At 40.3% G+C, this 576,716-nt stretch overlaps 5 protein-coding genes and 2 non-coding genes across 14 annotated transcripts; 3 read left to right on the top strand and 4 right to left on the bottom strand.

The window, feature by feature from the left end:
* The first annotated feature begins 158,345 nt into the window (after nucleotides 1-158,345).
* PEX5L (peroxisomal biogenesis factor 5 like) lies at nucleotides 158,346-383,914 on the top strand. Of its 6 annotated transcripts, none has more exons than XM_036444664.2 (15): nucleotides 158,347-158,790; nucleotides 224,423-224,494; nucleotides 297,841-297,945; nucleotides 309,003-309,114; nucleotides 318,680-318,877; nucleotides 323,205-323,328; nucleotides 324,826-324,928; nucleotides 335,442-335,537; nucleotides 366,848-366,964; nucleotides 370,003-370,146; nucleotides 373,570-373,640; nucleotides 375,046-375,243; nucleotides 376,049-376,214; nucleotides 376,876-377,033; nucleotides 382,647-383,914. In XM_036444664.2, exons 1-15 carry the CDS (start codon nucleotides 158,770-158,772, stop codon nucleotides 382,849-382,851), a joined length of 1,890 nt encoding a protein of 629 aa, XP_036300557.1. In that variant the 5' UTR covers nucleotides 158,347-158,769; the 3' UTR covers nucleotides 382,852-383,914. The 6 variants fall into 6 exon arrangements, with proteins under 6 accessions (XP_036300561.1, XP_036300557.1, XP_036300560.1 ...); XM_036444662.2 differs by lacking the exon at nucleotides 158,347-158,790 and adding an exon at nucleotides 221,791-222,864; XM_036444668.2 differs by lacking the exon at nucleotides 297,841-297,945 and having other exon boundaries at nucleotides 158,346-158,790.
* LOC118725130 lies at nucleotides 203,476-203,608 on the bottom strand. The gene has a single exon (XR_004989871.1). It is a non-coding gene; the product is annotated as a small nucleolar RNA SNORA42/SNORA80 family (small nucleolar RNA).
* A 9,698-nt stretch (nucleotides 383,915-393,612) lies between the features above and the next one.
* USP13 (ubiquitin specific peptidase 13) lies at nucleotides 393,613-506,920 on the bottom strand. Of its 2 annotated transcripts, XM_036444660.2 has the most exons (21): nucleotides 506,644-506,920; nucleotides 479,777-479,902; nucleotides 472,933-472,993; nucleotides 464,395-464,516; nucleotides 458,662-458,804; nucleotides 456,208-456,392; nucleotides 446,343-446,437; nucleotides 445,123-445,310; nucleotides 443,270-443,341; nucleotides 442,596-442,689; nucleotides 431,787-431,912; nucleotides 429,952-430,105; nucleotides 426,798-426,972; nucleotides 419,870-419,958; nucleotides 417,395-417,517; nucleotides 415,448-415,474; nucleotides 414,139-414,282; nucleotides 412,015-412,181; nucleotides 410,213-410,366; nucleotides 399,134-399,218; nucleotides 393,613-396,361 (listed from the first exon to the last, which is right to left on the bottom strand). In XM_036444660.2, the coding sequence occupies exons 1-21, from the start codon at nucleotides 506,809-506,811 to the stop codon at nucleotides 396,268-396,270; spliced, it is 2,592 nt and encodes an 863-aa protein (XP_036300553.1). In that variant the 5' UTR covers nucleotides 506,812-506,920; the 3' UTR covers nucleotides 393,613-396,267. The 2 variants fall into 2 exon arrangements, with proteins under 2 accessions (XP_036300553.1, XP_045439671.1); XM_045583715.1 differs by lacking the exon at nucleotides 479,777-479,902.
* LOC118725193 lies at nucleotides 483,399-483,580 on the top strand. Its single transcript, XR_004989919.1, has one exon. It is a non-coding gene; the product is annotated as a small nucleolar RNA SNORA81 (small nucleolar RNA).
* Nucleotides 506,921-524,460: 17,540 nt separating the features above from the next.
* On the bottom strand, nucleotides 524,461-541,312 carry NDUFB5 (NADH:ubiquinone oxidoreductase subunit B5). Its single transcript, XM_036445070.2, has 6 exons — nucleotides 541,112-541,312; nucleotides 534,994-535,082; nucleotides 533,760-533,826; nucleotides 532,741-532,802; nucleotides 531,810-531,916; nucleotides 524,461-524,694 (listed from the first exon to the last, which is right to left on the bottom strand). The coding sequence occupies exons 1-6, from the start codon at nucleotides 541,233-541,235 to the stop codon at nucleotides 524,574-524,576; spliced, it is 570 nt and encodes a 189-aa protein (XP_036300963.1). The 5' UTR covers nucleotides 541,236-541,312; the 3' UTR covers nucleotides 524,461-524,573.
* Nucleotides 541,313-541,379: 67 nt separating this feature from the next.
* On the top strand, nucleotides 541,380-550,639 carry MRPL47 (mitochondrial ribosomal protein L47). Its single transcript, XM_036445069.2, has 7 exons — nucleotides 541,380-541,526; nucleotides 544,751-544,896; nucleotides 545,669-545,729; nucleotides 546,566-546,662; nucleotides 547,068-547,198; nucleotides 548,299-548,394; nucleotides 550,407-550,639. The coding sequence occupies exons 1-7, from the start codon at nucleotides 541,429-541,431 to the stop codon at nucleotides 550,528-550,530; spliced, it is 753 nt and encodes a 250-aa protein (XP_036300962.1). The 5' UTR covers nucleotides 541,380-541,428; the 3' UTR covers nucleotides 550,531-550,639.
* Nucleotides 550,640-551,394: 755 nt separating this feature from the next.
* On the bottom strand, nucleotides 551,395-575,993 carry ACTL6A (actin like 6A). 2 transcript variants are annotated; one of them, XM_036445067.2, is made up of 14 exons: nucleotides 575,784-575,991; nucleotides 568,251-568,327; nucleotides 567,912-568,086; nucleotides 565,410-565,510; nucleotides 563,882-563,979; nucleotides 562,151-562,245; nucleotides 561,521-561,627; nucleotides 561,332-561,421; nucleotides 559,579-559,640; nucleotides 559,122-559,236; nucleotides 558,896-558,976; nucleotides 557,575-557,670; nucleotides 553,128-553,214; nucleotides 551,395-551,854 (listed from the first exon to the last, which is right to left on the bottom strand). In XM_036445067.2, exons 1-14 carry the CDS (start codon nucleotides 575,806-575,808, stop codon nucleotides 551,774-551,776), a joined length of 1,290 nt encoding a protein of 429 aa, XP_036300960.1. In that variant the 5' UTR covers nucleotides 575,809-575,991; the 3' UTR covers nucleotides 551,395-551,773. The 2 variants fall into 2 exon arrangements, with proteins under 2 accessions (XP_036300960.1, XP_036300961.1); XM_036445068.2 differs by lacking the exon at nucleotides 558,896-558,976 and having other exon boundaries at nucleotides 575,784-575,993.
* Nucleotides 575,994-576,716: the final 723 nt, after the last annotated feature.

Below are 576,716 nucleotides of genomic sequence, written 5' to 3'. Positions count from 1 at the left end.
TATAGTTTCTACACAATAAACATTTCAGTCTTCTGCTAGTGCAGGTACTAGATTAAAGCCATATAATGTCATGCACTTTGCTGTTCACTTTTCATCTCAGATGCCCTCTGAGGCTAACCTTTCAACAGAGTGACTTCTGTCATCATTAAAGGGTCCACAGAGCTCTGTTGCAGAGTAATAACCTTGGCAGCACTGTGCCTGATGCCAGCCCTTTCTCTGCAGCTGGTCATAGAATTTGGTCTTTGCTGGCATTCAGTCACTTGTGACACAGAAACTGGCCTTCTATGACCTTTCTATTTTTAATTGCAGGCTTATTTTTCTTATCCCATAATTTCTCTTCTCCTTAGCCTCTGTAATGCCTTGTTTTGGGGTCAGGCTCAGCTCAACTTTCATTTGCTTCACTTAACCTGTCTATTCTTCTGACAGCTCATTCTTTTTTTTTGTCAAAGTTACACTTTGCAGAATTTTCTCAGTCTGTAATTGGGGTTTTGGTTCATGCTTAGGGGAAGTATGTATTTTATTTCTAATTATAAAATCCTACTTTATAGCTGGAAAGAAAATATTTATTGAGCAGGAATGGCTGTAAGCATCAGGGGTAGGAGTACTGAATTAAGTCATCCCTGTCCTCCATGGAGGTAACGTCCTAGAGGGCTGGGCAGATAAATGTACGTACATTCAATAGAAGAGAGGTAGTGATAGTGCTATCAAGAAAAATAAAGCAGGGCGAGGAAAAAGAGAAGAACACAGAGGTGAAGGAGAAATATTTTAGGTAGAGTCAGGAAAACCTCTCTAAGGATTTGACATTGAACAGAAATAGGAATGAACTGAGGAAGCAGACTCTGCAAAGACCTGGGTAAGTGTGTACCAGACAGAAGAGCTAAGAAATGAAAAGGCCTTGAGGTGGGAATAAGCATGATCATTTCAAAGATGAACAAGAAGGCCACTGTGGCCTTAGGAATGGTCCCAGAGGGTAATGGTAGAAAGGTGGAGAGGGGGCCAGGGCCAGATCTCTTATAGTCTGAGAAAGCCATTGGAGAAGAAGAGAAGGACAGAGTGGTCTGAATGATGCCCTACTGAGATTGTCCTGGCTGCTGTGTGGAGAACTGACTGGGCAGGAAGTGGGGAGATGGGATAGGCGAGGGTGGAAACAGGGGAGCCAGTTATATATTTTGTTCTTGTGTGTACTCAACTAAAGAGTGCATTCAAATATGACTCCTAGGTTTTTGGTCTGAGTGAAATGAATAACATTTAATCTTTCTGGCTGTGAGAATCTGAGTTTGCAATTATACTCTGGAATCAAACAAACAAGATGGGTTCTCTTGAAACAGGAGAATAACATCCAGGATGACAGTGAGTGCCAGAAATAAAGACAATGATTCATTAAATTTATTTATGTATTAATTCTGTCACATTTTAAAATACCTAACATTGGTATAAAGATTCCAAACAATTTTTCTCATATTGCAATTCATCACATCTGTTCTAAGTGTTATCAACTGATAAACTATAGTGGTACATACAGCTGGGGAATTAAACTTTTCAAGGCCAAGACACTGTTTCTTTTACCTTACCATACATTTTTTTAATTGGGAAAAATAAAAACATAAAAAGGAAAGAATTAGTTCAGAAAATAACTTTGGGCTGTCAGCTAAGTAAAGGACCCATCCAGTAGTTAGAAGATAAAGAAAATGCTACACTTTCAAATATCAATGTTATATCAATAAGTTTATAACATTATTTTTCTGATTATATAAGAATTACTATATATGTATATGTTCATTGTGTAAGTCATGTACAACAGTGTGATGATTCTCAGAAGTATGTGGAGGTGGAAGAGGGCATAGACAGGATAAATGGTGATGGATTCAATAAAATGAAAAATACTTCAACAAGCAATTATTTTTTTAAAGTGTAAATAAATAAAAATGGCCCATAACTATACCTTCTAGGAAAAAAAAAAAAAAAAACCGCAACTGTTATTTTGGTGAATTTTCCTCTAGCACTTTTGCTATGTATTTAAATATGATAAACATAAAACATTGACTTTACTGTTTTACAAACCATGCTAAATACTTTACATTCAATTTTTCACTTAACCTCATGAGTACGTATATGTTATTATTTAGTATTTAGCATATATATGTGCATATATAAGTAATATTCACAGAAATATATACTGAACTTTATAATATTCCATATATACCATTTTAAATCCTTGAAGGTTGAGGCCATTTTCAGCCATAGGCACATTAAATAAGCAGAGAAAGCTTGTCTGAATAATAAAACAAGAGAATGGAGTAAATGACAGAGAGGTGTGGAAGGGAGAATTGGACACCCTGTGTCCAGGGAGAGAGGGGAACAGGAAATAGTTGCCAGAGGCATCCCCAGTTTCAGGGAGCTCTTGCTATCTTTCCTCCAAAGGGGGTCCAGAACCCTTCTCTGTATCTTTCTTCTCTGTATCTTCTTACAACTTAAGCTAATTTGAGTAAGCTTCTGTTCTGAAGATACTGTGTATTAATAGTGACTAACTTGATATGTGAAAGACATAGTTTCAAACGTTTTATGTTCATTTCTTATTTGATGTTTTTAAATTTCATATCAACCCTAAGAGGCGAGTATTGTTTTGTTAATTTTGCACGTGTGCATCCTGAAGCTTAAGACAGTTAAGCAAAAGGAATGGTAGGTTTACTGCCCCTGCCCCCCCTCCACCTTTGTCACCTCTTCAAACAGAAAGGGGAGTTTTTAAAACTCACCAGAACCAAGAGCATAAGATTAGTATAAAACAGATGGACAAGTGTACTTGAATAAACCTAAGAAAGCTGAATTCTAAACTGGCAGTGAGAAAACTTGAAAACCAATTCATTCTGCCTTTTGTAACTGACCTCAAAACTCAGCAGAGACCAAAAAGTGGAGAAGATGGGGCTAAAACCTGGAGAAATGGTTGATAGTGCTAAAGAAGCAATCTAAGCCCCAGTTCTGAAATCTTGCTCACATATGAAAGTACCTTCTCCTCTAACCCTCCTCCCACCCCTCTCCAGCAAGATCCTGGAGCTTTAGTCCCTGGAGAGGGTAAAATAGTGTCGCTCAAATGGGAGACTCCAGTGCATTTGAGGTGTGGGGTGCTGTGTAAAAAGCAGAGAAATTGGAAAACATGTGTATGTATACTGAGGCTCCCTTCACCAACTTGCCTTCCAAAATGCTGGCAGCCAGAATCTTCTCATTCAAGCAGGAGACCCAGGCACTTGCCTCTCAGGAATCAGCCTCGCCTAAGAGAAAAACTAAAAGACAGTGAGTGACATCAAGAATTCCCTGATGAAAGAGTGCAGCCATTTCGCTGCACAGATGCTCCACCCAAAAGCTGCCAGTCAGACTTCTAATATAAATAGCCTATGATCATCAGATAGTACACAGATAAATTACAAAATAAATAGAAAATAAAAATAGCAACTTGGATTAAACTTTTTAAAAAACTCAAAATATTCCCATTGATGTGAATATGAATAGTATATGAGGTATACTCATGAGTTAATAAACCTATGGAGGGTGAGGACCAAAATACTTTAAAGAAGAACTTTCAGAGAACACAGAGAAGAGCTTTGGGCTATTAAAATATAATAGCAGAAATAAAAATTCAATAGAAATTTTGGAAGATTAAGTTGAAGATAGCTTATAGAGAATAGAGCAAAAGGCAAAGCTTTAGAAAGTAGAACAGGCAAAGAATAGGAAAACGGGGCACCAGTACGTGAAATTTAGAAACGGAATAGAGAAAAGTTAAAGGGAAGAAACTAATATAGGAATAATGCAAGAACCTTCTCCAGAATCTAAGGACATTTCCAGGTTGAAACAATAATGAATGAGGAGAAGATCCACCACAAGACACAATATTGTGAAATTTCAGGATATTGAATACAAAATAATGAAAAAAATAATAAAATAGTTCTCAAATTATAAGTTTATGCTTGACTGAAAAGGACATTAATCCATTTTTCAGTAAAGTATGCAGGTTAAGAGCACTAGCTCTTCACTCAGCTCACAGGATTCTAATCTCAGACTCTATTCTTACCAGCCCTGTAATTCTGAGAAAGTTCCTGCAACACTGTCTCAGCTTCTTTATAAACTCAATAAAATAACCTCTCACACTAGTTCTAGAGGAGAGCATCTTTCTCAACAAACTCTCACCAGCTTAAATATTGACTTTCTATCAGTGTTGTAATTTAGTATAAAGAAGACATAATTTTATTGCTTTATCAAAGGAAAAATTAGTTTTTGTTTATGTGAATAGCAGCCTAAAAATCAGCGAATTTCAGCAACTTCCTAATGGCATAGCATAAGAGTTTGTCAACAATATCCACCTTTGGGGCTCTTTCCTTTGAAAGAAAACATACTGTCACACAAGTTATGTGACACAGACTTTATTATATTTCGTGTCATAAAAGTAAGTTTTATATTGAGCTGAGGGAAATTAAAGATCTTGGACTTTAAACACAACCTTTCATTTTAGATTTAGTTGTGTATTTTATAACTATCTTAAACTTACACAATGTTTTTTTCTTAAAAACATATATTCAATGTTAATTTAAAAACAGTGGATAGCCTAGCTGGTGTGGCTCATTGGTTGAGCATTGACTTTTGAACCAGGAGGTCATGGTTTGATTCCCGGTCAGGGCACATGCCTGGGTTGAAAGCTCGATGCCCAGTATGAGGTATGCAGGAGACAGCCAATCAATAATTCTCAGCATTGATGTTTCTCTCTCCCTCTCCCTTCCTCTCTGAAATCAATACAAATCAATACAAATAAAAAGAAAACATTAAGTGTATACAGCGTACTTGAATGTCCTGGATGCTGGGACACAATGGTAAACAAAGCAATCCCTGTCCTTGTGTAGGATTTATATGACAGCCTCAGAAACTCCAGATGCTCTCAGTAATTGAAGGAGAAAATTATTTCTGCACATAAAAATGTCTCTGTAGCATGATAACTGGGGTGACTAATTCAACTTTCTGATTGCCAGCCAAAAGCTCAGTCTACTTAGAAATCATTGCACATCAGAATATTGAAACTGATCATGTTCAAGGGTGTCATATGATTACATGTAAATATAAGAAATGCACATGTGATTCAGACACCAAGTACTGCCTATTCTGTTTTTGAAAATAGATAGAGAAGACTTTTATCCACATGAAACATATATCATTTCCCCAAACTCTTTTTTTCTTTATTACATTCTCTGTAACCTGGTTTTTTGTCAGAAGAAAGATTTGATTGTACTTCAACCAATAGTGTTACCTGGTTGTTTGTGTCTTTGAATTGCATTGTCAATGACACTTCAAAAACAACTAGATGTGGGAATTGACACATACTTCAAAATGTCAGCCTTGAATTTCATCTTCATGGTAAGAAGGAAATCCTGACAGGATTTTTACCCACCAGACATAGACCATCAACTCTTCTGCTCGTCAACCTCAATGACAGTTTCTCATTTGCCCAGAAGCTGTTTCTATGACAGAAACATGCTTTCTCTTTCTTAAACAGATCTGGAATTATAATTAAAAAACAACAACAAAATCAACTTAGAACCTGGCTCCTAGCCCCAAGGAAAGCAGATCAAATCATTCTCATTGTCTCTTCTCCCCTCATAGTGCTCCAGGGTTTTGGATTGTTTTTTGAAAACTGGTTTAGTGATTAGAATGGAGCCAACGTGGGATGGTAGAAAGACAGATTAATACTTAGGCCATGTCAGAACGATAATTGGATAGTATTATAAGCATCAAAGAGGTGAGTAGCAAGTTTGAGGAATCATCAAGAGGCCATGTCTTTTAACATGATTCAGTGAAACAATTAAGATATATCCTTTCATTTTTCTATCCATTTTCCTATTCTTTTCTTTTTATGTAGCACTGAATACAGAATCCTATATAATAAAAGCCTAATATGCTAAGTGTTCAGTTGTCCGGTCATCCGTTTAACCAATCAAAATGTAATATGCTAATGATATACTAAGGCTGCTTAACTGCTCCCTATGACATGCACTGACCACCAGAGAGCAGACACTCTGACCAGTAGGTTAGCTTGCTTCTGGGGTCTGGCTGATGGGACTTTGGAGACAGGCTATACATGTCCTGGAGCCCTCCCACAATTCCTCCCTGGCTGGTCAATCTCCCACATCCCTCCCAAACCCCAATTGTGCACTGGTGGGGTTCCTTGGCCTGGCCTGTGCCCTCTTGCAATCTGGGACTCCTTGGGAGATGTTGGAAAGCCAATTTTGGCCTGATCCTGCAGGCATAAAAGGCTAATATGCAAATCCACTGAACAGCAGAATGATTGGTCACAATATCATGCACTGACCAAAAGCGAGCAGACGCTCAGTGCAGGAGCTGCCCCCTGATGGTCAGTGCACTCCCATGGGGGAAGTGCCACTCAGCCAGAGGCCAGGCTAACAGCTGGCAAGCACAGCGCTGGTGGTGGGAGACTCTCTCCTCTGTGGACATACCCCAAGGGCTCCTGGACTGTGAGAGGGCTCAGGCTGGGCTGAGGTGAACCACCCCCAAGTGCATGAATTTTGTGCTCTGGGCCTCTAGTAGTTTTATAAATCATATGATACGATTATTAATCTTGATGCCATTTAATAACTATTCAATTTGGGCTTAAACTCTCTAAACTGTAAAAAGAGAAAACATAAGTCCCCACTCCTAAGTGTGGGCTGTGCACAGTGAGCTCTTCCAATGACTACAGTACATGAAGGAGGGAAACACGTAGTTTCACCATGGTGAAATCTAAGCCCTCCCCAAGTTTAACATCAGCACTGATGAATCGTGTTGATAGCATATTCCCTTGATATCATGTAATGGCAATGGTACTTAACCCTAACTCTAATCTAATTATCAGAAAAACATCAGAAAAACCTAAACTGCAGAATTCTGTAGAAAATATTTCAACCAGTACTCTCAAGAAAGGGTAAATGGCAGTAAATGGCATCTATGTTTTCGTATAAAGATCACATTTTTAGTTATTACTTACTAGAGGCCTGATGCACAAAGATCTGTGCAAGAACGGGCCTTCCTTCCCCAGGCTGCCAGCACTGCCTTTGCTCCAGCCCAGAGCTTCCTTTCCACCTTCCCACGCTGCCCAGAGGCCCAGAGTGGCTGGGGTGGTGAGGAACACCTGCATCCATCATCACCATAGCAATGACACAATTGTTCCACCTCAGGTGGCTTAGTGCCTGCATATGCAAATTAACCTGTCATCTTTGTTGGGTTAATTTGCATACTCCTGATTGGCTGGTGGGTGTCATGAAGAAATGGTCGATTTGTATGTTTCTCTTTTATTGGTGTAGATAGTGTCATTCAATTTACCAACCTTCACAGAATCAAACCATAATCAACCACCTTTGCAGGAAGCAAATGTGCACAGCCCAAGCCAGAAGAATCTCTGGAGGGGTGGTCCTGTTGGACAATAGCTGGAGTAGCTGGTTTTCTGAAGTCAGACACAATGTACATAAATTTCAAGACTGATTTTATTGGCACAAAAAGCAAGTACTGCTCATGATTATCAGGCAAACACACACGCTTGTTTCTAGTCTGGTAAAATGATTGAGAGATTTGATTTTCCTTCTGAATTTCAATTTTAGATTTTATATTGTCCATTTTGGCATCCATTTATCTTTCTCATCTGAAGATATAGGATATGTCTGCCTGGGTGGGTTTTCTGGGAATCTAGAAGCAAAATTTTAGGAGAAATTTAGTTTTCAAGATAGTTGGTTGTTCAGGAATAGCTCATGTAGTTCCTCTAGGGAAAGTCCTGTCAGCACAATTGAAATGGGATTTTAAAGGAGTCTGCTGCATGGGGGTGAGGATGGGCAGGTGGGTAGAGGGAAGAGGGGTTACAGTGGAAGGAGTAACATTATAGGGTTTTAGAAAAATGCAAAGGCTCTAGAAAAGAACTGCTCTAGGTTACACTTTTTTGGTTCAAAACTGTTTTATGGTAGTTGTCCTCAGGTAACTGAATCTAGGAAAATCAGTCATCCTAGTCACACCACTAATGAAAACTATCAAAACTAAATGTAAATTTCAAAAAGGAAAATTCAAAAAGGATTGCATGAGAACATGTATTTATTATGACATTTAATCAACTTTGATGTTCATCTGGACTTGTCTTACTTCTTCCTCTTCCATGAACTCTGAGGATAAGATTTTGGGAGCTTGTTCTACTTCTCCAATACTTAATTTAAGGAAACAGTAGGTCAGAGATTAACATTTTCTCACATAGTTTTTGGATTCTCATTTCTTTGAGTGTCCATGGCATTTTATATATATAAATTTTATATATATATAAAATGCCATGGACACCTAGCCATACCATATATATATATATATATATATATATATATATATATATATATATATATACACATACACACACACATACATATATATGGTATGGCTAGGTGACTGTCAGATAGTCAGACTGGCCGGTACATATGCACATTGACCAACAGGGGGCAGATGCTCAACTCAGGAGCTGCAGAGCTGCGGTGACTTGGCAGAGGTGGTTCTCTGGTGACTCAACCTGGAACCAGCCGGATTCCTCATGGGCCCACATAATTCTACCTTTGGCGGTGGGTTATGTTGTTGCTGGGGCACTATCGGCCCCAGATCTGGTTTATTACTGAGCTGCAGTAATTAATTTTCTTTCAATGTGCACAAATCTGTGCACTGGGCCACTAGTAAAATATAAAAGTCTAACTTTTCCACCAACTTCTAAACTGCCTGCTGCAAGCAGAATCAAAATTAACAAAAGAAACATCTCAGAAACAATACAAAGAGCTCTGTGGTGCATTAACACTGGGAGGAATTTAAATGCTGCATGCAAATATCAAATGACATTTACAAACCATGTGCCCTGTCTAATTCTTCTCTGAGCTAATGTGGTAATTACAGATTTTATACTTTCCAACAAAAATCACCTTTGAGAATAAAGCAGCCAGGAAAATTTCAATTAGAAGGGGAATGTCACAAAGAATTACTGAAACTATCACCTACTCAGATAAAGTTCAGAGGGTTGATTCTGCTAATTACAGATCGTTTTCCTCCTTAAGAATGAATGTGAGGAGTGGGTACCTGTGTAGAATAGATATCCTTATCTTCATCTGTATCTGTATCTGTATTCATATCACTATATGTAACTATATATCCATATATCTATCTTAGTTGAGCTTCAGTCTGACTTATCAAATACTCTGTTGCTATGGAAAATTCGGAGTACCAACTCTGGGGCATAGCCAGTTTATAACCAAAGACTATTCCTTAACAAGCAAAGCCATACTCTAAACAGGTGGAAGATGGAAATGTTCTAAGTTTGCACTGTCTACCACAGTAGTCACTAGCCACATGTGACTCCTGGGCATTCAAAATGTGGTTAATGTGACTGAGAAGTGATTTAATGGACCTTATGTAATTTTAGTTAACATAAATAGCCAGATTTGTCTCTTCACTACCATATTGGGCAGTGTGGCTCTAAAGTAAAGGTCACAAAATGACAGTGATCAAATTCAATCCAAGTAAGGAAGCCTCCATTTGCTCACCAGCTGCTTGCATATGAACAAGCTGAGCTTTTCTTTCTTTCTATAGAAGTAAGCCATCTACATGTATTGGTGACAGGGAAGAAAATGGGTGGAAGATACACAAACTATTTGGGATATTTAGGATTGTTTCTTGAAGGTGAGGACTGAATGTTTACCTGTACCTCAGTAAGTAGCTCAGTGTCTAGAACAGAATAGGTTGATAATATGTTTGTTTTGTTTTTTAAATCTTGTGTAAGGTGCTTCTGGTTATTAAAATGGGAGGCAAATCCAGACATCTGACTTCTCTAAATATAAAACAAACAGTAAAACAAACCCAATTAATGATGTTCTTTTTTCATGATTTGCATTTGACTAAATTTTGACTATTTGTGCATAGCCTGTAAATATTAACATGTTAGCCACTTAAAACTTTCTTACTGTTAAACTGCATAGAATGTCTTCATAACAACATCTCCACAGATATTTGCTTTAAATTTTCCTTAATTTTTCCCATACCTTATAAGAAATGATTATATTAAAACAAACAAACAAAAAAAAAAAAACCTAGCCTAAACCGGTTTGGCTCAGTGAATAGAGGTCCAGCCTTCAGACTGAAAGGTCCCAGGTTTGATTCTGGTCAAGGGCATGTACCTTGGTTGCGGGCACATCCCCAGTAGAGGGTGTGCAAGAGGTAACTGATTGATGATTCTATCTCTTCGATGTTTCTAACTCTCTATCCCTCTCTCTTCCTCTCTCTCTATATAAAAAAAAAAATCAATGAAATATATTTTTTAAAAAAGAATCACTAGTTATTAAAAAAACACAAAAAACCCAACTCTGAATGCATTACTTATTATGTTGTGTACTTTATGTGCACCAAGCCTCTAGTATTAAATAAACACATTTTGTGTGTGTGTGTGTACATGCATTTATATATATGCATTTATATAAAAATTTATTATATGCATTTATATAAAGAATTTATTATAAGGAATTGGCTCATGTGATTTTCTCCAAGATCTGCAGGTGCTCCATAAGCTAGAGAGGCAGGAGAGCCGAAGGTGTAGTCCAGTCCAAAGGCCAGCAGGCTTGAGACGTGGAAGAGCCTATGTTTCAGTTTGAATACAAAGTAAAAAAAAAAAAAAAATGAATATCCCAGTTAAAGAAAGTTAGGCAGGAAGAATTCTCTCATTTGAGGGAGTATCAGCTGTTTTGTTCTATTGAGGCCTTCAACTGATTGGATTGGGCCCATCCACACTGAGAAGGGCAATCTGCTCAACTCAGCCTACTAGTTCATCTCATCCCAAAACTCCCTCCAGAAATACCTATAATAGAATGTTTGGCCAAATATCAGGGCACTCCATGGCCCAGTTCAGTTTACATATACAGTTACCCATCACATGTGGGAGAAGTTGAGGAAGAACAGGTGTTCCATTTGGAATTGTTTGTCTCTTCTGTCTCTTTCTTTATGAATGACCTCAAGCCAAACAGGTTTCTTTGAAGTTGGCTTTAGTGTTGTGAAAGTTCTCCGCACTTCAAGTTCCTCTTGCTAGCCTTGACCAGAAATGGAGACTCTGACAATTTAAGTAACTTACTAAGATTATAAAGAGTAGAGCCAGCTTTGAACCCATTTCTGCCTATCTCTAAACTTTTCACCCTTTTCATTCTTCCCAGGAGGCACCTGCTTTCACTTCTCACCAGTTTTCTATGTCCTTTGTATTCACCCAGTCCATATCTGCCTTTGATATCTGCCCACTACATTCACAACTTCCGAAGAAGTAGACTTCCTTTACATTGTGAACCTACCTGTAACTGAACTAGGATTACCTTTCTCTTATTGGGACTTGATTACCTTCTTCCTAGCCATAACTTCTCTTCCTGCTTGCTCCCCTTCTCTCTCACCTCTTTCCTCTGCAACCCAGAGTGCTGTGCAGCTGGAGTTGTGCTGTGGATTATCCCAAGCCCTCCTGAGAACTGAAACTAAGCAGTGGGAAAGCCAGGAATCAAACCTACATTCTCATTATCTTAAGTCCATGTACTCACCTCATGGCTAAAGGTCTACAAAGTGATTGTATGCACAAGATGATCCTTTGAGACAGCAGCAAGAAATTATAAGAATGTCTATTTTTAACATATCATTTTATTTTTATGCATTTTTATAAGTGTGTGTTACAGTAGTAGTTATATAATTTAGAATACTATACACTTGTACTGAAGATACTTCTCTTTTTAATGGACAAGGATGCATGACTTTGAGTTGTACACTTGAAACCTGTATGGTTTTGTGAGTCAATGTCACCCCCAATAAACTCAATTTAAAAATAAAGTTTGGAGACTACCGCTTTACACTGATGCTTCAAGAATGTTTATGTGCATATAAATCACCTGGGAATTTCGTTTAATTCAAGTTCAGATTCAGTGTATCTGATGCAGGTAAGAGGCTGCATTTCTAATAAGCACCCTACTTATGTCCATATTTTGGTCCAGAGCCAACCTTTGAATAGGAAGGGTCTCTACACCACACTGTTCTTGGCCTAGTGCTATGGAAATGCCATAAGTGTTCAGTACATGAACATTGGATAAATGAAAACAAACAAATCAAAGTATATGTATTCAAACAACATTTTCCAGTTTTTCAAAATGTTCCTTACTTAAGAAAACCAATACCTACATTAAAAAAAAGTAAGATTGATATGAAATCAGGTTAGGTATTACATTATTTCAAATCTATTCCCAAAACAAATTATGTTTGTTTTTAACTTGCATTTGTGATATTTTTTATAAAAGAAAATTAACAACAGCAAAGTAATCAAGTAATGGGTTTAATTTTGAGCTCTGAAATAAATCAGAGACTCTTTCCTTTCTCCTTCCTTCATTCCCAGAGCTCTCTGGGGAGTGTGTCCAGCCTACAAAAGGCACTTCCTTCCCATAGTATTGCCCAAAATACACCCTAATATTTCTAAATTCAGCCTTTCTCTTCCTGGGCCTGAGCACCAAAGGAGGTAGAGTATCCATCTGTACATTGATACTTCTATCTAGTTCTAGGGAGTGAATGGGTTTGGATGCATTAAAATTCATTAACATGTAGGCTGTGTTTGAAAGAATTAGAAGGCAGTCAGAGGGCATGCCAATCACTTTCCAGCTGCTGCAGTGCCAGGTGGAGTGTCGGCTGGATGGAGACAGACCTGCATTGAGGGGGAGCTAGTTGGGGTTACAGTATTTATGCCCAAGCTCTGGGGTTCCAGTGTCAATGCAGAATGTAGTAGAGAAGGAGCAGGTAGCCTGTTGAGCAGCATATAGTCTCTTACAAAGGACTTTACCTCAACATCTTGTATTTTACTTATTAATCATCTTGGTACTTTATTTTAAAAAGAAGCAATGTGTTGTTTTTAAGTAACTATTTAATTCTTCAGCAAAAAGGAATCATCTCAATGAACCAAAATGACATATCTGTGAATGGTCCTCCTTAGGAGTGCATGGTATTTCAAGAATCTGCAAATGGACACTTTAGAGAACAACAATGGCAATGATTTTTAAGGATGTTGTTACTAAAAGCCGAGATTACATGTGTTTTCTATAGATCACATAGGAAAAATAAAAAAATATGAAAATATCTCTGGAAGTGTTATAAACACATGGTAGATAGATGGAAATAAATATTTTCAATTTATTTTTCCATATACTTTGTTTTTTGTCTATTTTAGTTATTTTAGTGAGTTAATCTGTTAATTGATGGAAAATATGATAATAATATGCATAGACTCATCCTTACAGTTTACTTTTTAGAACCAGCTCATAAACTCTTCATCATGAAAGCAGCTATGGTATTAGATCCATATATTGAACCTCTCCTCTGAGCTAATGAGTCACTGTAGGCCAGGGACTCAGACTATACCTCTGTGAAATTGATCCCCTTGTAGGCCAGTAATATTCATATGGCTTATGAAGACTTCACACCTGGTACTTCGTGAATATCTTCCACTGGTTGCATAGGAAGCTAGTGAAAGAGTGAGAGTATCAGTACAAATTCACCTCTACTGGTAGAGAAGCAAACCATAGCTCAGGTCTCAGAGTCAGAGGAATCCTTTGTATTTAACCACGAGGTACTCTGCACAGCTCTCATGGCACAGAGTCAGTGCTTTCTGGATGAATAAATGAACCAGAGTCTGTGTCATGGTTGAGCCTAAGGAATACAGGAGGCCTGGCTGCGTTAGAGGGAGAGAGTCCATTGTGAGTGGAAATTACACTGGTGGTTGCCTCCGGTGCGGGAGTTAGGAAGCCAAGTGGGTTACTAGCATCAGAGAGTGTGGGCACCTGCCACCCCCCCTACCCTAGGACGCAGTATAGGAAGCTATAATAAACCCTGCAAGGCCTTTCATTGTCAGCCTTTGGGATCTGTGGTGACTTGCTCTTGCATCCATAAGCCTTGGGCACAGTACTCTGTCTAGAGTTGCAAAGTTGGAATACTGAAGGGGCAGGTCTACGAAGGACCCCTGCCTGGTCTCTGCTGTATGCTTCTTGCTTTCTTTAACATGCCTTGCACTGTATTATTATAGTTGCCTTCTCTGTCCACATTCCCTTCTAATTTCTGAGCTCCTTGAAGGCAACGACCCTGTGACTCTAGTGTCTGACCTGGTACTTCATAGGCCTTCAGTAAAGGTTTGTGGACTACCTGGATGCTGAACAGGGAGTCTGGAAAGTAAGGTGTTAGCCGGCCAGAGGCAAACAAAGCTAGAAGGTCTCCATAGAGGTGGTGACAATAGCAGGTGGGGTACTTAAGGAAGCACCCAGGAAAAATGAAGTCTGCAGTGAGATGCACATTGGTCGAGGGCTGGGAGGGAGTCAGCCACAGTAGCAATACTGAGGAGAGCTCTGGCCAGAACATGGGAAAGTGCACGGCTCCTGTAGTGGCTCCTGGGGTTGAAGGCAGCACTGAGAGGACTGAAGATCTCAGGAACCCACAGTGCTGAGAGCCTAGGGACCAGCATCTAGATAGCAATGCAGGTTGGAGGCAGCCAAGACCCATTGGAATTAACTGTGCAGGAATGAGTGGAACTCACGTTACTCAAATACTGATAACATTCAGAAGAGAAAAAAATGTCAACTGAATGATAATTTTAAGTTAACAGAAATAGTGCAATGTAAACTGATTTAAAAAATAGGATGCAATAAAATTATTGTCTTCTCTATATGAAAGTAATTCTTCTCTTAAATCCCACTGGCCAGTTCTTTGGCAGAGACCATAGTCTTTGACATATGAGCCTTCCCCCACCCCCATGGAGTCCTGAGACCACTACTCGCTGGTCACTGAGAGTAGGTGGTCTCTGTCATTCAGGTTCTCCACAGTAAAATGCAAGCCCTGTTCCTATGGACAGAGATAATCCACTCTGCTCCAAGTGATGGAGCTCAGGTGGGTGGGTCCAGTCATGTGCATTGTAGTAAAAGCAGCAGTGAACAGGGTTAAAAGCTCCATCAAGTTCCTGAGCTTCAGTTTCATCTGTTTAATGAGTATCATAGTCATATTTAATGCTTAAAGTATTTAGTCTTCTATGCTAATAACATTACAGACCTTTTCATTCCTGTTATATTTGCTCCTTCAGCAGAGAACAAAAAAAGAAAACACTGTTGCTTAAAAACTGAAATAGACAGCTCTCTTGTTTACTTCAAAGTTTTTGAGCAGCTACTCAAAGATTGGTTGTTTAGAAATAACAAGACATTACTCTCTGTCTTCAAAGAGCTTACATGTAAACAGCTAAATCAGTATTAAGTGCTTGCTAAGTAGAACTACAAATAATATGGCCATGGCAGCTCAGGAAAACAATTTATCCTAAAGGCACCTCTAAAGTCAAGGTGCAATAATAACTCTCATTTTAATGGAACCTTGAACACTGAAATATGAGAAAGATTTTAAGGGTTAAAGATTTGAAAATAAATAGCTATACCATGGCCTCAGTGTCAGGCCTTTTGCTACTAGTTATGCTTTATTCTCAGTGGTTAAAATATCAGACTCAAGCCAATATACCTGCATCCCCATCCTGGCTTCTGCCATTTACCTTGAATAAGTCACTGATTTTTCTGTGCTTCAGTTTTTTTTCATCTGAAAAATGGTGATAATCATGATTCCTACCTTTTTAAGATTGTTATGAGGAACTAAGTCTATCAATATATGCAAAACAAAAGCATTTGAAACATTGCCTGAGACATACTGTTATGTAAGCCTTAGCTACTGTTATTCTCAGTGTCTCTCAGTTTCCTTATATTTAAATAAATTTTGCCTCCCCCAGTTTGGCTCAGTGGATAGAGTGCCAGCCTACGTACCAAAGGGTCCCAGAGCAGGCTCCTCCCCGGCCCGGGCCCTGGTCACAGCATGTGCAGGAGGCAACCAATCAACGTGTTTCTCTCACGTCAATATTTCTCTCTGTCTTTCCCTCTCTCTTCCACAGGATCAACGGAGGAATATCCTCAGGTGAGGATTAACAAAAATATAAAAATAAAAATAAATAAATGATTTTTGAAATTGATTTCAGAGAGGAAGAGAGAGGGAAGAAAGAAACATTAATGATGAGAGAATCATTCATCAGGTGCTTCCTGTATAGTGCCTACTGCAGCCTGGGCATGTGCCCTGAACAGGAATTGGACTGTGATCTCCTGGTTCATGGGTCTATGCTCAAACAGTAAGCCACACTGGCTAGCCATTTCCTTATATTTAAAACAGAAATAATAAAAATACCTCACTGATTTGTTGTCAGAATTAAATGAGATAATTTTAAGTTCCTGGCACATAATAAACATTAAATATTATTCCCTTCCTAAAATTTATTTCCTCAGTTTAAAATGTATATACACACAAAAACTATTTGCTTATCTCCCAAGCTATTAGTTTTTAAGATTTGGAAACAGAGCCCATCAGCAGATGAGTGGATTAGAGAACTGTGGTTCATCTACACAGTAGAATATTATGCTGCTATAAAAAAAAAAGAAGGAATTCTTACCATTTGCAACCACATGGATGGAACTGGAGAGCATTATGCTAAGCGAAATAAGCCAGTCAGAAAAAGATAAATACCACATGATATCACTCATTTGTGGAATATAATGAACAACATAAATTGATGAACAAAAACAGAACCAGATTCACAGAAGCATCAGATAGACTGTCCAACCTATGAGGGAAGGCAGAGATAAGAGATCAACCAAAGGACTTGTATGCGTGCTTCTGAGCATAATCAGTGGACACAGATGGGGGTGGGGTATGGGGTGAGGGTATGTGCTGGGGATTGGAGGCAGCCGGGGAGAGGTCAATGGGGGAAAAAGGAGACTTATGTAATACATTCAACAATAAAGAACTTAAATTTAAAAAAAGAACAAAAAACAAAATAATGTTAGCTTAACGATTGCCATTTAACAAAGTACCATCATGAAGCTTTAGAAATTTGTGAATATACCAATAAAAATATTGGTTCACTTTTACTGGGCAATGTGTTTGCTACTTATGCCCAACTTCTAAAGTTTATCAAGTTCTCAAAATTAACATGACAATTTCCATGATAGATTTAGTGAAACCTTTAAAGAGGCTTATTTATGTCATCATTTCAGAATAAAGCAATCGGGGTGATATCTGTAAAGCTTTGCAACACTCCATGCTTCCACCCACTCTAACAGCTTTGAAGTCTATAAGCCTGTCAAGAAACTTGTTTTTCATTTCACTTTGGAACTCTCCAAGCTAATGAATGAGAAGGCCTGCATTAAAAGGCATTTATAATAACAGTGATGAAACACTCATACATTTGGAGATAAGCCAGCTTTAAAAACTGAGTTTTGGCTAAAAACTAATTCTTTCACATTTAGCATATATTTTGTACAGGGTCCCCACCAAGGCATGCAAATGTTTGAGTGTGAGCAGTAGTATTTTTTTTAGTAGACTTTATATTTTAGAACAATTTTAGTTTCACAGCAAAATTAAGCAAAAGATACAGAGCTTTCTAGTATAACCCTTGCCCCCACAGATGTTAACATCCTTCCCCATTATTAACATCTGCCCCCAGAGTGGTACATTTGTTAAGGGTGATGAACCTCCATGTGTTAGCATAGGCAACTTGGAGTTCACAAAAGAGAGGGCAGCTAGACTGGCTGGGCCTGATTGAGTCCTGAAGTTACACTTCATCAGGCTTAAGTCTAGAAATTACAACTCAGACCTCTCAGGGGAAAGCTGAATCCTCCACCCAAGGGACTTAATCTCTGAAGCCGTCTAGGGGTGGGCTGGGGGGTGAAGGCGGCCAATACCTGGGTTTTCCCAGGGAGAAATAAACATCCATGTGCAGGTTTTTGTGTGGATGTGTTTTCACCTCCTTTGGATAAATATCAAAGAGCATAATTGCTGAATCACAAGGTAAGAGTATATGTAGTTTTGTAAGAAGCTGCCAGAATGCCTTCCCAAGTGGCTGTACCATTTTGTATTCCTGCCACCAATGAATGGGAGATTTTGTTGCCAGCATTTGTTGTCATGTGTGTTCTGGATTTTGGCCATTCTCATATGTGTGTAGTGATATCTCACTGCTGTTTTTGATTTGCATTTCTCTGAAAATGTATGATGTAGAGCATTGTTTTATGTTCTTATTTGCCATCTGTATTTCTTCTTGGTAAGCTATCTGTTCAGGTCTTTGGCTATTTTTAAAATCAGGTTGTTTGTTTTCTTTTCTTTTCTTTTTTTCTCCCCCCCCCCTTTTTTTTTAATTGATTATGGTATCACATAATTGTCCTCATCCCCCCAATCCTATCCCAAACCCCTCCCTACATATGCCCACACCCTCTACCCCCCAAACCCCTCCCCCCCCCATTGTCCATGGCCACTATGCATGCACACAAGTCCTTTGGTTGATCTCTTCCCCTTTACCCCCACCCTCCCCTACTTTCCCTCTGAGGTTTGAAAGTCTATTTGGTGCTTCTTTTTCTCAGAGTCTGTTTTTGTTCATCAGTCTATGTTGTTCTTCATTTCCTCTAGATGTGTGACATCTTGTGATCTAAGAAATACCCTTGTAAGAACCTAAATTGAGAAAAGCCATAATGGTTATGCTGAGAGGCAAATGAATCAGTCTGTAGTGAGTTCCTTTCTGGACCAACAGTTCTTTTGAGTCCCAATTTCAATGTCAAATAGTTCCTTATGTGTACATGCCAGCCATGATATTTCAGATCTGGTTGGTGGCCAAACGGTGGTGATGCAGGTCTGACCGTCTCTGGTTTGGTCCTGGGCATCCTTCAGCGACACACAGCTGCTGTCTGCTGGTATGGCGGCAGGTTGTCTGTTTTCTTATTGTTGAGTTTTAAGAGTTCTTTGTATATGCTACATAACAGTTCTTTGTCAGCTGTTTCTTTAGATATTTTCTCCCTGTCTGTGGCTTGTATTTTCATTCTCTTGACAGTGTCTTTTGCAGAGCTGACATTTCTTAATTTTAATGAAGCCTAGTTTATCAATTTTTTTTATAACTCATGCTTTGATGTTATGTTTAAAAAGTCATCAACAAATCCCAGGTCATATGTTATCTTCTAGGAAAATTTATTTTTTATATTTTAAATTTAGTTTTATGATCCATTTTGAGTAAATTTTTTTGTGAAGGGTGTAAGGTCTGTGTCTGGATTAATTTTTATGTATGTGGATGTTCAGTTGTTCCAGAACCATTTCTTGAAAAGACTGTTTTTGCTTCATTGTATAGTATTTGCTTCTTTGTCAAAGGTCAATTGGCTATGTTTATTTGGTCTATTTGTGAGTTCTCTAGTCTGTTCCATTGTTGATTCTTTTGTCAATTCCACCCTGTCTTGAGTATTGTACCTTTATAGTAAGTCAGGTTGTTGACTATTATTCTCCTTCAATAGTATGTTGACTATTTTGGGTCTTTTGCCTCTCCATATAAACTAATTTGTCAACATCCATAAAATAACTAGCTAGGATTTTTATTAAAATTGTGTTAATTTATAGATCAAGTTTGGATAAACTGACATGAACAATATTGAGTCTTCTGTACATGAACAAAATATCTGTTATATGTAGTTCTCCTATGATTTCTTTCATCAGAGTTTTGAGGTTTATTCATATACTAGAGGCCTGATGCACGAAATTCATGTAAGAGTAGGCCTTCCTTCCCCTGGATGCTGGCACTGGATTCCTTCTGGCACCCGGGACCTGGGCTTCCCTCCAGCACCTGGGACCCGGGCTTCCCTCACAGTCCCAGCTTCCTCCAGAAGTACGTCCGGTCTAATTAGCATATTACTCTTTTTATTATTATAGATATCTTGTACACATTCTATTATATTTATACCTGAATGTTTCCCCTGGGGATACTAATATAAATGATATTGCGTTTAATTTAAAATTCTACTTGTTTTTGCTGGTATATAGGAAAAATTATTAAATTTTATATAATACTTGTGAATTTGTGTCTTGCAACCTTGCTGTAATCACTAATTAGTTCCAGCAGTTTTTAAAAAAACCAATTCTTTCAGATGTTTTATATAATAATATCATCTGTAAACAAATGTAGTTTTTGTTTTTCCCCAAACTACATATCTTTTGTTTCTTCCCAAACTACGTATCTTTTGTTTCCTTTTCCTGTCTTATTGCATTAGCTAGGACATCAAGACAATGTTGAAAAGAAGTGGTGAGAGGGAATAGCATCACCTTGTTCTGGATCTTAGTGGAATAGCTTTGTTTCTCACCATTAAAAATGTTGTTAGCTATGGGGCTATTGTAAATACTTTTTTATCCAATTGAGGAATTTCTTCTCTATACCTAATGTACTGAGAGCTTTTATCATAAATGGGTGTTGGATTTTGTCAAATGTTTTTTCTACATCTATTGGTATGATTATGTGACTTTCATTTTTAGCCTGTTGATGTTATAGATAAACTGATTTTAGAATGTTGAACCAACCTTGGATAAATCCCACTTGGTTGTGGTGTATAATCATTTTTATATATTATTGGATTTGGTTTGTTAATATTTTGTTGAGAATTTTTTCATCTGAGTTCATAAGACATATTGGTCTATAGTTTCTTTTTTTCTAGTGTCTTTCTCTAGTATTGGTATGAGGATAATGCTGCTTCATAGAATGAGTTGGTAAGTATTGCCTCTGCTTTTGTCTTCTAAAATAGACTGTGGAGAATTTGTATAATTTCTTTCTTAAATGCTTGGTAGAATTTAACAGTGAACTCATCAAGTACTTTACATTTTGGAAGGTTATTGATTATTGATTCCTTTTCTTTAATAGATATCATCAGCCTACTCATATTCTCTATTTCTTCTTATGTGAATTTTGGCAGATTGTGTCAAGGAATGTTTCCCTTTTAATTTAGATTATCAAATTTGTGGGCATTGATTTGTTCATATAATTTCTTGATTATCCTTTTAGTGTCCTTTGAATCTTTCATTTTTGATTTTAGTAATGTATAGCCTTTCTCATTTTCTTAGTCATCCTGAGTGACATCAATTTTATTGACCTTTTCAAGTAACCAGTTTTTGGTTTTATTGATTTTTTTCTATTACTTTCTGTTTTCAATTTCACTGATTTCTATTCTAATTTCATTATTTCTTTTCTCCTGTTGGTTCAGAATTTAATTTATTCTACTTTTTCTAGTTTCCTAAGGCAGAAAGTTAGATGATTAATTTTATTTTTTATTATTTAATATTCATTAATGCTATTATTTCCCTCACAACACTGCTTTCAGTCCATTCCACAAATTTTAATGAGTTGTATTTTCCTTTTCATTTTGTTCAAAATATTTTAAAACATTTGTTGAGATTTCTTCTTTGCTCATATGTTATTCACAAGTGTGTTGTTTAGGGGGGAGAAACCAAGATGGCGGCATAGGGTAGACACCGAATGCAGCCTACCATAACAAATTTGAATTTAGAACTGGAAAACAGGGGAAACATCGCCCTGAAGTGCTGGACGGCTGGCTGAGAGAAGGCTCTACCATCTAGAAAGGAGAGAGAAGGCACGCTGAATCTCAGGAACTGTGAAGGTGTGGAGAACTGTGCACGTGAAAAGGCTGCCACCAGACTTCGCTGCTGGCTTGCTTGTGTAGCGTAGAGAGGGTGGGCCAAGTTCGCTGCTGGCTTACTCCCGGGCGCGCGGAGAGGGCGGACAGCTAATGCTCGGTGGCTAGCTTTCCTGTTCAGGAGGAAAACAGAACCACCCTATTGCTCTGATAGACGACGGTGCCAGACAGGGAGAAGCCAGAGTGTCAGGCAGTGGGCAGAGATCTCTCGGAGGTGTGTGAAGCCAGTGGCCATTACTGCAGGACTCAGAAACCAGACCCTCATAGGGAGGGGCTGAATAAAGCTTGTCTGCACCACCCGAGACTCTTCCCCATCCAAGCGGAGCACAAAAGCCCTTCCAGTGGCTATATTTCTCGTTCACCGCGAATAGGACTCTCCTAGGGAGGGACAGACAAGAATCCAAAGTTTGTCTGCCCCTATACCAAAGAGGTGAGTGTGCCTGCAACCAATCTTGCGGGATTCACCAAAGCTTGGCTGTGCCTCCCCAAGACTCCACCCCATCCAAGCGGAATACATAAACCCTCCTAGCTGAGACACTTCTGATCCTCATAGTCAATTGACTTGGAGATCAACACTTCCCAGTGATACCAACAACAAGCAAGGCTTAACAATAAGATTGCACACACAGCCCACAAAGGGCTACACCAAGACTGTCCACCAAGATTGTAACTGGGAGGCTGACCCACTCAACCTTATAGGACACCTTAGCACACAAAGCCACCCTACCAAATCAGGGAAGCCGTGAAAATGCTGAGACAAGGAAACAGATCACAAACAAAAGAAATGGAGGACAAGAAGCGATTGGATATAGAGTTCAAAACCACGATTATAAGGTTTTTAAAGAATTTCCTAGAAAAAGCTGATAAAATACCAGAGACCTATGAGAATATGAAAAGGGATCAACTAGAAATAAAGAATACATTGTCTGAAATAAAAAAAAATATTATACAGAGTCCTAAAAACAGAATGGAAGTCGCAAGAATCGAGTCAAAGATTTGGAACACAAAGAGCCAGAGGACTCTCCTCCACAGAAGCAAGAAGATAAGAGAATCCAGAAAGTTGAAGATAATTTAAGAAGCCTTTGGGACAACTTTAAGCAAACCAGCATCAGAATTATGAGGGACCCAGAAGATTAGAGACAGCAAGATACTGAAAACATATTGAAAGAAATAGTGACAGAAAACTTCCCCCACCTGGTGAAAGAAATAGACTTACAAGTCCAGGAAGTGCACAGAACCCCAAACAAAAGGAATCCAAAGAGGACCACACCAAGACACATCATAATTAAAATTCCAAGAGCAAAAGACAAAGAGAGAATATTAAAAGCAGCAAGAGAAAAGCAGGTAGTTACCTATAAAGGAGCACCCATATGATTGTCAGCTAATTTCTCAGCAGAAACCATACAGGCCAGACTGGAATGGCAAGAAATATTCAAGATGATGAATAACAAGAACCTACAGCCAAAAATACTCTACCCAGCAAAGCTATCACTCAGAATCGAAGGCCAGATAAAGAGCTTCACAAATAAAAAAAAGCTAAAGGAGTTCATCACCACCAAACCAGAATTGTATGAATTGCTGAAAGGGATTCTTTAGGAAGAGGAAGAAGATATAGATAAAAATTATGATCCTCAAATACATAACTATCAACAAGTGGAACTAAATGCCAAGGGAATAAAAAAACCTGATAAACAATATTAACTGGTGAATATAATAGAATCAGAGGTATGGAAGGGGAGTGGACTGATGATTCTTGGGGAAAAAGGGAGTGGGGGGTGCGGGAAGAGCCTGAACAAAAACTGTGCACTTATGGATGAGGACCATGGGGGGTGGGGAAAGGGCAGAGGGTGGGGTGGGAACCTGGTGGAGGGGAGCAATGGAGGAGGAAAAAATGAGGATCATTTATAACAATATGAACAATGAAGATTTATTTTTTTAAAAATGTGTTGTTTAACCTCCAGTTATTTTTAGAGGTTTAAAATAAACCTCTCTACTTTTAGAATGGCCTCAGCTATCTTTTTGTTATTAATTTCTACTTTAATTCCATTGTGGTCTGACAGCACACCTTGTATGATTACTAGTTTTTAAAATTTGTTAAGGTGTTTTTTTGTGGACAAAATGTGCAATATATTTTTTGTTTGTTTATTTGTTTTGGGGTTTTTTTTTTTGGTTTTTGGTTTTTGTTTTTTTAATCCTCACCTGAGAATATCTTTCCATTGACTTTTAGGGAGAGTGGAAGAGAGAGAAACATCTATGTGAGAAACACATGAATTTGTTGCCTCCTACAAGAGCTCCAACCAGGGCCCTGGCCGGGAAGGAGCATGCAACCAAGGTACATGCCATTGACCAGAATTGGGACCTTTTGGTCCATAGGCTGACACTCTATCCACTGAACCATATTGGCTAGGGCGCAAAGTATGGTAGGTATATCTTGGTGAAAGTTCCATGTAAGCTTAAGAAGAATATGTATTCTGCTATTGTTAACTAAAGTAATCTATAGATATCACATAAAACTAGCTGATAGTGCTCTTGAGTTCAACTATATCCTTACTGATTTTTCTACCTGCTATTTCTGTCCATTTCTTATAGTGGATGGAAAAGTCTCCAACTATAATGGTGATTCATCTATTTTATCTTGCATTTTTATCAATTTTTGTCACATGTGTTTTGATGCTCTGTTGTTAGGCATGTACACCTGAAATATTATGTTTTTTGGAAGAATTGACCCCTTTATCATTATGAAATGATCCTCTTTATTACAGGTAAAATGAGGGTCACAAATTCTGCCTTGAGCTGGCTCCATAGTCCATGGTTCCAACAAATGATTAAAACTGATGGTGCCTGAGCAGATGGAATTGGTTGATCCTTCAGAAACACTCTTGCTGTGCTTCTCTGAGATGACTCCCAGAGTGCCAGAAGTCCCACCTTTTGGCTGGTTGCTCTGCCTTCCTCCTAAGTGTTTGATTTTCCAGTGGTCCTTCTTATCTATATCCTATAGTAGTCTCCCCTTCACCCTTCAGCAGAACCTACCTGCAAGTTCCATATATGTCCTCTGGGCTTCAGGCATCTTTGGCTCTTCATTGGAAAAAGGGCAGTTTCATCCAACACAGAACATCTTTCTGCACTGCCTATTAAGACTGATGGCCAAAGCCCCTGACTGATCATATATCAGTCCAAAGCTCCTCTCTACTTTTTGAATGGTCTCTTTGAAGCCCGCTCCTTCTATGCTGGAGGTAAAGAAGAGAGCACCCTTACCACATTCCCTTGAGGAAGAGAGAGGATAGAAGCTCCTTTTAAAGAAACCTCCTATTAAATCTTCCCCATCTTTGATCTCTTAACCCTTTATTATTAGGTCTAGTAATAATTAATGTCGTTTTCTAATATTTTTTTTTTAATCGAATTTATTTAAACAATACAACAAAATTTAATCAACAATATAGTTGCCGTTGTTTTCTACTACTTGTGCCCAATGCTCAGGAAGCATTTTAATCCCTCTGTTGTAAAATTCTTGTGATTTTGATGCAAAAAATTAGGTCAATGCATTTTTGAGGCATTCTTCATTATTAAATTTTTTTCCAAGAAGAAAGTTTTGCAAAGAACAAAACAAATGGTAATCGGAAGGGGCAATATCAGGAGAATATGCAGGTTGAGGGAGAACTTCCCATTCCAACTGGCGCAGTTTTTCAGCAGTGATTCTTGCAGTATGCGGTCGTGCGTTATCGTGGTGAAGAATTACGCCCTTCCAATTAATCAGCGCGGGTTCTTTTTCTCTTAAAGCTTGGGCTAACCTTTCCAATTGGGCACTATACACTGCACTGGTAATGGTTTGGTTAGATGGTAAAAGTTCATAATGAAGAATTCCTTTAAAATTCCACCAAACACACAACATCACTTTTTTCGCATGCAAGTCAGGTTTTGGCGTGGGCTGCGGAGCCTCATTTTTGTCCAACCATTGAGGCCGCCTTTTCAAATTAACATACAGCACCCATTCTTCATCTCCGAAAACAATTTGCTCTAAAAACGGCAAACGGTTTTGACGAGAGAGGAGCGAACTGCAAATTGTGACTCTTTGATTACGGTTGTTGTCGGTCAACTCATGAGGAACCCATTTTCCAAACTTTTGGACTTTGCCAAGTGCACGCAATTGATTGGAAATTGTTTTTTGTGAACAATTTAAAGTTGTGGCAAGCTCTTGTTGGGTAATTTGAGGATTTTGCACCAAAAGAGCTTGAAGAGCTTCTTGATCAAAATTGGACACACGGCCTCGACCACTCTTGTCATCTAACGAAAAATTTCCCTCGCGAAATTTCTCAAACCAACGCTGGCATTTTCTGGCGCTAACTGCATCTTGACCAAGAGCACTACAGATGTTTTTTGCAGCCTCACTTGCTTTTCTTCCTAATTGGAACTCGTAAAGCATGCAGTGCCGAATATGCTCTTCATCCGCCATCTTCTTAGCCCTAGTTTTGCAACAAAAACCAAACCAAACACACACTTTTTCAAGCAAAACTTGTTAATTGCACTTCACACGTTCTGTAGATACCACGTGTTTGAAGGTTATGTCAATACAAGTCAACGCCAAGCAAGATTTTAAACGAATGTTTAAAAACGACATTAATTATTACTAGACCCGATGGAATGATTTTGGAATGATTGTGGAATGATTTTCTTGAAATACTGAGTACTTCTCTTTGGAATGGCCTAAGTGCTATAATGTGGTACTGTAGTTGTAACTCCATTTTAACATATTGTCACACATCCAAGGAAATTCTTTCCATCTTTGGAATGTGCTAATAACCTAAAGTACTTTCTTTCAAATTTCAAAAACTTTCCTTGATGTGACTAAGAGTTCCTAAGTCACACAAAACAGATTATTTCCATTTCTAACTTGGTAGCTCTTTGTGATAAGCTGAATAATGCCCCTTCCCAAGGAATCTACATTCTAATCCTAAGAAGTTGACAATGTTACCTGATATCGCAAAAGTGACTTTGCAGATAAGATTAAGTTAAGAACCTTGAGTTGAGGAGATTATCCTACATTATTCGTGTGGGCCCTAAATGTCATCACAAGTACTCTTATAAAAGAGGCAGAAGGAGATCTGCCCAAAGAAGAGAAAGTGATGTGATGATGAACACCAAGATTGGAATGGTAGTTTTGAAAATGGGAGAAGAGTCACCATTCCAGTAATACAGGTAGGGAATACAAACTGAAAAAAGCAGGGTAATAGATTCTTCCTCTAGAGCTTTCTAAAGGAACCTACTCTGTCAACACTTTGACTTTAGCCCACTGATTCTGATCTCTGACTCTGACCTCCAGAATTCTAAGAGAATAAATTTGTGGTGTTTTAAATCACTAAATCTGCGATAATCTTTTACAGGAACAATAGGAAACTAACTATCCTTCAGACACTTGAAAAGCTTCTTGAGACCCATGGTGAAAAAGTTACATTGCCCAGATGGATGGGTCTCTTATTTAAAGACACGTAAGCAAAAAGCAGTGACCCTTCCTGATGCTGGGGAGCATCATGCAACTTAAATAAATAAACATCACTGTTATAAAATGGTTCCTATGACTTTTTTTTTGAAAAACCTACCAGTTTGTTTTTATCAAGTCAAATTTCTACCTTGCCTCATCTTTGGGACTTCTTCAGTTCTGAGAAAAGGAAAATAAAGAAAAAAAAAATGCTGATAGTACAAGTACATGGCCCCACTGCTGCAGACAGTTCCAAAGTTCCCGTGGACTATAGCTTACTTCTTTTGTTCTAAGAAGTTCAGCAGGCTGCATTACTGCCTTCTGCTGAGGAGCTTTAAATAATCCATGCCCCACACTATTTTTGGTATTCAGGACAATAGATTATTATAGGCAAAAGAAAAATTCAGGGCAGTACTCCAAAAATAGGCCATCTCATTTTAAAGCAAATTATTTCTCACTTGGTCCCAGAGTATCTTGCAGGGACAAAAAAAAAAAATTCTCCAGGGAGCAAACTAAGGATCTTGATGGCCTTTGGGGGCAGCAAGTTTGGGTTGATTCTATTTTGTTCATTCTTTAAGTTTCATCAATTTCCTGGACTCATTTGCATAACTACATTTCACCATGATCCCTCCATAACTGGATACTCTTAACAATTTCAACACTCTTAATATAGCTCTTATTTTCTTAGCAAATTCCATAATTGTAAGAAAATTTTAAGCAACAGCATCTATGTTCTCTGCCTTGCTGCTAAAATTATATTATTTGTGTTTTAATAAATGTAAAGGTTTATAGACATATTAATATACCATTTGCAAGCAAAGATAAAGCAGCTACATAACAACTCCACAGTAACCAGTGTTAGGATAAACACCTTTTTTGGTGTCTCTAATTATTCTATTTATAGGTAAGTTATATTTTATTCTCTATTTAACTTCTCTCAAGTGAGCAAATTCAATTGAATTCACATCAGCCTGCATTTGTGGAGCACATACAACATGGCAGACAGTGGTTTAAGGCATGCCCCCTTTCTTAAGGCATTCACAGGCAGGAAAGTGATGCAAACATAGAAAAGAAACTTATTCCAAAACATGAGGATCACATAGCAGAGATGAAAAGAGGACACACATGAGAAAACTCTCTTTTCTCTTTGGAAGAAGTAAGAAGTTATAGTGAAGAAGGGATCTTTGATCTTTGCAGGGTGCTTTTTTTTTCTTGGTGGGGGGTGCTTATTTTACAGGGCCAAGGATGCAATGGGAAAGTATATTTCCAAAGTAGCTAGTTAAAAAGAACAAAGGCAGTAGACACTTAGTGTATTTTGGGAAATGCAAATGCATCAACAGAGAAATAGACACTACTTATACTTAAAAAAATACCAAAGGTAGACAAAGGGTGGAAGGGGCTTTCTAAACGACATTTATCCACTTATTTGGCTCAAGTGTACAGATAGATATACATGAGCAAGCAGACAGAAACATCAGCCTTTTCATCTTTCAATACATGGATTTTGAGATCAGTTTCCTGCTTCCATGTGCAAGGAAAAAGAGAGACACGATGACTCAGATGCCACCTACCTTCCTATTCTACCATTAGCAGAATGTTGGTGTCACTCTCTCATGGTTGCACTATGGCTGCTTCCACTCCAGCCATCACATCTGCATGGTTAGTACTCAAGCCAGAAGCAAAGGGGCACCTTCTTACCTGCCCATCTTTTTCTTTTAAGGAAGGGAAAGCTCTCACAGAAGCCCCCATAGATTTCATCTAATAACTCATTGTGCCAAAACTTAAGTCCTTGCCCCAACCAATCAATAGTAGGGGTAAAGTGGCTGCTAACCAGCTTGGACCAACCATGGTTCCTTCAAGTTGAGCAACCACAGGAAGAAGTCATTGTTCTGTATGAGCATGCAACACCATCCTGCCACAAAGGAGAAATAGACAAGGTGTCTGAGGGTTTGAACCAAGGGAACAGAAGAGCAAGAGGAGCAGAACATGTGAAGGTACAGAGTTGTTCTAAAGAAGTCCAAGTATGTACTGTGTCACTATATACTTCTCAAAGTAAGATGATTCACAGCCCCAATTCTGTGCAAAACAAAATACCCAATACATCTTTCTGAAGCATCAAGTGTATTATAATATTTAGAAGAACCAAATCTTCTTACCTAACAGTAGACAAACATGTCAATTGACTGTGCGTCTGCTATGCCCATAGCCAATCAGGAGTGAGTATGCAAATTAACTTGACAAAGATGGTGGGTTAATTTGCATATGCAGGAGTGGAGCAGCTGGGAGGGGTGGGACACCTGCTATGAGGGGGAGGGAGGAAGGCAGAGGGAGCTACAGGAGCAGTGCTCTGCCTGGGAGCGAGGACTTGCAGGCTCCCGGGTGGCCCAGGTGCGAGGATGTGCAGGCTCCTGAGCAGCTGGGAGTGAAGCCAGGAGAAGGAAGGCCTATTCTTGCACAAATATTGTGCAATGGACCTCTAGTACTTTGATAAGAATCATTCCTTTCTCACAGACATGGTGGAAAAAGGAGCAGGAGAGGGGAGATGGGCCCCAGGAGAAATAATCCAGTCTCTGAAGTTTCACCCAGATGGGAGCTGAGTGGTGGACCTGCAGTTTGAGAAGCCTCTTCTCTCGTGCCCCAGGGGATTCTAGACACTCCTCCAAGCTCACAGTTCTTTTGGCTACAATGTCTCCAAAGGCCACAGGGATATCAGTGATAAAGAGAATGTGATAAAGAGAATGCTATGGCAATTTGCATACTCTATGTTACGTACTGGATGAAGTCCTTTTGCCCTAACACACAGAGTTGTGTATCTCTTGCACTACTGTCACCTCCAGCTGTTTGCATCCAGCCTCTGGCCTACTACTTCTGGCTCCCTGGAGATCAGCATCTTTGAGTTCAGCATTTTTTTTTTCAAATTTTTTTTTTTTAAATATATTTTATTGATTTTTTTTAGAGAGAAATAGAGAGGGATAGAGAGTTAGAAACATAGATGAGAGAGAATCATCGATCAGCTGCCTCTTGCACACTCCCCACTGGGGATGTGCCCACAACCAAGGTACATGCCCTTGACCGGAATCAAACCTGGGACCTTTCAGTCCACAGGCCGATGCTCTATCCACTGAGCCAAACCGGTTTCGGCAAGTTCAGCATTTTAAATTCAGGGAGCCTAGCTTTACCTCCCTGGAATCTTTGTTTGTAACCCATCCTTGGTTGCCCACAATCTATGTTGGCTCTATCTTGTTCCATTTGCCATATTGCTTCTTGGATGGCCCAAAGCAGAGCTTTTTCCAAAATAAACGCCAAGAACTTCCTAGCCATCCCTTGCCAGCCTTGGCTGGTTCCCGCTGGGGTTCCACTGCTTGTGCTGAGGCTGGAGGGCAAGTCCCCAGGGCCACACTGTGGAGGCTGGGGTAGGGCTGGTGGTCCTGTCCTGGGGAGTGGGTAGGAGTGTGGCTATCCTTGACTCCAGGATGGCTGGGGGACTAGCATGTTGGCTGAGGGACTGGCAAGTTCTGCCATGACTCCTGGTCCTCAGGCTGTGATCTGCCTAGCAGAACCTGGAGAATTTTGCTAAACCTCTGGAGATGGGGAAGACTCTGCTGAAACTCTGGAATTGGGGTCAGGGTAATGGAAGGTCCTTACCATGATGGTGCAGTGCTTCACTTGGTGTTTCTTGCTACTCAGAGTGTGGTATGTGGCCATCATGCTGTTATACCTCTTGCCTTTTAGTGAGTCCTGGATCTGGTCCCACTCAAACCTGCTCTGTCACCCAATCACAGGGTGGCTGTGATTCCTCCTTCTAGCTCATGTTTAGCCATAGACCCCTCATATAATTAGTTTTAAAGTTCCTCTGTCCTTAGGGTCAAAGGTCAGTAATTTCCTTAAGATGTTTTACAATTCAAGAGATAAGAAAAATGGCAGATGGTATTTCCCACTCTGTATCTGTGGCTGCCAGTCCCTGAACTTTCCAGTGACCATCTTACATAGAACCACTTTGAGGCTCCACATAACTACTGCATGGCCAATATGTTTTTGGTCCAGGAAGAATTCTGGGGAGGTTTAAGAGAGGCTGCCAATGAATGTGCTCAACCTGTTGCAGTAAATTGGTACTGAGTTCAATGTCCTAAATATTGATGTTAATTAACACACCCTTCCACCAAGATGCTCCATAATGATGAAAAATGTTTCCATGGTATCAATCACCTCAAATAACTTGACTATAACGGCTGTACCAGTTTACATACCCATCAACAGTGTACCCCCCCCAAAAAAAATTACCTATTTTCCTACATCTTCACCAACACTTGTCATCTTTTGTCTTTTTTATGATAGCCATCCTAACAGTTATAAAGCATCACACTTTCTGCTTTCAAGGTATATTATAAAGCAATAGTCATTAAAACAGTATGATACATAAAAACAGGCACATAGTTCAGTGAAACAGAATAGAGAGCCCAGGCATAAATCCATGCATATACGGACAACTAATTTTTTTTTTAATGAGGATGACAAGAACACACAATGGGGCAAGCAGTTTCTATAAGTGATGCTGGGGAAACTGAATATCCATATGTGAAAGAAATAAACTGGACTCCTATTTTACATGATTCACAAAAGTAAAATGACCAAAGACTTAAATGTGATACCTGAAACTATAGAACTTTTATAATAAAATATAGGGGGGGGGGAAAGATCCTTGACATTGTTCTTGGCAATGATTTCATGAATAAGACACCCAAAGCACAGACAGCAAAAATAAAAATAAACAAATGGGAGCATATCAAACTGAAGAGCTGCTGCAAAACAAAGGAAACAATCAATCGTTTGAAAAGGTAATCTATAGAATGGGAGAAAATATATTAAAATATATACTTTAATATATTTGGACTGCATGAGAGAGAAAAAATCTTATTTTCATGCTATTTTTATTAACATGTCTCCTCCACTCAATAAAAGGAAGGTTAAACTCAGTCTCACATCTTTCCTTAGGAAACTTTAGCTAATATTTTTTTTATAAAATAGCTCTTTTATTTTCACAATTATCTTCTCTTTATGGCAGCTGACTCTAGTTTTCTACTTCTGGCAGTGCCATGTAATTTCCTTTTATAACAATTTATTTGAGTAAAATAAAAGTGAGTCAATTTAGAGAAACTATTAAGTAAATAATAGCTCACCTGGTACTCAGGTATGGCAAAAATCTAGACGGTTCGCAAATGATTGAAGTTTGTGAAATTCTTCTATTCCAACCTCCTCAGTTTGCAAATAAGAGTCTAAAGTGAAGGGCTAATTAAGGGCAAAAGATTGAGCTAGAACCTTATCTTCTGTCCTTATTGTCTCCAATGCACCAACCTCCCTTCCCAAGTTCTGAAGATCTTTTCTTCCTTCTCATTCTTTTCTGTATAATACCTTCCCTTCTACTGGCCAGTTGTTTCTTTTACTATTGTATCCAACTCACAGTCTTGTTAGGTACATCTTAACTGGGTTAACAAGAAGATCTTTCCATCACTTAAATCTCATAAAGGTCTATATTCAACTGAATCTACATATTCCTACCTGAAGATATTTTTATTTTATTAATAAATAATGTAAAAGTTTATAATACTATTTTTAATATGGACAAGTTCAGAACAGCCCTTATCTTGATTTTACGGAACTAAACTAAAATGAAAAGATTCATTAACATACATTAGAAGTGGGATTAGCTGGAGAAAATGCTGCGAAAATAAATTAAATTTAATTCAATTAATGTTCATTAAGTGCGAGCTATTTGCCTGTCACTGTGCTCGCACTGTGCTCAGATAAATTTAATATTCTAATAGCTGTAATTTACTGGGCATATTTAATTTATTATGCCATTTACTTCTTACAACAATCCTCCAATTTAGAAGACTGTTATCTCTATTTTATAGACGGAGGAAAAGGGGTTCACAGATTTTGGATAAATTGTCCAGTGGCATGAAGTGAGGATGTGCCAGAATCAGAGTTTCAATCTGTTAGAGGCTAATCCTCATGTTAGTTACATTACATTGTTTTACCTATCAGAGTCCCAAACTCCAGTAGCTTATAATTTAGCAAAATTTATTTGTGGCTTTTGTCCTCAGAAAACTAAATCTATTTGGAAAGGGAAAACCTTGAAATATGAAAATTAAGAATAACAATTTGGAATATTCCAAATGCCATAAAAATGTAATATACATGGCCCAGTGTTCAAAACTTCATTGGGGGTGAACACATTGTAAGAATTCTCTCACTGCAACTGGAAAGGAAGTCTGGGGTTCAAAGAAGTAAAGATGAGTTGGAAAAGTGTTTAAAGCAGATAAATAGGAATATGCAAAGGAATATGAGAACAGAAGGAAGAAGCCAGGGAATGATATACTGTCCATTATGTTTAGAACAGAGAACATACATTGATAAGCAGAGGTTTAGGAGTAGAAGGGTTGACAAGGGCCAGGCCATGAAGAGCCTGAATGCCAGGCTTTGGGCTTTATGGCAGGGGACACACTGAAGGTCCTTGAGCTAGGGAAATGTGTAAGAACTGTGTTTTAAGGGTACCCATTTAGTAAGAGTATGCAGGTTAAGCCAGGAGGGAAGGGGAGTGAGGAGACTTCTGCCTTGGGACCACAATAACTTGATGATGACAAAGGCTTGGACTGAGTGGCAGCCATGGAACCAAAAAAAGACAGGATACCTCTAACTGCTCAGTCATCACCCAGAGATTATCCATCTAGGATCTCTTTCTGATGTCACTCTAGGTTCTCTCTTCAGAAAAGATCATGATAAGGAAATTGGAGAGATGAGCAAAATAGAACATCACCAAGGCAGGGACAAGAGAGGAAAGAAACTCAAACTATCTTAAGATGATGTATTTCAGGGCTAAGTGAGGCACCAGCAAAGGTAACTTTTAAAGGCAATACTTCAGGGAACAAGCAGGGGAGTCAGTGAAAGTCCTTGCAACCAGACAAACCCATAGAGGTTATGTAGTACAACACACACACACACACACACACACACACACACACACACACACACATATATAATGATTATTGTATAACTTTCTGAAAGCCTTGCTGAAAGCAAGACTAAGGAAAAATATCATTTTAGGTCTCTGGAATTTTGCTTCAACGAGGTATTCTCTGGAATGTGTGTGCTGCACGTTGGTAAGAAAGTATTATGCGCTTTGAAATGGATGCCAGTTCTGAAGTGTGACTGCTGTGTGGTGATTTGCAGTCATGTATACGTTTGTGTTTTCCTTATTATTTGACTGTCCTGTAAATAAGGTAGAGTTTACTTTCTGACAAATTCTTTAATGTAACTGATTACCTCTGGCACAAAAACTACAGTTGCATGAGCTTCTTAAATAAAAACTGCATAATGATCTTTCCATCTGTCAAAGTCGCATAATTAAAAGCATCGGCAGCGCATAGAATTAGCACTTCAGGTTTTGTTCTCAGGTCTGGATAGCATCCATCATCACTCTGACAGATGGAATTGTGTTTTTTTTTCTTCTTTATTTCTCCATTTTGCTCTTGTTTCTGCAGCTACATAACGCCCTACTGAGGATCCCTTGGAAGAATAAGAATCATGGACCTGGGATCGTTGACTGTAGGCAGGATCCATTAGCTTGATTCATATTTATCACCAAACATAAGCTGAGACTCTGACTGCATCATTAGTGAGGGATCAATCTGCCCTGATACCCCCTTGACACAGGAGAAAGCTATTGGCATTCTCTAAGATGGAAAGAGGAAGCGGTGACTTCTTGCTTCTGGTGGCATTTTCTGAGTGCCTGCTTTATACTAGGCTGTTGGAGTGACTACAAGAATTACAGATGAGTCATCACTTTCACCTGCATATTTTAGCTCTAGTTTTCATTATTATTTTATTATCTATATAATAAAAGCCTAAGGGACCCTTAGAGTGGAATGACCAGAATGACCAGTCACAATAATGTGCACTGACCACCAGGGGGCAGACATTCAATGCAGGAGCTGCCCCTTGGTGGTCAGTGTACTCCACATAGGGAGCACTGCTCAGCCAGAAGCTGGGCTCATGGCTGGTGAGCACAGGGGCCGTGGTGGGAGACTCTCCTGCCTCCATGGCAGTGCTAAGGAGCAGTGAGTTGAGAGGTAAGGAGCAAGGGGTCCTGGACTGAGAGAGGGATGTCTACCTGCTGGCTTAGGCAAGAGGGCATAAGCTGGGCTGAGGGACCCCCCTGCCCCAGCTAGGGGCAATTGAGCTGGCAGGGGAGTGGTTAGGGGGTGATCAGGCTGGCAATCAGAAGCAGTTAGGGACATTCAGGCAGGTAGGCAGGCAGGCGAGCAGTTAGGAGCCAGCAGTCCTGGATTATGAGAGGAATGTCCAACTGCCCATTTAGGCCCGATCTTAAATGTGCAGTTGGATATCCCTTGAGGGGTTCCAGATTGGAGAGGGTGCAGTCTCGCCTGAACAATACACACCCCTGTGCACAATTTTCATGCATCGGGCCTCTAGTAAATTATAAACATCCAGAGGTGAAACCAACAGGAAGAACAAATTACCTAATGAAACTCCAAGTCTCTCAATTAATCCATGATCACAAGGAATTTAATAGACTTGCTGTTACTCATGTCCTCAGGCTCCAAGTTGTAATTCCTTGGTTAGAAAGCATTCACATCAGCTATATCTGAAAATTCTTTACAGTGGGGTAATTGATTTCATTACAATCACAGCTACTTCATCTCCCTCCCCAACTACCCTTCCCTACAGGCCTGGTCCACTACAACTTCCCTCCCCTGCTGGCCTGGGTCCACCTCACTGCCCTCAGTCACCCCTAACTGCCCTCCCCTGCAGGCCTGATTGCCCCCAACTACCCTCCCTTGCTGACCTGATCAACCCCAACTGCCCTCCCGTGCTTGCCATCTTATGGCAGCTATCTTGTGTCCACATGGGGGAAGCCATCTTGTGTGATGGATTGATGGTCAATTTGCATATTACTCTTTTAGATCGACACTCTATCCAAAGATTTAAATTAGTTTCGGCTTGCATATTACTCTTTTATTAGATAGAATGGCTCCACAAGTCATTTTGCAGAAGTTTAAAAGACAACAAGGAACAAACACAATTGCTAAAAATCCTGAATATTAATTTGAGTCTCATTTGTTTTGCTGTAATAGTGAATCCAAAATGTTTGAATTACTGTGATCATCATTTAAAAAATATTAAGAATTAATAAGTTAATTTACACTGAAAACTATGAAGTGTTTGTAGGAAAAGTAGTGAACAAAATCAATAGTAGATAGCATCCAACCTCTGCTAGGTATTACAAGGCCTTCCCAATGAAAGTGTGGTAGCCCCTAACTGGTTTGGCTCAGTGGATAGAGCATCTGCCTGTGGACTCAAGGGTCCCAGGTTTAATTCCGGTCAAGGGCATGTACATTGGTTCCGGGCACATATCCAGTAGGGAGTATGCAGGAGGCAGCTGATCAATGTTTCTCTTTCATTGATATTTCTATCTCTCTATCCCTCTCCCTTCCTCTATAAAAAAATAAATAAAATCTATTTTTTTTTAAAAAGTGTGGCAGCCATGCATCGCCTGGGATCTCGTGGAAAATAAAAATTCAGGCCCCACCCTGACCTTTTGAATCAGAATCTATAGTTTAATAATATTCCTAGTTTATTTGCACATACATTAAAGTTTGAGAAGCACTCTTCTACCATATTTACTTTTAATAGCCAACATACAGATGCACATGGAATTACTCTCACTGGAGTAGTTTTTGAAATATTTTGGAAGAGTTAGAGTTGAGGTGTCACATAGAATGGTGTCAACACTTTCTAGTTTTGTGACTTAGTCTATAAGTCTTTGTCTATAAAGGCAAGAAAAGGCTAAAATGGGCCAGAGGGGGAATACTAAGGCAAAAAAGGTGACAGGAAGAAAAAATAAATTTTACTATATGGCCCCCTAGAGTGAAGAGGTGGAGAGCAGATTTTTAAGAATACTTCTCCACCTGTTACTGGAAATGTATATTTGTAAAATTTGGAACTACATGAAATAAATTTTGACTATGGTTTTTCTCTTAAAGCAGTTCAAGTTTTGGATAAGTTTCTATACATAGTCTTATGTATGGAAAAGCAACGGAAATGGTAAAACAGAGATGATGTAAGGTTAGACAATCAATTTAATGAAAAACTTCTTATAAGCAGAACAAAAAAATGTCTTCCAAAAATACATCTGCATAATCTATCTCTCATAATTACTCTTATGATCAAATGAGTTGAAGTTTTTTTTCTATATCAAAGTCTATAAAATTTTTAAACCCAGTGTGCTAAATTTTAATTATTTTTTAAAAATTTACAAGGGATATCATTATTTTTTTAAGGCAGGATAATGGTTTAATCAAAATATCTCTAACTTCTTTAATCTAATGATATAATTCCAAAGATAAGAAAATAAAATATAATTTTCTCTATTTCTGCGTTGGTTAGATAGAACAAAATGTAAATCTATATATATATATATATATTGTATTGGAGATACTGTTCAAAGAGTTGCCCAGATAATTTTTCATTATTCTCTTGCCAGAATATGGATGATAACATTGTAGCAAATATGACTAAGGTAATGTTTGTTTGTTTTGTATGAGAAATCAATCCTCATATGACTAAATTGTGAAATACTCTTCCCATTCTATCTGACATTGTCATTGCCCCCATTTTTATTGGAATATTTTTGCACAAGTGCACTATCTGGACTTCCAAGCATATGTTAACAGATGACTCCAAAATAATCTGAAAAAGAAAATGCCTTACAATTATTTGATGATTGTTAGGACAAAAAAAAATAGTAATGGAGGAGTTTACTTAGGTCAGCCTGTATATTCACATGGGTATTGTTGTTTTTCAGACCAAGAGTCCAGAGTCCGATAAAATAAAACCTAATCTATTTAAGCAGACCTGTGACTTTCTTGTGTACAATAATGTAAAAATAAAATGCTATTTTATTTACATGCATAAAGAAAAACAACAAGCAGTTTTGTTTGAGTTAATGTATTTTGAGATTTAAAAAAGTTTTATTCTACTTTTAGAAAATCATCATGCTTTCTTTGCTCTCTGAAAAAAACTAGAATAGAAAAATTATTCAAATAAAAATGTTATATGAAAAACTAGAGGAATCAGAGCAAGATTTATGGTGCATATTTCAAAGAAAGTAAGGAGATTATAGAAATCTAAAACAATGTATAATTCATGACAAATCTTGGCATATTTTAAATGTCTTTGAATATAGGACAAGTTTTTATAAATTCTGTCCTATAATTGACCTATGGAGAACTTATGTATTTGTATAATAATTCAAAAGTGCCTTTGCAAATAGAAAGCTGTTCAATGGGGATTTTTCTAATATAGAATATGTGATCAGATTGAAAAGCTGAACTGAAAAGTTAGGAGTACCTTATAAGAATGACTTGTGAATCCAGGCACCTTTTTATAATTGAGAAAGGAGGAAAAGTTGTATATCAGCAATGAAGGCAAAATTGCTAAAAGTCGCCTTAACAAATGCCATCATTTATGATTCAGTGATTTCCACAACATTGAGAAGCATCACTTACATTGCCCCACAAAATCTGTGGACCAAAAGTAACCTCTCTTAGAAGGCTAACTCACTCTTCAAATCTCAATGTGCTCACAAGTGTTTTGAGATGATGGAGTTGTGCCGCAGCCCATCGACATACCAAGGTTAAACTCTATGGGCAAGCAGTAGTTAATTATGCAAGTTATGCAGTAGTTAACTATGCAAGTTATGCAAATGACACTGTAGCCAGAAAGTTGCACATGGCAAATCAGAATATTTATTTTCATAAAGACCAAATATCTGAAAAATATAACTTGAACGATAATCAACCACATATCCTTGGGGAATTATATAACATTATAGGTCTATTAACATCCAAGTAGCATATGTTCAGAAATGGTTTAGAATGAAGTGATTGTTTGGCAGAAAACAGAAGATTTAGACACTTGTGTGGGTTTAAGATTGTATTGCCTAAGACAGAAAAATTGTTAAGAATGCTTAATAGATATTGCTGTTTTCCTTTACCATAATAAATAAACCTTTGTTATAAGAGTTAATACACTTTTCATGTACACATGTCAAAGTAAATCAAATTATCCAAAATAAAATTTTCAATATGAAGACTGAGATCAAGTAGTGATCCCTATATCATCACAGATATGTGCCACATTGTTCAGGATTTTGGCTGAATCAGTTTCCTAGGCCTCTGTAACCAAGTGCCACAGACTAGGTGGCTTAACACAACAGAAATGTATTGTCTCACAGGCTAGAGGTCTGAAGTGAAGGTGCCATCAGGGTCAACATCTCTCTGAAGGCTCTAGAGAATATAATTCTTTTTGGATTCTTCTAGCTTCTGGTGATTGCTGGCAACTATTGGCTTGTTAATTCATCACTCCCATTTCTGCCTCTGTTTTCACATGGTCTCCTCTGTTTTTGAATCCACACTTCCCACCTTGTGTAAGAACACCAGTCCTTAGAAAAGGGCCCCACCTAATTGAGTATGGCATTATCTTAATTTGATTAAATTTGCAAAGACATCATTTCTAAGTAAGCTTACACTTTGAGGACCCAGGGCTAGGACTAAAAACGTATATTTTTAGTGGACACAATTCAACCCATAACACTGGCCTCGTGTTAAGTAGTTTGGGAATGGTCATTTCATTTGTTCATTTACAAAAATTTATTGAGTGTCTGTTATGTCAGGCACTGTTATGAACAAAATAGACCAAGTCCTTGCCCTTCAAGAGCTTATTGTCTGCATTCAAACCACATCCTATGGGAGTATATCTTTTATAATGCAAAGATATAGGTAGTTTATAAGTTATCAAAAATCTTTTAAGCTACATTTTTATTTATTTATTTATTTTTTTTTTTGTAATCAGGCTTCAGAGTATCCTGCCAAGTATACTAAGTATTAGTGTTACCTGACAAGGACCGACCTGGAGCAGGTGTGCTTCAGGCCAGCCTCTTGACTTCTGGTAGGAAAAATTTCATAGCATGAGACCATGTGAGTTTGAGAGTGCTTTTATTAATGCGGGGGACAGTGAAACAAAGGAAGAAACAGCTGGGAAGAGCCTAGGTGGTTCTCTGCTTTGGCTCCTGGAAATATTATAGGAAAGAAGGGAGCCAAGGGGGCACTGCTGTTAGCTCACCAGGAAGTTAAGGTTATAGCAGTGAGGCTGGGTGGGGCTGCTTTAGCTCACTGGGAAGGCAGAACAAAATGGAGCCATGGAGACAGAATCAGGGAGTGAGTGTGGGTTTGAGCTGCCACTGGCCACTGCTCCCCTGGCTGTAAGTCTCGTGAGGACCCTTAGAATTTAGGAAGAAATAAAAAGTACATGCCTAGAAAGGGGCCTGGTGATCTTGCCTTGAGTCTTTGACCTGAGGGCTTTTTACCCACCCCCTCACCCCCATTTTTTTAAATTTTTTTTTGGCAGGTAAAAATCTGAGGGGAGTGCATGCATAGAGTATTCATCAGCTTTCCAGGTGAATTTTTAATATGCTGATGTATCAAAATGAATGTATAGGGGAGTTTTTGGATTATTATTTAGTCTGTTTTACTGTTTTACTTTTATCTTAGGTCTGTCTGGTTTGTGTCCCCCAACTTCAGCTGTCCTTGGGTTTAGCTGGCACAGATGGCATTAATTGGGTCTTTGTTCTCTATTTTCCCAGGCAGGGTGATTTAACCTACGTATTTTCTCGTTAGGGAGGAGGGTATAAACCATTTGCTCAAGTGTCCTTGGTTGGTGTTTTGTGATTCACAAGCTGGCTTTAAGCTGCCGAAACTGTTTGGCCTTGTTTAATTTTCTTGTCTCAGTTTCCCTATTCCAGGAACTTTCCCAGTTTCTTACTATCTTGCTACATTAGTAACTGCTTTTTCTTTTTTTTATATGGGGAAACTGAGGGTTAGTGAGATTGTCCAAAACTACCCATCTGGTAAAAACAAAGTTGGAACCAGGCCTGAGGTAAAAACATAATCCTAATATATAAAAACCCACAATGACCGTAGGCTTGATCTAGTGCCCAGGCTGCACCAGCAGCAGGATATGGTGGGTAGGTACTTGTGGCAGCGGAGATGGGGATGGGAGAGGCAGGGCCAGCACTCACACTCATTCACACACAGCTCACAGCCTTTTCTCCCTTTCTTTCCCTCCCTCCCAGCTCACTCTCAGAGCCTCTCTCAGAATGAGGAAACAAAACAGATTGGGCCTGAAGAGGCCTGGATAGAAGGAAGGGTGGGCTGAGGATGGAGCATCCCCCATTGGCCTCACCCACTCCCAGCCAGGAAAGAGGAAAAGGGAGATAAGGAAGCCGGGAGACCTGGAGGACTGCTGAGAAAAACAAAGAGAAACAGAGACTAGAAAAGATCAGGCCAGCATGGGAGGGCATTTGGTGGCAAGATTAGGCCGGCAGGGAAGGGTGGTTAGGGGTGAACAGGCAGACAGAGGCAGTTGGGGGTGAGATCAGGTCAGCAGGGGAGAGCAGTTGGGGGCAATCAGGCAGGCAGGCAGAGGTAGTTAGGGGTGATCAGGCAGGCAGGCAGAGGGGTTAGGGGCAATTAGGCAGGCAGAAGCAGTTAGGGGTGATCAGGCAAGCAGGCAGATGAGCAGTTAGGAGCCAGAGGTCCTAGATTGTGAGAGGGATGTCCAACTGCTGGGGTCCCCAATTGGAGAGGGTGCAGGCTGGGTTGAGGGACCTCTCCTCCCCCATGCACAAATTTCGTGCACCAGGCCACTAATAACATATAAAATGCTGGCTGGCATCCACTTGCCATTTGCAATTAATGACAAGGAACAGTAATACATACTAGTATATTTAACAACTCTTTAGATAGAAACAGAATTAAAAAGTAAAGAACACTAGCTCACAAAGCAAATTGTGTTTCTTCAATTTGAGAAATTTATTTTATTTTTAGTTATCGTTATACTTCATTAAACATTGTGTTATATTTTAAAAATAAACTATACCACTTCAGGAATGGCAAGAGACTTTTGTAGATTTTCAGTGAAGAATAAAGTGAAATTAAATTTTAATATGAATTTATAGAATCATAATTACATGGGAATTTCAGTGTTAAAAATGTTGAAAAGAATCTGAGAGCTTATGTCATCCAATCCCATGACCTCTCCACAACAGGTATCTAGAAAAAAAAAATGGTAATGAAGAATAAAAATACATGAGCATGGTGTAGTCATTTCCCTATAATTAATGTAAGTAATGAATGATATTTTATGTGTTTTAAACTGTAATAAGTAATAAAAACATGTCAACTCCTGATGAGCCATAATCATATCTCCTGACGTAGTAGGTCATGGCGGGGATGGAAAAATGCGGAAGCAGTAATAAGCCAAATTCCACCTCACAGTTGTGTGTGAGTGTGTGTGTGTGTGTGTGTGTGTGTGTGTGTGCTTAATCTTTCAGACGTGTTTCTGGCACACTCACATATGAGAAATGCTTCAGCAGACACATGATTCTTAGCCCCTACAAGGCTGCTGCCAGTGCTGAAACCGACATTAAGAAACAGAGAAGAAAACATCTGAAACTGTATCCAAGGTGACAGAGACATGAGCTCAGACACTGCCAAATAAGGCAGATGACAAATGGAAGCATATATCCCTTAACAAGCCTTTGCATTACATAGCAAAAATAGTGTCACATTAGTGAATCGATAATAGGGGTGGGAGAGGAGAATGAAGAAGCAGGAGATGGAACTAGAAGGAAACAACATTATGGGAAGGTAAGCTGCTTCTCAGGGGCAAACAGAACACATTCTGATTAATTTAAAGAAAGAGGGTTTCTGGGTCCTTTGCATTCACAGTAGGAACATTTCTTCTTGTTATCCTCCCAATAGCGAAGGATCTCCTTCTGAGCAAATTAGCTACTTTGGGACTATGCATCCATAGCTTGCCATATGGATTTTTCCCATTCTCTTTAAAACAACCAGACCAGCGTTTTCTTATAAATAACTCATCATCTACTGTGGTCTCCGAGGTAATTTTTGTCATGCATGTAGGAAGCCAGTCCTTCCCCTAGACTTCAGTTGTGTGTCATTAACTGGATGCTTTCATTTCTCACGCATGCTGAGGGCTGTTAAAAAGTCTTCCTGCTCCCATTCCTCATGTCCACAAATCCCTTACCATGGCTTTCCTGTGGTGTTTTCCTTTCTATAATTCATTTCTTCTTCTTCTAATAATAGCCCTGAGCATTTCATTTAACCTTGCTGTTCCTTCCCCATTCTCAGAGGAAGACACTCTAGAGGTTGGAAAATGGGGCAGACATGGTCTATCACAGTTCTTGGATCTACTGGAACCAGTGATTCTTCAGGGGGACATGGCTGAAGTCAGACTAAAAAGAACTGGCTCTGCGGCCATTGCTAGAATTTGGGGGGATGACATGCCTTCATTCTAGTGGGGTTCCTAACTCAACAGGATATTAACTTGGGGCTGCCACTACCATTTTCATGCCTGAACATAGGCCAGCTAGAGAAAAGTAGAGGCAAGAGATGAAGAGAGAAATGGTTCCGAAGCTGGTGTTTAAGCACCTGGATTCAGCCTTCCCTGAAAAATACATCTCCCCTGGACTTTCCAATTTTTTCATATAATAAGTTGCCTCCATGCTTAAGTCAGATGGCATTTGGTTTTCTATTGTGTTCAGTCAAAAGATTTGTGAGCTTTAACTGGTTTGGCTCAGTGGATAGAGTGTCGGCCTGCAGACTGAAAGGTCCCAAGTTTGATTCCAGTCAAGGTCATGTACCCTGGTTGCGGGCACATCCCCAGTACAGGGTGTGCAGGAGGCAGCTAATAGATGTTTCTCTCTCATAGATGTTTCTAACTCTCTATCCCTCTCCCTTTAAAAAAAAGACTTGTGAGTGGTCAAACATTTGGAACTCAACACAATTAGCCTTAAGCTCTAACTTTTTGCTCCAAAATGATCTACTATCTGCCACTTCCTTTCCTGGGTCCTGTCCTCCCATGCTCTCCCCGTGGTAGTCACATTGATCTGGGGAAAAGAGAAGTATTTTTTTGTGAAAGACAGTTTATTATAAAGTTATTTCATTTCTGTCCTAAAACTATCAATCAAAATAATAGCATAAAGTACAATACAACTGTTCACTTCCTTTTCCACTTCATCCCACACCACAACTTACCTTTGTGGGTACATCTAGACATTTTAAGTTCAAACATAAATGTGTGTGTGTGAGTGTGTGTGTGTCTTTGTGTGCGTGTGTGTGTGTGTGTGTGTGTGTGTATTAAATGGTGGGCAAGAAATACAAATTTAAAAGCACACAAAAAGCTATTAAACAGAGAAGGTACACCCATATTTACCGGTGTCCTCAAAATATTATCAAGTTTTGAAAATAGGCACACAAGTTGTATATAAATAGTACGATCCTGTTTTAATCAGAAAAGCAACCTCTTCCATAAACTCCTGTCATCACTCAGTGATAAATTGGGAGTTTTCTCCTCTTTTGCAATTCTCTCCTTGTTTATTTAACCCTGCTTTACATTGAAGATTGCTGCCTACACATATTAAACTCTTCTCAGGATGGTAAGCACATTGAAGGCAGGATTTGATTCATTCTTGTATTCCCAGTATTTAATTCAGTGGTTAATTTATGTTTTTAAGTTAATTTATGAGTGAATGAATGATAAATAAGTAATCCAATGTCCTTGATAGGTATCTCTTAGGCTGAATTTAAAAATGGCTCTGTAGACATTCTCCTGTGTTTTAATTTAAGCTCATTCTCTCTGAGTTCTTCTTATATTAGCAGAAATCAGGCAAGTGATGTGCAGGCCTTTAGTTTGGGAGAGCAAACACTCATCTGAGTTCATCCTGTTCTTAATCACTACAGATCGACAGGAAAGAAAAATCCCCCAGCTAAAATGCAATCAGGATATCCCCTACTATTCCCACTGTGAGCTTCAGTTAGTTAACTAGATCTTTTTAACCTGAACTCTGAGGCTTTCTAACCTGTGTTCTGTGCCCCAGCCAATAAAGAGCTCTTGGCTTGCTCTATAACTGAATCTAGATGTTTTCCCCTTCTTTTCTCCTCGTTTCCTCTTAAGTCCTCTAAAGTTTGGAATGGAACCCAAGTTTCAGACTAATGAGTGTGGACATTTTAGGGGCCATAGATTTTATTTTATTTTTAGTGCTACCTTCCATCTGCATTTTTTTCCCTTTATGCCAATTATTTATCTTTTAGTTCATCTCCATCTCTTCCTTTACACACACTTTCTGATAGCAATAAATCTACAAACTTTCTAGACTTTTCTTACCAACCTTCTTTGGCTACCATGTGCAAAGGAAGGCTTTGCCAGCTCTGTGAAGGGCTTGGAAGTTGGGAGGAAGAGAAAAGCTATTATTTTTCAGCTTCTGGTGATGCATCCTGCAGCAGCAGCTGTCAGCTCTGGGCTTCGGGAGAACCTATGGCAGTTTCAGAAATATTCAGCAGGACTGCAAGCTCAGCAGATGTTACTGGTTCTCAATAACATATCTGTTAGCATTTTCCCAAAATTAAGAACATGCCACTCATGCAAATATAGAATGAACATTGTCAAATACTTTATTCAATTTATAAATTAACTAGATGCCCTTGCACCAGTGCACAATCGGGGTCAGAGAGGGACTAAGGCATGTCCAGCCCATCTAGCCCAGTCCTGATCGATTGCCATGCCCTAGAATATAATATGGATGAGTACAGAAGTAGCTGATGACTTTCTTTAAATAATTAGATTAGCATGAAAATAATCATTATCTCATTTATTTTTTATCATTTTACTGAGGTTTAAGAAAACGCAACTGTAAAATAAGTACCAGATGGAAGTGCTACAGCTAAGATTTTACCATGCATTTGCCCAGAGACCACTGCCTTTTCAATTGGCCAGAAAAGTGCTGCTGTGCTCCTCCATCTTCTCACCACATTTGTACGGTGCTGGAACTAGCTCCGTCATTCCTAGCAAAACCTGGGTATAGACAAGATTGCATCTAGAACACATTTTTGTTTGCTTATTGAGGAAGGATGATTAAATTTGGATTGAAAAGATTCAAAACACTTTCAAAAACTCTTAACCAGTGTTTCTATATTTAATTCAGCAGGACTGACTCAATGAGGACACAGAGCAATGTATTAAGTGATAAAAAAAAAATACTTTCAACTCTTTGAATTGAATTAGAGAATGTTAGCTATTCCTCTCTAACAAGGTATTTCAGGGCATTTAGAGTCATCAGCATTTTACTTTTAGTCTGATTCTAAAAACTTTTTAGACTCTTTGTCCGTTTTCAGTCCAACACCCATTGCTGAGTACACATCATCATCTTAGATTTTGTGTGTTATATGGGACCTTTGCTTCTGGATTTGACCAGTCCCATTCCTAATCAGGCATATAATTCAGTAAACTCAAGACTTCTAGTTGGGTAGCTCAGCACCAGATTTACCTTGTTGGTTTAACTCTTGATACATATCAGTATTTTTAGCACACACAGCAATATTAGCAACTAATACTCAACTCTGGTTGTCTGTCAATTCCTGATTTCCATAAGAATGGGAAAATTCTTCCTTGTTTCTCAGAATTAAAAATTTCTTCCTTGGCCCAGTCCTATTCTTAGTTCCTTTCTGCACAACAGACTTTTTGGAATTCGATTATTTTCCTAAATTTGGAATAGTATCTGTTGATAGACAACTGTGGTCATTCCTCACCTGCCTATTGTGAAAAATACCTTTATAGATCCTTTCTGCATCCGTTCTTATTTGAGGCTTTCTAATGACCATCCTTTTCTCACCAAGTGGATTTCTTATTATTTTGACTAATCCTGAAGCATCTTTGTGGTGATTCACCGACTGTAACCCCTCTTTGGTTCTACTGCATGAATTCCACTTAGACATTGATAATTTCCATAGGGAGATTAAGAGTAATAGTGATTGTCTGTACACAGTTTTTGGTATCTAGAGTCCTTAAACATGGGTTGACTGAGTGACATAAAGGAATGGTTCAAGCTAGATGAGGAGCTGAGGACCAAAGTGCTTTGTAACTCTTAGGACCATCACTTCCTTGGAATCCATGTGAATGCATCTCCTGGAGTCATGCAGATGATGATTCTGATGGGGCTCATATGCCACACAGGATTGTTGCCAATTCTCACTTTTGAGAAACTTGGGAATTTTTTAAAATTTCACAACTTTATAAATATTGCAAATTTATTCAAAATGTTTTTAATACTGTATTGGCTAAAGAAAATATGTAAATCATCATAATTTGGCCCATAGGCCACTAGTGTGTCAGGTCACACACTGATTCTCTAGAGCTAAAGAATGTGGGAGAGGAGGCAAGCTGTGTTCACTAAATCTTCCCCCTTTGCCATGTTTGAAAATTGGAAACATAGCAATTTTCTTGCATATTTTCTGTGGGTATGATTTTTATTTTTTAATTAAATTTATGGGGGTGACATTGGTTAAGAAGATCATGTTAGTTTCAAGTATACATTTCTATGATACATGAACTGTGTATTACATTATGTGCCTAATGCAAATAATCTTACATTACCATATATTTGGCCCCCTTTTCCTTTTACCCCCACCTCCTCTGGTAAGCACCATACTGTTGTCTGTGTATATAAGTTTCACTTTTACATCCCACATATGAGTGAAAGCATATGGTTCTTAGCTTTTTCTGACTCATTTCACTTAGCATAATATTCTCAAGGTCTATCCATGTTGTTTCAAATGGCAGTATTTCATCTTTTCTTGTGGCTGAATAGTATGATTTTTTTAAAAATCTTTGCTTGTTAATCAGTCATTCAATATACACTGAGTGGCCAGATTATAATGATCTCTGTATGCATAATAATCTGGCCACTCAATGTAGGTAGTTATCTTTAAAAATTGCTCTATTAGGAGTTTGCATTATTATATCAGTCAACACTATAGTTTGGCTACCATGTTTTAACAAATACTTTTTGTATGTGAGTGTCTTGTGATAGGACCATTACTAAATTCTGACTGGTTGAATTTGTTTCTGTTTAACTTTTTTGTAGATTTTGATATTCTTGCACATTTACAAAAGTACAGTTTACACTAACCACACTTACAGAGAAGTAATAGTGTGTACTTTTATTAATATACTAGAGGCCTGGTGCATGAAATTCTTGCGTGGGAGGGGTCCCCTCAGCCCAGCCTGCACTCTTTCCAATCCGGGACCCCTAGGGGGATGTCTGACTGCTGGTTTAGGTTTGATCCCACAGGACATCCCACTCACAATCTGGCACCACTGGTTCCTAACTGCTTGCCTACCTGCCTGCCTGGTCATCCCTAATTGCCCCCTCTGAAGGCCTGGTCACCCCCAACTGCCCCCCTCCCGCTGGCCTTGTCACCCCTCGCTGACCCCCTCTGCCAGCCTTGCCACCCCTCACTGTCCACCCTGTGGCCTGGTCACCCTTAACTTCCCCCCCATGTCGGCCTGGTCACCCATGCAGCCTGCTGTTCAGTCATTTGGTCATCCCTCACTAACTCCCCTGCTGACCTGGGTTCCCCACGCAGCCTGCTTGTTCAGTCGTTTGGTCGTCATCCCTCACTAACCCCTCTGCCAGCCTGGTCACTCCACGCAGCTTGTTCAGTCATCCATTCAGTTGTTTCAGTTGCAATGGTCGCTTAGGCTTTTATATAGATATAGGTATAGGTATAGGTATAGGTATAGGTATAGATATAGATATAGATATAGGTATAGGTATAGGTATAGGTATAGATATAGATATAGATATAGATATAGATATAGATATAGATATAGATATAGATAGATAGGTATAGGTATTATGTAACATGAAAATTTAAAACTTTACACTTAATTGTGTATCATAAAGTATAATATAAGACCTATAGTCTAGCAATGTGTTTACACTTGGCCTCCTAGAATAGTTCTCAATTTCCTCCAAAATACCTCTAAGTGTCATGAGAATGGGAGTTCACCCCATAACTGCTAACCTTAGGCTTAAAATATTTGCAATTTCATGTTTATCTATAAAAATAATATGAATTAACCAGGTAACAATGGATACAATAGATTAACTCAAAATTTAGGGAATCCTGACAGTTTAGGTGTGGAATTAAAAAAAAAAAAAAGAAGAAGAATGTTTTCACTGTCATACTTAAAAGTTTGCTAGAGCATGAAGTAGTGAGACAGAGGAAATGAGTAAAACTTTGTCCTCTCTCTGAGGCAGAGGTCAGCTGCTTTTAGAACTCAAAGCTATCCTGAGATAGAGACACCTAATGTTAATTAGCACATTTCTTTTTGGAATCACTGGTGGCAGATGCTTAATACAGTTTCCTTGTCACTATAATATCTCTCAATATGTATAGTTTGTAAGGAGATCCAAATTGAATAAAGAGTTGAGAGATTTCCTGAATAACTAATGAGTTCTTTCTGGTTTTGAAGTTCAAAATTAATTTTTAAAATTACAAAATTCTTGTTGGATTAGGGTATCTCCACCTAAGGTCTGGTTGGGAATCAAAGATCCTTATTTAGGGGGAACTCACCATAATGGTGTGAAAGAAGGTAGTTTGGGCCCAGGCATTTGTGGGGAAAGGTTGGCTTTAGCACTGCATTTGGTTGAGGCTGGGAAGCTTGTCCAGATTCATCTATCAGACATGAGTCATGTTTGGGGGAACAATAGTAGCAGTACCTCGGGGGCCAAGAAGAGGACATAACTGTACCCTTGTGCCAGCAGGTTATTGCTGTGCCGGGACAAGCAACTGTGAGTTCAGGGTCCCACAGCACATGTGGCAAGATCCAAACCAATGGTGATGGTGGATTAATTGGATTTTTCTATTTTTCTTTGCTTGGCATTTGAAGAAGGACCTAATTCCTATGGACAGGGTGGGCCCTAGAGCTCTTGAATGAGTCAGAGGAGGAATGGGGAACATGAACAATAATTTGGGGGGTAAAAAACGTGTACCTATTAATAAAGTATATCTGTACTTGTCTCATACATTGGTAAAGCAGATCATTCCAGTTACTAGTATATGAGCTGAATATTGGACATGCCCATCTGGAAATGAGATGGAAGATGTCTTGGAAGAGACCAAAGGTTTCTTTGACGTCAGGTGAAAGGTCCTGGGCTCAGACAAGAACGTGGGAATGCGTGGAAGAACAGTACAGAAGAAGAGAGTACCATCCCTCTTCCAAGCATGGGAGGGCATCCATCGGAAACAGAGCACCCACAGAATGCCGGGCTGTAACCCATGATGCAGTTAACTCGGACAGATGACAGAGAGAAAGCAGCTGCATGAAGCATCTATGCTCAGGCTAGACAGCAGCAGCTGCACAGAGGGAGCCAGATTCTTAGATATCCAACCTCCAGGGCCATGTTTGTGTTGTCCTCCATCCCCAAGAGAGAACATCTAAGATTGGCATTAACTGGTGAAAGGTAGGAGCATGCATGATTCTGTCTGAGCCCAGGTAAGCCTCGTTGGGACCCTTGATCATGTCAGAAGAAGCACTGGAAAAGCCTGCACATCCTGACAGAGTGGGCACGTGGGGATCTCAGAATCGTTGTACTCTGGGGTTCTGGTGTAGGATGACATTGTTTCTACTCCATGCTGATGCATCTAGACATTACAGCAATAAATGCGTATGTAGCATTACATGTCTGCATCTAAAGAGTCTGATAAAAATGACATTCCTTTGTGGATCCACTATTTGCTGTGAAGCCTCAGGACTTGCATGCCCTGGGTGCAAAATTAATAGCAAAGTTTCTTCTCTGTTTCCTAGTAGTTATAGGTAATCTCATCTCTTTAAACTTTACTGTTCATCTATGAATGGAAACAAGGCATGTAAAATTCTTAGCACAGTGCCTATCAATAGCATAACAAATAATTTTAGACTATCAGCAGTTACAAGTTATTTTTTATCAACAGGTACAGCACATGACTTGTGTCAGAGATTTGGATCATTTGGAGAAACCCTGTGCAATCAAAACATTCCCAGGGAACCTTCCTGCAAAATCAGTTTATGGGGAAAGATACAACTTCTTTCTGAAAGCAGTTGGTGCCAGAGACAATTTGTAAAAATCATTGGCAACTTCAAATAGTAATCTTGGATGCTGTGGGGAGTCATTCTAAGTAAATGCATTATAAATAAGTGGTGAGAAGGAACAGAGGGAGGTCTTTCCAAAAAGAAAAATAGAAGTAGTCAAATACAAAACAGACGTCTTGAAGAATATTTTAAGATAAACTAGGCGAAGGCTTGCTTTGACTGCTTAGTCCAATTTCTTGAGCCACAGAATGTATGAGGGATGCTATGGTGAGAATCTTTGGTCTCTGCTCTCTCTCTCCCTTTCAGGCCAGAAAATGCTCACACATCTTTGCTTCTCTTCCCTCTTCCATCAATACTTATGAGCTGTTAGTAAGTCCCTCCCCACCCCCATCCCCGCTGCCCCCTTCAGATGCCTCTCAGACCATCTATTGTCAATGCTTTCTTGCCTTGCTCCCTGTCCTCCCCTCCGGAGACTCCACTTTGTTCTCAGTGTAAGACCTGAAGACTTGAAATAGGCAGAAGCCAACTCGTTTAATGTTTTATTTTCAGGTGAGCCTGCACCTGTTCTAAATCCTTAGGAAACTGAAGGAACAAACAGGAATCAAAGAACAAGCAGGAACCGAAGGACAAGCAGGAACAAAAGAAACACTGCAGGGCCAGACTTGCTCCCTCGAGCCCTCCAGGCCATGGAATCCAAACCAGTGCTCGACTCCATGAGTGGTCCCTCTTACCTGACTCTCATTTTATTGAACTTAAAATATAATAATTATAAATGTCACATTACTATTTATGGAGCGGTATCTTTATGCCACATGCTGTTACAAAGCACTTCACATACATTATCTCTTTTAATTCTGACAATAACTCTCATGGGCCAATTGTATTCTCATCCCCACTTGAAGTTGGAAAATAACTAGGACTAAAATAGATATGACTTGCCCAAAGTTTCACAACTAAAAAGAGGCCAAGTCAGGATTCAAATCCAAGTTTATCCAACTCCAAAGCCCAACACCCAGTGTGGAGTCTTCCTCACTTAATTCCACTCTTGAGTGTGTTCTCTCCTCAACCTCATGTCCAGATCCCTGCAAACAGCCTATAACGAAGGAGGCCTTGCTTCAGTCCTCTCCTCATTCCAAGTTGCGCCATCTGTGTCCAGAAATGCTAGTAGCCTCCTCCTAGCCTCCTGTTGAGTACAGATCAATAAGGGAAGGATGCTTCACTGCTTTACATTCCTCAGCATCAGACTTTGTTCAGGAGCACTACACAGGGCTGCTGCGGTCCTCAGATATGTTGTATATAGGCTAAACAAGGGACAAATGACCACTTTCTAAAATAATAATTCATTTTGCCCCATAAAATGTATTCTTTATGAGATCATTCATTTGTATCATTTTGATTCTTTCAGCAATTTCTTGTGCAATTAATTTATGCAATTTTACCGGCTGAGAGCACGGGCAAGCAAAGCATGCTGATGCCAGACTTTCTGTGGAGATGAGAATCTGAGACCCAGAATCTGAGACCTACCATAGTAGAAGGTTCAGAACCAACCATCAGTATTGCTTTTTTAAGCTTATAAGAAAGCATGCAGCCTCAAACAGTGAACAGACTTATTCTATGGCCAATTGAGGGCATGTCCATTTTTAGTAAATAACCCCAAGAGGTTTTTAAGGGGTAGAAATAACCAAAGAATACTAGTCATAGAGGTAACTTTTACTTTTCTTCCTATTAAAAAACAAGCACAACAAAAGCCTCTTAATATAATACCATTAAAATATTCTAAATTATAGAAGAGGAAAAAAATCACCTACAATTTTACTCCTTTAAACAACTAATATAAATATCTTTATGTATTCCATCATTTCATTATTATTTTCTGGTTGAAGTAACATTGTCCATAAAGATGTAAACAAGAAATTCATAGAAGAAATATCAGTAAGCAATAAACATGCTTCATTGATAATCAAGAAAATTGAAATTAAAACAATGAGGCATCATTTATTGGCAAAAATTCAAAAGATTGAAAATATTCACTTTTTTGCCTTAGCCTGGGTTTGACTCTGGTCAGGGGCACATACCTCAGTTGAGAATTTGATCTCTGGCAGTGGTTGGGGCCATGTGGGAGGCAACTAATTGATGTGTCTCTCAAACATCAATGTTTCTCTCTGTGTCTCTCCCCTTTCTTTCCTTTCCACTCTCTCTAAAAATCTATGGGAAAATATCCTCGGGTGAAGATTAACAAAACACACACACACACACACACACACACACACACACACACACAAGAAAATAATTCACTTTTGGATACAGGCACTACCATTTGTCGGAGTATATAATGGAAAAAGAGTGGTAGGGGATAATTGGGCAGTATATATTAAAATTCTATTTTGAGGTATTGTCCTACAGAAATATTCACATAAGTACTCAAAGATTTATATGCAATGATGCTTATTGAATTATTGTTTGCAGAGTTAAAAAAAAAAGGGAAGCATCTAAATATGCATCCATAGAAGAATGGTTCAATAAATTACAACATGTTCATACTGGTGAATTCAATAGATGTTTAAACATGTGATGCAATGTCAATGATAGCAGATTTCCACACATATCAGTAAGTAATAAAAGCATGTTTTAGAAAAATAGTCTTAATATCACCTCATAAAAAAATGATACATGGAAATATATAGAAGGTGAGAGGGAAATGCACCATGGTATTAACAATGATTGAATCTGGAAAGAGGAGTACACTTAGAGAAAGCATTAAAGATTACTGCTTTTTGGAGTTTTTAAAATTTTCATAATGAGATTATATACATGCATTTGAATTTTTATAATGCAATAATATACCTGTATTTGTTGTGTAATTTTTAAATATTGGAACAAAGAAATTAAATATTCATATACTTTTAGATATCATCAGGTTTATTCAGTAATATGCTCAAGCATTTCCCTGATTATAACCTATCTATAATAATAAAAGCGTAATATGTTAATTAGACCAGACATTCTTCTGAATGACTTTCCATATGAAACTGGGGCTGCGAGGGAAGCCCAGGTCCTGGGTGCAGGAGGGAAGATTGTGCTGGCAGCCAGGAGAAGGAAGGTCTACTCTTACATGGATTTCATGCATCAGGCTTCTATAATGTATAATATTCCATCCAGAAAATGTTCCACTGTACATACTAATTCACCTATTGCTGGACCTTTACATTGTTATCAACTTTTCACTATAGGTGATGTGTATATATATATATATATATATATATATATATATATATATATAGAGAGAGAGAGAGAGAGAGAGAGAGAGAGAGAGAGAGAGAGAGAGAGAGAGGATTTTTTTTCTTCATTTTGAAATCAATATCTTTAAACTAGAGGCTCAGGATGAAATTACTTAATGGAAGGCAGAGGGTAATATTGAATTGAAGAATCCTATTGAAAGCCAGAGCTAAACTCCTTTGTTCCTGACCCCACTGTCAACATCCTTATTGCCAGAGTCTTCACAAATAACAAGGGCTCTGTCTTATTTGGTCATTTTCCCCTCTTTGTATCTTTATCTAAGTGACTTTGATCTTCCATTATAAGCACTTCATGTGTCTGCCAGCTCTAATTTTGTGGCTCAGCCCAACTCTAACACAATAAAGTAAAGCAAGGTGGCAGGAAGGTGGCCTGGTTTTTACCATAAGGTGCCACATGAAGACTCGGGCATCAATAATGGCTTGCTATTCCAATAAGCATTCTCCAGTTGGTAAGGACATGCTACAGAACATGTTTTCCCAGAAGGCAATGGAGTTGCTCAGTAAGAGCAGCCTTTTGTGGAAGAAAACCTGATAAAGACTGAGTAGCCCCAGGAGAGCTGTACTTTGTTTTTGGAACAAGGTCTAGCTTGAATTATATGAACTCAATCCTGGGGAAGCCCGAGACAAATTTTCACCTTTTGCTGCTGTTGTCATTGTAGTTGTTGTTATTCTCTTGGTGGTGGTGGTGGTGGTTGTCACTTTTTCCTGAATATCTGATCCTATAGTTTTCTTCACGGAGGTCCATGGAAGAATTCCTCTACAGCTGCCTCAGCCACTTTCCTGGAACAAAATCCAGTTCATCCTTGAACTTTCTGGAGAAAACCCCAAGGAAGTTCAAAGTAAACACTTTAAATCACCATCAAAATAATACTAATAGAATTGGAAAGGATATAGGCCAACAAACATATAACAATGACAGATAGGTCATTTACAAAATCTCCCTCCAAAAGACATAAGGTATTTCCCTGTCCTTGAGACTGAGAATGGCCTTTGCAGCCTCCGGATGAACGTGAGTACTGTACGTGTCGCCGCCTGACATCCAGAGCTGTGTCATAAAAAGCAATCTGGCTTTCCTCATTCCCACCCCACCTGGATGAGCACCCTCAGGACTTGGCCACCATGCTGTGAAGAAGCACATCCTTTTGGAGAGACCTTGTGTGGGGGATCGCCTACACGTTAGCCTCGCTAAGATCACAGTCAGTAGCCAACTACTAACACATGTGTGAGCGAGCAAGCCTTCACTTTGGATCTCAACTGTGGGCAATGCTGCCTCCTCATGGCCCCTGGGAAGGAATATTTGACAATTTTTGGAGATGTTTTTGATTGTTACAGCTAGAGAAGGAAAACTACTGGAAAGGCCTCTAGCAGGTACATCCTGCCATTCACAGTCCCCCACAATAAAGGATATTCAACCCAAAATGTTCATAGTGCGGAGGCTGAGACACCCTGCTTCAGACAACTCCAGCCTCCAGACTTGGAGTTATGCCAGCTGATTTCAAGTGGAGCAAAGGCAAGCTGTCCCTGCCAAGCCTGCCCAAATCACACTTGCATGGGGTAATTTGTTTTGCATATTAGATCCTTGAGACACCATGAAGTAAATGGGAGCACTGAGTTACATCTTCAGGTCTTTGTGACTCTGAAACTCAGGCTTCTTCCAGGGTTGCCTTGAAGGACTGCAACAACAAAGAACGAATAGCAAAGCAGCCTTCGCAGAAGTGTGGCTGAGACCTGAGTACAGGAGAGAGAAAGGTGACCGCTATCAAGAAGAGAGCCAAGGAGGGTGGCGCACTGGGTAACTGTCCTCCATGGTCCTCAACATCACCCCTGTCCTCTCTGGGAAACCTGAAAGGAGAACTCTCATTTTCCTCTTCACAAATGTCTTGTGAATATGCTTTTGAGGGTTTGTTCCTATCCGATGGCCCCAATATTCCTCCAGTAACTTCTAACAACTGAGAGACCCAACAGAGGCCCAAACTTCCCGTAGTAAATTGTGAAAATATTACGTCTTCACAACTACCTTCTCCCTTGAAAGAACTGATCACTCAGGATCTTTTCTCAAACTATATCCCACCTAACTTTGTTCATAAAAATTCTTTACACAATTAACTAGTTTCCTAAGTACCTCATCACTTCAAAATGGGACAGCACCCCAGTAATTCCACTTCTGGTATCTGTGCTAAGAAAAGCATCTGAAAGGCAGACAAAGATTTATGAGCAAAACCTTTCATTCTAAGAGTCATGTGTAAGAGTTAAAAACTGGAGAAAATGAACTTTAAGGTCCGACAATAAGATAGTACAAACATAAATTTAGCAGAATTATATGCAGAATAATATGCAGAATTATAGCAGAATAATATGCAACCATAAATGAACTGTTCTATTCTGGGTCCTGCTTCTAATCTTACTTAGTTTACTTTCCCTATGCATTTGATTTACTCCCTACAGTGACCATTCCTGGTTCTCAAGAATAGATCTTGCTCCCAAGTTCAGACCCACATATATCAATGCCTGTTGGACACCTCTGCATTGATGGATAAAGCCCATTATCTTTCTTCAAAATGTCCTGACCTGCATTCTTTATCAAAGTGACTGACAATACCTTTTACCCAGATTCCAAGCAAGAAACATGAGCAACATCTGTGATTAATCCATCTCTTTCCTGCATATTCTATGTCCAGTTATACCTAGATTGTTTCATTCTATTAAATCTCTCCTAAATTTCTGTTGAGTCAGTCTCAGATCTCTAACCCAATTGTCATTATTTTATTCAAAGTCACAATCACCTCTTATCTGAGTTCCTATAGTAGATTCTAACTAGACTGCCCTGCTCTTTGCTAATCTATTATTTATGCTATAGCCAGAGTGGTCTTTCTAAAGCACAAACATGATCAACATCCCTTTGCTTAAAGCCCTTTATAACTCACCGTTGTTTTAGGATAAATCTTAAACTCCTTACTAGTCTTCAGCTTTTATTTTTCCTTACTGGGAAGGGCCATTCATAACCAGGTCCCTGATTATCTCTCCAGCCTCATTCATCCCAGACCATTCTGCCTCTTTACGTCTTTTTGCACTTTATACTTCAACCAGCTACACCATTTGCAAATGTATCTCATTAACACTTTGGGACCTTACATACATACTCGTTACCTCCAGATCACTTTTCATCTCATGCCTAATCCCAGTTGTTACTTACCTCATTAATGCCTACTTACTTTCCTTGCCATTTCTCATTTGCTATTTCTTGTTAATGGGATTCTCCCTCAACACAAATAGACACACACACACACACACACACACACACACACACACACACACACCATATCAACTTCATGTGATGGCCATAAATAACGCCTCTCAGATCTCCTAGTCTAGAAAACAAAATTGATTGTTAGCCACAGCTTCTTTGCTCTGAATCAAGAACCGCCTTCACACCAAGCCACCATTCCTGCCGGCTGCTCCAAGTCAACTGCCGGCCCATTCCTGGGAGACATGAGACGCTTCTGACAGGTTACTTTGGCCCAACGATTCCCCATCAACCTTGCCAAACTGTCTTAGAATTGTGCTACAGCTAAGACCTTTCTTCCTTCCCTCTCTTTTTAAAAGAAATCAGACCTACTTCATGGTCTGATGATTCTTGTAACCTCCTCAGAATTCCTCTTTTTTAATCCCTTAGGCATTTCTTCAATAAATATTTTGTATGTCTAATCTTGTCTTGGCACCTACTTCTCAGAGGACTGATGCAAGTTGTTCTGAGAAAGGTTCAAGAAAAGAGGTGGGACTGGTTCATTCACTACCTGATAGGCACTGGTTCATTCACTACCTGATAACAACATCCTCTTAGGTAGGTGAGGCGTGCATTGTTGTGGATAATTCCTGGCAGAAGATGACAGCTCAATTAATAAATATGTCCAAGTATTAGCTTAGTAAATTGTCTTGGTGGAGAGAAAACAATTACAACGATTCACTGGTTTTGAGGAGCTTTCCTAGGACACAGGTTGTATCGCCCTGCAGGTACCACAGGAATATGGCACACGCACTGCAAGGTTGGCCCTTAGACATCTGGAAAAAGTAATGGCCAGTGTCCAGTGACACCAAAAGGCCTGAGTTGACATGGAAGGTGACAGAGAAAAGTAGTGGACATGTTGCAATAGATATTAATGATCAGAAGACCAACAACAAACTACGTTCCACAGAAAGGTGCTAAGGACAACCATTCATTCACAAAGGCCATTAGGAATCTGCTACTGAAGGGGCGCCATCTTCACTAAAGATCCAGAGATGGCTGTCTTCTGCAGGGCAGTGCTGGTGGTAAAAAAAAAAAAAAAAAAAAAAAAAAAAGGCCACAGTGTTAGACACTTTAATAGCTGTGGCAATGATGGTTCCCTAAAATAGCAGAGGCCAGGTGACTACCTTAGCCAGTTATTGTTAATGCCCGGGAAGTTGGACATTGCTGGTAATCACTGAGCCCTTTTAGTCTGGAAATTTAGATCTTCAGTACTGGGACATTATTTTATAATTTACCGCTTCCTACGGTATCTATGCTCTTTTTCTGGAACTCATTAGTGGTTTTGTTTTTGTTTTTGTTTTTCCTTCCCATATTGACCCTCAAAACCTCTTTTTAAATACCTTTATCTATTCCATCTATTTTTTTTTAATGTGTTAGTCTTTTTGTAACTTTTCTTCACTTTATTTTCCAGCCCTTTAATTGCTTTGTTGTTGTCTTCTGGTTTTGATATTTTAATTTCTAAGAGTTCTTTCTTGGTTTGGTTGTTCTTTTTATATATAACCCTGTTATTTCATTGATGCAATATTTTATCCTTCTGAGTACGTAAATTATATGGGGCTATTAAAACTTTTTGTGTGTCTTTGTTCCTTTTGAGGATTTTGTTTGTTTTCTGTTTGCTTTTAGCCTGTTTCAAGTTGAAGACTTTGTTTAATTACCTAGGAATTCTTACTGTACCTTGCACATTTAAGAGAAAAGTTCCAAAAATAGGTTGGAGCTTTTCTAGAAGAAGGGGAAGAGAAGATGAGCTTTAAAACCGGTATGTTTTATTTTAAAGCGGCCAAACAGGAATATAGTAAAGCTGAAGTGTAATTGACATTGGAGCCCCTTGTCAATTTCCCAGGAAAATAATCCTTTTTTTCTTTAGCCTGGGATAGGTAATTGGCTGGCTGTTGCTATGGGAAAGGTGTTGGAGGAGACCCATGAATGAAGTTACATACATCATTGATCATTCTGTTTTGAATCGTATCCACAATTCACTGTGCCTGGACTTCATCTTCAGTGTCCCTCGGTGGCACCTCCTTTGCAGCTTCCCTCCCTTGCTGAGTCCATTACTGTTTCTCCACTTGCTCTCTATCTTCCCCAAATCTCTCATCTCTCATCTTCATTTGTCTTCTCTCCTGGTCCATTGGTGCTTATAGTTCTCTGCTCCTTAAAACAATCCTTTTAATAATATTTTAGAAAAACTTCCATAGGGAGACAAGGTGAATGTCTATTTGATTACACTCTCATATTTTCCTCTCTGGTTTAAATGCTACTTTCATCACACATGAATATTGGCATATGATTAACAATATTTTGAAGTATTCTAATCTATTCTATTGTGTTATCTAATTATGTAACAGAGCCAGACTTTAAAATATATTTTTCTCTCTGGCATTATAATTCCTCATTGTAATTCTTCTTTTCTAAAATTAAGAAAAAAAATTTTGGCTGCTCTCACACTTTTTAGATTAATTTTAAAATCAATTTATATCGAATTTGTAAATCATTTTGAGAAAATTGACTTGCTTCTATTAGTGTCTCCATACTCAAGAACATTATATGAGTTCATTTATTCAGTAAAGTTTTATGTTTTCTTTCATATCAGTACTGATTAATTCTTAAATCTATTCTTAGGTATTTCATGTTTGCATTTAATTTTGAAAAGAAAATTTAAAATTACATTTTCTAATATGTTTTTCGCTGATACAATGAGAAGCTACAGATTTTAAAAAAATTATACTTTGAAATTTTACAGGTTGCTATTTTTTTTCTAATAAAGTTCCTCTTGTGTCACTTAGGTTTTCTGCTCATATTATTTGCAAATAATGACAATAATAATTTTTGGCACTCAATAATTTTTATTAAGTTTTCTGCATCAGAGTAGTACCATCTGAAATATAATATTAAATAATAGTAGTGATAATGGGCATTATTATCTTGTTACAGATTTCCATAGAAATATTTCTGGTGTTTCATTAAGAATTAATTGGTCAGTTTCAAATAAATAACTTTTATCACTTTAAGAATATAACATAATTAAGGAAAGCTTTTAGCAAATCCACCATATCCAACCAGCTTTTGAACTTCTCTCCCATGCCCACTCTGCACCAACACTTCATAATTCTACCTCCAAAATATTCTTAAATCTGTCATAGCTTTTCTCTTCTCCTGTCACTGCTTTGTTCTCTGTTGCCATCTTTTCTTTCCTGTTATTAAGTGAACTTTTAAATATCTGCCATCAATGTCAAGCCCCTCCAATTCATCCTCATAATGCTATTCAAATGAGCTTTCTAAAATGTGATTATGTCACACATTTCCTTCCCACCCCTGAACTTAAAGTCTTTCAATGGCTTTCTATTGCTCTTAGAATAAAATTCAAATTTCTTAAAATGACTGACAGGAACTGAATGATACCGCTTACCTCTCCAGCCGTTGTCTCTTGCCACCAGCTAAGGTTATCTCAATACTCTAGTCATATTCTCTTTTCTCTTAACTTCCAAATTTTGCCCATATTATTTCTTCTGCCCAAATATCATTTTTTTCTTATTTGTTGACTAACCCCTATTTGTCCTTTAGCAAGCCTTCCCAGATGCATCAGGCTTAGAGAAAAACTAGTAGCCTTGATATATGGCCCTCTTAGAACTTGTACCTCCTTAACATATAGCCCTTTTCACTCTTACAATTACTTGATTACTGCTCTGTCTTCCCTACTATAAGGTAAAACTACCTGAAACTAGAGACAGTACCCACCTTTTTTTTTTTATTTTATGTTCATTATCTGGTAGAACACTTGGAATTAGTGTTCAAAAAATATTTATTAAGTAAACAAGTGTTCAATGAAGGAACAAGATATTGGATATATTTAGATCATTGTATATATTTTTTAACTATTTATTGATTATATCAATCTACACTAATAAAAGAGTATGATGTAAATTGACCTTACAGTTGTGACAGCCAATCAAGAGTGAGTATGCAAATTAAACCAACAAAAATGGTTAATTTGCTTATGCAAGCACTGAGCGCCTGGGGGCAGGGCAGGACACTTGCATCACTCACTGCTGGTCCAGGCCTCTGGCCAGTGTAGGAACACAGAAAGGTGGATCTGGCTGGAGTGAAGATGATGCTGGCAGCCAGGGGAAGGAAGGCCCATTCTTGCATGAATCTTCATGCATCGGGCTTCGGATGCATATATATATAGTATGTTTTTATTCATTTCAGAGAGACAAAGGGATAGGGAGAGAGAGATAGTAATAGAAATGATGAGAGAGAACCATTGATCAGCTGCCTCTTGCACTTGGGATTAAGCCCACATCCAGGCATGTCCCCCGACACTCAACCACTAAGCACACTGGCCAGGCTGTAGATTATCTTTCATTTTCCTTGGAAGCTTTAGGAACTTCTTTTTATGCTTTATTTTCTATTAATTTACATGTCAAATTTTAATATTTTATTTATTCTTCTTGTATTACATGTGAATATTTCCTTTTAGTTCTAAGAAATTATCCTATACTAGTAGCCCTGTGCACGAATCCGTGCACCAGTAGCTCTCTGCAGGGCGTGGCCGCTCCACGCCTGCTGCCCAGAGGCCATCCAAAGCTGGGGTGGAATGCTTGCCTTGTTGCCATGGCGATGAAGAAAGTATTTTGCCATGCCACTCACACTGCCCGCTCTTAGCAGCCAACCCCTCCTGGGATTGGGGGTCTCTGGTGGGGCTGAGAGGATTGGGCACTGCCATCTTTGAGATGGAGTGATGGTTAATTTGTATATTATCCTTTTATTAGATAAGATAATAAAAGCCTAATATGCAAAACAACTGAATGGTGGAACAACCAGCAGAACAACTGGTCTCTATGACATGTACTGACCACTAGAAGGCAGATGCTCAATGCAGGAGCTGCTTCCAGCCTGTGGGTTTCAGACCAGCCAAGGTGGGTACCAGCAGGGTCCTCGATTGCCCCACAAGTTGCCCCACAAAGGGTGTCAGTGGGGTGCAGGGCCAATGAACAGGTGGCACCAGGCTGGCCAAGGCAGGAGCCCGCAGGGGCCCCTGATCGTCCCACCAGCCCCCCACAGATTGACCGTGATCACTGGTTAGCCCTAGGGTCCCTACCCATGCACAAATTTTGTACACCGGGCCTCTTGTAACTTTATAATTGTAACTTTTTATATTTATGATTTAATCACTTTTTTTCCAGTTCTTCTCTGACACCTCTTATTGGATAGTCTAGTAATTAGGCATTGGAATCCTAGGACTAACCCTCTATGTCTTTATTCTTCTCCATATATTTTTTTATGCTCATCTTTTTATCCCACATTTTGTGTTTTTTCACTTTATCTTTAAAATCTTACATTTTTTAAAATGTAGCCATTATATACTTAATTTTCAAGAGTTTTATCTTGTGTGACTTTGCCTTCCCCATAGAAGACAGTACTAGTTTTATGCATTCAATATAGTCTTGAATTTCCCTAAGATTAATAATTGGAGTTTTCTTTTTGAAGTTCTTTTCTTTCCCTAATTTATTTCTGTTTTCTCTAGAGATAGTGTTTCCAATTTATCCTCTTGGTTTTTCTCTCATGCTGCAAGCTTTCCTCAAATCTCTGAGGATTCGTGTATTTTCATTTCTATTTAAAAACCTATTAATGTAATTTGGATTTCCTCATTGATGCAAGATTATTTAAATATTTTTTAATTGAAAGAGTTATTTCTGCTGATGTTCTTTTGTTCTGTTGGGTTAAACTCTTCTTACTAAATTACTGTTTGATTCCATGGATGTCAGGGGCTGTGACCTGTGTAATTTTTGCTCTTAGATATATGTATACATTGTGAAATGATCATCACAATAAGATTAATTAGCATCCATCATCACAAATAGTTACATTATTTTCTTATTGAGAACTTTTATGATCTACTTTCTTAGCATCTTTCAAATATATAATACAGTATTGTTAAGGATAATCCTAAATGTTGACCATTACATCCTGGGATGGTAGTTTGTATCTTGACTGCCTTTATTCATTATTCTAACCTGGTACTGATTATATCTTTTCTTTTTTCTTTTTAAATAAATTTTTATTGATCTCAAAGAGAGAGAGGAAGGGAGAGGAGAGAAATATTGATTGGCTGCCTCCTGTGTGCCCCCTACTGGGGATTGAGCCCACAACCAGAACATGTGCTATGACCAGGAATTAAATTTGTGACCTATTGTTGCATGGGATGACACTCTACCAACTGAGTCACACTGGCTAGGGCATGATTATGTCCTCTCAATATTAGGAGAGAACAATTAAAAAAACAAATTATCTTCGTTTGCCAATATCTGTGAATATTGCCTCACCTCCATTTTCTTTTACAACTCTTACTATTACATGTTACATGTAAAATCATTTAGTTGTATCCACCATGACTTTCAACTGTATTTTAGTATTATCTGCTGCTTCTATTCTCTTTACAATGAGTGACTTTGCCTCATTTTATGCATGGTCTCCAGAAACAGAAATCCTTAATTTTGACATTACCAATTAATTATTCATAATTAATTGCTTTAAAAACTAATGGCTTGTTCATTTGAATTTTATTTAAGAACTGCTTCCCTGCCTCTATGTTGAAATAATATTTTTTCATATTATCTTTTATTAATATGATGGTTTTACATTTCACTTTAAGTTTTTAATTGTTCTCTCATTATTCATGTATGGTGTTAAGGACATATGTTTACTAATTTTTAAAAATTTACTGCTACTTAATTTTTCTACATATTAGACCTATTTTAATAATTTATAGTTTTCCAGAAAGTACTCATCTGCATAACTGAAACTTTATATCCATTTAACAACATTTTCCCTTTTCTCTGACCTCCGGAAACCACCATTCTATTTGACTCTTTTAGATACCTCATGTAAGTGGAATCTTATTTGTTTTTCAGAGACTGGCTTATTTCACCTAGCATAATGTCCCTAGGTTCAACTATTTTGTCATAAATAGAAACATTTCCTTCTTTTTTAAAGGATAAATAATATTCCATTGTGTGTATGTATCTATGTGTTTTTGTGTGTATTACATTTTCTTTATTCACTCAACTTATGAGTATTTGAATTGTTTCCATATCTTGGATATTGTCAGTAATGCTACACTGAACTTGAGAGTGCAGATATCTCTTTAAGATCCCGATTTCAAATATTTTTGTATATATAGTCAGAGGTGAGCTTGGTTTGTTCATATGGCAGTTTTATTTTTAATTTTCTAAGGAACCTCTCTAATGTTTTCATAGTAGTCATACCATTTTACTTTCCCACCGACAATTTGCAAGCTTCCCAATTTCTCCACTTCTTCACCAACACTTGTTATCTTTTATGGAGTTTTTTTCTTTAATAATAGCCATCTTAAAAGATATGAGGTGATATCTCATTGAGGTTTTGATTTGTATTTCCCTTTAATTAGTTATGTTGAACTCCTTTTCATTAAAAACATAATAATAATTTATAGTATTTTTCCTTTCCTCCAAACTATGTGTTTGAGATTTTTAACTTGCATAAAGTTGCATATAATTATTTTTATAATTTTAATTAGCTTCTTATGCTTTTTATATACCCTTTCCACTTTCAAATTCTGTATCTTTTATTTCTTTTAAATTAGATTTGAGAGAAATTTTCTCTCTCTCTCTCCATATATATATTCGTTTGTATGACTTCCAATAATGAAGTCATACAAACAACTTCTCTAGATGAAGTTGTTTGTATGACTTCACTTTTGGAAGCTGAAGCTTTTGGGTTTTGGTGGACCTTTAGGATAAAATGGACATCTTTTGGGAAGAGATGTTGAGAAAATAAGAAGCTAACTTCTTTGTTTATGTGCATACTAATGTAAAAAATTGTCCTCATTAGGTTCAAGTTGTTGTGAGGTTGGTGGGGATAAACATTTACTTTTGTCATTTTCCTAGCCTGGAGGTCTAGATTTAAAGTAATAGGAACAATGGTAATCATTTCAAATCATCACGTATACTTTAAACACACACAATTTTACTTGTCAACTAGAAGCCCAGTGCACAAATTCGTGCATTGGTAGGGTCCAGCTGGCTGGCCCCGCCCCCAATTGGGGTGTTGGGGTCCCATCAGGGGCCAGATCAGGCTGGTTGACTGCTGCAGTGCACGTCATAGCCACAGGTTTTTCTGGACTGGCAGAATATATATATCATCTCAATAAAACTGGGAGAAAATAAAAATAAAATAAAGCAGTAGGGACATAATTGAGAAGATTTCAATCTTTGGGAGACAAGCTGATCTATGCTATATGGACTTAATAGAGTTTAAGGGAAGAGCCACAAAGTAAAAAATAATAACTACTATTATTAGTTTTTTTTTTAATGTGCTCAACAAAATCCTGTTATCTCTTAAGTGCTGCCTTAGCCAATGAATGACAGCAATACTCAAATTTGCTAACCATTTTAAGTTTACCTTTGTCCCACTTTTAAAAAATCGTATTTAATATGCATTCATGAAGCACTTAGTAAGGGCCAGATACTGGGTCGAGCACTTTATTAAAGTCGTGTAATCTTTATGGAGGTATTATTCTTTTCCCCACTTTAAAATTGAGAAAGCAGGCCGAGGAAGATCAGGTAACTTGCCCAAGATCACAAACTAGTAAATGGTGTGTGTAGACAAAATTCTAGACCAGGCAGACTGCCTCCAGAGGCCACTCTCTTAACCTCTGCACTATGCTACATGTTAATTTTTCACACAGTAACTCTTTGGTTAAATGTTATATAGACAGGTATTATTTATGCTTTGAAGATATAAAAGGATAGCATGGGTACCCACTTTGAGAAAAAATATGAACAGAAAGATACACTGGCATGGACAAGGCAAGAAAGATGCCTAAGGACAAGATGGTAAGTCTTCTACCACCCTTACCCAAGATAGAGGACTTTCTTTTTTTTTTAATTTTTACCCCTTTTCTAGTTGCTTCCATTCCTTGAGAGGCTTAAAGCTTTTGTTTTCTAGGTACGTAGAACCCTAACCATTTGTGCCTTCCTCACAGGAGAGGCCAGCCACTCCCTCTCTCCAGGCTGCACTATTGATAGAGGCTTTCTCTGGTCTAACTCTTTCTTCTAAGTTCTCCACAGAGGCAGGTGAGAAGACCTCATGAGCAGGTACAAAATCCACTAGTATCTGTGGTCTCTATGTTTGCCTGTTTTTTCTTCTAACATAAACCCACTTTCGGTCTTAAAGAAAATGTTAAAAGTTTTACTGAATTTTTGTCTGCTTAAATGATACCTGTTGTCTCTTCCTTCCATGGTGGTTAGCCCCAGGAGAACCAGTTTCCATGCCCCATCTCCTTGGAGGAACCATCTCCTTAGATGATTTCAGGCTACTGGACTGACCTGAAATGTGATTCTTCTGACAAGTTCAAGAAAAGGTATGATTCTATGGTTTACCTGGCTTTTGTTGTTATTGTTAAAGGAGCTGGGGTCGGGGGGAGGGGGGAGGTGGGTGCAGCACTTTGGTTTCCTATATCCTAAGCAGAAGCAGCACAACATATTTCTGCCATTATTTGTAGTTTTTCTATTTTAATATTTTCTTTCTGTTTCCTTTATCATATCATCCTTGATATTTATATTATGTGGGTGTGTTTTTTTTCTTTTTTTCGTTTTTTTTGGTTTCACTTTTTAATAAACATGCACTTAATTTTATTCTTTTAGTGCACATGTGCTCAATAGAGGTGTATTATCCTTAGGGAGAACATTTTGAAAATTTGTTGGAGCAATTTTATGTGTCCCAATGACTCAAAGAAACTATTGTTCTTTAGTGGGTAGATATTGAATACTAGATGCTAGAAATCCTACAACATGAAAGAAATTTTCATATATTGAAGAATTTTCTCATGCCCACATGATTTTAAACACCATACTAAAGGGTCATGTAAACTAAATCAGTGTTGCAATTTAAAAGAGATACAATTTTTAAAAATAATTTTAGTAAAAGTGAATTTTATAGATTACAACTACTTTCTTTTGTTTAGAACTTCACCAATTCTAAAGTTATTTTGGAACTAACTTCTTAAATGGCAATGCTGCTTGTAACGTTTGAGTCACCAATGCAGCATCCCTCTACTCTGTTATAGTCTACCTTCACTTTGGCACTCAGTGGTACTAGTTACCTTGGTTCTCTGTGTAACAATTGGTTCTTTGTGTTACTCAGACTCTTCTGGGTAACAATTCATGATGAAGACAAGGCAGGTAGTAGAGACCTATAATAGTTCCCATTTCCTATAAATATAGAAAGTACAAAGAGATAGAAACAAGAGATAAAGAGAGGCACTCCTTAATAGACAAAATTGGCACTTAACCAGGCCTCACCGGTTTATTCATCACAAACCCATTTTTTAAATGTAGCTTGTTACTGAAAATAATGCCCCATTCAAAGAGGCTGAAAAAAAATCCACACACTCTAGAGAACCAGATGGTCTTTTATTCATAAAATTCTATCACTTCAGGGTATTATAAAAGTTTTAAACAAATAGAGGCCATAAAGGTTTTTGCATTTCAACCTGAAAGAAGATATTTTAAAAATGTTAGTATGTTACTATCATTCATAATAGTCAATGAATATGGATAAGTTATTTTGACTTTAAACTACCAAAAAAGGGGGAGGGGGTCATTGATTGTGTTGCTAGTTTAGAGTATTTTTTCCTCTCTTTAGTGGCAAGGCAAAGGACAGATGACTGAAATGGGTTGACTACAATTAAGAAATAAAAAAAGAAAAGTGACAGATGGGTTTACTGTCTTCAAGGATTTAACATTTTCAAGACATTTGTGTATGACATTTGACATGATAATATTCAAGAGCTCTCAGAGCTATGGGGGGGTTGTTTATTTTTTATTTTGTTTGTTTGTTAAGATATGAAAAAAGTATCCCAAAAGGAAAAGAGTAGAGTGAAAGTATGACTAAGTAGAGAATAAAGGGAGGAAGAGGAGTTGAAAGGCAAGAGGGAAAGAAGGGAGGAGAGAAAGAGGGAGAAAGGAAAAAAGAACTGGTGTTGCCTCGGAAGTGGGGGGTAGTCTTATACAGCAAATATAGGCCTAAACCTATGTTTTAACTGTAAAATTAGAGAGTAGTCCTATATGCTGGGAAATACGGTATATTTTCTCAATACAATGAGATTACTTCAAAAGTAAGCATCTGAAAAGTATTATTTTATTAAATGTTGCTGTTGTCCTTGTAAATAGAGCTAGTGTGCAATATAAGTCTGAATGTCATGATTGAAATAACTTGAATGGAAACAGTATAAATTGAAATGCATGAAAGACCATCATAACTTGCAATCATTATGTGATGAAAATTTTGGTTTTATTTTAAATTTTAATATAGAAATTTATAGTGATAGATAAATTTTTATTTCTAACTTGATTATTGATAAATTATGTTTTACTAGAGGCCTGGTGATGAAATTTGTGCACTGGTCGGGGGGAGGGTGTCCCTTAGCCTGGCCTGCACCCTCTCCAATATAGGACCCCTTGGGGGATGTCCAACTCCCCATTTAGGCCCAATCCCACAGGCCTAAACCAGCAGTTGGACATCCCCCTCATAATCCAGTACTGCTGGCTCCTAACCAGCTTCCTGCCTGGCTGCCTAATTGGCCCTAACCACTCCCCTTCTGGCCTGATTACCCCTAACTGCCCTTCCCTGCAGGCCTGGTCCCCCCTCCCAACTGACCATCCCTGCAGGCCTGGACCTCCCTCCCCCCTGCCAACTTCTCTCCCCTGTAAGCCTGGTCTCCCCAACTACCCTTCCCTGCAGGTCTGATCTCCCCCAACTGCTCTCCCCTGCAGGCCTGGTCTCCCTCAACTGCCCTCCCCTGTAGGCCTGGTTCCTCCCCCCGCCAACTTTCCTCCCCTACAGGCCATCTTGTGGCAATGTGGGACAGCCATCCTGTGGCAGCCATCTTATAATGATGTGGGGGTGGCCATCTTGTGATGACATGGGGGCACACATCTTGTGATGACATGAGGTGGCAATCTTGTGACAACATGGAGCGAACATCTTGTGATGTGAGGGCGTGAGGGTCAATTTGCATATTGCCTCTTTATTATATAGGATTCTATTGGGGTTGGGGGGAGAATCACTTCTTGCCTCAAGGAATACTGAAGTGTTTTGTATTAGATCCAGAATAATAGGAAGGATATGGAGGCTACTGGATGGAGATTCTTTAGAAGAAATGAAAAAGGAGGGGAGCAGATAAGTTCCTTCTTAGACTGTTTTTTCTGCTTAGTTTCTGGCCCTCCAGCATCAATTTCTCCTTGCCTTCTAGATTTTCCATGTCTTGGAGATCAAATTATTTATCACTGTAATATGGGGAACAGATAACTTATCTCTTTAGTGCATAACTCTTTGGCTTGAGAAGAAATGTACTCAAAGAGCTGGAGTCAAAGACTCACACTTTAGAAATCTTATCTCCACCTGGATCTGGTATAGATTATGAGATGCTAGACCTGGAACCTGAGCCTAAAGCCATAATGGAATGTGATTTTTGGAGGTCTTAGGAAGGGGTAATTGTATTTTTGCATGTGGGAGAAATAATTTATGATAAGAATGCCACCTGTGATAAAGGTGAAGGTAAATTATTTGACATTCTTCCTATTGAGAGATTAGTGGGGGATAGGGAGAGGAGTGTAGGGAATCTTTACCTATTTCCCTTGAATTGGGGACTGGGTTGTGACTGTTTTGACTATAAAGTATGGTGGAAGTGATGCTATGTCACCATCAGTTTTAGACATCTCTCTCTCTCTCTCTCTCTCTCTCTCTCTCTCTCTCTCTCTCTCTCTCTCTCTCTCTCTCTCATCCTGAGTGACCATGCAAAATATCTGGGTATCCTGATGCAACCATGGTTTGAGGAAATTCATGCTAGTAACCCTGTGGAGAGGCTGTGTTAAGAGTTAAAGAGTTAAAGAGAGATGCTTGGCCCACCCCCAGTAATTCCAATTCCCTGCCTCATACAATCATGCCATGTGACATTTTGAATGTGTTGACTATAGCCATTACTTTTGGGAGTAGTTTGTTATACAGTAATAGATCATTGAAACACTACATGAAAGAATCTTTTTTACTTCCATGTTCTGACTTCTTTTTGCCTGAGATATGGACACAAGACCTAAATATCTAAGAAATCATTTGAGATTGTGAGACAAAAAACAAACAATCAAAAGAAAAACAAACAAATGCCTACATATTAAGGATGTCAGAATGGAAAGGTAGAAAAATTTGGGTCCTTGCTGATATTATTGAGCCAACCATACTAACCAGCTGATTGGCTCTTATGGATAAATCAATAGTAAAGCCTTTTCTTTTTAAGCCAATGTTACTTGCCACTGAATACATTCAGAGCTGATACAACTATCAATAAAAATTTGTTGATTAACTGACTGAATCTGTCTGTGAAGCCCTTGTTTCCCAGCCTCATCTTTCTAAAAGCTTACCTTCAACATTATAGTTTCTCTGGGATTTATAGATATTACTTAAAGAGCACACTTGCATGGTTGGCACTTTTCCAGCCTTTATTGGGAAAATGTGTGTGTGTTTTCCCAAGCATCCCTTTGAATTTTTAGCCCTAGGTGTGTGACTCTGACGTTGGGTCATTTTACATTCAAATGTTTCCTATTTTCATTTCAGTTTTAAGTTAGGATGAGATCCCTCAGAATAAGGGGACTGTTCACATAGTCAGAAGTTCCTGATGCCTGTACTCTCTGGCTCGTAAGCATTTCTATTCAGTGCAGTTCTTCTCAGCAAAGCATGAAAGAGAGTCATCAAGAACAAAATGAAGACTCTGTATGTGATCATCTCTTAGTTTTCAGATGCTGATATCTGTGACAGAGCAATTAGGGGGGGGGGGGGAAAGTCTGCATTCCACTATCACAGAAGGAACATTTGCTTCTTATAATGAAAAATTCTGCTGATGGTTATGCCTTTTGGAAAAGGGGACTTGGGTGGGGGAGGAGAGGAAACTTCATCCCTTTACATTTTCCAGGACTAGAAAAATGAGCACTGAGTAGGACACTTTCAAGATAATTACCTTTTTTCATTAGTTTAAAGTGACTTTTTTGAGAGATTATCTTTAGAAATAGAAGTTGGCAAAAAGGCACAATAATTTGCACATATTAGACACGCACTCTGCAAAATTCTCTCTTTTGGGAGAAAGTGTTTTATGCATAAAAAGGCAAAAATGTACTTAAAGTATAAAAGTTTACTGATTGATTCCTCCTTTTATTTCATAGGGTTGAAAGGCTTTACTTAGCTACATTATTCAAGTAAGTGATTTTTTTAATGGAGTAGAAGTTTCAGTAAACAGGCTTCAAGAGTAGTCTTTCAGTGTGGCAAGAACATCTTTGTGTCAGCCCCTTTTGAAATCATTAAAGTACACTGTAGCAGTAACCCAAAAGTAACAAAAGAGCTTATAGAAATTCAAAAGAAAAAAACACCCACCAAAATTAACTACTGCTTTTCGACACCTCATTTACATAACAGACAGTCAAGGGGAAGAGAGCAAGCTTTTGTTTCTTCAAAGAAGTCTCCAGCCTTCAAACATCACTTACAAATTTAAAAAATTAAAATTAAAATTAAGAAGAAAGAAAAACAAACTGTGTATTGAGCACCTACTATGTACATTGTCTGTTGTAGGTGTTAAAGTTGGAAAAGCAAATGAAACCATCCTTGACCCAAGACATACCAGTTTAATGACAATTGCAGGTGCAGTTTGCTCTTGCTTTCTCTGGGTAAGATCAACAACAGCAAACCATTAGGTACAGCTTTACTGCTTTATGATCCTATCAATTCTCTAATGAAGAAAAAAGAACACGAATAGTTCCTAGAATGAAAAATTTTCAAACCTTCATTCTGTAGCCCTATGTCAGCCTCTCCTCATCTTCGAGGGATCTTCAAGGGTCAGGTTCTCTAGCACATGGGAGAAGAGATTTGGCCTGTCTCCCCCTGAGCCACCCCTCAGCAATTACTTTCATGGGTTGTGAAGTGCTGCTTAGAACTCCATGGAGAATGGTGGGCCAAGGTGTGTGCATGAGAGAGAAAACAGTCCAGGTGGAATCTGCAATTCTGGGCCTGGCTAAAGGACCCCAGATGGATTGGGTAATTAGGATTCTTCAGGGTATAACTTTTGCCCAGAATAATCACTCAAAAATACAGACATACACACATAACTCTCAAGGACTAATAATTTTTTAGAAATAATGCAACTTAAATTCACATTGAAGAAGAGAAACAGTTTTCCTAAATTTAACCAAGTCTGCAGAAATTGTTCTGCCCCAAAGGGAGAGACCAGTAGACATTATTATGCAGAACTGTGCAGATAACTAAAAGAAAATAAGGAATGAAATACATTGCAGAGACCTGACAAACAACAGACTATGTTGACGGCCACTCTGAGTTCAGACACAAACAGGATCTTTAAAGGGAAGCATTTTGTTTCTCTGGGGCCAGTCTCACCTCCAATCTCTACAGGTAGCAAAGGGACACCAACAGCACTTGTTTTCTCTATCCACAACCCTGAAGGTGACATGGTTGCAAGTCATATGACTACATTAGTACTCTCTAATATAGATTATGGAGTAGGTCAAGGTAAAAAAAACAACAGAAAATGGTTGAATGCAAAGACTGAAAGGGTATAGTTTCCTATTGTGTTCAGATCAGAATCTATTAGAGGCACCCCTTATTTCCATAGCCTGAAGGGAGAGAGCAGTGCTTTTAACAAAAGAATCCACAAAGTATAGTGTATTGGGGTAATTTATACCAGGCTTTTGAAGAATTTATTTTATAGGGATATGCTAAAATTAACAAAAGTCCCAGGGAGTTCAACTATGGCTTAAGTGAACCATTAAGATTCCTTGTAGAAATAACACATTGTGCAAGATTTGTGGTTATTTCAAATCTCACAATTAACTGTTTCCAAGAGATTAAAAAAAAAAAACACTTAGTAGTTAAACTGTTGAATATCACAAAAAGCTTCTTGTTCTGCCTTTGAATTTGGAAAAAATAGACACTGTGATCATCATAACAAAAAACATGATGAATAGTTTTGCCACGATTTTCTAGTCTCTACCTGTGTCTTCATTCATTGTACATTTAGGGTTCCTAAAATACTAGTATTTGTTACCCTTCTCTTCTTTATCTTGTTACAAAGAGCACTAAATAGCACATTTCTGGGATATTCAAGTTATTTTTTTGCTAACAAGGATTTCTCATCAAATGCCATTATGATCTATAATTTATTTTCCTTTTAAACCCAAGTAATGTCAGTTTTAAGGATTACAATTTTGACTCCAAAACAGAAAATTATTGAATAGGATTTGGGTGAAAGCAAAGTATAGAGTTGCTAATAGCAAACAAAAAAACATGTCTCAGGTGAAAATTAAAGTGTTTCTTGGACAAGTGTCTTTTGGAACAATTTTGGTGTTATTTTGTACCAAAATAGATAAAACAATTTAAACAGTTTATCTATTGAAGAAAATATCGAAGCTTTTCATAGGGAAATGTGTATTATGAGTCTTTGAGAGTGAAATATAGTGTACAGTCTTTCTCAAATTTAATTGATTAAAAAAACATTTTTCCCCTTAGAAATTATGGGTTATTTTGCTATTCAAATGTGGCCTATGGTCTAGCAGCATGGGCATTACCTACCTCATAAAAAAGGCTGAACCTCAGGCACCACCCAGACCTACTGAATGAGCACGTGCAAGGTTTTTAATGTTATTAGTATTATTTTTTGTAGATTCAAGTTAGAGAAGACTTGGATTAAAGGATAATTCAAAGTCCAAGTTGACAAACACTAATGTCTAAGTAAGCATATTGTACAATTAGTGACCTGGTGCACAGATTCGTGCACATTGAAAGGAAATTAATTAGAAGAAAGAGTCATGTGGTAATTATATTACTGCAAAAAATTACATGTCAAAATAGTATATGTAATATAGTATTATAAAATTAAAATACAAAATATTTTAATATTGCTATTCACTCTTTCTCTATAGTTGAAGTGTCAGAGAAGAAAAACAATTAGTAAAATATATATGAAAATAATATATCAATTGATTAATAAATAAGCAATATTGACAATATCACTTTCTTTTGGCTTCAGAGGTACATTATGCCAATAGTTGGTTTTCAGGCATATTCTGTTGACAAAATCACTTTCTTTTATCTTCAGATGTATGTTTTGCCAATAGTTGGTCTTCAGATACATTCTGGCATCACATTCGATTGGTGCCAGCAAGAGCCTTATATGTATCACACATGTGCAAGTCAACGTTTATTTTTAAATTGCCAGTGTCCATCATATGTACTAGCCTGTCAGTTGGATGGGTCAATGAGTGGCAGGTTCGTCACTTAGCCTTTATAAATATAGATTATCTTTCTGCAGTGTAAGTGAAGGGCAGCAGAATGTGCCACCTCAAAATATACCACTTTGGCACAGGGATTATTTTTAGTTGAAGGCAACTGAGAACTAACAGATTCAAGAGTTCTCTGCCTTCTCCTTTTTCTGCCTAAAAGCAGGGCATATCAGGGAGAGAAGAAATACTCTTATCACCTAAGATGGGAGTCAACACTAAGATGAGTTTGCATAAACAGACTATATATAAAATAGCCTTTTTCTTTAGTCCTCCCATATAGTTCTTAGTCACTTCCCCACAATTTGTTATTCCTTGAAGTGCATGCCCTTTTTCCTTTATTGAAAGGGTATATCAGCCCAGAGACTAACTGCTTTGAGTTTTACACCTTTTCGGCAAATGCCTATGCATGTAAATAATAATAAAAATTGTGTGCGTGAATTTCTATTAATCTGCCTTTTGTTAGTTTAATTTTCAGACTCCTACTCCTCTGCCAGGGTTCTTGTCCCAGTATTAAGAAGGGGTGCAGCAATCTGGAGAAAGGCTGTGTGTAGATTCTATAAAGAGTCCAAAGACAAAAGAGAGTTTTGAAAGTCATTGGGGTTCAGAGGAGCATCAGCTAAAGGAGCTAAAGACTTCCCTTGACTCAGGACTCTGCTTTTGTTAACACAATTTGTCCTAAAGCAAGGTGGAGATAATACATGTAAAAGGGTAAGGTTTCAAAGGGTAGGGTTTACAGAAGCACTGTCAGATTGGGGAATAGTCTATAGCTGTTCAGGTGTTTGGCCAACAGGAGGCAATAACATATAGATAAAGATGCCCTGAGCTGTCTGGCAGCAAACAATTATCCTATTCAGCTTTGAGGAGATGCTTTTTTAGCTATCCCAACAGATGATTACATATGTGGCTCAGCGCTTGTCGAGCCCCCAAGCTTCATCAACCTTTTGATGAAACTCTTGCAATTATGACATGCTGAAACTGGCTTCTGGCCCTTCTCCTAAGGGAGGAGAGGAAAAGATTTTTCCTTCCCAACATAAGCTTCCTGAGGGCAGGAATGGTTTTGCTCATAGATGTAGTCCAAGCACTCAAAACAGTGTCTGTGAAACCTCATAGGTATTCAATAAATATTTGCAGATGTAATGACTTATTATCCCATATGATGCTTTGGTTAATTACCAATTATATGATCTCGATAGATTTTAATTTTAATGAATCATTATCTAGATGTTATGCCTCATGATGTGGGTCATGGGCCTGGAGAGAAGAAATGGTTGTCTTTCCAGGAAACATCACTATAGAATAACTTTCAGCCTCCCTGATAGACTATACTCATTGCATATATTATGGTGTTTTTAATAAAACACCTATGGGGAAACAACTAATACATTTAGGTCATAAAAATGATAGTTCCTACAAGTGTTTTATTATTATGATACCTAAATTGACTATTTCAGTACCTTTCATCGGAGTCCTTCAAGACCAATTTCTCCTCACTCCACGAGGTTATCATCATGCAGTGGTTTCTTTGGTGTATGATCTGCACTCTGGGCTTCTTTTTTCCTCCCTTTTATGGTTCTCAGTCACAGTCCTGTAGATTGCAAGTCTTAAACTGCCACATGGTTTCTCACACTAATGTGATTTGCAATTAAGCTCCTGATGATCTTTAAAAATCAAGGTAAGGTATTTAACTCCTATTAAGAATAATTATGGAACAGCTTTGATGTGGAATCATAAAATACGGACACATTTCCTGATTCAGTAACATGGAGTTTTCGTATTTAAAACTACACACACACACACACACACACACAAAAAAAAAAAAAAAAAAAAAATTATTCAAAATAATTTTGTGGTTAATGGAATTCAGGGCATCTTTATGTGATAGCAAGTATGGTATTGTTTACATATGGTCTGTAGACATACTGAATAATCTCCTTTCCTTTAGCATCGCCACAAAATAATTCCTTCATAATATTACAACAGACTAGCCGAAACCGGTTTGGCTCAGTGGTAGAGCGTCGTTCTGCAGACTGAAAGGTCCCAGGTTCAATTCTGGTCAAGGGCATGTACATTGGTTGCAGGCACATCCTCTGTAGAGGGTGTGCAAGAGGCAGCTGGTTGATGTTTCTCTCTCATCGACGTTTCTAGCTCTTTATCCTTCTCTCCTCCTCTCTGTAAAAAATCAATAAAATGTATTAAAAAATATATTACAACAGACTCAAACTTGGCCACTAAGAACTTAGAAACCCAGTCCTTCACCTCTAGCCTTGCCTTCTCTTCCAGTATCTGTCTTCTCCAGTCATTCCCTGCATACTCTAATGTTCTAACATACTGTTAGACATTCCTTAGAAGCATTTAATTGCTGTGACCTTTGCCCAAGCCATTCTCTGGAATACCTTGCCCACTCTTCCCTGGTTCATGTCTGTGCATGTGTACCTATAAAGTGAATTCACATAAAGTATAAGACCTTCAGAGCACAGCTCAACTATTAGCTCTACGAAGACTAACTTCTCAGGCTGCACCAGATGGTTGTCTTTCTTCTACTGTAGATAAGTCACTTCATGCCAGTTTGGGAAAGTGTTAGATCCCTGTCACTACCTATAGGTCTTGCAAGATTATGAGTGGCTTAGGGATGGGTATCATTTTTTTCATCTACATTTTTCCAGTACCTGCCGTCACAGACTCATTCATTCAATTAGCATTTTAAGGAATTCAAGAATGAAATACCAGTGAATTAATTATTTGACATGAAAGGATATAAGGAATGCAGTTATTCTAAGCGAGGCAAATTGAGTATGTCATTCCTTTTTTTTCAAATGTGTATATAATGTTATAACAACAGCCATAACTTATCAAACATCCACCATGAAGCAAGCACTATGGTAGGTACTTTGATACAGAGTGACAGATTCCTTTCTCTGTGGTACTTTTGGCTTTTTCAAGAAGTTGGTTTATTTTATCTAAGATGTTGAATTTATGAGCTTAAGTATTCCTACTCGAGCAGATATTTGTGTACCCATGTCTATAACAGCTTTATTCACATTAGTCAATAAGTTAGACATAGAAGATTAAGTAGTTGGATGATTTCATTATATGACCATACCTTTGCTACACCCACAAGCCACGCCCATCAGCCAATCAGGGTGAGTATGCAAACTAACCCAACTAAGGTGATGGTTAATATGCATATCCATGCTAGAATGAAGACTGAAGACAGTGTAGAAAGAAGCCAAGTGCTGCATAAGGGAGTGAAGCTGCGGAGAAATAAGACCAGCAGGGTGGCAGAGAAGGCAGGGAAGCAGGTGGGGTAGCGGAGACCGCAGCAGGAAGCCCTATTGCAGAAATCTTCCTGCAAGGGGCATCTAGTATTTATATAATGCTGCTGAACTATATATGTATAAAAGGTTAAAATGGTAACTTTTATGTTATGTATATTTTACCACAAGAAAAAAAATTTATCATGGGTGAAAGTATAAAATATAACAAGCTAAGACAAAAATGCTGGAAGAGGAGAAACCAAGATGGCGGCATGGGGTAGACACCCGAATGCAGCCTACCACAACAAATTTGAATTTAGAACTGAAAAACAGGGGAGGCATTGCCCTGAAGCGCTGGACTGCTAGCTGAAAGGAGGCTCTGCCATCTGGGAAGGAGAGAGAAGGCGCGCTGAACCTCAGGACTGTGGAGGTACAGAGAACTGTGTGCACGAAAAGGCACTGGCTTACTCCTGGCATGCAGAGAGAAAGGGCCGGACCTCATTTGCTACTGGCTTACTCCCTGCACGCAGAGAGGGCGGGCCGGGCTGAGTTCGCTACTGGCTTACTCCTGCGGAGAGGGCGGACAGCTAATGCGCAGCTGGATTTCTTGTTCGAGAGGAAATCAGAATCACCCTTTTGCTCTAATAGACAGCCTTGGACAGGGAGAGGCCAGACTGTCAGGCAGTGGGCAGAGATCTCTCAGAGGTGTGTAAAGCCAGAGGCCATTACTGAGGGACTTGGGGAGGAGCCGAAGGGAAAGCAGTTTGTCTGCACCAACCCAAGACTCCGCCCCATCTGTGGCTGAGCACAGAAGCTCTCCCAGAGGCTGGCTTTCTCTTAAGGAGGGACTGGCCAGAATCCAAAGCTTGTCTGCACCTTTACCAAGAGGTATGCACGCCTGCAACCAATCTTCCGAAACTCTCCACTAACACGACTTTCCTAAGGTGAGACTGACAGTGAACCAAAGATTGCCTGCTCCACCCTGAGACCCCGCCCTATCCAAGCAGAGTACAGAAGCCCTCCTAGCTGAGACACTGCTGATCCTCACAGCCAATTGGCTTGGAGATCAACGCTTCCCAGTGATACCAACAATAAGCAAGGCTTAACAACAAGACTGCACACACAGCCCAAAAAGTGCTACACCAAGACTGTCAGATGCAGGTAACTGGGAAGGCTGTGCTACTGGTCTCTACCAGAACACCTACCACACAAAGCTAAATCAGGAAAACAACTAAAATGCAGACAAGGGGAAGGACACAAAGGAAGGAGATGGAGGAAAAGAAAAGATCGGACATTGAGTTCAAAACTACAGTTATAAGGTTATTCAACAATATCCTAAAAAAGGCCGATAAAATAAATGAGACCTATGAGGATATGAAAAGGGAGCAACTAGAAATAATAAGGGATCAACTAGAAATGAAGAAAACATTGTCTGAAATAAAAAATATTATACAAAGTCCTAAAAACAGACTGGAAGGTCGCAAGAATCAAGACAAAGATTTAGAACACAAAAAGCTAGAGGACACTCCTCTGCAGAAGAGAGAAGATAAGAGAATCCAGAAAGTTGAAGATAGTGTAAGAAGCCTCTGGGACAATTTCAAGCGAACCAACATCAGAATTATGGAGATTCCAGAAGAAGAGAGAGAGCAAGATACCAAAAGAATACTGGAAGAAAGAGTGACGGAAAACTTCCCCACCTAGGGAAGGAAATAGACTTACAAGTCCAGGAAGCCCGCAGAACCCCAAACAAAAAGAATCCAAGGAGGACCACACCAAGACACATCATAATTAAAATTCCAAGAGAAAAAGACAAAGAGAGAATATTAAAAGCAGTAAGAGAAAAGCAGGTAGTTACCTATAAAGGAGCACCCATATGATTGTTAGCTGATTTCTCAACAGAAACCATGCTGGAATGGCAAGAAATATTCAAGGTGATTAATAGCAAGAACCTACAGCCAAAAATAATCTACCCAGCAAAGCTATCACTCAGAATCAAAGGACAGATAAAGAGCTTCACCAATAAAAAAAAAAAAAAGCTAAAAGAGTTAATCACCGCCAAACCAGAATTATATGAATTGCTGAAGGGGGTTATTTAGGAAGAGGAAGAAGATAAACATAAAAATTATGATCAACAAATACATAACTATCAACAAGTGAATCTAAAAACCAAGGGAATTAAAAAATCTGATGAACAATATTAACTGGTGAATATAATAGAATCAGAGGTATGGAAGGGGAGTGGACTGACAATTCTCAGGGAAAAAGGGAGTGGGGGTGTGGGAAGAGACTGAACAAAAACTGTGCACCTATGGATGAGGACAATGGAGGGTGGGGAAAGGACAGAGGATGGGGTGGGAACCTGGTGGAGGGGAGCAATTGAGGGGGGGAAGAGGATCACATTTGTAATAATCTGAACAATAAAGATTTATTTAAAACAAAAAAAAATGCTGGAAGAAAATATGAAATATTTAAATTTTTGAACCACAAAAGACAATAAATAAAATTAAAAGATGGTTAAAAAAAAAAAAGGAACAATACATAATATATAAAGAATTCCTTCCAAACAATGAGAAAAATCAAATAAACCAAATAGAAAATGGACAAATGATTCAAACAGACAATTCAGAGCATAGATTGGAAAACAGAAGAACATATTCAAAATAATTCTACATTGATTAACTATTAAACACAACAAACAATCAAGTAGAGCACATTTTGGAAATGCTTGCTACACTTGATACCAACACAGTGCTTTACATATAGAGATGCTTCATCGTAGTAGTTAATGAATTATACTTTTATTTATATTTAATCTACAGAATAAATATAAATGATTATCATAAAGAAGATTAACTTTATGAATAATCAGAAAAATACATTGAAAGTATTAATGGAATAATATTCACTTACAAATTAACAGAAAATTTAAAAGATAAACAATATCCACAGTTGACAAGTTTCTCATTACTGTGCAGGAAATAAAAATTGGTACAGAGTTTTTGAAAGGCAATGATAAATTTTATCAATATTCAAAATTTGCATATCTTATCCAACAGTTATTTCTAGTCATTCATTTGACTTATGTAAAAAGGTACTTACTACAATATTAGTGTTTAATAAACTATGGAAAACCAAACATAATTATCAACAGAGAAATTCTTAAATTATCAGTTCATACTATGAAATACAGTACTTGTAACAGTTTAAAATAATAAATTAGATGTGTCTGCACTATCATGGAAATCTCATAGATAAGTTAGTAAGTAAAAAAATTACTGAAACAAATATTTATAGCATGATCACATTTCTATAACAAATTATAAGTAAATCATTCTTGGTTTGTTTCTGGATGATGATAAAGGGAGGCTTTCTCTGCATACATGTTTTCCCTCCCTCAAGAATGCATTCATATATTGTATGTATGTAAATTTCATTTTTTGAATAGATGGGATGTAAATACTTTTATGTTTTCAGAAGTGAAATTTTTAAGTAGGGAAACAAAGAAGATGCAGAGGCTCTGAAAGTCAGGGGTTCTGAAAGCTCATCACATGCATTTCAGAGCCAAGAAAGGCCTAAAGGAAGGTTCCAGTCAAACTCTGCAGTTGAGTGTCTGGTCCCAGCCTTTCCTGACCTCCAAATAAGAGAGGCTCTGCAGGGCTCTTGTGGAATTCTGACTTCTGTCTCCTTTTCTCTTCTCCCTCTCTTCCAGATTGGACCAAGAAGGAGATGGGCCTGAGAGGGGATTACTGCAAGGCAAATGAAAATCTCTCAGTCCTTCCTGACCCAAATTCCTGACCACTTTCCATCCAGCTCTCCTGCTTAGCCCTGGAGCCTGGTGGCTCCTGACATGTCAGCCCACCTCCCCCACCCAGCCACACCACATTGTGGGAGAACCCAGCAGCCTGACACCAACACTCCTTCTAAGGAGACTCTCAATTATTTGTATGGCTCCTGAAGTTGCCTCATTTTGGTAAGCTTTCTGTAAACAATTCTTTATAAGGATCAGTGAAGATTAGAGACCATTTAGTTAAAATGGGTAGTTGTGTTTATTAAGAGCCAGGGACTATTGTCCAGACACTGTGCAAAGAACTTTACACGAATTACTCAATTTAATTTCATGATTTAATTATGAGGTAAGAGCTATTAATATCTGCATTTTATAGGTGAGTAAATAAACAGTAGCTTAAAGGTACTGAGTAATTTCCCAAGCTCATTTGATTAGTCAGGAGTAAAGATTTAATCCCAAACTCCAACCCAATCAGTCCAATCCCAAACTCTTTAGACTTAACTGTTCTTACCCAAGAATTTGTATGGTCTCAACAAGGAAAAACTGTTACTTAATGGAATGCAACCTGTGGTTTACAACTTTTTAATTCAGCCATTGGCTTAATTCTGGGGATAGTTTCATGACAAGAGCTAATGAAATAGCAGGTTCGGTCTCATAAACAGTGCGAGTGGACTTCACTGATTTCATTTTCTAAAATTTACCAGCAGGACAAGGTCATTCATTTTACATATATCATCGAATAGAAGTTTTAAAATTGGCTTTGAGCATATCCATTCAAGATTCATTACATTGGAAAACCTCTCTCCTATATTCACTGACGAAGATAAATTCTTCTCTAAGGAGCCCTCAGCAAAGCCTATACCAGAAAATTGGCCCCCAAAACAGTTTCTAATGTTAAACACCTTAAAATCCAAGATGGACAACCTTTCCCTGTCTCCAATACTTCCATGGATTCCACACGCCTTTCTGGACTTCTGTAAAGAGAGCACACTCCTTCCCCATGCAAGGAAGGATTCGCATCTGCCACTGAGCCTTCATCTCCCTGCATCTCCAACCACGTAAAATAGGTTCTTAATGAGAAAACAAAGCTGAAATAAATGAGAGAAGCCTCCAAATTTTAATGACTTCATACTTTTCCTTCAAAACCCATAAACAACTCCTACCATCTGGCCTCATTTTATTTTTTATCACACCGGAGGGAATTTCAGCTTACTGCATGATTAAAAAAAAAAAATCAGGATCAAATTCCTTCTTTCTCCTCAACCCCCACTTTTGAGCATAGAGCTTTGCAAAGAAATCTTTGTCATTATTTTCACAGAGAAGGAATTCTGGAGTGGATGAAAAAGAATTCAGAGTAACACAAGCACAAAAGGTATTTTGTTTCTTTCAAGCCAGTGTAATTTCTACAGCTGTGTATATGAGCAAGGCTGTTTCAGGGACTTTCATGCCTTGACCTCATGTTCCTCAAAGCTGTTTTCAAACCACTTCACTCTATCCTCAGTGTCTCCATTCAAACAACCAGAAGAAAAAAAAAACTGAATAAAGAGAACCAAATTAATTAGACAATAAGGAAGATCACTCTACACTTTTCAGAACACCACTTTAAAAATACCCTTCTAGTAAATGAAGAGTATACAAGTTTTAAGTTTAATGAGAGCAAGTTATCTCGAGTTTTATAACATTCAGTCCTTTGTCCAGGGCTCTGAGACAGTCTGGAATTTGAGACAGGGCTAACTTTTACCCAGAGGTGAATTGGACACCTACTTTCATACTGTAGAGGAGAGAAAAACAAATGGAAGAGACTTGATTAAGTGAATGAGTATGTCAAAAATTTCCTTCCATCATTATTGTTTGTGTTCAAATTGAATCACCTTGGAGGGGTCAAAGGCTCCTGTTTCTATAGCTCCTTCCTCTTTTCAAGTTATCAATGTATCTTTTTATTGCCTTGAAACCCATTCAGTCATGAACAAAGAAGATAACCTTATTGATTCTCCAACTTTCTATCTAAGCCTTAACCTCCCTACAGAGCATCTACCTTGTCGGGTAATGAAAAATAGCGAACACTCACTGAGTATTGTGTATGGGTCAGAGAGAAAGTAAAGTACTCTCTATGCATTAACTCATTTAATCCCCACAGTAGTTTGACTAAATGTTTGTTATTATTATAACTTTATACATGAGGAATCTGAGCTTCAGAAATGTCCAATATGTTGAGTTTTCATAGCCAGTAAATGGTAGTACCTGAGTTTGAACGTTCAGGTAGAATTTTTTTAACTGTGCTCTTAATCATATGCTAGAAAGAACACAGACTTTAGAGACATCTCAGCCCTTGAGAAAAATACCAATTTAGTCACTTACTAGCTGTGTGACATCGGGAAAATTGCTTCATCACTCTGAGGCTCAAATTCGTCCACAATAAATAAGTATAACAATAAGACTCTCTCAAGGATTATAGGGAAACTTACAAAACAATTTAGCACAGACTTTAGTTCATAAGAGATTCTAAATACTTTGAGCTACTGTTTTAGTTGTTATTAATAATACTAAACGATCCAATCATAGTAAAGAGCCTAACTCCATTCTGATAGCTTGCTGACTATTTGGAATATATTATTCTATGGCTTTCCTTTCTGGTCTCGTCTTTAAAAGCTAGCGAATTTTTGAAGAACATTTTGATAATAAGTAGGTCAAATTATCTTTCCGCTTAAAAAAAAATCTACCAAGTACATTCCCACTTTCATCTATAAGGACTAAAATAGAAGCTGCCATATCAGCAAAGATTATGTTATTCTAGAATGTTTTCGCCCAGACCTTTGTGGAATGCACTGTTCTCTTAAATTTCATTTTCCTTCCCTTTTGAGAGCACGAAGGCATTAGCATAGTGTCAGCCACTGCAGGGCTGCAGAAATATTTTTCATTCCTATTCTGTACATGAAGATTAAATTTAATTATTTCCCCACATGTCAAAGGCACTCATCAAGTTAGCCTGGTTTATGCTGAGCAGAATCTGTGAATAAGATTTAATTTGGAAATACTTGTTTCCGCAAATCTTTAACTCTGAGGAAGAATTATTATTTGTGGCAATACATATGGGAAACCTACTGTGCTGACTAAGAAATGCCATTTGAGGTGGAAAAGCTGTGAAATGCGTGCTGCACTTATTAATTCCGCCACCTAGTAAATCTCTCACTGAAAAGTTATTGACTATAAAGCTTTGTCCATTTGGAGCCAGACCCCAAGGAAGTTATGATCGCATTCAAAGAGGCAGTAGGGATTTGAAGAATGTATCAGCCTTACCAAATTTGATAAAATCCTTTCAGAATGAAAAAAACGTTTGACAAGGAAAAAAATGGTCATCCCACATATGTGTGCTGTTTTGAAAATGTCGCATAACAAGCCAGAGGAACTCAAATACACAGTATATAATAAGTTGTTGGGATGAACAGGAAAATATGCCATGGAAGAAAGGGAAAAAAAAAAAAAAGATCTGGGAGCAGAAGCAATGCCTGGTTGTTGATCATATACACACTAAGCTGTTGGGTGGCTTCAATTCAATTCCTGGTTCCATAGTTTACTATGTATCCTTGAGTAAGCTAATTACCCTTTATAAGCCGGCTTTCTCATCTGTAAAATGAAGAAATAACATCAGCGTCATTAGATTGTCATTAAGTGAGATAAAATACATGGCAGCTTCTCATGTTCCTTAGTTTGGCTGTTGCCTTATTTGTAGAGTGAACGGAAGCCATGAGGAACTAGAGTCTAGAAGCCGTTTCAAGAGGACAGGTGTGATTTTGATAAGGCAGGCAGGACCTGTGTGTGAGATGAGGATTTTACATCAGTTTCAAAATCATAAAATTCTAGATGCATATAGGACCAAGGAAGTGGAACACACATTTCTTTGATGTTCAAACAGAAAGTAAATAAAGCAGATCCTTAAATCAGCCAAATATTTTTAACTAGGAGAAGAGCAACAGTGTATATCTTTGCTGTTCTCTAACAAATATTTGAAAATGGAGGAATTGTGTAAGGGTTCTCCAGAAAAACAAACCAATAGTAATATAGTACATATCAAGATAGGTATGTAGGTAGGTAGATAGGTAGGTAAGTAGGTAGATGGTAGGTAGGTAGGTAGGTAGGTAGATAGGTAGGTAGGTAGATAGGAGATAGACAAAATAAAAGATTGGCTCACAAAACTATGGAAGCTGAGAAGTCCCACCACCTGCCATCTGCAAGCTGGTAGTGTCATTTCCATCTGAGTCTGAAGTTCTGAGAACCAAGAGAACCAATAGTGCAAGTGCTAGTCTGAGTCTGAAGGCCTGAAAACTGGAGAACTGGTGTGTAAGTTCTCATTTGAATAAGAAGGCCATAGAACCTTGAGTGAAAATCCAACAGCAGGAGAAGACTGATATCCCAGCTCAACTAGTTGGGCAGAGAGAGAATTCTCCTCTTCCTCCATATTTTTTAAATATATATATTTTATTGATTTTTTTACAGAGAGGAAGAGAGGGGGATAGAGAGTTAGAAACATCGATGAGAGAGAATCATTGATCAGCTGCCTCTTGCACACCCCCTACTGGAGATGTGCCTGCAACCAAGATACATGCCCTTAAACGGAATTGAACCTGGGACCTTTCAGTCCGCAGGCCTACACTCTATCCACTGAGCCAAACCAGTTTAGGCTTCCTCCACATTTTGTTCTTTTCAGTCCTCCATGGACTGGCCAATGCCACCTGCTCTAGGGAGAGCAACAGCCTTACTCAGTCTATCAATTCAAGTGCTGATCTTTTCTAGGAACAGACTCACAGACATAATCAGAAACAATGTTTAACCAAATACCTGGGCATCCAGCTACCCTGTCAAGATGACATAAAATTAACCATTTCAAGTTGTATCTAGAATTCAGGAGAATTGTGATTGGTGACAGAGCTAGAGGCGTTCACATTTCAGAAACAGATAGTGGGAGAAGAGAATGTAACTTCTCTAAATGTTTCTGTGGTTGTAGTGATAGGAACTAACTATAACATATATTGCTCTTGATAATAATAAGGAAGAATCCTTCCTGTTAGTTAATAGCTTCACCACAGGCGAAAGGTATCTGATTTATTTTTGGAGCTTCTAACAGCCCCTTGGGGGTAGGCAGAGCCATCATGTTATCTTCAATTCACAGATAAGGAAACAAAGCTAGGAAAGGTAAATGGTTTACTCAGCTTCAAGTGGAAGAGCCCAAAATAGGTAAAAGTTCAGCTGACCTTTAGTCCTGCATCCTAAACAATACTCTACACTGCCTATGATTATTTCAAAAATGTTAAAGTTATAATGTAATATGTTCTTTTTCTGTGTCTCTTCATCTTATTTTTAATTTTTGAATTTTTTTATTGTCTAAAGTTTTAGATATGTCTCCCTTTCCCCTAATTGACCCTCCCCCAAGCCATTCCCACCCCAGGTAAACCCCCACCGCCCCAGAGTCTGTGTCCAGCTCTCCATCTTTAATAAGAAAATATTTTAAATAGCAATTTTAAAAAATATCCTCTTTGCCTAAACCAGTTTGGCTCAATGGATAAAGTGTCGGCTTGGGGACTGAAGGGTCCCAGGTTCGATTCCGGTCAAGGGCATGTACCTTGGTTGCGGGCATATCCCCAGTAGGGGGTGTGCAAGAGGCAGCTGATCAATGATTCTCTCTCATCGATGTTTCTAACTATCTTTCTCTCTTCCTCTCTGTACAAAATCAATAAAATATATTTTAAAAAATATATCCTCTTTAACCAAAGGTTGTCTTTGGGACATCAGTTACTTTGCAATACCACCAACACACCCCTTGATGCTTTTCTAAAGAAAGAATTTCCCATAAACAACATCTCAAAGTCTTAATACCTGAAGTAATTACATGCCGTGTCAATCAGTATCTTTTACTTCTTGCCACTGCTGCTCCCACTTCAAGTGCACAACTCTGCGGGGACTGAAAATAGAGTCAGCCATGTCACTAGACTTTGAAGATAAAATTATGAAGTGCCAAAAGGAGGTGACAGGTTATAAATGAGTGTCATTTATTCCTATCTCAGGACAATATCTGTAGACTCTAGGAATACTGACAGAAATTTCTTTTTTAAAATATTTTGTTCCATTTTAAAATTCTCTTTTTCTCTCTAGTTTTATTATTATTATTTTTTAAATCGTTACTGTTGAACATATTACAGCTGTCCTTTTCCCCCCATTGACCCCTTCTAGCCTGAACCCTCCCCTTCTCCTGGCCTTCACCACACTACTGTCTGTGTCCATGGTTATGCATATGATAAGCAATTTCTTAAGACCATATATTAACAACAGTGCCCAGATTTGCGAGATTTGTTTTCCTGACTGCTGAAATGTAACAGAGAGATTAAAAACATATAGGATGACCCCCCAAAAAGTATACATATGCTTTGGATAATTATAAAGGTAGTGTTTATTAAAATGCATTTCATTTTCAAAATTGAGCTATGAGCTGTCACAGTGTGTATACATTTTTTGGGACACCCTGTATACATACTTGTGCATATACACATGTACACAAATACACACTATCACACATGATTACAAGTACTTTTGTTGGCAGCCATATGTACTCTATAAAGAAAGAGTAGCACTTGATTACAAATATAGAGTTATATAGTAATGTGGTTATTATTGTTCAGAAAGTTCATGCTGGTAAATGACTTTTAGTTAAAAATACTTTGTATCTTATATTTAGAATACTTAAGGTTTTTCATATATATTTAATACTTACAATTTTCTACTTATTGATTTATTTATTTAAAAATTTTTATTAAATTTATTGGGGTGACATTGGTTAATAAGATCATATAGGTTTCAAGTGTACATTTCTATGATACATGATTTGTATATTGCCCACCACCCAAAGTCAGATCATATTTTGTCACTATGTACTTGGCCCCCTTTACTTCTTACTACTCCCCATCCCTTTCCCTCTGGTAAACACCATATTGTTGTCTGTGTCTATGAGTTTCAGTTTCATATCCTACATATGCATGAAATCATATGGTTCTTAGCTTTTCTGACTGATTTATTTCACTTAGCATAATATTCTCAAGGTCCATCCAAGTTGTTGCAAATGGCAATATTTCATGTTTTCTTATGGTTAAGCAGTATTCCATTGTATATAAGTATCACATCTTCTTGATCCAATCACATATCAAAGGACACTTTAGTTGTTTCCATGTCTTGGCCACCATGAATGATGGTGCAATGAACATAGGAATGCATATATCTTTGCAAGTAAGTAAATGTTTTCAAGTTTTTTGGTAGATATCCAGAAGATGGGTTGCTGGGTTATATGGTAACTCTACTCCTAATTTTTTGAGGAACTGCCATACCATTTTCCATAGTGACTATACCAGTTTTCATTCTCACTATCGGAGAATGAGGGTTCCTTTTTCTTCTCAACTTGTCTAACACTTGTTTTTATCTGTCTTGTTGATAATAGTCATTCTAACAGGTGTGAGATGGTATCTCATTGTAGTTTTGATTTGCATTTCCCTAATAGCTCCTGAAGTTGAGCATCTTTTCATATAACTGTTGGCCATTTGTATGAATTATATGAGTTATTTATATATGTTGGATATTAACCCTTTGTTAGAGCTGTTGTTTGCAAATATCATCTCCAATTCAGTTGGTTGTCTTTTTGTTGTTAGTTTATTTTCTGTGCAGAAGATTTTTAATCTAATGTAGTCCCATTCATTTATTTTTGCCTTTACTTCCCTTGCCTTTGGGGTCAAATGCATAAAATATTCTGTATGACCAAGGTGCATAATTTTAGTATAGCACCTATGTTCTCTGTAATTTATTGTTTCAGATCTTATATTTAGGTCTTTTATCCATTTTAAGTAATTTTTGTATGTGGGGACAAACTGTAATCTAGTTTCATTCTTTTGCATGTTGCTTTCCAATTTTTCCAATACCATTTATTGAAAAAGGTTTTTTTCTCCATTGTGCAATTTAACACCTTTATCAAAAATTATTTGCCCAAATACATGTGGTTTTATTTCTGGCCTTTCAATTCTGTTCAATTGGTCTGTATGTATGTTTTTTTCTGCCAATACTATGCTATTTTAAATATCATAGTTCTGTAGTATAATATGAAGTCCAGCAGTGTTATTCCTTCAGCTTTGTTCTTTTTTCTCAGGATTTCTTTGGCTCTTTTGTAGTTTCATACAAATCGGATGATTTAAAAAAAATTTTTATCTTTATTGTTGAAAAATTATAGAAGTCCCCCTTTTTTCCACTGAGCCAAACCTGTTAGGGTGAGATGTATTCTTTTTTTAATTAATTGGTGTATTCGATTTGCAGTATTTTGTTGAGGATTTTTGCACCTGTGCTCATCAGAGATATTGTTCTGTAGTTTTCTTTCTTTATGTTATTGATGCCAGATTTTGATATCAGGGTTACATTGGCCTCACAGAATGTGTTAGGAAGTATTGCCTCTTCTTCAATTTTTTGGAAGAATTAAAGAAGGATAGGTAACAAATTTCTTTGAATGTTTGGCAGAATTCACTAATGAAGCCAGCTGGTCCTAGACTTTTATTTTTGAGAGGTTTTTGATGGTTGTTTCAATTTCCTCACTGTTGATTGGCTAATTTAGATTTTCTAATTCTTCAAATTCAATCTAGAAAGGCTATATATTTCTAGAACCTTATTCATTTCTTCTAGGTTATTGAATTTGGTGCCATAGTCTTTCATAATATTCTAGTATGAATCTTCATATATCTGTGATGTCTGTGGTAACTTCTCTTTTATTGCTAATTTTATTTGAGTCTTTTCTCTTTTTCCCTTAATGATTCTAACCAGGGTGTTTTTCAATTTTATTAATCTTTTCAAAGAACCAACTCTTTGCTGTATTAATAGATTTTTTGTTCTCTATCTCATTGAATTATGCTCTAATTTTTATTATTTTTTTTCTTCTGACTTTGGGTTGCTTCTTTTACTAGTTTCTTTAAATTGTTAGGTTTTTTACTTGGGATTTTTCATGTTTCTTGAGATAGGCCTGTAATGATATAAATTTTCCTCTTATTACTGCTTTTGATGCACCCTGCAAGTTTGGATATGTTGTATTGTCATTCTCATTTGTCTCTGTATATTTTCTGATCTCACCTTTTATTCTTCTTTGACCCAGTCATTTTTTTTATTATTTTTTTTTAGCAGTCTGTTGTTTCAATTCCACATATTATTTGGTTTCTTTACTTTCTTTTTGCTGTTGATTTCTAATTTCAAGACATGTGGTCAGAGAAAATGTGTGGTATAATTTCAATCTTCTTGAATTTCTTAAGGCTAATTTTGTGACTTGAGACTATTCCATGTGCATTGGAGAAGAATGTATAATCTGACGTTCTGGGATGAAATGCCAATAAATGCCAATTATGTCCATTTAGTCTAATGTGTCACTTAAGGTCAATATTTCTTTATTGATTTTCTGTTTGGATAAGCTTTCTAGAGCTGACAATGGAGTATCAAGGTCCCCAACTATGATTGTTGTTGGTGGTTTTTTTTTTGTTTTTGTTTTTCTTCAATTTCTCCCTTTAGTTTTGTTTTATATATTTATGTAATTATATAAATTTATATATTTGGGGTTCCCTGTTTTGGTGCATATATTGAGAAGTGTTATGTCTTATTGATGTAGAGTCCCCAGTTATCATTATAAAAATGTCCATCTTTGTCTCTTATTTCCTTTGTTACCTTGAAATCTATTGTATCAAATATAACTATGGCTTTTCTGCTTTTCTGTGGATGCATTCGTTTGGAGACTCATTTTCTACCCTTTCACTTTAAGTAAGTCTGTCTTTGTCTTTGCAGCTTGTATGTGTCTTCTGATGGCAGCATATGGTTGGGTTTTGTATTTTGAACTAGTCTGCTACTCTGTGCCTTTTTATTAGTGAATTCAGTCCATTTACATTTTGGGTAATTGTTGATGTGTAAGGATTTCCTATAGCCATTTTATCTTTTGTTTTCCAGTAGCTCTATGCCTCCATTGGTTCTCTGTGTTTTGTCTTTGTTTGTTTGGTTGTGTTGGGGGGTTGGTGGTATTCCATACTTCTTTCCTCTGTTTCCTCTTCTTTTAATTATGTGTCTCAGTTTTGAATTTTTGTGTGTAGTTTTACGATTAGGTTTATAAAACAAAACAAAACAGAAAAACAACTTTCATATATAGTCATTCTTTTTCTTTTGAATGCATTTGATCTATATCATCCTTTGTAAATTCAGACCACTCCCTCTCCCCTTTTAGGTTTTGTTGTCACAGATTATTCCTGTTTATGCTGTAAGTTTGTTGGTGATCTTAATCATAGTTTTGTGACCTTTTGTTCTTTCAAATAGAATAGTCCCCCTGAGTATTTCCTACAATAGAGGTTTTCTGGTGATAAATTCCCTCAGCTTCTGTATTTCCATAGCTTTGAAATTGGATCGTTTTGTGAACATAAGTAAAAATAACATCGAAAACACTACTGAATAGTCTTTCTCTCTCTTTCCCTCATATATATCGTCTCACACAATATTAGCTATATCATCTTACACAATAATAAGTGCTTAGAATTCTCAATATTATTATTAACTTATCTCCATGTCTATATGCCTTTTTAAGTGCTTATATTACTTATGCACATACACTAGAGAGTCTAAATTCATACGACAGAGTTGAAAGAGTCTTTAAAGACCACCTGGTTGAGCCTTGGCTTAAGCTCCCTCATTTTATAGGTGAAAAAAAATCACTGAGGCTCAAGGAGCCAAGTGCCCTTCCTAAGATCACACAGCTGGCCAGTCAGAGTTGGCACTAGCACTTAGCTCTCAATCCAAGGATTTTTCCACTTCATTTCTACAAAATATCATAAACGTGGATGTCAGTATATTTCATTAATTAAAATTAGCAACAAATAAAAAAGGCCATGGTTCTTCTCTCAATATAAATTGGAAGAGGTCCTCTTAGGGAATAATGGTTTTCCTGTGTATTAGCCAGCAGTTGACCACTTATGTGATGGCTAAAATTTACCCAGATTTAGAACATTTAAGTAGTTCCACACTTCATTTTGAGATGATCTGCTAGGGTCTACCATTATTAAATCACTTGTCCTGTCTAGATAGACCATAATTTAAACCTTTCAATAGAAATGAGATAGAAAGAATTTTAGTCTATTGAGTTCGTATCACATATCATTCAAGTATTATCCAGATATTTTTATAATGATTGTAGCCTCCAAAGCTCTGTTTGATACTATAACAGTCCTGTACCCTGGAAATAATATAACTTGTATGGTGAAAGGGGTAGGAGTTTGCCAGCAATGTACAGACAAGAAAAATTGTAGGACAGTTCCAGAAAATGGAGGATAAATTTTTATCTTTTTTGGACCTTCACTGGGGCAGGAATTGTGTGTCCATGGGTTATTCAACAGGGTTCTTTTTACCTTACTCATGATATACAGGGATGACTTTCTAATGTCTTTGCACATATACATGTGTATTTATGGATATCACAACAGTAAACAAGTAGGATTTCTAACAAAGACGTTTTAAGTACAGATCCGTGGGTATTTCACCTTCCCCTCCCTCATTGCAGACATGCAGCCTTTCTCTTTGGAAAGGGTATGTGGTTGCAGTACATGGCTGTAGAGCAGTAAATCATTGTCCCAATCTGTCTATCCATTTTCTTCCTATGAGAAGAAAAATCAATCATTATGTAGGGGCTCTTGAGCCCTATGGAAAGGATTTTCCCACTGGTTTTCTGTAACAGAATAATAACAACACATGTCCATTTAGTGGTTGCACAAATTTAAGCTATCATTTCTCTTTTAATCAAGCATATTTCTGATCTTAGTTGCCATTCTTTTCCTCAAATTTTTTGCTTACTCATTATTTACTGAATTATTGCCTATCTAGGTGCCCAGCATGCACAATTGCGCCAGACCCAGACCTGGGACACTTCAGGACCCACCGTCAAGTCCCTCTGGCACCATGGGACTCACTGTCAAGGCACCTCTGGTGACCAGTCTTTGGTCATTATGGCATTATGACCACTGGGTTTTTATTATATAGATATGTTCTGTGTACCTTTCTAGGCATATTAAAATGAAGACATATAGTACCTGTCTTCAAGCAGCTAATTGTCTTATAAAAGTGGCAGGCTGGTAAACAAATATTTGTCTCTGCATTCCTAGTATAAACAACCCAAACTCAAAAAGGCCTACAGCTTCAGTGCCTCTCACATTGCTCTTTGTGCTCTGTTCCGCTTCTGGTCCATTGAAGTGTTTATCTTGTTTTAAAATAACTATGCCTTTTAAATGCTCTCTTTATAGGAACATGAAACTCAAAATTGGTATAAGAAGTCCCAATATTTTCCCTGGATTTAAAATATTTTGTGAAATATGGAACTCAACCTCTTGTTTTTAAACGTATTTTATTAAAAAAAAATTTTCCCACTGTTTATTAGAAAAATTTTATACAAAAATGGTATAATGAACTTCCATGTACTCGTTACATAGCTGTAATTTTAACAAATCTGCTAATCTAGTTTGACATATACCCACCCCAACAATATTTTACTTTCAATGGAAAGTGCTGGTAACAATTTAAAATAGGGTTTTAAAAAAATCAATTCATAATTAGTGAAGCATATAAGGGTGAATGCTAAAATAATTATAAAATAATAATATGTCATATACCCTATTATATTTGCCGTAAAAACTTTATACCTTTAATAGAAAAAAATAGATTAAAAAAATAAACACACTCAAAATAACATCATACTTAGCATAATCCTATCTAATAAAAGAGTAATATGCAAATTAACCATCATTCTGCTACACCCACAAGTCCTGCCCATCAACCAATCAGGAGCAAGTATTCAAATTAACCCAAACAAGATAGCTACAGCCACAGAGAGAGCAGGAGGGAGGCTTGGGTTTCCCCGGCGATGAAGGAAGCCAAGCTTTCCACATACCCTGACCAGCCCAGGCCTCCACTCCAGGCTACAAAGTTTCAGTTATAGAAGATAAATAAATTCCAACAGAAATGGCTGCTGCCATGGAGCGAGCAGAAGGCTTGGCTCCACTCCAGGCTACAAAGTTTCAATTGATGAAGATAAATTAATCCCAGACACCAGGGTCTCACTTGGGTAGCTGGGGGGGCATGGTCAGTCTGCAAACTGCCACAGGCCCTTTGCCCAGGCCACCCCATGCCCCAAGGGAACCTGCATCCTGATACAGGACACCCTTCAGGGCAAACCAGTTGGCCCACACTTATGCACCAGGCCTCTATCCTATTTTATAAAAGAGTAATATGCAGATTGACCATCACTTCAACAGATGGCTGCCCCCATGTGGTCAAAGATTCTGCCACCATGTAAACACAAGATGGCCAGCAGGGGAGGACAATTGGGAGGGACCAGACCTGCAAGGAAGGGCAGTTGGGGGTGATCAAGCCTGAAGGGGAGGGCAGTTGGGGTGACCAGGCTGTCAAAGGAGGGAAGTTGGGGACAAACAGGAAGGTAGGGGAGCAGTTAGACATCAATCAGGCTGGCAGGGGAGTGGTTAGACATCAATCAGGCTGGCAGGCAGAAATGTTTAGGGGCAATCAGGAAGGCAAGTAGGTGAGAAGTTGGAAGCCAGCAGTCCTGGATTGTGAGAGGGATGTCCGACATGTCCCAGATTGTAGAGACTGCACCTCCCCACCCCCCGCACCTCCCCACCCCTCGTCACCGGACCTCTAGTTAATAATAATTTCTTAATGTCATCTAAAACCTTGTCTATGCTTGATTTTCCTCAACTGTCTCAAGAGCTGTCTTTTCACACTTGATAAGGAACATATATTAAAACTACTTTATTGTTCTTTTAAGTCTCCTTTAATGGATACCAGTGTATTATGCCCTTTTTAAAACTTCATTTACTTTTAGGGGAAAACTATAGAATTTCCCACATTCTGGATTTGGCTTATTATCTTTGTAGTATGAATTAGCATATTCTTCTGTCTCCCTACTTTTCCTCCTTAAATTTAATAAGATTTAATTAGCTCAAATCCTTTTCTCAGGAATATTTTATAAGTGAAGCTGTGTAATGTCTATTGCTTTATATCCTGTGGCACATTAAATTCATTTGGTCTACTTTTGGTGACATTAAGATTAATTACAGGACTCAGGTGTCATTAACTGAGATCCATTCATTATAATTTCCCATTAGCCATTTACCTAATGGTTTTAGTAACCACTGTTGATTGTTACCTAGATCCATTATTTCATTAGGTGTTGCAAAATAGTGATTTTCTAATTCTATCATTTGTTCTGCAACTATTAGCTGTGAGTCCTTTATTAAAGAAGAATTTTCCTTCAATAAGTCTTTGGGTAATCTGAAATAAGCTTATACAGGAAAGGAAGAATAAATGCTTGATCTCTACCTTTATTTATCAGTTTTCTGAATAATGAGTTGTTGCTTTATTTTGCTTTTCTGCTGGGTCTCTATGGTGGTTTAAAATATTGCCATATTATTTTTCATCTCCATGTAGCCTTTCTTTATCTTATATCATTGCTTTTCCATGACATCCTGATGTGATTTCATAAAGAAACATTCCCTAAGTCTTCTTGAGTCTATAAATCATAAATCTCCTAAAAATTCTTTTGCTTTGTATGAGTCAGTAGGGAAAAGAAACCACACTAGATTTTTTAGTCTTTAGTTGGTGTAAATGTAATATAGGACATTGGTTACAAAAGTAATAGGAGCTCTAAAGAAGTAAAGAAGGAAAGATATTAGTATCTGCAAGAAGTTACTACCCTTCTTGAATGAAGAAAAAGGAAAAGGATGGTATGCAGTGCCCTCAAGGACTTCACCATGAAGTTACGGCAGCAACCAAAACTGACATTGAGCCAATGCTGCTACCACCAGTGCAGGAAGCCTTGAATTCACAGCCCCACTGGCGCTACAGTGGTTCAGAAGACCCGTGTTCCTTAGATTCGACACCTTAGTGAAATAATGTGGTATTTATCTTTTTATGACTGACTTACTTCACTTACCATAATACCTTCTAGGTCCATCCATGTTGTCTCAAATGGCAAGATTTTATTTATTTTTATGACTGAGGAGTATTCCATTGTATATACGTACCCCATCTTCATCTATCATTTGACCCCTAGATTGCTTTCATATATTGGCTATTGTAAACAATGCCGCAATTAACATACGGGTGTGTTGTTTTTGTTTTCTTCAGATAAATACCCAGAAGTGAAATTTCTGTGTCACGGAAGTTTTTCTGAAGAATCTTCCTACTGTTTTGCATGGTAGCAGCATCTACATATACATAAAAAGCCAGCAACCATAACTGCCATAACAACCATAATGACCAGTCGCTATGACACCCACTGTCTGATCAGGGTGTGAGGTTTGTCAGCCAACCTCTTGGCCCCTTCCCCCTGCCGGCCTGCCCTGATCAGACTTTCCCTTCCTGATCAAGAGCTGGCCTCCAACCAAATGTCCCCTCCCTCCCCCCCCCCCAGCCAGCCCTGCCCCTGATTACTCCTCCTCACCACTATAGGCCCACAGCACCTCCCCCTGGTCACCTGCCCCTGATCATACCCCCTACCCCAATAGGGGACAGGGCTGGGTGGCCAAACTCCTACAACCCCTGCCCCCCACCCAGCCCCACCACAGATAGGTCCCTTACCCCATCAGGAGCAGGGCCAGCTGGCCAACCACCTACAGTCCTTCCCCTAGGCTGCTGGCCCCTGATCAGCACCCCTTACCCCATTTTGGGATGGGGCCAACCAGCCCACGGCACACAGCCCCTCCCCAGGGCCGGCCCCACCTCCAACAGGCAGTCAGACATCCCTCTCACAATCCAGGACTGCTGCCTTCCAACAGCTCACCTGCCTGCCTGCCTGATTGCCCATCACCACTTCTGCTTGCCAGCCTGATCACCCCTTAACCAGTCCCCTGCCAGACTGATCAACATCTAACTGCTCCCCAGCTGGCCCAATTTCCTTTAACTACTCTTCCTTACAGGCCTGGTCGCCCCCAACTGCCCTCCCCTGCTGGCTCAGATAACTCCTAACTGCCCTCCTTTGTCAGCCTGAACACCCCTGCAGGCCTGCTCGCCCCCAATTGCCCTTACCCGCAGGCCTGGTCCTTCCTAACTGCCCTCCCTGCTGGTCCAGTCACCCCTAACTGCTCTCCCCTGCAGGCCTACTCCCCCTAACTGCCTTCCCCTGCAGGCCTGGTCTCCCCCAACTGCCCTCTTCTGCAGGTCTGGTCCCCCCAACTACCATCCCCAGTGATCCGACACACCAAGCCTTCCCACCCATCTTCCGCTCTGCTCTGAGGCGACCTAGGATGCCAACCCTTCCCCTACTCTCCCACTCAGCCTTACCCCCATTCTCCCAGTTGCTGGGGCAATCCAGGACACCAAGCCTTCCTTCTCATCTCCCACTCTGCTCTCCCAGCAGGCTTGGCATCCTGGGTTGCTGGGGTGACCCCAGACACCAAACCTTCCCTTCGGTCTCCGCAGGTGCCGTGACTCTGGCCAGCGCTGTTATTTTGCCCCATCAATTTGCATACTCCCTTCTTGTTGGCTGTGGGTGCAGGCATTGCTATCATGAAGTGACGGTTAATTTGCATGTTATTCTTTTATTCTTTTATTAGGTAGCATAAAAGTAGTACTTGTTTGATGGATGGGCAGAAAAGATGAAGAAGATTAGAAAATACAAACTCCAGTTATAAAATAGTCATGGGGGTGTAATGTATAGCATAGGGAATCCTATATCATAAAGAGGTAATATGCAAATTGACCATCACACCCTCACAAGATGGCTGCCTACAACAAGGCCAGCAGGAGGGTTAGTGAGAGATGACCAAAAGACTGAACAAGCAGACTGTGTGGGGTGACCAGGCCAGGAGGGGTGGGGGGTGCAGTTGGGGGTGACCAGGCTTACGGGGGGGGGGGCAGTTGGAGGTAATTAGGCTGGTGGGGAGGCAGTGAGGGGGGGTGGCAGTTAGGGGTTACTAGGCCAGCAGAGGTGGGCAGTCAGAAGCAACCAGGCTGGCAGGGGGGGGTGCAGTTAAAGGCAATCAGGCCAGCATGCAGAGCCGGTGAGGGGTGATCAGGCCAGCAGGGAGGGGCAGTTAGGGCCCACCAGGCAAGCAGGCAGGTGAGCGATTAGAGCCAACGGTCTAGAACTGTGAGAGGGATTTCTGAATGCCAGGTTAGGCCCAATTCCTAGGATTGTGCCTAAACCAGCAGTCGGACATCCCCTGAGGGGTCCCAGATTGAAGAGGGTTTAGGCTGGGCTAAAGGGACCCCCTTATGCATGAATTTTGTGCACTGGGTAACAGATGGTTACTAGTTTTATTATAGTGATCACTATGTAAGGTATGTAAATGTTGAATCACTATATTTTATACCTGAAATTCATATAATATTGTATGTCAACTATAATTAAAAATAAATTTAAAAATATATAAAGGTGAATTTATCAGACTTTTCCTTTGTGGTTTTGAATTTTATGTTAGCTAGAAAGATCTTATCCAATCTTGAACTTTTTTTTATTCTTCTATTTTTAATCATTTAAACCTTTATACTTAAATAATTGATCTATTTTTAATTCATCCTGGCATGAGGTATAGGTATGATTCCAATTTTATTGTCATATACAGCTACGGTACTCATTTCCTCTGCAGCTATTTCTTTGAATAATCCATCTTTTCCCTATGGATTGAACACCTTCATAATCCACTATACTACTTAATTTATTTGTGTCTATTTCTGGACTTTGTATTCTGTTCCACTGATTTGTCTGTTTATTCATATTTCAGTATTATTAGGTTAATCACAAGTTTAGTTTAAACTTTGCTATTTTATAAGATGTTTATTACCTGGTATGGCTACTTCTCCCTTGTTAGTCATCTGTTTAGTACTTTAAAAGCTTTAGGACCTCAAGAAGTTTTTGGAACTACACATCTAGAACATCTTTTGTATGTCTGTGCAACAGGAAAGGCATTGGGCAAGTCTAAGTTCATACAAACATGCAGTCAATACCCGTTGTCCAGGCTCTTTTGCTGGATATAGAGAATCACAGTAAACTGGTAATTCAAAATGGTGCCTTTTGTAGGCATCATAGTTTAAGAAACTCAGAAACTGTTAAATAAATGTTGCTCCGTAAATTCACTCCCAATTCTGCCTCAAACTGAGGAAGCTACCATTTTAGAGAGTGAGACAGAGTCAACAAAGATTAAGGAACAAAAATGGATCTAGCATTGGATCTAGAGCAAGGCACCTAGATCTTGAATCAACACTATATTTATGAAAATTAGGCCAGGAACTACATTTTATCCCCATTTGGGTAATCTTAAGTTATCTTCCCTAGTTTGAATGTGCACATGATTCAGTTTCAGTTCTGATTTATTAAGTTGTTGTAGTCTGCTCTGAAGGAAAGGAAACATTCTTAAAAATCCTCCCAAAATTCTGCCATAGATCGCTTCTGTGAAAAGCCTGTTTTGTCACTTACTGGCTGTGGAACTTAGGGAAGGTATATCAACTCTCTTGTAACCCCCTTCACTCACCCCATTTCTCCTTTCTGTAAAATCCTCCTATCTAATAAAAGAGATTAACCTCCTATCTAATAAAGAGATTAATCCTCCTATCTAATAAAAGAGATAAAAGATGCAAATTAACCATCATTCCAACATACAAGATACCTGGCCCCATGTGGTCAAAGATGTGGACACAAGATGGCCACCATAAGATGGTCATCAGAGGATGGCAGTTGGGAGGGACTAGGCTTATAGGAGAGGGCAGTTGAGGGGACCACGCCTATAGGGGAAGTCAGTTGAGGGTGACCAGGCCAGCAGGGGAGGGCAGTTAGGGGCAATTGGGCTGGCAGGGGAGTGGTTAGGAGGTGATCAGGCTGGCAGGCAGAAGCAGTTAGGGGCAATAAGGAAGGCAGGCAAGCAAATGGTTGGGAGCCAGCAGTCCTGGATTGTGAGAGGGATGTCTGACATTCTTCTAGGGGTCTCAGATTGGAGAGAGTGCAGGCTGGGCTGAGGGACACACCCCCATGCACAAATTTCATGTACCAGGCCTCTAGTGTAAATAATAATAGCCTGCTTTAGTGGGTTGTCTTGAGAATGAAATGAGATCATATGCCAATTCTTAGCACAGTGCTTGGCCTATATTAGGTACTAAATAAAGTTATTGTTAACTATAATGATGATCAGAATATCACTTATTTTAAAAACTAAGTAACCATATGATGAAATTTTTGTTTTCACTTTACAGAAACCAGCATTTTATGTATTTTCTAATTTCCCTAGCTATGCTGTTACTAGAAGGGTGGTATTAAAACCTTGTTTTTATTATATTACACAAAGGATTCATGGTTGTGAATCTCCTAAAATTATATGTTTTCTAAACCTGATACTGACCAATGTAGGGATCTTCTAGCTTTTTCTTGTGTTTCTTCTATTGATTATGTCTCCAGTCAAGCTTGACCCAAAATCCTTCATCACATTTAGAACCAGCCTGTATTTCTTCCCCTCAGCACTTTATTACATTTCCTCAGTCATTCTCTTAAAATGCTGAAACATAATATCACTAGTTGTAACTGTATTCTAGAATATCCAGTTAATTTTGAGGCAAAGCCTGGAGGCTTTTCACTAAGGTCTTTGGCATTTTATACTTTGTTCACATGCCTTAATAAAACAATAAAAATGAAACCACTTCTGGAATTTTTACACCAAAAAGTCTGTCTTATTCGGCCTTCTGTTCCTTGTTATACCTAAAACAAATAAATCTTCCCCATAACTAATGAGGAAGTTCAGCATCAAAAATAAGTAAATACTCAAAGTTATAATCAAGGATGGAGATGAGATAAGCCCTAAGAAGTGTCAGCCATTCATTCCCTGGCCAGTAGAATATGTAACTTGGCTTTCTTACTTAGGAAATGCTGCGCCACGTGTCATGAGTAGTTCAAGGACTGAGTTAGTATCTCCGTGTCATGTTAAGGGTAAGAAGATAAACTTATTTCTAAGAGCTCCACATGGAATGAGATAGATGGAGGAGGATGTGGGTAAGAGGTTAATTATTTTTAGGGTCCATGTTTCAGGACTTTTTTTTTTTTCTCTCAAATTTTCTATCTATCTATCTATCTATCTATCTATCTATCATCTATCTATTCATCCAGCTATCTACTTAACTACATAATCATTTATTTGTCAATGCATTTGACAGACACAAAACTTCCTGGGAAAATATGGCTAAGGCTTATCCACCCATCCCCCCCATTATTCTTAGTATCATAGTACTACACTGGAATCTAATCCGAAACATTTACAAAACCTTGGAGGAAATAAAACAGGAGTCAAAGACAAACTTAACTCACACTGGTCAAATAATTGGGAACTTCCCGGGCTCATGTAAATGAGAAGTCCGTGATAGAGCTGAAATTGGTGCCCAATTTTTGGAATAGGTGCACAGTTTCCCAGTGAGTCCTGCAAATGTTTCAAGATTCACTCCAATTGCATCAATTTTGTTTATATGCCTATCCATGGGCCAAAATAAGGGGTATACAGTTTTGATAGGCTTTAAAGTAGGAGTTAAAATTCATCTTTCCACCCCATTCCATGATCAAAACTACGTGAATTGGGAGTAAAAAAAGTGTGGTTTCCTATGGAATAACGAAAGTGATATTACCAGAAGAGGAAAAGGATGCCAGGCATGCCACCGAAGTATTTACTATATGTGGTCCAAAATGGTATGACACATGTCCCATTATTTCATTCATTTATTCAAACATTAAGAAAACAGAAAACATTAAAGCACAAGTGTAATGAGTAGTTCAAGGACTGACTTAGTATTTCCATGTCTTGTTGAGGGTAAGAAGATAACCTTATTTCTAAGAGCTCCATATGGAATGAGATAGATGCAGGAGGATGTGATTTTCTTTGCTCTGCCCTCAAGAAAATCATAGAGTTTTGCAATTATCATATCAATACATATTTATGATACATTAGGGTCCATTAAAGGTACACCCACAAAATAAGCTATGAGGGGTATCAATTACATTCACAGAAGCCTTGGCTATGATTTTCTCATTAAATTTCACATTGATGTCTATCAGTAACATGCTGGTACACATAAATATAGAGAAAACCAAAACAGAGACCTCACTCATATTTCTTGCTAAGGCGACTAGCCTTATTTTAGATGTATCCACAATCAACTTATGATGTGCCACTGCTCGATGCTTCTGAGGAAGCATAAGCTGGCAGCATTTCATACCGAAATTGGTTAACTTCGTACACTGCAATTTACTTTTTGATGTACAATGCCACAACTACTATTAAATTTCATACCATGGCAGGTAGTTATTTATTAGATAGGAAACTGCTCTCTTTAAAAGATGCCTTTCACTTTTCTACCGCTTGGAAAGCATTGCAGTTTAATTTAAAATTGGTCTAGTCAATCTGCCATGGGCTCATGAGAAATAATTTGTGTGGATAACTACCACCGAGAGCTTCTCTGAGGAAAAGCTTTCATTAGGGCTGAGAACACCTTCTGATGGTTCTAATAATTACCTTCCTTTGAGTTACTGGCTCACCTGCATGGTTGTCATAAAGGGCTTTGCAACTCAGATCCCACAACAGAAGGAGAAAACTGGTCAGGATATAAGTGTTTATTAAGTGCTACTTTTCATGAAGTGTTTATTAAAATATTTATAAAACAAACCCTGAAAAACATTTTTCTAGAATATAATAGGACATTGCCCAATTTGTGCTTCTATGTTCCTAAAGAATTTTCCCTGATACAGTTGTCATTATTGCTAAAATCATTATTGCGGTGGGATGTGGAGGGAGAGTCCTTGGATTGGAGATAGATCTGGATTTGAATCCTGGCAAGCGAGGATAATAAAAACTATGCCTTCCCATGGACTATTATGAAGATTTAATAAGATAGCATAAAGAGAAATACCAAGCACTATGCATATAACATAGAAAGTGGTTTGACCTGTTTTTCCATGGTAAATCAATTGAGCTTGACTTATAATTGTTTTCATATTTGCTATTTGAATGGCAAGAGTTCACTAGCACTAGATTTATTCATTCAGTTATTGAATTTAAACATGCCACTTGGCCCTTTCCCTTATGCTATAATAGGTGCTTGGATTGTAAAAAAAAGACGGAAAATATACATCAGTTTCTGCACTGATGGGTGGAAAGGCAAGGGCATAAGTATTTACCTTATGTTGGGTATAGTAAGAGTTATGTACAAGGGTCCCTAAAAATATAAAGAAAGAATATTAACTTTGACAGTAAAATAATAGTCAAGTTTTCAGGCTAATTTAAATTGGCTAATTGAAATAGGCGAATATTCTAGAAAAATTAATTGTACTGGACAAAAAGCTGTTCCTAAAGTGTTAACTAAAATTTTTATTGGTAGTTCATCTCACAGTAAAATTGCATAACATGTAATGAACCTAAAGCAGTCAAATTATAGTGAAAAAAATTAAAATTTAAAAGCTATCAAGACTACATTATAAAATTTTCAAAAGCCTCCTAATATTTAAATAAAAAAAAGGGGGATACTAGAAAAATATCATGTAAGGAAAAATATCCTGTAAGTAAACAACATCTAGGAAATTTTTACATGTGATGCTAATAGCAAGACACCCATGGAAAACATACATGATGTCAAAACAAGCCAGAAAAAAAATATATGGGCCAAAAAAGAAAAAGGATCCCAAATTAAATTTATAGAAAATATTCATTTATTAACTTTTGGTCTAGAATATATTTGTATATTTTCAGAAAGAAACTCCAAGACCATGTGGATTCCTGCAACAGAGAGGAGTTGACAGGACTACTCCAACCATAAAGACAGAAGAGAAGCAGTCCAGAGATGGAAGACGCTGATGTCGCCTTGCCATACTAGCAGTCAGTAGCTGTGCATTACTGCAGGTTGCCCAGAACCAAACCAGAGAGGGTTGGACCTTCATTACCACCATTGGTCCACCATCCAGAACTGAAATATCATTGCTGACATGTACACATAAGGAACAGTTTAACATTGAAATTGGGACTCAAATGAACTGTTGGCCCAGAAATAAACTCACTACAGACTGATTCATTTGCCTTTCAGCATAACCATTATTGCTTGTCTCTTCTTCGGTTCTTATAAGTGTATTTCTAGTAGCACATGATCTCACTCATCTAGGGGAAATGATGAACAACATAGACTGATTAACAAGAAGGCATTGACAGAGACAAAGAGGCATTGATCAGACTGTCAGATCTCAGAGGGAAGGTAAGAGGGGGTGGGAGGAATAAAGGGGAGAGATCAACCAAAGGACTTGTGTGCATGCATATGAGCCTAACCAGTGGTCAAGGACAACAGAGGGCGGGGGCATGCCTGGGGAGGGGTTTGGGATGGAAATGGGGGGATGAGGACAAATATGTGATACCTTAATCAATAAAAAAATTTAAACAAAACAAAACAAAAAAGAAAGATCCCTTAAATCTTCCTGAAGAAGTCATTAAAAAAATATTCATAGAGAGGACAACACTGAGCTAAAGCATAAGTAGTAAGCAAGAATTCACCAAATGGATAGAGTTGAAACAAGATGAATAGATACCTACAGACAAAGAGCAGAACATATGCTAAGTGTGAGGAAAAATCATAAGGTGAGAGAACAGAAAGCAGATCTGCATGACTAGATAGGCTGCATGAAGAAGAAAACCAGGAGAAGGAATAAAAATCAAATTATGAAGCTCTGCTGTGCCTTTCTACAAAATCGAGCTTTATCTTTTTAGGCAAGAATATCAGAATCACAAGCAGATTAGTTCAGAGTTACTTATGAAACTGAAAATCCAGATGTTAGCTAGAACTCCTGTCATCTGAAGGTTTGACTGAGGCTGGAGAGTTTACTTCCAAAATGGTCAATTCACATATTTATTAGCATAAGGAATCCATTCATTGTCACATGAGCCTCTCATACTGCTTGAGTGCCTTCAGGACGTGGAAGCTACCTTCCCTTAGATAAAGATTCTTGTATTTAGATTTGAGAGACACAGAGAAAGAGGAAGGCCACCATGCTATTTATGACCTGGTCTCAGAAGTAACACAATAACACATCTGTCATATACTAATAGTTAGAAATGAGTTACTACATACAGTTTATACTCAAAAGGAAGAGAATTAGGCTCCACATTTTGGAGGGAGGAGTATTGAAGAAATTCTGGAAAATATTTTTGAAAGCACCACAGGTAGAGATCTTGCTATGCAGTTTTACACCTGCTACATGCAATTTGGCTGCCTGCAAACCTGCTTGCTCATATTTCAATTTTGTGTAAATTTCTTGTGGCCATGTCTGTAGAGATGCCTCACAATCTTAACTGGGGTGCCAGTCCCCAGATTGAAGCTGTTTTGCAATAACCATTTCACATTTTACTCTTTAATTCCTCAGGCACCATGATCTATCTTAATGGCTGGTTAAATCTCAAGATCTGATAAAATGTCCTCCAACTCTCTTCAATGAAGCTCAGGGGAAAGAGAGAGCTATGAAGGACATTGAGTAGGTTTGCATACAGTTATTAAGCTCTTGATTCTGTGAGAGGAAGAGGCAGACTTTCCCATTATTATTCTCATTTCAGATGTTTATAGTTCTCTGCTCTGAAATACCAGTTAAAGCATTGCTTAACAGTGTTCTGAGTAAGCCTTTTCTCTCACAAGTTTGCAGTTTTATTTCACTAGACATCTTATTTTTTTAATTTCTTTATTGATTAAGGTGTTATATATGTGTTCTTATTCCCCCCATTACCCTGCCCATCCCCTGACTCATGCCCTCATCGCCATGTTTCTGTGTCCGTTGATTTGGTTTATATGCATGCATACAAGTCCTTTGGTTGATCTCTCCTCCTTACCCCCACCATCCCTTACCTTCCCTCTGAGGTTTGATGGTCTGATAGATGTTTCTCTGTATCTGGATCTGTTTTTGTTCATCAGTTTATATTGTTCATTATATTTCATAAGTGAGTGAGATCATGTGATATTTATCTTTCTCTGATTGGTTTATTTCACTTAGCATAATGCTCTCCAGTTTCATCCATGCTGTTGCAAATGGTAAGACATCTTTAAAACACATGGTCATAGTTGTTCTGTTTCATTTTGCAATTCCTTGAGACATATTAGTAAGGGGGCAAGATGCGGTGGGGGCCAGACATGGTGGGGATCTCCCTTTTCCACGTCCAGCAGGGAAAGAGAGATGAACAAACCTGTTCTAAGTGGAAGCAGCCAAGGATTGAGAAATAATAGAAAGAAAGAAGATGCAGAAATAGATTTAAAAGCTGGAGCCAGATGGAACACCATCCTCTCTGATGGAAAGGCAGGATGATGACCCTGAACCACATAGCACATTTATTTTATACCCCCAATTACCAGGAAGTAACACCAAAACTTAGGATCAAATGAGCTTATTTGCATTCTTAAGTAGGCCCTAGCTTGCCTGGATTTACATATCTAACCTACTCCTGCCGACACCTTGGCTGATAGGAAGGCCAAGCTGATTACACTTTCAGCCATCTTGGGGAAATGTGTATCCGGGACTCGGCTCAGCCAGTCGTCTCTGACTCACCTGTCAACAATTTAAAGAAATGCCCATGTGCCTTCCTAGGCAGCCCTCTACATATTATGTTGAACATCTTTTTACATACTTGGTGTCTTTTCTCTTTTTTTCTTTGTTAGATTGAGTAAGGTTTATTAATGTTGATCTTTTCAAAGAAGCAGTTTTTGGTTTCTTTGCTTTTGGATTTTCAACTTCATTGATTTCTTCTATTTTTTTTTTTTCTTGCTTTCTGCTTGTTTTCATTTAAATGTTCTCCTTACTTTAGTTTCCTAAGGTGGAAACTTTGATTATTCATTTTAGAGCTTTATTCTTTTTAAATATATTCATTCAGTGCCATAGATTTCCCTATAAGTACTGCTTTTGCTGCATCCCCACAAATTTTGATATCTAGTTTTAAATAATTGCACATTTTTTCATCCTCTTATTATGTTGTTTAATCTCCAGTTATTTGGGACTTCCCATTATGTTTCTTTTATTAATTTCTAGTTTAATTCCATTGTGGTCTGAGGACATACATTGTATGTTTTCTTTTTTTTTTAATTTTTAAAGATATGTTTTATGGTTCAGAATGCAGTTTATCTTGATGAATGTTCCATGTGAGTTGGAGAAGAATCTGTAGCCTGCTGTTGTATGAAGTCTTCTATAAATGTCAATTTAATCCAGTTGATTGATGATGTTGTTGATTTCAACTATGTTCTTACTGCTTTTCTGTCTGTAGGATCTGTCAATTACTGAGAGAGGTGTATTGAAGTCTCAAACCACCCCACCCCACCCCCTTTTCTCCTTGCAATTAATTCTATTAGTTTTTGCCTCATGTATTTTGAGGATGTGTTGTTAGCTGCATACACATTAAGGATTGCGATACCTTCTTGTAGATTTGCCCCTTCATCATTGCACAATACCCTCTGATAATATTCTGTTCTGAAGTCTGCTTTGTGTCAAGTAGTTTTCATTTGATTGGTGTTAGCACAATTTTCCATTCTTTTGCTTTTAAAAAATATATTTATTTTATTGATTTTTTTTTTTTTTTTTACAGAAAGAAAGGGTGTGGAATAGAGAGTTAGAAACATTGATGGGAGAGAACCATTGATCAGCTGCCTCGTGCACACTGCCCATTGGGGATGTACCTGCTACCAAGGTTGCCCTTGACTAGAATCAAACCTAGGACCCTTCAGTCCACAGGCCAATCCTCTACTGAGCCAACCGGTTAAGGCCATTTCTTTACTTTTAATCTATCTTTGTATTTATATCTAAAGTGGGTTTCTTGTAAACAGCATAAAGTAGATTTTTAAATCTACTTTAACAAATCTGTCTTGTAATTGGTGTGTTTATGTTGTTGATATTTTAAGTGATTATTGATATAGTTGGATTAATATCTATCATGTTTGTAATTCTTTCTATTCTTTTCACTCTTCTTTGTTTTTCTTCTCTTTTTCTGCCCTTAGTGGTTTTTGTTGAACATTGTATATTATTTTACTTTACCTCCTTTTTTACCATATCAATTATATTTCTTTAAAATTTCTTTAGAGGTTGCCCTAGATTTGCAATATGCATTTACAAATTATCTAATTCTGCTTTCAAGTTAGACATTATCACTTCATGGTAGTGTAGTACCTTATAAGAGGGTATCCTCAGTTCTTTATAATATTGCTGCCATTCATTTCACTTTTCCATATGTTATAAACACCTAAAACATTGTTGCTGTCATTGTTTTGAATAAACAGTAACTGATTAGATCAATTATTAGAAAGTCCTATCTCAATTATATTTGTTTAAAAAAAAAGAATTAGAAACATAAACTATATTACTTGCCCTTCCTTTCTTCCTTCTCTGATGTTCTTGATTTCTATATGTAGGTCTGAGTTTCTGACCTACATTATTTCACCTGTCTGAAGAACTTTAAATAAGTCCTGCACTGTAGGTGTACTGGTAAATTCCCACAGTTTTTGTTTGTCTGAGAATGAATGATGATTTCACAGATTTATTATATTAGTAGTATTGCTTTAAACACTAAATATTTCACTCACTCTCATTTTATTTGCATGATTTCTAACTAGAAATCTGATGTCATTCTTATCCTTGTTGCCATAGGCAAAATGTGATTTGCTCTAGCTTCTTTCAAGATTTTCTTTGTTTTTAAAGTTTGAACATGATATATTTAGTTGTCATTTTTAAATATTTATCTTGTTTGGTATTTTAGGAAATTTCTGATCCTACAATTTATTCTCTGTCATTCATTTTGAAAATTTTGCATCCATTATCACCTCAAACATTTCTTCTGTTCCCTTTTCTCTTTCCTTTCCTCCTCATACTCCCATCGCATATATATATATATATATATATATATATATATATATATATATATTACCTTTTTTTCTAATTGTTCCCCAATTCTTGGATACTCTGCTTCCAAGACCCATGCTTTTTTTTCTCTCTGCATTTCATGCTAGGAAATCTCTACTGACAGTCAAGGTCAATGATTTTTCCTCTGTTGGTGTCCAGTCTCCTAATGAGCCCATTAAAGTCACTCCTTTTTTCTTTCACACTGTTTGTTCTCTAGCATTTACTTTTCATTCTTGGAGCTTCCATCTTTCCACTTACATTATTCATATGCTCTTACACATTACCTACTTTTTTTATTAGAGGCTTTAATATATTAATCATAATTACTTTAAATTCTCTATCCAATAATTTCAAATTCGGTGCCATATCTGAGTTTGGATTCATTTCTTGCTTTGTCTCCAGGATGTGTTTTCCTTTGTTGATTAGCATGACTGGCAATTTCTGGTGAAAGCCAGGCCTGATGTATTGGGAAACAGGAGCAGAAATAATTGGGCTTTTGGTGTGAGGTTTTATGATAATCTATCTAGGAGACAGGCTGTGTTTAAGATTTGCTGTAGCTGTAGGTGCCAGAGGCTTCAGTTTCCTCTTTTTGTTGTTTTTCACTCCCCTTTGTCATTGTGCTTAACTAAGAATTCTTTACCCTGAGTCTATGTCCTATTGTTCTCTCAGTTGTAATCCACTGATATTACACTGGAGTTCTGTTGATGTAATGTAATCCTATATAATAAAAGCCTAATATGCTAAGTGTCTGGCCCACTGGTTGGCTGTTTAACCAATCAAAGTGTAATATGCTAATGATATGCTAAGACCGCACAACTGCTCGCTATGACTGAACTGACCATCAGGGGGCAGACATTCCAACTGGTAGGTTAGCTTGCTGCTGGAGCCTGGCCAATCTGGACTGAGCAAGATGGGCCCTCCATGGTCCCTCCCCAGTTGGCCAACCTTCTGTGTCCTTCCCCGGCCCCAGTTGTGCACTGGTGGGGTCCCTTAGCCTGGTCTGCACCCTCTTACAATCCTGACCCTCAGAGGAGGTTGGAGAGCCAGTTTAGGCCTGATCCCACAGGCCAGGCCAAGGAACCCCACTGGTGCATGATTTCGTGCACCAGGTCTCTAGTGTATTATAGAGGAGACACTTTCTATAATCCTACATAATAAAACCTAGGTGGCATCACACCCTCATGTGACATCATTACAAGATGGCCACCACAAGATGGCTGCCCTCATGTCATCACAAGATGGCTGCCATAAGATGGCCAGCAGGGGAGGGCAGCTGTGGGTGATCAGGCCAACAGGGGAGGGCAGTTGGGGGTAATCAGGATGGTAGGGGAGCATTTAGGCATCAATCAGGCAGGCAGGGGAGTGATTAGGGGGCGATCAGGCTGGCAGGCAGAAACAGTTAGGTGCAATCAGGCAGGCAGGTAGGCAAGCAGTTAGGAGCCAGCAGTCCCAGATTGTGAGAGGGATGTCTGACTGCCAGTTTAGGTCTGATCCCTGTGGGTCCCAGATTGGAGAAGATGAAGGCTGAGCTGGGGGACAACCCCCGCCCCATGCACAAATTTTGTGCACTGGGCCTTTAATCTATATATACAGTATAAAAGCCTAAGTGCTGGATGACTGAAAAACCAAACAACTGTTTGACATGCACGGACCACCAGGGGGCAGACACTCCATGGAGGAGCTGCCCCCTGATGGTCAGTGCACTCCCACAGCGGGAGTGCCGCTTAGCTGATCGGGATTACTGGGGCCAGGATCAGTGGGAGTGGCTCCTTCCTGGATCCCTGTAGGCCATGCCAAGGGACCCCACCAGTGCATGAATTTATGCACTGGGGCCCTAGTCCTATAATAAAAACCTCATTGCCCAGCTGGTGTGACTCAGTGGTTGAGCATCGAAATAAGAATTAAGAGTTCATGGTTTGATTCCTAGGAAGGACCTGGGTTGTGGGCTTGATCCCCAGTACCCCTGCAGGAAGTAGCCAATCAATAATGTGTCTCTCTTGTTTATGTTTCTATCTATCCCTCTCCCTTCCCTTTCTCTAAAAATCAATAAAGACATATATATATATATATCTCATTTTTTAGTGGGCCCAAGTCTCTGGGCTTCAGTGGTGAGTGGTGCTTCTTAGCTTTTTTATTCTCCTCCTCTTACCAGTGATAGGAAGGCTAGCAGGGTCTGGATCTGGCAAAAGTCCCCTCCTTTAGGTCAGTGAAGACTCTGGTGATATCATTTCCCTTGAAAGGTAGGTTTTTATTGTGGAGGAACTCTGGGCATATTTCAAAATAATTACTTTTTCCCTTTCCCTGCTCTAAACACAGAGGAAATTTTTCTCTCATCTTCAAGGTCAGAATCTGGTGAGATTCCTGGAGGTAAAACCCATGAAAACGTGTTCTCTAATGCCCAGCTCCTAGGAGTTTTTAGCTCAGCTAGTAGTCCACACTCAGTATCCAGAAAGGTATTAAAATTACTATGTAAGTGTGTCTACTATTTATGGCTCCAGTGGCTTCTGCTTCCAGTAGACTGATCTCAGCTGTGATTCTCTGCATTTATCTGTCCCTTCAGATTTGGGGGGCAATCAGCTCTGTAAGTTCAATTCTTCAATAGCTCTGAGAAGTTTTTGGGTTTTTTTGGCTTGTTCAGTGTTTTTCTTATTGTGAGAATGGGAGTGACAACCCCCAAATTCTTTTCATGTCACAGCTCAAAAAACATATTGTAATACATTTAGTGAGTTCTATTTTTCATATTATAAAATGTACCTAATTCAAATGCACAATTTGATGAGTTTTAGCAACTTTACTAAGTAGTGCAACCATCATCATGTCAGTGTTAGAGTACATGTGCCTTCCAAGTGGGCTATATCCAGCCCATGCACAAAAACTCTCCCCATGTCCAGGCCTAGATTTCGTTGCTGATATTTCCCCCAGGTTTTATTTTATCTGGTGAAATACTGTCTGCTGGAACTCTCCTGCTTCTTGGCCTTATCTACCTTAAAGACTGGATTTGGAGTTAGAAGACCCCACATTGCCACTTCCTGTCTTTTTCACTTTAGTAATTCACTTAAACTTTCCTCTCATGAGGAAAGAGAGCAGAAGTTATTTATCCTGCTATTCCATGGGACTAAGCAAAATAGTGGGCACACTGGTAATGATCAACAAGTATGTGTGAGTGAAAAAATCTGGAATTGATTTCAAGATTTGTGAAGTGGTGGGATTACATAAGGTCAGTGTAGAAGGGCAAAGAATGAAAAATTTTGTTGGTATAGCCTTTGTGAGATTTTCAAAGTGTTCAGGGCCTTAAGGGGTGAAGAACAGTGTACCAGATGATATCCAAGGACTTTTCCACCTCCAACATTCTGGCAGTTAATGTATTTTCTGTTCCTAAGGCAGGATTTTTATAATTTAGTTGTTCTATGACTGAGACCCATTTGGCATTTGGTTCTACTTATTAATAACTGTTATACCACACACCTAAATTTGCACAAGCACTGTTAAAAGATGGATTCCATACCACTTAAACTCAGACTGCAAGTTCACCAAATTTAAATCTTAGGTTCTTGTTAGCTATTAAAAATAAGGAGGTTGAGGGACTGAAGGGAAAAGAAATGACTAGGTCTGCAAATTAATCCAAATAGCTGCGTGTGTTGCAGATTAGAAATGGAGTTTAATTTGTCTAGCTAGCCCCAAAGAGCCAGGCCCATTTAGACACATCAGTTTCAAGCAGGAAACCAGAAGTAGAGCACAGGTGCATCCCTTAAAAGACCACCGTAAATTAGGTTGCAACTCTTCGTTTTTCAGAGGACAAGTTGGTAGGCGAGCTAAGGAGAGGGTGGACAGAAGAGGAAGGTCTGATATAAAGTAAAGGGAGGAGCCTGAAAATTTTTCTCCCTCCTACCCAGGATGTGGAATGAACTTAAATTGATGGGCTGTCATTCATTACTCCAGTATGCTTTTGCCTTGAGCGTGATGTCAGTTTGATAAATGCTCTGTTGTTCTAACAAATGCTTTGTTGTTTTTGCTGTAACCCTTTTTTAGGCTAACCGCTGTAGCATTTCCACATGTCTTCACTCAGCCGTGCCATCACTGCTAACACCAGGACTCTAGATACACTGGATTTATATTTAATCATTTTTCACTCACTCCTACCAAAAAACACACACACATAGTATAGACATATATAAAATTATTGAATATATTTTTACTTGTAGGCAATTAGTAAATATTTAGCAAATGTATAAAAAATGATTGCTGGCTCAAATTGCTTAAAGAATTTAGCTTGATGGAGTGACTAACTCTTCATTATTCATTGACTTATATGCCTACTTAAATCCTTATTTGTCCCCTCTACTACCAACCTACCTATGGTAGGTATGGAACAATCTATATATATGTATATATATAAAAGCCTAAGTGACCGTCACAACCAAAACAACTGAACAGACAACCGAACAGGCTGTGTAGGGCGACCAGGCCAGCAGGGAAGGCAGTGAAGGATGATCATACAACTGAACAGCAGGCTGCATGGGACAACCAGGCTGGCTGGGTGGGGGGCAGTGAGGGGCGACCAGGCTGGCCGGGGTGGGGAGGGCCAGGGGGGCTCTTGGGGGTGACCAGACCAGTAGGGGGGGACAGTTAGGGGTGATCAAGCATGCAGGTAGGTAAGCAGTTAGGAGCCAGTGGTCCTGAATTGTGAGAGGGATGTCCTGTCCGAGGGATCCCAGATTGGAGAGGGTGCAGGCTGGGCTGAGGGGACTCCTCCCCCCATGCACAAATTTTGCACACTGGGCCTCTAGTAGAATGGTAAGCCAAAGGGCAGATATAGTTGGGAATGTAAGGAGTCAGAATCATAAGAAATTTCTATTGCTTACCCCTCAGATATCAGTAAACATGATGAGGCATTATCTCATGGATCATCATAATAGTCCACTAAAACAGGTAGAATATGATTATATTTATTTTTAAATTTCAAATTTATTTTTTTAATCAAGTAAAACTAATTAATTAGTGCATGTCAAAGAGCCAGTAAGTGATATAGCCAAACTATGAATCCAATGCCAACTCTACTTTAGCTCAGAGCCACCTGCATTTTACCCAGGACCTGCTCAGACTGAATCTAGGGCTCAATCCACAGTGTAGGGCTCAGGTTGACCCACAGAAATAAAGTGGTGGGGAGGTGTTCTTCGGTTTTCCCTTTATACTGTAGCCCATCTCTGAGGGCTCAGCTGAGTGATGGCAGTAGCAAATAAAGACTTCTGACTCATGTGTTTTATGCTCAAGAGTCCTGAGAAACAACTGGGAATTTATTCTCATTAATAAGAAAAGCACTTAGCTGCTGAACCCACAACAGCACCTCATTTTTATTTGACATTCTTAATCAAGATTGATTAGCTAGTACTAGTTTCTAAGGACAGCAGTACAGTAGGGCATGGGTTCTTAAATGGTCTTACTCATCAATGGGTAAGTCATTAGTATTCTAGGAAGCCTTCTCCCCATCTGTGTGGCTGGGCTGGGAGGACCAGGGCACAGAGCAGAGTTGGTAAGAACCCCTCCCCCAGAATATTTGATAAGCACAGGCTGAATTTATAAAAAGGGAAATCAATGTTCATCTAAATAACAACAGATTTATAATCTCTTATTACAAGTAACATGAGGTTATAACAAAGATGATACAGATGCAGTTATATCAATATCTTATGGGGCCTATTCTTCATGGGGCCACAGTGGTAGAAAAAAGAAAGGCAGGGTCAATGCTTTGCCTAGACAATGTAGGCAAAGATCTGTAAGCTTTCCCTTTTGACAGTATTTCTACAACTTGATTTTCATAGTTCTGTATAATTCAATTAAATACGGCGTGTCCCCCCCCAAAAAAAAAATGTATACACACTTTAACAGCTAATAGCTCAATTTGAAAAGGAAATGGATTTTAATAAATACTGCATTTATAATGATCAACGTGTGCATATACATTTTTGGGACACCCTCTATTTCTCTAGCACCTACCATATGCTAATACATACATCTTTACCCTCTTGTCTTTCCAGTTTAGTTAAGAAGACAGGAACAGATCTACAAAATAGCTTAATACAGGGGAGAATATGATGACTGTAACCCAATATGATAATACACTGAAGTAAAAGATAATTGTTAGAATAAACCCTTGCAGCCTAATTTGGAGATGAGCTCCCTGAAAGAACTAACACGGGTTGCCATTGTCTCTGGTATCAAACAGAATTGGCTGTTTAATTAACTAGATAATTCATCACAAATTACCTTGGTTAATTGATTTTCAATTTTTTTATTTTCAGTGTGCTCTTTTTACACAGCATATATTTTATGGGACCATTTACCTACATGTATAACACCACCTGAAACACACTGACAAAGGTCTCTGAAAACTGCTTCTAGGGCTTCCTTGGAGGACAGTGTGAAAACTGTTATCAAGAACAGAGAGAAAGAGTGGGGAAAGGAGAATGAATACAAAACACTCATTTGCATTCATTGTTAGAAATAAATTCAAAGGTATTAGTAATTGCATTAAATATAAGTGGGACACACTTCTGCTTCCAGCCAAGATCAGAGAAAACTCAAGATTTACTTGATCTACCTTAAACAACTAGGAAAAGAGGGAAAAAAATGCATTAAACTATGGCTTGCTGATACTGGACAAGAAATACTCCAGGATTGTGATTCCAAGAGGAGAAAAACAAGCACTATTGCACCACATTACTGCCCAGAGACAGCTTCCAAGCTGAATGTTGCACAAAGAGAGGGATCCCCAAATAGAGCCCTTTGGCTTCCTGAGATGGAGAGGTAGAAGTTGAAGTTGGAGAGGCCACAGTAGCTAGAATTTGTGGGGAAGAGTAGTGGAGAGGAGAGAGCTGGACAGGAGAGAACTCTAGAGATCTGCTGATGGGCCCTTAAATTTTTGCCTGAGTATTGATATGTACATATACAAAAGGAAAAGAGAATGTGACAAGAAGACCACCAAGGTGAGGTAATTTGGCTATCTGTAGAAAGAGCCATGACATTCTCATATACTTTGACCCGGAATTCCAGTTCTGAAAAATGTTACATGCAACCACATGTATACAGCTGCATTATTTATAATAGGGAAATAATGAAACATCTACTTAAAAGGTAGGTAATAATTATGTAAATTGAGTTATGTAAACTACAGGATAGCCTGGAGTCCTTGAATCCAAAGAATTCATGAACCCTAATGCTAAATAGGAAATTTTGAGGATGTGTATTTGGGGGGCATATCAGTGATTCTCAATCCTGGACAAATTAGATTCATCTAGTTTGTTTTGTTTGCTAGCTTGCTTTTTAATGCTGATGCTTGGGTCTCCCTCCTGACTAACTAAATCTGAATTTCTGACAATAAGGCCTGGACAATGATCTCGTTAAAGCCCCCATGTTATCCTGGAGCATACAAAGGAGGAGAATTGCTTTCATTTGGTCTCGTGTAAAATATATGAATTACTTTCATTGATAAAAATAATATGCAGTCACCAAAAATGCATGTTACAAAGGTTATGAAAAACATGGGATATGTTACTTATAATCTTGAGCAAGGTACAATGCTAAACTGTGTGTATACTGTGTCTATATGTATAGGTGATTATAAAGGAAGGAAATATGACAAAATGTTGCCAAAAATTGTTCAGTGCGTGTGTGTGTGTGTGTGTGTGTGTGTGTGTGTGTGTGTGTTTGAAGGACACACAATACTGGTAGGTAAGGAGACTCTAACGAATTGCCCTTCTGTAAGCTTAGCCCCCTAACATTTCCCTTGATGACGCAGTATGTCACTGGGTCATTGGTTAGCCTGCATCAATCTCAGTGCTCGCTTGTTAAAACTAAAAAATAGGGTAGCCTAACTTAATGGTTTCTCGGTAGGATATCTGCCTCTAAGCTCTGCCCTTTGGCATGGCTTCTAGTTTTCAAGACCTCCCAAATCAGCGGTTTCAGATTCAACTCTTCTTGGGAATCACTGTTTTAAAATAGCTACTTTTCTTCTCTGCAAAGACCTAAATTAAAAGATGAACATTTGGGATCCTAAATTCTTTTTGCAGAGACAATGGAAAATCTCCTTGTGTAGAAGCTGTAAAATCACTGATACTACCATAGAAGGCACGAAACACACAACTTTTAACTACTGCAAGACTAATAGAGCGAATATGCCCTCTCTCCTGCTGGGCCCTAAGAACCTGTGGGCATTCTTCTTTTCTGCAAGTTAGATAATACCCCCCATTGTTCTTCTTTTGATGTCATAAAATAGCCAATCCCTGGGGTCCTTAGTGATTTAGCCAAGTAAGCAATTATAAGAGATTGCTGAATCCATCTGCTTTTTCCCAATAGATTTTAAGATGAGAATGAGTATCTTCAGTTTTTCCTTCTTCCAAAAAGTCTATCAAACTCCTACTGCTTTGTAAGGCCATTAAATACCTCCTGCAGACTCCTTCCAGAGTCTGGTTGGGAAGCTTCTTGAAACAGCAGTCCTGTTGTGTTAGTTCCATCCATTGAAAATGGCAGAAACTCCTTCCCCTACCTTATGCAAAAGCAAAGAAATGAGAGTAGGCACTACTTACTAGTTCACATAACAGAAGTCTAAGAGCGAGCTGGATGTAATATGAGTTTACTTTTTATTTCCAATGAAGCTTTATATATTTTAAATTTTTTTCTTAAATTCTAGGAAATGAAATTATTGGGTTTTGGTTATGAACAACTGTAATATAATTATTGCTACATATTGCCATGTTGATTTCAAAATGGTTTTAATGATTTACTTAAAATGTAAATATACCTTTTTACCACAATTACATCAACACTGAGTATTATACAACCTCACTACATCCCTGGTTCCCCTAATTAAAGTAGTATTTCCTAATACCAACTGTCACTTTAAATCCCCATCACTTGCTTATATTTTTCATAGCAGTTTTTACTACCAGAGGCCATATTAGCACTTGATTTTAGCTCTTCTTTCACATTATATAAACATAAGTTTGATGAAGTCAGATTTTTACCTCTTTTATTTATGCTGTATTACTACTGCTTATATAGTAGTACAACAATAATGTTCTCTAAGCTTACTTTTTTTAAAAAATAGTGGTAGCCCACCAATGTGGCTCAGTGGTTGAGCATCAAACTATGAACCAGTAGGTCATGGTTCAATTCCTGGTTAGCGCATGTGCCTGGGTTGTGGGTTCAATCCCCAGTGTGGGACATGCAGGAGTCAGCCAATCAATGATTCTCTCTCATCATTGATATTGCTTTATATCTCTCTGAAATAATACAAATATATTTTTAAAATAAATAAATAAAAATTGAAATAGAGACAAAATCTACACAGAGTGAAATACACAGATCATAAGTGTATTGTTCAGTGAGTTTTGATAAATGTACATACCCATGTAGCAAATACCCTATTAAAATACAGAGCATTTTTCCATAACCCTAGAAAGTTCCTAGTGTCTACTTCTAGTCATTACCCACTCCCATGTTGGCAAACACTGTTCTTATTTTTGTCCCTATAGATTAGCTTTAACTTTCTTAACCTTTATATAATTAAAATTAGACACAGTGTACTTTTCTATGTTCTTTTACTCAATCTGGAATGTATCCATTTTTTGTATACATATGAAGTTTATTCTTTATTGGTTTGATGAGAACTATTCTATTGTATGGATATCCACAAGTTCCTATTGATGGGCATTTAGATGATCTTCAATTTTTAGCAATTATGAATGAAGTTTCTATAAAAATTCTTGTATACTTTTTTGCCATATTTTTTATTATCTTTTGTATAACAACTTGGGGGTGAAATTGCTAGGTGTCTATTAGAAAACTATAAACCATTTTTCAATATGTTTGTTTCACTTTATACCAGTAATGTCAAGTGCTCCATTTGTAATGGAATATGATATCTTTGTCAAAATGCTATTAGTTCTTTTAATTTTTGCTTTTTTGGTGGTTGTAAAATGGCATCTCATTGTGGTTTTAATTTACATTTTCCTGATGACAATTATGTTGAACACTTTTTATGTGCCTATTGTCTGTTCAATATGTTATTTTGTGACGTGTCTTAAGTATTTGGATATTTTTATTGGGTTATCATCATTATTGATATTTGTATTATGGATACTTGTCCTTTGTTGTATATATTAGTTTGTATTGCAAATATTTTCTCACAATCTGTGCCTTATATTATCTTCTTACTAATATCTTTTGATGAATAGGACTTTTTAATTCTGATGAAAACTAATCCATCCATTTTTTAAAAGAGTTATTAGTGCTTCTTTTGTCCTGCCTAAGAAATCTGCCTATCCTAACGTCATGGAGGTAGTCTCTTTTGTTTTATCTCCATAAGCTTTATAGTTTAACTTTTACATTTAAGCCTATGGGTCATTTCAGATTATTTTTATACATAGTTTAAGGTGGTAATAGAGGTCTTCCCCCCCCCCCATATCTTTATTCCAGGATTTCTCTGGACAAGTGGGGTCAGAAAATACTTTGTGTAAGAGACTGTTGTAATCGTTGTAGGATGTTTAGCAGCATTCCTGGCCTCCACCCACTAGATGCCAGTAGTACCCCTACTCAGTTGCGACAATCAAAAATGTACCCAGACATTGCAGCATGTCCCCCATTGCAGTGAGGGAAGAGGGAAAAATTGCCTCTGGTAGAAAACCACTGCTCTATACAATTGTTCCAGTATCATCCTTTGACCATTGATTTAGCTTGGCACCTTTTTATAAAATTTAATTATTGTATGCATGTGGATTTTTTTCCCTGGACTACCTGTTCTACTCATATGATCTATTTGTCTTAATTACACCAGTATCACAATATACCTACCATTGCTGTACTTTTTATTTATTTTTTAAATCAGGTAGTAGAAAATGTTTCAACTCTATTCCTCTTACAAGACTTTTTTTATATTAAGTAAATTGAATTCTGAAATCTTCTAAAAAATTAATTTGTTCTGGTAGTTCTATAGATTTCTTAAGATTTTCTACAAATCCAAAGATGTCAGCTACAACTAAAGATATACTTTCTCCTTTCCAATCTGCGTGCCTTTTATTATTGTCTTATTGCACTGAACAGAACATCTTGTACAATGTTTTTTTAAAAAGTGAACACATACCTTTGTCTCCCAGTCTTTTATTTATTTTTATTTATATATTTAATTTATTTATTTTATCTTATTGTTTAAAATATTACAAATAGTAGTATATATGTCTTCTTTTTTTTTCCCCATTGACCTTCCTCTGGACTCCCTCCCCCTCCACCCCTCCTACCCCGCACATGCCCTCAACCCCCCTCACCTTCCCCCGCCCAGTGTCTTATGTTGATTGGTTATGCTTATATGCATGGATACAAATCCTTCGGTTGATCTCTTACCCATCCCCCTTGCTCCCAATCTTAAAGAGAAAACACTCAATATATCACCATCAAATATAATATTTACTATAGGTTTTTAGTAAATGCACTTTGTGAGATTAATGAAGTTTGTGTCTATGTCTACATTTTTTTTTTTTTTTGAGAGCTTAAGATTATAAATAGCTTAGTATTGGCATGGCTTATTTTTTCCCCCCTACCTTTTATTTCTATCTGAGCCTTTATATTTGGAGAACACTTTTCTTAGAGAGCACATAATTGGTCTTGTGTTTTTATATTCAGTCTGACAAGCCCGGCCTTTAAAGTGGAGTATTTAGTCCATTTTCATTTACTGAAATGAGTGACATTATTTATTTAAGTTTATTTGGTTTCTAAATGTCCACTCTGATTTCTGTCCCTTTCTTCTTCTTGTCTCCCTTCTTTTGGACTAACTGAATATTTTTTAAATTCCATTTTATTTTGCCTATTGACTTTTAGATATATATTTCAATATAATCTTCTTAAAGCTGTTCTAGTAATTACAATATTTATCCTTTACTTATTATTGCCTACTTTAAAATAGTAATGAAGTGTCCAGACACCGTGGCTCAGCGCTTGGGCATCGACCTAAGAAGCATGAGGTCACAGTTGATTCCCCGGTCAGGGCACATGCCCGGCTACTGCTCCATCCCCAGTGTGGGGCGTGCAGGAAGCAGCTGATCAACGATTCTCTCTCATCACTGATGTTTCTGTCTCTCTCTCTCTCTCCCTCTCCCTTCCTCTCTGAAATCAATAAAAATATGTTCTAAAACATAAAATAATACTTCAGATTAAATAGAAGAACCTCAGAATAGTATATCCTATAACTCCATTTACCCCTTTTTGAACCTTTGTGTTATTGTTGTCATGTATTTTCCTTCTACATATATTATAAACCCCATAGGAAATGTGATATTTTAATCTTAAACAAGCAGTTGTTGTTTTAAAGAAATTAAGAAATGGAAAAATTATTTTTTTCTTGTTGTTTTTGTTGCTTGTTTCTTACATTTACCTAAGTAGTTATCATTTCCATTGCTCTTCATTCCTTTCTGTAGATTCTGGTTCCCATGTTATGTTGTTTTGTTTTTATTCAACCTGAAAAAAAAATCTTTTAGCATTTTGTTTAGCACAAAACTTCTACCAAGATATTATTTCATTAAAAAAAGATATATATATATAGATATATAGATATATAGATATAGATATATATAGATATATATATATATAAATTGATTTTTTACAAAGGGAAAAGGAGATGGATAGAGAGTTAGAAACATAATGAGAGAGAAACATCAATCAACTGCCTCCTGTACACTCACTTCTGGGTATGTGCCCACAATCAAGATTCATGCTTCTGACCAGAATTGAACTTAGGACCCTTCAGTTCCCAGGCCAACATCCACTGAGCCAAACCAGTCAGAGCTATTTTTTCATGTTTTTTACTGTGCATAGATTTCTGGTTGAAATATTGTTGTTATTGTTGTTTTATTATTTGAAGCTATCATACTGTTATTTTTTGGTCTTTATTAGTTTCTGATAAGAAATGATATATTATTCTCATCTTTGTTTCCACACATAAATGTGTCTTGACCTCTAGTTGCAAGATTTTTCTCTTTAAATTTGATTTTTAGCAGTTGACAATTATGCACCTAGTGTGGCTTTCTTGGTATTTCTCTTACTTCTGATTCACTCATCTAACTGGATCCCTAGTTCAATTTTTTTGACAAAGTTATAAAAATTTTGGCCATTACTTCTTAAAATATATTTTTGTTCCATTCTCCATCTCCTTTCCCATTAAGGCTCCTATTATATATGTGCTAGATCAGTTGATATTGTTCTATAAGTTATTGGGTCTCTGTGCACTTGTTTTAATCTTTTTTACTCTGTTTTAGTATGGGTAATTTCAGTTGATTTATGCTGTTAGGATGAATCTATTTTGGTTATATCTCTAGTGCCAGTACATGTATGGTGTGGTCTTTTTCTTCTAAAGTGTGCCAATGGATTTCCACTGGACTTTTGCAGTAGACGATTAGTTCTTTCCACTTTGGATGGAGTGACTTCCATTTCCCAGCACTCCATTTTCTCTCTTGCATCAGTTTATTTCTCAACTCTTTGTGTAAGTTGCTCTGTGTCAGCTCTTGAGGGCTTTTGCCCAGTACAAGACCAGCCCTTGTTCAAAGACTTGAGCAAAATGCACATGCAGATTTCTAGGTACTTTCCCTTATTTTCAGTCTCTGCTACACAAATTTCAAACATTTCTGCAGACCTAAATTGACCTCTAACCCCATCAGAAGCAAACGTCATTTTCTGCTGAGTTCAACCTACCTGCACCTCAGTCAGGAAAATGCCTCAGGGCAGAAAGCAGGGTGAACCTGGAGCACATTATGTGTGTCTTCCTTCTCTCAAAAATTGCTATCCTGTACTACCTATTTACCTCACTCATTTGTCCTAGTTTTATAATTGTTTATGTCAGGATAAGTCCAAAATGAATGTCTTGGCTGGATGCAAAAGTCTATCATCTCTTAGCCATTTGGCTAAGTCAAGTGTAGTATCTATTCTTATCAATTAAATAAATTTTGGAAAAATGAATAAGTGAATAAATCTTGGCAGAATCAGGAACTATTATTTTAAAAGTATGTTTTGCTAATTATCCTCCTAGCAATCTTTTACACAGACTCATCCATCTATCATGTGTCCCATTCGCTAGAAAAATGTTTTTAGATCCAAATACTTATTAACATACTGGAGGCCTAATGCATGGAATTCATGCACAGGTGAGGTCCTTAGGCCTGACCAGCAATTAGGGCCTATTGGGGCCATCTTGCCTACTCCAGTCCTGAATGGGTCCTGCCAGCTGCCAGCCAGGGCCTCCCAGACGGGGCGGGGGCGGGGGTGGGGAACGGATGGACTGTGGGAGGTTTGCTGGCCAGGGAAAGAGACCAAGGGAGGTTGGCTGGCCTTGGGAAGTTGGATGTGGGAGCACATTGAACACCAGGGGGAAGCTCCTGCATTGAGCATCTTCCCCCTAGTGGCAAGAGTGTGTCATAGCGACTGGTGGTTCTGGTCATTTGGGTCATTCAGTCATTCCGATCATTTGGTCATAATGGTCACTTAGGTTTTTATATATAGATTAAGATATTTGCATATTCAAAACTTATACTTCAGAGCAACTTATACTAAGAAAATTAAAAGAATAAATATTTGAATTTTTATACAGCTCTACTAAGCTGATACAATTAATGGACATGGAAAGCTTTTTTTGATCCTCGATTTGCTCCCTCTCTGTTTTGTCACATATTTTACCTATAGTGAGGTCATTCCTGGTACCAAATATTTATTTACTGCCTTGGTATTATACTTAATAAAATACATACTTGTCACCTTGGCACTCTACTCACAGCACAAATGAACAAATCTACATAGTTAATATTCTTCCTAACCTCATCAGTTTTTCTTGAGATCATGGCATTTTCTGTTTACATAAATCTCCATGTTCTTTTCTCTTTACTATTGCTGATAACTAACAGATAAGATGGATAGAGTGATCAGAAATTAAGCAATACTCATAGCATTGTTACCATGAGACTATGCCTCCTCAGTTTGCACTAATATACTATATTTAAATAGGTAAATGGCATCAGGTATAGGGGAGAGAATGAAGAATAAGAATATCTTAGTGCTAGTCCTCTGCCTTTTACTAACTAGCTGTAAGACCAAATTTTACTTAACACCTTTGTTGCCTTGGTTTTATTATATGTAAAATGATGGGGTTAGAATAAAGATTTTTAATACCTAACATTTACTGAGTGCTTTCTATGTACCAGGTACTATGCCAAGAATTATATATATTTAATGTTATTTAATATTTGCAATAATAAGTCTCTGAGACTCTTTGTCAGGGTTCTCTAGAGAAATGGAACCAATAGGATACATATAGTAGATCAATTATGAGAATTTCCTCACATGCTTATGGAAGTAGAGACATCCTATGTTATGCCACCTCTAAGCTAGAGAAGCAGGAAAGCTGGTAGTACAATTTTATCCAAGGTCAAAAGCCTGAGGACACAGAGGGTTGCTGGAATAAGTCCCAGAATTCAAAGGCCTGAGAACCAGGAGATCCAGTGTCCAAGGGCAGGAGAATATGGACATCCAAATCAGGAAAAGGGAGTGTAATTAGTCCTCCTTCCTCTTTTTTGCTCCTTTAAGCCAGCCTTTAATGGATTGGATGATGCCCACATTGGAAAGCATGATCTGCCTTACTCATTTTACTAATTCAAATACTAATCTCATCCAGAGACACCCTCAGAGACATATCCAGAAATGATGATCAACTCAACTATCTGAGCATCCCTTAGCCCAGTCAAGTGGATATGAAATAAAACATTACAGAGACAGATAGTGTTATTATTAGTCCATTAATACTTGAAAACTGTGGTTCAGCTTCATTAAAGATCTCTTTTACATGGTAAATGGAAGAGCCAGTATTGGACTTAAATCTATCTGATACCTGGGCCTAGGCTGGTAACCCCCTTAATTCTAAGTGAAACAAAATCCTAAACATTCATCTCTAAGATAATAAATTTAACATCCTTTGAGAAAAAAGTTATAGGCAAACTGAACAATCTTACTGCTCCTCCTCCTGCTGAGCATGATCCAGGCTTGTACTATGTTTTCACATTGTCCGTCAAATTTGGTTCCCAAGCAGAAAGTTCATCTAACGCAACATTCTGCTTAGAGATTCACACATTGCTGACACTCAGTAAGTGTTCATACAATATAAATGGCATCTGTTTAATAAAAGGAACTCTGCCATTTTTATTTCTTAGATATTAGTTCAAATATACTTAACAATTCTGAATGTTGAAAATATTCTAATATTATTAATATGTATAAAAGATTGTTGATATTAGTATTAGCCCATGATAAATCCAGTTTGGCATAGTATGGTTCTAGATACACAACTCCTTGGTAAATATCCTTAGCCAAGATCTCTTCCAGTTCCTTCATTCACTTATACGGTCAGTCAATCAGTCAGTGAATTTTTAGCATTTAGTGGATATTTTTTCTAGCATTATGCTAAGGGCTAGACAAATAAAAGAAAGATGATTTCAGGCATCAGAAATGTATCATCTAGTGCACCGGGGTTTGGCAGATAAATAAGTAAACAGATCATTACAATTTGGTATAATAAATACTGTGAGGTTCCCTCATCACTTTGGCTCAATGGATAGAGCATTGGCCCATAGACTAAAGAGTCTTGGGTTTGACTCAAGTCAAGGGTGCGTACTTTGATTGCGGGCTCTGTCCCCAACTCCAGTGGGGAGCATGCGGGAGGCAACCAACTGATGTGTCCTTCTCACATCCATGTTTCTCTCTCTCTCTCCCCCTCCCTTCCATTCTCTAAAAATCAATGAAAAATATCCTTGGGTGAGGATTAACCTGAATGAATGAATGAATGAATGAATGAATGAATGCATACATACATACATACATACATACTGTGGGGTTAGTTCAACAGAGGTGGCATCTAATCAAAATTGAGGATCAGAAAAGTCATTCTACACAAAGTGTTATCCAAATAAGACATGAAATGTTCTCATAAATTAGCCAAGGGAAGAGCAAATGGAAGAGGATTTCAGAGGCAAGATTTGTTGAAAGAGCCAACGATTAGGGAAACAGAAAGGCATTATCCCCAAAATTGAGTATAGTTCAAAATACTCCTCAGGAAGTGGTAAGAAATGAGATTGCAAGGTAAGCAGGCATCATCCTAAAGAAACTTATAGGCCTTATAAGCTCCATGCTAAGCCATGGGGCCTTTACCTGAAGACACCTGAAAAGATTTAAGTGGTGAAGCGAAACCATCAGGTGTGCTTCTTTCGCTGCCGCACAGAAAGCAAATCACAGGGGACAAGAACGGTCTGAAGAAGAAAAATGAGGGCCTTTTAAAATGATGTATAGAAAAGGCAATAGATGAATTGGAGTCAATTGAGAATATAAAACTGACAGGACAAGTTGACTTGTTAGAAGAGAGGTAGTTGGGAAGGAACAAGAATCAAAGACATGCTTGTGTTTGAGGCTTAAAAAATCTGGTGGATGGTAGTTCTATTCACTGGAATAGGGAACAAGGAGGAAGAAACAGCTTGGGATCAGAACAACTGATTCATTCAGTTTTGCTTAAGTCCAAAGAAAGTCGCTTCTTTTGTTGTTGTTGTCGTTTGGAATATCTTCTGGGACTATTTCAATTCTGATATAGTCTTAATCTGAACCACAAATTTTCACCTGTGAACTAGAGTAGACTCAGTTTTATCTTTCTCCATCAGTTCAGTCAAAAATACTCTTCAATTACTGGAAAGGTCATGATAGGAAATGGAGACAAACATTGTACTAAACATTGTTGAATCTTGAAGAAGGTGATGGTGGAACATACCTCACCCAGATCCTGTTGGGGGAAGTAAATTTCTGGAGTAGTTAATATTTATAGATATTACATGGAGGCCAGGGCATATACATTACAGTACTAATTCTATGAGAAATAACTAAGAGAGAGGCCCTAAAAGATTGCAAATCAGTCTCATTTTATAAAGCATTTCTGACCAAGTTGATAGCATTTCTAGAAGAAAGGTAACTGTTTTCATGGAAATGGAAAGACTTGGTGTATAGAAAAATAAATTAAATATCTCAATCCAGCGACTTTCACACTCCACTGTCATAGGAGCCCCCAAAGACTAGATCCACTCATTGAGTGAAGTAATTGGAAAGACTGTCTGCCAAATTGCCTAACTGCTAAAAAACTGGAATTATCTCCAAAAAATCTCTCCAGCTGACTACATTTCCTATCAGACCATTCTACTCACTCTACCTCTGAGCATCTGCAGACATCTGCATTTGTGGCTTCACCACCAAACAGGACTCAGTGACTTTAGTCTAGGCATTTTTTTCAGGGAAGGTGTAAAAGCCATAGTCATAAAATTAAATGATATAATGAAATCCTCCAAAATAAATTAACTGCAGGTATCTTAATGAGTTGATGTAATGGAGGATGTCTGCCAAGAAGAATGGCTTTGGCTTGGAAGCAACTGTTTCTTCTGGTAATAATTAGATAATACATCTGGATGCCTTTTGTTTATTAAGGCCATTCCTAATTTATGGTAATAAAATCATGTTCTGAATTAAAAAGAAAAATATTATGTTTCTGTATCCTGTAATGCAGTGGCAAAAGTGATTTAAAGTAATTGGGATAAAAGTTAAATGGAACAATGAAGTATGCCCAAGAGCATTCCTGTTGTATACTACTCTGCCTTATCATCAAATGATTAGTTTGTCCTACTGATTTCTCAAGATGGTATTTAACAATGTGAAGAACTCCTTTGCAATTATCTCCTTAGATTAAATTTCTAAAATTGGGATTATACTCTTGGTCAAAAAACTCATTCAATTTATAATTTGATACATGCACCAGATTACTTATAAAAAGAACTACCTACTTAACTTTCATTATTAAAACATGGGAGTGATTATTTCCTTATATCTTCATTAATAATGAATTTTATCTGTAGTAATTTTTAATCTGTACTAATCCAAAAGCCAAAATATATTTTATAATTAATTATTTTTACAGATCTGATTATTAATGTAGTTAGATATGGTTTCATGTCTCTTGGCTATTTGTATTTCTTCTGTTAATCAGATTTATGTAACTATTGCCCATTTTTCAATGGAGCTATTGATTTATTTTTCATTGTGGTTCTCACTGTTTTCCTCCTTATTTATAAATTCGTAATGTCTGTAACATTAATTTTGTGTCACTTTTATTGCCTATGAATAAGCTTTGTTTGGTATTATTTATTATGATTTCTTCATATTTTCTTTTTGCCAGTGTTTTCTGGTAGACATCTGCAATATACAGGGTGGAGCAAAAGTAGGTTTACAGTTGTGAGTAGTGAAACAGTTTATTCTTGTGTTATTATTTATTAATTGTTATATTATTCTTCATGTAAACAACTATAAACCTACTTTTGCCCTACTTTTTATATTTAATCTATAAATTCCTTCAGCAAAACCTAAAGTTATTCAAGTTTTTTTTTACCCTCTCAAAGAAGATGTCTTTAGTACATTTTTACCCTCATTTTTCAATGTTTTTTTTTATCTTATTAACTAGAGTTTTTGTTCCATTTTAAAAGTACGCACATTTTTAATATATATTTTTAATAATTAGCAGTTAATTGAAGTTCCCATATATGTTACCAATTTCTGAATTCACTTTAGGTTCTTGCTCCCTTCAGTTTTAGTAGGTTTTTATGTGAGAAGCAATGAGTGCTAAACTTTCTAGAACTTCCTGTGTTGAAAAATGATTATATATTTAGTCCTTACTCTAAAAGGATATTTCAGTTGGGTATAGACTGTTGGCTTAACAGTGATTTCCCTCCATTCCTTGAAGACATTGTTCCTTGCTACTACTGAGAATTTTAGTACCAATTTACCTCTTTTTTCTGATTATCTTGCTCTTTGATTTTCTGAAGTTTCAATTTACTTTTCCTGTTTTGTAAGAGTGTTATGAGCTGACTTGTATGTGCTAAAAAAAAAAAAGTTACATTAGTCCTAACCCCAGCACCTCAGAATGTGACATTATTTGGAAACAGGATCCTTACAGAGGCAATCCAGTTAAAATTAGGTCACTGGGATAGGCTTTAATTCAATATGACATGGGAGGTGTTCTTAAAATATGAGGAAATTTGGGCATAGAGGTGGAAATACATAGGAGATACGGAGAGATAGAAAGATTTCAATGTGAAGATCAAGGCTGAAACTGGGGTGATACACTGACCAAAACTGCCAGAAAATTACCAGCAAATCTGGTCCCAAGTCCAGTGAGCTTATAGTTTACTCTTTGTAGTTTCCTCTTGTGTAAGTCATTCCTGGTTAACTACTATTAACACTGTTTCTGCAGACCAGTGTAGAGAACTCTGTTGGCCTGGAAAGGCCCATGTGAACTATTGCTAGACTGTAAGCAAATTAGGCTTAAGTAACTTTTGACAAAAATCAGGCTAAGATGGGTCCTATTTCTTTTCTCCAGGTTGATAGAATACACACATACCAGGTGCAATGTAAACAGAATGAAGATAGATGATGATTTTTCCTTAATTCTGAATGCTGAGCTGGGATTATTTTCCTTCCATAATGCTGAATCAAGGTTTTTGGACTTTACCATGTCAGCATGTTGGAAGGAAAATGCAGAAGAGAGAGACGTATATACTTGCAATTATCTTTTAACGTTTATGACACAGGACTTTCCCAGTAGCAAGCCTAGGCTACATGAAGCCTAGGGATCTGGGATCAATTTTTCTCTTTCCTCAAGTGGAAGAAATGATGAAAAGAAGCCTTAAACTCCTTTCTTGAGACTAACATTCATTTTCCTCAAAATTATTTTCTACTGCTAATGAAATAAATACATTTGAGACCATAATGATTTTTCCTTGATGGATTTTTACTTCTTCTATCAATCTAACTGAAGGACTCTGTCATTGAACTTCATTAATAAGATTTCTACCCCTTGTTTACCTGGGTATGGTTTATTATATTCCCTTTAGACTTTGAGCTGAAAACCTAGTGTACAAATCCATAACTCTTAATTAGTCATTCAGTTACTAGAGGCTGTGTGAAAAGTAATCTGGAGAAAATTGTAGCCAAAGTTCAAGTGAGTTGTACTTTCTTGCTTCTGTGAAAATTTGAATACCTTGCTCTGGTATTTTTCTATTATCTCTAGGGGTGGGGGGGAGGGGAAAGTGCCTAGTGTTGAGATGTTCTCCAACTTCAGCCTCTCTAATCGGTCTTTCACACACTTTAATAGGTAACTGCAAAATCTCCCATGATTGACACCACCACCACCAAGTATTATTTACAATCTCTCTTCACACATAATCTTGCATCAATCATTCACCCAATTCCTGTTAAAAACTAATTTAGGGAGTTAAAATGTTAGCATAATGTGATTTTCCCATTAGACCTGTGGAGAAAGGATGAGTGTCAATTAGGCCACTTCCTTTTCTGTATCCCATGGCTCTCTTTCATCACTGGAACTTCCTTGCTCACTTACTGATCCAAATCTTAATATCCTCATTCATCTTCATACACATGTTACATCTGGCAAGTTTATACTGTGGCTTCACGGTTATGCCCCTCATATTCTTAAAGATGAAATTTTATCTTTTATTTTTGTTCTTGATATTTCTGTTCATTTCTATAAATTTCAGGCAAAGGCATAAATTATGTAAACATGCCCTGTTCCCCATCTTACCCATAAGTTCATCAATGAAATGGACTTTAATTTAACTATTTATAATAAAAAATGAGAACTAGCCTTAGCTGTTTTGGCTCAATGGGTAGAGTGTCAGTCTTCAGACTGAAATGTCCCAAGTTCGATTCCCACCAAGGGCACATGCCTGGGTTGTGGGCTTGATCTCTGGTAGGGGGCATGCAAGAGGCAGCCAATCAATGATTCTCTCTCATCATTGATGTTTCTATAGCTCTCTCCCTCTCCCTTCCTCTCTAAGATCAATAAAAAATATATTTTTTAAAAAAGTGAGAACAAGTAGGTAACAAACTGAAGAACAGAAAAAGTACAAAGGATGGTCAGAGACCCTGAAGAGAGCTGCTAAAAGTTTAAATTGGGTAAAACAGATTACATCTCAGGGAGCCATACTTCTTAGATTCTTATCAGAGGTTTTCATAAATTAAAAAAAAAACTACCAATAATAACACTATAAGAAATTTAATTGTTTCTTATGTTATCATAGGACAATGCATTTGACAAGGTAGAACTTATTTTTTGGAATAATAAAGAACAAGGGAGTAGGATTTATGAAAACTTATTTCTTTTTCTTTTTTAAACTAGAAGCAACTGCTGGTAACTAGCTATGTGTTCTTGAATATGACTTCTCCCTTGGCATTCCTGGAATTGATTTTCTCCAATTATCAAGTAAAAAATTGCAATTCTCTGTTCTCTAGAGTTACTCTTTGCTACATTTATTTATGCATAAATGTAGAAAGATGACTTCTCTGAGGGTGAAGTAGTATAAACAGAAAATGTATTTTGATCCCTGGCTACCCATTTTCTTCAGTTGGGGTATCCATAAAACTATAATCAACAATCTTATCTAATAAAGAAGGAATATGCAAATTGACCATCACACCATAATGTCAAGATGGCTGTGCCCACAGCAAAGGCAGGGATTCTGTAACACAAGATGGCCGTACCCACAGCGGAGGCTGAGTTCCCTTAACAAGCTTTAATGAGCAATCAGCAAGGACCTAAGGCTGTGCCCCCCACCTGACAGGGTTTGACCGGGTACCTCAGGCTGCATCCCCTGCCTGGCAGGATTTGATAGGGGACCTCAGGCCACATCCCCCACCTGGTGGGACTTTATGGAGGTGGGGCAAGCCAGATATGGACCTAGCCCAATGGGGGTGGGGCCTGCCAGGTCTGGATCTCGTGCAATTTCATGGTGCATGTAGGTGGACAGGGACTTGACTTTGGTTCCCATGACACACCCCAAATTCTGAAAGGAGGGAGATTTTTAGATACATTTTACTAATTTCCTTTCATCTCTGACACTTATGTAATAAAGAAAGGGCAAATAGCAATATTAAAATATTTCCTCTAATTAATTCCCTTTTAATGTGCACAAATTTTGTGCACCAGGTCACTAGTCATAAAAATAATTGGAAATGTAGTTGAACACATTTAAGACTTTTCAAGCAGAACCTAGAGAAAAGATTTCAAAATTACACTCAAATGAGATGTCTATCTTTTTCAAAAATTTTGTTTGAACAAAATTTGAAGCAGAACTGTATTTTATTCAAAAGTTGAGAAAAGATAATCATGATTAATATTGTTTTGGGAATAATTCATTATGACATGGTTTAAGTTCAGAAAGTGCCTTCTGAATAATCATAAAGATCTTTTCAAATTGTTTTCACCTACCTATTAAGTGAAGGGCATTTTATACAAGTATAAAATAGAAAAATTATAAACATCTATGGTTATTAAAGGAAGACAGGTGGCATTGATTAAAAGAAAACAGTAAAGGATTAGCATTTTAAAGTAATTTCACAATTATGTACTCTGATTAATCTAGTCTGGAAACTATTATCTAAAAGTAAATGCAAATTTTGCTTTATAATTATGAACTTTTTAAGGTGAAAAATGATCAGCCCCATAACATTTTTCTGTACACAGGAGCCCATGGGTAGATATTCTTGTATCTAAATTTCTCTGCCATCTCATACCCCATTGCTAAATACTATCTTCCAAACAGTGGAATTCAAAAGACGAAAATAGCCTTGTTATTTTACATTTTGCTATACTTTTTAAAAAATATTTTTTTATTTATTTCAGAGAGAAAGAGATAGATAGAAACATCAATGATGAGAGGGAATCATTGATTAGCTGCCTCCTGCATGCCCCCTACTGGGGATTGAGCCTATCATGTGCCCTTGACCAGGATTGAACTTGGGACCCTTCAGTCCGCAGGCCGATGCTCTATCCACTGAGCCAAACTGGCTAGGGCTTGCTCTACTTTTTAATATCCAGTATATAATGTAGATTCAACAAATATTGGTTAATAATGTCTTTATTGAGGATTCACATTAAAATAAATGTTTTATTACTAATAATATTTCTCTGAGCACAATGCAGCGATGAGGATCATCTTGACATAATTTCACATAAATCACAAACTGGGCAGGTTTGGGCAATTGGCTCACATTGCCACTCATTTTTAATATTATTTTGAAGTCCCCTTAGATAAGAATAGAGCAGGCTTTTGGTACAGTGTAATGTTCTCTGACATCTCATAATTCACTATGCATTGCAGAAGTGAAGATATTTTCAAGTATTTAAATAATGACACTTCTGCCAGGAAAATGGCCAACCAGCAGGGAGAACAAACATCTCCCCATTTTTCTCCTTTTTTGAAAGACATTCCTCTTTGAAACAGTATACCCTGCCAAGTTCTCAAAATCAATTGTGAATAATAATAATCTAGGAATATTGACAAAATATTCAGTTCCTGAATCTACCCCAAAAAGATACTAATTAAGTCAGAAATAATGATGGCTACCCTTACCATTTCATAGCACTTTGGGATAGCAGATCTGAAAAATTTCTTTACAATTTGAAATTGTTTTCACGGAGTTTAAGGTATTATTGTAATAATTAACACCTCTCTCAAACAATATAAAAAAAGATTCTCTTATATATATATATATTTTTTCTAATTATATGAATATTACATGCTTATTATGTAGAACATTTGGAAAATATTAGAAGATATAAAGAAGAATCTAAAATTTGCTCATATCCCACTATGGAGAAATGATAACTATTAACTTTTCCCCCTTTTTTTGTATTAATTGTATAAAAAAACAATGAAAATTGAAAAGATTATATGTATTTGGCTAAGTAAATTTTCATAATCACTCCTGTTTAACCAGCTTCCAGCTCCTGAATCAAGACACAATATATTATCAGCACCTCAGAATCTTCCCCATTTCACATCCCCTTTTGTCATCAAATATAAATACCTTTATCCTGGCTTCTAATGCCATAAATGCATTTTGTCTGCTTTTGATTTATATATAACATCTTTCTTTCAATTGAGAGAACATAGAGATTTGTGTGATTTATTTACAATATATTGTGCTGTATAGTCATAGCACATTTGTTCTCATATCCGTGAAGATACACTTTGGGGCAATTTCAAATAGTTCCACTATGAGCAGTCTTGTACATGTTTTGTAGTGAGCATATGTATACATTTATGTTAGCTATTTAGTTAGGGGTAGACTTGCTGGTTCATAGTTTATATAGAGAGTATGCATATGCATTCAGTTTACTAGATCCTGCCAAATGGTGTTTCAAAGTGGTTGTACCAGTTTATACTCCTTCTAACAAAGGAAGAGCCTTCTAGTTGCTCCTCAACTTCACCAAAACTTGCTGTTTTTTTGTGGTTTTTTTTTTTTTTGCTTTTTTTTTTCAATTCTGCCATTTTGGTGTTGTCATATTGTGGTTTTAATTTATATTTTCTTAGTGATTTATGAACTTGTGCTCTTAACTATCACTGATAGTTTGATGTATTCCCTCTCTCCCTCTCTCTCTCTCTCTCTCTCTCTCTCTCTCTCTCTCTATATATATATATATATATATATATATATAATATGCATTTGATATTTTAAAGTTAATATTATATTACATATATAGTTATGAGAATACCTAAATTTATATCAAGATAATTTTCCATGTTCATGAATTTTCTTCAGAAAGATGAGTTTTAGAATATTGTTCTTATTGGTATTGCAAGGATTCAGGAAGCCCCAGTTCAGTATGCCATTAATGCCAGTGTTCTTGTTCCAGCATTAAGAAGGGCTCAGCAATTTGGAGAAATGCTGTGTGTAGATTAACTGAGTTCAGAGATGAAAGATAATTTTGAAAGGCATTGGGGGTCAGAGGAGCTTTAGCTAAAGGAGCTAAATTCTCCTTGTCTCAGGACCCCTTGCTTTTTATTAACACAATTTGTTTTAAGGCAAGATGAAGATAATACACCTCAAAGGGTAGGGTTTATACAGAAACATTGTCAGATTGGGGAATAGCCTATGGTTGTTCAGGTGTATGGCCAGTAGGAGGCAATAACATGTAGATTAAGATGCCCTGAGCTGTCTGGCAGTAAACAATCATCCTTTTCAGGTTTTGGGGAAATGTCTTTAGCCATTCCAACAGGTGGTAAGATATGTGACTCAGCCCTTGTTGAGTCCCCAAGTTCCATCAACCTTTTGATGAAACTCTTGCAATTATGACATGCTGGAATTGGCTTCTGGCAGTTCTGATTCATCTCATTAAAAATAATTAAATTATCCTAATATTTGAATAACATTATGCCAGAGAAAACAATACTTGAAGTTTAAATGAAACAACTAACTTCACCAGTTTGGTTTCCACTTCTCTCTTTTTCTCTGGTCTAAGACATGGGCAGTGAATTAATCAAACTGTGATTCTTTCAGCACATGATGAAAGCAATGGGGTGGACCTGCATTGGTCCAGTAAAACAGGGTGATGGCACATTCCCTGGCTGTGTTAGGAGGGTTTGAATAGATCAAGAGGATCCTTCGAATCTGAAAACAGTTTGTACTATGTTAGACAAAGCATTATAATAAATTAGGAATTATTATTTTAATTCTAGCACAGCATCTTGTAAATATGAAGCCAATGTTTGCACATTCAAAAGTACAGGTGGCCCTTCCACAGGTAAAGGCTATTCTGTGATGTTCTATTGTTGCAACATTCAAAATTCCAGACTCTGTACACATTCCATGAAGATGAATTTCACTTTTAATCATTATGAAGAAGAGAAATTTAGAACTGACCATAATATGACCCATTAGAATAGACATTTAAAAAATCCCAACATTTAAAAGAATATATGGCTATTAGCCAGATGTTAGGCTTAACTTGTAAATATCCACCCAACAAACAGTAGTCTGTTATCTATATACTCCCCCATAGGCCTGATTTAGTAAACTCATTGTTTCCAGGGCAATTCTTAGCGTCAGATTCTCAATAATATTGGGTATATATTTTGAATGTATTCATCCTAGGTCACCACAGCTGACTGAGTAACTAGGAACACAGTTATTTATGTGTTAGAACATATAACATACATGTTGTATGACATGTGTTATACTAATATGTTCCTAGTACAGTGGGGAATGGTCTTTTAAAAGAATATTTGAGTAAAACCATATTCCATTAACTCACAAAAATTTTTAAATTATAAACATTTCATTTAACTGGAAAAGAAACCAATAGTTCAATTTATGTCATGGTGTATGATGGGTTAGTCTTTAAAATGTGAGCTATACTGAGAACCTGCTTAAGGAGGACAAGTCTGAATTCAACGCATATTTCAAACCCTCATGGCTTATACTCCTTTTTCCTTTGTTTATGTTGTTTATATTGTTACACCTAACACTTTGTACTTTATTACATCCAATAATAACCTGCATTTACCATTTACTAGCAGTGCATGGCTTCCCCATTTCTTCTCTTTATTTGTAGTTTTTATTTCGTTTTGGTTTAACTCACCCACTGATACATTACATGGAACTAAGCCACTCTGTGGTGTGATGTTGGGAGCACCTGGGTGTACACAGTGACATTTCCAGAGCTAATGACAAGTGCTATATGAACCCAGAACTCACAAGAGAAAAGATAAGGTTACCAGACCAACACCCCAAATACAAACATTGCTGGATTCATAGCAAACATTGCACTTATACAGTCTTGTTTATTCCAATCCTTCCAAAAACTTCTAATGCAGTAGGATTTGAATTGTTATGGCGATAGAGAGCAAAAAAAGAGTACAGTGTTTCTCAAAATATCACTCAAGAATTTCCTACATCAGTAGCTTCTAGAATGATTACTAAAAAATGCCACACCTGGACCCTCAGAATCATAATCTCCAGGGAAGGAGGGTTGGTTTCCTGGGTGATTCTGATGCTTGATAACGCTTGAGCATCTCTGCTATAACGTTTAACAATATTCATTAGAGTTAACTCTGTGAAACTGGTCTTCAGGCAGCATCTGACCTGCTAGCGTAACAACCAGGTCAGGAAATTTTTCTAACATTCTTCAAGCCAAGCTGCTCTCTGCCACCACACTTCTATCTTGTGTTTTATCTCACAACTCTAAAATAGGGCCATCAATTAAGTTTGGTGATGATGAGTATTTTATTGAGTTCATTGATGTCTCACTTTTCTTCAAAAAAGATTTATGCCAGCTTAAAGTAAAAGATACAAGATAAGTTGGTATATTAGAAATAGAAAACTAGGAACAAGTAAGATCTATAATTAATATAATTGAGCTTAAAAGTGTGCCCTAAGCTTTCTGAAACAGTGCAACAAGCCATGATAAATTGCCTATATCTTGAGATTTAAAAGACCATTCTTTAGAGTGAAAAAAAATGATTATTATAATAAAAAGAAAATCTGATACAATAGACTGTATTTCTAGTAAAAGAGTTTGGATTCAAGTCCTTAAGCATCTGACAATAGCTCTCCGAACCTCAGAGTTATCTATAAAATGGGATTACTATGGTCTGTCCCACTTGTCTATATATTGCTGTGTAACAAATTAGCTTATAATTTTATTGACTTAAAACAACATCCATTTTATTATAGATCATGGTTCTGTGAACCAGGAAATTGAGTAGGCCTTAGCTGGCAGTGTTGACTGAGGTCACTGTGGTATTGTTTGGGCCTAAGTTGTTCTGAAAGTCCAAGATGGCCTCACTCACATATCTGTGCCTTAGCAGGATTGTACATAAGTCCAGGCTCACCTGGGATAGTGGCTTGAAGGGCCCACATGTGGTCTCTTTAGCATGACAATCTCAAAGTAGTTGGACTTTTAACATGGCAGCTCAGGGCTCTCAGAGAGAATGTTCTAAGAAACAAAAAGTAGAAACTGGCAATCTCTTAAGGCCTGGGCCAACAAATGGGTGTAGTGCTGCCTCTTCCATATTCTACTGGTTAAAATAGAAACATCAGATTCAAGAGGAGACAAAAACTCAATAGATGGAAAATTGAGAGAAAAAAGAAAAAAAAAACTGATCATCTTCCACTCAGACTCTTCACCAGGTTCATGGGAAGATGGAATGAGGTGATTATGCAGAAGGACATAGCATGTAGATGGCCTATCATGATTTAAGTTGCTGGTCCTATCTAAATCCCTCTTAACTATAGCCTCTACCTAATCCCTACTGCAACCAACCTTTAAAGCCAGGGAAAAGGTATCCGTGTTCTGTGAAAATCAGATGACTGGGATCCTCATAGATACTCCTTGGAAACATACAAGAATCTGAATGTTAAGAGCAGCCGCTGGATCAGATACTGATTTCCAGCAGTTTCTAGGGCACTGAACACTGCCTTAGACCATTGGATCTGAACAATCACTTTGGTTTTCTCAGTGAGGAACCCACATTCATAATTTATAGTAAAAGTTCCCAAGTTTGGAAAGACTTTCAGCATTTTAGGGAGAGAGAATACTGTAATTAAAAAAGAAATTAAAAGTAGCTTCTCATGAGAGAAAAGGATCATTTTCTTTAAAATATTCTAATGACTTTGTGCTTTGTTCATTAACAAAAGAAAACCTCCCTTAAAACTTCATTTCCCATAATGAGTTGCTATCCTAAGGAATATGCCATTCAGGATTAATTCCTATGGTAATTGTATTCCTGAAATGCTGGGCATATCATTCCTAATTCTATTCAATATCAGCATCAAAATTTGAGAACCAAAGTTTCTCCCATTGCTGCTCTGCCCCAAAATAGTTCTTTTATTACCATGTTGGAGTTATTAATCACTTCCTTGAGCTGAAGAGGTGATTTAGAAAAATCTTTGTTCAAATGACATTTAGTACCTGCTGGACTGTAATAACCCGCAGGACTTCAATGCTGGAGAGGACTTCAGTGTTTTCATCCTTGCCTATCGCCAAGGGAAAAATAGGCCAGGTAGTTTAAGTGACCCGCATAAGTTCATAGAGTTTTGAGCAGTAAGGGAAGAGCATGTTTATTACAACAACTCAGATGTAATAATATTTAATAGGTCACAGAGCTATTATGCTTTTTTTATACCATTTGATCTTAATAACCTCTTCCAAGGAACTCTTGAAGCTAAAGCACTTGAAGACAATTAGTCAGGGATTCTTTCTACTGCACACCTGCTCAATATGTGGGCCTCAAGAAAATAGAACATGGGACAGATAAACTTTGCTTTCCAGGATTTGTGTGGGAGAAGAATGAGGGTAAGCCAAGCAGGCTGATTTAGGCAGGCACGTTGGATTGGTCATCGGGGTTGAAGAGCAGGGGAGATTAAACTGGGGAAGAAGGCCCCAGAGAAAAACAGCTATTTCCCAAATATCTTTAGGGGTTAATCTGAATAGCTTTTTCCATGAGTATCTTTTTAAAATGTATTTTTATTGATTTCAGAGAGGAAGGGAAAAGGATAGAAACATTAATGACGAGAGAGAATCATTAATCAGCTGTCCCCTGCATGCCCCACACTGTGAGCCTGCAACCCGGACATATGCCTAGATGGAGAATCGAACCACGACTTCCTGGTTCAGAGGTCAACACTCAACCTCTGAGCCACGCTGGCCAGGCTCCATGAGTCCTTCTAATGGCCTTAATGGGCCCTGGGCCTCCCATGATCATATCTGCAGAAGAAGGTGTCGGGATACAGACTGCTTAGCCTTTTTCTCCTTTTCTTTAACTGTTTTTGTTGAGTTGTCAATAAATTCCCAAGTGTTTGAGCTAAGTAATGATGGGAATAATTTCCATTTCTGCTTCTTTCAGCACGAATGAAGGCAATCTCTTTCCAATGCAAGGAACTTTGTTAGCAGGTGTTAAGAAGCATCAAAAACTAACCAGTTTCTCTGTTCCTGTTTACTTATTTAAAAAGTAAAGGAGGCGAAACCGGTTTGGCTCAGTGGAAAGAGCGTTGGTCTGCGGACTGAAAGGTCCCAGGTTCAATTCCAGTCAAGGGCATATACCTTGGTTGCAGGCACATCCCCAGTAGGGGGTGTGCAAGAGGCAGCTGATCGATGATTCTTTCTCATTGATGTTTCTAACTCTCTATCCTTCTCTCTTCCTCTGTCTAAAAAATCAATAAAATATATTTAAAAAGTAAAAAGTAAAAAAATAAAAAGGAAAGGAAACACAAAATGTGATTTTTGTTTGCTTCTTTGCAGCACAGTTTCCCCAAGCTTCTGAAATGTATTTGTAGTCTTGCTCTGCCAATATCTGAGGAACACTATACAGCAATAAGGTAGCTTTTGGATGCATGAGGAGAAAATAAGCAGCATACAGACCTTTGAGGAAAACCGCTGCAACCATAGAGCCTGAGAATATGGCTCATATCCTTTATCAGTGTCAGAGACTCCAGATGGTGGGTCTTTTATAACAAACCCAGTAGTTGCATTTCTAAATTAAAGATCCTGGGGCTTTTGCAATATCTGAATTTAGATAGATTAGGTTGATAGATAACAAAATAGTAGAGAGGAGAGAAAATAGAGCTAGGAAAAGAAGTGATAGAGATAGAGAAAGAAATTAGAAAGGGAATAAGAGAAAGAAAGAAGAGAGATTGATTTAGATATCTATTAAAATCATTATAAAATGTTTTATGAAAACCCAATTATAAGAGAGCATAGCTGAGGAGAAATACTTGTCCAAGTGAGATGGTAAGGAAATAATGGTTTCATTAACCCCAAATGTGTCTTGGTGCTGGAGACATAAAGTGACATGAGATTGACGTGGACAGTAACAATAATCCCAAGAGATGGTATTATACTTAGAAACTTCAGATACTCTCAGAAAAATTTTTTCAAAATAAAAATATTTTATTGTTTTTATTATAAAATTATCTTATAATTTTTTTCTTCAAATATCTATACTAATAAAGGGGTAATATGCTAATTAGACCCGGTTGACTAGCCATCTTCCAGATGTCCAAATTCCTCCAGACAAAGCTAAGCTATGGTGGTGAGGGCTGAGGCAGAGGCAGTTAGGAGCGATCAGCAGGGTAGGGCCATTGGGGATGAGATCAGGCCGGCAAGGGAGAGCAGTTAGGGGTAATCAGGCAGGCAGAGGCAATTAGGGGTGATCAGGATGGCAGGGGAGAGCAGTTAGGGGTAAGATCAGGCTGGCAGGCAGGTGAGCTGTTAGGAGCCAGCAGTCACAGATTGCGAGAGGGTTGTCCGACTGCCGGTTTAGGTCCAATCCCATAGGCAGTCAAACCTCCCCCAAGGAATCCCTGATTGGAGAGGGAGCAGGCTGTGCTGAGGGAATCATGCCGCCTCCCCCTACCTCCCACCCATGCACAAATTTCATGCAACAGGCCACCAGCCAAATAATAAAAAAGTAAACTAAAAAAGTTTCCCTCCACCTGTACACACTTCCCTTCCTGTCCTACAACACACATACTTCCTATTATCCCAATCCCTAAAGTTAGTCATTGTTAACAGTTACAATGTAGCCTTCAGGACGTCTATTCATAAATAAGTATTTTAAATTAATGTATCTGTACTTTACATAATATTTTATAACATGCTTTTATAATCACCAGTGTATTGAGTCATCTTTCCACTTCAACACACCTTGTCTTTAGTAATGATTACATAAAATTTCCCAAAGTCCACTTTAAATAAAACCCTACAGAGTTTAGATGGTTTACAAATGAAGAGTGCTGCAAGGGACATCCCTGAATTTATATCATGAAACACTTTTTTTTTTTAAATATATTTTTGAAGAACTCACTACACAAGGTGACATAATTCCAAAATTAAATTCCATGAAAATATACATCACAATTTCTTTGTACAATAAGCAAGAAAATCTGAGTATAGAAGAATAGAGGCAAAGATATATGAAGAGCTAAGCTTATGAGGGTAAATAGCATTTTAATAGCAAACCCAGAAGTTAAGTAGAAAGCTAGTAGCTGTGCATGCTTTATTCATCCAACTTTAATATTAGGTAACTGGAGGGCAAAAATAAAACCAAATCAGAACTTTTTATAATTGGGATAAATTTCAATAAATTGAATTCAGAACCAGCTCTTTTTAGTTCTTGGGGAATAATGACAATTCAAGAGCTCACAACAGCCAAAAAGTGTTATTCTGTGTGCAAGTTGCCAAAGGTTAGGATGATGGAGGAGCAGCAAGGAGGAAAGTGTGCCTGGAGCTAACTGATGCACAAAATGAAGTGTAAGAGAAGGCAAGATCAGAGAGGCCACCAGGGAAGACCATGTGGTATTGCAGGCTTAACGATTCAGATCTGAGCAAACACGTGTTTTAAGAGTTCTTCCGGCTTCTGCGGAGAAGAGTCTGCAGAGGGGCAAGGGTGGAGGCAGGAATACCAGTTGGGAGGCCACTGCATGTCCAGGTGAAAGACAATGGTGACCCAAAGCAGAGTGGTAGCTGGAGAAGTGGAAAGAAGTAGTCTGCCTATTTCAAAGGTAGAGTGCACAGGATTTGCTGATGAATTGGATTTGAAGCTTGGTAGAAAGAGAAAAGGCAAGGATGATTCAATATTAATATTTTTGGCCCTAACAACTGAAAGAATGAGAAGGAAAGCTGCAGAAAGAACAGATTTAGAGGGAAGTTGGAAACAAGGATTTGATTTGGGTTACCTGTTAGCTTTGAAATGCTTTTTAGGTATTTATGTGGAAATGTCAAGTAAAATATGAGTATGGAGATCAAGGGTATTTATGTGGAAATGTCAAGTAAAATATGAGTATGGAGATCGAGGGCAGAGAACAAGCTGGAGACAAAATTGAGTCATAAACTTAAAGAAGCTGAGGAACTGGACTATATCATCCAAAGGATGATTGGGGATAAAGAGAAGACCATGGACTGAGCCCCAGAGCACAATCATGTTCAGCTGAGGAGGAACCAGCCAAGAAGATGAAGAAGGAGCCAACCGGGAGGTAAAAGAGAGTGGTGTCCCAGAAGTGAACTGAAGAAAGTGTTTAAGAAGTGGGGAGTAACAATCTATAACAAGTTGAGTAAAATGGGGGCTGAAAATTGGCCATTAGATCTGATGACATAAAGGTCATTGGTATCCTTTATAACAAAGGATGACCAAAAGCCCAGATAGATTACACTTCTGAGAAATTAGAGAAAGGGAAGCAAACACAACTAGAATAGTCAAATTTCTCAAATAGTTTAGCTATAAAGAAACAAAGAAAGGCACAGGAGAACCAAGATGGTGGCATAGGTAAATGCCTATACTTGCTGCCTCCCACAACCACGTCAAAATTATAACTAAAATACAGAACAACTATCATCCAGAACCACAGGAAAGCTGGCTGAGTGGAAGTACTACAACTAGAGAGGTAAAGAAGAAAGCTCATTGAGACTGGTAGGAGGTGTGGAGGTGCAGATTGGGCTGGTCAGGTACTTGGGTGTGTTGTTTATTTAATCAGGAAGGAGATTGCCTCTGCAGAGCTGCCTGGCGGAGTGAGGGATCCCAGCTCCATACCATAACCCCAACCCAGGGTCCCAGAACTGGGGGAAAAAGTCCCTACGGGCTGTAAGAACTACAGAATGTAAAAAACGAGTGTAGATTGGAGCTGAGTGACACATGGGCTGCTGGAGACCCAGCTGCTCCTCTTAAAAGGCCGGCACCATAAACTGAATTTATAAGCTCTCATTTCCTCTGTGCTTCAGTGCCAGGAGAGGTTCTGGGGGATCCAGACACATACGTGGAAAAACTGGACGGTCTGGTATCCAGGCAGGAATTCAGGGTGGCTTTCTTTCAGACCGAGGTGCTCCCCAGCAGTCATTGTTCTTTTGCTGGGACCTCTCTGGTGCAGGGCTGACTGCACAGAGCCATTTCTGTTTGCTCTACTCCGGTGATTCCCAGAGACCCTGCCTCATCCAATTTACAATCCCACCCAAGCTGTGTGCAACAGCTTTTGCATATGAATGGTTTGTCCTTTCTTGGGCTAAAAACTGGTCAAACAAGCTGTAGCTGGGTCAGGAGCTTCAAAGCGATCAATAAAAGGCCTAAGACCCAGCACTAGCACCAGCCTGCCTTGCTTCACAGCTGGACCTAGTCTGAGCACTGCCAAACCCCATACAAAGAGGAGGAATCTACAGATATTTCTGTAGCTCCTGCTGGATGGCCCCAGGCAGTGGCTGACTTTGCACCTCCCTGGAAACCCAAGAACCAGTGTACCCAGTGGTCAGTGTGAGACCATACCAGATTACCTACTCTTCACATTCATAAGTGACACACTCAATGGACAAACTCAGTGAGCACCAAAGCCCCACTGAAGCAAGTCCTGCTCCATAAGGCTGTATTCTGCACAGCAGCTTTCCCACTGCAGTCGCAGCTGGTCTCCACAGCCAATTGGCCTGGAGATCAATTCCTCCCAGTGACACCAATAGCAATTAAGGCTCAACTAAACAAGACTGCGCACACAGCCCACAAATGGGTGCACCAAGAGTGTCCACAAAGGTGAGTGGGGAGGCTGAACCACTGAGGAACTTAGTGAGACTTTCAAGGATTTTAGTGATAATGCCAAAAAAATGGAAAAGGACCAATCAGAAATTAAGCATACACTGACTGAAATAAAGAATAATATACAGAAATTCAACAGTAGATTATAGGATCTTGAGAATCAAATCAATTATTTGAAATATGAGGAAGCAAAAAATACCCAACCATAAGAGCAAAAAGAAAAAAATATGAAGATAGTGTAAAGAACTTCTGGGACAACTTCAAGTGTATCAACATCTGAATTATGGGGGTGTCAGAAGAAGAGAGAGCATAAGATAATGAAAACCTATTTGAAGAAATAATGACAGAAAACTTCCCCTACCTGGAGAAAGAAATATATTTACAATATATTATAGAGAACTAGAGGCCCAGTGCACGAAATTCATGCATGAGGTCCGGGGGTGTCCCTCAGCCCAGCCTGCACCTTCTCCAATCTGGGACCCCTCGAGGGATGTTAAACTGCCCATTTAGACCCCATCCCACTGGCAGTTGGACATCCCTCTCACAATCCAGGACTGCTGGCTCCCAACTGCTCGCCTGCCTGCCTTCCTGATTGCCCTTAACTGCTTTTGCCTGCCAGCCTGATCAACCCCTAACCACTCTCATGCCAGCCTAATTGATGCCTAACTGCTCCCCTGCCAGCCTATTTGCCTCCAGCTTCCCTCCTCTGCTGACCTGGTCATCCTAAACTGCCTTCCCCTACAGGGTTGATCACCTCCAACTACCCTCCCTTATAGGCCTGATGCCTCCCAACTGCCCTCCCCTGCTGGCTTTCTTGTGGTGGCCATCTTGTATCCACATTGGGGCAGGATCTTTGACCACATGGGGGCAGCCATCTTGTGTGTTGGAGTGATGGTCAGTATGCATATTACTCTTTTATTAGATAGGATAGAGGCCTAGTGCATGGGTGGGGGCCCATTGGTTTGCCCTGAAAGGTGTCCCAGATCAGGATGGGGGTTCCCTTGGGATGGGGGCCTGTGGTGGTTTGCAGGTCAGCCATGCCCCCTGACGACTCAAGTGGAGGCCCTGGTATCTGGAATTTATTTACCTTCTACAATTGAAACTTTGTAGCCTGGAGTGGAGCCAAGCCTCCTGCTTGCTCAATGGCTACAGCCATTTTTCTTGGGATTTATCTTCTATAATTGAAACTTTGTATCCTTGAGTGGAGGCCTAGGCCAGCAAGGGTGTGTGGAAAGCTTGGCTTCCATTGCCTGGGAAACCCAAGCCTCTCAACTGCTCTCTTTGGCTGCAGCCATCTTGGTTGTGGTAAATTTGCATACTCACTCTGATTGTCTGGTGGGCATGAGTGGTGGGTGTGGCTTCAGTGGAGTGAAGGTTAATTTGCATATTACTCTTTTATAAGGTAGGATTAATTAGAATAAAAATAAGTGGGAGGCTGAAAAATTAGGAAGCTCTAATAAGTTAGTACAGAATGAATATGTCTAAAAATATCTAATAATATTTAATATTTTAGTGATTTACTCTATGAAATTTAAACCAAAAAATAGTCTCTTCCATCCAGCTACAAAATACCATAGCCTTTAATAAATACCAAGATTAGGTTGTTGTTGTTGTTTTTTAAGTTATAATTTTATAGGTATTTACCCATAGGTGTTATATATCCATCAAAATCTTATTTCTTCTTTCAAAAATAGCCTTAAGGTTTCATTTTCCTCCCTAGGACTATGTTGTACAGTAGATAAATGAAATAGGATAATCTAAGCAAAGAGAATTATCTGAATTAGGCTTAGAAACACTAGACAACCTTAAGAAATAATTCCTGATTTCTTGTAGATTGTATAACCTCTGTCATTATTTTAATGTTGATTATCTCTTTCTCTAACCTAAACTCTTTAAAAATCAAATTCCCTCTTTTTGTGAGTAACAGTCAGGTCATGTTCATTAATAGAAGGTAATTCTTTGATTCTATTACATTCCTAAAATGCCTTTGCATGCTTAGTGTATTCTGAGTTAATTATACTCCCAAATTTCTTTGTTTAGTCATACATTGAATTACTTGCTTCACATCAGTAAAAGCACATTGTGAATAAGGCTCTTGACTTTATGTGGTCCTCACAGGCTTCATTTGAAAAAGGAGGAAGTCAGTCCACAAAAGCTATAAGCTTCCCTCCAGCCTTAGCACTGTGTGATTCCTCATAAAATCAACACAATTTCATTAATGTTTTACAGAATTATGTCTAATTGTGTCTTCAGAGTAAATTATTCTATTTCTAAAGCTTTTATACTGTTCTAAATACTTCAAAAATAATTTATGTTTTTCATTTATTATTGAGAATTTTCCTCATACAAGATGCCCTTAAGTTATTTAAGCAAAACAAGGAATAAAACAAGGTTCTTGTTTCCATACGCCTACATCTAATAAGGAGTAAAAAACACAGAAGTGATTAAACAGGAGGAAACTATGAATTAAGAAAATTTTGTGTCATAAAGGAGTTCCTAGCAAGGGGATGCCTTCAACTAGACCACATGTGTCAAACACAAGGCCCGCGGGCTAAATCCGTCCCGCCAGGCCTTGCAATGTGGCCCGCACCGCGCTGTCATCACTGCACTCCGCTGCGTTTCCGTCACAATGACAGTTTATGACTGTTCAGTAAACCATTCGGCCCGTGATTTAGGCTGGATTTTAGATTTTGGCCCCTTCTCTGATTGAGTTCGACACCCCTAAACTAGACAATCAATAAAAGCTTCATAAAGATGACAGAATTTGAAACTGAACCTGAAGAATAAATGACCTTTCATGACAAAAATGTAAGGAGAGGAAAGAGTATAATTTGGACTTTGTGGACTAATACTAAAGTAAAGTTATTACAAAAGTTAGGGGATTCACAGACCAAAAGAAAAGATAGAAGCAAGTTTTAGAAGATCATTGTATCTTTTAAAATATATTTTATTGATTTTTCACAGAGATAAAGGGAGTGGGATAGAGAGTTAGAAACATCAATCAGAGAGAAACATCAACCAGTTGCCTCATACATGCCCCCTATTGGGAAAGTGCCAGCAACCAAGGTACATGCCCTTGACCAGAATTGAACCTGGGACCCTTCAGTCCACAGGCCAATGTTCTATCCACTGAGCCAAACTGGTTTCAGCATAGAAGGTCATTGTAGTAATAAATATTCTTTTGGTTGCAAGTGACAGAAAAACCCAACTTGAAAAAGAGAAAGCCCTCTATGAAGTAATTAGAAGTTCATGGGTAAATTAGCTTCAATGTGGTTTATTAATGGCTCAAATTTTGTCCACAAATCTTCCTGGACTCTTTCTCTCCCAGGTTGATTTCCTTTGCAGGTTTGGATGCTGGATGCTGACAGCTTGAAGTTTACATCATTAGAACAGTCAGTCCAGGGCTAGAATTGATCTGCTCCCAAGGAGTCCTGGAGCTGAGTCCATTTGCCCTGGCAGGCTGAGTTGGGTGATATGCCCATCCCTGACCAATGGGGCTTGAATGCCTTGGTTGGCTCAGCCTGAATCTTGTGTTCCACTCTCAAAGCCTGATGGTAAACTATTTCCCATCACGCAAATGGGCCAGAGTGGATAGATGTGTTTCCTCAAAGCGAGAGACAGTTCTTCCTCCACTAGAAGATATGCCTCCAGGTGGCAAATATATCCCATGACTATGAATAGAAAGCTTTCAGATATTAGCAGGCAATAGGAAGCCAATAAGGTTTTTGAGTTGGGAAATCATATGATCAATGTGGGCCTTTATGAAATTAATCTGGCTACAATGTATCTGGTCGGTTGAAGTGGTGGATGGTGGATGGATGCAGGTATAAAACTAGCTTTGAGATTGGTAAGAGGTTTAGAACATCTGTGCTAGGATGGTGGTGGTCAGAGTAGAATGGAGAAGTAAAAAACAATAGACATGTTAGTTATCAAATGCTTTCTCACCAGGACTAAGACATTCTAGAAAGTACATTTAATATAAAAAATAATATTGGGTCCCGGTCTCAGTTGGTTAGAGTGTCATCCTATACACCAAAAGATTGCAGGTATGATTCCTGGTCAGGGAATATACCTAAATTGTGTGTTCAATCCTGGTAGGGGAGGCAACCAATAAATGTCTCTCTCTCTCTCTCTCTCTCTCTCTCTCTCTCTCTCTCTCTCTCTTTTTCTCTCTCTCCCTCTCTCCCTCCTCCCCTCCTTCCCTTGCTCCTCCTCTCCCTATGTCTCAAATCAATAATAATAATATAAAAATTATATCCTTAGGTAAGGATTAAAATTTTTTTAATATATTTTATTGATTTTTTACAGAGAGGAAGAGAGAGGGACAGAGAGTTAGAAACATAGATGAGAGAGAGTCATCAGTCAGCTGCCTCTTGCACACCCCCCACTGGAGATGTGCCTGCAACCAAGGTACATGCCCTTGACTGGAATCGAACCTAGAACCCTTCATTCCGCAGGCCGACACTCTATCCACTGAGCCAAACAGGTCTCGGCAGGATTAAAAAAATTTTTTAAACAATATTGGATTGCTATAAGAACATTGTCATAAAAAAGAAATCAAATATAAATAAATTGCAAATTTCCTAAATTGACTTAATAGGAGGCTCAATCTGCAGCATCCAGCTTGTTTGTTAATTTGAAAGAGCACTACTGCCATCTCCTAGTCCCCAGAGTTCAAGCATCATCCCCTGACAGCCCAGGGTCTGCTCTGGGGGTCTCTGAAGTTCATTTCACATCTAATGCCCTGAGTACCAGCTAATCCCTTTCATTGTGTCAAAGAGGGCAAGGAGCAAACTTCTGTCCTCTGACTGAACAATAAAAAATAATTACTTGTTTTAATGTGGGTCTACAGTTATTTTGACTTTGTTCTGTCCTACAGCATCTTGGAGCAGCAGGGTTTGAATCTATAAAAGAGTGGTTGAATCACCAAAAAGGCTATTATCCCTGATATTTTTTAAGTCCCCAGCCTATTGACATCATTATTACTCAGACTTTTAAAACACTTAGTAAGTACTGAATTTTCAATACTCATTTAATATGCAGGAAGATTCACTTACTAGTAGACAAAATTTAACATTGTCAATACAAAATATATTCTGCTACCACTCAACTATAGTATTTTTTTAAATAATAGTTTATTGATTTTTAGAGAGGGGGGAAGGGAGAAGAGAGAAACATTGATGTGAAAACACAACATCGATCTGCTGCCTCCTACACACCCCCTGCCAGGGACAGAGCCCTCAACCAGGGAATATTCCCCAACCAGGTATCGACCCAGAAACTCTTCAGTGCACAGGATGATGCCCAACGAACTGAGCCACACTGACCAGGGCTACCACTTGACCCATTAATCTATATATATATATAAAAGCCTAATATGCAGTGTCCCTTCGAGAGTTCAACCAGGAGACTGGGAGTTTAATCGCTTGCTATGATGTGAGCTGACCACCAGGGGGTGGTATGGGACAAAGGAAAGCCTTGGCCAGCAGCTGGCAGCCTGGGTAGGGAGGTCTCGGCTGGTAGCCAACAGCCACTAAGGACCCTACCCATGCACGAGTTTTGTGTACCGGGCCTCTAGTTTTATTATAATGATTAAAACTGCAAGTAGTATTAGCACATTTCTTGCTATAAGAAAGCTGGGTGTGCTATAGTTTTATGTCAAGTCTTCTGGCCACTCAGAATATAGTTAGATTATCTTGTAACTGGAGAGGGAAGTGCTTTTCTCTTGGTACTGATGTTGCTCATGTGCTATCATTGCAAGAGCTAGTTTTGCCACATATTTACATGACTATATAAATAAAATATAAATATATTTCTTACATAAATAAACCTTCTAGGCCACATCGCAGCTCAAATTTGATGGTGCATACAAAGCATTTAGGGATCATATTAAAATGCAGAATCTGATTTAGTTGGTCAGGAATGGCCCAAGAGCTTGCATTTCTAACAAGCAATCAGGAGACTTTGACACTGCTGGTCAGCAAACATACTTTGAGTAACAAGGATCTTTGAATTTAAAATGGGAAATCTTGCCCTGGCCGGTTTGGCTCAATGGATAGAGTGTCAACCCTTAGACTGAAAGGTCCTAGGTTCAATTCCAGTCATGGGCATGTACCTCATCTGCAGGCTCATTCCTCAGTCAAGAGGGAAGGAGAAACACCACATGACCTCACTCATTTATGGATAATAAAGAACATTATAGACTGATAAACCAAAAGATAGATATAGAGACAGTAAAACAACAAGCAGACTGTCAAATTACAGCGGGGAGGGTAGGGAAATCTGGGGGAGATAATAGATCAACCGAAGGACATCGGCCTTTGGACTGAAAGGTTCTGGATTTGATTCTGGTCAAGGGCATGTATCTTGGTTGTGAGCACATCCCCAGTGGGGGATGTGCAGGAGGCAGCTGATCGATGTTTCTCTCATCGATGTTTCTAACTCTCTATCCCTCTCTCTTCCTCTCTGTGAAAAATCAATAAAATCTATTTAAAAAGAAAAACAGCAATGTAAAAAGAATGAGATATGGATTACCTTTATTTTCCTCGGAAACAATGCATGACTTCATAATACAGCTAATTCTGGGTTTAGCTGGGCAATTGTGGCCCAGACACTTTTAAGTCAGACAGTTGCTGATGGCGGCACTCTGTCAGGGAGATGTATGCCTGTGTGCAAATTGGTTGGAAAAGATTTATTAGTAGCTGTTCCACGGTGTGTACAGAGACATTCTTATTTTGCTTTGTACAATAGATGCAATTGTTTGGCTTTGACTCATATACAAATTCATCCTCAAAGTTGTTTACCCATAATTCCAGCTGTTAATATGAAAACTAGAAAATCCTGAGAAAGGTCACTCTATGTAAAGCACATAGATGTTTGGCAGAGATTTCCATTTTGATGCAAATATTTCTGGTATCAGAGATGCAGGCGTATAGCTGGTGCCACCTGCCCTAGTTCCAAAAGAACCACACCTTTCCAAACTGCTGCGTCTTTGGTTTGTTTGTTTGCCTTCTGTCCATTCACCTTAATGATTTGGGGTGGGGGACCACTGGAGGCAGAGATTATTGCAAAGTGGTACTTTCTCACCATTATTGCAGTCATAAGTTAAAGTTATGCACATTTTCTCCTTTCAAGATCTCTTGAAAACAACCTAATTTGCATAAAGCTTTCCACAAATATAATTATATAATACTAGAGGCCCAGTGCATGGCATTTGTGCACTGGTGGGAGGTGTGGCCTGAGGGGATTGGCCTACTCTGGGAGTGCCACTCATCCTGGTCATCCAAGCTGCTGTGGACCCACCCTCTGAGCAGCTACTCTCTGGTCCAGCATCTTTCCTGGAACCGAAGCAGTCACCTCTCCAAGAGACCCAGTCAGGGCACAGCCCAGAGACAATAGCACTGAGAGGCAGCAGAGTAGGCCTCAGTCCCGCAGCAGCCATGAACCCACCTCCCAACCTCTATGGTCAGCTCTGCTAACCCGGCAGAGGTGCTATGTGAGCTGTGGGTATCCAGAGGAGGCAGCAGGGAGTGAGGAGGAGCCTCGGGTAAGGAAGAGTTGATCTCAGCCCAGGTTCCTGCCCATCGGCCTGGGGTTCACAGCAGGAACAGCCACTCATCCCCGTCAGCCAAGCAGCACTCCCACTGTAGTAGTGCACTGACCACCAGGGGGGCAGCTCCTGCATTGAGCGTCTGCCCCTGGTCATCAGTGTGTGTCATAGCAACTGGCTGACCGATCATCCTGGTAATTCCACCATTCGGTCTCTGGGCTTTTATTATGTAGGATTATGATTCAGCTTTTTGTCATGTGTATCATAAAGTTCATAGGGTTCACTAGAATACAGTTCATACATGCTTGACGCTATCGATTTTCTACTGGTACATATACTTGCACATGAAAAGGGGTTTTTTTGCACCCAAACATCAGATTACTTCAGCTAAATTGCTAGATGGTCTTCTGAATCAAAAGTTTCTCGAGATACTGACACTTGAATTGGTAATCAGCAAAGTGTCTTTGATCACAAAGCTCATGTTTATAGGCTTTAAAGGAAAACGTTATACCATAGAATGGATTAAAACTCACAATTGATGGGGAAATGTTTGACTAGAAGAGGTTAGATGTGAATTCTTAGAGGAAATGGGGGAAATTGTGTAATCATTGTAGAGGTTTTAGGTCTTTTGTTTGTTTTTGTTGTTGTGTCTTATTTTTTTTTAATTTTAGAAAAGTCTAGACAGATTTCTCTTTCTGGGGTGGTAAAATATACTCCTGATAGGTAGCTGGACTCTGGGTTCCATGGAGATAGAGACCAGGCAGGTCTGTCTTATTCATCAGTATATTTCAGTACTTGTCACAGCACTCCAACATACTAAGTTCTTAATAAATATCAATCAATGAATGAAGAGAGGTATGCCTTCACAGATGCACTTTGTAGTCCTGAGATTTTGTGAATGTAGGAAGTAACTAAATGAGTTACTTAGGTTTAACAAAAGGATATGAGTACTATCTTCAACTAGGTAGTTGCCATGTTGGTTCAAATAAATTTATGGTTGAGAGCTCCTTGAATCTTCCATCTTAATATATAAAAAGCCAGGGTCCAAAACAGATGACCGAACACCAGGCTGCAAGTGCAGCAGGTTTGGGTGGGCTGGAACTGGCAAGCAGGCTGAACTGCTGACTTCTTGGTCCCTCATGGGTTGTGGGCACCACAGCAACCCAGCACTGACTGCCGCCACCAAGGGGGGTGCAATGCAATTGGTCAGGGGGGCCCACCATCGCCCCACAATCACCCTAAAGAGGGAGGCCCTGGCTACCCAGCCAGCAGTGGTGGGCCGGGCCTCCTTATGTAGGGCAATCAATCATGGGGCTCCCGGATTGCAAGAGAGTGCAGGCCCGGCTGAGGGGACCCCCCCCCCCTCCAAAAGCATGAATGTTGTGCACTGGGCCTCTGGTATGCATATAAGTTCCCCAGTTAATCATTTTCCTCCCAGCCCCCCACCTCCACCTTGCCTCTGAAATTCATCAGTCTGTTCCATGCATCTATGTCTCTGAATCTATTTTATTCATCAGTTTATTTTGTTCATTAGAATCTACATTTGAGTGAGATCATGTGATACTTATCTTTCTCTGACTGGCTTATTTCACTTAGCATAATACTCACCAGATCCATCCATGCTGTTGCAAATGGTGAGTTCCTTCTTTTTTATAGCAGTGCAGTATTTCATTGTGTAGATGTACCATGGCTATTTTTATCCCCTCATTTGCTGAGGGGCACTTTGGGCTGTTTCCAGATCGTAGTCATTGTAAATTGTGCGGCTATAAACATAGGGGGTTCATACTACTGATTGGTGTTTCTAGTTTCTTTGGATATATTTCTAGAAGTGGGATCACTGGGTCAAATGGGAGTTCTGTTTTTAGTTTTTTGAGGAAACTCCATACTGTCTTCCATAGTGGCTGCACCAGTCTGCATTCCCACCAGCAGTGCATGAGGGTTCCTTTTTCTCCACATCCTTGCCAGCATTTATTGTTTGTTGATTTGTTGATGATAGCCATTCTGACAGGGGTAAGATGAAACCTCATTGTTGATATATGGTGGTTTATTTACAGCTTCCTTTGCAGACATTTATTCCTCAGCAGCTGAACAGATATTTGCCTTACTTCAAAAATTGAGGAAATAGAGAATTAGTACACTTGCCAAGATTGCAGTGAGGTAAGTAGTGCTGAGTCCTATTCCAGTGTTCTGTCCTATATAAGAACTGGATGGTCTTTACAGTTTAAAGAGCTTCTTAACATATTTCAATTTTCAGGATAAAATAATGAGTTTATTAGGGTTTATTAAGGTTTAGAAAAAAATGAAGTCTAGAGAGGGAAAAGAATATTGTCCAAATTTAACTATTGGTGGAATCAATAGGAATCCATGTCTCCTGCCTGCAGTCTTAATCACTTTGTTTGGTTAGTCAGTTGTTTTAGGACCTCAGATGCATTGAATTGGGTTAATTAATTATTTGGTGCATTTCATATTCTCCTTACTAGTCCATGCATGGCTCTGTTTTATTTAGTTACATAGTAATTTTATAGGTTAATTCATGTGGGTGAACATAATAGCTAAAGCATTGACAATTCACCTTCATATAAAGTGCCTTCCCATCCCTTTCCCTTGCCTCCCCTTATCTGGTGTCCCCAACATTTCAAATCTCATGTTCATTGTCCTGTTGCTTTCCTTTTCATATAGGGGTCGGAAACTAAGTAATTGCGGGTTTCACACATATATGGCTTCAGTTGAATTTTTAGGTTTGCAGACGTAGTACAAATGTAAAACACATTTTGTTATTTGATAGTTGGCTATTCAGCTGTTAATCAGTAAAAAAAGTTTTTTGATCTGTTTTGTAGTTTTCGTTTGGCGTTCGTTGAAAAATGGAAAATCAAAAGGAACATTTTCATCATATTTTGCTTTTTTTATTTCCGCAAAGGGAAAAACGCATCGCAAGCTCATAAAAAGTTATGTGCTGTTTATGGTGACGAAGCATTAAAAGAACGGCAGTGTCAAAATTGGTTTGCCAAATTTCGTTCTGGTGATTTTTCACTCAAAGATGAAAAACGCTCTGGTCGTCCAGTTGAAGTTGATGACGCCCTAATCAAAGCAATAATCAATTCGGACTGTCACAGTACAACACGTAAGATTGCAGAGAAGCTTCATGTATCACATACATGCATTGAAAATCACTTAAAACAACTTGGCTATGTTCAAAAACTCGATACATGGGTTCCTCACGAACTGAAAGAATCACAGTTAATGCAACGCATTAGCAGCTGCGATTTGCTAAAGAAATGTAATGAAAATGATCCATTTTTAAAACGACTGATAACTGGCGATGAAAAATGGGTTGTTTACAACAATATCAAGCAGAAAAGATCGTGGAGCAGGCCAGGTGAACCAACTCAAACAACATCAAAAGCTGATATTCATCAAAAGAAGGTTTTGTTATCAGTTTGGTGGGATTACAAAGGAATTGTCTACTTTGAACTCTTACCACCCAACCGAACGATCAATTCTGATGTCTACATTGAACAACTAACGAAATTAAACAATGCAGTTGAAGAAAAGCGGCCCGAATTGACAAATCAAAAAGGTGTTGTATTCCATCATGACAATGCAAGGCCACACACATCTTTGGTCACTTGGCAAAAATTAATGGAGCTTGGTTGGGATATTTTGCCACATCCACCATATAGTCCTGACCTTGCACCATCTGATTACTTTTTGTTTCAATCTTTACAAAACTCCTTGAATGGTAAAAATTTCAATAATGATGATGATGTCAAATCGTACCTGATTCAGTTTTTTGCTAATAAAAACCAGAAGTTTTTTGAACATGGGATTATGATGCTGCCTGAAAGATGGCAAAAAGTCATTGATCAAAATGGGCAATACATTACAGAATAAAGTTATTTAGTTCCATGAAAAAATTGTCTTTGATTTTCTTTTTAAAATCCGCAATTACTTAGTTGCCGACCTAGTTATACATAAGTATATTATTATAGTCCCAGGGAGTTCATATTTTTTTAACTTGATGAAAAGTATATCGTGCTATATGCAATATCTGAGAGATTATGTCATGCTGTATATAATTTGGGGGCCAGTTGTGTGATTGGAATTCTTTTTATCAACAAAACTAGGTAATCGCAGTATACACACACACACACCAGCCCATGCTGTGTGTATGTGTATGTATATACACTTATAACCTAACTACATCAAACTAACATAAAAACTCTTCAAACTGAGACATACTTAAATACACTCTATCTCAACATTATAAAAAAATCCACTTGTTCAACAAATATTTAGGGTGCCAACCATGTGCCAAGAGATACTATACAGTGCTGTGAGACATCTGTGTAAAATAGATACGCTCGTACCCCAATATATCCCTGATCTCATGGAAATACATTGCATATATAAACAGAGGCAGGCAATATATATATAATACAGGATATTAGATGATAAGTGCTAGGGAGAAGAATCATGGAAGGCCTTTCATGGTTTACGATTTAAATTATATTAATAGAGTGCTCAGTGATGAATTGGGGGTGGGGTGAGTGGGGTGAGTGGGGAGAGACCTATCCACCAAGCGACACGGAGGTAACTTGTGAGTGCCACATCAGAACAGAAGTAAACTCTTCAGGAACCCCCGTGTTCATCCCATCATGTCTGTAGAATGGCAGCTCAGTCAGAATTGATGGTCCTCCCTAGAACAACAATGCATTTTCCTCCCACTTTTTTAAATTAAATTTATTGGTGGGACATTGGTCAACATGAATAATAATAGGTTTCAGGTGTGGGTTTCGATGTCACAAGCTCTCCATAGTGCGCCGTGTGCCCACCACCCAAAGTCAAATCTCCTGTCATCCTACATGAGGGCCCCCTCCTCCCCGCACCCCTTCCCTGGGGCATCATCCCACCTTTCTTGCAGCCGGCCATCCGCTCAGTTAAAATCAGTCCCTTCCCCACCCTCCCACCCCCCTTGCAGCCGGTGCACCCCACCGGACTGCCTAGCGCGACCACCACCCGCGGGCACTTGGTCCCCGCGCGTGCGCTCCTCCCTGAGCCCGCGCCGGGTGGGGGCAGGCGCGCGCCGCCCTCTGGCGGCTCCGGGGATGCGCGCGCGTGCCCGGCCCGCAGCCTCTGGGCAGGGGAGCCGCCGGGAGGGCGGCGCGCGCTCCGCTCGCTCGCTCGGCAGCTGCGGCGGCGGCGGCGGCGGCTGGTGTGGGCGCTCACGTCAGGGCTGGGGAGGAGGAGGCTCGCGGCCAAGAGTGAGAGAGACATGAGGCAGCCGGGCAGGAAGCGAGAAAGAGTTCGGTGGAGGAGGAGAGAGTTGTAGAGACGCCGGGAGCGCAGGACCCGCGCCTGCCGGGTTCCTCGCCTGCTCCGCGCGCTCTCCTCTCCGTTGTCCGCTTTCAGCACCCCGGGCGGAGGACAGCTCCCGGCAGCCCGCAGGCTCTGCCCAGGGCCTCCGGGCGGGCTACCTGGAGCCTCACGCCTCCGGCTCAGGGGCACCCTGGGAGAACCCGGTGTGCACGCCTCCTTCTCCCCTCTGAGCCCGGTGTGTGCGAGGAAACGCGGGGGAAAGCATCCGGCGGCCTCGGGAAGCCCTGAAGAAGTCCAAGCAGAATGTACCAGGGACACATGCAGGTAAGACATTTCCATGGGACTGTAAGGAAATCTTGGGGGCTCACTGAAAGAGCAAGGCGAGGTTCACCAAGTTGCTGTGGCCAAGTGCTGCCTTCACACAATTCAACAAGTGAAGTGGTGGTGCAACACGACCGTGACATTGCTGTCCGGTGCTGTCTGTCGATAAAACGAGGGATGTTTCTGAAGGGTGGGAGAAGGCAAGACCACCTCGGAACTTCAATCGGGGAAGTTTGTTTTCTGTGCATTCCCTGAGCCTGTTTCTTTAAACAAGACCAAGGAACCTGACAGAGGAAACCTGGAGCTGACCGTGTTCCTGTTGTAATCCTATTGATGCAACTGGGCATGTATGTCAACTGAAGGGCAAACAATAATAGGAGAGACAAAGCTTTTCCTTTACTGTCTGCAAAGGGTTCTGGACAGTTACAATACTTCGCACTTTTCATTATTTTTAAAAGTAATATATATTTAAAAGGGTCTGTGCTGTATTTCCCTCCCCTTCAGCTGATGGGACGTTGTCACTTATCCTGTCACAGGATGACTTAGGAGGATGAATTTCAAACATAGGTCCAGGAGGCGCATGTTTTCCAGGGGAAGTGTTGCGGTTATTAATGCTCATTTGAGCTGAGCTGCTTTTTTCTCTCTGATACACACTCCACTCTCTTGGGCAAGATTACTTTAACCTTGACTCCAGTTCTCATTCGCAGGGCTGGTTCTTCCTTAGGAAGGCAGGTGTATGCTGGGGGGTTGGGGAGAATGAAATACCAACTCAGCTTCCTAAAGTATGAACTGAGCTCTTTTGCTTTTCTAAATGCTTTAGTCATCAGGTTTGATATTTGAGCTTCTTTTCCATTCCAAAGATGGTCAAATACAGTATCTATATGTGGTGCCTTTACCCTAGTGTGTAACATGTGTGGATAGTGAGGATGTTGCTTCTGTATCTTTTAGAGTGATTGGAAATAGATAAATATGTTGCTGCATTCATGACTTAGTGCTACCCAATATTTAATTTCCAAGGCTGGGGGAAATTCCTTTGGACTATGACTTACTTTCATATAAAATGACATTGTAGCATATTGCTAAGTTTTGTAAGAATTTTGAATCAGCACTATCAGAATTCCAAAAGCACTTCCCATATTATTGACATCTTCCTGTTTTTAAAAATATTAATGGGATTATATCACGATTGGTGGGCAATAACTAGTGACTGAAGTGTATTTCTAAATATATATAATACATATCATCTATATGTTTCTTATTAAAGCTACACTAATTAGAAAGATTAGTAACAGAGAAGCATTCAAACAATGACTGCTAAAAAATTAACAAAAGATGATTACTATAGTTTTATGCTTCACCTCCACCCAAGAATGATATTTGCAATTTTATATATTATTTATTGTCCCTAAACAGTTTCTCTATAAGATTAAAATAAGAAGATTTAATAAACAGAGTCATTCTTCAGAAAATTGCTCATTCACACAAAATTCACAAATGTCTTCTCAGGCAATTTACCAAAAACTTCCTATGTCATTTTGTTTGTTTGTTTGTTTGTTTGAAAATACATTTTTTGTGAATGAAGAATTGAAGCAACAACTTGGTAAATTCAAGAACCCCAAACAATTTTAACTCAGTTTCAAGGGAGGATGCTATTGAAACATCTAGAACAATGTCTGAGGGTTTCATTTCATTTTGATAGAATAGACAAATTGTAAGACTCTGCATATGCTCCAAACTTAATATGGGGTGTTGTTGCTGTTGTTGTTTTGCCTATGCACTGCTGAAACAACAAATATGATGGCTTGCAGTAAAACTCACAAATCTTTGTTGCCAAGCTTAACTTGAAAAACACTACTAAATAAAGACTGTAATCAATATGCTTGCCAAAATTTCAGGAGACAATAATTTTTCTATTTATTATCCACCATTAATTTTAAAATAAAACCTCTAAGTAGCTATTAAATGATGGGATCATCTGCATGGGAATTTCCACTCCCCCTGAAAAAGATAATGCCTGTTACAACATAATTCATAATATAATCATTTACTTACATTTTTGAACCACATTACCTTCCCCAAAGAATAGTATTTACAAAATAAAAATAAAATATAAAATGTGCAATAATGTCAACATTAAAATTTTTAATTTAAAAAAAAAAAGCGAAGAATATGTTCTTATCAGAGATAGCATCCTCTTCCTGTGTGTACCTGACTCTAATCTCAAGGAAAAAGGAACATAGCCCAAACGCTCCAAAGGATTTGTTATTAAAAATACAAATGCATGTTTGTTGAGGCAGGCCGGAATGGGCAGGTTTTAACATTTCTGTCAACTTCGGAGTTTGTTTGAAATACTGGTGTTTTTTAGCTGAAACCTTAAAACAGGAGTAAACTAGAAAATATTTACCATCATATGCTGTACCTTCTAATTCTTCTCTCTCTCTCTCTCTCTCTCTCTCTCTCTCTCTCTCTCTCTCTCTCTCTCTCTCTCTCTCTCTCTCTCTCTCTCTCTCTCTCTTTTTCCCAAGAGAGTGTAAAATAAAGTGCTTTGTAAATAGAGAGCCTGCAGTGGAGGAGGTGTTCACGAGAAGCCTTACAAAGGACTCCAGTTTAAAACTCCTGCAGTGCCTTTGTTTCTGTAACTTAATGATTTTGTAAATAAGGTCTTTTAATTTTTATACATGTGGTCAATTCATTCAGTTTACTGTAAAAAAACAAAAACAAAAACAAAAACAAAAACAAAACAGAATTTATTTTAGAAGCCACAAACTCTTAAAAACACTTTGACCATGAGAAGATAAAAGTTAAGATAAACAGAGCATAGCATAGCAGCATATATTTCTTGGTTTCATAGTAAATGCTGCAGGTTTATTTGTCAGGAGCAGGGCCCTAGAGCTGTGCTGTTTTCCAATTGCCTCACCGATTACTTCCAAGGGGAATTCGTCACCCTAGCAACTTAGGCCAAGGTTGATTCTTTAGTGCCTGTTTTAGATTTACCTTTCTTTCCCCTCTTTGACCAAGGAGCAAACAATGGCTGTATAAACTTAGCATCAGTGCTGATCAAACTCTCTATTCCTAATAGATAATCAGTGGTCTGAACCCCTTCCATATCTCTGTATTCTATGTGCTGTGATGCTTATTTTTGGATGTGTGCATGAGTGAACACTGCTAATTAAAGCAAAATAGGTATTTGGCTCAGTATATTTCTTTAATCAAACTTTTTTTTTCTGGAATTATAGATTTTTTTTATTGTTAATAAAGCATCCACAGTAATGTTTTTTTTTATTTTCAAATAGTTACTTAAGAAGACAAACAGAAAAATGTTTTTAATTATAACTGATCTTTTTTATAAGCATTCAAAACAGGCTTTTTTGACTTATTCAAGCCAGCTGAGGAATTATTCCACACCCTCTGCTTTCATAGATTAAAAAAAAAACTAAAGAAAATTTAAATAACAAAATTGTAAAATTATTACAAGTAGTCATTTTATTTGTCTATCCCCCAGAGTGGTTTTGTGATTGTCTTTATTTATGAATTTGCTTAAGCTTTTAAAAAAAATCTTCATGAAGGAGAACAGCTTAGGTTAAACAAATCATGCCAATGCACTAGATCTGGCCACTTGGAATTCATCTGAGTTCACTAGAAACAACAAACATAGAAGCCAATGCAAGGTAAGGTTATAGAATGTTGTTTTCAACATCTGTAACAGCCGTTTGTCATAATTGGGATCCTCAGCAAAACTGTGAAATAGACAGTATTTGACACGGGTCCCTCCATTTCTCTAACAGATACATTTCTCCCCTTTGGTATCACCATTTTCTATCCTGTATCATTTCTTTATTAACCCTTTGCTGGCATAGACATAATTTATACCAGTGTACCCCACATGTACACACCTCACAATGCATTTGCACTTTCAGAGGAGAAGATTGGTGTGGGGCATGGTTGGGGGGCTGAGTTGGTTGTGTTGTTTTGGGCACAGGAACTGCTACCTTCTCTTCGTCCCCCAACTCAAATGGCACCTGCCCTCCTCCCCAAAGTCTTCCTATGAGTGATAATGAGCATTAATACAACGAACTTATGGCCTGAATTATTATTAACTAGAACTCTATTGAAGGAAAGTCATGACACTGGCTTCAGCAAGATTCTGAAGTGCCTTTCTATCCTCCTATATAATAAAGAGCTGATATGCAAATGGTTGTCACATCCTCGCACCATCTTGCCATAATGGCTCAGACACTCAATACTGGGGAGAGGGGAATGGAGTCCAGCCAGGCACAAATGAGCTCTTGAGAGAGGAATCGGGAACAGCCAGGCTGTGGCCTGGGAGAAGGACAAGCCACCCACAGTTCCCTGCATCTGTGGCTGGCCCAGGTCCTGTGGCCAGCCAGAGAGAGGGAAGCTTGGGCTCTGGGTGCCTGCAACTGGCTGGAGGAGAGAATCCTGGGTCCCAGGTGTGTGGCAAGGCAGAGGCAGTTAGGGGCAATCAAGCCTGAAGGGGAGCAGTTAGGGGCAATTAAGGCAGGCAAAGGTGGTTGGGGGCGACCAAGCAGGCAGAGGTGGTTAAGGGCGATCAGGCGGGCAAACAGGTGAACGGTTAGGAGCCAGTAGTCACAGATTGAGAGAGGCAGTCAAACATCCTCCTAGTGGTCCTGGATTGGAGAGGGTGCAGACCGGGAACCCACCTATGCATGAATTTTGTGCACCGGCCTCTAGAATATAATAAAAGGGTAATATGCAAATCAACTGAATGGCACAACAACCGGTCGTTATGATATGTACTGACCACCGGGAGCAGATGCTTAACACAGGAGCTGCCTCCTGGTGGTCAGTGCACTTCCACAGGGGGAACACCGCTCAGCCACAATGCCAGGCTGACAGCTGGTGAGTGCAGCGGTGGTGGAAGGAGCCTCTCCCACCTCTGCAGCAGTGCTAACAGGCCTATGCTGTCAGTCAGACATCCCCCAAAGGCTCCTGGGCTGCTTAAGGGTGCAGGGTTGGTATTAATGTCGTGTACCCTCTAGTATATTTATAAGCAAATTGTGCCTAGTATGAGTGTAATATTGAGCTTTTAATACTTAAAAATTATAATGCTTATGGTATAATATTGCAGAATATTTTATTAGCCTGAAATTCTTATTCCTCAGCCATACCAGCCAACAGTTTGCATTAAACATTTACTGCAAGAAACACAATATGTTCTTCCTAGATTTTGTTTATGGTTTATAAACATCCTTCCTAAAAATGTGTGTTTGAATAAAATTTTTCAGCATATGAATGTTTTTACTATAAAACATTTTTTAAAGTAAAGAATGAGGAAAGGTTAAAACAGAACTTGTTGATTTAAAAATCCTGAATCTCTAGTAGTACTACTTCCAACCTCAGAAACATCACGATGTGCTGCATCATGTAGTCAAAACATCTGGCAGGCTGCTTTTTACACTTTTCATTGAGATCGCTTGTTGCCAGCTTGGGCATAGCGAGAGCTGTTTAAAGGTTTTCTATTCTGGAATTAACTTCTTGAGAACTTTTGTGGAATCACTATAGTGTGCATTTCTTGCACTAAATGTGAAGGCAAACCTTAGCCTAATGTTTCCTTATTAAAAGATCCAAGTCTGATTAAATGTTTTGAGACATCTAAACATGATGTAATCTCAGATACACTGGTAGAGAAAATGGAGTTGTCAAATTTCTAAAACATGCATTACCTTTTCACAATTCAAATTTATGTAAGGAAAAGTCATCTTGAATGGTAGCCAGTAACTCGGGGATCAGAGAACAGAGTGCTATGAGTAGAGGATTACATTTTTTTTCCCAGAGCCCTTTCTTTTATCTCCAATTCAAACAATTTCACTATTCTTCACCTAGGCTATCCCCTTTAGTAGGGGTACCAAATGGAAGATTTCTTTCCCCAGGCTGTTAAGAAAGCTTTTTATGGCTTATAAATTATTATATTATATATAATATAAGAAAGATAGTTAATAACCTGTTGATTAAATATCAAAACCATTGCTTATTGTTCAGCTCAGCATATAATACAGCACATTGCCAATATTGCCCCATAATATCATTTTTAGCGATCCTTACTAGTAAATATATACTACTAGTACTTCTGTGAAAACTCTATTATATGAGTGATCATTGCTATTCTCCCTATGAGATTTTACTAAATCGATCATTCTTGCATATTTATTTTTAGACAATCACTGTTAGAAATTTCACAGATGAAAAATAATGAGCTCATTTCAATAGGAAGAGGCTGTGTATGCACCAGTTCATTGAAAAGAAGCACATAGAACCCTGCCGGCCGCTCTGCGATGAGGCGAAACTGAGCCAAGTGGGAGAATTTGTGTTGCAGGTGCATGTACAACTCCGCAAAGCCCCTGCTCATGCGCAGAGACTTCAGAAATGCAGGACAGACCCCGTAAGTGGGACTCGGAGTAGAGAAAACTTTTTTATCCCAAACAGAATGCCATGTGGTGACCTACGAATCATGGAGACTCCAAGGGAGGATTGGTGCTCCTGTGGTGCCTAAATCTACCTGGGGAACCACCACATCCCCACGCCTACATATCCTCTTTAAAAGTTTGTGGTTTTTAAAGCAACTGGTATGGTGGAGGATGACTGAAGAAACTGGGATTGTTTGGCTTGGAAAGTAAAGACTTGAGGACACCATGATGACTCTTCATAAATATCTGAGGAGTTCTTAGGCAGGAAGGGGTTAGAATTGTTGAGTGTAGCCTTGAGGGATGAGACTGTCTATATCAGTGGGAGGTAACGTGTTTCCTCAAGACAGAGACTATAAGAAGACCCTGGGTCCAGCACCCACTTCCCACTGTGATGAGATGCTTACTTGGAGATGAAAGAGACATTGAGTGAAGAAGGGATCCCACAGCTGAGCAGAGCAGAGTGTCCCTGCGCACACACAGGCCTCTGCTCCAAGACCATCCTAGTAAGTCCAGTGGCAGGTAGTACCATGGATGGCATGTGTGTTTGTGTGTACATGGCTGTGCATCCTACCAACAGTGGCTGTAGTCAAGTGAAGTAATGACCTGAAATAATCAAAATGCAGCATGTCCATGGGGGAATATTCCCCAGTTACCTGAAGGCATATGGCTGCACATCAGACAGAGGTGTGCCAGTACCATCACACACAGTGATCAAAACAGTGAAAGGTCAGAAAATACAGAAATCCTTTGAGGAAGTGGGAAAGAAGAAAACATTTACACATGATAAGAAGATAGAGCTGCTAGAGCAGCAAAACATCTTTTTAGTTCCTTTCACATGGGTGTTCACTGTAACATGCTTCTACGTGGTGGTATCCTTTGATCATGTGGTGATGTGCATCTGATTGAGCAGGTGACATGTGCACGTGAGCCACCCAGAGGCTTGTGGGGAATGCAGAAGAATCTCAAGTCCCACCCCACCTACTGAGTCAGAAGCTGAGTAGTTCAGATATCCAGTGATCTGTATGCACATTAACATTTGAGAAGCACTGATCTGAAAAGGTCTATGTAGAAGATAGGGTCAGATCTATTGCACTGAGAACTTAGCAAAAACCTTGATTAGGAGGTAGCTTTCTGCTATCACAGAGGCATGTGAGTCCCTGTCAGAGGAGATGGCAAGAGCAGCTATCACAACATGTTGGAATAAAATGCCTTCCTTATATTGACACCGTAACCTCCATTCAATTCTTTGTAGTTTTTTCATTTGGAAAAAGCACAACAAAGCTATTATGTTCCATCTGAATAAAACAAACCTTCAAATATTTAGAGAATTTTCATGTCCTCATCCCATTAAATCTTTTCTTCTCTGTGATAAATACCCTAGTCCATGCAACCGTTTCTCATAATGACATTTCTGGACAAGACGCACTGCTCACGATGTGATCTGACCAATGTCAAGCACTTTGAGATTATTCCTCTCTTGGGAGGCATATTCCTCTCTTGGGAGGCAGACAGCCTAATATTACTTTAACATATTTAGACTAAATTGTTCTCTAAATTGTTCCGATGTTTCTATTCTCCAAATAACTTGGGAATTATCTCACAGGTGTTGGGTCTTTATACCAGAATAATCTTGGATCCAAATGTGCTCATTAGGAAAAAGGCAAATGTGCACCTTGCAATATGCTATGTTAACAGTTCCTTTTGTCTCTAACAATTGCACTAGTATTCAATCTTGAGGTCATTGAATCCTGAGTTTGAAGGACTCTTGAAAAGGTTTTATTCAAGTGTCTCATTTCACAGATGAGAAAACTGAGGTTCATAATAGTCAGAGACTTGCTCAAGAAGTCCCACATAGGTTAGTGAGCAGAGCTAGGATGGGAATGAAAGGTGCCTTATCCCAGTGTGCCATGTACATGCATTGCAATGTTATTCTTTCTTTTGATGTTTATTATAATAAAATACTAAGTGAAAGTGAACATTATAATAAACTACAAGATGTTTCTAAATGTCCAGGTGTTTGGCATTTAGTCATAAAAATTGTTATTTTTCTGCTTTTCAGTTTTAGTATGATGATTTGATATTTCATGTATTTGGTTTTTTGGTAGTCATCTGGCTAACAGTGGAAAAAATTCTCCTCTGTAAGTATTTTAAAAGCTAAGTGAAGCCCCATGGAAAGCTGAATCATTCTTTTCTTGAAGGTGTTCCACACTGTCTCTCCTTGAACTGACTAGGTTGACCATTGGAATGAACTGGTTTGCTAGGTCCTTGGAACTAGCTACCTAAAAGTACAAGAGAATCAATCAGGGGTTCTTATCTGTAAGCAACAGAAACCAACTCACTTAAATGAAAAAGATGATTTATTAAAAGTATAATTAGGCAGTTAATAAGCATAGAAGGAATGATTAAGATGGAAGAGACACCATTTTGAAATCATAGTAAAAGTTGATTCAAGTGAGAATAATCAATGAATGCTAAATCTGAGGAGAGGGGCAGTTTGAGGAGAAATGGGATAATTATATAACATCAGAATATCACACATACTGGTATAAATTACAAAATAAAAAAAATTGTAATTATTCAATGGAGACATTGGACAAGACCCCATCACCAGTAGGTGATCATCTGGGCATCCATCTCTGGGTGTGGTGTCCTGAGAAGGACACAGCATCGTGTCATACTGCTGATGAGAATGCACAGCCTGAGTCTAATCATGAGGATAGCTCAGAGAAACTCAAAAGTAGGGATACTTTAGAAAATTAGCAGATTCTGTTTCTCAAGAATATCAGTGTCATGAAAACCAAGGAAGAACTGAGATGTTTATAAATTAAAAGACTAAAGAGGCATGACAGCTAAATGCAGTACCTGATCCTAGACCGGATCTCAGAATGGGAAAGAAAATTGTTATGAAGCACACTCCTGGCACAACTGGAACTTAAATATGGACTGGAGGTTAGATTGCATTAGTGCTATATTACCTGAATGTAATAACTAGCTTTGGCTACGTAAAAGGATATTCTTGTTCATTGGAAATAAACACTATAATATGAAGGGGCAAGGGGCATAGTGTGTGTAGCCTACTCTCAAGTGATGGGAATAATGAAGATAACCATGTAGCCCTGGCTGGTGTGGTTCTGTGGTTAGAGTATCGGCCAGTGCATCAAAAGGTCCTGGGTTTAATTGCTAGTCAAGGGCATGCACCTGGGTTCCCCTGTCCCAGTCAGGGTACATGTGGTAGGCAACCAATCCATGAGCCTCTCTCACATTGGTCTCTCCCTCTCCCTCTCTCTCTCCCTCTTCCTCTCCCTCTCCCTCTCCCTCTCCCTTTCCCTCTCCCTCTCCCTTCCCCTCTCCCTCTCCCTCTCTCCCTCTCTCCTTCCCTTCCATTTTCTCTAAAAATCAATGGAAAAGATATCCTTGGGTGAGGTTTAACAACAACAAAAAAAAGAGAGAGAGAGAGAGAGAGAGAGAGAGAGAGAGAGAAAAAATAATATATACCAAAATGTTAAATGTTAAAAATGGAAAAATCTGGCCCTGACTGGTTTGGCTCAGTGGATAGAGCATCAGCCTATGGACTGAGGGTCCCAGATTCTATTCCAGTCAAGGGCATGTACCTTGGTTGCAGGCACATCTCCAGAAGGAGGTGGGCAGGAGGCAGCTGATCAATGTTTCTCTCCCATCAATGTTTCTAACTATCCCTCTCTCTTCCTCTCTGTAGAAAATCAATAAAATATATATAGTTTTTAAAAATTGAAAAATCTGAAGAAAGGGTATGATGGGATTTCATTGTGCTATTCTTGCTTGCAATTTTTCTATAGGCTTGAAATTATTTTAAAATAGAAAAATATTTGAGTGTTTACAAAAAGTACATTGGAGCACTCACAGACTACTAGAACTAGGCTTCAGATGGAGGGACCAGGCAATATGCCAGGGCACAGCCCCAGTCAAACCCTAAAGCAGACTAGTACAGAACCCACTGCTGCCCTCACAGGACAAGGAACAGCGGAACTTGCCACCCTGACACTCCCGATCGGGCACTGGGTCATCTGGTGGGCACTGGGCCTGCCCATCGAACCCCGTGCTGGAGCTTCAGCTGCTGCCCCCACTGTCAGGATGAATAATCCACCACAACTGTTTCTTTGTGCCCCCAAAACCCAATTCACAGTGGGGGCAGGCATGACCTTTGGTGGAGCCAAGGTACATATCCATGTCCTATCTGAGAGACGGTCTAGGAAAGTTCATGCTGCTTACTGCCAACACTCCAAAAGTGGGGATTTCCCAACTACGTGTTTAGATTTGGGAAAAAAGAAAACAAATCCAATGTCTACTCTAACATGTTATAGATACTGCTTGAAAGTAAAATAAACACCTCTCTATCTTGACTAAAGTCCAGTCTGCCTTGAGGGAAAAGAGTTAAAAGAAAATAATTATCTATAAGCCCTGTGCTTATTTGTTGCTGCTTGCCATTACAGCAGGCCTGCAGGAGAACAGCGTAAAGCTGGATGATATTGGTTTGTTTAATCATGAAGCAAAGAAGAGCAGGGTGATCCCTCCATCATTCATCATTGTCCATCTCCTGATCACGCCTGTTCTCTTTGAGAAACTGGAAAGAGCCCAGTGAAGAATTTAGTGATTAATCAAGGAATTAAAATACATATAATGAACTTCAGTGTTGTAAGACCTTTTGTCCTTCCAAATGCAGGAATTTAATATAGAAAACTGGACACACTGGTGTTTCATATTCATCCAAAGGATGATTATAATCAAGATGCCCTGTGCATTTGAGCCATTAATATTGATATGCATCTCTATTACAGAAGATTTATGTAAGACACAAAGATCTTGGGGCAAGATTAAATGAGAATAGAATCTTGGAGATATAAAAGTCTTTAGAGTTCGCATAGCACAACTTTGTCATTTCACATATGAGGAAACAGAGGGCTAGGTCTTAATGGAATTAATTCTGGAATTAATTGCTTCTCCACAAAATGAAAACAAAGTATGCTAAAAGGCTTTTCATGCTATGCATCATACAAGACTTAACAACCCCTCACATTTGAAGAAGCTACAAAAACATAGCGATTAACAACTTGAGTTCCAGGATCAGACAGCCCCAAGTTCAAATCCTGGCTTCACTGGGTATTATCTGTGTGATCTGCTCTCATACATTATCCTCTCTCAACCTCACTTTCCTCGTCTGTGAGGTGGGAAAATAAATGCACCAGGACCTTGTGATGATTTTGTAAGCATTAGCTCTTACGTTTTTATGGAGCTGGCAAAGTGTTTTAGGCACACTGTGTGTAGAAGGAGTTCAGCCATAGCAATCTCTGCCTACTTGGCTGTTTACAGTGGTGACAGATGCTTGATTTTCTTATTCTCTTGGTTTTCTTTTTATAATACATTTTCCCATCCCCATACTCCTGCCTCAGTTTACTGAATATTTACTGATCTTTTAATATTCAACTTAGATGTTGTCTCCTCAGTAAGTGCTGCTCTGTGCCCACCAGAGGCCTTCCACCTTCCCCCACACACAATGCAGAACTAGGGATGTCTTCCATAATGCCGCCTTAGCACCGTATATGTATCACTAATATCACCATTGAACTAATGGTTTAGTTACTTATTTTTGTCAGTCTCCCCAACTATTGTAAGCTCATCTGTGGTAGAGACTATATTCAATACATCTTTATATCTCTGGAGGCTGGTAATGCTAAGTACATACTATTAATGTAGTATTTATTGAATGAATGAATTGGCGAATGAATGGATGAAAGAAAGGACGAAGGTATGAATGGATGAAGTACTTAGAAGAGTCCCTTACTGCACTGAATAAGAACTCCAAAGTGGGATGTTCCCTCTGATTCTGACACACACACACAGCCTCAGAATCTGGTCTATTCCCATGAATTTAGGAGCAAATGCATATCCAGTGAAGTTCCCACACACTTGAAAGGGAATCAATTACAGGGAAACCTTATAAACCCTATAATTAGATTGCCACTGTAATTAACCAACACCCTGCTGTCAGAGCACTCTACGCAGTCTAATGGGTTCAACCCCTTTAAAGCCCGAGGACAGACTGGGGCTGCAGATTTAAAAATATAATAGATTTCTCCTAATGGTTTCTAACTATATCTCTAACTGGCCAAGGTCATTTGGAATCAGAGTCCCTGCCTCTCAGAGTCTAGACACCTCCTCACGGACTCAGCTAGTTGTCAACAGTGATTTTGATTATAGTGCTAACACACACACCCTGGAGACCACTGAGACACAGAACGTCATACTCAGAACTGCCCTAGGAGGCCATCAGATGCTTACACCCAGTTGTAAGGGTTGCTTACACCTCTAGCCCTGACTTCTCCAGTTACACACACACACACACACACACACACACACACACACACACACACACACTACACTTTTCCACCGATCCAAGGAAGGAGCTGCACACACAAAGGTCACCCAGGGGACATGTCCATCTTGTGAGCCCATCTAAATATAGAGATTGTATTATTATGTCTCCCACAGTTGCTCTGATACGGGAGCCTGTGATACGGAAACATATTTCTTCCCAGTCAGATACAATGTAAAAAGATTCCAAAATCATGCCACAGCTCTCTCTAACATGAGAGAGGAAGTAACTGTGCCAGTGATATGGGCCACCTGTGGGCAAGTCATAAAAAGGGACCCTCTCTAGGAGGTAAGGAGGGGTCACATACAAAGACTCTCTTTTTCCCTGGAGAACACGGTCCCACACACACAGACACAATGTGGAGTTAGAGGGCTGGATTTCAGACATGACTGTGCCCCCTGCTCCAGGCATCCTCGTACAAACATAAGTATGTCTCCAAAAGGAGCCTTCTCTATCAACAGTCCAGCACGTGTGTGTGTGTGTGTGTGTGTGTGTGTGTGTGTGTGTGTGTGTGTGCGCGCGCGAAGGTGTATGATGAAAGGTAAAGAAATGAGCTCTATTTTAACAAAAATAGTCAAACAGATGGGATGTGAGCTTGCTAATGCTTTATGGAAGAGGATTACTGGCTTTCCTTCCAGCTCTAGGATTCTATTATTATCAGGCCCTTAATTAGTGATACAAGATACATCTCTGATTGGTCAAGGCAGATTTCACCAATTTACCAGTTCCATATCATGGAAAATAAATGTTAAAACTTTGCTAATATACAGATATTTATTTCTTATGAAGCCAAAGACCAACATCTCGTAATTCTTCAAAAGATATGCTGCTTGGACCCTAGCCAGGTTGCTCAGTGGTTAGAGTGTCAGCCCAAGGACTGAAGGGTTTCAGAATTGATTACCAGCCAAGGACCTGTATCTTGGTTGCAAGTTCATCCAGGGACACATTCAGGAGGCAACAAATTGATTTGTCTCATGTTAATGTTTCTCCCCTCTCCCCTACTCCGCTCACCACCTTCCCCTTTCTCTAAAAAAAAATCAGTGGAGCCCTTGGTGGTTTTGCTCAGTGGATAGAGCATCAGCCTGTGGACTGAAGAGGCCCAGGTTTGATTCTGGTCAAGGGCACATGCCCGGGTTATGGGTTCAATCCCCAGTATGGGACAGCTGATGGATGATTCTCGCTCATCATTAGTGATTTCATTCTCTCTTTCCCTGTTTCCCTTCCTCTCTGAAATCAATAAAATAAAAATTGAAATTAAAAAAAATTAAAAAGAAATTTAAAAAATAAATGGAAAAAATATCCTCAGTTGAGAATTAAAAAATAAAAAAGATATGCTGCTTGGGAGGATCCTGCTGTCCTTCTCTCCATTCTGCAAATAACGAAAGATAATTTTCTACAAAGCTATCCCCAACATGGCAGAACCCTAACTGTGATAGAAAACTGATAACCTCTGCTAGAATAGTAACTTTTTGTGAGATTAACTCATAAATGTTAATCTTTAGAGTGCTTCAAGGGGGGTTTGGTAAAGAATAGATACTTTTTATCTTTGTCGTGCAGATCAAGAGAATGCAGCTCAGAGTTTGACTGCTTCACCCAAACTTCCACATAAAATCAGTTGGGGACTGAGGACCAGAATCTGGGTCTTCTGATTGTTATGCTATCACTTGAGTCTGCATAGAAAATTCAGTCCATATTTCCACATCACTACCTCAGCTTTTGCAAAATGACTCAACTAGGATGTTGCAAGTTTTCTTGAACATAGAAATCTCTGATGCATCCTTCCTACCAGATGCTAAATCCATACAGCTTGAGCAACTCTCTGAACTGAATATCTGTATATATTAATCTAACACCCTGAGAAAACCTTCGTGTGTGATGGTGCACTCTCCTAGCAGAGTACAGAACAGCAGTAAAGCATCCATCCTTCCATGCAAAAAGCCTCCCTATCATCAGAAATGCCCAGGAGGCCAGGAGACTAGTGAGACTGTGGGACTAACCCAAGCTCAGAAGCCCAGTGGAGTCTCTGTGTTGCATGTGTCAAAGCAGAATCTTGGGCTGATCACCCCTAACCATTCTACCTGCCTTCCTGATCCCCCTAACTGCTCTCCCCTGTTGGCCTTATTGCTCCTAACTGCTCTCCCTTGCCAGCCTGATTGCCCCTAACTGCTTCTGCCTCAGCCCCGCCACTGTGGATTTGTCTGAAAGGATGTCTAAAAGGTTGTCTGGAAGATGTCTGGTCTAATTAGTATATTACACTTTTATTAGTAAAGATTAGTATAGATATCTTGAGAGCAGTTAGGGGGATCAGGAAGGCAGGTAGAATGGTTAGGGGTGATCAGGCAGGCAGCTGAGCGATTAGGAGCCAGCAGTCCCAGATTGCAAGAGGGTTGTCTGACTGCTGGTTTAGTCAGACATCCCCCAAATGGAGGGATTGGATTGGAGACGGTGAAGATCAGGCTGAGGGACCCCCTCCCACCCACATGAATTTCATGCACCAGGCCTCTAGTTCAAAAATAATGTGGTGAACTAAATGTTTTGTGTTTTACTTTGATGCTTTCATCTCTATTAAACCCATCTGTAAAATGCCTGACAATAGTATTGAAAAATTAGTCACTTCTTATTTGGAAGACTTCTAATTTCTTCTGCTCTTAGAGATTTGTTTTTTACAGGGAAAGAGAAAATACCAGCTTTATTGAAAGAGAACTTCTAAATGGCAGGATAAAGACTATTGTGGAGGAAATACACTGAGTGGCCAGATTATTATTTATTATGACCTCTGAATGCATAATAATCTGGCCACTTAGTGTGTATGTGTATGTGTGTGTGTGTGTGTGTGTGTGTGTATATATATGTGTGTGTGTGTGTGTGTGTGTGTGTATATATATATATATATATATATATATATATATATATATATATATTAGAGGCCCGGAGCATGAATTCATGCATGGGTTGATGGGTGGGGTCCTGCCTGCCTGGCCAGGGGGCCAGAGGGAGAGGGCATGGTCGGTTGGCTGGCCTGCTTGCTGGTCAAACTCCTGGTCAAGGGGACAATTTGCATATTAGTTTTTTATTATATAGGATACACACTGAGTGGCCAGATTATTATGCATTCAGCAATCATAATAATCTGGCCACTCAGTGTATGCATGGATTTTACTAATCTCAATTGATATTAAAATATCTACTTAAAATAGAATCACTGTTCCCTAAATTCTAAAATTAATTTAAAATTTTACCATTACTTTAGGAGTGGAAGGCCTAGAAATAACATTATTAAAATCAGAATATTATAGTATTGCTCTAGTAACTCAATGTAAAACAAAAGATACCAAAATAAAAATTATGTTTCCTTTCTTAGTTAATTTTGTTAAAATTAATTTTTTCAGGGATAAATCTCTAGTGCATTACAGCCTGGTTTCAGAATCAATGATAAAAGAATTGAAATACTCTGTGTTATATCAGGAAGCAATAATCTAACTACCATTCTACTTTAAGAATTAAAGTACAAGTATGCTGAACCTAGCTTATCAAAAATTATTTTACATGTAGCTTTTACTGCACATAATTCTGCCACTTTTAATAAATGTTTAAATGGATAGTCAACATTTTGCAGGTGAAAAAATGTTAAAGTGACTAATAGCTGAAAGCATAGTTTATCTGGCATCTGGTATCCTAAATATACATCTACAAACCAGTTATTTCTTCCCAAGTAAATAGCAGTATCACCAATTGACCACTTCTACCTGATCCAACTCAAAGTCTGTTTTTTCCAAACTAGACTCATCACTACCAACAACCTTCCTAAAGCCCATCTCTTCTATTACCTGTATTGTTTAATAACACTACCACCTACTCAATTACTTAAGTCATAAACCTGGGAGCCACTCTCTCCTCTTTCTCCCTAATATAAGATTTTATTCTTTACGATGGCCCAGTAGTATCATATTGGATACTTTTTCCCCCATGTATTATTGACGGGCAGTTGGGCTGCTTCCAAATCTTGCCTAGGGGAAATAACAATGCAATGAACATAGGATTGCATATATTCTTTCAAATTAATGTTTGGGGTTTCTTTGAATATATTGCCAAAAGTGGAATCACTGGGTCATAAGCAATTTCATTTTTATTTTTATTTTTCTCTCTGTTCCTCCTGAACTCGTGGGACTTTTCCCTTCACCAGATTAGGGAAGGAGTGTGTGTGTGTGTGTGTGTATGTGTGTGTGTGTGTTCTTCATTGTTGAAAGTATTACATATGACCCCTTTTGTCCCCATTGACTCCCTCCAAACCACCCCCACCCCATCCTAGAGCTACACAACTCAGTCTGTCCAAGATTCTTCCCACACTTCAGAAGGCATGGCCATCAGGAGACAGGAGGGTTGCTCTGCCAGGATTCCAGAGAGTGGGGCTAGTGATCTCCTTTAGGGGGAGGCACAAATCAGGTTCACAGGAAAGTGGATGGAGTGTCCCCTGTCTCAAAGCCACACAACTCAGTCACTGACAACCCCTGACTCTTCCCAGACCTCTACACCCCAGCCCAAACAACTACTCCCCAGCAGGGCACAAGTTCCACAGGGTGGGATAAGAGGGAGTCCAGAGGGTGGAGTTATTGCTTTATCCCAGGTTGGTGGCATATAGAGGGGTGAGCTCCACTCAAGAAAGATGGTATTACAGGAAGGGAGAGTGCTCAGCCCAGGGTCTCAGTGGCTGGCCCTTCAGCTCTCTCCAGACCCACACACTCTAATCTCTCCTCACATGATTCTAGTTCACCCTTCTCTCCCTCCTCTGAAGTCCAGGGTGAGTGCTGCAAATGAAATTTTGTGTATTTTCTGTGTCTCTAGCAGACTCCTGTCTCTCCCTGGTGGACAGAATCCCTGCTGTTTCACAGCCAGAAGTTGTATGGACACTTCTTTCTGGACCTGTAGTTCTGAGCTGGGGAGCCCAGCTTGGGGCTGAAACCCCACTCTCCTCAGGGGGAACCTTTAGAGCCAAGATATCCCAAAAGAATCTCCACTGCCACCCATGAGAGCAGGGCCAGCTCTTTTCCCACCCCCACCCTTCCTACCACTCTCGCTGTGGCTTCATCTGTACATCCTTGGTTATAAGACTTCCCTTCAGCTAGTCTTCAGTTGATTATTCAGGTTGATTTCTCTTAATTTAGTTGTAATTCCAGTTTGGTCCTGGGAGGACGTGAATGCAATATCCACCTACTTCGCTGCCATCTTGGATGTTTTGCACTTTTTTAAATACCCTGGCACCTGGTATAGAGCCTGCTCTTGGTGAGTGAGCAATACTGGGTTAAATTATGAGTCAGTTGAACTGATTCATCTTGCAATTACCTTGAATTAATCTGTTCTGTCTGATTTGAACTTCTGGAGACTCCCAAAGACTACTATAAATTGAGAATCTTATCTGGGGTCTTTGAAGACAGAATGAAATTAAATTATTAAATGGACTATTTCTTTTTAAAATCAATTAACCCACATTCCTGCCTGATTAATTTTAAAAGGGGTTGGAGCACAGGTGTGAGGAATCAAAGAAGGCATATGAACCAGCAGGCAAAAGAATCAGAGTTTTCTTTCTACTCTAACTAGCATAGGGTTTGGGAAACACCTCTTAATCTTGTGAGTCCTAGTTTTCTCATCTACTAAATAACAATAGAATTTTAATCTTCCCCCAGTACTATTATTTTCTTATTCTAAACTAAAATTTAGTAAATTAGCATTTTAAGATATTAGTTAATGTAAGGAAAAAGCAATTTTGATAGATGATATGTAGAGTTTATCATATATATGAAACTGTACTTTTGGGGAAAATAATATTGACCTAACTTCAACATAACATGGGGCCAATATTATATTTGCTCTACTGCTATTGTTGTTGTTGTTTACTTATATTTTGCCATGTGGGTTTTAATTTTTCTTTTCTCAGTTAATTGTATGCCTCTTCCTATTATATGAAATTATAACCACCTGTTATTTCCCCCCATGAATTATAGTATTACAAGTGAAATGAGTGTTACGGCACTATTTGAGAAGATTATCTTTTTTTCACATTTTCTTTATGGTTTTCAAAGACATGGGGAAATTTTTGAATGAGGTATTAATCTGAGTTATAGAACTCACTACTTGTGTGATCTTGGATACATTTCTTATCCTCTCTCAGCATCTCAAAGTAGAAAATTGAAGTGTGTATTAAGTCATACAAAAGACTAATTTCTTGGTTTCTGACTCCTGGTAATAGGAACACAGATTTGTTGGCAAAATCTGATGCTGGATTCTCTGCTTAAGAAATACCTTTTATATTGCTGAAGGTCAAAAAGCGTTGCTCACAATATCCGATTAATACAGAGTGTCACATTAAAACAGAGACTAGCACTTCACTTTTTTAGAAAAAATTTACAATAAGATTATTATGTTGGAAATTACACACTCACACTAAATAGAATGAGTTAGTTGCAGTGAGAAGTATTTTGATTTCCTTTCATCTATTTGATTCCCTCCTTGAATCCTAAAGAAATGTAGACACTGGTGTGCTACTTATCTGATACAGCTGCAGATGCTTGGCAAACTGCCTTTGGTAGATCCATTTAGAGAGAAAGGAGGAAGATATGATGATAAATAACAATGGGAAACTGGACCCTAACACTATGCTTCTACCTTCAACCACTGAAATTGCCTTTTTGAAAATTTGAAATAAGGTGACCTTGTAAGTCTAAAGTAGACACTAGAAACTAAAGTTCTAATCAAAGCCAAGAGCTTTCACCCTAGCCAGTTTGGCTTAGTGGGTAGAGTGTTGGCATGCTGACTAAAGGGTCCCAGGTTTGATTCCAGCCAAGGGCACAGGCCCAGGTTGCGGGCTTGATTCCCCCAGGTAGAGGACATGCAGGAGGCAACCAATTCATGATTTTCTCTCATCATTAATGTTCCTACATCTCTAGCTCTCTCCTTTCCTCTTTGAAAGCAATAAAAATACATTTTTTAAAAATCCAAGAGCTGCCGAAGCCGGTTTGGCTCAATGGATAGAGCGTCGGCCTGCGGACTGAAGGGTCCTGGGTTCGATTCCGGTCAAGGGCATGTACCTTGGTTGCGGGCATATCCCCAGTAGAGGGTGTGCAAGAGGCAGCTGATCGATGACTCTCTCTCATCGATGTTTCTAACTCTCTATCTCTCTCCTTTCCTCTCTGTACAAAATCAATAAAATATATTTTTAAAAAAAATCCAAGAGCTTTTTTTTTTTATAGGAAGATAGCAAATTTAGTATCTCAGGGCAGTGAAAGTTTTTGACTCACATTGGTTTATTAGAGAACAAAGATAAAAGCTGATCAAATGGGAGGAATATTTATGCACTTGTTTATGTATTCTTTAAGAAGCATGATTATACAAGTGAATCACAATCTACATACATATAAACCTAAAAACCCAGAGACTTAGACTTCACATCTTTTATTTTATTCTTTAAGTAGCCTGTTTGATACATACCATGACTCTATCCACAGCTTGTCAAAGGCTACCCCACTTAGTATTAGAAAAGGTTTGTCTTCTCCCCTCTCACTTCCATCCCTTAGGCACACAATTAAAATAGACACCAATGCACAGAGCTAGAATAACGCTTCCTTCATATTGACCATTCAGACCTGACTATAAAGTATAGTTGGTTGACTGATATCTTGGCTCCAAAACATCTTTTACAGAGCAGCCCAGAAACCCAGCCCTGATGTGCTAGATCACAATAAAAATTCCGGATCACTTGCTTAATTGACATGGCTCAGTGGTTGAGCGTTGACCGATAAGCCAGGAGGTCACAGTTCCAAACCTGGTCAGGGCACATGCCTGGGGTGTGGGCTCGGTCCCCAGTAGGGGGCGTGCATAAAGCAGTCAATCAATGATTCCCTCTCATCATTGTTTCTATCTCTCTCCCTCTCCTTTCCTCTCTGAAATCAATAAAAATATATTTTAAACCAATTCCAGGCAACTTGAAGAAACTGCATCTGCAACAACATCCACAGCCACCCCAGAAGCAGGGGAAGCCCCTTGAGAAGCATAGCAACTGGGTGTCACCAGAGAGGAAAGGCAGGCGGGATGAAGGGATGACAGGCTCTTTGAAACTGTCCATGGGTTGTACCTCAAGCTCTCTGTGAATTGCTTTGTTTTTTTTCAGAGGAGCAGCTGGTGTCATATTACTTACAGGGAATAAGGTCACCAGGCCAACAAAAGCTCTTCTCCTCTTCCTTCCTAAAAAAACAGACCAAACAGAAGGCAGCTTTGAAAATAGATGCACAGTTACAAATATTTACATTGTCTTTAACCAAAATTATGCACTTAAAAAAATCCTTTCATTGTAGTTTATCTTCATGATTCTGTTGTCAAGTGAGAGAGACATATCATATCACTAACAAAGGCACAGAGTATTCCTTACTTGGCATTTCTGGTAATTGTCAGTTACCGTTGGTTAGTGGTACAGCCAGGACTAACTCCCTAAGGCTGCATTCAGTGTTTTCCTTTAAAATATGCTTGCATGAGCCACACACTAAAAAAATGGCTCCAGTCCACGCAAGTCCATTCAATAATAAATAAGGTTAACACAGACCCACCAAATGATGGACAAATTGCAGGTATAAAATTAATCATAACCACGTGTGCGTGTGTGTGTGTGTGTGTGTGTGTGTGTGTTAATTGTGGTTATGATTAATTTTATACTTGCGATTTGTCCATTATATATATATATATATATATATATATATATATATATATATATTGTTCTTATTCATGTGAGGAATTTGGTATGTAAGGTATGAAATCAGAATACTGCCTTTGGAGGAGAAGGACATTATCATGCCATGTATATGTTCCATATAGCGCCTGATCTGCCTGGATTGGGGCTGGGCTAGCTGGACCCCCCGCCCCCCAAGCATGAATTCGTGCACTGGGCCTCTAGTAATAAATATAAAGCTCTAAAATCCAATTTATTTTCTGGCCACACTCCCAGCAATGCTTATCTGATTTCCAAACTGTGGATGCTAAAATAAAATCTGAGAAATACAGAACAAAATAAGAAATAGATCTCTTCAGCATATCTGATATCCACCTACCTTGGTTCTCATTCTCTTTTAAAAAAAAAATTATTTATATATATATATATATATATATATATATATATATATATATATATTATTGATTTCAGAGCAGAAGGGAGAGGGAGAGAGAGATAGAAACATCAACGATGAGAGAGTATCATTAATCAACTGCCTCCAGCATGCCCCCTATCGAGTATTGAGCCTGCAATCCAGGTATGTGCCCTGACAGGATATAGAACTGTGGCGACCTGTTTCATAGGTTAATGATGCTCAACAAGTGAGCCACACCAGCCTTACTCCTTATTCTTCATCTTACTTTTTTTTTTTTTTTGAACCCTGATGCCTTTCTCTGAACCTAAACCTTTTCTGAAAGGTGTGGGTCCTTATTATCTTGATAGAGTAAATACTCATTCATTTATTATCAAATATATTTGAGCACCTTTTTATAGAAACAAAGCTTTATGATAATACCTCTCATTAAGGAATTTAAAGTTTATTTGGGAAAAACCACAGAAGAAAATTTATATATGAAGATCAGGTTTAAATAAAATAAGGAAACAAAGAATTTTCACAAGGCGATATAATTAAATGTGAAATATATGGAAAATAAGCATTTAAAATATGGCTTAGCTGCATATGACTTATAGAAGTAATACACTCAGTTTGAGAGTAAATTAATAGACTAGAGAGAGAATGTTTTGAATTAAGTATCAAAAAACAGCCCCCAATCAAATAGAATAGTTTGAAAAGAAAAGTTATTGTATCAGTTCTGGCCAGGTGGCTCAGTTGGTTGGAGCACCACCAAAAGGTTGCAGGTTTGATTCCTGGTCAGAGCACATACCTAGGCTGTGGGTTTGATCCCCACTGGGTATACATCTGGGAGTCAACTGATAGTGTTGTTTTTTTCCCCCTCTTTCTCTTTAAAATCAATAAAAACATATCTTTGAGTGAAGATCTTTTTTTTTTTTAGTTACTATATAAAAAATGACAGCTTTTTATGTAGTTCAAACTAGCCACAGCTTTAAACTACATTTTGGGAATGTATAAAGAGAGAAAAACCTAAGAAGGCATACTAGGGCTTGAATCTGTAATCCATATTTTTTCCAGTGTTATTTCATAACCTAGATATTATGTGAGGGAAATTGTTTCTTTTCTAAAACAGGATATCAAAAGGATATTTCTGTCTGAGGATAGGTAGACCTTTTAGTTTGGTAAACTGCTTTTTAAGCTATTCATAAGTTAAAAGTTTATGGGTATTCTTTCATATCAAAGATTTAATCTAAAATCTATACACAGACCTTTTTTTCCGTTTACCATGACACAGCAGTTTACCTTATAGCAATTCTCCTATTACCAAAGTTAACCACATATAAAATCCCATTGTGAAACTATAACTAATGTACAAATGATTATGTTAATAACATTCCTCACTGTTTTTCCAATAAAAATTTTAATAATAAAATTTGAAGTTAAATGTTGGCTTTGTGAATCAGTAATGCTTTATTTTTCAGGATTCCATTTGACATAGTGTATTGATTAACAAAGAAAAGAAACCAGATGATAAATGCAAAATTCTTTTTATTTATAACAAATGTTCAAACATTGACACAAAAAATAAATAATAAATAGCAACATTTAAGAATAATACTTTATAGCATAATACAGTATTTATATCCTAATAATGATTTTTAAAAATCCATCAGCCATAAATCCTCTGTCTGTCTTTGGAAGCTCAGTGTCCTTCACCTCAGAGGTGAAGGTCAAGGCCAGGTGTTGACAAAGCTTGTCACTCACAGAGCTAACCCTGGTTTGCTCTGGCTGCCCTGCTGGAATACATCTACTTTTTTAAAGACAGAAACCAGCAAGAACTTTCTGTTTTTTTCTCATTCCCAGTTATCTACTCAACCAGAAATATTTAAGGAGAAATGAAACATCAAATTAAAAGTGACTTGGGAATATGAGGTGCTAACACCTTGAAAATCCTATCTATTATAAAATGGAAATCCCTTATCAGCAACAGGATCTTAAATATTCACAGACAGAAAAGGATATAGAGATAAAAATATTTCATAGCTCTAGTTAATAACATAGGATCTAGTTAATAGGAAATTGACTTTAACATTAGAGATAGCAGCAAGGATTTATACAAAACTTTGGATGCTATGATCTAATGATTGATCAGAGTCTTTCCTCTCCATGATATGAACCAACACATTTTCCTGGGGATAAGATTGAGATCCTAGGGTAAAATGAAGGATAGAATTAAGGGTATAAAGATAAGATATTTTCTGTTGTTGGTGGTGATAATATTGTTATAGCATTTGCTTCTTGCTTTTTGTGGAAAAGAATGTTTTTTGCCTCAAATTAGTTTCTATTAGGCATTCTATTTCTGTCTCACTAAACTTAATCCAAATATCACCATTATATTTTTCTCTGATATCACATGTTGATTATTTATTTACACTTTTACTCTTTTATTTATTCCTTATAGCTTGATTGAGTGCCTACTCTGTATGAAGACAAAGTCCAAGCAATTTGTTTCAAATCTCTTCCATATTACCTTCCATTCTTCTAACTTGAGTCCTCTCTACAATTTGGCCTTCTCACCTGAGTAGTGAGGAAATTAACATACAGAATAGTCTGAGGGCCCCTCCAATTGGACATTCTAGTTCAATACAATAAGACATCAGTGATGATACTTTGTTTTGGTTTTTAATGCTATAGATGATGATCACTTAGAACACATCCCTGTATGAGTTCAACTCTCAACCCCCCAGACACCCAGGGCCAGGACAAGGCATAGGCAACCCTCAGATGTCAGCTGCCTAGCTGCCAAGGAAGGGTGCAAGGCACAGGAAAGCCTTGGATGGTGGATGCCCAGCTGCCCAGGGCCAGCTGAGGCTTGCACTGCTGGCAGTGGCAACAGCAGAGGTATGATGGAGGTGTTGCCTTCCTCTGATTGCCAGATTGCCTCCCACCCTTGAGGGCTCCCAAACTGTGAGAGGGGACAGGCCGGGCTGAAGGATTTTCATGCACTGGGCCTCTAGTCCTATATAAAAAAATCTTAATATTTAAATGTCCAATCACTGGCTGGACATCAACCAATCAAAGCATAATATGCTAGTGATATGCTAAGGTCGCTCAACCACTCACTATGATGTGCGCTGACCACCAGGGAGCAGATAGTCGACCAGTCCCCCAGGCACTATGATGTGCACTAATAACCATGGTTAGGCACTCTGACTGGTAGGTTAGCTTGCTGGTGGGGTTTGGCTGATTGGGACTGAGCAAGACAGGTTGGACACACCCTGGAGCCCTCCTGCATCCCTCCCCAGCCCTGATCATGCACTGATGGGGTCCTTCAGCCTCGCCTGCACCCTCTTGCAATCCGAGACTCCTCAGGGGATGTCTGAGAGCTGGTTTTGGCCTGAGGAGTGGAACAACCAGTCGCTATGATGCACATTGACCACCAGGGGGCAGAAGCTCAATGCAGGAGCTGCCCTTGGTAGTCAGTGTGTTCCCACAGGGGGATCACTGCTCAGCGAGAAGCTGGGCTCACAGCTGGGGAGCGCAGCAGCAGTGGTGGGAACTTCTCCTGCCTCCAGAGCAGCACTAAGGACGTCCAACTGATGCGGAACAGGCCTAAACCATCATTTGGACATCCCCCAAGGGCTCCTGGACTATGAGAGGGCGCAGGCTGGGCTGAGGGACCCCCCACTTGAGTTCACAAATTTTGTGCACCAGGCCTCTAATCAGAATATAAAAACAAATGAAAAAGAAACTTACTTTGGAGAAAACAAGTTATCTGAACATCATAATTAAATTTCAGAGGCTCATTCTCTAACTTGGCAAAGGTGGGATCTGAGCCCTGAGAATCTGGCTCCAGAGTCCACCCACTTGCGTACAATATTATTAAACAAACATGTTTTAAGCATTTATCAGAGTGTTAGCAACAAAGGATGCAAAGATGAATAAGAGATGGCCCTGTCCTCCAGGGGTTTACAGAGCCAGCTCAACAGCGCCCTCTCTGTCCAGAGTAGCCACAGCCCTTTGTCCATTCCTTTCTCATAGCACTTTTTTTTTAAATAATATATTTTATTGATTTTTTTACAGAGAGGAAGGGAGAGAGATAGAGAGTTAGAAAATCAATGAGAGAGAAACATCCATCAGCTGCCTTCTGCACACCCCCCACTGGGGATGTGCCCGCAACCAAGGTACACGCCCTTGACCGGAATCAACTCAGAACCCTTCAGTCTGTAGGCCGACGCTCTATCCACTGAGCCAAACCAGTTTCGGCTCTCACAGCACTTTTACAAATGGGTTAGTGTTCACCTCTCAGATCCTTTGCTTGAAAGGAATATACCTTATTCGTTTTCATACTCTATATGGTGCTGAATAAAAGTGTTTTAAAATAAGGCAATAATACATCTACTGTTTACATGTACCAGGCATTTGATGGTAAATATTTTATGTTTGCAAGGATGAAATAAGAGCCTTTAGTAAAATAGCTGCAACTGCAAGGTCAAAATCACCATAATTATCCTAATTCAGATTTCAGGGTGTTTTTTTTCTCTCCTACCAGAAGAAAAAAGAATTTAATTAAGAGAGACTTGGTTTATTTTTTCAATAAGTACATATAAGATAGAGCACACTTTTTATTATGTCTTTTAAAGATTAACTTTATATGACTTAAGAATCTAGCTTTTGTTAAGCCAGACTTCTTTCTGATACTTTTTATATAAGTTCCTAGTTCTAAATTTATGACATGCTTTCTGGAAACTATAACCTCTTAGATTATTTTTAAAGTTTCAGTTGAAATGAGAGCTCTACATGTCAGTAGTTTGAGAATTGTGTCTCAAACTTTTTTTTTGCCTTTTCTTGGCATTAAAATCATGGACATTGTACATAGTCCCTTAATTGAAGCACATAATTCATAAGCATGTTTCCCCCCTCAATTAATAGTTTCCTGAGACCTGCTGATATGTCACTGAAAACAAAACATATTTCATCGATTTTCATTTTGCTCTCAGACTGTTCAAGGGCATAAGCTTGAATGAATTATCACATTTCCATACGACGGTGCTAAGATTTTTCAATGTCATCGATCCAACTGGCCTTGCTGGTGGTTCACAAGGGAATATGATAAACAGTTCAACAGCCAAAACTGGTTTGGCTCAGTGAATAGAGAGTCAGCCTGTGGACTGAAAGGTCCCAGGTTCGATTCCAATCAAGGGCATGTACCTTGGTTGCAAGCACATCCCCAGTAGGAGGTGTGCAGGAAGCAGCTGATGGATGTTTCTCTCTCAGCGATTTTCTAACTCTCTATCTCTCTCCCTTCCTCTCTGTAAAAAAAATCAATAAAAGATATTTTTTAAAAGTTCAACAAAACTTAGGCAATTATGAAATTAATATTTGATTTTTTTCATGATCATAAAAGTCATACATGCTCATTGTCCAACATTTGGACAGTAGGGTAGAAATAAATATAAAATCATCCACAATACAAAAATTATTGATGTTTCAGTCATTTTTTTCTGAACTATTTTCTATAAGTGTGGGGCGGAGTTGAATATTCTCAGAAAACTACAAAATACTAATTATATTTTATTCCTGTCCTATGAATAATAATAACAGCCGTATTTTATAGGTTGCTTACTATAGAGCAGGCATTGTACTAAGCATGTTAAACTTAACTATCAAGTTTAATTCTGTCTGTAAAGGAAGCTCTAAGGAAATGCTTTGTAGTCCTTAGCCATAGTTGAAGACACCTCATAGAGTCAAGACTAACGGTCTTATCACAAGTGATTCAAAATTATGGAAAATAAGTATGAAAATCATAAATGAAAGATTAAGACATGGATTTAAAAGATTTCTTTTAAATCTTTTAGAATAAAAGAATAAAAGAATCTTAAACATAGTAAAACTTAACCTTATATGTGGTTGTTACCCCAAAAAATGTTCTTTTTCGTCATTCTGAGTTACTGAAATCTAATCTGAAGGTGAGAAAACTGAAAGTACTGAGAATTTTAAACACACACATGCACACACAGAGACACTCATGTGTAGCATTTAATGCTTTGACATCACTAAGTGTATCATGGACAATACAGTGTTGTGTGTTTTCTTTATTAATCCAATCATTTATAGTTTTGTATTTATATATAACTAAGTATGCATGTTTAATTGTATAAAAATAAATACTAACTTAAAAAGTAAATAAATACTAACTTACTCAAGGGAACAAAACTGATCATTTTTCCTAAAATGAAGACAATCTAGAAAAAGTACTTCTATTTTTAAAAACCACAGAAAGTTCAATTGCAAGCTATTTGCAACATCTGACTGAAGATTACTGAATAATTTAAAAAGAAATTCCCTTTGCAGTATAATTGTAAATAGAATTCTATTTTTCTTAACTTCATGAAATAAATACCTGATTTTTCAATGTGATTCAGTGAGGTATGTTTTAAAATTAACTCTGCATCCCAAATAATCGTTTGATCAAATAGAGTCAGAAAATATTTTCAATAAAAACAGATTACTATAGGCATTTTAAATTATTCTTCCCATGTATGCTATATATTCCATATACTAGAAGTTGTAATTCTCTTGAATAACACATATTCTATAAAATGAAAAGCTGTCATTTTCTTGCATAATATACTAGTATGTTCTATAAAATGAGGCTTGTTAACCTTTTAACTTTCTTGTTGAAATATTTTACCTATTACTTTATGCCACTGCCTTATTGCATGACATATGTTAAACATAATATTAAACACAATTTATCATTGTTTTATGTTTTTTGTTGTATGTGAACCAGCATCAATAGTTTATACATCAATTATCCCTGCTGAGTACTCTAATCATATAATTTTTTCTAAAGAACATATCAGGTTTAAAGTGCACTATTCCAAGACAAAACCTACCAGTTGGGGATTGTTGCTTTCCATTAATTAATTAATTAATTAATTAGTTAATTATTTTTAATGAAATCTCTATTATCAGTTTGTTGTAATAGAGATGGTGGAAGAGGGGATTCATTTGCCTCTTTCCAATAAAAAGATTTTTCCAATCATGAAAAGACACTTTGGTTGTTTGCATGTCTTGGCCATCATGAATAGAAGATGTTGCATAGTATATACAATGGAATACCACTCGGCCATAAGAAAACATGAAACACTGCCATTGTGACAACAATGGATGGGCCTTGAGAATATCATGCTCAGCAAAGTAACTCAGACGGAAAAAGTCAAGAACCATATGATTTCACTCATGTGTGGAATATAAAATTGAAAGTAATAAATGAACAAACAAGGAAAACAAACTCATAGACACAGACAACAATTTGATGGTTATGAGAGGGAAGTGGGGTGGTGGAGTTTTAAAGGGTAAGAGGGATCAAACATATGGTGACAGAAGATGATTTGACTTTGGTGGTGTGCACACAATGCAATATACAGATCATGCATCATAGAAATGTACACTTGAAACATATACTCTTATCAATCAATGTCACCCCCATAAATTTAATTTAAAAGAACACAAGAAAATAAAAAAATTATACAAAAATACTCTGCTTAATGGAATATTATTTTACTCTAGTGTCCAAGTAACCCTAAATAAATCATGCTTGATAGATGCTAACATTGAAATATAGATGAGGCAAAGCATCTGTGTATTAACATAACATTTAAAAATAACTTAAATTTGGATTTCTTTTCTTTCTCGCTCATATCTGAGTGTTTTTTTTAAGATCTAATTACAGACTGCATCACCTCTTTGTGAGGGGCTATTTACCTAACCAGGGGCAAATGGGGCTACCAGGAAGGCGGTGAATAGAAAGCCACTTAATGTTATTTTAGGCTCCATGATTCTCTTCCACTGGGCAAAGTGCCACGAGATGATAGAGGAGAGCATAAAATTAAAGGAACAGGATTGTTTTCGTTCTGTAAGGATTCCAGTTGCCAAGTTAGATATTGAATTTTATGGTTTCTTCTAAGGCAGGCAGTGCTGAGAAGCCAAGCTCATCATTATTCTTGCCTTCTGAAGCTCCATGCCTCGTTGCTTTCTGCCTTTTAAAAACTCTCCTTTTTTCCAGTCTTCTAACGTTAAAAAAAAAAAAAAAAAAAAAAAAAAAACATAGCCCTTTAAATATGATCTGTTGTCATTACATTGAAAAGGACAAAAAGGGGAGGGGAGAAAGGAAGAGACAGGAGAGGGAGTGAGAGATCAGCCATAATCAAACCTGATGGTCCTGCAAGGAGGAATAAAAGGCTGCATTAGCAAACTCTATGTTATTTGCATTAAAAATTAAATATTTGGGGGGAGGGTTAAGTCATTTAAGCAATGCTTTTTATCATTTTCTATAATGACAAAAGACAGGAAGAAGAAGAAGGTCACATTATCAAAATGCTTGACAACTTCTGAATTATTAAGGACCTTAGGGACCATAAGTTACTTGCATTTCCCCAGTCATCTTTTCAGAAAATGAGGCTACCATTTTCTTACAATATAGCTTTTTTGCTCATTAGTGTAATTTGATATATTTTTAAGATAATGAAACCACCTGTTCAGAGTAGCTAAATTGCCATTAATGTTTAAAAGCTTTCCCCTCAGATACCCATCAGAAAGGATATATGCACCCCTATGTTCATAGCAGCATAACTTACAATAGCTAAGATTTGGAAACAGCCTATGTGCCCATCAGCAGATGAGTGGATTAGAAAAGCAGTGATACATCTACACAATGGAATACTATGCTATTATAAAAAAGATGTAACTCTTACCATTTGCAACTGCATGGGTGGAACTGAAGAGCATTATGCTAAGTGAAATAAGCCAGTCAGAGAAAGATAAATATCACATGATCTCACTAATTTTTGGAATATAATGAACAACATAAACTGATGAACAAAATACTAGTAGAACCAGAGACATAGAAGTATCAAGCAGACTGTCCAACCTATGAGGGAAAGCAGGGAGTGAAGGGGTAAGAGATCAATCAAAGGGCTTGTATGCATGCATACCAATGGACACAGATGGAAGGGGCATGAGGGTATGTGCTGGGGGGGTGGGGGTGGCCTGGGAGAGGTCAATGGGGTAAGGGTAGGGGGAGGAAGCTCATGTAATACTTTAAACAATAAAGAATTTAAATTAAAAAAAAAAGCTTTCCCCTCAACAAAAAGATGTGAAGACACTCCTAATACAATTTTGCTATTGAGTTTTTATTTCCCAGAGGATTTTTAAAATCATCTTGATTTGTATTTTAATAATGCATTGTAAGAGACAACTAACCTTGTCCTAAGTGGAGATTGCCAAGGAAATCCTTCAAGGTGTGTTAGTTCCCTCGAGTTCTGCGAGTGTGAATGGGAAGAAGGGAAGAGGACGGGGATGGATGCCGTCTTTTGTGGCGTCAGGTTCAGTGAGAGATGTTGTCACTGTTGCGTCTCATTTAAATGGCTCGTCTTGCGAAGGTCACATAAATGAAACAGTGGAGCACCCTGCACTGAACACAGGTCTTCTATTGACTACCACCCTTCCCACTGCCCCTTGCCAATTCTCTCTTATTAATTAACCCATTTCATAAGGGAAACTAAAGAGGAATAGTAATGTTACATAATGCAAATTTTAAGTACTTCCATGAACCACACAAAATTAATAACAGTAAATACCACAGAATAAATACAAAAATCTGTTGTGGCAACAGGATATTGCAAATATGAAAGAAAGGCTAATATCGAAGTATTTACATGAAGACAAGTTGTTTACAGATGAAAGTATAAAATTGATACCAGGTCAGGAATAACTGAGCTGAAGAATGTCAGTTTTAGATGTATTTTAATTTCACTTGCCTTACAGGTAAGTGAACCAGAAGACATTCATTGTTGGGGCATTTGATAGACTACATCTGTAATGTGGTTTTGCCCCTCCAGACTAGTTGTTATATTTTCTGAGTGAACACCTCATGGTCAACAAGTTTCTCGACATCAATACTATTCACACTTTAGGCCACATACATAATCCTGTGCTGTGGGGGCTGCCCTGTGCTTGGCAGGATGGTTCGCAGCATCCCTCTCATCCACCCACTAGGTGCCAGTAGCACCTTCCCAGTTCTGACCATCAAAAATGGCTGAGCATCCCCTGGGGGGCAAAGTCGCCCCCTGCGGAGAACCACTGCAGAAAACAAGCATCTATTGGGCACTTACCGTAAGGCCAGGCATACACAAGTGGACTTAACAAAGAACCTGCTCTCATGGACACAAAGAGATGAAATGATATAATACAGAGCCAAGAACAAGAAGGCAGGATAAGGGCATAAAGAATGCTGTGGATGACATGTAGATCAGCCCTCGTCAAAGAGGTTTCTTGAGCAGAGACCTCCAAACATCTTGAGCAGGTTAATCAAAACCTTCCATTCTACAAATGAGCTGTTGAACTGAAAGCAAAAACCAGAGAAAGCCACAAAGAGTCTAGCCAATGGCAAATGTGACTCGAAGTAAAATGTGAATACCTGCAGGGCCCTGAGGCAGAACCAGTTTGGAATGCCTGAGAAGAGCCAAGGGCTGGCAAGTTGTTGCTAGAGGGCTAGCTAGTTGTTGCTAGAGCTGATTAAGGGAAAGGTGCCTGTGAAGGGTAAAGTCCGAAAGGCAAGCAAGGGCCAGGCCATGCAGAGACTTTGAGATCAGCCCTGCAAACAGAACTTGCTGCAGTGATGAAATGTTCTGTACGTTGTGCTGCCCAAACAGTAGCCACGTGTGGCTGTTGAGCACATAAAGCATGGCTACCGGAACTGAGAAACTGAATTTTTTTCCTTTTAATTCATCAAAATGTACATGTAATGAGCTATTGCGTTGAAACAGTGCAAGTCTAGACCATAAGGACTTTAAATTTTATAAAATCCTAGAAAACTACCAGAAGATTTTGAGCAAAGGAAACATGATCTCCTTGGCTTTAAAAGAATAGTAAAAATCATAAAATCTAATATATTTCTCCCCACGTTAGGAGATCAGATCTAAATCCAGTGAGAACTTCAGCAAAATAACTTAACGACCTTCTACTTCCCTGGTCCTTTTATCTGTATTGCCTCTGATTTTACTTTTTATTAATAAATTATTGTTACCTTAAATTTGAGAAACTCAAATTCTCTCAGGAGATGAATATAATTAAGTAAATAAATGGTAAAAGGTAGGCATAATATTCATTAATTAATGATTGGAAAAAATAATTAATAAGCTATTATGCTTTAGGTTGACATATAATAAGATAGAAGCAAAAAATGGGGGTGGGGGGCGATTAAAGAATGTGATCTGGAAACAACCCTCTATGTCTACACATTATAGCCATTCATTATTTGTTTCATAAATGAATGCATAAACAAATGCTATCTGCAGACTCTTAATTCTTGTGACCAAGATATGGAGAAGAGAGCATTATATATGAGTTAAATCCTGATGAATGTGAAAAATAATTTATTTGAAAACAGGAAATAGCAATGATGAGTAAAATTGTTATTTACCCATCAGCAGTATGTTTATATACAATGAAATGAGGTTAAACTTGAGCAATTATTTGATTAATCTGAAGTATGCAAACAGATTAATCAAAACATTCCATTCTACAAATGAACTGCTGAACTGAAAGCAAAAGCCAGAGAAAAGCACAAAAAGTCTAGTCTCCAGTAAATGTGATTTGAAGGGTCATTTCCACTTTCTGCACTCTTCCCAGTGGCCATCATCCATCTTCCTCTAACTTTGATATTAAAAAAATAAAAAAGTATTGCCGAAGCCGGTTTGGCTCAGTGGTAGAGCATCAGTCTGCGGACTGAAAGGTCCCGGGTTTTGTTTCCGGTCAAGGGCATGTACATTGGTTGCGGGCACATCCCCGTTGGGGGGTGTGCAGGAGGCAGCTGGTCGATGTTTCTCTCTCATCGACGTTTCTAGCTCTCTATCTCTCTCCTTCCTCTCTGTAAAAAATCAATAAAATATGTTTTAAAAAATAAAAAATAAAAAGGTATGGACTGGGAGGAGAGGGGAGACAGTGGGACGGGAAATATCTATAATACTATTAACAATAAATGTATATTTTAAAAAACGTATATTCATCTTCCACAGGTTTAGGACATACTTCTGATCTTGCATGCTATTTCAATATAGCAGGGATTGAGTTTATGTACAATAGTAATAAAAATAATTAATAAAAAAGAAAGTGGTCACCTTGGTTGAATGGAAATGAGGTTGCTGAAGTAATTAATAAAAAATGTCATAGACTGCAATTAAGGGAAGGATTAGCAATTTAAGCAGAAAATTTTTAACTACTCAAGGTTAAAGCACAGAACAACCTAAGAACAATAAAGACATTAACAAGTATCTTTTTTAAATATGTATAATTAACAAGTATCTTTTCTATGGGAAACGGGATAATTTTTTTTGTCCCTTGGTTGAGGTTATATTGAAAATGTTTGAATTAATAACAATAGCAGGAGGCTTCTCAAAAATAAGTATGATAAAATGGCTGCCCTTACACCCAGATATTTCATGTCTAATTGTGACAAATCACATTTATAAAAATTTCAATTTTGAATAGCTAAGAAAGGAAAACATACTTATAGTAGTAATATATTAATACTCATCAGTTCACTTATACTTAGTTATTTTTAATTTTTATGATCTAAGAAGTATCTATTTATTTATTTATTTATTGTCTAAAGTTTTACATATGTCTCCTTTTTCCCAATTGACTGCCCCCCCAACCATTCCCACCCCGGGCACGCCCCCACCATCCCAGTGTCTGTGTGTCTATTGGTTATGCTAATATGCATGCATACAAGTCCTTTGGTTGCTCTCTAACCCCCCCTCTCCTGCCATTTGTCTCTTGATCTATTCTTGCTCATCAAATTATGTTGATCATTATATCCCAAATATGAGTGAGATCATGTGATATTTATCTTTCTCCGACTGGCTTATTTTGCTTAGCATAATGCTCTCCAGTCCCATCCATGCTGTTGCAAATGATAAAAGTTCCTTCTTTTTATGGCAGCGTAGTATTCCATTGTGTAGATGTACCACAGTTTTTTAATCCACTCATCTGCTGGTGGGAATTTAGGCTGTTTCCAAATCTTAACTATTGTAAATTGTGCTGCTATGAACATATGGGTGCATATATCCTTTCTGATTGGTGTTTCTGGTTTCTTGGGATATATTCCTAGAAGTGGGATTACTGGGTCAAAAGGCAGTTCCATTATTTTTAACTTTTTGAGGAAACTCCATACTGTCTTCCTCAGTGGCTGCACCAGTCTGCCTTCCCACCCGCAGTGCACCAGGGTTCCTTTATTCTCCATATCCTCACCAACAGTTGGTTTCTTGATTTGTTGATGATAGCCATTCTGACAGGTGTGAGATGTTATCTCATTATTGTTTTCATTTGCATCTATTGGATGTTAAGTGATTTTGAGCATGTTTTCATATGTCTCTGGGCCTTCTGTATGTCCTCTTTCCAAAAGTGTCTATTTAGATCTTTTGTCCCTTTTTTGATTGAATCGTTTATCTTCCTTTTTTTAAAATTGTATGAGTTCCCAGTAAATTTTGAAGATTAAACGCTTATCTGAAATAGAATTGACAAATATGTTCTCCCATGCACTGGACTTTCTTATTGTTTTGTTGATGTTTCTTTTGCTGTGCAGAAGCTTTTTATTTTGATCTAGTCCCATTTGTTTATTTTCTCCTTAGTCTCCATTGCCCTAGGAGCTAGGTCTGTAAAGACATTGCTACAACATATGAGCTTGCCTCCACTTTGTTTACTTCCTTTTTCAGTGATTCCTTCTTTTCTTTTGTATGCAGGTTGTTTCTTTGTCTCTCCGTGATTGCTCCTCTCAGAGTGTCTGGTTATATAGCTCTCTCTCTCTCCTGCATTGACTTAAAGGCACAAATACAGCACTACAAGATACAATGCACAGGGCACCAAACAAAAATTATTCATTATAAATACTAATAACCCCAAATAAGTGACTACCAGAGAAAAGAGAATTAGGAGATAGAAAACAGTGCAAAAATTATGTTGAGAAGAGGGAAAAATGTAAGAGAGAAAAGAGAAGAAAAAAAGAAGGGGGAAAATATATATATATATATATATATATATATATATATATATATATATATACACACACACACACACACACACACACACACCACCGTATTTTCTGGCATATAAGACGACCCCCTAATTTTACAGTTAAAACATAGGTTTAGGTCTATATTCGCTGTATAAGACTACCCCCCACTTCAAAGAAAAGACTTACTTTGCCGTCAAGATCTGCAGGTAATTTTTGTGCAATTTTGGTCTTTTGCCCTCGATTTTCGGTTAACTTTTTTTCGTTTCAAAAGTAGTCTTATACGATATATATATATATATATATATATATATATATATATTAAGAAAACTCCAAAACAACAACAACTAATCCAAAAAATGCAAACAACAAACACCCAAACAACAAATACCCAGATGAATCTGAGGAGGCATAGTTTTCTCTAGGCCCATGGTCAGCATACTGTGGCTGGTGAGCCACATGCAGCTCTTTGGACCTTAAGTGTGGCTCTTTTACAAAATTCCACAGCCTGGGAGAGCCTATTTTGAAGAAGTGGCATTAGAAGACGTTTAAGATAGAAAAATTTGGCTCTCAAAAGAAATTTCAATCATTGTACTGTTGATATTTGGCTCTGTTGACTAATGAGTTTGCCGACCACGGTTCTAGGAGATACTGTATCTGACCTTTCTGTCCATGGATTGCCTCACCAGCTGTGTTTTATTTGCCAGTTCCAGGTGGGTGTTGTTCAATTCAGCTGTTCCTTCTATCTGCTCTGTGAGAAGGTGCAGGGCCCATGCACGTATTCAGCACTGCTTTGTCTCCCCTGGACAAACTTTTTAGGCACCCGTGTTCAGGGAGGCTGGAGTCTCAGTGTTGGTGGGTTCGCAGTAGAGGCAGCTGGTCCCTGGGTGTTGTGGTTGTAGGGTCCCGGGAGGTGTCTGAAGTCTCACCAGTTGAAAGTAAGGCTGGGCTTCTGATCACACTCAGTCTCCCCTTCAAGATGGCATGGTCTCTGTGGCAGAGCTGGCCGCTCCAGGAGAGATTTCAGCAGTAGTCGAGGCTGCCCAGCCAGGGGAACCTGATCCACCAGTCCCCAACAGTCCTATGGACGATAGCTGTCCCTCACTCACAAATATAGATACTCCCCACATGTCCACACACTCTCCTTTCCTTCTCTCACTCCCACACTGTCTTGCAGCCTGCCATCCCGTTGGCAACCATCTTGGATCCCCATAAGAAGTAGTAATTTAATTCAGAATATTTCATAATTTCACCACTCTCAATGTCTATTTTTAATAAATTACTTCTGTTTCAATAAGAAAGATTATACTCTCCTGCTACATATTATGGAAAAAAAAGTTACTGTCTTATCAGTACAATAAGAAAAAATTGTTCATAAGCTAAAATTTTATTTAAAAAATGTTTTCAAAGCCTTTGGCAGATTTTGTAAAGTTACTTTAATGTATTTTCAACCCTGAATTTATAAAAATATTGAACAAAACTCTAGTCAGGTTTATGTGAAACAGCTAAGTTTTAATTCTAGTATTCTGCATTTCTTTTTTTAATTTAAATTCTTATAGAGTGAGTCAGATCAAACATTGTATAGAAAATAAGTAAACTAGATATTTTGCTTTGTCAAAGTCAATAATGTTCAAACTTCAGTATGTCTTGGGTGGAGCCCAGGGATGTTATTTTTAACACTGATTCTGGTAGTTCTGATGCAGCAAGACTTTGAACCTCTGTAAAACACAACAGGTTAGAGAACTCAGTAACAGGTTTCCATTTAATTTTGTTTGGTATGTGTTTGGGTGCCACTGTCAAAATGATATTTTCATTCATATTAATATACCCAGTTATTTTGAACATTATTTCAACATTTTGTGAACCCATTATAGTTCCTTTTAGCTTGACCAAAAAGTTCTTTCTGCAGTTTGAGTCTCCATTCTTGCTTCCAAATTTTACCAAAGGTAACCGAACATTCTTAATCAATAATTAAAACTGAATTTGGCTGCCTATCGTGAATATAAATACAATTGTAAAAATGTTTATCTGGACATTGTGCTTACTAAACACAATTATCTGAGATGCGTTTACTAAATTTGACCATCTATACGTGTAGCAAAGGAGGTCTCGGAACATTAAGTTTGAGGATTATAGAAATCTACTGGTAAAGTATCAGGATTTAACTTTCCAATCAAGGTTTTTTAGCCAGTTCAAGAGCAATATGTAGCCTTTCTATTCAAGTAATATTGCTTCCAAATTGGAAAGGCTATTTCAAATACACTCTCTCTTCATAACTGAAATTGTCAGACTCTTGTGGAAGGAAAAATACAAGATTCTTTGTATACATGGTCAAGGGAGGTTTTAATTGGGACCAAAGCAGTGGTAGTAGTTCTTGAGGGAGCAATCTCTCTCAAATCATTGTTACCTAAACCCTCTCCACTTACTTGTGCAACAGATTTCTACTAGATTTTAAGAAATTTCATTGCTCTTTTAATATTATCACTTTAATAACCGAAGAGAAGCAAAGTAGCCTTTTAAAGGAGCATTAGGTAAGATGTAATTATTATTTCTTTGTTTTTTGTTCTTAGAAAACTTGTAGGTTAAATTCAGACATATCAATATAAAATACGTAAAAACATCTTCCAAACTGAAAGAAGTTGTAGTATAACTCAACTTGAATCAAATATCTGAGAGGCCTCTGGAGCATCTAGAGATGAAAAAGTTTTATTTTTATTAAATCTTTGAGATAATTGAGACCAATATATATATGGTTTTCCAGTTTGCATACATTTGGGAACTTTGCTTAAATAATTATATTATAAATAATATACATTTGATCAAATAATTATATTTTGGTTCTCTGCAATTTGTATGGGAGTTGGTTTTTTAATTTGTTTTATTTTGTTTTTGTTTTAGTGCACAGTCTGAGACCACAGAAATGGACAGTCTTCTTTTAAACCTAAAAACACTCCTAATTCAGTAACACATAGCATGAACCATAATACAGACTGTTCTAATAATGGATTAAGACAGGTGTTTTCTGTGTTTCACATGATAGAATAGAATGAGCTAAGCTCCCTTTGGAGACTGAGTTTTCTGAATCAACTTGTTTACCGAACTGCTAAGACTTTCGGCTTTATTTAGAAAAGTCTCAATAGGGTATTTGAGGCCAGGCTCTAAATCCCTGCCTGCATTGTGTCAGTTTACATCTCCATTATTAATACAGAATGGATTAGATTTATATCACTCTTTTCTGTTTGAGAAGAGAGACTCTTCGGTCTTATCTATTATAGTTTCCCAGCCTGTGAAATGAATAAGGATTTATATAAAGACAATATTTAAGATCTCTTCTAGGTTTAGCATGCTATGAAAATATAAGATAATTCAAATCTTTATTGGAAATTCTTTATTGCTAAATAAATAACCTTATTTAGCAAGATTATTAACTATATGTGTCAATTTTTTTTTCTGAAAGGAAGAGTTCTATTGTTGCCATTATTTCTGTATTTTCTTGTAAAATACTTTGGTAGATGGTCTCTCCACAATTTCAGCTGAATTTCTAGCAGCAGTTGAAACTAAAGTAAATATATATATATTTTATCAGTACCCAAAGTATTTTTATTGCTATACTAGCAATGGATTTTTGGATGTTTTTAAGGGCCACATAAAAATAGATTCAAGAAAGATATTAAATTGAATTCCTAGATTAAAATGTTTGGTTTAAAGAATTTTCTACAACAAATTTCATGTTTATATATGAAAAGTTATATAACCTTATATGAAAATGTCATGAAGTATTTTCTACACTATAATAAATGTATTTCCCAGGAGGAAAAAATTAAAATATTTAAAATATATTACAGCCGAAACCGGTTTGGCTCAGTGGTAGAGCGTCGGTCTGCGGACTGAAAGGTCCCAGGTTCGATTCCAGTCAAGGGCATGTACATTGGTTGCGGGCACATCCCCAGTAGGGGGTGTGCAAGAGGCAGCTGGTTGATGTTTCTCTCTCATCGATATTTCTAGCTCTCTATCTCTCTCCCTTCCTCTCTGTAAAAAATCAATAAAATATTTTAAAAAATAAAATAAAATATATTACATTAAGATTATAAAACCATCATAGATCTTTTAAACATGCATCTGTTTATAGAATTAACAGTATTATTTTATTGTACCATAAGTAAATGAGTTGGTGACAACTGTCCATTGCACAACATTATCAACTCATTTGAGCCACAAATGTGTCCTTGGTATGTGTGTATAAGAAATATGCTCATTTCCCCCTCATCATATCAGCCACAGGCTTACTTAGCAGTAAGGTTGAAGGTGAAGAAATATGTTAAAAGTATTCTTCTTTCTTTCAAACAGCATCCCAAACATGGCATAAATAGCCTGAAATTATAAAATACTTAACTGGGCTTTTAATTATCTACACCTGACTGCTAAAATGTAAAGTAAATTAGGTTGCCCAAATTAGCACATCAAATAACAGTAAATATATTTCTTAATGGAAAAATTAGGGATATGCACAAAAAAGGGTTATACTGACAAAAAATATTTACAATATAGCTGACAAGAGCTTTTAGTAAACTATGAAGAATGTTGTCACAAATTGCCAATAAGTTGATCAATATGCAAGGATACAGAGGGGACTTTCTGGAGAGAAACTTCAAGTGGTTAACAAACATGAAAAGATGTCAAATTAATTAATAGGGAAATGCAATGAAAGATACCACTTTATACTCATCATACCAAGAAAAAAATTTTTAAACCAATCAATACCTGTTGTTGTCAGGGGTGGAACTGTAATTATACAATGTTGAAGATCTGACAGCATTTTTAAAGAATTTTCAAATTAAAAATTAAAAATGTGTACCCTCTATTCATCAATTCTACTCCTAAAAATGTATCTGAAAGAACTAAAATAATCAGAATATGCACAAAGATGCCAATTGCAGGATTGCTCAGAATTGGGGGGGAAGGAAATCAAGTGAATGTTCATCTAAAAAGTGGTTAAGTAATCATGGTATATTTATACCTAGAATAACATGCAATAATTAAAAAATAGAAATAAAGCTATATGAAGATTGATTTAGGTGATCATAGATGAGCTAAAGCTGTAAGAGAAAAACAAGATATAAAGTATAACATAGTATTTGTAAAACAAGGACAATCCCGCTAATGGATATATGTACAAGATCAAATTATTTACCTACCAACATGTGTGTTTGACTGTGGCTACAGTTAAAATAGAGAAAATACATACTACATTGTTAATTATGCATGCATTGACAGAATCTGCATTTGGTGATATGAATATTGGGAAGCAGGAGTGGGCAAGGAAAACAAAACAAAACTGAGACCAGAATATAAAAAGATACATGTGACATGACCCCATTAAAGCATTTATGTCAAGTTGCATGTGTGTATATTTATTTCCTTAAATTTTTAAATTTAAAATGATTAAAACTGTTTTCAAATCGCATTCACAGATCATTGTTTGAGAGCACAATAAAAAATAAATATAATTAACATTATTTATTGACCCCCCTTTCAAAGGATGTACTCATAGGTTTAGTTACAAGAACAAGGTCTGAAGCCTTATTTTATGAGCCATGACAACAACAAAATTCAATAAAAACTTAAAATATTCTCCACTAGTGATAAACTATGTAACACTGCACAACCATTGAAAACGGTATTGTGAAAGTACACACATTTATAGGTAGGAAGCTTATAATGTGTTAAATAAAAAACAAGTTATAAAATGATGTATACATACTGATCCCTTTTTACCATTTATGCATTTATCAAAAACAATAGAAAATGGGCAAAATCAGAAGTAGTTGACAAGCCAGATATCAATAAAATTAAAAACTTCTGCTTTTCAAAAGACAATGTCAAGAGAATTAAAGAAGCAACAGACTGAGAAAAAATATTTGCAAAAGACACATCTGATATCCAGATAAAGTACTAGTATCCAAAATATACAAAGAACTCTTAAAAACTTAACAATAAGTAAGCAAGCAAACAATTTGATTTAAAAATAGGCTAAAGACCTAAACAGACACTTTACCAAAGAAGATATACATATGGCAAATAAGTATATGAAAAGATCCTCCACATCACATATAGTCAGAGAAATTCAAATTAAAACAATGAGATACTTCTACACACCTGTTAGGATAGACAAAATCTGGAATGCTGACAACACCAAAAGCTAGCAAGGACATAGAACAACAGGAATTGTCATTCACTGCTCTCATGGGAATGCAAAAACGGTACAGACACGTCGGAAGACAGTTTGGTGATTTCTTACAAACTTAAACATACTCTTATCATATAGTATTTGTGCTCCTTAGTATTTATCCAAGGAGTTGAAAAATTATATCCACACTAAACCCTTTACCTGGACATTTATAGCAGTTTTCTTAAATTATAATACTAAAACTTGGAAGCAATCAAGATGACTTTCAGTAGGTGAGTGGATAATCTGGGGTACCTCCAGACAATGGAGCATTATTCAGAACTAAACTGAAGTGAGCTATCAATCCACAAAAGGACATAGAGGAACCTTACATGCATATTACTAAGTGATGGGGGAAAACCAATCTTAAGAGGCTACATCTATGTGAATCCAAATACATGACATCTGGAAAATCGCATTCACATCTCTTTGCCTATTTGAAGAATAGGCAAAGCAGAGGATTTTTAGGGCAATAGAAATATTCTTTCTGATATTATCATTCTGGATGCATGACATTATATCTAGAATGTACAATACCAAGAATGAACCCTAAGATAAACTGTAAAGTTTGGCTAACTATGATGTGTCAGTATAGGTTTAGTCCTGGTAACCAATGTACCATTCAGGTTAAGTGATGTTGACAATGGAGGAGGCATGTGTGGGAGCAAATATATGGGAAATCTATGTATTTGCTTTTCAATTATATCATGAACCTATAACTACTATTAAAAAAATAAAGTCTTAAAAAATGAAAAATGGGTAAAAGATATGAGAAGACACTTCATCAAAAAAACTTACATGAATTGCTGACAAACTTAGGAGTTATAATATTCAAATTCACTAGTAGCCAGGTAAATAAAAATTAAAGAAGCAAATATTTACATAATCTCTGAAAGAACATACACCAAAATGTGAACACTGAGCTCTGGGTGATGGTTTTATTAATTTTCATTTCTTTCTTTGTCTTACGTATGTTTTCCACAATAAACATCTGTTGCTGTTGTAATGACAAGGTTTGCGTTTTTAAGTGCTATTCAAACCCAAAAGATATGGTCATGCAATTTTTAAACTCATTTTTCTCACCACTGGAAGAGCCAGGTCAAGAATCAGGTATTTCATGAAGACTTCTCAAACAGTTCCATCTCACATTCTTCTTTACCATTTTGGACATTTTTGTGCATTTATAGTCTATTAGTTTATTACTTGCACTTTAGTTGCTTCATTTTTAGAAATTTTAATTATTTAACAAATAGTTACTGAGGGCTTCAGTACTGCACAGTACCTCCTTATGAGTAGGGACCATTTGTGACACTTCCATCGCCTGCTTTCTCTCCTCCAGCTTTGGCCTAAAATCAGTGTTTGAAAAACACACAGTGGTAGATTTTTTCCCATCTGTATAACAAATTCCTATTGAGAGCCTACTGTGCATGATAATGAGGCTAACTACCAAAAGGAAGCCTGGTAAAGGAGAAGGAACACTACCCCAGAAGGTAGACAGGCTCTGGCCTCAACTCTGTCATCAACTAGTTCTGTGACCTTAAACCATTGCTTAATTGGGGGCACTGGCTTTGTTCTTGCCATTTTTAATCATTAGCTGTATAATGGAATCACCTAAGAAGTGTTTTTAAATGATTACTTTTTTTTAAAGTACGTAATGCTGTTGCCCAAGCCTCCTCTGGACCAATTGTATAAGAACACCTGGAGTGGGACATGGGCATCTGGATAGTTCAAACCCTAGTTCTTCTTGGGAAAGCTACCTACTATCTCTTTTCCTCTGTTTTCTCATCTACACTATGAAGGTGATAAAGTTCTTACATACCTATAGTGAGAACTAGATGAATAAATATATCTAAAACACATAGACTAGCCATTATAAATACTCAATAAATGTTAGTTATTATTGCCGAAACCGGTTTGGCTCAATGGATAGAGTGTTGGCTTGGGGACTGAAGGATCCCAGGTTCGATTCCGGTCAAGGGCATGTACCTTGGTTGCAGGCACATCCACAGTAGGGGGTGTGCAGGAGGCAGTTGATCAATGATTCTCTCTCATCAATGTTTCTAACTCTCTATCCCTCTCTCTTTCTCTCTGCAAAAAATCAATAAAAATATTTTTAAAATGTTAGTTATTATTACTTCATAGGGTTATCATGAGAACAAAATGACTGTGGGTGTTGAATAAGTCTTAAGCTGACGAATAAAAGAACTTTGCAAACACAAATGCAATATTTTATTGCAGATGTTTTATATTTGAGTAAATGTGCTACTCAAATATAAAACATCTGCAATAAAATATTTGCAATATATAGTATGTAGGTCTGAATAGCACAGGAATTTGAAGTTAAAACTTACATTGTTATGATGTCAAGCACAATATATGTGCTAAATTACAATTTTTAAACGGACTTGGTTGCATTTTTCCCCCACTGTGCAACCTGCTTCAGTGCCTGCAGCCTTTGAGCAGAGGCCGGGCAATGGTTCAAGGCTGCAGCTTGCTCTGACATGGGGCATATGAGAGACCCAGGGAGACGGGCCTGCCATAAATGCAAACCCATGCATGACTTGGTTGCATTTTAAAAGATCGTGACAACCAGAAACAATTCGATAATGACAATTGAAAATCTCTTAACAATACAGTAGAATAGGAATTTGGGGAAATAGCTTTATCTAGATAGTGAGATTCTGGAGGAAAGGGCCCTGGCCTGATGTATTTCTGTCTCCTGAGTGTTCTACAGTGACTGGGACACATTAGGAACACAATCAATAGAAGAAAGAAATTGGGAGGTGAGGAAGTCAAATTTATGAACCCAAAGGAAAATATTAATAGGATATGTTTTTAAGATCATACAATATCTGCCTTTTAAATTTTTTATTTTGAACAAGTAATTTAATCTTTCTGCATGATTCCACTATTTCATCTGTAATATTAATGTTAGCATATGAAATATTATAACTGTTCTACTTGATTTAACATATGTGAGTGCATTTTGTTAAAAGTTAGATAACCTTCAGTAGTACAATGACGAATGAGATAGCAGAGAACTGGAGGGGTGCATTGGGTGGGATTAGCCCAGTTGGTTTCATCGATACAACAGTGTTACATAAACTGGAACAGAGGGATGCAGATCCGTGTCGGACAAATAATTACTTTTAAATATTTACTGAGTGCCTGCTCTGTATCAGAAACTGCAATTTGTGCTGGTTGGGTAGACAGGCACATACAAGCCATGGTCCCTGGCTGCATATTGTAGATGGAGCCAGGCACTTAGTTCTGTTCCATGGCCCTGGATTCATCTCTATCGTCGAGTTCTGCTGGTTTCCTGGAGGCCTGTGCAGAAATATGCCAGCAAATGAGGTCATTCCAAGACTAGTGCCAGAGAAAGCATTCCAAGTCCATCCTTCATTCTTGTGACATGATATGCATACTTGTCTTTTTAAAGTTTTATCCTGATAGTGGCATTTTACTGATTTTTTTTCAGTAAAGAACCTTTCAAAATATCACAAAGAATATGCATCCAAGTTTCTATATAAACACCGAATTGCCAAACCTTAGCAATTTCTTCCTTTTTCTAATACCTTTCAGATTTGTTACCTGAGATTTGGCTGCTATCTACACTGTGTCTGCACTTTTAAGCCCTTCAATGTATCCTATACCTTGTTTCCTTATTAGTTTTCCTGAGCAGGTGATTACACATACACTTAAAGACCACCAACATATTCCTTCTTGAGAACATATTTTCACATCCAATTTTAACTACTTGTATTTGTTGCATTAGAACAAAGATTTGTTTGCTTGGTTATTAAGAAATATTCTTTGATATGGAAGAAGTATACATGGCAGCTTGGTGTCAGAATGAATGTTAAAATTCACGAGGCTTAACCCTGGCTGATGTGACTCAGTTGGTTAGAGCCCTGGTCAGCAAAACTGTGGCTCGCGAGCCACATGCAGCTCTTTGGCCCCTTGAGTGTGGCTCTTCCACAAAATGTCGATACCATGGCCTGGGCGAGTCTATTTTTGAAGAAGTGGCATTAGAAGAAGTTCAAGTTGAAAAAATTTGGCTCTCAAAAGAAATTTCAATTGTACTGTTGATATTTGGCTCTGTTGCCTAATAGGTTTGCCAACCACTGTGTTAGAGCATCATCCCATGCACCAAAGGGTCATGGCTTTGAATCCAGGCCAGGGCATTTATCCAGGTTGTGGGTTTTTCCCTATTTGGGGTACTAAGCAAAGTGGGGTAGGGGTGACTGAGCTCGCTCTCTCTCTCTCTCTCTCTCTCTCTCCCTCCCTCTTCCTTTTCCTCTCCCTCTCCTTTTCCCTCTCCCTCTCCCTCCCTCTCTCCTTTTCTCTCTTTCTGGAATCAATGAAAAACATATCCTCAGGTGAGGATTAAAAAAAATATTTATGAGGCTTAGTTTCTTTCTTTAATTAACAATGGTCTTCTTTCTTAATCACTGCACAATTACTAATTAACTGATTCCCCACTCGTTTAAAAAGAAATCATAGAATTAACAGCACTAAAAAAAAATTATCTAGTACAAACTCCTACTTTGGAAGTGGATAAACTGAGCTCAAAAGAGTTAAGAAGGAAAAAGTGAAAAAAAAAAACAGGGCTAGAACCCAGATGCTGACACAGACCAAAGTCCTACTCTACCTACTTTCCAAATCAACCATCTGTGGTCATTCTTTTCCTGTATCCTTAATCTTTTGCACCATCTCTGAAACATACTGTAAAAAATCCAGTTTGTGTTAAAAGTGGATTTAACAAAGAGGCAAACTTCAGAAGGGTCCGCAGCAAAGTGCTCACTGCTGAGCTTCTGCCCCACTTTACTTGGTAGCAGCCCCTGAGTTCGTTTCAGCTGGCCTGGACTGGCGAGGCAGGGGTGGGGGTGGGGGGAGGGGCGTTCTGGGGGCATTAAGCCAGAGCTCTCCTTGTTGCTCGATTTTAGGTTCACAGGAAAGCAAACCACCAGGGGATGTTCTGATGTACCTATGAACTGCAGCTGAGCCACTCAGGGCCTTCTCAAAGCAAAGCTCTGCTGGGTTTTCTCGGTGCAGCATTCTAAAAGTTGACACAGCAAGAATTGCTTCTCACCAGATTCTATTTTTAAATCCCAGCCCAAAACAAGACTTTAACTTTGAGACTTTTCTGAGCCATCTTTGGTGAGCCTTACCATCTTGCTAGAAAGATTGCTCTGTGGTTACACGCTGTCAACGCAAACTGTTAGAAGAGGAAAGAAGGAAAGGAGGGAGCGAAGGGGAAGAAGGGGAAAAGAAGGAAAGAAGAGAGGGAGTGAAAGATGTCAGATTATGTGAGCTAATTTTTATTGAATGTGTTAAATGTGACAAATACTTTGCACCCATTAATTATTTTCCCCATCAACAGTTCAAGGAGATATTCTGTTATAATTCTCAAATGAGAAAATGTAGGCATAGAGAAGTTAAAAGGAAAACACCTTGCTTCAATCTATTCATCTAGTATAGGGGTGTCGAACTCAATCAGAGAAGGGGCCAAAATCTAAAATCCAGCCTAAATCGCGGGCCGAATGGTTTACTGAACAGTCATAAACTGTCATTGTGATGGAAACGCAGCGGAGTGCAGTGATGACAGCGCGGTGCGGGCCACACTGCAAGGCCTGGTGGGACGGATTTGGCCCGCGGGCCTTGTGTTTGACACATGTGATCTAGTAGATGGCAGAGCTGGCTGTAAACCAAGCAATCTGACCTCAGAGACTGACCTCCTACATCTCCACTCGATATCTGAGATGGATGTCTGTTTAAAATTCACTAAAAGGCTGCTGACTTGTCCTGAATTTTTGTTTTTATGCTTGCTCAGACATGCACTTTTGCATTATAAAATCCCAACTTTCAAGCAAATGGGAATATGCTGGAGGCAGGAGGCTGAGCTGAAAAACTCAGATTTGGATTGGCAAGAAAATTTCAAGTTCCAAGTCTTCTCTGCTACTTAGAGGTTGTGTGACCTTGGACATGGCCCTGTAAAAAAAAAAAAAAAAAAAAAAAAAAAAAAAAAAAAAAAAAAAAAAAAATCCTACACCTTTAGGGCTTTCCATTTCCTCATTTGAAAACTAAGAAAAATATAAATAAACTCATGGTAATATGAGGAGAATTAATAAGATAACATACAGTCTTCATTATAGTGAATAGCAAACCATCTTCCCCAAGGCAAATTTATTATAACAAATTGAAATGTCGGTTTCATTTTGTTACTATTGCAAAAGTTCATCTATCTGTATATGAATTCTCATAAATACATGAATATATATGTGTATATATATATATATGTGTGTGTGTGTGTGTGTGTGTGTGTGTGTGTATGTGTATATATGAAAAAAACAATTTGAGATTGTTCCTATGAGAGCTAGCTAGCTATTATTATCATTATTATCTTATTAGGTATTAATATGTACATGCACTATGTTGGGATCAATATACAAAGACAGTGAAATTAATGCCATTAATATTCCTTTGCTAAAAAAAAAATAATAATAAAAATAAATAAAAGTACCTTCTCCAGAAACTCTGACCTCCCTAAACTCCCAAAACTTGGCCCCTCTCCTACTTCCACACCCAGCCGAATCTCACCAGCATTGCCCCTGCGCATCCTATGGTTGAAGGGCCCTTCGGGAGCCACCAGGAAGCTCGACTCATGCTTTCACATGTGGGACCTCTCTTTGGCCCTAGTGCTGCCTCCTCCTGCCTCTGCAAGTAGGGCTCGTGCAAACAGTGCCTTATTCTGAAGGCGCTGCCTGGAGAGAGGCTCCACGTGTGAAGCCTACAGGACCAAACTTAGGAAAACAGAGAGAAAATAGGATGCAAAGTTGGTTGGCCTTGCCTGGATTCTCAAGGCTTGTTTTTTTGTTTTGTTTTGTTTTTTTGGTTTTTTGTTGTTTTTTAGTTTTTACAGAGAGGAAGAGAGAAGAATAGAGAGTTAGAAACATCGATGAGAGAGAATCATCGATCAGCTGCCTCTTGCACACCCCCTACTGGGGATGTGCCCGCAGCCAAGGTACATGCCCTTGACCGGAATCGAACCTGGGACCTATCAGTCTGCAGGTCAACGCTCTATCCACTGAGCCAAACTGGTTTCTGCTCAAGGCTTGTTATGTGGCTCTAGCAGTCTGAGGTGGGGTCAGGGAAGAAACCGTTAAAGGTGGTGATGGCCAGCAACCACCCAAAGCTAATTTGCATCAGGCCTGCGAAGCAGAAGAGTGACATGTCCACTTTTTCTATCACCTCTACATTGGAACTTTGAGCAGTGAGTTGAGGTGGTCGTCAATATAATCATCTCTAGCTTCAGCCTGAAAAAGGCTGCATTTCTGTTGTGGCTCAAGCCAGCCATTGTTCTGAAGCTTCTTCATTGGCCGTTCATCTATTTCTGTCTTATTGATGGAGCCCTTTCATATTTGACCTAAGAGTTGGATGAAACCCAAGCTACTCTGGCCTCGTACAGGGTTACACTGATACGCTGAGTAAGGAAAATATTAATAACAGGACCTAATATATACTAAGTATTATTTCACATGCGTGGGCATATGTTATTTTCCCACAATCCTTACATGTAGACAGAAGAAATGGGCTGGGAGATCTCAGGATCCTTGACCAAATTCTAAACATATCTCAATACCCAGCCCCTGTTTCTATTGTGCAAGAGCTGAAGTATGTTGTTCATGCTGATATAATCAAAAGGCTATTTTTTTTCCATCCAAAGATGAAAAAAGAGCTCAGGAACATAAGGTCAGCAGACCTGAATTTGATTCTGGGTTTTAGCACTTTCTGAATGGACAAAGCACTTTTTTCTCTCCCAGAACCTATTTTCTCAGCTATAAATAGGAAGAATAATACCTACCTTCATGGAATTGCCTAGGGAAAGTAGAGGATATAAACCATGTATAAGTATTTGTAAACTCTAAAGCTATAACCATTAAATGCAATTCAGATATATACTAAGTAACTAATGCAAGTAATCATAAGACTAATTGGATAATTTTAACATAATCTATTATGGTATTTTCCACCAGAATCTAAAAGAGATAAATTGACTATGTTTATTATTATTAGAGAGAAAATAAAAAACTAATTTTTAAAGACAAATTGTTCTATCACCGCAGAATAAGTTTACATTCTTTCTAGTTTAACATTGATCTTTAAACTTTTGTCTCAGCACCCCTCTATACTCTTAAAAAAATATTAAAGACCCCCAAAAAGCTTTTGTATATATGGATTATATCTATTGGTACTTACCATATCAGAAAACTAAGAAAAAAATTAGCTATGTACTTATTAATTCATTGAAAAAATAGCAACAAAATACTCATCACGTTAGCACCAAAAACATATTTTAAACTGTTTTACATTTTTGCAAATCCTTTTAATAGAAAACCTGAATAGAAGAAAACTGCATTCTCATATCTGCTTTTGCATTTAATCTGTTGCAATTGTTCTTTGGTTGAAATGTAAGAAGAAAAATTCATCTTCACACAAATATACAGTTGGGAAAGAAAGGAGTATTTTAATAGTCTTTTCAAATAATTAGATATTCTTTGACACTTCACAAAAACTCGACAGATGTTATCCCTTAAATTTTTGTAGCAATGTGGAAGCTGAAGTGATATCAATGAATTTGATGTACTTTTCTCATTCAAATCTACTGGTTTTTCTTACACTTTGAATGGATCTTTAACTTGTACACAGTTTTGATAGCATGCCATGTATCGATCATTTAGAAAATATTGGTTCATGTAGTTATTCATATCTTCCAAATGTTGCCATACTTCATTATACAATATCAAATGCTTCATTAACATCCCTGATCTCATCAGAAACATCTTTAGCTTTTGGGCAATTATCAAACTCACAGTAGCAAATACAAGTTTCCCAAAATTCTGTCATTGAAAACTTGAATTTTGGCAACAAATATTATTAGTTGCTTTTCTTAAAATGAGAGGTTCTCTTCATTTGTTTTCGGGGGGATACTATATTGCCAGGTTTGCATAACCATAGGTTTGTCAGTCATTTTTTCAAGTAAATATGGTTCTTACATTTATTTTAAGGTGGCCAGTTCAGTTCCCAACTAGTGCCGTTTGACGCCATCGCTTTAATTCACGCTAAGACACAGTTTTACCCGCTGCTGCTTTTGCACTATCCATGCAAACGTCAACACAGCAAAAAAGTAAACGACACCTTCGTGCTATTATGCAAATAGTTTAGCCTTGAAGACCACCTGAAAGAATCTCAGAAGCCACCAGCTTCTCCAGAAAATGCTCATGTGCTAGCACTGCCTCTCTTTCTTTTTAATGTTTTTCTTGATTTTTAGAGAGAGGGATAGAGAGAAAGAAATTTGATGAGAGAGAAACCATCAATTGGCTGCCTCCTCCACACCCAGTACTGGGGATCAAACCTGCAACTGAGCATGTGCCCTGACTGGGTATCGAACTGCTGATTTCTTGGTTCCAGGGCCAATACCCAACCACTGTGCAACACTCGCCAGGCTAGTACTGTCTTTTAAGTGTTACCTAACAGTCTTCATTCTAATAGCTTCCAGTATTTCTTAAACTTTCTGAACGAAAATCTGTTAATGCAGGTGAACTTGGATAGGTAAGGTAGATGTTGATGTGTGTTAAGTGGCCAGATTCTTATGCATTCAGAGATCATAATAATCTGGCCACTCAGTGTATTTACAGTATATTGTTGAGTAAAAAGAGTAGTTTAGTGCTTATACAACCATCACATTTATGTCATAAAAATACATATTTATGTATATATGACTAGATATCTATACATATATGTACATGTCATGTATATAATTTTTGAATGGCTTCAATAAGAGGAAATAAGAGGGGTTAGGAATAATATAAGTAATTAAATTTTTTGCTATAACACAAAATACACACTTCTTTAGTTAAAACTATCATTTTTTATAAGAATAAGCTGCTGCTTTTATAATTTTAAAATGCTTTTTCTACGTGGGGCACTGTACTATCCATTGAAATTTAGCTGCTCCTTGCTACCATCTCATTTTAAACCCCCTCTCTTGCCTACCCAGGACAATTTTATAAGAGTAAAGGAGTTTTTAAAACATTCTTTAAAGTCTATTTCTACTTCCAAAGATGCATTTAAAGTAATTGAATATCAGCCACCCTTCCATCTCTCAGTACTCTTTTATCAATACGCTTTGGGGTATTAGTCAGTTTGCAAGGACTCTTCAAAGGAACCCTTACAGGGCTCTTAAGCTGATATGAGATTCATATTCTTTACCACTGAAATTCCTCTATGCTGTATTGTTCAATAAGTCTTTCTCATTGTCTCTTTAAAATTTATTTATTACTCCCTAGTACAAGAATCAAAGATTTGGAAGTTTATTCCTAAAGAGAAAAAATGCAAAAGATTTGAATTGGCGATAGAAGAAAATGTCATTTGTCTTCTATACTCACTGGCATGCTCCAGTCTGGAGCTCTGAAGTTTGCCTACATGAAGCTGGACATCCTTCAATATTTTGCATGAAACATGCGATGGTTTTTAAATATTAATAACAAGTTATTAAGAAGCAAGACTCTCCAAACAAGCTTTGAGCAAGAAGATAAATATTGTATTTGATTACCTTCTCACCTTATCTTACTCCAGCTTTCCCCCATTATTAAGTTTTATTTTTTGACAAGTGAAAAACAAATGGAGCAACTGTATGTCTTTTCTTAACTGAGCTCTAAATACGCCCTTTCAAGTCTCTTAAGAACACATTAGCTTTGATAATATCCCAAATACACTTGAGTAAATACATTTCCTTATCAATATTTTATGCTCCCTGGTCAGTTTAGTTCTTAGGTTTGCATAAAGAATTCCTGTTGTTGATTTTCAAAAATCACAATAAAGCCTTTTAGATGCTCTGCAGCACGGAACAATCTCACATTGTATCTTTTTAAAACAGACTCCCTTTGTTTTTGTCCAATAGCAAGAAACAACAAGAAACGTTTAGATATTGTTTTAGAACTTTGTGGAGTACAAAAATTCATATCCTTCACTAAGTGCAAAGGTTTTTTTTTGCTATGTCAGTCAAAATATCTTCTCCCTCTTCTTTCTTCTCTCTGCCTCTCCTCTCTCTAATTACCCATTTCTAGCTCTGAAAAGTTTTCTATTTCATTGAATTTTTGCTAAAACAATTTTATGTGTTACTAAGTTAGGTGAGTCCCTAGAATGTGTCTTTTAGAGGCCTGTTTGCTGCTCATTTAATTCCTGACTACAGAACACATGGATACCTTTATCACTCACAGTAGCCAGTACTGAAAATGTAATTTTAATTTTAGTGATATACAACATGATGAACTAAGCATGTCATAATAGAATTGGTGTGTGGTCAGCTCTCTCCGCATCTGGTTAAGAAGGCTCCACAGCTCTCACAAACCAAACGTTCAGGAGCCCCCTCTTCTCTGCTTGACTGCAGTCTCCTCTCCTCCCGTCCATGTCCCACACTTAGCGAGTGGACTTCAGATTTGATGATGTCACTTGTCTGCTTAAGCCTATGCAATGGCTCCACATTGCCCTGGATATGAAGACAGAATTTTCAAGACTCTACCTTCCTCTCCAACCTCACCTGGGACCATCCCCCCTAATCCCTCCTGTTCTGTAGCCACACAGTCATCCTCTCAGATGTTAGAAGGCCCTGCCATCTCTTACCTTGGGTCATCCCTCTGTGTTATTCTTTCCACACCTACTCCCCAAGCCCGCAGACCAGCCTCTCTGCTCCACCTGGATGGCTTCTACTTTTCATTAGGATTTCAGTCTGGACCTTGACACAAAGTCATCCTTCTGCCTCCTTCACAACCCCAGACTCCTCTGTCGTAGGCTCCTCACATTTTTATAATTGCTTGTTTGACTATCTCCCTTCCACAGTAAGGCATCAAGCCTTGTGAGAGCAAGGACCACACCTGCCGAGTACGCCCCAGAATTTGGCACATTCATGGTAGGTGATCAAAAACACTTTGAGGGTGAATGAAAGTAGCCCAAAAATATGGCAAAATCTGTTTCATTATCACCTTACACATGATGCCCAAGACTCTTTTATGAAAATATCCAAATATTTTGAATCTATAAAATGTTAAAAATAAAAATTTAGTAATACACTTTTATTGTAAGGTATAAAATACATAAAATGTTTAAAGTGCAAGAATAAATGAACAGCCCTAACTGGTTTGGCTCACTGGATCTTTCAGCCTTTGGACTGAAAGATCCCAGATTTGATTCAGATCAAGGACATGTACCTTGGTTGCGGACACATCCCCTGTGAGGAGTGTGCAGAAGGCAGCTGATTGATGTTTCTCTCTCATCAATGTTTCTGTCTACCCTCTCCCTTCCTCTCTTCCTCTCTGTAAAAAATCAATTAAATATATTTCTTTAAAAAGAGTAAATGAACATACTTCATTCTCATACCAAGGAAAAATGAAATTACCATATTAGAGAAGCTCCCTCCATTCCTTATCTCATCACCAAATAAGGCAAATTTTATAATTGTTTATTTTTTGAAGGCCATTTCTGATCAGCTGATTAAATCATATGGAATTTCTTACAAAAAAATCAACAAACTGCCAAAAATACCAGATGTATTTGAATGTATTTGTGATTATTTTCTCCAGTAATGGATGTCATATTTGCTGAAAATGTCAGAGCAAACTCACTACCAATTACTAATTTTGTGATAGTAACATATAATCATTGACTAACTCTAGGATCCCAAATGCTAAATGGGTGACCACATAACAACAGGAAGCAACCATTGTTCTAAATCAATACAGTTTTGCCTGAACAGAGTCATGGAATATTTCAATGTCCAATATTATCAGACACACAATTTCTAGACATCAAACCCCTTTTTACCCTGACCCAAGGATTCACAGACTATTTGAGCTCAGGTGGTTGGTGGCAATACTCGATATAAATGAAATTATTTAAACTTTGGCTTTTACTACCTTTTCCCCATCACTAGCAGCAATATGCTCTATACCAAGCAAGGTGTTAGCTGTTGTCTATCATAAAGTAGTCTATGTGCTTGGCTACGTGTCCTCTGTCCTCTGCTGTTTTAATCTTTTAATGGATTGTCACCTGTCCAGCAGATAAACGATCTGTCTGGGACCCAGATCTTCCTTGCTCCTGTAAATCCTGTGCTTAGTAAAGCTCCCTCAACGAGCAGTTGCCCAGAAGCCCTTATCCACAAAGAAGATGGAAAGGAACCCTAGGCCTGCCCACCCTCTAGGGATTGCCATGTCTTATCTGTAATGTTGTCCTCAGTGAATGTATGAGTCATTGCAGAAAAGGGATGAACCAAAGAAGCCATAGGGAGACGGATGGAAAAATGATGAGAATTAGGATTCTTGAGGTGAGCAAAGCCTTCGGGAGACCTCAGAGGTGAGAGCAATGAGCTATTCCTCCAGAAAATCCATCACTCTGAGGAACAGGGAAGATTTATTTTCAGCTGCCATGGCTGCGTGCAGATCCACATGAGAAAAAAAAAAAAAAAAAAAAAGTCCTCTAATGCTATTGGAGCCATAATAAAAAACTGGTTATAAGTTAATCAGTCACATAGATGTAGCTTAATGGTAAACAACTTTAACCTTTTGCATGGATTTATGGCTGAGATACAAGCTTTGGGTTGGCTCTTGTCAGAAACAAAATGTCATAGACAAATTTTTCTCAGGCAGATTTCATAGTGTCAAAGCAACGTGTGAATTTAGAAAAGATATGAAAATAGAGGCTTAATATCCTTGGGAAACAGGAATGCTTATTGAAGCAGCTAGATTGGTATTTTCCTTCTTTCTTTTTTATTAAAGCACAAAGGTGGCTGTTTGCTCTCACAATGGCATAAAATTATCACGTTCAGATCAATTGTTATATAGGAAGTCAGCGACAGATGTGCAATGCCATGTGTGCCCACTGCCGGGTAGAAGGAAAGAGAGCTGCTGGAGAGGCCAGCGGTAATCACACCTGAGTTTGAGATTGAAGTGACAGTTTCTGCCCCGTCTTATAGGACCCACGTGTATAAAAGTAAGAAACCATGTCAAAAGGGATCAGAAGCAGAACACCAATAAATAGTTCGTTTTAAAATATATTTTATTGATTTTTTTTACAGAGAGAAAGGGAGAGGGATAGAGGGTTAAAAACATTGACCAGCTGCCTCCTGCACACTTCCTACTGGGGATGTGCCCACAACCAAGGTACATGCCCTTGACCGGAATCAAACCTGGGACCTTTCATTCCGAAGGCCGATGCTCTATCCAATGAACCAAACCGGTTAGGGCTGTTTTAAATACTTGTAGATTAGTTATTTTTCTCCAAGCTGCAAAGATATAGAATACATACTTTACTCTTTGTTTCATTTTGGGGGAGGAATGGTGACTATTTTATGTGATAGTCGTCTTTATTTGCTATGTCGGGAGCAGAAATAATGTCAGTTCTCTCGGGCTCCTTACCTCTCCTACTCAAACAACCACCCCTGCCCTGCTGAGTGATCACAGGTAAACACCATCATGTGTGAGTCACCTTGTCTGGATATAGTACCAGAACCACATAATGCCAAGAAACCTAGTAGATTGAAATACATCACTTTTCAACCATTATTGTCTTCAGCAGGCAAGAAACAATTTTTATATAACAGTCATTGCATGCTTTGTGACTGCATTTATAGCTTCAAGAGCCAGGCCTACATGAAATGAGGAAATGATTTTTGTGGAGAACAGAACCTTCCAGATAAAAGAATTGGACTCAGTTTTTCTGTGAAGAAGGACATCATTTTTTGTTGTTTTTTGCTTTTGTTTTTCTTTGAATGTGTTTTGTTTGGTTTGGGCGGTGAGGGACGGTTAAGAAGAGTTTACGGATTGTGCTCAAAGTAATGTGGAACATTGCTGAATCTGACATAACGGAAAGTTCACATTTTGTTTTTGTTTTCTGCCTACTTAATCTAAAACACACACACACACACACACACACACACACACACACACACATCATACTGTTCCTTGAAGCACACTAACCCCTTTCCCTCCAAGAAGCTATTAGCCATCCGCGGCCTGTCCTGGGGCTTGCCATTGTGTTACATGCACCTGAGGTGAAGCGTTATTACCGAGCCCTTAGCAGAGTGAAGTCTTTGCAGGAAACACTGATGATCCAAGGGTATGAAATGAAGACATGGGGATTAATATTAGTTGTAACTGCCTACCGCACCATGGATTTGTCTCAAAAAGTTGAGTTGTTTGATCACTTGCTCTTGACTGAGAACTATGAGAATCCCAGCCCTTATATCAGAGCTCCTCTTGCCTAATCCCAGTGATAGGACCTATCCCCAGCACTCGCTTCTGGGAAAGTAATTCACTGATTTGCTTTTCACATGAAAGCTGGAGGGGAACAAATCATAAACTTGTGGTAGTGCTCTTGTTTTGGAAGACTGCTGAGCCAGTGGTTTTGCTTTTCTGAGTTTTAAAAGTAAATTAAATTAAATAAACCACAGAAGAAAGAATGTATAAAAATGTGACATCATGAACTATACCTTAAAAATGCATCCCAGCAGATGGATATGCAAAAAAGCAAGAATAATAAAATGTCAGTGATATAATCTAGGTAGTAAGTATACAGGTGCTCACTATACAATTTGTTTAGCTTTGCTGTCTGTTTGAAACTTCTCATCATAAAATATTGGAAGAAATATATAAAGTGCATACCTGATAATAAATGTGTATGCTTAAGAAAATGTCATTGCACAACAACATCAGATTGAGTCATCTCAATGGATATTTATGTTGAAGAATTCTTGTCTTTGGAAAACTTGAAAAATAAAAACTTACTTTTAAGAAACTTTATAAACTCTTTAGGTTATTCTCTTACAGATCAAGAGCCACCCTTAGGGATAGGGAAGTCAGCATTTAGGGGGGACTCTGAGGCTACAGGAGAAATGGTATTGTGCATCGCTGCCATTTTATTTCCCAACTAAGATGTAAATAGGAACATCTACTTTCTCAATTAGATTTAGCCTTAAAGTAATAAAGTGACTCCATACATGGACATATGCATATGACTTAGAATATAAATTAAAATGCATCAAGACATTTGTTGTTCTTATATTTCTTTTTACCCAGCAATATACCTTCAGAACTGACTTTGATTGTCATATGTCATGTTTGCCTATGCCTGGCCCAAAACTAGAAAATTGCACCCTATGGCTATTTTGTTTTTCTGTATGTAACACGATCACTCTTGGAGGGGGAAACACAGCTGTGAATGTCTTTTAAGTGGGAAAAAAATGTGTTTGAAAAACGCCAGACTTAACAAGCCCCTCTGTAAATGATCCCCTGTAACGATGACATTTTCCCTTCAGAAAGTTGATTTCTTCTAAATGTAAGAAAAGTAAAAGATCTGAAATGTGTCCTTTTAGTTGCTAAGGTGATTACTTTCCATTTGAAAGGTCAGCCCAGGCTTCCATCCTAAAGAGTGGGAACTCTCAAGCCCTTATTCCCTTTATTCATGTTTCTTTGGCTCCTGCAGCAGTAGTGTTTGTGCCTGTGCTGATACTGTGTGTATTAAAAAAAAGGGGCGGGGGGCAGGTGATGTGGGTCCAAAATGATGTGATGTCAAAGAACTGAGAAACTTCATATTATAAGGGAGAGTCAAGAGGAAAGGGGCATATTGAATGCAATAAACAAAACAGTCATTCCACTTTTCTAGCCACAAGGGACATAAGCAATAACTGTAACATGAATCTCTCCATTTTTTTAAAAAAGCTTTTATTCTTCCAGAAACATAATAAAAGGAAAGGTAAAACCCTAATCCAGTCATTTTTCTGCAAAGTAGACTTTAAATGAGTCTTTTTCCATGGCAATTTTATGGATCTCTCCAGCAATCACATTTTGTTTACTCTTTTATTAAATGTATTCTTATTTCAAAAAGTATACCAGGTACAAAGAGAACGCTTAGACCATGCATAATTCCATCCCCCAGAGGACAGGACTTTAATATTTGCTATATGCCTTCTAGGTTTTTGTTCTATAAATATATATATTACATAATTGATAGTTTTAAAAGCAAGACATGCAGTTTTTCTCCTACATGACTTTGTTCTTACTTTCTTGCTTCATGAATTATCTCCCCTTACCCTCTGGTATCTACATTTTTTTGTCTTTACCAATTTCTTCTTGAACAATAAACATACTCAATACCTTTACATTCTTGCACCCTCTTTTTTCTTTTTTGTTTTAACTGTGGAAAGAGCACTTACCCTGAGATCTACCCTCTTAACAAATTTTCCTTCTTTTTATTCAAGCTTTCCTAAGAAAGCTAAGTCCTCTCTCACTATCTTTCTAGTACTCCCTTACTGTCACTACACTCATTAACTTACTCTAATCTTGGTTCCACCTTTATGAATTCTTCTGTTCCTAGTCCTTGAAGACTTCCAAAATGCTAAATATAATTCTTACCCTTTCATTAGCATTTGACACTGAAAGGAATTGTAGGGATAAAATAGGCAGGTTTGGGGAGTTTTAGTTATAAAGAGGGTCCATGGGGGAGGAAGGAAGAGGTGAGGACTTAGAGCTCCCAGAAGGCATACATTCACAGAAAATAAAAATGTGCCACAGGATAAGGTGAGGGAGGAAGACATTCACAGAAGATAAGGAAACACCACAGGGCATGGGGATAGGGGGGGGAATGAAACTTTTACATAAGACAGAGAAATATCCACCCATGGCAGAAAGAGGAAAACAGATTTTCACAGGAGAAACGTTACAAGTAAGGGGGAGAGATAGAGGGTGGCACCACATTGGTTTTGGGCTTTGAAGCTGATATTCTGCAAAAAGAGTAACCGATTAGAAGAGCATAGGATCATAAAGTGAGGAACGGATCTAACTAGAAGGGAGCACGAAGGGACAGAGAACTACAGCCTTTATAAGCCTTAGAAAAAAGGAGTTTGGTGGGTTACCCCCTGGGAACTCCCTCCCTACATGGGAGTTTGTATTCGCTTCCAATAAATTTCTACTCTTTTCACCTATCACATTTTGTCCGTGGCTTCATTATTTGAATCCATCTGGACAAGGACTTTGGAAAGAAAACATTCTTGCATCCTGCTCAGGAAAACAACCCAAATCAGCACTATCCAGAATTCTTTTTCCCTTTGACTGCATTCTCCAGGATCTTTTACACCTTTTACCACTCCTATTCAGCCTCCTTCACTGGGTTTTCTTTGGCCTCTTCTTTACATTTATCATTCTCCAGGACTCTGGCCTTAGTCCTCATCTCTTTGACTCTGTTATATTCTTTATCAAGTTGGTCCATGCCTGTAATTTTGATTATCCCCAGCAATCATGTGTCCTACCTTTTTTCTCTTCTAAGCTATAGACCTGTATTTCCAAATGGTTGACTGGATCTTTCCATGTGGATGAACTTTCTTTTTTTGTTTTGTTTTTTTTAACATATTTTATTGATTTTTCACAGAGAGGAAGAGAGAGGGATAGAGAGCCAGAAACATCGATCAGCTGCCTCCTGCACACCTCCCACTGGGGATGTGCCTGCAATTTCCAAAGTACATGCCCTTGACCGGAATCGAACCTGGGACCTTTCAGTCCACAGGCCCAATGGACACTCTATCCACTGAGCCAAACTGTGGATGAACTTTTTAAAGACAGCAAATTCAGCACATCATCTCCTGTCCCAATTCCTCCTCCCTCCCACAGACACTCTATTCAGTAGAGACACCATTTAATAGCTGTAATAGTGTAAATAGCAGCAAAGACATTTTTAAAAAATACTTCATACAAACTTGACCACTAAAAGAAATAATGATTTCCTTTATTTTGACATCTGTAGTCAGTCACATGTTGCATTTGGGGCTAATTCATACAATTAGCTCTAAAAAAGGACTGCTAAAGAATTTGATAAGTAGGAGTCCATTGGCAATTGTCAAGAATGCAATTACAAGTCAATTGCCACCTGATTGTGATTGGTGTAGAATTGAAGAGAAAAGAGCTTTTGCTAGTAAGAATGGACCACTCTTTCAAGTTTGACAGTGAAGAGATAAGAGAGAGTAAACGAATGCCTTTAGGGCAGCGATTTTCCACAGTGGCAGGCACACTGGTGTGTCTCCTGAATATGTTTTTAAAATTGTTGACATTGTCACAGGTTTTCCTCATTCTTCCCCCTTTTATGCCACAAGAATTTTTAAAATGTGCAACACCTGACTATTTGTCAGAGGCACTGACCTCTTTTCTCTTAGATTGTCAAATTTAAAAAATGACAACAGCTAACACAACAATAGCCATCTGGTGTGAACGACTCAAAATTATATCTTATTTTCTTGTCAGATCATCAAAAATACATTTTTTTTTGGTGTGCCGTAGAATTTTAGTAATTGGTTTATCTGTGCCATTTTATGAAAAAGGTTGAAAATCCCTGCTTTAGGGGAAAGCAGATGTGAGGAAGTCATCTTTCAGGACAGAAAAAACTAAACAACTTTGCAGCTTGCTGGTTAGAAGGTGCTGGAAAAGGCATTAAAGATAGGGAAAATGAGAAGATAGCAACTGAGTACTGACAACCATGAAGAAGAGAATAGGAAGGTCTCTGTACTTTTGTGTACATAATATCTATGTAACATTTGCTTTAATAAATTAGGTCTATTTATCATTCATTGCAGTATTGAATAAATGATAGTAAAAAAAATTCAATGTTCACATGTGATCTTTAACCTTGACATTTATTTTGCCATCTGCAGTTAGACAAAAATTGCAGTTGAGTCAAGTGTATACAATTAACTAAATCATGTGTGTGTGTTTTCCTTTCAAATTGTCCTTCATATATTCCACTCCTAATGAGTATGAAGAATCCTTGTAATTCAACCCAGACACAACTAATATCTTTTAATTCATACTGTTACTTTTTAATAAAACATTATTCTAAAATTGAACATAGGGAGCCTCATATTTCAGGTCTCTAACTCATCAAATTATGTTGTTGTTTTGTTGTTACTTGCAAAATTTTCTTATGTAATGTATTCTTATATCTGCGACCATATATTGTTTTCCTATACAGTTTCCAAGTTTTATGGTTTATTGAATTCAAGTGGGTAAACCTAGCTTTCTGTTCTACTTTTGTGGAGGAACGAATGAAGGGGTGGGAAGCAAAGGGTAAAAAAGGTTAAGGGGAGATGGTGGAATGTCTGCAGAGAGGGGAGCTAGGGTCATCTTCCTTAAGAAAACTACAGATATTATTCAGGGCTATTAAGAAAGTTATTAGCACCAAGAAGGAACTAGATAGTCTTCTTTCCAGTTACTCAGAAAGGATTTAGAAAGGTGTGGGGAAGATGATGGGGGATAAGGATGCTTGGCATTTCAGTGATGGGACACTTATCTCCAGCTAAAAGCTCCTTACGGGGAATGAGGCATTGTCGGCAAATGATGAGTATATTTCCCTTGTGACTTTCCTCACTTTTCCCATTTCAAAGTGTTCCCTGTTTTAGCTCCACTGCACTAGCACTCCCTGCTGAACTGCCCTCAGGTGAGCAGTGCACAAAATCGCTAGTGGGCAGCATGCTGAGGCTGAGGTGGAAAGGGGCCTACCCTCACCGCCTCAGTGGCCAGGGGAGGAGGGAGGAGCACAGGAAGTGATTGTCCTGGGGCTTCTCCTCCCACAGAAGCCCTGCCTCCTCAGGCTCTCAGGCTGGGAGAGTGGAGAGAGGTCAGCTTTCTTTCTCCTTCTAGTTCAGTCCTTTGGCTGATGTGAGAGGCCACGCAGAAAGCGATGGAGTTGCTTTCTGTGCTCGACAAAAGTGCTTAGATAGAAGACAGGGGCTCCCGGCTGGGAGGAGGGAGGCGAGCTGAAGATCCCTGCCCGGGCTGGCTCATCTAAGCAGTCAAAGTGGGAGCTGAGTGCTTGAAAGAGGACTGTGCTCGCACTAGAAATAAGCAGTAAGTGAGCGAATAACCACCTTGGTGCAGAAAAGGCTTAATCCCCGCGGGGGTTATAGGGTAAACTAGGAAATAATTATTTAACTCTAGAGTAAAACTGTAAGAAATCTGCGTACAGTGTGTGCTGTTTGGAGACTAGGGTTTTAAATACAGAATCAGAGCTCTAAATTCCTCCTCCCACTTTTGGAAAATGCCAACTTCTGATTTCAGTAGTTGGAGTTATTATACTCTCCTTTCCTGACCTCGCCTCTCCCTAGGAAAATCTACTGCTGTATCAGATAAAGAGTTGGGATTAAATTGGAAAGGTGGGATGCTGGTATTGGCAGAAACTGCAGCCTTGAATTATGTTCTATGAATTCGGATATTTTTGTATCAATTAGCACTGATTTGCTAATCACAAGAAAATCTGGGGTGGGGCATTAAAAAGGAAAAGTTGAGAGCTTTTAGGACAAAGAGGCTGAATAGTCCTTATGTGTGGGATGAGATATAAAAATGTATATAATTAATAATAGTTGTTTAAAAAAAAGTATTAAACTAGAACAGCATGTCAGAATATTGTGCTTAGATAAAAATTAGTTAGAAAAGAAGATATTTTTGTTTCAATGACTTTTTGTGGTAGCCTAAATGTTCACAATGCTTACAAAGACAAGACAGTGACTCAGGGATACTTCTATGATTGTCATACATTATAAATACTATTGCTGGGCAAAATCTGTGGTTCTCTGGTCAGCAAGTTCTGGCAATGAAGCCACTGCCTCTGCTGCAAAGAATTCTGGGATGTCTGACAGTGACATGGATGGAAGGACCCACATTCCATCTCTACTTAATGTCCTTGTGTCCGGAAATCGAGTCATGCAAATGAGCTACTTGGTACGTATAGATCAATATTTGGAAAAGCATTTCTAAACGTTTTGCATTAGAGGGTCTCTGGACAATATCCTATGGCAACCAGTGGACTAAAAGGATATAAAAGCAAAGTGATAGGAAGAAACTCAGCTTGGTTGAAACCACCTTTGTTCTCTTTGTTCTCCATTAATCCTGAAATGGTTCCTCAAATGAGGACAAGAATAACAATAGAGAAAAGTACTGGGGCCAGCTGTTTTGTTTTAAGTGGCCAAATTCATTAATATATGAATGAGACTGTATTTATGCATCCTAATACTTGAAGATTCAGAAATCTCTTTATTACATACACGAAACACACACACACACACACACACACACACACACACACACACACAAAAAAAAAAAAACAGAAAAATCATAGGTATGTTTATTAAGGAGGAAATATGGAAATCTGGTTTTAATGTTATGGGGGGGGGGGGGGAAGACAAGATTCATGTCCCACACTGTAAACAAATTTATGACTTGTTTCATGAAGGATATCATTTTCTCCCCCAATGAGATAGGGATTCTAATGTGGTACAGTAGGTGCAAACATAAGAAACATTTTTAATTCCCTTAATTCTAGTCAATGTAGCTAACATCTAAAGAAGAAATTGTTTTTTAAAAATAATAACTTTGAACTATAGCTAACTGTATAGCAGTATTTTTCTTTTCCTTTTGTTTCTAGTCCCTTTGTTAAAGTACCTAAAGGAACTTTAATTTCTGAAATTAGGGAGAAATGTGTCATTTCTTGCATTCCCATCAGCAGGGCATTGCAAGAAAGAATAAAAAAGACTCAGATAAATAATCTTTCTCCTATAAGCACAATAAAATGGTTGTCATGATCTATATCCTTTTCTGATGTTAGAAATTTTTTTTCTGTGGGGTAGATAGATGGAGAATGGGCATGGGGAGGAAATGACAAAATGCTAATAAATTCATTATTAAAGATGGTCTGTACTCTTCTAACTTTTCAAACTAATTCTGAAAGTTATTTATCTTTTTAAAATTATTTCTGAGTTGTTTTTACAATGTTCGTTTATATCTGATTTATAAGCAAATGTGTAAAATCTAAAGATTTGTTATCTGAGTTGCAGGATACTGGTCTTATTCTTAAAAATATATAAGGGATTAAAATAAAACATTTAATATTTGAAGGCTTAAGCCTAGTATTACTAACTGCAGTTTTGACCTTTAAGAAAAACATGCTCAGACTCTTAAAGGAATTACTTATATTAAAGTATTAAAGAATCTTTTCTTAAACTACAGAATTTAAAAAAAAAACGCATAACAATATTCAGAGAAGACTAAAGATGTAATTTGTATGGAAGAGGCTAAGCAAAAAAATACTTAATGAATAATTATAAACCAACAGCTTAACAATAAAACATTTGCTATTGTCCATGAGCAACTGACATGAAGAATAATGTATTATGACTAGGGAACAAGGCTAAGTAAACTTTATCTTTTTAAAGTATTAAGTGGGATTTAGATTATTAATGGAAACACACTAAATGATCATTTAAAATTATTCTTTCACAAGAAAAGTAAAGAAAAAGGATATGGAAAACTAAGCAGTGATGAAGACCTCGAGATAATTGTTGATCAAAAGCAGGTAAGTGAATGCTTACATACATTTTCTACTGTTTTGCTGTAGAGTTTTGACAACTGAAGCCTCTGAGCATTCAGCCTGCCCTAACCCAGGCCTGTCTAACCGAGGTCTGCCTAACAAGATAGATTTTGAGAGCTACTAAGCTTCCGCCTACGACGCCTCTGATCCACTGACTTTTGTATGTCAGAGTGTAAGAATGGTGAAAAATAAAGCAGAACAAGACAAGAGGGCTTTTGGAAAATTGAAAGCCCCCTTTGAAAAATGAATCAAAACAGCAATGATAATTTGGTTAGCCAAATGGATTTAAGCAAGACTCAGAAAGTATACTTTTTTGGAAAATGAGAAATGTTACTCTTAGTGTAAAACAATGGATATGATTTAGGGAGATGGAGACAAAAGACTTTAAAAAAAAACTGAAAAGTTTAAAATATATCTACCTATAGACAGACAGACAGACAGATAGATAGATAGATAGATAGATAACCCAATTTAGTTTCTCAACTAGTCTTCAATAAATTTAGAGCTGATGTTTAAAAAACAAAATGAAGCTATTTAATACCTGCAATACTGCCTATAATTTGAGAAACATCTAGCTTGGGTTTTATATGGGCCCATAAGGTGAAATGAAAACTGCTTAATAGACCAAAAACAATGACACGCCAGGTAATGGAAGGTGTCCAGCTTATGCCACTGAATTGGCATCAGCGCTTAACGTCTTTGTTAATTGTCAGGGAGACACACTAACTGCACATTCACTTAATGTATAAGTGGCATTGATTCTGAGGGTGATGTAAACTCAGGTGGAGATAAATAATGCAAAGGGATCTGAGCAGATGAAGAGGTTGGAAAGACAGCAAGCTACAGAAAGGCAAGTTGGATTTGGACAGTTTCCTAATTGTGCATTTGTTTTTGCATTGTGGTGATTGCATTGAAGGAGCAATTGTGTATATTTCTGAAAAGGAAAAATGACCATCAGAAAATAGCACCCAGAAACAGTTAACTTAGAGACTTGCTTGTTAGAACTGGAATAACTGAGATAACCGAAGTGATCTTCTGGGGAAAACTGGCCAAATGACCTCCATAAACAACCTGCAAGTTTTTCTTGCCTTATCTTCACTTTCCGGGTCCAGAATAATATACGGGGGCAGAGAGTGTTTGGCCCTGTATTTCTACTTAGTGCCAAATTGTCAGTTTAGTTAATAAGGTAAGTGGAACTGGAGCCTGATTGCTCCACCGGGCTGTTAGATCTCTTTTGAACTATGCCAGGATTATTACTTGGGGCATGCAATCTCCATCTCCCACAGCCTGGCATTCTGATCAAAGGACCGGCCCTATCTGGTGAATGATGCCATTTGTCATATGATGAGAATATACAGGTCTATGCATTTTCTATTAAAACAAAAAGGTTTTACTTAATTTCTTTCTTAATCGTGTGGCAGGTAATTTTTTACTCTTTTTTGTATTTCTTTAGTTTCATCCTACCCTAAGGCTGCTTTTCTTTTCTTTTCTTTTTTTCCCCCCCTAAAGCTTCTTTTTGTTTTTAACTGAATTCGGGGGTTCTAAAAACTATCAAATTGTACATGGAGATCTTAGCAGTGGAAAGCCCTAGAGAGTCATGGTTCTTTTTATCTCATGGTACCTTTCATAAAACGTACGTTGGTGTGCCCAAGCATATTTTACTAACTGTTAAGGAAGCTTTAAAAAATGAGAGAGAGAGAGAGAGAGAGAGAGAGAGAGAGAGAGAGAGAGAGAGAGAGACCTACTTTACTGCTTTTTCAGAAAACAGCACTTTCTATACCTGAATCAAAGGAGGGAGAATTTTATTGTCCAGTCATTGTTTGCCTCTGTGGTTATCACATTTCCTCTGGTGCCATTGTGCCTGTTGGCACCAGCTGGCAGGGACCCAGCTTTGCTGAATCATTCGTGTCAAACACGTTTCAAAAGATGAGTAATTACGAATATGACTTGGCATTGGTGTTTGCTGTTGGCTCTAAGAGTAGTTCTTCCGTTTGGGGCAGTTTATTTAATGTTGATGTTGTGAGTAAATCCCAGGTCGGACCAATGACAGTGTTGCTACCTGTAAGTAAAATATTTGGGAAAACACTCTAATTAGTCTTTATAATTCTACAAAAAATTCTTCTTGAATTTAAGAGATCAACATGAAAGGTATGTGTGTAAAATGCATGTTTAATATTGCTTCATCTCATAGATTATACATATTATTTATATGCAATCTGATTTTATGTATTGATATATTATTTATATATTATTTATATATTATATATACACACACTATTGGAGAGGAATCTTAATGTTCAATTTATTCTTCCTATCTTTTTCAAAAACAGGCTAGAAATATCTTAGACAATCTTCATACAATTGCAAATAGCTTTTTCAGTAAATGGTGCCAAAAATCTAAAGATTGTAAAACATAGTTAGAGGCTGTGATGGGCGGAAGTCTACTAATCTCATTAAATCTGTCCTTCAGAAGCTGTCACATTACAAATGCTGTGCAAGCTATGTGCCATTTTATCAGCCGTGCAGTCTGGTACTTCCACAGAAAGCCCACAATTTTGCTTATATAAGGAAATTAATAACAGAAGAAGCACAAGAGTACATGTATTCTGTTCTCCCTGGCTGCCCACATTCAAGAGGGTAAAGGTTATTTCTGAGTACAGAGTGCTGGGGCCAGCCTCATTTTCCAGTTCTGTAGGTGTGGGGTGGGGCCCAAGAATTTTCATTTCTAAGTCCTCATCTTCCACTGATGGACCACACTTTGAGGCCCACTGGGTCAAAGGAGATAATTATTGCGGTTCTAAAGAGAAAACAAAAATATATGGCTTGTGATAAATTTGACCTTGTTTAACTGGGCATTACCTTGGAAACCTAAAACCCAGAATTCATAGACATCCAACAAAATAATGCTGAAAACAAGAAAACTACAACCATGTACAACCAAAGTTGCCTTTAAAGACCCAGTTTTCCAGTCTGACTGAATTCCACTTGGTAGCCTTGTGCTCTCAGATCTTTTCTTATTTGTAAAATAATACTTTGCTCTTTCTACCTCCTACTGTTTCTTTGAGATAAAATTTGTAACAGTACTCTTTGAACTGTAGATCATTGTGATTTTCATTAGCTAGTCATTATCACCTGTATTCATTTACCTTATCTGCCAAAACAAAATACCATAGATTGGGTGCTTAAAATTCCTCCCAGCTGTGGAGACTGGGTGCTTGAAGGACAGGCATTTATTTCTCCAAGATCAAGATGCTGGCCCATCCTGAGGGTTTCAGAAGAGCCTTTTCCTGGCTGCTTTCTCTCTGCATCCTCGCTTGGCAGAGAGAGACCTCTGGTGTCTCTTTCCGTTTTATGGGGGCCCAGCCCTTATGGCCTCATTTCACCTTTATCACCTCCTCACAGGTCCTGTCTCCAGATACAGAGTCACATTCAAGGTTAGGGCTTTAATGTGAATTTGAGAAAGGGGTACACATACAGTCCATGAAACTACCCCATAAACTCAGTTCTAGCAAACAGGACCATTGAGTCCTAGCAAGGTGATCAAGATACCTTGCGGCCCTGGTCAGGTACAGAGAGAGCACTGGAAGCCAGCTCTCCCATCACTGCCATTCCACACAGCCCCTCTACCCTTGCCCATTACTGGTCATCCCATGTGAGTCTTAAAAAGCTGTTTTGCTTCAGTGCTCTAATTATATAAAATAACAATCTACTGGGAATTATTATAATTGGCCAATATTTATTTATCAAACCTTCACAGGGACAACCTTCTCCTCACACTTTTTAACTATTTATTTCCCTCTTGGCCCCTGTGGCTTTGCCAAGGGAGAAAGGCCCTTCAGTGCAACTGTATACAGAATTACAGCTAAAAGGTACTGTTGACATCTACTTATTTCTTCCCTTCCCTACCCAGCCTCCTTAGGGAGAGCCTCTCACCAGGCATGAGAAGCACCGTGGAGAGAGACAACACATACTTTTCTTAGTCCATAACCTTTCTACGAGTGTCCTTTTAAATGTGTAGGAGAAGCCTACACAGAAAGCCAAGGAAACTAGACTTTCTGTGATCTTTCCCTGAAGGACAAGAAGACACAAACTAGAGCCATCCCCTTGTGTTTCCAGTAGCAAATAAGCCTTTGAGTAGGATTGCAGTGCTGTCCTAGTGGTCCTTGTGGGAATGGATCCTCAAGAGGAAAATGCAGGTCAACACGAAATGAAAATGGAATCATAAGAAAAACAGATTAATGGGAGATGATAGCCACTTCTTTCTGGTGCTAGTGGAGTGTGATCATACCCACCCAGAAGCTGCCGAGCTGAATCTAACTCCTGAGCAGTAAAAGGGATGTGGATGATCTGTTTCTCTGCCTTGTACTCAGCACCATCTAGCCATTGATATGTACTCTGCCATATCAATGCAGTGACTTAATCCAAATATAATTCAGATGACCTTCACCTCTGAGGAGACTTGTGAAGCATGAGTGTCCTATGACAACAACTGTCTCTCAGTGTTGTTCTACTGCTTTCCCTGGGTACCTTCTTGGAACTCTGCACTTGGTCACCAAGAACAGAAAACCCTCTAGAAGTGCAGGAAGTGACAACCTTGAGGTTCTGAACCAGTCTGCTCTGAATCATGGGAAGAACAAAACACCTTATGCAGTATACTCACAGCAGACAAAGGATCATTAGCATTTTCCTCAGGAAAGAGTGATCGATGAGCAATGGTTCAATGGGAAAAAAGCCTTATGTAGTTGTAGTGAGAGAGACTGAAGCTATTCAAATTTTCTATCTATCTGAGATCTGCATTGGAGTAAACAAATATTCACGACTATAGCCCAGTCAATGCTGTCTTGTCTATGAAGATATTTATCATCAATAAATATTGCACAAGCAAGGGGGAAAGTTTCCCACTAGGTTAAATTGAAATATTACTGGAATAAAGCATGATCACTCTGTATTTTATTCCTAAATAGTCTTTATTTGTGTCAGGTAATATAAAAATAACTGAGCGACATAATTTTGGAGAACAAAAAATCAGAGTATCTTACTTTACATCCCCCCCACCTTCAACTTAGTGTACTGATTCACTTAATCATCACCTGACTCTAGGAAGGACAGCAAGGGCAAGCCTAATATCTAAATTTCTCAACTTCAGACTGAGGTCTGAAGGTAGAAGGCCAGAAGATATAAAGGGTCATGCATACGAGGACAGAGGCAGGCAAGAAAGAGCTGAAGAGGAGACCATTTCTCGCCTTTGCTTCGCCACTGACTAAACAGAAAGCCTTGGAGGGAGCAATTTAGGTTCTCTGAGTTCCTTCCTTAATCTGCAAAATGAAATACTGCCCTCTGGCTCAGTTGTCTGCTGTAATGTTCAGACAGAATGGCCTTCAGGAGTGCCTGTGCCTGGCATAGCCTCCTGTGGTCAGAGCCAAGGCTAGCCTTCAGGGCCACCGTATTTTGTCTTATGCTCTGTCCACCAGCAACTCAAGCTTCCTGCACGATGAGCTGGAAACCATTGTTGTAGCATAAGGTTTTCACTGTGCTCATTCTGACTGCTTTACTGTTGAGCATTCTGCATGCCTTCTGCAGGACACTGTCACATACTTGATTCTTGTACACTTGGGGGCTGCTGGTTCCTCCATTGCTCCACATGTGTAGCACCATAAGGATAACAAGGATGTTACAGAGCAGTTAAGAGCAGGGCCTTCTCAGTCAAGAATCTGAATGAAAACTGGCCAGGACCATGTAGTAGCTGTATTACCTTAGAGTAGGGGTGTCGAACTCAATCAGAGAAGGGGCCAAAAATCTAAAATCCAGCCTAAATCGCGGGCCGAATGGTTTACTGAACAGTCATAAACTGTCATTGTGATGGAAATGCAGCGGAGTGCAATGATGACAGCGCGGTGCGGGCCACATTGCAAGGCCTGGCGGGACGGATTTGGCCCGCGGGCCTTGTGTTTGACACATGTGCCTTAGAGAAATGAACCAGCCTCTCTGAGCCACAAGGCTGCTCTACTATGAAGTGGGGGGAAATACCATCTACTTCAAAAGTAACTGGGAGGATAAATAGGTTTTTGTATGTAAATGCTTCACAAAGTGTGTGGCAGGTGGTAAGTGCAGGAACGATGGTGGGTGGGTGGTGGGAATTGATGGTAAAACTCTTAGGTCTATCAGCTGTAGAATCCTCTTGGATTTCTTCAGGACTGAGTTATAATAATTCTAGACAGTAAAACCTATTCTAAGCTCATAGATACAAAAGTCCCCTTGGATCAGCCAAGTATAGGAATGAAGGGAATAGACTGTGTAAGAAAAATAGAGAGTGAATAAGACAGTGGCTAATGTCATAAGCTGACCCCTCTAGAGGGGGGCAGTAACTACCGGCTCCTCCTAATTGCCATCTTGTTGGAAATGAGCTCAGTGTCACCATGCATATTAATTTTTCAAGAGAAGGAATCTGCTCCTCTTTTAAATGTTTATAACCAGTTTTATGTTTTCTAACAGTGTGTAGTCACACAGAACCTTCTGAGTCTGCATCCAATCCTGGGGCCCCATGTGGATGGATGCCTGTTACACTCATGAGGCTCTAAGGTAGGGGTGTCGAACTCAATCAGAGAAGGGGCCAAAATCTAAAATCCAGCCTAAATCGCGGGCCGAATGGTTTACTGAACAGTCATAAACTGTCATTGTGATGGAAACGCAGCGGAGTGCAGTGATGACAGTGCGGTGCGGGCCACATTGCAAGGCCTGGCGGGACGGATTTGGCCCGCGGGCCTTGTGTTTGACACATGTGCTCTAAGGTCAAAGCCTGGATGGGCCTCCGCCTCCCGCTGCTGTTTCCCTCCTGCTTTACACACTCCCCCCAGCAGGCTGCAACCTCGTTGTTGATCTGATAAAAATAATAGATGTTAAGGTATCATTGTTAGGTGGCCATAAGACCCTCCAGGAAGTTTAAGTACCTCAAAAGGAAACCAGTTACCTATACTGTGAAAAATCCTCATTTGACAAAAGGAGTTGGGTGGATATTATAAGCAAAAGGTATTGTTGATATTTCCACCTACTCAGGACTTTTGCTACCTTGTACTCTTTTTAAAATATATATATATATTTTATTGAATTTTTACAGAGAGGAAAGGAGAGGGATAGAAGAGATAGAGAGCTAGAAATATCGATGAGAGAGAAACATCAACCAGCTGCCTCCTAAACACCCCCCACTAGGGATGTACCTGCAACCAATGTACATGCCCTTGACCAGAATCCAACCTGGGACCCTTTGGTCCGCAGACCAATGCTCTATTCACTGAGCCAAACCAGTTTAGGCTACTTTGTACTCTTGTTCACTTAGCATCTCAGTGAGTAACCAGGTACCAACACTGAGTAGCCTGCACCCAGCCTTCCTTCACAAGTCCACCTTCCCCAACTTTCCCAGCAGGAATGCACCTCACCAGCTGTTGATATCTGTAATCACCAACCAAGGCCTTGAGTTACCAACCTCAAGAGCAACAAACACCCGAAATGCCATTACATGTCTTTATTTTAGGGTATTGTTCAGCCTATGGTCATCACATGTGGCATAAAAGAAAAAAACTGGACTTGCAAGTTGGAAAAATATGCAGGTGTTAAGTAACCTTCGAATAGCTCTTTTTGTTTGTTCTTTTTAAACTAATGGGGGAAAATGCCCACAGCATGTTTAGTCCCCGAGAAAAGAAACACAAAATGGAAATGACAGGAGCTGACATGCCGGGCGTAAAAATGATGTGATATATGAAAATAACACTCAGAGACAATAACACTTAAAAAAAAAAAAAAAGTAGAGTCAGCCCTTAGAAATATAACTTGAAAAGACACCCATTCAACCTTCACTGTGGAAGGTCTGTTGTGCTTTTACTGCTGTGTGGGGTGGTGGGCGTCATGTTTCTATTGTTGTAAGTAGGAGAATCTGATCAATATGAGGACTGTGGCCATTAGAGCTGAAAGGAACTTCAGAAGGTAACCTAAGCCAGAGGCTTTTACATTGTGCTCTGTGGACCCCATTCCCAGCCCTTTTGAGCAGAGGGGCATGGTCTATGTGAGTGATGCTACCCCTTAGAGAGCAAGTCAAGCCCCTGGGTGTACAGACAAGCTTCGTTTGATTAAAGCGTGCAGCTCTTCCAAAGTGTAATTATATCGGTTGTGGTTCAGTCGAAATAAGCGAGTCTCAAAATAGGGAAGTAGCTTGGCTGTGTCACCAAGTTATTTCATGGCACAGGAAATATTCAAACGTGGGTCTGCAGCAGCCTCTAGTCTTGGGCTCATTCATCTACCCCATCACTGCCTTCCTACATTAAGCTGCTTCTTATCCTCTCTTCTGAACTCCCTCTTGTCGGTAAGCCAAGCACACCAGTCAGCCAGAAAAATCTCTCGAGAGGTGTGTATTTCAAGGGCTCAGCTAACGCTGTTACATTTGTCTGATAGATTTTTATGAAAGGGTGTTTATATGAAAAGCTTCCCCATCCTTCATAAAGAGGTTCTCACAAACTTTGTGACAAAATCCCAGTCTGTCTCAGGGTGCAGGTATCATAGTAAAGATTTTAGAGGTGGAATTTGAATCTCCTAAGATATGCTAACTGGATTCTCAGGTTCCCTCTCCATATTGAAGCAGTCCTGGATCAGGGCATCCTCTGCCCTCAATTGGCTGAGGGGACTATGAACCGTGTCCACTGCTCAGCATCCGGCTTCCAAGTCCCTCCGTTTGGAACTGAGCTGCCAGCGCTTTTGTCTGATGAACCCTGCAGGTGAACTCCCTGACGATGGGTTGGACCAGCGTTTCCTGTCATCTGGGCTTTGAAAACCCGTCTCGGGAAATATTTATACTGGAAATGATTTGTTACAGATTCACAGCCTGATCAATGAAGATGACAGAGGAACTGACAGGCAAGGCAACATTTTCTTCCTTATTTTAATCCTTAAACAGCAGAGAGAGTTTAGAATACACTTCCCTTCCTTCTTCTTCTGACTCTGAACCTGCCTGTGCTCTGTCATTGCCTTGACCTTGTCATTTCTGTGGCTGTGCTTGGATTTCTCCCCACCAGACTTGGCAGTACGTGTCTTTTCCTTTCTGCTCAGCGCACTCTGACCCCGCCTCTGGAAGGTGTCTCTGATTCTGACATTACATATATATAAGGCTTGACAGAAACGCGGTTCTTACAGACCTGATTTTTTTTTTTTTAATGCTTCCTTCCCTGTCGCCAAAACAGCTCTCTAATTCTGTCATTTCCCTTTTCGGTCATTAATTTTTCACATGGTGTACACCCAATCAGAGTGAGCACCACTTCCTATCTTGTGATCTAGGAAAAACACGTGCATATAGAAGTGATCATTCAGTATACAATTATTATTTATTCCTCGTCATGGTATTCTTTGTACCAGATGATCTCATTCTTGAAATATATGAATAAGTGACTTATTAAGGGATGGTGAGACAATGGACCATCTCGGCTTTGTGCTGGATGTTCTGAGTAGAAAAAAAAAAACACACTCATTCATCACTTGTTCTAACAAAATTATCTCATTTGTATAATTGGTGAGTGATTAATGAATTCTTATTGTAGAAAAACACTGAGCTTGGAAGTAGTTCTCTTCCAGTCAAGGTTGTCCAGTTATCACTTCCTTGCATTCCTGGCTTCTGTCATTAAATTTTAAAGGTGCCTCTGAAATTGCTGCATTACGTTTTTGTGAACTGTGGGCATAGTCTCCGGGGCAGGAAAAAGAGTGGTGGTGCATCCACTGATATATAGTTTTTTTAATCCAGTTGCTTAGTACAGGATAAGACACATTGAAGCTCACAAATAGGCTTAGGTAGTCTTACATGTTTAAGCTAAAGATGTAAAACCTTGAACACTGCACTTTTCACGAAAGGAATCGATTTGTTTTTCACTATGTGAATGAGCAATCTTAGCCTTCCGTACAGACTCCAGGGATGAACCACGGTAGCCATCCAAGACCTGTTCTATGGATCCCAACTCCATGGATCCCAACGCTCCTTGACTTAGTACCAGCCCAGAGGGGGCAGGAACTTGATGCTTCTCACTGTCTCCCAAGTAAAATGCAAACGCCTCACCAAGACCGGTATGGCTCAGTGGATAGAGCATCTGCCTGCGGACTGAAGGGTCCCAGGTTCGGTTCCGGTCAGGGGCATGTACCTTGGTTGCGGGCACATCCCCAGTGGGAGGTGTTCAGGAGGCAGCTGATCGATGTTTCTCTCTCATCTATGTTTCTAACTCTCTATCCCTCTCTCTTCCTCTCTGTAAAAAATAAATAAAATATATTTTTTAAAAAATACAAATGCCTCAGTTAGGTGTGCAGGGCATGCATGATGCAGCCCCGGGTGCCCTGTCATCCTCACTGGGTGCCACCTTGACTCCATGCCCCTTCATACTGAAACGTTGGAGCACCCCACGTGTGCACTGCTATTTCTCCCGTTTGTCTTTTCCCTAAGCATGTGCATGTGTATAGCTTAGATCACCCATCTTCCAACGCTTCTCCTAGAAGCAGAGGGTGTAGGCTGGAGGGAGGGAGGCCTCCTCATAGTTCCAATCAAGGCAGAATGCTAAGAGAGGAAAAGGAGGAAGACCAAGTCCCCCTTGGCTTTGTAGGTGGGCCGACTTCCTAACCCTATCAATGTGGGGGGAAAGGAGAAAAGAAAAGACAAGAATAAAGTCTTTTCCGGAAAAGAAGAGAGAGCAAATGGAAAAAAAAAAATCGGAGAACCTATTGCTTATAGAAATTTGATATGCAAGAAGTGTTGCTGTGTCTTCCGGGGGTTGGTTTGTGGGAGGGGGTATGGTTACATTTATATGCTTGTAAATTCTGTTGTTCTAAAGAGTATGGGCTTGATTCTACCTGTTGCCAAGGTCGTCCTTCCATGTGATAAACGAGGGAGAGCGGCAGAGCGTGCAGTCAGCTCAGGGGTGCATCACTTTCAGTGTTTGGAGTGACCCCCTGGTGGGGATCATATGCTCAACAACTGATTCTAAGGAAAACTATGCAGACAAAGTAAATTGCCTTTTCTTTTTCTCTATTATGGGGTAATTTAAAATCACTTCCAGGGGAAGGCAAACAGGATACTGTTTTGAAGAAAAAATAATAATAATAACAGTATTTCCATGGAAATTATTTAAACTTGTAGTTCACTCATTTGTTTTACAGAACATTTTGGACCACCTACTTCTTGCTAGGTGCTTGCCAGGTGCTGGGGCACAGAGATGCATAAACACAGCTGTGGCCTTAAGAAGCCCACAGTTGCCAAAACCGGTTTGGCTCAGTGGATAGAGCATCGGTCTGCGGCCTGAAAGGTCCCGGGTTCGATTTCAGTCAGGGGCATGTACATTGGTTGTGGGCACATCCCCAGTGGGGGTGGGGGGTGTGCAAGAGGCAGCTGGTCGATGTTTCTCTCTCATCGATGTTTCTAGCTCTCTGTAAAAAATCAATAAAATATTTTAAAAAATCAATAAAAGTCCAGTGCAGACCTTCCCTCGGTGGACAGTTAGGTCCCAGCGCCGCGACCACGCTGGAGCCCGGGACTCCCAGGGAGCACTTGGGACTCTGCCATGTGCATAGTTCCCTAGCCACGGTCAGGAGAGAGTCCCAGTCTTCTTATCCCCAAAGCCCAAGTCCCATCCAGAGTCCCTGGATGGGACTTGGGCTTTGGGAACAAGGACTAAAGAGATTTCCAGAGCCTGGCTACTCAGAGAGGTTCCCTGGCCAGCAACATGAGCATCGCCTGGAGATGGTTAGAGATGCATGTTCTGAGCCTCACACTGCCTCAGTGTTCCTGAAAGCAGGCCCGGGAATCCATTTAACAAGTTTTCCGAGGGATTCCTAGGCACTGGTTTCAGAAGTACTGTACTTAGATTATTCAAATTTCTGACATCAAGAAAGGATCCATTATTATTTTGGTGAGGACATAGCACCTTTATTTCCTAGCATTTTACCTGTATGTCCCTCAGCTTGCAAATATTCCTCCTGGTCTCATTCATTAAAGTGAACCTACTCAGTAATCAATCCTATAACCCAGGTTGTTACAAAACGGAAACAGAAATGATGGAGTCTAAGAGGTTAAGCTTGTTAACCTTCAAAAAAAAAATGTATTCGTGTGTGTGTGTGTGTGTGTGTGTGTGTGTGTGTGAAAAAGACGGGAGGGAGGGAGGCAGGGAGGGAGGGAGGGAAGGAGGGAGGAAGGGAAGGGAAGGAAAGAGGGAGGGAAGGAGGGAGGGAGGGAGGGAGGGAGAGAGGGAAGGAAGGAGGGAGAGAGGGAAGGAAAGAGGGAGGGAGAGAGGGAAGGAAGGAGGGAGGGAGGGAGAGAGAGAAGGAAGGAGGGAAGGAGAGAGGGAGGGAAGGGGGGAGGGAGGGAGGGCTGAATACAATTATAAACAGGAATACCTTAAAGAAAATCCATGAGAAAGGACAGTAGCCCAGTCTCTTTGGATAAATACCCACCTGCGAGGCTGCTGGGACATTGCAATGCACTGAGTGCAGGACCAGGTGACAGAGAGCTTTCTAAGGTAAACAGTAAAAGGCCCGTATTGCATTGGGTTGCTACATGTTTCGAGTCTTCCCATCTGAGGGGTTTCTCATGATAAGTCAAATCCTTTGTGCCTCGGATTACCTCTGGGCTCATTAAAAAAAAAAAAACAAAAAAAAAAAAACCATCTTTGAAACACAGCCAGAAAGTCCTTCATTTGTGGAGCACCTTTCTGCTATGGGAATGGATTGCTGGGCTCTGAAAATGTCACTCCCACAGGAGCTGACCTTTCTTTTGGCCAGAGTCCCTGCTGAAAAGCTGGTTTATCCCAAGTTGGCAGATCTCCAGTTCCCTTGCATGGCCATCTAGAAAAGTGGTCTAAGAATTGATACTCTGCCACCGTTTTAGACCTTCACCAGACACCACTCTTCCCCTCCAGGCTCCTCATGATCTCAGCATCCTCCCAAAAGCAACACCCTGGCCTTCCTCCATGAGCCTTTCCTGTTAGTGCTAGAGGGCTGACACTCTCCCCTGGCACTCTCCCTGGGGTCCCGTCACACTGGTTATTATGCTCTGAGTGTGAGTATACAAAACCCTCCTCAGAAACTTTGAGCAATGTAAAAAGGATCACCCTTGCTCTGAAGGGTGATCCTCTCACTTCTGCATAGTCATAAGCACAATTTTAATTTTTTGCACAGTTGCAGTCAGTATGCATTTAATTTTGTACCTGCTTCTCTATGTAACATTATGGCAAACTCCTTTTCCACATTGTTATTTAGTTTGTATAAGCGTCAGTTTAATGGTTGCCTTACATTGGATCAGGGTGAACCTTAGCCATGCTCTTCCCACCACTCTGCCTGGCTTGTGTAGTGAGCATCCAAATCTTTCCCTTCGTCTTTCAGGATACAAGTTATCAAATGAAAAAGGAAAGAAGGGGAGGGCAAGAAAATCATGTACATTAGACATATACAGATTGACCATGAATTATGCATAATGTTTGTGGGAATTTGCACCATGTCATCTTTTCATATCCTTGCTGCACCTTTAAGTATCACTGGAGATGCCGCCATGCATATTGCATTGCTCTCATAAAACCTCCATTCTAAATCACATCCTACATGACAGTTACACAGGATTCTGCTTCCTGAGCTGACCACAGCCAAATCACAAAGCATGGATTTGCATAAATTTGGTTTGCATGAATATTTAAGTTTGCTGAGAAGGGAAATTGACTAAATATTGTTCGAGTCACGCATAACTTGGGTTATAATTTACTTTGGCAGCATATGCATTTTGGAAACAGGTGTATGGAACCACTAGGGTATTCCTGTGCCAAAAATATATATAGATATTGAAAGACCCATATTAAAGTCTAAGCAACTTATATGAAGAGGGTGCCACTAAGAAATTAGCCCTATAATTTCTTCATATTGAAAGGTAGTGACAGAAATAATTGTGAATGCATTATAGAATAAATAGTCTTTTGGTACGCATTCTAGATTTTTAATTTTTTGCTGGTGTTCCACAATATAAAACTCAAGTTCCTGGCTCTGCCAATGACTTTCTGTTTGACCTTGAACAAATCTCTAAGCCTTGACTTCCCTATCAGCAAAAGGATATTTTCCGTAATTCTATCTCACAAGAATTCTGGAAGAACTGCATAAAAAATAAACCTAAAAAAAACATAATCCTCTGAGCCACTCAAGAGGATTACTTCCTGTGAGTAAGTCTAAGACAGTATCATCTATAAGGAAGCTGCTCACTAATGCCCTGGGGTTATGAATCAACCTCTTGTGTTAAAGGGCAATTTAAAAATAAAATCCCCTGTAGAAAAATGAACACTTCCATAATTATTACTTTTAGACCAGTAACACTGGGGAGGGAGGCAAAATGTAACTTAACTGCATGAGTTTATGGGCGATAGAATTACATTGCATTTCTTTTTGAATTGTTGTTTTGTTTCGTGTTTTTTTTTTTTTTTTAATTTTCTCTCTATTGGTAATAAGAGGAAAAGTAGATACATTTTTATATTTATACTAGAGGCCTGGTGCATGAAAATGCATGCACTGGAGGGGGGGTTCCCTCAGCCTAGCCTGCCCCCTCTCACAGTCCAGGAGCCCTCAGGAGTGGGAAGCAAACTGGCAATCAGGGGAAGGTGATTCCCCATTCACCTCTGCTGCTGCCACTGCTGGCGGCACAAGCCTAAGCCAGTGCTGCCTAGGCAGCCCTGGGTGGCTGGGAAGCTGCCATCTGAGGCTTGGGCAGGCCCTGGGTGGCTGGGAAGCCACCATCCAAAGTTTACCTGTGCCTCAGGCCAGCCCTGGGCTGTTGGGGGTCTGTGGGGACTGGGGGACTCAAGAGGCAGGCTTGCAGAGCAGCTGAGTCTGCCTGAGGGTGGGCCCAGTCTTGCTACACACCTGCCACCCTGGTAGGGCTGAGGGGACTGTGTGCCGCCATCTTGTGCCTGTGGGTACCACCATCTTTGAGGGCAGGGCAATCAATTAGCATATACCCTCCTTATTGGCTGTGGTTGCCACCATCTTTGTGACAGGGTGAGGGTCAATTAGCATACCCCCTCTTTATTGGATAGAATTTTTCAACTCTCTTGAAAAGATTACTTTATAAATAGGGAGTTCCAAAGACATAACCTTGATGTTTTTATCATGGCTGATTCTAATTTTTTAATGACCACATTGTTTTCCCCTGGAATAACCAAACTTATGCTGAGGCATCTAATCTTTATTGTGTAGCCAGAAAATCACATATTACAAGTAGAAACAACATAGCTGTTCCCAAGATGAATTGAACACCTGAGCCTTCTTTAAAACAAGTTAAAATTGTGTGGAACTCACAATCAGAAAAGTCACCTAATATCTCTCAAAACAGAGAATCCAAATAGCTTCAGTAAGGTGCCAAAGCAAAGAAAAATGCCCTCCTACAGAGTAAGTTGACATTTTGAACTACTCTAATTTGAAGGAAATTAGGCCCTTTATCAATAAGTAGTCTTCAGAGCAGATACTTCAGGATATCCTGGTGCAAAAGGTTAGAAACCATAAATGAGTTTGTATTATTCTTTCTTATTTAGAAATCTGTTTCTGACATCACAAGAGAGGTTCTCAGTCAGTGTTCTTGGAATTCCCAGCCTATCAGAAAGGAAAAATAATCCAAAAACAAGCAAATAAAAAAACATATGGAAGCCAAAACCCATTTGGCTCAGTGGATAGAGCCTCAGCCTGCAGACTGAAAGGTCCCAGGTTCAATTCCGATCAAGGGCATGTACCTTGGTTGAGGGCACATCCCCAGCTGGGGGTGTGCAGGAGGCAGCTGATTGATGTTCTCTCTCATCGATATTTCTAACTCTCTATCCCTCTCCCTTCCTCTCTGTAAAAAGTTAATAAAATATATTTTTAAAAAAACAAATAAAAAACATATGGAAGTTTTTTGTTTTTTAAAAAATATATTTTATTGATTTTTTACAGAGAGGAAGGGAGAGGAACAGAGAGCCAGAAACATCGATGAGGGAGAAACATCAATCAGCTGCCTCCTGCACACCTTCCATCGGGGATGTGCCAGCAACCAATGCACATACCCTGACCGGAATCGAACCCGGGACCTTTCAGTCCGCAGACCGACGCTCTATCCACTGAGCCAAACCGGTTTCGGCCACATATGGAAGTTTTAAAGTGCATGGTGAGGCCAGATTTGGGGACAGGAAATGAGGGTGCAGAGATATTTAGCTAAATCAGCTCATGCAAGAGGACAGTTTAAACACATGCATAGCATCATGGATGAGATGGGTGGAGAGGGTGGAGCAAAGTGTATACCATGACTGTCCAATACAGTTGTCTTATGGGCAGTAGAGGGGAGGGGTAGAATAAAGGGAATGAACATTGCTGCGTACCTACTATGTGCCCGACAACAACCTGAGAGGTATTATTATGATGCCAGTTTTTCAAAAGGAGGGGGGAAAGTAAGACTCAGAAGGGTTGAGAGCCCTGAAAGGAGTCTCCTAATTAGTAAAGCAGCAAAAATGAAATTGCAATTAAACTGCCTCCAAAGCCCATGCACTTCCTTCCGACTGACTTCCCACAAGCTGTCAGGAAAATTAAACTTCACTGCAACTGCACTGTGTCTAATTTAAAGATGCAGTTATTAGTTGCTGTATATTGCCTTGTTCCCATGGGAGTTTCCAAAAAGAGCCTTCTAAAAAAAAAAAAAAAAAAAAAAAAAAAAAAAAAAAAGTCACAGATAACAGAGAGAAGGGTGAGTCTGAGTGAGAGTCAAAGCCAAGGCCCTGCTGGTCACCGCTGTGGGATTGCCAGTGCCTTCCAAGTGCTGAATAATGGAAGTGGACAGGTTCTCTTGAAACACAAGAAACAAATAAACATGAAGAATGCAGTGTCCTATTTCCTACTTTGCACACAACTATGTCTATATTTTACTCATAATTGTCCTAAAGATAAATTGTACTGGAAAAATGGCTCATTGCATCGGGTTTTTTCCTCTTCTGAGCATCTAGCCTCCTAAAATGTATGGCAGATTTTTTTTTTCAATACAAGTTCATTCCTGACCTTGTGCTTATCCAATTTAATTAGTAAGGCTATCAAAGGCAGGTGCAAAAAAGGGAGAGAAAAAAAAAGTATATTAGAAGTATATTTGGAACTTAAGAAGCAGCAAAATTTCCCAGTAGCCAGATGAGATCACCCCCTCATATATGTTCTGGGATGTATAAAATGAACGATATTGAGAATTTTTTAATGAAATTTTTTAACTACAGTGGATAGAGGGAGTTGCCTAAGCAGAATGTTTCACTTAGGGAGATATATTGAGTGTCATGCCCACTTCTAGCTTCATTAGTGGCCAAACATTTGCTTCCTTACTGGATTCATGCCGGTGGACCCTGGTCTCCTTCACTCCCCTCATGAATTACTGCAATCTGACCTTTTTTAAAAAATATATATTTTTTTTATTGATTTTGTACAGAGAGGAAGGGAGAGAGATAGAGAGTTAGAAACATCAATGAGAGAGAGTCATCGATCAGCTGCCTCTTGCACACCCCCTACTGGGGATGTGCCCGCAACCAAAGTACATGCCCTTGACAGGAATCGAACCCAGGACCTTTCAGTCCCCAAGCCGACACTCTATCCATTGAGCCAAACCGGTTTCGGCTGCACTCTGACCTTTGAGTCCCTTCCACAAAGAGGCTCTTTGCCCCTTCGCTTTGGATGGAATGGATTTCCTAATGTTACCATTTCCATCCTGAGCCAAGCCAAATAGCTCCCAGTCTCCCCATCACTGAAGAGGGGTCATTTAGGGATATTCCTCACAGCGCTGCGGAAGCCAGCTAAAAGACACATAAATTAGACAGCCTTTTTCTCAAACAAAATGAAGGGAAATCTTTTAATGTTAAATAGATTGATAATTTTTTTTTTAACAAACCTCTTTGGTTACACCTGCATACAGATCAATTGAAGAGCAGCGGCAGCAGAATCTTTAAATAGAAAGAACTTTACAGTTTATTGAAGCCTCTCTGTTTCATCAAAATTCCATCATCATCATCACAAATTATTGAACACCTGCCATGGACCACGTGGCATATACATTGTCCCTGCTCTTCAAAAGTACATGTTCTCTATGTGATTATGAAATTGGTGCCTAAACAAAGTGGCTTTTCAGAGGCAATAGTTTATTTCGCTCTCACTTCAAAGAAGACGTGGAGGTACACAATGTAGAGCTGGTACAGGAGCGCTCCAAGATGGTCAGGGATGCAGGCTCCCTCCAGCTCTCTGTCTGCTCTGCCTTGAAAGAAGCCCTACTCCTCATGTTCCGAAGTGGCTGTTGAGTCTCCATCCACCATCTCTGCATTCCAGGTAGCAGGAAAGGAGAATGGTGGGGAGAGGCTAGCAAGGGAGCAGCTACTCCTCCCTTTTATAAATGTCCCTCTTCCTTTTCTTTTAGCCTCCTCTCCTTTTATTTATTTTTTAAATATTTATTGTTGATAATATTATATATGCCCCCATTTTCCCTCACTGACCACCAACCCTCCTTTTAAGGATACTTCCCAGAAGCCCCTTAGATGTTGTTTTTGTTTGTTTGTTTTGCTTATATTTAGAACTTAATCATATGGTCATCAGTTGGCTACTAAAGAGGGGTAGCTCCTAGGAAATATAGATTAATTTATTCTGCATCGTAATATGTTCATCTAAAAAGCATGTTACTAAGGAAAAAATATTGGGGTAGAAAACTAGCTCTCTCAGCAATAAATTGTTATTCTAAAATCTTTTAAAAATAAATTACACCTCTAATAGCAAAAGAAAATTAGCATATAACACATTTTTTGAATTTTTTCTTAACAATTTCATCTTTTAAAATCACAAGCTCAATATTGTTTAACGAAGGTGTGTGAGGGGGCATGGGGAACAGAAATAATTGCTTTTAGGGAATATGCAAAATATCTAGAGTAATCATCTTTAGCATTTAGCAATTCAAAAGGGAATAGATGCACTTGCGCATATTATAAAATAAAAAGAGGTCAACTGTACTTGGATCTCATAGGATTAATGATTTTAGTGCAGCCCAATACCTCCTGCCATTGGGCATCACATATATGCCTCCAACTACATTTTGCTCCAAGCCCTTTCTCATGTTTCCCTGTTTCAGAATGCTCACCAATTTCCTCCCAGCCTTTCCTCACCCATCATTCACTTATCAGGAGTTCTTTAATCTCCCTGCACTAATGTTTCACTTGCTTTGACCCTGAGGGACATACAATGTCAGTGAGTGCCATGTATCATGATCTAACTTTTTTTCCAAAAAAAAAACTTCTATTGATTTTTATAGAGAGAGGAGGGGAGAGGGAGAAAGAGAGAGAAACATCGGTGTGAGAGAGAAACATCAATCAACTGCCTCCTGCATGCCCTCCACTAGGGATCCAGCCCACAACCTGGGCATCTGCCCTGACTGAGAATCGAACTGGGAACCTTTTGGTGCATGGGATGTCACTCAACCACCTGAGCTGGGATCCTAAGCTTACTTTTGTTTACTGTACATTTTACTGTGTATTTTCCACTAGATTCCCAGGGTCCCGACAGCTAAGTGCGGTCTTTACTGTGCCTGAGCCCCCATCGTGCTCCCGGGTGTGCTGTATGCAACAGGCCCTCGGGAGAGGCTATTGCAGCAAATACTGGATGTGAGAAGCTAGAACGGAGGGGTTATTTTTTAAAGACTGTTCCTAATTGTTTAGCAAGTTAGACTATAAGCTATGCCGAGACCCCCAACACCACAGGGCAGAAGAAGGAAGCAAATGCCGATCTGTCCATAAAGAAGTTGGGTGTCACTCACGGAGAAAATGTGGGTGTCACTAACAGAGAAAGTCCGGGTGGCAGTAGGACCTCGGACAGTGTTCTGTGCTCCAGCCAGTTTCACAATCACAGGGAATCAGCTCGCTTATAGCAGCAAAGGCTGAAGGTTCAGAAAAGGAGGTTGACCAGTGTGGTAGGTAAGGTGTCAGGGTCACAGCCACGATGAAGACAGGGTCCCAGAGCCCCTGAAGGTAAAACCTAGCTGCACAGGCTGGGCCCTTGCAAGGAAGAAACTACATATTATTTATCTTATTCTTCTTTATGTTCCCAGCACATAGCGCTTTCCTGCTCCCAGCAGGTTTTTAATACGTGCGTGTCCCTCTCCTTGCCTTGTCCATGACCACAAGACTAATCCGACTCCACCTGCTAAGGGAATAAAGCTACCAATTTCTCCTACTTTTGAGGACTGGACGGGTCTTCTCAGATGTACTGTATGAGGGAGGTAGCATGTCAGTGGAACAAGGCCGCCTGCCCAGACTCAGGTTCTTTACTTGAGCTTGATAACAAAACGTGATACCCCCTGCTGTGGATGGCAGTGCAGCGTTAACACAGGCAATTTTGTGTGCAATTCTACCAAATCTATAATAATAAAAACGTAACATTCTAATTAGACCGGACGACCTTCCAGGCAAAGCCAAGGCTGCGGGGGGGGGGGGGGGGGGGGGGGGGCTGGGGGGCGGGGGGGGGGGGGGCGAGCCCCTTGCACAAATTTCATGCATCGAGCCTCTAGTGTGTTATATAAAAGTAGAGACTTCATGGGCTCTACATTTAAAAAATAGCAATTGGTTGATTTTCCATTTTATTAAAAGGGGAATTTTTAAAGAATGAAATAATTTTCCATATCACAGAACACTACAATATAACTTTAAAATCATGCTGACAGAGTTATACTGACATGAAAAATGAATGCTTACAACATAGTAAGCAAAACACAAAGGCAAGACAAAAATTTGGAAAGATCCACCTGTGTCAAAATGTGCTTGGCAAAGAAAAAAAACTAAGGAAACATTCTAAACTATTAACAGTAATTGCCTCTGGATGCTGTAATAATCATTTTAAACTACTTTTTTGTTCTTTTTTTGTTCTGTATTTTGATATTCATTAATTCTCCCAAAAAGAAGTTTTCAAAATACTACAAAATGGACTAAAAGTAAAAAATAATGAAAAAGACCTAAACAAGATTAGACTAGAAGAAATAATGCCATTCCAAACATCAGCTACAAATAGAGCCGTGTGTTTTATCTAAACAGGAGACACACAATGAAACGAGAACTGGGGAAGCTAGTCCCAGGATCGGCTTCTGTTGCTGTGGACTTTAGATAAATCCATGAAGGTCTTGCCTGGCCTGTGTGGCTGGCTCAGTGGTTTAGTGTCAACCTACAAACCAGGAGGTCACTGTTTGGGTTGCAGGCTCCATCCCCAGTAGGGGACATGCAGGAGGAAGCCAATCATTGATTCTCTCATCATTGATGTTTCTATCTCTTCCTTCCTCTCTGAAATCAACAAAAATATATATTTAAAACACACACACACACACACACACACACACACACACACACAAAGGTCTCTTCCTATGAATGTAGATATACGGATCACGTGTGTTTAAAATCAACATTAGCAAAAATTCTCTGAAAAACTTAGCTGCCACTTTACATCATCGCATTAAAGGTGCCTTTTAACAGTGAGTTTTTAGCGACTACAGATTAATAAACAGGCCCTGTGTGTCCACAGAGAAAACATCTGAGGCAGGCAGGCAGGCAGGCATTCCTTTTACTTTCCTGGTACTTGGTTTTATCCTCAGTGGCGGTAGGATGGGGTGGGGAGAAGTGAGGAATACAGCCTGCACCTACCCAGCCTTAGCAGTGATGGCATCATTTGTAATGTCCCTGGATTGGATTGGGAGCCCCTTGGGAGGAAATTTTGCTGAGCTCTCTTTCTCTCCTTAGCTCCACACACCTAATTGTATTTCTCCCGTGCTGTGCTCTTATTTGTCTCCTCATTCATCTTCTCTCCTGAGATGAGGACTCTGTCAGTGCCCATTTCCAACGTCTAATTTTCCCCTCGTAACTTCTCATCTCTCAGAGACCCGAGTCAGCCTGGGTAGAGGGAAGCTGGGCGGTTTGGGGCTGATGGCTTCAGATAAAACCAAACAGAAGCTAAAGTCCTACAGGAAGAATTGCAGCCAGTCCTACATAAGGATTGCATCAGGGTTCTGTCTGCCACTTCTTTTGTGAGGGGCCATCACTTCTAACGTTAGGAGGTGTCTGTACCTCCAATGCAAAGACTACCATGGGAAATTGTGGACTAAACCACCAGGCCCTTGCTCTGGGATATAAGATCCATGAAATTTACATATAATTGTGGCAAGCCAAACACATTCTTATTTATTCCTGGATTAGTAATGTTTTTAATTAAGACCAAGCATGCAGTTAATAGCAGTGTTCTAAATAATAGACTTGATGATCCCTCTTCTTGCTTTTCATTTTTCCCTTTTCAAAAAAACTTCTTGATTAAGACACTTAATACATGGTTATTGTAAGGAAAAAGAGTACTCGCTTTGTGTTGTTTCTGCTTTGTTTTGGAGAGTCAAGCTATTGTAATAGAATAAACCTTTCCAACAAGCCTGGGTTTTGCGGCCACTTTCTAGCTGTAATTGTGGACGAGATTCTTCACCTCCCTAAGAACTCTTCCTTTGGCTGAAAAATGAGGGTAGTCATACCTGCCTTGCACTGTTGATGTGAGAATCAGAAATGACGAATCCTCCACACATAGTAGATGATCAATAAATGACAACTAGAATAGTTATTATTATTACTTTTAAGTTCAGCCCTGGCCGGTTTGGCTCAGTGATTCGAACATTCCCAAAGACCATAGGTTTAATTCCTGGTTAAAGGCATGTACCTCCGTTGCAGGTTCATTCCAGACCTGGTTAGGGCACATGTGAGAAGCAACCAATCAATGTCTGTCTGTCTGTCTCTCTCTCCCTCTCTCTCTTCCCCCCCCCCCCCCCCCGGCCCCCTCAATTTCTACTCTCTCTAGAAGTCAATGGAAAAGATACCCTCAGGTGAGGATTAAAAAACAGTTTAAGTTTAAACATTTTTTAAAGCATTCTTTAATGCTTAGGTATTTCAATCCTGCTGCTAATAGATGACTGCACCTAGCCTGTGGGACTGAGCAAAGCCGCTGCAGGTTTCTCTGATAGCGCGCTTTCTCAGTGCCTCAGGCAGGGATTTGCCGTGTCTGCCCTGCCGTTAGGTTGTGAGAGCCTCCATTCATTTGACAGTCCCCCAAGAAGGAGTTTGTGTCTCATGTACTGAGAAACCCCGTGCAGCCTGCAACCGCTCAATGCATACCCACTGCTGCTGGCGGGCCCACAGCGTTAACCGCACATGTCACGTATTGCCCATTGATTCTTCTCTCTGTGTCAATGCACAAATCCATATATATCCCGGCTCCATTTTACACCACTCAGAGGTGGGCCCTTGGGGTTCGGGAGAGCCCCCACCTGCACAAGCTGCCTCCACTAAGCCAAGGCCTTTCCCGGCACTGCCGCTGTGAGCTGTGAACGGCATCCTCCGTCATAGCTGCACGCGGCACCCCTGGGGACGTGGTAAAAATGTGTGTGCTTTGGTCGCAACCCCTGGGTTTCTGATTTTTTTTTTTAATATATCTTATTGACTTTTTACAGAGAGGAAGGGAGAGAGATAGTTAGAAACATCGATGAGAGAGAAACATTGATCAGCTGCCTCTTGCACACCTCCCACTGGGGATGTGCCCGCAACCAAGGTACATGCCCTTCACTGGAATCGAACCCGGGACCCTTCAGTCTGCAGGCCAACGCTCTACTCGCTGAGCCAAACCGGTTTGGGCAAGGGTTTCTGATTTAATTGCCCTGGAGTTGGGCCCAGCGCTATCTCACCTTACTGGGAGCTTCTGGCTTTTCACTCCTCATTGAAATCCTGTTATTGACTCTACTCAGAGTTAGCAAGAGTCTGTGTGTGCTTGGAAAATTGGTTGTTTTATCTTTTCTTCCATTCTTCTTGTTCTCATCATCACTTCTATCCCAGAATAACTTCTCACCTAACTTCTTCATCTCTGACCTTGTTTCCCTTCAGACTCCATAAGTGACCTGTAAACAGGAAGCTCAGTGAGGAGACGGGGCTGTCGTGCAGTCAGTTTGCATTTCCTGAGTCCCTGCCCTGTGCCTGCACTGTGCGGGCCCCTCCACGTCACTGAATCTTCATAACAGGCTTAGAAGGCAGGGGGGAGCATCTCCTACCACTGAGGAAACTGAGTCACAGAGGTTCGCTCACCCTATAATATATACACCAGCAAGAGCCTGGGTTCGAGTTCAGATCAATCAGATTTCAAAATAGTTACTCTTTGAGCTCACCCTGGGTCACAAAATCAGAGGTTGGGGGAAGAGAGGAGACCACAGAAAAGAGCACAGTTTGGTATAAAGCAGTAGGGAGGGGTAAAGACGGTGGCAAACTAGAGAATGAATGTCCCAGCTAGAATATTTAAATGCAAAATTTCAACACTGCAGGCCAACAAGGCACATCTATAATAGGTTAGATCCTGAATTCGGCTTGCAAGCCACCAATGTTTGAGCTTTTTTTTTTTTCTTTCTTTCTTTTCCAACTTTGAAAAATCCCACAGCCATACAATTTCACTCTGCAGCCACATAGAAGAAACAGAGTCCATATTGTGTGACTTGGAGTGGAATAACATACTGATGTGCAGAAGCCAACGAAGGGAGTCCTGATCTGTATGTTTAACAGACCTTCCAACAGGGCTGCACAGTGTGTGATGGACAGGTGCACTGCAGTATGTGATGGACAGGTGCTGAGCTGAGTAAACGCCGCAGGGCTCCTAAGGAAAGGCTTCCCCTGCAGGGTGCATTCTGTTAAACATCCACTCTGGTGTGTGTCTGCACTGTGCTGACCCCTCCTTAGCTAGCACCGTGCTAAGAAGTTTACAGGCATTTTTTTTAATAATAGAAATTTATTTTTCTTTTTTCTTTTTTTTAAATATATATATATTTTATTGATTTTTTTACAGAGAGGAAGGGAGAGGAGAGAGAGAGCTAGAAACATCGATGAGAGAGAGACATCGATCAGCTGCCTCCTGCACACCCCACACCAGGGATGCGCCCAAAACTAATGTACATGCCCTTGACCGGAATCGAACCTGGGACCCTTCAGTCCGCAGACCAATGCTCTATCCACTGAGCCAAACCGGTTTCAGCTAGAAATTTATTTTTTTCATAGTTCTGAAAGTGAGGAGGTCCAGATCAAGCTCTAGCAGTTTCAGTTTCTGCTGAGGGCTCCCTCCCCTAGCTTTTAGATGGCCACTTCTCATAGTGTCTTCACATGGCAGAGAGAAAGAGAAAGAGTTCTGACTTCTCTCTTTTTATAAGGACACTCGTCCCATGATCAGTGTCCCATTCTCATGACTTTATCTAAACCTAAGTCCCTCCAAATGGTCCCATTTCTAAATACCATTCTATCGGGAAGTAGGGCTTCAATGTGAATTTTGGGTGGACAAAATTCAGTCCATATCAGTATTGTTTTTGTAATTGAATATAGTTTTTGTGTTGGGATGTGTGACACGTCCTGTAAAAGATGTACTAAGGTCATTTCTCTGCTTCTGTAGTTCGAAGACCTCCAACATTTTAGAACTGTAGGTTTGCATGTTATTAAGCATTCATGTCAATATATGTGTCAAATATTCTGTGACTTCATGTAGGTAAGCCAAACTTTGTATCACATGACCATTCTAAAACTCCACTGATTGTAGATAAAGTTTCAATGTAGGTTTTAATCTTAGACAACAGAAAACATTACTTTTTTTTTTTTTAACCCTTATCTTAACCTTGAGAGGTCACTGCCATTATCCCCAGTTAAAAGATGAGGATATTGAGACTTACATTAAGAAAGTTGTTCAAGGACAAAAGAGAGACAGCAAGAGAACTTTACCTATAATTAAAAGGCTGTGCTCTTAATGGCTATGCCCCTCTCGCAGTGGGGGTACCAGCTTGAGATCCTAAGTCATCCTCAAGAAATCTGTTCCAGGTCTGGTGTCCTAGTACGCAAGTGTTAGCCCATTGCGCACTGTCCAAACCTTGTCAAGAAAGGGCAACCTGCCCTGGCCCATGTGGCACAGTGGTTAGAGTGTTGGCCCAGGCACCAAAGGGTCTCAGGTTTGATTCCTGGTCAAGGGCGTGAATATGGGTTACAGGTTAGATCCCCAGCCACAGTGGGGGTGCTTATGGGAGGCAACCAATTGATGTGTCTCTCACATTGATGTCTTTCTCTCTCCCTCTTCTCTCCCTCTACTTTCCTCCCTTCCACCCTCTCTAAAAAATCAATGGAAAAAATATCTTTGGGTGAGGATTAACAACAAAAGCAATACGGAGAAAGAGCAACCTAAGAACTCCCATCCCCCAGGCCTTCCTGGTTGCTGGCAATGAGACACAGGGACTGGAAGTTCACTTGGTTCCATCCAACTGGATCACAAGGGGACCAGTCGCTAACTGTCTTACGTTCTTCACTCAGTCGTGTCTAAAGCAGACTGCTAGACTGGAGAAGTTCTGAGTGCTAGCACCACACAGCTTTCCTCATTTCAAATGAGATGCTGAGGTCAGCATCCCAAGAAAATATCAAGGAATTAGCATACTGAGAGCACACAGAAGGGAGCTTAATAGACCTGAGTTTAAGAGCTGATTCTGCCACTTCCTGGCACCGGGATTTTGCATTTCACTTCACCTCGGTGAGTTTCTGTTCCTGTGGGTAGAGAACTGGGGCCTGCGGATTGGTATGGGGCAGTACACTGCTGTGTCTTAAGTGCTCAATAAGTGTTTGTCTTCCTTCCTTGAACTATAATAGAAAAGCTACTAAAAGTGCCTTAAAATGGACATAAAATGGAATCTTACAAAATTAACAAGGTTGTTTACAAATTCAATGTCCTAGTGACATGTGATATAGTCACTTTAAGTATCATAGTTTCATTTAAAAAAAAAATTAAACTGAAAGGGATCTGACATTTATTAAGCTCCTGGTACATGCCAGGCCATGCTACACCTTTCCAGACTTTTCATTTAATCCTCATAACAGCCTGTGAGATAGGCAGTTTGATTGCCATTTCCATAAGTGATGGCCCTAAGAGGTTATGGAAACTGCCCAAGATCGGATTTAAACTCAAGTCCCCAGACTGCCTGAGCCCTTCTAGCAGGACCATAGTGTCTTTTGATTCTTGTTTAAAGTTTTCTCTTAGAAGGCTGGTTGAGTATAAACCTCCCCCTGCACCTTCATATCTGAAGGCAGTGGTTAATAGTTGCTCTTCCAATAAAAACACCCAGATATGTTCTCTCTGTAGCGTCTCTGCTTTCTAAAACTTGAAATGACTCCTGATGAAAATACATCAGCACTGTGGTCTTCTTTTATGTGGGGAAGTAGCCTGCGCATTTATAAATGGTTCTTACTGTACTTTGAGTGGCTACAAGTTCACAAGCATCTCAGTCATTATAGTTTCTTTGTGAGGCCACATTCTTCTGGAAACTTTATTGAGCACCACACTGAAATTAAGCATCTCTTACTCTAAACATTTGGGTTGCCTAATTTTATCAGGAAAGCTTGTTGGGTCCTGTTTCCTTCTCCTTTGGCCATGGAATCTAAATAGTTGATGGAGAAAGGGAAAAAGAGATGGAGTAAAATTGGTAGAATTAAGCATTATGTTGGGGATTGTGACAGAGCCCTTCAAGAGACCTTTGTCTGACTTAGGCAGCTAAGAATGCTAGCCTTGTTTCCCTTTCTCATACATAATGACAGCACAGGCCACGATGTCACATGCTTTGCATGCACTGCCCATGTCTTTCTTTCTGTTATTCTCCATGTGGTAGAAGAAACATTGCTCACAGAATTCAGATTTGCATCCAGCTTCCTGGAGAGGTAGCCGAGTTTCTACATCTAAATACAATAGCAAAGAATTTGACTAATTGAACATGCATTTCTGTTCTCCTCACAGTAATTCACTGCAGGCTAATTGTTACATATTTTAAAACTTTGAATAAATGAATTAAAAGCCGGTTTTTTATCTTTGATCATCAGATTCATTAAGTGATTTCATTTTAGGAAACGAGGAAGTAGATGTGATTCATTGTGCAACAAATGAGCCCTTCACTCACTGATACAAGGTAATAGGTCCTGGCTTGGCTCTCCCTGTGCCGAAACAGGGAGGTTTCTTTCCTCTGCTGGGGTGGCCCCAGGGCACACTGTTGAGTGCTCGAGCAGTGCCAACGCTGACGGTGGAGCTCACTTAATGTAAAAATACTGCTTTAAATCCAGGGCAACCTTCATGCACTATAAATAGAAAATTATGCATGGTTCTAAAACTATATTTAAGTTAAAAAAAAAAGTCAACTCTTGTGTCGTGCTTTACCTTTGCAAGTGCTTTGGTATATGTTACTTTATTTTATTTTTAATTTATCTTTAATGTTGAAAGTATTACAGATGTCCCCCTTTTTCCTCCATTGACCCCCTCCACCTCACGTACTCCTGAGGCCTTTATCACACTATTGTCTGTGTCCATGGGTTATGCATATCCTATCTAATAAAATAGTAATATGCAAATGAACCATCATTCCACTACACCCACAAGTCACACCCATAAGGCACACCCACCAGCCAATCAGTAGCAAATATGCAAATAAACCCAACCAAGATGGCTACAGCCACAGAGAGCAGGAGGGAGGCTTGGGTTTCCCCAGCAATGGAGGAAGCCAAGCTTTCTGCCTGCCCTTGGCGGCCTAAGCCTCTACTCAAGGCTACTAAGTTTCAATTATAGAAAATACATAAACCCAAACAGAAATGGTGGCAGCCAGGGAGCTGGAAAGAGCAGGAGGCTAGGGTTGCCCCCCAGCAATAGAGGAAGCCAAGCTTTCCACACACCCTGTCTGGCCCAGGCCTTGGCTTAAGGCTACAAAGTTTCAATTATAGAAGACATAAATCCCAACAGAATTGACTGCTGCCACAGAGCAAGCAGAAGTTTGGCTCCACTCCAGGCACAAAGTTTCCATTGTAGAAGATAAATAAATCCCAGATACCAGGGCCTCAGCTTGGATCACCAGGGGCCATGGCAAACCTGCAAACCACCACAGACCCCTCTCCCAGGTCTCCCCATGCCCAAAGGGAACCCCCCACCCTGATCTTGGACACCCTTCAGAGCAAACCAGCTGGCCCCCACCCATGCATCAGGCCTCTATCCTATCTAATGATATAATAAAAGAGTAATATGCAGATTGAACATCACTCCAACACACAAGATGGCTGCTCCCATGTGATCAAAGATCTTGCCCCCATGTGGACACAAGATGGTCACCACAAGATGGTGGACAGTTGGGAGAGACCAGGCCTGTAGAGGGGGGAGGAGGCAGTGTTGGGCAATCAGGCCAGCAGGGAAGGGCAGTTGGGAGGGACCAGGCCTTTAAGGGAGGATAGTTGGGGTGACCAGGCCTGCAGGGGAGGACAATTAAGGGCAATCAGGCTGGCAGGGAAGCAGTTAGGCATCAATCAGGCTAGCAGGGAAGTGGTTAGGGGATGATTAGGCTGGCAGGCAGAGTGGTTAGCAGCAATCAGGAAGGCAGGCAGGCTAACAGTTGGGAGCCAACAGTCCTGGATTGTGAGAGGGATGTTTGATTGGAGAGAGTGCAGGCTGGGCTGAAGGACATCGTGGTCCACCCCCCCACCCCCCCCCCGCCATGAATTTTGTGCACTGGGCCTCTAGTATGCATATAAGTTCTTTGGTTAATCTCTTCCTACTCCTTTCCCTCTGAGATTTATTAGTCTGTTCCATGCTTCCTTATTTCTGGATATATTTTGTAACACAACTTTGAATGCCAGTATTATTATTATTCCCATTTTATAGATGAGAAAACTGAAGTTTATCCCAGCCAGAGTGGTGCAGTGGTTGAACATTGACCTATGAACCAGGAGGTCAAGGTTTGATTTCCTGTCAGGGCACATGCCTGGGTTGTGGGCTCAATCCCCAGAAGGGGGTGTACAGGAGGCACCTGATAGATGATTCTCTCTCATCACTGATGTTTCTATCCCTCTCTCCTTCTCCCTTCCTCACTTTGAAATAGATTAGAACAAATATATATATATATATATATATATATATATATATATATATATATATATATATATATTTTTTTTTTTTTTATTTTTTTAATCTGAAGTTCACCCTGCTAGCATGGCTCAGTGGTTGAGCATTGACCTAGGAACCAGGAGGTCATGGTTTGATTTCAAATTGGGGCACCTTCCTGGGTTGCAAGCTCCATCCCCAGTGTGGGGCATGCAAGAGGCAGCCAATTAATGATTCTCTGTCATCATTGATGTTTCTATCTTTCTCTCCCTTTCCTTTCCTCTCTGAAATCAATAAAAGTATATTTTTTTAAAATCCTGAAGTCCAGAAGGGGAACGGGTGTTAGTGTTTAATGGGTACAGGGCTCCAGTTTGAAAAGATGGAAAAGCTGTAGGTAGAGATGGACAGTGGTAATGGAGGCACAGAAATGTGAATAAACTAATGCCACTGAGCTAACTACACACTGAACAATGGCTAAAATGATGTTTGCTGTTATATATATATTTTAGCACAATAAAATAAATAACTAAATAAAACTTTATTTAGTTATTTATTTAATTTCTTTATTGCTGTCAGAGAGAAAGGGAAGAGAAAGAGATAGAAACATCAATGATGAGAGAGAATCATTGATCTGCTACCTCCTGCCTGCCCCTACTGGATTGAACCCACAATCTAGGCATGTGCCCTTGGCCAGACTGGGACACTTCAGTCCGCAGTCTGATGCTCTATCTACTGAGCCAACCCAGCTAAGACTAAATAAAATTTTATTAATTTTATTGGGGTGACCTTTGTCAATAAGATTATATAACTTCCAAGTGTACAATGTTATAACACATCATCTGAATATTGCTTTGTATGCTCATCACCAAAGTTTAGTCTCCTTTCGTCACCATGTATTTTACCCTTTTACCCTGTTCAACTTCTCCCATCCTCCTTTCTCTCTAGTAACCACTATACTGTTGTCTGTGTAAATTTTTTTAATGTTTAAAATAATACTTGACATACAATAAGTAATAAATAAATAGCACTTCTAATCCTGTGTCCCACCTTATGCATACTTCTATCAGATGCCATTTCTCACACTGTGTTTTATTCACGGTGTCTGTCACTACTTTTATACCTCAGTCTCCCTAATAGGATCATCTATTATATCTTATTCATCTTTCCTGCCCTCATGGTTTCTGGCACATCGTAAGTGCTCATTAAATTATTTGGGGGAAGAAAGAAGGTTGTTAGTACCCTTTCCCTTCTACTTTTACATTGGAAAATCTCTAAATACAGTAGTAGGTCACTATTTCTCTTGGGTGATGGAAGATCATTATTTGGACTAAAATAACGAGCTCACACTACTGTATAAATTTATTCATTAATTTAATCCTCAATGAATGACCAGGAAATTTCTCTAAATTGGATCTCTGAGGATTGAATCATGTTGTTCTCAAGGCATTATATCTTGCTTAAAAATATACAGGCAGAAGAAAATATAGCATAAGTTTGCTGTTGTTCTTTTAGAGGGAAAGGAATATATGTAAAGTTTATCTTACTTTAGTGTAACTCCAGTCCAATCTGTGGGCTGTCATTTCAGAGAAACAGTGGCCAGGTGGCATAACTTTGCAGAACATGGAAGATCTTTAATGAAGTTTCCTGACAATGTGACTAAGGAAGTCCCATAGCACTCCACATAGGAAGCCTCTCTAAAGCCTCCAGTGACTCCCTTTCCCTCTCATTAAAGTTTCCCACTCACAGGAACTACTAAAATCAAACACCCCCATCCTCTCTCTCCCCCTCTCTCCCTCCTTGCCCATCCCTCTCCTCTATTCTTATTCTCATCCATCACCGCTTGTCCATGCCCAAAGCCCACGCTCTTTGGACATGACTGTTCCTTCTGTGCACAGCCCCTGGATCGTGATCAGGTCTCATGCTCTGAGTGGTACCCAGCAAGAAACAGCATGTGCTCTATCTGCCACCTGGGAATCCTGGGGAATAAAATTGAAATTCTGCACTTTATGTAATGCTGAGGAGTCCCAATACCAAGCATCTCTAGGGTGTGCTGATGGGGAATTACAGGCAAACCTTGGAGATATTGTAGGTTGGCTCCAGGCCATCACAATAAAGAGTCACAATAGGCAAGTGGTAATCCTTTAACTGTGGAGAGTCTTACTTTCAATTTGTAAATATATATATATATATATATTTACACACAGACACACACACACACAATATCTGTCAGGTACAATAAAGCAAAGCACAATAAAAGGAGGTATGCCTGTGTTTGCCTATGATCATACCACTCTCATTTATTTATTTTATCCACCCTCATTTCATAGGACAGTAAGTTGGCAATAAATGGCATGAACTCATTCTTTCTCTGAGTGCTTCCCACATTTTTTCAGCTTTGTACCATCAGATCCTACCATTCTTAGGCCACTCTCCAAGGAGGCTTAACCACCCTGGACTTGCCTAGTCACACAGAGGGGACCAATGGCAGCTTGTGGCCCAGCTGTGTAGCCTCTTCATGACTCATGAGTGTGGTAGTGGGATACTCAGCTCTGGGCAATGGGAAACGTTTAGGAATGTGAATTTTCAGCTCATTGGAACTCTCTGCATTTGTATAAGTGAGGGGCCTAATGGAGCTGTATGATCTAAGGTCTCCTCCAGACCTAAAAGCCTACGTGTCTGTGATCAACACAGAAAGGCACATGCATTCAAACCTCAGCCCCAGCCGCCCCTTTCTTCAGACTTCTTTGAAGCTTTAATTCCCTAAGATCTAAATATTTTATTTACTCTCTTTTGAACCCTCCAGAATATCTTGCTTTAGTTTAAGGCTTCAAGGATGACCATCAACACAGATTACTAGACTCTAGAGTTATTGCTTCAGTAGAGATTTCGCATTTCTAACCAGTTCTTGGGTGATGCCGGTGCTTCTGGCCTAGGGACCACTCTTTGAGAACCACTTGACTAAAACTTCAAGAAGCCTTTGCTTCACTTCACTTTCTAGTGAGAGGTGTTAATCTTGTTTTTCAGGGCTGATCACTCTTAGATTTCTTTTTAAAGTATCTTCATTTCAAAGGATGCCTACTCAGCCAAAAATTATTGTCCTAGACCTTCCACCTTCATAAAAAGAAGGCCATTTTCAGGACAAGGAAATCGATGTGTAATTCTTCGGTGCTTTAAATTTCCCATAGGAATTCAAATGACACCAGGTTGTGGGGCAAAGTTCCAATAGCACAAAGCATTCTGGGCCCCAACCCACATTCAGTAGGCCAGACATCCAGTTGGGGCTTATCTCTTATGATCCCTGTGACTGAAACACTTCTGAGAATTGCTGCACCAGAACTTGGCCTCTAATGCAATGGATGGTTGTGGATTGAACTACAGAAATGACATTAAGACTGGGATCTGATCACTTGAGAAAGGCCAGCCTGGCCTCAACCTGCACAAGCAGCAGTCAGTTGCAGGTCCCAGGGCATTTACAGGATGCAGCACACCCTGTAAATCCATTTCTGAGATGGAATGATGTCTCCTGTAAATTCGAAACCCTCTAAGAAAAGAATTTAAGCATTTAGCCTACACCTGCACCCCTCCTTGAGGCATGTTTCTCTTGAAGTCTCCTTTCTACCTTTTGAGGCATTCACCTTTTCATTGGGTTGCTCTGTGGTATGTTCCTGTAAACTCCTATTTTATGGGGCTATGCTAATGAACCTTTTAATACTGAGCCCAATGGACATAAACAGTTTTATTAAACATGCTATTTCCCTTACCCATCAAAGGTTTAAATGATGGTTTCAAGGTTTGATTCCATCCTGCTTATGTGATTATACTAGATCCCTGCTGAATCTCCAGAATAACCGAATTTGAAGGCTTTTGGTACATGTGCACAATTATGAAAAGATTAACAGAGTAAATATCTTCTAACCTCCCATCCATTCAAGTTAGGAATGGACAAGTTGCCTTCTCTGGCATCTCCACTAAACTTAATGGCAAAAAAACGGTGGTCAGCTAGCCCACATTTTAATAAGTGAAAGGAGGGATTTCCTGGATGTCATGAGAAGTTTCATCTCTATGGAGCTTTACTTGAGAGGGTTCACCCCATTTGTATGTTCACCTCTGCAGAGTTCATCTTAAAGGTATTTACCTCTTCACGTCAATATTTATGATGTTTACTAAGTCTTCTGAGACCATAATTATGTGGTGGTGGTGGTGGTGGTGAGGATGGTAACAGCAGCAGAAATGGTGGTGGTGGAAGTGATGTTGGAGTTGGTAGAGATATAAGAGGCAGTGGTGGTGGTGGTGGTGGTGGTAGAATTACTGAAGGAGATAGGAGAGGGAGTGGCGGAGGTGGTAGAAGTGGAGAAGGTAAAGATGGAGGTGATAGAGGGATAGAATTATTAGAGGTGGTAGAGATGGGTATGGAAGCATAGGTGAAGGAGGCAAAGTTGGAGGTGATAGAGGTAGAGGTATCAGAGGTGGAGGTGATTGTGGTGTCAGAAGTATTAGAAGTGGTGAAGGTGGTGAAGATGATAGAGGTTGTGGAGGTGGTAGAAATGGAGATGGAAGTGGAGTTGGTGGAGGTGGTAGAAGAGGTGGTAATGGTGGTGCTGCTGGTACTGCTGCTCTACCTTGGGTATAGTTAAAAAGAACTAAGCAAAGCTAAGATAACTTCCTACTTTTCAGAAGAAACGGAAGCTCAGAAAGAGACAGCATGGTCATTTCACGTAAGACAAACCTTACCATCCTGCCTCCTTCCTGATCCAAATGCACAAAGCTTGGTGAATGTTGGGTGGTCCTGAGAAATAATACCAGCACCCTAAGATTTCAGAGTTAGTCTGATTTCTACCTCATCTGTTTATGTACATCTTATACTAACTGCAAGGGCAACCCCAATGCCTAGATTCTGTGCAGCTGGAGCTTGCAGCTGAAATTGGTGAGCATGTTGGGCTTCCTTGGAGAAAATCAAATTAAGCTGTTCGTTAAATGATGGTTACATGGAAAGAAGCCAGGGTTGAGAGATTGTAAATATACTTACAGGCAAAACAATTGAGTGCTTAACAAATGTTATTTGATTTTTTTTAAATAAGGATTTGCTCTTCAAGTAGTTTCAGATTTACAGAAAAATACAAAGATAATACCGAGTCCCCATAGAGTCTGCCTTCAGTTTCCCCTATTGTTACATTACTATGGTACATTTGTCACAACTAATGAACCAGCATTGGTTCTTTGGTACATTGCTATTAATTAGACCCCACACTGTATTTGAACTGCATTAGTAATCCCCTAAATATAAAACAATATGAACTTTCTACTCTTGCAAATGGTAAATACTATCACACAAGACCGCTTGAAGTTCCTTGAAAATAAGATCTATTTTTATATTTTTTTTTCTATTTTTTTCTAGCACCTTGTATATATAAGAGGCACAACAAACATGCGCAGGCTGATTGAATGACTGTAATATCCATTGATATCTATTGATGCCATTTTAGTACACAACACTGCACCAGCCACACTCAGTCCACAGATGCAGTGATAGCTTTACACACCTGGAGCATGGCTGAGTAACTAGGGAAACTGGTGCAGTCATGGAAACTGTCAAGTGTGTTCCACTTACTTTTATTCTCAGAAAGCCCAATCCAGCATACATCTCAGTAGGGAAGACAGCACTCAGAGCCACAAAGCAAGGATTAAGCCTGCCAAGGCAATCTCAGAGAGAGCACAAGAGAGAAAGGCTGATCGGTCAAGAAGTTTATACATCCCTGCTCATCCTGGTCCTTCTCCTTGGTGACTAGATTTTTGGAAAAGCACAGGACACCCGGTCCCTTCTCCTGTCAAGGACGCCCATACATAACTGTGGTCAGCCTCCTACAAAGGCCTCATTCCTTGAGAGACAAGCTACCTTTGCAAATTGGAGGTTTTCCTGAAAGTTAATAGAGCAAAATTGGGTTACATAGAAGGAACCAAAAAAAAAGGGGGGGGGGGGGAGATAGTTAACTCCAAAGCTTAAATTAGAAAATAAAAGAAGCTCCTTCTAATTCAATAGTAATAACTCACACTTTCTAATGCCACGTGCTGTTTTATTAACTCACTTTGTCCTTCAGAAACTCAAAGTTAGGTTATCTCTTACACAGACAAAAACTTCTTTCTCTCCTTCCTCCTCTACACACTCAAATGAGATGAATCCCATCTGAAATGTATTAGCATCTTTTATCCTGAAAGATGGTAAAGTACTTTGCCAACGTGGTTCCAGAACCCTGAATAATAGCAGGAGAAAAAATACCAACCATCAGGAACTATTTGTCCCAACCCTTCCACCCTCGGACCGTATTCTCCTCACTCTTACACACACACACACACACACACACACACACACACACACACACAGTAGAAGGTGGGCTACCATGATAACTTTCAAAATAACTTCTACTGTGCCTGCTTTAAACCTTAATAGCAAAAGAATTAGTAGATTAAATTTCTTTAAAAGATGAATTTTCCTCTAATTAAAGTAATATATGCTCATGGTAGAAAATAAACAACAGCATTCATACAGGTTTTAAAAAAGCAAAAAATGGCCTGAAAGTGTACCCCAAAGATAGAATTGCTACTATTTCATTGTGTGAGTCCTTCAAAACTTTTTTTCCTATGCCTGTATGGTTTTTCTTCATTGAAATCACACTGCAAATACACTTTGGTTCTGCTTCTTTTACATAACATTATACATTATCATTTCCCATCTTATTGTGTTTCTTCTAACACTTTGTATATATTAGAGGCACAATAAACATGTAGTGGCTACAGTAGTATATTTCATCTTATAAGTTAGAACTAATGTAAATCCTCTCACCTCAGTGGCTCCCTCAGCTCCCCTGCCTCCATATACTCAACCCTTTTAAAAAGGGAATTCTGATATAAGATCAAAACCATACAGGACTTTTCTTAGCATGGTTTCTTTTCTGGGTTTGATTCATAGTTAGATTGCTTCTGCTGAAACCTGTTCCTTTGCGAACCAAAATGCTTTATGATTGACATCTGGCCATTTGTAATGGGGAGGAACAAAAACACAATCACTCTTTAGTTCAAGAGACTGAACTACAAAAACAAAAACAAAAAAACAAAAAACAAAAAACAAAAAAACACAGTGTTTTTAAAAAGTGCATTAATTGAATCCAATGCTGCTACATTAGACAATCAATATTTCAGATATAGTAGTTTCCAAACAATTAGAGTGTTAGTATTGAGTCCTTTTGTGTACTCAGCAAAAAGCCAGATGAAATGCAAATCGATATTAGATTCATAATCATATTTTTTTGGTTAAATAATTTATTTGCTCCATGTGGTGTCAATGAGAACAGAGCGGAGAGAATACAGACCTTGAAATCAAATGTAACTGAAATCAAATTCCAGATCTGAAATTCAGAAATTTTACTGGGCAAGTCATTTAACCTCTGAGACTCAGAGACCTCATTCACCAAATAGGATCATCTTACTGTTCATTTGTGTTAAAGATTACTTGAGACAATTTGTGTGAAGTTTCTTAACAGTGCATGGTAGATAACAGAAGCTTCATAAATAGCAAGTCTCGCTGTCCTTCCTTCTCCCTTAAAATAGCCCAGTTTACCCAACAAATGTTTATTTTAATTCCTGGTTCAGTACACACATCTTTTCCAATCTTTCCTATGTACATATATCCTGCCATATCTGCCTCCACAAAAATGTGCTATATGTAAATGCAAATTTTACTTTATGCAAATACAGATAGGACAACTTCCAGAGTAGCAGCTATTCATAAGCCTGAATTGTATGCCAACGTGCTTAATCTGGACAGGGTTGGTGCAGACATGATGTGAAAGCAAGCTGCCCAGGGCATCTGCTATACTCATCAATTGCCAGGCTGCCTTTGCAGATATGCCAGACTGGTCTGGGAGGACATTTCTTCCCTTTTTCTGTCCCATTGGGTTCTTTCTAGTGTGGGGACCACCTTCCCAGGCAGTGAAGTGCTCTTCTTGCATCAAGCATGTCAGAACAGCTCCAACTCAAACTCTCACCTGTCAGAAAATACAGGGAACAGACTGCAACCTAACGTAATGCTACTCCAGGTTGTCCATGGAAGCTCGTTAGACCTGCCAACCTTCATGGGCTCACAAAAGTTTAATATAAAGTGGAAAGGCCAAAACTGGTTTGGCTCAGTGGATAGAGCGTCAGTCTGTGGACTGAAAGGTCCCAGATTTGATTCCGGTAAAGGGCATGTACATTGGTTGCAGGCACATCCCCGGTGGGGGTGTGTGCAGGAGGCAGCTGGTCGATATTTCTCTCTCATCTATGTTTTTAACTCTCTATCCCTCTCCCTTCCTCTCTATAAAAATAAATAAAGTGGAATGACATTCAAAAAATGTTCTTAAGCACTGCCACTCTACCCCTCAGTCACATGGGCCTCCTTGCTATGCCTTGGACCAGGAAGAGGAAAAATAAAGACTTCAGCATAATTAACTAGAACTATCTTTTACCAATGTTTCCAAATTTCAGACTATTTTCCAACTTCAGTTGAAAATTCATTTTGGAGTGCTTACCATTTAGTAATAGATAGTTCACAGGTTTTGGAATGAGTTTTCTCAAAAGAGGGAATTATTCCTCATGCCACTGCCTCCAGTCACTTAATCAAGGACATGCTCCCCAAGTGCCAACGTTAGCAGCCTTGCTGGGACAGTGAGCGACAGCTCATGTGTGGAAGGCACCTGTGCCCGTAGCAGAGATGCAGCAGCGGGCGGCCAGTATCATGTCCATGACTGGCTGTAGATTTCCCGGTAGTGAGAGTCACTGGGGACATGAGCAGGAAGAAGACATGTGCTCCAGGAACAGCTGTCACTGCTGGAAGCAACACAAGATGTATGTGGAGAAAAGTCTGGGGTCGTGAATTATTTCATCAAAACTGTCCTTTCAAAAAGTTAAGGCCATAAATGGAGTGGAAATTAACCTTTATTTTCCAATTTGGAATAATAATCGAGTCAAACTGTATCGGTTGTGACTTCGAAATCTCTTACAGGTGTTTGCCTAGCGTTCCTTCCTCAGAATAGCCTAAAGCAGAGATTGACAATACCAAAGCGTACTCAGCACCATATTGTTTATAATATGAAGTTAGATCTTTTAGTGCTTTCTTCTTCCCAATTATAAAGCTTATGCCTGTTCATGTATAAAATTCAAGCAAACACAAACAGCAAAAGAAGCTCAAATTCGTCATCCTGAAATAATTGCTTTCAACATTTTGAAGGTTATTCGCATGTATACTTCCCTATAACCACACACAATTTTTCATAAATTATGATCATACTGTACTTGATATTTTAAACCCTACTGCTATTTCCTCCCTCCCTCTGTCCTAAAGATCTATCTCAGTAACTATAAGTATGTTTTATATTTTAATAACTATGTAGAATTTTGTCTTATGAATTATCATAATGTATATAACTAATCTCCAATTCGTAGACTTTGGTGGGTTTTTTTCTCCTACTTTTTCATAAATCCAAATAATATTGAGTTAAACATCCTTGCACCTGGACAACTTTGCACTTTTCTGATGATATCATTACCATAAGAGCTAGAAACAAAATTGGTGATAGGAGGTTATGTGCATTTAAAGGTTTGATTTAATCAATAAACTATGCTTCCAAAGAGTCTATTAGCCTCCCTCCCATTCACTGTGTGAAAGTCCTTATTTCTCTGTATTATAGCCAAGACAGCATCACTGTTTTTAGTCTTTGCCAATCTGACACTTAAAATCAACATCTCAATGTTTTTCTTTGTAAGTGTCATTAAAGAAAACTGAATTTAGGATACACGTGAACCTAACTGAATATCTCAGGACCCCTCTGGTTAGCATCTGAGTTCAAAATTCCTGCTGTGCTAAAGGAATTTTTCATTCATTGGAAACAACACTCCTTTGAACCTCCTTAGGAGACTACATGTAACAAATTTCTCTTCCAAGTAACCGATACGAATAATTTAAATACATCAGAGCATACGGCTCCAGGCATCTTGTCATTTTTAAAAGATATTTATAATCTTGAAAAAAAAAAAAGTAATTGGGGAAAAGTTATCTTTTCCAATTTAGTTCTATCACAAATAACTGCCAAACATGATTTTCACAGCAGACTGAGAAAAGTCAATCATCAGGAAGCCTGTTCTAGGTTTGCCACCAACCAACTTGGTGACCTTATAACACTGCCTACAGCCGAGACTGGTTTGGCTCAATGGATAGAGTGTTGGCTTGGGGACTGAAAGGTCCCGGGTTCGATTCCGGTCAAGGGCATGTACCTTGGTTGTGGGCATATCCCCAGTAGGGAGTGTGCAAGAGGCAGCTGATCGATGACTCTCTCTCATCGATGTTTCTAGCTCTCTATCTCTCTCCCTTCCTCTCTGTACAAAATCAATAAAATATATTTTTAAAAAATGCCTTCAACTCTAAAGGTCTCAGTCCCTCCTCCAAAACATGGAAGGGGTTAACCAGATGTTCTCTGAGGTCTTCATAGCCTCACATTGTGATGATGATGTGCCAAGCATTTTATTGACAGACTAGAAGCCCGGTGCACAAAATTCGTGCACTGGAGGGGGATCCCTCAGCCTGGCGTATGTCCTCTTGCAGTCTCAGAGCCCTCCTGCTCGCTGCTCATTAGAGCTGTTTCAGAGGCAGGAAAGACTCCTGCCATTGCAGCCACGCTTGCCAGCTATGAGCCCTGCTTCTGGCTGAGTGGTACTCCCCTTGTGGGAATGCACTGACCACCAGGGGGCAGCTCCTGTGTTGAGTCCCCTGGTGGTCTGCACATCATAGTGACCAGTCATTCTGGTCGTTCCACCGTAAAGGCCACTAAGGCTATTATGTATGGATACCCAACCCTGGCACTAATTCAAGTAAGCTCCTCATCTTAAACATGACAACAGATAATAAGCTTAAATCTTGGTCAAATATAAAAATCCATTTTTATTTTGGTAACATTTAATAATCTGGATAATCAAGAGAAATGCATTTTTTTTTTTTACTTTTGCATGTGACTGCGTATATGTGTGTGTTTACATTTATTTCTCTAACATTCATTGAGCATCTACCATAGTACAAAGTAGTGCTGGAGCTACAAGAATAAATAAGACAAAAATTTTCTTCCTCAAGTAGCTTAGTTTAGTGGGGAAAGGGATAAATAGGCAAGCAGATATTGTCTAAAAGAAAATCTGAGGTTGTGCTTACGTAATATCATTTCTTTCTCAAAATTCCTATTTTTATGAGGTGGCATTTCCCTTTTCCTCCATTTCACTATAGAGATAAAAAATGGTGAAAGATTTTTAGCAAGCATAAAATGTCTTTTGGGGGAAGAAAGGAACTATTTAGGCCCCTTTTTAGAGATACATTTTGCACTTTGAATGAAAAGTAATAATATTTTCTCTTATTTTAAGTGCTTATCTATAATTTTAAACAACCTGGGTAGCATGTACCATATTTCAAATTCAAAGATGGTTGTGTGGTTCTAATAAGTTAGAGAAGGACCAAATGCCCACTAAGGTGGGACAAGGCTCTGGAGATTCATGTAGGCAGGCAAAGCCCCAAGCCCATGGGCACCACAAACTCCAGTTGCAGTTAATACTAATGGGTAGCTTCCTGGGATCCAACCAGCGGCAAAGGCTAACATTGTAGAACCCAGCATGGGTAACATCAGCAACCCAGTAGTGTGGCATTTGGCAACAAGAAAGTCATTCCAGGCATAACAGAGGCCCAGCTCCAGCCTGGGGTTCAGCTGAACTTAAGCAGACAATTATAAACTATCTAAAAGAATAAGATTGCAAAAGGCCATTGATAACAGAAAACGAAGATCAAAGGAGAAACTTGGTTTTATGACCTAGTCCAGTGTTTCTCAAACTTTTGCATGCATCCACGTCACCCAAGAGGCTTGTTATAACTCAGATTACTAGACACCCCCCCCCCCCGCCCACCAGACCCCAGAATATCTTGTTCAGTAGGTTTAAGGCCAAGCATCTGCTTTTTAAACAGTTCCCCCATGATGCTGATGCTTCTGTTCCAAGCCTTGGACCACAGTTTGAGAACTGCAGACCAAGAACTCACTCCAGGTTCAGCAACGAGGGCATAGGAACTTTGCTTTTCAAATGCTGGCTCTGAAAGGAAGAGGAGTGCTGTGGTGCCTGTGACTTAGCCATGATTGTACCCTGATCTGATTGATCAGTGAGAGTGACAGGGACGCAGGGTGAGCAGTATTCACCGGGGACTGGGATAGAGTAACAAAGTGGACAGTAACAAAGTGGTAACGGAAGCTGAAGATGCGATTGGTTCAGGAACAGACACCATGGATGGAGGTTGGGGAACTCATGATTGTAGTTGTGGGGAACAAGAAGAGGCAGGAGATTAGACAGGAACTGGCTGCCTTGTCCATGAGGACTAGTTATCACCTCTCTGAACAGAGGGCTGTTGCTATGTGCAGTCATGTACCTGTCCTTCACATATATTTGAAAAGTATGTCTGTATAGACATTATGCTCCAAAATACTAGGTTCAGCCCTTTGAAATTGCCAATATTTAATAGCTTTTGACTCACACAAAAAATGCCAATTTCATGAGGTTCAACTTAATACAAACGAGAATATGGACTAAAAATGAATGCAAAATCCCTTATTCTTAGCTCTGATCTTTATTTAAAATGAGGAACCAAATTGTGGGTTTTCCATATTTAGATTTAAGCACTTTGAGGGTTTTTCCACTGCAAATTTTCCATCCTTGGAACAACTGTCCCAGAGCCAGAGCTGACTCTCAGCTGCTGCCCCCTGCTGTTGGCTAGGGGAGCAACCTGATTTTAATTGTGTCTGGGAGGCTAGCTAGAGCTATTTAAAAAGAATTTAGGATTTTTAAGCATGTCACTAGGATCATCCCTTGTTTCTATTAATCGTTGCCACTGCTTTTCTCCTTATCAGCCTATTAAGACTCAGTGGGACACGTTATTCTCATGTGAGCCCTCCTCGCATGACATATTTCCCTTTGGGGTATAACTTAACCGTCAGGAAAGGATGGAAATACAGCTGGACTCTCAATCACTCCCACTAATATGGGACAGCTGCTTACAGGTTTCAGTCATGAGGTGTCGAGGATGAAGTGAAGGGTGATAGAATACAGGGACGGTGAGCCTGGATCTTGGGTGATTTTGCAGGAGTGAGTTTGCATTTAATTACCTTCAGTTAAAGTGGGAGTTTCTGCTCTTGTGGTTTCATTCTCCATGTGATAAAACTGAATGAGTATTAGCTAACTTTGGTCCTTTGCCCAGCTCTTCTCTGTAGCATCAAAAGGGACCGCTGGGTTTTTTGTAAGAATCACTGAACTTTATATCTAATACAGAAAGAACTGTGTGCTGCTGGTGGTAAACAATGGTTGCTTTTGGAAAATGCTTAAAATTCAACCCCAGAATCAGTTGAAAAGTCAAGATTATAACTCATATACACAACTATCTCAATGCCACCCACCATTTGTTGCTTATCTTAAAGGCGACTCTTCCCACTGTTTCTGAAGGTTGGGATAGGGAAGGTGTGTGTCCTGTGAGGCCCTAGCCCGGCCTCAGGCCCACTTGCAGGCAGACCGGCCCTTTTCTCTTCTGGAACAGCTAGTCTTGAACAAACTAGGGTCCAAAAGGGAGTGGGGTGGGTGCTCCCAGTTGGGTCCCCGGCTGCAAATTGAGAATGACTATTTTGAATTATAGCTGTAATTTAACTCAGCAAATATTATTGAACCTCTCTCTGTAACTGAGTTGGTTCTGGAGACAGGGGAACAATAAGTCTCACCCCAAAGCTCACAGTCTAGTAATTTCCTTATCCATGCATGTCAGTTGGTTTTATCCAGCTGTTATTGAAGCAAAGGAAATTGCTGGCTGCACTGTTTCACCTCCCACTAAACTGTTATTTATATGCATGTTAATTAGTATGCTACACTTTGGGTGTAAGTGTATGAACATTTCCTACACTTTACACCAGTTTCTCGTAAGACAAAGACCAAAGTCTTTCACTCGGCTCACGAGGTCCAGATCAGAGCTGCACAAACTGGCTTTGCTGAAGGGCCAGTACTGTTTTGTTTTGTTTTTAATGTCCAACCGGTCGAGGATTGGTGCTTTAATAAATACAACAAAGATGAATTATTCAGATAAGTACAATGGAAACAAAAGGTCATACCAAAGGCAAGCCCAACTCGTTTTTATTAGATGCAATGAACAAAGTTATTTTGTGAAATTTCTATAAAAATGCCTCAGCACATCCTTTTCCTGTCTATAGTTAAATCACCCAATGTTAGCAGACAGTTCACAGGTCTGCACAGCTCTCTTTGAGAAACAGGCTAGCCCTTGCCTACTACCTCTCCCCGTCACTCTGGGCAGCAAAATGGCCCACTTTCCCTTCCACATGCCACCCTCCCTGCGCTGGCACAGCTGTCTCCTCTGCCCGGAAAGCTCCCAACTCCGCTGTTCCTGATTAACTAGAACCGCCCATCAGCTCTCAGTAACACATCTCTGTCTATCCTGACATCCGACACTTGGTCAGGGCCCCTGTTCCTTGCTGTCATTGTATCGTGACCCTCTCCTTCTCACAGTAATCACCGGTGAGAAAACAGTGGCTCCTCACTAAGCTGTGAACTCTTCGAATTGAGTGCTGTCATTAGTCATGTTCACCAAGGATCTCAAGTGCCTGGCACAGTTCCTGGGACACAGAACGTGTTGAATACGGACTTGTTGAACTAATGGACAATGAAATGTAACTTAAGTTCATATAATCAAACCCCTATTTTACAAATGAGAAATCAGAACTACAGATAATGTAAGCAGTTTGCCCAAAATGCCTCAAGCTATAGATATAAAACTAAAACCCAGATCCAATAACTTCCATACCACAGCTTTCTTATGACACATACCAAAATGGGACATTACACAAATATTATAAAAACTGTTTTTGGATGATATGAGTTGAAGCCTATGAGTTGAAGCCTCCTTTTCAATATTATCCCATTTCCAAAACTATCCAAAAAGTGTGCACAGTTAAACAAAATTTTATTTTATAGTCCATCTATTTACTCCACATATATTTACCGAACACCCACCATATGCCAAGCACTATTCTAAGTTCTGTAGGTGCAGCAGCAAATGAACTCACTGACTCTGCTCGAACAGTCTCCATCCTGTGGGAGAGACAGCAACAAACACTTAGAAAAATGCCCATCATTAGTGATCCTGGGAAGAGAATAAGCACAAGATAAAGGGACAGAGACTGGAGGAGGCACTATTTCTGACAATGTGATCAGAGGGCCACTCTGAGGAAGAGACAGTTGAGTTGAGACCTGAACAAGGAGCCCCAAGGGCCTGGTGGAAGGCAAGGGGATAGCAACTGCAAAGCCCTGGGTGGGAGTGAATCTAGTTCTGTTCTAAGACCAGCAAGTGTGGCTGAGCGCAGTGAATGGGCAAGAGAGGCTCTAGCTCAAGGTTGGAAAGGTAAGTGGAGGCCAGTGGTTCACGGTTGGTTGAGACAGGACTGTGGCAACACCTGATTGTCCTTTTCCAAAGAGCACTCTGATTGTTAAGGGGAATTACTATGGCAGGTAGAATCAAGCCAGTGAGGATGCTAGCTCAGTAGTCCAGTGAAAGGTGAGGGCGGGATGGCAGCAGGGGTCAGATTCAAGATTTATCTTAAAGGTAGAGTTGGCCAAGCTTGTTGGTGGGTTGAATGTTGGAGGTGAGAGAAAGAGAGAATTCAAAATAATTGCTGGGTTTTGGACCTACGCAACTGAGCGAAACAAGAATGTTGGAGGCTGGAGAAACATCTGAAGGGTGGGAATTGGTTTGAAATCAAGAGTAAAGCCATATGTGGAGTAAATGGCACATAGTAGAGATCACAAAGAGAAAAACAATCTTTTATTTATATTTTTATTGTAGTAATCACACTCAATATGAGATCTACCCTCTGAACATACATATAGATAGATAGATAGATAGATAGATAGATAGATAGATAGATAGATAGATAGATAGATAGATATAGATAGATAATTTTGGAGAGGAAGGGAAAGGAAGAGAGAGATAGAAACGTCAATGATGAGAGAGAATTATTGATTGGCTGCCTCCTGCATGTCCTCTATTGGGGATCAAGCCAACAAGCCAGTCATGTTTCCTTGATAGGAATTAAACCTGGGACCCTTCAGTCCACAAGCTGATGCTCTATCCACTGAGCCAAACTGGCTAGGGCTGAACCAAATTTAAATGTGCCATGCAAGATTGTTAACTATAGGCCCCATGTTGTAAAGCAGAGCCCTGGAATCATTCAACTTGCATAACAAGAACCTTATTCCTGTTGATTAGCACCTCACCATTTCTCCCTCCTCAGGCCTTGGCAACCACTGTTCTGTTTCTATGAGTTTGAACAGTTTCCAATATAATCTATCAGAAACTTTATGATGCTGACATGTTCTTTAATAACTTTCTGCTTATATTATGCACTATTATTTTATAATTATGTAAGAGAAGATTTGGCCAGAATGTTATATAGAATAATAAAAATCAAGTAGTTGAAACATTAACATTCATATATAGAATATTGGTATAGTTTTTCGTTTGTATCTTCCCTAAAATCAAAAAAATTTTACTAAATTTAGGGATAATGAGTTAATTTTGCTCCTTGAAAATACGTAGCACAATGTTCAAGGCTATTTATTATAGCAATGATTATAATAGTAAAAAATAGGAAAATAATCTAAAGAATCATTAATAAAACACTAGGTAAGTACATTAAGGTGTGCCCTTACAACTGAATATTATGCAAAATAATAAAAATGAAGAAATTCTCAATGTACTGATATAAAAAAAAAACACACACCTTTAAGATGCATTAAGTAGTAAAAGCAAAGTACAGAACAATTGGTATAGAATGTGATCTCTTGTCATTAAAAGGGTGGAAAAATAAAAAAAAATATGTACAGTATCTGTATTTGCTTGCATAAATGCAATAGTGTGGTGAAGGCCTGGGGATAGAGGGGTGGAAGGGCTCAATGGGAATAAAGGAGGACATATGTAATACTTTCAACAATAAAGATAAATTTATATATACAGTGGTGCCTCGCATAAAGAACGCCTCGCACAGCGAACGCTGCACACAACGAACTTCATTTCATGATTCATACAACGAACTTCGTTTCACACAACGAAGTCACCTGAGCTTCCACGACCGCTTTGCCCGAGCTTCCACGACTGCTTCGCCCGAGCTTCCACGATCGCTGCCGATGTATTGCATCCTTCCGCGCAGGCACTGCAGGCAGTCGTTAGTCACTGCGCTTAACTTAAGCACGTATCGCGGCAATCGTTCTTCATTACGAATTAAATCACGCACGTATCACGGCAGTCGTCCTTTTAAGTTAAACTCAATATTTTTTTTATATCATGGCTTCTAAAAAAAGCAGGAAGGTGATTTCTGTTGAAATGAAACAGGAAATAATTAGAAGGAGTGAATGTGGGGTAAAACAGTGTGACCTCGTCAAAGAGTTTGGCCTCAGCAAGACCACCATTTTCACCATTTTGACAAATAAGGATGCAATCAAATCAGCCAAAGTAGCCAAAGGAGTATCAAAACTATTTCATGAAAAACATAGGTCTTCAATCCACGAGGAAATGGAGAGGCTATTAGCGATTTGGATTAAGGACAGGCAGGTGAAAGGTGACGTAACAACCCAAGATATTATCTGTCACAAAGCCGAGAGAATTTATGACGATCTAAAGAAAAACGTCCCTGGAAGTAGCAGCAATCAAGATAATGAAGAAGAATTCAAAGCCAGCAGGGGGTGGTTTTTTAGATTTAAGAAAAGGTGTGGAATCCACAGCATTACTATGCATGGTGAGGCTGGCAGTTCTGACAAGAAAGAAGCAGAAAAGTTCTCTATTAACTTTCAAAAATGTATTAAGGATGAAGGATACTGCCCACAACAAGTGTTCAATGCCGATGAAATGGGTCTTTTCTGGAAAAGAATGCCGAGCAGAACCTTCATTACAAAAGAGGAGAAGAAATTGCCAGGACACAAAGCCATGAAGGACAGACTTGCCCTTATGTTTTCGTCTAATGCCAGCGGAGACCTCAAGATCAAACCTCTATTGGTTTATCACTCTGAAAATCCAAGAATTTTCAAGAAAAATAACGTTATTAAGTCCAAACTGCCCGTCCATTGGAAGTCCAATCAAAAAGCCTGGGTGACCCAAGTTATCTTCAACGAATGGATTCTGGAAACCTTTGCTCCTGCCGTGAAGAAATTCTTGCTGGAAAAAGAACTGCCGCTCAAAGCCCTTCTGATACTTGACAATGCCCCTTCTCACCCAAAAGACCTAGAGGAAATATTGCAGGAAAATTATCCTTTTATCAAGGTGCAGTATTTGCCACCAAACACCACATCCATTCTTCAGCCAATGGATCAGCAAGTTATTGCGAACTTTAAAAAACTCTACACTAGAGCCCTCTTTAATAAGGTGTTTGAAGAATGCGAGTTTGGTGGAGACAATATGACTGTCCGAAAGTTTTGGAAGGAGAAATTTGATGTCCTTATGGCAATACGACTTATACAGAAGGCCTGGGAAGAAGTGTCACAAAGGACCCTCATTTCTGCTTGGAAGATGCTTGTGCCCAGGAAGAAGCAGTAGTTGATGACACAGAAGTGGTGAAGGACATCATCACAGTGGCCCAAAGGTTGGAATTAGAGGTAGAGGAAGAGGATGTAGAGGAGCTTATTGAGGAACATGAAGAAGAGCTGACAACTGAAGAGCTCCAAGCACTTCTGGTCCAGCAACAGGACAATGCTCAAAGGGAAGCATCATCTGATAACGAGGAGCAACAATCAAACAATCAACCAATCCCAACTGCTGACATCAAGAACATCCTGGTCAAATGGAAAGCAGTTCAGGAGTTTACCAATGCCCACTATCCGGATTCAGCTGAAGCAAACAGGATCAACAATCTTTACTCCGATACTCTTGTCCGTTATTTCTGGCAGATGTTGGAGAAAAGAGAAAAACAAACGACTTTGGACAGGTTTTTCATGAAACCATCGGCCAAAAAGCAGAAAATGGATGAAGATGTGCAAGATTCGGTAGACTCTACTTAGTCTGTCTTAAAATTTAAAAAATGTGTGTGTGTTTTTTAAAAAATTATGTTTTTAGATGTATCTAAATAAAAATAATAACAAAAAATTTATCTTTTTTTATGTCATCTTAGCATATTTTATGCTACAGAACGAATTATTTTTTTTAACATGTATTGTTATGGGAAAACGCGTTTCACATAACGAACTTTTCGCATAACAAACTTGCTCCTGGAACGAATTAAGTTCGTTGTGTGAGGCACCACTGTATAACAAAACTCTAGAGGATACATAAGCAACTAATCACATTGCTTATTCATAAACTAGATGCCCGATGCATGAAGATTCGTGCAAGAATGGGCCTTTCTTCCCCTGGCTGCCGGCACCACCTTTGCTGTGGCCTCGAGCCACCTTTCTGCCTTTGCTCCAGCCTGGAGCCGCCTTTCCGCCTTCCTATGCTGCCCAGCGGCCCAGAGCGGCTAGGGTGGTGTGGAATGCCTGCCCCCTGCCACTCGGTGCCTGTTTATGCAAATTAACCCTCCATCTCTGTTGGGTTAATTTGCATATCCTCTCCTCATTGGCTGGCGAGCATCATGAAAGCACGGTCAATTTGCATCTTTCTCTTTATTAGTATAGATGGGCACTATAATGAGTGAATTAGAGAAATCAGGAGTAAGAGAATGAAAAAGACTTTCCACTGGGTATCTTTTTATTTTTTTACTAGAGGCCCAGTGCACAAAATTCGAGCACTTGTGAGGGTGTGGAGGGAAGTACCTCAGCCCAGCCTGCACCCTCTCTTAGTCTAGGAGCCCTTGGGAAATGAGAGCGGGCCTAAGCCGGCAGTTGGACATCCTTAGAGCTGCCACGGAGGCAGGAGAGGCTCCCACCACACCGCTACTCTCGCCACCTGTGAACCTGGCTTCTGGCTGAGCAGCACTCCCCCTGTGGGAGCACCCTGACCATCAGGGTATAGCTCCTGCATTGAGTGTCAGTGCGCTTCATAGGCACCAGGTGTTCCACCGTTCGGTTGATTTGCTTATTAGCCTTTTATTATAGAGGATTTTTGAGCCATGTAACACCTATTCAAAAAATTCAATTTTAAAACAGAAACATAACATTAGATGGAGTTCAAAAGGTAACCAGGATTATTGTCGAAAACACATTGCTGCCAAAGAAAACTTTTAAGCAAGGCTCTTCCTCTGGTCTTGAGCCTTCTCCCTGGGAGGAGATTAATTTCTAATGTGCACTCTTTCCTTTGCCGGTTTTCCCATTCCCCCCTCTCAGATTCTGCACAGTGCCTTCCAGCTTGCAAACAAAGAACCAGGATGTCGCTTTCTATAAGGTCATCTTCTTATATTTGCTTGATTGCTTTCTTCTTGCTCTGCCAAGTTTAGTGCTTGACAGCCCATTTTTTTCATTCATTTATTCAACAAATATTGATCAAGCACCTCCTATGTACAGTGTACTGCAATTTATCTTAAAATACAAAAAAAAATTTCTAATTTAGTATCAATCCTCTTAATATATTTAATGTGCAAGGTGGCAGGGAAACACCATCCTCTTTGAAGGCGGGATCATTTCATGGTCCTGAGAGATGAAGTCACGGGCCTGAAGTCACACCGTTCTTAATGAAAACAGGACATGCAGTTGCCAATTTGGTTTGGTAGGCAAAATCCACTTGCTTTCATTTCTTTCCTAGGTGATAATAAGAATCAAATATCACTTTGGAGGAAGATAAACCAGCTTTCTTGTCTCTTACCATGAGTGCTTATCTATGTATAAAGACATTAATTCACTCATTTGTTCATTTCAATGATACTGATTCCATCCCAGAAGCTAGCCATGATAGTAGGAGGGGGCTATGAAGATGACTCAGATATGGACCCTGTCTCAAGGAAGTAACATTGTAATGTACAATAATGGCATACTCATAAAGAACTGTAATTCATACCTTAGGAGAGATTCAGAGAAAAGTTCAAAGGGACAGGAATTGGCTGGGCTGGCAAAGCAACTAGAAGACTTTATCTCAGCGCCCAAGTCGAAGGTCACCCTGATGTAGCCTGGTCAGACCTACCCCAGAAAAAAATGAAGCTTATGAAAACCTTCTGGTCTTCACCAGGAGTGGTGAAAGGGTATCTCTTAATTCTATATCTTAGTTTGGAGACTTTTCTGTGTCTTTTGAATATATTGATGGCTTCTGCTGAAACTATTAATAGTCACTGCTCACTTGAACATGATGTCACCTGATTAGAAAGAAATACAGCCTCATTTGTCCTGCAAGTGAACAAGGTTAATAAGCCCATTAACCCAGTCACATAGATGAAAATGGCTAACACTCCATTAAAGTTAATAGCCAACACTTCTAAATACTTACTGAACTTACTTGACTTAGCAAGCATTGCTTCTTTTAATTTTTGCATCAAGCTTTATTATCGTGCCCATTGTACAATATGAGAAACTGAGGATTGAAGAGATTGTCTATAGTCACACGTCTACTAAGTGGCAGAGCTAGTAGTTGAATAAACCAGATCTGGTTGATTTCAAACTCACGTCTTAATTACTAGGCCAGTGTTTTTCAAACCTTAGCATCTGAATCACCTAAAGGGCTTGTTAAAGTACTCCTTGATGGCCTCACCCCTAGAATTTTGAATTCAGTGGGTTGAGAGTCGGGTCCAAGAATTCGTATTTCTAACAGGCTTCTGGGTGATGTGGCTGCTGCATTCTGAGAACTAGTGCATGCCATTTCACTGCTACCAGGGGTGGTGTCCCTACTGGGGAGCTTGAGCCCAATCTCACTGGGTAAATATTTATGCCAATCCTCCCTTTGTTGGAATAACCAAGAATTCACTTACAGTCTTTGAACAGGCTGACTCACAGAGAATTTAAAGCAAACAACCAATATAGCAAATTTCCTAATTCACTTCCTATGAAATGAATGTGGAATTATTTTTCATTAAGGGCAAGGTTGATTTTTCTACATGAATTTGGAAGATTTTTAAATTAGTTGAAGAGCATGCTGGTCACCAGCTTCTAATAGTTTTAGTGAATACTTTGTCCTTCAAACCAAGGTATGATATGAGAAACCAAAGCAGGAAGCTCTCAAATTCTAAAGACAGCTCTGGACAATCAAAAGAGGGAGAGATTTTCCTGGCACACCTAAATAAAGGAAGAGATATTTGCCTTAAATCCCACTGTTGTTTCTTCCCGTAGTATCCTCTGCTTCTCCTTCATGACATTTAAATCACACTTGAACGTATTCGTGCAATACCAGTTACCCTGTCCAAATTGTAAGGATCACAGGTGTCTGTCTTGTTTACCAATATCTCCCCAGCCTGATACGGTTCCTGGCTATATTTTTTTGTCTGGATGTCACAGTGGTCTTTAACCCATAATTTTACAGGCAACAAATCATAATGACTGCCCTTACAAATCTGCCTTGCTAGCTCCAGAGAGGACTTTTATTTTTAGAATACACAATAAATACTTGTATCGGGTCTAGTAATAATTAATGTCGTTTTTAAACATTTGTTTAAAATCTTCCTTGGCGTTGACTTGTATTGACATAACCTTTAAACACGTGGTATCTACAGAACGTGTGAAGTGCAATTAACAAGTTTTGCTTGAAAAAGTTTGTGTTTGTTTTGGTTTTTGTTGCAAAACTAGGGCTAAGAAGATGGCGGATGAAGAGCATATTCGGCACTGCATGCTTTACGAGTTCCAATTAGGAAGAAAAGCAAGTGAGGCTGCAAAAAACATCTGTAGTGCTCTTGGTCAAGATGAGTTAGCGCCAGAAAATGCCAGCGTTGGTTTGAGAAATTTTGCGAGGGAAATTTTTCGTTAGATGACAAAAGTGGTCGAGGCCGTGTGTCCAATTTTGATCAAGAAGCTCTTCAAGCTCTTTTGGTGCAAAATCCTCAAATTACCCAACAAGAGCTTGCGACAACTTTAAATTGTTCACAAAAAACAATTTCCAATCAATTGCGTGCACTTGGCAAAGTCCAAAAGTTTGGAAAATGGGTTCCTCATGAGTTGACTGACAACAACTGTAATCAAAGAGTCACAATTTGCAGTTCGCTCCTCACTCGTCAAAACCGTTTGCTGTTTTTAGAGCAAATTGTTACCGGAGATGAAGAATGGGTGCTGTATGTTAATTTGAAAAGGCGGCCTCAATGATTGGACAAAAATGAGGCTCCGCAGCCCACGCCAAAACCTGACTTGCATGTGAAAAAAGTGATGTTGTGTGTTTGGTGGAATTTTAAAGGAATTCTTCATTATGAACTTTTACCATCTAACCAAACCATTACAAGTGCAGTGTAGAGTGCCCAATTGGAAAGGTTAACCCAAGCTTTAAGAGAAAAAGAACCCGCGCTGATTAATCGGAAGGGCGTAATTCTTCACCACGATAACGCACGACCGCATACTGCAAGAATCACTGCTGAAAAACTGCGCCAGTTGGAATGGGAAGTTCCCCCTCAACCTGCATATTCTCCTGCTATTGCCCCTTCCGATTACCATTTGTTTCGTTCTTTGCAAAACTGTCTTCTTGGAAAAAAATTTAATAATGAAGAATGCCTCAAAAATGCATTGACCGAATTTTTTGCATCAAAATCACAAGAATTTTACAACAGAGGGATTAAAATGCTTCCTGAGCGTTGGGCACAAGTAGTAGAAAACAACGGCAACTATATTGTTGATTAAATTTTGTTGTATTGTTTAAATTCGATTTTATAAAGTATTAGAAAACGACATTAATTATTACTAGACCTAATATATTGTAGAAGGCAGAGGAGGAGGAATTGTGTGAATGCTCCATAGAACAAAGAGCAGCCACGTGCTCTTCTTGGTCCTCATTCCTTAGCCTCTTCCTGAAGCATTTCTCTGAGATGCCTTCTTCCTGTTACATGATCTCTGGGCTAGATTATAAAAATGTGTATCTACACATTGCTTGAGGAACGCTACAGTTTAATGAGGCCAAAATAAAAACATTCTGTGAATCCAATCCAGCTGTGTGGATATTGCCTGCCAGAAGGTGTAGGAGTTGGCGTAGTAGGGGACGTGCATGAATGGGAATGTGAATGGATGTCTGGAGGCCCAGATGGACGGCGAGCTATATCAGGAAGATCCAGGGACTGTGTTCTCATTGTCATGCTCCAGATGGCACAGTAACCATCCCTACCCATGCACACCAAGGGAGGATGCTGGCTGAGTCATCTCTCTCAGATGCTTGGGACCTGTATGTCCCCCTTCATTCTCCTTGTGGTCATGATGGTACCTAGTGGGTTTCAAAGTATTGGAAGAACAGTCATAAAGATTGAGGGGATAGCTATTAAAATTTTTAGGTGGACTACCATGCAGATAATGGAACAGAATGCATTTGGAATTTAGTTCCAATGTGAGTTGCCAGCATCAGAGAGTGTGAGTGCCGCCTGTGCAGAGACCAAGACCTTAAGTAAATGCCTTCATTCTGTGAGTCCTTTGAGCTCATGTTCAATGGGCATGATGAGGTTGGAGGATGCTCCATTGTGATGCTATTTGCCAATGTGGAAAGGCACAGAAAGAAACAGCCTCGTAGAATACATTCATTACCATGCCTCCCTTAAAAATATTCTTAGGACATTATTCATTATATTAGACAATAACCTCTCTTAGGGTAGAATTCATGAGGAGAGAAAGAGATTTATTTTTTATGAATTTATCAGGGTTCCATTGGTTACTGTAATTATAAAGATTTAACGTGTACAGTTCTATAACATATCATCTGCATGTTGTACTGTGTGCTCACCACCACAAGTCAAGTCTTCTTCCATCACCATTTGTTCCCCATTTAGCCTCTCCTACCTCCCCTTACCCCAGTTTCCCTCTGGTAATCACCATACTGTTATCTCTTTCTATCACAGACAACAGTGTTGGTTTTTTTCTTAATCCCTTCATGTTTTTAACCCAGTCCCACAACCCAACTTCCCCTCAGAAAGCTGTCAGTCTGTTCTCTGTGAGTCTTTTTCTATTTTTGTTAGTTTGTTTTGTTCACTAGATTCCACATATAAGTGAAATCAGATGGTACTTATCTTTCTCTGACTGCCTTATTTCACTCGGCATAATACTCTCCAGGTCCATCCATACTGTCACAAAAGGTAAGATTTTCTTCTTTTTTACAGCTGAATAGTATCCCATTGTGTAAATATATCCCAGTTTTGTTTGTTTTTTTATCCACTGTTGAGCACTTGGGCTGCTTCCAAATCTTGGCTATTGTAAATAATGCTGCAATGAACATTATGGATGCATACTAGTACATTCTTTCAAATCAGTGTTTTGGGGTTTTTTCTAATATATTCCCAAAAGTGGGACCACTGGGTCATTAGGCAGTTCAATTTTTATTTTTTTAATTTATTTATTGATTATGGTATCACATAATTGTCCTTACCCCCCCCCCCATTCCCTTCCCAAACCCCTCCTCACATACGCCCCCATCCCCCTGTTGTCCATGGCCACTGGTTAGGGTTATATGTATGCACACAAGTCCTTTGGTTGATTCTCTCCCTTACCCCCACCCTCCCCTACCTTCCCTCTGAGGTTTGAAAGTGTGATCGACGCTTCTCTTTCTCTGGGTCTGTTTTTGTTCATCAGTTTATGTTGTTCAATATTTCCTCTAGATGTGTGAGATCATATGATCCAAGAAATAATCTTGTAAGAACCGAAACTGAGACAGGCCATAATGGTTATGCTGAGAGGTAAATGAATCAGTCTGTAGAGAGTTCCTTTCTGGGCCAACAGTTCTTCTGAGTCCCAATTTCAATGTTAAACAGTTCCTAATGTGTACATGGAAGCCATGATATTTCAGTTCTGGTTGGTGGACAAATGGTGGCGATGCAGGTCCAACCACCTCTGGTTTGGTCCTGGGCATCCTTCAGTGACACACAGCTGCTGTCTGCTAGTCAGTGCTAGTTAGAGAATTTGACTGCAATTTTTAATTTTTTGAGGTAACTCCTTACTGCTTTCCAATTTGTATTCCCACCAACAGTGCACAAGGGTTCCCTTTTCTCCACATCCTCGCAAACACTTGTTGATTTATTGATGATAGACATTCTGACAGGTGTGAGGTGATATCTCATGATGGTTTTAAATTGTATGTCTCTGATGATTAGTGGAATTGAGCATCTCTTCTTAGGACTATTGACTATCTGTGTATCCTTTTTAGAGAACTGTGTATTCAAGTCCTTTGCCCATTTTTAATTGGATTGTTTGGGTTTTTTTGCGTTGAGTTTTAATAAGTTCTTTATAAATTTTAGATATTAACCCCTTATCATTGGCAAATATGTTCTCCCATTCAGTAAGTTGTCTTTTCATTTTGTTGATGGCTTCTTTGTTGTGCACAAACTTTTTAGTTTTATGTCATCCCCTTTGTTTATTTTGTCTTTTGTTTCCCTTGCCCAAGGAGACATGTCAGAAAAAAATATTATAACAACCTTGAATCCCCAGAATAAATCCCACTTGGTCATGGTGTATGATCTTTTAAGTGTATTGCTGGATCCTGTTGGCTAATATTTTGTTGAGGATTTTAGCATCTATGTTTATCAGGGATATTGGTATATAATTTCCTTTCTTTTCGGTGTCTTTATCTAGTTTGGGGATTAGGATAACACTGGCTCTGTAAAATGAGCTTGGGAGTCTTCCTGCCTCTTGAATATTTTGGAATAGTTTGAGAAAGATAGGTTTTAGTTCTTCTCTAAATGTTTGGTAAAATTCACCTGTGAAGCCATCCCATTCAGAGCTTTTGGAGGGAGTTTATTACTACTTCAATTTCACTAGTTGTAATCTACCTATTCAAATTCTCTGATTCTTCCTGATTCCGTTTTGAAAGATTGTATGTTTTTAGGAACTTAACCTTTTGTCCAGATTGTCCAATGTTTTGGCATATATTTGTTTGTAGTATTTTCTGACTATCCTTTGTGTTTCTTTGGTTTCCATTGTTACTTCTCCACTTTTATTTCTTTTTTTTAAAGATATATTTTTTAAGGTTGACAGTATTACAGATATCTCCCATTTTCTCCCCTCCCCCCTACCTCCTCCAAACCTCTAGTTACCCCCACCCTAGGCTGGCATGGCTCAGTGGTTAAACATCGACCTTCGCTTTCATTTCTGATTTTATTTTTTTGGGTCTTCTTTGTTTTTTTTCCTTTTAGTATTAATTTAAAAAGACCTAAATAGACAGTAAATACTGTAATAGAAGAATCCAGGTTAAATTCTTGAAAAACTATCCTTTTTTTCTGTGACATAGTTGGTTTTATTATTGTAACTTAAACCATTATGATATTAAAATATCCAAATTCAAGAAATATATTTCTATTTTTAATGAAATCTTCTCTAAGAAACTAAGCAATTTTTTAATTAATAAAAATATGCAAATGATTTTATTTCACTTTTTAAAGAAATGGTCAGAGTAACTCTAAGCTTAATGGAAGAATTATTTTTTTAAGTAATTGGAAGGGTCAGGCAGGAAAAATACTTTTGGAATTTTTAAATCTTGATGGCTTCAATATAGAAACTTCCACAAAGTAATAGTAGGTTGTTTTTCTTACTGAAATATAAAGTCTCTCAAAATACCTTTACAATGAAATCTTTTCAAACATATATTGTAGATTATATGTTGTACAAATTAGCCATGATAGATATAGATAAATATATTGGGAGTAGATCTATAATAATAAAAGCATAATATGTATAATAAATCAACCATCTGAACAGTGGAACAATTGTCCAGATGACTTTCTGGACAAAGCTGGGGCTATGAGGTGGGGCTGCAAGGGCAGCTGAGGCAGCCAGGCTGCGAAGGTCTATTCCTGCATAAATTTCATGCATCAGTCCTCTAGTATAGAGATAGATAGAGATAGAGATAGAGATAGAGATAGAGATAGAGATAGAGATAGAGATAGAGATAGAGATAGAGAGAGATGATAGAGATAGAGATAGAGATAGAGATAGAGATAGAGATAGAGATAGAGATAGAGTAGAAAGAGATACAAGTATAGATTGGATTTATATTGCAAAAGATGTATATGTGTTATAATGAAAAGTTACTGTGATAAACTAAGCAAAACACAGGTAGTAAGCTTTTAAAATAACTGATCTTCTGCCAGGACTGGTTTGGCTCAATGGATAGAGCGTCGGCTTGGGGACTGAAAGGTCCCAGGTTCGATTCCGGTCAAGGGCATGTACCTTGGCTGCGGGTATATCCCCAGTAGGGGGTATGCAAGAGGCAGCTGATTGATGACTCTCTCTCATCGATGTTTCTGACTCTCTATCTCTCTCCCTTCCTCTCTGTACAAAATCAATAAAATATATTTTTAAAAAAATAAAATAAAAAATAAAATAAAATAAAATAAAATAACTGATCTTCTATGACCTTTATGGTAACATTTAAGGAAAAGCAGCATTTAAATATAAAGAAATTAAAAAGAAGTATTTGTGTTTTAAAGTCCAGTGAAATACCGTTAGGATTCATTTAACCAGAACACTCAGAGACATTTGAGTGTTCTAATTAGTAGGAATTTTTTATTATATCAAGATTGACTGAAAGGGGAAAATAACATAATTTTTGGTGGCAAATCTTTCTAAAATGTATTAATGCTTCATTCTACATTACTAAGTGCAATATACTATACCTAATACTGTCTTTGAAGAATGGGATATTACAGGTCTAGGGGCTATTGATGAGTGCATCTTCCCTTACTAAAGGTCCTAAATATAGTTGTTAGAGATGAATATATACTGACTGTGGGACATAAGTTGAAATCTTTAGAGTCCTTCAAATGAGTTTGTTTGCTTATAAATTATTTTTTTCTTCTAAACATGGAAAAACTAACTGAAGATATTGGTTAATTAGGTATTTGTTGTACTGTATCTGAACAAATTATAAGTGGCTAGAAGGAAATAGTATGGTGTTGCTAATGTAGGGAAAAGGGTGTAATTATATATTTGCAGAAAACTGAATTTTGATAGGATTAAAACATTTTGAGCATTCTTCAAGTTAGTGTTTACAGGAACAGCTTACGTGCAGAACCTAAGACTTCTTATATTCCTGGGAACCTTTACGAAGTGTAATAAAATCTGGCATATGTTGATGTGGGAACAACTAGGATCTTAAAGTTAAAAAAATTAATTTTTTCCCAAACTCATAACATCTATCTAGAACTAGGATCAACTTCAATCTGTCTAATGAAATATTAGTATCATGTAGTTGCTTTTATCTTTGAACCTAAGAGACCATAATACATTATTTAGCAAGTTAAATGAGTTCAGGCCAAATCTCTTTTAAATGTTAATTTAATCTCTTTTGATATATATCTGAGCATTAGGAAGAAAATGTAGGGGTTAGTAGAGAATACATTTTTAAGAGACAGCAAAACTTCATAGGTAAGTTAAAACTGATATTATAAAATTACTCTTCTGCCTATTTATAGTGAATTGTTACACAGAATATGGACATATTTATGTTACTAGAGAATCAAATTTCTCCATGGCTCATAGGAGTGGGGTGTTTATGATATCTTTACAAAATGAATGTTCTAAGAGTCATATCAGAGGATGAATGGGTTGTGGGTTTTTTTGGCGTGGAATTACATTTCTCAGGTTGTAGAGTCCCATGTCCCTTAACACAATCCTGAAAAAAGTTCAAAAAATGCCCCTGGGGGGTCCAGCAGAGCCAAAAGCAAAGCCAGAGCTCCTGTTCCATTTGAGAGCTGGGCCCAGTTCAGCATCAGGTTAAATGAAGCCCATTGGTCCATTGTGTGGAATCCACATGGTCATGGGCCACAGGAGAGCCAGAAGCCCAACATGCGAGAGAGACCCATGCTTGCTCTGGCCACTGACTTGCTCCCAGGTGTGACTTACAGGTAATCATCTTCCCATACCATCCAGAACTTACTGGGCATGCATCTAAACTGCCTTTATCCAGTCTCTTCACCCATTGATCAGCGGAGAACAGTCTTAGAGCATATTAAATTACAGCTTTCTAGAAAAGCAGTATAAATGGCATGCCTATATTATTTAGTCTTCTCTTTACTCCTCTCTTGTTAAGTGATAACCAGATTATCACAACAGTATCATTTCCAGAACAGGAAACACAATCTGCCTGAAACCACATATAGAAATGGCCTCGTACCTCCATGGATTCCATGACAATCCACCAAACTCTCCTAGTCCTTCAGAATTGGGAACAACATATGAATGGGTGCCTATTTATAATTCATCAGACAAGCCAGTGAACTAATTAGTAGAAATATATTCTTTTGAAACTGCTGAAAATGTTTCAACAATCTTAAGGTCCTCTATGTTGAATCCTTTCTCAGATTTTGAAAGTTGAAGGTCATATTTCATTGTGATTCTGTAACTTTGGTTGAATATGTTTTCCAATATGGCTTTATGTTATCAATCCTGAGCACATAAAATAGTCTGTGAATTCATTAGCAAGTTTATGGTACCTTGGGGTTTTGCAACTGCTACTCAAATAGGCCAGATCCAGACTTGCCTTGATTTCTATTGTTAGGAGAAGTCCATTAACCTTTTCATTTCATTATAGTGTAGCATTATCAAGTTACTCTTCCAAAATAATAAATAGTCCTTTCAGATACTATTGACTCCCAAATACATATAGAAAATAATGTACTCAGCTAATAGGATTTTACTGATTTATAGAATTATTAGAGCACACTGAATGCTCATTTTTATACATAGTTTCTATGTTATTATTACAGAAACCCTGTAAAGTCAGTAAAGTAGTTGTTAGTATCATTTCTCACACTTCTGCTTCAAGAAAACTAAGTTATCTGTCTAATGTCATAGAAGATTGAAAAGTTTTGTTTCTGGATCTCAAACCTTGGGTATCCAACTTCATATCTTGTGCTCACCTAACTAACCCCAGTGACTACATGTATATAAAGCCAGGAGCATTCCCATTCTCATTCTCTCTCTCTCTCTCTCTCTCTCTCTCTCTCTCTCTCTCTCTCTCTCTCTCTCATCCCTTAGCAACTTGGAGTTGATAGATATGCAACTGGAATAATTCTCAAGAAAGGCAAAGCTTGACAACTAGTTCCTACCCTTTCTGGTTTGTCAGTTAAAGGAGAACCTCCAAAAAGGAAATATGTAATATTGATAGTTGAGTGTGAGTCTTAGCATGATGCAGACACTGGTTTCAAAACCACTAGAATCCTGACCAGCTAGCATGGCCTACCTGGTGGTCCTCTGAGCCCAGCCACTCATGTTTATGGGTGTCAACACCTGCTGTGGGGGAGAGAATTGAGAGGTGTGGTGTTTTTTTAATAACCACTTAAATGGTGCTTTCAAGAGCAAATTTCATACATATATTGAAATTCAGAATAGTGTCCTACAGATTTGGAATTATTTAGGACTGTGATTATAGCCAGAAAGTCAGAAAAGTAAAATGAACTGGTAAATTGTCTGTATAACAATAGAAATGCGAGTCTCAGATTTGTGATGATTAGAACAATGGAAGCTGGCTCTATTTAAAACATTCAGGCACTCCAGGATCCTGGTTCATTTGAAGTCCCCTAAAGACATCATCCTGGGGTGACATCTTCACACAGAACAGTCCAGGTGATAGCTGACGGCCAGAGCCAAGCTGTAAGCAGAGCTTCCCAAAAGGTTGCAGGGATATTAATTAGAAAGAATTTTTGAAAAATAAAACTACCTGATTACTTTCCAATTATTCTATGTTTCTCTTCTATTTTTATGTACATATCAATTATGTATTTTTAATTTACATATATATTAAACTAATTAAAGTCTGTAAAAATGTATGTAATTTAATGAACTTTTAGTTGGGCATAAATAACTTCCTTAGAGCATACAGATTTTCAAAACCAAAGAAATTTCTTTTTTTATGAGAAAATTCTCTTCAAGAAGTTCCTGACTTTAATTTGAGGTCATGTGGCTAAAACTTCAATTCAGTTTGGGGAGGCTCAACTGTGTTGGCCCTGACTGACCACTACAGACACAATCTTTCTTTGAACTTCTTTTGGGCAACTCTCTCTGGCACGTTGGTCATGGTCCCTGACCAAACACTACCATGGAATCCAATTGTGGCTTCTTGGGTTCAGAATTTCTATTTTTCAATATTTATGATGTCCTTTTTTATCAGATTACAAATAAAAGGAATTGGTTAAGGAGTCTTAAAATAACCCTATTATTGAATTGGCTTTGGATTTAAACTGCTCTCTGAGCAGTTTACTAAGGACAAAAGGAAGCCACTTCGTAATCTTTATAGGTAGCTGCTGACATACTTTATTGGTTTACTAGGGCTTCCGTGGCAGAGTACCCAAGACTAGGTGACTGAAATGACAAAATGTATTTTCTCACAATTCTGGAGGCTAGAAATTTGAGGTTAGGTGTTTCCAGGGTTGGCTTCTTCTGAAACCTCTCTCCTTGGCTTGTAGATCACTGTCTTCTCCTTGGATCTGCACATGGTTTTTCTTCTGTGCCCTAATATTTTCTTCTTATAAGACCAGTCACATTGGATTAGGGCCCATCCTAATGCCCTCATTTTAACTTAATAATAAAGACCTTGTTAATAAAGACCCTACTTCCAAATGCAATCCCATATGAGGTGCTGTGGGATAGGCCTTCAACATATGAATCTGGGGAGACACACTCAGCCCATAACAGTTACTAATCCCAGCTCCATAGAAATAGTGTCTCATTCTCTGCTGGTGGCTAGATTCAGCATCTGTCTTGCTTCTGATTAATTTCTATGCCTTATCAGTGCCTTTGATTTTTGCTGTTTAGCTGTAGAAACTCAGACTTCCCCTTAACTTGTGAGTGGGTAAGGCCTCTTATTCATACTGTGACTATTCTCTGCCTCTGTAGCTATTATTCAAGTCTCTACTTTTTTCACATCTACTTTTCAGTTGTTCACCCCTATTATGTTTCCTGTGGCTTCTAAACTCAAATTCACGATGGTATTCTGTATAATAGCCCAAACTGGAAAAGCTCAAATATCCATCAACAATTGAATGGATAAATTATGGTACACTCAGCAGTGAGAATGTAAGAACTATTGCTACTTACTCCATGCATGAATCTCACAAACCTAATTTTTTATCTTTTGCCACCTACCTCCTAAGGACAATTAGGCCAGAGAGACCAGGAGCTCAGCAGTCAGAGCTCATAGTGAATGAGCATTTATTGAGTGCCTACCATGTGCCAGACATTGTGGAAATGTTATCAGATACTCTCCTAATTCATTCTCACAGAGTTATGAAGTAGATAGGTATTATTCCTATCTTAGGTAAAGTGGAGGTTTAGAGAGAATAACTTATAAAACACAGAGCTGGAATTGAAACTCCCATCTTCTGGCTCCAGTCCCAGTGTTGGTGCCAACACGCCACATGCCCACCCCTCTTTTTCCTCCACTAACTGTGGATGCTGCACTGGGTCTGGGATCTGGTAATCACCTTGTCCATACCTGGTCACACACTGACTGGGGCTCACAGCTCCTAGGTCTCTGTTCTTTCCCTGACTCCCCTCCTCGATGTGAGAGAGACTGTTCATTCCCTTCCAAGGAACCAGAGGCATTAGGGAGAAGCGCATCCACACATTGCCAACGACCCCAAGAGAACTATCAACATAAGCAACAATGCCCATCCAAAATCCGGAATTTTAGAATAGGGATTCCCAAAGCCTCAAGCTCTCTCTTGGAGATGTTGCAGGGAACTCAGACAGATGGGGTACGTTAGCTGCAGCCCTTCTTGGCTAGTAGCTTGTGACCTAGTTTCTGGAATTCACTTTTCCTAAGTTCATCAATAAAACTGGGTCATTTGATAGTGTCGGAACAAGCTGGCGAAAAACACTTCCATCTGACAGAACATGAGGAAAGCCACAAAGAAGACACCTGAATAGTCAGGCTCCAAGACACAACGCTTGTTCATAAATTAATAATAGAATTTGCCTGAAACATTCATAAATGGGATGGATTCCAGCTCACTAGTTAATAGTCCTCCTCTAGAATGAAAACGGATACAGTGTAAATCTACCTTATGATGTCTGGGTAAATTTGCTGTCTTCAATTCAAATTCGGTGACAGTATAGTTAGCATATGGTCTTTCCATCTGTTTGAAAAAATAAAAGGTTGATCTCTTTGCTCTGAGATAATAACCATCAACATTTAAAGGCCTCCAACTTGGTAGGGGGATGAAATTTTTTCTGGTCACATAGTTTTGACTTTGTATGTATATATTCTTTAGTAAGGGCAAGAAGTTGGGGGTTATATATAATTAATGAGAAGTGAAAGAGTGTCACAGTTAATCATATCAATCCAAGCAAACTTTTTCATGCTCTTGACCACATATTTATCTTACTTATTGTATTTACTTTGTAAAACCTCCCAATCATAGAATATATGAAAAACACAAAAGTGATTTTTAAAATCAAATTTTTATACATTGATCCTCCCAAGTTTCCTTACCACCAACCTTCAGTAGTCTTATGCCAGCTTGGCTGCTGTGGATACTTAAAAACCAGATTGCCAGTCTTCTTCTCCTACTTCCCCCCAGAAAAAGGCCATGTCTCACCTCCCCCACACCTGGTACCTCATTAATTAGGTATAATGTAAGCAAGTAACCATGCTGGTGATGAATGATTCTCATAACACGTTGCTTTCTCTTGAGTGTTGGGACATTCATCATTTGTGCAAGTAAAACACCAGCAGTCTGGAATACTTGTATTTGAGGAGACATTTTTCCAAAAGCAAAAAAATAACAAAGTAATCTTTAGGGCTATGTGTTTTTAGTTAAATATTTTCCTTTTTCTTAAAAATAATCTGCCCAAATGTTTTGTAAATCATCTGAACTATTAAAAATACAATTTAACCCTTTACTTAGGATTTTATTTTTTGTTACCTATTTCAAAAAGCCCTCTCAAAATGTAAATAAGAAATTTTGCATTTATGATCTTAACATCTCATCTACAATTACTTCTTAATTATCAAATATGTATTACTCATGCATCCTCAATATAAGACTAAACAAGGTCAAAACTTTTTTTTTTTTTTAAGCCAGAACACCAAGCAGCAAAAGTTGCTTGCAGGTGCATAATAGAAAGGCTCAGTATTAACTTAAAATAGGTTCCAAGCAATTTAGAGCCACAAGAATAATAGTAATCCTGACAGTAAAACTTCGCCAATTCACCAGTTGCTAATAGATAAGTGAGAACTGAGTGATGTTCCTTTGACCATTTGTCCAGGAAGGTTGCTAAGCAAACAGGGTAAATAAGCCTCAGGGGTATGGTGAGAATGAGGTGGGGGCAATGTTCAGCCTCCTCAAATGAACAAACAAATGGCAAATTGTAAACAAATGGATTTTGTTCATTAAAAAGAAGACTTATCTCTCCTTCACAGCAAATATTAAGCACCTGTACTTGGCAACACTTTATTAATTTTAATAAATTTTTATTTAGATGCTTGAAACTTTATTTAAAATCTAATTAAGTCTTTTATCTAATTCAGAATCACCTTCTGTCAAAGTTGGCCTTACTACACTATGTGATTTCGGTATTTTAAGTAATGTGCAAAAGCTATCCAATACTTGTATTTGGATACACACAAGTAAACTTGAGTATCTATGATGTGCCCACAGAGAACTATACAAAATACTAGAAAACAGTTCAAAAGCAATAAACGCAATTATTGCCCACATGAGGCAATTTAATGGGTGAGACATGGTGAGGGAACATTTTACAAAAATAAAGGACCATAACAAGGCCCCTGGGAGCATTTAGTCTGCATGCACGACTCAGCAAGTTGGGTGTTGAGCAGTTCTGTTCCTCAAATGAGCCACTGCATAATTGGAAGCAATGGCAAGGAGCGCTTTGGCAGTGGCAATGACTCTGATCACTGAGGGCTGACTTTATTTTAATAAAAGTAGAGACACAGGTTGATTCAACTTCCTCAGAAGTGCTCCCAAATAGACAAACACACCCAGAGGCCAGAGAGAATGAAGTGCTGAGGTTTGTTGTCTGGTGAAGAGATTACATTTTTAGTCATGTCAATTTCACACATCAATGTTTACTGCCTCAGGCCTACACCTCCCAACAACTACAAAATGGAAGCTACTACTTAGGCATCCATAAGATTTATAAGTATAGAAGTCCCCCTCCTTATCCACAGGGGATATGTTCCAAGACCCCCAGTGGATACCTGAAACCTTAATATTCTATGATGTGTCCTAACCATACATACTTTTTCTCTACAAAGAAGCACTTTACGGCTTCTCTTTGGCATATCCAAATTGCCAGCATCACAACTTTTGCACTTTGGGGACAATTACTCAGTAAAATAAGGGTTTGCTTGAACACAAGCCCGGTGACAATCAATCCGTAACTAAGACAGCTGCTAAGGAACCAATGGGTGGGTAGCATATACAGTGTGGATAGGATGGACAGAGGGATGATCCACATTCCAGGTGGGGTGGATCAAGACAGCAGGAGGCTTCATCATGCTGCTCGGAATGGCTGGAGTTTTCCATTTAATATTATACTTTAGGTCTGCTGTTGACCGCAGGTCATTGACATTTTGGAAAGTGAAACCACACGTAAGGGGGCTGTGATGGTGCTAGAAGATACCTGGATCCTAACAAACATAGTGCGAGTAGCAGCGGTAGCAAAGGGGTCCATTAGGGCAGGAACAGCCACAGCTGCTGCCCAGTTTAACCACCGAGGAGACAGAGAAGCTCTAGGAACAGCAAAGCAGCCACGAGGAGGCCATACTGACTGTTACAGAGACACCAACCCAGAGCCATCTTATGCACTAGGCACAATGGGCACAGTTCACAGGGCCCAAGACACATTTACTAGTAAGGACCCATAAACATGTTACAATTTTAATCTCTCTGGAAATCAGAACTCCAAAAATCTCTAGTATAATAATGACTAGGTAACAGTAAGTCCAGTCTGGATTAAAGTTGTCTTTATACCGACTTGTCATAAAATACAATTTTAGCTTTTTTTTTTTTTTATAATGGAGGAAGGGGCCCATGAAAATCATAATGTCTTCTGGCACCAATCATTCATGTTAAGTAAGCATGTCTGGGGTGGGCTCAGAATCCCAGCAATTTTCCCCAGGTGGGTGGGGGAGGGGGAAAGAGAATAAAATTAAAGATCATAGAGACTGTTATCCAAGACTCTCTCCCATCACCACATACACAGTCTGGAAGAGTGTAACAAAAAAGTGCCAGTTAGCACATGACACAAACGGAGGGCACGGAGTTATACAGTAGAGTGTCATAGAGGCACTCTGTATTCATCTCAGAAGACTTCCTAGAAAAGGTGATGGCTTGGAGAAGAGTGCACACACTAAATAATGCTGGAGTGGGGAAAGATAGTAAGGGAGAAATATAGGGAGGGTCAATTGGCAGTCCTTTTTAAAATGCCCTGTGTCATCATTTTAAACAGAGAGGCACCAGTCTGTGCACTATGACTTCCCTACCCATATTTAGGAATCAGACATCGCATTATTTCCAGCTAAAAACAGAGCACTGAGCCAGTGGTGAGTTTATTATGACTTATGAATTCCACAGGATAATCTGTAGTGAAGACAGAATTCTGTCCAGGCTTCCCAGTAGTAGAGCAAATCCTTATCCATCTAGATCTGTGCTTCCTTTGGGATAATGGGAAATAAGGATTGACCGGTGTGCCCAGATTTAGTTCTATTTGTACCACTTTTTTTTAAAATATATTTTATTGATTTTGTACAGAGAGGAAGGGAGAGAGATAGAGAGCCAGAAACATCGATGAGAGAGAGTCATCTATCAGCTGCCTCTTGCACACCCCCTACTGGGGATATGCCCGAAACCAAGGTACATGCCCTTGACCGGAATCGAACCCGGGACCTTTCAGTTCCCAAGCCAACGCTCTATCCATTGAGCCAAACCGGTTTCGGCCTATTTGTACCACTTTTTAAATGTACAAAATATTCTGTTGTGGGGATCATGAGTTACATGTAACTGTGCTGGAATCAGCTTGGCCTGAACCCTCCTCTGTGTTGGAAGAAATCTGCAGAAACTCCCTGCACTGGGCAGGACGCAGTATGGTAGACAGGCATCGCCTGCGTTCTGAGGATCCTGGGAAACACTTCTCTCACATGCTCCCGTGTTGGCAGTTTAAAGAGAGCATGGCACCCTGACATTTACATTCCTGAGTAAAAGAATGTGTGCTTGCTCTGCACATAAGAGACAGAGAGAAAAGTCATTCGAAATTAGTCAGGTTTTGTGGCCAGTTTCCTGCAGATGCATTTAAGTTCCGAGTCCAGAATTTATGAGATACAAAATGACTTTAGCATATGCAAAACTGCATACCATTTCATTTGGAACAAAATTACCACAATGTTATAGATGTCACGTATTTGTTTACAGGTATGTATATGTGAAGAAATATATTCAATATTTTCACATTTGTGAGCTTGATGGTACCGTAGTTTGCCTTCATTAAAACATTCATCCTAAAAAACTTCAATGTTGTAAAGATAAAAATTGGGTGGGAGGGAATATCAGACTTGTTCATTTTATTTTTTTATTTCTGTTTTTTTCTCAAGTTTTGGTAACAGCGTGTTTTAATTTTTGTAATCAGAATAAAAGAAAGACATTTTAATTTTATATATTGATGATATGGTGTTACCGGAAATGACTACTATTGTAGTCTTTTACCTTTCCCCTAATTTATTACATCTTCATAGATTTTATTTAATATTTCTGATTTTTAAAAAAGACTGGATTTATTATTGATAGGTTAAGAATAATAAAAAGAATTTTTAAATTAAATAATTTCATATAGTAGTAATAGAATCTGCAACTATTAATAGAAAATTGCTTATGAATGGACTGTGTAACCACAGAATTGCATACTTTTAAGTATTGCATGCGCCCAAAATAGATCTCAGAACACCTAGTGCAGATGGCATTTCATAGTGCTGAGTTAGCATTTTAATCAGAATTAGGGGGATGCTAAAGCTTATAATCCTAATAAGATTCACAGAATAAAAACAACTGTGATACATGACATGCTTGGGTTAGTTTTACACGAAGACAGAAAAAAAACAGAAACATTTTGTTAGAATTGTGCTGCTGAGTGAAGTTATGGGTAGGCTGATTCTTAGCGGGCATTGCACAATGAAGAAAATCTTTCTTAAAAAATGTTGGCTTGATCCAGACTGTATCATTATCCTGAGAAGTGGTTGCTGCCCCAAACTTGGATGATCTCACAAACCCCCTGCACCGGTGGCAGTCAGTGAAGCTGTCTGGGGTGCTGCGTGGGGAGCCCTCTGGTCTGTCCAAGCCGGTGAAGATATAACTGAGGTAGACAAGGAGGCACCCGGGCTGGCGCTGGTTCCCTTCCTGCTCAGCCACATGCCAGCTTGGAGGCCTTGACCAAGTCACTCCATCTCTGAGTCTCTGAGCCTCAATGTCCCAAACCACCTAGTAAGACTATGTATATTCCACAGAGGCCTCCTGCAATCAAATAAGTATAAATACATCAAACACTGAGCAGCGCCCAGCCCATAGTAGTTTCTCCAGATACCTTGGTTCCTTCCCTTTTGAGATGGGCCTTGTTGGAAGGCATCTGGCAGTGGCACAGCCTGGGGTCCAGCCTGAGAAGATCCTATGACTTTCAGTGTGTTTACTCTGTTCCTTTGGTCCTCTATTTAAGAAAGAGGAGTGAGCCCGAACTGGGTTTCCTTCATTATGTTGGTGTGACTTGCTCTACACTCTCTACGTTTCATTCATTTATGCCCCTTCATATAATAGAAGTTAACAAAAAGATTATTCTCAGGTATTATTATTTGTTAGAAAAGCTATAATTGTATATATTTCACTGCTCAGGGAACAACGTGATAAAGAGGAATATCGAAGAATTTTCTACAGCAAATCACCAAGAAAAAATAGTCAAGAAAATATCTTAAGAAACTCACCAAGGACGTGGGAAAAGATGGTTTTGAAGTTTTATTTAAAAAGAAAGAGGCTGAAATAACTGCTGGAGGGTGTCACGGCGTAATAATCAACTTGGAAAGTCCCACTATTCTTTTCTGTTGTTGCTGAGAATGATGGGAAAGCACACAGGCTTAACGTAATCCAAAACCACTTACAAGCTTGAGTGTGTGTGTTCAGTGAAGAGTTCATTTTGCTGTCTCCATGTTATTTCAAATAATAAATTCGTATTTATCCTTTAGTATAGTTACATTTAGAAATTGAGCTTGAAGTCTGGATGATTATGCGCATATAGTTCTTACAATGTTTTGAGCCATTGGCTTCAAAAAAGGGGGAGAAAAAACCCTCTACAGTTGTATTACTGTCAGCCCCACAGAGCTACCCATAAGCAAAGTTGTATAGTTTTATGAATTGTCAACTCAATTGTCAGTCGGGTTCTGAATTTTAGAAATGTCGTCCCACGAGATAGATGCACAAGGCAGCAATAACACAGTTTGATTTCCAGGTGCAAGGTGGAGGTGGCAGGGTGATCTGGGGAAACCTCGCTCTGACACAGGAGTGTGTTCACTAGGTTTGGCAGTGGTTTCAGACGCCGGATCTGGAACCGTGGCGACGTCCTGGTGGCAGGCCTTCCCATTCTGTCCTCGGACCTGCACCGCACATGTACACAGTGAGGCTCTCGGGGGAATGACTCCAAGCCAACGGGCTGTGAAGGAACCCGCTGCTAGCAGTCTCTAACCTGGGTGTCATGACTCTTTTCAGGTAGTAGGTGTAACCTTGAAGAAAAAGTGGCACTGTCTTCAAAAAAGTGACCTGACCCTGGCTTTGGTGGGTTTTTCTGCAAGAAATCAAAAGCACCGCATGTGTTAATGATACATCCTTTCTAGCTGACCACTGCTTTGTTCTAGAGTTCAGCATGAAAGGACTACTTTTTGTTTTGGTTTGGTTTTTTTGTTTTGTTGTTTTGTTTTGTTTTTTAGTGAAATGGCATGTCCGTTGCTAATTCTAGCTCCTATAGTTGCACATGTGAAAAATATCTATCTGTAGTTTATGGATTGGTAGCATTTCAAATAAGTAGTGTATTGAAATATTGACCTGAAATTTTTTGAGATGCTCATCAATTGACCTTTTTTTTTTCTTAGCTCAAGAGTCTGAATTATTATTTCTTTTTTTAAAAAAATTATACATTGTAACATTAGATTTGCTCTCTTAAGTATGTTAGGAATTTAAATGTAAGCATGCCACTTCGTTCATTGCTATCTTATTAGAAGTTCTTGGAGCATGGAAAGAATTCTTCACAAATGATTTTGCTCTTTTGAAAAAAAATAAGCTCAAAAATATTTGTTAAACTATATTTAATCTGTAAATGAGGGTAGCTTGTAAAGGTATGCAAAGCTTATAGTATGTAATGTCTCATCCCAAAAATTTTTATATTTTGAAAAAAATGTAAAACAGTTTAATAGTTCCATAATAATCTTTTCCCAGAATTCAGAATTGTATGCATCTCTATTTTTAGGAAGTTCGCATTAAATCATTAAAGAATAAACTTGAGATCATTTTGCTTCCCAATTTTTAATGTTTTCCTTTATTCTTCTAGTAGTCAGTGATTCTAAGGATTGTGGCCATAAAGACATTCCAGAATATATTTGATAGTAACTCCTGATAAATAAAATCTCTTGTCGTTGATATTTCACCATGAAATAAACATTATCATTCAATCATGCTAGTTCTTAAATAAAAGTAAAAACACACACACACACAAAGAAATAAACTTAGAGCAATAAGGAGATTCACACATTCTAAAATCTAGTAAATATAAAGTTTTCTTTGTTTTCATAAATAAAACCTGCCACTTGTTATTTAGACAGGAATGCCTGAGAAAATGGATGATGAGCACATAACAAACTGAGGGCCCAGGAATTGTATAGTAGAATGCAATTAGAGTCACTCCTTATTCATCTCAGAAGACTGGCTTCCTGGAATAGACCTACCTTGTAAATTCTTAAAGCTCTGTGCAAGACCATGATGATAATGTGATTCTATCCATTTGCATTACATAGAAAGTAACAAGTTGTATTGACCTTTAGAATTCATATTAACCCTAACTCCCACTTATGTTGGATTGCTCTTAATTCCCTTTCAGACAACAGACCGCATATGTCCATTTTTGTTTCTGGTCCTATGATATCTCTGTATGCTGCATTTGTATTTTAAATAGATTTACAATACAGATATTCATGTGTGCTCTTATAAAATTATTTTCTCCAGAGAAGCATTGCCCAGAGACATAAGAAAATTGAATTTTTCTGTTTTAAAAGTGTTTAGAGATTATTTAATTTTTACATAGTATGAGATGCTTCTAATTGGATTGAGAAGGTAATATTTTATTTCATTTTTTCCATAATGCCATATATACTATCAAAAATTTAATAATCTAGTATACCAAAAAGACAGAAAGCCAACATACCCCTTTATAATTTATAACTCTGTGTAAGACACACAAAAAATATGGATATGGAATATATATGCCTATATATTTATCTCTATATCAATGCCTTGATTAGTAATCATCTTTATTTATACCTGGATTTACAGATTCTCCAATGAAAAGAGATTTTAAAATTCTATTAAAATTATTTGGTCTCAAAAACATTGAGAATTACAAATTTTTTTCATACTAGCTCCACAAAGTAAGGTGGGTGAATTCCTGAGACATTAGACCACTGAAGAATTTTTTTAGAGGTTTTTATGACACTTTTATTCTTTTTATGCCAAATCCACTCAAAAATGACAAATTCCAAAGACCACCCACCAAGCCTCCATGGGAATCAGACCCTGATCCCAATCCCTGTCCCAGACTCCTTGTCATTCAAAAGTCTTAGAAATTATATAAGAATAATTTATAAATGAACCTAGCAGGCAATTCATAATGTATTTAAATAGATGCTACAAATTATGTTCATGTCATGTAAATTGCCTAAAATATACCATACATTTAAAGTACTATGTTAAAATTAAATGTCAGTTGTAAAGGTGAAAAAGTAGCTAAAGTTCACAATCTTTTTTCAGATATTGTGTGTTTTCTCTTCAGCCAAAAGCCTCAAGATTCACTTGCAGCAGCCTACTTCTTCATTTATGTTGGATTGGTCTTTAAACATTAGACTATCTTGTAATAAATAATAACTTAAAGATTTCTCCTGACACAAGTCATTGTTGATTTCACTGTTATAGGGAAAAGGCTCTAGGGCGGCAGATAAGGCTGTTGCCATGGTGATGAAGGAGATACCGAGGGAGGAGTCTGCTGAAGAAAAGCCCCTCCTTACTATGACATCACAGGTGGGCAGCCCCATAGGGTTCCTGTAGGAAGCTGACATATGTTAATATATCAGACGCTGTGATTTTTAACTAGCAAAAAAAAAAAAACCAAAAACATTAACTTGAACTAATTTCTTTCAAAGCAGTTTCAATGAAACAAATTATATGTTATAAAGTGAAAGCAAAAATTGCTAAGAAAAAGAAAAATTGCAGCATTTAGTTATTTACTTGTGGATATTAATTTTCATTAACTTCAGTTTAAAAATGTTTGTACAAGTAAAATATGTTGCTTCTTTATAAAGGAGTCTTGTTAATAACTTTGGGAAAGAAATAACAATTAAGCTAATGGTACATTTGAAAAACAACCAAAGAAATCAAATTCCTATGAATAAATACAAGTTATATTGTATACATATGTCAGTTTACCAGTAGAATACCTAAATTTTCTTAAGTGTTAAATATATTTATGTTGTGACTATGCATACTACATATGTCTATACATATTTATGTGGGTAACTAATTTACAGGAATGAGCCAGAAGTCCCTGAGTCCCCCTGCAGAAAATGGCATCTGTGACCCCTCTTCTACTTAGTGACCTTGACAACAAAAATATCTCTGTTATAAGCACATGAGAGCCATTTTCAGCATTTATTATAGCAAATATAGAAAAAAGTTTGCATTTATATGCAAAGACATGCTGAGACTGTGAATCCTGTATGTCCTTAGGGACTTTTGAAACACCCTGTAAAATCCACATAAATATGTATAATGTACCCATCACCACTCTGTGGAACTATCAGTTTTAAATTCTTAAATGAAAAATATTTTTACTTGCATTTATCTTGTAATTTAGATTAGGTTGTTATCTTAAATATTTCCTCTTTTTTTCCATAATGCAGTCATAAATGCAGTTATTCAGTGCCAATTATATGAACATGTCTACAATTAGAAAAATGTCCATTTACAGTCCTCATGAAAGGCATTTATCTCAAAAGCTAAATTATGGCAACTTATTTTCAGAATACCATCAGATCACATCCCCAGCTGCTGCCAACATGTGTGGTTTTCTTTATTCTGAACACTATGTTGTAGGGAATGAAAATTATAACAACATACAACATCAAAATTGAACCTTAAAAAAAAGTTATTAATGATTCCCAGGACTTCCAGATAAGTTTTATTTTGTGAGTTTTTTATCCACGAAAAAGAGATGTTTCTACCCAATGACACAGTAGTAGTCAGAAAGAAATTTGCTTAATATTGACCAGAGTCTCCATTCTTTACACAATTTGCATAGTAAAACATAATACAGTTTTTCATTGATCTCTTGCCCTTTGAAGAGATCCATGTTCAAATATTCAGCCCATAGTTTTCTCAGGTCAATGCTGAGGGAAGTGAGAACCACTTCAAAGTTCTCGGCTAAGAACAGAACCACATACACTAGTAAATAAGACCTCTCCAGACTTGGAATTGGCATAGTTGTGCTTCAACGTATCACCTCAGGGCATCACAATTGAGGTCAGGGTCTAGTTTGCAAAATGCCTTTTCCTCCAACCCTTGCATTGGTATGTGCTTTCCAGTAATCCGTTTTAAATGTCCGAAAATTACCATCGTCACCTAAGCTTGAGTTTAAAATGTAATGCAAAACAATATTTTTTATTTTTTAATTTAGAAAAAAAAATTGTGATTACCATATTCTCATATTCAGAACATTTGTGTGTACCGAGTTCCTTATTTAATCTCTGTCGAATGCTGCATTAACTGTTTCTGAGATATTAGTGACCATTTTACTGCATGAGGATTAAACAATGCTTTCTTTGATGCATCATATTCTTGTGGCATACTGGCAAGCTTATGAATCAGCGAACAGAGCTCTGATTCATAAAGTGCAATGCACCTGTTGTGTTGATAATTTTATGAAATTCAGTGACGGCGGTGGTATGATTACTTCTCAGTCAAATGCAGTTTTTATTAGTTGATATACTTTTCCCACTGTACACAAGTGGCTTCTTCCCTGCTTTGCACAAGCCCAAAAGCAGCAGAGTGATCTGAAAAAGTGAGTACTCCTCATGGCAACCACAGCATCAGTCCATGTGTCATACCACATCCTTACACATGTGAGTGCTTTAGTCTTGAAACATGTTTGTCACAGTTTCTCCTGTAAAGCCCCTCAGGACATAGTGCTACATACTGCTGAACACATCGACTCATCTTCATCCCTGGTATGTCGATGCCAGCTGCTCATTCATAGATTCCCAACATGTCTAATTGCTGCTCTCTCAGTGGCATCCTTGGGACAATCACAATGGATAAAGTATAAAACATGTCCTTGAAACACTGAGTTCTTAACCTGTTTAGTAACTGTGTATTCAACAGGTTGTAATGGCAGAATAACTTACACTGAAGGGTTTTCTTGTATTATGTGATCATTATGATCTCTCTGAGAGGGATTCAGCTAAACATACTCCAGGGAAGTCATTTGTAATACATTGAGCAAACCAAACCAAACACAAGAGTTGGCCAGGTGACCTGCACTCAGAGTTTGCTGGACCCCTGAGAATTACTCTTTTTATTCAATGTAATTATTCTATATTAACAAACAGTATGTCAAGCACTTCAAAGAAGCTCAAGTCCATGCTGTCCCACACTAACACTTAAAGTCAAACAGTATGTAAACAAGTGTGCATTGATGAAAGGATTGAAGGAAAGAAAGAAATAGGTGAATCGTCAAATCTTAAAGGAAAAAGTTTTGCTAGACCTGTGCTGTCCAATACAGTAGGCATAGCCACATGTGTCTGTTGAGTCCTTTCTCTGTAACTACCCCAAATTGCAATGTGCTATAAGTATAAAATATACACCAGAGTTTGAAGTTTTTGTGCAAAAAAAAGATATAAACTGACACATTAATAATTTTATGTTGATTACAGTTGAAATTATAGTATTTTGGATATATTGGGTTAGGTAAAATATATTGTCAAAATTATTTTCACCGTTTTCTTTTCACTTAAAAAAAGTCTACTAGAAAGTTTAAAATTACTAGGCTCTCATTATCTTTCTATTGAGTACTACTCTAGACTGTAATAGTATAAATAAATCTACTTTGAGGGTAGAAGGAAAAACTATATGTCAAAGATTGATTATATTATAGAAAAACAATTATATCCTTTATGAAAATGAAATGACTTTAGCAACTTTTTTTTCTCATAAGGAACCTTAGAAATTTTCATTTTAGCCATATTTCCTGGTACTTTTTTTTTTAACAAGGTATATCCCCTTCATTTTTTGCTATAGATCACATTGTCTTAAATGATGTGTTCCAGACCTCTTATTGTTAAGGAGATTTTTTTCATGTTTTTGCAAACTTGGTCTTTGTTTTTCTATATATCCCACCCCTTATATCTTAATATTGATTTAATTTTTGTGTTTGATAAAGATAAAAAGAGTAATGTCCTTCGTTGGAAAAATATTCTTAAAGCTATTAAATATAGCCTTATTTAGGTTTCTATTACTAACTTGAAACAATTGTTTTAATTATGTTCTCCTGTTTGCCCTAGTGTTAGTACTACCCAAGTTGTAAACAGTAATATCTGTTCATTTTCCCATGAATAACTTCACAATTACAAATCTAATTATCCTGTCAGGATAATATTTGTAGTCAGTTGAGATTTAGATCAAGTCAGAGTTTAAAGTTATCACATGATTATTCTCTACAAAAAGATCTACTGGTACTCAGATACGGTATAAAAACTGTGCCATGGGCAGAAACATTAGTACTATTAGCTCATAAGAATTTAATTCTGCCAAGTGTTAGAGTTACCAAGACAAAGCTACCAAGATCTGTGTATTTAAGGGGCTCATGATAACGATTTAGTTGTCTTGTCTTTTCAATGAATTTATAAGTTAACTTAGTTTTGATAGAGTCACTATTTTGATGGGTATTGTACAAATTTCTTAATTTGGATACAACTAATAAAGCCATAAACAAATAGTTCAATTACAAAATTATGAATGAAACCTACTCACCAAATAGCACATGCTTTGAATCAGTGTCAGGAATAATACAGGCATTTTCAGAATGCATAAAGAGAGACCTTTTAGAAGCATATTTGTGCTTTCATTTATATATAAATAAAATATTCTTAAATTTTTTTCTATTATTTAGATGAGATAAAAGACATGGTATACTTTTGCAATTTTTTAAATTAGCATTACAAATATGTTTTTAACTTATTAACTTCAATGTTTTAACTTTTAAAATTATTTTTAAGCACTAAAATGTTTAAAAATAAAAACAGAATATTTTACTTTTAAACAATTTTGAGATCATCAATCTGAATTGTAAAATGATGGAATAATGAATTATTATTCTTAACAGACCTTGTTTTATCATTGAAATGTATTTTGATTTGAAGTTAATTCATAATGATATAAGTTATCACAAGCTTTTAGCTCTATATTTTTTAATGAAACACCTAAGCTATATATTGGTTAAAGACAAATAAACTTAGATTTAAGTCACAAAACAAGCTATGTAAATATATACTGGAGTTTAAGTAACAGACAGTATTTAAAAGCAGAAAAATATTTTTTTCATTTTGGTTAAATAACCCCCTATAACTTAGATCATATAATAATTTATTTTTAAACATTGAAATTAGAGAAATTCAAGTTGAACTAAGACAAATGCATTTTTAGATAGTTTTAAAACAGATCATAAGTCATTAAAGTTGAATGATATTATCTGCATTTTGTTCAACACAAAATATAGTGTTGATATAAAATAACAACCAGTTTGGTCCTGTGGTGGCTTATATTGGCCACATCAACTAACCAGTCTAAGTCAATTCAAAAGACTATTGAACCTTACACCTTCTTTAAAGAAGGTGTAAGGTTCAATAGTCTTTTGAATTCTGAATATCAAGCCCCTCCCTGCAAGTTCTCATCTATCTTCTAACTTCCGCTGTTTCCTTTTGTTTCCATGCCCAATGATCGTGTAAGGATTTTCCCTCAAAATCTCAAAATTTGAATCTCTGACCTAAAACCCCTGTGTGTTGAATTGTCACTGGCCTCCTGTTTGCATTGGTCTTTGTCCTTCTCCCAAGGATGACATGGAGCAAGCCTGTGCCTTTATTTCAATTTTTCTCGTTGGGCATTCACTCTTTGCATTCTTCACTTTTTGGTAGAAGCCTTGCATTGGGAAATGTTCCCTTAAGTACCTCTAGGTTTCCAAACACATAAATGATGTGACACTGGAGGGTGGGGAGGGTGATGGACTTATATTTGTGGTTTAAAACCTCGGTAAACATTTCTGAGGACCCCCGGCCTCTCTGAGCTGATGAAACCCAGTATGAAATCAAGGCTGCCCATGCAAGCATCCTTTTGTACAATCGACCCTTTAGTTAGACATAAATGAGTCAACATTTATTATACTGCTACTGTGAGATAAATGTTAAGTGGATAAGGTCTACTCTCAAAGAGGTCATAGTTGAGTGGGAGAAAGGCAGATAAAACTGGGTAAAGATGGGAACGTGGAGATGCTGTAGGAAGGTGCTCACTGTCCGACACTGAAGGTTACCAACGTGCCATAGAATGGAATCCTAAAAGAGAAATAAGGATGTTACCATTGCAAAGGCCTTTGAACTTATCTCAACATTGAGAAGAGGACAAAGGAGGATGGGAAAAGAAAATGTAAAACATAAACAAAGTGAGGCAAACACCTTAGCAGCGAACGAAGTGCATGGGTCACTTAAACTCTATTGCGATAGTCAGATTGAGCCAAAATTGCAATCACTCTAACTCAGTGCAGTGACTCAAAAAAATGTGAAAACTTTTGACTCACCTTTTTTATTCTTTTTATAATATCAATGTACTCTGTACCCAAAGGATGAAATGTTCACCACACTTGAAAAACAAAGTCTCTTCAAACTGGAGGGAGTGATTCTAAGAAAAATAAGCAGTATCCTACCAATGAAAAGCACGCAATTTGGAAGGAAAGCTATGGGGAACTATTTGGGGGATTCAGTTCAGCTAGCAATTTTCCTTTATGACCTAAAAGATTTACTTAGTCTCAAGTCACCATAGGAAAACCATAAACTTGTTTGAAAATGTGGAGGGAGAGGCCATGTGAAAAGCTATTCTTACCTATACAAATAAAAATAAAATGGGACTCGGTATGGTTAAAATAAGGATTCCTAAATTCATCTGGCTGGAGACACAGTTCAAAATCAGACTGTTTAGGAAAGATCTTTTTATATCTTCTGTTTTTGCAGAGTGACTGTCCCTTTGCTAACCATTTACTGAGCCCTTCTTATATGAAGACATTCTGTTCAAAGTTGTGAAGAACATAAATATGAATAAGCCATAGTCCCTGACCTCAGCACTTATAAAAAAAGATTTTGTTTTGATAACTCCAGTTCCATCTTCCACATCTCAATTGAAACCAAAAAACTTTCAGTTCCCAAATTATCTTCCCATGCTATCTGAAACCTGGCCCTTTATCGTCTTCACCTTTGAGCCCTGTTCACTATCTCCCATTCCAACCCAATCTTTTCCCAAGAGCTAAACTGTGCTTCAGCTTAAAAACACTGACACAGAAAGTACTTCATTTCCTCTGATCTGTGTCTACAGAGGAAGCCGAAGGAGCAGCTCAGTTCATAGGAACTGGGTAGACATAGCAACTCTATCAGTCCAGGTATGACATGTGGTCAGAAACAAGACAGTAAGTGTAGAAGAGACATAGCTTTATGAGGCAGGAGATTAGGAGGAGACTGGAGAAGCCAATGCCATAGTCCTGGGCTCCCTAAAGTCTCTCTGAACACCTCTTCTTTGGTTGAGAAACTCTGAGAATGCTAGAGGTGCTTTCTCCAGAAAATAAGTATGAAATATGAAAGAAGAGAGACTCACCCAAAAAATCCAATTACCTTTGATAAAGCAGACTTGCCTAAAAGGGTGGGCCTCTCAATGAATTGCACTTTTTCCTTTTTTGCCCCATTTAAATGTTTATGGGGACAAAGGTCTTATTTTCTAGAATTCCTTTGTTATTTTTCAGTGTTTACAACTAGAAGCATAGAAATCTAACAACCTGGCTTCCTCAAACTATAAGTAATTTATGCCACAAAGGAATTTAATTGTATCCAAAGTTAAGAACAAGTATATGGGGACTTTTGTGGACTATAATTTACTAGAGGCCTGGTATATGAAATTTGTACACTGGAAGGAGGTGTCCCTCAGCCCAGCCTCTCCAATCCAGGACTCCTCAGGGGATGTCCAACTGCCTGTGAAATCAGGCCTAAACCAGCAGACGGACAACAATCTCACAATCCAGGACTGCTGGCTCCCAAATGCTCACCTGCCTGTTTGTCTGATTGCCCCTAACTATTTCTACCTGCCAGCCTGATCACCCCTAACCACTCCCCTGCCAGCCTGATCAATGCCTAACTGCTCCCCTGCCGGTCCAATTGCCCCCAACTGCCTCCCTGCAGACCTGGTCCCCCCTAACTTCCCTCCACTGCTGGCCTGGTCACCCACAAATGCCCTCCTTTTTCGGCCATCTCATGGTGCCCATCTTGTGACCGCATGGTGATGGCCATCTTTTGCAAGGATGTGATGGCCAATTTGCATATTACCTCTTTACTATATAAGATACTTATCTTCATATAATAATTGATCTTCAAATCATGACTAAGAGAATACATTCTTAGTTATCTATCAATATCATCAGACTTCTTCAGAGAAATAATGGCTATCAAAGACATAGGACATTGCATATTTATTTATTTATTTATTTATTTTAGAGGTCTGGTGCACAAAATTCGTGCATGGTGGGGAGGGTGTCCCTCAGTCCAGCCTGCACCCTCACCAATCTGGGACATCCCTCTCACAATCCAGGACTGCTGGTTCCCAACTGCTCATCTGCCTGCCTTCCTGATTGCCCCTAACTGCTTCTGCCTGCCAGCCTGAACACCCCCTAACCACTCCCCTGCCAGCCTGATTGATGCCTAATTGCTCCCCTGCCAGCCTGTTTGCCCCTAACTGCCCTCCCCTGCAGGCCTGGTCCCCCCAATTGCTCTCCCCTGCAGGCCTGGGTCCCCCCCAACTGCCCTTCCCTGTAAGCTAGTCACCCCAACTTCCCTCTTCTGCCAGCCTGATCACCCCTAACTGCCCTTCTCTGAAGGCTTAATCACCCCAAACTGCCCTTCCTTGCAGGCCTGATCTCTCCCAACTGCCCTCCCCTACTGGCCATCTTGTGGCGACCATCTTGTGTCCACATGGGGGCAACCTTTTTTTACCACATGGGGGCAGTCATCTTGTGTGTTGGAGTGACAGTCAATTTGCATATTACTCTCTTTTTTTTAGATAGGAGACATATATATATATGTGTGTGTGTGTGTATATATATGTATATATATATGTATATATATATACATATATATATGTATATATATACACACACATATATATATATATATCCTAACTTTTAAAATTGCAGTTGTAGTGATTATATTTACTCTTTATATTTTTGCACCTTAGCCAATAGATTTGAGACCTAGAACTAGAGACCAAATCATCAGATTGCATTGCTTACTTAATGCTAGCCTGTTACACTAAGTTCTGTGAGCATAGTGTGGTGCCATACTTGATGGTGAATATTTATAGCGCGGTAGAATCCAGATCTCATTTGACATGAGAATGACACAACCTGGAGATAAGCATTGTTGCTAAATCAGGACCATCACATCACTCTGGTGATATCCCACTAGATGAGTTCATTACACTAAGCACATATGGTTAAAAGGGCAAGTTCTACCATGAAATATATATTAATGTATGGGTCCTTTGGAAGCTCTTACATACACAAAGCTTTTACATGACCAAACTATAAATGAAATACAAATCCTAGAAAGCTAATCACATTTTCAGAAAAAGTACATGGCGAATTTTGTGGATGCAGAAGGGTTCCCAGAATCAGTGATGTTTAACCATGTCTTCATTTTCTAGTATATTGTTTTCTGTATCAGTGCTTTCAACTACATTTCCAAATGATAAAATTGACTTTTATACCAGAAAATATTATAAATCACTCCTAAACTCAAATAGACCATAGCATTTATAAAAATTCAAATATATTTTATCCCAGAAATATGAAAGGTTCATAGTCCCTCAACATCAAAAAATACTTCAACATAAATAAGATGGGTGATACCCAAGAATGTTCAAATTCAGAAAAAAATTCAAAGATACTCAGAGTTTCACTCATCGATTAAAGGGACAACCCCCTTCTCCCCCTCACTTCCCCCACCCCCTGCAAAATAAATAAATAAATAAATGTTTAAGACCAAATCATAGGTTAAGACCTTAGGTAATTTGATTCCTAGAAGAATCTGTGAGTCTGAATACATGTAACACTAAACTTATACTAATTGAAGAAATTTCTATCACTGCACCTTGAACACTAAAAGGAAATGGGCATTCTCAAGGCTTACCCCTTGATAATGTCCGCATATTACTACATATGAAAGTCAAATCACCAGTTCTACATCAAAATCTTAAACTCTAGTGAAGATCTGAGATTTATCCCTATAGGATAAACATGAAAAAACTACCTAATTGCCTCTTGGTTTTCAGTCCCCAAATGATCACTAAATGTTTCCATTTTCTTCCATTTCAATATTAACAGTATTGCATTTTTCTTCCCATATTTACCATTATTCATAGGTCTCTTGCCATCTTTCATAAGTTCTAAGCTATAATATCATTGACACTATACTAAGGAAATAATAAAGTGAAAGTGAGTGGAGTCACATAAAATATTTTGATTTGGTAATACTCAAAACACTTCATTATTTTATATCTCTTTTAAAATACAGCCTCGCAAATCAGTATTTTTTAAATCTAGAGATTTTTAGGCATATCTTTTTTTATATATAATGCATAGAAAACTAGATGGCTATGCCCATTTTAAGAAAGGCCAATATAAAATCTTGTGGAAAACTATGGCAGTTAGTTTAAGGATTAACCACTTTGGAATCATCAGTAGTACATTTTTTTCCCTTAATCACAGAAACAGAACTTAAGGAAATCTGAATTCAGGAGGCACAGAATAACTGATAGCAAATGGATGGTGGCCACTGATAGATAGAGAACTACTAAAAATCAAACTGAGCCCTTGCTGGTTTAGATAAATTTTTGGCCTGCAGACTGAAGGGTCCCAGGATCCACAGGGTTGCAGGCTCAATCCTGAGGGGCAGGCAAGGGCATGCAAGAGGAAGCCAATCAATGATTTTCTCTCTCATCATTGATGTTTCTATCTCTCTCATCCTCTCCCTTCCTCTCTGAAATCAATAAAAAAAATATTTTTTTTAAATTAAACTGAAAAAGTTCTGAAATTACAGAACAAGGCTATGGAATTCACAGAAATCTGCTTTACGTATATGTTTTCACAAACATATCCACTGGATATGTAGGTAATATGACAGCTAATATAGCAATATTTTGTACTCTTTCAAAATAATGTTTGTTATGCACTACAGAAGCTTAACGCATTCCAAGGAAGTGTAAGTAAGGGTGTGCACCAGTAGGTAACTTGAGCTTTTAAAGAGGGAGAAAGGAGTGTTTGTCCCCACACGCAAATGCATGTGCTGTCACCACAAAACCCTGACTGGCTAGTCCTGAACAAAATGTGTTTGCTCAAAATCAAAAGCCACCGTTGCAGGTCTTAGTAGGAACTTATTGCCCAAGGGAAGAGTGGGATTGTCCCTTAGGACAGTGATTCAATAGGTGCTATTTCCTACATATTGAAATTAGTGAATAATTCTAAAACTGTCCTAGAAGGAAAAAAGGCTTGAGCTTTAAAAAATTGAAGTTGGCTGCATCGAAAATGTTCCCAGTGCTAAAAGGCTCCTTCCCCATCCTTTGGTATTTTTTTCTTTCTTTCTTTCTTGCCCCTGCCCCATTATTTATTGGTTTCTTTATTTTTTTTGGTAGGCTTGCTCTTCTCATTTTGTTGCAAGGCTGCATTTTAACTTATCTGATTCTGCAGTTTAACACGGCCTGTGACACCTGTGTTCATTTGTTCTCAGCTGGTGAATGAACAGCAAGAAAGCAGACCCCTCCTGAGTCCCTCCATCGATGACTTTCTCTGTGAAACCAAATCGGAGGCAATAGCAAGGCCAGTAACGTCCAACACAGCTGGTAATTCTTTCACTTTTAACTGATCCTTGGGTCAAGTTAATTTTCACTGTAGTAAAATACACTTTTTTTCTTTCCACAATGCATTTTAACTCGAGAAAAATGTTTGCAACTGACTAAAACTTTAGAACATTTACTATTCAACATAAGCCAATGAACCACTTTTCATTATACTATAAGAAACTGCAATGTATATACACTGGCCACATTATTATGATGTCTGAACGCATAATAATCTGGCCACTCAGTGTATTTGTATCTCAAATGGGTACCAAAAGTATTCTGTCTTTTGCTAGAGATCAACCACCTATTTGCCCTGAGCTTTCTATCAGCCAGTGCAAAGGGGAAAACTGATCAGGTGCATGATTTATAGTATCTTTGATATCAAATAAATGAGGTACTCAAGGGAAGTACACTGAGTGGCCAGATTATTATGCGTTCAGAGATAATGATAATCTGGCCACTCTGTATATTACACAATCAATGTTAGCATGCCACTATTAGCAATGAATGGTTTTTCCATATATATTTTCATATTTACATTTCCTCTCAAGTCACATCACATTAGGAAATCTTTAAAACAACAGCATCTACTTCAGAGTAAGGGTTTTCAAGCTCTGCCGGGGAAATACTTTGTATGACAAAAGTCGAGTAAAATAAAAATATAAGCTACCCCTTTGGGTGGATTGAAATGAAAATTAAAATGTCCTAGAGGCTTGGGATATTACAGGCACTAACAGGTTTCATCCAGTGAGGGAGTAGGAGGCAGCAGGTATGAATGCCACCTCCTCAAGCACCCTCAGCATTTCCCAATTCTCACCAATACTAAGTCACTCAGGTAGGGCCCACCCTGAGGGCGCAACAAAAGATTTGACTCAAAAGCTAATTTTCACCTTCGATATCAGAGGCAGCTTTTAGCATTTATTTCATTTAGTCAGCATTCACATTCAGAGGCATGTTGTTCAAATAAGAATGAGAAAATGATGTTCAGAATCAGAGAACAAAGGTTATGTTGGCTTGCAGGAGAGAATTTGAGGAGAAAGGAGGTGGTAATCACATCCTGTCTTGTTAAATTTCTTCCATCTCCCATCATGTCCTCAGCTGGCTGTTGCCTGCTATATTTTCATTGTACGCTTATGTGAACAAAACCACAGGTGAAGGAAATTGTGTTGTTTTTTTTAAAACAGATGCTAAAGATTACAACAAAAGTAACTAACACAAGACAGAGACACTTTTGTGGGAGTGTTGTCTACAGTCTCTGGGGTCAAAGTTCATAATTTCAAATCTCAACTCGGCCACTTAGCAGCTCAGTGTCCTCGTACAAGCTGCTTAACTAGGTCTGCTTCCTCATCCATCTAATGGTAAGATCTAGATCCCCTAGGTTATTTGGGAAAACTAAAAGAAGCAATCTATGTAAGTCTTAACACCAAGTGAGCTCTCACAGGTATTAATTACCATTCCTGTTAGCTATCAGTTAAAAAGCCGGGACACCCAACACTTCTCTTTTCAAATGCATTAACTTTCCATATGTCACACCAAAGCAATCATTTTCTGCTCTCAGCTGTCACTTAGAGTAATCAAGCAAATGGAATGGTGTTTGCTGAGTTTTAAGCAGGAAATTTGGTAAATTCACATGCTATCAGCTCAGAGTCATCCTTCTGAGCTCTGAAACTGGAGCTTCCCCTCCAAAAGTGTGGAGCTGCGCCCAGAAGAATCCAGAGAATGCTACAACCGAGTCACTTAGGAAGAGCCCGCAAGAAAGGGCAATATGCTATTTGGCTCAAAAGCTAGTTTCACCTTGGTTTTTCTAACAGTGGAGTGACCTGTGAAATATTGGAGGAAAATGTCAAAAGGATGCGTCACCTCCTGCAATCCCAATACCTACAATATTGCCTCTATTATTAGTTTTCTAGGACTGCCATGGCAAAATATCGTAAACTCCATAGATTAAACAACAGAAATATGTTGTCTCCCAGTTCTGGAGCCCAGAACTGCAAAATCAAGGTCAGTAGGACCATGCTCCCCCTGAAGGTGCTTGGGAAGGATCTCTCCTAGGCCTCTCTTCTGGTTTCTGGTAGTTCCTTGGCTTGAGGCAGCATAACTGCAATCTTCCCCTGACATTCTTCCTGTGTGTGTCTTTTTCTGGGGAAGAAAAAAAATCTAAAGGTTTCCCCTTTTTATAAGGATACCAGTAGGTAGGCCCTACTCCATCATGAAACATCTTAACTAATTCTATCTCCAGTGACCCTATTTCCAAATGAAGTCACCTTTTTGGTACTGGAGGTTAAGACTTTCACAGAGGAGTTTTGGGGAGAACACAACTCAATTTGTAATGCCCTCAAAGTAGGGGGTTGGGAAAAGTGATATCTTGACTGGATTTTCCTTTTCTCAGCCTCAGCATTCAGGGCACCTGGATTAAACAGGTTTTGATCCTGAAGGAAGACTCTTGTTTGATAGTGTGCTTCTTAATATTAAAAATGTATCTCAGGGCAGAAACACTATATGTTTTTAATTCTTAAGGAACATAGTTCTTTTTTTATTTATTACAAAACTATAATTTACATCTTAATATGTAACATAATTCACATCTTTAAACAGAAAAAAGAAAAATTAGCATTCAAGCATCCTGGAAAGAATTCTAATTCTAATTTGTTCCAATAATTTTACAGTTAAAGTTTTTAGGCAGGAGATAGAGTGACCATTTTCTCTCCAAATTTTTAATAGAAATAATCATTTTAAAGTGGAACATAGAATAGTATGAAATCACATTGAGAAATCAGGACAGTCATTGTATATGACATTCTAGACATTACACTTCAAAGGGATGTTAAACAAACTGGTAGTAAAATATGGAAGAAAAAAAAAAACAACCCTGCTTCATGTTTGTACCAAGTCAATCAAACTGAAATTTGAAGAACCTCCTATTAAGTTGAAAAGCATGTGTTCTGACTATTTTCTTCCAATTAAAAGTTAAAGTCAGTGTGCTACCATCTTGACATTTACTTAAATGTTTAAGGAATCTATATTCTTATATAAATTAACACAAAATAAACAATATAGGAAATATCCATCTCTTCCAAACATCAGTTAAATAATGAGTTGGTTTTTTCTCTACTAACCCTAAAAGAACATATCAATCTTTTTGATGTTCTAAATTGTAAATTATATTTTTCTAAATTATAACTTTTCCTTAAGTATTTCAGTGATATTTACTTTCTGCTTGTTCTTCTAGACACTTCTTGTCATCCAATGATGACAATTTCAAGCTGATTAAATAAAGATATTTTTCTTTTGTTTTCTTTTTTCTTTGCTATTAACAACCTAAATTATTTTTAACTGATTTATAACCTAGGTAGGTAGCTTATTCTTTGACCTTCTCAAACGGTATCCATAGGTGGTAGGTAAGCCAAGATATTGCTAATATCCTAGATTTTAAAATGGCAAATAAATTATACACAGATACATATGTCAAATGTTATGAAAGTAGCTATACAATAGATATGTTAAGATAGTGATTATATATTATAGGGAAAGTAATTACTATATATCTTGCAATAATAACTTCTCTGTATCCCCCCCCAAAAAAAAAATAGTATATGTTGAAGTACAGGAATTCTTCTAAAACCCAAGAAAAATAGTTACTTGGTTTGCATTTATCAATATACATAATCTAAAAAAATTGTATCCATAAACCTGAGCCATTGGGTAGACAGTTACTATATAAAAAAGACATTTCATGGTTTAAAAAATAGTAATCTCACTCCTTGACATGGGGCCTGTAAACAATACCTATACTAGTACAAGAGATTCCTATGTGTAAGGGAAGAACTCTCAATGAAATTCACAATTCCAAAACAGCCACCTAATTAAATACCTTGCTTTTATTGTCTAAAGTTTTACATATGTCTCCTTTTTCCCCAATTGACACCCCCCCCCAGCTAATAAATATCTTAACTGCAAAATTAGTGTAATATTTTTTAAATACACTAGAGGCCCAGTGCATGATATTTGTGCACTAATGGGAGGGGGGGGCAGTCCTCAGCCTAACTTGTGCCCTCTCACAATCCAGGAGCCCTCAGGGGATGTCTGACTGATGGCTTAGGCCTACTTCCCATGGGGAGTGGGCCCAGCCAGCAGTTGAACATCCTTAGCACTGACGCGGAGGCAGGAGAAGCTCCCACCATCACAGCTGTGCTTATTGGCCATGAACCCAGCTTCTGGATGAGCAGCACTCACCTCATGGGAGAGCACTGAGCACCAGGGGGCAACTCCTATCTTGAGCGTCTGCCCCCTGGTAGTCAGTGTGCATCATAGCGACCGGTCATTCCACCATCAGGCCAAAACTGGCTCTCCGACATCCCTCAAGGAGTCCCAGATTGCAAGAGGATGCAGGTCAGGCCGAGGGACCCCACCAGTTCACAATCAGGACAGAAGGGGGATGCAGAAGGTTAGCCAGATGGGGAGGGACTACAGGAGGGCTCCAGGGCATGTCTGGCCTTTCTCATTGAGTCCCAATGGGCCAGATCCCAGCAGCAAGCTAACCCATCAATCAGGGTGTCTGCCCCCTGGTGGCCAGTGCATGTCATAGCAAGCAGTTGAGCAGCCTTAGCATGTCGTTTGCTTGGTTGAATGGATGACCGAATGGATGACCGGACACTTAGTATATTAGTCTTTTATTATATAGCAGCAGTTGCCAAACTTTCAGTCATGGACCACCAGTGGTCCGCGGTTGACGACCACTGTTGTATAGGATATTTATGAAGCCCAAGTAGTCATGATCCAAATGGCATGCCTCTAGAGGGAACATAGAAATTTGGTAAGTAGCATTAATTCCATATTCCAATAAAAAGGCAAAAGTTGCTTGAATTATTTGGGTCTAATTTATCTATTTCACATCCCTGGCAAAATCCTTCCTGGAAGGACTTTTCTTGGAAGCCACTAGGCTAAATAAATCTTACAGAACAGAACAGCGATCCTACGGGCTCCCTGTAGCATGTGCTGTGTCTGCACGTCAGGGTTGTCCCGTGATTCGTCCTCTCTGACCATTCCAGGTAGATGTATTTCTTTAGAGAAATTCACTAAAAGCCCGAGGCTCATTATACTGTAGTGGTGTTAATAGCATTGTGTGTCCCATCCAAGTATCAAATAAGAGCTTCATTAGAGGTGCTATTTTATTCTCACTGTTTTAAGCAGCCTCACCTCCCAGGGCCCATGTAATCTCATATTCATAAACATCTGCCATGCCCTGAGGAAGTCCTCCAGTTCCACAGGATGTGATCCTCAAGCAGGTGTCCTTGAAATAGATGGGCACAAATACTTACGTATTCTATCTTCAGGAAATGTCAATGAAATTAGGTTATAAAAACAAAAGTTTCTGGAATTGCCTACTATTTAAATTACTCCTGAGACTACCCAATCTGCCAAATAATTGGGAGCTAAACAGAAAATAATCAAAGCCACATCAATAGAATTAGCACATTGCCTCCAGGTTCAAGTCAAGTCTAAAGTGGAGTGGGGAAGGACACACACTTGGGAGTGGCAGGGCCTGTGTTTGAATCCTCTTATGTGCAGTGTACTATCAGGTGTTTGCGTTTCCTGTTGTAACAAATTCCCGTGAATTTAGTAGCTTAAAACAACACAAATGTATTACCCTACAATTCCAAGTCAACAGGCCTAAGATTAAGGTGTTGGCAGGGCTGCATTCCTCCTGGAGGCTCTAAAGGAAAATTCGTTTCATTAACTTTTCTAAACTTCTAGTACTTGAAATTCCTTTGTTTGTGGTCCCTTCCTCCATCTCCAAAGCCAATAGCACAGCATCATCAAGCCTCTCTCTCTCTTTCTCCCTTCTCCCTCTCTCTTCCCCACCCCATTCTCTCTCTCTCTCTCTCTCTCTCTCTCTCTCTCTCTCTCTCTCTCTCTCCCACACCCACTCACACACACTCACTCACACACACACACACAAGCTCAATCCCACACACACACACACACACACACATCTTGCACACATGCATTTTTGCATCCACTATAAGAGCTGGTTATCTTAACTGAAACACACAGATTCTGAAACCCCGACCTTCATATACCTAAGAGAATCTTTTAAATTGGGCTAAGAAAATCAGCAGAGTAGTCACCTGCTTCTGTGCCAAGGTAGTCTTCGCAGCCCACATGCATGCACCCTAAAATGTGATTTATCTTTCTCCAAAACGTGAAAAGCTGCACCCATCCTTCTATGCTTTTGAAATTTTGGTTCCAGAGATTCTCTCAGCTTCAATGTTTTCTATACAACTCAGGCCACTGCCTTCATCGACTGGGTAGCAAGTAAGGCCTCTTATTTGTTTCCCATTTGCTGGGAGAAGAACAAAGTGAAAGAGAGAGAGAGAGAGAGAGAGAGAGAGAGAGAGAGAGAGAGAGAGAGAGAGAGAGAGAGCGCGCTCAGAAGAAGCACAGAAAGTGCTGAGGACAGTTTGGAGAAGGAAAGAATGTTACTGAGCCGAGCTTGAATTCGAAATTCACTATTTTAATAATTCATTTATTCTGAATGGTGAGAAGCAGATATGGAACTAAATTAATATTCACCTGTTACTATTCGTAGCAAGCTTACTTCCTATATACAAGTAGACGAGTCTTATATAAATTGCTTCTAAAAGAGATGTGGGAGCAAGTAACTGATTCCTAATTGTTTTTACAATCAATAGAAAGACATATATGGTGTTCCAGAGACTGTTTTCCACTTCTTTTCCTCCTATTAGAAGGAAATCATGGGTCTAGAACAGTGGTCAGCAAACTGCAGCTCTTTGGCCCCTTGAGTTTTTAGCAAAGGCCAGCTTAGGAGTACCCTAATTAAGTTAATAACAATGTCCCTACCTATATAGTTTAAGTTTAAAAAATTTGGCTCTCAAAAGAAATTTCAATGGTTGTACTGTTGATATTTGGCTCTGTGACTAATGAGTTTGCAGACCACTGGGCTAGAATCCCTGCTGACACACCAGTGGCCTGGAAATTTTTTATTAAACATTCAAAGGATAGGACGTGTGTGGCGTCCTCTGCTATCTGGGCTGCGTGCCACACTTAAATCGTAGCCATCAAATCAGGCCGCTCCACTCTGAAAGCCACTTCTCTCCCCACGCCCAGGTTCCTGCCAGCCAAGAAACACGCCTCAGCTCCCAGCCCGCCTTTGCATTGGAAAGTGGCTCCCATCTCATCAGAACGCTCAGATGAGATAAGCTGACACTTTCAGACCATTTCATGATAAATGGAGCTCATAGCATCTTCTGTAGAACCATTATCTCTGTCTCATCCTCCACTTTATTCCCAGTGGTTTTTCCTCTTTCTGTCAGTGTCTGGAGCTGGTTCCTGCCTGAAATAGAAAGGATCGGGGAAACGAGGAGGAGAGCAACAAAAAGGAAAAGGGAAGAAAAGCATCACACATTAGCCACCAAACAATGACAATAACATTGATCCAGTGCCTACAGTATGCCTTCTGTTTCACACAATCTATTTACAAATTAATAAAAATTAAATCTCTGTATCATCCCTTAAAGACAATTTTTAAAATATTTTTTATTTATTTATTTATTTTTACAGAGAAAAAGGGAGAGGGTTAGAGAGTTAGAAACATTGATGAGAGAGAAACATCGATCAGCTGCCTCCTGCACACCTCCCACTGGGAATGTGCCCACAACCAAGGTCAAGAAACTTACTCTAAACCAGTGTTTCCCAACCTTCTCTCATGATGAGAATCACCTGGTGGAGTTGTTAAAACACAGATTCCCGGATCCCAACTAAGAAGTGCTAAACTAGAATTTTTGGGAACATATAGGTAAAATTGCATACCTAACTTAGTGCTCTGTATATAAAATCTGTCTTAGAGCACTAGTTAAGTATACAATTTTACCTATATGTTCCCAAAAATTCTAGTTTAGCACTTCTTAGTTGGGATCCGGGAATCTGTGTTTTAACAACTCCACCAGGTGATTCTCATCATGAGAGAAGGTTGGGAAACACTGCCCACAACCAAGGTCAAGAAACTTACTCTAAACCACACAGCTAAGCAGTGGTTCAGGCAGGTCCTTCTACTTCACCATCAACATGCAGCCACTGTGATTTGTCATTGAAATCAGAAGACAAAATCATGGAGCATAAAGCTTGGCACACTGTCTTAAGGATCCCATAGGGATGCATAACTCATGAGGACAGTGCCTCCCTAAAGAAATCCTGCCCAGCTGGCGTGGCTCAGTGGTTGAGTGTTGACCTATGAGCCAGGAGGTCACGGTTTGATTCCTGGTCAGGGCACAAGCCTGGGTTGTAGGCTTGATCCCCAGTGTGGGGCATGTAGCAAGCAGCCAGTCAATGATTCTCTCTTTCCCCCTTTTCTTTCCTCTCTAAAAGCAATAAAAATTTTTTTTTTTTATAAAAGAAATCCTGATTGGATTGTGAGCCCATTTGAGCCCTGAACCTGCTTTGAGTGCAAGGGGAAAGCAGATGGAGGAGAGCTGAGACATCAACAAAAATCCATTTCCTTCCGAAAGGAAAAGCTGAGAGACCAAAGAGGAGGGGTGCGGTCCTTGTAGAAGATGCCGGAAAGGACTAACTCCGAGAGCGTTACTGTCCCTTTGGTGGTGTTTCTAAGGTAGCTGGGTGAGGAGGTTCCGGGCCAGGAAGCCAGCAAGCCAGTTCAGAAGCCAGCCTCAGGCACGGCTGAGGGGAGCTTCTCCAACTGGAAGTTTCCACTTCTCCCAGCGAGCTGGTCCCTTGCACTGTAAGAGCAAGAGGAAAGAAGAGTTTCAGAGCTTGCCTTTTAAATTCTCATTTGCCTCGTTCGCGCTTGAACAAATTATTATTGCTGCCTATGTTACGGTGTTTAATACAATGTAATCAACTTGCCAGGAAGTTAAAGTCTACCCGTTTTATGATTTGTTACATTGAAACTTAAATTTGCATATTAAGCAGCAGAGTCATTAACATGTGTACCTATTCATCAACTATGGATTATAAAACACCTCTCTAGATGAGCCCAAACAGCAAGCCATTTTCTGATTGAATTGCTTAATCAAATGAAAGATAATTAGCAGCATTCTTTTATGTAGCGTTTGTTTTAATCGTTCGCAGCTAAGACAAAGACATTCAGAAACTTGACCAAGTCATCCTCCTAGCTGTTGCGTAAGCATATCTCTGAAAAGGATAGATTGACTCTTCTCTGGGGGAAAAACTGCACTCTAAAATAAACCTCTACAAATCAAGCAAAGCCAAGCAAATGGTACCTGCACTCAGATTCAATTTCATCACTTTAATTTCAATTCAAACCTTCATCGCCGGTGAGGGCTGATCTAAACCCCACTTTGCGGATTTATACCATGCAAAATAAAAAGAGCAGGCAGCCAATGTGCCTGTGTAACTGCAGACTGTCTTTATAAATCAGTGGTGAGCTAACTCAATTTGGTGCTTCTAATCTACACTACAAACACAAATTCCTTCTGCACGCAACGGAAGCCTCCTTTTTTAAAAAAAAAAATAATAATAACTTCAGAGCCCTGAGTGGGCTCGTCTTAACCTCTCTCGTCTCTCACAGTGTTGACCACAGGCTTAGACCTCCTTGACCTGAGTGAACCCGTCTCGCAAACCCAGACCAAAGCCAAGAAGCTGGAGGCCTCGTCGAAAACCGGATCCCTCAAGAAGAAGGCCGATGGCACCGATCTCATCGGGGCGGAGGCCGAACAGAGAGGCCAGCAGCCTCTTCGAGGCCCGGAGACGGCGTCCTTAGATTTAGGTGAGGCAGTAGCTAAGTGTCTGTTGCTGCTCACCCTGGCCCTTGACACAAGCAAGTTCCACCATGACTTTTGCGCTTGGATTAAGTGGCTTTGCATAACTGATAGGGATTCAGTCATTTATCATTCAACCCACATGTATTGAGATCTTGATAGATGGCAGGCACCATACTGGGCATTGGAATGAAAATCAGACATGACTCTTTCACTCTAGTCAGTCTAAAGAGAGCCAGGGGAAAGAGCGGGGCAGGAGATTAGGGTTAGGAAGCCAGCAAGCCAGTTCAGAAGCCAACCTCGCGTACGACTGAGGGGAGCTTCTCCAATTGGAAGTTTCCACTTCTCCCAGTGAGCCGGTCCCTTGCACTATAAGAGCAAGAGGAAAGAAGAGTTTCAAAGCTTGCCTTTTAAATTGTCATTTGCCGAGAGAGAGAGAGGGGAGAGGGGAGGGGAGGGGAGGGGAGAGGGGGGAGGGGAGGGGAGGGGAGGGGAGGGGAGGGGAGGGGAGGGGAGGGGAGGGGAGGGGAGGGGAGGGGAGGGGAGGGGAGAGGAGAGGAGAGGAGAGGAGAGGAGAGGAGAGGAGAGGAGAGGAGAGGAGAGGAGAGGAGAGGAGAGGAGAGGAGAGGAGAGGAGAGGAGAGGAGAGGAGGAGTCCAGGACTGTGCTAATATATGTAACTAGAGGCCAGGTGCACGTATTCATGCACCAATGGGGTCCCTCAGCCTGGCCTGCACCTTCTTGTAATCCGGAATCCTTTGGGGGATGTCAGATGGCCGGTTTGGGCCCAATCCCTACAGGCCCAATCCAGACAGAAGGGAGCCTGATCTTGTCCCCTGGTGGTCAGTGTGTATCATAGACACCAGTCATTTGGTCAGTCAGTTGGTCAGTCAGTTGCTTAGGCTTTTATAAATATACTAGAGGCCCATTGTAAGAAGAGTTTTGTGCAATAGACCTTCCTTCCCTTGGCTTCCAGCACCAGTTTTCCTCCAGCACCCAGGACCCTGGCCACCTTTGATGCAGACTCCAGCCAGAATCTAACTTCTTCATCTTTGCTCCGGCCAGAGTCTGCTGCCTTCTTTTTTGCTGCAGACTCCAGCCAGAGTCTTCCATCTTTGCTGCAGACTCCAGTTGGAGTCTGCCATCTTCCTCTTCACTGCAGACTCTGGAGTTTGCAGTCTTCATCTTTGCTGTGGCCAGAGTGCTGCTCCTATAGATCCCTTCACCCCCTGTCCTCCCTCTCATAGCAGGCGTCCTGCCCTGCCCGGCCACTCTGATCCTGGAGCAGGTGGGCAGCCGCCATCTTTGTCCTTCTAATTTGCATATTCCCTCCTGATTGGCTGGTGGGTGTATTGGAGCGATGGTTAATTTGCATGTTTCTCTTTTATTAGTGTAGATGATTAATATATATTAGTCCTTTCATTCATCCCAACTCTTTGAAATAAGTGAGGAACCAGGTTTTCAAATTTAAATAACTTTCCCAAGATCTCAGTTAGTATGAAGAATTGAAATTTGAGGCTTGCTCCATTTAACTTCAAAGCCCATATTTCTAACCACTATACATCTCCCTGAGAAAGGAGTGCTTAACCTCAGCTCATGGAACCAGTCAAATTAAACTCTCCTTTCTCAGGAGAATGAAGGTGGCAGCCATTTAGAAAGCCGAAGGGAGCATGTATCTCTACAGGCTGAGACTGACTGGTGTGTATGTGTATACCTATGTGTGTGAGTAAATAGCATGTTAGTAAACTATCCATAGGTTGTGAGGATTAAAGGGGATAGATATGTGGAGTTGCCAAGCACTGCGATGTGTACATGTTAGATGGTCATGAATTAATGTATTCATTTGTTCAGTAAACATTTCTCTGAATGCCCACTGAGTTCCATACTATGGGCTAGTTATACAAAGATAAATAATATGAGCTCTCTGCGTTCGTTAAGCTTACATTATCACTTAACAAGTTCACACTTTCGCAGGAAGATAGAAAAATGATTAATTGACTATAATAAAATATGCACTACAGTAGAGTCCTCCGAATTTGCAGTTTTGCTTTTCTGAAGTGTCAGTTATCACAGTCCAAAAATGTTAAATGGAAAATTCCAGAAATCAGCAATTACTACGTTTTAAATAGCATGCCATTCTGGGAAGCATAATGAAGTCTCCAGGGCCCTGGCTCCATCCCACCGAGGATGTGAATCATGTCTTTGTCCAGCCTCTGCGCACCATAGCTGCTCCCTGCCCCTGAGTTCTTCAGCAGCTGTCTCAGGTATCAGATTGACTGTCTCCATAGTGCAGCACCTGTCTCCAAGGACCTCTGTTTACTTAACAATGGCCCCAAAGCAGAAGCATGGTGATGTTAGCAATTCAGATAGACCAAGGAGAGTCCTTGTTTTTTTTCTGGAGGATGTGTAGAGAAAGAAGTGGAAGTAGGAGGACTTGTGGACCAAGTAGACACGTGCATGCCAACAATGAAGACATACAGAATGTGCCGACCTCTGTGATGAGGATACGAGAGGGACGGGGAGGCAGGAAGTCAAGGTGGAAGTTCTGGAGTTGTTTTGAACCTGTTTTACAGGATGGGGCAAAAGTAGGTTTACAGTTGTTCATATCGAAAATAATGCAATAATGGACAAATAATAATACAAGAATAAACTGTGTTTTGTGTACTTAAAATTGTAAGCCTATATTTGCCCTACTATGTATTTGGGGAAACTGGGATTTCTCTGTGGAGATGTCCAATCAACTGTTAAACGTATAGATCTATAACTTGGGAGAGGGCGCTGAGCAGGAAATGTAGATTTGAAAGTCTGAAGCCTGTGAATGGGTATCACATTCATGGGTATAGATGGCCTCACCCCAAAATCATAGTAAACATCTATATATATATAAAAGCCTAAGCGACTGTTATGACCACTCACTATGACATGCACCGACCACCAGGGGGCAGACGCTTGATGTAGGAACTGTCCCCCTGGTGGTCAGTGCACTCCCTCAGCCAACCTTCCACAACCAGGCAACTTCTTGCAATCCCTCTCCCCTGGCCAGCTGGCCCCAATTGGCCCCAATTGCCCCTGATTGCCAGCCAGGCTGAGGAACCCCACCCTTACATGAATTCATGCACTAGGCCTCTAGTTATAATATAACACAACTAGTAGCACAAATCCATGCGCCAGTAGCTCACCATTAGCTCACTGCCACCCTCCATAGTTCTCCACCCACTTCCCCCCACTCCTGTAGTACCACTACCCTCCCCCTGACTTCCCCTCATAGCTTGCTGCCCTGCCCTCTCCTGTAGCTTTCTGCTGCCTCGTATAGCCAGTAGCTCGCTGCCACCCTCCTGCAGCTCTCCACTCCTGCCCCACCCTCCTGTAGCTTGCTCCGCCCCCTACCTCTCCCTCCTAGCTTGCTGCCCTGCCCCCTCATGTAGCTCTCTGCTGCCTGCTTGTAGCTCGCTACCTCACCCCCTTGCTGACCCATGATCTGGTCATTACGCAGTAGGACGTTATGCTTCATGGCGTAATGATCATTTGCATATTACTTCTTTATTATGTAATATGCAAATGATTATACATGTAAAGAAAACTTAAATCTCTCTCTGCTTTTGAGAAAATGCCCTGTGTAAGAAGTCATAAAATTGTTTCATTTCAAGAACTTCGGAGGACACTGAAAGCAAACCAAGTTCTTAATGGGAAAAAATGGACCCAAGATGGTTTAAGTGATTTATTTACAGTCACACACTTGTTAATGAGAGAGAAGGACACACTAGGTCAGATGGAAGAATGAAGCCACAGTGAGAAAATGGTCTGGCATTCTCTTGGCTTTCTCCTTTCTCTCCACCTCCATCATTAATTCCTTTCTTTGGCGAGAACTGCACAGTCTGTATAAAAGCTGTGGAAGGTGTTTTAGTTTCTTGTCGCCTCCTTTTTACAGAAGGCTCTTTAGACAGAATTTCTTTCCAGAAGCATGCCAGGCGTGCCTCAAAGCCATAGTCTGAGCCAGAGGCCATCAGGACCAGCACTCCATGTGCTCATTCCCACGGGGTTCCAGGGGCTCACGCACAGAATGCAGGAGGCATGTAGCTCTTGAAACAAGTTCAGGTAAAACAATGTGATTGTTTAACTGTAAAAGCAATCGCATTTCCTTAATTGGTCTCATTTTTATTTAGCTGCACATGTTTTAATTTTCATGTGACCTTAAAGAATTGGTCTTGGGGTTTGAAAACATCAGTGGAGTGAAGTTCACTTGTCATAACACTTCTCAACCTTAATCAGTCTCTCTTCTCTCTACACCTCCTATTCTCCTCCTATCCCTCTCATCCCCTCTCTGTCTCCGTAATAGACATTCAAACGCAACTGGAAAAATGGGATGATGTTAAGTTTCATGGAGATCGCAGTAGCAAGGGTCATCCAATGGCAGAGAGAAAATCATGCTCCTCTAGAACTGGATCGAAAGAACTCTTATGGTAAGGTATTTCAGTATCAGGAAATAGACAAGTGTCCACTGTATGGTATTTTCCTCTCATGTGCTGAAATAGCTAATGAGTTAAGTCAATCCAAATACTTGGTGCCATGTATAACCCCTTATATATCAACTAAAGGCCCAGTGCACGAAAGTCATGCCTAGGCCTGACCGACGATCAGGGCCAATCTGTGGGGTGGCAGGCAGGGCGATCTAGGAGCCCGCCTGCTGACATGCACTTTGGCTAGCCTGGGGCCTGCGGCCTGGGAGCAACTCCTGCATTGAGCGTCTGCCCCCTGGTGGTCAGAGCATGTCATATTAACCAGTCATCCCACGGGTTGTTCAGCTATTCAGTCAATTTGCATATTAGGCTTTTATCATAAAGGATGTTAATTACTGGGCCTTCTAAAACTGAATTATTCCATCTAAATTGGCTAAAAATAAATCAGCCAATAAGGATTCTGGTAGGTTCATAATATCAATGTGTTTTCTAAATATGTATCATAATTGAGATTATCAAAATAAGTTCATACCTATTTTGTGTGTTTACATTCATGTGTATTCAATACATTATCACATGTGTCAAACACAAGGCCCGCGGGCCAAATCCGTCCCGCCAGGCCTTGCAATGTGGCCCGCACCGCGCTGTCATCACTGCACTCCGCTGCGTTTCCATCACAATGACAGTTTATGACTGTTCAGTAAACCATTCGGCCCGCGATTTAGGCTGGATTTTAGATTTTGGCCCCTTCTCTGGTTGAGTTCGACACCCCTACGTTAGATGAATAATAGTTAAAGTAAATGTTTCTGGTTACACAGGCAACCTTTTCTGACTTTCTTTATCATCCCTGTCAGATAATGTACTATTTAAGAGTAATCCATGGAGGCCATGAGAAAATTGGCTACCTGAATTTTACCATATTTTTAAAGCTTCCTAAAGGGCAACATGTTTTAATCTATTGCCCCTCACACATCTCTACTTATTATGACATTTCATGTTCTTATAAAGATTAAGTCACACCCGAGATAGTTTGTGAGAAAATCTTCCCCCAAAACAATACTTTTTAATAAAACAGAACTTTTTGTAACAAAAATAAGATTACATGTATTTATTTTTTGGCCATACTTGAACTGAATTCTGTCAATAAATCAGAGATAATAACACCTAGCACATCACAGCCACTTAAATTCCAAACAACTTAAATGCATATATGGACACACAAATCAGTAGGCCTGGGGTGTGAGTGTGTGGGGGGGGGGGGGGGTTTGAGGAAGTCAATAGGGTCAAAAGGGGGACATCTGTAATACTTTCAACCATAAATTTTTTAAATTCCAAAGATGGTTATTAAAATAAAAACACGCAAAAGTTATATTTTTCATCAAAATTCTGGTGAGAGTTTTGTTCCTGTGGCTCTCGAGGATCAAAGTTCTCTAGGTTTTTTGGCTGGCTCTCCAGCTAACTGCCTCTCAGTGTGTATCGGTTTCCTTCATTCCCCCTCAGGTCCTCTGAGCACAGATCCCAGCCTGAACTCAGTGCTGGGAAAAGCGCCCTGAACGCCGCCGCTGAGTCAGCTGCAGAGCTGGAATTAGTGCCTCCGACACAGGTAACCGAGCAGCTCTTCAAGGAACCCCTCTTCTCTCATAGCCCATTTCTATCTTAAATAGTTTATTTAAATGTTCACAAAAAGTTCTAAGTATGTTTTCTGTACCTTTTTTTGCATGTGCTTTCTTACTCAGTTATCTGTCTCAGTCCTTAAAATATATACACTGAGTGTGGCCAGATTATTATGATCTCTGAACATATAATAACCTGGCCACTCAGTGTGTGTGTGTGTGTGTGTGTATTAGAGGCCCAGTGTATGAATTCGTGCATGGGTGGGTTCCAGCCAGCCTGGCAAGGGGGAGGGAACATGGGTAGTTGGCCGGCCTATCTGCTGGTCAAACTCCTTGTTGAGGGGGCAATTTGCATATTAGCCTTTTATTATATAGGATATACACAGAATGGCCAGATTACTATGCGTTCAGAGATCATAATAATCTGGCCACTCAGTGTATATATAGTTGACTGACAAATGTGTTAATGATGTTAGTCATTAACATTGTGCTTAGCACTTCCTTCTTTTTCTACCATTTACTGTTCCATGACTTTGCAGTATAAACTCTGTACTACTCCATTATTATCACTATTATTGATATTATCACAAGTACCTTATTATCACTATTGATGTAGCAGAGTACAAAGAAGAGGAAATTACTACAGCTTGCATGTTCATTTCCATCTCTGCCTGTGGAACAAGGTACTTGCACATCAGGATCCTGATTGCCACGTTCAAATGCATTTCAGGGAAGGAATTAATAATTAGAGGAGTAGCAGTAATAGTCATAGCAAAAGCTACCATTTGTGGGCTTTACTATGTACTTTTCACGTGTTACCTCTAATATTGAAATAATCCTGTGAAGTATCATTGGCCTCACTTTAAAGATCCTTCAAAGGGTATCCGTGAAGTAAAAATTCTTTTCCAAATAATCACTGGTGGGAGTGGATGGGGATAGGACCTGCTCGTCTCAACTACAGTGTAACTGGCTTGTCTTTAACTAGTTGCCACCTACAATCTTTTCATTCATTCCAGCACTTTACAAGGGTACAGCAGGGGTCTAAAAATCACAAAGATCTTTTAAGAAATCTGTCTACATTCATGCACTCTGCAGTTTAGTGGAAAATAAAATGGGTGGCATGAAATAAGCCAGAAATTTTTTCTTGAGTTTATTAGATAAGATATTGAAACTAAAAGGATAAATATAGTGTCTGAGGTGAAATAAAGGGATAATTATGATCATAGAAAATAATATTGAATGTATGCTAAGTATATATTAGCTCATTTGATCCAGGAAAAAAAAAATGGTTGTATGAGTTAATATATTAGTCTTATTTTTAGGTGGGGAAACTAAGGTACAGTGAGATTAAGAAAAGTATCTTTGCACCCACAATTAGTAAGTGACAGAGTGAAGGAGGACAGGGAGAGAGGCAAAATGGAAGGCCCCTGGCATCCTTCCCAGGCCACTAATAGCGCCCCCTACAGACACCTCACCCTTCGTAAGAGGTGGGTGGACATTACTGCGCCCAGAACTCTTCTGGGAAACAAGTCAACTACCCTCTGGAGCAAACACCCCTGAGAAGCTTAATGAGTCATAGGTGTAGCATGAAAAATGTATTTTCTTCCTCTTGTTCATTCTAAATGTGTCTTTTGAAGAAGCAAATTGAGAGCATTTATTAGAGAAACGTTTCTTGATAAATGCCTTAGAAATTTAGACCTGACTAAAGTAATTGGTACTGTTTCAAGAACTGGAATCCTTGGAACAGTGAATTGGCACTAGAATGTTTGTTTCAGCATCAGGGGGAGGCTTGGCACAGGTGGGCTGCTCCACAAGGTGGGATGGGCGGGAGATCACTGGAGTCCTGGTTGCCCATGGAGCTCACTATGCATGTATCCTATCACGGTCCTGCCTATGTGCCTTCAAGCAAACACAATGTCTGCCCTCGCATGTGTTTGGCTCTGTGGATAGAGTGTTGGCCTGCAGAATGAAGGGTACTGGGTTCAATTCCGGTCCAGGGCACGTGCCCAGGTTGCACGATCAATCCCCAGTGAGGGTGAGCAGGAGGCAGCCAGTTAATAATTCTTTCTCATCATTGATGTTTCTATCTCTCTCTCTTCTATGTTCTTCTCTGAAATCAATAAATATATAAATACTAGAGGCCTGGTGCACAAAATTTGTGCACTCAGGGCAGGGGGGAGGGTGCGGAATCCCTCAGCCTGGCCTGCACCCTCTCACAGTCTGGGACCATTTAGGGGATATCCACTTCACAGTCTGGGATCCTTTGCTCCTCACGGCCTTCCTGCTCACTGCTCCTTACCGCTTAGTTCTCTGCTCCTTAGTGCTTCCTCAGAGGTGGGAGAGGCTCCTGCCACTGCCATAGCGCTCACCAGCTGTGAGCCCAGCTTCTGCTGAATGCCAGCCCTCCACCCCCTTGTGAGAGCGTACTGACCACCAGGGGGCAGCTCCTGAGTTGAGTGTCTGTCCCTAATGGTCAGTGGGTATCATAGTGACCAGTCCTTCTGCCATTCAGTTGATTTGCATATTAGGCTTCTATTATATAGGATTTTTTAAACCCACAATGTTCTTTGGAAAACATCTCTGAGCTTCCTGATATTGTCCTCCAAAACAATGTAAAATGCAACTGGGACAGTTCTGTCTAGATGAATCATAACAAATGCTTTTAGAGGGTTACCAATTATTTGTAAAGAATGGATCCCTTCGCCGGGACTGGTTTGGCTCAATGGATAGAGCGTCGGCTTGGGGACTGAAGGGTCCCAGGTTCGATTCCAGTCAAGGGCATGTACCTTGGTTGCGGGCATATCCCCGGTAGGGGGTGTGCAGGAGGCGGCTGATCGATGACTCTCTCTCATCGATGTTTCTAACTCTCTATCCCTCTCCTTCCTCTCTGTACAAAATCAATAAAATATATTTTTTTTAAAAATGAATATATATATTTAAAAAAAAAAGAGAATGGATCCCTTCATTTATATTAAAAAAAAAAAATCTTTATCAAGATTCCCTAAAGAAATTCACATTCTTTTCGTTTTAATTCCATCCTGTGGTTAAACTAGGAAAATGTCATGAGCTTAGGATATATTCATCTGAAATGCTAAGTCGTTCAAATGGAGCAGCAAAAGGATAGACTGATTAATCTACTTTGAATAGAAGACAAAAAGATGATTTGCTGTCAGGAGCATACTGTTCTTAAATGTATGATCACTTTATGTAGATAAAATAATGAAGGTAGTATAAAAACTCAACTTAAAACTGACTTGTAAGCTAGTCAAGTAAATAGTTTCAGCTCAGCAAAACTTTCACCGTCCACTCAGATGGTTCCAGGAAAATCCAGGGAATCCTTTCTTCTCTCTCAGGCCAGCATCCAGTGTCGCAGGCTCAAGAGGTAAGCAGCTATTTGCAAGCCACGTTTTAAACAATCATATTTCAGAATTAAAAAATGGAAGCTCACAAAGAGAAGAATTCTTATGTTGGCTCATTTTATTCTTATAAAGATGGAGAGAAGGAAAGACATGGTCCAGTCTCCTCAAAATAGTGTTTTGAATTCACTAATCAGAGTGACAAGAGATTATAATGAATTATGTAATTTCTATGTATTTAAGAAGAGTTTTTGACACTTAAACTGTGTAATTAGTATTCCCTGGAGTTACACGTTTAAAGAAATCATGTGATCTAAAAAATTAGAAAGCATTGGAAGAATTGAAGAAAGACATAGAAAGTAATGGTGTAAAATTAGCTTTTTCCATAAATGGTTTGAGGTAGTGATGAGGCAAAAGTAAAAAAAAAAAAAAAATCCAACTTCTGCTGTTAAATGGTGGCTCAAGCGTTTCTTCTCCTGGACACTGGCAGGAGAGCTCGGGACAGGCTCCTGCCAGCTGAAGCTGGACTTCAAGAGACTGTGTGGCCGCCAGGCTCTCTATACTTAGTCATAATCGTGTAACAATCTGATTTCACTGACTCTGGCACAGCAAATGATTCCTTCTACAGAGTTACAATTCCACCTAGTTGGTAGTGTCCCACAGCAGAACAATACAAACTTGGAGATGTAAATGCAGATATGTTGTCTGCATTTTTAAAGGAGTGATGCAAAAGGAAGTGCATTTAACAGCTGTCATATTCTACACATCCTGTGTGGAATGTGAAATATTTTGAATCTACTCTTTGAAATATTAAAATAACATTGGAAATTAATATCCCCATTTTCGGGTGATTGATGCCTCTTCGAGAGCAGACTCATTTTCCCCAGGTGATACAGCCAAGGAGGAGAGGATCCAGCACTCAATTCACACCCATCTGCTTCTAAAGCCCTTGTTCTTAACCACACACAACATCGAGTCAGCTGCATGAGGCTTAGCCACCCGAGAGAACTCCCAAACCATCCATTTCCATTCTCATTGCAAGCCTGGTTACTACATTTATAGGGCTAGTATGAGTTAAGTGATTTTTAAAGAATATTTATCACTTTCTTCCAGAAGCATTTTAAGATAAGTTAAGATTGTCATCTGATCTGAAACTGAACACAAGTTTGTGCCGCCCCCTATCAAATTCATTCTCAAACTCTTACTCTTGATGGCTTCCATTTTATTCTGTACAACCAATGTGACTGAATGTCTACTATTTATAAAGTGACAGCAAGGCAGTGAAAAAGTTAGAAAGAGGGTTTTGACTACAAGAAGTGTCAAGACCGTTATGCCTAATAGAAAGAGTTAGGTTGTATACTAAAAAGGTAGCTTTGCTTGTTGGAAGACAGTACAGGAGCCACATCCACATTTCCTGTACATACACAGTGAGCTACCACCAATGGGGAAGGAAGTGAGCAAAGATGGAGGGAAAATAAATAAAAGGAAGGCAAGAAAGAAGGAAAGAAAGCTGAAAAATCATTTTCATCCCAGTAGGAAATCTGTATGTACACAGTAGGTATTCAAGAAATAGTTGTTGAAGTTAAAAAATAAGAGAATGCTAGCAAAAAGCAGGAATAATAATTCCTTTTCAAATTTAATAATTTATAAGTTGTGGCTAATGGTTAAAGGGTAGAGAAAATAAAAAGACAAAAATTAATGCTTGATCATTTTGAAGCTAGTTTCAAAAATACTGTTCAGTTATTCATGGTAATAGACTGTCCATTTCTTTTTGAAGTCAGCACTGATTTGCCTTGATGTTCTACAACATAGAATTTCATAGTTGGAGGGAGAGAGGAACCATATGCTCCCTCTTTGCACAAAGCTCTGAGAATGTGCTCTTTACATTTGAAGTAAAGCTTTTTTGTGTGCCTTTGATGGTAAATGTCTGCTGACTGATTCAGAAAAAAAACAATCTGAGCATCTCAATGAAGCGAGTGTTTAAATGATTTGATCTACAGTAAAAATCCAAGCAGTTTTCGTTAACCACTGGACAAAAGCACTCTAGGCACAGATAGATATTTTTTTTAATGTATTTCTAAAGTCATACCTGATAAGTGCTAACAAGAAAGATGATAATAAAACCCATGTTTTGTTGAGCACTTACTAGGTACTGATCCTTTTGTGTGCATATGTACTGAATTATTGTACTAATTTTTAAAAATATTTTTCGTTGATTTCAGAGAGGAAGGTAGAGGTAGAGGGAGAGACAGAAACATCAATGATGAGAGAGAATCATTGATCAGCTACCTCCTGAATGCCCTCTACTGGGGACCAAGCCTGCAACCAGGCATGTGCCCTTGACCAGAATCAAACTTGGGACCTTTTAGTCTGCAGGCCGACAATCTATCCACTGAGCCAAACCGGCCAGGGCTGTACTAATTCTTATGCGGATTCTATAAGTGAATATACACTTTGCAGATGAGAATACTGAGTATTCTAGAAATTAATTGGTCCAAAGTCACCAATTCATAATAAATGGATTTGGCCCCAGGCAGTCTCACTCCAGAGATTATGCTTTTCACGATTGTTATACAATATTATGGTGCCACCCATGGCCTGATAGTGGTTGTATTCTTCTCTCCTACAGTTAAGCAGATGCCTTTTCTCCTTCCATTCCCTTTGAAATGATGCTGAGCTCTTTTATAGTGTATTTTGGCGGGAGACATTTAGTAATAACGTACAGGTAATTTATGAGAAGCTATCAATGACTGGCTTTGCAATTAGCCAACAAAGTTATGCTAGGACAATCACAGCCCCAAGTGCATTCATTTTCAAATCATAATTTTGATCACGATTATAATTTTTTTAATATATTTTATTGATTTTTTACAGAGAGGAAAGGAGAGGGATAGAGAGCTAGAAACATCAACCAGCTGTCTCTTGCACACCCCATATTGGGGATGTGCCCGCAACTAAGGTACATGCCCTTGACCAGAATCGAACCTGGGACCTTTCAGTCCACAGACCGATGCTCTATCCATTGAGCCAAACCGGTTTTGGCCACAATTATAATTTTTTTTAATATATATTTTATTGATTTTTTTACAGTGAGGAAGAGAGAGGGATAGAGAGTTAGAAACATCGATGAGAGAGATTCATCGATCAGCTGCCTCTTGCACACCCCCTACTGGGGATGTGCCTGCAACCAAGGTACATGCCCTTGACCGGAATCGAACCTGGGACCTTTCAGTTCCCAGGCCGACGCTCTATCCATATAATTGTGGTTTCGGCCACAATTATAATTTTTAATAATGAAAATAAAACATAATATTCTCTTTAAAGAGATTAATTTCTTTCTTCTTTCCCTTCACCTGGTGCTTATAATTCAGAACAACCAACAGCTAAAGGAACTAAATGCCTTCTTCTTTAGAGAGTGTAATGCCCTAAAATCCAATTAACTTAAAGCAATTAAAATTCTGTTTTTAGAGCCAGCAAACCTCCAGGAGGTTGCTGGAACTGTGGAGTATTGTTCAAAATCATGCGAAGAAGAAAAGAAATGTCTATGTCAAAGTGCATTTGTAAACTCCAGAGCTCTACCTACATGCACATCATGTCAGTGATTAGACCAGACGTTCTCATGGTGTGGTCCCTGCACCAGCCTGCCAGCATCACCACCTGGGACCTTGTTAGAAATGCAGATTCTGTGACATCCCCCACCTACTGAATCAGAAACCCTAGGGGTGGGCTTCCAGATCCCCCCCACCCCCCAGCTCACACCTACTGAATCAAAAACCATCGGGGTGGGGCCTCACCACCTGCATTGAACCAGACTTTTAGGTGATCCTAATGCCCACTAAAGCTTGGGAACTACTTCTCTACCTAAACAGCTGCAACTGAAGCTTCTGGGTGTAATAGTCTTGTTTATCATTCCTCTGGGTAAATACTAAGCGATTTACAAGCATTACTTACATATGCTTTCCCACATCACAGGTTTGCCTACAATCTTTAGTTGCATACTAATCTCAGCTTGAACACTGCCTCTGTTTACAGCCAGTATTTACCTGTAGTGTACAATGTTTATCTCATGCTTCTCTGGCCAAAATAGATGGCTTTCCCAGGTGAAGTAAATAACATTTGTTTAGTAGTATTCCAAAGCCTTCCTAACAATGTGGAAAGCAGCTCTTGCCTAAATAGCCATTGCACTATCAAAACAGCATTTGGTTTGCTCAGTGAGAACCTTTTTCTGTTTGCTGTTTTAAGTGGTAATGAGACTATGAAGTATAAGTCCAGGCTCCTGAGAGAGATGCTACTCCTCTCCCTGATGTGTGGCTCCCTTGGCACCTGTGATTCAGAATCCACTTGCATCACGAAACATCAATGAAGGGAAGCCGGTGACAGTAACGGAGCCTTGATAGGCCAGCTTCACAGGACAGACGGATCGTGTTTCATCGGAGGAAAGTGCCTCTAATGAAAGGAGGTGGCTTGGGACAAAAATATTGGTGCTTTCTTCTTCTTCTCCTAATGGTTATTCATGGCTCATTCTTGACATCATTATAAGAATGCACAAAGTTCATGTTTGACTATGTGTCCACAGTTTAAAATTCACTCGTTTATTTCATTGATAAGGGAACTGGCAGGAAGACAAGAAAGTTGTTTCTAAAGCAAAGGATTAAGGGACAGAGTCTTATATAACCAGTTGGGAAAGGAGTACCAAAATGAGTTTGCCAAGCCGAAACCGGTTTGGCTCAGTGGTAGAGCATTGGTCTGCGGACTGAAAGGTCCCGGGTTTGATTCTGGTCAGGGGCATGTATGCTGGTTGCGGGCACATCCCCAGTAGGGGGTGTGCAAGAGGCAGCTGGTCGGTGTTTCTCTCTCATCCACGTTTCTAGCTCTCTATCTCTCTCCCTTCCTCTCTGTAAAAATCAATAAAATATTTTTTTTTAATGAGTTTGCCAAGTTAGGTGGAAAGTGCTAAGTGAAGACCAGTTTTGCTGTAGAACAGTGGTTTTCAAACATGTCTGGTTTTCAAAACCACCTGAGTTTTTCCAACATGGAATGCCCAGGCCCTGCCACAGAGTTCCTATTTCATTGGTCTGGGGTGGAACCCAGGCCTGTTCAAATAATCCCCGCAAGACAGCAATCTAACACATGGCCAAGGAGCCTCCCTGCCCAGATAAAAGGGGGATGGGATACTTCATCCCACAAGCTTGTCTCCTCTTATTCCCCAGGGCTTAACTGCCTTATCAGTGCAATCCCTCGCCCTACCATCCATCCATCCATCCACAGGCATCCTTGAGGCACGAATCACTTGTCAGGCCTGGGCTTGGTATGGAGCAGTATAAAAGTTCTCAGACAAAGTCTTTCCTGCATGGATCCTACAGTAGAGTTACAAGATAGACAAGAAAACAACTAATTAAATGGAGAAAATTTGGAAACACCCTGATTACTCCTGGAGAAAGTCCTGAACAAACTACAGTACATGGGACTTACTAGTACAAGGAAATCCCTGTGAAGAGGGAGGTAGATTGACAGGTACAAATTGTAGAGACTCTCCAAGATATATTGTCAAGTAGAAAAAAGTAAGCTACAGAATAGTGTATCATTTATGTTTCAAAATTTTGAAACACATTATGATGTTCTATCAGTGCATAAATATATATGTAACTGCAAAGAAAAGTTTAGAGGTGCACCTCTTATTTTCTATAATTAATTTATTTTTCAAAAAGAAAGCATCAGTTGTTTGTCAAATTTAAAATTAGTACCATTTTTTAAAATTCCAGCAGGCTCTTTGAGGGTATTCTGGAAATATTTGCACTTAACTAAGCTGTGTAGCAGTTGCCTGTTAATTGTGACAAAGCAGTTGGCGCTATCAGACATGATTTTATCTAAGTGACTATTATTTAACAGAGAGCAATGTCCTAAGGAAATGGGACATTAGACAGATGTGCCAACAGAGGAAAGGCAATAGAAAAAGAATCCAGAATGAGGACCTGCTGCATATTTAAAAAGACCCAGCTGCCAGCTTTCATCTCTGCAGCTTCCACAGTTTTACCCAAGGCTGGTCCTTCTAACCAGCTGGAAGCTTGAGTGTTGGCTAGTCTAGTCTTCCAGTGGAGATTCTCTGTTCTAGCTGCATGTTAGAATCATATGGGAGACTTACAAAAAGATTAATGCCTGGCACCAAAACCAATTAAAGTTAGACTTCAGAAGGTTGGACCAGGGTTTTGTTTTTAGTATGACAAGGCCTAAAACCCAGTGCGAGGGATTGCACTGATAAGGCAGCTAGGCCCTGGGGAATAAGAGGAGACAAGCTTGTGGAACGAAGTATCCTGCCCCCCTTTTCTCTGGGCAGGGGAGGCTCCTTGGCCATGTGTTAGATTGCCGTCTTGTAGGAATGCTCAACCCCAGCTTCTATGGGAATTTCTTGAACAGGCCTGGGTTCCACCCCAGACCAATGCCTGGCCAGCTTGGCTCAATGGTTGAGCATCGACCTATGTGAATCAGAGGGTCAGGTTTGATTCCTGGTCAGGGCACATGCCTGGATTGAGGGCTTGATCCCCAGCGTGGGGCATGCAGGAGGCAGCCAATCAATGATTCTCTCTCATCATTAACGTTTCTATCTCTCTCCCCCTCTCCCTTCCTCTCTGAAATCAATAAAAACATATACAAGTATATATATTTTTTTTGGGGGGGGGGTTTGGGGGGTTTTTTTGTGTATTTTTTTAAAATATATTTTATTGATTTTTCACAGAGAGGAAGAGAGAGGGATAGAGAGTTAGAAACATCGATGAGAGGGAATCATCGATCAGCTGCCTCTTGCATACCCCCCACTGGGGATGTGCCCACAACCAAGGTACATGCCCTTGCCCGGAATCGAACCCAGGACCTTTCAGTCCTCAGGCTGATGCTCTATCCACTGAGCCAAACCGGTCCCGGCTATATATATATATATTTATTTTTTATTTATTTTTTAAAGAATCATGCTTGCTTGCTCACACACATTTTGGCACCATTCCAGTTTGTGCAACATCATGCTTGCAAAGTACTCCAAAATCTGTTGCAGGTGCTGCCTCACCTCTAGGGGAAAATGGAAAAAGAAAAAACACTTGTACTTTTGTGCTATGTGATTCCAATATTATAACACCATGTGTTTGGTTCATTTCAGGCTCGACTGACCAAAGAACAGCGCTGGGGAAGTGCATTACTCTCCAGAAATCACTCCTTAGAAGAGGAATTTGAAAGGGCAAAAGCAGCAGTGGAGGTAACTTTTATAAAATTGCTATTATTTCATGTTTCTGAGAGTGGAATTCAAAAATTCAAAATTCAGCAGGGTATGCAGGAAATGGGTCTTACTTTATAGACATGAGATAACCATGATTATGATTATCAGCATGAAACCTGTTACCAGAGAACTTTTGACTTCCCACCAGGAGGAGCTAATAGATGTCATCTCTTATGATAATTCTGTGATAGATTAGCAATGACTGTCCAAAGTCCTTAGTCAGAAAGAACACTGAGCCTCATCTGGCTTCTATGGTTTTATGATGAATCTAAACTATCCATTTTTTATGCCTCTCTCTGTGAGACCAAGATTTATGCCTGGCATTTTCATCTCTCCAGCATCTATACAATGTCTGAAACACAGAAGGTATCACTGCCCCAGAAAAGGTATGGCTGAGATTTTCCAGTCAATGGAAGGCCTATCTTGCCTAAAGCCATAATTTTTTACTCTTAAGTGTATACAAAACAAATGGTAAGATTTCATTCTTTTTTATGGCCAAGTTATATTCCATTGCATATACATACCACATCTTCTTTATCCAGTCATCTATTGATGGACACTTACCGTATTTTTTGGACCATAAGATGCACCGGACCATAAGACGCACCAGTTTTTAGAGAAGGGAAATGAAGAAAAAAAGATTCTGAAACAAATAGTGTTCTAAAATATTTTATGTGCATTAAAACCCAACATCACAGTCATAAACACATGTAATCAACCCTGTAAAGTAAACAGCAGCATTTAGAACCATTTTAGAGCCGGGCAAGCACACAGAGACCACACAGAGCCGGGCAAGTAAAAAAACTTTTTTTTTTAAAGTATATGTGTAGGCTATATTTGGACCATAAGACGCAGGGACTTTTTCCCCCCACTTCTGGGGGGGAAAAAGTGCGTCTTATGGTCCGAAAAATACGGTAGGTTGCTTCCATATCTTGGCTATTGCATATAATGTTGCAATGAACATAGGAATGCATATATCTTTTCAAATCTAAAAAACAAAGTTCACAAATAAATAGAAAAAATTCAAAGATACAGATAACAAACTGATGGTTGCCAGTGGGAGGGATAGGTAGAAAGATGAAAAGAAGTACATATTGCTAGTTACAAAATAGTCATGAGTTATAAAGTACAGCATAGAAAATATAGTCAAGAATCTATATCATAAAAGCCCTGTGGTTGTAATGCCATCACAGCATCACAACCAACTACTGGATTCACCAGGAGGTTCACTGATGGAGCCCGAGGTGGCCACAGCGGGTGGGACTTCTGGAGTGTCATGGGTGCTGGCAGCATCTGAGGAGCATCACAGTCTTCTAGCAGCATCCACGGAATGTGCAAAGCTTTGCATGGTAGTGGACATGGCCCTAATGGTAGGCTAGGCCTAGGGGACCCTATACACACACAATTTAATCATGTGCTGGGCCTTTAGTATTGTAATAACTATGTATGGTGTCAGGTGGGTACTAGAGATATGAGGGGATCACTTTGCAAATTATCCTAATATCAATATATAAAAACCCTGGGTCCATCATGACCAACTCAACCAACTGGAAGTCAGTCCTGCAGGGAGGCCTGAAGAGAGAAGCAGGGTCTGATCTGTAGCCTGCATGGCAGCTGTTGATCAGCACTTGCCTCTCTTTCTCTCCAGACCAGGCCAGCAACCACGCCTCCATTTCTCTCCAGGCCTCCACCGGGACTGCTGATCAGCCCCGCTTTTCTGATCAGGCCCCATTGCTAGGCCCAGAAACACTGACTGGCATAGAAACCAATTATTATAATCAGAACCAAATCTGAGTAAAGTGTGAGGAGCCAATGGCTGCTTAGGAGGCAGAGCTTTTGATGCTGACTGGCACAGAAACTGACCAATCAGAACCAAAATGGCTGGCAGAGGAGGGCTGTTGGGGGCAAGATCTGGCCAGCAGGGTAGGGCTGTTGGGGGTGATCAGGCAGACAGAGGCAGTTGGTGAGCCGTTAGGAGCCAGTTGGGGGCAACCAGGTTGGCAGGGGAGGGCAGTTGGGGAAGAAATCAGGCTGGCAGAGGAGGGCCATTGTGGGTGAGATCAGGCCAACAGGGGAGGGCCATTGGTGGTGAGATCAGGCCGGCAGGGGAAGGCAGTTGGAGGTGAGATCAGGACGGCAGGGGAGGGCAGTTGGGGGTGATCAGGCAGGCAGGCAGGCAGGCAGAGGCAGTTAGGGGCAATCAGTCAGACAGCAGGTGAGCGGTTAGGGGCCAATGGTCCCAGATTGTGAGAGGGATGTCTGACTGCCAGTTTAGGCCCAATCCCATAGGATGCAGGCTGGGCTGAGGGAACACCACCCCCACACCCCCGCCCCACACGAATTTCATGCACCGGGCAACTAGTACTAATATAAATGTCTAACCACTATGTTGTACAACTGAAACTAATATAATATTGAATGTCAACTATAATTGAAAGGTAAACAAAATTTTTTAAAGAGTATGCCAAACAATGACCATGTTGATACTGTAAATACAATGAGATACTTAATTCAAACATGAATTTTCTTATTTAACCTTCTAATGAGGAAGAAAGACAGAAAGGAGGGAGAGAAAGGAAGAAGAAAAGGAGGGAGGGAAGCCAAAAAGGACAATCTTTGCTGTTTGTTATCCATTTTCTTTCTGGTCAGAATCACAAAGAGTGCACCACAGATACCATCTGTGATATTCATCAGAGCTGTGCTAGATTGCTATTTGAGAGTGAATCTCTACACCAAACCCAAGCAGGAACTTGTGAGGATCTCCATTTCTGTTACTGATATGAAGTCTTGAAAACTGAAAGTATTCCTGTTCAGTTACATGGCTGTATTGCAACTAGAATTTGGATGAAATTATTGTACTATGAACAGTACATTTCAGTGACTCAATACTTGAAGTGCAGTTAAATCATATTTCTAATTTAATAGTGAAAGGATTCTTTAAATCCTAGAAAATAATCCCAGTCATAATTTCATATCATCATTCAGAAACCCAATAAGAGAACACTTTTTTTCTGATCACAATACAATTTACCCTAATTTCTTTTTTTAATTTTAGCCTTTTTACTTTAAAAAATTAATGTATTTTAAATCTCTTGAGTGAGCAACTGATATATTTGATTGAGATTAGCCTCGACCACATTGTCTAACTGCATGGAGCCTATAGCTCAATTTATTTTAAATGTAGTTTTTTTTTTCAGACTTAAGAGCTCATTTAAATTTATCTTTTGAACTCCTCCTGTGTGTAGCACATTGAATTAGTATTTAAAACCATAAAATTTGGGTCAGCAAAGACAGAATTGATAAGATCCCATTTAGAATGAGAAAGTCACTGGGTTCACACTCAAAAGGCTTAATTTCAAAGTAACATATTAATAAGACAAAAATTATCCATCTATCTATGTATGTGATATATAGAAATAGATATATATTGATATAGAGATATATACTCACAAAATCATTTCATCTTAGTTTTGGTAAAGACCTTAGAAGTTATTTATTCCAACCAGGCACACAAAATACATTTTTTCCTACTCAAGCATACTTGACAAATTGTTCACTCAAATATAACCTGTTTCTACTTGAACACTTCTAATTAGGAGCACCTCACTTCTTTTCAAGAAAATCTATTTTGGTTTTGGACAATCCTACCTATTAAAAATCTCTTCCCTGGTCTGGCCTGCATGACTCAGTGGCTGAATAATCTATGAACCAGGAGTCACGGTTCAATTCCCACTCAGGGCACATGCCCAGGTTGTGCGCTCTATTTGTGTGGGACATATAGAAGGCAGCCGATCAATGATTCTCATCATTGATGTTTCTCTCTCTCTCTCTCTCTCTCTCTCTCTCTCTCTCTCTCTCTCTCTCTCTCTCTCTTTCTCTCTCTCTCTCTCTCTCTCCCCCTCCTTCTCCCTCTCCCTCTCTCCCTCTCTCTCTCCTCTCCTCTCCCTTCCTCTCTGAAATCAATAAAAATATATTAAAAGAAAAAAATCCCTTCCCTGTATTATGCTGAAATTGACCTACAACAACTCCCAGTGTTGCTGAGTCTTGGCTTTGCCCTCTCCAGAACAAGGCAAAATGAGCTGAATCCCTTCTCTATATGATACTCACCTCATTCCTTGTAAACTTATCTTTTCCTGGCTTCTCCTGGTTGTTATTTCTCTCTAACAGCTTCATTTCATCAATAGTATAGACCTCAGTTTTCACACCTGTATGGAAAATCCTAGGAGGCTGTAAGTTACTCAAGTAGTCATTCATTCAACAAACATCACTGGCTGTCTACATGTGCTGACTGCTGTAAGCATAAAGTGTGTGTTTAAATGCTAATGCTAGTATTCTTGGATGGCTAGATTTGGATTTTATTCTGTCTCTTACTTTATCTGTATTTTCCAAATGTTCCATCATAAACATGCATTCTGTTGGAAACCAAGAAAAACATGGTAAGTGATAGACATTAGAGAGGGATATAAGATGCTTAAAAGAACGAAAAGCGCCCCATTGTTCATTTCAAGGCCAACTAAGAATGGTGTCACAGACCTGCTTCTTCATCAGAGACAAGCAGTTCCAAACACTGGTTAAGACCCATTTTCAAATCAAAATTTTCCAAAGTCTCTAGTTTATATTTTATATCATCTGGCTTCAATATTCTTTCTCTTTCACAGCCTATTACATTCTTAAATGCTAATTTTTAAATTCCATTTATTTCATTTTTGTCACCATCCTGCCTAAGAACCTAGCAGCTCCTGCTTCTCCGCAGCCTCCTCACAATCCCCCATGGTGCCGATGTCCTCCTTTGCCTCTTGCACAACCACCTCACTGCCCTCTGTTTCCACTCTGTCTTTCCTCTGCAGAGAGCACTCCCTCAGATCCTCAGGGGGCAGGTTCCTTCCTGTCATTCAAGTTGTAGCCGGAGTGTCAGGGCCTCAGAAAGCAGAGCCTGCCCACCCAGTTGCTGCCACAACACCTAGAGCAGTGGTCTTGCAAGTAAACTGTGGCTCCGGAGCCATGGTTTGCTGCTCTGTTGACTAATGAGTTTGCCAACCACTGACCTAGAGTGTTGTTTTTCTCCTCATATTTATCACTGGGTGTTTGTTTGTTTTTTCTTGTTTGTCTTTATTTGCGTGTCTGTTTGTTATCTGTCTTTTCTGCTTTAAAATATAACTCCTGTGAGAAAAGACCCTGGTCTGGTATTTACCACTATACCTCAATATCTAAGATACTGTCTGGTACCTAGTATTTAGTAAATATTTGTTGAGTTAATGTGTAGATAGCTGATTATTCATCCCCTAATTCAGGCCATTCTGTGTATCTACCATTGCATATAAAGTGCCATATCATCTCCTAATGTAATGGAATATCAGCATTGTCATAGCTAATGTAAACCAATGATTCTGTCTAAGGGACTCTGTAGTTGTGTCAGCCTCAGTGTCAGTCACTGAGACACAACTACAAGGATGCAGGAGGCACCAACCAGTCTGGTCTTAGAGTAGCATTGGGCATGTCTTGTATTTTACATGATACACATGAGTTTTTACTTTTACTAAGTAACACCTGCCATTCAACTGATGTTTGGGCTAACATGTCCTTAAACACAGTATCTTTTACCAGAGAAAAGACAACCAACTCCACAGGCGTATTGATTGGGTATCTTAAATAGCCTGGGGACTGTTTACGTACAAAGGTTGACATGGCTGGAGCTCAAGCTGAGCTGTGGATCTAGTGAGGCCTTGTAGGGGTGAGGCTTTTTGTCTCCATATCTCACATTTATTGAAAATCACTGCAAATTTATCCCTGCCCAAAGTATTGTGATTTTAGGACAGAAAAATAAAACACAAAAATTCCTGTTCATTTTACCCTGAACAAGAATGGAGAGGGGATTCCTTGGGGGTTTTCCTCCCAGCCAGCAGCCCGAGTGCACTGTCAGCCACGACGGGTTCCTAGAAGGGACGCTTGGGGAGGCACAGGCGTGGGAGGCAGGGAAGGAGCCTGGAGCTGCCTCCCAAAAAGGGAGCTCCCTAGTGAGACCTGTGCTGCATCTGTGGAGGAGGGAGAAGGTCACGCAGGCAGCTGGCAAGCCTGGAACCAGCTGCCAGAAGCACTTCCTTTATCACCCATTGGTGGGGAGGGAAAGAGCCGGTCGGCATCTAATATTGAGTTTAGCTAGTTAGACTGGCTAGGAGCCTCACCTTCAAATTCATCAGACATGTTTAAGCTTCTTCCATGGGTCAGGCACTGTGCAAGGTGCTAGAAATAGAAAATTGAATAAGACTTTCTCTGCCCTTAAAGAGCCAGAAGAATCACAGGCAGAAGCATCTCAGGAGACCACTCAAATATGGCTCATAACCACGTGACATAGTTATTATGGGTTTACATGTCTGTCTCCACACTAGACTTTGACCTCTTACAGGCAGGACTGTGCCTCATCCCTCATTATGTTCTCAGCCCTTTGAGAGTCTGGTGCAGAGAAAGGCCCCACCAAGTTTTGCTGGATGAATAAAAGAGCAAAAATAACAACTGATTCCTCTAATGCATCTATTTCATCTAAGTATCTCTTCTCCAATGGATGCTTTAATAACATAACAGACTTACCCACTAATGGAAGATGAACTTTGGGTCCCTGACTTCAAAGTCACAATTCACTTGGTTCCAATATTACAATGTTGATTATACACATTTAGTCAGTGTTTTTATAGCTCTACCTTTGCCCTTAGGGAGGTATTCTTGTGAGCAAATTTTGAAAAAAGAATAATGGAGAATGTGAATGGGGGGAAATGAATATGCATGGGCAAAGAAAAGTATTATGGTCCCAGGCAAGAACAAGAGCAGGGCCTGGCCAGTGTGGCTCAATGGTTGAGTGTCAACCTATGAACTAAGAGGTCATGGTTCAATTCCTGGTCAGGGCACATACCCAGGTTGTAGGCTCAATCCCCATGTAGGAGACATACAATCCATGATATTCTCTCTCTCTCTCTCTCTCTCTCTCTCTCTCTCTCTCTCTCTCTCTCATCATTAATTTTTCTCTCTCATTCTCCCCCCTTCCTCTCTGAAATCCATAAAAAGTATATTTTTTAAAATTAATTTTTAAAAAAAAGAACAAGAGCCGAAACCGGTTTGGCTCAGTGGATAGAGCGTTGGCCTGTGGACTGAAAGGTCCCAGGTTCGATTCCGGTCAAGGGCATGTACCTTGGTTGCAGGCACATCCCCAGTAGGGGGTGTGCAAGAGGCAGCTGATCAATGATTCTCTCTCATTGGTGTTTCTAACTCTCTATCCCTCTCTCTTCCTCTCTGTAAAAAAATCAATAAAATATATTAAAGAACAAAAACAGGGAGCATAACTATAAATCCTTCTGGCTAATTAACTGAGCCTATTAAAATCTACTAACACTTAAATTCTAGAGCTCTGAACTCTTCCCAGGCCCCAGTTCTCTATCCTTTGAACATCCCTTGGGATATTGCTTGTGATCATTTAAAATGTCCAAAAATTCTTTGATTCTCCCTTAGATATATGGAGCTTAATTCTCCTCTCCTTGAGTGTGTGCTGGGCTTAGTGACTCACTTATAATAAATAGAATAAGGTGGCTGTCATGATGTGTGACTTTACACATTAGGTCATAAAAGGTACTGTGGCCACCTCCTTGCTCTCCCTCCTGCATCACTTGCTCTGGAGGAAACCCAGCTTCCATGTCATGAGGACCCTCCACAGATGAGGAACCAGAGCATTCTACCAATACCCAGCAAGGTCCTGAGGCCTCCTGTCAATAGCACTGTCTGAAAAATCACAGACAAATCGGTAATTATCATGTACAAGAACATGGATAGTGTGAATTTAATGCTAACTACTAACTCCTTGTTCTAGAAATATGGGTGATCTTCTTTTCTGTGTTAAGTTTAATGAGGGATGCCATATTTAAAACAACACAATAGCTAACCTCAGCTCTAGTGACATAAACTTAAAAATTATGTTTATAAAGAAGTGTTGTTTTACCAATATATACAGTTAGTCTCGGTATATACTATAAATCTGATAGGCACCTCAGAAATATTAAATGATGGAAGAAAATTGGAGAAGAGTTTAAGAACTGCTTTTACTATAGGATTATGTACTAGTAAGAAGCTACTGACTTGGGTGCCCTCCTACCAAGAAGATTATCTGTCTCCACCACTCCTTCTATTTTCTTTTGCTTTCTAAGACAGCCTCACCTCTTTGAAGTAGGTGGGAGAGATTAATGGATTAAATGCTACTTAAATCATTGTTATTTAGATCAAATATTAAAAAAAGATAAAAATCTTCTGAAAATAAAGTAAAATTCTTTTGGGAAATATCAAAGGAATCTTGGGATAGGTAAAGACTTCTATAGATAGATTACATAAAGATTTGATGTATTGTGTATTCACTGGAAAACCAGCAAAAGTTCCTTTGTTCTTATATTTATTTATTTTTATTTTAACAAACAAAATTTGATTTTCAAAACAATATAAAGCATAGATAAGAATCATTGTACAGTGATTTTTTAATAAACCCTCATAAGTGATATAGATGAAAATATAAAATGGTATAAGGTAGTCTTTGATAAATGTATGGGTAGTTCTAGTCTTTAGTTCTATATTCAAGTCAGTAGAGCTATCTGCCCATTTTGCTTTTTTTAAATAAAAGAGTTTTTATAAAAATACCAAATGATCTTCTGATGACAAACACTTAAACTGCTCATTGGCTTAGTAAATAAAACATCAAATGCACAACCATACAGAGTTCAGGGGAGAATTAGTGAACTCCTTGTGAGCAAAGTGGCATCTTGAATTTCCTCCATTCATTGGACTAAGACATGTAATATACCATGCAATAATGGGTACAAATTGAGGGTCAACACATGAACACTTCCTGATGATTAAGAAAGCAATTCTTTTTTATGGGGGTAACCAGTGTTTACCTCTTCCTCACAGATAATTAGCTGTTGTCATCTTTTTAGATCTTATATTAGTCAGGGTTCTTTAGAGAACCAGAAACAGTAGAATATATATATTTGGTTTGGAGATATATTTTCTTTCATCCATTTCAACTAATCTCATCTTTATTTAACATATTGATTTTAATTTATATTAAATATGGTATTATTTGAAATATACATCAACTCCTGGCAACAGCAGCTACCTTTGCTGGACCAAGAGGGCTGGAAGCATGAAGAGAAAGTGAGCAAAAAGCAGAGAGGTATTAAAATTATCAATACCACCCAGCTGACATGGCTCAGTGGTTGAACATTGACCTATGAGCCAGGAGGTCACGGTTTGATTCCCAATCAAGGCATATGCCCAGGTTGTGGGCTAGATCCCCCAATGTGAGGCATTCAGGGGGAATCCAGTCAATGATTCTTTCTCATCATTGATGTTTTTTCTCTCTTTCCCTCTCCCTCTTTATTTTTTTTAAATATATTTTATTGATATTTTATATTTTTAATATATTTTATTGAAGGGAGAGGGATAGAGAGAGAGAGAGAGAGAGAGCTAGAAACTTCAATAAGAGAGAAACACCAATCAGCTGCCTCCTGCACATCCCCTACTGGGGATGTACCCACAACCAAGATACATGCCCTTGACCGGAATCGAACCTGGGACCTTTCAGTCTGCAGGCCTATGCTCTATCCACTGAGCCAAACTGGTTTCGGCCTCTTCTTTCCTCTTTGAAATCAATTTTTAAAAAGATATTATAAAAAAATGAAACAATAAAATAAAATTATCAATACCATCTATAAGTCACATGCAAATAATTGGAGACAGAGTTTGAGTTCCTATGAAAAGTTGAATTGTATGGTGAAATCTGGAAATAAAAAATTTAGAGGCTTATTCTATCTTAGTTACCTTGTATCCAAAGAGTAAAAATGGATTTTAATAGATAAAATAAATAGCATCAAGTCAAGCCCCCAAATCAAATTATTATGGTTATTAAACACCATTTGCTTCCTACATCAAAAAGCTTAGGTAGTCATAAAAAAGGGATGAGCAATCAAATATTCTATTTCTGTGTCTTACACATCTCTAAAGTGAAAATACAAATACAGGATTGACTACCAGTACTTGATCTAATTACAGAACATAAATAGCTAGATCATTCTATCTTTAAACATAAGTGTAACAAAAGATTTAAATAATTAAAAGTAATCTTAGTGTGTTGTGTTTCTGTGATGGTAACAGGGTCTTATTGAAGCTATGTATAGCCCCCAACATAGAGAATACACTTGGGAAAGCTACTGTGGAAGATAACCACTTCCTTGACTAAGTCATTCCTTGTGACTCATTGGATCTTCTAAAGATAGTCTTCCTTTTCAAAATGAGCCTTTTTATATTCTAAAGTATTTGTTCTCTACCTGTAGTGAACAGACATTGAATTATGACCATCAAATTCAAGAGTCACCTCATAGATTTGGTTTTAGATTTTACAGGTCAGGTGGCAATGATACGATTTTATCTTTAAAATTGCAACTATTTCTTTTATTAGTGAAGTTTGATTTTATGGATTTACCAAATCACAGTGATTATTTGGACCCATAGCAAAGACATAACCCATTCAAAATAATAGCTTTTGAATGGGTTATGTCTTTGTTATTGGTTGGGATGGGTGAGAACACACACACATGCACACACACAGAGAAAGAGAGTCCTATAAATTTAGGTAGAGGTTCTGGCTCATTCAGGCAAGGATCTGAGCATGTGATGGAGGTGAAGGGACCACACAAGTGGAACCTGCAGATTCCCAATCCAGCTTCCTCCAGAGTTCCTATGATGGGTATAGCTGTTGGTGACACGAACTCCACAAGACAGGCCTTTTACACTTGGGCTTTGCATCATTAGTCAGGATTTACATAGTCCATCCTGAACCCATTCTGTTCTCAGGCTAATGCAGAAGTTGGGAGAGGTGGGGCCTCATGCTGTGTATTCATCAAAAGACGGAGAGAAAAGGGCAGAAAGTGGCCCCGAACCCCCTGGCACCATCTGCACCTCTTGCTCCCTGGTTGTCCAAACAATCTAGCACCCTTCCCAAAGGGCAGAGCCTAGCTTTTAAAAAATGTAAAGGTACATATGGACTTTGAGAAAACAGTAGAAGGAAACACAAAGGTGTCAATAATGTATCTATGGATGGTGAGATTAAGAGATTATTAATTTTCATTGGCAATTTCAACAATTTCTTATTTATAATGGCAATGTGTTGCCGTCATAAACATGAAATAAGTTGTTGTTTTTCTCTTCTTAATGCCTGCCCTGTGTGTCAGAACAAGGTTAAGAGACTTGGGTTCTCATTCCCTGCTGCTGCTCATTGCCTTGGCAGGCTGGGGACTTCCCTTTCCCTCTCTGGGCATGGTTTTTTCATCTGTAATTCAAGACCACTGGATTATATCCATGGTACCCTAACTCAGCTGTCCATTGTAACTACCTGGAGAGCTTCCAAAACCCCTATGCCTATGTCCCACTCCCAGAGATTGTGATTGCATGGGCCCTGGACCTTGGAATTTTGAAAAGAGCCCCAGGTGATGCAATGAGCAGACTAGTTTGCGGACCTCTGGATTCAGTGATTTTTAAGGCTCTCTTCTGCTGTGCCAGTGTATGAGTATATGATTCTTCACTTTTGCCTAGGGCCATCCCTAAGTACCAGTTCTGTTTTTAGCAATTGCTAAGAAAGAATATTCTAAAACGTTCCTAGGTGACCCATTTTGATGTCTTGCAATCGTTTCAATCAGAGTACATTTTCTTTTTGTCTAATCTAAATTCCTGCTGCAGCAGTTTAAGCCAGGGTGGGGCAAGGGGCAGTCTAGTTATGTTGGGCGAGGTTATTGAATTCCTTGCATGAACAAATATCACCAGCATCAGTCATTTTTCAATCCCAACTAAATTCTCTCATGACCATAGCTTTACTTAAGTTTCTTGTCAAGGTTCTGATAGTGAGGGGAAAATGTAACATTTCTTTCCACATTATTGCCCAAAGAATAGCATCCCTAGATATGTGTTCCTGTTGAGTTCTTAAATACAGTATATTTTTAATCTCTTAACATTTTAATTGCTTTCCTTCGCCTTCTTTCTAGATTTCCTCTGTACTTCTTCAATGTTTTTCCCCTTTATTCATATATTTTAAAGTTAACAGATTTCAACAAAACTAATTGCAAGTTACATGTCACAATACACATTCTGGGAAAACACTCAAGGTTCAACTAAAACGACTGAAAATACTGTGCCATTTACAAAATAATTATTTCCCACACTGAAAAAAAATATATGTATGGCTTAACACTCTTTACCATTGTACCCAGATTCAGGAAGGATGACTGACTTGAACATGAGCCCTCTTTTTATTTTTTCTTAAATGAGTTCTGGTTTTAGCCGTTATACTAGCCCCAAGGCTAAATTTGTTCTTTGTATAAATTTGTTCTTTGTATGACCATTCACTGTGAATCTTCCTGACATCTTACTATGGCCATTCATCTGCAAGTGAAAATAGAAACAGTTACCTGTCCTGTTTCAGAACTCTGGTCTAGAACCCTGATGAAACCTGCCCTGAATGGAGGGCCTTGGTTCTGCACCTCCCTGTGTTACATCTGTGTTGCAACACAGCTGCCCACAGGTACACCACGACGTTGAATCGTTTTGCCTCATTGCTAACCATGAGGTTGATTGAGCAGCATTGTGATCCACTAAGAGTTTTCCAGTTCTTTGTGATTTTTACAGGATCCTTGAAATATTTTCAAAAAAAACAGAAGCATTTTACAGAAAGCTGCTGGACTATGCTGACTGCTAAGAAACCTTTATGTCATAACTTGAACCATGCTGTATGCTTTATCTCCTCTACACCAATGGTCTCTAAACTGGTCCTGTGATGAGATGGCTATGTGTCTAAAGCTTCCCTTGAATAAACCATGGGTGTGAAATGTGCAGACAAAAGACATCTGCTTCAGTAAAATAAGCACAAAGCAGAGAGCACTGAGCTGTGTTCCACCTTGTTCTGTGTTAGATACTGGTTCTCTCCCACATCACAGACTATTTTCCCCCAGTCTCCTTTGTGTGTTCCTCTGCTTATATCTATCTTCTTAACATCACAGAGTGGCAGGGCACAGCCCTTGGTCCTCTTCTCTCCCCCTACCTGTCCCCTTAGCCATCTCTTTCAGTTCTGTGGACTTAAATAGTAACTATATCTTGATGGCTCTCAATCTGATTTTTCAACCTTGCCCTCTTCCCAGAGATCCCTAATTGAATATCCAATTGCCTACTGGTGCTGCCACTTGGATTCTAATCTCCATTGTGTACTTTAATATATCTAAAAACCTAACTCTTCTTTAAACATATTTTTATTGATTTCAGAGAGGAAGGGAGAGAGATAGAAATATTAATGATGGGAGAATCACTGATCAGCTGCCTCCTGCACGCTCCCCCTACCCCCCTGCACTGGGGACTGAGCCCACAGCCCGGGCATTGCCCTTGATTGGAATTCAACCCATGACCCTTCAGTATGCAGGCTGATGCTCTATCCACTGAGCAAAACTAAACTCTTTTTTAAAAATATATTTTATTGATTTTCCACAGAGAGGAAGGGAGAGGGATAGAGAACTAGAAACATCAATGAGAGAGAATCATTGATCTGCTGCCTCTTGCACACCCTCTACTGGGGATGTGCCCGCAACCAATGTACATGCCCTTGATTGGAATCAAACCTGGGACCTTTCAGTCCGCAGACCAATGCTCTATCCAGTGAGCCAAACCGGTTTTGGCCAAAACCAAACTCTTGATATCCCGCCTCAAAGAAGGCCTCACCCCAGTTCAGTCATAGCATCACAGTCTGCACAAAACAAAACCCGAAAGATGCCCTTTCTTCCCCTATAGCCTCACCTCCAATCCAACAGAACATCCTGTTGGAATAACATCCAAATGAAAGGAATTCAACTGAACCTATTATCAACCCTGTGCAAACTTTGCTCCACACCAGCATCATCCTGACCCAAATTACTGTCACAGCTTCCTTCCTTGTCTCCCAGGTTCCAGTCTTGCTCCCTAGAGAATTCCAGGTTCTCTTCTCAGATGATACATCAGATCCTACCACTTCCCTCCAATAATGGGAGCTAGAATCTGCCAGTAGTCTCCCATCACAAATAAAATGAGATCCAAAATCCGTACTTATGGTCCACAGGACATGATCTGGCCCCTCTTATTATTCCCTCTTGTCCCTCCTCCCACCCCAATAAAGCATTCCAGCCACACTGGCTTTTCTGCCCATTCATCCCAAGCTCATTCCCATGTAAGAGCCTAGAAAAATCTTTAAGAGGTCTTCCTTGATCACCTTTTCAGAAATAAGTCTTCCCTAAGTGTCCTATATAACTATTTCCTAACGTGCTAACAACTTTTTGAAATTATTTATTTATGTATGTACTTTTTAGTACTTATCTGCTTCCTCCAGACTGGAAACTCCATGAAGTGTAGGGATTTCTGTCTTATTTACTGTCCTATCTCCTCTCTAGAATGATACATAGATAATCACCAATTGTCTTAGTGCAAATAAAGGAAAAGTATAGAAGTTATGTGAGTTTTTAGAGCCTTGAGAAGTAGAGTTCTACCTTCTGTTGAATGCACCCAGAGGATCCTATTTATTTTCTTCAGTAAAAGATGTTAGCACAATAGTGCTATTGCCACAATATCATAATTTGTTAGGCTAGCACTCATTTGGACATATCTGTCCTATTTTCTTTAGGAAAACTTGACCAAGTGACAAGTGTTTATGATTTGGTAAAAGCTTAACTGAAGGGTGTGTTGAAATTATGTAATGTAATTTTGAGCTAAAACACACAACCAGTATTGTCACCATTTGACAAGCATAATGCTGAATTATAGTTTTTTCAAAGAAAAAAAAAAGCACAAAAGTCTAGGAACAAATAAGTTTTTATTCAAAAACCATGTCAGTTGCTTTCTAACCTATACCTGATTTTGTAAACAAATTTGAATAATCATCTGGAAACTCAATTTTCCTGAATCTTTATTTTGAGTCAAATCTTTCCTCAAGGCCAAAGGAAAAAGAACAGTAGTATTACATCATCACAGATGACCTGCCAGAATGAATCTACACCTATTCTACCAGAGAGAGTATATTTTTCCTTTTTTAAGGAGAAAGCTTCTTCCTTCAACAAGATCATCAGATTCTAGATTTGATTATTAGTTTAGAGATTATGGTCTTCATAACAACTAATACCTTTAACAGCCTGTGCTGGAAAATTTTTTCTCCTTAAAAGCTTATAATTAGAAAACAAGCTACATCAGAACACTGAGGAGGTAGGGGAATAATGATTTATATATGCTATATAAAGTATATACATAAAGTATATATATGTTTTCTTCTCCATGAATTGGTTAAATTATTTCTTTTTTTAATGCAGTATTATATTAGTTTCAGGTGTACAACATAGTGATTAGGCATTTATATAACCTATGAAGTGGTCACCCAATAAATCTATTACCCATCTGATTCTATACAAAGTTATTATAATACTAGAGGCCCAATGCATAAAAATTCATGCAAGAATGGGCCTTCCTTCCCCTGGTCGGCACCACCTTTGCTCTGGCTGGAACCACCTTTCTACCTTCCCACACTGCACAGAGGCCCGGAGCTGCCAAGGCGGTGTGGAATGCCTGTGTCCCACCCCATCCCTGGCCACTCTGTGTACCCAGATTAACCCACCATCTTCGTTGGGTTAATTTGCATACTCACACCTGATTGGCTGGTGGGTGTCATGAAGATATGGTCAATTTACATCTTTCTCTTTTATTAGTGTAGATTATTGACTATATTCTCCATGCTATTCTATATATATATATATATATATATATATATATATATATATATACACACACACACACACACACACACATATAGATAGATAGATAGATAGATAGATAGATAAATAGAGTGCAAAGATGGAGATTTATTGAAGAACAAGTACATATACCCAGGTGGGGAGAGAGAAGAGTCCCACAGAATAGACTCCCAAGTAGGGAAGGGGAAAAATCCCTGAACTGACTTCCTGACTTCCACATAGGGAGGGGGAAGAGTCCCCCCTATACTATTCTTTATATCACCATGACTATTTTTTTATACATTTTATTGACTTTTTTACAGAGAGGAAGGGAGAGGAATAGAGAGTTAGAAACTTCCATATGAGAGAAACATCAATCAGCCGCCTCCTACATACCCCCTACTGGGGATGAGCCCACAGCCAAGGTACGTGCCCTTGACCAGAATCAAACCTGGGACCCTTCAGTCCACAGACAGACACTCTATTCATTGAGCCAAACTGTCTAGGGCCACCATGACTATTTTGCAACTACCAATTTATACTCCTTAATCCCTTCCCCTTTTTCTCAAATCTTCCCATCCCTCCTTCCCATCTGGCAACATCAAAATAGTCTCTGTACATATGAGTTTATTTCTTATTTATTGTTCATTTGTTTTTTAGGTACTAGATATAAGTGTAATCCTCGAGAAATAAACCACTCATGTACAGAAAGATACATGCTCCAGAATATTTTATGCAAATTTTTGTAATAGCAATCATAGAAGGTGAAACATACTAAGATAAATCTATATAATGAGGTACTACAGTATCCTTAAAAATGATGTGATGGTTTATTTACTGGCATGTAAATATATCCAAAATAAAAGGTTAAACAACCTCATGTACAGTAAGGTTCCATTTTCACAAGTAAATAATAAAATAATTTGATTGAACATGACTGTATTCCAGCTACTATGCTAAATATTTTATATATATTATGAAATTTAATTCTCACAATTACCATATAAAGGTTAGTATTTTTAACTTCTTTTTAAAAATGAGAAAATGAGCTCTGAGAAGGAAGTAACTGGCCCTAAGACTGAGAGTTCATGAGTAATTGTTTTTATATGTAAATGTAAAATGTAAGGGGGAAACCTAAAATTAGGAATACCAAAGTGCTCCCAATTATTATATCTAGGTAGTAAAATTAATAGGATTAGTTTTTCTTTTTGTTCATCTATTTTTTATTTTTTATTTTTTTTTTATAAAGTTAGAATAATTTTTTTAATATATTTTATTGATTTTTTACAGAGAGGAAGGGAGAGAGATAGAGAGTTAGAAACATCAATGAGAGAGAAACATCGACCAGCTGCCTCTTGCACACTCCCTACCGGGGATGTGCCCACAACCAAGGTACATGCCCTTGCCCAGAATCGAACCTGGGACCCTTCAGTCCGCAGACCGACGCTCTACCACAGAGCCAAACCAGCTTCGGCTTGTTCATCTATTTTTTCTAATTTATCTTCAAGGAAAGAGTATTACATAACTTTATAAAAAATTGGTTTTTTTTAAGTATTTTATTTTTATTTTTTTTAATCACCCAAAAGCAAATACCTAAATGAAATAAAAGTCCTTTTCCTCTCACATTTTGAATGAATTTTAGAAAGTCTCCAAAATAGGCTCTTAATACCCACTTAAGTCTAGTTTGAAAGATTTGGATGATCCCTAATTTAAATACATTTTAATCCTTCTAGTCCCTGCCATCTGGACAGTTAATAGGCTCTGCGGATTCACATTTGAAAACAGAGCTTGTTTTCAGTTTATTGTCATTAAATACTTAGTTAACGTGTGGGACTACAATTATCTCTGAAAACAACCTTTTAATTATTTAAATGTTGTGACAGCGTAATTTAGCTGCAACAATTGACCTTTATATTTCTCTTGAGTCAGCAATGTTCTTCAGATTCTAAATATCCTTATAAAAAATAAATCACAAATTCTTTCTCCATGAAAAAAAATAAGACCCTAATGCAGTTTTGTCCTTACAGCACTTAAACTGGGTTGTTTGCTCTTGGCTACTTTGCAGCATCCATTGCTGACTGACATACTGTGTAGTATCTCTTTGGACATTTAAATCATACAAGAAAAGTGGTATTATAAAATAACAATTATTATTATTATTACTATTATTATTACTATTTATTATTATTATTATTATTATTATTATTATTATATGCCACCTGATTCTGGTGTAACTCTTCATGGTTTACAGAAAAACTTCTCAAAAAATCTGAAAATGAAGAAAAGATTATTTGATTTGTCTAAAATCACAGTCCCATAGAGTGGTGACACCAGGACAAGAGTCCACATCTTCTGACGTGTGATTCAAATACTTTGAACACCACCCGAAAATTTCTTCTAGATGACTCTGAGATCCTTGAGGCCAAGAATTGTCTTTTGCAGCTTCTTAGTTCAAGAACATAGACCGAGAATCAAGGGTTTAAACACACTGAATTTATTTAAGCTACACAACCTAATCCCTGCCTGTTCTGTGATTTTTAAAAACTGTAAATAATTTGTCTTTTTGAGAATCAAAAGGGCCAAAAAATTCTTAATTCTTGCATTCAGATCCTAAAAAATCATTTCAAATGAGGCATAGTTCTCTAAACAAAGAGGACACAGGCATTTGAACATCTACCCAATTTGAGGGTAGGGGGAGACTAATTTGATGACAGTAGAGTAGGAAAGCACAGACTAGAGTCAGAAAGACCTATTTCTAAATCTCAGTTTTGCACTATGAGTCATTTTTCTTGGGCAAGTTATTTAATGTCTGTGACATCTGCTTCCTTGTTTATAAAAATGGAAATAATGCACAGAAACCCATTTGAAGAATCAAATGAAATAAGAGTGTAAGCTCGGAAACCATCCACTCACAACGGGCATTTATTGAGCATGTGTTGGGCAGTAGGATTCTTGACTATCATTTCATTGAATGAACAGAACTGGAAAAGGTGCAAGTAAAAGAAAACTTTATCTTCTACTACCCATTCAAAACCCACTTGTGAATTAGTTTTATCCTAACCCTGACTGAAATCACAGGTTGGTTTCTTATATTAACTTCCAGTGGCTATTGAAACAAAGCACCACGAAATGAGTGACTTAAGACAAACATATTACCTCACAGTCGGGAGCCTAGAAATCTGAAATCAGGGTATTGGCAGGTTCGTGTTCTCCCACACCCCTAGGGAAGGACCCTTCCTTGCTTCTTCCAGCTTCTAATAGCCCCAGGTGTTCCCTGAGCTGTGGCAGCATCACTCTGGTTTCTGTTCCATCTTCACATGGCCATTATCTCTCTGTGTCTAGGTCCAAATTCCCTTATTATATATATCTTTTGCAAGTCCTGCATAGGTAGTAAGACACCAATTGTTTTTATTATATTTTCCTTTCTTTTTTTTTCTTCTTTTTTTTTTTCTTTTTTGAACCACATCCGAAGAGTTTCATTGTAACTTTTTACTGTAGTTTCCTTCATTCCTAATAGGAAAGAAGCTGCATATACTATCTATGACCTTGTATTTCTAAACAGAATGAACTTGGTTTGTCTCAGGAAATTAAGTGACAAGAGACAAACAGAAGGGCTCTGTTCTGCTCTTTCCTCCAGCCAACATAATATTTGCCAAGCAACAGCAATGATTGATCCTTAATGCTAAGGACAGGTAAGAGCTGCAGAGCGGGAGGAGGGAAACAAGGATGCATTAAGGAAAAGGTTATAGAGTAGGAATTGGGAGATGTGGGTCTGGCCCTGGTACGGCTATTAATAGGTAGTGATATTGGACAAATCACTGATGAAGGTCAAATAAGTTAATATACTTGAAAGCTCTTTCAAAGTTATACATATTCAAGGTGACAATATTGTTGCTCTTAGTAGAAAGCAATGCAGTTTTGTCATTAATCCTCCTATTTCTTCGCTTAGAAAATCTCTGATTCTCTCTTTCCTCTCTGTTCCCATTGTAATCACCCTGATCTCATCCCAGATTACTCAAATAGCCTCCTAATTTATCTCTCTTTCGCCCAACCCCCCACAATTCATCCCCAGGAGGAGGGGGTGGACCAGATATTCTTACTTCTTGCTGTGATGTTGATTCTATAGGACAAAAGAAAAAAACAGGAAAAGAAAATGTGGCTGTTTCTTTTCCTATCCCACTCCAATCCTCAGCCTTGGCCATGGTTCTAATAAGGCATTTGACTTAACAGTTGAAGATTAACTAGTTAGAGGGGTAAGTGGATAGGTGGGTAGGTGGTAGATATAAAACCATAAAATTGAGAGGGGGTTGGAAGCCGGTTAAGAGAAGATTCAGCTATTTCAGTTTCAATAACTCTCCAAAGATGGTTTTCTTTACTGTTACAGTGTATGACAGTGTATGTCTTTTTATTTTCATTTGCTTTCAATCCATGGTGATCTGGCCCCCACCGTATTCCATTGACGCTCTTCTGGGTGAAAGCATTGCTTCATTACTAGTCACACTCACAGATGCACTCCAGCCCAGTCTAATCTCTCCGATAAGATTCTCTTCCGTTGGATTTTCTGACCCCATGCTCTTCCTCCCTCTGGAGGGAGTTCTTGCTCCTCTGCCTATTCTTTGTTCTCCAGAGTGCAACATCCAGCATCCTGCTCTCCAATCCTAACACCATCTCACCAGTTGAACACATCCCCTTGTGTGAGTCTGGTCAACAGACACATGATGATGACTTTAAAATCCTCATCTCTGGCTCTGGTTTTCCTCCTGAGACCAAACCCACCGTAGCTCGCAACCTAATCAGCATCTATGCTCAAAGGCACTTTATACAGAACATACCCAGATCTGAGCTTTTCTCTGTAACCCTACTTTGCCTTTTCTGTTCCTTAAGTCCGAGAATGGGGTCTTCCAAGGAAAAGCCTCCTCTCCTTCCCTTCCCTCCCCAGTTTCTCTCTCCTTCCTCCCCAACATCCATCACTCCCCCAACATCTAATCAAACACCAAGTCCTATCGATTCCACTAAATATCTCTCAAATCCACCCATTTCTCTCCATCTCCACTGCCAACACCCTATTCTGGTGGCATCATCTCTTATACAGAAAACTCTAACAGCCTTGTAACTGTTCTCACTGCCTCCAACGTGTAAAAATGGAATGTTCCACTTATTCTATTCTCTTCACTCCAGCCAGAGAAATCTCTTTAAAACACAGATCTGCATGTTCTTAAAGTCCAAACTCATTGACCTGCTTGTAGAAAGTTCTTCATGATCTGGACATTCTTGCTCCTACATCCTCAACCCTGACTCCCACCTTGATATGTCCACTGGCATCATCATAAGTTATCAATTCCTAGAAGAGGCCATATAATCTTCCTCCTAGCTTTTTCATATGCTATTCCTCCTATCAGAAATGTTCTTTCCTCTCCCCATTACCTGCTAAATTCTGTTCACTCTTAGAGTCTCCATTGGTTTTCATTGCTTCCAGAAGATTCTAGAACTCCTGAGTCTAATTTGGGTTTCCCTCTTCTTTGCTTCTAGAGCACCTATTATCCCCTTATCCTACAGTACTATACGGCATTTGTTTATGCCCCACCAGACTGCACACTCCAGTAGCAGGATTAGCATCCGTCTTATTCATTGCTATACCCATGACTAGAATATTGCCTGCTGCAAAGTAGGCTTGTCAATGACTTGGCTGAATGAGTGAATTAACTGTATAAGTACACATAATAAATTACTTTGAAAAGATGCTATTCTTCAAATTTTATGAATCATCTCAATAAAAAAGTTATGTATGAAAAAATCAATTTTATAGACATTAGAAAAGCACTACTATCTTGTACATCTAAGTATTTCTTTTTTAAAACATTATGCCTGACCCTTCCAAATGTGTTCCTAATTACATAATAGCTCCCAAGACCAAGGCAATATATGTCATTTGTTCAAGTCCAACAATTCTTGCCAGTACAGTCTAATATAAATCCATCCATTGCCTCTTCTCCATTGTTTGGTAGGCTCTGTAGAAAAGAGTGCTACCACCGCAGATTTTTCTCACAGTCCACCGAGTCGCTGGCCTGGCATTTTATTGGGTTTCTCTTCTGTGTTATGATGCTGGGTATGAATCTGTTGCTGCCAAGAAGCTAGATGCAATGCCTAGTATCCTTGGCAGAGAAAATATTTCTCTAGTTCTATCCAAATTAATCCTCACAGGCCAATAAATCAAAACACAAGGAGAATGTGTGGTAATTTTGACCATCTGGAAGGCATGGGTGGATGTAACAGAAACTACCTAACTCCACAATAGTTAGGAACAGCTGGATATCAGCTCCAGGCAGTGTGAACATGTTCCCCTCCCCACTCCACCCTGAGATGGGATACTGCCACTCTGATCCAAGGCAGGGGGGCTCCTGGCTATGTTTCAGAATTCTTGTCTTGCCCTTGAGTCAGCTAGTTTGATTTCTGTGTCGAAGAAAGCAGCTTCTGCTATTTTCCTCCCCCAATATCTTCATAAGATTACAAACTGGATCTAGACTCTATCTTTACACCTAGTCAACTGTTGTGACCATCAGGTAGTCAAAAAAAAAGGGGGGGGGGGGGAGAAAGTCAAAACATCAGTACATTATGACCAATAAATATAAGTGATTTTTTTAATTTGACTTGCTCATCAACATGACTGGCCCAATATTTTCCCCATAAATAACCCTAAAGGATGGGGGGAAGGGTCACTGTGGAAGATAGTGTCAACATCGGCATTAGTTATAGACAGTTGTTGAAAGTATGCTGTGGCTGGTTTGGCTCAGTCGATGAAGCATTGTCCTGTGGACTGAAGGGTCCCAGGTTTGATTCTAGGCAAGGGCACATGCCGGGTTGTGGGCTTGATCCCCAACGTGCAGGAGGCAGCCAATCAATGATTCCCTCTCATCATTGATGTCTCTCTCTCTCTCTCTCTCTCTCTCTCTCTCTCTCTCTCTCAAATCAATTATATATATATAATTATATATATATAATTATATATATATATAATTATATATATATAATTATATATATATATATATAATTATATATATATAATTATATATATATATAATTTTTAAAGCATTACATATGTCCCCTTTTTCTCTCAATGACCTCTTTTACCCTGCCCCCACCTCCTACCTCTGGCCTTCACCACCCTATGGGAATTATGCATATATGCATACAAGTTCTTTGGTTGATTACGTCCCACCCTGCCACCCTCCACCCCACCCCACCCCTGCCTCCCCACCCCAGCCTTCCCTCTGAGGTTTAGAAGTCTAGCAGGTAAAATTTTTTGTCACCAGGTAAAATGTTGCAAAGGAAACTGCTTCTAAGGCAATCTCTCTGGTGGCCTTGCCCTGAAGCAAGGGCTTTAGTTGTAGCTGAACATGCTCTTGGTGGGCAGCTCAGTGCTTTATAGCAGCCATATCCCATTTTAACGTGAGGAAGCTGGGACATAGATTCGGTAACTTGTTCAAGGTCACACCACAATTCAGTGTTGGAACTGGAATCCCAACCAGTCTAGCTCCAAAACTCCTGCCCTTAACCACTATTCCCAATACAGAGAATGTTTGCATGTTTTTCAGACCTTGAGACAATTAAAGAACTTAAACGATGTTAGTCACCAGAAAATAATTTCTTTATCAAACCGTCTCTCTTATTTAAATTATTTTAAAAGGAAATCAAAAAGGTTGGGTGAGGAAAGGTTAGAAACTACCCAGAAATCCCACTACACTAATAAATTAACTGTTTTCATTTTCTCCTGTTTCTTCCAGTCTTTGTCCAATCTGTACATACAATTATATGTAGTTTCAAAGGCCATTTTCAATGACTAGTTAATATTGAAAAGATAGATGCATCAAATGAGTTGTCTTCCCAAAAACCTACCAAAACTACTTTAATTCTTCCCACCACGTATGGAGTTTCATTTCCTTTTGTGGAAAAATAAAACAACAAAATCTTGACGAATTCTGATTCACACAGCAGATGTGAGGATTAGAGAACCTGCTGGCTCATGGGAGATGAGTCTCATTGGAAACAATCGCATGCACACAAACTGTGTGTGGGAAATTCCTATCCCTGCCTGTTTCTCAAGATTCACCAAATTCATTCCACCAACAATCTCTGTTTTCATGGACCTTTCTATGCTTATGCACAGGGTCTGTCTCTACATCAGCATTTCCAAAGCTGGAGAACCCTAATCTCTCTCTCTCTCTCTCTCTCTCTCTCACTTGGGGGTCATCCCCCTCTTAGATAGTTAGCATGTATATTGATGTGTACTAACATTTGAAGGTCCTGGGAAGTCACGCAGCAAAGATCCCGTTGTTGTTCACATTTGTCCAGAATTTGCCAACGCAGCTACCTCCAGGAGCCAGGCGGGTAACGCGATGGCCTGGCGGTGGCCGTGATGAAGTAGGGGATCGCACATGCCACCTGAGAGTGCTGCTTCTAGACGTGTGGGCCTCATAGTCACAGATCTTCATGAGAGGTCTGAAGTCTGGGTTTGAGGTGAGATTCTGTATCTAGGCGTAGGAGGGAAAACATCTCCTAAAGCCTCTCCAGCCGTTTGACCACAGCCCTCCTTGTTCCTAGTGTGCCCTCTGGGGGATGCTGTGGCTCTTCGTTACCTTAGAGGAAGCCCTGTCATTAGATCCCTTCTCTGCATCTCAACTTCCTTCCCTGCTCTCTCCTCTGACCCCAAGTGTGTTCCAGTTACTCTGAATATGTAATAAATTATTCCAACACATATGGCTTAAAACAACGTTTATTTTGCTTCAAAAATCTGTAATTTGCATACAGCTGGAAGGAGGTGGTGCCTCTTTGGTGCATAGGGGTCAGCATGGCTTGAAGGCTGGAGTGCGGATCCTCTGAAGCCCTGTCACTCACAGGCAGACAGCCGGTGCTGGTGGTCACTGAGACTTTAGCTGCACAGATGCCAGGAAACCAAAATGGCCTTCCTCTGAGGCCTGGGCTTCCTTGCAGCCTTATTACTAGATTCCAAGGGTGTGTCCTGAAAGAAAGAGGGAGGCAGAAGCTGTATTGCTGTTTAGGGCCTAGTCTTAAAAGCCACACCAGGTCCCTGTCATCACATTCTGTTTGTCACGGGAAGTGTTCAGAGACAGGCAGTAGACTCTACCTCGTCATGAAGTGGCAAGGCTCTGAGGAGGATGGGGACCAGGAATACTGCTGTAGCCATTTCCCGAAGTTATGCAGCATAACTTATGCTGTAACAGGGAAGAGTGAAATATATTGAATTCTGGCTCTGTTTTTTACCAGGTTAGCATGCTTTGAGCAAGCAACTTCATCTCTTTTTGCATCTTTTGTTCACCCTATCCTGAATTACAATTACCCCTGTTTTTATTTTATCATTGGACAGTGAGCTTCCTGGGAGTGGCATCCACATCTAGGTGTTTGCTTTTGTTCTGTTTTGTGTAATAGTCCTATCATACACAGCACAAACACATAGTTTGCATTTTAGTAAATATTTCTAATATTTTCTTTTTTAAAACTGCTAGAGAGTTTCCCAGTAACTTTTCACTACCCACAGACATAGCTAAAGGAGAAGTCCCCCTGTGGACTTCTTGTAGCTCACAATCCACACGCCAGCCCTTTATCACATGACATTGTCACTTGGACCACGCTCAGATCCCAGGACCCTCCCCATCTCCTCATGCCTATGGTAAAGGAACCCTGGAGTCACATACTGCGCTGCCCAAAGAGCAGGCCTCCATGCCAATAAACAAGGAGGCATGTCTAAACCAGAGGCAACCGGAAAATCTATGTGGAATGCTAGTACCAAGAAATAAACAGCCTCTGAGATGTTGACCCCACGAAACCTTACTCCAAAAGTGGCAGCAAACCCAGGCTTGGTCTCCAAACCTCCCACTCCAGTGCATCTTAAGGATAGGTCTTTGTGGTGAATACAATTATCGCTGGAATCACAAACATAAATACAATCCTGTGAAACTCCAGCCCTAGAAAGGCATTCGTTTGCTAATGAGCAGGCTAGTAACTCTGCCCGTTTGGATAACAGGTTTTGCTCACTGTGCTTTAATACTCCATTCCTCTTTGCCTCTCACCAGAAGAGGAAGGAAAGAACAGAAAACCAACTACTTTAGATTCTCTGTTAGAAATGGCTCTTGGTTTCCTTCTGACATCCTGCTCAAGGCTTGTGTTGTATTATTTCCAGCCTCCTGTGTCCTTTCCTCTCCTTCCCATCATTTCCAATTTCTCTTCCCCACGTGTCTGCAGCTCATCTGCTGGCACGTTGTTTGGAGAGAGCCTCTGGCTACTTGCCCGGTGCCTGCCAACATCTGCAGGGATGGCAGCTCCATTAAACAAGGAGGCATGTCTAACCAGAGGCAACCAGAAAATCTATGTTGAGTGCTAGTACCAATATTTTTGGTTCCCAACACTTCTGGACCACACAGTTTACAGTTTGTGGGATTGCATCCTCTCTCTATCTTGGGAAATATTCTTTTTCACTTACAATTAGAAAATAGCAATAACTATGTAAGCCAGTTCCTTAGTTCTAAATGTTTAGTTCTAATCACTTTACATGCATACATTGTTCCACTTAATCGGCACAACCACCCTGAGAGACGTTTTACATTTTACAGATGAGGAAATTGAGTCCAAGAGGTGAACTGAATTAAAGAGGTCATGTGACAAGGGGCACAGCCAGATTCCACCTGTTCTAGCTGATGCCAAGCCCATGAGTTTTTGTCCTTATACTGTTTAGGTTGAGAATGAGCACCCAGGACAGCTCCACTTATCTCATTGAGATGTTATTCATTTTGAGCCTTCCTGTTTCCTCAGTTAAGTCAATTCATTAATGTGTTACAGCCAGCGCCCCTCAGGGTTGTAAGAGACTGCAGAATTTATTGGGTCAAACCTCCATCTAATCTGTGAGTCTTCTTTACAACACTCCTCACATTGGTTATTCTGTCTGTTTTTAAAGACTTCTAATGTTGGAGTATCCATCCTGAGGAGGAAACAGCCAACTCCATTTTCAGACAGTCTGTCTACTCCCTGGAGCTGCCATTCGCTCTTCTAAATTCTCTTATCTACATAAGGCTAAGCTGGCTTGCTCAGCTCTCAGCACCCCTCAGAGCCCTGCTTTCCTAGGTAAATTGCTTCATAAACAGGGTTACTCTTGCACTTTCATTCTTGCCTGAGTTACTCATTTGTCAATAACCCCTCACTCGTGAGACACCCAGGACTGCACCCAGAGCTCAAACTAATTCTGGCCAATTCAGATTCTATCCCATCGTTGAGTAGGGTGATTCACATTTATGATTGCAGCCTCAGATTGAATATCTTCTTTGGGCAGCCATGTGGAACTCTTGTCTACTACTGAGCTTAGTCAACAAGAGATGTGATGAGTGGGTAGAGCTTAGCCAGTCTTCACCAGCCTGGGCTACCAGATCTTAGAACAATGAGGTCCCAAACTGACTGCACATAATTTCACTTCAACAAAAATCGTTTATTGTGGCAAACACTTTAGCCTTGCATGGTGATTTTTCATTCCTCACCATGCAAGATGTACTCTATTATGTTTTGCACATAAAGAAGGAACTGGTTGGTTGGTTGGTTGGTTGTTTTTTAAAGTTTTGTCCAGTAACAGCTAATCAATGGATGTCTAAAGAGGCAAAAAGACAGCCTACTGGTTGCAGCTACTGTGAAGAACAGTATGGAGTTTCCTCAAAAAACTAAAAATGGAACTTCCATTTGACCCAGTAATCCCACTTCTTGGAATATATCCCAAGAAATCAGAAACATCAATCAGATGTTTCTGATTTCTTGGGATATATATGCACCCCTATGTTCATAGCAGCACAATTTATAATAACCAAGATTTGGAAACAGCCTAAGTGCCCATCAGCAGATGAGTGGATTAAAACACTGTGGTACATCTACACAATGGAATACTATACTGCTATATAACAGTTTATTTTTGCCACAACATTCTTAACTTTCCTTCTCTTTTTTAATAATTAGAAGGGAAAAATCTTAGATGACTAATGGAAATATATCTGGAAAATAATATGTAATTAAAACACCAAATATGGATATTTGATCTTTGATATTGTGGGTGATTTTTGTTCGTTTTTGTTTTGTTTTGTTTTTATAGTTTTAAATGCTGGGGAAAAAAACTAACAAGAACACCTATTTTTATTGTGCATTTACCATGCGCTATATGCCACAGATACATTTTCTCATTTAGTCCTCATAACAAATAACCAAGATTGCTATTATATATCTTCACTTTAAAGCCAAGGAAAATGAGACGTGGGAAGGTAATAGTACTTGCAGGTTAGCGATGGAGCCAGAATCTGTTCCTCTGAGGAGAGGGCTGCTGTTCTTACCCATCATACTGCATATCCTAAGTTTTTTAAGACTATAATTGATAAAATCAGACAGCTGTTTTTGAAAATGAAAATGGTTTGCAACAATAGCTCATTTCTGGTATAAGCATATAACTTGTTACCTGTGGAATATTAAAAAAAAAAAAAAAACCTAACACAATGTCAGGACAACTAAGAAAATCATCAATATATTAAATCCCCTCAGTCCTGTCTAAAATGTTTAAAATTCAAATGTCTCAAGTTTCTTGAAATTGATTAGACATAGAAGAAAAGCAGCAGTGTTAATTGCGGTTAGGTGAATGAAGTCTGGATTTTGAGGCTGGATGAAAATTGATTGTGCTAAAAATAGTCTTCCATAATTAAATGAAACTGTGCTGTGCACTTTAATTAGTCAGAAACTTATTCTAAGTGGTAACAGTAAGGCCTGGTGTGTATCATTAAGTGAGAGCCAGGCAGCCCCCTGCCACCACCATCCCGCCCCACCCTCTCTGAGCTGAGGTTCCTCTGATGCTCACAGCAGTTTTATTTATGCATCCCCTGCTCGCATTTGAAACTGCAGGAAAGGTTATGCATCTTTTTATAACCCAGGTGTACACATTATAAAATCTTTCTCATCCTTTCCTTCAAAAGACTTGTAATCGCTTTAAATTCTGGAGAACCTCAATAGGGAAACAAGTAACTGCCTTAAAAAGTACTGGAAGTCATTGGCACTTCACATTACCCACCAGGGGGCTTGGGAGAGTCAGTAAACACTGTAAAATTCACTTGACAGATTTCTGTCAGCATCTATGAAGACAGGATGAGCCTGCCTCTTTGAAAAGCTTTTCAAGGCAGACACTGAGACTCCAAAAAAAAAAAATAAATAAAAAAATAAATGTCTCCTAACTCCTTCATATCTAAGTGATCAGGTTTCATGGACCTAAAAAGGGAACGCTAATATATTTTTATTGTTGTTTTTAACCTTTGTTATTGTAAAATTAATGCAAAACCAGAAAATTCAAAAAGTATGGAAAAATGTAAAGAAGCAGGTAAAGCCTCACCCATCATCCCTTCATTCAAAGAGATTTCTCTTAGCAGGGTACCTTATTTCCTCCAAGTAGTTTATCTAGCCATCGCTTTTGTATACCTGAGATCATTCTGTTTGCACAATTTAGCGCTGTACTAAAAGGACTCACTGAAAAAGAAATTTTGAACTGCATTCCCAATTTTAACCTGGATATGTGGTGGCCATTCCATGTGCTTCTAGATTCACGATGCCTGCTGCTCAGAGCCTTCATTGAAGGGAGGCCCCCACTGAGGACTGTGGTAGGAATGAGTATTCTGGATATGATAAAGGAAGAGAGCAAGACCTACTATTTATTTACTAGTCTGAGGTTTACGTTGTGTTTACCTTTATTCCCTGAACATTGGTATGCAGAAGAAATAAGGTTATATTTGTCATTCCAAGCAACTTGGAAAAGTTCCCACTACAGCACAACCACCACCAGGCATGAGGGTGGTGTGGAGGATTCAAAGGCAAAAAGCAACCTCAAATCAAGTTGATGATGTGTCAATAAGTCACAGGACTTAGAATCATAGAAATTGAGATTTACAGCTAGAGTTTGGATCTCAGCCCCTGACTCAGGTATTCAGGAAATGCCCATTTCTTTTTGTTTTCTTTAAAAGACAGTAAGGTAGCCGAAACCGGTTTGGCTCAGCGGTAGAGCGTTGGTCTTCATACTGAAAGGTCCCAGGTTCGATTCCAGTCAAGGGCACGTACATTGGTTGCGGGCACATCCCTGGTAGGGGGTGTGCAAGAGGCAGCTGGTCGATGTTTCTCTCTCATGGATGTTTCTAGCTCTCTATCTCCCTCCCTTCCTCTCTGTAAAAAATCAATAAAATATAATAAATAAAAAAAAGAAAGTGAAAATTCTCTTTTAAAAAAAAAAGACAATAAGGTGGTTTCCAAGCATCTCTCTTGCCACACTGGGAAGGTAATTTAGTCTCAGACACCAAATCAGGGAAGCGTATGTGCTGCCAGAAAACAAGGATGAGTCTTCACTTTCTTATTTGCCTTGCTGCTAACAGCCAACCAAGCCCCAAGTGGTTCCTTAAAATTCTTTTTTTTCTCTCTCTCTCTTTCTATTTTCCTGACACATGGAAATCAGAGTTCAAGTCAGGCCTCTCGCCCACTTATCCCCTCTGTCATTCCCTTGGAGGTCAGTCTAATTTGCTAGGGAAATACCTAAAAACTAAGCACCAGCCTCTCACTCATCTCAGAACCTACCACCTTTTCCCTCCCCTGGAAAGTTCCCTTTTCTCCCTTACATTCTTTAAGACACTTGCCCCTTTTTCCTCTCCCCAGAACACCTAAGCCAACCTGGGACAGATCTTGGAAAAAAATTCTGCCTCCATCCAGAACACAAATCTCCTCTAAAGTAAAAACAGGGTTCCCTTTTGAAAGATGTAACAAATAAAAAAATAAAACTATAAGAAAAAAAGTTATTTTTTAAAAATTATCCTTCCATAGAAAAGACCTTGAAGACAACTCAGCCAAGTTCACAAAGCCAGGGTCCTTCATTCTTTAGCATCAGGAGGCCAGGTTTGCTATAAGGTGATAAGGAAGCCAGACTAGGAATCAATTCCTGTGCCACCCTAGCTTTGTGACCACAGCCTTCTAGGATCACATTTCTCCCAGCACAGCGCATGGCACAGAATAGGGTCAACTAATGTTACTTTTCTTTGTCCATAGCCAACTGCCTCAACCAAGACACTGCCTAGCCAGTCACAAAGCTGTTGCTCTAACTCCTCATATCCTAGGAACACCTAGAAAGGCCACCCTTTCTAAAACGTGTGTCTGGTACCCACACCTAAAATTGGTCAAGTAATGGATTTCTAGCTGAATTTGGCCTAGATGAGCCAGGGCCTTCAGGTGGTAGCAATTTTCCTGCTGGGAAAGTCACAGTTCATTCGGTTCAACACTCTGCCCTCTGAGGACCCTCCAGAAGCTCTTCGGCTTTGAGTATTATTTTGATCCATAAAGAAAACTGTCTTTCTGGAAATAAACCAAACGATAGAGCATTCTCTTAAATCCATATCTCTTGATTTTTTTCCTGTCTCCTAGTCAGATACAGAGTTTTGGGATAAGATGCAAGCAGAGTGGGAAGAAATGGCCCGGAGGAACTGGATATCCGAGAACCAAGAAGCCCAGAACCAAGTTACCATTTCAGCCAGCGAGAAGGTGACCAATTGTCTTCTTATACATGCTGACAGGATTTCTCAATCTCTCTGAACCATATAATTATAAATTAGTTGGTAATCATTTTGGGGGGGGGGGAAATCTAAGACTCAAATAGATGATTTAATATCAGTCAGATCTAGAAGAAATTCTGGTAGATGAAAACAATATAATCAGACAATGTATCAGAACAGCAAAGCTGGAATGGAATACCCTTATTTTTATCAGTGTTGTTACAGACAGTTTGGCAGTCAACTACAGTTTATTTCCTGACTGCTGGCCAGTTACTGACCTATCGTGTTTCCCCAAAAATAAGGCATCCTTCGAAAATAAGACCTACTTACAGGTTTCCTTCTGAGTGAAATATAAGGCATCCCCTGAAAATAAGCCACCCCCCCCCCCCAGGCTAAACATGAGAGATTTGGTCCACTGATTCTGAAAGAAATGGAGTCACAAGAAATTCACCAGGAAATTCAGGAATTGGATTGTTATGATGATGTTCCAGAAGATGATGACATGATTGTCATTGAATAAATGAGTAAATTCTTGATACTATAGGATTCACAGTTTGTCTGGTTTGTGTTGACAACTACCGTACTACCATACCATATACAGGTAATAAATTTCCTTTATTTTCATTTAACAATAAATGTGTACCATATTCTTCTTCATGGAAAAATAAGACATCCCCTGAAAATAAGACCTAGCGCATCTTTGGGAGCAAAAATTAATATAAGACACTGTCTTATTTTCGGGGAAACAGGGTAGCTGACTTTGAGGATGTGTTCTGGAACAAGACCTGGGCTAATCCCACAATGCTTTTCATCAGTCAGCCCCATGAGCCATGTCGATGAGCTGACAGAAGTGATATTAATGGGCAGGAGGGTGAAGCAGGGCTTAGGACTGTATCTCGCAGGTAGTCATTATACAGCTAGCAGAGAAACTCCATGGAAAAGATAGCCTTCACACAACCAGGTCAAGTCTCAAGGGATCCCTCAGAGATATTTCTCTTGACCGGAGCTCCAGCAAATATGAGCGTAGTGAACAACCAGCCAAATTACCCATGAGGTCCCAGTTGCCCTTGGATTAATGCTTTTAAATCCAAGGGAAGAGCAGGGGCTTGAGAAATAAGTTTAAATGACTTGAGAGATAAAAAGATTTGTGGAATTTTCTTACACTGGGGAGGGGAATCATATATAGTATGTGCTTGTATTATGATTTTTGTGGAGGAAATCTCAATAATATTTAATTCTATACAATTTCCATGATAGTTCAACCCAACAAATATTTATTTGTATCTACTCTGCACTAGCTACTAGGGAAATGATGATTAATAGTCCCTGATCTTAGGGGATTTTCAATCTACATAGTCATTAAAATGTCTTTCTCTTTTTCATATTCTGTGTCCCTCAGTAGGCCAGGCAATCTCATAAAATTGGAACAACCATCTCATTAAGAATAACTGTCTTTTCTACAAAAAAAAAAAAAAAAAATCAAAACTAAGTAAGAGAAAGAACATTGATGCAGAACATCAGACTCTAATTACAGATGTCTCCTACTTCCATCTCCCCATGCCCCACTTTGAACTATAGTCCTTGAACCTGAGATATGGCTTGGACCCTGAGCCCCACACTCCTGGGACTCCATATCTGCAAAACAATTACATAAGCTCCGTGGCTTTTGATAAGGGGTTTGTCTTTTTGAAGGTCTTCACTTGATCTATTTTAAAACCTCAGTAGCATCATCTACAGGCTAGCTTAATTGTATCTATCAAATTAGAAAGATGTTATTATAATCCATGCTAACTAATGTTGCAATAAATAATATCTCTCAGGTATTTCTGTTGAGAATTTAAATTGGGACATACTTTCTCAAGAACAATTCAGCTATGCATATCAAGGGCCTCAAAATAGTCATATCTTAGTCTAATAAATCTCTCTAGAAGTCTATCTTAAAGTAATAATCAATGCACACGAAGATTTGAGCATGAGGCTTTCACTGTAACTTTATTTATGAAAATAATCTAAAAGTCCATCAATATAGGTTTGTCTAAGTAAATGTTAATATAAATAATTATAATAACTAAAACAAAGTGGGCTTACACTGTAAAACTGCACTTATAGTATGAGCTTATTTGTTTAAAGTATATAGTCATAGAAAAATACTAGAAGATTATTTGTACATTCTGTGTTGTTTACATTTTTACAATGAAAGAAGATCATTAACTTTAAAACAAGCATTCTCAGGGGGTGATATAGCCACCAATGGGGATACACTGTTTTGAGGAGTGGGAGGACAAAAGAAATCTTAGATATTATAATGGTTTATAACCTTCAAAGGGGCCACAGTGCATAAACAGATGTACAGTATGCAGAATTAATACTTCAGGGGACTAGGTGGGAGCATGTAGCAAAAATATATGCAAAAACTCAGTATTTTTACACTATTAGGGGGCAGGGAAGGGGGTGGTTAAAACAAAATTAACAAGGGAAATATCAGAATGAAAACAAACTCCAAAACATTAGCAGTGATCATATTTAAGTTGCAGAATTTTAGGTGCTTTTTGTATTATTCAATGACAAAATATAACGTGTATACAATGAAAATGTACATTCATAATAAGAAAAGAACAGTAATTTAAATTTAAATGGTTAATTTTATGCTATGTATGTAAAATAAAATTTCACCACAATTAAATATACTTTTCTTTGGGGTTGGGAAGATGAGGAGGGATAAACCAAAGAGCTTACATACTTAGTGCATAGCCCATGGACACAGGCAATAGGGGGCCAAGACCTGAGGGCGTGGGTTAGAGCTGGGAGGAGGCAGTTAAAGGGACGGATGGGAGACATCCATAATACTATCAACAATAAAATATATATATTAAAAAAATGAATAAAATAAAATTTCAAAAAAATAAAAGAATTTAATTGCAATTCAACTAATTAAGCACTTCAATAATTTAAATTCTAAAAGGGCTTACTGCACGTGAGAATGAGGAGATAAACCGATGGATCTGTGTTGGCCCTTCTGTGTTGCAGGGCTATTACTTCCACACTGAAAACCCCTTCAAGGACTGGCCGGGCGCATTTGAAGAAGGCTTGAAGAGGCTGAAGGAAGGGGACCTCCCCGTCACCATCCTGTTCATGGAGGCCGCGATTCTTCAGGACCCGGGAGATGCAGAGGTGTCTTTCCCCCTCATCCTGCCAGGCTCAGAGAGGGGCTGCACGGGCTAGTGAGGGACAGAGCATGAAACAGAGCTCTACTGCTGGCATTTCCATCGAGTCACGGTTCCCACAGGGGTTAGCCTGGCGTAGTGTGATATAACCTGTGTTCTAACCAAATCTGCAATGTCTGTCTGTGGTGCCACAAAAGACAGGATGGAGAGAAGAGATGAAACACTAATACTGCCTATCTGGTCGCTCAGCAGTGGTGTTCAGGGGCAGTGTGCAGTCTTATCCGGGTCTGGAGAGATACTCACTCCACCTGTATTGGACACACGCTCCGTCCCAGGACTTGTGCCACACACTGGCTCAGATCTCTGGAAGGCTGGAGACATGGGACAACTGAAAAGACGGGTTAACGGTCTATCTGGAGGGACAAGTAAACAAACCAGGGCAAGGTAATAAATGCAAGTGCATAGGAGGCTAGGAGAGCAGACAGCAGGTCACTGACTCAGCCTTCCCCTCTGAGTGAATCCTGAGCTGAGCTTCCAGGGCGAGAGGCCTCATTAAAGACAGCAGGGAGTGGAGTTGTTGTTCGGAGGAAATGGCTGTTGGCTGAGCAGAGGGGCCTGAAACGTTAGGTGAGGGGATGAGGCGGGGGGAGAGAATGGCAGGAGTGGAGTCACCAAGAGGCAGGCAAGAGTTTGAACTTCATCCTGAAAGCCATGGGGAAGGACCACTAGGAAAGGACATGTTAGAAAAACCCCTTTCTCTGAGCTGTGAAGGGTGATTGGAGAGACCAGCAAAGAGGCTTACCTTGGTCCACGACACTTCCAAACCTGTGGAGGCCTGTCATAAGAGAGTGGCAAGTAGAAAGTTTTTCTTCATAGATTGTAGTTTTCGGGAAACTTCTTATAAGGGATGCGCGCCCAGAGGAATTTGAGAAATGTTTAGGAATGGTTCTGTACGGTGCTGAGAAGGCGGTATGGAACAGTGGTTCAGCTTCTCAGACTCTGGCACTCTGTGTGGGTTCAAATACAGCAGTATCATCAGCTCTCCTGCTGGTTGGCCATGAGCCATGTGGTGTGCGACAAGTCATTTAAACCCTCTCAGCTTCCATTCCCTCATACGTAAAGTGGAAATCATGATTGCAATAACCATCTGATTGGGTTTGGCGAGGGTTAACTTCTTTTAGTGCTCAGTTCAGTGTCTGCTGCGTCAGAATTTAGCCTTTATTACTACTATTGGTTGTACTACATGTTGAAGGAACAAGTACACTGGTCACTAAAGCCCCTGGTATCTTGTTAGTCAAAACACTGATAATGAAATGAGACTGAACTAAGAGCTGGCATTCAGAATCAAAATATTAGCATTTTTCAAAAGCTATTTAAAAAAAAAAAGGAGGGGGGTGAAGAGAGTTGCCAAAGAATATATATACATAAGCCTTACCCATGGACACAGACAACAGAGTGATGAAGGCCAGGGAAGGGGCGGCAGGGACTGGGTGGAAGTGGGCAAAGGGGGGACATCTGTAATGGTGTCAACAACAACAAAGATGTTTGAATCATGGTAGAAGAGAAAATCGTTGCATTAATAGAAAAATATAGGTCACACATGCCCCCTGCCAAAAAAAATAATGTTACCTTACATTTCTAAATGCCATATGTTCTCATGTATATTATATCATTTGACAAAACAACTTTGGGAGGTTAAAAAAAAAAGCATGCGTTATTATCCCAGATTCAATAATGAGAAAATGCGGACACTTGATTACAAGTGGGTCCCAGATAATGACCCAGGGTTTCTGAATCTGTGAGGACCCCAATCTGAGATAGCAGACACTCTGTGGACAGTGCAGGTGATGCCCAAAGCCTAGGAAGAAGCCCTCGGAGAAAGACTTCCATCCATCTCTTCTTTTTTTTTTTAAATATATTTTACTGATTTTTTTACAGAAAGGAAGGGAGAGGGAGAGAGAGTTAGAAACATCATTGAGAGAGAAACATCAGTCAGGGAAGGGAGAGGGAGAGAGAGTTAGAAACATCAATGAGAGAGAAACATCAGTCAGCTGCCTCCTGCACACTAGGGAAGTGCCCACAACCAAGGTACATGCCCTTGACCGGAATCGAACCTAGGATCTTTCAGTCTGCAGGCCAATGCTCTATCCACTGAGCCAAACCAGTTAGGGCATCCATCCATCTCTTCTTAAGAAGCATTCTATGATGTATGGAAGGTAACATAAAAAAATGGATGCTGCTTTGTGTACATTTGAAAGATTAAAAAGGGTCACTAAAATTGTGGGGGAAAATAATTAGTACTTTTATGAGTGTGTATAGCATGTGTGATAATAATTCATAATTTGTAGCGCTTTAAGATGACTCTATACGGTTTTCATATAGCTTATTTTCAAACCTCCATAGCAATGATTCTCAACTATGGGAGAGTTATGCAACTTCCCAAACCTTTTCAAATCCCCAGGACTCAGATACACCCCCAGCAAATTTGAGGACAAGGTGTGTAACGGGAGGTCTTTTTTATGTGCATTGCTCTTGTAATGGTGTGAGAATTAAAAAAGTCATTCTAGATGTGAAAAACATTATGTGTTTGGAGATATTCCTCACATTATTTACAATAGCAAAGGACTGAAAACAATCTCAGAGCAATAAAGGAACTGGTTGAGTTAATAATAGTATTTAATAATAGTATATCCATTCAACAAAATTTAAATTCAGAACTATAAGTAGGAAGATTTTGTAAAACCATGGGGAAAAAATGCTATGATGCAATATAAAATGTTAAGTGTAGGCTTTAAAATTGTAGGTACATTACATTGCACTCCATATGTTTTGTGCATTTTGACAGTGATTATACAGGGTGGGGCAAAAGTAGGTTTATAGTTGTTTAGATGGAAAATAATACAATAAGTAACAACACAGGAATAAACTGTGTCATGTCCTCAAAACTGTAAACCTACTGCCCAACCCTAAAATAGGGCATTAAACACCTTGTAAGGGGTTTGGTTTGGTTTTGCCCTAGTTCCTAAATTTTCTGTTGCCTCTTCGAATTACTGCTTGACTTTCATTTATACAAGTTAATTTTGTACATCTTGAGACTTCTTACTGTAAACTTTATTTAGCTACATTTCTGGATTGTTTTTCTACCTTTTATCATCACAAATGCATACTTTTGTGTGCTTATCTTTTGGTCTTAAGATACCTAATATCTCAGAAACGCAGAGGTTTTCACGGGTCACAGGAAAGTTTCCAAGTGTCACAAAAGAATTTAACTAGAGAAATGCATGCAATATTTTCCCCTTTTCCAAGACTCTCCCATCTGAGACAGGTTGCTCTGCATAGAGGGATCTGTCGCAGGTAAACAAACCAACTACTGCACATGAGTGATTAATTTGCTTCCTCTTGCAATGTTGACATCAGTTGTTTCTTGTAGGCATGGCAGTTCCTCGGGATAACTCAGGCAGAGAATGAAAACGAGCAAGCAGCTATTGTCGCCCTCCAGAGGTAGTGAAGCTAAGTGCAAAACCATGGGCCTGGTGGACACCTGTGAATGGACTTTCCGTTGCTCCAGATTTACCTTTTGACCTTCATACACATTGCAAAGAATTTGGCTGGAATAAGTGCTGAGAGGTCCCATAGGACTTATACATAATTGTGAAAAATTGGAACTGATGAAGAAATAATGTTCCTCAGTCTCAATGTTAGGCCATTTACAAATCGTTGGCCTTCATTCGCATGAAAGAGTCTATGTCAAAAGCAGCCATAAAATAGACTCACTGAATTAATAGTCCTTTTAATGTCCTATCTTTCTGCTGCATTTGAAAATTCTCTTCAGAAAAAAAATATATACTCAAAGTAATCTCAATGCAGTTTTAACTGTGATGTCTACAAAGCATCTCCCGAGATATTTTCTGCAACCTGCAAGTTTAACTCCTGAGCCCCTGACTAAAGCTCTAGACTACTTTGGGAGGGTGTAGCATCATACCATACTTGATTAGAGACCCCATTTAAACTCTTGGGGGGGGGGGGAAACAGACCCTACTCTTTCATATACATATATAGATATAGATATAGATATAGATGATATAGATATAGAGATAGAGATATTATAGATATATAGATATATAGATATATAGATATATAGATATATAGATATATAGATATATAGATATATAGATATGTCGATATATATCCTCTTCCTAAAGCACTGATATAGGGACCATCTAGGTCTGCTACTCAGTCTTATTCAGAGACTCCTATCATCGTCATCACCCTGGGGTCCTGTCAGACCCACACAGCCTGGGCCCATCATAGGTCCTCTGTATCAGAGGCTGCACTTACCAGATCCCCAGATGATTCTCATGCACATCAAAGTCTGAAAAGCCCTTGCCAGAGGCCAGTGGAATAGCATGAGGGGAAGCATCGTAGCCTGGGAAACCCACATTGATAGTCTGGAGATGTGGAATTTCTCTCTCCTTTTTACACTACGCTGTTCAATCTTTCATCTGTCCAGATTCAATTCTAATCAGTTTGCTTTGTGGATAAGGTGTATTTAATACATTGACAATAGAACAGAGTTAATGATATCCCCTACTTCTCATTAGATTAACTACTAATAAATTGTGTGCAGGGATTTGCCACATTTTCTGTAGTTTTTAAATTATTTATTAAAATTGCCAAACCTGACATGCATCAGGGTGAGTTTTAACTTTCTTAAAAATAAGCGTAGGTCCTAATTTTCATGTAGGTAATGAATGTGATATTCTCCAGGGGCTTAACAGAGCCTTAGCAAGTACTATTTAATTAAAAAATAATAATAATAAGACCTAAGATTTTCTAAAGAACTGTTCAGACTATAACTCCGGGGGGGGGGGGGGAATCTGAAATTGGCTTTCCCCCCTTCCTTCAGGTGCTTAGAATTGCAGCCCAACAACTTGAAAGCTTTGATGGCTTTGGCCGTGAGCTACACGAACACGGGCCATCAGCAGGATGCCTGTGACGCGCTGAAGAACTGGATTAAGCAAAACCCAAAGTACAAATACCTGGTGAAGAGCAAGAAGGGATCTCCAGGCCTGGCCCGGAGGATGTCTAAGTCTCCGGTGGAGAGGTATCCACATCATTAAATTATGCCCTCACACACACACAATTAATCACCCTGACGGTAATGAACGAGCCTGGGGTCCCCGCCACCCAGGCCAGATGGCGTGCTCTCTTCTGCCAGGAGAGCAGCGCTGATTGAAAAGATCGAGCTGAGAGTGGGGCCAACCTTTGGACACGTGATCTACACCGTGGGCACCCACAGATATTTATCGGAGTGCCATACGCTAAAGCCAAATGCTTTGGGCACATAATTAACCCGAAATAAATGATAATAAGTAGCCTTGTGCCAGGTTTTGTAAAGCCTGAGAATTAGGTATGGGGTGGGGGGGAAGTCCTTTCTTCCAGAATGTTATTTCTATTATCAGCAATAAACGATGCTGTTAAATCCTTTCTCACTGGGGCCTCAGACACTCAGGGTTTTCTCCTTCCAGGATCAGTGGAACGCTCCTTTCCTGGCACAGTTTGTGTCTCTGTACGACAAAGTATTTCATGGAAATAGGCAGGAATGTTTAAACTGCAGTATTGATAATAGTCCTCTCCTGTGTGCATGCATATGGGCCTAGCCAGTGGCCATGGACAACAGTGGGGTGGGGGCATATGTGGGGAGGAGTTTGGGATGGGAATGGTGGGATGAGGACAATTATGTGATACCATAATCAATTAAAAAAAAAGGAAAAAAAATAATAGTCCTCTCAAACACTAAGATGTTTTAAGCAAGATGTTTTTTTCCAGTCTGTAAAGAACAGCAGACATGATAGAGAAGCATTTACGTTCAGACTCTTTGGGTTACAGATCTGCTTTCCCCCTGGCAGCTCTGTTCTGGAAGGCGTGAAGGAATTATATCTGGAAGCCGCCCACCAAAACGGAGACGTGATCGACCCAGACCTGCAGACAGGTCTCGGGGTGCTGTTCCACCTGAGCGGGGAGTTTAACAGAGCGATCGATGCCTTCAACGCCGCCTTAACTGTCCGGCCAGAGGTGAGTGCGCAGCAAGAAACCATACGGTTCTCGGTTAAAGGACCGTTTTCACCAGATGTCTTTCATACATTCTCTTGATCCTCACCTGAGGATTTTTTTCCATTGATTTTTAGAGGGGATGAGAAAGAAGAGAGAGAGAGAGAGAGAGAGAGAGAGAGAGAGAGAGAGAGAGAGAGAGAGAGAGAGAGAGGGGAGAGAGAGACATGGATTGGTTGTCTCCCACATGAGTCCCAGCTGGACTAGGATCCAACCTGCAACCCAGGCACATGCCCTTGACTGGGAATCGAACTGAGACCCTCAGGTGCGCAGACCAGTGCTCTAACCACTGATCCAGCTGGGCAGGGCTGTGCATTTTTGCTTCACTTTATTTCCCTGCACCCAGCCGTTGAAAGCGATCAGTACTCATGATGTGCCACTGTAGCTATTCATACTTAAATACCTAAAATAGAAACATGAACTGCCTGACAGCACCCCATGGTAGCTCTCCTTGATGAAGGAGGGTCATTTCCCTAAAGATCTTTGAGTAATTAATTCCCCATGGCCCGGCCCCTGTCCATGAGCTCCGGATAAATGTTCAGCCACCAGCTTCTGCTGCAGGGACATGAGAACTCTGCCAGGGTGGCCGGTGCTGGTGGGTAGAGGCCCCTCTCTCTGTCATCAGGACTATTCCTTGTGGAACCGCCTGGGGGCGACCTTGGCGAATGGAGACCGCAGCGAGGAAGCCGTGGAGGCCTACACGCGGGCGCTGGAGATCCAGCCGGGCTTCATCCGCTCCAGATACAACCTGGGCATCAGCTGCATCAACCTGGGCGCCTACAGGTGAGGTGTGACGGGGAGCGAGCGGGGGACCAAGGCAGGATAACCTGATAGGTGGTTTGCCACTAAAATGTCTCCTTTTAGGAGTAATCTTCGTCCTCCTCCTCCTCCTCTTCCTCCTCCTCCTTCTTTCTCCTCCTCCTCCTCCTCCTTCTCCTCCTCTTCTTCCTCCTCCACCACCTCCTCCTCCTCCTCTTCCTCCTCCTCTTCCTCCTTTTCCTCCTCCTTTCCTCTTCCTCCTCCATCTCCTCCTCCACCCCCTCCTCCTCCTCCTCTTCCTCCTTTTCCTCCTCCTTTTCCTCTTCCTCCTCCACCTCCTCCTCCACCCCCTCCTCCTCCTCCTCTTCTTCTTCCTCCTCCTTTCTCCTCCTCCTCCTTTTCCTTTCTCCTCCTCCTCCTTCTCCTCCTTTTCTTCCTCCTCCTCCTTTCTCCTCCTCCTCCTCCTCCTCTTCTTCCTCCTCCTCCTTTCTCCTCCTCCTCCTCCTCCTCCTCCTCCTCCTCCTCCTCCTCCTCCTCAAGGGCACACTTACCAGCTCCTGAGGCCTGCTGAAGCAGCAACAATTTGTTCAATGCTTCTCAATCTTTAGAGTGCGGGCATCCTACTGGGACCACGTGAAATGCAGATCCCCAGGCCCCATCTAGAGACTTTTTTTTTTTTTAATTTAGTCAGGCAGGGTTGGGACAAGTTATCTGGATTCTTAACATCCCCAAGGGCGACTCTGAGAATAATCTGAACTTTCATTCTCCTGATAAGGGAAAGAAAACCTGGGGGGTATGAGGGAGAGGGAGGCAGGAGAACCAGCAAAATGACTTAAAAGGGGTCCAAGGCCAGATTTTGGCAAAGCACAACCAAGAACCCAGGTTCTCTAAGCCAATAAAGTGAGCAATAAAACAATTTTCAGGAACTGTTTGTAAAATGTGGGTTTACTGTTTGAAATGCTTTTCTTTTTCTCTCACGATTCCTCACTATCACTTGAGTGTATGGCCTCTCCTGTCTCATTTCCATCCACAGGGACCGTACACAACCTTTGTTTCCTTTGTGTAATGAAAATTCGGGTAATTCTTTTCTTCTTTCTTTTTCTATTTTTTTTCTCCTATTTTCTTTTTTTATATATATATATATATTTTATTGATTTTTTACAGAGAGGAAGGGAGAGGGATAGAGAGTTAGAAACATCGAAGAGAGAGAAACATCGGTCAGCCGTCTCCTGCACACACACCTCCTAGTGGGGATGTGCCTGCAACCAAGGTACATGCCCTTGACCGGAATTGAACCTGGGACCCTTCAGTCCGCAGGCCGTCGCTCTATCCACTGAGCCAAACCGGTTTTGGCTTTTCCTTCTATTTTCTAAGTAAACCGGTATTGCTTTCATAACTGGAAAGAGAGAGAGAACTCAGTGCTCGTTTTAAACCTTTTTTCATTCCCAGGCTCTTAGAACCAGATAAGCTTGGGTTCCAATCACAGTTCTGCCGTTTATTAGTTTTATGACTCTGAGCCCATAATAGTGAGCCTCAATTTCCTCACCTGCTTCAAAAAGGGGGGTGGGGGAGTAATAATGTCTATCTTGCAGGATTATTTATTGTGCAGTTTAAGTACAATTGCCCAGCACAGAGCAGATGCTCCATACCTAGCAGGCATCAGTATTACGACTACTTCTGCTGTCATCGTCAGTATCATTATTGTTATTATTTAGGTTAAGTCATTAGAGAGCTACATAACTAGATGGCATCATTTTGCCATTTGAAGAATTCCTGTTTCTGAACTGCTTTAGGACACTGTGCCGTTGACAAACATTAAGGCTCTGGAAACTAGATGCTACATTTATAACAAAGGGATCTTACAAAGAGCATTCATCAGTCCCTGGATTGCTCGGGTCAAAACCAGGAAACCTGAGTGACCCCTGAGCAGCTGGTTTGTGTTATGCTGTGGACGTTGTGACCTTGCTGAGGTCCTCGTGATGGCAGCTTTGCAGAGGGCTGGATTGCAGGGTCCCTCCTCCCTGCACATCAACCTCTCAGGCCTGACAGTGTCCATGTTGTATGTTAACTTCATCCCTGGCTTCCTCTGATGTCCCTGACCTGATCTGATCTTTACGACGTTAAGCGCCATGTCAGTCGCCAGTGACTGAAATGGAAAGGAAGACAAAGCAGGCTTGGCACTTAAGGTGTTACGCATTTTGTTCATGTATTTTCTAGGTATGTTTTATGAGACAACTTAGGTCCTTTTTTTGGAAATAAATACGTATGTGCGTGTAGGTACATTGAATTCAATTAAAGGAGGCTTTTGTAAGGCTTCTGGATGAGTTTTTTCTATTTATTTTTTTAAAATATACTTTTATTGATTTCAAACAGGAAGGGAGAGGAAGAAAGAAAAACATCAATGTGAGAGACAATCATTGATCGGCTAACTCTTACTGGGCATCAAGCCCACAACCCAGGCATGTGCCCTGACTGAGAATTGAACCATGTTACCTCCTGGTTCATAAGTCAACGCTCACTCACCAAGCCACACTAACCAGGCTGGATGAGCTTTTGTGTTTTTTTATTATTGCAACTCTCTGGTGTAAAAAACATACTTGAGGGGCCAACAGACCACTTTCTTGGCAATCACAGATGTAAGCCTCAGGAGGGCAAATATTTGCAGGAAGCCCCGAAGGTCCATGACAAGTAGAAATGGGCAACCCTGGTGAGGTGTGGACTTTTAACCCCCAAGCAGGACAAAAGCAAGTCAATGTTAAAGTTGCTGGATAAAATACAGAATGCCTGGTTAAGTTGGAATTTCACATAAATAGTAAATATGATTTTAGGATAAATATTTCCCAAACATTGCATGGGACATATTTATACTGAAACTTATTCTTTGTTTATCTGAAACTGAAATTTAACTGTGCATCCTGAATTCTTCCTGGCTAAGTCTGTCCATCTGGATCAAAGAGCAACTTTGGAACTTCTTGGCCAAGTTTTGTATGACTTAAATTGTCATGCTAGATATGGGAAAGCTTGTGAAGTGATAAACATATTGCATTTTTTTCCCCTGAAGAAAAAAAAAATGACCATCAAGGGAGACACAAAATGAATTCTGAAAGTAAGTTTAACTTGAGGTGTAAGCATATATGTAGGAAATAACAATCCTCAATAGAGATGTGGCTCAGAGGAGAGCCAGGAGCTGGTACAAAGTCTGGGACGTGTCCCTTAAGAACTGCAGGTGTGCGCGTATACGTTATAACACTCACTGTTTGTCATCGCACACTCTCTATAAGAAGTCGAAGGCACGCCCTACTCTAGTACTGAATACAGTTGAAGTAAGGAGAGGAAGTTGTTGACCTGAAATGAGGGTACAGCTTAAAATGCTACCCTGTTGTCAGTCGGAGTGCCAGAGTAGAGCTTAGACCAACGAATCTTAACCATTTTAAAAGTGAGCGCCCGTTTTTAATGAAAAGATAAATCTCATCCTCTTTGACAATAATACAGGGCGGGAAAAAGTAGATTTATAGTTGTTAGTCTGGAAAATAATATAATTAATAAGTCATAATCTCTATATCTATATCTATATCTATATCTATATCTATATCTATCCATATATCTATATCTATCACACCAAATCACAGCCAACACTTCTGAGACCGCATGCCACAAAATGTGGCCCACCACCCAGCCCAGCCCGGAAATGGTCACTGTGGGCACCAGATAATGAAGTCACATAGCAATGCCTGGCTTCCTCTCCCTAGCAACTAGCCTCCTTGGAGTTTCTTTAGGCCAGGCACATGACTTGAGTTATAGCCAGGTGCAAACATTTTATACTTTAACCAAATGTCTGTGAAGCATTTTTCTGTACTTCATCTCATTTGATCCTCACAGAAATCCTGGGATAGGTAGATAGGAGACTTGGTGGAATCCGGATAAACAAACATTTAGAAAGTTTAGAAACTTGACCTAACTGAAAAAAAGTAAGAAATGTTGGACCTTGAAAATGACTTCAGGCTTTGTCACTGCAGGATATAATCAAATTCTGCTTCAGTTAAATATTTTATCCTTTTTCCTCCCTGCATGATCTACACTACAGTAATAATCTGCTTCATGTTGATATTTACTGCTGTGTTCCTGACAATTACCTGAAAGAGAAGTTGGGGTGCTTCACTGGGCTGGGGAAAGTTTAGCTAAATCAGAAAGCAGGTCTAATTAAGCAATTTTATTCTATATATATAAAAGGCTGAGTTGATTCGCACATGCGCAATACATAAGACAAAGAAAAGCTCTCGCTGGCGCCAATTGCACACATGTGTTTCAATCTGTCATTGTCAATTGTGAATTTGGTTGACAGTTCTATTGCAGAGAAAGGGAAAATAGAGATATTAAAATATTTCTTCTAATTAATTTACTTTTAATGTGCATGAATCCATGCACCAGGCCACTAGTATGAGAATAAATTTTGTCTCCTGCATGCCTCCTACTGGGGATCAAGCCCACAACCTGGGCATTTGCCCTAACCAGGAATTGCACTGGTGACCTCTTGATGCATGAGATGACACTCAACAAACTAAGCCATACAAGCCAGACATCTTTTACATTTTTAACAGCTACTGAGAACTTCACAGGGCTTTTCTTTCGGGGTTTTATCTATGAATTTTACCATTTTAGAACTTAAACAAAAACTTTTGAAAGACTCATTTAAATATAATAAACTAATTACATGTAAATATTAATTACATATTTTACCGCTAAAAATTATTTTTCAAAACAAAAATAAATGTTTAGTGAAGAGTGGCATTCTTTTATCATTTTTTTGTGAATCTATTAATATTTTGCTTAAAAGAAGACTCATTACTGCTTCCACATTCAATCTGTGGGATGTTGAAAATCATGAGGTCCCTAGAAAATTCCAGTGTATATTCATGAGAGAATAACAATAAAAGGTAAAAGAAATCTCAGGATTACTTTAAACATTATTTTGGCCTCATTGATCCTCAGGGTTCTTCCAACAACACTTAAGAGAACAATTTAAATTAATGGTAGGAGTTTTCACATAAAATTATTCCACTGCACCTCATAAGGTTTTAAAATGACTTCTATTCTCCCTATTATATAGTTGGAGGGAACTGAGGTTTATATAATAGAAGATAAAAAATTTGCCTACAGTAACATAATGGGATACAAACCCAGATGCTCTGATAAGAAACTGAACTCTTCTCCTGCTGCTCCCCATATTTCTATCATAAATAGGAAAAGTTAGACTGTTTGTTTCTGAGGGGGTCCAGATGCTTCCTCTTCAACCCTAGTTATATAAACCACATCTGTGAATGGGCTACGTCTTCACGTCATTCTTGGAGTAAAGTGGATGCATTGAAGAGTTAGCCATTATTCTTCCTCTCCCACATGATTTTTCTAAAATAAAAAGGTTTTTTGCTTTTTTTTTCTTTCTGATTTCACTACATTAAATGATGATTTTTCACAAAAGAGTACTGACAGAATCAGAAAGTTGTTCATCTGATGAGCCAACACACCATAGAAAGGTGATTTAGGATTTTAGACTAAAATAACTTCATCCATTTTGGTTGTCTTATTTGCTAATGCTGAAATGCCTTGCATTTGTAAATGTCTGTTTTTCTACCCTCTTAGAGAAGCAGTCAGCAATTTTCTCACTGCCCTCAGTCTGCAGAGGAAAAGCCGGAATCAACAGCAAGTTCCTCATCCTGCCATCTCCGGGAACATCTGGGCTGCCCTCAGAATCGCGCTGTCTCTGATGGACCAGCCAGAACTCTTCCAGGCGGCCAACCTCGGTGACCTGGATGTCCTCCTAAGAGCTTTCAATTTGGATCCTTGAAAGAAAAGAAAACATGATAATCCCTGTCTATATGTGTACTCAGAAATGCAAACCTATTTTATTATGAATTCCAAAATGGTGACACCGGATGTTCAAAAGGCCGTGGTGAGAGAGCCTGAGGGAATACCTACAGACAATGCCCAGTCTCTGTTCAGATCCTAAAGCACAAAAATGTTATATGGAGTCAAGCTCGGGCTCGAAAGAAGAAGCGAGAGGCTCAAGACTAACCAAGATAAAGTAACTATGTGAATACTCTTTCCACAAGCTGCAAGCCTGTCGCAAAACATCTCCTTTGGGTTGTTGTCCCCACTTGCGACTGATAACACATCTAAGGGACTTGCTCGTGGGACACCTGGAGAAAGCACTGCCTCAGATCAGGGAATTCTGACTCTTTCTGAACTGTCCCGAAATTCTCCCTTTTAGAAGATTGAACGTAGTTTGGGCCAAGGTGCATGCACAAATATTAACTCGACTAAAAAGAGGCATTGCTTACACCCGTCCCAATTTTAACTTTTACTGTAGCTTTTTGATTCCAGAGAAGGAGCTTTGCTGGCAAAAAGCAGTTTTTGCACTAGAAATTTTTTGCTGTTCCCAATCAAAACTTTTCTGGGACTGTATATATGCACTTTAATATCTTATTTATGCCTTGCTGGAGTTCTGTTTTGTTGCTCCAATTTTTAACGTGGGGGGTAAAAGATTTGGGAACTCAGCCTTGTTAGCTCAATGGACCAAATAAAAATTCCTGAAAATAGTTTTTCACAGTGTAGGGATTTGAAGGAGTGTTTTCCTTAAAGCAGACGTGACAGAAGGTGTAAATATGCAAACACAGACCTTATTCATGTGCTGTCTGAGACTGTTTGACCTTAAGCAGGCGATTAGGCCCTGTTTCTTCATGCATTCTCTGCAGGATGGAAGTTCGATGATGTCATGATTTCTAATGAGTTAACATTAACTTACCTAAATTTCATATTTTACTTGCTTACCAACTGCCCGGCACACTGATATTCCTTTTCCATTGTTAATATTTTAAATAGCATTTCTTAAGAGTGATAAATACATTTTTCCTAACAATTGTGCTTTTCTGAGTTCCATAAAATCTGCATTGCTCACCCTTTTGCATTCTAAGTAACAGAGACCAGTACTTTGGAGCTGAGTCTCCCTGAACGTCAGAGGTTTCACATGAAAGATGCATGCCCCTGGGCTCTCCTCTTGAACATTTATGAAGTATTAGGACTTCCCGTTGGCAATGGTCTTTTATTCCATTGGTTCCATCCCACTCTGTTCTTCGGAGTGTTCTGTGCTTGTTGGGGGACTCAGCAATTATTCAGAAAGACATCACTTTTGGAAGGTTTAGAAAAATTGTTTGCAAAATGCTAACCAAAATATAACTTCACCAATGCCCAGTTCCGGTAACTTGTCCTAGTAAATTGTCCCATTCTACTTCAGTTTGTCTGGTTCCTCCAGGATCTTCCCAAAGCAATCTGACTACAGCTTTTCCTCATGTCCTTTGGTTAGTAATAGCTGGTTTTACTCATGAATATAGTTAACCAGGAAAACCAGCCATTGGATCAAGACAGTTCAATTGACTGGGGAGTTAGCTTCTACTGCACACATACTGAACTCAGGGTGCAGACAGAAATGGTCTCCTCTGTTACCTTCAAAGTCCCTGGCATAAGAAGGGGCCTCAGGTTAACATGAAACCACAAATCCTTGAGGCTTCTGTGCATTATAACCTATTCTAGTTTACAAAGACAAAGAGTTGAGGGCCCTGTGGTGGCAGCTTTGCTGTTCACTGTCAAAGCTCACTCGGGTGAGGTGATGCCTCCAGCTGGACCAGCAGGAGGCAAGGCATTGAGGCATTCACCAGTGGGCAGCAGTGGCAACCAGTCTTGACCTATTTTCCTGCAGGCTCAGAAGCAAAGAAAAGCTCAACAAGATTTTCAAGGATGGTGTTCTCCGGGATTTCAGAATCCTAGAAACTCAGCCTGGGAAGGACTCATAGGACCAGCCACCAACCGATGGTAGCTACCGGCTGAGTATCGCTGATGGAATAGCATCCCTTCTCCTAACGTCCCTTCCTCCTCCGTATCCCTGTGCATCCATGCTGGCCAGCTGACTCGCATCCATCATAGTCCATTAGGAACCTCCAAAGAGTTAAAAGCCACTTTCATAAATGTTCTGCTTATGACAACATTCTATACTTTCAATAGTAACTAAATTTGCAATAGTAATAGACTGTTTTATTAGCTTTGCTGCCACTATGAAATGAGATCAGTAACAATTTAAAGCCTGACAGTTGGGTAAATGTGCATTGTTTTTATTTAAATTGATTGTTGCTAAGTACTGGCAAATTTGGGACCCCATTTTATTTTGCTATTTGAGTATAAAACAACTTCAAACTCCAAGGAATTGTTTTCAGCGAGAGTGAACAATTTTCCATTCCCATCATAATTTGGTAATTTGCAGAGCATTTGGTAGGACTTTCTCCAATATATCTAGTCCATCAGAACCAAGATTTTCCTAAGCTGTTACCTGTCAGCAGGTGCGGAATTATTGCCCAAGACATTTTTTTCATAATATTTTTAATAAAGTTGAGTTAAAACAGTTACTAAAAAGCAAGTGAAAGTTTACAGCAATCAGAGCAACACCAAAAAGTAAGTAGCAAGATCTTAAAAGTTTTTATTGTATACATCTTTTTCTTAAGTTTATACACCTTTTTTAAAAAGAAAAATTGTTTTGGGTATCTTATCGTCATGGTGTAATGTTGTCATTTATATTACTCTTTCTATTTGAAAGGGGAGGATGGCCTTGGTTCCTTTGGAAGCACTCTGGGGAGGCCTTGATTATCTCCTTTCTTGCATTACCAAGTAACAGTCCAAAATCTCTCAGAGGATGGTACAGTTTTACAAGAGTGGCCACTCAATTGCATAGCTGTGACTCTTAAAGACCAATTTCACCAGGACATTGGATGAAGATGCAGAGAAGGCCAGTGATCATTGCTGAATTTCAAAATAGGTCATAACTGCACCTAGCAGGTTATCTCTCTGTGCTGCTAGACCTCCATGTGAGGAGGAGTTGGAGGGACAGGGGAGAGAAGAGGAAGGAGTAAAGCATCCATTTACTGGACCAACCATATTGAGTCACCATTCCCTTGGCTTTCTCCCACTCCCTATGACTCCTTAAAAGAAAGGCAGATCTTGTTCACCAGGAAACTTTCATAGAAAACTGTGAGCTGTGCTTTCTCAGCTGATCTGCATTTTATCTAAAACAGCAAGTTAGTGATACTTTTAACGGGGTTGGAAAGTCCAGGACACACCCATTTTCACAATTTTATGCCATTTTTTCATTTTTCTTCCTATTGTTAACACTATTATAGATGTTCCCACTTTCCCCCACTTTTCCCACCTCCACTGAGCCCCTGACCCCACCCCCCATTCCCTCCGCTCATCACCACACTGTTATTTATGTCTATGGGTTATGCATATATGTTTTTTGGCTAATCTCTTCACCTTCTTTCATCCAGTCCCCCTCCTCCATCCCCTCTGACAGCCATCAGTCTGTTCCATGTACCCATGCCTCTATTTCTATTTTGTTCATCCATTTGTTTTGTTCATTAGATTCCACCTATAATGAGATCATATGGTATTTGTCTTTCTCTGACTGGCTTATTTCACTTAGCATAATAATCGAGAGCTACCACGTTGAATCTTGGGTCCATGTCCAGTTAGTCACACTAGATAAATCTTTCTAGTATATTCTTGCTGTACAAGCAAGACTTAAACACAATTGTACTAGCCCCACTTGTGCCAGGAGCTCCCAAACTACTTACCATGAACTTGGTAAGCTCCTTGGCAACATAAAAACAAGCTCCTTTTGTGCTCCTTCAGTTCCACAGAACCGGGCTGTACTTTCCCATAGTTGTTGCTGCTGTTTTATACCTTGAAATGCTTTTTTGAAACAGGGTATTCTGAAGGCTTACTTCATGTGTCATCTTTCTGAGGCCTTTTATTTTAGAAATTACTACACATGCACACACATAATTTTGACGTTTTAAAATAAATCCAAATGCATTCCCTCTCTGGGTTTTACTGCACAGTCTATCTTCTCGGTATTTACAGAACTGATTGAACTATAAACTGTTTTGAACTAAGTAGATATATATTTTTTAAGTGTCGGAGATTAATTCTGGCATATGGTTTGTAAAAAGGCAATTTTTAAAAAGTGAAACATATAACCTCAGGTGCAGAAATAACGCATGCATTAATCCTCACAAATCTGCCTACTCAAATATTAACCAAAGCATGCAAGATAACACTACTGAATGTGAATTTACCCAGTGCATGATTAGGCCGCATGGGTTAGCTTATTTTCCCTTGCTTCTGAACCAGGAAGCATTTTCATGAACTTGGTGTTACACTTTCCCTATTTGTTTTTAATATCCTATCCTCGAGATTGTTTTTATGCTGTCACTCTGAACTTGACAGATATCCACGTGTCTGGTTTAGGCAGCATTGCAACCAGAGCCAGACTACACCTCTGACCAGCACAGGCACACAGATTGCTCAGCTCAGTTTTGGGGTCTACATGCTGAAGAGTGCATTTCAAATATTCCCTGAAAGTTTAGGAATAAACTTAGAAATACTGAGATTCTAAATAAGGTAGAGATTAGGGTAATGCCAGGCACATGAAAGTCATTATAATAAGGCAGGATGAATCTGGGGCCTCAATATCCACAAATGTCATGTAGCAAGTGTGTGGGTGTCACACCATGTCCTCAACGTATTCCTGTTTGTATGGTAGGTGAGCTACATGGATCCATGTCCCTTGAGAAGCTGGACTTGGTCATTATGTCTGAAAATATTGAAATTCGGGGATGATGAGGTGGTTTCTCGGTCACTCAGACCAGCTCTGAAGTCTTCTCATGGCCTTTGTCTGTGGTCCCTGCTTTATGAGGGAATAAGGACAAGGAGACCGGAAGTGTAGGGAGTAGAGCTCAGCGAGGCAGTAAGGGTTCTTAATGTTAGAACAGCTTTGTCACCATTTCATCCACCCTTAACCCCCCATACACACACACATACATATGAGCTCAAAGACAGTATTCCCCAAACACACAGCAAAGACCTTTCTGTGGAGACATTGAAGAGTTAAGAGGAGAAAATATGAAAATTAAAGTGTGAGGTTTAACAAACTCACATGTGGTATTTTGCCTTGAATAGTTCTCACTACTTGCAACCTTTACAGAAATACCAAAAAACATAACAACCCTCTAGAAGCAAGCACCCCATCTCAGAACTATTTTCTCATGACCTTCTCTATAAGAGAAAACTAACTTGCAATGTTACAGAGTGGGACGTTTTCCATTAGAAACCTGCACTCAAAATAATATTAAGATGGAAAAAAGGGCAATTTGCTTAACAAAAAAACAAAACAAAAAAAAAAAGTGCTCTTTTTATTCGAGTGAAATGGTGCGACACCAAAAGGAATAAGGGATAGACACTCAACTAGGTCATTTGTCATTTTCACTGAGATACGGAAAATGTTCGCATCGATACCATAAAGGAATTGCACCCTGTGCAGAATGTGTCTGTGACTGAAAATGTTACCAGTCTGTAAAAGAAGTACAACAAATCGAGTTTTTACCAACTTCTTTTCCATTTTCCCTGTCATCTCACCCAAACCCTCTTCAATTGTCATTACCCAAATTTGTTTACATGGGTTGGAAAAAAAAACTGATTAATTTAGTAAACTTTTTACAAACTACAAGCATTTATTAACTATTTAGAAAAGACATTTCTATATATTTTGTATATCTATGGATACTGTATATCTAGCCTAATCTAAAAATACTGTTTTGAGAGGAATTCTTCTGTGACGCTTCCTTATTTATATTATGCTCAATAATGTTTAAAATCTTGGGAGTTCATTTTTAAGCTAAAATAGATAACAGAGAAATTTAACTTTAAATGTTTATATTGTTTCTAAGTTAACACCAACCCAAATTAAGTGTCCTATAGTAAATTAATGGCAATTGGGGGATGGGGGGGGGGCTGTAAAAGTTATCGGCATACTACATAATATGTCTGTGTATTTAGTGAAATATTATGTGTCGTAGCACAACTCTGTTGGTATTAAGGCTTCTTCTTAGTAATTCCCTGTGTTGCTCTTTGAAATAAAATTACAACTATAAAAATAACCTCTTATATTGATGTGTTTAATTTACTCAGTTGGCTTATAATTTATAAAGTACCAAGATTAAGGTAGTATCTTTGTATTATTATTGGAAGCATGCCTTCCCTTTATCACACACTATTAAATTGTATTTATATTTGGGTAATTTTAAATTATGTTTTCAAATAAACTTTGTGGCTCCAAGATCTTTCCAGAAATCTTTCAAAATGAGATTTGGGGATCAGAATTGCTTCTATTCAAGTAGAACCCACTTTTACTACTGGTTAAAAGGTCCTTTATGGAATATCACTACATATGATTTTGCATGAGTTAAGTGGAAATAAGGAATGCATTTTTAGATATAAAACAAAAATCTTAAAATCTTGTTAATTTTTTAAGACTAAAATATTATTTAACCTAAACTTGGATTTTGTGATTTTTTTTATTTTATTTTTTTAGAATAAAAGCATTAAAATATATTTGTTTTAGGGTGGGGTTTTTTTTTTCATTTTTGGTAATTCAATAAATATTTGAGCACCTACTATGTACAGGTACTGTTTTAGTGCAGGACAGGGGTTAAGTAAATTAAACTTGCACTTGAAGAATTCAGATTTCTGTGAAGGATCAACAAATACTTTAATAAAAAAAACAATGTTGTGTTCTATGAAATGCTAGAAGAATGAGACATATAAGGTATTATCTATAGGCGGTCAGGAAATGTTCCTCTTGGCTGACATTTGGACTGAGATTTGAATGGCAAGAAGCCTGCTGAGTGGAGTTGGGGATAAGCGTTCCTGGCAGAGACAACAGCTAGTGCAAAATGCCAAGGTAAGAAATTAGCTTGGTATGTGTTCAGGGAGAAAGGAATCCAGGGCAGTTGAGGCTGTGAGCTGGAGAGACCTCAGGAGATGCCCTAAGGGTGGGAGATAATAGGAGATCTTCATAAATTCCTCTTCCCCCCACTCCCCCAGCAGGGGAGAGATGCCATTGAGACAGAAGTTTCCATGTGTCTGAAACGCTTACTAACTAAAGTCCTTGAGTGGTGAGGTTGGGATGGAAGGAACAAACAGCTGGCTCAGATGAACACTGACTATACACCAAGAGACCAAAGCACTCCTCCCTCTTCACTACCCCCTCTACTGAACTGAGGCAGCACTTGGTGGAATTCCATTTTCTCCTCTGAAAAATCAAGCTGGGTGTGTCTCTTTCCTACTTCACTGCTATCCTGTATAAGATAAAAAGTCCATCTACTTAATAGTGAATGTGGTTCCTCTCCCAAGCCCTTGCATAATTCAAAACATTTTTATTTGGGGGGAAAGTGATGGAGAGTAGGAATTTTTGCCCATTCCAGAGAGGCCGTGGACTATGTCCCACACAGAGTTGTCAGTGCTGACACCAGGCCAGGCCTTTAGATAGGGTCTCATGGCCCCTTCTCAGCACATAGGCCTTCTTTCATAGAACACTGTCAGCTTTCTGAAGAACAGGATGGCCCTGTGAATAACATGGTCGTCCATGGCATGATCCTGACGTAGCTTGGGAAAAACTGTTTTGTCTTGGGTTACTTGTTCTGCAAAAACAGATGTTGTTAATGGGCTTAAAAGAGGTCCTACACAAAGGGTGCTCTCTGGACTTCCTGCGTGGAGAATGGCAGAGCAGTCACCCAGCCGGCTAATAAAGGCTCCCTAAATTTTAATTTGATCTGGACTCCGGTGGTCATTCACTTGCACTTGCTCCACAACAGAAAGAACATGCCAGGCAGAGGAAAATTCTCTCAAAATCCAGAGTTGTATATTCAGCTTCCTACTCAACATCAAATAGAGGTCTGGTGAGCATTTCACACTCAACTGGTTCCAAAGTGGACTCCTAATCATCTTTGCCACCATGCCCCAACCACTAATTTTGTGGTCATTTGTTACAGCAGACATGGGAAGTTTATACAACCTAGAAAGGTGATGTCATAGAAATGCTGGAAATCTATTGATGCAGCTCGTGTAGATTCTGCTGCATTAAAGAAGCCATCAGAAAATTGAGAGTCAGGGGACCACAGAAAGGTCTCAATTGACCCCATATTCGACTAGACATATCAGCAGAGAAAGTCTAAAGGACACCAGACTCCTCCCTGCCTTGGCTCCTCCCTCCTCCACAGATGTTCCAATGTTGATGGAGACCAGCAGCCCTAGGTGGCCACACAAAGAAACCCTAAAAGGAAATAAAATTAGTCATTGTCTCAAGTTACCTGTTCCACTGATGGGCGAGAACCTACAAAGAGGAGAATTCGTTTGCTTGGCATTTTTGCAAACGGAAGGGGGGGAAGGGGAAAGAGAGTCATCAAGGGACCTCAGATTGTGAGAATAGCTTTTAATTTTAAAACAAGTGAAGCAACAAATTATCCATCCCTTTCCATCACTCTCCCAAAACATCTGAGATAGCTTACACACCAACTGTGACTAGTGCAAAATGAAATAAATACAAACACTTTCGAGAGCCACACGGAAACCTGCTCTGCAAGGCCAAGACGAGCAGTGAGACTGGAGCGGCAAGACGTACACAGTATCTCCACACCCGGCTCTGAACGGACCGAACTACACCTGGGGAGGGGAAACCACAAGAGAATGTTGCCTCAAGAGAAACAAATACGCCCAGCACCCTCCTGTGGCTGACATCCTTGGCACCTGGCAGTTGCTTGAAAAATAAACCCAAAGTTAGAGGCTCCTAAGCCAAGCGAAGGAACAGGGTTGGGGGCTCATTTGCTTTTGTCTTTTAATTGGGGTCTTATACATATTGGGGGGTTTTTACACAGAAAAATCTTCTGCTTTCTGGAAGGCATTCTGTGCCTCACGATGCTCCCGACTCCAGCAAAAAATGTTCATGTCGCTGCTGTCTAGATGTTTCAGAGAATTACCTTCCATACCTAAGGCGGGTGTCTACCCCACACCATCTAGCTCTAGATTAGCACTGCGCAATATCAGAATGAGAGTCACGTGTCTAATGTTAAATTTTTTGGTAGCCACATTCAAAAAGATAAAAAGGATCAAGTTAAATCTTCGTATCTTATTTAATATATCTAAAATATTGTCATTTCAACATGTAATCACTATAAAATATTGATAAAATATTTTACATTCCCTATTATTATTATTATTGGTAGCAAGGCTTCAAAATCTGGTGTGCATTTTATATGCGCAGCACAGGCTCAGTTCAGGCAAGCCAACTTTCAAGAGGCCATTCATTAGCCACATATGACTATTGGCTACTGGCCTGGACAGCACAGGTCTAGAGAATATTAATACAAACACTGGGGATGACTTACTGAATAGGGAATCTCTGAGTGTGGTAATCATATCACCAGTTTTGACAAATCTCAGACAGGCCCTTGTTCTGTAACCTAGTATGTCTGCCCTAAGATAAAGGACAGAATCACACTTTACTTAATTCTATCCCCTGATCCTGCCCCTGTCACCTGTCAACTCCCCACAAATAATGTAACTCAGCAACGGTGGTCCTACGAGATGAAAACATATCTTTCTGTGGTAGACAACCTTCTTAGTACTTATTTGGGGATTACAGCTAGAACTGAGTTAGAACAAGAAAATAACCTGCATAGCCCAGCAGGCATGGCTCATTGGTTGAGCGTCAACCTATAAAGAAGGAGGTCAGGGTTCAATTCTTGGTCAGGGCAGATGCCTAGGTTGGATCCCACGTGGGGTGTGCAGGAGTCATCTGATCAATGATTCTCTCTCATCTTTGATATTTCTCTCTATATATATATATCTCTCTCTCCCTTCCTCTCTGAAGTCAATAAAAATATTTTTTAAAGGAAATATTGTATACATGTGACAGATTTACCATTCTGGGGTTTTTTGGAGCAGGAAGTATTCCAAATAATTTTTTTCATTTTTGAGAGGGATGGTAACAAAGTACCTCATAAACTGGAAAGCGGAGAGTTTCAAGAACAGTGGGAAAATGGGCAACTTACCAAAGAAAGCGGGAACAGAAGCCAGGGGAGGCACACTAAAAATGAGATCGGTTCTAAGCTGGGGTGGGTAAGCTGTCACAAATCAAACACGTCACATCTAACCTAGGTGATCATCAGAACTCACGTCTGATCTCAGTAGTAACAAGAGGAAAATAAAAATAGAACCGACGGTTAGGACAGGAAGGGACTTCTGAGCTGATCTGGTCTAACCCATGCATTTTAAAGAAAAAGGCCCAGGGAGACCCCATCACACCAAGAGGCGGAGTCAGGAGGCAAAAACCCAGGAGCCCTCACCGTGAACTGCAGGTGCGGCTCCATCCCCTTCCGGTCTCAGGGGAACAAATGGTGTGGGGAGTCCCAGGCTCCCGCTACTCACACCAGACCTCCCGCAGCCCAAAGCAAGCCCCGGGCAAGGCCAGGCACATTCTCTTGTAGGTGGAGGAAACCGCTAAGTCAAAATATTGAAGCAATGCTGATGTAAAACAGCATCCAAATGTGACTCTTTCAATAGTCCTTTTTGTATACTATTTTTCCCTTTAAAAAAAAAAATACTCCAATTTGAACCAAACCTGATTTCTAATTTTTTACAAGGGCATTTCGTTCAATTGACAAAATAAAAACTTTGATACATTATATTTTCCAAAGACACATTCATTGGGCTTTTACACAAATAGATATCAAAGAGATATTTACAGGAAAAAAAGGGGCTCTCTCACACGTGCACCCACACACAGTAAGAATTTCACAATGATACCACCACGCCTTACACAGAGGACTCCGAACAGGCTGATAGTCAATTGACAAAACCCAGACATGATTCCAGTTTTCAGTTACAAATAATTTCATCTACATATGTGTGTAAAATTAAGCAGTATGTTCCAGACTTTTATTCCAGGGAAACCTGCCTTATATATATTAAAGGAATACATATAAATACATTTTTTAAGCAAAAAGAAACTTATTGTTTGCTCCAGTTTTTCCCCAATTTTCCTTCTGAAATGAAGAATAGCACATATACAAAAAACTTGGCCTTGTAGAAATAGCCCTTTGTTTTTTGAGGCAGAAAAAAAAAGGCAGCCATTTTTATTTTATTTTTTTACAGTATGGTTAGGCATCAAAAAGGGCTAAATTAATTTTTCTACTTAATTAAATTCAATACTGTATAGCTTATAATTTTCTATACTGATTTTATACCATCCATTTTGCAAGGTTTTATTATAAAATTTTTATTCTGTGCAAAATACACATGCTATCTCTGTCCACATTTTAATCCAAATCCTCAATCACACCCCCACCCCTAAGAAGGCCTTTGCTTTGTAATAGCATGAAAACCCGTCATTTATTGTGTGTCTGGCATCATTATTCCAGGGGTACTCACTCAGACCTAAGGAGACCAGACTTTGTAAGGTTGCTGAGCGTGGGAATCGCATAGACCCCAGGGGGCAGAGTTAAGTAGAGAATGACTGCACCATGAGCTTCCTCCTTATGCCAATCTCAGTTGTTCCCAAACTGAAGAAAACATCAGATGAGAGAGGAGGGAACATACTCCACTAGGACGCTCCCTGGCACACCCCCTTCTGTTCTTTAAAGATTCAAGGTATCCAATCTCACCATGTCTTTGAAGCAAAGTTGGGAAAAGAGAGCAGATGTCATCATACCATGGTGCAGACAAAGAGAGTGAGGCACAGGGAGGATGGGGGATGTGCCCCCGCTGAAGGCAACCTCTCCTCCTCTCCCCCCCACCCCCCAGCTCCAGGGCCCGCCCTTGGGCTCTGTGCCCGTGCTCACAGGTCTCTGTGAGACAGGCCCCATCATAACCTGAAAGATCATAGCTCCCAGGTCATAATCCACTGTCTGTGCTGTATTTCACCCAACTGGTTCTATTTTATCTTCCTCCAGCTTCTAAAAAGGATCCTTCCTACCAATCAAAGGCATATCAAGCAGACAGCAACAAGTCCTTTTTCATTTGACTGAATAATCTGAAATAGAAACTCCAGAGAGACTGGAACTTGGTGCAGAGCAGAAGGAGAATTCTAGGGCACCAGCCTTCCACTTTTTCATCCCATCTGACATTCTAATCCTTCGCTGCCATTCACGTGCTGAAGTGCCACATGGACATGATGGTCCTTCACGTCATGCTAGGTTTCTTTGCCGCTGAACCCGTGGGCGTGCCCACGATCACATTATTGGTGACAGCAGATAAGCAATGAAGGCAAGTCAGGAGGTGATGAGCCAAGAAAGGGCAAAGGTGAGACTCTGGCCCCAGAAAACAGCGGGGGGGGGGGGGGGGGGAGAAAACCAGACTAATTTGGGGCACTTAACATGATTCCAAACAGTTGTCATGTGTGACGGTAAGAAGCCATCAGCTAAAAATACACACTATACCTAGAGGGAAGGGCTGCTGACACCCAAAATCCATCTACCTTTGGCAAAGAATAATAATACTGTGATGCTCTCAGCATCTGGCATCTGGCGGTACACCACCAAATGTCACACACCCAAGTGAATTTTTGACTGCGCTTAAAGGGACAACTCTGTCCATTTCATGCCTGAAAATGTAAGCAGGGAACTATTTTTTCCAACTGTTCCTGAGTTATGGTTTCTTTAAAAGATGTACTTGCTTTTCCCAGCTGTGCTTAACGCCAACTCGTTTAACCTTTCCAAACCAACCTGCCACAGATTTCCTCGTTGACATTCTGTCTCAGTCTCGCACACATCCGCGCAGTTGTGTTCTGAATTGTGATGGGATTAAATTAAAAACATGTCATTGCAGATGCTCTAATTTACTATACTCAGGTCGGAAATTCTTGTACTGAATGGAAAAAAAAAAGTATGTCACAAATAAAGCCCAGCCCAGTTACTGATTTTTGCTATGAAACGAAAGTGGGCTTTTCATTTATTGTGGGTGGGACCAGACCACTGACCTCACCCCCCCACAAAGCAAAATTGAGGATTGGTGGCACATTCCTGTCTTTGACGTGCTGGTGGCAGATTCCCTACCAGCAATAGGAGCGAACGCTTTTCTCTTTTTAACCATTCTCTCCTTGAACATTTATAAAAAGAAAAACTATCTACAGTAGTGTATCATTGCTAATAGAAATGTCTTCCCAGTTCTATTTCAGAAGGAGTCAAATGATGCTCTTTAAATAAACTATAAATACCCCCACGTATTCCTTTATGTTTGGCTGTCCCAACTTCTTTTTTTTATTTTTTTTATTTTTTTGGCAAATTAAAAAGGCGTATGGCTTCTCGCCGATTTGTACATCTGAGGTTTAGCTTGGTATCCTGCGGTAAAAGTACATGTAGCCCAGGTCTTTCGGGGGCCTTTCGGAGGCACACACTCTGTGGTCATTGTAGATCACCCATCTGAAAACAAAACACAGAAGCATTTGATGGATTTAAGTCAATTCCAAGAAACTTTGCAGAAGAAAAGTTACTGAGACGTGCATGAAAGAACCAAGATGTTTTAAGATAACCAAACTCAAGTTTGTTATATAAAAGGGAACAGAATGCTGGTGGGAAATTACAATTGTGGGTTTTTTTTTTTAAGTCTCAAGCTCAATCAAAAAGTAGTTACTAAAAGAGCCTCTAAACATTTTAAATCCTTTGATCTCTTTCCCCCCCCCCCCCCACCCCAGAAATCCATAAATAACCTCAAAAATTGAGTCAAATGAAAAACAACTGAACCCTAACTGGTTTGGCTCAGTGGATAGAGTGTTGGCCTGAGGACTGAAGGACCCCAGGTTCAAATCTGGTCAAGGGTACATGTCCGGGTAGCAGGTTCGATCCCTAGTACAAGGCATGAAGGAAGCAGCCAATCAACGATTCTCTCTCATCATTGATGTTTCTATCTCTCTCCCTCTATCTTCCTCTCTGAAATAAAAATATATTAAAAATTAAATAAAATAAAAAATAAACTGTTTAAAAAAACAACAACAAAAAACAATTGAGTCAAAGAATTGTATATAACTAGAGGCCCAGTGCACAAAATTCTGGGGAGGGTCCCCCTCAGCTCAGCCTGCACCCTCTCCAATCCGGGGCCACTGGATCCTAACTGTTCAACTGCCTGCCTGCCTGATTGCCCTTAACTGTCCCCACTGCCAGCCTGATCGCCCCTAACCTCCTCTGCCTGCCAGCCTGATCACACCTAACTGCCCCCTCCTGCTAGCCTGGTCGCCCCCAACTGGCCCCTCTGCCAACCTGGTTGCCTCCAACTGTCCCCCCCTGCTGGCCTGGTCACCCCCAACTGCCTCCCATGCCAACCTGGTTGCCCCTCACTGTCTCCATCAAATCCATTAAATCCATTAAATCCATCAAATGCTTCTGTGTTTTGTTTTCAGATGGGTGATCCACACAGCCTGCTATTCAGTCATTTGGTCATCCCTCACTAACCCTCCTGCTGGCCTGGTCACCCCACACAGCCTGCTGTTCAGATGTTTGGTCATCCCTCATGAGCCCCCCACCCCCCACCAGCCTTGTTGTCATCACACAGCCTGCTGTTCAGTCATTACTATGAGGGCATTCTGACCAATTTGCATATTATTCTTTTTTTTCTATAAATATATTTTATTGTTTTTTACAGAGAGGAAGGGAGAGAGTTAGAAATATCAATGAAAGAGAAATATCCATCAGCTGCCTCCTGCACACCTCCTACTGGGGATGTGCCCACAACCAAGGTACTTGTCCTTGACCGGAATCAAACCTGGGACCTTTTGGTCCACAGGCCGACGCTCTATCTACTGAACCAAACTGATTAGGGCTGCATATTACTCTTTTATTAATATAAATAGTGTTTGTTTAACCTTATGTACAAAACTAACTAAAAATCAGAAGAAAATTAGCCAGGCAGTGAATAATATACAACTATTAAAATGTTTTCAAAGAATATTTGCTAAATTGAGAAAATAATAACAATATAATACAAAGTGAGAAAAAGCAGGTTACAAAATTGTATCTGTTGTGTACATTAAACTTTTAGAAACGTTATAAATACATATGCATAGTTATATGTAGTATGTGTGTATAGATTTACACACCTTCTCGAATGAAAACAATAAATCAAAGAGAAATATATCCAAATATAGACAACAATTATCCCTAGGCTTCCAGATGACATATTTTTGTATGTGTTTATATTGTATCAACTCCTATGATGAATTTTATTGTTTTTTAAAATTATAATTAAATGATTTCTCTTCAGCATTTTTAAAAGAACTATCAGGTTGGGTAAAAAAGGAATTCACTATATATCAAGTCTTTGTACTATACTATTTTATGAATCAAGTGGAAACAAGACCAAAAGATATAGCAAAAAGGAACACAATTGATGCTGGTGGGAAGTGGTCACTACTCCAGTGTGAGGAATGGGGTGAGTGGTCAAACGCTGCCTTGTGCAGGAGTGCCAACCCCCAGGCCACTCAATGGAGAGCACCTGAGAGGAAACCAGAAGAGCCTGCAGGGACCTGGCCCAGGGAAAGGGTTCTGAAGAGAGGCGCCTAATCTTTCTCATTCCCAGCTCACCACACACAACAATTCTAAGTAAGACGCCACGAGGCCTACTGCACGGTTGCAATAAAGCAAGACACTGGCCACTCAGTGTTGCCAGATAAAACACTGGATACCCTGTCAAATCTGAATCTCATATAGGCAACAAATTATATTTTAGTATAAGTATGACTCATGCAATATTTGAGTTATAATTCACTTACTCAAAAAGTAATTCACTTACTTTTACTTGAAATTCAATTTTAATAGGGCAACTGGTTTTCCTTTATTTTTTTTATTATTATTATTATTATTATTATTATTATTATTATTTAGTTATTTGTTTAATCTGGCAATCCGATGGAAGTTTCAAATATGACATACATTCTGCTGTAGGATGCATCTTAATTGTGGAAAGTTACCTTGTATGGTGGCATAATGATTAAGAGTGGCTTTGAATACCAGCTCTGACACAACAACTTACTAGCTAAGATCAAGCTAATTAGACTCCCTGAGCCTCAGTATCTTAAATGGTTTTAAGAGTATATCCTACAAGACCATTGTGAAAGGCACATGTGATAACATATGAAGCACCTAGTACAGTGCCTGGCGCTCAATAAAACACATATATTTTTACCTTCTAAAAAGACTCACCTTCCTTCCTTTTTAATATGGCAAACATAATGGCCACTCATTGTAGATGTTCCCATGTGACTGATGAATGCAAATAATTCGTACACTGTGAAAGAGGAAACAACACAGTCACAAGACAGCATTTCTAGAAACCAGCAGCACTACTGATCAGAATTTAAAGCCAATGATTATGTAATCCAGCAACTGTTTAAATTGAAAGACAAAGCCTACTTACCTTGCTATACCCATTCACCCACAAACTCACCCAAAGTGACACCAAATTCAAAACCTTCAAAGTTATCACAAAGTGGGACATCAACCATCAGCATACAGCTGACAGTAAATTCGTATCTAGAAGGGCTATAAAAATCCTGCAGCCAACCTGGTGGCAAATCCATGGGTTTAACAGGGTAGACCTGGCTCTCTCCCATTCCAGCAGCATGAGGGCAGAGGGGTTATTCCATCTCTCTAGGTTCATTTCTTCACAAAGATGAAAAACCCACCCACTTCACAAGGTTGGGTGAGGCTTAAATGAGCAATTCAGAATAAAATACCATACAGATGTCAGGACTATAGGGAAGACAGCAAACAGCTATTACCATTCATAGAAAGGAATGGTGCTTCAGAATATGCTTCTTGTGATTTCTGACTTGCTCATGATTATACACTACTAGAGGCCTGTTGCACGAATATTTGTGCAATAGGCCTTCCTTCCCCTGGCTGCTGGCATCAGTTTTCCTCTAGCACTTGGGACCCAGGTCTTGGCTCCGGCAGCGGCAAAGCCAAGTCTCTTCAGTCTTCAACCTTCGGTTGTCTTCCATCTTTGCTTGGGCTGGAGTCTTCAGTTTTCGCTCTGCACCTGTGTATGCAAAGTAACCCGCCATCTTTTTGGGTTAATTTGCATACTCACTCCTGATTAGCTAATGGATGTGTAGGGAGGTATGGTCAATTTGTATATTTCTTTTTTATTAGTGTAGATATGGGACCAAAATTTAGGTTTCCTGCTTTCTGAACAAGGAGATATACAGCCTCTTACAGAGTGAAACTGATGTTTTTTTTCTCTGAGAAGTACCTCCTGCCATTTGATAGAGAATTTGTGTCAAATCTACATTGAATGAATTTGAGCTCCTGCTCCCCTGGCCAAATCGAGACCTACACAACACAGAGTGGGTTCCACGGAAAAGTACCAGTCCTTCGCAAACGGCTACCAATTACAGAAATTGAGTGTTTACATCCTTTTATGATGATTTGAGAATATTCACGTCTGTGGAATCTAATAAGAAAAAAAAATGGACTTGCATATTCATTTGTCTAGTACTCAATCTTTATTGCATTTTTTTCAAAGTATTTGTTCTAGGCAGACCTCTGCCCTTACCTCTCCCTTTCCCATTCTCCCATACTCATCCCTGACTGAGCTGTGAAGCCCTACTCAGCTTACTCTTCAGCACATCACACATAGCTGATCACCTCCTTCTTCCTCAAATATTTGCCCTCAGGATACAACCCCTTCTTGGCTGTCCAGCTGCCTCACTGGCTCCTCATCTCCCTGACCTCTCAGTGGTGGTGACCTCAGAACTTGCTTTTCCCTGTCATGATTTATCCAGTCTCATGGCATTAAGAATTATTTTCTTAATTTCCAGAATGTTCATTGCTAATGTAAGGAGATACAGCTGAATTTTGTACATGGATCTTGTTCCTACATTAGTATTCTAATAGGGTTTTAGTGGATTCCTTAGAATTTTCTACATATAATACAAAATTATGTTTTCTGCAATGGAGATAGTTTTACTTCTTCCTTGTTAATCTGGATGCTTTTCACTTCTCTTTCTGGCCTCACCTTGGCTAGAACCTCCTGTTACAGTGCTAAATGGGATGCCAAGAGTGGACATTCTCGTCTTGACCCTGACCTTGGGGGGAAAGCAGTCCGTCTTCACCACTGAGTAAGATGTGAGCTGTGGATGCTTTTTACCACGTTGAGGAAGTTCCCTTTCATTCCTTGTTTGTTGAACATTCTCTCCTCAGCCTCAGCTGTCTCTGTCAATGATGACTCCACTCTTCCAACAACTGAGAACAAAATCTTAACTTCTCTCTCACACTTTACACACACCCAATCCATCAGCAAATCCTGTCAGCATTTCCTTCGATACATATCCAGAATCCAACCACTTCTTATCACCTTCACTAGGAACCCCTGATCCAAGTCACCATCATTTCTCTTCTGAATTTTTCAAAGTACTGGAAGTGGTATAAAAAAATAAAATAAATAAAAAATAAATAAAAAAATAATAAAAAAAAAAACCCTGCCTAAACCACTGTGTCCAACATCTGGCTAACAATGTCCCTCTAAACAGCCGGAATTAAACAGTGTCTGAAATTAGCATCCTTCCTTTCTACTTCCCTCTCCCAACAAAACTTGTCCTTTTTTGAACTTAAGAAAATGTTCCTAACCTTTCTAATGTGAAGAATTTTTTAATGTCAAAATTTTCCACCACCATCCCTGCCCAACATAATATCAATTATCCTCCGATTTAATACTTTGAAAAAGCACCATCATAAAAAACATACATGAAGCTTGGCAAGTAGAAGGGGTAGACAGCATGTTCTTTCATGTCACATGGATAAATAGTCTCCCCAGGGTTACCTAGGGGAGGGATCAGCATACTGCCACGACCCATAGGCCAAATCCAGCCCACCACCTATTTTTGTACTGCCGAGGAGAAAGGGAAGAATGAGGGGGGGAAATATGAGATAATACGGATATGGCCCATAAAGCCTAAAAACATTTATTATCATCTGTAAAAGAAAAAAAAAGAAAGATTTATTGGTCCTGGTCTCGTGGAAAGAACTTGTTTCATCTCACTGTTTACGGCTGATTAAAGGTCCCAGACTTAATGAAGTTACTTAACTTGTAGATCTTTGCTGGTAAAGAAACAAAAATAATCTGTTCAGTAAAACATAACTGAAGGTTATGGTCCTAGTAGACACTAATTTTATATTTAACTCAGCAATCGATTTTTATTTATTTATTTATTTTTGTTAACCCCTCACTCGAGGATATTTTTCCATTGATTTTTTTTTTTAAGAGAAAGTGGAAGGGAGGGAGAGAGACAGAGAGAGAGAAACATCTATGGGAGGCACATCAATTGGGTGCCTCCTAACCAGGGCTGGGGATTGAACCTGCAACTGAGGGATATGCCATTGACTGGAATCAAACCTAGGACACTTCAGTCTGTGGGCCAACACTCTATCCACGGAGTCAAATTAGCCAGAGCTCAATTTATCTTTAAATACCTTAGCTTTTCAGATGTTTTTCAATCCATAATAACACCTGCTTTCCTCATTAATTAATGCATCAAAGAAAGTCTGAAATATGTTCAGTGTATATGTACCTGAGAGTCATGACTTTACCTCTTTGAAAATCATAGTCCAACAACACGTAATGAACAAAAGCAGCTCTAGATTCAGGAGTGCAATTAAATGAATTTCTATTTTATAGACCATTAATTTGAAGAGCAGCAGTATCTCTTTAGGGTGAAACACATCAATCAGTCTTCAGGGAAGGCTCAGAATACAGAAACACCAAAAGATTCCTTCAAATAACCACCAAGACCCCAGGAATCTGCAGCCTTCTGGTGAGAAACTCAAACTGTGTTTTCCAACTGAATCTTCCTAACTTGGGTAATGTGTGGCATTACTCACCCCTAACTCCCTCCATACAACAAAGGGGAAAGCATCATCTCCAGTTGACTAATATTTGACTCATAAACACTCTATATTTACAAATAACTTCTTCCCCCAACAGCTTGATCTAGAAAACGTCTGAGTTCCCAAAAAGAGAGGAAGGGATTTGGGTAAATCAATAACAAGTTAAGGCGGCTGTCTCCGGCTCCCCGTGCTGGAAAATCTCAGCTGCGACAGAAGTCTGAACCACTCCTGATGAGGTTGAAGGAGCCAGGGCAGGTTTGAATAATCACAGACTAATCACATTGTAATTACATTGGCAGTCAGTTCTTTTTTTAAAAAAATAAATGCTCATCAAGTGCAACACAGAAACAGAAATGATTTTGCAAATGGAGAAGCCCCGTTAGGTCAGACTGAATGACTGATTTTCCACTTTCTTGAATTTTAAAAAACACAACAGAAAGGTAGGTGCCAGCCCTAAAATGATGACAAATAGAGCCTTTTCAAAAATAAACTCCTGTCGCCCTAGCCAGTTTGGTTCAGTGGATAGAATGTTGGCCTGTAGACCAAAGGGTCCCGGGTTCGATTCCTATCAAGAGTACGTACTTGGACGGGGCTCATGGGCTCATGTAGGAAGCAACCAATCGATGCATTTCTCTCACACAGATGTTTCTCTCTATCTTTCCCTCTCTCTTCCTCTTCCACTCTCCCTAAAAACCAATGGAAAAAATATCCTCTCGTGAGGATTAACAAAATAATAATAATAAATAAATAAACTCCTGCCTCCATTCCTCCATTCCCATATGGAAAATCTAAAATAAGATGATTCAAGCCGAGCCAGCATGGCTCAGTGGTGGAACGTTGACCTATGAACCAGGAGGTCACAGTTCAATTCTGGTCAGGGCAGGCAGGAGCAGCCAATCAATGATTCTCTTTCATCACTGATGTTTCTCTATCTCTCTCCCTTTCCCTTTTTGAAATCAATAAAAATATATTTTATAAATAAATAAATAAATAAATAATAAAGATAACTCAATAGTGGGTAAAGGAGAAAGTGCACAGGCTTCAAAATTAGACAGCCCTGAATTCCAAGCTGGTTCCACCACTAGGAGGCACTTAGCTAGTGGGAGCCACCATCTGAATACCGGGCTGCAAGGAGTGAGGAGATGCTTAGAGCCATGGTCGACAAACTGAGGCTCACACAAGCCATATGCGGCTCTTTGGCCCCTTGAGTGTGGCTCTTCCACAAAATACCACGGCCTAGGCAAATCTATTTTGGAGAAGTGGCGTTAGAAGAAGTTTAAGTTTTAAAATTTTGGCTCTCAAAAAGAAATTTCAATCGTTGTACTGTTGATATTGGGCGCTCTGTTGACAAATGAGTTTGCCGACCACTGGTCTAGAGCAGGGCGTTCAGTAAAGGCCAGCTACTGTCTCACCAAGCGTTAACAGCACTGACCCTTTTAAATAAATTAGGTAACATTTAATAAAAGAATTTCTTGTAATGGCATGACTTCTTCATGCAAAAAGATGGCAATAGAGATTTTTTTAATTGACATGTTCCCTCAAGGAAGAATCTGATGCAAGCACTTATTAAATCCTTGTCCTTGTAATAGTCGCTTTTTTCCAACTCAGACACCAAACTTGTCATTATTTTCATCATTAACCTGATGTCCCAGTAGCCACTTTACTCCTTCCCAAGGCAAGAGTAACCTCATATCGCTTTTAAGGTGTGTTCCTTTGATTTAAACGGAATTAGAACCACTTGGCGGGTCTGCTGAAGCAGGCGGCTGGGTGGCTCACAGAGGATCTCACCCGGAGGTCTGGGTGGGGCCCAAGAATTCACACATCTAACAAATCAGAGGTGATGCTGAATTCTGCTGGCTCAGGACCACACTTGAACCAGGGCTTGAAGGACTCAAAGCTGGGAAGGAAAAGGTCTCCACCCTCAGGCTCCAAGTATGGGGCTTGTGACCGAGGAGAGGAGGACACATGCATGGGTCTCAGGACCTTTGCTGAGCAGCCTGGGGAGAAACAGCTGTAGGAGGCACTGGCAGCCATCCTGAGGACTCCAGGGAGAGCCACCCCAGACGGGAACCAACCCAGAGGAAGCTAAGCCAAGAGGCACATTCAGATAAAAGGGTTTCAGTCCTGGAGTCAAGTCTCCCTGGGACTTCCCAGCTTTTATAATACAACTAGAGGCCCAACGCACAATCAAACCGTGTGTGTGTGTGTGTGTGTGTGTATCTGTGTGTATGTGTGTATGTGTGTGTATCTGTGTGTGTGTATCTGTGTGTATCTGTGTGTGTATCTGTGTGTGTGTATCTGTGTATGTGTGTGTATCTGTGTGTATGTGTGTGTGTATGTGTGTGTGTATGTGTGTGTGTATCTGTGTGTGTATCTGTGTGTGTATGTATGTGTGTGTGTGTCTGTGTGTGTGTGTGTATGTGTGTATCTGTGTGTATGTGTGTGTGTATCTGTGTGTGTGTGTATCTGTGTGTATGTGTGTGTGTGTATCTGTGTGTGTGTATCTGTGTGTGTGTATGTGTGTGGGGTCCCTTAGGCCTAGCCTGCCATCAGGGCCATGTCTGCCGCTCTGCAAAGCCTTGCACGCTCTGCAGATGTTGCTGGCACCCTGAGATGCTCCAGAATTCCAGCCCATGGCAGGACCCATCAATACACCTCCTGGTGAGTCCGGTTTGGTCCTGACGCCAAGAGGATGTCACAACCACAGGCCTTTTATGATACAGATACTTCCACTTTTGCTCAGACAAGTATTGCTCAGCACTCCTGCCACTTACAACAGAGCCTGAAAACTGATGTTGATGGTTTTATTTGTTGGTTTTTTGTTTTGTTTTGTTTTTTTACTGTCGTCTGTTCTGGCTCTCCATTTTGCTCCTAAATACCAATTACCCTTACCTTTAAATTGTCTAAACCAATTCACCAACCAAACCTCCCCACAAAAAAAAAAAAACAAAAAGCCGTGTCTTGGGAATGTAAACCACATACCTACACAGAATATACAACTCCCCAAGTTAACCCATCAAAATCCTGCCGAATGGCCAATTATAAATGTCAGGAACTTTCCAAAGTTCAGCAATAACAATTTAGAAAATAAAATGGGGGAAATTTATTTCTAAGTACCACAGAAAACAGAATTGTGTTTGGGATGTTTATAAAGAAAACATCATCGCTTGGCAGAGGCTGGAGAAGGGAAGCATGAATCGAAGGAAAAGGATAACATGTTTCTGGCAGAAAAACTCAAATACTGTAAAGGTGCCAGTATTCCCAAACTAACAGAAAATACAGGAAACGCTCATAAGAATCAATAAAAAAAAACAAAAAAAAAAACCCTCAATAAAAATGGGAAAATGGGCCAAAGGAAATGAAGACATGATTAACACAAGAAGAAAAGCAACTAGGCAATAAAGATATAAGAAATTAAGAAAACTGCTAGCCCAATGGGGAACAGGAGAGCCATCAGGGTGTTTATTGGGCTAAGATAACAAACATCTCAAAAACCTGAGTGTTACTCACAAACTTCACTTCCAGAAACTTACCCTAAGGAAATAATCAAATGAGGGCCCAAGAATGTTCACCATAGCATTAATTTTATTAGAGAAGGAAAGGAAGAAATTTAAATGTAAGTAAATGTTTATTATCTGATAGGGATTGAAAAAGATGTTTGTTGTATTTCTGTGAACAGAATTCATCCCTTAAGAAAATTTCTAAAAATCACTGCCATCATCTTCTGAATGTACAAACAAACTTGTTATTTGAAACTTTCTGTAATCATCTTTTATTTAAATAATAACTAGTTGGCCTAAAATTATGGATATAAATTATGCTACATTTATATAGTGAAATGTTATTAATATTCTAAAGGCCTGGTACACAAATTTGTGCATGGGTGGGGTCCCTTGGCATGTTTGGCAATCCAGGCTGATGGGACTATCTCACCTGGTCCTGATAGGGGATGATCAGGTCCAGCCGGCCAGGGGAGGGACCTCGAGAGGTTGGCTAGCCTTGGGAGGTTGGCTGTGAGAGTGCACTGACCACCAGGGGGCAGCTCCTGCATTAAGCATCTGCCCCCTGGTGGTCAGTGGGTATCATAGCCGGCCAGTCATCTGGTCATGACAGTCATTTAGGCTTTTATATATATAGCTATTCAATAATCTAGACTTATGTATCGATATATGGACAGCCACAATTAGGGGAAAAGCAGGAAATAAAATAACATGTACAGAATAGAATTTATATTTTTTATAAATATACATATTAACCCTGGTTTATTTGGCTGAGTGGATAGAGTATCATCCTGTGACTGAAGGGTCCTGGGTTCCATTCTGGTTAAGGGCACGTGCCCAGGTTGTGGGCTCAATCCCCAGTAGGGGCATGCAGGAGGCAATCAATGATTCTCAAAATTGATGTTTCTCTTTCTCCCCTCTTTCCTCTCTGAAATCAATAAAAATATAGTTTAAAAAATGCATCCTCTTAAAAACATATTATATTTATACTCATTTTTATGTATTTGCATAGAAAAATATAAAAATATTCACAAAATATTAACAGTGGTTGTGACTGGGTAGTGAGATTGTTGAGTCATTTTTTCCGCTCTTTTCGGGTATCTGTATTTTTTTCAAGTTGCTAAAATTATCACATATCCCTTTAATCATAAGAAAAAATAAACAATATAAATGATAATTTTTTTAAAGGAGAAGTGACTGACATGAGTTCAAGTGCTAATGCAACAAAGCACAATGGACATAGTTTTCCTTTCCTGTGATGTATGCAATGTAACACAAAATACGTCGCCAAGTCTTTTTGCTTTCTCCATTGAGCACTTTTGGAGAAAGCAAAAAGAAAACCAAACTATCTCTGTGACCACTACCAGCTGCCATTCATTCAGTTCTTCATTCAATCATTCATTTGCTGATCAACTGCCAGGGGCCAAGCACAGTGCTAGAAAGGCTTCTGTAAAAACATCTGGGAAGGGGTGGGAGGGTATTAAAAGGTAAAGGGGGCCAAATACATGGTGATGGAAGATGATGTGACTTTGGGGTGAGGGGAAGGTACACACAATGCAATATACAGATCATGTATCGTAGAAATGTGCATTTGAAACCTAAATAATCCTATTAGCCAACGTCACCCCAATACAGTTAATTCAAAAGTAAGTAAATAGAAACATCTGTTCAGAGGCAAAATGCATTTGCTGAATCAGGGTGGTTTATGCTTGCTGGTTTTTCATAATTAAAATTTTCATTACTACTGCCCTGAGGTTCTGTACATCCTCCATGTGACTTCTCATAGTGCCTCTCTGTCTCTTTCCCCACCCCCACTCACAAGTGCAATTGCTTTTGGGGGCGAAGAGGAGCAAAGTCACAGAGTTTGGCCCATAGTACCTTTAAATTAAGGTGCTTGAAAGCATCGCATCATGACATCCTATTTAAAGATGCAACTCCAAACCAGCAGTGCCAGGGATCAATGCAGATCCCTCTGAGCGCAGTAAGCCCAAGGAGAGGATGACACTGTTCAGATCAGTAGGGCCTGTCTTGGGGACAATGGTTGGGTTCCCTCCATCAGAAGACAGAAAACCTTAATGATCAGACTCTCCCTCCCTCTGCAGCCAGATATCTTGGCAGCTTTACGATGGCTCCATCTTGTGGTTTATTCCTTCTGTGAGAAGGACTCATCCAAGTCCATTGCAGAAAGTCAAGGAAGCAGTGAGCCGATGGACATGTAAGAAGTAATAAATCCTGTCCATGAATTATTGGCGACTTGTCTGTTACAGATTTTAATAATTTAGGCAAACCACTGGTTTCTAAAAAGCAATACAAGATCCTTTGATTATAGAAGTTCTCCTTTTCTTACTTAGAGAGGATAAAGCAATTTTAATAAAGAAATTCCCATTTTCTATAAAAGAAGATTTCTCTCTCATCTTCTCTCTCTAGAGCTAGATCAATACATACATATTATGTCTGATAAGACCATTAATAAGTAGAGCTACAGCTCTATGGGAATAGGAGTGAACACTACTAGTGTAATTGAACTAAATCCAATTATTTTTATTTGGTACTTTCTATGTGCTAGCCACCGTGAGCTTTATAAAAGTAAAAATGATCTCTGTGCTTCACAGCTTCCGGTCAAATGGGAGACACAGATGTTGACATAAACAATTTTATTGCAAGATGAATATCTCTAATAACAAAGGAACAAACACCATGTTAGAGTGGCTCTGGGCACAGGCTCCAGAGGCAGACTGCCTGGGTTGGAATTCTGGTTCTACCCATCACTAAGTTGTGCCCTTGGCAATTAACCCTCTCTACTCAATTTCTTCATCTGTAAAACCTACCTTGTAGGATTATTGTGAGGATTAGGGGTGGCACAAATGCTAGTTGTTAATATTGGTATAATTATTACGAGCACATGGGGTAAGGATGGACTGGCTGGCAAGGACCTGGGAAAGCCAACAAGAGAAAGAGAACCTGTGGCCACGTTTTGGATCACAGTAAGGATTTTGGTGTGCAGTGATAGGAAAGAAGGCATTTCACAGTGAAGGATTAGCCTGAGCAAAGGCCTGGAAGTAGCGAGAAGAGGGTGAATGACAGCTGGGTGGGCTGGTGCTGTGGCGACAGTGCCAGGCATCTGAACTGTGTGTGGAGCGAGGGGCAGAAGAAATGACACCGAGAGAAGGTAGGCTGACATCTGACTGGAGGAGGAGACACATGCCAGGCTAAAGAGCCTGAACATTATTCTGTAGGCGATGACAGTCTGAGAAGCAGGGTATCACAGTGAGAAAGAACAAGGATTCTGGGTTTGAACCTTGGCTCCACCTCTTAAGAGCTATGGGACTTCAGGCAAGATACCTAATCTTTCTGTGCCTCAGTTTCCCCCCCTATAAAACGAGGGTGTTGAGGATTAACTGACTGTATACATGCAAAGAGCTTAGAACAGTGCCTGGCACACAGTCACACACATACGTGTTTGCTCTTCAAAGGTAGAACATTGGCTTATGGCACCTCTTCCTGCCATCCTGACAGCCCTTCAGGGGCAATGACAGGGTCAAGGGCATAAGACTGCTTTTCGACTTTCAAAACCACCACATGAAAATAAATGTCCTCTTTTAGACACAAAACATCCATGGTACATGAAAAAGATTTTATCTCACAGGACGGACAAAGTCAAAGCTGGCGCTAAGCGTGAGCACACGCACTACAAGCAGCATGACTGAGTCTGCCCAGGACCGTATCCGATCACCGCGGCCATGCAATGTGACCAAATGTACCATTTAGGAGAGGGTGAGATCTGTGCTCACTTCTGAACGGTGGCAAGCGCTTCAATGTGTGTGGTGGGAGGGAAGGGGGTGAGCCGAATGCACAGTCACAATTGCTCAGACAATCCCTCAGGCAAAGAACTTACTTCCGGATCCATCCTTGACTCGAGGTCCTTCAGGCTTGGCCTCGGAAATAATGTTTGCATTGGCGTTATTCTCCATCTCGGTCACAAAGTTACTGTCCTCCTCAAACTCGGGGTGGCTAAAGATCCAATCCAGTGCTCTTTCCAGGTTACTGTTCTAATAAAGCAAAACATGTTTACAATGTATGCCGTCCTCAGGCCTCATTACATCCTGGCCATGTGAGCCAGGATGTCAGGCAGTGAGGGCAGGAAACCTGAACCCATTAGTCCTAAGTGTCTTCTGAGTAAGAAGCTCTGACTCCACATAGGAAATGTGCTTGGTATTCTGCAAGTCTCCCAACTGGGATCAGTAACTAGATTCACTGGGGGAAAAATTCTGAGCAGCAGATCAGCATTCTAAAGCCCATATCAGTCTTTGTTTCTGCAGGCTGGTGCTGATAATGACGGGGTACAGAATGTCAAAGGGGTATGGCACGTGTTTGGGTGCAGCCCTTTCAAAGGCCACAATAACTACACACACTACATTCTCTGCCTACTATATTTCCTGCAGATAACCATGCCAGTTAGAAGGATACCAGTGCAATACTACATTAATGCTTCCTCTCTCCAAATGTTGGCACAATGGTTGAACTGCAGTAGAGACAAAATTAATACCTTGATTAATACCTTGCCCGTTAAATTAATACCTTGATAACTTCACACTGGTTAGTGAAGTTAAATAGGTTTAAACTGACCTCTGTACAGTTCAAACCAAATGATCAGAAAAATATGTCCATCTCCCCATTAGTGATATCACTGGAGAGGTAAAGAGTGTATTTAGACATAGTCAGAATCTCTGGTGGAAGAGCCAAGCAAGTAAAATGAGTAAGACATAAGCAGGTGCCCAGAGTGAAACAAATGCTAGTTGAGAATCATGGTGACCAGCAGGCAACCAGTGAGGACACTGAGAAGGAATCGGTAGCAGACAACCACTCATAAATGGAACATATTGTGGCAAGGAAGGCTGGGTTTAAAAAAAAAAAAAAAAAAGTAATTTCCCTCAATATTAAACAGAGATTTGCGCTACGAAAGGAAAACTTCAACCGTTTCCCCGAAAATAAGACAGTGTCTTATATTAATTTTTTCTCCCAAAGTTGCACTAGGTCTTATTTTCAGGGGATGTCTTATCTTTCCATGCACTAGGTCTTATTTTCGGAGGATGTCTTATTTTCGGGGAAACACGGTATCTATCCTCTAGCTTCATTGTGCCTTCTCTCCTGACAATATCAGAAGGTTCATGAATACCTGAAGGACCTTCTCTCTCTGCAGAGAGAAACAGAAGCAGAAAATTCCAAGGACCCATTCAGTCTTCACTATGAGGACTTCCAGGGACATTTCTCCAAGGTCTTAGTATCAGAAAAGCATGTTTTTTTCCCTAAAGAACTGCCTTATTGGACACAGAATTACATGCATACCTCTTCGCTTTAGGGCAGCAAGTAAGCTGCAGATCAAATGTCTGGTCCTCTGTTAATAAGCATTAAGATGAAATGGAGTTTCTTTCAGTTTGATCATTTTGCCCGTTATATTATCTCCCTATGTTTTTTATCTCCCTAGTTTTAAGCTCTCTGTATGATTCACTCATTCATTTATTTGAGCTTTATATATACTGTATGCAAATAAATCTCCGTGGATCATTGTAGTGTATAGAGTAAGGCAAGCATGACCTCAAAAGATCACAGAATATTGGAAAGTCTCAATTGCTACTGATGAAATACAAAACACTCCGATTAAAGAAGAGAATCCAACACACAGTCTCTTGCACTTACCGTTGCTCGTAGCGCCTGAATAGCCTGATTTCGATGGAATCCCATGGAGGTGATGATAGACACAGTCTCCTCTGGAGGCTGGTTATCCAACCCAGTAGCACCAAAAACAGAGGCTCCAGCGGAGGCTGCTCCTCCGTAACCAGGCATGGTCAATGGTTCAGCAAAATCTGGGAAAATAATCATGCTCAGAACTTTTTCTTTCTTTGATCTTAAAATAAAGGAAGAATACCTGTAAAGTTACAATAATCAAGACAGTACTCGCATAAAGATAAACATATAGATCAAGCGAACAGAATTGAGTCCCGAAATAAGCCCACAAATCCATGGTCAAATGATCCCCAAGAAGGCTACCAAGACCATTGAATGGGGTTAGGACAGTCTTCTCAACAAATGCTGCTCAGAGAATTTCATATTCACAGGCAAAAGAATGAAGGTAGAACTCTGCCTCACACCTTATACAGAAATTAACTCAAGGTGGATCACTGACCTAAGTGTAAGAGCTAAAACTACAAAACTCGTAGAAGAAAACATATGAGTAAATCTTTGTGACATTGGGGTAGGCAATGGTTTCTTAGATAAACACCAAAATCACAAGTGACAAAAGAAAAAAACTAGATAAATTATACCTCAGCAAACTTAAAAACTTTTGTTTATAAAGATACCATTAAGAGCGTGAGAAGACAACCCACAGAATGGGAGAAAATATTTCCAAGTCATATATCTAAGGTACTTGTATTCAGAGTACAAGAAGAACCCTCAGAACTCAACAATAAAAAGACAAGTAACCTCATTAAAAATGGGCGTAGGATATGAATAGACATTTCTCCAAAGATATATAAATGACCAATAATATGAAAAGATGCTCTACATCATCAGTCGTTAGGAAAATGCAAATCAAAACTATAATGAGACACCACTTCGCATCCACTGAAATAGCTACAATAAAAACAGTAATAACAAGGTTGGTGAGGATATGGAGAAACTAAACCTTCATACATTGCTGGTGGGATGTAAAATGGTGCAGCCACTGTTGAAAACAATTTTGCAGTTCCTCAAAAAGTTAAACATATCGAGTCACCATATGACACAGCAACTCCACTCAAGAGAAATGAAAACATGTCCACACAAAAATGTATACACAAAATAGTTATAGCCACATTATTCACAGTAGCCAAAAAGTGGAAACAACCCAAGTAGCCATCAACTGATCTATAATAATAAAAGTGTAATATGCTAATTAGATTGGACATCCTCCAGGACAACCTTCCAGACGAAGCCAGGCTGTGAGGGAAGCCTGGGTCCCGGGTGCCGGAGGGAAGCTGGTGCCAGCAGCTGGGGGGAGGAAGGCCTATACTTGCATGAGTTTCATACATGAGGCCACTAGTAAAAGGATAAATAAAATTCAGTATGTCCATACAGTAAAATATTATTCACTCATAAGAAGAAATGAAATACTGACATATGCTATAACATAAATGAACCTTAAAAGCCTTATGCTAAGTGAGGGAAACTATACACAAAAAAATCTTCTATTGTATGTTTCTATTTGTATAAGATGTCCAAAATAGGCAAGTCTAGGAAACTGACTAGTGGTTGTCAAAGGCTAGGAAGAGCGGGGGAATGGAAAGTGACTGCTAAAGTGTACAGGATTTCTTTCCAGGGGGAAAAAATATTCTAAAAGTTAGGTAGTGGTGATAGTTGTACAACTCTATAAGTTTACTAAAAAAACCATTGAAATATACACTTTAAATGAGTGAATTATCATCATAAAGTAGATAAAAGTAAAAGCTAAACAGGTCCTATGTCTTCATGCACATTGGTCTATTTCAAGTCTTCATCCTCTCCTTGGTAGAAGTATATCCAACATCTTTCCACTGGTCTGAATTATATTTCAACCAAGCTGTCACTTAAAAATAAGAGGAAAGACCAACACTGTGACTTTGCTCCACTGGCAAAGGCAGCCCACACACACACACACACACTGCAGCAGACTGTGAACTGGAAAGTCATTCGGGGAACAGGTCTGGAAGGTATGGAAGGACCAAGAAAGATCCTTCCAAGGCTTAGTTAGCATCACTGAGTTCTGCATCAGACTCAAAAGCCATTCCATTTCCGACCACCTACCTGGCTCCTCCATGTGAACAATGATCCAGTTGAAGGCCACCTCGGCTCCCATATTTCCAGTAAAGTACACAGCCTTCCGACACGCTTCTAGCGGGAAGCCCATCTCAGCCAGCTGCATCACCGATGACTCATCGATGTCTGAGGCTACAGAGCACAGCAGGACATTCTAGTGTGAAAAGATAAACTACCTTCCTGTCTTCGCATCTCTTCAACCCTTTATCCACCTGCTATCCAAAGAAAGTGCTATTTTGTTAGGTGTGCAAATGGTGGTTTAACTTTGTTCTATTTGTATTAAAGCCATCCAAATATTAAGCTATTTGAGTTGAGTTGACCTAAAGCCTTGTCCTCAATAGGAATCATGATAATCACCTGGTCTATCCAAGCACTGAAAAATAATTCTCTAATTTTGTATGGGGAGATTTAGTGTATTCCCAGAACCATGTCAGTCTCAGATCATGCTCAAGACCTCTATAGGAGCCTCTCCTAGGACTGAAATTGGAAGAGAAAAGCATTATCTACAGGTCAAAAGGGCTGTTCCTTAAATCTCACCGGAAGCTACAGCAGGCCTTTAGCTATATCAGCAATCAAAGGAAGTAATCAACTCTGGGAAATGGAGAGCACAAGTGTTAACCATAGTTCATCTCCAGAAAGGCTTTGTAGACAAAAATATTCAGTGTATTTAGTGCTAAACATTCCCGCTTTCCCCTAATTATTATCTAAATATTTAGTATAAATAGTGTATTTTTCTTTTCCTTTTTAGAAAACCAAGAATATCAACTCCCACAGGACTAAAGGAAATAAAAAGGCTATAAAATTAGCCTACAATCCAAATGACACTAACAGCCTTGAGAGTATTAATACTACCATATCCTGCCAGATGTGTGTCTTCGTTATGCAGCATCAGGAGCAAAAAAAAGTGAAGGACTACTGTCCTCTCATTGCAAGAAGAGGCCTCCTCATGTGGCCAGAGGAGAAAGAAATGGCTCCCATTCATTCATGAGGAAATAGGCTCAGAGAAGTTAAGTAAATGATTCTAGGTCACACAGTCATGAATGGCAGAGCCCAATTTTCCAACCCAGGGCTGGTTCGCTCTCATGCTAATGGTCACTCTCGTGAGCTACAGGGACATCTAACCACCGTCACTGGTTTACATCAGTTACCTCAACTTGCAGACAAAGGATCATTTCCACTGAGGAAAAGCTACATATACACCCGAACAGAACAATGCCCTCTACTCAATCCCCACAGATAAATGTGTCAGGCCAACAACCACGGTAAGACACTAGGAAATTTTTCAAAAGATACATACGGTCTATCAGTTGGTTCATCAGGCGATCTGGAAATTAAGGAAGAGGGAAGAAAATGAGACCAAACCATGGCAAAGTGTTTTAGAGAAAGACCACCCTCACCTGACCAACATAGAGTGATGAAAGTGAGGAGGGGAAATACATTTAGAGCAGATAAAACATGGTGCTCTGGTTATCATCGTAATGAACTAAATCAGTTCTCTCCCTACATTTCTAAAAACTCTTTGTAATTACAAGCTGATGATTCTATTAAGAGCCTCAGAGAGGTCCCGGGTTCGATTCCGGTCAAGGGCATGTACCTTGGTTGCAGGCACATCCCCGGTAGGGGGTGTGCAAAAGACAGCTGATCAATGATTCTCTCTCATCAATGTTTCTAGCTTTCTATCCCTCTCTCATCCTCTCTGTAAAAACTCATAAAATATATTTTTAAAAAAAAGCCTCAGAGAAAGCAGGAGCCATGCTAATAAGCCATCTTGTCCTTCAGTAATTTTCATACTGATCTCTTCTTTCTTGAATTCCTTTCAAGAATCATCTGTACCCATAACCCAGAATGTTAGAATGTTCCATGTACAGGTTTCTCCACACTCTGTGCTCTCACATTTGATTAGCGTTAGGGAACTATGGGACAAGATGCTGATCTGGAATCCTGTCTTGCTCCTCTTAGATTCACCTTATCCTCCTTGTGCACTCAAATTAGGTCACTAATAACATTCGCTGCTCATCTGATGAAAGGCCTTTGTTAGAGGGGCCTACAGTCCTCTATCACTATGAGTTATTCCACTTAATCAACTCTTTAAGAAGGTGAACAGTAAACAGGTGAGCAAACAAAGCCAGAATGAAACCAGTTTCATCAGAATAAATGAGCTAATCATGGAACCAAGATTTTTCAGCTGTCCTTGGAACCACAAAGGTGAGGCAGCTATTTTTTTGCACATCCTTTTCCCTTCCAAAGTGAAGCATTATGAACAATGAATGACTTATCATTCACAGAGTGAAAGAGAAACTCAAACCACTCTCTTGCTATGAAGCAGTGAGGAAGCTGGGAAGGTGAGATGTGGGCCAGATGTTTAAAACCAACACATACGGCTGAACGTCCCCTTCCCGTTGTCCAAAGATATTCTGAGAATGATACAGCTCCCTTAGACTACTGAAAACACCTTCTTTTTCATCTACACATCCATTTGGAGAAGTGGAGAGACGAAGGTAAAGCCACAGGCAACATAATCTAAAAACTTCCTGGAGCTGAAACCTGTTTGGCTCAGTGGATAGAGCGTTGGCCTGTGGACTGAAAGGTCCAGAGTTCAATTCCGGTCAAGGGCATGTACCTTGGTTGCAGGCACATCCCCAATCAATAGGGGGTGTGCAGAAGCAGCTGATCGATGTTTCTGGCTCTCTATCCCTCTCCCTTCCTCTCTGTAAAAAATTAATAAAATATATATATTTTTTAAATAAAATAAAAATAAATAAAAACTTCCTGGAGCTTGGTGGCCCTCTGTTGCCACAGGTCCCTTTCAACTACTTGTGATGGGTCTGTGCCTCTTCCCATATCTATTTTATTTATTTATTTTTTTAATATATTTTATTGATTTTGTACAGAGAGGAAGGGAGAGAGAGAGTTAGAAACATCGATGAGAGAGAGTCATCGATCAGCTGCCTCTTGCACACCCCCCACTGGGGATATGCCCACAACCAAGGTACATGCCCTTGACCGGAATCGAACCCAGGACCCTTCAGTCCCTAAGCCGACGCTCTAGCCATTGAGCCAAACCAGTCTCGGCCCCATATCTATTTTAAGTTGACGGTTGCCTCCAGGCCTCACTTCTGTGTGCCTATGGTGGGTTACATCAGAGAAAGGCAGCCAAGGGACAGCAGAGTGGAGGGAGAAAAGTGACCATTCCAGCAGACTCAGGTAGCAGGACGGGTAGAGAATGTCCTCCTGAAGATGATACCTTTTGAGTCATCAGGAATGACGATGGGAGGGCTGATGTCCGGAAGTTCCTCCTCTCCTGGCTGTAACCCCCTGGCTCGGAGGTGGTTGATATCAAGTAGGTCTGGCATATCAATAGAAACATCTGCAAAATGAGAACGATTACATACTCTGGATTCTCCAAAATCTCGCAATCACCTCCTACAATCAGCACCACTGACTCTATATGCATGCGTCTAGGCAGAGCTAAGGGAAGCTTTGCGGTTCCCCAGAGTAATCACGGGGCCAGCAGACTCATCAAGACTGATTCAATTTTAGTGGAGAACCAGGGGCAAGTGCAGAGGGTGGCCGGATTTCACACTGAACAAGAACAAATGGGATAAGCCAGGGGTCACACACCGACACCCGTAGACCATTTGTAGCCCAGAAGCTTTCTGTGTGATGTTTTTAAAATTGGTTTTCAGAAGGGGAAAAAAAAAAAAAAATCCAACTCTTAAATCCAAGATTTTAATGTAGAAATGTAGATTTTCACCTTATTTTGAAAACAAATCTCTAGCACCTTCTCATAGGGGTGCCCTCTCTGATAGTTTGTCACAGACCTCACCACTTCCTATCGCCCCCATGATCCTGAGCCTCATATCTGTGCTGTTCTGATTCTTACAGTAGAAAAAATGTTTTTCTAATTCAAAGTGGAATCCCAAAGAAAGACCAAGATAGCTAGCTACCTGTCTCTTATACCCATCCCATTTCTTTAATTTACGTTATCACCCTGTCCTCATTACACATGTGAGTTTGTAAAAGTCTATGCCTTTTCTCAGATCATGATGAGTAATGTGATTTAACTAAAATAATAAATAAAAAATGAAGTTTTAAAGAAATGAGTTGAATCTCAAGTCCTGGGTACATTTTTTAGCTTCTCAGTTTGATTGTTCTTGTGTTGACTAACATACAAAATGTATCAGTCTAATATCCTGTTGAGATTTAGTATTGCAGATATTCAGATATAATAATAAATGGGCTCAAATGTTGTAGGGTGTGTGTCTTCGGGAAGCAAACAGAACCTGAACATAGGATCCCCCCAATCCCGTTATAATGCCAGGTGTATCAATCCCACTTCAAAATAACCACCCGAAGAAAAAGCTTAGTTTTAAAAAAAGTTTGTCATCTTAGAGAACCACAACAACAAACATAATGTTTGACCTACAAAATCAATACAACTGTTCCTCAGCAGAAAAATTCAGGTTCGTTAAAGAAAGCTTTGGAGCTCCTTTAAATTCGGCAAGCCTATGAAATCTTATCTGGATTTTTGTTCCTTTCTAGGAACTCCAAGAACAAAGAAAAATAAGAACACTGTGTCCAAAGCAGTGCAAAGCAGTGCAAAGTCAGTGTTTTCCCAGGTACTTAGATCCACGGAGAAAAGGCTATGTGATGAGCATCCTGCCCTCTGCCCTTCTCCTTGCCCACAAAACCATTCCACAGGAAGAGTCAAAATCTGCCAGAGAATCGGTCACAGCCAGCATAACATCAAACAGGTGCTATGCAAGCTGGTAGGGCGGGAGAGTTCTGGGAAACCACTCCAGCCGGTTTCCCATTATTTTTACCCATTCCCTTCAGACGAGCAGATGAGTGCTTACTTAACCAATGTAAAGCCTGAGTGGGTTTTTTTTTTTTTTAAGTGCTCTAATAAAACAAAAAGTTTAAAAAGCTGGCAAACAGTCTGAGGCACTGGCTTGAAAAAAACAAAGAGGATAAAACTGGACCTCCTTCTAGGCCACGAAGGAGGCTTGACTTGGCGTGGTGAACACATAATACATGATACAGACGATGTATTATAGAATTATGTACCTGAAACCTGTATAATTTCATTAACCGATGTCACCCCAATAAATTCAATAAAAAATAATAATAAATACAAGTAAAAAATAAAACATAGTATTTAATTATTTTTTTTAAAAGAAATTGCCCTAGCCGATTTGGCTCAGTGGATAGAGCATTGGCCTACGAACTGAAGGGTCCTAGGTTCGATTCTGGTCCAGGGCACATGCTTGGGTTGTAGGCTCGGTCCCCAGTGCGGGGCATGCAGGAGGTAGTCGATCAATGATTCTCTCTCATCATTGATGTTTCTATCTCTCTCTCCCTCTCCCTTCCTCTCTGAAATCAATGAAATATATATTTTTTAAAAAGAATTATGAATCCCAAACCCCACTCCAGACTTGCTGAATCAGCATCTGTATTTACCAAGATGGCAGTCTGTTTGCACTGCAACGTTTGGGAAGCATTATTTATTGATTATGTGGGGGTCCAGTTTTCACTCATGCCAGACCCTATTATTCCAGGGGTGCTAATTTTATCATCAGTGCTTATATACTCTAATTCAAAAGAGAAAGGTGGAAATGATGGGAAGAGAATTAAATGGAACTTTCCGGCTCTTTCACATGCCATGTTTTTCAAATGGGTAATTTGATGTTTTAAGCAAAAGCATGCACAAGATACCTACCAAATTTTTTGGGAACCCAGTCAAGACCAAAAGTGAACTTCTTTATCTGCACTACCAAGTATTCAGGGAATGAGGCAAAGCGAGATGTTCTGGGAAACACAAGGGGATTGTATCAGTGAAACAAGCAGTCAGAATTGTGAGCACAGTTCATGAAGCATCACCTTTGTCTGAGGCACACCTGCAGTCCGCGCCTGGGCCGAGTGCAGAAACAGCAGACAGACGTGAGCGCACGCACTCAGCCACTCCTGCTCATTCATCCTGGCCTTCTTATGAACATGCAAGAATGCTGTCCTTTGAGAATGACTTTGGACCCATTGCCAAATTATTACTTTTACTTTGCTGTAAAAGTGCTCTTTTATATTTCTGAAAAGTGCTCTTCAACCAGTTTTCTCTAAAACCCTGGATGCAATTTAGCATATACATTTGTAGGTGTGTGAGGACATGAATGCATTGTGTTCAGTATTATTTTGCATTAGTTTCAGGTGTACAGCAGAATGGTTAGATAATCACTATTTTACAAAGTGTTCCCCTAATACTTCAAGGACCCACCTGGCACCAGACAAAGTTATTACAATATTAATGTCTATATGCCCTGTGCTGTATCTTACAACCCCGTGACTGTTTTGTAACTACCAACTTGTACTTTTTAACTCATTTACCTTTTGTATTCTGTGTCTGTATATGGGGTTTGTACAAGCTCCCCAAGCAAGCTGGACACACTCCCGCCTCTGCTCCCACCGAGAATCGCTATCTTACAGCACAACATTGGCATAGGAGAGGTCTTTGGAGCTTTTGTTGAGGTTGACTGTTGGAAATGCCAGGGCCTCATTAACATACTACTGCACCTAATCGAAGGTCACACGGATTCTAAAGGTATATATATTACGGGTAAGAAAGGCTGAATTGCCTGGAATTGACTTTGGCAACTTTAAGCACAGACTATTCAACGTGTACACCTAATTCATACCCTTGTTCCAGCTCATTCTCTCAATATTTATCATCTTAGTTATAACAATCATTTCTACACTGAGTGGCCAGATTATTCTGATCTTTGAGCGCATAATAATCTGGTCACTCAGTGTATATCCTATATAATAAAAGGCTAATATGCAAATTGTCCCCTCAACCAGATAGGTAGGTCGAGCAGGCAGGCCGGCCAACTGCCGATGTTCCCTCCCCTTGGCCAGGTTGGCCGGACCTCACCCAGGCATGGATTCATGCACCAGGCCTCTAATACACACACACACACACACACACACACACACACACACACACTGAGTGGCCAGATTATTATGCATTCAGAGATCAGAATAAGCTGGCCACTCAAGTGTATTTCAGTGTCAATGTGAATGTGGTAGGTATATGTAAAAAATAAAACTAGCTGTAGACAGATACCATATCTAAAATAAAAAATTCTACAAAAGCTTGTCTGGAAATTTCACTTTCCAAATCTCAGTCAGTGCCTTCTACCTAGAGTCTAGGTCCTAGACTGTATTCTCCCAGAATTCAGAAAACAAATGCAAATCACTGCTGCCCCCTAGTGCAGAAGAGAAGTCACAGTACAGAGACAGAGCACTGTCCAAAAAGAGTTGAACTCTGGTGGGTCTTGGATATGCTGTAATTCACTCCAAATTGAGCAAATCACAGATCCTCCATGAGGCTCCATTTTTTTTCACATCCACAAAATGGATTTATTAATAATATCTACTGGCTAGGACTGTGCAATGTTCATAAAATTATGTGAAACCAGAATGTACTACTATCTATTCCTAAGGAATTAATATGATCATTTTGTCATGAAAGAGCTAGATTCCGTGAGGCCTTGGACATGACTCAATGTGCCATTCACCTATATTTTGCCTGAGATGAAATGTCACCGCTCTTTATCTCAAATTCTTCATCACAGTTATGGCAGAGGGGACCAAGAAATAACATAAGGAAGCTCTTAAAAAAATAAAACAAGCCGAAGCCGGTTTGGCTCAGTGGTAGAGCATCGGTCTGCGGACTGATAGGTCCCAGGTTCGATTCCGGTCAAGGGCATGTACATTGGTTGCGGGCACATCCCGGGTAGGGGGTGTGCAAGAGGCAGCTGATGTTTCTCTCTCATCGACGTTTCTAGCTCTCTATCTCTCTCCCTTCCTCTCTGTAAAAAATCAATAAAAATTAAATTAAATTAAATTAAACAAAACTGGAGCTTAACTATCCTAAGGAATGGATCTATTATGACTCTGGCTCACTCTCCAGAAATTACATATTATCTCTAATTAAGTTTTCCTATTTCTGAGAGGCAGTAATAAACACCATTCTTAATTATAGCCAAGTCCTCAATCGCACCAAAAAATAAGAACTCCATCTGATATGTTCAACTAATGTAAAAATGTAACTTCTCAGGCCTCCTTCTCTTACCACATTGGCTTCCAATCTGAAAAATATATTACAGTGAAATCAAGCAAAACTCATCAATAAATCAACAATTTCTGAAATGTGGTTGAGGAGCCCCCAGGCTCTTGTAGTTGCTCTGTGGTGCGTGTCAGCTGGTAAGAATTACCATGGACAGGGGACAGGGTTAGGGGATCAGAGCATAATTTAACGTTCTTGTGTCCTTTCTTGAGTACCAGAAAGAAGTTAGATGATGTCCACATTATATTTGCCCTGTTGGGTAAATATTTTTTATTCACCTTTGTAAGCTCCATAAGTCTCAAGTTGAATCACACATGTAGTAATTGTTAAATATATATAAGAAAATAAAATGAGCTAAGACATATAAAATGCTCAGAACAGTGTCTAACCTCGTTACTGTTGTCTATTGACAACCTATTATCATTATTTAAATAAATCAATTATTGACAGTCGGCATGGCTCAGTGGTTGAGCGTCAATCTATGAACCAGAAGGTCATGGACCAATTCCCAGTCAGGGCACATGCCCGGGTTGCAGGCTTGATCGCCAGTGTGGGGCATGCAGGAGGCAGCTGATCAATGATTCTCATCATTGATCTCTCTCTCTCTCTCTGTCTCTCTCTCTCTCTCTCTCTCTCCATTCCTCTCTGAAATCACACAAAAATATATATCAATTGTTCATTAATTACAATTAAGGCAAAAATGTTATGTAAACCTTGTTAAGAAAATAAAAGCTGTCCCCTCTCCCCAAATTAGGATTGTTTACTATACTAAAAACCTGACAACTAAAAAGAGCAAAAACAATTCAATCCTTTCCATTAAATATGATTATTATTCAACCACTCTCAATTTGTATAATTTAAGGCAAAAATAAAAGGGAAAGATAAAAGGAACTGTAATGATGATTACAGCATATATTTACTGTGGGCCAGGCACTGCACAAAGCACCTTATGTGGCTTATTTCACCTTAACCCTCTCTTAACCCTGTAAGGAAAGCACTATTATTATCCTCAGTTCACAGATAAGGAAACAGAGATTTGAGGAAGTGAGTTAGGTCACTTGGCCAAAGTCACATGCCATATATTCAACACTGAGGATTCACTGCCACCTGTCCACCTAAAGTTTGTGTCTTTCTTGCAGCCCCAAAGCATGCCTGTCTCTTCATAAATGATAAAATTCAAGCAAAAACGCTCCCTATGAACCCTAATCTGTGAGTTTCTTAAGGGCTAAGTCTTATTCAACTCATTTCCTAGAACACACTAGGTGAGTGACAGTATTTGCTGAGTGAATGAAATTTCAAACACTAATATTCTTCCCAACACTGTCTGTTCAGAACCATTTAAGGGAAGGGTTTATATCTGGTCCATACTGATTCACGATCTACCAAGATCCTTCAGACGTCATTTGCCTCTTCCTGGACTTTCAGACTCTGAATCTAACAGAAAAGTTCAAGGCCCCAGGTTGACATAATAAAGAGAGTGCTGAGTTATAGCCTATATTGCTGGGGGATGGGGGGCAAGATCTTAAAAAGATCTTTTAGAAATCCACTGAATTGGTTTCCCCAAAACTAATACTGGAAACATGAAAAAGCATAATAAGAAAGAAGCAAGGCTACTTAAAGATCTTAAGGCTATATGTATAAGCAAGCATGATGAGAGAGATGGGCACTATGATAATAAAAGGATACTATGCTAATTAGACTGGACAATCGAACGACCTTCCAGACATCCTTCCGGATGAAACTGCTGTGGCAGGGGCCAAGGCAGAGGTGGTTAGAAGCAATCAGGCAGACAGGAGAGCAGTTAGGGGCAATTAGTGAGGCAGGCAGAGTGATTAGGGGTGATCAGGCAATTAGGGGTGATCAGGCAGGCAGGCAGGCAAGTGGTTAGGGAAGATCAGGCAGGCAGGCAGAAGCAGTTAGGGGCAATCATGCAGCCATGCAAGCAGTTAGGAGTGATCAGGCAGGCAGGCAGAGTGGTTAGGGGTGATCAGGCAGGCAGGCAGGAGAGTGGTTAGGAGCCAGTGGTCCCGAATTGCAAGAGGCATTTCCAACTGCCAGTTTATGCCTCATCCTGCAGGATTGGGGCTAAACCAGCAGTCGGACATCCCCCAGGGGTCCCAGATTGTGAGAAAGTGCAAGCCGGGATGAGGGGCCCCTCCCCTGCATGAATACCAGGCCTCTAGTATTATATAACCAGGGAAAATTAGGGGTTTAAACTTTGAACTCAATCAACCTGAATGAGTCCCGAGTCTGCTACTTACTGGCCAATTACTTCTCCTCTTATTTCTTCATCTGTAAAATGAGAATAATGGTACCTACCTCACAATAGTACTAAAAAGACTAAATATAATTGATGGGAAGAGCTTAACAGATGACCTGGAATAATTAATATGCAATAAAAAAGATAGTTGCTTTATTACCCTACAGCACTGTTTTCTCCTGCCCCACAAAGACCAGTTTTCAATTATTAACAATTGTAATACATCCAGTATTGTTTTCGTGTATATAAGAGTATGTGTATATGTAAAAGATGGACTAGATAGGACTAGAGCAAGCAGACACCCTCCTCGGGGTTTCTAGATAGTGATGTTAGCACTGCCTACAACAAGCATGTCAAACTCAAAGGCTAACACAGGCCAAATAAATGAGGCAGCGGCCTGTGGCCCACAAGTTTGACATGCTTGGCCTACAATGAAGTCTTAGTAGCATTGAAGAGAAAATCAGGTCTGCAAGCACCATTCCTCCATTGGAGGTGGGAGAAGGACACTGGCGGTGACTTTGCCCTAGAGTAGAATCTTAGCTGGGAAGTAATGACTAGCCCAGAAGCCAGAGGCTCCACGTCTGTAGAAAGCTAATGCCATCCACGCCCAAGAGCCTTTTCCAAGTGCTCAGGGTCTCCTTCCTACAGGCCCAAGGAGTACGTCACACCCTGTGCTTTAAGACTCGAATCCACATTTCTGAAGAATGCTCGCAGCTCACACTGGAACTGAGGGCTTCCTGGGCTGCCAGGCCCTGGATCATGTCCACCTCTCACAAAGAGTCAGAATTAACGCACAAAGAATAATGGGTAACTGTGTGAGGAATCTTCCGCCTTTTGTCAATACTTAAAGTAAAAAAAATAATAATAATAATCAAGTCAACGTGTTGTACACCTTAAACTTACACAATATGATATGTCCATTATATATCAGTAAAGCTGGGGGGAAAGAAATAAAGAAATTGTTTCTACACTGCTGTTATGTATAGATAGCTAACTGCCCCAAAGCTGTCTCCAAGTTGCAATGCAGAGAATACCGATGTTTGACATACCTACTATTATCTGCAAGGACAGGTGTACGGCCATACACACACACACACACACACACACACACACACACACATACACCAGAACAGTGATCCTAGGACAAAAACTTATGCTGCAATGGATAATAGATAACTGAGTGAACTATTATTAATCCTCTTTTGGATATGAAGACCCCTTTTTAAATTATTTTTTTAAATATGGCCCTTTTTAGCTTTTGAAATAAATTCTTTCTGTTTTCCCAGTTTTGTTATATGAGGTCAATCATCTAAAACAGAAATCCTGAGAGGTGGCTGTCACGGAGAATACACAGTGACTGAAGTTTGTCTGCTACTTGAGGTGGAGATAAAAACAGCCAGCAGCAGCTCTTCCATGTTCCACTCCCCTTTCCATCAACTAGAGCTCAAACATAGCCTAGAATAAAAATGGCCAAAGAAAATCTAAAAGTAGGGGAACTCCAGAGCCAGACTTTCAGATTTCCTCTCATTTTTGCCACTGTAAGTGCGCTTTTTCCAATTATATAAAGTGTGTCAGCAAGGGCTTCACTGTATAAAATTGACTAAGGTGTCAACTGAAGAAAGAAATGTTGATGTAGCTGACAGGCTGACAATGTGGACCTACAACATCTCCTGCCTAAGTCTGGAACGGCTCATCTGAACGCACTCAGCCGTCTCTATAGCCACTTTGAGGGGCCCCGAGACCCCTGGCCTCCAGGTAGAAACACAGTCAACCAAGTTTAAGCCAAATATTTAATTATGGATTAAAATCTATCAAAGTGGAGTTTAAACTTTAGAGACAGTCATAAGTATCTTTGCAGTTTCATTCATATCACTCTTGTCATGGGGGAGAAGGTTCTTGGCTACACATTCTTGGCCAAAAACAAAAACAAAAAGAGCAAATTCTTAATAGAGGATAAACCACAACCTTGCTTTTCAAAAAAGAAAGCATTCTGTCCCTGGCACATAATGTATAGAGCGTATACCTGTTTTATTGGACAGGTCTCACAAGTGAGGTGTATAACACCCAAGGTTGCCTGAATCATAATCCTATCTCAGCACACAGGAGCAAGCATGTGCAGACTCATACAATACCCTACCCCTCTCCCTTATCTCTGTTCCCACCGCTCAAGGCTGCCTCCCTACTCACCACCACCCAAGAAGCACGCACATGTGCACGCGGGCATGTACACACACACACACACACACACACACACACACACACACTTACTTCACACCCGCAGACTTTGCCTGGAGGGCGCTGCTCCAGAAATCATCCACGTTCTCTGGTTCAGAAAAGGCCTGCAGGCAGGCACTAAATGGTATCTTGGCACGCACCAGTTCAGGAAGGGGTCTTCTGTTTGCTTCTGCTTCCCTTCTCGTCAACTCGTAGGCGATCAGTTCATCTGAGAAAAAGGGCAAGCAAATTAAGGTCTTCACAATCGCTCTTATCTTCTCACAATGGAAAGCACCCCCTTTGGACAGCCTTCACTGAAGGCTACTGGACTGGGGCAGGGTAGCTTACTGGCTGCCCTTCCCAGATGGGGCACGCTTGTTCTTGGGGTGTCTTTAGAGTAGCGCTGACAGGCTGCATCGAGCCATCCGTATTTTCCTGCCTGTTCCCCTTTGAGACTAGCGGGAGGGAACTGTGGACTCTGACCTAGATGAGAGGTTTAGATCATGGGTGCGATGTAAGTGATGCTTGATCCTGGTCTGGCATTTGTCCAGAGGCCAAGACTGGATTAACCGAATGCCACCCTCCCATCACAAAGTCTTCACCCAGAGAATTTCACACCGTAGGGAAGACGAGGGCTCACCTCTTCCCAGTCCCTTCTCAGTGGTTAGAGGCCACAGAGGGTGTGGGCCACGGAGCAAAAGGAGCCATAGGGACCGCAGTTGCCCACAGCACACAGCCTGTGGCATTGACATTGCCAAAACAACTCCCGGGTCAGGTTACTCAGCGCCTCAGACAGAAGAGTAACCAACTCAGAAGGCCCTTCTACACCCCCCCTACTGAGTGGTTAAACGCCAGGAAAAAAATAAGTGAGCACACTGTGACCTTCCCAAGAGCGGCCGATAAGCTCTTGGAAAACACCTGCAAGTCAAAATGTTACCTAGATTTTGAATGGGTCTTTCTGGGAATTCCTTTTGTGTTAAAAAACAAATAAATCACCGAAACCGGTTTGGCTCAGTGGTAGAGTGTCCGTCGGTCTGCGGACTGAAAGGTCCCAGGTTCGATTCTGGTCAAGGGCATGTACGTTGGTTGCGGGCACATCCCCGGTAGGGGGTGTGCAACAGGCAGCTGGTCGATGTTTCTCTCTCATCGACGTTTCTAGCTCTCTATCTCTCTCTCCTCCTCTCTGTAAAAAATCAATAAAATATATTTTTTTAAAATAAAAATAAATCATTCACAATACTGTTTTTAGGCATACATACACTGAGTGGGCAGATTATTCTGATCTCTGAATGCATAATAATCTGGCCACTTCATATATACATTAGAAGAGGCCTAGTGCATGAATTCATGCATGGGTGGGCTCTAGCTAGCCTGGCCAGAGGGAGGGGACATGGACGGTTGGCTCGCCTGCCTACTGGTCGAACTCCTGGTCAAGGGGACAATTTGCATATTAGCCTTTTATTATACAGGATATACACTGAGTGGCCAGATAATTATGCATTCAGAGATCAGAGTAATATGGTCACTCAGTGTATGTACTTAGGTGTTTTCTTAAACTATTCTTGACTATTTTTTTTTTTTTTCCAGAGAGGAAATAAGAGGGAACGATAGGAACATCAATGATGAGATAGAATCATTGATCGGGTGCTTCCTGCACAATGGGGGGTCAAGCCCACAACCTGACCAGCAATCAAACTGTGACCCACCACTGAGCCACTGAACCTGGGCCTGACTGATTTTAAAATTCACCTTCCAGCCCAACATCAGTTTGCAATGTACTTATATCTAGGATGCCGGCATTTGGTGTTCTCAACATCTAGAGGCTAAATGATCCTTTTTGAACAAAATAATTACCACTCACAAATTATAAACAGCGAGTCAGACAGGATCACAGAACCGAGCAGAACATGTGAGTCAGTATCCCCGAGGTCGGCAGGAGAAAGCAATGAAGCCTAGCTCTAAAACGGAAACAAACCGCACGCCCTCCCCCCCATTTCTGTCCTTACAAAGGATAAAACTGTAAAAACGGGTCACAAGCTGCAGGAGCTTATAGACAATGGAAGTCATTTTACCTTGAAACCGCCAGAATCATCACTTTCCAATTAGCACAATAAAGTGGCCACCTGCCCCCCTCAAAAAAAAAAAGGGGGGGGGGGGGGAGAGAGAGAGAGAGAGAGAGAGAGAGAGAGAGAGAGAGAGAGAAAGTACGCATGAAGCTGATGGACTTCTCAGAAATGACCCATTCATAGAAAAGAAGCAACCTAGCACATAGTTTGCCTTTTTCCGCTTCTACTAAGTTACTTCTAAGTAATAGCATGTGTCTGTCCTGATTGGGGAGAACCAGATTAGACAGCCTGAAGGAACCTGCCCCTCAGACCACAGCCTGGCGGCCAAATCTCCGCCTTCTTCCTGCCTCCGAAGCCTGGAGGCCCCTCCAAAGGGCCTGGCGCCTGTACCACTTCATCAACTATAAGAGGTACCAGACAACGTGGATGCCAAAGCTGGATTATATCAAGAGACTATATCAAGAGGCAGCTGCTTGAATGTCTCACATCAAAAAATGCAGTTCTAGACTGTGGAATCTCGGAAGGAAGGCAAGCAGGGAGGTAATCAACCAAAGACTTTGTATGCAGAAGTGCATAACCCATAGACACAGACAATAGGGTGGTGAAGGCCTGGGGTGGAGGTGGGCTGGAGGGAGTCAATGGGGGGATAGAAGGTAAGCGGGCATGTGTGATACTTTCATCAATAAAGATTTTTTTTTTTTTTAAGATACAGTTCTGATCGTTTCCCTCAGACTTCATAGCACAGCTTATGAGTGATCAAACCGTTAAAGACTTTTCCACATGTATACTTACAAATATCTTCCCCAGAATGAAGCTGTCTCCAAGCCAGACAGTTGGCCAAATTTATAGGCACAGAAATAAGTTCCACCCATAGCCCTGCACAAAAATCTGTGATGCATTTGCTTCTCTGAAAGGGGACAATTTGCATATTAGCCTTTTATTATACAGGATATAATGCAAATTGTCCCCTTGCCCATTACGTGGCGACCGAGGAAAAGATGGAAAGAGACATGCACACCAGGCCAGCTGGGTCAGGTCTCCGCCCAGCAGAACTGCGTGGCAGCTAATTCCCATGCCCTCTGCTTCCGGGCTTCTCGCACCGGAAGAAGCCCATGGCTGCTGTCCCCCTCGGGAGCCGTTACCTTTGTTGGTTGCTGCCTCCATGGCCACGGGTAACTGCATCAGGTAATCCACCCTCTCCGTGTAGCGGACTTTTCGGGTCTGACAGCACTGAATGCGTTCTTCCACCAAAAACCGGAAAACATCACTGGGGTTTTCCGAGCCTATGCGGTTCCTCTGGAGGTCAGATTACACAGGTTCGTGGATTTGTGAATATGAAACCATCAATAAAAATTAGCATAAGATCAAATACAGCTCTGATGTAAACATCAAACGATGCTGCGAAACAATCCCTCTGGGACATGCCGTTTCTCTTAAGAGTGCTTTAAAAGCAAAGCTACCGACTGACTCATTTGCCTCTCGGCATAACCAGTATGGCTTGTCTCATTTTAGGTTCTTACGAGTGTATTTCTTGTTTCACATGACCTCACGCATCTAGGGGAAATAATGAACAACATAAACTGATGAACAAAACCAGACCTGGAGACAGGGAGGCATCGATCAGACTGTCGGACCTCAGAGGGAAGGTAGGGGAGGGTGGGGGAAAGGGGGAGAGATCAACAAAAGGACTTGTGTGCATGCATATAAGCCTAACCAGTGATCACGGACAACAGGGGGCTGGGGGCATATGTGAGGAGGGGTTTGGGATGGGAATGGGGGATGAGGACAATTATGTGATACCATAATCAATAAAGAAATTAAAAAAATAAAATATAATAAAAATAAAAGAGATACACTGGTATTTATCAGAAGTCCCCAAATGGGGGACTGGCTTAATAAAGTGTGACACCTCCTGTGAATTAATATTAGGCAGCAATTCAGAGTCATGGAAGAGGGGCTGACCCGGATGGAGGTAAAAGAAAGGGGATGAGGGAGCCAAACTAAAGAGAAAGGGGTACAGGACCGCCCTGGGAAAACCAAGGCCGTGTATAACCATTGTGACATGCGCTCGTGTGCATAACACACAAATGGAAAAGACATCATGCTAGCCAAAACCGGTTTGGCTCAGTGGTAGAGCGTCGGTCTGCGGACTGAAAGGTCCCAGGTTCGATTCCGGTCAAGGGCATGTACATTGGTTGCGGGCACATCCCCGGTAGGGGGTGTGCAAGAGGCAGCTGGTTGATGTTTCTCTCTCATTGACATTTCTAGCTCTCTATCTCTCTCCTTCCTCCTCTCTGTAAAATATCAATAAAATATATTTAAAAAAAAAAGAAAAGACATCATGCTAAATTCAGCTATGAATGAGATGGCAAAGCGTTCACGGCAGGTTACGTGGAAACCGTTGCTTAGAAACAGCACGTTCCTAAACCCACCTGGAAAATGCCTGGTGGGTCAGACACCCAAATGCTAACACTGGCTGTCGGTAGGGGCTGCTATTACGGGTGATTTTATATTCTGATATTCTCCTTTATGCCTTTCTGTATTTTCCATAGAGAACACATTTTGTCATCGGGGGAAGGGGGAGTTGATTTTAACAAGGAGAGGGGGGGAAAAACAACCTTTAATCATGAATTCTTAGCGGCTTTTGAAAATCGCAGCAATTAACGTGACTCAGCTCTGCTGTGAGCAAGGTTTGGCCATCTCTGAGTGGCGGCAGGAGGACAGCAAACACCACCCAGGACTCTCAAGAAGCTTCGTCACCAGGAAAGGAAAAGGAGTGGTGAGCGAAATAACTGACAGGCACTCCTACAGCACGTAGAAGTTAAAAGGAAAACAGCAGATCCACCAGCACCTAGGAAACGGGACAGGAGTGATCCCATCCGTGGCTGGTGGAGCCGAGGCAGTGAGAGATTGAGGTAAGGGAACGAGGCTCCCTTCTCACAGCCCTGCTGAGCGTTTTTGAAGGTGGCTTACTCACCTCTACCAGATTCACCAGGTGCAGGAAGAATTCCTGGGCATCCTGCTGTCTGTTGGAGGAGAATTCCGGATGACTCTTGCTTACAAAGGCCTTGAACATGCGTGGAGAGATCCCGTTCTGCTGAGGCTACAATACATAAACCGATCCAGCTCACAATACTGGGATGCACCCTCACGGCACTCAGCGGCAGGCACAGTGGGGATGAGCACAAACCCTCATTTGCAGGTGGGAAAACGGAAGCCCACAGAAGCTCCATGGGCACACCCTGCTCCGTGCGAGGGGATGTTGGGTACATACCAGGCCTTGCGCTCTGGACCTGATATGAGAACAGGATGGGACCCTTCCTGCTGAGTGCAAACAGAAGACGTGATGAAAACCCCACTCTCTACTCGTAAAAGAGGAGGCACCGGGCCCATCCTCACAGGACTGGCTACCTGGCGGCCCACTGCAGAGCAGGCTAGGGATGCGTTAGGGAGGAAAGCGCTGTGACATCTTCTTCCTCCCCATGAGGGAACAAGAGAGAACCCCTGGTAGAGACTGGGACGCCTGCAAGTATAGTGATACCTAGATCCTCCCTTCCTCCAACTGATGGACAGACGTAAACTCCACCTGCAGCCGACATTCCTGAGCACTGAACCACCAAACAGCACCTGCCAAATACCCTAAGCTCCTCTCCCCCCGATTCCTAAGTCCCTAGGTCCCTAATCATAGGCCTTACATGAAACCATCAATCAGCGTGTGCTGAGTGGCCTAAGCCCCGCCCCATCTCTTTCCTTCCCTTAAAGGTGCTTGTACCCCGGCCCTCGCTCTCTTCCACTCTCTCTCTGGAAGCAGCTGGCAGTGGTACTCTTCTCTTCAATAAAGCCTGTGTCCGGGCATCCCGGTCTCCGGCCCTCTCTATTTCATCTTTCAGAAAGGAAATGGCACGGCGCCCCCATGACCCTGCAGGGCTGCCCAGGCTGTTTCTGGAGCGGAGGGCAGGGGGTTGCCAGGAGGGGGCCCTCACCTAGGGATGCAGAGAGGAGAGGGAGGGGCTGGGACTACGTGGCAGGACAAGGATGCGTGAACTTGCCAGGGGCTGAGAGGCCAGCACAGAGGCAGCCAGGCTCCTTGGGAAAGGACAAGATGACGGGAGGGAGGCCGACTGGCCCAGGGGCCTCGGGGCAGGAGGCGGTGGGGGGTTACAGGGTCAGCTGGGCAGGGCATCAGGGAGGTCCTCAGGGAGGTCCCTGAGGGGACAGGGGAGGTATCTCTAAAGGATGACTAATGTGCCCGCACAAAGGCCGGCTATGACAGGAGTCACAAGCAGCAGGAGAGAGCCAAGCGTACCAGCTCAGCGGGAGGCCCTGCCTCTCTGCTCCTCTCCCCAGCCCTCGATCCTGGCTCTGAGGGGCCAGAGGAGGAGGCAGGAAGCACCGAGGGGGAGCAAGGCCAAAAATGCCAGAGGGTCACATGATCTCGCTCATATGTGGGATATAACAACATAAACGGATGAACAAAAATAGATCCGGAGACTAAGAAACACTGATCAGACCGGCCAAGCTCAGAGAGAAGGTGGGGGGAGGGGGAGGAGGGTAAGGAGATCAAACAAAGGACTTATATGCATGCATATTAGCATAACCAATGGACACGGACACTGGGGTGGTGGGGGCTCGTCCTGGGGGAGGGACAGGAGTTTGGGGGGGACAATTGGGGGGGAAAGGAGACATAGGTAATACTTTAAACAATTTTTTAAAATGCCAGAGGGTGCCATGCTGACCCTGCTGCATGCTATTTCTGAGACTCCTGAGTTGCGGGGCGGGGAGGAGGGGGGATATGGGGGGGGGGGGTGCGCCCGGGAGGGGGGGGCACGAGGAAAAGCTTTAAACTGACTTTGATGCAAACTGGACTGTGTGATGCCGGTGATGTGCAGGAAATCCAGGCACTCTAACTGAGCCGCTCTGAAGGGGCAAAGTGGGGAGAGACCACTTCGCCTTGAGGACAGAGCTGGGCTCATGAAAACGCCATTTCCTGAGTCCCCTCCAAGTTCAGCCCACCTAATGATGGGGCTACACGTGACCTCACTCAGTACAATAACCCTACGAAGGAGGTACAACTGTTATCCCCATTTTACAGCTAGGGAAACTGAGACTGGCCAGGACGTGCCAGGTGGGCCTTTCCATGAAAGTGGTCTTACAACCAGAAATAAATCCCAGCTAACAAAGGGCAGAACCAGGATGAATTCCCAGTTCTGATGCAGCTCCAGGCTCTCTGTAGAAAACATGGAGTGGTAGCCGTAGCACACAGTAGGTCTCGGGGACACAAACCTCGCCTTGCCCATCAAACCAAAGAAGTAATGCATGAGCTTTCTGCGAATGCGTGGCTGTGGTCTATCCACTTCTCAAAACTACCACGTGCTCAGCCTCCAGGCCACATTCCCCTCCTCTGGCGTCCAGAGAACTTGCCACGTGGGCACAAAGCCCCCCATTTCCTTTCGCTTTCAGCCTGCTCTGGCCCATCTGACTGCAATCTGACAGGCAAAGGCCATGTCCACACATCTTTGAGATCTGCTGGACCCCCCTCAATGCCTGGGGTCTGACGACCATGACAGGTGTACACAGTCACACGGTCAGATGCAACAGGTGATGGAAAAAGTTCCATAGCCACTGGCCAAGGAGTGGGCTCTCCATATAAAATATCTCTAACATGTAGGTTCTAAGCAATTCTATCTAATAAGGAGGGAATATGCTAATTGACCCTCACACTGACACAAAGATGGTGGCACCCAGTCCCCTCAGCCCCGCCAGCCTTGCTGCGTGCCTGCTTCCAGAGTCCCCCAGTCCCCTCAGCCCCCTAGCCACCCAGGGCCGGCCCGAGGCACAGGCAAGCCTCGGATGGCAGCTGCCCAGCTGACCAGGGCCACCCAAGGCTCAAGTAACCAGGGCTGGCCGAGGCTTGTGCTGCCAGCAGTGGCAGCTGCAGAGGTGTGATGAGGGCATCGCCTTCCCCTGATCACCAGGTCGCCTCCCACCCGTGAGGGCTCCTGTACTGTGAGGGACCCCCCTCCAGAGCATGAATTTTCATGCACCGGGCCTCTAGTGTTTCTAGTAAAACTCAAGTGGGTTTCCTGTCTTGCAAAACTGTATCTGATCTAGTCGTCCAGTATTTACTGAGCACCTATTTCCTAAAGAGTGCTAATGGGGACTCTTCACTCCAAGAGCAGACAGACAACACACAGATCTATAACGATCGGGAAAGGCACTGCAGGGACCTGAAACAGCAGCAATCAGAAAATTCTGAGGGCCTGGAACCTGTACTTAAATGACCAGCGTACACACATGGCTTCGGATGTGCCTCCGTTGATATGTGAAGACCCATTTATACCTGATAATTAGTTTTACTATATGTAGATGCACCTCCTAAAAATATAACTTTCCTCACTCCCTGTGCTGATGTAGATCTCCATAGTATCAGCCAGCACAAGCATGCAGAAATAATCCTCAACTTTTGCATAATGGCTAACATTCATCCATTCAATAGAAATGTACTGAGTGCCATAAAATGTCAGCCACTGTTTTAGGCACTTGGAGGAATACTTACCAGGTCCAGGCATAGTGCTGAGCACTGTGTATGTGTACCTTGCTTCATTCACCCAACTTCATAAGGTGATTCATATCAGTGTTATTTTTTCCACTTGACAGGTGAGGAAACTGAGGCCAGGAGGTGTTAAGTAACTGGCCCAGGATCACCGCTAGGAAAGTCAGTCTCTCCCTGACTCTCTGTCTCTCTGTCTCAAGTGTCCTAATACCACTTCATGCATACAAGTGACTAGTTCTCATCTCTGATGACCCAGAGTCCGTCTTAGTGGTGGAAACAACGGCACAATATGTATCTGATTCTGGGTAATCCCTCTTCAAGCCCATGCACCGCTGGGCCCCACACCCCAGGCCATCCAGCAATCATCTCCCCACTCGCAGCAGTGTGGAGGCTCCACTGTGAGTGAAGCTTCCGCCTTGTGCGTCCCTGTTTGGGTGCCACAGGAGCGTGCACTCACTGCCTGCTCCTGATGGTGTGCTTCATGCCTCATGCGGCCGCCAGTCCATCCCCCACCCCCTATAGCAGCTGCTTTAGGAAGTTCAGTGAATTCTGAAAGGCTGCCGGCTGCTTGGTACCACCAGAGGGTCATATGGCTGGGAGGAGACGTTTCAACAGAGACCCTGGTGAGAAGTCCGGGAAACCCCAGACACTCAGAATGAACTGAGACCCAGCCTCATTCATTCCCCTCCCATGCCTCTTCTCTTTCTGTGCCCATTTCATTTCTTTTCCCTCGGCTGACCTTTTTTCTTAATCTTCTGTTCAATGGACGAGTGGATAGCTTGAGAACTGCGGATCACTGAGGAACTATTTGAAAAAGCATCCTAGCCAGAGAAATGGTACCCCTCCCTCTCCTCGTCACCCTGCAGACCGGCTCCTGGATCTCACGGCTGGGTTTGAGCATTTTAGCTCAAACTCATACACTCCACACTGAATGCCTTGATTAGCCAGCCCTGTCCCCGTCACCACACCCCACACCTGTGATATCTCTGATTTCAGAAAGGAGATCTCACAGGTCCCCAGCCTCCATATTACTGTGTTCACTTCATATCTTCTATATTAGAAAGTCAGTAAAATAGTTGAGCCTGAATCTAATTAAACGTCCAGCTTACAAGAAACACACGCTAAACAATAGCTCAAGGAAGCAATCCTTAGAGGAATCCTGGCAAGTGACCCAGCTCCTTCAACAAATCAATAGCGTGCAGAAAGAGAAGGGGGACTTAAAAGAGATGTCTTTGATACTGAGGGAAAAATCTAGGTGTGCTTCTAACACGTTAAAATTTTAACCTGATACGTATGTTTAAAAAAGAAAGTATTCTAGTTATAGATGCATACTGAAAAGGATGATGCTTTGTATTTTGTGTTAAAATGCTTCAGGAAAGGAGAGGGAAAAGGGGAGGAAAGAGTTAAGTTTAGGGGGGTGGATGAAACCGGACTGGCAGAACGGTGACTGCTGAAGTTGCCTAATGGTACACGGAGGTTTATTATCTTCACTCTTTACCTTTGTGTATTTTTGCAAATTCACATAACCTTTTTTTTTTTTCAAGGTCAGATTCTGGAGAAAAAGGTTTCTTTCTTACGAGAAACGAAAAGCCAAAATAAGAACCAAATACCTAAGTAAAACAACGTTTCCTGCCGGAACCGGTTTGGCTCAGTGGATAGAGCGTCCCAGGTTCGATTCCGATCAAGGGCATGTACCTTGGTTGCGGGCACATCCCCAGTAAGGGGCATGCAAGAGGCAGCTGATCGATGACTCTCTCTCATTGATGTTTCTAACTATCTCTTACCCTTCCTCTCTGTAAAAAATCAATAAAATATATTTTTTTAAAAAACAGCCGAAACTGGTTTGGCTCAGCGGTGGAGCGTCGGTCTGCGGACTGAAGGGTCCCAGGTTCGATTCCGGTCAGGGGCGTGTACGTTGGTTTTGGGCACATCCCCGGTCAGGGGGTGTGCGGGAGGCAGCTGGTCGATGTTTCTCTCTCATCGACGTTTCTAGCTCTCTATCTCTCTCCCTTCCTCTCTGTGAGAAATCAATAAAATATTTTTTTTTTTTTAAAGAAAAAAAGAAAGTTTCCTGGTTGGCAGTGGGTTGGTGACATCCCCCGAGTGTCCCACTATGGCCCTGTCCCTGCACCAGAGGAGAGGGAGAGACCACTGACTAGGAGTCAGACCTGCGCACACCCTCACTGGGAGCGGGCCTCGGACACCTGAAGGGAAGGTTCGTCCTGGCAACTAACTGTGTAAGAGGGAGCCCCAAAACAGCAACCACCTAAGGAGCCTGTTGTCCTTGTAGGATACTGTACTTACTCTCTCCACCGGCAATTGGGAAACAGAGGAGCTAAAAATCACAGAGAGGACTGTGGTGTTCAGAATGTTGCCCCAATGCTTACGCAGGACTTTCTGGTGGACACTGCACACGAAGGCAGCTGGACGCTGTCCCCCATATTCTCGAGCCTAATGCTCTGCTCAATAAGCAGGCAGCGCAGCTGAGGCTTCATGTCACATTAAAGCAACGCCTGTTCAGAGATAGACGTTGCAAGACCACAGATTGAGACAAAAATAGGCCCATCTCAGCCTGTCCCCAACGCACAAGTGCCTGCCATCTGTGGATTCAAGCTTTTACCCGTAAACCCTGGACCAGTGGTTCCCAACCCAGATCCAACTCCCAAGACTCCTAAGCAAAAGGCACATCCCCCGAGCTCCTTTTCACATTTCAGATGGTGAGCTGAAAAATGTTACATGTGCCCAAGCCAGGAAAACGGAGGTTAGTAAAAACAAAGCTCTCAGTTGGTGGCTAAAATTACATCACCTCCAAGGGGAACATTGGTTATCTCATGTTTACCACACACTGAGACCCGCAACTATGTTTCAAAGATTATGTAGACGGGACAGCAAATGAATGGCCCCTTGAGAATCGCAGTTTGTTCGGAATGCGGAATTGTCTGAAACGTGTTATCTTCACAAGGAGAAACAAATGAGAGTATTCAGCATTTGAATGTGTGAAAGCACTGTCTTAGAATGCACACACACAAAATAAAACCTTTTTGAAGGGAAAAAAAACAAGTATCCTTTGATAGGAGGTGTTATCTATCACAGACACAAGTTAATTTTTTTAAATTAACTCCAAAATGTAAGTAAAAATGGCAGTACCCAAAACAAACACTGCACAGATGAAAACTTGTATTAAGCATGCACATGTAAAAACAGATTTCACCTTGGCCTGCAGCATAAAGCATATTTGCTAGAAATGACCCAAGATGTAAGTCAGAGGTGGGAAATCCAAGTGACTGGGATCCCTGGTGATTCTGCAAACATGAAGCATCCCCTTTGGCATCCACCCACCACCATCCACACACGGAGGCATGAGCGGCTAAAACAAGCTCGGGCACAGCTGTGAGGCACGCAGGCTAATGCAGTGGTCACACTCAGGGCCGGACTGCCCGGTGGAAAGCCCAGACCTCCCACTCACTGGCTTGGTACCTTTAATTAAGGTTTCTGAGCCTCGGTGGGTATCCAGGAAGAGCCTGGACTTCCGTTGGCCTTGTAAATACAAGGCTAGTATTTACACCACTGGTGGTGGCGGGGGCCCTGTGAAAAGGCACCCCGCCCCCTGGCTCTGACCCCTCCCGCTCTCTCCCCTCCAGCTCACACTCCTCTCGCCATCTGTCCCCTTCCCCGCTTCAGCACAACTTCTTCCCTCTCTTGGGGCATTTCAGACTCATCAACACAAGTCACACACACAGGGGCCTGGGACGAGACCAAAGGGCTCCTGAGAGAAGAAAGACTCTCACAATGTGATTTCTCTGAAAACAACTGCAGTGAAAATCCTGAAGCCCCAGAAAGTAAGTCCCTCCGCGGCCTGTTTAAGCTTGGAAGTTACACCTTCAGGACCCCAAAGAAAATCATCCAGTCGATTCAACCTCATTTGGAATGTTAATGGGGGCCTATGGCACCTCTGAGCAGAAAAGGCTTTTGCAAACCATTTAGACACCCACACACCCAGCCCATCAGCCAGGAGATGGTCACCGAGGGCCTGGAGCCAGCTGGGGACTGCGCGAAAGAAGGGCGCTACTCCACTCCAGCCAGCCGCCTTCAGAACGGGAACTGCCAGGGTCCTGAGTGCGAGAAAAGCTGGAAGTTCAGATAAGTAAGTGTGGGCCACGCCAAACACGTCTGCAGGCTGCCAGGTTCCACCCACTGAGCCGGACAGAGCAGGGGTTCCCACCTGCCAGCCTCAGACCCCTGGAGATCACAGACCCGCCGCACAACAGTCACCAAATCCAAAGGCAGGAATTGGGCAAGGGCCCCAGCCAGTCATGGTTCATCGACCAAGTCAACAATGTGCCTTACTCACATAAGAACTACCTTTTTTCCTAATGTAAAAGGACTCTGTAATATTAATAAAAAGAAATGCCAGCCCTTGCTGGTGTGGCTCAGTGGATAGAGTGTTGGCCTGCACACAGAAGGGTTTCCGATTCAATTCCTGGTCAAGGGCATGTACTTGGATTGCAGGTTCAATTCCCGGCCCCCGTCCAGGCATGTGCAGGAGGAAACCAATCAGATGTGTCTCTATCACATCTGTTTCTCTCTTCCCGCCCCCATCCTTCCATCCCTTCCACTCTCTCTAAAACTCAATGAAGCCCAGCTGGTGGGGCTCCTGGTTGAGCGTAGACCTATGAACCATAAGTTCGATTCTGGTCAGGGCACATGCTCAGGTTGTAGGCTCAATCCCCAGTAGGGGTCATGCAGGAGGTATCCAATCAATGATTCTCTTTCGTGATTGATGTTCCTATCTCTCTCTCCCCCTCTCCTCCTTTTTGGAATCAATAAAAATATATTTAAAAATAAAACAAAAAAATCAATGAACAAAATATCCTCAAAAAAAAACACAAAACAAACATTTTAATTTAATTCTGCACTTGATGGTTGAGCCTGGAAGCTCCTGTGACTCGCCAAGGTCCCTCGGCCCCTCGCAGACCAGCAGAGGAAGCCAGGCTCCCCAGTTCCGATCAAGTCTTCTCCTCCATCAAGGAGGGTAGACCCTGGCCCCAAGAGTGGCCCAGGAGACTGCCAGGGGGAAACCCAGGATAAATGTGATCAAAACAAAATTCTGAACCAAGCTTTTCAGCATCACCTCTTCAAAGGGTCCCAAGGGCTTAGAGGTGGAAGCATGGATACCTGCTACCCCAGCTGTACACCCACACCACCTCCTCAGCTGCATTCCAGATGCGGGTCTTCCCGGCTCAAGGTGGATAAGGAACTCATTATCTTGCAAGGCCGGGCTACAGTGCAGGTGGGGAATTTGTCTTCCTGCCCCACATACGCTGAGCTCCTGGCCTCGCCATTCCGAATGTCTAACCCCTCTCAACCCTCCTCATGACATACTTCCTTCTCCCCACCCCCAAACACTGCCTCTGTATGTTCATATTTCCCTGCATAATCTGCCATCCCTTGGCTCCATTTCCCCAACTAACTGGCTTCATTAAAAAAAAAAAAAAAAAAGTTACTTCACTTTCAATGCTTACTTCAGTCTGCAGGCATTAGTTAAGGATGACGGATGTAAGATGAGAACAGGGGTCAAACACTTGAGAAGCAGAATTGGAAGGACCTGCCCACTAAGTCAAAACAGGGCACTCTGAGGGCAGAGCAGGTGCTGGGAAGTGGGGCATGCATTCCACCCGGACGTTTGCAGCCGTGGAGCCAAGGCCGCAGATACAGCCGCATACAGGGCGCGCTGTGGGACTCCAAGCACTCGATCAGACCAGGGTATGAGCAGCGCCCTCTGGCGTGTGTAACAGAGAGCCGGGAGAGGCATCCGTAGCTCATTACTCTATCAATTAAGAGTGGTCAATTGGTGGGGAAGGAAACATATGCAAACTTTTAGACAATAAAAATACATCATAAAAAATTAAATTAAATTAAAATTTAAAATTAAAAAAAAAAAGAGTGACTACATAATTGTCCTGGCTGGTGTGGTTCAGTGGATAGAGCGTCGGCCTGCAGACTCAAGGACACATGCCCCAGTTGTGGGCTCAATCCTCCGTTGGGGGCATGCAGGAGGCAGCAATCAATGATTCTTCCTGATCATGGATGTTTCTATCTCTCTCTCCCTCTACCTTCCACTCTGAAATCAATTTTTAAAAATATATATTTTTTAAAGAGTGACTACATGGCCAACTGAGTTTCTCAGACTTTCTCTGAGTGTGCTTACAAATCCCCTGGCAGCTTACTGAAAATGAGGACTGCCCAGTCCTCCCCAGAAACTCAGAAACCTCAGCTCTAGCGGGGCATAGGAATGTGTGTGTTGTTGTTTTCAACAACCAGCCTCTCAACAAACCCTAGCAAACAAAGTTGAGGCTTAGGAGAAGAAAGACACCATAAGGGCCAGGATTGTGATACCAAAAGGAAATGTTTCAATTTTATAAAGTTTATTCCTTCCATCTCAGCTGAATTTTATGCAAAATATTGTTTCTGGCCCTGGCCCGCTTGACTCAGGTTTAGAGTGTCAGCCCAGAGACCAAAGGGTTGGGGGTTCAATTTCCAGTCAAGGGCTGTACCTTGGTTGCAGGTTCAATCCCTGGCCCTGTTTGGGACACATGCAGGAGGCAACCAATTTATGTGTGTCTCTCTTATCGATGTTTCTCTCTATATCTATCTATCTATCTATCTATCTATCTATCGCTGTCTCTCTCTCTCTCTTTACCTTCTCCCCGTCCCCTCCCTTTTACTTTCTCTAAAAGTCAATGCAAAAATCCTCGGGTGAGGATAAAAAAAGGAATATTGTTTCTGTGGGCCATTAATGATGGTACTCACGTGAAATCCATGAAGCAACTGCCACTAGAAACCCCACCCTGCCTGGTCCTGCAGACAATTGCCCTCGACCAGTGGTCGGCAAACTGCAGCTCGCAAGCCACATGCAGCTCTTTGGCCCCTTGAGTTTTTAGCAAAGGCCAGCTTAGGAGTAGCCTAATTAAGTTAATAACTATGTACCTACCTATATAGTTCAAGTTTAAAAAAATTGGCTCTCAAAAGAAATTTCAATCGTTGTACTGCTGATATTTGGCTCTGTTGACTAATGAGTTTGCCAGCCACTGCCCTAGACTCTGAAATGAAATAGCTGTTCTGACAGTGTGTGGAGTTTACGCCAACATTTGTCAAGTCATAGGAAGTCCTTGTTCTAGCTGGTCAAAGCACCTCCTCCCTACATACCGGCATGGCAGCCACTCGGACACATACCTTGTGCTCCTCCTTCATCACCTGTTCAATGAGTTCGGATTTCACTGGAGGCTTGGAATACTGGCCTGAGAGAAGGCCATGTCCTAACTTAGTCCTGGACGGGAGAGAGAAACAAAAACAAAAGGTCATTGTTGTTTCCCTTCAGAGATGTTATAATTATCTACGAATGTCAGTAAGTACAGCTACTTTCAGGCCAACGGCTGTATCTCCATTCCTCACAAATAATTTATTCATTTGATTCTACTTGATACTGATTTCATTTTCAAATTTTCCTCCGTACTTTATAGATCACTTTAATTAATTTCTTTCTTCTTGTAAAAGTAACATGTGCTCATTTTAGAATACTTTTAAATATATATATAAAATAGCTCAGCCGGTGTGGCTCAATAGTTGAGCATTGACTTATGAACCAGGTGATCATGGTTCGATTCTCAGTCAGGGCACATGCCTGGGTTGTGGGCTCGATCCCCAGTAGGGGGCATGCAGGAGAGAGTCAATCAATGACTCTCATCATTGATGTTTCTATCTCTCTCCCTCTCCTTTCCTCTCTGAAATCAATTTAAAATAATGTTTTTAATTCATAAAATAAAGGCAACTGCCTTTAATTCTGCAAACGGAACCATGATGGACATTTTATTGAAGGCTTCTTAAAAACTATATAATGAGGCACTTACATCTGTGTGTTGAAATCTTGTGTTGGATCTAGAGGAGAATAGTCAAATATTCTGGGAAGATTTCCTACGTACCTAGGAAATGAGAAGCGACAGTCAAAACACGGAACTGAGCCATGAACTGAATTAAAATAAGCCATCACCCTTCTGAAGACCTCACCATTCAATCAAAATTATATCATCCACCTGGAAAAAAGTGTTTGCTGAGCACCTACCTCTGCAGCCATATGCATGGGCCTCCCTAAACTGTGTGTGCTCCTATCATGGATCCCAACCCTGGGTGTGAGTTAGAATCCCAAAGAGTTTCTTTAAAAATGCAAGTTTCTGCCCTGCCGGCGTGGCTCAGTGGCTGAGCATCGACCTATGAACCAGGAGGTCATGGTTCGATTCCCGGTCAGGGCGCATGCCCCAGTTGCAGACTCCATCCCCAATGTGGGGCATGCAGGGAATCAATCAATGATTCTCTCTCGTCATTAATGGTTCTATCTCTCTCTTCTTCTCTAAAATCAATAAAAATATATATTTTTTTTAAATACAAGGTTTCTACAATAAGTTCACTGTCTGAGACTGAGGTCTGGGATTTGTAATCTTTTACAGGTTTCCCAAGCAATTCTAGCACGTGGCCGGGGTCAAGAACCACCAGCTTATGCCATCACAGCTGCTGTCTCAAATACAAATAAGGTTAGGAATCGCTCCAATCATGCCAAAATGACTAACGATGATAATGTCGGTGACAACTATCATTTCCTGAGGGTTTCCTATGTTAACCTGGTTGAGTTAGCTTTTTTGTTCTTTTCAACTCACACAGGTGCTACATTTAAAAAAGACAATGAAAACAAATTATTAGAAAAATGAACTGCCACTTATAAAACATGGACAGGTCACAGGGCTACAAAAATCGCTCAATGCTTGCTTGCTCACTGCCCATTTCCATTCTCGTCTCCTCACAGAGCCGTATCCAGCCGGGTGAGGACCAGTGCCAGTCTGAGAATCATACTTTGAGTGACAAAGAAATCAAAAAGCTGAAATCCAGATTCCAGCCAAGGGCATGTACATTGGTTGCGGGCACATCCCAGGTAGGGGGTGTACAAGAGGCAGCTGGTCGATGTTTCTCTGTCATCGATGTTTCTAGCTCTCTATCTCTCTCCCTTCCTCTCTGTAAGAAAATCAATAAAATATATTTAAAATTAATTAATTAATTAATTAATTTTTTTTTTTTTTAAAGCTGAAATCCTATAAGACATGCCACTGACCAGCATTGGCCAAACAGATCACTGAGTCTCTCCCCAGCGCATCTATAGGAAGGGATCTGGCAGGCTTGCTGTGAAGATGCATGACAAACTTTTTCTTGGCATAGAGGGTGACAGTCTTGTAATGATACAAGCCGTTATCAGTATGACAAATTCCTGTGGGGGGTGCGGTTAGTTTACAAAGCTCACTTTATCTCATCTGATCCCCATAATGCTTGGCCAGGGCCCCCACCCTGCTTCAATGCAAGAAGTCACACCACGGCCAAGCCACGTGGCTCAGGGTTGAGCGTTGACCTAGGAACCAGGAGGTCACAGTTCGATTCCCGGTCAGGGCACATGCCCAGGTTGTGGACTCAGTGGCCAGTGTGGGGTGTGCAGGAGGCAGCCAGTCAGTGATTCTCTCTCATCATTGATGTTTCTCTCTCTCTCCCTCTCCCTTCCTCTCTGAAATTAAGAAAAATATATGAAAAAAAATAAAAAGAAGTCACACCTCGGATGACGTGGCGAGATGGCCTGCAGCTCATGAAGCCGGGCTTTCCGGGCTGGGCGGGCCCTGGCGGGGGTGGGGGTAGGGGCAGCAGTGGCCCGGGCTGCGGGGACACTCACGCTCTCTGGAACTCCGGGATGCTGAAGATGGCCTGCATGACGGAGCTGAGGTAGCAGCTGTTGCCCAGGTTCTTGAGCCCCGTGTACCCGGGGCCGTACATGGGCTTCAGCTTCGTGCCCGTCTCCTGGATCACCTCCCACTCGCTGACCCTCGGCTTGATGTCATTGTCCCGCAGCCCGTTCTCTGTCTGGGGCAAAGTCAATGAAGAAAAACAACTTTAGCTGTGATCATCGTTGGATGCCCCATGAAATATGTCGAACAGCAACGGTGTTTCCGCCTCTTTTCCCCACAACTAAACAGACAAATAAAAACCTGATTAAAAGAGACTGAGATAGTGATGGCTGTACAACAGTGGAAATATACGTAATGCCAAAGAATGCTTCAAATGGTAAATTTTATGTGAAGTCTATCTTTCCACAATAAAACACACACACACACACACACACACACACACACACACACATTTAAAAGTCAGAGAGACTGAGAAGAAAGTAGATAGGAGGAGGAAGAAAGACAAATAGGAATCGGGGAAAAAAGAAGAAGCAAGTAGAATAATTTCAGGAGAGGATAAAACACAACCCAGCAAACAGTTGGAGAGGAAAGTGATAGGAAACTCAGGACTTGGGAGTGCTTCGACCCAGGAGGAAGGCTTCCAGAAGAGCAGAGGAAACAAATTAACACGCGACACGAGTGAGGAGGAGATGGGAGAACATGAGGAGAGGGCTAAGACAGAGCACACGCATTTGAATAGCTCCGCCCAGGGACTAACATCGCAGTCCTGACAGCAGCCTGGGAACACGATATTAAATGAAGGAAAGCTCTCCCATCAGCAATAACACGCTGGCTTATTCTTTCCCTCCCCCAGACGCTCCGCTTCCATTCCTGGAGTTAATTAAAGTGATGCTGGTCACAGATAATTTTAAAGGTCATCTCCCGTACCTTCCCCCTTTAGTGAACAGAGTGATTCATGCGGCTCTCCATCCAGGGAGATTTTGTATGTAAACTCCAACTACACAAAGTGGTACTTGACAGGTTGCCATTTTTATTATAAAATTAAGTCCAAGCTGGTAACCAAAAGAAAAGGTCAATGAATTACACTCAAAAAATAAATGCAAACACGGAAACCTGTGAAATGAAGATCCATGTTAGAGAAATTAAATAAAAACAGACAGTCTCCTCCCCACAGGATGGGAACAGAGACAAAAGCAGACGCTCTCACCCCATGCATATGAAGCATATCGATTCCAAAATGTGCTAAGTGCTTGGCCAAGTGAGGATCCGTAACGGGTTCCTCTTCTTGAAACGAATAAACATCTAGAGAAGAGAAAACAAGCTGTAATCAAGTCATTCAATATTCAGCATATATTTACTGAGCCCCAACGATACGCCTGGCTTGGGATATATTAATAAAACAGAAAGCTTTTGTAAGTTACACTCAACTGGAGAGTCAAACAATGAGCAACAAACATAATAAGTAGGTATTCTTGGTAAATGTACCCATATATCAATTCCTGTGACATTTCAGCAATATAAAAAGGTTTCCTGAAAGAGCAGTGTCTAAAGTCAAAATACTTTAAAATTCGACAAACAAAGACCCTAACCTTTGACTTTTCTAGCCAAAACCACGGGGCAGTGCCCTAAGTTCAGGAGGAAAGAGGGTGAGAGAGGAGAAGGCGACACTGTGTGGCCGCAGCAGGGAGAATCGATGGGAGAACACAGGCCCTCAGTGGCAGCTGAAAGGCTGATTTGGGGTGTGAGGTCCAGGACAAAACACAATTCTGCTATAGAGGAAGCTCTATAGTCTCAGGCCTATCAGCTCACCAACTTCCACCTGCCACCTGCCCCCCTTCCTTCTGTCCCATATCGGGATCCACACCTCACAGTGCACCATAGGCGCACACAGAAGATGACAATGTGTGATATCATTTGCCTCAAACCCCACAGGAGGCCCAGAACCCAGGTACGCTGACACCTGGCCCCACCCTTTCTCTCCGCACCAGCCTATTTCACGAAATCTCCCAGAAGACCTGCAGACTTGGTGAAGCGCCATCCTAGACCCTCAATAGAAATGGAGAGACAAAAGGCAGTTTCTTCACTCCTGAATTTGAAGAACAAATTTTACTACAAGGGAAACAGACATAAAGATATTGTTCTGTGAGAAACTAAAAGATAGACTGCCCAAGAAACTAAAATATTTCCTGCTCTTTGGAATGTCACCAGCAGAAGAAAAAGTAATAAACAGAAACTATAGTGACCCTTTGGCCCAAACCCCGATACATGGAGTTGCAATGTCATCAAATACATGGAGATTCTATCATTAACTAGAGGCCCGGTGCACAAATTTGTGCACTGCATGGGTGGGGTCTGGCCGACCCACATCGATCAGGGCCAATTGGGACAGGCTAGCCAGGGGGAGGAGCTTCAGGTGGTTGGCAGGCTGGCCCTGCCTCCTGGTCAAACTCCCAGTGGAAGGGACAATTTGTATGTTAGCCTTTTATTATATAGAATTGGTTAAACATTGTATAGCTTTTTCTTCTTTTTTTTCTTTTTTTTTTTTTAATATATTTTATTGATTTTGTACAGAGAGGAAGGGAGAGAGATAGAGAGTTAGAAACATCGATGAGAGAGAGTCATCGATCAGCTGCCTCTTGCACACCCCCTACTGGGGATGTGCCCGCAACCAAGGTACATGCCCTTGACTGGAATCGAACCCGGGCCCTTCAGTCCCCAAGCCGACGCTCTATCCATTGAGCCAAACCAGTCTCGGCTATATAGCTTTTTCTTCTATTCCTCTTTCCCTAGAGGCCCATTTAAATTTGTGGGTAATAGTCTTCATTTATATCCTTTTTTAAAAATATATTTCAGTGCTTGAAAGCAAAAACAAAAGACAAAACCCCAACCCAATTAAGAAAGCACTTTCAAAAAGTTTACTAAAAACATCAACCAAATATGTGAACTAATAACTTGAAACAAATGCAACAATATTTTTCATCTATGACAAATGACAGAAAAATGTCACTAAATACTGGCTGGAAGGTGAAAAGGACATTTCCTGGGCACTTTTACTTGGATTATTATTAACTAGTGGGGTTGTTTTGAAGACTTAAGGCTTTAAGCCTCTCATTATCAGAGAACTATTAGAAAATAAAATTGCTAGAACTGCACCATTGACATTAGCCCAGAGTTTTGGATTAGGCAAAAATCACAGAGCTATTAGGACAGTGACTAACCCACTAGACTCAGCCACATAGTGAAAGTAACGTTTCCTAACCCCAGTCACTCATTGCTCCAACGATACAACATGATTCAGTCAGACACTATAGTTATTTCTTACTCAAAGGACAAAAGCAGTTTGGTGAAGAACATACAAGTGATCCTTACACTTGATCATCATGAAGAATTTAGAAATTACATGGAGTCACAGGGGAAAAAAAAATATCTGGAGTTAACTCAGAGGCTGACAGTCCTGACTTCTACATTTTTCATTGGGAAATTCACTTCATCTCTAACTTCGGTTTAGCAAAGTCCATCTTAGCTCAGAAACTATTGCAGCAAATCAGCATTGCCTGGCCTTCCACTCCCCTACCGGTAACTTGACTTAAAAACTTGGAACCAAGAAGCACAGTTAGGAAGTCCCCAGAGGATCCTCCCAGGAATACCCAAGCAATGTTTCACAAGTATGTCAGTATACCACACACATGGTGCTCAGGTGCTGCTGTCCAAGGTGACCACCATTCAACATAGTTCCAGGGTCTTGTGAAGAATGCTACGGTGGAACAGGACAAGGAGGGGCACAAGGCAGACCAAAACTAAAATAAAGTCATCAATCCTTGGTTCCAAACCCTCAGGCTGACAAGAATTCAAGGAAGCTTATGTCCACGTCAAAAGTAAAGTTGATCACCTGAAACCGGTTTGGCTCAGTGGATAGAGCATCAGCCTGCAGACTGAAAGGTCCGGAGTTTGATTCCGGTCAAGGGCATGCACCTTGGTTGCGGGCACATCCCCAGTAGGGGGTGTGCAAGAGGCAACTGATCAATGGTTCTCTCTCATCAATGTTTCTAACTCTCTATCCCTCTCTCTTCCTCTCCATAAAAAAATCAATAAAATATATATATATTTTTTAAATAATTAAGTTGATCAAAGAAGATGACCTTGAGAATCTATTGAGTGGGTGAATCGGCCTGTGGGATAGGCATTTTCACAGCTGCCTTGGGCATCTCTGGAAGACTCTTTCCCAACCACCCAAGGCATTGAGGCATGTTTCCATGATGGAAGATAAATACATCCTGTCCTTCCCCCACCCCTTCTCTCTCCCTTCCCACCAAGAACCTCTTACTTGTTTTGCCAAACCAATGTCTCCTCCCACAAAGAAAAGCTTCTTGTTGGTTTGTTTGTTTGGTGATCTGTTTGTTTCCTGGTTTGTTTGTTGTGGTACCCATGGGGACCCAGAGCAGAATTTGATATGGGCTCATTTTTAGTACCCATGCCACCACAATGGCCTAGCCTGGGGGATCAGGGCTTCTTGGAAGAGCTCATTCTAAGTCGAGACCTCAAGATGAGTGGGAGTTTATCACTGAATAGGTATATTCTTATAGGGGAGAAGGAAATCAGCATGATCAGATCATACTACCATTAAATAGTTGAGCCCACAGCCTGCTAGGATTCCATGTTTACTAAACAATATTCTAAATATAATTCAGCTTCCCACAGGGAAGGAATGTACTAGTCAAGCAAGCAGTTATAGCTCTCATTATAAACTAAAAAATAAAGTCTGGCCAAAAACCGGTTTGGCTCAGTGGATAGAGCGAAAGGTCCTGGGTTCGATTCCGGTCAAGGGCATGTGCCTAGGTTGCGGGCACATCCCCAGTGGGGGGTGTGCAGGAGGCAGCTGAAAGATGATTCTTTCTCATCGATGTTTCTAGCTCTCTATCCTTCTCTCCTCTTCTCTGTAAAAAATCAATAAAATATATTTTTAAAAATAAAAATAAAATAAAGTCTGAATTGGAGACTTTGTCTCTTGTGCATTGAATGAGCCTCAATTAGCTTAGCAAGAGTGGGATATGGGACCCTCAGCAGCGGTACATTTGCTGGCCACCCTGCCTGCCCCCAAGGACACCGTGCCCTCTGGGGCCTCAGCGCACACAGGTTCATCATACGATATTTAGGGAAACTTTACGCATGTTTCCATTAACTTATTTGGCTTTTAAATACACAGGGTTATAGTTAGCAATCTATTAAACACAGATTTAAGAAAAACTAAGACAGACCTGACGCATCTCATACACTTGTATGAAATGATAATTACACTGAAAATAGTCGTTTGTGCTAAAACCAACTCTGCACAAGATAAACAGGAATCAAATCCTGATCTTTATTCAGAAAGTGAACATTATTTCAGCTAAATGAATTTGAGAATCCTCACCGCAGAATGTATGATTCACACTGCTATTGTCAGTGTTTTGTTCACCTATGACTGAAATCTGAGTAATTTATTCAAATATGGTCAATTATATAATAAAGGAAACCTTAAAAGTTCTTCCTCTAAAGAAAAATTAACTAGCTCGGCTGGTGTAGCTCAGTGGTTAAGCATCAATCTATGAGCCAGGAGGATACTGTTGGATTTCTGGTCAAGACACACGCCCAGATTGTAGGCTCCATTCCCAGTAGGAGGTATACAGGAAGCAGCCCATCAGTGATTCTCTATCATTGTTGGTGTTTCTATCCCTTCCTTCTGCTTCCTCTTTGAAGTCAATTAAAAAAAATTTTTTTTTTTAATTTTAACTATGTCAGATAATGGGTTAATTCTTTTTTTCATTTTTTAGTTTTTATTCATTGATTGGGGAGAAACATCAATTTTTCGTTGTTCCACTTATTTATGCATTCATTTGTTGATTCTGGTATGTGCCCTAACTGAAGATCACACCCACAACTTTGGTGTATTTGGAAAATGCTCTAACCAACTGAGCTACCCAGCTATGGCTCAGCCCTGAGGGGGGGGAAGAAAAAAAAAAAGAGGGGGTCAATATTCTTAATAGCTAAAGTTTTTTTAAAATGATTAAAAAAAAACACACACACACACACATAAACCTATTATAAAATCAGCCTAAGAAATTCACAAAAATTACTATGAATAGTCAAGAGTACTATAAAAAATGTTCAACCTCACTCGTAAAGCAAATTGAAACAAGATACCAGATTAGCGAAGGTTTTGGAAATTTCTGAATACCCCAAGTTGTCCAAGATTTGGTGAAATGGGTATTCTCATACACTGGGGGAGGAAATGTAAATTACTTCAACCTTGTAAGAAATAAACTCAGCAACTGAAAAATTAAGTGTCGGTCTTTTGTTCATAGGAATTCTACTTAATAAAAGAGTAATATGCAAATTAACCATCACTCTTCTACACCCACAAGCCACGCCCACCAGCCTCACCCACCAGCCAATCAGAGCGAGTATGCAAATAAACACAACCAAGATGGCTGCAGCCAGAGAGCAGGAGGGAGGATTGGGTTTCCCAGGCAATGGAAGAAGCCAAGCTTTAGCCTCCACTCAAGGCTACAAAGTTTCAATAATAGAAGGTAAACAAATCCAAACAGAAATGGCGGCAGCCGGAGCTACAGAGAGCAGGATAGGGTTGGCCCCAGGCAACAGAGGAAGCAAGGCTTTCCGCACACCCTGGCCAGCCCAGACCTCTGCTCCAGGCTACAAAGTTTCAATTATAGAAGGTACATAAGACCCAACAGAAATGGCTGCCGGCCACCGAGTGAGCAGGAGCTTGGCTCCGCTCCAGGCTACAAAGTTTCAATTGTAGAAGGTAAATAAATCCCAGATACCAGGGCCTCCACTTGGGTGGTCAGGGGGCGTGGCCAGCCTGCAAACCACCACAGGCCTCTCGCCCAGGCCACCCCATGCCCCAAGGGAACCCCCACCCTGATCCGGGACAACCTTCAGGGCAAACCAGCTGGCCCCCACCTGTGCACCAGGCCTCTATCCTATGGAATAAAAGAGTAATATGCAGATTGATCATCACTCCAACACACAATATGGCTGCCCCCATGTGGTCAAAGATCCTGCCCCCATATGGACACAAGAAGGCCACAACAAGATGGCCAGCAGTGGAAGGCAGTTGGGAGGCACCAGGCCTGCAGGAGAGGGCAGTTGGGGGTAATCAAGCCTTGAGGGAAGGGCAGTTAGGGTGACCAGGCCAGCAGAGGAGGGAAGTTGGGGGCAAACAGTCTGAAAGCAGTTGTACATCAATCAGGCTGGCATGGGAGTGGTTAGGGGGTGATCAGGCTGGCAGGCAGAAGCGGTTAGGGGCAATCAGGAAGGCAGGAAGGCAAGCAGTTGGGAGCCAGCAGTCCTGGATTGTGAGAGGGGTCCCAGATTGGAGAGGGTGCAGGCTGGGCTGAGGGACAACCCCCTACCCCCGGGCCTCTAGTCTATCATAAAAAAATAGACAAACACCCAAAGGTTTGTATGCCCACAAGGATATTCAACAGAATAGCAAAAAATATAACAACTCACAGGGAAATAGTGAAATGATTTATAGAACTATCCTGGGATCCTGATGAGGATGAAAAACATAATTTAAAGTTAAAAGAGAAAACACTAACAATAGCAGTGTGAATCATACATTCTGCCATGAGGGTTCTCAAATCCATTTAGCTGAAATAATGTTCACTTCCTGAAAAAAGATCAGGATTTGATTCCTGTTTATCTTGTGCAGAGTTGGTTTTAGCACAAATGACTATTTTTAGTCTAATTATCATTTCATACAAGTGTTTGTGATGCATCAGTTCTGTTTTAATTTCTCTTAAATCTGTGTTTAATAGATTGCTAACTGTAACACTATGTATTTAAAAGCCAAATAAGTTAATGACATGATAAACATAATTTAAAGTTAAAAGAGAAAAATAAGGTATAAAACTTTATATAGTGTAATTCAAATTTTGTAAAAACTAGGGGTTGGGGAGTGGGGGGCTTGTATAAGAATTAATAAAGGCTTTAGAAAAGAAGGAAAAAAAAGACTTAAAGAAAATATCCTAATTGTTAGAAGTGATTTTCTGGCAAGTGTATTACTAGTAATTTATTTACTTCTCTACATTTTTCTCTGTTTTCTAAATATGTTTCACTGAACATCTGCTTCTTGAATAATCAAGAGGCAAATATAAACTTCCCTTCCTCAAACGAAAAGGAAAAAAAATTCAGATGCATTATAAATTGCAGTTTAAAAATAAGCTTCACTCTAGAGAAAAAGATTTTGAAAAATTAAAAATGCAAGAAAATAGAATTAACCTTTGCCTTTATTATTGGCACACGTTTAAATAAAAACACTTTTTATTATTTTCAACATATTTTTATTGATTTCAGAGAGGAGGGGAGAGGGAGAGAAAGACAGAAACATCAATGATGAGACAGAATCATTGATTGGCTCCCACAACCCGGGCATGTATCCTGACCAGGAATACAACTGTGACTTCCTGGTTCATAGGTTGATGCTCAACCACTGAGCCATGCTGACCAGGCCAAATAAAATCTAATTATTTAAATACTTACATGCCATTTGGTTCATTTGACAAAAGTATGTGTGCCTACTATGTATAATATTTTGTATGGAACCCAAAGATAAGTAAGAAATAGTCCAGCCTTCAAACAACTAAGACTGTATAACTAAGACATGTACACCAACATTTGTAGTCTTGAACAGGCTGTATCAAAGCACTACATAAGCACAGAAAGTAGAAACATTTGAGTTATTATCTCCTTATAATCTCATCCAATAGAATGCCTACATTACAAACCCCTCTCTGTGGTCCATAAAAAGATGATGATGGTTGCCTTATACAGCAATCATCCAACGCAGCAATGATCAGCAAACACGGCAAGAGCCCTCGTCCAGCCGCATATCCTGAACTTTCTCTTCAGATCCTGGAAGCCTTAGCATTTGACGTGGCTTGGGTAGAGTTCTGTTTGCTTGGGGGGATGGCGGAATGTTTAGGATCAGCACCTGCCAGGACTGACCAGCAGACCCTGAGCAAAGGATTAATGGACTACTCTGACACACGTTTCTGTGAAAGAAAGGCTAAGGGACTGCTTAGCTATAGGAACCAAGCAAGTCCCATTCACCTGCCTCCTTAGGCTTGTAGTATCAGCTTGAACTAAAATTAATCTCTAGATACAATCAGCAGGGTAAGTATCCTTGAGAAAGCACATGCTTCTACAAGGTCGGGTCTAAAGACTAAACATATAAATTCCAATAAAACATCCAGGGGCTCAGACTTGTTTGGAAAAGTCAAAGCAGGGGCCGCCACCTTTGGCAAGGTCTCCCTAGAAGCCACAACCTTTCGGAGAATCCTCCTTACACACTTTCCAACCAAGACCTGCACTTCCCCTCAAACACCTAGGCCTCTTGCAGCTACTTTAATGAATTAAAATAAGTCCTCTAACTTGGAATTACCCAAAATGTGAATCCAAAGAATCTTGACATGACCTAACTCAGTGTTTTTCAACCTTTTTTGGGCAAAGGCACACTTGTTTCATGAAAAAAATCACGAGGCACACCACCATTAGAAAATGTTAAAAAATTTAACTCTGTGCCTACATTGACTATATATAAAGTAATTCTCTTGAATAGGAATCAAATAAACACAAAGAAAGTATTTTATAATTACTTTATTATGAAATATTAAGTAAACAAAATAGTGAAAAATTATAAAATTCTTGTCTTGTCTGCACCTACGGCACACCAGGCAACATCTCGCGGCACACCAGTGTGCCGCGGAACAGCAGTTGAAAAACGCTGACCTAACTGCCAGCCTCAGTGATAAAACAAGTGAGAAACAAAACCAGTTCAATGGAAAGATTGACCAGAACACATTTAGTGAGTCCATCCTAGCCAGTTACTCAGAGGCAGGCTAATTCAGAAAGAGATCAGAGAAAAGATGCATCTTACCTAATAATAGACAAACATGTAAATTGACCATACCTCCTCTACTCCCACAGCCAATCAGAGTGAGAATGCAAATTAACCCAAGCAAAGATGGCAGATTTAATTTGCATATGCAGGCACGGAGCAGCCAGGAGGGGCTGAAATCCTGCTATAGGGGAGCGGGGGTGGTGGAGGGAGCTATATGGGTGGTGATTTGCCAGCTCCCGGGCGGCTGTAAGTGAAGCCAGGGAAGGAAGGCCTATTCCTGCACATATATCGTGCGATGGGCCTCTAGTATCTTTATATTGCTCCTAAAAATTCATCTTATCCTTAACATAAAGAAGAAATGGACTTTCAAGCCTGGACAGATGGAGAAGACAGCCCTAGATGTTGCCCCAATAGTGCTTAATAATTATTTTCAATAGAGCTTAGAGGTTGGATGGGTCTTACAGCCACTGCTCAATATTTAAGTTGCTCATTACTGACCATGATGTGATTTCCTTTTTCCTCACAAATGGTAGAAGGAATTAACTGTATAAACATGGCCAAAAGTATTGTTTTAAAGTATACTGTATAAGACCATAAAGAAAAAAAAAATTCTGAAGCTGACAGTGGAAATAGGGAGTAATTCAACTCCTCGCTGCACATGAACCACCACTGCCAGAGGGCGGCAGGGACTCCGAACAGGCAGTATCCGATCTTTCTAACCCATCTTCTCCATAATGAACCTCCTTGGTTTCTAAAAGAATGAGTTCTAGGGCTTCCCCAACTATTCTAACACTGAGTTTGATTGTGCCCATTTGCTTCACAAGTCCCTGGCTCCTGCTTCTCCCCTCTAAGCCAAGAGAGACACAGAAAGGTAATAACCAAAACAGCTAGCTTTTATCACACCCTACTGCGTGCACTGAGCTAAAAGCTTGTGCACCTTAGCAATCCTGTGAGGGAGGTACCATGGTTATCTTCAAGATGAGGAACCTGACACTTAGAAGGATATGAACATTCCCCCAAGACCTCACAGCTAATAAGAGGCAGAATCAGGATTCAAACCTGAGCTGTCAGAACCTAGAGCCTCCACTCTCCAACTATTGGGTTAAGACATTGCTCAACTCTAGGAAGCAGCCACTGCCGGTCCCCAGAGTCATACAAGCACACTCACCTGCCCCGTCAGGAGTGATGGTTCCCAGTTTCACAGCGAGAGGGTAGCCCATGTCTCTGTAATGCTCCAGGGCGTGCCCGTTGCCCCCAGAGCTGTCAAAGAACCACTTCCCACACAGGACGGAGCCATCGGTGAGGTTCAACCAGAGGTTTTCCCGCAGGTCACATCTGGCACACTTCCAACCACTGGGAAGTCATTGAGAAACAGTTAGAACAGCTGGAATGCAAGGCATAATTAGAAAATCAACAGTGCCTCAAGAAGGAACAAGCCTGGCTGGTGTGACTCAGTGGCTGTGCATCGACGTATGCCACTAGGAGGTCACGGGTTCAATTCCCGGTCAGGGCACATGCCTGGGTTGCAGGCTCAGTTCCCCAGTGGGAGCATGTGGGAGGCAGCCGATCAAAGATTCTCGTTCATCCTTGATGTTTCTATCTCTCTCTCGTTCATTATTGATGTTTCTATCTCTCTGAAATCAGTGAAAATATATATTTTTAAAAAGAAGGAAGGCGTGTCTCAAGCTGGGGCCACAGTAAACAATCAGGGGAGTAATCTGAGTCACTCCCAGAGCAGCAGGACCCCACAGTACCCTGCCTGCCACCCAGATGGGGACCAGCTCCTCCCGCTCCTCCGAGATGGCTCTTGGACTTCAAAAAACTAACGTAGAACCTGAGGGCAGAAGGGGAGGTCATTTCCTTAATATTCCCATGTGAGGGACAGAGGATCTTGAATAAGTTTAAAACATTAAGGATAACACCTATATAAACACCTAAATTTCAAAAGCATTAGCTAGGAAACCGTTTAAACAAAACCCTACTACACGGCAAATCTAAACTAAGTAGAAGGGAAATCAGCCTAATGGAAGGCTAACTATCGGGTATGTGTCAGGGACTTAGTGAATGAAGCTCTATCATTTAATTCTAATGAACGCCCTCAGCATCAGTATTACCATCCCCACTGTGAACAGGAGAAACTGATGTATCATGCCTGCACTAAGACTACACAGAGTGGGACTGCAGTACAGTTAGGGTTCAACAAGACTGGTCAGGTTCCTAATCTGCTCTTTCCTTCTAGCACCTGCCTCTGGAAACATGCCAGCACTTAGGAGATGTTCAAGTGGCCCAGAGAGCATTCCAGCCAAAAATGTGACAACCAAAGACTGCTGTAAGTTCCCCAAGAAGCAGAGTCTGAGACAAAAATATGAATGTAAATGGCTTGTTTGGGAGGTGATCCCAGGAAGCATCACAGGGAAGTAAGACTAGAAAGGGCAGGAGGCTGCCATGGGCAATGGGGACCCCGTCCAGCTGGGGAACTCTGGAGGCAGTTATCCCACCTGAGTAGGGATCTTGGGTATTTGTCCAGCCACTCCACAGGCACTGGCTGAGGGCTGATCCAGGAGGGCAAGAGGGAGCATTAACTCCATAGCATCTCTGACTGTCTCATCACCAGCCCACCTGGTTTTGGCAGGCAGAGAAGGCCCTCAGGCAAAGAGTTGCAGGTGGTTGCAACTGGGAGCATTAGGGTGGGGACAGGGTCAGGGGTATGGGCTGGCTATATTCAGCATCTACTACAAAGGTACAAATAATTATGTGGTTTTTTTTAATATATTTTATTGATTTTTTACAGAAAGAGAGACGGATAGAAAGTTAGAAACATCGATGAGAGAGAATCATGGATCAGCTGCCTCTTGCACAACCCCCTACTGGGGATGTGCCCGCAACCAAGGTACAAGCCCTTGACTGGAATCGAACCCGGGACCTTTCAGTCCGCAGGCCAACCCTCTATCCACTGAGCCAAACCGGTTTCAGCAATTATGTTATTTTTTTATAATTTCATTTTTATTTTTATTAGAGAGAGTACAAGAGACAGAAAGAGAGAAACACCAATGTGAGAGAGACACATCAATTGGTTGCCTCCCACATGTGCCCCAACGGGATCAAACTTGCAACCGAGGTATGTGCCCTTGACCAGAATCAAGACCAGGACCATTTAGTCTATAGACCGACACTCTATCCACTGAGCCAAACTGGCTAGATAATTTTAGAGAGGTTTTTTGTTTTTTGGGGGTTTTTTTCATTGATTTTAGAGAAGGGGGTGGAGAAAGGGAGGGAGGGAGGGAGGGTGGGAGGGAGGGTGAGAGAGAGAGAGAGAGAGAGAGAGAGAGAGAGAGAGAGAGAGAGAGAGAGATATCGACTTGTTGTTCCACTTATTTATGCATTCATTGATTGATTCTGGTATGTGTTCTGACCAGGGATCGAACCTGCTACCTTGGGTAATGGGACAATGCTCTAACAAACTGAGCTACCTGGCCAGGGCCTAGAGAGAATTTTTGAACTTATTTTTAATAAAAGACATCTGATAAAAACATATCAACTGCTAATTCAGGGAAGACGGTAGAAAAGTAGATATTCTTTTGGCCAGTTTTAGAGGTTAAAGCTCCATTTTCCCGACACTCACCTTGGAGGAATCCTGACTCCATTGTCCAGCTGGGTGAGGTTATTGGCATACTTGGATACTGGCAATTCGTGTTCCCAGGTGTCTGGGTCTTGCTTTCTGTATGGAGATTTTGAGCTAAGAACTGCATCGCAAGCAATTGTTACCTATAAGACAAACCCAAGTGTAATATATTAGAACAGTTTGAGAGAATAACAACTTCTATAAAGTAAATGTAAAGGTTTGTTAGTAAATACAGCTTAATCTAAGAAAATGCAAATGGGTACACAGTTGCCACAAAAGCAAGATCCTACTTTCTTGATTCCAGCACTTTCCGCCCCGGCTCTTGCTGGGTTTTGCTCTGGCCTATAGTTTGCAGTATTGACCATGGCACAAGATAGCGAGGAGCCAAATCCAGTCTGTAAGCCCAAGTGCAGGAGCCAACTTTAAAAATTCTACCCCTTAGCAAGCAGAGTGAAAAGTATAAGGTGAACAATTTTCAAATTAGCCAAGGGAGAGCTCCAGGGGTGTGATTTCCTCCTAACAAATATACACCCAGATATGCAATAGCCTCAACGCATCACACAACGGCATGTGGTCAAGGGCACTTGAATGGAATGCAAGCAGCAGCCTCATTACTTAATCTGGTGCAAATGTGACCCTGGCCAGGGACGTGCCTGGTATCTCTGTGCCAGATCCGTCCACATTATGAACAGGGGGTGGGGAGGTGCAGATTCTCTGCTTTCTCCCAAACCCAAGTGACCTTGGACATACGCCCACAGTCACTTTTGCTTAATGATATGTTACTTCTGGCTGTCTTAAAAAACATATTCTGGTGGGGATATAAAATGGTGCAGCCACTTTGGAAAATAGTTTGGCCGGTTCTCAAACAGTTAAACAGAATTAGCATATGACTCAGGGATTCCATTTCAAGGTACATACCCAAGATAAATATGTATCCACACAAAAACTTATACACAAATGTTCGTAGAAGCGTTATTTACAATAGCAAAAAGGAGAAACAACCCAAATGTCCATTGATGATAAATGGATAAATAAAATGTCAGCAGGCACCGGTTTGGCTCAGTGGATAGAGCGTCGGCCTGCGGACTGAAAGGTCCCGGGTTCGATTCCGGTCAAGGGCATGTACCTTGGTTGCGGGCACACCTCCAGTAGGGAGTGTGCAAGAGGCAGCTGGTTGATGATTCTCTCTCATCGACGTTTCTAACTCTCTATCCCTCTCTCTTCCACTCTGTGAAAAATCAATAAAATATATATTAAAAAAAAATGTCATACGTGCATACCACAGAATGGGTATTTTCTTTTTAGCAATAAAAAGCAATCAAAATAATTTTTTTTAAAAAAAGCAATCGAGTACTGATACATGCACAGCATGGATACATCTTAAAAATATATGCTAAGTGAAAAGAAGCCAGCAATACAAATAAACATGTATTACATAATTCCATTTATATGAAATAACCAGACTAGGCAAATCCATAGAGACAGAAAGTAGATTAGTGATTGCCATAGGCTGGGGGGGCGGGGGGGGATGAGAAGTTGAGAGGTGGGACAATAAAAATATTTTAGAATGAGCCCTGGCCGACGTAGCTGAGTAGTTGGAGCATCGGACTGCACACTTGATGGTGTGAGGTTCGATTTTTGGTCAGGAGCAAGTACCCAGTTTGTGGGTTCACTCCCTACTCCCAGTAGGAGCGAGTGCAATAGGCAACAGATCGATGTGTCTCTCTCAGATCGATATTTCCCCCCCTCTTCTCCCCCTCTCCTCCCTCCGTTCCACTCTTTCTGAAAAGTAATGGGGGGGAAAACTCTAGAATGAAATAGTGGTGATGGATGCCCAACTCTGAATATAATAAAAGCCACTGAATTGTTAAAAATAAAAAATTTAAGCAAATATTTGTATTCTGCATCACTAACATCCTGCACGCACAATTAGCTGAACTCCATGCAGAATCTCTTCCCCTGGGTATCACTGATTGATCCCAGAATTGATGAAGAAGCAATGGAGGAAATTCCCTAAGCTGCCATCCCACCCCCATCCAACCCATGGGCAATTCCCATTAGTCCTACATCCAAAACTATTTGGAATCTGTAGCTCTTCTCAATTTGGACACACCCATCTCGGTTCCAATAACAACCCAGCTCACCCCGTGGCCACACAGCAGCCCCTGACAGTCTCCTTCCTGCAGCAGCCAGAGTGGTCTGCTGTGAATATCAGATCCTATCCTCCCTCAGCTTAAAACTGAAGTTACACTGAACACTGGGCGAAGCACAGTCAGGAATGAGGAAAAAGCCCCTCCCCTTAAAAAGCTTTTACTGTGATAGATCAGGCATCCATAACTATCATTTACAACCTTTAAAAAAAAAAACAACACTCCCCTTCATCTCTCACCACAAGTGCTATAATTACCCTCTCCTCTCAATTATTAAAATTCATCTCCTATCCCCCATCCAGGGCTGGCCCTACGGAACGGGGCTGAGTTCACCATCAGTCCCTTCCTGATTTATATGGGTTTTTTAAGCTGTCTCCACACATCTGGCTTCGCATCCTAATCTTTTTAGCCTGGTCTGTCATAATCCCCTTCTTGTTTCACCATCTTCCTCAACCCTTCCCAGTCCTCCTCTGAATTGTATCTACCTCACTAGGGCTTTAAGTGTTCTGGTTTGTAATACACAATGTTTTATTAAGATCTGAATATAATATTTATTTTCTTTGATTATCCTTCCTTGTGACACTCAACAAAACTTCCTTAAATTCTGGGCCACTAATATACACTAATCTAATGTTTTCAAAAGACCATCTAAAATCACTTAGAAGCCTCTTTTATGGATCATCACTGAAGGTCAAGATACACCACCCTGTAATTATATTGTGAATTATCTTTCCCTGGATTTGTTATCTGGAGTGAAGTGGGAGACCTTATTACTAGTCCTGACTTCATCCCAGGTCCTCAAGTTCAGTAGGATCCTAGAACTCAAACCAGCTCACAGACTCAATTATTAAATATTAAGAAATTCTGTAAGATATTTGTTAAACACTGCCATTATTAAAAACTAGAGGCCTAGTGCATGAAATTCATGCGGGACGGGGAGGGGGGGGGTCTCCTCTCAGCCTGGCCTGCATCCTCTTGCAATCTGGGACCCCTCAGGGGATGCTGGGCCTAAACTGGCAGTCGGACATCCCTCTTGTAATCTGGGACGCTGCATGCACCAGTGACCATACTTTTCATACAGGTGAAAGACGTCTTGCTGTTGTATGGTCAGCTACATTTTTTTGCCCTGGTTATAAAAATTAGTACATAACATGATCCTTCTGAGGCACTAGTGCCATTTTCCCCATCTCATGGGTGGAAAAACTGAAGTAGAGAGAGAGAAGTAATTGGCTTTGTCACACAGTTATAAGTGTCAGAGTCAGGGCTGACCGCAAACTGTGCTAGCCAGAGTCCATGCATGTCATCACTGCATCATCTCAGTGTTAGAGAAGCCTTGGGAGGTTTTAATTTTTAAATCTAAGGGATTGTTCCCAATATATTGGGGAGGGTCCCTAGGCCTGGCCGGTGATTGGAGCCATCTGTGGGGCGACCCCTACTGGCACCCACTGGCTGGCCCAGCACCCCAATCACTATTGCTGCCACCACCAGTCACCTCCCTTGCGGGGGGGGGGGGGGCATCATAGTGACCGGTAGTTCCACTGTTCAGCCGATTTGCATATTAGGGTTTTATTATATAGGATTAAAATATAAACTTATCATTAAATAAACTATATATTTTAAAGGTAGCAAATATGCAAAACACTTCATAATGGTTTTACTATATCTTACTAGTATCTACCGTATTTTTCGGACCATAAGACGCTCCGGACCATAAGACACACCAGTTTTTAGAGAAGGGAAATGAAGAAAAAAAGATTCTGAAACAAATAGTGTCCTAAAATATTTTATGTGCATTAAAACCCAACATCACAGTCATAAACACATGTAATCAACCCTGTAAAGTAAACAGCAGCATTTAGAACCATTTTAGAGCCAGGCAAGCACACAGAGACCACACAGAGCCGGGCAAGTAAAAAAACTTTTTTTTTAAAGTATATGTGTAGGCTATATTTGGACCATAAGACGCAGGGACTTTTTCCCCCCCACTTCTGGGGGGGGAAAAAGTGCGTCTTATGGTCCGAAAAATACGGTATGTTCTCTTGAGGTTATTTACATCTGTGGTATGTGAATGGTGGAAATTCTTTTAATAGCTCTTCCCAACACTGCATTCAGTGACATTTTGTTCGCCTGAAATCAGCCACAGTAGCAGTATTCACACACGGAAGCCAGGAACCTCTACAAAGCGGGACTTCTCCCCCAGCGAGGTGGTTGGTAGCCATTTACAATCATACCACTGCTGACTTCCTGATGTCTAAAGTGAGGTGCTAGGTTCCAGATTGTAAAATCCTCACTGAGCCCCCAAGGCTCTGTCTCTGTGGACCTGCATTGCTAAGAGGTGGTTTCACTTTTTGGCCGAATCTAGTAACTACCTGAAACTGAATTTTTCCAGTCCTGAGAAGCTCATGAGATGTAGAAAGTGTGACATGGTTGGGTGGTTTTGAGCTCAATAACTCTGTTATTTAAAAGCATGAAAAGAAAATGTATAGATAAATCCTATTAGTTACCATCAGATAAATCCAGGCTTTTCCCTCAAGCTCCCCTTCCAAATAATTCTCTCTTATTTTTTAATTCTCAAACTATTCCTTAATTCTAAAAGACTCTGTAGTAAAAATTCAGACTTATACTGCTGGGTTTAGATTTCTATGTCACTGCACTTTTAAATAAAAGAATTCTCAAATTATGTTCTGAATATAGGAATAATTTAAAGTATTGAGTTTGTTTTATTCCATTTCTCAAATGAAGACTTCCTTCACCGGTGAATGGGAGGAAAAGCAATTATCATTTACCACGTGCTTTTTTACTTCTTTCCTGACAGCGGCTAAGGACAAGGAGAACTCTCAGTATTGCAAAGATATGGGAGTGGCAGAGACAATACAGGAAAAAGAACAGGAAAATGGTTAGGGTCCCCCAGGGAACTCCGCGCCCACTCCCAGGATTGGAGGATAGACTTGAAACATGGCCTGGCTCCTCCCCCCACCAGCACCCTCCCCAGCTTGAAGTTGTTCAGGAAGATGAAAATTGCTCCACGGAAATGAAGGGAAAGGAAGAAAAAAACAAATTAAATAAAACCTCCCCATTAAATCTAAATTCACAGTCACCTCAGTCCTCATGAGGAGCAAAACCGAAAAGTGGGTTCACGTCCCCACAGAGCTGCTGCAGCCCGGGACGTGTAAATATCTGCTTGGTTTTGCCCTCATGGTGCTGTGGTTGCAGCCGTGGGACTCGTTTATTTCATCCCGGACAAAAATCTCCCACGGAAGGCCAACATGCAGAGGACATAAAATGATCATTATTCCTCTGATCAGAAGACAAGCCCTGCACATCTGTGGATGTGGTTTGAAAAATCTCCTAAGCAATGGGCTGTGAGTCACACGGGCAGCGAGAAGCCAGGCTCCCGAAATGGAGCCCGCGAGCCCTCTTCGCAGAGAAGAGGCGCTGTGCTTGTGCCTGTGCCCGTCCTCCTCCTCCTCTCCTGGCATCCGGCCCGCCCTCCCCGCCCCACGTGCACGCACACGGCACACGCACACACACCTGACACAGAGAGCCACGCGCATCTAGCTAGCAGCCGTGCACACTCACTGACCAGGGCCGGTAACTCCTCAATATTTGGTAGTGCTATTTCATAGTGGTCTGGGAATATAACAAGTTTGGCTTCATCTTCGTATTCATAATCGTCGCTATTTAAATCGTCATCAGTATCTAGATCTGGGGAGAAAACAAAAACAAAGAACAAGACATGAAGAGAGAACGTCCCACACGAAGGCAGCACTCGCTGGGGGAGCCGGGCATCCACAGGGACCAGACCGAGGGCAGCGCACGCACACTCCCTCCTCTGACCGACCGTCCACCGGCCCAAACCTGAGGGGGAAAGGCCCTTCCCTCTGCCTAAGCTCCAAATGCTTACGTATAAGCGACAGATGTACAGAGAAGACTGAGTCACATCAGACAGCTTTACAGTTAAACCTAAGTACCAGATATCCCATTCCTAAACATGTGGAAAGGAATAGGCTGCTCATTGTGATTTGTTGGGTACCTGGTTCCTGATTTCACAAGAACAGGTTGGAATGTTTTGTCCCGACACTGTGATTTGGAAGAAAGTACATGGGTTTCGGAGTAGATAAACCTAGGTTCAGTTCTGGCTTCAAACATGAATGTTGCTTTTGGGCAAATCACAAACTCTCCAAGCCTTAGTTCCCTCATGTGTAGAACAGAGATAATAGCCCTTATCTCACACACTTGATCTGGGGGATAAATAAGAAACTGTAGACAAGCAACCTGGCACAGACCTGGTGGTCAATCATAGCAGCAGTGAAAAATAACATCTCAGTGTCCCTCTTTCTCTCCCGTGCTCTCTCCCTCCTCCACGCCTCTGAGAGTTGTTGGAACATTGGATAGTACTCCAGAGGGGAAATTCCGTAATGTAAACTGGCCCTCGGGCTGTGAGGGATTTCAGGAAGAAAGATGAGGTCCTCTAGGCTAATGTCTATCAAGTAGTCGCCTCTTTGCTTGGCAAGTCCCTGGTAAAGGTTAGGTGAAGGCCCAGGAAACATCTTGTCACAATATTTACATGGACATTTCAGCCTTGTGTTCACATGATGCCAGCAGCCCGATCATGTTTGTATATTTAGGTGTTTGGAACTATGGTGACAAAGAGCTACTGAGTCATATTCCACTCACACACACACACACACACACACACACACACACACACACACAAAGCCACACACACAAAGGTACACAAACATGGGCTCTGTCGGTTGGAGAAAGTTATTATAGTAGATAAAGCAGCTAGCTGAAAACCAAAGGATCTAGAGTCTGTTATTACCCTAATGTTTGCCTCCAGCCAAAAACCTGGTATCTCCCTGTGGACAGCTCTGCTCTTGATTCCCAAAGGGAGGGCAGTTTTAGGTAGAAAATGAGATACAGCTAAAACACAGTCTAAGGGTGTTAATGAAGGGTCCTGAATGACAAGACTCAAAAATGCCAAAGGAGATAAACAAAAACATTGTTAGATAACTATAAGAGGTTTATTTCAGAAAAAGCTGCATTAAAGAAGATTCCAGCCTGGACAGTGTGGCTCAATGGTTGGCTGTTGACCTAAAACCAGGAGGTCACAATTCGGTTCCAATCAGGGGCGCATGCCTGTGTTGCAGGCTGAATCCCCACTGGGTGGTGTGCAGGAGACAGCTGATCAATGACTTCCTCTGATCATTAATGTTTCTATCTCTCTTTCCCTCACCCTTCCTTTCTGAAATCAATAAAAATATTTTTTTAAAGATTCTAAGAGTTTAAGAAGTGACTAAAGGCATTTATTTCAGGGAAATGACTCAAAGATAGATATTAGGTGTAAAAAGATTTGAATGCCCCAATATCTATAATTAAAAAAAAAATGAAAACTTAAACATTCAATGAAGACAGTGTTCAACCCAACAGACTATTACTAAAATATTTATTTAGAATAGGTAGAAACATGAAAACATCTATGCTATGTGAACACTAAAAATACAAAATAATTTTCAGTATCAAAACAACTTTGTAGAAGTTATGCTCCTAGATAAGAACTGGAAGGAAATCTAGACAAATGAAAATAGTGAGTGGGTGAATGTTTCTCTTTAAATTTTCCTTTATTATGTTACTTATAACAATTTTAAGTAACCAAAGTACAAACCTTTTGTTTTTATGTGTAGAGTCTGCTTATACAACACTAGAATCCCAGTGCACAAAATTCATGCACGGGTACAGTCCCTAGGCCTGGCTGGCAATCAGGGCTGATCGGGGCCTTCCAGCTGCCGGCTGGGGCCTTCCGTCATTCTGCATTACTCCCTAGTGGTCAGCACATGTCATAGCGAGCAATTAAACTCCTTGTCTTCTGGTTGAACTCCTAAGGAGACACTTTGAATATTAGCCTATTATATATATCAATATTATATAGGTTCAATATTATATAGGGAAAGAGATAGATGAGAAAACATACTCATCTAATGCTAATTCAAATCTTACCTGACCAAACACAATGACAAATTAAGTCCAAGAAAATGCCACCCTGACATGTACTAGCTATGCAACGCTGGGCGAGTTCTTTCAAGTTCATTTTCCTCAGGAGTAAGCTATGGATCGTGTTCTCCACACAGTTGTTGAGAGGATTAAACAAGGTAAGGTTTTAAGGCACCTCGTACAGGAAGGACCTGGCGGGGCTACGCGGCTCCACAGACAGGAGCTGCCATCACCTCCATCATCACCATCACCAGCTTCTCTCCACTCCTGACAACATGTTCAAAAGTGCCTTCCCTTCCTTTTGGCTGCCCCCACTCCAGAGCAATCCTGGGATAAGCTTCAAGAAGACCACAATGTCATGTGGGGGTCTGCCATGTGATCTGACCGAGAAGGGCTGAACTTTGAAATGTGTGCAGACTAAGCTTCAAGAGCAGGGAACAGGTCACCTTTCATGTCCCCAGTCCCTGCACACACCATCCATCACACACTCAGTAACTGTGTGTGAGAGGAGACTAAGAAGTTAAAACTCCACCAGGTTAAGGACAACAGCAAAGCAAGAGCATCTGAAGGGTTGCTGCAGTTTGGGTTTTTTCTTTGGTGATTGACGTGTGTTTTATAAGAAACAAGACTGATGTCATACAAAACAAACAAACAACAAACAAACAAAGCAGAATTTTGTTGGGCTTCTTAGCACTTTTATTTTTAATTCAATGGAATGAGAAGGGACCATGATATTTCCCCAAACATCTTAATCCAAATTAGAGAAAGTCAACGGAAAGAACCTACACTCCGATTTTAAGGGACAAACCTAAGGTTTCTCCTGAATATGGATGACCCCACAATCCTAGGTATAAATCTATTTCCAATTTCACTAATTAGAGTCTCACCACCCCAAAAATATCCAGTTGAGAAACCTACAGAGTAAGCATGCCCTACGGACCAATAGGACTGGGACCCCCATCTCCCCCCCAACAGTCACTTCCCATCATGACTAATAACTGGTAATGCCTGGATGGGCTCTTTTCCTAAGTTAAAAAAAAAAAAAAAAAACACCTTTTTTGCCCTAGCCAGTCTGGCTCAGTGGATAGAGCATAGGTCTGTGGACTGAAGGGTCCCAGGTTCAATTCCGGCCAAGGGCGCATACCTCAGTTGCAGGCTTGATTCCTGGCTGGGCGGCAACCAATGGATGTGTCCCTCTCACATCAATGTTTCCCTCTTTCTCTGTCTCTCTCCCTTCCTTCCACTCTCTCTAAAAATCAATGGAAAAATATCCTCGGGTGAAGATTAACATAGATAGATAGATAGATAGATAGATAGATAGATAGATAGATAGATAGATAGATAGAATGCACAAATCTCTTTAAAAAAAAAAAAAAATACCATTTCCCCAGCTCTACTTCATCGATCCTCTCAGATCCCTGGAGAAGTGGCTGAGACCACACCCATTTCCAGAAAGTAGCTTGCCTAAAGTTCCAAGCAGCAAGTGAGGGACAGGTCCCTAAGGAAAACCAGGGCTCTGAACCCAGCTCAGCATCTTCCCGGCCTGACCACAATGCATGTGCTGGAGATGGCCAGTCTGGCTGCTCCAACACTGTGAAATCAGACCAGCCATTTACCCTCAAAGAAGGGGGAGTGTGGGGAGAGCTCCTGAGTGCAGACCCTGTTCCGTGACTGGCTTCAGAAGGAAAGGCTGCATGGAATCCACTAGAACCTTCTGGTCATGAAAGGCACAGGGGAGTTTTCGGAACAGGCCCATTCCTGGGCCTCTTCCCAAATGCTCTTTTTTACAACCTGTTTCTCATCAAGTATGAGTGCCATGGCTAAAGCAAAAAAAATGGACTTAACGCTCTCTGAGGTTGAGGTAGCTCTGAGAAGTCCCAGCCTCAGACACAAAGACCCTACCTTACTCATTCACTCTGCTTTTTGAACGTTAGGGGGAGGAGTGCTTAATTCAAATAGGGGAATATTTAACGCTTTTTTTATGACATGCCAAATATATGGTATTTTTATGAAATGCATTAGCAATTATTCATACACATTTTAGCTTTGTTATAAAAATTATATAAGATTAGGCCAGAGTCACATCCCAAGTCCTGAGATATTTCTTTGAAGATCTCAGTCTCCTTTACATCTGCTCTTCTCTTTTTTCTATCTCATGAAACAACACATTTTATATAAGCTTATTGCCAAAACTCACAATCTATCATATCGTGGTAAGTTATCTTCCCATTACAGTGTTCCTTTCTCACTTGAAACATGAACGCAGAGCCACCCGCACTTTCTCAATTCTCAGCATCCCAGCAATTTTCACACAGCAGCAGGAAGCCAAGAAAAGCCTAATAGTTCTGTTTACTCAGTAGTTACATCCAAACAACTTAATTAAGTATTTATGTTCTAACTACTTACTGAAAAAAATGATACACATATTGTACATTGAAAGGAAAAAATGTTCTATTTCATTCTTAAATAACACAATTCCTTACTTACAGGGTGCATACACAATTTCTCTTTGTATCAGACTGGATGCTGCCTCCTTTTTGCCCATGCCACATTTATTTTCACATGGTATTTGCCTTTTACCACAGAAACCACCAAAAAGCCAGCTTCACAAAGAGATGAAGTCATTGGAAGGAATACTGGATACTCCAATAGTGAAACTACAAGAGCTAATGGTCCATGCACTGTTCAAGCATCACTGTGTTCCCCGAAAGAGTTAAAGCATCCTGAGGTGCACCTATGAGCCTGCCACAGCACCCCAGGGTGCCTCAGAGCACAGTTTGGGAACCAAAAGCATTAATGGCTCACCACTGCCTATAGAAAAAAATCTAAAAGTATGGTATATGTACAGACTATCACGGGAAGAATATACAAGATATATAAGGACGTGCAGGCGAAAATTCTACTTGTCTCTGGAGAGACTAACCAGGGAGCTGGGAGACACGGAAGGGAAAGAAAGAAACTTACTCTTCATTATAGAGACACTTACAACTTTGCAAATTTAAGCTTTGTTATACTTTCAAAATATTTTTTAATCCTAAATGCAAAAAGAAGCATAAAATGAAAGTGATTCAAATGTTACCCATAGTTTTCATTATTGGTTAAAAAAAATAATAATAACAGCCAAAACTAGAGCTGAGGGAAGAATCCTTAGCTGTGATTTCATTGATGAACACCAATGTAATCAGAAGAGTAACTTGACTACTGAGGGTAGGACAGTGCTCAGGAGACTTGGGGGTAAGTCATTCAGCACTGGTTAATGGCCTCAGTTTTCCTCATAAAATCAATACTGAAGGTCACAACTGAATGATTCAGTGGTTTCAATGTGACTGCTGAACCACAGGAAGAGGAATTAGTCACAAATCAAGGGGATGTGGATAAAAGCCTCCCTCTAGGAGAGTTAGTCATCTGCCTCTGCTCATGAGAGAAAGGGCATCCTACTTCCATTTCAACAGCAGCGGGAAAGCACTTTCTGTTCAAAGGAACAAGAGACCGCAGGAGAGTTCTGGTTCTCTTCCTCTCCACGAAGAGACAACCCCAATGTCCCTTCTAGGGAAGGAATCTGTGGCAGAAGCTACTCGCTGCCCCCCGGTATCCATGCTCCCCTTCTTGCCTAGTAACAGGATTTACTTAATGTTAACGTAGTGTTAAAAATTAACTTAATTTTTTCCATAACACATGTATGTTACTGTTGTCATACAAAGACATCTCCACTATTTGAAAAGGAAAACCATTGGACACAGTCATAGAGCTGAGTTTCGACAACACTAACACTTTACTGTCCAGTCTGCTGTGCAGCACCTGGCGTGGCCCTGTGTCCAAGTTCTGACCAAACTGAGAGGCGCAAACTGAAGTGCTGCTGAGGAGCTGGGAGAAAGCTGACAAAAAGAAGTGACTCCTTTGGGAGATTAGACTTTTATCCTTCTCCCTCATCTTCCCTGCTTTCCAGACTGGAGGCCCAGCAGCCATTCTGCACCGGGAAGTAACCATGAGGATGGAAATCACAGGCCAGGATGGAGGGCGGAGCAGAAACATGGGAAGAGTTTAGATTCTAATAGAACATGAGGCGGTCCCATCAGCGTGGACGCATCTTGTGTCTCCTGAGGTATGGACGGTGAGTGAACACAAGGCAGCCTGTAGACAGGTCCCACCAAAATGAGCTGGTTGGGGAGGGCGCCCGGGAAGCTGTGAGAGGGCTCCACACCGAATGAAACACAAAACCTCGGTGCTTGTCTTTGGATTCATTTTTTAAAACAGTTACTTGGCAACACCGTCTACCACCAAAATGATCACTAAAGAAATCAAACCCCGAAGACTGTTGAGTAAAAGAAACAAAGTTCAAGGACTAGATAGTGAATCAAAGCAGGAAGAAACTCAGCTCTATGACTGTGTCCAATGGTTTTCCTTTTCAAATAATGAATACGTCTTTGTATGACAACAGTAACATACATTTGTTACGGAAAAAAACTAAAAATAAATAAGCAAACAGAGGAACATAAAAATCACCTCAATCACACCACCAGAAGAAAGCTACTTTGAACAGTTAGGAGTATATTCTGCCAGACTTCCACACCCGCAGTCATATATGCATACATGTGTGTGTTAACGTACATGTATACACACGTGTTTGCATAAATATATGTACACACATATATGGCTATGCATGCACATATACAGGCATATTTATATATACACGATGGTGCAAAAGTAGAAGTAGATTTACAGTTGTGAGTACATGAAAAAGAGTTTATTCTTGTATTATTATTTATTAATTATTGTATTATTTCCAAGACAAACAATTGTATACAGATATATGAGTGTATACACTTTTTTTCCCCACCAAAATGGAACTGCAATATGCAGATAACTTTGTTTGAAAGAATTTCTTTCAAACACTAATCCCAGGCATTTAGGGATTTTAAATTGCTTGACCAAGCATTATCAAACCATTTTTTCTCCTGGACAACCAAATCAGAAGCGCAGTATGACATACGATCATGATAACATGATATTAGAAACCATTACTCATTTGCATAAGCAAAGCTAGCTCTTCTGAAGGAGGGAGAGATCAAATCACTGCTAGTCAAATACCACAGTAATCACTGCGCAGGCAAGATCCACTGATGGATGATAAAATCAGCGGGCAAAACCTTGAGGAGAAATGAGTTATTAGCATAGTCTCCAACTATCACTCACAGCACATTTATTAGTTACACTGCAGCTTTACAGCGAAGAAGCCCGCCAGACACCCCTCAATAAGTGATCAGGTTGACATCACCTGTATGAAGACATCCTACGCTCCTGATGTCACGCAAAAGAGGACACATCACTCTGTGGTACTCTTGCCAAAAATGCATAACCTCAGACTTATCATAGGGTCACATCAAACAAGCCCAACCTGAGGTCCATTCTACAAAATAACTGGCCACTGCTCTTCACACAGGTCATGACTATTAAAGATGAAAAGAGAGTGAGGAACCACCACAGATTCGACAGGGTTAAGGAAACATGAGGTTCCGGAACACAAAAGGACACTAGTGGGAAAAACGGCGAAACCTGAGCAAACTCTGTAGTTTGGCTAATATTAAAATATGAAAACTTCCTCTTTTTTAAAAGCAGTTGGGGAAAAGACCAAAGGCAGAATTGCAGTTACTCTCCGGGCCCCGTAAGCGTAACTGCTTCAAAACACTAACCCGCCAAAACCGGTTTGGCTCAGTGGATAAAGAGTTGGCCTGAGGACTGAAGGATCCCGGGTTCGATTCCGATTAAGGACGTATGCCTTGATTGCAGGCATATCCCCAGTTGGGTGTGTGCAGGAAGCAGCTGATCGATGATTCTCTCTCATCGATGTTTCTAATTCTCTATCCCTCTCTCTTCCTCTTTGTAAAAAATCAATAAAATATATTATAAAAAACAAAAAACACTAACCCGGCTAGAGTGCTGACATCCTTCACCACCAGCTAAACATGAGACAGGGTCAGCTCATCTCAAGTTAAACTGGTTCCACTCGTCCTTATCTTATAGATCAACAAATAGCCTGTTACTCCAAATGAAGCATACACATGCACACACACATATGTGTATACACACACAATTATCTGGGCACATGACTGATAAATATGCACATTACCTAAAAAAATCTTGGAATTCCTCCTTTTGGGTAAAGCTCCACCAGATGCACCTTTTACTTTCTGAAAAGAAAAAAAAGAAATTGTTAAAATGCAGCCCATGAAATAGACTAGTAAGGGTGGGGGAGGGTGGGGAAGGGTAGGGGAAGAGTACATCTCAAAGGTTCCCAGATTTTATAAAAATCCAGAGGAAATATTCAACTTGGACTAGAGAATGCCGGATAAACAGGAACTTGACCCAGGTCAATGGGGGTCAGTGAAGGGCAACGCTATTGTTCCACCTGACTATTTTCACCGAGCTGTGCCGAAAGCACGCTGGAAAGGGAAGTGGAGCCAGGCATCAAAGCGAAGTAGATGCTCCAGCTCCCAATGGGCACATTCTCCCAGGAGGCGGGGCCACGCCCAGCGCGGAGGGACTCTGGATGGATGGCGCCTCCAGAAGGAAGGCTCTCGTTCCCCTGCTTCCTACCAGGTCCCCAGCTGTTGGAGCCTGCCAACAATTATTGTTGAAAGACTTAATAAATATTAATCTATAATCACTGAGATTCGGTCCTATTGCATCAATCTAACCTCCTTAAACATTTCTGGAGCACTGCAGCTGGCTATGTCGTGCATTTTTCTAACACAGAAGTCCCCAGCAGCAATGAAATAAACACCCATCCAGAGTTCATGCAAAAGAGGCCATGCGTTACCCTCTAACACTCACACAGAATATTTTACTCTCAAATGGGATTATAGAAATGTTTGTTTCCAAGGGCCAAAGCAACATCTCCATAGTGCATGTTCTTTCAACAAATAGAAGAGAGCACGTTTCCAACACTCGGAGGGGTGCGGGTCGAACCCCGATGCCTTTTCCCATGGTCACATGTCACAGCCTCGCTGCTGCTTCAGTTTGTGCCGTTCTTAGTGTTAGGTCTCCTTTCCCACGTTGTTTCATCTGGCATTGAAGGCTGACTCCTCTTTGTGTTTCTCACATTATGTTTTTAGAGCTTGTAGTGTGAGTTTCTAGTTCACATTTTTAGGAATGTGAAAATCGTTAAACACTTTGTAGCTCAGACACCTGTCTCCCTAATACTAATGCCAAACTCACGTCACTGTCTTGGATTCCCTCTCCTTCACGGTCTCAAAGCCTCTGGTCCTCTGCCCTCCACTTACCTGCCTCGAAAAGGCAGGAAAAGAAAACTTTACTGAAGGCACGTTTAACAGTCCTGGCGGTCACTGAAATATCTCTATAAGTTCATGGCATTCTTCCTTCAAACTTACCGCCTTCAATAATATATCATAAGAAAGAAAGAATAGTTCTCCTGGAGGTGGAAGGTGTGGTCAGCGGACTCTACTGTATAGCAGTGGACTCTACTGTATAGCAGCTGCTCAGCAAGTATTTGTTGGATGGATGATGATGGATGATGGATGAATGGATGGTTGATAGGTGGATAGATAGATGATGAACAAATAGTTAGATATGCTAACCACAGGAAGGCAACAGGTAAAAGAGGAGTGGGGGGTAGAAGTAGAGCATCCCAGACCAAAAAAAAATGTAGAATGGCATGAAATCAATGTGTCCCTAGAAGAAGTGGTTTGCTATGGCTAAAGCACAAAGCTGGCGGAATAAGAGTGAGTGTTAGAAAGGCCACATGGAGGGCCTTGTAATCATGTGCAAACGAGTTTGGGCTTCATCCTGCAACAAAGGGAGAGACATCAGAGATTTCAGCCAGAGATGCACAGATCAGTCTGGGTGCAGCATGCAGGCTGGGTGGGCTGCAGGCTGGTCAGGAAGCTGCAGCACCGGTCCCTCAGGGAGTAATGAGCACTCAGACGAGAACAGGCGTGCAGAGGACAGGACGGGCTTCAGAGCTATTTGGGAACCCAGATAACAAGACTTGGTCACCAATCAGTCATGGGCTGAAAGCAGGATCCAAATGATGTCTAGGTCTCCAGCATGCAAGACCAAGGACAACTCTGAGAAAGAGGATAGATAACTAGTTCAGTCAGAGGTGTTTCGAGTAGAAAAAGCCAGGTCAAAGTCGGGTGGCCAGGTCTTTGGCTCTGGAGAGAGCTGATCTGGAGGCATCAGCTCAGAGACGGTGGTTAGACACAGACGGTCGGAACAGTGAGGAGGAGGAGGGGCAGCTTTCAGAGAAAGAAGACAGGAGGGTCAAGCAGAATACTAGGAAATGCTGATGACCAAGGGGCAAATGAAGAAAGTGATGCTACTGCAAGAGTGAGGAAGGGCGACCTGAAAGGCAGGATGACAGAAGGGAAGAATGGTGCCCAAGAAAGCAAGAAGGAGCAGTTGCAAAAGAAAAACAAGTTCAGCAGAAACCGGTTTGGCTCAGTGGTAGAGCGTCGGTCTGCAGACTGAAAGGTCCCAGGTTCGATTCCGGTCAAGGGCATGTACCTTGGTTGCGGGCACATCCCCAGTAGGAGGTGTGCAAGAGCAGCTGGTCAATGTTTCTCTCTCATCAACGTTTCTAGCTCTCTATCTCTCTCCCTTCCTCCTCTCTGTAAAATATCAATAAAATATATTAAAAGAGAGAGAGAGAGAGAGAGAGAGAGAGAGAGAGAGAGAGAGAGAGAGAGAGAGAAAGAAAAATAAGTTCAAATGCTCAAAACATCACATAAAATCAGGGCTAAAATATGTCCACCAAGAGTGACACCAAAGAGGTCACTGACACCGTCGCAGTTGTAATGGGTTGACAGGAGATCAGACTGCAACGTTGAACTTAGAGGGAGATGTAGTCGAGGTGATGAGAATAGAAAATTTCTTTAAAAAGCTTCAATTAAAGGATGGGGTGACTAAAGGAGGACACATAAGAGGGACAATTTTGTGGTGTGTACTTTTTTTTTTTAATCCTCACCAGGGGATATGTTTTTTCTATTTTTCTGATTATTTTAGAGAGAGAGGAAGGGAAGGAGGAAGAGAAACATCAATCAGTTACCTCCCATATGAGCCCCCACCAGGGAATGAATCCGAAACAGGCCTGTGCCCTGATCAGGAATTGAACCCACAGCGTACTGGTGTATGGGACCACACTCCAACCAACTGAGCCACCCGGCTGGGGCGTGGTGTGTTCTTTTTTAAGATAGGAGAATAAACAGCCAGAAGAGGGAGTGGTCGGGGGGTGTCGGAGGGAGTGGAGTGAATGAAGGAGCAATGTCCCAGGTTGGAGGAAAGAGGACTAGGAGGACAGAGAGAACACAGCTTTCTGCTGAGATGGAGGGACTGGATGCAGGTGAGTTCCCAGGGGGCAAGAAAGGAGCTCGAGGAGTCCCTGTCCATGGGGCCCTTGTTTTCTCAGGAAAGTACAAGCCAAATCCTTTCCCGAGAATCAGGAGGGAGGAAGGCATCTGGAGTCTGGAGTGGGAGCGGATACAGACTAGGTCTGCTGAGCAGTGATGGGCCCAGCAGAGGGGGAGGCCAGAAACAGGACGGGTCCAGACCCCGTGCAGTGCAGGCTCCCAGCAATGTGCGCAGGAAAGCAGAGGATGATGCCAATGCCACGACCAGTAGGAGTTCTGGAGGACAATTAGGGAGGCAAGATATGGGGGTGAGGGTCAGTGGAGGGTACTGGGGATAATGGAATGTTTAAAACCAGGGATCCTGGGGGGCTCTTTCCCGTTCCCCATGTGGGAGTCTGTACTTGTTCTTCAATAAATCTCCACCTTTGCTATAAAAAATAAATAAAAAATAAATAAATAAACAAACAGGGATCCTGATACGCAGGCTCACCAAGCAGGGAAGGGGCTGCCCGGGCATGTCACAGGCCCAGAGCTGTCAGTGGGAGAACAGCAGATCCACATCAGATAAGTGAGTAGAAGAGCTAAGCCAAGAGAGGGTTGTGGTCAGAGTGAACTATTCAACCTAACATTTCGGAGACAGAGCTAGCTGTGTAAGACTCCCAGCATCCTGCAATCCTGCCACTGCCTCTGCGGCTGTGAGCAAGCTACTTCAAGTCTCTGGGCCTGTTTCACTTGCCCACCCCTCTGTTTTATAAAATCCATCACTTTATACTAAGAAATGTGTGGAACAAAGCAGACTGCACAAGAACTTCTGTGTCCCGACTGAGGGGAGTAGTAAATGTAAGTCATGCAATATTAGGCCAACATCATCACTGAGTTAATGGCTTATCTGACCTCCTGGCCTTTCTCCTCCTCTTCCCCCTACTGTCCCCACGGTCTAATTTTGGGATCTCTCCTCACTGTCCAAAATAAACAGAGGGCATGTTAAGTAGGCTAGGGGGAGAGATTACATGAACTTCAACTCAACACTGATGAGTTAGAAGATCCAAGATAGTCTACAAACTATTAGGGCTACAGTGAAAGTTGAACAAATACTGCTAAATATAAAATCAACATCTGAAAATTAATAACAATCCCCAAGCACCATTGATAACATTAAAATGCATAAAAAAAATAAAAGACAGCAGTTATAATAGTTACAAAAATTACAGAGACCCTTTTAAAAAGCTAACTAACTATAACTCCTTTACTGAAAATTCCCAAATATTGTTGAAGGACATAAAGGAGCCCTGAATAAATAGGAAGGTATGCCATGTTGAATAATCATTCAATTAATATTACAAAGCACCTAGGGCTGAGGACACAGAAGTGAACAAAACAGACAAAAATACCTGTCCTCGTAAAACTAACACAATGACGTGGGTTATAGCTTCATCTACTTAATGAATTCAATCCTGATCAAAATCGCAACAGGATTTTTAAAACTAGATGAACTGATTCCAAAATCCACAAAGAAAAATCAGTGTCAAAAACCAGGGAAGGCCGAAACCGATTTGGCTCAGTGGACAGAGCGTCGGCTTGAGGATTGAAAGGACCCAGGTTAATGAGGACAATTATGTGATACCATAATCAATAATTTTCTTAAAAAAATTTTTTTAATAAATAAATAAATAAATAAGAAAGGTCCCAGGTTCGATTCCGGTCAAGGGCATGTACCTCGGTTGCAGGCACATCCCCAGTGAGGGGTGTGCAGGAGGCAGCTGATAGATGATTCTCATCGATGTTTCTAACTCTCTATCCCTCTCTTCCACTCTGTAAAAAATCAATAAAATATTTAAAAAAAAAAAAAAACAGGAAAGTTCTGTGAGAAATTTACACGGAAACAGTGCTTGCATTACCAGATGTCAGGCTTGTCGCACCAATGCAGAGATAAAAAATAAGATCAGCAGGAAAGGACTGAGCCCCCAAACAGGCCCAAGTGGTGATGGTGAGTTAAAATTTTTTTTTTTTTAATGGCTCTGCAAGTCCCTGGGAAAGGCTACACAGCTCTCGAAATAGTGGGACAGCTGGCTATCGACATGGAGAATAACGTGTATTTCCCCACACTCACAGAAATATAAAAATAACTTGTAGGTGATTAAAGACCTAAAACATTAAACTATACACACACTTCTAAAAAAGTAAAAGTATTAAAACAAATATCTGCATGATTTGAGTTGGAAAACAATTTCTCAGACACAGTACAAAAGAACACAATTTGTAACAAATGTTTAGTACATCAAACTTCAAAAATTCTATTCTATAATTCATAAACAAAGCAAAAAATTGCTCAGCTGGTGTGGCTCAGTGGCTGAGCATTGAGCTATGAACCAGCAGGTCGAGGTTTGATTCCCAGTCGAGGTACATGCCCAGGTTGTGGGCTTGGTCCCCAGTGTGGGGTGTGCAGGAGGCAGCCAATCAATGATTCTCTCTCATCATTAGTGTTTCTGACTCTCTCTCCCTCTCCCCTCCACTCTGAAATAAATAAAAATGTATTTAAAAAACAACAAAGCAAAATGTTTTTTTTATCTAGAATGTGAGAGAGAAAAAACTTTTAAGAAAAAAGATAAGCCAGTAGAGAAATAGATCAAAAATATAAATAGGCAACTCAGAGAAGAGGAAACCAGAATGCCCAATAACCATACAAAGATGTTTATCTCTCCCAGAAGGAAAGGCCAAATATTTAAGATGTTACTTCACAACCATGAGATTGGCAAAAGGAAAAGTCTGAGCAAATGTGAGGCTATGGAAATCAAGACAGGAGTATAAATTGGTACAACCAGTCTCGGGGAGAACTTGCAAATATCAAGGAGAAGCACGGCCACAAGCCAGCATTATCGTTCTACATAGATTTTCTTAAAAGATCTTGCACATGTACTCTCAGGAGAAAAAGTTGAAAATGTTAATCGTTGCATTGCTAATAGAAGCAACAACAAAAAATAGAAACAATCTAAATGTTCATTAATAGGAGAATAGAATAATAAGTGACAAGGTAGAAAAATTAGTAAAATGACTTAAGTACGGCCAAATGCATCACAACATGAACAGATTCCAAAAACAATGTTGAAAGGGAAAGCTTTCCACAGATTCACAGGCAACAGTATGATAGTATTTATCTGCATCTTTAAAACACACAGTCATTCCACATATAGAAGGTGAGTGCCTATAATAAACAGTGACATGCATAGGAGTGAGAAACAACAAATTCACAGCTATGGTTACTTCTAGGAAGTGATGGAAACAGACAGGAGAAAATGAATCTGAAGCAAAAGTATCCAAATATTTTTATTTTGATTTTTAGATCCATGCGTGTTTCTACTATTATTTTCTGAGTTGTTTTTTTTTTCCAACCCATATCTTCTTAACTCCAAGCAGAGGTTCAGAGGGAGAGAGAAATAAAGCTGGGTAAGGTGATATTTGGGGGGAATCTACGACTTCCTACAGACAATCCTATTGCTGTGTCCCGTCATCGAGGAGGCTCAGACATTACGTGGACACAGTAAAGTCTCCACGCGATTCACACACTAAGACCACGTCACAAGAAAGATACCAAGGCAGTTCTCTCACCTCTCGCACATGTCTTTTCAGGTGCATGTATACACTCTGTCCAGTTTTTCGAAAATGTCTTTCAACGTGTTCCCTTCCAAAGGCCAGAAACGTATTCATGCAAACATAGAGTCCGCCTTCAGAATTCTAGAAGAAAGAGACAGGTTACAACATTAGCCAACAACGCCTCACCGAGGAGTCTAGATTCAGAGTAAGGGAAGGGGAAGGAGGGCGAGTGATGAAGACAAAGCCTGGCAGGGCCACCTGGCTGCCAGTCACTGCGGTGGCCCCAGTGGCTCCACGGCCGCCCCAGCCCGGGTTCCAGTGCTCCGGACAACTAAGCACAGTCTCGTTGTGTGAGATCCTCAGAGGCCCGGGCGAGGAAACGTGTTTGTCTGACTCTCCAAACCAGGGTAAATGACAATAAGAGACAGAAGAAAATGGGCGATCCAACTACCATCACTCAAGGCTACTTCCTCATCTGTCAATGCAGCCTCCAGGAACATGCACTTTCCTTTCAGCAGCACCAAGATCTTCAAAAAAAATTATTATTATTATTTTTTTGTAGTTGTTAATTCTCACCCAAGGATATATTTCCATTGATTTTTGGAGAGAGTGGAAAGGAGGAGGAGAGAGAGAGAGAAACATCGATTGGTTGCCTCCCACAGGAGCCTGGACCAAGGCTGGGGATCCAGCCTGCAACTGGGGTATGTGCCCTTGACTGGAATAGAACCCGGGACCCTTCAATCCGCAGGACAATGCTCTGTCCACTGAGCCAAACCAGCTATGGCAAGATATTATTCTTTGAAGATATGATTTTTGATGGTATCCATTGATAAGTTATAATAATTTAATACATAAATAATAATTTAATAAGTAAGTGCTAGAGGGTGGAGTCCTATAATAATCATAACTACATGCTATTGCAGGCCTACGATGTGCCAGGTGCTTTACATATATTATGTCTAATCCAAACAATACTGCAAGCTGCTTATTATTATTTCCACTTTAAAGGTTTTGTTTTGTTTTTTTAAACTAAGGATAAGTTGCTTGCCCATGTTCACACAACTTGGGAGTGTCAGAGTTAAATCTGAATCTTTTTATCTCTCTATGCAATATTTCAAATATTGTTTCATTATAGACATACTGCTACAAGGAATAGTCAAAAATATTTATTCACATTTTAGATACTTGAGTTTCTATCCTAGTCTCATCTCCCCTTTTCTCTCAATCTGCTTAACATGCTTCCCTGTAAACTTAGCATCTAAAATTAGCCACTTTGCCCCAGTGGGAGTGAATTTTTATTAAGATCCTTTTAGTCACACCCCTGCAAACAAAACAAAATGCTTAAATGCCTGTCAGAATTGCCAACGAACTTCTATCAAAATTCCTTACATTGCATTTTTTTATTGTTATTGAATGTGATATGGTTAATAAAATTATATAGGTTTCAGATGTACGATTCTATAACACATCACCTGTATGTTATATTGTGGGTTCATCACTCCAAGTCAAGTCTCCTTTCATCATCATTTATTTCCCTCCCCCTTTATAATGTCGAAACATACACTCATTACCAATATATGAAATATAATTTTCAAAGTTCTAACAGCTCAAGATAGGCTTTTAAATTTTTTCTAATAAAATCTTTCAACACTGTATCTATGGTTTATAAGCCAGACATAACGTTTTGACACAAAGAGAACATTATAGCAGCACTGGTTCACACAGGTGCATATCACTGTAGCAAATACACTGCAGAAGTCAAGGAGGGGAAAAAAAACATAAGAATGACGTTATAGTCTATATGGAAAATCCTAACAAATATACAAACAACTAAAAATAACAACTAGTGAAACTAATACATGAATTTAGCGAGGCAATAGGGTAATTAAATAGACAGAAATCAGTTTCAACTTTATATTCTGGCAACAAATACTTTCAAATGAAATTTTTAAAACTTGATTGTAAAATAGCCAAAAACCTCAGAATTTTATAGCTTGTGCTTCTGGATACATTTTTTCCCTTAAATGAGATCATTTGAATAAAATTAGAAAAGTTCTTCATATTATATTCATTTTATCAATAAGTTAGGTAAATCTTTTCAAAAGATTTTTTAAATAATAAACATATTCTTTTGCATAATCATAACTCTTAAGAAAAATATTACTTCAGCCGAAACTGGTTTGGCTTAGTGGATAGTGCGTCGGCCTGCGGACTGAAGGGTCCCAGGTTCGATTCTGGTCAAGGGCATGCACCTTGGTTGCGGGCACATCTCCAGTAGGGGGTGTGCAAGAGGCAGCTGATCAATGCTTCTCTCTCATCGATGTTTCTAGCTCTCTATCCCTCTCTCTTCCTCACTGTGGAAAATCAATAAAATATATATATTTTTAAAAATATTACTTCATCATAATGATTAGTTATATTCATTAATCCTATTACATTGAGCAACACATGTTATGATTTTTTTTTTAAACTTCCATTCTGTTCCAATAAAATGTAATTCTGTTCAAAAGAAGGACAACCAGAAGATATACCAGGGAAACTAAGGCAGGTTGTTATGCAGGCTCTGCACTTCGGTATCTGCCTCTGTACCAATAATCCCCTTCTCACGGGGTTTCATGAAGGTCAAAGAAGACAAAACACATTCTGTGCTGTAATGCATTACATAAATGTTGGTAATTATTCGTTATAAGCTAAAAGTTCTGTGTGCTGCATGCATTTATCTCAATTATTTTATAAGGGGGGAAGAAGCAAGCAGATGGAAGAAAAAAGGGAATCTGACCGCTCCCCAGACTAGTGGTAACCAATGTTAATGTCAGAAAAATATATTAGGCAATTAGCAGAAGAACCAAAAAAATTACTAAGCAGAAGAAAAAAAGGTTTAATTGTAAACTAGCTACATAATGCAAGAGTTTATAGTTTCTAAAATAATTATAAAGTCTGCTAATTTCATTGCCATGAGTGTTTTACTTATTAGGGCATTTGATAAAAATTTAATATGCCAAATATTCATTCTCAATTTCTGGAGTCACTTGATATTGTCACAAAGTCCATAATCAAAGAGAAATAGGCTTTGGCACTCAGACAAATGGCCGCACATAGGAAAGGATTCTATGACAGACTCCCACAGGCTTCTTCCATCACACACGGGCTGACCTCTGAGGCAGCGAATGCCCCTCTGCCAGCAGCTGAGATGGAGACACCATCCAGGGAACTTGACAATAATTCTAAACACTCAGGACACACTAAGACACAAAACACCTTCAAAGGTACCCCGTACAGAACAAACCCGGCAGTCTAATGAGGCACACTTTCTTCTCTCTTGCCTTACTAATGTCTAAATATTGGTCTCATAAAGACACATTATTTCACATCCACGGTCAACGCTCCATGCCAGGTACAGCTTCACTACTGAGGACAAGCCTGCTGACAAATCTCTCCCAGTTCCTTTGTGACCACAGCACAGAGAACGGTTTGTAGCCTGAGATGAGAGATAAGCTGACTGACTCTTGAGGTTTTTGAACCTTCAACCCCATATTCCCATGAACCAGCCACTCCTCCACTAAAATTACTGCTTCAGGAAAGCACCATAAAGCATCTGCCTTCCTGAGGCCCAAAGTGCAGCAAGCAGTCAGGCAGGGCCTTCTGTAGGACAGGCACTGAGTTAAAACTGGGAAAACGAGGCTTCCATCGTGGCTTCCGTAATGATGCCAGCAGCATGTACACAGAAGATAAGTAACTTAGTAGACAGTCAAGACTAGGTAGGGCGAACCTTTTTCTTAATGTCCAATGTCCTTTGTCTTAAGAGTTCGTGCAATATGTCTTCAAAAGAAAATAAAAATTAAACAATTGTTTTAATCAGGCAGGTATAGGGAACTGTACTAACAGTGAAATACAACTCAAAGAATATGAGGAAAGAAGTCAAAATGATATATTTTTTTCAAGTCACGGTCGTAGAGTGCTTTATTAAAGAGATTACAAATGACATTTCTATATATTGGGTTAACTTTTGGAATAAATCGTGGCATAACAATGGAGATTCAAGAAAAATAAATTCATTCCATATGGCAAAAACTCTTAGTATGTCAAACCCAAAGAATGAGGGGGAAATCACTAATCAAAGTTACTCCAGAATTTAATCTAGATCCACATCTTACACCAAACACTATAATAAGGTTCAGACAGATCCAAGAGATCACATTTTAAAAACTAGGAAAGAGAAGAACAGCATGTTTATCCCCCTGGTAAAGGGGAAATAACTTCTAAACAAAAAATATAGACTCACAAAAGAGATGGCGTAGCTGGGAACAAATATATAAACACTAATAACAAGTTTGACACCACAAAATATAATGAACCAAATAAAGACCAACAATAACAGCATGGGTAAAGCTGTAAAGGACAATGAAGAAAAAAGCTTACATGCAAACTACGTAAAACTGATAAAATTACAAGATGTCAACATCCAGGTTCAACTTGGTAAGAGTTTTTTTTTCAGATTATTTAATTTTACCGAAACCGGTTTGGCTCAATGGATAGAGTGTCGGCTTGGGGACTGAAGGGTCCTGGGTTCGATTCCGGTCAAGGGCATGTACCTTGGTTGCAGGCATATCCCCAGTAGGGAGTGTGCAAGAGGCAGCTGATTGATGACTCTCTCTCATTGACATTTCTAACTCTCTGTCTCTCTCTCCCTTCTTCTCTGTACAAAATCAATAAAATATATTTTTTTTAAAAAAATTTTTTAATTTTACAGGTGAGAAAATATTAAATTCAAATCATCACATCCTCGCCACTCCTGAAGTAAGCTCATTAAAACAACTTCCAGGCGAGTGTACTAGTATAAGCCTACTAAACTAATAAAAAGCATTATAATTGCACAGCCTGGAGACACAGAGAAGTCTGTGCATCGATTCTGACAATAGAAATTGATTCTGTCTTTCTAAAGAGCAGTAAAATTGTGACCTTTGACACAGTATTTCACCTTTGGGGACAGATCCCAGGGACTCAATAGAAATAGAAAAAAAAATTTTGTTTAAAAATATTCTCAGATATACTATTTAAAACTGGAAAAGTTAGCAATGGCCTCAAGTAGAGGAGCTAAGAACATGTGACATATAAACACAATAAAATACTTTAACCTTATTTAAAATGCTGCATGTATGCATTATGTGTAATGTGTGTAGAACATAGGCATAGAATTGTGCATAGGAAAATAATGTTTATGAAAAAAAAGAGCACATGCTGATGACAAGGAGGAAGGGGACGAGGGGAAGGTGAGTCTGGACTTTGATGAAGACTGAACTGAAAATGGGATGTGATAAGTGGTTGTAGATTATTTAAGTCCTTGCCGTTGGGGCCCACAGCCTCACTCCCATTACCTCCACGCTCAATGTGAGAGAGAAACATTGATCAGCTGCCTCCTGAGCATAACCTAACCAAGGCTCAAACCCGCAACCTAGTCATGGGCTGTGCCCCGGAATCAAGCCCACAACTGTTGGCTGTAAGAAATGACACTCCAGCCAACTGAGGGCCAGCACCTCCAGTGCTGTTTCTCAAACCACAATTGTGAAGGAGGTTGCTTGTCCAGTGCTTTGTTCTGTTCCTATTCACTGGGGAAAGATACGTGGCCCCCTGCACAGGACTAGTTCCCAGCTCCAGCCAGACGTGAACGTGCTCACACGTGTAAGCCCCACGAAACCCAAATGGGTCTCCATCCTGTTCAGACACACTGGGCTGCTGCTCAAGCACTTGGAGGTGGCTGCAAAGTCAGGTTGCTATAGAAATTTCTAAGCATGTACTGTCGATGCTTGTACTTATCTCTTGGCCCAGTCAGCTGGCTTCCCTTTGGGTAGCCTTAGTCCAGGGCTGGGTGAACTGCCCAATCCTACGAGTCTCACTGTCAGGAAAGCGTCACCTCAGGGACCTTGGGAACGCCCAGATCAGGCCTCAGGCCTTCCGAGCAGCCCCCTCAAAGCCAGCTGCCCATGCCGATGTACTATGGATGCAACCCAGATCCCACACAGTGCAGCTGTCCACCTGCCAGCCTCTGCCAGCCTCTGTTCAGACCAGTTCCTTCATCTCCCTGCTCATCCACCTGTGTTGATGGCCCTCCACCCCAGACCCACCTCCACTTCACAACGGTTAGCATCTTGCTGTTTGAAACCTGTGGCTGTGAGAAACCCAGGCTTCCTTCACTCTGGGCCACTGCATTCAGAAGCTGAGCAGCACAGCCCCCCCCCCCCCCCCCCGCCCCACCCTTGAGAGCAGGAAATGTGTATCACATTCGTTTCTGAATTCCAAAGACAGTGTCTGGAACCAACCAGGACTGAACACGGATGGAATCGATGGCAGGTTTGTGTAATTTGCTGTCATTCCGCGACATGGTTTAATTCTCTCTAACGGGTCCTCAGTGTCCCTTTTTTAAGCGGAGCACAGGCTCCGTTTCACATCTGGCATAACTAAATAATGGGCAGCATCAAAGGAAAACTGGCCCTGGCCCCTTGGCTCAGGCGGCTGGAGCGTCATCGTACAGCGAAAGGTTGTGGGTTTGATTCCCGATCACAGCACATGCCTCGGTTTTGGGTTTAATCTCTGGTCAGGGAGTATTCAGGAGGCAACCAATCAATCTCTATCTATCTATCTATCTATCTATCTATCTATCTCACTGTGTCTCCCCCTCCCACCTTCTCTCCCTCTTTCTTTCTCTTTCCTCTTCTCTGTCTCCATCTTTCTCTCCCTTCCTCTCTCTAAAAATCAATAAAAACATGTCTTCAGGTGACGATTAAAATAAAGAAAAGAAAACTGGTGGTTGTGCATAAGACATACAGCCTGAGGCCCCAGCAGGAATACTAGCTTTTCTGGTTTGTTTGGCTCGAGTCTCACTCTTAGCAGCTTGGACACCTGAACCCCACTGCCCCAGCTCTCCTCCCTTCTGTCACCAAGTCTGCCTCACTTGGCTCTTTGGGAGAATGGCTGCCATCTCCACACCCCATCCCACCTCTGACCCTTCTCTGGCTCCCACTTTCAGAGGCCACCCAGCCAAGAGCGGCCAGCGTGTGCTTCTCCGCGGGTTCTTAGCTAAATGAGATTCTAACTATCATCTTCGTGAGGCACTAAACAGAAACTTGACCAAGATGCAAGGCTTGAAATCACTCAGGATTTCCCTAAGGCTGGGTAAGGATTCCCTTTGAAAGCTTCTCCCATCCCTCGATCCAACCGTCTGAGAGAAGAGCAGCAGCAGAAGCCCGCGGTTGAAACCCCCTCTCCAATATAGACACGATATATCCATGGCCGTTCATTTACTACTTTCCGTTATACTGCATACTATTCAGGAGTCCCATCAAGGAAGAAGTCACCGTTTTGTTATACTGCCTGGCATTTAAAAGAAGTTTAAAAACAATGGCGAATGGAAAGGTCAAGGTTACCACGTGTTTCAGAGCGGCCAGGGACCCGTCATTTCAATTAAAAATACACCACGTTGTCAATCGGTCGGTGTCCGGAGCATTTGTTTACGTGCCGTGCCCCTGGAGACCAGCCTCTGCAGGGGGGCAGGAAGGCAGGGCCAGCACGCGTGAGCAGCAAGGGGAGCTGCGTAACGCTTGTTTTTAGAATCTCGGGACAGGGTGGAAAACAAGCGGTCATCGCCACAAAGAGGAACAGGATGTGGGTAGATAGAGTCACCACACATCCATGTACAGGACCAACTGCATCCCTCCCCCCACCTTCCCCCTTCTCCTCCCTGGAACACTGATTTTTTTAAAAAGAAAATAAGCCCTAGCTGGTTTGGCTCAGTGGATAGAGTGTGGGCCTGCGGGAGTCCCAAATTCGATTCCGGGTCAAGGGCTCATACCTCTGGTGCAGGCTCCTCCCCAACCCGGCCCTGGTCCGGGCTTGTGCAGGAGGCAACAAATCAATGCATTTTTCTCACATCAATATTTCTCTCTGTCTTTCTCTCTCTGATACTCTCTCTAAAAATCAATGGGGCCGAAACCGGTTTGGCTCAGTGGATAGAGCGTCGGCCTGGGAACTGAAAGGTCCCGGGTTCGATTCCGGTCAAGGGCGTGTACCTTAGTTGCGGGCACATCCCCAGTAGGGGGTGTGCAAGAGGCAGCTGATTGATGATTCTCTCTCATCGATGTTTCTAACTCTCTATCCCTCTCTCTTCCTCTCTGTAAAAAATCAATAAAATATAAAATAAAATAAAAATCAATGGGAAAATATCCTCAGGTGAGAATTAAAAAAGAAAATAAGGAAATTAGGTACTTATACCAGTGAAAGGAAATAACCTGAATGCCCAACAACAGACATGTTTAGTAATTTATGGCACATTCATGGAAGTTAACACTCTTCGGCCATTTAAAATTGACTTGTGATGAGTAGTTACTGGAGGTATTTCTGAGGGATGGAGCCAGTGATAAAACTCTGTGTGTGATGTCATAGTTCATGTGACGTGCACGCTGGGTGGCACATGTTTTCTCAGCAAGACCAAATAATGTGAGATTGTTTTCTTCCTCCTGTCCTTCGGTATTTTCCAATTTTTCTTCCGAAACAATAAGATTTTCCTTCACAGCGTGTATTTAGAACCAAATATAAGTATATGGAACAGAATAAGCGTCGTCCAAATGTTTCCTTTTTCTTCACCAAAGCGTTCCTGAGGCTTTTGCAAGCCACCTCCACAGCCTCCGGGTGCTGCGTAGTCTCGTTACTCAAAGTGAAAGGAAGGTCTGGAATAACTAAGAGATTGTTTTGAAATGTGTAGCTAGAGAACTTTGGGAGCACACAAGTAAAAGCGAGGAGAGGAGGACTGGAATCTCAGGGAGCCAGACTCAAATGTGATTACAACACAAAAAAAGCAAAACACATCAAGGACGCCGTATCCCAGCTGGGTGCCATCCAAGCTTCCAGCCGGGGGACAGTCGGACAGTCGTGAGGAGTCTGGAAAAGAAGCTGAGGAAGAGAATAAGGCTGCGCTGGCTTCTCTGGGGGCAAGAGAAGTTGGTGGGGGGTTTGGGGCAGGGGTTTATTCGGCAGAGAATCAGACAAGCAAGGTTGGTGCCCTGATGACATTTTCATCCTGGTAAGGAGAGACCGAAAACAAACAAGAGATACAGGAGATAGTTTCCAGAAGCAATAACGGAGATAGTGAAATATGGTAGCAATCATACTTGAGTTAAAAACTGCTGTTTGAATTTTAACCCTGCTATTCTGGCTTCTGAACTTGCTTAAACAATAGGGTAGTTGCCTCAGCTTCCAGATGGAGACCTGGAGGCTAAGGCAATTTTCCTGTGCCTGTGAACCAGGACCTCAGGAGATGGATTCCCACTGACTCAGTAGCTTCAGGGGTAGAAACTGTAGATAACCTTTAGAGATTAACCTCTGAGCTCTGCTTCTGTACTATCTGCTTTCGCAAGATACAGCCACATTCCAACGTCCAGCAGGATGTGGCTGGGAACGACCCTGCGGGCTGTTCCAAGCCTTTAGAATTTAGAGCAAAGGTTTGGACCTTTAAAAGGACTGCCTACACCTGGAACAGTGCGGTCCTGTAGACTCCACCTGCGTGTGGTGCTCTTGCGGCCGTCCTGGCCAGTTCAATAAATCCTTGCCTTCTTTTTTTTTAATCAATCATCAGCCTCCAGTGGTCTTATTTTGAACCCAGGGTTGGACCCCACAACAGATAGAGAAGCCTGGGGGAGGGTGGAGAGTTAAGAGGGATGGGGGTCATTATGCAGCTCAGGGGATGGGGGGAGGGGCGAGTTCAAGGATGAGGGGCCAAACAAGCAAAGTGGGAAGAACACCCTAGCTAGACAAAAAGCAGGTGCAAAGGCCAGCACTCGAGAGAAAGCTTAGCTACATCATCAAAAACAAAAACAAACAGAAAGTCAGGATGCTAAGGTCGAGGGAGAGGTAGCAGGATCTGAGGAGCAGAGTTGGAGTTCAGTCTAAGTGGGATGAAAAACACTGAATGGTTTTCAATTGAGAAATGCCACTATCTGATATACATTTTTAATATATATATACATATATATATACATATACATATACATATACATATACATATACATATACATATACATATTCCAGAGAGGAAGGGAGATGGAGAGAGAAATAGAAATATCCATGATCAGAGAGAATCATTGATTGGCTGCCTCCTGCACGCCCCACACTGGGGATCAAGCCTGCAACCCAAGCATGTGCCCTGACCAGTAATCGAACCGTGACCTCCTGGTTGGTGCTCAACCACTGAGTCATGCCGGCCGGGTGCTAGACATTTTTAAAAGGTCACTCTGGCTCCTGGGGAAAAACTACAGGGACAGAAGGCTCAAGAGAATGTGTGGTTATGAGGCCATTACAGATCCTAGACCTTCGCTGTCCAATACAGTAGCCACTGGCCACGTGTGAATATTTAAATCTAAATTAATTTAAATTGTGTTAAATTAAAACTTCATTTCTTGGCTGCACTGGACACATCTCCAGCTGCTCAATGGCCAGGGCACACGTGGCTGGGACAAGATAGATAGGGCACACTCCAACATCACAGAAAATCCTTTTAGACAGCCCTGTCTGAGCAAGGCCATGTGGTGGCTTAGCCTGGGAGAGGGGGTGGGAGGGAGCAGGAAGGGGGCACCCAGCAGAGAAAGGTGAACCTTGGGCAGACTCAGGGTATGAGCCCAGGAGATGGACGAGATGTGGGGTTGTGTGGAAAAGGGCCAGGCAAGGACAACTCCTAACTGTTTTGACTCAGTACTTCACAAGACTGCCCACCTCCCTCTGCTCAGTCCTTGCTCTCAGTCCTAGGCATTCATCTGCCTATTAATTCAGCCTCTCAGGCACTTCCCTCTCGGAATAGTAGCTATGAATATTCCAACGTACAGATCCCCAGTCCATTCTCGCTTCTCGAGCAAAACAAACAGACGACGGTTTTTAAAGGAAAAAGCTAAGCACATGCAGGTGGGAAGCAAATGTGCCCTAAGAAAGCAAAACCAGGCTCCAGATCAAGGGCAGGCAGGACGCAGCCCGAAGAAGGAAATGCGGACGAAAGCCCTGCCCTCTGGAGCTCAAGGAAAGTCTCAACAGGTGGCCAGTGGAACAGAGCCACCAGCTACAATATTTGCAAAGTCCAAAATTTTGGTTTCAACAGCAAATCCACTGAAATACACTCGGCTAAGGAGAAAACAGCAAATGCGCAGCATCTCAAGGTGGTGCCGGCCTGTCTGCCGAATGCTGATAAAGCATTCTGTGGCCAGGAAGTGTTAAGAAAAGATAGAGCCAAAGCCGGTTTGGCTCAGTGGATAGAGCATCAGCCTGCGGACTGAAAGGTCCCAGGTTTGATTCCGGTCAAGGGCATGTACCTTGGTTGCGGGGCACATCCCCAGTGCGGAGTGTGCAAGAGGCAGCTGGTCGATAATTCTCTCTCATCGATGTTTCTAACTCTCTATCCCTCTCTCTTCCTTTCTGTAAAAAATCAATAAAATATTAAAAAAAAAAAAAAAAAAGAAAGAAAGAAAAGATAGAAATGTTCATGCAATGGCTCTTCCAGCTTACTGCAACCTGGAGGTCTCCCTCTCTGCAGAGGACGGCTACCCCTCAGAGCGGCACAGGCTAAAGGCAGGGGTTGAGCAGCGAGGCTTTGGCACAATATAAATTCACTGTCCCTCTGAGGCAGCGTTTATTAACTTTTTCCCTGAGTATGAAACCAAATCCTTGCTCTGGGTGTTCGGAGCAAGGAGGACGCCGGGGATCGGGGGTTGGAGCACGGCACGGAGAGCAGCTACAATAATTAATCCTCACAGGACAGGCGGGCAAAACCGAAATCATCAGAGGCTGAAGGCACGAGGTGAGCGTCCGCAGCAGGGCTAACATGGAGCCGCCACGCATCGAAGTGGTTCCCAGCTTACATCTAAGGAAAGAAACTGGGAGGCCACCCTGTCAAAGGCAAAGACCCTTTACGGTCCTGTCTTCTCATTTTCTGAAAGAGATGGGTCTCTCCAGGATGCCTTTCCCCTGATCAGCTGCATTATCCATGAGGACGCGGTGTGCAGGCTCACCCCCAAGAGCCCGTCACAAGGGGGCGGACGTGAGGATGAACAGCCCCGCACGGTTCCCCCTCAGGAGGCGGCACATGCTCATGCCCTGGGCAGAGCCTCACAGAGCAGTGCCTCACAGACAATTACCAAGAACAGCATGTCTCTCTTGCAAAGCCAAGACCATTTAAATCCCATTTCAGCCGAAACCGGTTTGGCTCAGTGGTAGAGCGTCGGTCTGTGGACTGAAAGGGCCTAGGTTCGATTCCGGTTAGGGGAATGTACATTGGTTGCGGGCACATCCCTGGTAGGGGGTGTGCAAGAGGCAGCTGGTTGATGTTTCTCTCTCACCGACGTTTCTAGCTCTCTATCTCTCTCCCTTCCTCTCTGTAAAAAAAAACAATAAAATATATTTTTAAAAAATTAAAAATAAATAAAATAAATCCCACTTCACCTTCTTCTCGGAGGGATCCCTCCCGCTGAAGAGATGGGAAGCAGTAACTCACGGTGATGGGCAGCCGTGATAACAACCCTGCAGGGGGGTACGACGGGGAGGCAAGCCAAGACCCAGTGAAATTAAGGCACTTGCTGACGTCATATTGCTACTCAGACGTAAAGGGATGGAGGGATTTGAACCCAGGCCAGTCTGCCCTCCCCCCACCTGCTGATTGGAGCAATTGAGAAGCAGATGTCGTTTTGGTGGCAGGAGCTAGCACACACCATCATGGGAGCCTGGGGGGGAGAGCAGTTCCCTCTTTTTCTTCAAGGCTATTTCATTCCAAGAAGATAAAAGGGACAGGCAAAGGAGAACCATCCCACTCCAGCAGTTTGTGCCAGTGCCCCGCCAGGCTTTCCTGCAGGGGAAGGGGCTTTCGCAGGCCCCACCAGCTCCACTCCCCACACTCAGGCAGCTGGAGTCCTGGGAGGTGGCTGCCCCAGGCTGACAGCTCCCTGACCGGACCCACGGTGCGGGGGCCCCAGACCCTGGTAAAGTAGCTGCAGCGTTTGGCAACCCCACAGTCCACCTACCCTCATGGATGGAGGCCCAGTCCCTGGATCTGTCCATGGTCCTGTTCTGCGGCTCAGGGCCTGGAGACAGTCTACACCAGCGGAGGCTCCTCCCAGAGCTTCGGGCTGAAGGCCCCACCCTGGGTCCATAGGAACAATTCAGCCGTTGTTCCCAAAGGATATACTATGGGGATTACTTTCACCCCTGCCCTTTCCCTGGCCCATTCCTTACCTTCAAGCCCCTGTGTCCTCTTTCCTCCTGGCCAATCAACCCACTAATCCCACCAGCAGATGGCCAAGCCTATTTCTAAGAATTGCTGGGGACAGAAACATCTCTGTCCAGGTCACCACTTTAACAGCTACAAAGGATTAGCCAGGACAAACACAGCAACCCTCGATGTGATTAGGAGAAAGTTTTCATAGTTGCAACTCACAAGAACAGTCAACTTCTTGGCCAATCACCCATGTGGTTACCATGGAGCACATTTTCCTCTAACGTGATTTGATGTCATAAAACATTAACGTTTGCATGTACCCCATCTATAACTACTTGTGTGATATGACTATCTGTTCAAATTTCTAGCTCCTGGGAAAAAATACTGCCCCAAGCTCCTGAGTTCCTCTGGGAATTGAGCCAATCGGGCGGGAGGGTGAGAGGCATGTGCCAGTCTCTGCTTCCTCCACAGCTTAGGGGGAAAAGTCTCAAGAGAAAAGAGGCGGGGCTCTTGGGTCCTTCACAATTAAAGGGTCTCTGACCTACTGCATATTCCATCATTAAGTTGGGTCATACTGCTCATGAAAATTTCTATTGAGTTTATTCCCACCACCCAGCCACTTCTACCCCCACGATCATCACCCTAATGAAAGCACACCCCCTCTGGACTCCTAGTGAATTCCTGTTCAAGGACTCCACACCTCCCACCAACTATTCCTCATTCCACTTCTAGAACAGCCACACTAAGTAGCCACTGTCCTTGTGCTGTCCCCTTGCCACACTGTTTAAAACTTAAATACCCTAGATGTGCTTCGTGACTCATCAGGGCTAAGTCCCATTTCTGCCACATCCCAGTCTTAGGACAAGTCCTTAATCAAGCTGCCTAATCTCTGACTATCAGTGTCCTCATCTGTAAAACAGGGCAGCACCACTAACTATCGCTTCTAAGCCAGTTCCTATTGTAATTGCATGAGATAAATATATAAAAGTACCTGGTATACTGTTTGACTCATCATAGACACTGAAAATTGGTGCATCCACTCCACTTCAAAAGCAAAAACTGTGTCGTTCTCCCCTCCTGTGACCCTCTGCTTCCCTCCTAAATACTCACCCCCTCCCTACCACCTACAGCACCTATAGCTCAGGGCTGGGTGTACCAGGCTCTAACTAAGTACTTATACTTGCTAATAAATACAAAACAAAATGTTTGCTTTTTAATATTATCACAGGGATCACATACTGTGTACCTCAAGCAACATCTCTAATCTAGTGGCCTGTTCAGATTCATTAAATTCTTGTCATTACTGCATTGCCCTGCTCTTCTAACCCTAAAAATAGGTGCTCCTGTGCATGGGGCAAGGAGAGTCCTCGATGACCCCCATAATACTGAACGTGAGCAGCAGCACAGAGGCCTGTGCTACATCCACAGGGACCTGCCCTCCTGTCATCTCCGAGGGACACTACCTGTGATCACTTCTACCAACATCCCCTGGGACACCTAGAATCACAACATGCAAAACACTTGGTAAATCCCCAAGACACCTTTCCCTGTGGTTTTAAGAGGTTTATAACTTGTCAGCCGAAGCCGGTTTGGCTCAGTGGTAGAGCGTCGGTCTGCGGGCTGAAAGGTCCCAGGTTCGATTCTGGTCAAGGGCATGTACCTTGGTTGCGGGCATATCCCCGGTAGGGGGTGTGCAAGAGGCAGCTGGTCGATGTTTCTCATTGACGTTTCTAGCTCTCTATCTCTCTCCCTTCCTCTCTGTTAAAAATCAATAAAATATATTTTTTTTAAAAAGAGGTTTATGACTTGTCAGATAATATCTATATCTTCCGTGTTTCCCTGAAAATAAGACATCCTCTGAAAATAAGACCTTGCACATGGAAAGATAAGACATCCCTGAAAATAAGACCTAGCGCAACTTTGGGAGAAAAAATTAATATAAGACACTGTCTTATTTTCGGGGAAACAGGGTATATATATAAAAACCTAAGCAACCAAATGACCAAACAACCAGTCAACGGTTGCTATGATACACAATGACCACCAGGGTGCAGATGCTCAACATAGGAGCTGCCCCCCTGGTGGTCAGTGAGCTCCCATAGCCAACCTCTCTGGCCAGCCAATCTCCCACAGCCAGCGCCCCCCAACCCCCATGGCACCTATCACTGACCAAGCCAAGGGACCCCACCCATACACAAATTCATGCACCAGGCCTCTAGTGATAAAATTAAAAAAAAAATACAATATGATCTCACGTACATAAGGTACCTGGAGCAGTCCAAATGCGGAGAAAAGCAGATTTGTGGTTGCCAGGGACGGGGGAGAGGGGAGACATGGGAGTTATTATTATCAGGGATATAGAGTTTCAGTCCTGAAAGATGAAAAGAGGTCTGGGGATGGATAGTGGTGATGGTTGCACAACAATGTGAATGTACTTAATACCACTAAACTGTATGCTTCAAAATGGTTAAGATGGCCCTAACCGGCTTGGCTCAGTGGATAGAGCGTCAGCCTGCGGACTGAAAGGTCCCAGGTTCGATTCCAGTCAAGGGCATGTACCTTGGTTGTATGCACATCCCCAGTGGGGGGTGGGCAGGAGGCAGCTCGACAATGTCTCTCTCTCATCGATGTTTCTAGCTTTCTATCTCTCTCCCTTCCTCTCTGTAAAAAAAAAATCAATAAAATATATATTTTTATAAAATGGTTAAGATGGTCACTTTTGTGCTATGTGTATTTACAGTTTTTTAAAGAGAGGGAGGGAGACTGGGTGGCACGGGACCCCTCCCAGCAGGGGTGATGAATGACGGCAGCCGCTGTGGGTGAGTTTCCAGCCACAGGCAGGAAATAGAAGCAGAATTCAGAGCTGCGCCTCCAGACTCCACACAAGCTGAGATCACAAAGTTTCTCAGAAAGGCTCCCTGACAGGATCAGCAGCAACGCTTACATCCCGGGACTTGGAAAATGAGACAACGTTGAAGGTAATTACTGCCAAAAAGAGAACAGAGTGACTTCTTGCTTTTAGTTTGGAAAAGTGGGACTCTAGGGAACTAGGGCACACATCAATTTCGCTCCTTCATGAAACACAAACAAAAGGACAGTAGAGGGATTTTTTTTAATATAAATTTTATTGATTTTTTTACAGAGAGGAAGGGAGAAGGAGAATTAGAAACATTGATGAGAGAGAAACATCAATCAGCTGCCTCCTGCACACCCCCTACTGGGAATGTGCCCTCAACGAAGGTACATGCCCTTGACCAGAATCGAACCCGGGGCCCTTCAGTCTGCAGGCCGATGCTCTATCCACTGAGCCAAACCAGTTTCGGCTAGAGGGATTTTTTTGAAAACATAAACCACAGCAACAAAATCTGGAGCGTGGACTGCAGATGGGTAAGCGCTAAAAAGACTCGGACAAGCTGACAAAGCTGGAAGCCAGGGTGAAATCTGACATACACCACAGAACTTCCAAAAGGCTCCAGCACCATCAGCCCAGGTAACTCTGGAAGTTGGGGTAAGACAGGAACTACAGAAAGACGAAGGGTCGGAAATCTGTCTAGGTAGCAGTCACAGCCCCAAAGCTCTCCTCCGGGCCAAGCAGTCCTTCCCACACCAGCCAACTACTGGAGGTTTCTTCTAAAGCAGGTAGAATCAAAGGGCTCTGGTCTGTAGGACACTGGGCTCAGCTAAGAATAGGGGCTCCTATTCTTAATAGGAGCCGGAAACCGGTTTGGCTCAGTGGATAGAGCGTCAGCCTGCGGACTCAAAGGTCCCAGGTTCGATTCCTGTCAAGGGCTTGTACCTTGGTTGCGGGCACATCCCCAGTAGGGGGTGTGCAGGAGGCAGCTGGTCGATGTTTCTCTCTCATCAATGTTTCTTGACTCTTTGTCCCTCTCCCTTCCTTTCTGTAAAAAATCAATAAAATATGTTAGGGAGGGAGGGAGGGAGGGAGGGAGGGAGGGAGGGAGGGAGGGAGGAAGGAAGCTGAATACACAGAGACTTGGAGGTGTGGGTGTAATATATGTGTACCGGTCCAGATCTGGTTAGAAAAGACAAACCATGCCGAAACCGGTTTGGCTCAGTGGTAGAGCATCGGTCTGCGGACTGAAAGGTCCCGGGTTCGATTCCGGTCAAGGGCATATACCTTGGTTGCGGGCACATTCCCGGTAGAGGGTGTGCAGGAGGCAGCTGGTCGATGTTTCTCTCTCATCGACGTTTCTAGCTCTCTGTCTCTCTCCCTTCCTCTCTGTAAAAAAAATCAATAAAGTATATTAAAAAAAGAAAAAAAGAAAAGAAAAAAAAAGAAAAGACAAACCATGCTAGGCATTTCAGGCAGGAAGGGACTTAATGCAGGGAATTGGAGGCTTACAAACTCCTGGGAGGAGCTGTGAGAGCCAGGGGCAGAGAAGCCACCACTTGTGTTCAGGAAATCAGGAAGCACACACATCACAAAAAAAACCCGCACAGACGACCCCAGCCTGCCCACGGCTGAGGTGGCTCTGAGTCCCACAAGAACAAGGAAAATCCCACGCCTGCCACGTGCCACAGCCGCAACAGCGATCGTGGCTTCTTCTCTTTACCTTCCGAATCCCTCAAAGGCAGATTCAAAATCAAAATCCTTCTATCAACTTGAGGGTCTGCTGAATCAAGGGAGGAAGGCTTAGATCTGGGTGTGTTGAGTTGTTGTAGCGCTGGGGTATTGATCTGTGAGTGCCTTGTGTGGGGCTTGGATGAGGTTGGTTGATCTATTTGGAAATGTCTTTTGTGTGAAGTGTATCATTGGGCATGTGGAGGTATTATTGATTTGAGAAAATGCTAAGTAACTGATTTACTATCTGAAAAATTTAAAGTTCTGAAAGTTTAAGGTCTCTTGCCAAAAAGAGGTTTTAAAGCTAATACCTTAATTTTAATGGAGAAAGGGGAGGACAAGCCCTTCCCACCCAGAACAGGTCATCCAATTCCAGCCAGCAGCTATGATATCTTTAAACAATGTGTTCATTTACATTTGAATGGCTACACCTTTTGATAGCCTAAGGGCAAGTTTACATGTAAACAAGTTTGCTCTTAATTCCCAGGGCAGAAAAAAAACAAGGCTTAAAATTATTAGATTTTAAAATTTATTCTTAGAAGTGTAAAAGTTTATTAATTAAAAAAAAAACAAAAAGGAGATTGAAAAACCTGATGAACAATAATAGCGGTTCATTGTGGTAGAGTCGGCGACATGGGAAGGGAGTGGACTGACTGTTCTGGGGGGGTGGGGGAAGGGAGGGGAAGAGACTGAATATAAACTGTGCACCTATGGATGAGGACAATGGGGGGGTGGGGAGGGGACGGAGGGGGGGGTGGGAACCTGGTGGAGGGGGGAAGAAATGAGGAACCTTTGTAATAATCTGAACAATAAAGATTGATTTAAAAAAGAAGAAGAAGAAGAAAAAGCAAAACTGTAAATCAAGGTCCTATTTTGAAAACTGCTCTCTAAAAAATAAAGAATAAATGTGTTAAAAAGCAAAAAAAATCCTTCTATCAGCCGAAACCGGTTTGGTTCAGTGGATAGAGCGTCGGCCTGCGGACTGAAAGGTCCCAGGTTCGATTCCAGTGAAGGGCATGTACCTTGGTTGCAGGCACATCCCCAGTGGGGGGTGTGCAAGAGGCAGCTGGTCGATGTTTCTCTCTCATCGACGTTTCTAGCTCTCTATCCCTCTCCCTTCCTCTCTGTAAAAAATCATTAAATTAAAATTTAAAAAAAAGGTTTCAGTATAAAAATCCTTCTATCAAAGGTGCCCAGCTTCCCAGCCCCTGCAACACGGGAAAAGGCTTACCAAAACAGGGATAGGGTGGAGAACCAGAAGACACTACCCCACCAGTACCACCAGTATGCAGACCTGAGCCATCCTCGGCCTCCTCCCGCTCGGCTCCCAGGTGCTGCCAGCCAGGCTTTCTCCTCCCAGGCGAGAGATGGCAAAGGTCTTCCAACCAGTGGTGGTCAAAGGGAAAAAGTCATGATGCTCAAAGTCTAGGCTCCCCAAAGAAACAGCCCAGCCAGATCGCACTACAGTCAAGCTCACAGTCAACAGAATAAAGAATTCTCACCACTGAAAGAGCCAACAACTCCCAATCCAAGTAGCTGCAAACTTTTTCAAAAGGAGTCAAATTCTCTACATTTTAATTTGCTCCAATAAGAATGTATGAGCCAAAACCGGTTTGGCTCAGTGGATAGAGCATCGGCCTGCGGACTGGAAGGTCCTGGGTTCGATTCCGGTCAAGAACATGTACCTTTGTTGCGGGCACATCCCTAGTAGGGGGTGTGCAAGAGGCAGCTAGTCAATGATTTTCTCTCATCGGTGTTTCTAACTCTCTATCCCTCTCTCTTCCTCTCTGTAAAAAATCAATAAAATATATAAAAATTTAAAATTTAAAAAATTTAAAAAAAGAATGTATGAGCCCCGGCCGGGTATTCAGTTGGTTAGAGTGTCCAGGGTTGTGGGTTCAATCCTCGGTCATACAAGGAGCCACCAATGAATGCATAAATCTATGGAACAACTCGATGTCTCTCTCTCTTTCTCCTCTCTCTCTCTCTCTCTGAAAATCAATACATAAATTAAAAAAAAAAAAAAAGAATGCATGAGACATAACATTTCTGGTTGAGCGAAGAAGATTAGCAACCAATTATTCAATCACCACATGTGTGAAAATCTGACCCCATAAAAGCTGCAGTGCAGCTGGGGTGCCTCACTGGAGGAACCAGTTGTACTTTTGACTAAACTCTAGGACTTTGGTTTTCAAAAAAATGTCCTTGACCCCATGTGATGCCCCCAGGACCCTTCAAGTACTCTGCAAGGTCAACCTGTTTTCATAAGGTGAATTTATTTGTCTTTTTCAATCCCGTTCTCTCCAGAGCACACAGTGTCATTTTTCAAGAGTCATCATGACATAGGATGACATCACCACTGGAATAGCTAATGCAGTGGAAGTTGTTTTAAATTTTTCTGTCTTATAATAATTTCTAGTATGATAACTAACAATAGATAGAAACCACACAAAAGCTCTTAAGGGTCTTCAAAAATATTTAAGAGCATAAAAGGGGCCAAAGAGCTTGAGAATCATTGCTACAAAGAAGCTTTTTAGTTAGCTGCTTTGAGCGGGGAACTTTTTGTTGTTGTTGTTAATACTCACCCAGGATATTTTTTCCATTGATTTTAGAGAGAGCAGAAAGAAGGGAGGGTGACAGGAGAGAAGAGAAAGAGAGGTGGAGGAGAGACGAGAGAGGAGAGAGGAGAGAGGAGAGAGGAGAGAGAGAAGAGAGAGAGAGAGAGAGAGAGAGAGAGAGAGAGAGAGAGAGAGATACATCATTTGCCTTCCCACACACACCCTGACCAGGACGAGGTATCAAATCTGAAACCCAGGTACATGCCCTTAAAAGGGAATTGAACCCAAGACCCCCGGTCCCAGGGCTGACGCTCTAACCACTGCGCACACCGGGCAGGGCTGAGCAGGGGACTTTTGATAATTAGGCTTAGTTTACGTTTTCGTCTCCAAATAAAAACAAGTCTATGCTTCCTAAATTTTACTTTACTATCTTATATCAGTTTCTGTTTATCCATTAGGATGATGATTTTTTTTCTGCATAGATCCTAAATTAAATTATTTTTCCCCTCCGAGTAAGCACTGTCATGGCAAGTCTCATTGCCCAGAAGGCAGCATGCATAACACAACAGTAAAAAGCACAGATTCTACAGGGACTCAAACAGAGACTTATACACCAGTGATCATAGCAGCTTTACTCCTCACAGCCAAAAGGTACAGCGTGGATGGACCTTGAAGATAGGCTAAGTGAAAAAATCAGACACAAAAGGACAAATGCTGTGGGATCCCACTTCCAGGAGGGGCCTGGAATAGAGACAGGAAGTAGAACGGTGGTTACAGATGTGATCGAAAGGGGCTTGTTATGAGTAAGGGGCTTGTTCTTGCCTCTTATCGCTTAGGAAACTCCAAGAGTTTCAGGAACTCTGTGCCAAGAACAAAGACCAAATATACGTCCCTTATAACAAATTAACAATATCGCAGAAGGATATTTTACTACAAGCTCATGACCTCAAAGCCTTTCCCAACGCGCATCTGAACCAGCCATTCGGCTGATACCGGTTTGGCTCAGTGGGTAGAGCGCCGGCCTGCGGACTGAAAGGTCCCGGGTTCGATTCCAGTCAGGGGTATGAACCTTGGTTGCGGGCACATCCCCAGTAAGGGGGTGTGCAAGGGGCAGCTGATCGATGATTCTCTCTCATCGATGTTTCTAACTTTCTATCCCTCTCTCTTCCTCTCTGTAAAAAATCAATAAAATATATTTTAAAAAATAAAATTAAAATAAACCAGCCATTCCCATGAGGAAAGCAGAGAACCTACAGTGACATCTCAACATCACCCAGAGCTCTCGGAGCTTTGGAGAATGCAGGAAACTCCCTTTGACAAAACAGTGCTGATGGATGCTGGGGGGGAAGAAGAGGTGTGGGGCCCTCCTTATGCTGCTCCCCCATCCTCTCGGGCCACCTTTCTGGTGCATAGCTGCTTGCCCAGCAGGAGTGACCTCACTGCACCAGGATATCCGCCTTCCCAGCTGCTGCCGGCTCAGCCCCTCCCGCACCACCACCACCTGGAAGAGTGAGGGCGCTTCCCCCGGGGAGCTCCCTGGGCCCATGGGCCTCGGGAGCCAGTGGGTAAAACCCCCTCTTCCGTGACCCAGGTGGAGGGTGTGAGGGTACATCCAGCAGTTTCCCAGAGTCCCCGCCCGGCTTAGGCACGACCGGCCATGGTGGTAGCCAGCTCACTCACTCTTGGATTGTCTTTCCTTCCTTCCCTTTGTCACTGTTCCCTTGGATGTTCTTCCACTTCTGTTCCCTGGGATACCTTTCCAAAATAAACTGCCTGGCCTAAGCCCTGCGCTCCATCTTTCAGTTGGCCCAGCTAAGACCGGGCTTAAGATAAGCTCTCCACCCCAGACAGGTGGGGAGGGGGCAAATAAACACAAGAGTGGCCCAGCTCCTCCAGTACCTGGTGCTTGGAAAGAGGCTTTAAAACTACCAGCTAAGCCGAAACCGGTTTGGCTCAGTGGATAGAGCATCCGTCTGCGGACTGAAGGGTCCCAGGTTCGATTCCGGTCAAGAGCATGTACCTTGGTTGCGGGCACATCCCCAGTAGGGGGTGTGCAGAGGCAGCTAATCCATGTTTCTCTCTCATTGATGTTTCTGACTGTCTATCCCTCTCCCTTCCTCTCTGTCAAAAATCAATAAAATATGTTTTAAATAAATAAAACTACCAGCTAAATGGGTCTTAAAAAAAGAAGAGGAAAAGAAAGGAAGGGAGGGAGAGAGGGAGGGAGTTGGAGGAGGAGAACGAGGAGGAGAACGAGGAGGAGGAGGAAGAAGAAGGAGGAGGAGGAGGAGAGAAAGAAAGAAAGAAAGAGAGAGAGAGGGAGGGAGGGAGGGAGGGAGGGAGGGAGGGAGGGAGGGAGGGAGGGAGGAAATAATGATAAACTATGGAAGTCAGACTATAACTAACTGCTGTGGTGATGACAGACTCTAAATAACAAGAGGCTCCAGAGGAAAGGACCGAGTCCGAACCAGAAAGGAAAGGTGAGGAAGCCCTGAAAGACGATCGGGAGAGGAAGGTGGTCCTGGAAAAGGAAATGAACCTCATGCATTGAAGACCTGGAGACTGGCCACCTGGAAGCGAGGAGAGGTGGGACAAAGCTCCCTGCGGTGAGGAAGGGGCTCCACAGGGCAGGGAGGGGAGATTTTACACGGGTCCCTGAAGACTTGTGAGCAGAAGGGTGAGCCCATTTCCCCACGTAACCACATGAAACTTTCTGCATGACCCCTGGCAACCAAACACTCAGGCTTCCAACCGGGACTGGCTTCCTTAGTCACTTTCTTACCTTCCTATAATGATTACCAATTGGCCAGGCGCACTTCACACATGAATTTATTTAATCCGCAAAACAACCCCATGAGGTAGGTTCGATTACTGGCCCCATTTCACAGATGGAGAAACTGAGGCAGACAGAAGTTACAGAGCTGGGTGACAGAGTTACGATTCTGCCTGTCTGAATCCTCTACCCCACAATCAATGAAGTTGCCACATTGTACATAATCCTCCATGATTCCTTTCCCAAAGTTTCCTATCTGTTGTGTCCTTAACATGTTCAGAACCTGTAACCACATGTAGTTCATGCATTTCCTAGACATTCATTGAGCTCCTGGTATTTATACCAGATGCTGGGCAGGCAACTGAGGACATGAAGATGCATAGTCCCCACTCTCCGGGAAGGTCACATCACAGATCTTGCAAGGTGAACCTACAGGTTGAGGTAGCAAAGTGGATCTGGAATGAAACCAAATTAGCAGATTAAAAAAAAAATCTCATTCATCCCAGAAGAACTATTACTGAGCACCTTCTTCTTCTTTTTTTTTTTTTTTTTAATATATTTTATTGATTTTTCACAGGGAGGAAGAGAGAGGGATAGAGAGCTAGAAACATTGATGAGAGAGAATCATCGATCAGCTGCCTCTTGGACACCCGCCACTGGGGATGTGCCTGCAACCAAGGCACATGCCCTTGACCGGAATCGAACCTGGGACCCTTCAGTCCGCAGGCCGAAGCTCTATCCACTGAGCCAAACAGGTTTCGGCACTGAGCACCTTCTTTATGCTAAGCCCTACAAGGTGAGGAGAAAGAAAGGACAGAGCCTGGCCAATGTGGCTCAGTGGTCGAGCAGCAACCCATGAACCAGGACATGGTTCCATTCCCAGTTGTGGACTCGGTCCCCAGTAGGGAACGTACAGGAGGCAGCCAATGAATGATTCTCTCTCATCATTGATGTTTCTGACTCTCTCCCTCTCCCTTTCTCTCTCTCTGAAATCAATAAAAACATTAAAAAGAAGAAGAAGAAGGGACAGTCTGGCCGTGAGCGCTTCCCATCTTCAGGGAAAAGGATTGCAAGTTCCAGGAGACAGTAGCACTGCAAACTGTAATGCAAATAATTAGGTTAGCTCAGGGAGAGTGAAGCAAAGTTCTAGAACGTTTAGAGCAGGATTTGTCAGGCCCAACTCCCTCAAACAACATTGCGTAAATTGAGGTCCCGAGAGGATACGTAGCTTATCAATAATGGTGATTTGGTGGCAAAAAAATAAAAATAAAAATAAATAATAAATAAAAAAAGAAGAAGAATGGAAGGACAGGGATACTAAAATGAGTTATCATACCATACTCACACCCAAAAACGGTGAAGCACAGCAAAGGTAGATACATAATAAAAGTTTATCAATCCAGTTTTCCTCTAACACCAATGTACATCACATTACTTTAAATAGCTTTCCATGACTGACTACATGTACATAAAATCAAGATCCTGTTTACACATGTGATTTGCCTTGTTTGGAATGTTGGGCTCCTTTATTTCTATCCATCTTTATCTATGACCTTTTTAAAAGTATCCAATGTAAGGATTACTTTTTTAAAATTATTTTTTGGTCTTTTCTCTACAACAATCCTTGTGGGTTAAAGTTTCTGGTGTGTTTGGCACTGTGGCATTTTGCTCTGTATAATTCTTACAGCCATGTCTACATGAGTTGGCACATAGTAGGTGCTCAAGAAACCTTGCTTGGTTCATGATGAAGTGTTAAGTAACTACCATAGGGAAAGATCTCACATTATCATGCACTGTGCTTTAGTAAAACTTGAAATCCTCTTCCTCTTCTTCCCTGAGACAGAAAACGAAATATACTGATTCATTGGCCTTGTAAATAAGCCCAGTCTTCCCCCAAGGAATGAATGAAATCATCATCGGACAAGATGCTTCTAGAACAGTGTTTGGCACACCGTAAGCTCCCAATGATTATTTGTAGAAGTGAATTTAAATCGTCAGCTTTTTCACACTTGCCCTACACTATATGTACGATGAGGTCAAGATCACCAATGAAAAACTTGTAAAAATAAATAAAATAAAATAAATAAAAATAAAAAATTGAAGACCAACCCAGACCAAACACAGAAAAGGTAGTTTTACCCAGTTGACATGTTGTGCTCCTAAAAGACTTCTTTAGGCCACTTTTTTCTTCCTGGAGTTCAAAACCTGTCAGTTGCTTAAGTGAAGACCATCCTTCTGCACCCTTAGGAGCTATGAGTGGGAACCTGCCCGGCACTGGACACAAAATCTGAAATTTTCAAATACTTTTGTGGATAACAGAATCTAATGCCGCTGCTGACAATCACTTTAAGTAGTGTGATCACAATATGCTAAGTATTAAACACAACCATTTCATTCCACTTTGCAAAGACCTTTTCGAAAGAGGAAAAAAAATTAAGTAATTAACAAACAAGTGAGACTTTTATCCCCCAAATGATCTGGAATTAGCCTAAAAGGAAAACTAAACGTCACCAAGAGGATATGAACCCTGGTGCTGCACCGTACACCAAGAAAGTGTTTTGAAATCAGCCATGTAACCCACAAGATACTTTGGAAAATGTGCCGCTTCTCGTTGGGCTGTTGTCTTTTCTCCGACAACACGCTACTTAACATGAATAAAATGTGTTAGGCTCTTGTGAAACCGGCCTCAGCCCCTCCGGTCCAGGCACCTCCCAGTGGCCCTGGGATCCGCAGGGTGACACATGAGATCTAAAGTGGGTGGATAAAAATAACCCGGTCCTCAGAGGGACATGATAAACGCCAGACAGCTGAGTCACTTCGAAGCCCATTTTGACTCCTGAAAGGGGCATTCTCCCTCCTTTCCCTTGTCACACATACACACACACACACACACACACACACACACACACACACACAACCTGGTAGAAAACCATCAGTGTCCTGGGTGGAAGGCAGGCATCCATCCGTCTTGACTTCCTTCCCCTCCAGTCTCTGAGGTCACGACTCCAGATTGAACTTTCAATAATGTATACGAGTGCATTTCAGTCCAAGAGACTCACTTCAAGGGGGGGAGGGGGAGAGGTTTAAGGAAAACCATCCTAATCCCGGAGATTTCCCTATTTCAGAGGTTTCCTCTGACATTCTTAGGGAAAGAAAGGGAGAGGGGAGAAATGGAAAGTGGAGGCAGCAAAGCTCAACGGGGAAGCTGGGGTTGCCCAGGAGCGGGAATCCCTGGGCACAGCACACGGTCCAGAGAGAGGCGGTGGGTGTCCGAGGGAATCCACCCGTCCACCCACGCGCCCTGCGCGCTCGCCTCCGCCTCCGGGAGGACGCAAACCCTCTGCACCGCGCACTTCGCAACCGGAGCCTCTTCCCCGCGATCTCCCAAGCGGTGGCGGAGCCGGGGGCCAGGCTGCTGGGACCTGAGGCCCTGCCAGCCTGGGAAGGCTGTCGGAGCAGAACCCCCTGGCGACCCAACCTTGGGCTGCAGGCAGCGCCCCGTCCCCCCAGCAGGCGCTCCCGGAGCGCTCTGCCCAACTGCAAGGCAGCAGCACCCCGGAGCCAACTCCGCCGCCCGGAGGAGGAGATCCCCGGCGGCCCCTGCGCATCTTCCCCGCCCGCTTCTTCACGTGCCTGCTGCCCGGGTCCCCGGCTCCGCAGCCGCCCAGGCCGCCGCCGGCCCCGCGCCCTCCCCCCGCGGCGCCGGGAGCGCAGCGCAGCCCCACTCACCGGCGAGTCGTAGGAGAAGGCGCACTCGGTCTTGTAGACGCGGTCCCCGGACCGGGGCACGCGGATCGTGGGCATGTGGGGCACCAGCAGCTCGCCGATGTCCCCTGCAGCCATCTTCCCCCTGCCGCTGCCGCCCGGCACGCCGAACAGGGCGCCCCGGCGCTGCATGGCCGCGGCGCGCAGGGCCGAGCGGAGCGGAGAGCGTCTGCCCGCGGCGGCGGCGGCGGCGGCGGGGCGGGCTGCGCGGCGATCGGAGCGGAGCTGCGGCGGGAGAGCGGGCCGCGGGGCGGGCGCGGCAGCGGGACCCTGGGGCCAGCGGGCGGGGCCGGGGGGGGGACGCTGCTATTTTTAATCCAATGGCGAATCGCGGGCCCCGCTGCAGCGTCGGGCGGGGCGCCGGGGAGCGCCAGCCGCAGCGCGCGGGGAGGGGGCGCTGGCGAGGGGCCCTGGGCCGGGCGCGCTCCGCGGCGGGCGCGGGGCGGAGGGCGAGCCTTCGGGCGTCGGTCGGGCGGTCGGGCGGTCGCTTGGTCCTCGCTCATCGTGTGAAGCTCATCAGGACCCAGGGGAGCTAGGCTCTGTGTTTGCCCTCTTACAGAGTTTTCTGAACATCAAGATTTCATTGGGAGGGCATTGTAGTTTTCTCTTTGTACCGCCCTTGCGTGATTCGAGGTCTCCCAGTCCAGCAATCAATTGTCTGATTTGGGGATCTTCCATGAAGATAGATAGATATAGATAGATATATGATAGATAGATGATTGATAGATAGATAGATAGATACATATTATAGATGATAGATTCCTATCTTGTTCTCCAGTTCCTCAAAATAAATAATGACTGGGGTTGGTCTGAAGGAAAGGGGAGTGGGGAAATAATTTGCAAACAGAGAATGCCTCACAGCATACTCGATTATTTAAAAATAATAATAATAAATAAATAAATAAACTCTTTTTTTAATATATATGTTATTGATTTTTTACAGAGAGAAAGGGAGAGAGAGAGCTAAAAACGTTGATGAGAGAGAAACATCGACCAGCTGCCTCTTGCACACTCCCTACCTAAGATGTGCCCACAACCAATGTACATACCCTTGACCGGAATCGAACCTGGGACCTTTCAGTCCGCAGACCGACGCTCTACCACTGAGCCAAACCGGTTTTGGCTAAATAAACTCTTAAAACAGGGGTTCAATTCCATTGCTGTTCCCTTACCATACGGACAATAAAGGGCAGGCTACCCGGCAATTCCTGCCAGTTCTTGAAATGCAGAAATAGTGGATCAAAACGCCTCTCCCAGATCATATTTTCCTTCCGTTATTTTTCTATAATTCTTCCTGATTTTGCCGATATGTTGGTTCTGCTAAGGAGGCAGGAAAGGTACCTGGAAATTGAGGTGAAGTGGACTGACAAGCCCTCTCTTGCTCTTGTAAATTCCCATTCCCTCAAGCAAGGCTCAAGCATACAACACACTGCCTGATGGAAATGGGGAAGGAAAAGAGGCAGAAAGCAAGATATTAAACACTCTTCCTACCCCCATATTCGGCAGACACTGTGAAGGAGTTTTTGCTTTTTACTTATTCTCCCTTGATTATCACCCTCTAGGAGTATCTGTGTCTGTTTCAGAATCTTATCCAATTATAGGGAAAAACTTGATTCAAACCCATTCCAAACTTAAAAATTCAAATATTTTTTTAATTAAATGCAAATTAAATGAAGACACCATTGTTTAGCCGTTAGCCTAACAGAGATATATTGAGTCGGCCTGGATTTGGGAAATAGACCATCCTAAATATTGTTGGAGGGAATAAAAATGGTAAACCTCTTTCAAAGGAAATTAACAACACCAACATAATTGTATATGCCTATAAAATTGTACTGTCTTTTTCCAGCAATTCCTCATCTGGACATTTATGCCACCGATAAATGCATGCTGTGTAAGAATCATCATTGGAGCATTACTTATAGTGCAAAAGACTGAGAACAGCCTAAAGACCCATCTACGGGAAATGCTTACAATACAATACCATTGAAAAGAATGAAGAGCTGCGTGTGTGCTGATGTGGAATAATCTCCAAATAATGTTACTAGAGGGGAAAAGCCAAGTGCAAATCAATGAGTAAAAACAAGGGAAGCATGCAAGACAAGCATACATACAAAATTAACGAAGTTAAGCTCTATAGGGAGGAACACAATGCCTGAGGTTAAGAGGAGAACTTATTACCACTTTTTATCTTTCTGTGTTATTTATATTTTTGTTATGTGCAAGTATTGATTTTAAAAGTAATTAAAACTCAATTGTAAAAACACTCTTTCAATAACCAGTAATAGTAATATTAATCAAAATTGACGATGCTTACTGCATTCCTATAAAAATGCACCCAACTTTTTTTGTGTAATGGCACATCAAAAATGATAATGTTTTACAGCCCTCAGAAGCCACCAGTTAGGGATGCTTCTCACAATCTAAGGCTACTAGTCCGGGAGTCGGTCACAGAGGGTCCCCCCACAGCCTTCCAAGAACCCAAGAGACCTTGTCACACTTGAATTCCCTACTCTGCACACCAGAATGCCAATAGCGCACCAGATGGAAAGTTCTCATCAAGATGGGAAAATGGAAACCACCTAAAAACATGGAGAAATGTTAAATAGTGTATACGTGTATTTACTCAAAGATGTTTAAATGATGTTTACAATGATGGCTTTAATGTATTCTAGTATGTTAGCATAATATATTTACAATGCTTATACAATATTATTGTTACTGAGTAAAAATAAACGTGTGTTTTGACAAGATTGGAAAGATGCAAACTTTAATAGCTATGCTTAAATTTCATTATAGGATTTTTTTAAAAATATATATTTTATTGATTTTGTACAGAGAGAAAGGGAGAGAGATACAGAGTTAGAAACATCATTGAGAGTCATTGATTAGCTTCCTCTTGCACACCCCCTACTGGGGATATGCCCGCAACCAAGGTACATGCATTGACCTGAATCGAACCCGAGTCCCTTCAGTCCCCAAGCCGACGCTCTATGAGCCAAACCGGTTTTGGCTCATTATAGGAGTTTTGTATCTGCTTTCAAAATGTCTTCAATAGTGTTATATTTGTTTCATAGTATAAAAATGTATCAAGATAAAAAAAAAAGTTAAGAGAAACTTCACTGGATTCAGACAATGTCTTAACCTGGCTTTTTCAGGATAAAAAAAAAAAATCTAGAACTATTTAACTTAATTTTGCAAATGCTACAGGTGAACTTATAATGACTCTTACTGTGGGGGCTGGTTTCTATGTGTTGATCTCTATCTGAGAGCAGGAATGAAGTGATGCTGGTCAAACAGTTTTAACTTCCAACATAAATTCAAAGTCTTGCCCTAACCGGTTTGGCTCAGTGGATAGACCGTTGGCCTGAGGACTGAAGGATCCCAGGTCGGATTCCGGTCAAGGGCATGTACCTTGGTTCCAGGCACATGCCCAGTAGGGGGTGTGCAGGAGGCAACTGATCGATGTTTCTCTCTCATCGATGTTTCTAACTCTCTGTAAAAAAAAAAAAAAATAATAATAATAATAATAATAATAATAATAATAATATATATTTAAAAATAAATTCAAAGTCTTACCAAAGAGCCGAGGAACTGACTTCTGTCACACCAAGGTGTTCAGGCCATCACAGCACTCTACTGATAAAAAGCCTCCTCCCATGATGCTCCACGGAGCCTGCCAGAACTCCTTAGCCTGACATTCAAGGACCTCTCCCCTCCAGCAATCCTTCCAGACTGTCCTCTCACTCCTTCACTTACGGTGAGCTCACCTTATTGTCCCCCAAGGATAAATGTACTTGTCTCCTAGCCTTAGCTGAAAGCTCTCCCCTCTGATTTCCATCTTCTCAAGACTTAGTAATTTTTCCATGGGGCCTCTTCTGACTGCTCCAACCCTGAGGGGCTGGTCTTTTTTAAATGACAGCCCCTCTTGCCTGTATCCATCATTGGCCACTGCCTTATAACATCTTTTGTACTGTTATTTAAATAACCTTGATTCTATAGCTTGCCCCTCTCTACAGAGAGCAAATCCTTTGAAAGAAGTTATATTTTCAGCATCCTTGCACATGTGGAAGCTCGGTCTTTATGGCATGTTGCCTGCCTGAAAGGGTACCGCTCTGTTTATTTTAGGGACCCAGTAAGTACCTGTAGAGAGCTGTCTGGGAAGGCACTGGACATTCTTTAAATTCTTATCAGCTGGAGCCCGAGGGCACTGGCAGAATCCAGTTTTCAGTACCGATTTCTTATCTTTATCCATGTGCTTGGAATGAGGAACAAATAGGACCTTGACTTACCGAGATCTTGATGTGCTAAATCTTGTACCAAAAAATGAGGAGCTTACCCAGATCTTGATGAATAGGATCTGGGCACACCCGAAACTCCTAGCACCCAGCTTTATGAATCTATTTCTGCCTCTTGTCTCTTTCTTTCTCTAATTTCTTTTTTTAAAATATATTTTATTGATTCTTTACAGAGAGGAAGAGAGAGGGGTAGAGTTAGAAACATCCATGAGAGAGAGAGAGAGACATCAATCGGCTGCCTCTTGCACATCCCCTACTGAGGATGTGCCCGCAACCAATGTACATGCCCCTGATCAGAATCGAATCTGGGACCTTTCAGTTCGCAGGCCAACGCTCTATCCATTGAGCCAAACTGGTTTGGGCTCTTACTCTAATTTCTTAATCCCCAGCTCCTCCACTCCGGAACCTGTCGTTTTCCGTGCGGGACGCGGAAAACAGAGAAAATGCCCACCGCAGTACCTACCAGATGAATGGTTCACGTTGGTGACATTGTAATAGATATCTTTTGCAGCTGGCTGTGTGCCTTTTAGGTAAAAATTATTGCTGTGCAAATGTTGTTCCCAGAACTGACAGAGGTTACATTAAAACATGACATGAATTTTAGTTACTATGACTAATGCCATGAAAAGGATAATTGGGGAAGTCTACAGAGAAAAGAGACACTTTAATTATTTCAATTAGCAGAACAGCTCTTGACCTCAGATGTGCTAAAAAAATGTTCAGTGATCCAGTGAATCTATATATGGTGACAGCTTACTATAAAGCATAATCATAACATTTTCTAAACTCACAGATAGCCTCTGCAAGAAACACTGATTATTAAATGTGAACCAGTAGGTCACAGGCTAAGAAGTGTAAGGCATTTTCTGTTTGAGGAACTTGTATATAATCATTGAAAGCCATGTCATATAAAAATATTTATTGACACGGGAAAATGATCACTATACTTGCAAACTTCAAGAGCTGATTATTAGTGAGCATATGCACTATTATTCTGTTTAAATATATAGACATTGCCAAAGCCGGCTTGGCTCAGTGGTAGAGCATCGGTCTGCGGACTGAAAGGTCCCAGGTTCGATTCCGGTCAAGGGCATGTAACTTGGTTGCGGGCATATCCCCAGTAGGGGGTGTGCCAGAGGCAGCTGGTCGATGTTTCTCATCGACGTTTCTAGCCCTCTATCTCTTTTCCTTTCTCTCTGTTAAAAATCAATAAAATATATTTTTTTAAAAAAATAAATATAAATAAATAAATATATATACATCTATACATAGTCATAGCAAAGAAAAAAAAATATTAGCCCTGACTGGTTTGATTCATTGGATGGAGTGTCGACCTGGGGATTGAAAGGTCCCAGGTTCAAATCCAATCAAGGGCATGTACCTTGGTTGCGGGCACATTTCTAGTAGGGGGTGTGCAGGAGGCAGCTGGTCGATGTTACTCTCTCATCGATATTTCTGTCTCTCTATCCCTCTCCCTTCCTCTCTGCAAAAAAAAAAAATCAATAATATATATATATTTTTTTAAAATATATTTTATTGATTCTTTACAGAGAGGAAGAGAGAGATAGAGTTAGAAACATCGATGAGAGAGAGAGACATCAATCGGCTCTCTCTCTATATATAGAGAGATAGAGTTAGAAACATCGATGAGAGAGAGAGACATCAATCAGCTCTCTCTCTATATATATATTTAAAATATTAGCTTTCATGAACAACAAGAACCTACAACCAAGATTACTCTTCCCAGCAAAGCTATCATTCAGAATTGAAGGTCAGATAAAGAGCTTCACAGACAAGAAAAAGTTAAAGGAGTTCATCAACACCAAACCAGAATTACATGAAATGCTGAAGGGTATTCTTTAAAGAGAGGAAGAAGAAGAAAAAAGTAAAGGTAAAAATTATGAACAACAAAAAGACATAAAATACATACCTACAACAAGTGAACCTAAAAATTAAGTGAATAAAAAATCTGAAAAACAGCCGAGACCGGTTTGGCTCAGTGGATAGATCGTCGACCTGGGGACTGAAAGGTCCCAGGTTCGATTCCGGTCAAGGGCATGTACCTTGGTTGCGGGCACATCCCCAGTAGGGGTGGTGCAAGAGGCAGCTGATCGATAATTCTCTCTCATCAATGTTTCTAACTCTCTATCCCTCTCTCTTCCTCTCTGTAAAAAATCAATAAAATATATTTTTTTAAAAATCTGAAGAACAAAATGGACTAGTGAATATAATGGAATCAGGGACATAGAGAGGGATTGGACTAACAATTCTCAGGGGGTGAGGGAAGAGATTGAACAAGAATCTTACACCTATGGATGAAGACAGGGGCGGGGGGTAAGGGCATGGGGTGGAGTTGGGGATCAGGTGGAGGGGAGCTATAGGGGAAGAGCGGGGAAAGAGGAACACCTGTAATAATCTGAACAATAAAGATTTATTATATAAAAAAAATATTAGCTTTCAATAGGCCATATGTTATGGTGATTATCTTTGGGTGTGAAAAAAAATATTTTAGGTTTTTATTCTTTATGTTTTTCTGTGTTACCTAAATCTTCGCATTCAGTATCCATTTCCCTTTTTTTTTTTAATATATTTTTATTTATTTCAGAGAGAAATGGAGAGGGAGAGAGAGATAGGAACATCAATGATGAGAGAGAATCATTGATCAGCTGCCTCCTCTCCTACATGCCCCCTGCAACCTGGGCATGAGCCCTGACCCGGAATCAAACCATGACCTCCTCGTCATAGGCCAGCGCTCAGCACTGCAGCCACATGGGCTGGGCCAGGATGCATTTCTTTTTGTGAGTAAGGGGAAATGTTACCTTTTACACTGCCATTGATTCTATCGGTTTTTTCTTTCACCTGTCCTGTCTTACCTGCTTGTCCCCTTCACCGCCCGTTGAAAAGGTGTCTGCTGTTAAGTTTATGGACAATCTGCTGAACTGGGGGATAGGTTCATATCGGAACAAGCGAACTCCCTGAATAGCTCTTAACATCGAGATGTGGTAAGCTGTTACTCAGCTTAGGAGGAAATCCGAGATCTCTGCTCACCGCTTTGGGTTTCATAATGTATAATGCTCACCACAGTCCTTCCAGAAGCCTGACTCACAACTTACTCACCGAGGTAAGTAGGGAGATGGCCTTTCAGGCCAATCTGACACCATTCCTACTCAGGTCGACACACACACACGTAGACATGTCCTCTGTCAGGCACAGAAAAGCCAGGTGTGATCACAGTTGTTGTTTTCTAAATTAACCAGGGAGGCACAAGCTGCTTTTCAGGTTTCCTAGTAAACAGTAAATGGGCAAAGCAAGTTAGCTAAATATGATGCATATTGGCTCCATCATCCAAAGGAAGTCACCAAATATTGTGCCTCCTTCGGGGGCGCGGGGGGCAATGGTAACATATGTACACATATAATACCTTAATAAAAAAATGAAAAAATATTGTGCCTCATTATTTTTTAAAACAAAATTTAGCTTTACTGTTAAAGGTATTACAGCCCCGCTGGTGTGTTTCACTGGTTGAGCATCAACCTATGAACCAGGAGGTCATGGTTCCATTTCCAATTTGGGCGTATGCCTGGGTTGCGGGCTCAATCCCTACTGTGGGGTTTGCAGGAGGCAGCCAATCATTAATTCTCATTTATCACTGATGTTCCTATCTCTCTCTCCCTCTCCTTTCCTCTCTGAAACATATATATATATATATATATATATATATATATATATATATATATATATATATATATATAATTTTTTTTTTTTTTTAAGTATTGCAGTTGTTCTTAATGACAGAACTACAGGTGAAGAATTTGACCTTCACTTTTCTATATTATTAAACTGTCCCCTGGAGTTTCACAGGGATGGCAAGCTTCTGCATTTCCTCTGACTATATATACCACCTTCTGTCACTGGGCACCTGCCACCTCCTGGTCCCCAGGCCCTGTTTGCACACTGTCACCACCATAAGAACTATCGTGTCTCATAGATGCTGATGGTCAAGATCAGGAGTTGGCAAACCGCGGCCCCTGGAATAAACCCAGCCTGCAGCCTGCATTAGGAAATCAAGGTTTGTTGGAACCCAGCCACGCTCATCCACTTACACACTGCCCGTGGCTACTCTGGTGCTACAACAACAAGGTGGAGTCTTTGCAACAGGAGCCATATGGGCTAAAGCCCAAGATGGTTACTGTTTCGCCCTTTATGGAAAGTGTTTGCCAACTGCAGGTCAAAATCCCTGCAATCTATGCGCTAGGAGCCAGAACCAGAGAGCTAGTGTGACCTTAGACTTGGGCCACTGATCCCCTCCAGGTGATGGCAAAACTGTTTATCTGAATGGAGAGAATGCGTTCACCAGATCGGAAGCTACAAACCAGATGCTGGGAGTTGAGTTAATCTGCTTTAGTATAGGGATCATCTCTGGAACAGCAACCGAATTTAAATCACCACCTTGTAAACTTTGCCACAGTCCACCATCATTCTCCAGTCTAATGGGAGAGATGGTGGGGAAAAGAATGGAGGTAGGAGGGCAACCACCAAGCCTGTGCCTTCCTGGTCTGGGATGCTGGCACAACGCCTGCCGTTCCACTCCAAGTGCAGCTGTTTCTCATGTGTACACTTATGTTAGGAAGAGGGGACCCCAATAGCAATCCTCTTGGTCCTTCCTGCCACAGATCAGGGAGCCAACGTGGAGATTCTACAGTGTGTTAAGGTTATGTAGTCCAATAATACTTTCAGGAAGTGAAGTACTATCCACAGGTCTACCATGAAGTGTACAAGGGTCAGAAGCCCTCTTATTGTCTTCTCTCAATAAGCCTCCACTCTGGCAAACAGGAGTGGCATTCCAATAAGCTATTGTTTTCATCAAAGTCTGTTTCTCTCTTATTTTTCCTTTTCTTTAAAAAAAAAAAATTATTGACTTCAGAGAGGAAGGGAGAGAGAGGGAGAGATAGAAACATCAATGATGAGAATCATTGATTAACTGCCTTCTGCACACCCCCCACTGGGAATGGAACCTACAACCCAGGTATGTGCCCTGAGTGGGACTCAAACTGTGACCTGGTTCACAGGTCGAGGCTCAACCACTGAGCCACGCCGGCTGGGCCAGGCCAGATTTTATAATCTCTAAAACGTTGGGCTATTTCCCATTCTCCAGGGCACTGTTACTTGGGGGTGGCTGCAGGGAAGGCCAGTAGAAAGGTTCACAGTGGCCATGCTTAACAATACTGTGGCATCTTTCCTAATCAAGCCTCCACTCCAACCAAGGAGCTCTGAGAGTGCCAAGTAACTCCCGTCTTACTGCGACTATCTAGTGTGGTGAATTGATTGATCTACTCCTCTGCTTGCTAAACTTGGAGCTGGGGCGGGCGGAGTATGGTATCTCAGTGGAATGTGCATTGCTTACACTCCTGGGAGCTCCAGGATAGCTGTAGGCAGAGTGGCCTGTGAATCCCTGCTGCTTTGCTCTGGCAGTGAATTACTCCCTCCCTGGTGTCCACCTGGAGCTCCTTCCAGCCCCACGGGGATCAGAAAGCCCACCTTCTGGGCGACTCACGTCAGCGGCATTCAGAACCAGTTGGAACTTGAACCATAGGAGCTAAAGCCCAAGATGTTTATGTCTGGCCCTTCACAGAAAATGTTTGCCAACTGCTGGCCAAGATCCCAGCAGTCTATGTGCTATGATCCAGAATCAGAGAACTGGCGTGACCTTAGACTTGGGCTACTGTTCCTCCAAGTGATGGCAAACCTGTTTATCTGAATGGAGATAATGCGTTCACCAGGTAAGTAGCCGATGTAAATCACCTTTGAAAGATTCTGGGCCCCATTGGAGATATACTGTATTTGATAAATAAAATTCAGCATTTCTGTCTCTTGACTGCCTTCCTCTATGCAATACCAAGGGATTTCTAGCTCTTTCTAATCATTTAGCAGGACCCAGTGTTTGCTCCAGGTTTGAGTTGGGCAAGCCAGGTTTGTGTTAGGATCATGCCCACGCTAATGAGTAAATTCATTGGAACAATTACACGTGATCCAAATTCATATTTTGCCATCCTGGGTTGGACATCCTCCAAACCCATTCCCACAAACATGGCCCCATTTTGTAGAATGTGCTGACTCCTGAGCCAACATTGAGCATAATTGCTAAACTCTGTTTCTGCAGTTTGCTCTTGGACACCACGTTGAATTGTGAAAATGATTATTAGTAGAAAACACTGCAGAGTCAGATAATGAAGGAAATGCTAATATGCTTCTAAAAGGGATTGTGGCTTCCTCGGAGAAGGAAAGAGTGAGGAGAGCAGTTCAGAAGTGTTTCAGTCCCCTACATACTCCTAGATTTCTCCATTTCCATGGTGGGGATCCTACTCTTTTCTCGTTCATGCCAAAGTTGAACATAGAAGTAGGAGAGTGAGATAGTAGTCCTTTTGAAAGTAGCATTTTGAGCAGTAGGACTTGATTTTCAAGAATCTCATTCTACAGCTACAAGTAGGAAGTAATTATATGATCATGGTCACTGTAAATACTTGGAGATTCATTCTAGTCCATTCCTTGAAGACTAAAGATTCAAGCATGTCTACCCCTTGCGTCGAGTTACCCAGTGTCTTTTAAAACAGAGCCCTGATGTGACCCGCTTCCTGGGGTCCAGGGCAGCTACCTTTCCCCAGAGGGGAAAGTTATGGCTCAGGGTACAGAGTCTCAAACAACACAAGTGCCAATTTGACCTCTTTCATCACTGAGTACAAGAGTCTGCTGTTTTTTTTTAATCTTGAAATCTGAAATGATGACATGACAAGAGACCACACTAGGGACCCTGGTCTGGTAGCTCCGTTGGTTAGAGCATCATCCCAGCAAGCCAAGGTATGGGTTTGATCCCCAGTCAGGCCATATACAAGAATCAACCAATGAGTGCATAAATAAGTGGAATAACAAATCTCTCTCTCTCTCTCTCTCTCTCTCTCTCTCTCTCTCTCTCTCTCTCTCTCTCTCCTTCTCTCTCCCTCTCTCTCTCTCTCAAACCAATAAATAAAATTTTCAAAATAAAGAGACTAAATAAATTGTGCTGTATTATTACTGTCACTTTGATAGTCCCATCAAATATAAGTAGTTTTCAAGAACAGTTTGCTATAGGGAATTCAAAAACACTGTCAGTGTTTGCGGATTTGTTAATCCAAATGTTGTACCCATCCTATCATCAATGGGTACAAGTGTGATCTGATTGTGTTGGCGAATATCAATTTAATCTTTAAAATGCTTTTGGGCCTAGCCAGTGTTGTTCAGTGGTCAAATGTTGACCCATGAATCAAGAGGTCACTGGTTCAACTCCCGGTCAGGGCCCATGCCCAATTGCAGACTTTATCCCCAGTAAGGGTGTGCAGGAGGCAAATGACCAATGTTTCTCATTGATGCTTGCTTCTATCTCTAGCCTTCTCCCATTCTCTCTCTCTAAAGAGCAATAAAATCATATTTTTAAAAAAATGCTTTGGGACTGGCAATGCTTTGCAGAAACAGATGCAAGGGAAATCAAAAGCTCACAGTAGAAAAAATAATTAAGCATACAAAAGAAAAACGGCACAATGAGTGGAAACAGCTGTAACAACCAATACACAAAAACATATCTGCAAGATTTAAGGTATTTAAATTCTCAAACACAAAATCTAAAATTACTATGATTATCATGTTCAAAGAAATGGAAAACTAATTTTAAAATACCTGCAGGGAACAGAAGACAACTTTCTGAAGAAATTTGTTTTGTTGGCGTTAATCATCTTTTATTGCACTTAGTAAACGAAGTTAAATTGTCAAGTTCCGGAATGCTTAGCAATGATATAGAGTCTGTGCTGAGTGGGAAATAATATGATGAGAATTATACTTTTCACAAGCCTTTGGGGGTGTTGAAAGAAACTGACACAAAATCCTACCATCAAGCTGATAAGAGACTTGAAGTCTTTAAAACTTTGGGGCTGGAGAAAATTGTTCCCCTCTGATGCTGCCAGTGGGCGTGTGAATTGGCACATTTAGGAGGGCAACTTTGAAATATGTCTCAAAAGCCTGAAGACATATTCTTTAGCCAAAATCTCCATTTCTGTTTATCTTTTAAAAATAAAGCTGGGACCAGATAGAGCGGATAGAGCGTCGGCCTGTGGACTGAAAGGTCCCGGGTTCGATTCCAGGCAAGGGCATGTACCTTGGTTGCGGGCACATCTCCAGTGGAGAGTGTGCAAGAGGCAGCTGATCGATGATTCTCTCATCGATGTTTCTAACTCTCTATCCCTCTCTCTTTCTCTCTATGAAAAATCAATAAAATACACACACACACACACACACACATACACACTGAGTGGCCAGATTATTATGACCACCCCATCAGTACTTTGGTTGGGCCACTTTTTGCCTTCAATACTGTGGTGACTCTTCTTGGCATTGACTCCACAAGATGCTGAAAGGTGATGCGAGGAATCTGACACCATGCCTGATGAATAGCACTGTCCAGTTCTGTGAGATTTGATGGTTGTGGAACCAGCTGCCTGATGGCTCTTTGAACTTCTTCCCACAAATGCTCAATTGGATTGAGATCTGGTGATTGTGGGGGTCACGTAAGCAAGGTAAAGTCTCCCTCATGTTCTTGAAACCACTCCTGCACAATACGAGCACCATGACATGGCGCATTATCTTATTGGAAGAAGCCATCTCCATTAGGATATACCATCAACATGATAGCATGAACTTGATCAAGCATCGATACTTTGGTTGCAAAATACTTTGGTTGCAAAATAGCAAAATACTGTGCTATTCAGACTTTGTTCCACATGAATTAAAAGGCCCAAATCATACCAGGAAAACATGTCCCAAACCATAACACTGCCCCCACCAGCTTGAAGGGTTGTACTCATGCATGTGAGGTGCATGCCTTCATGCTGTTTCCTCCAAATTCACAATCTGCCATCTGCATGATGCAACTGGAAACGTGGTTCATCAGACCACATGACTTTTTTCCAATGCTCGACTGTCCAATCCTTGTGTTCCTATGCAAATTGGAGACATTTTATCTTGTTAAATGCAGATAGCAAAGGTGATCAAATAGGTCTTCGGCTTCCGTATCCCATACGATGCAGTGTACAGCTGATTTACTGTAGTCATAATAAATCTGGCCACTCAGTGTATATTTTTATTGATTTCAGAGATGAAGAGAGAGAAATGATGAGAATCATTGATCAGCTGCCTCCTGCATGCCCCAGACTGGAATCAAGCCCACAACATGGGCATGTGCCCTGTCTGGGAATGGAACCATGAGCCTGGTCACCACCAACTGCCCTCCCTGCTGGCCTAGTCACCCCTAACTTCCCTCCCATGACCAAGTTACTGCCTTTTCAATTCTCCATTTGATTACCTGAGGGAAAGTCTCCACTTGGTACTAGTATGTTTTTAATATCACTAACCTATTAAAATTCTCCCTTTTTTTGCCCTAGTCGGTTTGGATCAGTGGACAGAGCGTCAGCCAGGTTCTATTCTGGCTGAGGGCACATGCTTGGGTTGCAGGCTCCCTCCCAAGTAGAAAACATTTAGGAAGCAGCCAATCAATGATTCTCTCTCATCATTGATGTTTCTCTCTCTCTCTCTTCCTCTCTGAAATAAATTATATATATATATATATATTTTCTCATCCTGGCTGGTTTGGCTCAGTGGATACACCCTCAGTGGACTAAAGGGTCCTGGGTTCGATTCTGGCCAAGGCCACATGCGTAGGTTGTGGGTTTGATCCCCAGTGGGGGACGTGCAGGAGGCATCCAATCGATGATTCTCTTTCATCTTTCTCTCTTTCCCTCTGAAATTAATAGATATATTTTTAAAAAATCTCCCTTTTTAAACAGTCAGGCATTAGGCTCAGAGCCTTGGAAAGGGTACATAATCTAGGCAGAATACAATATACTACTATAGTTACATTTGTAATTGCCTTTTGATTACAAGAAACTGATTTTCTACTTACAATCACAAAATGACATTTAAAAAAATCTACACTTTATTAGATCAATTTAAAGAAAATACTAATTATATATCATATGTGAAGACAAAAATAGAGTTGAGTTGGCTGAAATTGAGGACTGAAAATTGGGAAACAGTGATACAAGGAAAGAGGCTGAACCCAGCCCTGCTCACCGTGATCTCCCGCAGTATCTGTCTCTAAGGAGAACAGTATGGCTAATTTACATTGTAGAATTTGGTACACTTGACTCTTTCCATGATTTGAAAGTAGTTTTAAAAGCACTGCCCATTGGCTGTAGACTCCCTGTAACTCCATTCCTCTTTGAATTCAATAAGCCTGAAGCAGAGTGTCTTAGATCCGTAACTTTCTTGAAAAAGAATTGGGCCATTTTAGTTGACAGAAAAAGTCTATTTAACACCTACTACTTACCAGTGTAGTAGGCACTTTACACACATTATCTCAGTAACCGTTACTACAGCTCCATGGGATGAAGAGCACAATCCCACTTTAGAGACAGAGCTCCAAGCAGTGAAGGAATTTTTGTAACATGAGAGAAAAGTTAAGATTAAATACAAAATTCTTAGTGTCTGGCAGAGGTAACAAGTAGTAAATTGATGATCGTCACTATTACTGTCATAGTAATTGGCAAGCTCAGGATTTAGCCTAAAGTCTGCTCAATTCAAGCCCATGCTTTTTTTTTTTTTTTTTAAGTAGATTTTGTGTTTTTATTTTTTTTTTATTTTTCTTGATTTCAGAGAGGAAGGGAGAGGGAGAGAGAGGTGGAAACATCAGTGATGACAAAGAATCATGGATCGGCTGCCTCCTGCACGCCCCACCTTGGGGATCGAGCCCCCAGTTCGGCCATGTGCCCTGACCAGGAATCGAACCACGATCTCCTGGTTCATAGGTCAACGCTCAACCTCTGAGCCACGCCGGCCGGGCAAGCCCATGCTTTTTAATAAGACCATCCTAGGGCCTGTACAATTGCAGAAAAAGAAAAAATATATAAAAATAACCCAAAACAAAGTTAAATCACTGTACTATTTATTCAGCAGATCTTTACTTGGCGTCTATGTTCCAGATGTTATGAAATCATCTAGTCATTGCATGTACCCATAGGCTAGCTTGGGATCCCACAGGTTGCTACACTGCCCTGTTCTTTCCCTACCAAACCCATGTGTATAATTTCTGATTTAATATCTATCATCTGTGTTAGAGAGAACATGTCTACTGTAATGACTTTATTCCCAGTATGTATCATAGTGGACGATATAGAACACGCTTAAACATTTGAACATTTGAACAGGAAAAAAAGTTTGCATAAAAATCAGTACTATATATATATTAGGAAACTAATAGTGTGTGTGTGTGTGTGTGTGTGTGTATGTGTGTGTGTGTATATATATATATATATATATATATATATATATATATACATACACTAAAGGAAACTAGTAAAGTGTGTGGACACTTTACTATTGTAGTTTCCTTCCAAGAAACACAAATTGAAAAAAAAAAAGGAATCCTCCATTTTAGGGGGACACGCTATATATGATCCCAGCTATGTTAAAGAAGAAAACTAAGACTGAAGAAAAGTTTTCAAATGTCTTTATGGGTAGTGGGATTGTCAGTATTTCTTGTTTTTCTTATATCTACAGTAGTAGAAAGAGAATATGAGTAAAATCTAATGCCTAAAAACAACCTGTAAAGTCTACAAGGAGTGAACATAAACAAACAGATGTTTATAGTTACCACTTACAAGATTATCTGCTTTCATTCTCCTTACACCTCCTCTACAAAACTGAAAGGTTTGTGCAAGCAGGTGCTTAGGGACAGCAGGCCCTTCACCCAAATCTTTAGCAGAATTATGAGGTGGTAATTAGATCCCACAGGGAATCTCAAACCAAATCTGGAAGGAACTGGCACAAGCAGCCCTCTGCTGGGGAAATGAGAAAATGCAACCACCGCAAACGATCTTGGAGAATTAGAAAGGGTACTTAGGGCCCTTAGGGCAAGAGAACACTCAAAAGGTATTCACTGAGCAGAAACTGGTTTGGCTCAGTGGATAGAACGTTGGCCTGCGGACTGAAAGGTCCCGGGTATGATTCCGGTCAAGGGCATGTACCTGGGTTGCGGGCACATCCTCAGTAGGGGGTGTGCAAGAGGCAGCTGATTGATGATTCTCTCTCATCGATGTTTCTAACTCTCTATCCCTCTCTCTTCCTCTCTGTAAAAAATCAATAAAATAAAATAGGTAAAAAGGTATCTGCTGAAAAATAAAAGAGTTTTTAAAGCTAAAAAGTCATTTTGAAAGTTGAAGTGTGAATGTTTATTTTGGTAAATCTTGAGTACCTATTTAAAATCTCTGAGACACCAAAACCGGTTTGGCTCAGTGGTAGAGCGTTAGTCTGCAGACTGAAAGGTCCCAGGTTCGATTCCAGTCAAGGGCATGTACATTGGCAGCTGGTCGATGTTTCTCTCTCATCGACGTTTCTAGCTCTCTCTCTCCCTTCCTCTCTGTAAAAAATCAATAAAATATATTTTTAAAAAATCTCTACCGGGACCGGTTTGGCTCAATGGATAGAGCGTCGGCTTGGGGACTGAAGGGTCCCAGGTTCGATTCGGTCAAGGGCATGTACCTTGGTTGCAGGTGTATCCCCAGTAGGGGGTGTGCAAGAGGCAGCTGATCGATGACTCTCTCTCATCGATGTTTCTAACTCTCTATCTCTCTCCCTTCCTTTCTGTATAAAATCAATAAAATATATATAAAAAAAATATCTCTGAGCCTCAATTCTTCATATGTAACGCACAGAAATGTCACATAAGGTCATTTTGAAAATGTCAAAATATGCAGCGGACAGTAAATGCTTAATAAGTGACAGCCATTATTTTACCTTTTACTCACATTTCATAACCTTTGCAGTAATCATTTTACCTTTTGGAATAACTTTTCCAGTGTTTGCAAAGAAGAACTCTGAAGAATCATAGAAATTGCAACTAAGAAAAATGTGTATTTAAAAAGCATGGCAGATGGTTAAAAACCATGAAAATAACTTTGAGATTTGTTCACTGAAAATGTTTATTAAGGTGTTAACATTTTATCAAATTGACTCAGTATTTGTATAATTTAAAATTCCGAGTTGCCCCCGAATAATCCAGATGTCTACAATATACACATAAACTACCATGCTTCCCGATACTTAACATACTCAAATTTCTCTCACTTCCATTTATCAGACAAGTAAAACATTAATCTTTCAAAGTTACACCTTCAAAGAGTTTGCAAATGCCTCTCTCTCCAAGTTTTAAAAAAATTGTTTAAACCTTCTTAAAAAAGGAAGTTCAAACTCCCGATCAACAGCTTTAATCTGCCACCCCTAATGTATCCACATACCAAATGAACACTTCAAATATCTTACAATTTTTGTCAATTATGCCCCATAAAGCTGAAAAAATTTAAGATCACACATGGAAAAAGCCTTACTCTGAACCAACACTGAGAAATAAAGCAATGGAAGAGTGTCTTTTATTCATTATTCTGAGCAAAAGCACGAAATGTATTTATTACTTCATTTTTCCATAAAGAGAATGAACTTTATATTTAGAGAAATAAAAAATTAGGCATCGGGAAGTGTTTTGGGAGTATGATCAATAAGCTCCTTATCAATGGTTGGTTCCTGAAACCAGGGACCATCACCTCTCGCACGCATTAATCTTCGTACTTCCATCTCCTTTAGCCTGTAATAAATGAAATAGCAATATTGTGATTCTAACATTTCCAAATACATATTTATTGAGTTACCACGATAAAAAACAACCACTAGAGAGCTTTTAGCTTTACGTAAGTATAATGTCCATCTACAGATCCATGTGTATGCATAAAATTAATATATACCTATAAGCAAAATTTAGGACTTGTTTTTGACTTTTATTATCTTGCTTATATAGTTAGCTAACACATACTGCTTTTAATCCCCAAAACATTACTTGAATTGGTAATCAATTCTCTACTTCTGTCCCTGCTTTGTCTGGACAGAGTGCCTTCACTTGAATAGTGGTAATGCATTCTCTGTCTTTAATGCCTAGGATTAAGGCCATATGCTGTGCCAAGGACTAGGAATTAAAACATGAAGATGCCTTCTTAGAGGACCTTACATCCCCTAGTTTATACTGGCTGTCCATTACCATTAGGACAGAAAATCACATGAGAGCAGGAATGGTATCTTATTCAACAGCATCACACTAAGCCTGGTCAGCACCAGACAATTGGTATTTGTAAAGAAAACAAGAAAGAAAAACCAAGATTAAGAAAAACATCCTACAACATAAGGCCTAATTACTTGTCCTCATCCTTCTTCACAACTGAATAATCTCTATTCTATCAAGATACTTTCCTCTCCTACAGCCACACCTTTGTACAAACTACCACACATTCCTGAACAGTCCCTCTCCATCAAACCTTTTACTTACAATTTATAGACTACATATCAACTAATCACATTTAAATAATTCATTTTATTAACCTTAACCAGCTCACTAACCTAGGAGCATATTTATCTCTTATTTAAGATTAAATATCATTCTTTTCCTCTTCTACTCTTTAGAATATAATTATCCAGAACTCAAGTAATTAAAATATTCACACAAAGGAGACTGGTTAAATAAGTTATGGTTAGCCCACAGAATGGACTACTCTGTACCTAAGGAAAATCTATCTACAGTTACACAGAAGATGATAGATATACCATTAGGTTAAAAAAGCAAGGTAAGAAATCAGTGTGTAGCATCTTCCCATTTCATCAAAAAAACAAAGTCATCATTTGTGACTATGTATGTAGGTACACATGCATAAGTTATTAAAAATCTGGAGGAGCCCTGGTCAGTGTGGCTCAATGGTTGGAGCACTGGCCCATGCAGCAGAGTCTTTTTATTTTTAATTTAACAAATCTTTACTGTTGCCGAGACCGGTTTGGCTCAAGGGATAGAGCGTCGGCTTGGAGACTGAAGGGTCCCGGGTTCGATTCCGGTCAAGGGCATGTACCTTGGTTGCGGGCATATCCCCAGTAGGGGGTGTGCAAGAGGCAGCTGATGGATGACTCTCATCGATATTTCTAACTCTCTATCTCTCTCCCTTCCTCTCTCTACAAAATCAATAAAATATATTTTAAAAAAAACTTTATTGTTCAGATTATTACAATTGCTCCTCTTCCCCCCCTCCATTGCTCCCCTCCACCCGATTCCCACTCCACCTTCTGCCCTTACAACCTCCCCACTGTCCTCATCCATAGGTGTCAATTTTTGTCCAGTCTCTTACTGCCCTCCCATCCCTTTCTCCCTGAGAATTGTCAGTCCACTCCCTTTCTACTGTATTATATTATATTCACCAGTTTATTCTGTTCATCAGGTTTTTTATTCACTGATTTTTAGATTCACTTATTGATAGATATGTATTTATTTAAAGCCAGCACCGCACTCAGTTGTCACTTTGTTGTTTATAATTTTTTATCTTTACTTTTTTCTTCTTCCTCCTCTTCTTAAAGAATACCTTTCAGCATTTCATATAATACTGGTTTGGTGGTGATGATCTCCTTTAGCTTTTTCTTATCTGTGAAACTCTTGGTCTGACCTTCAATTCTGAATGATAGCTTTGCTGGGTAGAGTAATCTTGGTTGTAGATTCTTGCTATTTAATATTTCTTGCCACTCCATTCTGGCCTATATACTTTCTGTTGAGAAATCAGCTGACAATTGTATGAGTGCTCCCTTGTAGCTAATTAACTGTTTTTCTCTTGCTGCTTTTAATATTCTTTGTCTTTTGCTCTTGGAATTTTAATTATGATGTGTCTTGGTATGGTTCTCTTTGGATTTCGTTTGGGGTTCTGTGCGCTTCCTGGACTTCTATTTTTTTCATCAGGTAGGGTAAGTGTTTGGTCATTATTTCTTCAAATAGGTTTTCAATATCTTGCTCTCCCTCTTCTTCTGGCATCCCCATAATTTGGATGTTAGTATGCTTGAAGTTGTCACAGAGGCTCCTTACACTATCTTCATATTTTTGGATTCTTTTTTCTTTTTGTTTTTAAATATATTTTATTGATTTTTTACAGAGAAGAAAAGAGAGGGATAGAGAGTTAGAAACATCAATGAGAGAGAATCATCGATCAGTTGCCTCTTGCATACCCCCTACTGGGGATGTGCCTGCAACCAAGGTACATGCCCTTGACAGGAATCGAACCTGGGACCTTCCAGTCCGCAGGTTGACGCTCTATCCACTGAGCCAAACCGGTTTCGGCTTTTTTCTTTTCCGGTTGAGTGTTTTTTGCTTTTTCATTTTTTAAATCTTTGACTTAATTCTTGAGATACTCTACTCTGTTGTTAGATCTCTGTATAATATTTTTTATTTCAGTCAGTGTATGTTTAATTTCTAGTTGGTCCTTTTTCATATCCTCGAAGGTCTTACTAAATTTATCAGCCTTTTCTAGGATATTCTTGAAAAACCTTATAACCGTGGTTTGAACTCTATATCCAGTCATTTGTTTTCCTCCATTTCTTTCATTTGTGATCTGTTTCTTTGTCTCTGCATTTTGGCTGCTTCCCTGAGTTGATAGAATGGCTTTGTGTACTAGGTGTCCTATAGGGCCCAGTGGCTCAGCCTCCCCAGTTGCCTAAGGTGGACACTCTTGGTGCACCCCTTTGTGGGCTGTGTACACACAGTCTTGCTATAGTTAAGTATTGATTGTTGTTGGTATGCCTGGGAGGGATTCACCTCTGGGCCAACTGGCTGTGAGGACCAGCTGTGTCTATGCTGGGAGAACTTCTCTACTGGAAATACTCTTATGAGACAAGGCTTGCAAAAGCCTCTGTGCTCAGCTTGGATGGGGTGGAGTCTCAGGGCAGAGCAGGCAGCCTTGGTTTCCTGTCAGCTTTGCCCCATGAGGCCCGTGGGTCTCAGTATTCCTCAGTAATCTCTGCAATCATCTCTGAGAAAAAGCTTTCCTTGAATTTTGTCTGCTGTCAGACAGTACAGTTTCTCCCCAAATGAGTCTGGGTCCCCAAAGTCTTGCCTGGAACTGGAGTTCAGCATAGTCAGGAGCCGCATGCCTCTAGGCCTCTGCCTTCTACAGCTCCCCCGAGTCCCAGTTAGCCTCTCTCTTTCTTGACAGTCCATATTCAACCTGTATGAATCGGTCCGAGTCTCGCCTGAACTGGAGTTCAATGCAGTCAGGAGCCCCTGACTCCCTCCCACTTGAGAAACCCAGCAGCGCACTCAGCAGGCCAGTCCTCTCCTCATGTACCTGCGTCTCCGTACCTTAGCCTTTTGCAGCTCCTCTGAGTCTCAATGTGCTTTTCGCTTTCCTTCTAGTTGTAGAATTTCCACTCAGCCAGTTTTCCTGTGATTCTGAAGGATATCCGTTTTGTCTTTTAGTTGTAGTTTTGAAATTGTTGTGCAAGTGAGCAGTTTAGGTGTTCACCTCAGCCGCCATCTTGGTTTTTCCTCTGCATCAAAGAATCTTGGGTTCAATTCCTGGTCAGGGTGTGTGTGGGAGGCAACCAATAGATGTGCTTCTCTCACATCTCTCTCCTCTGCCTCTCTTCCCCTCCCTTGCTCTTTTCCACTCTCACTCTCAATGAAAAGCAATGGAATATCCTTGGGTGAAGATTAACAACAACAACAAAAAATCTGGAGGGCCAAAGATCACAGTTAACTCAGGGAGAGTCAATCATGGGAGATAGTTCTTTCTGTTTTATATATTTCTTTATGCTCCAGTTTTTCAAATACCTAAACATATACTTTTAAAAAAATATATTTTATTGATTTTTCACAGAGAGGGAGAGGGATAAAGAGTCAGAAACATCGATGAGAGAGAAACATCGATCAGCTGCCTCTTGCACACCCCTCTCTGGGGATGTGCCGGCAACCAAGGTAGATGCCCCTGATCGGAATCGAACCTGGGATCCCTTAGTCCTCAGACTGATGCTCCATCTACTGAGCCAAACCCGTTTTGGCTAATCATATACTTTTTAATAACTGTAGCTCGATTGCACATTGACATCTTTCCTTTGGGTTTCGGTTTTTGTTTTTACTTTGCTTTCAAATTGTTTAGAAGCTCTGTATTTCTAAAGAATTCCGGGATCTGGTCTTTTAATTGGAACTCATAGGTATATGTCTGAAGTTCAAAAATGTCTAGTGTTACTAAGTGTGAGTCATATTGTTTTTCCATGCTTTTAAATACTTAATGACAAATGCATGTGGTAACCCTATATACTACAATAGTACATGTAATTACATATTTAAAATAAGTCAATCACATGTTCTTTTAAATATTATTCAGTATCAGCAGGTTTTATAAACTATAAAGATTAAATCATAATGAACAGAAAGCAATCAATGGCAGTATGTGGCAAAGAGCAGGGGAGGAGGACTGACTGGAAGAGAAAGGAAAAAGGTTCACTAGGTCATCGAAGTGACCTTGACAGTGTGGTTACATTGCTATATATTTTTGTCAAAAACCCACTGAGCTTAATGTGTACATTTGAATGTATGTAAGTCTCACTCCAAACCCCAAAATAAATCTGATAGGATTAAATTTAAAAGCAGCAGAAGGAAACTGACTGACCATTTAAAAAAATAATTTTGGATCATAGACCTATGCATAACACAAAATCCCAGAACCTTAAAAAAAAAAAAAAAAAAAAAAAAAAAAAAAAAAAAAAAAAAAAAAAAAAAAAAAAAAAAAGACTGACAAACCTGACAAGTAGGGAAATAAATATAAAATAACTAAAGCAATGTTACACTGCAGTGTTCAAAATATATTAGCTACTACTAATTTTTATCTGAAATATAAAAACATTTCTACATGGCAAAGCATTCTGCACTGTCAAAAGACAAATGATAAACCAGGAAAAGGTATGTGTAAGAAAAACAAAAATCAATTTAATGTATAGATGAGTAGAAAAATGGGCAATTTATACAAAATAAAAAGTAAACAACCAACAGATATATGAAAAAATACTCAACCTTACAAAAATACAAAATGGAAATGATGAGATAACATTTTTCAACTATCTCATCAGATAAATTCCATTACTAGGAAAGGTATGAAAAAAACAGAAATTACCACATACTGGTGACAGAAAAGACAACTGGCCCAACTTTTTTGAAGGGTTTAGCAATACACATCTAAAATTTAAAACATGTAACATTTGGCTTATCAATACCACTGCTAAAAATTTATATTCCAGATATACTGAATAGATATGCAAAAATGTACATAAGGAATATTCATAGCACTTTGCAGAATATTAAAAAAAAAAAAAAAAAAAAAAAAAAACCTGGAAAGAATCTAAGTACTGACAATAGGTGACTGGTTAAAAAAATTAAGGCACATCCATCTAGCAAAATATATGATGCATCCATTAAAAAGAATGAGGCATATACTATCAGAAAGATCGCCAAGGTATCTTTAAGTGAAACAAAGTCAGGTGCAGAACCATGTGTATAAGAGGATTCCATTGTGTTAATAGTTTTCAAATGGTACACAAAATGTATTTTTAATGCATAAAATTTTGGGAAGGGAACATATATTGGAAATTAAGTAGTGGTCACCTCTAAGGACAGACTCGGGGCAGAAGGAAAAGAAATTGGGGGAGGGGAAGTGGAAGGAGAAGACTGCCTTGCTCTTAGGGCAGTGGTCAGCAAACTCATTAACCAGCAGAGTCAAATATCAACAGTACAACGATGGAAGTTTCTTTTGAGAGCCAAAAAACTGACTCCTGCGCACGGGCTACGAAGTTTCAGTCACACTGTACGTGTGCACCTGCACGTGGTACTTTGTGGAAGAGCCATACTCAAGGGCCAAAGAGCCGCATGTGGCTGATGAGCCACAGTTTGGCAACCACTGTTTTAGGAGAATAGAATACTTTATTTTTATTTTTATTTATTTTTATTTTTTTTAATATATTTTTTAATTGATTTTTTACAGAGAGGAAGGGAGAGAGAGATAGAAACGTCGATGAGAGAGAAACATCGACCAGCTGCCTCTTGCACACCCCCCACCGGGGATGTGCCCGCAACCAACGTACATGCCCCTGACCGGAATTGAACCCGGGACCTTTCAGTCCGCAGACCGACGCTCTACCACTGAGCCAAACCGGTTTTGGCGAGAATAGAATACTTTAAAGAGAATTTATTTTAATATGACAGATATTATCTCGTAAAGAGAGGCCAAAATTTGTGCACGGTGGGGGGCTCACTTCAGCCCAGCCTGCACCCTCTCCAATCTGGGATCCCTCTCACAATCCTCGACTACTGGCTCCTAATTGCTCACCTGCCTGACTGCTTGGTCACCCTTAACTGCCCCCCTGCCTGAACACCCCTTAGTGCCTCTGTATGCCAGCCTGATCGCCCCTAAACTACCCCCTCTGCCAGCCTGGTTGCCTCTTACTACTCTCCCTGCTGCCTTGTTTGCCCCCAACTGCCCCTCCCCTGCTGGACTGGTCAACCCATGCAGCCTGCTATTCAGTCGTTTGGTCATCCCTCACTACCCCCCCTACCAGCCTAGTCATCCCACACAGCCTGCTTGTTCAGTCACTTGGTCATCCCTCACTAACCCTCCTGCCAGCGTGGGTTAGTGAGGGATGACCAAATGTGAGGGTGTGAAAGTCAATCTGTATATTACCTGTTTATTATATAGGATTGTTTATCTCCATCTCATAGTCTATACTCTAAACAGGCTAACTCTCCCCCATCTTCATTGTTTTACATAGAGCAGCCTATAACACTGAAATAGTTCTATTAATTTTTTTTCTCATGATTTGACCATACTAGAGGATTTTCTTCCCACCCCCACTTTTTACCGTAATTCAGCCTTTTCAGCTTCAATGTGAAGGATGGCCATTGTCCGTTCATAATTCTTCTCAGGACTATCATAAAAATTTCGGGCAATCCATCTTGATATAGGATGCTACAAGAGAAAATTTGTGTAAAATTAGTTTCTGAATAATATTTTGCCTTTCCAGCTTACTATTCTGTAAAATGACAATCTCAGATAAAATAACACTGACCATGTGCAGACTACTTTATCCATTAGCTGCATACTATTCCCCTCCATTTTATGGAAACAAACTGCACAAAGTTATACAGTTACTAAGCAGCAGCATCTGGACTCAAACCAGGTCTGTCTGACTCCAAAAACCTGTGGCAGATTTAGGAGCTAAATCCAGGGTTTGGTGATAAAAAAAAAAAAAATGGAGCTCTTTCTATCAGTTAGGAAAGATAAACTAATTGTATGGCTTATTTTAAGATTTAATAATGAAGTACTTCCTCCCCAAAATATAATTCACTCAATTAATAAAACATGATAGGATATACTCAAATAAGGCCACTCACTACAATACTTGTAAAGGCAAGTAACAACCCATCTTGGATTTTAGTAGCAGTGTCTCTGTGTGCGAGCAGTTGGGAGCCGGTAGTCTGGATTGTGAGAGGGATGTCTGACTGCACCCCAGATTGGAGAGGGTGCAGGCTGGGCTGAGGGACATCCCTACCCCCATAACACAAATTCTGTGCACTGGGCCTCTAGTAAAATAACCATAAAACTTAAAATAATAAAACAATGCAGAAAATTACCAAAAGAAGCTCCTTGTAAAAAGTGAGCAGAAAATGTATTCATCTACTTGTTATAAAAAACTGAATATAAAACCCTAACTTAATTGCTGAATTAAGATTTTAACCAGTATACTGATAAGACAGCTAACAGAAGGTAACTTGGTGGTGATTCATACTAACCTTGTAATATTCCCAGTGTTCTGGGATATAGCCTTCTGGAATTTCTGCTAACTCAGCTTCACCTAATAAGAGAAAACAGAGATGTTCAACTTCACCATCAGTAGTTTATAACATTAAGTCTGCACTATGTAAGAAACCAATCTCTTATGATTTTAAAGTGACCTTTTATTTGTATCAATGAAAATATCTACTATTTTAAATTCACTTCAACACGGTTGAAAATCCATTCATTAGATATGAGATGTCTTCTACATGTAAGACATTGTCTATAGGATTATATGAGAATTTTGCATTTTGTGTTTATACAGTCTACCAAGATATAATAAAAGACATACTATTCCTTCTGGCTTTCTCCATACCAACTAAACAAAATATTCTTGGACTCAAGATGTGAGAAGTACTTTGAGCAGAATTTCCTATAAAATTTTAATATTTACTGCCATTCACAATTCCAGTGTGAGTGCTGCTCATCCCCGTCAGCTGAGCCGCTGCGGACCCGCCCTCTCAGCGGCTGCTCCTGGTGAGGGAGCACCGTTCATCCTGGTCAGCCAAGCAGCTCCTGCCCTGAGCGTCTGCCTCCTGGCTGTCAATGCATATCATAGCGACTGGTTGACCAGTTGTTCTGGTGGTTCTGCCTTTCAGTCACTGGGCTTTTATTATATAGGATGTGTTCTAAGATGGATAAAAATATTCTACCATCCCTTAGTCTCTCTTCCACATATCTCTTTCTATTTCCCTTGTACTGTCTTATCAAAGCTGGGTTTGGAAAAAGAGGAGGAAGACAAGGCTTCATAAAGCCTTTTATAAGGCCCCTTCAGAAATGATGAACTAAAGCTTTAGGAAGAAACCAAAATGTTTTTTTAAAAAAAATCATTATACACTATTATGGAATAAGATTTAGTTATTTTAAAATAAATTTCCATGCTTATGTTTATTATTCAAAGAGCTTTTCCCTATCCATAATTATTTTTTATTAATGTACATAAGTTTCTTCGATTTGTTCAGAGGGAGGGACTTACCAATGAATACATTCACCAGAGTTATGCCAATTATAACCGGAATCCCAGTCAAACAAATGTAGAATTTCTGTCAAGATTAGTAAAAAAAAAATTTTCAATAACCATTTCCTAACACTCTTTCCCACCCTTAAATTGTCCTTATTACATGATTTCCTTATATTACTAATAAAATAAACTTGCCAAATTTGAGATGCAGCATCAAATGCTTTATTTCTGTAATTTTCTTTTGCTCTAGTTTTTAGATGCCTAAATTTAACACCAAAAATTAAAGAAAAAAAGGGATTAACTGTACAAGTATTATATAATATACACTATGTAAGTGATTTTGTTATTAAAGCAATGTAACGAAAGTTAGAAGTTTTTATATTAAGAAAATTACATATAGCATTGTACACCTAAAACCTATATAATTTTATTAACCAATGTCACCTCAATAAACTCAATAAAAAAGTGTAAAAACATCAGGTTGATTTCAGCCACTGTATAGAACCTGAGTTGGCCGGTGAGGGGAGTTAGGGGGGTTCCAGGCCTGAAGGGAGGACAGTTGGGGGGTGGGGAGAAGACCAGCAGGGGAGAGCAGTTAGGGACGATGACAAGAACAGTGGGAGCTCAACCAAGGGGATGGGGAGGGGCTGAGCACAATGACAGCGTGAAGGAAGGTCTAGGGGGCACCATGCTCAAATGCTGGGTCACGGCTTTAGGAACAGCGACAAAGAGCCCAGATAGTCTTCCATCCTCTACACCCTACTTTCCATTATAGAACCTTGCATGAATAATAAGTACCCTGCTTTACTCTCTGAATCAATGTTCCTAAGAATTATAGAAATAAAATGATCTCTCATCATAATGGAAGGCCTTATTTGAAGAAAGACTTCAGTTAGTTCTTTGGCAATTTAAAGAATATTTTAATAATATAAATAATTATCCCCAAATAAATCTATTTTCAAAATTCTGTAACTTATAGATTTTTATGTTTTGTCAGGGAACACAGACTTCAAAACCCCATAATCCAGAGGAGAAAGGAGTGGCTCAATTTTTAACCTCCAATAGCCTCCCATAGGCATAAATCCTTTTTTTGAAGGAAAAAAGGTTAACTAATTTAAAAAGAAATTTAGTAACTAATCAGACTTTTGAGAAAAGACATATGAAAATGCAAAATGAAAGATGTTTTCTACATAGGCCAAAATGGCCTTCCTACTTACATAAAAATAGTTCAACAAAAATTTTAACTCACCAGTAAATTCAAAAAACGCTTGTCATAGAATCCAGAAGGTTTGATAACAAACAGTCTTTTCCCATGGTCCGAACTGTGTCTCACAGGAGCTGGAAATATTAAATTACCCTGTTTTAGACAAGTTTCATATCGGTATACTGTTATTTTCTGAGACAAAGTCAGATTATAAGAAAATGTATATGCATAAATTTTAAATTAAGATTTCAAAATGCATGTTCTTTAAGCATTAAAGGCAGGGCAGGTAGGATATCCTTAAACAGAGATTGGCGTTCTGTTTTACTATTGCTTTCCTCATTTTTATTCAATGTTATAAAAATACCTAAACAATTGTTTGAATGTTTCAATAGTAGACAGGAAAGATACTCTTTTTATAAAAAAATATTTTTTATTTATTTTTCACAGAGAGGAAGAGAGAGGGATAGAGAGTTAGAAACATCAATGAGAGAGAATCATCAATCAGCTGCCTCTTGCACACCCGCTACTGGGGATGTGCCCGCAACCAAGGTACATGCCCTTGACCGGAATCGAACCTGGGACCTTTCAGTCCGCAGGCTGACGCTCTATCCACTGAGCCAAACCGGTTCCGGCAAGGCAGATAATCTTGGTTTACCCTCTGCAACAAATTTTGCTAATGCTGCAAAAGAAATAAATTTGTTATGCCATTCCATATGAGGCAATAAACACTTCCTACAAAATAGATGGAAAGACATTTATTCAACATATATTCAGCAGGAATTTGAACTTGTTACAAAAGTAAAGACTCTACATAGCTTGATAAAATTCCTTTGTAAGCCATTTCTCATTCCCAATATCCTCCTCTTCAAATACTCCCGATGATGGTATTTAATCAAACTTTGCTGGAGATAAAGAGAGGCAAAATTTAACTCCTGGATCTCCTTTCTACACCATTTCCTCCCTTGGAAGCCTGGAAAGATCACATGGGCACTGCAAGCCCCTCTTCTGGAAGCAGAAAAGGCTCTGTTTCGGCTGGGTAACTACATTCTACATCCTTTGTTCAAGCTTCAGTGTCTGGAATGCGCTCCCCTCTACTGGACTCTGTTCTTTGGGCCCAGATGACATCTTATCCTCCAAGAAACCAACGTTCTTCCAACCAGATGAGAACGCTCTTACCTTTGAAATACTGTTTATTCTAGGGAGGTGTCTAATTCCCTTCATTCTCCCAATAAAATATAAATGTGAAGGAACTTTCAATGTGTGAAAGAGGAGCTCTTCTCTTAATTTTGGTATCACCTGCAGCAGCTTGAAATGAATTTAGGAGGTTAATTCACAAAAGAATTAGAAGCTGGTATGAATTTACTAAGTACAATTCATACTACTAAAGCTGTGACAATAACAAGATAAGAGAATTTGACAAAGTATGTATTTCAAGAAATCACTTGAAAGTTATAGAATTTTTTCGCCGAAACCGGTTTGGCTCAGTGGATAGAGCGTCGGCCTGCGGACTGAAAGGTCCCAGGTTCGATTCCGGTCAAGGGCATGTACCTTGGTTGCGGACACATCCCCAGTGGGGGGTGTGCAAGAGGCAGCTGATCGATGACTCTCTCTCATCGATGTTTCTAACTTGCTATCTCTCTCCCTTCCTCTCTGTACAAAAATCAATAAAATATATATATATAAAAAAAAGAAAGTTATAGAATTTTTTGTGTGTGAGCTATATGGAAAAAAATGGGCTGGATAATACTATAACTGCAGACTATGTGCAGATCCTTTGCTAGGCCTATTGTCCAAGAGGGATACAGACAGACCCTACTGGAAGCAAGACACTAGGAGATTAACAAAATTACAAATCTATAGGGACAACAAAGGAAAGAAATACGATGCATTGTCAGAAAAGAACAGGCTCAGGAGTAAAGTTCATGTTTAGACAGGATGGTCTGTGTGTGGGTGAGAGGCTGGGGAGAGGGAGCAAGGAGGTACAAGGAAAGGCACATTATAAACTGAGAGAAATATCAAGTTAGATGAATTTGAAATGGGCAATTGATTGATTACACTCAAAAGGTACTGATTACTTAACGCAGTGACCTGCCAAAGAGTTGTCTCGATAGCCCTGGAGGATCAAGACGGCATTCCTGACAAGTCACAAAGCTGCTGCCACGAGAGTGGTGACTGCACTGATGATGAAAATAGGATCTTCCAAAAGTCTTCATACACATTTACAAAAGGCTGAATCTATTGTAAAATGATTAAGTGTGAGTGGAAAGTCCTGCTTGGATCCCCACCCCCAAGGTGGCTCACAAACTTAGAGTAAGAGTCATTGGTGTAATGTGGTTACCAAAAAAAGCCAAGGTAATTTTATCTTAATATGATGTATTAAAAGTTCAAGGTCAAAATGGGAGGAATCCCGGCCTTCTAATCTCCAGGTGTCCCCAGAGTTTTAGAGCGACAACCTGGAGCCTGCCCCCACTTATGCAACCAGAATTAAAAACAACCTGGAAACTGACATATTAAAAATGAAAGAACTGAAGCCTCATTGGTCTACAAAAAAGAAGTCTGGTTAGAAACCAGAGCTTTTAAGGAACTGAAGGGCTGTCCCATGGCAAAAGGTATAGACTATTTATTCTATGTTGAGCTGAAGCAAAGACCTTCCAATGTGTGAAAGAGTAATTTAGAGCTTAATACAAGGAAGAAGTTTCTAACAATTTCAGTGGTTGAAAGTAAAAGAGCCCAGCCAGTGTGGCCCAATGGTTGAGCATCGACCCATGAACCAAGAGTTCACCAGTTCGATTCCCAGTGAGGGCACTTGCCCGGGTTTCAGGCTTGATCCCCAGTAGGAGGTATGCAAGAGGCAGTCAGTCAACCCATGTTTCTGTTTCATCATGTTTCTACCTCTCTACCCTTCTCACTTAATCTCTCTAAAAAGCAACAAAAACATACAATATTAAGTAGTGACTCAGGTATCAGTAATGGGGATTAGTATATTATGGTGTGTGTGTGTGGGGGTGTTGGTCTAGAGCAGTGGTTCTCAACCTTTCTATTGCCGCAACCCTTTAATACAGTTCCTCATGTTGTGGTGACCTCCAACCATAAAATTATTTTCATTGCTATTTCATAACTGTAATTTTGCTACTGTTAATGAATGGTAATGTAAATATCTGTGTTTTCTGATGGTCTTAGGCGACCCTGCTAGTGGTAGCAAAATTCTCATATGAAGCAGCAACGAAAATAATTTTATGGTTGGGGGGCACCACAACATGAGGAACTGTATTAAAAGGTCGCTGCATTAGAAAGGTTGAGAACCACCGGTCTAGAGGATTTTTAAGGTCTTTTTCCTTAAAGAATGTGAATATATGGACTCTCTTAGAATAAAAAGACATACTTTACCAACTCATTAATTTCAATCATTTCCTTCCATTTCCAAGAACTCATTCTTTAAAAAAAAAAATCTGGCCGGGACCGGTTTGGCTCAGTGGATAGAGCGTCGGCCTAGGGACTGAAAGGTCCCGGGTTCGATTCCGGTCAAGGGCATGTACCTTGGTTGCGGGCACATCCCCAGTAGGGGGCATGCAAGAGGCAGCTGATCGATGATTCTCTCTCATCGATGTTTCTAACTCTCTATCCCTTTCTCTTCCTCTCTGTGAAAAATCAATAAAATATATATTTTAAAAAAAATCTGTTCTTATTGATTTTAGGGAGAAAGGAAGGGAGAGGAAGAGAGCAACATCAATTGGCTGCCTCCTACACACACCTGCTGGGATCAAGCCCTGACCAGAAATTGAACTGGAACCCTTTTGGTGCCACAAAAACAGGCATCTTCCACCACTTTATAAAGCCTGGAATTTCTCAAGTATTCATTATGTACAACTAGGTTTCAATAACAATTTTTAAAAATGCAAATAACCTCAGTTGTTAAAAAAGGTATTTAACAATTGTGATCTTTGTGTGGATCAAATAAGATACTGTATGATTTTATGTATATGTGTTTCCAAGAAATTGAAAATTGGTCATTTTCTTTCCCTCATTCTCAGACTATTCCCAGTTAATGTCACTTTACATCAACGGTTTAAAGAACGAACATCCCCTAGAATCCATCCAATATTCACAAGCATTTTCCTAAAACACACTACTGACAGTGCTCTTTTGCTAAAATTCTCTACTGCCTACAAAACAGATAATATAATTTGGCTTTATATTCATTCCCTCCCCTCACCAACTAGGTCCCAAATTCCCTTTTTAAAAAAAATTTATTTTTTTATTTTTCAGTCGCTGTCTACATTCAATATCATCCTGCATTAGTTTCAGATGTACAGCACAGTGGCCAGAAAATCATGTACTTTACAGAATGGTGGCCCTCTCCCCAACCCCCGTCCCACCATGCTTCAAGCACATACCTGGCCCCAGATGTAGTTATTAAGATATTATTGACTATATTGCTTATGCGGTAATACACATCTCTGTGACTATTCTCCAACTTTGCTTTTTTTTTTTTTTAGCCTTCTCTCCCAACAGCTGCATACCCCAAGAGCCCATATTCAAATATAACAAAAAACACATCCTTTACTTTTCTGTCTGTATTTGTAGTTGTTCAAACTACCCCAGAATCCAGTTTACATGCTTCATCTTCCATGCCTGAATGAATGCAGGGCACTTTGATTACATAATAATTTTAATACTATTCTCAGTATTTTTTAAACCAAAAATATGCACACTAAAAACAAAACAAAAACCAAAATATTGCACATCAATCTTCAACATTAAAATTCACTGCAGTTACAGAGGGAACTTAAGCTCATTTCTTGAATCCCTTGCTATTTGACATTTTATTGATAATTTAATTAAAAAGAGAAAATATTTTAATATATTGTTTTCTAAGAAAAGTTTTCCACCGAGGGTAACACAACAGTACTAGCTGTTTAAGAAAATGTAGCCACAGGGCCCTGTAAAAGGCTAGTGCTAGGTGCTGTAGATTTTTCCCACTTGCTCTATACAACTACCTTATAAGGTAGGTTAAAATTACCATTCCCCCTCCCTCCCCTCTCTCCAGTTCTAATGATAAAAAACAAGCTCATTTTGAAATGACATTTCTAAAAATATACAAAATACATTTCAGGGTTCTAAAATAATTGTCAATAGGAAGATTAGTTTTATTTTATTTCCCTGTCAACAGAACAAGCACACTTGTAATAAGCATCCCCTTTTTCAGAGGTGAAAAAAAAGACAAGTTTCAAGCCGTTAAGTGCCTTCCAGTTAGCTTCCAAGATGTGAAGGCCCAAGGTCACACAGCTGCTAAGCTGCGGGGCCGGGACTGGAACCTACAATCTAACTCCAGAGGAAACAAAACAAGGCTCTCTACTCTGCTGGAGCTCACATTCTCCTAGGGGGCAGACATCAACAATAATATAACAGATTAAAACCTCTCATTGCACGGTGACAGGTAAGGCTTCAAATGCAAAACACCTCTGAAAGCAGGTGCAGCTGAAACACAGGAACCCTGGGCACCGCTATTACATCCTCTCCTGCTGCCCGTGGAAAGGGCTCCGGCGACCTGATCCCTCCAAGAAAGGGGACTGTGCTTACGGGGGCGGGGGGCGGGGGGGAGAGGAACGGGGTTTAACCTCGGTTCATCTCCGGCTAGACGTGATGAAGTGCCATCCTAGCGAGTATTTAAAGAGGAGGATACGTGCCCTCAGAAATGGCTTACAAAGGGGTTTTGTCAAGGAATGCTGTTAGCAAAGCAGTTTTGTAACAGGGTCTAATTCCTGCGGGAAATTTGTTGACTACTCCCCATCCTTTGCGGCAAATCCCGATGCGTATGCCTTCTCACGAGCCTCCGCTGTCCACACATCACTGGGCGTCACTGAGCATAACCTCCCGCAGGGTGCGACCAGAACCTAGTTCCCGGGGGAGAAAGGACGAACCTGATGCTCAGGGGTTCTCAGCTCTGGGCCTCTCCGACCTCAGCTTCGTCCGGAAATTAGCCCACCTGGGAAGACTGAACGGTCCCGTGTTTCACAGACGCTAACGCGTAGTCTAAACCCTCAAACCCACGCCCGCAAGTCCCCGGCTCCCTCCGGGTCCCGCCAAGGTCACCCTGGCAGAGTCCTCCTCTCCCCGCTTCCCCTGAGAGCGCATCCCCCCACCCCCCGAAGCCAGCACCCACCAACAGCCTTCGGGAAGCCCCGCGTGAGGAAGGCCCCGGATCCGAGCCGCGGGCCCAGGCGGCGGCCAGCCAGCGCCGCCAGCGCGGTGACCGAAGCCCGCTGCAGCAAGCTCATGGCCGCCATGGCTACTCCGGGCAGGAGGTCAGGCGGGGGAGGGCGACGGGAGCCGAGAGAGCCTATTTATCATCCGGGGCAAAGACGGGAGGCAGCCATGTTGAGTGAGGGCAAAAGTTCTTCCTGTGCTCTGCTTCCGGTCGGAGGGACGCACCGGAAGTGACGCACCGTTGACGAGACGCGGTTTGCTGACGCGAGGAAAATGGCTGCTGCCAGGTTCGGCGTGTTTTGCAGGAGTGTGTCCGCCGCCGTGAAGACTGCCAGGTCGTTCCTAAGCCCCCAGGGCCCTGCTGGCACCGGGTAAGTGATGGGAGGAGGAGGTTTGTCCATATCGAACAGCCTGGGATCGTGTCTGGTTGCAGAGATGCTGACAACAGCTCAGGGATGGATGGAAAGGTCGCCGGATTGGCTGGAGCCCGAAGCCAACTCTGGGAGGAAGGAGTGACTTCGTATCAGCACTCTATCAACTGAGCCAATAATCCACACACTGAGGAGTTTAATACGGATACCTACCATTATTCCACTACTATTATAGCCCAAATTCAGATGTCCTCAATTGAGTGTTGGTCAGGGTTTGATTTTGGTCAAGGGCATGGACCTGGGTTGCAGGTTCCTCCCCAGCTTGGGCCCTGGTGAGGGCGCGTGCAGGAGGCAACCAATTGATGTGTTTCTCTCATATCAGTATTTCTCTTTGTCTTTCCCTCTCTCTTCCACTCTCTCTGCAAATCAATGGAAAAATATCCTCGAGCCGGGACCGGTTTGGCTCAGTGGATAGAGCGTCGGCCTGCGGACTGAAAGGTCCCGGGTTCGATTCCGGGCAAGGGCATGTACCTTGGTTGCGGGCACATCCCCAGTAGGGGGTGTGCAAGAGGCAGCTGATCGATGATTCTCTCTCATCGATGTTTCTCTCTATCCCTTTCTCTTCCTCTCTGTGAAAAAGCAATAAAATATATTTTTAAAAAAAGAAAAAAAAATATCCTCGAGTGAGGATTAAAAACAACAAAAAACATTGTTCTTGTTCTTATGAGATATATGCTGAAGTGTCATGACGCTTGCGCCCAACTGAGGACGTTTCCCTTTCTGTCTCATGTTGCTGTCACCTCCTGTGAGCTAGGCTGTACATGGGGTCTGCGGATGCCCAGTGCTGGTTGGATTAAAGGGAGAGGTGTAGAAGGAGCCATTTGGCTGTGGGAGTTGGGGGAAATCTCACTGAAGAGCTGTTGGCTTTGGAAGGGTCAAGCTTGGATGGATGGATAAAGAAGGGGCCTTATTATTTCTGGGATGTGTCACAAAGCGGTTGTTCAGTGATGCTGAGTGAATAAATGAAAGTAGCCAAGTAAATGGAAAGTTGCCCTTGCAGGTGGGAGAAAGGAAAATCCTACACATGGTGTTTATTATTTCTGGGAAGTCAATAAAAGTCAGACTGATCATTTTTTACTTTAGGAGGGTGTATGTTTCCTCCCTCTTATTTGCTTTTGTCTGTAATGGTTTGAGTTTTATAAATAGTTGGGTATGTCCGATTTTTTTTTTCCCTAAAAGGAAGTAATGTTCGATTTTTTTTTCCTAAAAGGAAATAATGTATATGTTCTTGAGTCCAGCACAATTATTGAGCATCTGTTATATTACAGTGTTCCTTCATATGACACATAACTTTGGAGATAAGCAATATTGTTTTCATTTTGCAGAGGCTCAGAGTTGGTAACTTGATCAAGGTGGCAAACTTGAATCCATTGTCTCTCCCATCTGGTTTTCCTTTTTCCTTAAAAATTAATGTTAGATTTCTTTATTAGAATAAATTATGCTCATTTGCAGACACTTTGGAAATAGGGTCAAGTATTTTGGAGAAGAAAACTAAACTCTAATTCTAGCACTCAGAGATAAACAGATTTCCTGCCCTTTTTAACTTTGCGTATATAAAAACCAATATGCAAAGTGTCCCCTGGGGAGTTCCACTGACTGGGAGGTAAATCATGCGCTATTATGTGTGCTGACCACCAGGGGGCAGCGCTGAATGAAGGAAGGCCCCAGCCAGCAGCCACTAGGAACTCTACCCATTCACGAATTTTGTGCACTGGCCTCTAGTTTTAAAATAAAATAATGACTATATTTACCTATATCATTCTTGTGCTCTACCCTTGTCTCCCCAACATTTTAAGAATTTCAGAACAGAAAAGTTGTACCAAGAATAACCATATACTCTTTATCTATATTAATCAACCCTTAGCATTTTGTTACATTTTTTATCGCTTTATATCCAGACCTTTTCCCCCCAAAACTATTTGAAGCACGTCGAATTGCAAGCATCATGACACTTCAGCATATATCTCATAAGAACAAGAGCAATGTTTTTGTTGTTTTTAATCCTCACTCGAGGATATTTTTCCATTGATTTGCAGAGAGAGTGGAAGAGAGAGGGAAAGACAAAGAGAAATACTGATATGAGAGAAACACATCAATTGATTACCTCCTGCACGGCCCTCACCAGGGCCCACGCTGGGGAGGAACCTGCAACCAGGTACGTGCCCTTGACCAAAATCAAACCCTGACCAACACTCTTATCAACTGAGCCGATAATCCACACACTGAAGAATACGGATACCTTCTATTATTCCACTACTATTATAGGCCAAATTCAAATGTCCTCAATTGTCCTGATAGTTTTTTTATTTTTTTATTCAGGGTCCAAACATTCATTTTTTTGCATTAGTTGTCATGTGTCTTTAATATTTTAAAATCCAGAATGGTTTCTTTTTTCTTTTATGACATTGACATCTTTTTTATAAGATCAATCTTTTATTTTTTTTATTTTTAAATATATTTTATTGATTTTTAAAATTTATTTATTTTTTATTTATTTTTTTACAGAGAGGGAGAGAGAATTAGAAACATGGATGAGAGAGAAACATCCATCAGCCGCCTCCTGCATGCACCCGACTGGGGATGTGCCCGCCACCAAGGTCCATGCCCTTGACCGGAATCGAACCCAGGACCCTTGAGTCCGACGCTCTATCCACTGAGCCAAACCGGTTTCGGCAGATCAATCTTTTTATTGATAGAATATCTCTCTATTTGGGTTTGTCTGATTGTTTCCTCATGATTAAATTCAGGTTAATTTATTTTATTTTATTTTTTTTTGTAAAAATGTAACACTTGTGACATGCTTCATTATTGTATTTTAAATTATTTACCAGGTCATTACTGCATAATAGATTATCATATGAACACATAATTTTTTAAACCACTCATGGTTGCACATTTACAATATCATCTTTTTAATATTATATATAATGTTTTAATAGATATTAAAATTTATCAGTTTCCATCTATGATATTTCTTTAGTTAATATTTCTAGATATGGACTAAATGAGTTTGGGAAGAAACATTGGGGCCTCTAATACATGTTGCAAAGTTAACTTTCAGAATAATTTTAATCTACTCATATGTCCATTAGCAGTTTATGAAGGATCTACATATGTTACCTTAAAATATATAGGGTAGCAATTGTTTATGTGTTCAATTGCAGGTTTTCCCTTATTCTGTTGCCTAAGAATATACCAAGTGTCACATCTTTACACCAGTGTAGAATAATTCATACCACGTTATCAAGGAAAGGACTGGAAGAATTTTTTGATGACCCAAAGAATTGGGGAGAAGAAAAAGTGAAATCTGGTGAGGTATTTGGGTTGATTGGTGTTAAATATATTTTTTTGAACCATCCATCATATTGGGATTATTTATCCAGTTTAGGAATGACTTGGGTGTTTCTTTTTTTTAATTTCCTTTAGGAATATCTATTAGTGAAAATTAAAAGGACAATATAATAGAGTTAATTGTTTCTTGGCAGCTTGGCAAAAGGTTTAGAAGAGGAGGAGGCTTAAATTTTTTCACTAAATTGATGTTTGGATTTGTTTTAGATTTTATTTTAAAAAATATATATATTTTTTTACTTTCTTAATTTCTAGAGAGAAGAGAAGGAAGGAAAGAGATACAGACAGATAGACAGACATATAATAGATTTGTTGCTCCTCTTGCTTATGCATTCAGTGGTTAATTCTTATAGGTGCACTGACCAAAGATTGAACCTGCCACTGTGGTGTATTGGTATAACACTTTAACCAAGTGAGCTACCTGATCACGGCTTAAATTTTAATTTTTAGAGATGATTGAAAATTAATTTATAATGATGTATTTTTACCTTAAACTATGAAAACATTCTATAGTCATACTAACATTTTTTAATGCTGTTGCCAGTCTCATTACTCATATTTTCACGTGTTCGCTAATTTAACCCCAATTTAATTCTAATTGCATTTTATACTATAATATAATAAAGCTATAATATATTTTACAGATAAGGAAACTGGTTTGAAAGATTAAGTAATTTGCCAAAGGACATATAGCTAGAAAATTATTTCATGTTAGGAATTTATTATTTTAATAGGAGCTGCATGGACCTGTCAGCAGTTAAGGAACAAAAGTAATGAAGATTTACATAAACTTTGGTAAGTATACAGAGTCCATGAACATCTAGATCAAGCATGTCAAACTAAAAGACTAACATGGAACAAATAAGGTTTAAGTTTATGTGGGCTGCAAAAAAACAAAAGCTCCAATTTTCATAGAAATTTCGATAGAGACATGCTGAATATAAAGGGCTGAAATAAATGAGTCATTAACATAAAATAATAAAATATATTAATAAAAATTAATATTTTATCTTTAACATTAACTTACCAGTCACTGAATAACTGCACAAATTACTAAATGTAATCAAATAAACCTATTTTTCTTGTTCTCCAAAAGCGAAATATTTCCTGTTGTACACAACAAACAAGTCAGTCCAGGACTAGTTAGGTGGCAGTCGGCTGCTAAAATCTTAGTTGCTAGTATTAGTGGAGAGAGTTGGTGCGCCTGCACGGAAGGCGTCAAAGGCGCATAAAAGAAATGAATGCAACACGATTATAGTAATCAGTCATTATCGAACATTGTAGTTTATTATTAATAATTATGTATAAGGATATTGTAAAAATTAAGTTACAACATTTTTATTAAAACATTTCTTACATACTGTTACATTGGCTGGGCCGCATGCAGGCCCTGAGTTTGACATGCTTGCTCTAGGTGTTTGAAGCAGTTCAGTATAACAAGGTTTGATCCCTGGTTGGTGTGTGTGTGTGAGGCAACTGATGAATGTTTCTTTCTCACATCAATGTTTCTATCTCCCCCTCTCCCTCCCTCCATCTCTCTACGATCAATACAATACAATAAAATAAATTTTAATTGCAACTTTATTAATATTGTCACAGAATAGCATTACAAGCTCTGGGTTTTGATATAGGTATGTCCTACTGAAAGAGAGGAACATGCTCCTCACTCTGGAGCAGGAGGCCAAGCGGCAGATACTACCAATGCCAAGCCCGGAGCGGCTAGAAAAGGTAAGGCTGTGGGAGGCTGGCTGTATGTGGGATAAAATTAACAGGAGTGACTGAATGGCTCCTGTATTTCCTGTCAAATAGATGTTTTTTATTTCTGTTTGATGTTTAGTAAATATCAGAGTTGTGTAACCGTCACTACTGCCTAATTTCCATCACCTCAAACGGCATCGCATGCCCCTCTGCAGTTATTTCCCATTCCTCCCTGCAACTCCCAACATAGGGGAGGACATGTGTTTCTCTTTCTCTTGGGTAGATACCTAGCGGTGAAATTGCAGGAGATATTTGATGGAATTGCTCTTGGACAAAAATAGTCATAGGTTTTCTGTGGCATAATCTTTATATGTTCTCTTTCTTTGGAATTCTATTGTAGGAGATTGAAATTATATCTTTATATTCTCTTCTCAGGTAATAGAATCCATGGATGCACTAGATAAAGTTGTCCAGGAACGAGAAGATGCCCTAAGGCTCCTTCAGACTGGTCAAGAAAAACCTAGACCTGGTGCCTGGAGAAAAGACATCTTTGGAAGAATCATCTGGTACATGGTTGACATTGTGGCTTTTCTAAGATGAGAGTGCAAGTCCCTTGCTGCTTCCCCTGTCCAGTATCTCACTGTATAAGGTGTATTAGCTATAGCAGAGATATATCTAATATAAACAGGTCCCAGAACCCCTTTGGAGCTCCAGAATATGAACGAGGGTAGCTTTATCTCGTAATCCAGGCATCCCACTCTCATAATTCACTTATCTAAAGGTGCTTTATCACAGTGGTTCTTAATCTTATGTGGATCATATGATCATTAGAGGATTTGATGACTGTTCTAGATCCTTTCTCCAGAAAAATGTATAGTGTATATGTAATTCAGAGGGTGATGAATGCCATAAAGCTAATTTTAGGACACATGCCTGTCCTCTACTCATTGAGAACCTGGAACTATTGAAAAGAAGTTTTTGAGGAACAAGGCCACATGAGCCAGGATAAGCCCTAGAACAAGTTATGAAACAGTTTAATCTTGTCTCCTAAGTCCAGTTCCCAAAGTCCTACCAGACCTTGGGAAAAGATAGATAATAAACATTTATACTGAGGTAGAAATAATGAAAAAGACCCAGTGAGTTCTCTCTCTGCCTGGGGTTTATTTACTTTTAGGGTGAGTTGCCAAAAGGAAACATTGTTAATAGAATTTTAAAAATTGGCCAGCAAAATGGAGAAGGCATTTTGGGTGGTTGAACCTACATTACATAATAGTGCTTACTCGTTTGATGAGTTCTTTAGTAGAGGTTGGGGAAACAGCTCCTTGGGCCACATTTAGGAGAGTAGCTGTGCAATCTTTAACCATGTAATCCAATGCAGAAAAGAGGAAAACTGCTAGAACATCTAACCAAAAACTCTGAACTGTTTTATTTTCTACTAATTCTTATTTGGATTAATTCAGTTGCTGTCAATTTGGAAAGGGTGGGAATGGGGAGAGAATCTGTGTTAATTTTAGAATCTTTTAGGAGTGTATTCTCTTCTAGGGTTTTTATTTTGCTTTCGATTTATTGACAACATATTTAATCCAAAGAAAGCTAAAACCCTGTGTCTGTTTGCAAATGTATTAAATGTTTTCTGTAAGGCGATACCTTCTTGCTTTCTTTGCAGGCACAAGTTCAAGCAGTGGGCTATACCTTGGCACCTAAATAAAAGGTACAACAGGAAACGGTTCTTTGCAATGCCCTATGTGGATCAGTTTGACAGGTGAGCACAAGCACCCTTACTAATGAAACATCCTTGCATCAAATGACATGCCTTCAGCTTTTACACAAATAAATATGTTCATTGTGGAAAAATAGAAAAACCAGGTAAAAAAGAAATTAAAGTTTTGTATAATCTCGCCATCCAGAAATGTTCTTCTATTAACTTTCTAGTGCAGCGGTCGCCAACCGGTGGTCCGTGAGGTCTGCAAGGTTGGTGTCCGCTGTTCTAGTATGCATCCTTTTAAAAGTTTTATTGCCTTTTGATTCTTCAGTCTATATGTAAGCAAATGGTTAAATCTTTCCATAATGTTAAAAGGAAGGTCCAGATACTTTAGTTGCATAAAATGTGAGCTATTGTTATTGCAAGGTTGATGAAATCCCCAGAACTTCCGTTGGGAGAAGAAATGCAAGTTTGTGGTTTCCAGGGAAAGGGTGCCACTCCGCTCCTTAACTGTGGCTACCAAAAAAGCACAAGAGTGTGGAAACCACAGGGTTACCAGCTAAAGATGCGAGAGATCAGAATTCAAGGCAGGAAAGCAGCTGGAAACGTAAGGGGAAATCCCAGCAGCACAAGGACCACAGCTTTTAAGAACTGCCTTAGATAGCATGTCCAACTTCAGCAAGATTTCTTCAAATACTTTCTCCCTCAAAGCTTGTTTCCATACCCCAAAATAAAAAACTATAAAAAATAAACAGGAATGAAATGCATATTTAAACTGATCTTAAAGGTATTTTAGCATGCTTTAGAGTCAGTTTAAATTTTATCTACCCCACAAAACCAGCTCTCTTTCCTTATTTCTAGTTTTATCTGTTGTGGTGGTGGTGTGACTTATAGTAAGAAATATGTTTACTTTGTCCCTGTTTCTGTCCCAGAGCTCCTAAAACCATTTCTTAATGCCAGAAAGAGAGAAAAAGATGCGAGGTTGCAGTTCTTCCATGCGCGTGGTGTGTGGGAAAGGTCCGCTGCTTGCATCTGTAGACGCTTTTGGCGTACAGAGGGTTAAAACAATGTATGATAAATTATGAAGTTATACTTACAGGCTTTATACTCATTCTAATTATTCTCTTTTAGAAACTACCTTTTTTAGCCTTCAAAGCATGTACTGTAATCTCTTGAATAGTCAAGAATAACCAACCTTTATTTTTTCAGATATGGTTATTTCTTACAAATGACCAAAATTTAGTTGGAGCAAAGATTAATGAATAGAGGGTAATCCAGTTTCAACTTTGTTTAATCTTACATTTACATTGTATTTAATTTACAAAGTATCTTGTGTGTGTTTGGGTTTTTGTTTTTTTTATACCTGTTGTCTTTTCCCAAATGTAACCTTCATCTTCATTTTTTGTGACCTCCACCATAGAACTGGCATATTAGTTATTCAGTACTTGTTTCTGTATTAAATTTTATATTAGCTTCAGTGCTGTAAAGGCTTGGCATCCATAAATTTGCCATTTACAGTTTTGACAATTCCTACGTGACCATATAGATCAACATAATTTCACTGAGGTACAAAATGCCTCATGCCCTGGAATGCTGATAGGTACAAGCAATCTCACTTAGAGTGGTGAATCTAAACATCATCTCTAGGCTTGGCTTTATTCTCCCTGTTATAGGGGAAAGGATATGCTAGACTGAATGCTATTCAAAATTAGGGAATTCCCTAAAGTCTCAGGATATATCTCAGGATGTAAAAAATCTGATGTAGTCATTAAAATTGTAGTGGTTTTAAATAAGGTAGAAAGATAGATCATTCTTTACAGTTGTCAGAAGATCTGTTCATTCATTCTAGACAGGAAATAAGGAGAATTGCTGCAGGGTTACAGATGCTTTGATTTCACATTTATCTTTGACCTGTAGGTTTATAGTGATTGTTCCAGTTTTATAATATACATGCCACACCTAATATCAAGACTGTCATGATGCAGGCTTTAAGTAATTGATTTGAACATAGTTTGATAGTATTGACTAACAGAGAAAGATTTCTGAATAATTTGCTGTTACTTTTATTCTAGACTGAGACTGGAGAAGCACGCCCGGATCCAAATAAGGAAGAGAAATTTAGAGAAAAAGAAAGCAAAACTTCTTCAGGAAAAGTTTCCACATCTTTCTGAAGCCCAGAAGTCAAGTCTTGCCTAAGATGTCTGAACTCATAATTTTACCATTCTGTTTTTCTTACATAAAAAGTCTAATAGAAAAGGAACTGTATGTCAGGTGGTTTATAAAGAAACCGTTTTTAGTGAAATGACTACCAACTGTTTTAAGTGTTAATATGTCCTGCTAATTTTGGAAGTGGTCATGCTTGTATCAGATTTTTAAAAAATCAGGTATCAGGTTCAGGTTACATTTCCCATTTTATAAATTTCTAGTGGCCTGGTGCACGGAATTGTGCGCATTGAAAGGAAATTAATTAGAAGAAAATTTGTGCAGTAATTACATTACTAAAAAGTTTGCATTTCAAAATAGTATATATAATATCCTACATAATAAAGAACTAATATGCTAATTAGACTGAACAGCAGAGCGACCATCTGGACGACCTTCCTGATGAAACCAGGGCTGTGAGGGCTGAGCCCCTTGCAAGAATTTCGTGCATCAGGCCTCTAGTAGTATAAAATTAAAACATGCGTGCGTGCGTGCGACTGGCACCAGTGAGAGCTTTATATGTTATCACACATGCACAAGTCAACATTTATTTTTAAATTGCCAATATGCATCTATGTGCCAGATGGTCAGACAGATGGTTGGTCACTTAGCCTTTTTATATATATATATAGATGACATCTAAGCAGACTTCAGTATCATCTATATCTAACAGGGGAAAGTAAAGTTAATTACTATAGCAAAAGCAATTCCACTAACATTTTTATTACTGTTGTTAATAGAACGTGAGGTGCTGTGGATTAGCTGCTGTTAATAAACAATGAGTACTTTCACTGAAAATGCTCATAAATACATTTAGTATTTAAATTATCAAGTCACAAGACAACGTAAGTCCAAAAATGTTTCTGGATGGCTAGCAATTTTTATTAAGGTAAAAAGCATAGGCAATACGTTTTACTCATCAATAAAAAGTAACTCTATCAATCCACTGGTAATTAATCCTAAGCAGAGTTGGAAAGCATTTGACTAAAGTAAAATATTTAGAGAAAATAGACATTTATATAAAATTATAAAATGCTTGTAATAAGAATAAGTGCATCCCAAGGAAAGCACAAACTTATTTTAGTTTATAGAGCCAGTTAAAGCCTTGAAAGTTTTAAGTGGAAATTGAAATATGCAAAAATGTATAAACATTCTACAAAAGATGGTCATTCTTTTCCTGAGTGTACTAAAGCTATGAAACGTAAGGTGACAGGAGGTGGAGGTGTAGGAACACTCTTCAAGGGCATTTCCTTTCTACACACTGCTTCCCTCCTTCTTCATATTCTTGTTTGGAAATCCACATCTGTTGAAAGGTGCCCTGTGAAATAGAAAGATACATTTTATCTTTATTTTCACAACTCCTACTCTGTGAAGAACTCTTGTTTCTGCCATCCTCCAGAACACCCACAAACACTACTTAAGGTTAGAAAGAATATTAAACCCTCTTATACCAGTTACACTGTCATACGGATATAAAGAGGCTATGAAAAGAAGGTGGAGAGTTGGCTATGATGACTTGGTGCCAATCTAAGGCAACAACAGAAATCGGTGCAAGGCTTGCACCAGGTACAGAACTGAAAAGATGGTCCAGGATTGATTAACGGTAACATTTAGAAAAGTGCTCACCAGAAGTAGGATAAAATTTAACAAGTACACATACATGATAACAAGCACTTCACCGAAGACACAAGGTGAAAGGAGAAAAGAGACCAAAGGAAGACGGAACCTGGACTACATGACTATTTGAATGCATTCAGTCACTGCCGAAGCTGGTTTGGCTCGGTAGAGCGTCGGTCTGCAGACTGAAAGGTCCCAGGTTCAATTCCAGTCAAGGGCATGTACATTGGTTGCAGTCCCATTCCCGGTAGGGGGTGTGCAAGAGGCAGCTGGTCGATGTTTCTCTCTCATCTCCGTTTCTAGCTCTCTATCTCTCTCCCTTCCTCTCTGTGAAAAATCAAAATAAAATTTAAAAAAAAGAATGTTGAATGCATTCAGTCATGGTATCTCGTTTTGGTCTGAGATCTCCTAAAAGACTAGAAATAGAACATAGACAAGAAATACACGCACGGACAGCTCCAAACATCTAATTGCTTAAAAATGTTTAGCATAAGTATTTGGTGACATTTAACTGATTGCTCTGAAGGGAAGAGAACATTCTCCAGTCTAGGGTGCAAATAAGAATAAGGGGTTTTTTTTTCTCTTGATACAAGGCAGGCGCCAGTCTAAGCAACATGTAAAAGCCAGCACCATGAGTAAACCATTTGCCCCAAGAATCAATTCTTGACTTCTTCTACCTCACCAAAAGGCCAGGGAACAACTAGAAGCTGAGAAAAATTGATTCAATTTTAAATATGCTGCAGGTACATCCTGACAGTGCCAGAGAGAGTACAATTGGAAGGGGTGTGAATACGTTAACAGATTCCCATCAGTTTGAGAGGGGAAACTACTTTTATGATAGTTATAAAATACAAAGATAAATGGTTGCATTGGAATTATTTTTAGTCTTTATTAAATTTAGTGTTTTCAGTGGCATATTTAAGTTAAATCATTCAACACAAATTGTTAGGTATTTTTCCAAGTAATTTACTCACCAGAGAAGCTAGAATAGAGCCACCAATCCATGAACTAAACCTCCGCTCCACTGTTGTATTATTTGCAATCAATTTCAACCGCATACTCTAAAATTGAGAGGGAAGAATAAATATTATTTACAAATATTAAATACAACAGGTGATTTAAATTAGTAAATTTACCTTTGAGAACTTAATGATTGATTTAAATACAGATACATGTTTTTTTTGCAAAAGTTATGCTTGTAGGTATAGGTTGACCCAGTGTTTTTCAACCTTTTTTGGGCAAAGGCACACTTGTTTCATGAAAAAAATCACGAGGCACACCACCATTAGAAAATGTTAAAAAATTTAACTCTGTGCCTATATTGACTATATATAAAGTAATTCTCTTGAATAGGAATCAAATAAACACAAAGTATTTTATAATTACTTTATTATGAAATATTAAGTAAACAAAATAATGAAAAATTATAAAATTCTTGTCTTGTCTGCACCTATGGCACACCAGGCAACATCTCGCGGCACACTAGTGTGCCGCGGAACAGCGGTTGAAAAACGCTGGGTTGACCTATAGTTTAAAGTAAACTTTGACTTTTAATGTGTAATATTTAATAAGAAAGTAAATTATATAAATCTTAGAGAACTTATATACCAAAGAGTATGGTATTTATACTTTTTATACCTTATAACCACAAACATATATTTTATACTATAAATCAGGTACAGTGCTAAATGCTTCATATAGGACTTCATGTCTTCCAACAGCAAGTCCAGCTATCCCAACCTGTGGCTCCTTCAGTAGTCCACAATTTTCTATTTCTCTTCAAAGGTTCATGCTTTCCTAACTTAGTTCACCCCTCCACAGCACACACCATGTTCCCCTTAGAAAACAAAATGCACACATCAGCTCTCAGGTAAGGTTTTTATTCATACTGGTTTTTTTTTTGTTTTGTTTTTTAAATATATTTTTATTGATTTTACACAGAGAGGAACTGAGAGGGATAGAGAGTTAGAAACGATGAGAGAAACATCGACCAGCTGCCTCTTGCACATCCCCCACTGGGATGTGCCCGCAACCAAGATACGTGCCCTTGACGGGAATCGAACCCGGGACCTTTCAGTCCGCAGGCCACCGCTCTATCCATTGAGCCAAACCGGTTTCAGCATACTGCTTTCCTTTCTAATTACTGTTTCTGTTTTAAACTAACTCTCGATAAACATTGTGGTTTTTATGCCTGAGCATTATCACTCTCACTTGTTGAATCAAGAGATTTTTACTCTCCACCTAGAAATTTGCTACTGGGGATATTTCACAAATGGTTGATATTTTCATTATTCTTTTTAAAAAAAAATATATATATATATATTTTATTGATTTTTTACAGAGAGGAAGGGAGAGAGAGAACTAGAAACATCAACCAGCTACCTCTTGTACACCCCCTACCGGGATGTGCCCACAACCAATGTACATGCCCTTGACGGGAATCGAACCTGGGACCTTTCAGTCTGCAGACGGACACTCTACCACTGAGCCAAACCAGTTTCGGCAGATATTTTCATTATTCTAAACTAGAAACCCAGTGCACAAAATTCATGCACAGGGGGTGGGGGTAGGGAGTGGGGTGTCCCTCAGCCCAACCTGCACTCTCTCCAATCTGGGACATCCCTCTCACAATCCAGGACTGCTGGCTCCCAACCACTCGCCTGCCTGCCTGACTGCCCCTAACCACTTGCTCCAAAGATCTGCCTGCAACCTGATCACCCCCTAAACAGTCCCCTGCCAGCCTGAATGACACCTAACTGATCCCCTGCCGGCCCAATTGCCCCCAACTGCCCTCCCCTGCAGGCCTGGTCATCTCCAACTGCCCTCCCCTGCAGAACATCTTGTGGTAGCCACATGGGGGCAGCCATCTTGTGTGTTGGGAGTGACTTTCAATTTGCATATTATCTCTTTATTAGGTAGGATAGGAACACAGTGTGTCTTTTGCACAGTGAAATAAATGGTGGCAGGAATGGACTATCATATGGGTGGGAGGGGGTCCTGGGAAGAGGAAGGATGAACGAAGGATTTTATAGGCGAGGAATTGGTTGGTATCATTACAATGGAATTTTTCCCTGTTATCCCATCAATTTTTCATTGCCTCCTAATGAATAAGGATAGTTAATATCTAACTGGTCTTGATAGCCCATGTCTATATTCACTATTCTGGGACTTTCTAAGAAATCCAATGTTAACTTAGGTATATTCCAGGTCAGACTATATTTCCAAGAACGAAGTAAATACAAGGCAAGAATCAATTGGTGCCTGTATCAATATTTAAATAACACAATTACAAAAATTTAGAATATATAAAATACTCCTTTATATGAAAAACCAAGAATATCAAATATGCAAATACTATTAGGGTCTATATAACACCTAAGAAGTGTTTTAAGCCAGAACTGGTTTTGCTCAATGGATGAAGCATCAGCCTGCGGACTGAAAGGTCCCAAGTTCAATTCCAGTCAAGGGCATGTACCTTGGTTGCAGGCACATCCCCAGTATGGGGTTTGCAAGAGGCAACTGATTGATGATTCTCTCTCTTCGATGTTTCTAACTCTCTATCCCTCTCTTTCTTCCTCTCTGTAAAAAATCAATAAAATACATTAAAAAAAAAAAAGAAGTGTTTTAAAATAACATTACTTTAGAATACCCTACAATAAACTATGTGATAGAAGTTTTAAAATCTAAAGGTTATGACTGCTATTTTGTTATCAATGTACCCACCATGTAAACTCCCTTCTCCCAAAACCAGGTTCTTCTATCCTTTTAAGTTACCACAAGGCACACAGTGATCTTTTAAAAATAAACATAGGAATTCTTCAATCATCTGCCAGATTCAATCCTTTAAGTGCACAGTAAGCAACTCAATGTGCTACAACTGTGTCCCCAAAGAGATACACTGAAGTTTTATCCTTGGTACCTGTGAATATAATCTTATTTAGAAACAGGATCTTTGCAGATGTAATTAAGATAAATTAAGGTGAGGTTATACTCGAGCAGGGTGGGCCCTTAATCCAATATGACTGGTGTTCTAATAAGAAAAGAACAGACCCACCAGGGGAGAATGCCATATGACCATAGAGATAGACACTGAGGGTAGAAGATGTTATGGGAAGCTGGCAAACCCTCAGATGCCAGGAGGAGTAGGAGGGCAGGAAAGATTCTCCTCTGAAGGTTTTAGAGAAATCATGTTCTGCTAACATGTTAATGTCAGACTTCTTGCTTCCAGAACTGAGAGAAAATAAATTTCCATTTTTTTCTGTTTTTTATCTTAAATAACAAAAATTTATTGTCTCACACTTCTGGAGGATGGAAGTCCAAGACTAGTATGTCCGCTGATTCTGTTTCTGGTGAGAACTTTCTACCTGGCTTATAGACTGCCGAATTCTCCCTGTATCCTTACATGGTGGAAAGAGAGAGGTAAGTTCTGTTGTTTTATTATATGCATAAATGCAAAACCCATGGACACAGACAATGGGGTGGTGAGGGCCTATGTGGGAGAGGATGGGAGCAGGCTGGAAGAAGTTAATGGGGAAGAAAGAAAGACCTATGTAATACTTTCAACAATAAAGATTTTAAAATAAAATAATAAAAACGTATTAAAAATTTTTTTTAAGTTCTGTACTTTTAAACCAAACACTTTGCAGCACTTTGTTTCGGCAGCCTTAGGAATCTAATACATCAGCCATCTAACCAGCCATATCACTCTCCCCACTTCTGCATAGATAAGCCAACTATTTGGAGATACTGGAATATACTATCTTCCCTTCATGTTGTGCACACGGTTTTCCCTCCACCTAGATGTCCTTTTGTAAATTACTTAACTCCTATCCAAATAGCTTCTTCACTGAGGTTAGTGTTCCCAAGACCACCTGGTTCATAACATACTGAACCACTGAGCACATTCCAGTCATTCTGTCCATGTCTACTTATCCTTGCAGACTCAGCACACGCTGGGTGGGGACTAGATTTTATATCTCCAGAGCCCAGCAGACTATAGGTATTTAGCTATAGAATCAATGACTAAAGTGTTAAATAGTACAAGAGTAACAAATAGATGTCATCTAGGAAAATTTGATTAATAAGGGATATTAAGCCTGGCTGGTGTGGCTCAGGAACCAAGAGGTCACAGGTTTAATTCCTAGTCAAAAGGTATTCAGGAGGCACCAATAGATGATGTTTCTCATCAATGTTTCTATCTCTCTATCCATCTCCCTTCCTCTCTCTTTCTAAAATTTTTTTAAAAAACAACCACTTAAAAAAAAAAAAGAATATTAACTTTATTGAAGTTTTATTAACTTTATACTGTACCAGGTATATACAAAATACCTATGTATTGCAAAACAAACCTTTAACTATGAAATTTCACCAGTGTGGACACCTGTGACTGGAGAATACCACTAAAGAACAAAGAAAACTTACTGGGGGAGTTTTCTGAGAGAGTTCTCTATTCAATCTGTCAGTAAAGCTCTGTATTAGCGTGTTTCCTCCTGCCACTATGACACTTCCATAGAGACCCTAGGATACAAAACAAAAATAAATTAGTTCCAAAGGTTTCCAACAGTTTTTAAACACAACAAATAAATCTATGTCCACCACTACAATTTCCCTTTCTTTTTAAATTGTTTTACTCCTATACAGACCTAGTAGCTTAGTCCTGTGGTTCTCAATACTGGTTACACATTCTATTCATTTAGGCAGATTTTAAAACACCAATGCCCGAAGCAGTTAAATAAAAATCTTTGGGGATGGAATTTTTATTTATTTATTTGAGAGAGAGAAGAAGGTTGGGACGGAGGGAAGGTGAGATATTCTTTTGAGTTAATAAAGTTTTGGTAATAATTATAACCTGCAAGTCTTTCTCTACAAACAAATGTAAACCTCCTTTTGCTCACCTCTGTATTGGCTACAAATGAGCCTAGGGTAAAAATATGGTACACTCAATCTGGTAATCAGATTGGTGTTATAATATGGAGTACTTAAAAGTTAGAAAAGCACAAAAATATGAAAGAAATCACTTAACTACACTTCTTACAAAAACTTAACCCTTCTCGAGTAATAAAAGGAAAACTGTACTATATAGACTAGAAAAAAATCACCAATAACATATATTTTGGTTTGTCTCCTTTTAGGAAATGCCTAGAACAGCACTATCCAAAAGAACTCTGTGATGACAAAAATGCTGTATATCTGCACTGTCATACAGTAACTATTCGCTACATTTTCCCTGTGGCTTGTGCAACTGAAAAACCGACTTTGAGCCGAAGCCGGTTTGGCTCAGTGGATAGAGCGTCGGCCTGCGGACTGAAAGGTCCCGGGTTCGATTCCGGTCAAGGGCACGTGCCTTGGTTGCGGGCACATCCCCAGTGGGGGGTGTGCAGGAGGCAGCTGGTCGATGTATCTCTCTCATCGACGTTTCTAACTCTCTATCCCTCTCAATTCCTCTCTGTGTAAAATCAATAAAAATATATTTAAAAAAAAGAAAAAAGAAAAAGAAAAACCGACTTTGAAATTTGCATTTGTTTTAATTTAAATTGCACCATGTGGCCAATAGATACCATACTGGACACCACAGATCCAGAGTTTTGCATTTTTCCTTTTCGAGTACTCCCATCTTTTTACATATTCTGTTATACAGTGGACTTCAAAGACAATGACCCAAACTGCCAACTTAAATAATGACCTGGGGGCATTTCAGTACCCAGAGATATCTCCATGCCATAAACAAGAGACTGGCACTTACTGGTCTGATATCAATATCGCACATTCCAACACTTGTAGTGACAACGTGACTGACTCCCAGCATTGTGTTTCCTGATAATCCCTACAACAAAACAAAATGGAGTCACAGAGAACTTCAAGCAATAAAGTGTGTCCAAAAGCACTTAGTATTATATAGGTATTCTAATCACACAAGATCTCTACATATTCAGGAAAACCTAGGCTAATTATAAAATAAGCTTTAATACCTTTACATTGGAAGGGTCAAATAATCCTTCAGGAATCTTTAACCGTTCTGCTCCAAAATCACAGTTATAGCCATTAGGGAATTCATAATGAACAGTTGGCATCTGTGCAGCTACTCTGAAAACACAGTAAACATCATTAAACAAAAGACAAAGACAAAGACAAAGATAATCCTCTTCAAAAATGATAAACTACTAAGGAATCAACTTATATGAAAGAGTGAGATCTATTTTCTTTTAAAATGTTATTCCATATTTCTTTTGTTTGTTTTTTTAAATCTTATTCCATATTTCTTAACAACTTTTTACTTTCAAGCAGTTAAACATATTCTACAATTCTTTTTTTATCTAAACAAATCAACTTCCTACCTCATTTAGGAAGTACTCAGTTTTTTAAAAGATTAGTATGAAGGTTTTAAAGAGCTATTAAATTCTATCTTGCAGGCAAAATAATACATACTGTTCATCGTAAGTTGAATCTGATACTTGAAGTACTGAAGCTTGAAAATCCTGGATAACACACTATGGGTAAAAATAAGATAGTTTAAGAAAGTTATTGAGATTTGTCTTTGCACTCAATACTTTTGTAACATTATCAATAAAATACTTTTCTTAAGAAAACTGGGCCATATTCCTGGATGGGTAAGAAATTCAAGGGTATAAATCTATCCAGCAAAGACTCTCGATTATCAAAGAAACCCCAATTATAAGCATTTGAATTAGAAGCTAAAATGCAGAACATTTAAGTAACAACAATATGAAACAAATGAAAAACTAAGAACCCTTGTATCAAAACACTGTTTTTATTTTAAGAAAAGCTTAGACTTACTATTAGAAGACAGATTTCATCATTACCTGTAATATATGCATATACTGTACTTGATGTAACTTTACATGATGCATATACTGTACAACAATTTTATTTTTAAATATATTTTTATTGATTTCAGAAAGGAAGGGAGAGAGAGAAACATAAATGATGAGAGAGAATCACTGATCAGCTGCCTCTGTATGCCCCCTCAACCTCGGCATGGACCCTTGACCAGAATCGAACCTGGGACCCTTCAGTCCACAGGCCGACACTCTATCCAACTGAGCCAAACTGGCTAGGGCACAACAATTTTAAAATTTACTTTAAAATACCTGTCCTCTAGATTTGCTAAGGATAAATATTGTCTAATATCTAGTCCAAATTGCTAGTCATTTCCACAATTTTTCCTTGTACCAAACACATACAAGAAACCTTTATCTTTAGGTGCTAAAATGTCAGATAGAATATATGTCTGCCATAGTGAATTATGACTTTAATATACTTTTACTGTGAGAATTGGATGTTTATCTGTGCTATGAGAAGTTGTTTTACTAACCTCTCCCCCTTCAGTAAGTGCTATGTTCAGAAATGGATTTTTAATAAAGAGAATATCTCGTTGGCTCCCTGCTATATGAAAAAAAATCCATTTTATTTTTTTAAGAGAGTGGCAAGAGGAAGAGACAGTGAGAGAGAGACATAGATTGGATGCCTTCAGATGGAGCCAGCAACCAATGTATGTGCCATTGACTGAAATCGAACTTGAGATCCTTCAGCCATAGGCTGACACTTTATCCACTGAGCCAAATGGGTTAGGGCAATGGTCAGCAAACCGACGCTCGCGAGCCACATGTGGCTCTTTGGCCCCTTGAGTGTGGCTCTCCACAAAATACCACGAGTGGGCACGCACATACAGTATGATTGAAACTTCGTGGCCATGCTCAGAAATTGGTTTTTGGCTCTCAAAAGAAATCTCAATCGTTGTACTATTGATATTTGGCTCTGTTGACTAATGAGTTTGCTGACCACTGGGCTAGGGCAATAATCCACATTTTTTTATATGGCCGACTGATTATTAGACAAGAGAACATACTTGAGCCACACCAGGAGATTGCTATAGACAAAAACCATTTCACCACCAAAAAGAAAAGTTCAGAATAGCATAATGCTTGTTTCCCCCCAAAACCAAAGTTCCTTCTAAGTCTCACCACAGTAATCCAAATGAATACATAGTAGTTTGTTGACATATCTGTTTGGCAAGTATGAAAAACAACCCCACCCCCAAAAAAGCTATTAATTCTGTTTCTAGAATGTCATATAAAAATGTAAAGATTGAAAAGTGTTCATATTGTATTCAAAGACTTACAGCCTATAAGTCATTCATGAAGAAGATAAGATTACTTACGTTACACATATAATTGTGCCAAGACCTTGTGACCTGCGGCAACTTCTCTTTCCTTTTCCAGTTTGCTGGTGATCCCTCGCGCACAGGTTCCTGGGAGCCAAGAGCATGCGCTAGGTTAATGGAGCCCACAACATGAGGTGAAGAGGTGGAGATAAATTCCAAAGAGGAAATTCACCAGTCATCACTTACTTTTGATGCAATCATATATGGAGGAATCAGTTCTATATTCATTTCCTGGAAGAGCTCTCTGCATTGCATGGTAATAAAGTCTCCGGCGAGAGGGGATTTTACAATGCCTATGAAACAGATTAAACAAGGCTAAGAGAACATTCCGCTCAAACTCCCTGGGACAAATATCCTCTGTGGATTTATGTGAATAATTATTTATAAGTAGAAATAACAGAACTATCCCTCAAAGCACTCATGAAGCCACACATGTTTTTAAATCTACATTATATACCAACAATTTTTTTTTATAAATATATTTTATTGATTTTTGTACAGAGAGGAAGGGAGAGAGATAGTCAGAAACATCGATGAGAGAGAGTCTTCGATCAGCTGCCTCTTGCACACCCCCTACTGGGGATATGCCCGCAACCAAGGTACATGCCCTTGACCGGAATCGAACCCGGGATCTTTCAGTCCCCAAGCCGACGCTCTATCCATTGAGCCAAACCGGTCCCGGCTATATACCAACAATTTTTAAAAATACCTCTAAAAAAGATATTTGGACTTGGTATGCTTTGACAGCCCAGTGTCCTCATCTGTATCCTCATGACCGCTACCACTGTCTCAGAGCACACAGGTTAATGCATTTACCTTGCTGAAGGACATAGCCATCGTGCACTGGAATTGCAGTGGTGTGAGTGGCTCCACTGTCCAAAATGAGCCCAGTCGAACGCCCATTAGCAAATCTAGTTTAAAGCATTAAGGGAAAGAAAGGATCAAGGCTCCTGAAAATAAAGTTTATTATGAAGGAAAGGTTTTATTAAGGTCTTTGAAAACAGAGGCATGTCCAGTATGAGTCTGATTTCAATAAAGGCTGGCATTCCTTAGGCACAGAAGATTCACAAAGGTGAACCATTTACCTTTGCCCTAAAGAATATCCTGCTTAGTGAAGTAGAGATCAGTAAAGAAAGCTGTAAAAAGAATAGTTCGGGATGCCCTGTGGGGTATTAGAGACCCCGTAACCAACCGCTGGGAAATCCAAGTGTAAGCTGAGGAGGGGAACCTGGGGAAAAGCAAGAACGAAAAGAAGGCCAGGAGGCAAGAGAGCAGGTGAGGTCAGGCAAATGCAAGTAGTTCAGCATAGCCTAGTAGAAGAATGAAGAATGTGGACAAGGATTCTAGCTTAGAGAGGTTTGCAATTAACAAAGACGATAAGAGCTGCAGTGTGAAGAGTGGCCAAGGTAAGAGGAAGGGTGGCAGGAATCCTGGATAGAGCTTGCACCTAATGCAAGGGTAGTGGATAGAGAGAAATAAATGGATTGAGAGATGATGGGGCGGGGGAGATAGAGGACACATAGCTCTTGATGACTGATACACTTGAATTAAAGGAAAAGATTTCTGGTGTGGGCAACTGGGAATAGGATAATACACAGATGGAGAAGGAATAAAGTCAGTGTTGGACATAAGTTTAGAGTGCTTACAGAAAATGTACTAGTTGGCAGCTGAGCTTGGAGCTCACAAGAAAGATATGGGAATTGTCACCGAAAAACAGGTACCTAAGTCAAGAAAATGGGTAAGTTAAGCCAGAAGGAGCATGCCAAAAGAGATGAAGGACTTAAGGGCAAAAACACAAAGCAAACAAAGGCAAAAAGGAACAAGGAATGGGTAGAGGTGGTAAGAGGGAAGAATTCTGAGAACATTAATCAGCGGCCGCCAACCTTTCGGACCTCGCGGACCACTGGTTGACGACCACAGCATTAAATGGTCAGAAAGGAGGTGATTTATCTTTGCTATTACTGGTACTCAACTGACGCTTTGGCACCTTTTTACTAAAATCATTCTCCAAAGTATGCGAGTTGGACAGCATAAAACTAAGCTTTCCTTACTAGCATAAGGTATCAAGTACACAGACAGTGTGACTGGAAGATATGAGAACTCATCTATCATCCATTAAGTCAGATAAAAGAATGGTACTTTTCTTATTATTAGTTTTATAAAATATAATTACCGTTTTCATAAAAATATTAACATTAATATATTTATTGTTTGTATTTTAAACTGAACTAGCTCTGGCTGGTGTGGCTCAGTTGGGTGAAGTGTTGTCCTATGCACTGAAAGATTGTGGGTTTGATTCCTGGTCATGGCACGTACTTGGGTTGTGGGCTCGATCCTCAGTTAGAGCAACTAGTTAAGTGTTTCTCTCTCACTTCGATATTTCTCTCTCTCTCTTTTCCTCTTTCTAAAATCTTTTTAAAAAGGCAAGAGAAAAAACACCCCAAAGTGTTCAGTTTTGAACAAGCGAGAACTGGCTCATGTCTGTGCTTAAGGAGCACCGCCTGTTTACTTTAAGAGAAAACCTAAGCATTATTCTTTCAAGGATACGCTGTCAAAACTGCAGTTTTGCAAAGGAAGAATGCTGGGATGTTGTAGTGCTCAAACATCAACTCTGTCAGTTTCTCTCTCTTGGCTCTAGTGTTCCACTGGAGAAGAGGGAAAAAGAAATGCAAATCACTTGTTTGAAAACTTTTATAAAATGTTGATTTATCTCAAGATGCATTATAACACTATATTAACAAAAAATGTTACAATAAAATAAAATACCATGACAAATAATCTTCATAACAACAAATACTTGGTTCAATTCTATTGGTAGTTTTAATAACTAAATATAAATAAAAATTTTATTATTTAATAAGAGGTAAAATTATCTGCTGCAATAAGTTCTAGAAATGACCACATTTTAAATTAAAGGAATTAAAGTATTATTAAATCTTAAATCTATGAATCAAAATCATAAATATGAATATTAAACCACCAAATTCTCATACTTAAGAGTTGCTACTCCTTTTTAAAAAAAAAAATATTTTTATTGATTTCAGAGAGGAGGAGAGAGAACAGTGACCTCCTGGTTCATAAGACCACACTCAACCACTGAGCCATGCTGGCCAGGCTACAACTGCTATTCTTCAAAGACTGTAGAGGTTAGAAACAGTAACAGAAAACTGTTAATTTAAGCGTTTCAGAAGAGACTTCAGTCTAGCAATTTGCAGCCCTTGTTCAACATTTGACATCTCTCCTGGAGACCTGAGTATAAAAGCAGATACGGTCTGGCTGGTGTGGCTGGCTCAGTGGTTGACCACGGACCTATGAACTAGAGCACATGTGTCAAACATAAGGCCCGCGGGCCAAATCCGTCCCGCCAGGCCTTGCAATGTGGCCCACACCGCGCTGTCATCACTGCACTCCGCTGCGTTTCCATCACAATGACAGTTTATGACTGTTCAGTAAACCATTCGGCCCGCGATTTAGGCTGGATTTGAGATTTTGGCCCCTTCTCTGATTGAGTTCGACACCCCTAAACTAGAGTGTCACAGTTCAATTCCCAGTCAGAACACATGCTCGGGTTGTGGGCTCAATCTCCAGTAGGAGGTGTGCAGGAGGCAAGTGACCAATGATTCATCACTGATGTTTCTATCTCCCTCTTTCTTTCTCTTCCTGTTTGAAATCAATAAAAATATATTTTGAAAAATAAAATACTTAATACTCTAAAATAATTTCTAAACATTTTTTTAAATAAAGAAAGCAGATATACACTACACTTGTGACACAAGAGACAATTCATAAACCAAAATGGGAAGCAGCCTAACAATTCTAATGTTAAATACATCCCTAGGGGGGGAAAAAATACATAAAATAACCACCAAAACCCATTAGGGTGTTTTGTATTATTCTTTGAATATTTTACTTATTGAATATGTTGAACTTATAATATCATTTAAAAATGAATACCCCTTTCCCTAATTTTCAAACAAGAATATATGAATTTCTGTCTCTTTAAAAAAAAAGGAAACATTTTCAAATGAATGGTGGCTGGAAAATGAGAAAAAATTAGAAAAGAAATTGTTCTTACCGGAGCTTCTGACATGAGGACAGGATGCAGGCTGGGTTCTGATTTGACATGCATTTTGTAGGTATGATCCAAAATAGCTTGGAAGCTATCCCAATCTTCAACTAGAATATAAAAATACCTTCAAAACAATGCTGTTGGAGATATACACAGTATCTTTTTTTGACATTATTTTTCCTTATCTTATCCTTCTCCTGAATTTTCTCCTACCTCCCTACATGTTCCTTCACATTCACCTTCCTCGTCGCCTCTAACAGTTAAGTACAGAACAAGTTTTCACAAGGAACCACATCTTCAACACTTATATTTCTAATTCTTTCTAGGTAGTTTAATACAGCTCCATGTCTTAAAATCTTTCTCACCTGCTTAAAACATCAGCACCTATATTTATCACTTTGACTCAGTAACACATTCATTTCCTTGCTGTGCAGAAAAGTTAACACAGCAGGCCTAAGAAAGGCCTGGCTGCAAGGCTGAACCCTGGCTAGCATTTGGGGACTTGACTGGTAAACAAAACAGTTCCCTACAGAGACATAAACACAGCCTAAATGAAAACATAGCTCACTGTGCCTCAACTGTCTGTGCAAAGAATGAGGAACACTTTCTTTCCTCCTGGGAGTCTGGGATCTTGGTACTGGCTAGGCACTAGTACCGACATGACCAGCCCCCAGTAAGAACCCTGGGTACCGAATCTCTAGTGAGCTCTCCTAGTTGTAACAACTTGATGATGGGGGAACATCCTCTTTTATAACTGTACTGTGAGAAGGCTCTTGGAAGTTTGTACTGGTTTCCTCTGGACTTCACGCCCCCCTTTTCCCTTTGCTGATTTTGTTTGTATCATTTTAGTGTAATAATCTTAGCCATGAGTACAACTATATGCTGAGTCCTATCAGTCCTCCTAGGGCACATGTGTCAAACACAAGGCCCGCGGGCCAAATCCGTCCCGCCAGGCCTTGCAATGTGGCCCGCACCGCGCTGTCATCACTGCACTCCGCTGCGTTTCCATCACAATGACAGTTTATGACTGTTCAGTAAACCATTTGGCCCGCGATTTAGGCTGGATTTTAGATTTTGGCCCCTTCTCTGATTGAGTTTGACACCCCTATCCTAGGGCAAACGGGCTGGCAGGACATCAATCAGGCTGGCATGGAAGTGGTTAGGGGGTGATCAGGCTGGCAATCAGGAAGGCAGGCAGGGGAGCAGTTGGGAGCCAGCAGTCCTGGATTGTGAGAGGGCAGTCGGACATCCCTTGAAGGCTCCCAGATTGGAGAGGGTGCAGGCTATGCTGAGGGACAAACCCCCCCCTCCCCCTCCCCGCCTCTGCCCCCGTGTACAAATTTCGTGCACGGGGCCGGTAGTTTAAAATATATTTTTATTGATTTCAGAGAGGAAGAGGGAGATATGAAAACATCATTGATGAGAGAGAATTGTGGATTGGCCACCTCCTGCATGCCCCCTACTAGGGATCGAGACCGCAACTCTGGCATGTGCCCTTGACTGGAATCAAACCTGGGACCCTTCAGTTCGAAGGCTGACACTCTATCCACTGAGCCAAACCAGCTAATGTTACATTTGCTTTTTAGACCATAAAACTTATTTTTTGCCTTCTATTCCTACCTCAGTGCATGGTACCCTCAATTTGGTCACCCCAATCAAAAATCCAAAAACTTTCTTAACTCTTCTTTTTACCCCTCCCATCACTTAAGTACCATTTGTCTTCTGGATATCTCTGAAAGCCAACTCAGTATCCACCATAAGTGTTATAATTTAAATCCTCATATCTCCATCTGACTCCCACTCACTTAACTGAATCTCTTGTTTCTAGTATCTCTCCCTCCATTCTATCTACTGCTGTCAGAGTAACAATTCCAGCTGGCAAATATGAATATTCACATCTGTTTAAAATCCTTTGGGGTTAACCTTTACTGCCACCTTATTATACCCCTGGCACAGTTTACAATCCCTTTTATGACTGCTTTGCCTACCTTCCCTGCAACTGGCCATACGGTACCCAATGCTACAGCTATACATAATTGATGACATTTATAAACATGTAAGTTTCTTCCACAACTCCATTTCTTCACACATACTAGTTGCTCTGTTTTACCTATTCTTGTCAGGCTAATAATTCTTTGTCAGTGATCAATATTCAGTACAAAAATTACCATTATCACGGACCCCTAATGACAAAGTTAAATGCCATTCCTCTCTAATTCCACAGACTATCAGTCATAGCTATATTACAGCATTTATCTACACATTTGTATTTATACATCTATCCTCCCTATCTATGAGTTTCTTCAGGAAAAGAGACATGTTTTATGCATCTTTGTATTCTCAGTGCCTGGAACATCAGGTTGTGGAATGAAAAATAGATAAAAAACGGAAAAATTGTTAATTTTCAACTTAAAGAAAATGCATCTAAAATGCTTTACATCTAAAATGCACCCAGTATAGTCTATTTTATAATCAATTACATAGGGAAAAAAAAACCCAACATCATACCCATCCCATTTTTCAGTGGAGAAATGGCCTCCATATTCTCCCTGGGAACACGCAGGGCATTAGTATCTATGTAATAGGTGGGTCCGCCTTGTTTGCCTTTATCACCATCTATTTCCATCAATGTGCTTCCATCATCTCTTTCTACCACCATGCCAATAGCTGTGGGAAAATCCACCTGTAAGAGTCCAAAATATGATATATTAGTTTTATCTGCTTTTATTAAGGAATCATTCCCTTCTCCCCCAACTAATGTATTTTATCATATGTGAATCAGAATTTCTACATGAATTTAATTCTACATGAATGGCCTTACATATCCAATTAACTCTAATATTTTACCTTGGGACAGTCCTCACCAGCATAACCAGCTCTCACAGTATAGGACCCAATGTCAAAAACAAGGGCTCCAACTTCATCTGAAAGATAAGAAGATAATTAACATTAAAAACTTACAAGCATATTTGCTTAAAATGAGAATGTATGTGAAAGCTCTATAAAAATTAAAACAGGCATTACATTCATACTATTACTATCTTGAACCTAGCTTTATTTTAAATACACATTGCCCAGCTGGTATGGCTCAGTGGTTGAGCATCAACCTATGAACCACGAGGTCATGATTAGATTCCCAGTCAGGGCACATACCCAGGTTGCAATCCCCAGTAGGGGACGTGCAGGAAGCAGCCAATCAATGATTCTCGCTCATCATTGATGTTTCTCTCTCTCTCTTCCTCTTTGAAATCAATAAAAAAAAAAAAATCTGTAACAAATAAATAAATATATCTTAAACTAAAGATTCATTTAATTAAATTATAATGTCATACATGGCATATCAATAGTTTGAATCAGGAAAGAGGTGCTACACTAAAATTGGGTAATTTGAAGAGAGCATACTTATTAAAGGGACTATTTACAAAGATATACTCATAATATTAAAACAAAAAAGACAGTACTATACCCTACAACTTATAATATCAGAGACATGCTACCATCCTTAGAATTGAAGAACTGGAGAAGAAACTTATTCCAGAGCCCAGAAAGTTGTGTTCCAAGGGATGATAGGAGCTGTGACCTTGAGTTGAGGGATGGAGTCAGCCTTGGCTGACCCCTTGGAGAAGGAGCCAGGCTAACAAACATACCAACCTCTCTAGTTCCCCTCCCCATGGCTAAGGTGTTCTATAATTTCTCATATAAACTGGGTTATTTCTGAATGTGAAAAGGGTCCCTATTTATTAATAATTGTACTAGGACAAGAGGCACAAAACAGGAAGTATGGTGACTCTACCATTGCTCAAACTAGATGTCAAGGAAGCCCACAGATGTAGCCTGCCAGGCTCAGTACTCAAAGGCCCAGAGAGGGGAAAATGTGTTGGAAATGAATCTGAAGGGGTAAAGAGAAGATATCCAGTATACTTAGGTATGATGTTTCTTATTTTAAGGGAAATATTCCATACAATTAGCAAAAAAACTTAGCAAAATCCCAAGTAGGTTCTCTGAAGAGTAAGAGTTTAAGGTAGGGGTGTCGAACTCAATCAGAGAAGGGGCCAAAATCTCAAATCCAGCCTAAATCGCGGGCCGAATGGTTTACTGAACAGTCATAAACTGTCATTGTGATGGAAACGCAGCGGAGTGCAGTGATGACAGCGCGGTGTGGGCCACATTGCAAGGCCTGGCGGGACGGATTTGGCCCGCGGGCCTTGTGTTTGACACATGTGGTTTAAGGTATAGGTCAAGGAAAACCATTAAAATGAAAGTTATCAAAGTTTACACATTTCAAAGTTTTTAGGACATTAAGTTTCTTGCTGAATGAGAAAGTTAGTAAATTTTTTCACATTCAAATTCATAGAAAAGCCTATAATTATACTTTAAAATTACTTCAGCCCAAACATCATGCCTGCTAAAACAGAACACTTGTATTTTCCAGGCACTGATTTTTCAAAGGATTTTTTCAATTATTCAAAATAATAAATACTATTAACTCCCAAGAAGTTGGCAAAAATTGATAAGTCTGATATGACCAAGTGTTGTCAAAGATGCAGGGAAAGAGGAGCTTTTATACAACTGCTAGAAAAAGCTGTAAATTAGCATAATCACTATGGGCAATTACTCATCATCTAGTAAAGTTGAAAATGTGCATACACAGAAAATACACATACCTTCCCTAGAGAAACTCTCTCACATATATATAAAAAAGATACCTATGAGAATTCCAGTAGCTACGTGATCTTGAGTGATTAACGTCTCTACTTCAGTCTCCTATCTCATAGGATGCTAAAATGATTAAATGTGTTAAATGCTTTAGTGTATGTAAGCACTTCTAACAGTATCTGGCGTATAACAAACACTGTAAATGGTAGCTGCTATGATAATTACTGTCACACTGTTTGTCATGGGAAAAGGTAGAAGTTATCTAATGCTATCTCAGAAGAGAAACAGACAAACTACAGTTTATCCATATAGAGAAATACACATAGTTAAAGGAGTAAACTAGATCTACATTATACCAACATGAATAAACCCAGAAGTATCAGTCTAAAAAGTTAATTATTACAATATGTGTGTGTGTGTGTGTGTTTGTGTGTATCTAACAAACATGATACTACTTAATTCATTATGGATATATACATACTTACTAAAAGTATAAAAATATGCATATGGTATGTATCTGAGAATAATACATACCAACTTCAGTTCAGTGTTTACCTCTAAAGAAGAGAGAGGAACTCTATATCAGTTAACATTTTCTTTCTTTTTTTAAATATATTTTATTGATTTTTTACAGAGAGGAAGAGAGAGGGATAGAGAGAAACATCGATGAGAGAGAATCATCAGTCAGCTGCCTCTTGCACACCCCTTACTGGGGATGTACCCGCAACCAAGGTACAGCCCTTGACCAGAATCGAACCCCAAACCTTTCAGTCCGCAGGCCAATGCTCTATCACACTGAGCTAAACCGGTCTCAGCTGATTTTTATTTTCTTATTCTATTTTTTAGAGAGGAAGGGGGAGGGGAGGGGAAAAAAGGGGGGGGGGGATAGAGAGAGAAACATTAATTAGATGTCTCCCACACGCCCTGATTAAGGATCAAACCTGAAGTCTAGCATGTACCCTGACTGGGAAAGGAACTTGCTACCTTTTGGTGTACGGGGCAACACTCCAAACTTCTGAGCCACACCAATCAGGGACATTTATTTTTATTTTGAAAGGACGTTTCTGTAATTGGTACATATCCACAAAATAATTAATTCTTCTCTATAAATTATTCTGGTCCAAATAATTTGTCTAAAAGCAGAACATTGCATTTGCTTTCACCACAGCATGTAAATTCAAAGACAAATAGTAAGTAAAGTTTACTAATGAGCATAAATTAGTAAACTTTAATACTGATTAAGCAATGAACATAAACTGTGCACCTATGGATGAGGACAATAGGGGGTGGAGAGGGGGTGGAGGGAACCTGGTGGAGGGGGGAAGAAATGAGGAACCTTTGTAATAATATGAACAATAAAGACTGATTTAAGAATTAAAAATAAATAAATAAATAAATAAATAAATACTGATTAAGCAAAATGTCAGGTAAAAAAACCAAAACATTCTTTAAAAAAAAAAAAATGTTTTTATTGCTTTCAGAGAGAGGAAGGGAGAGGGAGAGAGAGATAGAAACATCCATAATGAGAATCAATCATGGGCTGCATGCCCCCTACTGGGGATCGAGCATACAACTAGGGCACATGCCCTAAATGGGAATGAAACCATGACCTCCTGGTTCATAGGTCCATGCTCAACCACTGAACCTATGCCTGCCCAATGAAATGCTTATTTTTTGTACCTTGTTTTGTAAAAAATCCAAGCACCAAGGAATCCAAAATAGGAGAATGGCAAGGGGAGATAGAGGCTTAAAATCAAAACCTCAGAAGTCTAGAATTAAAAACTAAGGAGGCATTCTAATGGATAAAATGCTACTGTTTTAACTATTTGAGAATTTTGATATTTTTCCCCAGAGTAAATGGCTTCCAAGTTTTAAAAAGATGTGATTTCTTTCTTGGAAAGCACAAAGCACTAGTGACAGTCTTCTAACATTCCAATAGGATACAGAAGGCTAGTGACTTTGGAAGGAGGTGGGGAGATGGGCTCACTTTTTTTGTATGGACATTTTTATCATGCAAAAGAGTTTGAAGTAGAGAAGAACCATTAAAGATGCTCACAAGAGCAATGAGTAGGATCAGAAACCAGTTACAAGGTACAGAAATCTGGATGAATTATGCATTAGTCCTAAAGTTAAAGATCAGTGTCCAATCTGGTCAGAAGTTATTATTGGAATGAGACACCTGTAAACTAAAAAGTTTTAACTACAAAGATCTTTTTAATAAGCACACAAGTTAACAATACATTCTAGCCATGGCTGGTGTGGGTCAGTTGGTTGGGCATCTTCTCCTGCACAGAAAGGTTTGCCGGGACGTCAGGGCACATGCTTGGGATGTATGATCAGATCTCTGGTAGGGGGCGTGCCGGAGACAGCTGATCAATGTTTCACTCTCACATCAATGTTTCTCTCCCTCCCTATCTCTTTAAAACTCGATTAAAAAAACAAAAAAGTCTACTGTTAATTACACAAAATTTTGGTTAGTTGCTTTTCACAGTAAACCTTTTAGAAAATGTGACCACTATGTGTAAACCAGAGGCCCAGCGCATGGTATTTGTGGGCAGTATGGTCCCTAGGCCTGGCATGTGATCAGGGCCATCTTACCAGGCTGCCCGTAGCTGGCCCCACCCCCTGCTGCCACCCACCCCCAGTTCCCCATTCACCATTGGTTGATTGGAGCCTGCTAGCCAGAGGGAGGGACTGAGAGGTCAGCCATTCCCACCTGCTCATCAGCCCTGTCCCCGCTGTGGGTCACCCTCTGTGTGTGGGGTGAGGGGCAGGTTGGGGGCCTTAGCCTGCCTCCCCCGCCCCCAACCCCCAGTTCCCCATTCACAATGGGAACCTTCTGACCAGGAAAAGGGTCCAAGAAGTGGTCAGTGTGCCTCAGTGACTTCAAGTGGTTGTTCTGTCATTAGGGTCAATTTGCATTATTACCCTTTTATTACATAGGATACCAGCCATACAGTAACTCAAATAGAAAATCATGCACATAATTTTTGTGATTTTTAAATATTTTTATGCAAAATAGGCTTTAAGACCTATTTACCCAGCAAATAAGAAACAAGATGTTTATTCTGAATACCTGTAACATGAATATGCTGTGGTTCTATACTTGAAAAGTGATTTATGGAAATGTTTTTTCTTCATTCCAGGGAGTCTTAGTCCCCATTTATGAGGAAGTTAATTAACTTTGGTCTGGTTACTTAATCTTTTTTATGCCTCATTTTCTTCTTCACTACAATGGGGATAGTAGTACCACCTCCTATAGTTGTGGAATAACATAGTTGATGAACATACTGAATACAACACATGAAAAACCTCTCGAACGGTTGTTGGTATATAGGATTCACTCGATAAATGTTAGCTGCTGGCATTATTAGTATCCATTTCTACTTTTCCCATATTAAATTATTCCTGTTAAGGAAATACTCAATGCACAGCCTCTAGATCCTTGGGTCAGTGAACCTACAGGTCAAAATAGTCAACAGCCTCCAAGAGGCAAAGGCAGACAGCTCCCGTTTTTTCTGTCAGGGTTGCATCTTCAGATGGGGAAGATGTAAGTTATGAAGGTCCACCTGGCTTCCCTCCAAAGGAAAATGGGAAACTACGGATGCTCACATTTGAGAAATCAAAATCAAGAACATGAATAGGGAACAAGGCAGCGAGGGTCAGCATATCACCTCCAGACAGACTCAAGCTACTCGCGAAAAACTAAGAACTTGGGAAACTTTATTTGTATCCCCCACCAATAAAATGTCACCCTCTCCAGGAACAGCATCCTCACTAGACACAATAGCAATAGCAACATGCTGCTTCTGTCTCCTTGTTCTCCAACTCGTCAAACAGAAACACAGTAGTCATACACACTTGTGTTCCTTTTAGATAGCTTGCAAAAATGGAGGCTCTGGCCTGGCCGGCTTGGCTCAGTGGGTAGAGCGTTGGCCTGTGGACTGAAGGGTCTCAGGTTCGATTCCAGCCAAGGACACATGCCTGGGTTGCCCCCCAGTGGGGGCATGCAGGAGGCAGCTTGGTCAATGGTTCTCTCTCATCATTGATGTTTCTCTCTCTCTCTCTCTCTCTCTCTCCTTCTCCCTTACTCTCAGAAATCAATAAAGAAATACATTTAAAAAAAAAAAATGGAGGCTCTGGTTCAGTAGCTTCACTCTGGGGCGTGAGGGTCTGCACTGTGAAAAGCCTGCAGGTGATGTTGAACTGTTGATGCACGCACCCCTGTTTAGACGCAAGTGCAGCATTACCTCATTCACCTTTGCAAGCACCCCATTGGCCAGCGTGGGGCAGAACAAACTGCCCCCCGACCCCCACCATAAAGATTCTGTTAGCTGGTCTAACAATCAAACAAACATGACACGGATTAGCAGGAGAAAATGACCAAATGTAATACATATATATGTATGGGAACCCCGCAGACCTGAGAGTCTGAGACACCCCTCTCCCCTCCCCATGCACAAGGGATTCGGAGACAGAAAGGGGTAAAAAAAAAAAAGTCCTTCTGAGCTAGGAATGAGACAAGAAGACTTGGGGGTGGGGGGGCGCTTCAAAGGGTCACTGCAGGATGACAGGAAGAGCAGATGTTTGGTAAATAAAAGCCTGCTTCCAAAACCGGTTTGGCTCAGTGGATAGAGCATCAGCCTGCGGACTGAAAGGTGCCGTCCCTGGTTCGATTCCGGTCAAGGGCATGTACCTTGGTTGCGGGCACATCCCCACTAGGGAGTGTGCACGAGGCAGCTGATGGATGATTCTCTCTCATTGATGTTTCTTTCCAACTCTCTATCCCTCTCTTCCTCTCTGTAAAAAGTCAATAAAATATATATTTAAAAAAAAATAATAAAAACCTGCTGTGCTATACAGGTGGGCCAGAAAGAGACAATTATCGCTGACAATCTCCTACGATGGGCAGAGGCCCTAATTCAAGCTCTTCTGGACAGGTAAAGGGAGGAGGGGTTTCTCCTGAGCCTGAAGCTACAGTGGACATTAATGATATCTAAATAAGTCCGCATACTACCGAGAGCATGTGGCTCTGAACCCTCATAGGCTAAAGAAGTCAACTCCCCCGCCCAAAGCCAAAGCACTGCAGGAATGGGGGGGGGGGGGGGCTGGTGTCAGCACCCAGGTCCCTGAACCTCCCCAATCTTCCCGCCGCTGCACCCCAGTCTCCCCGGGAAAGCAGCCCTAAGTCACGGCGCGGAGGGTCCGCGGCCGGCGCTCAGGAGGCAGGTCCCGCGAGGCCGCCGCTCCTCCGCGCCCGCCGCGCCGTCTCCCCGGCGCCGCGGAAGCCTCCGTCCTCGCTCGCTCGCTCGCCCGCAAACTGAGGGAACTCCCAAGTTGAAACTCGCGCGCACCCGCGCGACGCCGCCGAGTTACGGAGGCTCCGGAGAGACGCGACCCCGGGAGCCGCCGGTCACTCCCTCCCGCCGCGGGGGCTCGACGACCCCCGGATGGAGCCTCACGCCGGCCGCCAGGCCAACGCGCGGTCCCCCACCCGCTCCTCCTCGGGGGACGCGGGCTGGAAGGGGCCGCAGGGGGCGGAGACTCGGCGAGCCGGGTGGGCGCCGGGGCCCGCAGAGCGCGAGGCGGGGGTGGGGGGCGGGAGTCCCGAGACCCGGAGGCCGGAAGGGGCCGCCGGGGAGGGGCCTCGGAAGGCTGGGGGCGGCGGTTACCTGCCCCACGCACCGAAACGGCGCGCAGAGAGGTCCGGCCGCGCGCACTCACCTCCGCCGTACACGCCGCCGCTCATGGCTGCTGTCGGTGCGGCTCCTCCGCGGAAGGCTCCCGGGCGACGTGACTGCGCCGGCGGCGACCGCGGGTCCTGAGGAGCGCTGGCCTCTGACCCCCTCCCTCAACTTCCACCGCCACCCCCTCCGGCAACAAAGCGGCGTCCGCACGCCCGGTGCGCAGTCACACTTGCTGTCTGCTCTTTTCAGCCAATCGGGAGAGGTCCGGCTATCCTCCAGCCAATCACGACGGGGCTCTGGGGCATCCTGTCGTGGCCCTGTCCGTGTAGCCAGTCGCAGGCAGCCGTCGGGGCGGGGAGAAGGGAAGCGACCCCAGGGGAGCAGGGATTGGGCCCCGGAGTTGGAGGGGGCGGGTCCACCCCGGGAGGCGGGAGACGGCGGCGCTGGCAGCCGGACGCGGCGGAGAAACGTGCAGGGGCGGGTCCGTGGGTGTCTGTGGGCGCGGAGGGGCCGTGGGAACGCGCTACGGCCACGTGAACTTCTGAAAAAGAACTGGAAATTGGGGGAAAGGGTCTCCACGCGGTGATTTTTCGGTTTGGGAGTGTGGCGATTCAGGTGTGTTTTCAGGAAAAGTATTTTCAACTAACTTTTATGTTGACATGATGAAAACGGTGTGCTCCACTTTGGGGTAAAGGAATCCGTAAATCAAAGGTAGGATTCTGTAATGTTTAAAATGGTTGTGAATCATAAACATAAGGAAGTGCTAAATTTAGGTAGCAGTTTTTAAATTATTTTTATTGATATATATAGTGTTTTTTGGGGGGGAGGGGTTGGGTTTTAAAAAAATACATTTTATTGATTTTTTGCAGAGAAGAAGGAAGAGGAATAGAGAGTTAGAAACATCGATGAGAAAGAAACATCGATCAGCTGCCTCTTGCACAGCTCCTACTGGGGGCTGGGCCCTCAACCA

Source organism: Pipistrellus kuhlii, unplaced genomic scaffold (assembly GCF_014108245.1).
Source record: "Pipistrellus kuhlii isolate mPipKuh1 unplaced genomic scaffold, mPipKuh1.p scaffold_m20_p_2, whole genome shotgun sequence".
In the NCBI taxonomy this organism is placed as follows: domain Eukaryota; kingdom Metazoa; phylum Chordata; class Mammalia; order Chiroptera; family Vespertilionidae; genus Pipistrellus; species Pipistrellus kuhlii.
This window is presented reverse-complemented; position numbering and strand designations above follow the sequence as displayed.

Excerpts from the sequence above, each read along its gene's own strand:
- PEX5L (XM_036444662.2), top strand. The coding sequence starts at position 222,667 with ATGATTGTCATACATTATAAATACTATTGCTGGGCAAAATCTGTGGTT. Across the intron at positions 309,115-318,679 it reads AGTAACGTCCAACACAGCTG|TGTTGACCACAGGCTTAGAC; the intron begins GTAATTCTTTCA and ends CGTCTCTCACAG. Across the intron at positions 318,878-323,204 it reads GACGGCGTCCTTAGATTTAG|ACATTCAAACGCAACTGGAA; the intron begins GTGAGGCAGTAG and ends TCTCCGTAATAG.
- USP13 (XM_036444660.2), bottom strand. The coding sequence starts at position 506,811 with ATGCAGCGCCGGGGCGCCCTGTTCGGCGTGCCGGGCGGCAGCGGCAGG. Across the intron at positions 446,438-456,207 it reads CATCACTCCTGACGGGGCAG|ATGTTTATTCGTTTCAAGAA; the intron begins GTGAGTGTGCTT and ends TCTCTTCTCTAG. Across the intron at positions 410,367-412,014 it reads TTCAGGCGCTACGAGCAACG|AACAGTAACCTGGAAAGAGC; the intron begins GTAAGTGCAAGA and ends TTGCTTTATTAG.
- NDUFB5 (XM_036445070.2), bottom strand. The coding sequence starts at position 541,235 with ATGGCGGCCATGAGCTTGCTGCAGCGGGCTTCGGTCACCGCGCTGGCG. Across the intron at positions 533,827-534,993 it reads AGCGTTTTTTGAATTTACTG|AAATTCTACATTTGTTTGAC; the intron begins GTGAGTTAAAAT and ends TAATCTTGACAG. Across the intron at positions 532,803-533,759 it reads TCTGGTGAATGTATTCATTG|GTGAAGCTGAGTTAGCAGAA; the intron begins GTAAGTCCCTCC and ends TTCTCTTATTAG.
- MRPL47 (XM_036445069.2), top strand. The coding sequence starts at position 541,429 with ATGGCTGCTGCCAGGTTCGGCGTGTTTTGCAGGAGTGTGTCCGCCGCC. Across the intron at positions 541,527-544,750 it reads CAGGGCCCTGCTGGCACCGG|GTTTTCCCTTATTCTGTTGC; the intron begins GTAAGTGATGGG and ends GTTCAATTGCAG. Across the intron at positions 548,395-550,406 it reads TATGTGGATCAGTTTGACAG|ACTGAGACTGGAGAAGCACG; the intron begins GTGAGCACAAGC and ends CTTTTATTCTAG.
- ACTL6A (XM_036445067.2), bottom strand. The coding sequence starts at position 575,808 with ATGAGCGGCGGCGTGTACGGCGGAG. Across the intron at positions 561,628-562,150 it reads TGGCTATGTCCTTCAGCAAG|GCATTGTAAAATCCCCTCTC; the intron begins GTAAATGCATTA and ends TCTGTTTCATAG. Across the intron at positions 559,641-561,331 it reads GGCACAATTATATGTGTAAC|TGTGTTATCCAGGATTTTCA; the intron begins GTAAGTAATCTT and ends TTTTACCCATAG.